The sequence below is a fragment of the Diachasmimorpha longicaudata genome, chromosome 7 (genome assembly GCF_034640455.1).
Source record: "Diachasmimorpha longicaudata isolate KC_UGA_2023 chromosome 7, iyDiaLong2, whole genome shotgun sequence".
Lineage (NCBI taxonomy): Eukaryota > Metazoa > Arthropoda > Insecta > Hymenoptera > Braconidae > Diachasmimorpha > Diachasmimorpha longicaudata.
In genome coordinates this window covers 3642897-4184415 of record NC_087231.1, presented here as the reverse complement: position 1 = coordinate 4184415, position 541519 = coordinate 3642897, and the positions used below count along the sequence as shown (strand labels likewise).

Genomic DNA, 541519 nt, shown 5'->3' with positions numbered 1-541519 from the left:
GAACGTAACGATACTCCTCAACAAATTTTATGCAAAACAAATTCTTTCGAATGCTGTGACTTTTATGGACCACCTTTAACAGCTTTATATAACTAACTATTCAGGTAAAACATTCACTAGAGAATTATAAAAAAAAATGAAACTAAACAGTACCACATACTCCACATGAGACACAATAACAGGCCCCAAAAACTCCCGTTGGCTGCACTAGAAACAAAGACAAAACAATTAATCTAACAACCAGCAAATTATTGTAATGCACAGCACGATAAACCGACACGTCGGTTCTAAACAAGCGTAGTAATGTTAAGATTATTAAAAAGAAAATGATAACAGCATAAATACAATGAAGAAGAATATTTTTTAAAAATTATGATGTATGTACTAGCCACAACTGTTGTCACCGCAGATTAAACCGATAAGTTATTAAGTTTAAATACAGGTTTACAAACTGGACATATCTAAGACGCCAAGTAGCATCAACATGTCTCATATATCCGTGCAATTTAATGGAAAAAAAAAATTGTAACAAAAATCTTCAGAGGGAGAATTATTGCTTCAATATCCAACTAACAGTTATGACCATGTAAATTATAAAAAATCATAGAGAGCTACCTTCTTCTTGTCGTTTGGGGGCTGAACATTTATCCGTATTAAAACACGATGCAGACAAGAGTTTTACTATCAGCATTCTATTGAAGATATTAGAGGATTGTGTCACGACTCAATCATTTATTTGTTTAAAAAAATAAAGTTTATAAACAACCGTTGAATTATTTACGAGTATCGGTGGGAGATTTTATGAGAATAAAAAAAAACGTTGGGCCTGTTTTGTCATTGCTACGAGCAATTTGTTTCCTTCGAATCATTCATTTATCATTTTGATTTTTGTACATAACTATTTTACTTGTCATATCGAATTCATATGGCACATGATTAACAAGAAGATTCGTTATATGTGACTGTGGAGATTCTAATAAAATGTGAACAAAGAAAATTCAGAAAGAAAAATTATGTAAAAACTGCTGCTGCGATTCGTGCGGGCAGTCCAAATAGCCATGAATAATTATTTTTTATTTAAAAGAAGCAACAAATATGGAAAGTAATTCTTATAGTGCCATTGTAACAGACTAATTTAATGGAATATCACCTATTGTTTAAGTAGAATGTTAAGAATAAAAATGGTAAAATTGTAATTGACACAATTGTAACAATTGCGGTGTTGATAAAAAAATACAAAGACTCGGTTTTATGTTTGTAATAATTGTTATAATGTTTGCCAAACATTATATAAAATATATATATATGAAATAATGATTAATTATTGAAATAAGTGTGACACGATAAAAAGAACAAATGTTGGAACTAATTTTTCAGCGATAAAATGTTTGTCAATGAAAGGTTGTCATCCAATTATGCACATCCCAGATGCCACGCAACACAATCGAATAATAAAATATACATGTATGTGTATCCTGGTAAAGATGGAACCAGAAGCAATGGAGGAAAAAGTGATTTATAGTTGATAATACGATGGTGAAATCGTTTTGAATTTAAAATATCTCATTTTGGTGCTCGAATCCCCTCTCCTCCCGCCCCGCCATCATTTTTATTTTTACGTTTCCTTGTTTTCAAATTTTACTGATCCAATATGATTGTTAATCATGCATCTGCCTATTAATCGGTCAGTGAAAGAGAAGAGGAAGGATGGATAATTAATGAGACTTAGTAATTAATTATTGTTATCTCGTAAATGCTCTATGTACATCACGAACACGTAATCGACAATTATCCCCCTCTCCCCCCCCCCCTTCTCCATGAAAAAGAAAAGAAGTGTAAAAAAAATGAGAACATGTAAAACACAAATGCGCAATATGGTTATATTTCAGTGTACCAGCGTAATTGCTAATTATTATTATGATGTCGCCCATAGAATACATTTTACTCGGTTTTTATATTTTGCTGTATTTTATTCCATAATTGTTTATGGAAATGCTGAGAATATCCGGTGAAATCCTGACTTACTTTTTTGCATGAAATAATTCTCCAAAATTTAGCTTCCGCTTGATTGTTAATTTATGGAGTAAATTGTTTCCCACCCCATTGAATCCAAGAGTCAAATTGTTGTATGGAAATACCCCGATCCTCAGTAGAAATGCCTTAACGTCACGTGCCTCAATTTTTAATATTCAAATTATTCACAATTATACGTAAAGACACACCTCTGTTTATCTGTAATATTCTATCTAGTGTTAACGTATGAGAAAAACAAATTATGAAATTCTAATGAAGCGAGGGGAAGATGAAAATGATACTCTGTGTGAAATTGAAACTTATTCTTTGTACTACTCTTGTAAATACATTCTAAAAAATTAATCGTCAATGTTTTGTGTTGACTACTGCTGCTTGAGGTTTTTTTTTAAATCGATGTCATCCACTTGCAGCTCGCTAGACACAGAAAGGTAGGTGAAATAATTTTCCAATAATTGCTTTGTTTTGGATATCGTTTTTTGTTTTTCATTAATTTTATTACACACAAGATTTTTCTTTGAAAACTTACAAATAAATTCATGCCCTCAAAGTGTCGAAAAATAAATGGGGCATACAATTACAAAGACATATATCATTCCATTATTGTAAAATATAAAGAACATTTTTTTATTTTTTCTCGAACGTACGAAAAAATGAGACAGTACACATTTCAGTGGTGCTGCTCTCATGAAGACTTGAAGAGTCCAGGATTACTCTATTTGCCATTATGTCCAAGTGATCTTGATCCAGAATAGACGTTGCTATATATTTTTATATAAATATAATTTGTATCATTTCATCAGCAGTTTCTCCCGATACAAAACTACATGAAAAAAAAATCCTTCCGTCTTCTCACCAGAAATTAAACTCCTAAACCACTTAATTGTTGATTTGTATTTTATTATTAATAATTATCCATGGAAGTGTTATAAGCATTTGACATAAAAAAACATTCGTCCGTATTCCCCCGCCTCTTGTCGTGTACTACTGTCGTGACTCAGGTAAATGCAGATACATTACAATTGTATTATTGTGATAATCTTTCCACCATCGTTGCTTATTTTCATATCTAAATTAATTTTGATTGTGCATTATTGGAAAGAGCTAATTAATAGACGTTATACAAAATTATATGAGTCAGGAAACATCCTGATTGTTTTTCCCTGAAGAGAAAAAATAATAATGTGGAAGTTATTTTCACAGCGACTGAAGAGAAAAAATAATGCAATAATTAACAGCGAATTCCATAAAGATCTTCAAATGCATTTATAACGACTAATAATCAGCATCTATCAAGCGTGAGTTTTATCCTCCTTTTCAATATTCATTTTATCCTTCAGATTAATGAAAAACATTCTCGGTCCTCGGTATTAAATGATAGATTATTCTCATCCTCTAAACGAATTCTCGCAGCATAAAATGCCCCCCTTCCTCCCCTTCGATAATCTTAATAAGCTTAATTAAAACTCTTTTTGTTTTGTTTTTTGAATTTTATAAATCTTGGACTTAACGAATTTTATGGCTTACATAAGGCGACAGCGTTCCTCACCCTGGGGGTCACCCTAGAACATAATAAATGTTATGAATATTTCCCGATGATTTACATTCGATTTTAATCTTTCACCGAAACCCAACATGCTTGAGTTAATGACTTTTAGGCAAGTATAGACGTGAAGGCGTCATTGAAAATCAAATTGACATCATTTTTTTTTCTCATTAGTCACAATGATGCAAGCAGTTCGTCGATAGCGAGAAAGTTCTTACCAGTTTTTTTCTTTTCATATTTTATATCAATCACTTTAGTTTTTCCTACTTTCCATTTTCATTGCCTTTTATTTCATTATTGTAATTGAATGAATTATTTTATTTTCTAAGTTTAGTGAAGCAGTGATGAATAGAAAATGTGCTTAGAACTAAGCAAAAATGAATTAATACATTTTAATAAATGAAAAATTAAATGCACTTGTGAATTCGATGAACACCTAAAGACCTTTTTATATTAATAACTTACATGGGCTGTCCATCAGAGTCGTGGACCCTCTGATTATCGGAAGAAGAGAAATCTTCTCTATGACAGAAGAATTGAACATATTTGAATTTCCCCCCCAACTGATCGATTCAAGTTTCAAAGTTTCTATTTTCGCTTTTTGACATCTAAACTGCTTGTATCCAAACATAATGTTTAACTAACAATTTATGAGGAATCCTTTCTCTCCCACTAACATTTCAAAAATGTACATTCTGCTGGAGTTTTTTTTTTTGTTAGTTAAACATGCTGTACTGAAGACTCAATATTTTAATAATTTTACCATAACCTTTGCTACTTGAAAAATTTGAAAAGAACTGTTTTTTTTATTACCTGTTGGTGGTGAAGATCCTCAGATCCTCGAAACCCCAAGTTTTCCCTGTGTCGAGACATTGAAGTTGTCATTTGCTGCCTCTTTCGTTCAGACATTGCCATTTCCTGCAAAATAGATATTTTCTACTCATAAAAAACTCCGATAACTCTCTCTGCCCCTACCAACCCACTACATTTAAAGATCAATGCATAAATACAAAAGAATTTTGAAAAATAGTACCTCTCCCTCATTATTGAGAAGCGTAGTGGTCATGTTATCCGCAATAAACCATTTCTGCCCCTTCATCACGATATTCGACGGAGGTTCATGAGTCGCTCCAATATCGGACGACCACACGAGAACATTCGCCCCTGGCTCGATCTTAGCAGTCCTGTGGAATTTGAACACAGTCTCCAGGGCTCCAGCTTTTCGAATAAGTTGCCATCCACTCAGAACAATTTCCTAAAGCGATAAAAACAATCCAATCAAATAGTCCAACAAGACACCGAAACAGTCCTAATCTGACATTTAAATTACCTTGGTTCCCTTATTTATCAGTTTAACAAATCTCCCCTGTGGATCAGCCTCATTAATCTCGACATCGCTTCTGGCAGAAGCAACGACACTGTAGTCACTGCTACTGCGTTCCTCGCTCTCCTCAAGAAGCGTGCGCTTGCGTTTGCCACCCCTGACAGGGGTGTGCCTGGATGGTGTGCTCCTACCAGTGGAGACAGCTGTAGCTGGTGACTGGACTGGTGTAATGTTGAGCCTGGCTTCTTCAGACTCCAGGAGTTTCCTGTAAGCTGCAATTTCAAGATCCAGGGCGACCTTGATGTCCATAAGGTCCTGGTACTCCTGCAGCTGTTGCGCCATCTCATCCCTCATCCTACTGAGCTCTGCCTCCAGTGCAGCAAGACCCTCAGCATGTCTGGCACGTTCGCCCTCCCTGATGTTCTCCAAATCTCTGATACGTGCGTTGAGGGAATTATTGGCAGACTCGAGCTCAGAAATGCGCTGATTGAGGCCATCGATGCGTGTCCTTGTCTGCCTGAGCTCCTCAACAGCCAGCGTTGCAGCTCCACTGTTGCGTTGAGCGTGAGACGTTAGATTCTTGATCTTGTTCTCATAAAGGAGCTCGATCTCTTCACGATTGGCTCTCATCTGTCCCTCATACTGGTCACGCAATTCCTGGAGCGATTGCTGGAGTTTTGCTTCATACTGCTCAGCAAGACGTCCATCAATCTCCGATATTTCCACTTGACGACGTGTGCGAGTCTCGGTTAACTCCTGCTGGAAGACTTGATCCTTGAAGCTGATATCTTCACGGAGACTCTGAATGTTATTCTCGAGATCGATACGCTGGAGGGTCTCCTCCTCAAGGTGCTTTCTAGCGTCATCCAACAGCCCCTTCAGCCTCTCCACCTCTTTCTCCAACTCACGTTCACGCTCCTGAAGCTTCTTGCGTTCAGCTTGAGACTGATTATACTGTGACTGAAGGTCATTGCAACGGGTTTCGTAGATCGATGCGTTGCGCTCAGCAACTTGAAGATCCTTTGTTTTCTTGTCCAACCTAGATAATAAAAATTTAACAATTTAATTTGATTGCTTTGCAAATAGAAGAAAATATACAAAAAATTCGGTTGTCCTCTTATGTTTTTCTTCAACAACTTGTTAATATTCCCAATATTCTGGACTTGAAGTCACCGCGGTTGAATGATGTAATGGATAAAAATGCCGGGGTAAACACATTCACACAGTGATCTCGAGAGACATGGGAGTGACCCTGTTTATACAGGCAGCAATAATTCACCTGTCTCTGTGAGACTATCTCACTATCCTTGGCCCACTAGTTGACCGTGCCATTAACAGTAAAAAGAAAACGGCCATTTTTCCCCCATCTAGAATCGATTCGCCAGGACTTTCAGCTCGTCAATCTTCAAATTCGAGTCTACACCCGGAGAATCAAATCTCGGAACCTCGAAAACAACGAGCAACATGAGGAAATACGTGATTTACCCCCATGTGCAAAATGGTAACGTAAATTTGAATGAAAGAGAGGAAAGAATGATGTCTCGTGCTGTCTATTTCCGTCGATTCGGCCCACATCGAGCGTTTATTTCCTACCCACGGTTTCCCGCAATCGTCTTGTCCACGGGCTGAAGGACACAAAGTTTAGGATCGATGATCGCTCGCTAAAAATCGTCAATTTCTAAAGAAAATTATTTGCAGGAGACATTGCGAATTTGAACGTTACGGAACGCGACGCAAAACAGGAGCGATAACATCTTTAACTTAGTAGGGGGTGTAATGTATCATTTGCCATGTGCGTGACGGCAGCGTGTGTTGGAGCCAATGTCATGCCGCAAGTTCAGCATCTTATTCAAGATTTTTTTTTCTCCCTTCTGTTCAACACCCAAGCGCTTAACATAGAGAGACGAAAATCGAATATTTTCCAAAATTCTTCAGCTAAATGTAGTTACAAAATTTTTTGCAAAGATCGAAATAATGATGATGACATTGACGATCCGTCAATGCCACACCTCCATGAATATCGTTATGCTAAAAGCATCCATTTCACTAATTACGAATTGCGCATACAAAGTATTCGCTTTTGCCATTGCCATCCGAGGAATCCTTGATAATCGAAGGTGAAAGAAATTCATTTCACGCACGATCTCTGACATTTTCTTATCCATCACTTTCATTTCTCATGAATGACGAGAAGTGGTGGGATCACTCCAAAAGAGAAATCACCGGAGATCGGGGCAATCGGCAATGCATTCAAAAACAATTCCTCTTATTATCTCCATCGTCTAATTACTTAGTGTTATCTTCTCAATTGCGCGAGTGCAATCCCTTGCAATAGATAGAATGACTCAAGCCAACGTTGATGACGAATTAAACCGCATTGTGGAAATCGTGAGTCTTTCTAAATAAAAATCAAACTAATTATGATACTCCGAGATCCTCATACCTTCTGTAAATTGAAAAAATTATTTAAAAAATTCCAGAAAATTTCTAAATTATGTACTTCTATTGTTATTATTATTATATGATTTTTTTAACGATCGATGCCGATTTCGGACTCAGCTGCTGAGGAAATTGTGGCACCCAAGATAATGATCTCACGTAATAAAAAGCCAGTTATTTATTATTGGATTGGAGCAGACGAGGCTCGGGGCGAATGTCTTTGCATCAGGTAATACAGACCCGGCACTAGGGCTGACATCATCACCACATAGTACGCGTGACGCAACTGCTGGTGTAGTACGGTATGGCTGAATTCAGAATGCCGTGCCCTTCACAGACACACAGGCATCGGTATATTCCACAGCCCACGCATTAAACTGAACCCAGGGGGAAATGTGTGGGGGGGGAGGGGGTTAAGGGCCTATGGAGATAACAGAGTTATGCACAATCATCTGCGACAACGCCAGATGCTACGTTCTCCAGTTAAAACCTCGATGCACTGTACAAATTAATCTTGAATTTTTTTACAATCATCCATTCACAGAATTTTTAGTACATTCAGGTACTGTATTTTTGGGACAATTCGATCGTAAATTGTATTGAACCTTCAGAATATTAATAATTCGTAGAAGTTTCAACAGGCGGGGATGATCCCAGCCCATTCAGGGATTAACCGGCCGGACTTTCCCTTATTTTTCCCCCAATAATTCGACAGAGGCAACTCCAGATAACACAAATTGACCAGATCGTACCTCTACGCGACCGCCCAGACTCGTTAATTCCCATGTAAACATTGCACAAAATACTGGGACGGTTAATACCTCGAGGGAGAGCTGACAAATACGACAATCTGGTTTTATAGAGGTCAGAAACATTAAATAAACATTATCAATAAATTCTTGTTGCTTGATTCACCATTCAGTCACGTTCAGAAATAAAACATGATGATTAATCAAATTCCATAACTATCTAATAACCCAGCGTACGAAAAGTGTGTAACTACCGATGGTCAAGGTTGCAGCCAACAAGTTGAACACAAAAATACCGATCTTCAACTTTTCAGGCCAGAGGACATTCCCAGCCTTCCCCCCTAATGGAGGTTAGCCATAAAGCTGTATGGGGTTGATAATAAATAATAATTACTTGGTTTTGAGATCCTCGTTGTCGTCCCAGAGTCGTTTGGTGTCGATTTCGAGTTTAGCTCTCTCCCTGGCTGTCTCGTCCAGCAATTTTCTGGCATCAGACAACTCATGCTCGTACATAGACTTGATATTAGACACCTCCCTCGTTGTAACCTCCTGGGATGACTGCACTTCCCTCGAGAGCCTTGAATTTTCCGTCTCCAGGTGACGTACTTTTTCAATGTAGCAGGCGAGACGATCATTGAGATTTTGCAAATCCTGTTTCTCCTGTAGACGTGAGTAACGTGTTGGACTAAGTGGGCTTCCTGGACGCCGGCCTATTGGCGTCGAGGTACTTGGCTGAGGCGATTGCACCGAGCTGACGCTCGACGACGCCGCAACCGTCTTTTTACTCGCTTTTGTTGACATTATCGATTATTTTAACACAAAATAAACTGTTCACCGTGACAATATTACCCACAATAATTATTAAACCAAATTATTAATTGGTAGTTCACGTTTACTCAGCGTCACCACCGCCGGATATGTATTTTGTGACGGTTTTTGACTCACTGCTCGCCTTACTGAAACCGAATGGACTGTACTAGCGTCTGCGTGTGCGAGTGATGCGCACGCTTCAGCCTGCTCCCCCCCTCTCCCTCTCGCGATGAGCTCTGTACTGCTGTAGTCAAGCGAGAGTTAGTCAGACGGGAACGGGTTGATCGCCGGTTGTTTAGCAACGCCATCGCGGTGGCCCTTCTCATTGGTGGGATCTCGACAGTTTCATGGGGTTTGAATGGACTGGGCCAATAGGAACAGAGCATAGTCAACGGTTTTGGTTGCGAAATCGACGAAGAGATTCAGGTGCCGGTTTGAATTGAATTTGGGACGATGTTGTTGTTTACAGTTAAAAAAAGTGATGTGTTTGTTCGGTGAAGAATGTGTGCGGCAAGTGGGGGATAACAAGGGCATTTGTTGATAAAAAATGAGGAATTAAATGTGGGGATGGGGAATATTTTCAGTGAGAAGTACCAATGGCGCGAGAGGGGGAGGGACGCTCCTGAAATGCCGGGCAATGAACGCGGGATTCCAAGAATCGACCGCTATAAAGAGAGATTTGCTGTTGCAATTCGTACTAACAATTAAATACATGTTCATGAACTGTGGGATCGTGACGATAGTTCAAGGCTTGGCAGGTTAGTGTGTTTGGAAACAAAAAGTTCAGTGCATGAGACTCCCAGGAGAAGTGTTTGTTTACAGTGAAACGACTGCTTGTGGGGCACGCGATAGGGGGTAGGAGTTGTTTATACCAAAATCTGTGATTAAAATTGATGTGGGGAGATATTGTCGGTGAGAAATACTTGGAGATGGGGAGAAATTCTGAATAAAGGATGTGGAGTTCTAAGAACCGAGAGTTACAGAACGAGACCTATTTGTTGTAATTCGTAAAAACAATTGAAATATATTTTGGGCATTGGGGGATCGTGGTGATGGTTTAGGGTATGTGTTGGAGAGCAAAAGTGTTTGTGCCTGTGTATCAAAGTGTCCAGTGTGAATGAGGCTTCAGGTGTGATATTCCTTCATCGGTGGAGGCGGTGGTGAGTCCTATAAGTTTGTTTACCAGTAGTAGTTGAAGAAAGTAATTTGAAGACGGTGCGTTATTGTCAAATTATTCGAAATAATTACGGCAAGTGCGTATTAATGCTCATTACGTCTATGGGAATAATAATCATATCAATGAGTGGTATGTTAATGGATTTTTACTTAATGTAATTTCCATCTATTAGAGCTCACGATCGATTAGATTATATAATTAAATTCCGATTCTCAACCAAATGGGAACGTCAACCCGCCGGTCGCGTACAAATATTTATTCGAAATTAAAACAATCTGGGAAAAATATCCTCAGATGATTGACATCCTGAGGAGGTGGACTTACCATGTGAGGACTTGGTTCACTCGAAGAATTCACTAGATGAAAATTTTCGATGTTTCCCTCCATTATTATCATCTCCAAATGTTGTTGAGGGAGTAGTAAAGAACGAATTTTTTTAAACATCACAATATGATTTATTTTAACAATCAGCAATAACAAAGGTAGACGTGTTTCATAATTCATATAAACGAAATAATTCTCGAAATATCTAATCTTGAATTTGGATTGCGTTATTATGCTCGATAAAAATATATCTATCGATAAGTGTCCTATAATCCCGACAATTTCTTATCATTGAAAATTGCTGGATTTCAAGTAGAACAGAACAGATCAGAATAGAGCGAAAGAACAATGCCATCTTCCCCATTCGGTTGTTATTACTCAATAATCAATAATGACTTTTAAGGTTTTTTTCTCATTAAAGAATAGTTCGTTATTTCTAATATTAAATATAGACGATTCTTGTATAATATAGAGTTCTTCAATATATAATAATATATAATTCATTTTTGTTTCTATCTGCGAGTGTTCTACATAAATGTTCATGTGTCGAATGACGTGTGAATTAGTTATTCCTCGGTTACAAGTCATCATGTGTAAATTCTCATTTTAAATTCATTGAATTCTTTTTGGTCTTACAGCAGTGATGCTTCAGTCATCTTTGGTTGATGTGCGTATTAAATCGCCTCATACCGATTATGCATATTATTTCTCAATCGTCTGATTGTGGCGCCGATAATTCACATCTCAATTCTGTTCCCTGAGTTGGTATACAACCTTTTCAGTCTTTACCATAGTATACAATTTTATTTATTTGTTTCTTAATAAATTGCCATTTCCCAACAAACACTGCACGTCAGGTTAAACAGTCAATGAATTTTTTATACGTCTCTCACTTTTTAAAGGCATATTCATCAGTATTATTGTACGAGAAATCTCGTTATTTACTTCCAACGAATTGAAAAATTAAATCAAGTCTTTCGGTAACTCCATACGAATTGTCCATCATTGAGTGGACTAATGCCTTTTATAGAAAAGAAATATATTTTTTTTTTCACCATTATATCACTAGTTTGGGAGAACGGAAATTATGTTTGCCATTCGTTGAGTCTTCCATTGGTTAGTTACCAAAGATAATCATAATTTATCAACAGAAAATAATTGCATTCTGCGTTCGACTAAGTTAATAATAATTTTGAGACACCCGGACATACTCAGATTAGTAGAAATGAAGAACAAAAAAAAACATCTTATATCCCAGCAACTGAAGTGAATCTCCCATAAATAATGAATACATATCACCAATGTTCGACACAGAAACAGCTTTCTTTGAAAAAATGATTCTACGTACACCTAGAAGTACATTTAGGAATGATTGATACTGCCAAGATCCTTCGAGAGGAATACGAAGAATTGATTGATAAAAATTGATCATTTTAAAACAATGCGACTATTCTACTAATCGTTGGCAGCACCACCGTGCCTCCTGGGTCGTTTTCCAGTCTTCTGTTTCCTATGAAGATTCTCTTCAGGCTTCTCCCTTCCCTCAGAAAACTCAATAGAGCTGTCGGAGCCACTTGCCTGCTCGAGTTTCCTCTTTCTAGATCTGGTCACAGGCCCACTGCCACTGCTATTACTCTTGCTATTGCTGTTTTGGTCGTCCATATCGTCTTTTTTTCTCCTCTTGGCCTTGGGTGCTTCGAGGGGCTCTCTGACCCTCTCGCTCTCTTGAAGAATACTTCTCGGTGAATTAGAATCAGACGACGAGGACAACGAGCTCAAGTACTCGTTGACCCTGTCCTCCCCAAAGTCAAAGGCATTGGGTTGGGCTGGGGATGCTGAAGTTGTCATAGAAGTCGTGGCACTGGGGGGTCTCAATACTTGAACAGAAGAGGGACTGGAGGAGGTGGTGGAAGCTGAGGAGGAGACGGAAGACGAAGTGGATCGTTTATGGAGTTTTCTTCTCTGCGCCAACTTGGCTCCATCCACGTTTTTGAGCTTGAAAGCATTGGCTCTCTCGTGGATGGCAAAGGTGGACTGACTGTGGAGGGGTTCAATAGGTGTGGTTGAGCTACCGGTCAGCCAACAGTGGCGAACGAGAGCTGCTGCTGTCAGCCTCTGATGTGGATCTGTTGCCAGCAGTGATTTCACTATTTCTTTCCCAGCTGGACTGATGTGCCTCCACTCATCTCCATCAAAGTTAACTTCTCCAGTTCGGATCCTACTTGCTAGATCCAGACCCCCAACCTTGAATGGAGGCTTTCCAGACAAGAGGGAGTACAGGATGGCCCCTAAACTCCAAAGATCACAGCTCTCGTCATAGCCCTGACGGGCTAGGACTTCAGGTGCTGCGTAAGGAAGTGTAAAGCAAGGTGTGTGAAGGGGCTCGCAGGATCTCTTCAATCTGGCAAAGCCAAAGTCCACTACTTTCACTGGAGAATCCGGTCCAGAGTGAGCGTAGACTAAATTCTCAGGCTTCAAATCACGATGGACAACACCACGGGAGTGCATGAATTGAACTACTGATGCCAATTGTTTCATCACTTTTACCGCCTCCTTCTCAGACATTTTTCGATTTGAACGGAGTAGTTCACCCCCGGACAGCAATTCCATGACTATGTACGTGTGAGCACGGTCTTGGTAGACGTCAATTAATTTTACTACGTTTGGATGGCCCTGGCAGGCACGAAGGAGATTCGCCTCTCGGCCACAGTCCACTCGTCTACTAACTATTTTAACGGCGTACTCTTGTTTCGTTTGGCGATGTCTGCAGAGCCGACAGACTGAGAAACTACCATCACCGAGAGCTTCTCTCTTCGAATCAATGTCGTAGTGCTGAAGGAACGTCGACTCCTCGAAACGACTGGCTAGGACTGCTGAGGGTGATGTGGCCTGATGATGACCCTCCGGGACTGAGTCTTTGACTATGTCTTCGGATACTACATTGTCACCGAAGAGGACTGATGGAGCTACGTAGGAATAACCCTGTGAACAGTTTAACGAAAATTTAATTTTCATGGTTCGTGATGCTTCAGACAAGAGAAAGAAAATTATATTTCAATCAACTGAGGTTAATTAATAGGGGTCATGATGTGGGTGGCTTCCATTAATTTCCAAAATTAAAGAGGACATTTGGCATTCATCAGTCTGATGAATTACACATTATTTGAAAGTATAAAAAATCAATTTGAAAATTATGAGAGCCCATTCTGCTGGACTTGCATATAATGTATTTTCATCTGTGTAAATGGGAAAAACGTAATGCAGATACTCACCCGAAATATCTTATCGTAATTGGGTGGTACAACAGCTGGACTATCAGCAGCCACCATTTTTGTGAATTCTTCCGAAAAATTGCTGGTATCAAGTTCATGAGCAATTTGAGGCACAAAGGGTGGTTCAATCTCCCGTTTCTCGAGGGCAGACCAACTGAATGACTTGGGAGCTTTTCTGAAGAACTGATGCTCCTTGAGCTCTTTAGCATCATCAGGCCCACCGCCCAATCTCTGTCTCGGGTCTTTAACCAATAGCTTTGCCAGAAAGTCTTGCACTTCTGGGCTCAAGTGGCTTGGAATTGGTGGATTTGTTTTGAGAATTCTACGTGATATCTCGTGTTGAGTATTTCTTTCTCCTTCTACGGTAAATGGTGAGGCACCTGTGAGAAGCTCGTAAGCCAATACCCCAACGCTCCACCAGTCGACAGCCTGAAATGTTCAGAATAAGTTGAGTGAGAATTGACGAGTGGAAAACTCAGACAAAAGGAGTTATTTCAGGCTACGAGATTTTTCGTTACACAATTCCACTTGGAGAAGAAGTTCCGATAAAAAAAACTTTACGGCACCATCTGGAAATTACATTAATGCCTTTTTTTTTATCCAGAGAACTTGAGTTTCTGTGAAATATATCTTCGTAAAAATCTACTCTACAAATATATCGGAGGAAATTTTTGTTAGAGCTCTTCCTACATCTCATAGTAACTCGTCTTAACAAAAGAAATCTTGACAATTTCCGCTCCTTTAATATCCAACATATCCTTGAAAAACCGTTTTTCAAGTGGAATTGAGTCATCTCGTTTCATCACTTCGGTGAACTGCTTACACCGCATATTTATGTATCTATATACTTGGCAATGTTTTTGCACATTTCTACATCGTAACAATGATATACACATGTCACATTAATTGCAACATAAGCGTGTCATTCACATGATTCGTAAAAATAGTGAAAAAAATTACCAACGAGATAATCAAAATGTACTCACAATATCGTGACCAGCAGAACCGCCTCGGACAACTTCCGGTGCCATGTACTCAATGGTCCCACAAAATGAGTATGCACGTGCATTGTTGTCCCTCTCGTGTGGCAGAAATTCTTTGCTAAGACCGAAGTCCGTGAGTACTATGTGCCCCTCACGATCCAAAAGTATGTTTTCAAGTTTTATGTCACGATAAATAATACCCAACTGTGGACAACAATTTCTAATTAATTTTTTTCATATTGAGTAGAGCCAAAACCATTGATCGAGATGGAAAATGATTTAAGAATCATTGAGACATAATTATTCATACAAACCTTATGTAAATGCTCCAACGCAATTATGATTTCTCCAATGTATATCCGCACTTCATCCTCCGTGAAGTGCTCCCGTTGGTAGAGATGGGTAAATAATTCACCCCCGTTCACGTAATCTGAATTAAAATGAAAATATTTTCAATTTCAATCGGCAAATAGATCAATTCATTTCACTATTACGAGATAAATTATTTTCCGGAAGTTTGACAATTGTTGAAATTCAAGCATTGATTGTTTGTGAATAGAAGTTATTGAAATTCAATAAGAAATTATTCATGGGCATTGGATTGTTTCGGTAGAGTGAATTATTCATAATCATACCTAAAATTAGGTGAAGTTTAGCGTCAGTTTGGAAGGCGTAGTGGAGTGTAACCAAGAATGGACTGTCCCTCACAGCCTCGAGAACTTGTCGTTCGGTTTTAGTGTGCTCTGTTGTCTTTTTCTTTTGAACAATCGTTGCTTTTTTCAATACTTTCATCGCATAAAGACGACCAACATCAGCGCCAATTCTTTTTCTCACGAGGAAGACTTTTCCATAAGCTGTGAGAATAAAAAAAAAAACAATGCATATTGTTAAATGTGAATTAACATTCAAGGATCTCTACATAAATGATAATGATGTTGTTAATTTTCGAGTACTTTACCTCCGGTTCCAAGGACTTTCAGCAGATCAAAGTGCGTCATGTCTACCCTCTGGCCACCACTGTCAGTTAGATTGACTGGAATGAAAAATTATAATCGGTTAGATTTCAAACTGCAAATTTTTTATTACAATTTTTATTGAATATTTCTCACTGCGCAGATGAGACTGTTGGTCTCTTCTACATATTTATTTGCTCATTGGCAGGTGTGCAAGGCGAATCTCCTTGGGGCACGTGCTCAGTTGAACAACAAAAACATCGCACAATTGTTACAGCAAATTTGAATAATCAATTGCGATAATATATGGAAATTGCTGGCGAGAGAATGTATCGAACAAAAAGTTCTTCATATGTTCATGCGTCAAGTGCGTTTCCTAATCAAATTTAGTCATTCGTTTGCAAAATGAATTTATCCCAAAAACAATTGAGATTGAAATTTTTCGAATTATAATTTTTCCTCTTGACATATATTTATGCTTCTTTCAGGGCAATAGCTACACTATAGCATCTGAAAGGAGGAAGTGGGACAATATAAAATGAAATAGCATCAGGTGAAATGAAATGCCCATTAATATGCCCCTGTCTCTCTGTATCCGCGTAAATTTCATCGATCAAGTTTAAAGGAAAAGAAATAGTGTCTCGACGTGATGGGATTCAACCCCTTGTGAACTTTTTCCCGTTAACTCCCTCGCCCCCCTCGATGCTTACATAGCTCTCGTTTGTACGTGGAATATCCGTGTCAAGGTGGTGGAATGGCGCGGCCATGATCACACTTTGGCGTTTACCTATGTTGATACTCCACCACACAAGTACATTTTACTCGTTTAAACGTTAAGACGCAAGAGAGTAGACAAATATATATATATATATATACATTCTGTGAACAGGTGTAATGGTAACTTAGCGACCCAGTTTTATGACTGACTATATACTTTCGTGGCTTCCGTTTCTGTCGCGACGTATCATCGAGTTTAAACGAGGAAAGACAATGAAAACTTTTTCCTTCCTAATTGCTCAAAAACTTTTGCTATTCAGACAAATAGAAAACCCTTCAACTTACTTATTGCCATAAGTATGGGTTTGTCTTGTAGATTGTTTTGTTTATGTAATTTATGCAATTAGTTCTGGAGGAATTGAGATAAATGTGTGGAAATGTTTGTCTCGATATTTTTTGGAGATGATTGTGAGTTGTTACTCATGAGAATGTCGCTGTTTTTCTTCTATTAGAGAATATTTATCAGACACTGACATCTAAGTAGAATTAGCTTATCTATTTCCAAGTCCAAGAAAAATTCCACTTCAAAACTTGAAATTTCTGATAACGAAAAGCATACCCTAATTACTTCAAAATTGCTGCCCCCTCTGAAAATACGGAACTCTTCAATTAAGCATTTGATGGTGAAGTGTTCTGCTTCAATAATTAACTCAATAAGTCCTGACGACATATCTCTAAAAATGAAAAAAAAAATATCGAAAATTTAATGGTGACGGTTTTCTAAATATCATTGGAAGCTGATAAAGCTCATCAAAGTTCAACATCGAAATGAAATTAACTTATCTTCGTCTAAATTCCACTTCCCAATGAGCCGTTGGAGAATTCTGATAATGATATTTCCTTGAAATTTATACTTCACGTTTAAAATCTTTTTCCATTCCCCCCATTATTTTTCGCTCAACTCAATTATCAGTTCGTCTCGTGCTCCCATATTTCTGATTCTTTTTTTTTCTTCCCCTCACAACTGATCTCAAGCATAAAAATAGCCATTCGGAATAAGATTTTTTTTGTCAGCAAAAATTAAACGCACGATCGACGAGGGCGTGAGCTAATTTCGAAATTTTTCTTTCGCAAAGACCATTTGATACGAGGCCGAGGAGGATGGCTAGTGCATTAAGCTGGTTAATACATTTGGCTTTATAAAACCCGGGACTCCTCATCTCCCATCGTCTCTCTGTTTCACTGCTCATCTCCTCCACCCCTCGTCGCTCTCGTCTGACCCCCGCGGAAGTTCCGCTTTTGTACGACCCAGATAACCGGCATTCACTCGCTATTTCGTAACGGGACCGACTTTCTTTCGGTTACCTGAGTCAGACAGCTCGTGCGCGCTCAACACGCTTGTACACTTGCGTATATCTCTCCTTCTCCTCCTCCTCCTTCTCCCCCTTTCCCAATGCATCAACCCCCTCTTCGTGTTTTTTTTTTTATTCAACAGTATTAACCAGGATTTTGTAATTCACTTGTGCGGCTTTAAGTGGGTATTTGGATAGCGTTTATCGTGAGTCGAAGATGTAATTGAATTTTTCGGTTTTCTTCGGTGTTTGGGATGAATTAGGTTGGAAAGAGAAAGGACCGTTAAATCTAAGTAAAAGTGGTTACTGCTTCAACCTCGGTATTTTATTACGATTATTATAAAACACGGAACCTCTTGAGCTATTACAGTTTTAGCTTTCGTTAAATTTATCCATTGCCCACTTATTAATCATGTCGAAATAATGAAAACTATGGAAAGAATGTCATTAAAAATTTAATTGTCATTACAATTGTATTAATAATGAGTTTTATTGTCGTTACCGTCTCTCGGATCATATTAATAATGAATATTCTTATGTTAAACTGAAACCAGGCCGTGACTATTAACCCAGCGATAAATAATTACATCTCAGGCATTAGTAATGACAAAAGACATTTTTTTTTAAATAGAGGTTTAGGTTAGATAGGTAACGGAGAGGGGGATAAAACGTTAAACCCGACAACTGAAAGAATAAAATATTGAACCCTTTGCTATGTTCATTAAATATGTACCACTATTTCCTGACTAGGAATACAGGGGGGGATAAATTTTCATAATTAATGCACCCTTAGCTCGATCCAGACTTCCTTCCGATAGTGTTTTTTTGCACGAAAATGCGGTGCAAACGGTAAACAAAATCAACAAACATATTGCTTTACAGTAAAGAATGTGTGGTTGTTACGATAAAACATCTGCTTACTGAGATTTTCCGAAAAATCCAGTGCATTAAGGGTATTATGGCTCATTACCGGAAGAGCGAATCAACTACAATAAAAATAAACAGTTATTGTCGCTGACAAAACGCAATTTGCTTGTTGATTTTCGTTTATTTTACGATGAATTTCAATGCAACATAAACGCTAAAGTTTATATGTAAATTATTTAAATAGCTAGTCAGAATGAGAACCCCAAAATTCAGGAAACATAAGATAATGATCTTGGAAAGCACGACGGTTTTTGAGAAGGTTTGTCCCAGAGCTGGGGAATCCCGTATAGCGCACGGTTGCAACCCGTCGACCGTTTGTTACGGGGAATACCGTAATAAGTAACGTTTTTCATTTGTCTGTGTTGTAGTACACGGAGCTAAATGACTGGCTCTTATACTCCGTGAAAAGAAAAAAAAAAGGCTTGCACATTCGTTTACCCTTCCAAGACGCCTGATTCAACCGCAGATTTCACCTCGAAAATCTCGGTAAGATTGGTAGTGAGAGAGGCAAATCATCGACGGAGGTTTTCATTAAATGTTGTTTCGCGATTGTATTTCTTCACAATCTGTGAAATTAATTTTTTAGAGTTCTTTCTATTTTTCGAATAATGAGAGGTTCACGATAAATAATTAGGGGTTCCAAATATTGAATGAAATTTTCAAATGACTCCTAGGTCTTGGTGATTTTCCTCCAAAGTAGGTATATATTTCCTCAATTAATCTAATTTAATTACGATAAGAGAATTTTTGAAAAATAGAAAGAAACAGTCGTGTGATGAATTTCCAATCATTCACTCTTAAGAATAAAGGCCATATCCGGCGACGAAGTTCAAGGCGTTCCCCCGTTATTGCCGACATAAACGATGGTACCAGCTGCTAAGAAATGACAGTGTCATTGGACAGACCTCCGAGATAAAACTGACAAGCGATATCGCACATTGAACAACCAGTGTACGACCTCATCGTTTATAAGAAAAGAAAACGTAACTGGAAGGTTCAATAATCACTCAAATGTGAATTTAATGACTTCCATATTCATTTAACTTCTCTGTAAATTATTTCTCTGAACTTTGTGAGTATTATTTACTCATTAATAATTTAAAATGCTTCTTTATCATTCGGGTGTTGTTTGCAAAACAATTACCTTTCCTCTTATTTGCAATTTCCTTTCTTTTTGCCTCTCACTTTCCCCTCCAGAGGACGGCGCAGGAGAGTTTAAAAATAAAACGCTCTTGATACTTTTTCAGTGATTGTCTTATCAAGGACGAATAATAATACCAGACAATCGACGAGTGCATGGATTTATTTAGTGAAAGAAATATATTTTATTTGAATTATTATAACGAGGATTAATCTCAGGGACTTTCACTCACTTGTGGGCTTTTCTTGGGAGTCGTAATCTTATTCAGTGTGATTGGTTTATGCATTCACTTCATTTTTTTTTTCCAATATTCTTATCGGGTTTCCTTGAAACTCGTGCTAAAATTGTTAATCATTGGTTGATAATTCATTCTGCCACTGTTTTCTCTCTTTTGCAATGTGTGAAAAACATTACTTTTGGAATTTGAGTTTGCAGGAATGATCTTCACGGGAATTGTCGAGTTAGCGCGAACGCTAATTTCATGAAAAAACTCAGAAACGTGAACTTAAAAATATTGCTCGATATATATATTTAATATGGAAAAAATGAGGCGAATCGATCTCCATAAATCTGTATTTATTCTCTTTATTATCTTATCAGTAGAGAAATATTTTGATTTTATTCAAGGCAAGGGTGATTAAAAATTGGAGGATGAACAATTTTTGTCGTTCCCTAGGTAATGACAATAAAACACCTAAATTTTACCACGCTCGAGGCTATTCAACCAATCAACACTGTCTTAAAGTCACAATCTGATCGTCAACGGCCAACTTTTCACATCAGTTAACGCGTTAATTGAATAAACTTATTCTTTAAATTTTAAATTCACTGTTTAAAATTCTCGAAAGAGCTCTTGTCGCATTATCATCGAATTTAGGCGCATGATAACTTGAAACGAATTGTTGAATTCCAAAACTGAGGCCCCTAGGCTTGTGATACCGTTACCAATCACCAACGTTCCAAATTCCAAGGTTTTCAAACTACTCCGGTGTTTAACCGTTTTTATCTCTCATTCAATTTTGCTTGTATTTCGCTTTCCGTCAGGTTAAAAAAAAATTGAAATGATCTTTACAAGTATTTTTATCATCTCACCCGTCACTCCATAACTTATGGCGTGAAAAAAGTTGCCGAATTTATTCCTTTACTATGGCCTCTATACAAAAAAAATGACCAGAAAATAATTATTATTTTGTACTATTTTTTTTTCCATATTTTTCGCGTCAATTTCACTTTCTGTCAGTTGTACTGACGTTACGGAGGGTCAATGATGGACGCTGCGCGGGTACCTGCATGTTACGTACCATTTTCAATCGATAAACTTCACGTGTAGTATATTGAAGGCTTTTCCATGCTGTTAAAAAACCAGGCAATGAAATTCTTTTTTAGTCCCAGCACACAAAGACGTCTCATATATTTTTTTTTTCATTCCAAAATAAAATCCCTGGCTGTTAACAAAAGAGAGATGAGTTTTAAGTTTGAAACGTTGAAAATTTTCGGCCATCAAAAATATTCTTCCTGCTTAAATGACTGCTATTTAAAAATTCAAGGCTGAAATACCACAACACGTGGGTGATTACCTTCGAAAGTCTTAATTTTGGTTGCTGTTAAAATTTTATGATAGGATAATTCTTGGACGAAATTCCGCATTATCTTTGCAGGGTATAGGGATTAATAAATTATGCCCAACCTTGCATTATACCTGCAGAAAGGGGACATTTCTTTCGAATAATGACAAAATTACTTCATCGGGGGACAACTCATTCCAACAACTCAGTGAAAGAAAATAATCCACTAAGAATTTGGGGGGATCTCCTCCCATTTACCCTTAGATAGAGTTTAACTCGATAGACCTTTAAGTAAAATCTATTCATTCTCTCCCCTCACCCCTAATTTCCAGTTTTCCCCATGACCGTAAGACCCAATGTCCCTAAAAACGGATATTGCTTTGGATATTCCTGGAGGGAATCCCTCATTAGGGCTGCCCCCCCCCCACTGAGTTTCTTTATGAACATCGAATTGCCGTTGTCGCCAATGGAACAACGTCTGATCTGTTTTTCCAAAAGGTATTTCACAATATTCCAATTGACCAAAATATAATTTATTGGTTTATGAATGTCATACCAATCATCACAGGAGGGATCGAACCAGGGAGACAGGGAAATAACATTCCGGAGTGTCAGTGGGTCGAGAGTCCCCACGTGCTCTTTCTCCTTCACCCGATGGATCGATTCAACACTCGTGCTCTATTTGCTAGTTGTACACGTGGGGGAGTAGGCGATAGGCTAAGGGTAATTCTCAGACAGCAACTGCAGACAGTCTAAACTATCAAAAGTTCATTATGAACCGATAAGCGGATAATTTTCAGGGATTTTAGGCCCCTGAGGATAATTTAGCAGACGACATAGATCTTTTCTAGGAATTTCAATTACTCTTATTCTTAGCCGTAAATATTGACAGGAAGACTGAACGATTTTTCTGTCATAAAAAAAATTGAAAAACTACTAATGAAAGAAATTTCCGTCTCCCAATCCCCATTGAGGAGTTTTGAAAAACCAACGAAATGTCTGATTTTTTTTTACCGAAGTTATGACTGCGCGAGTTTTTTCTCCAAATTTTTTTCCCAGAAATTGAAATATGAAATTCAAATTTATTGAGCAATACAAGTTGATACTGAGCCACCATATGTTGCCACGTGTCAACCGATGCCTCCCCAGAGTCACCCAACTTTCCACGGTATCCAAATATAATTTCAAAGTAACTCAAATAAATTTCCCCATCGTTATTTTATTTTTCTTCGCTTATTATTGCCTTCTGACTGGATTATTCGCCTGTTTATGCAAACGTCCAGTCATATCTCTGACGCCAATTGACGATATTGTATCGTAAAAACGAGAGAGAAAAAAAATAATACGTTTATGAAATGCGGGATAATTAATAAGATTGAGATTTTTGGTGGAGTGGGGGAGGACGAGTACAGTCATTGCTCTCGAAAAAGGCGAAGGAGGTCGAACTCCAAGATATTCAGCCTCGTTAAATGCCTAGAAGGAGAACTTCGTCAGCAATTTCATTTTAGGATCGTCGGTTTCAATGTCCACTATCAATATTTTCTCCTGATTTTTTTTTTTCACTGTTGCTTGAATAAATTGACGAAAGGAATTGATTCGAGAGAACTCGACTTTTGTTGAGTGAAAGTGAGGGGAAAGGATTTTAAGAGTGGGAATATCAAAATGGAAATCGACCTCTGTCTGTGAACCGCGAGTCGAGCTTAATCGGAGAGAATTGATACCCGACGAAGGCATTTAAAATGCCGAACTCTGTTTTCAAATTCAATTGAACTTTCCACACAAAACGAAAGGGGGGAAAAAAAATTCTCACCCTTGAAGGAAAATTGACAAAATTTTATTGATATAAATTAACGTGTCATTAGTAATTATCGTAACTACCTTTGTCCTGGTTTTGCTCATCCTCCGTGGGTTCCGGTGATGCGGGTGAATCGGTGACGTCAAGCTGTCGTATGGCCTTAGAGAGTCCATACGATCCAGAACCCCATTTTCTCTCATCCCCAACAGCATTCTCCTCAAAAACAATCTCCACATCACTACCATCCTCGAAGTAACCGCTCTCGTGCTCCGGATTTTTCATTATTTCGAAAATACTTTTTCGATATCAGAATGAAGACAGTGAATATCCTAGACTAGAAGGTTTGACCTTCCCAAAATCAAATGCTAAGAATCCAGCATTATTTTGCCACTTGTCCACTAATAGATTCACAAATTATTAATCCCCAATAGGATTTTTTTTTTTAATTTCCAATCAGATGTAAAAGTTCAACGGAGGAGAATCGTATTTCTACCTTCTCCCGTCACTCGCGCACTGATTTTTCAATTTTTTAACCACTTGAAAATGTCAACAATGTAATTGGGGAGGAAGAGTTCGATATTTGCGTTGTTTCAATTTCTCAAAATTTACAGATAAACAGAGTGATTATTTGCCACTACATTTGTCTTGTGCGCATGATCACTCACAAACAGAAGGACTAAATCTACTGCGTGCGTTGGGGAACGTTACCCACGTGCCTCGAGACGAGAACGTGATCAAAGTGTCGACACGTGGACGGAACGTTTTGCCTTGAAGCTCACGGTTGATCGGAGCACGAGATTTATTAAATTCCCTCGGGGTTTGAAATAATTTCCAGAAATTATTTCAATTTTACTGACGATACACCTCGGCCACTCAAACACTCGTGTCCTGATGCAAGTCAGTATCTGGTGTTATCCTACTGACACAGTTTAACGGGGACAAGGCCTCTTTTTTCCCTCTCTCGTTGCTCTCCGAGACCTTAAGCACGCACGAAAGTCGTTTTGTCCACGAAATTTAACGTTTCGTAATCCACCGCAATCGACATGGAAGTGGGGAATTTTGACGTACCGATGCAATCTACGGATTTTTTTTTAGTCTTCCGGGGAAGGAAACACAAGGCTTTTATCCACTGGAAAATAATTGTTTTTTTTTGTTTCTCTTCTACACCTCGATCTACCTGATTTCACGGAAATCAAATGCCTCAGGAGTTTTTTTTCGGACTCCCTGTGGACATGCACCTGGGTTAACGCACTCTTAGCACCCCTCAGGCTTTTCGGACGATATCTGATAGCACCAGTGTAATATCAATCTAGCATTACTCTCATGTCCTTTGAAATTATTTATTATCCAGTTGAGTAAAATTATTTTTCCTCACGGCAGCCACCACCCACTAGATTTATTGGAATACGTATGGGAAATTAGGAGGGTCAAACGGGGTTCATTGAATAGTCTTTGGTGTCCGCGCCAGGTGTTACCACGGGATTCACTTTAAACACCTCGTTCGTGCAATTCACCGACACTTTTTCATCCGTAACTTTCACTGTCTTTTACAGATCATTTAATTCACAATTTTTTTTTTCACTGAAAAATTATCTCCTTGATAAATATCTTGTGCGCAGATAATTCCGGTTTTCAATTAATCATTTAAATTTGAAGAAAAAAAAAAAAAATAACAAATATGCTCCGAGAAATTGATGGAGGAAACCGGGGCTTCACCGCTGTTACGTGGAGTCGAGGAGCACGAAGTGGCACGAAGGCTCACTGCCGACCGACTGAATACGCCCCTCACTCTCTCACCTCCCTCGACGCCGTTGTATGGCATTCGTACGATACAGGCCGACAAGCCACCCGACACGACAACGTCGGAGAATAACAGCTGATTTGGAAAACACGGGAATTGTTGGGGTGGGGGAATAAGATTTCAGGAGCGAAGTCGGTGATCATTGGGGCCCCTCTACTGTGGTTGAGAAATCATATTTTTCTGCGGTTTTAATGACCGAGTTGTGATAAGCACTTAGATTTTTTTTTTCACTCGACAAACAACATTGTGATTTATGATGTGTGTTGTCCATGGTTTGTGGAGAATTGTTTTTTTCGGTGAGGAATCAGAAGTTTTTTTTTTTTTAATGTTACCCAGTCATTTGGGGCTAAATATAGGGACAGTCGCTGTTATAAGGGCGAATTTTATTGGATTTCTTTCACATTTAGTTACTCACTCGAAAATGTTCAGGGACAAAGCCGATAATATTGAGCAGCGATGGATATTCTCTCTGAAGTCATTAGCCAGCTCGAGATAACAGGCTGTCTTGATTTTCTTGGAATATTTGTAGTGATTTTTTATTTGCTAAACTAGCATTTTCAATCGGCTAAATAATACCCTCTCATTCCTGCAGAATATACTTCAACATTTATTTATTGGCTGGAGAATGAACATTTTTTTTAGAACACTAAGTCATTTTGCGGACTAAATATAGGAGCACGACTTACGATCGGCAATCCAGTTTTTATTCTACAATTCTTCATAATATATTCTTCATTCTGTTGGAATTGATTATATTTTTTACGCTGTTTTTCATTCACTTACTCCATCGATTTTTTGTTCCAAGTCTTCTTGGAAAAATTAAAAAATACAAGGAGTCTGGAAGAACTTCTAATGACTTTTCAACATTCGGCTATATCTGTCAACGATGTTTCGCATTTAACGGCTTAATTCGATCATTTATTTTCCGTAAATTCTTCGGACAAAATGCAAGTCATTATCTTAAAAGAACAAATGATGCTGTGATTTTAAATCTTCATTTGGGGGCAGTGTGGATGAACGGTGACGTAAACACGATGACTCACGGTGTGTCATGTGCCAAAAGGTGGTTAAAATGAGTGGACAATCAACATCCCGCCCCGAAGGCAAACAATCTTTGAGTTCAACTCGTATTTTTCAATTATTTATATCATCCATGCTATCCTTGACTCTGTGTTATTCTCCATCGGATTAGACTTCCTGCAACGCGATCATTCCAGACATTTTTTTTTTACTAACGATTCTATTAATTCAATAGTGTCCTGGCATTAATGGCTAGTTTTTCCACTGATAATTTATGTATTGCCTATGTTATTGGAAATTACATTGGTTTCTTTATCAATCCGGAATATCGTGACAGCTCTCGGATTTCTCAAATCGTACTTCCATTCAACATGAAGACAACTCGATACTCAAACTACGGTGAAGCATGAAGTTTGATCGATACAGAAGATATAGTTTTTCCTGCGATTAATAAATTTCATGCAATATATTCTACGAAAGTTCTCGAAAGGGACGTAAAAGCATTGAAAACGTTGATGCCAACAAATTCACCGAAAACTTTCTCATGAAAAATTTACGAGTTCCGACAATTTTTCACGGAATATCTATTTAATTATTCGAGTTCCCCGAAATATCTGGATGAATAATTCATTCCCACTCATCTAGACCATACCCAGAATCAGTTTAAATAAAAAAATATCATCCAAATAGTCGACAGAATTCTACAAAACGACGATTATCCCCTCGACGATAATACAATTAATTATTATCGCAAGCGTGAAAATAATACACTGATAAAGAATATCATACGCTCAACTTTAACTTCGATCCATTCTCTCTCGCAGGCACACCTAACCTAGTTAGTCGATAAATAAAAAAAAAAAAAATCCCAAGAAATATAGAAATAAACAATGTGCATCCATACCAAATGTCAAAACGTGTGTGACAGTGGTTTCACTGGTGCTGGTATCGGCCAAAATATTGTCCTCCTGAGACAGTGGTGGCGGTGGTAGGGGTGGTTGCATGATCTTCTCCATCCTCCTCTCAACCCTACCCCTCTGGCTTTTGTGATAAAACCCACAGTGCTTTCTTGTCCCTTAAAATATCTGTCAAAACGTTCGATCACTGACAATCGCCAATCATTTCAATGAATTCACACTCCGCCATGTCCCCACATTTTACGTATTATCGGTGTGTTTACACTTGACATTGAGTAATTTCAGTAGATAAATATCAACGAACTGCGAGACATCCAATTGAAAAACTCGACGTTGTGGTTGAAAAAAAATAACGCCGTCAACCGGAAAAGCTAACAATTCTATTTTCGAATGGCTCCATCTCACAAACGGCATGTGAGCAGCGCACTGGCCTCATGGCAATGTATCTTATTACAGCTCGAATAGTCACATAAATTATAAATTCCATCATCACTAGGATTTTTCGTTACTTTATTTTAATTGTTGGTTGGTTTTTTTCTTTTCACTGCTGTCATTAGCATCCTCTCTCTGTCTCTGATACAAAATGATAGTTGTTTTTTTTTTCTTGCGATCAATCTTGTTAATGCGAATAGTGCGACGCAATCGGTCTTGTGCCTTTGGTAACTGACAACCGGTCGTTGGTCATATCAGGGACGAGGAGATTCGTGGGATTTTCTGTGCGGAGATACTAAGAAAGACCAACTGAGATGTTGCGATGGCGGCGCCACTGGCTCGCGCCGGTGAGTACCGGGTGTTCCTGATATATATAAAAATTCTTAAAAATGAAAATCATTGGACTACTCGCCATGATTTCCAAGAAATTATTTTTTTTTAACAATGTCTGGAGGGTCCGCTAATTTCCCCCAAATTATCTGCACGAATGGCTGCAGTGGTAGGGGATCCACCGAAATTCATAAAAACAAAATTACAGTAGTTATGGATTATTCATGGAACACGAAGAGATGCTCTCTCACGAGTGTTGAACAATGAGGGGGATCGTTTATCGGGATGATATCGGGTACCACATGGTTCTGACATTTTAAAAGGACTCCGACACCCGCTGGGAGACGTAGAATGTCATCGAGAGTACTTGCAAGTTTTATCTTATAGCTAAAAAATCTTCAACCGCATGTGGTAGCACTTGTGAATAAAAATAACACGTGCGATGACAAACGAGAATGACATGATGTGCCTGCATTATCAATCTAGCGAAAGGGAAAGGAACGGGTAGAAAATGTGTCGAAATGAGGAGAGATAATTTAACAGTGGTATTTTATCTCGAGTTGAGCCAGTCACCGAACATATCGTCCAACGCTCTCATTGAACAAAAATTTCAGAGCAAGTGTTCAGAGAAAAAATCATTATGATCTCCGAAGTTCTTCCATTCTGCTCTAAATATTGGTATTACGTAATTCTGGGGATCGTGTCGTGCTGTTTTGCAAACGTGTTGTTTGCTCGTAAAAGAGGGAGAAAATTGGTTGATAACGGGAAAGATAACTTGGAAAAAATATCGAGGGGAGACGATGACTTACCTGCATTACCCAAAGATCTAGTGCATATTCCCTTTGTTTATGAGAGACCGTCCGAGGAGAAATTGAAAAATCGTGCAAATAAATTCTACAAAATTTGCAATGCACGGAGGACCGTCAGGTTCTTCAGTCCTGATCCCGTGCCACTCGGTATTATCCATGACATTATTAGAGCAGCCGGTAAGCATGGAATTTTTTCACCACACGGTATTGCGCTTGAATGATGGAAATAATTTAATTTCACTCGGGTGATTAGGCACTGCACCTAGTGGTGCTCACACCGAGCCATGGACGTTTGTTCTTGTTTCCAATGATAAGATGAAAGGGGACATCAGGGATGTGGTTGAGAGGGAGGAGAGGCTCAATTATTACAAGCGAATGGGTAAAAAATGGACCATTGACTTGACACCACTCAAGACAAATTGGGTTAAGGAGTATCTTACAACAGCTCCATACCTTATTTTGGTTTTCAAACAGACTTATGGGCTTCTGCCTGATGGTAGGAAGAAGATTCATTACTACCACGAAATGAGTGTGGCGATTGCATGTGGCATCCTCCTCACGGCGATCCAGGTATTTAGAGTGAATTTCAGTGATGAAAGGGACAAACCGAAATAAATCGACGTATTTTAGTGTTTCGGTCATATTTTATAATCCAAGCGAGATGGCAGATTTTTTGTCATTACATTTGTTGTAGTGCTCAATGGGCCCCATAAAAAATGTAGTAACAAAAAATTTGCCATCTCTATTAGATTCTAAGATAATCAGTGAAAAGTAGTCAATGATCAAGAGTCATTTATCTCGGGTTCCCTATTCACTGATTTTTACAATTCAGAGTTTGGGGGAATCAGTTGTGAATATTGAGGTTGGCTAATGCAAGACTATTCTCACTTAATTATTCCAAGTATGCCGGACTCGTTACACTGACGTCAACGCCTCTCAACTGTGGACCAGCACTGCGTAGCCTTCTAGGCCGACCCCCTTCTGAAAAACTCTGTCTGTTACTTCCAGTTGGTTATCCAGCTGTCGACGCGACCATTCCAAATCTTCATAGAAAACCACTAGCCGATATTCTTGTTGAGATATGACTGAGAATGATAGATGGCTATATTTTTGTACATTACCTCATTAATGAATAGAGCAGTTAGTAGAAACTAATCATTTATTAGCAATTTGCGTACAATCATTGAAAATAAGCGATATAAAAAATTGAATCCTGAATCACCAGTAATGATCAACTCAAAATACAATCTCATTCGCATGATTAATCGATCAATTAATTTCTAAATTCAGGTGATTTGTTTTAATGTACAATTCCATGTTTCAATCTCGTTTTTTTTTTCATTTGCAACTTAACTTAAGTACACTCCATGTATATAAAATATAAAAATACTGAGCTGAACAACAATTGAAATGAAAAATCATCCGACGTTAGGGGAGAAAAAAAAACATGCATTTACGGCTATCCAGAATTGTTTTCTCGTTATTCTCGGTCTTTCTTCCTCAAATTTTCGTTAAATCATGGTTTCACCTCTTCCTCCATTCGTTTGCATTGATTGGTGTGTTAGAGCTAAACAGTTATCGCACGATATTTTTTTTAAGTGTAAAAGCTTGAATATTATGATACATACAGATGAAGAGACAACCTTCAATCTATGCACGAATGTCAGTTTTTTAATTTTCTCAATTAAATGATTAGTATTATGGCATTCTTGAAGTATTCTTTTTCCATTACTGCGATCTCACATTCATGGAGATTATTCAAAACAGTTTGAGTTTTTCCAATAAAATTAAAACTAGGAAAAAAAAAAACTTTGAAACAGACTCAAGAAAAAATCCGGGTAATTACATTTTCGCTTTCTGTTATCTAGAAGGTATTGTCGTATCTATCGTACATCCAGCTAGTTCTTTTCAGTTTCACTATATTGTCCATACGTTTTTTTACACCATTATGTTTAATATTATTAAATTCATTTCACATTATTTCACGACAAATCTTGAAAGACGTTACAACGGTTTCGATTGATTTGCGAATCAGTCTCCATCTCTGGCTACAATTATAAGTTCTATTACTTTGTTTAATATAGAAAAAGATTTCAGCTGAGCCTGGGGTGTATAATTCATTAAAACTTTCATTCATTTTTTTTCTTTTCAATTCAATGTTTGTTTACGGACAATTATCATTCACTTTGTCTTTTGTTTTTCTTCATTGGATTTCAATTCTCGATTCTACCTAAGGAGCATTGTTCTCTTTTATTTATAAAATTCTTTACAGTATTCAGAATTAATTAGTTACAAGATTAATTATACTTCTGAGATCACCAGCGCCTGAGACGTAATAACCATTAAAATCACGTGTGAAACTGATAACTACTTCGTTACTATTTCGCGTTTCAACTATTTATCTGCAGTATCGTTTAGAAATTTACTATTACCAATGTAAAATGCATCGGGATAATCAATGTAGAAGAAGAAGATGAGAATTCTACGTTAGAAACTATGAGGAGTTGAATTGCTTTTAATTCAAAAAATGAAAAAAATTGTTTATTTTTTTTCAATTGAAAGATGACTCTTGTTCGGATCATACGATCCACCAACAGGTGGTTTCAGGAAACAAGAGTACGTACAAGAGGCCCTTTTTATAACGACGGAAACAGCTGCCACGATTCACTCGAGCGACCATTGTTGAGTATGACCATCAGCACCCATGTTACTTTGTAAATTTTTTTTTTTTTTAATGATTATTTTGTAAGATTCTCTCGGCTTGTGGTTCACTCGCGTCGATGAAACTCGGCAATGCACAGACGACACGACCAGGAACCCTCGGGTGGAGTTGCCAGAGGTGGGGATAGACAATACATATGGTATCCGCGATCACAGTCATCACAGAACAGCAACTGATCCTAATATGATTATCCGGGAGATTAATTTAAATTTGATATTTTGTTTTTTAAATCGGTGGAGGATAGACTCTCATTCAGAAATTACTTGTCTCGATGATCTTTCGATGAGAAAATTATGAGAATTCCCAACTCATCGGTGATATCGAGATGTTAAATTATTGGTCTGTGATTGTCGTAACGATGACAATGGGGAAGAAAAACATAATATTACTAATACTCACGTCATTGTCAGAGGTGCCACATATGGAACAACACTTGCACTCGATACACTGCCACCTGTACTTGCGTACAGAAACGATCATATTTGCAGTAAATTGCAAACAAGTTGGGTGCCCTATAACAAGAACGACACTTGTGTCAAGGAATAAGAAAGCACAGGATGATGGAGCTGGGAGACTTGACGATGGATGCGGCCAGCGGAAAGGTGCCAGGACATTTATCTTGTGCCGAAGAACAGTGAACTCCAAGCTATCGTTTTTTTTTTTTTCATCATTCTCGCGGGCATAAATTTTTATTCAATGAAAATTTTTGAAATTCATTTTTTTTTCCATATCCAAAACATATGATTTTATCATTTCTTTCTAGATAAAATTCTTATATTGTTTTGTTATCACAGACTAAAAAAAATTGAATTCATTAATCCGCGATCAACTCTGTCTTTCACCTTTCCTCAGCACTAAACGTCCGGAATAATGAAACGCTATCATGTTTTTTTTCCGCACAAAGTATTTTTATTTGATGATAAAATTGCTTGCAATTGGTTTTTTTTCTTTTATCCTCTGTCGTATTTTGTTTTATATTTCCTTCTGACGTTTTTGAACATACCGTTATTTAGTGTTTGGAGTAATGAGATGGTAAAAGTAATCAGCAGGGCGTACCTTGGAAAAGTTCACGTTCTTTCTTGCGCAGCACAATATAAACGTCGCAGATCACATTTTTCTTCCGCTTAGTACACGCAAAAATTCATCTCTCTAATTATCTCATGTTCTTATTTTTTTTTTTGTGTCACGTCTCTCACTCACTCATCATACTTAATAACTACCTTTTATTTTAATAAGTAGGTGGTACTTAAATGTTACATTTTCTCCTTCATTTCACGCTAAGCTTCGTGGATATTGCTTAATAAAAATTGCCTAATAACAAGTCTTCATTGATCATCATTTATCGTAACAAGGAGGAACTATTTCCTTTGCATGCCTTCATCTTGTAACTATAACTCTCTTACTCGAGAAAATGAATTATCTACGGCTACTTTTGTTTTGTTGGGAAAAAATTATTGAATCTAACTATTAATGTTCAATTTTTTTTACGATTAATTGGTTCGTTTTGTTCTCACAATTTTCTCCCTTCTCAAATTACTGAGAGTACGACACAATATGCCAGACAAGCTCATCGTTCTATACAAATTTTTAATATTAGTTTCGTTTGTTTTGATTTCCATTACATCAGTGAAATACATTCTATTGGAGATTATCTATTTTCCCATGTACGCATTGGTCTTTTACAATATTCCTGGCAATATTCAAGTACATGAGAAAATATGATAGATTGATATTGGAAGCAAGTTTGTGCTGTTGGAGGCGAAATCATCGATAAATGAATTCTATTGAATTACAATAATATAAAAATTCGTAGAAAACTAATCTACTTCTGAGATGCTTTTACGTGATGAGTTTTCTATTGGGTGCCTCTTGTGACGGTCAACATTGACGAAAACCAATGAATTTTAATAGACTAAATAATAATGCCCACTTATTAATGAAAATATCAAGCATAGGAAGAAATATTTTTTCATCGATTAAATTAGATACACTGTAGTCGAAAAGCTGACAAATCATATCTTCTTCAATGACGTGCTCTAGTGAAACTGTGCAACAGGAATTTTGGACTTCTCAATTGTTAGAATCTTAGAATTAATAAAAAAAAAAAGAAGACGTCAATTTTTAAATGCTAATTTTCATCCACTTGTCGATAGAATTTCAATACAAAGTTTTTCCATTATGATCATATTAAACTTTGTACATACTTCCTTTTGGTTATTTGAGTTCTATAAAAATTTCTATCTTACAACTATTCAATTGTGTTTTAGAGTAAATCACAGTTATCACCGTAGCATTTTGTCCATTTTTCTCGATCTTCCAGAAGATTATTCCCCCACAATTCTTCGTTTTATTTCGATAAAGGAATCACTCGAAATTCCTATTACCCAGATGCGACAGAATTGCACCATTGATAAAGTGATGTTTTGATATTTCTGCTTTGACTAGTGTGTAATGAAAAATCCCAGTGTACGTTCTAAACCTTTTTTTGTTTTTTAATGTATAAAGCTCATGACTTGCTCATTTTGTTCGGTATTGCACGCCTAGAATCCATCAGCAATTGCTGAGAAAAAAATAAATGCTCGCTTCTCAAGCTCATTCTTCACCGAATGAATACTAAAACCAGCATATACTCTTCCCATCAGTGAATTAAAATGAAATTAGAGAAACAAGATTACAAAGCAAATACTTCACGACTGAATGAATAATAAATCCCCGAAGATTGATGAGCACAGCCTTATCGAAGAAAAACGAGAGTTTAAAGAACTGAAGGAAAACGAGACGAGAAGCTCCTGTTGCAAGAACGAAACGAACAATAAGAGTGATAAAAAAAAAAGGCAACGAAAGAAAAGTATTTCTCCGCAGTTGAGTGAGAAAAAAAATTTGAAAATGTCTAACGAAATAATCAACTTTAAAATTCATCAACAAAAAATATTGTATGGAAATTAATTATGATTTGCCCGTCTCGAATACTTGCGCTTCGTTTTTTCCTCAATCTTACCTGAACGACCGCAATCGCTGCATGAGACCAATTCCTCGGAACCACCAGTTTTTTTATTCTCCCTAGCATCACCAAGACAGAAATCACAGTAGGGCGATGGTTGTGGCGTTTTACCGGTCTTCTTATCGATTGTTTGTCCACCAACAGTGGGCCCCATTGGATTACCACCAAGATTACCCGTTAATCCAGTAGCTATACCAACGTCCGGTCTCATTGGTCCTGGTGATGTAACAGCCGATGGTGATCCAACGGTCATCAATTGAAGTTCCTCCTTGGGAGCTGAGACAGTAGGTGAGACTGGTGGAGCGCTCGTCTGAACCGGCGGCAGCTGTTGCTGCTGCGACGGCTGAGGCGGTGCACCGACAGTCGGATTCACATTCGCCACGGGGGAGGGACTCGAGGTACTCGAGGTGGCAGTTGTACTCTGTCGCCCCCGACGTGTACCACCTAATCACAAACCGACCACATACCCATTTGCGCATTTTTTTTTCTCTTGTTCTCCTTACTCGCTTCATCAAACAATCCAACAATCATGCACACCTGGCCATTTTTTTTTCGATATTCCATTGTAATCTCGTGTTATTGAAATTTGTGGAAATATTTTTCTTTTCTTCATGATTTACGCGCTCTCTCGCTCTCAACATTTTTTCTAGGCCAATTCAGATACTCCCCCAATACATTCGTTCTACTGTTTATTATTTCTAGTTGATAAAATTAATTCCATTGAAGAGATGAGTTTAATGGTAATTGCTCAAAGGCGGGATAAATTTCTCGGGCATTGATAGTGCCCCTTATGATGATCAACAATTCCTCTCCAATGAAATCAATTTTTTTAGTATTACAAGCAAGAACGAACTCGTGATACGATGAGAATAATTACTGACAGTTCGACAAATGTGCAACTTTGAAACCAGCATTCCATCACCAATAAAGAAATAACAGTAATTGTTAAATTAAAAATGAAAATTCTCAGAGAATCCCAGATATACCTGGATGATTTTCTAAATTTTTAATGAAAAATAACAAGATGAATAAAGGCATTGCGATGCAGTAATTGTTACCACTTATTACAACGACGCCTATTGTTTCGAAGCATTCAGCATTCGGCGTGCAAATCAAATGAACCATTTTCTAAATATTGCTGTTACATGGAAAAGCAAATGAAGCATATATCAATGTTGTAATACATATGTCTTTCATTATCTTTTATTTCATAATGACTTAGAACATGCTCGCAAACCAGTAATATAAAATAAAAGTATAGTCAACAGAGAATAATTAAATAAAATTGCATACTCGCATTCGAGTTGTTCTAAACGCGCTTCGAGAAAAAGAAATAAAAATAGTTGGGAAATATTTTTTGTCGAGTGGAGGGGAGGGCACTTTGGTAGGCGAATAAATGGCCGAATAGAAAATGAGTAAAACATGAATACACACAGTAGTTGTACATATTGTTTGCATGCCACTGCAAACTAAAAATAAAAATTCTCATCGAAATAATAAGAATAAGGAAACAGAGAAAAAAAAAGTACGCATCATGAGATTGTCTCACAATATTGGCTGTTTATGATCAATGATTGGGTCAAGGTGTTTAACGAATTGCAATTTGCAAATAAGAGAATTCGATTTACTGTGTGAATTTTGTTTTCCAATTATTTGGAACTCATCGAATTCTGCAAACTTAACAGTGTGTAATAAGCCTTTCCAGCAAATGGCAAAATAAAAATCAAATGTCAACGGAAAATGGGGGATGAAAAACCCATAATGAGCGATGCGATAAAAAAAAATATCCAATGCACACGATTGAAACATCTTCCCCGTCAATTATTGTCACTCTGAACCTCTCGCTCAATGCATCCTTACAAAATACTTCATGTAATGGTCAAGTACATGTTAACAAACGACAGAGACTTAATAAATAGCTGAATGGATGAGCAAGAGAAATAGAGAGAGGGAGAGAGAGAGACAGGCAGAGAACAGAAGAAATAATAGTGAAAGAAAAATTATCGGATTTGGACTGAAGACAGAGCAAAAATAAAACAGTTAATAGAAGAGAACCAAGAACGAAGAATGAAGGAAAAATAGACGGGAGTCTTTAGATAAATGATCTTCCATTTGTTTCGTTCAGCGTATTCTTTTTCTTCACTTGTTATAGAAACGTCTTAAAGGAAACTGCGAAAATTGAGCTTGATTTTGGGTCCAACCTGGCTGGTCCGAAGCAGCGGTGTCTGCAACGCTCCGTGATTCAACATCGGCAGGACTGGGACTTAGTTCCTTAGCAGGATCACCAGAGGAAGTAGAGTGGGAATGACCGTAATGGTAGACCAGACCGGGTCTGGTTTTATACCGTGCGCTGCATACTGCAAAAGTGCAAATACTGTTTTCCCCCAAACCATCCAATGCAAAAACAAAAATAACAAAAAAATCATAATTCTCTCATCTTCTTCTGCCTTTATAATTTTTTTCCTATCTTTTTTTTTGTCTCTTTCGTTCCTCATTCAGGATAACTATTATGAGATTAAAATTACAAACAAGAGAGGGTTTAATGAAATTAGGGGGCGGAGGGGGAGGGGAGGATGATAAAACAGCTCTTTGATAGGATAAACATAAATGGAAATTAAAATAGAGGAGTTTTTGCAGTGCAATAGGACATTTTGAGAAGTTAAAATTAAAATAAAGCTCGGTTACTTTTGAGGGGAGCGTTTTATCTGCATAACCATTATATGTTTCTCTGAATTTTCTTTGGTCTTCATGAATACTAACTAAATGGAGATACATCCCTGACCACCTAATAGGTATTTTTAAAAATTAAATAAATAAATAATGTACTCTAATATGTGGACAAGCAGTGAAGGAAAATTCCAGCCCAAAGAAGCAAAACTAATACAATGCAAGGCTTGAGATGCTTTGTAATACATCTACTTTAATCAGCTCGCTACAGAGTGAACCTATCGCATTCTCGTTTTAGTTCATCTTTCTTTATTCATTTAATTTGGTCTTTCCATTGTCTATTTTAATTGTATTTTAATTTCTCATTTCTTCATTGGAAATTTCTCTCTCACTACGTTCAAAGATACTTGGCCCTCGTTAAGCTTGTCGTGAAACGTTATATCGAAATTCTACTTTATCATTTTGCTTGATTTTTACGTTGAACCGCTTAATCATTCAGACCAAATGTCTTGAGACTATTGTAACAAGACTGGGTAGGTTTTCTTGATGATAAAACAAAAATGGCAGGCACATACGAATTATTCTAAGGGCTTTGGTATATCGAGATCTATATTGATTGATATGTATCAAAATCAGGAAAATTATTCAAATGATTCAGTGACTGTCAAAGTCCTTCGAGAATGTCTTTGATATGTGTAAATGCACTTGTTGGTCTAATTTTGTAAAAGCCACAGCTTCTGCACATCTCTCTCAATGGATAGATTTATTTGGCTGCAATCGTTATAACAGGTACAACGCGATGACTCGGCAAAGTTCTTTGGTGGCGAAAAAAATCAAGATCATTAAGCTCGAAGAATAATTACAGCCACCTTTGATGAATTTAAATTCAAGAAGAATAATGAATACAAAAATATGTGCGCGGTTATGAACATTGACAAAGAGTACAAATGAATGAGTAAAACCTAGAGATCCAAAGAGACCTCGTTTTCGGTAGCAATTAATTGCTTCCTCATGATATCCAATTTAAATTCTGCATATACAATAACTCAATAATTTATTTACCTTTATCGAGCTTAACACCTATGAATTAATAATAATAATAATAATCTTTGTGTACCTTGCGCGAGTCAATTAAATAATTGAAGTTTTCAATATAATCATAGAAATATCGATGTTAACAAATTGTCTTTAACGCTGTCAGATGTGATCTTGGAATCGTCGATAATTGTTTCATCGTTTAGTTCGTGGCATAGTGAATTTTAAAAAATCATAAACGTTAAGTGAATAACAATAATTGCAAAAAATGGAACGAGTAAGAAAAAAAAAATTAAATGGGGGAAAAGTTGCTTTCTCTGTTTTTAGGGCTGGGAAGGTCATTTGTAGTTGTATCTGTGGTTAAACTTACGGTCACACACGAATGGCTTGTCAGAATCACCAGCATCGTAGTTGGCTTTTTTTCGTCCTCTCCCACCGCCCTGGAATAACATCACCATTAATCGGTTGTTCAGCATTAAATCGATGATAATCTCATTAGAAATGATAATTACTTTTGTTCTTTTTGGTCCTGGGCTGTCAGTTGCTGGTGGATGACTTCTTGCTGGATGATGTCCACCTCCTCTTGGCCCTCTTCTCCTCTTCCTTTTACTACTATAACTCTCCTCATAATCGTAATCACTATCTTGGTCCCTCTCCTCAAACGCATCCATGTCCAGCATATCTTCTTCATCGTAGTACCAGGCGTCCTTGCTGTGCTCATCTGCGAAATTCATGGTGAAACCTGAATTGAGTGATTAATTATCATGAGATTCAGACAGGGGGACATTTTCAATGCTCGTACCTTTCAAAGCAGCTGATTCTTTGCTGTCATCATTGATACCTGCAACATTTCCATCCACCTCGATTCCATCGTCCAAGTCTCCTCTACCACGTTTTGGATGAAGATAATGCATTAGGTATTGTCTTCGTTTTTTCCGCCATCTTTTACTTGGATATGTATAGATTTGGCCGTGTTGAAGACCCGGGAGACGTTCTCGGGACGACATGAAGAGATTTGAATGATTCTGAGCTACGCCTACGTAAAGTTATAACGCTTTTATTAATTTTTTGAACTTTTGTTATAATTATTATTTATTAGATTAATAGAAAATTAATTAATTAATTTTTTATTTGATTTAATAAAATTAAACAATTAATAGAAAAACAGGAAGAAATTATTTTTGGTATGAAGAAGTACACGTGCAAGTATTATGTTCAGCCTCCCAACCATAAAAATCATATTGGATTTTCATTTAAAAAATTCAATTGTATTTTTTTAGAGACTTCTGCTCTGGAAATTCAACATTAAAAAAAATTACCCGCTACGTTCACACATTTCTACATTATTGATAAGGAATAATTAATAACCGTTAATGTGGCTAATTTTCTCAACTCCCTAATAAAATATAAATACTGAAAAATTCATAAAATAAACTGTACCCGTTTGCGAATCGAGGAAAGGCATTCGTAACCTCCGTTCTCGGCATAATCTGCTATTATACGTGGACGAGTTCTCAATGGCTTCCCTGTACGCCGTGTCATTGAGGAAGCTGTTGGAAAATTTTCACTTACAGTTTGTACACTGATACTGCACTCCACAAATGATAAAGTCAAGTTAACTTACCTTTCAATTTTGTTGAGATTTGCTTCGTTGACGACATTTATGATGGAATGAGATGACGGTATGGCAACCGCCGTCATTTTGTCGTCAAGCGTCTCTCTGAGAAAGGAGTTTCGCCCAATGTTAGGGCGTTCAGGCCTTCAGGGAGCTGCCGGAACGCTCAACTAGGCTATGGAGAAAATAAGGGACTGCTATTCCGAAATGCCGTCAATAGTTGGCCTCGGAAGTGCTCGGGCTTTTTCGTGAATATCCGGTGGATCGAGTGAAGATTCATTTTCACGTTGGGCGAGAAATATTTGAAGGAAAATGAAATAATTTCGGAAACACTCAATGAAATCATGAAATGTCGTATTTGTAGGCTATTTATTACATAAAAAAATAACCTCAAAATATTTTAATCAGTGCCAAAAAAAGTTGAAGAAATGGGAGAGTAGAATCGAATGATCTTCGCTGAGAAATTAATAACAAATTAGGAACTATTTGACGAGAAATTGAAGTGGGAGGAAAATGAAAATGATGAAAATGCTGATGTTGCCGAAATTCCCTATAATCTTTATTCAAATGTGAAAGTACAACTGAAAAAGCTCCTCTGAGAGTTACATTAAATGCAAAACGCAAGGCGACCATCGTCGTGCAGGAACGAAATAAATATTAACTTATTCGTCGACGTGTAGAAAATTCCCATAATTCACTATTCATCCTCTGCAACATAAAGAATTCTATTGGAATTTTTCTTCGCACGCGCGATCCTTGGTTTCCTTGAATTTATGGAATTTCGTGATGAGTTCGCTGATCTCAATTTCCCCATGAACGACGTTATCCCTCGTTCTAACGTTCACTGTTCCAGCAGCCTTCTCTTTCTCTCCAACCACTGAAAGATGAAAAAATTCATTGATAAACAAAATTCATCAATGAAGTGATTTATTACATTCATTAATTTTCTAATAAAAAAGATAATCAAGCTAAGGTCTGAAAGATAATCCTCGGAGCCTTAATCCCCAACAGTGATTTCACTCTATTTAAAGCCCTCACCGAGAATGAAATTGAACTGCGCCAATTGAGCATTCCTGATCTTCTTGTTCATGGTGTCACTGTCATCAATATCAACTTCAGCCATGAACCCAGCATTCCAGAGCTTCTCCTTAACCTGGAATGCATAATCATCCAGTGGAGGTCCAACTGGAATGACCATGACCTGCCTTGGCGACAGCCAGAATGGCCACTTTCCAGCATAGGACTCGGTGAGAATAGCGATCATCCTCTCGACAGACCCAAGAATAGCCCTGTGGATGATAACTGGTCTGGTCTTCTCTCCGTGTTCACTGGAAGTTAAAAGACAACACAAATCGTCACCAGGGATTCAACTCTCATGAACATCACCATAATTATTCCAAGATACTCACTTAACATAGGAGAGGTTGAACCTGATGGGCAATTGGAAGTCCAGCTGAATGGTAGCGCACTGATGTGCCCTCTTGAGCGCATCCATAATAGTGATATCGATCTTCGGCCCATAGAAAGCTCCGTCTCCAGGATTAAGGGTCCAGGGCTGTCCAAAGGCATCGAGACTATCGGAAAGTGCTTTTTCAGCGTTGTTCCATACCTCCAGCTCGCCAAGATACTTATCAGGTCTCGTCGACAAGCACAAATTGAATGTGAAACCGAAGACAGTGTAGACATGTCTCAAGAAGTCCAGTGCAGCCAGCATCTCGTCCTTGATCTGCTCAGTGGTGCAGAATATGTGAGCATCGTCCTGCTGGAACCTCCTGACCCTAGTGAGTCCAGTGAGAGCTCCAGACAATTCATTACGGTGAAGCACCCCAAAATCGGCCATCCTCAGTGGGAGCTCCCTCCATGACCTATTGCGAACGTCAAAAATCATGCAGTGACCAGGGCAGTTCATGGGCTTCAGGGCGAATGTCTCCTTCTCGACGTCAAAGGAAAACATATTTTCAGCATAGTGTTCCCAGTGGCCAGACGTCTGCCACAACTTGCTGTTGTATATGTTAGGAGTTACAACCTCCTGGAAACCCCTCTTCCTGTATTCCGATCTGATCATCTCAACAAGGGTGTTATAAATGTAAGCACCGCGTGGCTGGAAGAAGCAGGAACCTGGTGATAGCTCATGGAAGAAGAAGAGCTCCTGCTCTCGACCAATCTTCCTGTGGTCCCTCTTGGCAGCTTCTTCTTGGAATTTCTCCCACTCTTTCAACTGCTTTGTGTCGGGAAAACTGATTCCATAAATACGTTGGAGACTCTCTGCATTGCAGTTGCCCTCCCAATAGGTCGACGAGTTCTTCGTTACCCTAATGGCCTTGACTTTACCAGTGTTACGAATGTGGGGACCTCTGCAGAGGTCAATCAGAGGACCACATCTGTAGACAGTGGTAGTTGGAGTGGTGACTTTCTCGTTCAGAATCCTCACTTTGAACTCGTTGTACTTGAACATCTCCAAGAGATCCTCTTTCTTCATCTCCAGACGCTCGAACGGTTGCTTTTCCTTCACGATGTTCTTGTACAGAGACTCGAGGTATGGAAAGTCGGTGTTGGAGATTCCCTTGTCACCCAGAAACATATCGTAGTAGAAGCCATTTTCAATTGGAGGTCCGTAGCAGAGACAGCCCCCGTAGACGCGCTCCATTGCTTCACCTAAGATATGCGCTGACGAGTGCCAGAATACTTGTTGACCCTCTGGGTGGTCGAACTTTATGAGTTCCAGTTTGCAGTTGGACTCCAAGGGCCTGTCCAAATCCCACAGCTCGTTGTTCACCTTTGCTATGACCGTATTATCCGCCAAACCCTGACTTATTCCCTTGGCTATGTCGTAGGGGGTTGAACGCCAGGATTGAGCTGGTACTTGCTTCCCATCGGGAAGAGTCACTGTTATCTCATCCGGAATTTTCGCAGCCACTTTCGCGTCGTAATCGGCTTTCAGCTTGTCCCACATGTCCAGACGATCCTAAAATTTTTGTTTTTGGTTGGGAGTTCCATATTTTTTAAAGAGACATGCATTATCTTTCCCTGGAATAGTTAATGTTCCTACCTGGATATAGGTGGGCCATGGCTTCAGTTCAGTTACAGGGCTTTTTTCAGGTACAGATTTCTTATCCTTACCCTTCATTTTAGCCTGAGGTAAAAAAATTAATTATGATTAGAAACTTTTTGAGGTTACGTCAGACTATCGATCCCACGCGCCTAGATGCACAGTGACTCACAGGTCCATTAAAATGTAATTACTGGTAATTTATCGGAAGTTGATTAGTGTATTGTGGTGGAAATTTCGGACTTTTGAGGGGAATGGCAAATATGTAAATATTTGATAACCAACCCAAGCATGTTTCCACTTAACACCGCATTGAGAACAGCCACGGTATCGCAATATGGTCAGCATAGTTACTAATCAAGTGATAATCTACGGGAATTGAATGAGTTTTTTAATTTATAAAAATTTCAAGCATGCCTTTTCGGTTTTTACATTGAGATTTTCAATGCCGGCTGTCACCTCCTCACTCATGATGATGAAACTAGTGTGGACTCGTCGAATGTACTAACGAATACAACGTCATGGAACACTCTAATGCCTTTGGGAAACGCACTCTATTATGCGGCGTACTTTTTTCATCGGGGCATCGTCATCGTTTTTAGAGAGGAAAAATATTCGGTCGCCTTATTGAAGACTGGAACTATTTTTAATTTATGAGATTATTCGATAAATTTCTTTTCCATGGAAAAATGTGAAAATAAATTCATCGATTTTTCCGAGGAGAATCATGCATCAATTGATTATTGTAGCAAATAGTCATTGAGTAAAAAAAAAAAACACGATTAAGGTTGTGAGGTATTGTCTTGTTCAGGAATTATTCCACAAAAAGGAAAAAAATAATGTCGATCCTGCCAGGATTCGAACCTGGAATCTTCTGATCCGTAGTCAGACGCGTTATCCGTTGCGCCACAGGACCTGTTATAATTTCTATGAGTTTTCAAAGAACCGTGTGCTTCATATGCCCATGCTTACGTAAAACAAAGATGGTTCATATTCCAGCCAATCACGGTTCTGATTTTAAATTTTCTGAACCTGTATCGTCACATGCGTTCTCGCCTTGACGTAAAAGATTCTCACATACTTAATCATTATATAGGAAGGAATGAGGAAAAACGAATGACAATTTCAGCAAAAATAAAAATTTAATTAACATCTGAAACTCCGAAGTTAAATTGAAATCGTTCTTCAGTCTGACTCTGCCTAAACAGCTGTGCCACGTTAGTAGCACAGTCTTGACCATTTGATCCCATCTCAGGATTCTCCACTTGACATTCATTGACAGTCAGACCCTTTGCTTTCTTCAAGAATAGAGATTTATTTTCCTTAGGTTTGGGTGTCACGATTTTCACTGTGGAAGAATTTTTATTGTGTTTCTTTTCTTCCTGTAGCATTTTCTCTCGATAATCACCAAAAGTCGTTCTCATTATCTGCCTCTTCTGAACTAAAGGCACATTGTTACTTTTCAGAAGTTTCAAACTCTTCTGTGAGGCTCTGGCTTGTTTGTCCCCTAATTTATTAGACGTCATGCTTAATTCTAATTGCTGGATGCACCAGCATAACTCCAACTCGAATCTATTTTCAGTCTCGATATCCAGTCCACTGGTCGATGGTTCTGAATCTCCAGGAGGTGTTCGGACTTGCTGAGGTACTGGCTTAGGGGTGACTTTTGGAGGAAATCGTTTGCCTCCCTGGAATGATAGAATATATCACGAATGTTATTTTAATTAAATGAACATTGTAGCTGAAAGTAGGAGATGACTTACCGGCTTGAATTTGGGGGGCATGTCTATGAATTATTTTGACTGATTAGTGCCAAAAATATTTTGTTTCCGTTGTCTTAGGAAGTTACTGTCAATTGCCACAGCTGTCCACGTGCTTCCCCATAGGACACAAGACATGAAAGCTCACATAACGGTCGATAATAATGATTCCCGTTGGTATGGGAGATTTCCATTAAAATCTTCTTCGAGGTAACGATAGGTGGCGCCACCAGTAGCTTTAAAGGGCTCAGCAGACGTCAACCTATCAATACAAAATTTAAAAAACCTCCGATTTTCGTTTTAGTATTGACTATGTATTAACGACGATTCAAGAGTGAGAATCAAATAAATACAGTCATGGTTTGTTCTGTTAGTCTCGATTTTTATTACATACACTCGTGCTGGTATAGAAATATCGTAGAAATTCAAAAATTCTTCCAGAATGAAAAAAAGAAAAAATTTCTGGGTAATACATCGAAACTCAGTTTCACATTCTTTCAAATTGTTTTATCTTCAATTTTTTTTCATCACAACTTTATAACGTACATACACAAGTGACTTATCCAATAAGTATAACGGATTTCAATTTTATACAAACATCCAAAATACAGGGATCGTATTACAGTACGATAATAATAAACTCTTGCCATGATGTGTGAAACGAATGAATTCATTTCTATGATTTCTAGGAAATTCAATTAATTTCACTATATTTACAAGGAAAAATCATATCTCATTGTCCTTTGCTCCCTCGCATCAATTTATTTTGCAACTTCTGCATTATACTTTGGTATTGAATGAAAAAAGGAGAATAGTTGTCTTCTTTCGGCTCTCAAGTTCACTTGATTCATGTTGCACTCATTAACGATTGCTTGTAGCATTAATTATATTACAACGTCATTTACCATTCAGGCAATTATCGTATCTACTTTTTTTTTTGTTACTCTCGAATCTCCTTTTTATATCGGTCTTCTCGGGCTTTCACATTTCGAATACATCCCACCATCAATTTACATATTACAATTTTGCGATATCCCATCGACCCCCATGAAAATGATAATTTTCATTGTAATCGTAACTGCAAAATCAGCCATAGTCAATTTTTGATTCATTAATGTGTCGTTTAAATGATAAATTACTCGGTTCGAAGTGTCTACTATATACATCGTAGATTTAAAGGATTAAACTAGGGACTCCCGGTGTCGTGATGCAACGAATCACTGTCACTCTCCAGATAGGTAACGTAGCTGTCTGTACTGTCGGGATGTTGGCCCATGTCGGGCCCGCCGACAGGATGATGTGGGCCAGGTGGTGGTAGTGGCCCGCCACCCACTCCATCATTCATCGGACCACCCAGCATTCCAGGTTGAGGTAACTGAGGCGGTGGACCCCCGTGGATGTCGTAACCATGCATCTGAATCAGTAGAAAATTTCAATGATTAATTCAGATATTGAAAATGATGATGTTCCAACTGTAGAGACACTCATTGTTATGGCGTAGATAGTGATGATGATCTATAAATATTACCTGTGACACCAGATGATGGAACGATGGGGCATTGGGGTCCATTCTTTCCAGATCCGTGTGCAATGCAAAATCAGAGAGGGCTTTCCATGGTGGCTGATAGGCTTGTACCTCGAGTGGAGTCATACCAATGGGGCTCTCATGCCTCACAGGACTGCTGGCAACCATTGGAATACCATGCATACCACCGAAGCCCAGCTTTCTGCCGTCCTGAAAGCCAGAGTACTTCGTAATGTTAGAACTTCCAAGATTCAATCAATAAAATGCACAATAAAAATTCTGCATAAAATACCGCAGCTGAACGGTATGTGCGGATGACTGGGCAGTTAAAGAATATATTTAGATTTTATTAAATAGCGATAACGTGAATTATTTGTTATACCTTTTCCTGCTGCATCTGCTGTTTCATTGCAATTGTCTTTTTCTTGTCTTTGCATCGCTTGTTTTGGAACCAGACTCTTATCACTCGTGGACTGAGACTGGTCATCTCCACTAGTTGTTCCTTCATCAGTGCATCGGGTCTTGGATTAGCAGCGTAGCACGTCCTCAATGTGTGCAACTGCTTCTCGTTCAAGACTGTTCTCACCCTGGTTGGCTTGCCATCAGAGCCACCACCACCCTTGTGGCCGCTCGAGCCCCGTGGACCCACTGTCTTGTGCGATCCACTCTCCGATCCGGAATCTAGGGAAAAAGTGGAGAATTCCAACGTCATTTTATATCCTCAAGAGATTGTTCCTAGAGCCACCGATTTTTTCAACGGTTTATGTTGCATTCCTTCTAATACATCCTAGTTTGCCAAAACTATTTTAAAGCTCTTCCTTATGGGGTGGGACGTAATGTTACGGACAATATCCAGTGAAACTCATTTATTTCATTTACGCTAGTGATTGAACCGGAATACCGTTTGCCAATATATCCAGATGTCCCTCGGTAATGAAATTTCATTTCAATTTTTTTATTCCTGATGACTAGTATTCCATGAATTACTTTCGCATGTCTAAACGACAGCCATAAATGCAAATGAGACGTTGAAGACGCATCTCTTGGCATAACTTTGGTGGAGAACGCAACCAAAAAAGTATAAAACCAGTCGGTTCGAACGATGTCCAGGTATATGTGTGTAGAGTCACCTTGCTCTTTGGCCATAGGCTTGCGTGCAGACTGCGGAAACTTCGTGTTCGACTATTTACCTTCGGTAAAAACAGAAGTGAAGAACAGGATGGTGAAAAAAAAATGGGGAAAGACGAGAATGAGGAGAAGAAAAACGAGAAAAGAGGAGGACAAAATTTCAAGGAGTAAATGAAATCCGGGGAGCTTATCTCTCGTTCTGTGCAGGTCCTAACCAAATAAGAGCTCGAAGGTGAGCTCACGTTTTACGACAAAAAAGGCAAAAAGGTTTAGAGGTCAATATCTGGGGAGAAAATGGGAAAATATTGGGACACGGTTATGAGGGGGTAAAACTACTGCATCGATCTTGCCTCGGGGTCGAGAGGAAGTCACATTAGAGCGGAAGAATTAATGAATATAAATGCTTTTCTCTTTTTTGCTGTCCTACGGTTTTATTTGTTGAGAAAAAAAACAACAGCATATGGATCCGAAGTGGATCCCACTCTTGTAGTTAAATCTCGAGTGGCTTGAGCGCGCGGTGAATTTTGAAAGGAGAACGCACGCGGTATTAGCCTTTGATGTCAAAAGCCGAATGTCGTTGTAGGTATCTCGGTCAAACAGATATACCATAGTGTACAACGTTTCCCTCGGTAAACTTGGATTTTCAAGATATCAATTTCAGTTTGAAGGTAATCTCAACAGTCCCGATAATGATAGATCTATTGATAATTTTTCTGATTTTGTTTGATCATTGATAATGCCAGATTAATCCCTTGAAAAAACATTGCATGGCAAAGAGTCAAGTTATGTGTGAAAACAATTTTTTTTTTCACAAAACCCAAATTAATAAAAAATTAATCTAAATGAGGAAAAAAAATACGTCGAGTTTTAAACTTCGTAAACCAATTTATAGTGAAGGTTTGACAATTTCGCCACATTCTCCGGTGTCAAATTTGCACCAGTGACACGTCATATGATTTTTTCAAACCCCATGACAACTGTCATCCCAATAAAAATGATTCCATTCGAATCTCAGCAAAACCCCAAAAGAGAAAAAATCAACAAAAAGTCTTTTCTGAAAAATAAAGAAGCAAAGTCGCGCGTCCAAGTGTGTTACAGTAGTTGGCAAGTTGGTGTCACATTTGACACCTTCCGTGAGGCCGTAAAGACCCACCACACACAATCTTAATCCCGTGTGCATACAAACGTGATGCACACATGTTTATGAAAATTTGAGATGTCATAAATGAAACGCACACGTGAATACATACGTTTAAATGAGCGTAATAAACACTGGGGGAGGTGAAGGGGGGTAAAAAAAGAAATCTTCGGGCTACTGTATATAGCCGGTACGCGTGCATAAACAATTGGGCCCTCGTGAATTAATGCCTCTTGGAATTTTCAGCGGTATTTCTTTTTTTTTTTCACATGTCCAGTGAACGTCCGAGTTTTGAGACGCGTGGCTGCGATAAGTCCGATTAATCCTGGTGAATAACGGCATAAATATGGGCTTTAAGGGGCACTGGTGGAGGTGCGGATGACAGCGAAGCTTAAGGGCTTCCAATTATCAACACGTAATTACGGATGTGAATATCCTAACTCAACACCCACTGACCCTTTTGTTGTTGCTAGTGGGATTGTAACTACCCTCACCGTGAATTTGTTCACTCGAGTGCAATCCCCTGGTGGGCATAATCCGTGAGCAATTTGACAATGTCAGAGTGCTTCTGTCAACTTCACCAAGCACGTGATAAGGATTTTTATTTATTGACCGGAAAATTGGTGAGTTGAAAGATGACAAAATGACGAAATGTCTTATTTGAAAGGGAAAATCATTGAAAGCCTCGTTACGTGAGGTCAGTAATTAATTATCGTAATTTTTTAGCGTCAATTATACCCATGTAGAAAACTAGAATTACTTGGTTAGTTAGTTGGAGGGCTAGATATTAAATATCTTACCGGAGAGCGACGCATCGTTAGCTCCTAGGTGATGATTATTGTTCGTGAGTGTCGCGTTATTGTTGTTCTCGTTGCCAGCGCTATCAACAGCTCCTGTACAAAATTTTCCACTCTCCAGGATGTCGTGATCGTGCCGGCAGAAGAGACCGTCATGTCGCAGAGCAAATTGATCTCCTGTTTCTAATTTTCGCATACACGCCGAACACCTGAAGCACTCTTTGTGATATATTTTCGTTTTCGCGCGCATCACTAGGTCGTTCTTATTGAACGACTGACTGCATTTGTCACATTTGGTTCCGAATAATCTGTAAAAATGGAATAAATAAGTCTCTTACAACCACAAATATCAAATCGGATAAAGTTAAGGGGATGGTAATCGTTCCACAATTTTTTGGAAATGATTCAAATGAAAATATTCGTTTTCATGTATATATATATACATCAGTGCGGAAATTCACCGGGAATTCTCGGGCAGGAGTTAATCAATTTTTTCAAGTTTTTTTATCTCGAGACGAAGTCGACAAAGAACAACAAACTCCTTCATTTTTCTTCCACCCTCGTTAGATCTTTTTTTTATTTCTCTCCCTGTCAGCCGGATACCAAACGTCCCAGCGTGACGAATCCATTTAAATAAACATTCCCGCACGTCCCTCACTGCTTATTTTCAAAACAATCCCGTTAGATTGTTTATTGGAATTTTCACATTGACGTAATACGCTCATTCATCGTATTCATTCATCGTAAATTTTCGACATTAGAGTTAGTGGATGGGTTCGCTGATTGGAGGATAATCCCCGCAATTTCACTAGTTTGATTGGGAAAAATCTAGTTTTCGAAGAACCGGGATCGATAATTTGGAGCGGAAAATTTGTTTGATGTGTAAAATTGAAATTAGAATTGGGTTTACATTTACCTCGTATAATCACGTTTACAGTAGGTTTTTCCGTCTCTAACGAAGCACGTACACCGTTCGTCCAAAAATTGTTGGCACTCAGCGCACTTGAGACACGCTGCGTGCCACTCAAGATCTGGCGCTACCCTTAAAATCCATTGATCGTGAATCCAGCCGCCGCAGCCAACGCACAACGAATTTTTCACTTCTGAAAAAGAAGTAAACAATAACAAACAATTAGTCTATCAACAGGAAACAGTCCTGTTGTAATTACCATCGTGAATTAAAAAACTATGGAATCCATCGTCTTTTTTTTTCAAATTTTACATTTGACAGAAATTGATATTTTTTTTGTCGATAAAAATAAATAAAAAAATCATAGATCGTTGCCTGGCATTTAAAGTCAAAAGGATGGGCGTGTTCGGGGTAGGCGGCGCAACATCGGGACTTCAGAGAGAGAGAGAGAAAAAGTAACGAGAGAGAGAGGGAGAGGAATTGAACACGGGGAGGCGTTTGACTCCGCCCAGAATCCGAACGGGTTTTCAAGTCTATATCGAATCCAGCGCGCGAGCGCAGTCGTCAGGATTCACATTTATTTTATTTCTCTTTATGCCGATCGACAACACAGAACTATAAATTTTCAAAGGCCGGCGGAATTACTAACGCACGGAAGCAGATATCCAGGCTTACACACAGGAATTAAAATCCTGTTCACGAAAATTGATTGTAATTTTCAGAGGCAAATTTTTTTTTCTGACCTTTTTTTTTTTTATCTCACGTCTTGGAGTTGCGCTGAGTCATTTAATTACAATGATGAAATATTCCCGACAATTTGTGTTAGTTCGGTGATTTTTTCTTCTCGAGAATTGGGCACAATTATATGACCGGTGGAGATGAGTGTTTTTTATTTCTGTTGGTGGAGAAAAAAAATTATAGTCAAATATAACGTGGAGATTTTTTATCTTTGCCAGGGATTATTATTATTGCTTTTATTGGAATGGAAAAAAAGTTATTGTCGTGGATTCTAACGTATGTGTGAGATAGTGAAATAGTGTATCAGAAAATCATCATTAATCACTGAGTCTATGAAGTGAATTTTTCACATCTTTCGGATTATTTACGTCTTTACCGACGTTTTAATGTTCTTATTATTCTTCGAGTTTCGTCACCAGTTAATTGTAATTAAATGCAGCCCATTATTCATTAAGGAATTTCTAGTTTATTGAAGTTATCTTCGCCGAGTGTACGTAATAAAATGAAATTCTATTTGAATAGTGGTTTTTCAACCGCGAGAGGAATGAATCTCGGTACCACCGGCGTTGAGAGAGGTAAACGCGTGAGATTTTTAGGTTCTCTCCTCGTTGCACGTTTTACAAGTCACATCGGCGGGAGGAAACAAGGTGGACTTGCCGCGCGGACACCGGTACACACTCATGAAAAAGGGAAATAAGAAAAAGAGGGAAAAGAGGCCCCGGTGAGTGGATGAGGGAGGGAGTGAGAGGAGATACAGGGAGATAGGATTGGACCGGCAAGGTCGGCGGTGATCAAAGACGCTGGGAGTCGTCCGAGTGTTATGTGCGTCCTTAGGTGTACATTTAGTTTTCACCTCTTTTTTTTTGGACGACAGAGGCCAAATTATCCGAGTAATATAAACAGAACAAATTGAAACTAAATAAATGTTCTATAATGTTCAGATATTTGCGAATAAACTAATTCGTCGGTGAAAAAAAATTATCCGCGAAATTAATCATTTTTTTCCGATAATTGAGACATTTAACGGAACGCGCCTTCAAATTAGCGCAGAAAATACAACAAATTCAGTAAACAAAAATTTCATTCTTTAGAAAATTTGTACTTAGAGATCGCTAATGTACATTCACATTCTCAAGTGCTCACCCAGTGAACTCCACGGTACAAGAAAACCGATAAATTATTAATACCCCTGTTCTAGATAAGAATTGGGACGGGGTTTCGTTTTCCAAAAAAATTTTGCGGGCCCCGTTAGGAACTAATTAACAGTTTGGATCGTTTGAAATGAAGGGTTGACATGCATCCATTTAATTCAATTTACAGACTATTAACCAAGTAATTAGAAGTAAAAAACACTGACATCGATCAATTCTTGTGTTGATAGTCTCGGTAATTTATTCAAATTGTTTAGCAGTAGAGATAGCGATTTTTCTAATTTTTTCTGGATTAACAGACTCAACGACTGGAGCTGTCGGACAGGAGTTACTTTAATTGAATGTCGATACCGTAAGGATTCCCCGTAATATCGATTTGAGACGGTAATAAAATCCAGGACTCGAGCGGTACGTCGAATTGAACACAGATTCTTCCGTAATTAGGGACAACTAATGAGATCAAAATTATTCCAAAAATTCAATTCTTTTATTTCCGTTCAGATTTTTGAAGATCGACCGCAGCCGGAAATAATTTTGATTGCAATATAATGAAATGAAAATAAATAGCAAATCCACATGCATTCGAGGGGTTGCTGGTGAGTCGGCGCCGTGCCGTGTGTCAGGGTTGTCTGCGTTGGCAGTTCAGAGGCGCCGACTCGTTGTTCCACGCGTTCCATCGGTATTTCATTAACACCTCCGCTAATTATTTTCATTTTCATTTTTTATTCCTATTTATTTATTCGCTTGAATCTATCGATACGTAAAACGGCAAAACACGTCTTTGTAGAAAGAAGTCAAGTCAGCGAATTCCGAATTTAACTTTTTTTTATTTTTATCATTTACCGGTTTATTGACTCCAAGAAGATGTTCATGCGGCCCTCCCACTGCGATCAAGATGAGGACAGTATCGCGACACGATCAGGTGATGGGGCCCGATGCCAGCGACTACCGTTGATTCCCAAGATTAAAATCAAAATTTCTTGAATTAACTTCGCATCCTAATTTGTCAAATTGAGATGAATTATTCAAGTTTTTTATTCATCCAATTGCACGAAGTCTTCCTCGACAGCTGAAACAAAAAACCTTTTTCTCCAGCTGTCACAAAAGTCATTTTTTTCGCACTCGCAGGGAAACGCTTGATTCTTCAAAAATCTCAAATACCTCCGATCAAAGGAATTCTAAAGTTCAAAAATCATCTCACAAGCATTGGGACATAATCTATTCCTGGCTCCTAGGACCTAATCTACTCTCCTCGAAAAATAAAACACAGCTTCATAGATAAAGCCAGCGAACGAAATTGAAGAAGATCGAGAAAAAAAAACCAGAGGAAAATGTTCAAAGATTAAAGTCCCAGGGTCCAAACGAGGGCCTCATGTTCGAAAAAAGGAGTATATGACACCCGTGCGAGCAAGGGGGAGAGTGTTTCGAAAACTGCTTCGAAAAACTGACTCACGAATTAGAACCTGCTCTTTGGCGACGTCGGGGCGCCAGTTTCGACGCACAGGAATGCCGGCGTGCTGATAAAAGCCACCATCCAACACCTACATAAATTTTGTCCTCCAGAGGGATAACAGACGGATGAGGGAAAAGGAGGAGTTCATTTGGTCGCTCCTCTTCGTGATACACGTCCTAAACTTAGACATTCGGAGCTACTCTTTATTCATCATTTATTTTTGAAATCGGAGTTCGTCAGGGATTTCAATCACGCGTGTTATCGAGAGAGTCGACGAGTCGGGGGGATAATTCGATGATAAATCATCCCAGGAGGCCAATAAACGGCATCATAAATAGATTTTTTTCTCATTTCATTGTAGTCTCGGCAATTTTTTTTTACTAAACATCGGAAATTTTAGTTTTGAATTTGAGGGGTATCTTTTTGCTTAAACATTTCATGAAAAATCAGGGTAAATCGCACTTTAAAAAGAAGACATCGACCCGGGTCGGCGGCTTGGGGGGGGGGGGGGAAGAGGCATTCTCATGACAATTAACGAAAGAAAATTTCTCTAGTTGATTTTTCTTCTCGTTAAATCCTTGAGAAGAAACTCACTCCCGAAAGTCATCCCATCGTAACTTCGCCAAACAATGATTACCCCAGGAGTAACCAAAGACCGACCCAAGTAATCGTCATTTTATTTTTTATTGCCACTGACAATATTTTGCGGCCAGGCTGGGCCAAACAGTCAATGAATTTGTCGCAATAGGAGACGAAAGACATTTCTCATTTATGGGGCCTTCATCAAAAAGTAAGGGCCGAGTTGTTGACAGAAACCCTGGTGATGTGTAACCTTCCCCCCCCCGCCCCACTATTTCCTCCCGGAAAAAGTTGTGAAGGCGCCGGAGCGGCTGTACCTAAGCTTGTAACACTCCGATTGTAAAACCCCAAGTATCTCGTGTCCTCGGCGGCCCCTGGCGCCAGTACTATTTCGACCATGGAAGTATGGACGACACGGTCAACGGGCCCACCCTCACAATATCTATGATCATTAGTGTCCATGTCTCGTTTCGATAAAAAAGAGCCCTTCAAATGGTATATGATACCTCCGATATTACTGATCAAGTCAGCTCGGGGAAAATCGTAAAACGTTGAACAATAAATCTTCTGGTGAGTTCACCCAAGGAATTGTCATAAATAATTTTTCCTTTCAAGTGACACTGATTTCCGACTAATTACAACGCATGAATATTCACTCCACCGTGCGATATATTTTCAGCTCATTATTTATCACACTCGGCTAATGGAATGACTCCGATTTATTCATACCGATATCACTTCCGAATGGAGGCTTTGTAATTATTTAAAATTAATATTCTCAATATTTCCGTCAGCGTACCCAATACCCCCTAAAAAATGATTACCGATCATTTAATATCATCTGTTCAATATCACTATTTTTTAATGGATTTTTCGTCGTTGGCTTCAAGAATTTTTATCGAAATGAAATAACTCAGGTCATTAAAAAAATTCTATCGATATCCATTCGATTCTATCAGACTGTAATGGGAATCGCCCTTATCACTACTGCCTCCAAAAATGAATAATCATCCGTGTGAATTGAAAATTTTCAAAAATAGAAAATCCATCTGTCAACAAATTGCAGCATTTTTTCCCCTTATCCCCGTTTCCTTCTTATCACTCACTGTCGTCCTCCGTTCAATAATGACCCGACCAAATCACCAAATGCCGTTAGTGGCTCTGTGAAGACAGAAAGCCGTAAGAAAATTGTATTTCGAGTTGAATGAAATTTAAGAGTATTTTGGGGGTGGTATGGGGAAGATAACTTGTCTCCAGTGATGCGGATCTGGGGATGGGAAAAAGGAATGGCAGAAGCCGGAGTAGGCCTAATTCAATTGCAGGCCGCCGCTCCGCAAACACTCATGATAATTCAATCGAGGCTGTGCACCCCAGCGTCCACACGAGGGAAAGGGGAGTCTTTTTTCCTCGTCTAGTGGCACCCGCGCCACCACTGCATCTCCCCCTTTCTCTCTTTCTCTCTCTCTCATTCTTTTTCATGCATTATACGCTTGGATCATTGCCGACGGGCTTCAATGATGTTTGTGTGTGTATTTTGTGCGCCACAGCGAGGCATAAAGGGCGAGGGGGGATGCGTTAAAGTATCTCGTAATCCAGCGATGAGAACATCTGCAGTAATCGGGTAATGATGAGGACAGTGCAGCGGGGAAATAATGAAAAAATTGAGTATGACGATGGTTAATTTATTGAGCGTGAAGGGAAATTAAAGTTGATTATTTCTTGCTAGGGAAATCAGTGATTGATTGCGATGTTCGATCGGTAAATCGATCGGTAGCTGCAACTTGCTCATTATTTATCTGCCGTTGTTGGTAGCTCGTGTACCACTGGCTTCTTTAATAACCCCAATTTTTATTGCAAAGAATTACAATTTAAAAAATCCGCTGATGTTTAATTCGCACACGTGAACGGGAATTTAAATTGATAATTTCTTCCAGACCGATTAATTATCCATTGAAATTATCGGTCTGGGGATTACAATCTCAATGCAACTTGTTAATGTTTTTTTTTCTTTCAAGCTGTTGGCTGGTGAGATTAATTCATGATTCCTTCCTTCGTGATTGGAAATTTCGTTATCACATTCATTTCTACCACGTACGGTGATTCACAGAGTTGCCGCGATTTTTAAAATGATCGGACAGTGAGAGAAATCGGGGCACGATGGCTTCAACTACTTCAATTCTTCCCGGAGGTGTCAACATATAAAATTTCTGAATCGAACATTGTGGCAGTCGGAATACGTAACAGTTTACAGTTTTTTACTACTCGATAAATACGTTAGAACTGTTAAAGTGATTTTAGAGTCAATGTTAGCGGTTAATTTATATTACTTGTCCGAAAACAGTTGTTCTTCTATTGATAAAGTTATGTGGTGTCAGAAAATTTAAAAAATTGACAGTGGCTGAATCTCCTGTCACATTTCCCCAATGTTAATCACTGGATAGTTGTGGGATATCGACTTGAACGACAGGTCGTAAATTTCAACTCGTGTGTCAGTTCAATTTCACAATTCAATTTCAACCTAAATTTCACCTCTAAAATCTAATGGAGAGCTGTGGAGCGGAGAGAGCTGTGGGTAGGGAAATTTTTCAGGAAAATTCTAGCGCGTGTACCGAAAAAATCACCATCCAGTGGGTGGAGAAAATTCTAGGGTGTTAACGATCTACTTCTAGAGATTTCTGGTAAAATTCCTGCCGAAATGATCGAGGATCTCCGGTCTTCTCGTCTTGTGGCAACAACGCTAGTATTTTCCTCAAAGATTTGTTCTCAGATGCTAATTAACCTAATGAAAAAGTCTCATGAATTTCGATCAATCGATTGATTATCGATGTACTTACTTTGTGAAATAGGGTCAACAGGTTCATCCTGCACCTTAATCGGTGATATTTTGACACTTCTGGGTGGGCCCTGAAGGCCAATGTGTCCGGGCCCTCCGATCGGACCCGTTCTCTGCATTACGCTGGAGCCCCCTATTTTGGGTCGCTGCAACGACGCCGAGCGTCGATCCTTGTTACGTCTTATCGTCCAAGTATTTGAATCCTCAGTGTTAAATATCACTTCACATTAACTTGAAATGAAACCTCAAGTTTCTCTTTCATTTTTCCATTTAACTCCCAAAATTTCACCGCTAAATATCTGTACAGATTTTTAAATCGAACCTCGTTCGATGTGTCGTTCGTTATCGCAATGCGTCAAGCTCGCGCTCGATAAAATCATCGTTGAGTGAAATCATCATCCTTGGATCGATAAATTTATCGATTTCGCGGTCGAGCTGTCAACCCCGGGCGGCCATAATCCATCGAATCCCCTTGTTCACCTCCACATGATTTTCCACTTCAAGAGCCACAACAACAATTTTTTTAATTTCAAACCGGCGAATGGTCAACCGTTGGTTTTAATCCGTTTAGGTCGATCCTGTTCGATACCTATCGATCGCCGGTGTCACAGGAGAACCACTGAAAATGTCGCACAACTTGAATTTTTTAAATAACAACAATAAATAGATCATTGAGAGGGCATTTAGGGGTGAAAATAATACCCGAAGTAGTCATATGTCTTGTATTGAGCAACCCCGACGATGTTGACGACGCGGGGCCCCGAGAGGCACTGACTATTGCTTGGTTTTTTCCCCTTGAACACCACCCGTCTCTCTCACTCGTGCGTTTTCCCCTCCACCAACGGCTGAGGCTCTCTACCCTTCACAGTTACAATATTTGAGCCCCTCTCACTCTCCCGAGGGGAAGAAGAGATTTGGGCTTCCCCTCGACAACCGGCTACCTCCACGCCTCCTCTGTATCCCATTGGATCCTACGCCAGATACGCCAACAAAATGGCCGACACCCTAATCGATTCCCACCACCACCTTCATCCACCTCCACAGTCCACCTACAACTCTGTACGTTGGTAACGCACAGTTTTTTTGCTCTCGTTACGCCAGTATCAATTTTTATAAATTTTTTTTTTTCACCCCCGAGATCGATTTCCGGATTTTCCTGGGGACCATGTTGTTGGGGAATCGTCCGGGAATTTTTGGGAGTTATCCACGATCTCCGAAAGGGTTTAATTATTTAGGCTGATGGGGTCTGGAGATCTGAGGACGGTACGACATTAGTTTTTCGCATTGTTTCATGGGATTCCAGATCATTTCAGGGGATAACATTTAGTGAAAATTGAGACAATACTTCAATGAAGATGTTTATCCATTCAAACTGATAAAAATATTTATTTTTCTCACTCTCAACAATTTTCATCCATTTTTGTCACATGTCAACGGTAAATTTTTTACTGCAGCTGCACCCAATTTTGAGATAAAATCGACTGACAGATTTAAAATGTTCGGAGAGGTAAGAAGAACCACGCACGCTTGACTAAAAAATCCCTAATCCGGCGAGAAAGCGCACACCTTTTTTCAGTAAACGTAATCGCTAACTAAAATGTGCCTCGGCCAAACCGAGCGCACTTAAACCCCAAACTGCTCTTTTTTTTTTTCAGAATATTCACGCCTCAACTGAACTACTATGTTCTTGTTCTTTCCCGAATAGTCTAGTCGTGTGACACTCCCCAGTGATTTTCAATGGGGATGTATGGAATCTCGAAGTATTTGGATGGGAAAAAATTGATGCAAGAAGTGAAGATGCTACCGGAGAAAGGCTCTCATGGGGAGAAAAAAAATCAGCCGACAAAGATATCAGGAGCTTCCAGATGCTCACGATGAAGTGCCTCCGGATCCTGGTACTTGAGCTCCAGCGGAAAGAATCAGCGACTGAAATTTCTGTCTCGATGAGAGCATTTTCAAGGGGGAAAACAATCGTCTTTCCAGTTAATTCCGGCACCTAATTAGTTGCAAGCTCATTAATTGCGAAACATTTGGCTAATTATTTGAGGTTTTTGGCCTAATCCTAGGGGAATCCCCCAGCACTCCATTCTTCGTACAATACTTACACAAGGATTTTTCAAAAAATAATACATATGACGTATCCACGTGTCTTCTGTGAGATGGCAACCTCCGAGATTGGGCCCCAGGTATCTTCAGTATCCACTGGTCTGCATTGAACAGTGCGTGCACCCGAGAAAATATCAGCGGTTGATTTCAGGTAGACTTACCTTGCCCCCCGCTTTACCAAGGGTGAAAGACAGGAGATAATCTTGAGACTATTACGTGAAGGTAGAGCGAAACGTCAAGATATTCCCCAACTTGTCCTGTTTGTCAAAAATTTTTAGTGGCAGAAATAAGGTCGAAGGTAGGACTGAAGGATAATCCGTACACCTGTGTTATCCTAATCCAACAGGACGTCTTCAACTCAGGCTTCCGCTCCGATTCGCCTACGAAACGGATGATACGGATCTCCGAGGCGTTGGGTATGCATACACCCTCACGATAAGAATGACCTTCTCATTCCACACAGTAATAGAGGCCCACAACACCGATAACCTCCCCCTAATGAGCCTTTTCTCCAATTTTTTTCGCTCCATCTTCCGTGACGATGTGACGGCAATTTCACGGTTTGTGCGGCCGATTGAGACAGGTAAGCTCGTAAATTACCCATCCACCGTCAAACGGACCAGTCAACCCACAATGTTTTGATCTGCGTGTGCGTCCTATGAAAATATCACCCCCAGTGAAAGAAGGATTGAGTCAAAATTGCCGAATAATTTGCAGTGTCAAATTTTTCGTGATTTTTTCTCACCGCTAAACCCGGATCTCAACTCGAAAAGCCTTTTAGCAAAAATTTACCTTTTTTTTTTTCATCCAAATATACGAGTTCCGTTTGAAGATGAAAAAGATGTAATGGATACTATGTGTTTTGATGGCGCCAGTCTTTACGATCTCAGTGTGGGTATCCGTCGGGGACAGTTCCTACCTAAGTACCTTCAAAAGAATTTTTACAGCGTTTCAACTTTTTTCCCTGGTGCATCACCATTTACGTAACGCACAAGCTGACATTTTCTTAGCATTACTCATCAACCGGGACAGGAGTCGTAAATAAGAGTTAAATATCAGAGTGTGTCATATCAGAAAATCCTTCTGATTTCTCTCGTATCTGTCCGCTCACTCCGCGAGATTAAAGACCTACACTGATTCTGCTCGCACACGAGCCCATTCAGATATGATTATCGTCAGGGGGGAAAGTGTCCCAGGGATCGGACAAGTTGAACTTCAAAATCATATCCGTTGATAATTCCGGAGTGTCTATTATCCTCCGCTAAAACTGAAAAGAAGAAAAAATAAATAAATAACCGATTTGCAGGATCTCTCCTCGTCTTACTCCAACATGCTATGGTACCTCTGATGGTAAGGTTGGCTTCGTGTGTGGAATACTAAAAGGGATATTCTCACGAAGGCATCTCCTCTGTGTCTGTTGAAAATCGGTCCAATGTGTATTAAAAGCGACCAAAGCGTGCGCGGCGTTGGCGGCGCACTCTGCACTCCGGTTGCGCCGTTATCTCGGCACCATCTCGCTGGGCTAAAAGCTTCTCCCCATCAACCTCCTCACAACGTTTCTGCCCCCCCTTCACCCTCCAGTCCGCGTCTCGTTCTTCTTGTCTCTCTCTCGCGTTGGTCCATTCTCATCGGCTCTGTCTCGAGCTGTATTTTCCATCTCTCTCCGTCTCTTTGAGCTTCGTTTTTCAACTTTTTCGTCTGTTCACGACCAAACGACACACCAACCTCTTTTACACTCATTTCTGGACGTTCTTGATATGAAATTCCCCCGCCCCAACATCTTGGGATATTCCAATTGTCTTTCCAGGGAAGAGGAACTCGTTTTTATGCATTTGCAATGACAACGCTTAACATGATGTTTAGGTTGTTACCGATTCGCTCCGGTTTTCTTCTTCTTTTTATGGAGTCCAACGCTCCGGAATTTTTCATATTTAAAGATATGAGTTTTAATGATATTCGTCATTTTGTTTTGTTGGTTTGACGGTCGTGGAGCGACACGTCAATGTAGCGAGAATGACTCAGAATAAAATCAAAATTCGTTTGAAGTTAATAACATCGTGGTTGGAGACTAGGTTTGGACGATCATCATGATTTTTTTCTGTCAGTTGTATATTTATTTTCAAGGGGTGTCAGCCAAGCCCGGGAAAGGCCCCGAGGATCGATACCGCACGTCCGCGCAAGTCTACGAGACAGGCATTGGTCTCCATTTCCACGTGTTCTGGAAAATAAAAAAAGAATTCTATTACGTTTCTCTTTTGGTGGAGAAAAAAGGAATTATCGGGGAAAGTGCGAGTGCAAGGGGGGAAGGGTAATTCTGTATTTGAAGGGGAGAATGAGGAATTTTTGTCTGTCGATGCAGTTTAACTTTTGTAGATAGCAATACAATGATTATTGGGGGATGACAGGTCTGACTTTGTTGACAAGTGATTTATTTGAAATTGTCACAATTATTCATTTACAGGGCTATCGTAATCGATATGTTATGTTTGCTATTTATCATTTGATGCACTGGAAACGTTCCTTGAGTGACAGTTGCAGAAAAAATGAAATTCATGGAATGTTTCTCGGTGTGTGATTGACAGACAATCAACAGAAGAAATTCTCGAGTAATAACCGACTCCGAACACAAAACGCATCGCAACATCTCTCAATTCTCTCACTCCCTAGAGGACCAATGAACAAATATAAAAAGTCGGCGATCTTTTGATCTGTGCGGAGGTGTCTCTGGACCCACGAGCCACAAGACACACCTGCATTCTCAGGCATCCGCCAGAGGGATGTGTCAGGAGTTACAACGTGTCTATTTACAATGGGCCTGGGGTGGGCTCTCCTTCAAAAGATGTATCAAACTGCCCAGTGAATGAATTCTTCAGTCAAAGATTTACAGATTATCACCTGCGGAATTTCTTTTCATCCACAGTCTTAATGTGACGTTTTCCGTTTGATATTCCGAATAATCCCTTCAGTGGTATTAGGTTAAATTTTTTCCTTTGTGAGGGACGAAATAATGGAATTGCATCAAATATAGGTGAACTAAAAACATTGAATTCATTTTAGTTAATTGAAATGCTTCTAATTGTTTTTTTTTTAATTTTTTCACTTATTGGGGCTTAAATTGGGCAATTGCATAGATTAAATTATGCCGATGGGGTAAATTCTAATTCCTTTGGGCGCATTAATAATGTCAGTCGGAAATAATTTTCATGAATTTAGAATGAAACCTCCATTATCCTAGACTAATGGAAACTTGGAGTTTGATAATGGCTCGTTCCAGCAATTTCCGTTCGTTTGATTTCCGATGGAGATATTTTAGGGGTTTCAGTTGAAATACCCCATCATTGCAAATTTTACGTATTACAAATATAATCTAAGCTTATGGATTATCATCCAAAAGCTTAGATATTTATTAAAATAATAATCCACATTTTATCGCAGTTAATTCCTCACGAAGAAATTTAATTTTTCATACGATGAAAAATGGTAAAATCCATTTAATTATTGTTAAGGAAAACGTACAATTTATTTTTCGTTCGTCTTAACATTTTATTGATCTCGAAGTGTAAAAAATTCCTCGCGTCATTGGAGTGTCGGGTTTAGACTGAAAAACAAAAGGTAAAAGAGCTCTTTTAGATCCGGTAGCTGATTTGGACACGCATTGAGTCGCTCAACCCAGCAGGCCCCTGTCATTATGAAAAAGCCGATTGAGGCCATTTAAGTAACTATTCAGTGTGGTGTGTCATCGGTGGAGGGCCCAAATTTGATTGGCTGCTATTAAATAATATGACGGCTTCATACTTTTACTGTTTTATTTGGAGCGGAGAAGGAATGATTGAATTATGAAAACTGCTTTCGAGTCGCGAGAGAAAGGCTTTCCTTCTGTGCACCATTATTTCAATCGTTCCTTTTTAGGAATCGAACGAACGATACAGATTGTACTTCCTTAATTTAGCAATCCATTTCTGCTCTGTTAATGACACCACCCAGACGTTTCAATCGCCCAACATTGAAGAGAGAAAAATACTTTCATTCCGAAATTAGAATATTGAGACTAATTTGAAAGTCTTCAATTGGAATTTATTTTTTGTGGAGAATAAATAAGTGAACATTTATAGATCGAGTTAATTCCGGCACGGGGAGTCAATCTTTTCTGCCAATTATTTTTTCGGTGGAAGGGAGACAACAATTTTCAAATTTGCCTGAATTTTAAATCATTTCCCGAAAAACTAGTCAAATATTTGATTTTTCAGTGACAAGATTTTGTAAAATACAACAAATTAAAAATGCGATAATATTTGTCGATGTAGAATATGTCAAATTCGGACACAACAGCGTAAATTTTGAATGTTTACAATTTGGTGATGGCAAAATAAACTCTCAATTCCAGACAAACCAAAATACTTCTCACCCCTTGTAAATATCTCCCACACCCTCGCACTAAAAAAAAAATAACGCACGGATGCGTCGGATAATTTAAATAAATGGGTAAAAGTGGCGTGGCTGAAGTCAATGCGTACATCGCGTGCAACAGTGACTAATTGACCGCAGAGCTATAGCAGACGATATAACGTAACGTAGAAAATAAGGGAGAGAGAGAGGATGACCAGTGGGCACGGAAAGGGGATGGCCTAGTTGATGGCCGATATATCTGGAACGTGCCAGGGACACGCGAATCCCAGTAATCACCAAAATCGCTCTGAATTTTTACCTTTTTACCTCTCACTCCTTTCTCTCATTATTCCCTGATTATTTACGCATAAATTTGCATTACCCATATCTCTGTTTCTCCTGCCTTATTAGTTATGGGATGGGCAGCAAGTTTATTATCAGTGGCGTTACTGTTTTTATTTTTAAGGTGGCACGTGCCGGCAGTAGTTTATCTACTATCGCTGTACCAACTGTTAATATTTATGGAGTATACTATTTGTTGTGTATTAGCGAATGGGTAGAGGACAGGGAGATAAGTCTACTCGTGATATTGTCGTCATAGTATATCAGACACGTCGTCAATGACCAGCAGAAGTGCGACAATGATTTAAAAAAATATATTTTTCGTTACGAGACGAGAATTTTTCAAGAAAAATGACGTAACTTTTCGTTATTCTGCAGCAAAATACAATTGTCGGGAGTTTTACGGAACTTCCGGGGAATTTTTCTCAAAAGTTCCCTAATTTTTGGCTGAATCGACTCTGTAAAAATGACGATACTGTTGCGGAAAATTTTCCAGTCCGTAATTTTCGATTCCGTAATCGGTGAGCGAATTGCAACTTCCGTAATTTTAACGGAATATTTCTCGGCGTGCGTTATCATTGATTGCTTCTTTATTTTTTATGCTATATGGCTTCATTATAAAGGTGATTAGATTCTCCGACAAAATAAATTAAAATTCCATTTATTAACAATTTCCCTGCCTTTAGTTTTAAAAATTTTTATCAAAAATCAGTTCTCTTGCAATAGCTTCGATAAAATACATGATTTCCGGAAAAACTGTTGATAGATTCCCACCGCTAGTTTATTGTTATTTCGGGTAACTCTGTTACTCGTAAAGCTATCAATGGAGCATCTCCATAACCCCGAAGCCTGAGTGGAAACATCATAAAAGTGTGACGGGTGCATAAAAAACAAGAGAAAAAATAATTTAGTGGCACAGAGGGCACGTGAGTTGTTCAACAGCTGGCCACCTCGACCATATGGCCCTCGGGCTCGGTCTTCTCGGGCTCTCTCACCCCCTGTCCCTCTCGCAAACCACCCCCGCGTGTGTGCATCCGATAAGAGATTATGACAGCGATAAGTGCGAGTCTCATTTCAGTTTCTATTAAAAAATGTCCCCAGTGTTTGGGTGCTTCCTGGTTTCTGTCAATACTCACCAAACAAATCTTCGGGCTTTTTTCCCTTTCAATGAATTCAGACGACTAATTTCATTGTACAAATAAGGTCGGTATACTCTATTCGGAAGTGATCGATTTGATTGAAAATTTGAAAAATAAATATCTACGAACTGAACAAATAAAGAAAAACTTCTGGCGCTCACTCGATTAAAACCGACGTCTGTGATTAATGAAAGTAATAAATAATTGAATGAACTGGCCGATGCGTTTTAATCACAATCGGAAGGTCCACTTGAATTTACAGATTCGGCTTTTGTATCTTCGGGGAACATAAATATTTTCCAGTACAATGGTTAAAATAGACTTGAGATCTCTCCCCTTTGCTCTTTTCGCCGAGTGGTCACGTGAGACCCCGAGTGACCGCTCTTTTCTTCTTCAGTACACACAGTAGAACACCACCGGAAGCTGATTTTAGTCTTTTCCGGGCACGCGCCGTAGCACGGCAATTAATTCACTTATGGGAATTCCCTCGTTTGGTCTCATTTTGCGGCAGAAAAAAAAAATTACAACTTTTTATCGAGGCAAGGTGGCTGTGATCACTTGTTTGGAGGACTTTCGAGGCGGAATAGCCCTCGTGGGGGTTCGCTGCACTGCACGTCAAACGTGACTGTGAAGAAATGGGGGATTTTGACGCTCCAGAAGGGGCTGGACAAAACAACGGACTTTTATATTTCGCGGAGACGCCGCGGCCACGTGACCCCTTACGCACCGTGGAAATTCATTGTCAGTGACACGTGACTTGCAATCAACTCAACATTGTTGGGCTACTGATTCGGTGCGTATTCCGGGTGGAGTGTCAAGCCAATATAAATGGCTGAACATTTTTAAAATTTCAATCAAGTGTTTTTCAGGCGCCTTATTCCACGAGGCATCAGAAAAAAAATTAATAATCGTTTTTGTCATCGGAGATATAATTCTGGCTATAACTGGACTCTTATAGCTTGTAGAGACTTAATATAATTCTTAAAAATTTGAGAATCACTTCTATAGAACATTTAAATAGCTCTCGAACTGTATTTTTGTGTTCGCGCATTTTCCTCGTGGAAAAATTCCTGAGAATTTTGAAAAATTTCCCAACTTTTTTTCTCACTCAGTCAATCCGCGGTTGAGTAACTTCCGAGATAGGGAGGTAACTGTCAAATGACGCGTGCCGATTACAGTGCAAGCCACGCGTTGTCTAATTGACGGTGCCATGACGTCACGTGTCGCCACACGGATACGGATGTAACCCCGTCGATAAAGCCCGATGGAAGCCCGGGGTAGTTCCTCAATCCAGCCCATAAACACATCCCACTTTCTCCACACTCTTGTACTGACATATTTTCGTGGCCGCAATGTTTTTTCAATAGAATAAGTTATCGCACACACACAATCTGCGTGTGTCGTTTTTTTTTTTGTTCATTTTTTCTCTCTATCGTGTTTGTGTTGATGTTGCGGGGCTATTTCCGGCGGTGCGCGTGCATTGTGAATAATTAGGCGATTGTTCCCTTTTACCGCGAAAACCGGAACTTTAGTATCAATATTTTTATCGTACGCCCATCGACCCGTTGCGCGTGCGGTGGGTTTTTATGCGCTTTTCCTTCCGGTCTTGGGATTTTCATTTTGCTGGGATTCATAACAGCATCATTTGTCAATGTGTCGAATAAATATGATCGATAAAACGATACTGATTATTTACAACCGATTATTCTTTCTTATAGTTCTATTTGCATTGAATGTTGTAATCAAGTTCATGAAAAATTTGAAAATACATTTAATTCAATTTTTGAATGAATAAATTCCCAACTTTATGTTAAATTAATCTTCAGTTCAATTACCTGCGCATGTAATTAGGTGAACATTCGGAACGATTTCACAACATACAAAACCAGAAATAATAATTTCTGTTGTTTATCTGTTTATTTGCTGTTCCATTATATGAGGAATCTCCCCCCGAAAAAATCCCACGCTATTACCCGAAAAACTCTTCACCCATGGCAACTGATACATCTTACCCATACCCGCTGCACCACTATTATTAACCGTGCACTCATGACACAGCCACCCCCGCACTCAGAGTTCCCATCGGGTTCGCCGCAAACCCCAACGAAAATTGAGACTATTGTCATTGATATCCACTGCGGACTGATTTGTCCAGAGATATCGGGAAAAATCACATGACCTTTCCGTTAGTTTTTCCATTCCCGGAAAACTTATTTCCGGAATCTGCAATGATTTGGGAGTAAAAATCGTCAACTTTCCCGAATGAAATTAATATTCGAAAAGTCCTTTTTGTACGCGCCAAAGTGCTTCCAGTCAGCTTTGATTAACGTCGAAAAGTGAATTCACTTATTTCCCCGAAAGCTCTCGCTGCGACTATGTCCGAAGAGAGAATACGTACGTCACAGAGAGGGAGATATCAAAGTAAGGGTAAAGCCGAAGTGAGTGAGTAGCCCCCGATGAAAGTGAGAGAGAGAGAGAGAGAGAGAGAGAGGAAAGGGGAGACTGCTCGTGGTAATGAATTCGATTTGAGCGTTTCGCAAAAGCGCAACGAGATGCATCGCGGCGTTCAGAGAACCCCAGCCCAAAGGGGGGTAGGGGGGTGGGGGTGGGGGACGAAGAGGAATAAAGGTGAAGCTGAGGGTGGACCTCTCATACACAGCGATACCGTAATTCCAAGCACTTAGTTGAGAGTAGTGGAGGAGTGGGTGAGACGACGGTGCGCTCACAGTCCCCTTTCATTATTATTCTTGGGCCTACATACGTAATGTAATAATCGCTCGTGTATACAGGCCATATGGCTCCTTGGATTCAATGTAACAAGTGTGTATAGAGGGCTGAACTCAATGGGGGAGAGTTGGCTCGTGGATTCTGATTAAATCAGCATTAGAGGTGAAAAGGGACACTGAGCACGTTTTCACGACAATGACACCAAATGTCGAGTTGAGAAAATTCGAGTGGATTTAATCATTCTAACTGGGACCTGATGCCAATGAATTGTGCAAACAGAACGGAACAAGTGCCAGATCACTTGCCAGTTCCTCCCAGAATTGATCGATTCAGTGGTGGGTTATAAGGAAGATCAATTGTTTTCATCGTTTCACAGAATTAATTTTCCCAGCGGATGAAAAATTGGTCGTTAGGGGTTCGAACAGGTGATAAAAAAAAATGTAAATTGTCTTTGGAGTTTGGGGGTATTGCGTCCTCTTGTGGGTATGTGTGGGCCCTACTTTGGGGAAATAAACTCACCCGCAAATGCTAATCAGGCAAATATTTGTCCCAAACTGCGTGTACCAATGCGAGCCAGCGATTTTCGAGACTGTTATCTCTCCAATCCCCTCACGATTAAATCATAAATATTGATTGAGATTCCCAGTGCGTTTATTCGAACGTCAAGGAGAAGCGAGAGTTGAGTGTAATGCGCCGCGTGCCAAGCGGATCGCCGTTTTTCGTCCCGTGGGAGTGTCTGGCCACCCCATGGCTAACCCAACTGGGCCAGGACTCACGCGCTGCTTCGTATATTTGCCCACGATGATTGCGGTTAATTACGAACGCCCAAACGTGGAAGAGGAAACAAACGAGTGAATCCTCGGGGATATCATGTCAGATGTGTAAATAGAAAAATTTTAAACTGACAGCCTATTGAAAAATCATTTTATTGAATAATGAGCTTATCAATGAAAATCAAACAAATAATTTCATTAATTTTCGAATTGAATAATTGACATTCAGCTCGTCACGAATTATTTTAAATGTTGAATACGCACACACCTCTAATAATTTCCCAGACCGGCGTGCGCCCCGTCAATGATGCCTCTAAATATACGACCCCCCGCAGAAGAGACAATCAGTCAGCTGATCACTGGGCCCTGACTGTGTCCACATTGTCCCCATCGAGGGGGGGAGGGGGGCGCCGGGAATGAGTGAAACGTATATAATACACTAACTTACGAATCGTCTTTGCTGTCACATGACCACCACACATATTCGCATCCTTTGTTTTTTTTTTTATTCTGGGGGGCTCTGGGGGCGCGAGAGCTATGAAATAAAATAACACGTACTCCGATGTGTACAACCCCCTTTCCACCAGTGTCCATCGAGCGCAACGCCATACATCTGGTGACTCTCTCCCCATAAGGATATTTTCCCTGCAATTTTCGGATGCTCACTTATTCCCTTTTTATTTTAAAAAATTCATGACGGAAAAAAAAATCAGGAAATCAGATCATATTTTTTGCACACGTTTTTTCATTCTTCTCTCGAGGTGACGTGGATATATTCTCTTTTTACTGCAGAGTGTATGTACGATTGAGGGAAAAAAAAATGAGAGTGAAGGAGGGAGAGCGGTGAGAGCGAGAGAATGATATTTTCTCTCCCCCTCGGCGCTGGTGAAACCCTCCTCCCGTGACCGGCGCGACACAGATATGCTTTTAGTGGCGTAAGGTGGAGATCTATTGCGAAAATGGGGGATGGAAAGTGGAAATATATTCGGTGAGAAGGAGAGAAAGATATTTTTCCCGCGTGTACGTAAATGCTTGTGTGGAGCACTCACGATCTTTAAGAGGGGAAAGAGGATATTTTTTATCCCTATATCCCCTTTGAAGAACTCAGAAGAAAGCATTCGGAGATTTCTCATCCTGATCTGTGGAGTACTTACCTCACACTGTCTCCGGTAATTTCCTTCCCACCGCTGTGCATGTATATTCCTAAAAATTAATTGGGCTGACAATTTCGAGTTGTTCTACTTGAAATATTGTAATTTCCTCGGAATGTTCATCACAATTGAAATTCTCACAGTTGAAATTGTCCCTTCCGAGTTGTTTCTGAACGACAAAGAGCACTCGTGACCATCCGAAACAGCAATCGATGTCATTTCAAATGATAAGGAGAAAAATTGAGTAGACTTCCTTCGGAATCGGGGAGGGAAATCGCTCAAGTTTAAACCCAAACTGCCGGATATGTATTCCAAGACCCCCTCCCCGCCCCTCAGGATAATGGTGATGGGTCGTCTGGGTGAAAAAGGGAGAAACTGGTGAGGGAATGAGAGGGACTCCCTTCGACAAATTAACACGACACAGGGTGGCTCTAGCATCTATTGTCCCGGGCACTCACGTTCCTTTTCCATTTCGTTTCTTCACGATTTAGAGAATAAAAAAAAAGGGATGAGGGGAAATTCTTCGATGTAAAAATTGTCATTTGCCTGCGTTGCGATTCATCGATTTGGAAAAAATGCTTCCGGTTTTCATAGGGGAGCCAGTACTCCCCCTGTAAAAATTCAAAATCTCTTCTTCCCATTGCGATGCAAAAGACTTTTATCGAAACGAAAATTGGGGCGACAATTACTCATGAAATTGATTGACAATTTTTGCGATTAGTCAGTAATTGACAATAGTTTTCGGTATAAACTTCTCTCCACGCAAATAGAAGAGGCAAAAAAGTAACCAGCGACTGAGACTTCGTGATACCGGTTGAGGAAACGGTGCGGAGGGCTGGTAGAATCCAACCGGAAGCTTTTATTGTTTTACAAGTTTACTGCAAGGAGGACAGGGCAGAGGAGACGGGAGAAAAACGACCTCCTGGGTCTCTCTCCGACGGTGATTCGATTGCGCTTGCCGTTGGCCAACCGCACCAATGTGACTCCTCGCCTTTCCCGTTTTTACGAGGTCGACCCTCGTTACTCGCCGGCAGATGCCTTCCGGAAGCCCGCGGAATACTTGGTCACGTTTTTTTCTAACGTGACATTTCCTGATGGAGAGCATTCGGAATTTAGGATAGATAAGGATGACTTCAGCGACGAGGAATTTGGGACCATATACCGAAAAATAAATCGGAGAGGTAGAAATCGGACTGGGGAATGTAATTCGAAGATTTTTATTTTTTTTATTCCAGTGGGAAATAAAAATGATAAATAATAATGTATCGACGGGATTTTCACGTAAAAATGTCATTCAAGAGTGAGGGGCGTATTTAATATTTTCTCTCTTCATCATTGTCAATGGACGCTTGACCCTTTGTCTCCGGCATTTAATTTCACTGGCAGAGTATTCCCCGTCCTCCCCGGGTACCTCCCACGTAATTCACGGGTGCAGAGAAGCTCTCTATTGCCATCGAGTCTTTTCATAAGCCTCCTTCTTTCTTCAATGGTGACAATGCTTAGACATTGGAATAGAGTTCAAGAGAGAGAGAGAAAGAGAGAGCGTGTTGGTGCAGAGAAAACCATGGATGCCCAACAATGCGACAGCAATCATGGGCCGCACCCCTGCCAGCGGGACACGCACTGTTTTCTTTTTTTTACCCATGTATACGCGAACGCTTTCTTCCACCTCTTGACTCCATTTTTTTCCTTCTTCATTATTACTTTCTATTCAGTAGATTTTTTTCCCGGGATTGGGAGATATTACATTGGTATTGAAATGTTACGGCGGGTAGGAATGGGATGATAAAATATTTTGCTGATGGTGATTTTTCGGTGGAATGAAAATATTGTGGAATATCCAGCGAGGAAAATTTATTTTAAAAACATGGAAAATCCAAAGTGCCCCAGAGATTCCCCCAGTCTTGCCTAGTTCTCTCAAATTTTCGGCTCCTAATTTGTTTTATTTTTGGAAAATCAACAACAACATGAAGGAGCGAGGGTCACGCGTCTCCAACTCCCATGAGACACCATCTCAGCAATTAAGTCAGCAATATTATTCAACTGAATAGAAGAAAAAGTCAAAATGAGATGTAAACACTGTGCATCTGCACAAAATGACATCTAAAAGTTGATGCATTCTCACATTAATTCACAGGGGACCTTCACCGAGGGGGGCAGGGGGGATGAGGGAGGGAATGATGTTTGCCTGAGGATAGATGCTTCGGTTACGCGGGGGATGAACTGCAAACAACGATCGGGTTTCGGTGGCTGGGGCGCGGGGGCCTCGAGTGTGTTCTCGGAGGCCCTTTAGCCCCAGCGGTCTGGGTATACGCCAAATGGCGTAGATGTGTTTTGAGTAAGAGGAGTCACGGGAGAAACCATCGGGGCCCTTTCTGAAGATACTCCCGACGGGGTAAAGGGTACAGAGAGTTGGGGTAGCAGATCCTGTTTCACGTTTATGAAACCAGTCGCTGTTTGAGTCCTACGTTGAAGTTGAAAAATTGTTGACAAAATACGGTTGGATAATAGGTACTTCAAATAAGTAAATTGAAAATTTTACGACCCCGATGGGTTCAGTTATCGTTGGCTGTTGCTACATTAATTGAAAATCCAATGTAATTAGTTGCCATCGTATTAATCCCAGTTTTTGCAGCGGCTCCTCATTTGTCACCTCCCACAACAAACATTTTTCATTCTTCATTGGGATAAATAAGGTAATTGGCCAATGAAAGATTGACAAAAAATCTCAAAACATAAATTCATCCGAAACTAATCGACTAAACGAATGCGCTGACGTGCGGACGGCTCCTCTCCGTAACTGAGTAGTCGAGTGAGCTGCCCCGAAAAAAAACGAAGACAGAAAAGACAAACATGAATGTACATACACGCGCCGCAAACATTTTGGATGACGTACGAGGCACAACGGAGATATTTTTTTTATATTCTCTGAACGTTTTAGCCAGTCCCCGCGCACACTTTTCCAGGGTATGTTATCTATGGACGCACTTAATACAGCTGCTCCACAGCTCTCTCACTCTTTCTCTATCTTTAGTACCTAAAGCTCCTTCCCTTTCCTCGAAAATGCCACTTGGAGTGACTGCATAATATATGTCACGAGCTCACCTAACGTATCCATATACCTACCGACCTCTCATACTCCCTCAGGCTTCTTCGACTGTTAAACTCAACGAAGATTCATTTTTGTCAGGCCATTACCACTTAGAGTACATCTTAAATTTTTATTTTCTCAGCGGATGAAAGAAATTATGTAAAAGTGTGAGGGCTTGTTTTTCATCCGAGGGCAAGTGGTGTAAAATTGGAAACAAAAGCGATAATCACGTGGCTCAGAAGTGTTTCACTTCCTTTGTGGATATTTTTCCGTTAATTGCAGTTGTAAATTGGGACAATTAAATTTCTTTTTTTTTCTATTCTCAGAAGATAATAATTCTTCTGTAAAAGGCCTCGTATGAGAATTTTTTACAGAACCCATCTCGCGGCCAAAGCCCACTGGCAACTCTCCATTACCTCATCCCTAAGAAATCTTCGAGTTTCCCTCATTTCTCTCTATTTTCTCAGCTCATTACAACAGTAAATTGTGACGATTGAAGTAGCGATATAAAACTCATCGTGACGACTCGACTTGCAAAGTCTTTTTTTATGCCAGTAGGTATGCCAATGGGGGTGCCATATCCATTACGCTTATTACAGAGCACGCCGACTGGTTATCCCTCCCTCTCTTTCTATGTACAAACTCCCCCTCACATTCTCCCCTCGTTCAACTCTCCACCCACCCTTTTACGTGGATGAGCATCGATCGACAGAGTCCAGTGGACTGCCGATAATGCCCACTGTTCGTTCCGATCTCTCTTTTCTTCCACCAGGTAACCCAATATCGGTTTTTTAGCAAACAAAAATTGTGCAAATTGAAGCAAACTTTTTTTTAGGTATTCGAGACTCATATTTCTATAAATGAAAGGATATGGCTTTCAAAAAGCTTTGAAATTATATGCGTGGAGGTTTGTCTAATGGAAGAGTAAAATAATACGTCAGTTTTAGGGAAAAAGCACATTTATTTGTTCTCCTCGCTGACTAGTCTCTCCAATTTTCTTGAAAACCCCTGTGTTTACAGAGAAGGGGGTATAAATAGTATTTATTAATATTTCTATCTTGTTTACACTATTGTTAAGTCACGGTTGCGACAGAGAACTTTACTCCGATAATAATCCAGAACTGGATAGGTTTAGCTGCTGTGGAGAGATAAATAACAATTTCCAGGGGAAATTGAAATCTTCATAAAGCTGTGAAGTACTTCCACGGAAATAAAGTCTTTTTCGTATACAAATAATTGCCGAAAAATAAGACCAATAATTCCAAAAATATATAAAATTAAATCCGCGAATCTCAAGAAATCACTGACTACCTAATTAATTCATTACTTATGCATACAAAAATATCATTTCATGATTGAGATGGACATTACATGGACTCGACAAAAATTTGTCATTTCTAGATTGAGATATTTATAGTTTCTTATTTCTGATTATTCGTTCAATTTGCCAAAGTGCATCCACATATGGGCAAATATCTAAGAACGAACAAATCGATGATTTCTAATACCCAAATGACATTACTCCATCAGAAAAGAACATCTCACCTGATAACGTCGGAGTTATTAGAGTGAAAACTGCGAATAATTGGGCCAAGTAAGACATTTATGACTCTCACCGTGGCCTCACGTCGTTATAATTATCATGATTTTTATTAAGTGAATGTATGATTCAATAATACTACGGGTAGAAATTGCATTGGCAGGACATTGCACCATACGCTGCAACTTTTGTTGCGCTGAAAATTACTAGTGCTATCGATTCGATTAAATTATTAATAAATTAGGATTTAATAAACACTCACACTTCCGTGAGCTTACCGAGATAATTTCGCTTTTACAAATCATCTCCGATCTTTAACAAAAAAAAAAACAAACTAATAAAAGCTAAAACAGAACAGTGAAAAATAAGTTAAATAGAAATCACATTCAGACGGTAACTCATATCAATTGTAGGAAACGATGATGAAGAATTATCTCGAGATATGACATGTGCATTATTTGGCAAGCTTGCTCCTGGCCTGGAGACGCATTGGAATTTATTTACAAGATGAGTCCTTCAGAAGACGGATTAGTGGATGCTGCTGGCCTTCTTCCGATTTTTTGTATTCCTCCAGAAGCTAGATATACGTTTAATACAATAGATTAAGTATATCGTTGACGTGTGGATATGTTTAACGGATAAAAAATAAATCTCAGTACTCACTTGATACGACATTTCGCACGATAGGACAGCAGTGGCCTCCGGATTTTCGTGCGTAGCAGCAAGTAGTGTTGGAAGGGTAAATGGTGCTAGTTTGGGATCACCATAAAAGGGAAAGGGCAATGTACAGAGATGCTGAAGTACACTTGGGCCAGCGCCCGCAGTTTGTAGAACCAACTGCAACGAACAACACAAAAGGAATTACCATATAGCTAAATAAGATCGTGGGAATTGCTCATGGACCCAGGTGTCACGGAAATGTTCTCGATGTATAATACACGAACTGAAAGTCACGTCACCTGCTGAGAACAAGTGTTTCGATGAGAAGTTACTGACATGTCTTCCCCTTTCTATCCACCTGCAGCTCAATACCCGCATAGTCTGGCATCATTGACCAGTGATAATGAGAATAAACGCACAAGAATCCCTGACAACTGTAAACAAACGCCCCAAAAATATAAAAGAACGGGGCCATTCTTTTTCAACGTGAATACTTTTTTCAATTTCTTCTTGTGTTAAAAAGGGGAGTACGAAATGAGAACAGTGTTGACTTCAGCCCAGATCTTTGTTTATCCAATCCACAAAAACTCGTCTGTATGCTAATGCCAATCGGATTTGCAAAACTACACGTGTATAATTTATCAAAACAATTCTAAATGGTTTAACATCTGGAGAAGAATAATCATAACTGAGAAAACAATTGTATAATAAATTCACCATTCCATACACCATTTTTCGATTAATTTTTACTTTAATTTCATGAACGTCTTGAGATGAAAAAAAAATTTACAAGTGACAATAAACAATGCCCGTGCATTGAAAAAAAAATCTCGTGAATATCCATTTATCTCACACGGTATGACAAAGTGTCAAGGGAGAGAGGACGCCGGTGAGGCGCCAGAAGGAGCCCTTCAGAGATCTCTCAAATTCACTCGTGTGGGCAAATGTACAAAATTGAGAGAAAGAGAGAGATAAAAAAATCCCAAGTGAGCATAGAGAAGGAGAGAATGAACAAGCTGTTAGACACAACACACTCAGACACTTGGACCTCCCATCAATATACTTTCCAGCGGCCGAAAAACTACCGTTAAGATATATATTTCATTAATTTCCAGCGTGCTTTTCCATCCACGCCACTTACCGAGATCTCTCTTATCCTCTAGCTCTCTTTCTCCCACTAATGCTCTTCAGTGAGAAGTCCAATTGTGGCACGCGCCGAAATATACACGCTGAGTGCATCACATGACGTCCAACACATTCGTCACTTCTCGTTTGAAGCTAGAGGAGATACCGCACTTTATATCCCCGTATTTCAACTTTTTCCACTCTCAGTTATTTACGAGCTGATTGCTCCATGAATTTGTCTCAATTCCTAAATGGAACTATTGGTATTCGTCACTTTAAAAAAAATCCCTCGTCAACCCCAGAGCATTACCCACATTTTTCCACCACCATAATGCCTGGTTTTATTTTCGAGAGCTGATAATAACGAGTGAAAAATATTCTACAACCATTAGCCGTTTTTTTTTTTCGTGACATTCCAGCGATATCGAGACGACTCACGGTGGGGAGGAGACTTTTAAAATAATCTGGAGAAGCCTCTGGTATGAGCATACCTGATTGTCGATGTTATTGACGGCGAAGTAGCCAAGGACACTGAAGAGCTCGGAGAGTATCGTGATAGCTGTTGGTGATGTCTGGGCGGATTGACTGTCCGTGGAATCGGCTAGGGGCTCTCTTTGGAATCTTGTGATCAAATGACTTGCTATTAATCTCCATTGTAGATTGGTGCCTTCTGCGCCTAATAAATTCTAGATGGAATGAAAATCAAGAGAGGTTTGTGAGATTGAGTGGTCGTTTCATTTGGTAAAAAATATGTTATAAGAATTTCTGGAAATTCGAATAATCGCATCTTCAAAACGAAAGATAAATGTAATGAAAACCCGGAAAAATACACGACGAGAAATATTCCGTAAAAATTACGGAACTGGAAGTTCGCTTACCGATTACGGAATCGACTGGGGAATTTTACGCGACGGTATCGAAATTTTTTACAGTCAATTCAGCGAAAAATTACGGAACTTTCAGGAAAAATTCTGGCGCAGTTCCGTAAAATTCCGGACAATCGTATTTCGCTCCAGATCTACGGAAAAGATATGGAATTTCTCTTGAATATTTCCCTCCGTGTCGCAACGTCTTCGTGAAACGATCACACGATTCAATTACTCCGAAAGATAATGTTCGCCAGCAAAGAGACTAGCTAATGAATTCCTCGGTCTGGATGGCAAAAATATTTCGAGTCTTTTATCCAGTGGATATATCTACGAGTAACTCAACAAGGGATAATCGAGTGATCTCCCGCGGGATTCTCCATGGGAGGCAGTTTGGATCCCGTCGGGAAACATGGGGGCCCGCAAAATCCACTCCCCTGGTTCACTTATGTTACTTTGGGCTACCGTGGATACGCTGAAGGTGCCGGTTTCGATTCAATTCGTGGTCTGATCGCCGCAACCGCCTGTCAGAGCTCACTCCCTTTTCCCTGCCCCTCCCCAAGCCCTTCTCTCTTTACATCTCCAGCTGGGTTTATGTCTCTATCGAGTGCTCAAAAACCCCTGCGGGTTAATGGACAAAAAAAAATTCGAGGAGGCGCGTCTCAATATGGTAGAGACGATTATATTGATAGATGATTTTTTCTTTGTGATTGAAAATAATCGGTTTGCTTTTTTTTTATGTTACTCACGGGGAATAAATTTTTCTCGGTAATTTTTGCGGTAATCAAAACTACGAAATTTGGAGTCTAAAATCTCCCTCCAAATTCCTGGGATATTATACTAAATGATAAAATGAAAAAATCCTGAGCTATCAAAAATTTTAACGAAGTTGATAAAATGCCTCACTTTTTGCATTTCGATGGAACACGTAATGCGAAACGAAAATGAAAGACTGGACGAAATAACAAATCAATCAAAGTCCCCCGTTGGCAAAAAGGGTTGGCCTCTTTTCGTCACTCCGATCGAGTTAGCCCTTTTCGTTGGTAATTGAATCCAAAGTCCACCGAACGTAATTATTACCTGCAGTGTTTGTAGATCAACATGGCCTATAGTTCTCAGGAGTTTGAGCCCCCGCAAAGCGAGTAGCCTCCCATAAGATGTAAAGTGACTCTGGCCAGGGGTGGGTGAAGAGCACTTCTGATGCGCCAGTGCGAATGTTGCATAGAGACAGCCAACACTACCAGCAGCTTCGCTTGACTGGAGACAGCCCAGTAAGTGCGAATCTACTGTTGTCTGTTCTGTGTCGTGAGTGGAATTGGAATTCCCGTGGGTACGTTTGGAATGGATACAGAGGCGGTGCAGAAGGTCATAGGAGGCCAGAAGAAGCTGAGACTCGTGCTCCATATCTAGGAAGAAATCTGTCTCGATGAGGGCCTGATTGTGACGAGATATTCGATCGATTAAGCCTCCAGTTACGAGAAATCTGCAAAAAATAGTTTACCAAATAAATAATCATTTTTTATCAATCGGAAATTTATTTTAAAACATATAATTCAGACGAATGACGTCTGTTTTATTTATACACTGTCATTATTATTTATTTATTCATAATAGATATGGAAAAATATGTTTCATATTCTCTCCTGTCTCATCCGAATATTAACCTCTGGAGACAATTTAAAATTAATGGTAAAAATAACTCCACAGTGAATTTCCATTAAAATCAAAAACAATTGATGATGAAATATCAATCAATATCGTGGGATAGTTTACGCTGGTCCTCGTCAGAGAGATGATTAGACGCGACAGTTGGTCGCGTCGTTGCACTTGCGTTGTCCCCGATAGGGTGTATTATATATTCCTCTCGACAATGCGCGTATACACACCAACCCCCAACCCACCCCCTTTTTCCACCAGAAAAGGAAGGCGAGATAGTATATACAGTATAAACCGAGAGAGCATTGATGTCACAGTTGAAAGAGGGAGACGAAAAGCAAAAGAGAGAGATAACGGCTGCTGCGATAATACACACTGACAGTACGCGCATCGTTCCCCTCGGGGGTTCTCCATTGGGGTCGCTCGACCCTGGACCTCTCTTGAGCCGATGCCCAGAGTCACTGGATACCAGCCGATGTTGGCTGAACTGAGACGGCAAATGTCCTGGGCCGGCTGAAATAAGGGGGTAAAGCGGGAGTGAAGGGGAGTTGGAAAAAGAAAACATATACAATCCAGTGGAATGAGCATCCAGGGGTGGAGGATCCACTGATGTTGAGGGGGGTTGCAAGCTCTCTACACAGAATTACCCACTGATGTTATAATCCTCTCGTGTTACGCCGTCACACATGCTCTGTTGTAAGCAATAGGGTTTTTTTTTCCCTTTTGTCTCGGGAGTACTTGACAACTACTCCTTTACCTAACGTTTGTTGGCGGAGTCGACGACACTGACCCGTTCACTTTCAATCAGCCTCCGGCGGGCTTAACCCTTTAATTTCTAGTTGGGCGGGGGATGACATTAACGATGATTAACTGATTCCCGAAGTGATCGTAGGACGTTCGACAGGGGGTAGGGGTGATATCGAAGAAAAAAAAAATTATTTAAAGTTCAGGAACACGAAATATTTAATAAACATTACGGATCTGAGCTTCGTCTATTGATTAGCGATTTTGCAACCGTGTCCCTGAAAATGAATCACCGAAAAAATCTCCGAGAATGACGAAAGAGTTGCGATTGGTTCAGCTCAGATCGTATGTTATTGGAAGAAATCACTGATGGAATTATTCACCATGCGAGTGGGGGTCACTTGATGACCCCATCCCGACTGAAACGAATCGGTTCCGACCGACTGGAATATTACAACGTACGACATGACACGCACATACACATTCACATCCCAACCCCAATATATTTCTGAATATTATTCATGTTATTGTACAGCTCGAAGAAGGGAAAACAGCTAATCTCGTGCTCAGGGTTTTTCGGTCTGTACGTGTACCCAGAGTTTATCGGCAAGGGTGGGGATAAAAATGAATGATAATCCGGGTGAATTCACCGAGGTGCATTTTATTAGAGAATTTACTCGGGAGGAGAAGCAATTGTCGTGAGTAGTGTCAATGGTAATCTTATTCTGTGGGGATTAGGTGAAATCATGACGATTAAATCTCGCCTCGTGAAATATTTTCAATGATTATTATTGATGGGACAAATGCGGAATGACAAATAGGGTTTTCTAAAACTGAATTGCGGTGATTTTTTTCGATATTGAGTTCAATTTGATTGTCAGGAGTCTCTTCATAAAGTTCACTGCATTTAATTTCAGAAAAATCAAGATAAATCCTATCCATTGAATTAAATTTACATACAATTTAAATTTAATTTACTAAATGAAAAAAAAAACAAAACAAAATCAATTTTATAGCAGAGTAAACCAATTGGTACCAACTGAAAAAATCACAATTATTACGTTCGTTTAAGGCGTGAAAAAATTAAACTCCGTCGTCGAATAGAAAAAGAATAATTTTTTATTAACTCTGCTAGTCCACTTCGAGTCCACTCATTGACCAAAAAAAAATTCAAACCACCCCAGATATTCATCTTACGTTCAATCCACTAATGAAAGGTTTTTTTATTAGTTTTTCATCAATCAGAACGTCGGAAATCCGTGACGGTAGTGACAGGTTCTCCCACACCCGTCGTTTGTCCTGCGATACCCCTGGCCAAGTATTACCCGAATCATTCTAGTGGAAGGCCAGAGTCACTGTTGAGAATGAATAAAAAGAGAGGGAGAGAGAAAAAGAATTATTGAAGACGGAAAAGTGGAAGAGAGAGGGCGGGTGATTTCGGCCCGTGACGCGAAAAGATATGCACCCCAGCTCTCTGCTGGGACCATAGGGGCGCTATGAAATAATCATATGGTTAGCTAATGGCGAAGTATGATGGGGAGGATTGCTAGACCGGGCGTGTACACCCTTCGATCAGATGTAATAAATAAATCCAATGTATTTGGGGACCCCCACAAAACATTCAATGATCGATCGTAATCTTCGCGGCGAAAAGAAGAAAGTTTTGCTAATGTTTTTCACGTCCATAATGTTTATCAAGATTTTCAATAATATATTGTTTGAAACATTCATTCTTGCTTAAAACATTGAAAATTGAGGAGCCATTAATTTTTTACTTTGGACTTTTTCCGGAAGCTTGGAAAAGTGACGGTGACTTGAATGACCATGGAGATGACGGTGGAAGCTCATCAGTCCCAGAATGAGTGCTTTTTGTCAGCTCCAGCCGCCGATATCGATTGTTCCAACGGAAATAAGAGAGTTCTCCCAGTGCCACGGCTCTCCTCCCCAATCCATGACACACTTGTTACAATATTTACAGAGTCTCCTCTTACCGTTTTCCTCCCCCTCTCATCCCTTCGCTCCAACCCCAGTGACAAGTGTCCCTTCCCCAGCGTCATCCGCAGACTCTTTTTTCATTCATTTTTTTTCCACTCGAAAGAAAACATTTCTTTCTCGTTCAATTCGGTATCAATGTATTCTCATGAATTCATTGATTCATTTTGGCGATTGTTATCCGATTTTCTGGCGATTCTTACACCCAGTTTTTTGGGAAATTACGGAGTGAGTGAATTTAATTTTTAAGGACTTGTGAACCATGGTTGTTTCAAGTCGAAGCTTAATCTTAACGTACACTCTAAAAAATAGCTCTAATTTTCACACATATTTATCATACACATGCCCTCCAATTTTTTTTTGTCATTGAGTCTAAACTGATGCCAATGTCCTATAATTTTTGTGTGTATTGTTGTGTATTTTTGTGTAATTTTTGTGTATCGAAGTGCATAATTTGAGAAAGTCACTGTAAAATTGGCATCTTGTACACAAAAAATAATGGAGACTCTAAATTTCTTCAACAAGTCCACTATTTCTCACATTCTCTTACACAATTTTCGATTTATATACTTTGAATCGTCGATGACCAATGTTATGGGACAAATGCATTAAAAATGACGACCTAATGAAGAGGATCTGACTGACATGTTGCACCAGAATTAGAGTACCACACCGCATAATTACTGAACATCAGTCGAAAATTATTATCACGTATACAAGTTACCTGACCCTCATTTCCCTGACAAGTCCCATAATTATCGCGCACAGTATCTTAATGTTTCACTTTCTGACTTTGAATTATCGGTGGATAATAAGAAAGGACATGCCCATTTGAAATAATTTTCGGAGCAACAATGATGCATCAAAATTTGAGTGAACAGGTCCTTGAAAAATTCATCCAATAGTTGTTAAAATTCATGCAGTAGATTTGAATCAGGAGGTAATATAATTTTCGAGGACAGTGAAATGAAACAAACTTCCTCAACATGTACACTAAAATCCCTCAGATTTTCTTTTCAGTGTATCTTTGTTTGATTTTTTTACATGTTTTTTCTTGGCTCGAGCGACCCAACAGGGCAAAAATTTACCCCTAAAATACACCCAACAGGATATTCGAAAGGTGTCTGGGTAGCTCGTCGAATTGGTAATGTATTATAATCCCTTCGGTACGCTTTTTCTCTCTCTCCCTCTCTCCTTCTCTCTCTTCAATCGCACTTCATCCAGCATTGGAGATTCAACCGGGGGCCACGAGCAACGACGCTCCAGGATATTGCTACTCCGCACTCGTTGACGCGTAATGCATTCGCGCCGGGATTTTCGTGAGAGTGGTGAGGGGGTAGCATTGGCCCCCAAGACACATATTCACATACACAGGGCTTCGAATTTGCCGGGGGTGAGGAGGAGGTGATGACTGTATACCATAAACGCGAGTTTGCACTCTGGGATTGTAAATAACAGCGAATCGACTAACTCTAGATGAATGAATCAACATTTTGCAGGACTATAGATTTATTCGTTGGGATTTGACGCTGCGCTGTTAACATTTTTTTTATTTAATGGAAAACATGATATTAATTCTCGTGAGAGGATTAGCGAATAGGATTTACTGGAAAAATGACAGTAAAAATTTATATTTTTAGTAAAATTGAAGGGAAATCGTGTATTCCCCGTCGGAGTGGGAAATACAATTTCAAAAATTCAATTGATTCAATTGATTAATGATGGAGCCTCGAATGCAACCCCTCATTGTTAGTAATTTTAACAGAGATCTGGGGAAAAAAATTCAAAGCACTTGAATATCCTTAAATAGTGTAGAGAGTGTCAAATGCAGGGCTTGATTCCCGTGTGGGTGAGCAATCCTGGGAACTTTTGCAGGCCGATTGTATTCTTCCTATCCCCATTTTCAATGAGCAACGCCTGATCAAACACTTAACAGTGGTGCACAGCTTTACTTGCCGGAGAAATTTCTCAACAAAAGTTTTATGAAAGGGGGAAGATCTTGGGTGAACGGATTTGTTGGACGAAGAAGAACAAATATGGTCTGAATTATCAACGTTACTAAAAACATTCAGAAAGCTCCACATCTTTCTTCATTAAAATGCAAAAAATCATCACCTGAAATTTCTTTTGTAATAAAACTTGATTAAGTGTCACGAGAAAATTTTACCTCGCACCCCATTTTCTCTTTCAAATCAAAGTAATTTTACTTCTCCGAGAAGGATTTCTTGTCGATTTCCAGCTTCGTTCGCAGTGGAAATTGAACATTGGCTGGCCATTTCAGTTTTTTTTTCTCTCAGTTCCATGAAAATCCGTAAACTATTCCCCCATTGCAAATCATCAGCATTTTACTTTCCAAAATCAACGATAAACTTAATGACACGTGTTTCGTGGCAGTTTCCAATACTCAAATAAAAGCAAAAGGTAGAGAGACCAGAAGACGCGCGTTGAAGAAAGGGGACGACTAAAAAAAAACACACACACATACACACATCTCGACGGGGGTGAATGAGCGAGGCGGGTTGGGTACGTAATCTGCTAATGGACTCTCGCTCCATCCCGAATTCACCCTCACTTCGGAACTACTCTCCCCTGACCCTCCTCCATATCGTCCAATAACTTCCTTCTCTCTTGGTACTCCACCATCGTCACATTTTCTAAACAAAAACTTTCAATCCACGGATTAAAATGTAATTGTCAAATCGTGAGAGGAAAGAATGCACCGTAAAAAAGGTGACAACATGTGCATATAAGTAATTAGTTATGGTTGTTGTATTTTTTTTTTCTCATTAAATTCTCATCATCAGTGACGCATCATACGGCGGTTGTAATTTGCCCCGTAATGCTTGTCTAACCCACGATCACGTCATAGAGACCTCGGGGGTCTACTCAATGAGGGCAGATGCTCTTTGAACATCAGCTGGCCCCTTTTAATGTCTAACTGGTGCTGTTCGGGTGTCGGGACCGTGATTCACTCCTTCAAGTGTATTTTTTCTCTATTAGGAGGACAAAGGGGGGAGGAGTAAAATCAATCATGCATCTGTAAAGTAAAAATCAAAATAATCGGCAATTACACGCACTTCTTAGCGCACTCCACATGGAAGTCATGCGCACATGAAGATATCACAAATTTATTTTAAATGCGCTGTCTAATAAACGTAAGATTGTTTGAAGGGGCGTTTGAGCCCAATTGATCCTGTATTAATCGAAATCTTAGTCCCTTGATGAAGAAAACGTACCGTAAGACACAGTTGACATAAATAATCAGTTGATACTCTCAACCCCAAGCGGGAAAAATGTATTCGATGGTGGATTAAGGACCAGCACGTTTTCATCAACTTGTTTTTAAATAGGAAAAAATTACACGCTGATCCAATTAGTGCGGAATTAAATGGGTACAATAGGCATTAAAATGCTCAAGTAGAATGATAAAAATAAAACAATTATTAAATTTAAAATACGAAAACTTTTACAAGCTATAAATTAAGTCATCCAGCTAGTAACGGCTAGAAAGACAAACGTCGACATTTTCATTGTAAAATCAATGAAAAAATCGACAGACTAGTTAATCGGAACCACCCTCTTGAGTGTTCACTCGACTAGTTGAGTTCGCTGCTTTCATTATCATTTTCTTATCGCATTCACCAACGCACGTGTTATTTTATGAACCAACTAGAGTGCCACTCTACGCCAAATGCACTCCAAAGGTTTGGTGTTCTCCGGATAATCTTTGTGGCAGTATAAAATACAGTAAAAATGGCAACGAATAGAAAATACAAATGCTCTCTCATTTTCCTCTATTTTTTGATCTGATACACAACGAAGCGTAACGCAATCGATGCTAAGTAAAAGCCGTGACTGGTCGCTTTGCATCGATCAGGAAATTAATCATAATACATCAACCCCTAGACGTGATATCGTCAGCAGTATAAAAAAGAGCGAATGAAAATGGGAATGTGGGGGACGAAAAAGTGGAGTGAGACAGCAGGAAATGACGAGAAAAACTGAGAAATTTATAAAATAGAACCCGGAACATGGCGCAAGGGTTTCAACGACTGGTAGATCTTGGCAGGAGGAAGTTGACCCAGGTGTATCTCGTTTTGACGGTAGAATCGACTTCTGCCAGTTACGAACAGATCGGGGGGCGTCAAAATTTAGGACAAGACGAGTCAGTATTATGTTACTGACGGGTCACCTCGTGGTGGTCTTTCAGCCACCTCGGTGGTCCTCAGACAGCTCTGAGTGATGGTTTCGCGTCAAAATAATTTGACAAAAATAGAATCCTAATTGAAGGTGGTGAAATTACGAGATCTCTCCCTAGAAAAAAAAATATTTGTCATTTCATTCTGCCAACTTACCCTATGATGTCGTTCATGCGAGACTGTAGAGCGACTTTATCGAACGGCACTTCTGAGATTAGAGTGCAGAGCAATTGCAGCACTGCTGTGGTTACGCTACCATTACCATTTGTTGTTGCTGATGTCTCCTGGGCTTGAAATGAGTCTTCCAAAATCACTACCGCCTGGAAAAAAAACACGATCGTTTTTTTTTCTGGTAATCGATGGTATCTACTAAGGAGGGAAGAATAGCGTAGCTCACTGAGGAAGATTTTCCTGAGAAAATTTTTGAATGATGTTGAATCACGCGGTAATTTGGTCAGTAAGAATTAATTAAATGAATGTGGAGTCAATCGGTTGAAAAGATGCCGGAGAAAATTTCATTTTACGTAAAATCAGAAATACACGGAGGGTCAGAACTGGCGAATTGAATCTCTTCGCAGGATAATCGTACTTAATGACCCATGCAAATTCATTGCAATATTGCCTGTACGAGGACAGGCACGATCGAGCACATAGAAAAATATGTAAAAGTAACGAAAAAAATCGCTCTGCCTGTACTAGATTGAAAACAGGATCTGCATCTCATTCCAGATGTCCCAAAAATTCAATGACAAAATTTACTCTATAAATTGTCACCGCCGTGTGCGACGCAACAATGACTGACGGATAATGGTACAAGTCACATTCTTTTCAAACAACCACCGCGTAGCCTCCATTTGTCTCAACTCTTCAAGTACTAGTGCATGACGAGTGCGATCACGTAGTTAGCGAGTTGGAGTGCGCGAATAGGTCTCGTTGAGAGCAACGAGACAAAAGATTAGGTCGATAGTTGTGGTGGCACTCTTACAGTCGAAAGACCACCGGGAAAAGAAATTTATATGCGACGGAACAAAACGGGGAAGAAAAAAAAAATATGAAAGTACATCGACGATACTTTGAGTCCCTATTCCCCCGTATCCCGAGTACTATCCGAGGAGTGAAATGCCTCTGTGCGTTTCGATGCCAGCTAAAAGCTCCTCTCTTGTCGCTAATGCATTTGCGGGGTGGGGTACCGAGGGAGGAAAAGGGGGCGAGAGAAAAAATTGGGGACAGAGTGCGGAGAAAGGAGAGAAAAAAAAAATAAAAATCTTCCCCTCTACCCACAAGTGAGTAATTGTTGTCTCGCTTTTTGTCACGATCTGACTGATTTGTGAGTGTACTTGGAGATTAATTGTTCGATTGAGTACGAGGAAACAATAAACAGAAGATGGATGGAGTAATGGAGTGGGTGAAAATCCGAAGTAGATCATAAATAGATTTTTTTTTTCAGTGATAAAATCAAGTTTGTCCGCTTAGAGCTCTTAATCCGTATTTTGACAGAGTGACGGGAATGTCAGACGTCGCGTCTTATGCAGATGGGGATTGGAAATGAACGACAGAGTAATCTCTTTGTCTATCTTGGGTATTAGCCCGGTGAGATACACTTCGTTTTTTTTTCTCTGTATTTTTTTTCTTGTCTTTATTATACTGGAGGTGATCCCACAGGGGTGATTACACTTCAAGGAAACTCCGAGTTTCAGCCTGATAGGCTGCTGGCGCCATCTAGATAGCGATTTGAAGATCTCCAAGGGGTTCAGCGAGTATGTTATTCACTGCTGATAATCCTTGCTGAAGATTAGACTTAAATCTTTTATTTTATTTTTTCGTTTTTTTAAAAATTAATCACCTGGCATCGGTCGACAATATTAATGACAACGTAGCGCTCTCTTTCTCCCTCCCTACTATTCCCTTTCCGTTTTACATTTTTTAGTACAATTACTCCCTCCCCCTTCATGCAATCCCTAACATTAAAAAATCATTATGGACTCACCTCAAACCTCTGCAAAAGAAGATCCAGTATCACGAGAATTTTATTGCTAAGTACAATGGCCTCAATACTATCTGGATGATCATTAAGAGCAAGTTTGTAGACTCTGCAAATCGAAACAATGCTCCTGAAAACAAAAATGAATCAGTTAGTTGTAAACAATAAAAACTCAAAAAAATTCCACCGTTAATTTTTAAATGACTCACTTATTGGGTAAGCCCTGGACATTACTCTGGACACTGACCCCCAGTTGTAGTAAATTTGTAAGAGTCTCGAAGCCCCCGAGTGCCTTAAAAACCTCTGGATCCTGAGGACAGATCTTATTGAAGGCTCTCCCAATTTCCCCCACACAGCGTTCGAGGCCTGCCACCGCCACATTAGCCCAACTGTTCTTCGAATGACTGCAGACAAGCCTGTCTAGCTCCTTTAAGTTTCTCCTGAATTTAGCTTTATTACTTGACTCAAATTGCCCAGAATCCTCCTGAGAGTTCTCCCACTCCTGTCCCCTAGCGGTCATCTTCTGCTTGAGCTTTCTAGAGCGTCTCTTCAACCCCTTCTGCCTCTCCTTAGCAGCTTTATCGTCCCCTACAGTCACCCCGATAGCCATATCTCTTATTTGGGTGATATTGAACCTCTGGAGGTCATCCCTAGACGCTTCCCTCCCGTCATGCATCTTCCTCACGAGCTCTAGATGACCTTTCCCCTTCAGATGACTCAGTAGACTCAGTTCATTTGGTATTTGGGTGCCACACAGAGAGCATTGCTTGGGTGCTGGATATGACTTCAAAGTGGGGGGTATTTCTTCATTCCGCAGAATGGAAGACTCGACTGCCCTCTGTCTGATGTGCTCGATATTCTCGACGTGCCTCCTAGCAGACTCCTGTTGCTTCTGAGCTATTTTCTTCTGCAGTTCCTCCTGATTAGCCAGCTGAGCGGCATGAAGAGCACTCAGCCTCTCCTCTCTGTCCCTCGCCTTCTCCCTGGCCAACTCCTGACGCTCCTTTTCCCTCTCCAGTTGCATCTTCCCCACCCTCTCCTCCCTTTCCCTCCTAGCCTGCCTCATCTTCTGAATCCTCAGTTGTCTTTCAGCCTCCAACGCCCTTCGCCGCTCTTCAGCGGCAGCCTCCTTCGCCGCTTTTTCTTCCTGTCGTCTCTGGCGCTCCTCTTGAATCCCCTGAAGTCGCTCCTCCTGCTCCTGACAAAGAGCCATGAAATCGTGACGTTTGTTCTGTGCCTCGAGTTCATTTATGAAAGCTATCTCCTTTAATTTGGAGTCCTCGTCGTGTGCTTTCCTCACAACCTCCAACAAATGTTGACTTCTATTCTCCTCAGCTCGCTTCAGCTTCATCTCCATTCGGACTCGTTTATCCTCGGTCAACTGATTCTTCGCTCTCTTGACATCCTCCACTTTGTTCAACAGCTCCCTAAGCCGTTGTGATTTCTCCAACAGCAACTTCTGGCGTTTGTGTTCAGCACACGCCTGTTTAGCTTGGTATCTCCTCAGAGCCTCTGGCAACGATCGCTTCCTAGACGGTGACGACAGCTTCTGGTGTAGCTCCAAAGCTCTCCCAGGATGTCGCGCCACCAGGGCCTTCAACTGGGCCAGAGTATCTACCCGTTCTGCCCAGGACATGCCCTCCAACATATTTTCGTAACGATCCTCCAAGCTGATGTCATCGATAGCTTCGTCCTGGAGAATCTCCTCACGCTCCTCGATCTCAAGCACCATCTCACCATCAGTCTCATCTGTCTCTGTATCGATATCAATTTCCGTTGACTCTAACTCCTGTATTTGACGCTGTAAAGACGCTTCCTCGTCTGAAAGCTGTTGAGATCTCTGAGAATCCGCCTCCTCTGTCTTTCGTTCCTCTTCGAGAATTATTCTCTCCCTCTCCGCCTGAGCCGCCATGAACAACTGGATTTTTTTCTCCAGCAGATCAGCTTCATTCTTAAATACAGCTGCTATCATCGAGGTTGAGTTTGTATCGCCGACGTGGGGCAGCAGATTCCCCTTCGTCAAGTCATCTTCCTGAGGATTTGCTTGACTTCTACATTTTGCGTCGGCTTTTTCCACTTCGATATCGATTGCCAGAATTTCTCCATGCTCTGATTTATTGTCGATTGTTATTTCATATGAACTCTTCTTGTTTCGATCGCTGGAACTCTCGATGGCCAGCGCTGGGAGGGAAGTGGCTGTCGTCGGCCGATGGAATCTCGTGGACATGTTTAAACTATGAGAACTGCCTCGTCGACACCTGGATCTTACTGTTTGCCAGCCATCAGGGTCTTCCGAAGACCTCTTCGATTTTGCTGAACTCTTCGTGAGCACCTCCACCGAGCCCCTGATATCACGGGACTCTTGGGGCTGTGGATTCGCTCTGAATTCACCCTGACGTCTTCTCACCATCACGGACGATCCAGGGCGGGCCTTATTGACACTCGACATCTCCCTAGCACTCAAAGTCGTCTTACTCCGCACCATCCTGGGAGTTTCTAAGTGTTGCGATGCATTGGTAGCTCTGGGGGTTCTCGTCAGAGTTGAATAACTGGGACGAGCTGATGATGATGGTGGCCTCGATGCCCTCGATCCTGCCTTCGACGGGTATTTGTTCGATTGCTCGTTATTATCTGATCTAAGTATCTCAGATAATGTACCATTCGCCTTGTTCTTCACCCTCTCCATCTCAGAGATGCTGTTGGAGGGGCGTCTCAAGTCGATATTACTGTTCTTCATATCTGCATTCTCCCTGTTCTCCTTGTTAATACTATTTTTGGCATCACGGTGATTAATGTCACTCTTTCGAGTTATTGAGACACTGGTGTTTGCTCTGGGGGTCGGTGGAGGTCTGCCCGATGTTTTGGAGAGTGTAGACTTTTCTCTGGTTGTGAATTTCTCAGGATCTCTGCTGCAGCTTCCAGTCTTGTCCTTCATGTGCTTGTTGGGATCCTTCCTCGACACGTTTCTATTGTCCTTCATTCGTTTGTGCTCCGAGGGATTTAGAACTTCTCTCTTTATCTCCACTCCAGAAATTCTGTTCTCCATTATCGTGTCTTCTGGACTTCTGCAAGTGGGACTCATCCTCTGTGATGGACTCGAGCATTTTGGATTCCACATTCGACAGGGTGAGGTCTTACGCACCTCCCAGGCGAGGGGGGTTCTTCTCAGGGGTGGAGGGGAATTCTCGTAGGCCCATTTCACTTTGAACCACTCTATGAGGTTGTGGAAGTCTCTTGTGTAGTTTTCAAGAACTAAAATAACTTCTTTGCATTCCGATATGTTCTCGTCCTCCTCGCATGTCTGGTAGATACCGTCCACTGCTCGCTGGAGATTCCCGAAGAGAAATGCCCAGTAACGGGCTTGAAGTTCGGATTTTTTGTCACGTCCGGTAGATGCTGATCGCACTCGAGTTGTACTCTTTATTGCTCTTTTTATCGAAGAGCTTGGAACTCGGGGGATACTTGGGGGCTTTCGTGTCACTCTCTCTGGTGTTGTCGTACCCATTGGAACGTTGAAAGCCACCAGGTTTCGCGCTGCTCTTCCCTCTTCCTGGATCAGTAGTCGAACGTCAGCCATTATTTATTTATTCCTGGAAATTATGATCCTCGGGGTTATTTTCATAGTTGTGACATTAATAATAGAATATCGATGCTAGGCGAACAATGTACATCTGATTGTCATTGGTCCTCGAAATACAATCACTAAATGTCAAGCACCTGTACATACATAACCTCAAGAGGATCGTCCACAAAATTATAATATTTTCCAATAGATAACACATGCCATAACTCGATTCTTTCTACAACCTAATGATGCTCAGACGATTGGCCAAACGTCACGAAATGACAATTAGATGAATCTTGTTTGCATTGTTGCCCAACATTCCTGGATATTTTGTAAATAATGCAAACAATTACTTTAAGAATTGGTATTGCACTCAAAGAGCCTGACAATGTTAAAAACTTCTCCGCAATGTAAATTGACAAAATGAATGATAAAATGAATCAGCCTATTCCAAGGTTTAAAAAAAATAACACAGAAAAATTGAAACGCCATCAACTTTGTGTCAACGTTTTGACCACTGGCAAAAGCCATTGACAGCCCACGCAAAATGACGAATAAATTTTCTCATAAAAATCAACACATCCCATTAATGGTAGAATATCTTCCTGGGATTACGTACGTGAATCATAATTTAATGGTGAATCACGTGGGCCTAATAAATAAGTCCACTGGGGTGACAACAATATCGTTGCACGCCTGTTGTGATCGATCGGATGACATCTCAAACAGAACAAGATACGAACAAAACTCAACCTGACATTTCTCCGCAATTTCTTTATTTCCCACCGCAATGTATTTACCCGAGGAGGGGTTACAAATGGAAAAACTAACTAATTTACGTGATTGTACATCATTAGTACCTCATTGTACATGTATTAATTTTGTTTGAAGCTCCGTGGATAATTAATAATCATCATTTTAATATTGCCGATGATATGGGCCGTAAAAAAATGAAAAATCAACTCTTTTAATTGAACTGTAGCTAGTTTCGTAGAAAATCGTTTGTAGATCACGAATATGAAGGTTTGCTCATTTGTGCAGACCCCAGTCATCGAATACAATCGATTAAAAATTGAGATTACTCCCCAACTCCAATTTATTACCCGGCGCCTAATGAGCAGGTGAATTTTTGGGGAATTCACCCAGCCCCGCCAGAATCGATGGTCGCGTCTCTCAACGTCGGGGTCCGTACTAACATGAAAAACCATCGAACGTCTAAGCTCAGTAAAAACGGGTACAAACATCGTACAAACAACAGATTAGTTGTTTTTTCGTAAACCATCACCAGTCAGTTCTCTACGTACGAACAATTATCTACGGGACTACAAACAAACTGATGCATGTACAATCATGTACGAATGATGTCGAATCATGTACATTAGTTAGTGTCTTCCAGTAAAATGAGAACGAAAAACAATTGTCCCCATTTGTTGGTCACACTGAGTGTCCATCTCTGTCGGTCCCTTACTCCTCCAGACTGAAAAAAATAGGAAGTAGAAAAACAATGCTTGAATGTGTCACAAAAATCGACAGTTAGAGGAACGATGATCTCTTTCGTTAGCTTGTAAAATCAAAAAAGTGATCGTGATTGAAGGAAATTAATTAAAAATAGTCGACCAAAGTGAGACAGACGATTCGCAGCGCTATCAGGCGGATGAGTCGTGCGGCGACTCGTTTCGCCGTTCACATTTCACACACCGAAATTAGATTATAGGATTTATAAAAAAAAATTCTCCGAGTACTGCACGATATCCCTGGAGATAGATAAATCAACTGCAGTACCTGGGCCTCGAGATTATTCCAGCACCCATAACACAGTGGTTAAATAGTTATTTATTTTTATTTGTGGTAATCAATCGTCCGTTGGAGACGCATCAGAGCTTGAAAACCGTCGACTTGGAGGTTTTTACAAGTGAGAGAAAAGACGATCAACGACACAATACTCTGGGAGTACACGATAGTGCCGTGCCAAGACGTTACCCGGGTTCCCATTCGACGCGGGGGCATTTATTTGTCGGTTATATAGACACGTACGTACAGAAATTAATCACTCAGTAATTTTAATCGTCAATACTTGTCTAGTAACTGTATTCAATCGCCTAAAACTGTTTTCAACCAATTGGTTCCCCGGCTGCAAACCGAGAGGCTTTTGCCTGCACGATTGTTCGGCGTTCTTGGTCATCTCAGTAATAGCCTTTTTTTTTCTCTCTTTGTTTGTCAAAGATTGAAGAAATACCGCAAATATTGCTGTCTAGTCGATTTTTTTTTGACGCTTGACCTTTTATTGGGAATTCAAGGGCTTCACAAGGACATAAGTTTTTATTGATTGATTTTTAAAAAATAAGTACGAGGAATTAGGGCTTATTTTTCTCCTTCTTTGGTGGTAAGGTCATACCCCCACTTCGTTGTTTCTCGGATCATTTATTTTTCTTGACTTGACTTTTCATTTTTATACCATTCGTGGCTCACGGTTTTTGCCCCATTTTTTTTTCTCTTTGTTCTACTCGGCCTGTCAATGTCAGTGGTTGAATGAACGGTGAAGTGGTCTTCAGGATGATGGTTAACTTCTTGCTTGAGATTATTCAGATAGTTGGACAATATGTTGAAGTATTTAGAACTACTTGGTGAATTCATGTGGGTTTTTCGTTTTGTAGAATATTCAATGAAATAATGGCTGCGTTGCCAAGGCGGATTATCAAAGAAACACAGAGACTGATGCAAGAGCCTGTACCTGGAATCAGTGCTGTACCAGATGACACAAATGCTAGATATTTTCACGTTATTGTGACTGGACCCGAGGACTCGCCATTTGAGGGTGGCTTGTTTAAGCTCGAATTGTTCCTACCTGAAGATTATCCAATGTCAGCACCAAAAGTTAGATTTATCACGAAAATCTATCATCCTAATATTGACAGGTAATTCAGGAAGGTGAAACGATTCACCATTTGTAATTCCATCTATGATACAAATCTCAGTGATGAAGTGGTGGAGTGGTTTGAGAAAATTCTCTCTATGTAAAAATAGTTGGATATTCTCTTACCGTTTTACCTCGTCACCAGACTCATTCCATTTTCCATTAGCCATGCTGATGCATAAATATTATTCAATGTTTAGACTGGGAAGAATCTGTTTGGACATTCTTAAAGACAAATGGAGTCCAGCACTTCAAATAAGAACGGTATTGCTATCAATACAGGCACTTCTGAGTGCCCCAAATCCGGATGATCCATTGGCGAACGATGTCGCTGAATTATGGAAAGTCAATGAGAGCGAGGCGATACGTAATGCCAAAGAATGGACTCGTAGATACGCTATGGACAACTGATCTCAGCCGAGTTTCATAAGTCAGCTAATGCGTTGCCCAGTCCACTCAGATACTTCGAATTATAATCCTCCTGGCACACTGGCGACGTTCCGTACACCCGTGTCCACAATTTTTCTATGCAAATAATAAAGTAACAACAATAATAATAAAACACAGTTTTTTGTAAAGAGTTTAAAGAAAAAAAAGAACAAAAATTGGTACAATTTGGGTCTGTATTTTTACGTGTGCCTGGGGAGTTTAAGAATATTTCGCACCGTTCAAAAATGAAAGATAAATGCTAAAAAATTAATTCGTTGAAATTCATTAAAATCTCGGTCTTATCAATGAGACTGTTGATTACCTTGTGGATAGAATTTAAGATTGAAATTTCATTGAATTTATTTACCTAGTTTCACTAAAAATACATATAATTAACTCGAAGTGGTTTCATGGAATGAATTTAGATTTACGAGATGAAGGTAATCCGGAGAATTTAATTGGAATAGTTTCCGTCATTTTTATTTTTTCCCATCAAATCCTGAAAATGTAGATAATTAATCAGATGGTGAAGAGTTAGTGGCCCTAACGTGCTGTGCAATAAGGCGCCCATTTCACCCGTCCGAATAACTGAAACATCGGATTGATATCACAACTCAACGCATTTGGTCCATTGGAACCTGATTCCATGTGGTGTACAGTATTAAGGATATAAAGTGAAACAGAAAAACATTCATATGTGCTTATCAATGTACCCAGAAAATTACGAAGAAAAAAAAACAAGCGGAATTCAATACTAATGTGACTGTCTGTTTAATTTCCTGTTTATTCTCATTGATTTTCCTTGTGTGCAATTGGGATTTGCTCGTCAAATCTCAATACTCAATTCATCTTCATTTACTCTTCAGATTGTACATAGATGGTAAATATAGCCTGACATCCTTTGATAGATATATATTTTTTAATTATTATTTTAAAAGTCAAGTTCAAATATCTGAGATCGATGGTGTAGTATCAATTCGATAGTTACCACAATGGATTGTAATTCAAAGGATGAGTTTTTTTTTTAATTAGCACTTATGAGAACGCCTCACACGACGTTGTATTTATACAAACATGAAAAAAACATTGATAAAGTATATAAAAAAAAAATAAATGTCATTTGTACTAGATAAATTTGTATTAGAGTAAATAGTGGTGGCTTTTCTTTCGCAAATACCGTACGATTCATCTCAGATGGACGCTCCTTCCGTTAGCTCAATTATCAGCAAATCGAGGAAAAATAAAAGATATCATTGATGAAATAAAAAAGTAGATGTTTTTGAATTCAAAATTACAGTTTATTGTTATCTTTGTGTGGACTAGTATAATAGTTATTACCATATACACATTCAATAGCTCACTGATAATTTAACTTATATTATATACCACTCACAAACATTGATAAAGATAGTCGTGATGATTTTTTTAAATATATTTTTTTTGTCAATTATATTTCACTTTTTTTCAGCGTGCCTCTTCACGACTCGCAAGCTACAGCGCGCAAGCTCTAGCATCATAATAGGATTAATTTCTTAATTTATATCATCTTTTGTCCCTCTCAATTATTTATAACGTTCAATTTATATCGAGTCACTGCCCAAACATCCTTTACTCGCAATTCCCATTAGCTTTTTGGAGAAAAACAAAAATTAATTCCAACAAAACATGCCTCTAAACACATTTTACATATAATTAGTTCAAATACAGTACAAGTTAAATTTCTTGTTAATTATTTCTTCCATATTACATCCTCCATGTCTTAATCTCTGTCCCTAGCAATTATTAACAGCCGACGATTATTTATTTATTTTTCTTCTTCTAAGATGGAGTAATGAATATTGGAGTAGAGTAGCTCAGAACTCCCATATTCAATCGCCACCGTATCAACATGATGTCGTAAAAAAATGATTTATTCTTTTTCTAGACATATATATTCGCTTCATTATTATTTTCTCGTCTTAATAATTATCTCAAAAAAGAGGAGAGCTATTCGAAAGAAATTGAAAAAGAGAAGGTACTCGTTATCTACATGGTAAAATTTTTTTTTTCGACACTGAAGACGAAAATTGAATGATAGTTACTTGGCTCTCACAATTTATAGGGATTCGAGAGGATGATTCAAGCGATGAAATTATAATATCGTGACATTGAGGAGAGCGAATATCGTAGATCGGCTAGGGTTTTATTTTTCAAGCAGGTCTCGATGCACTCAATAATACAGCGAAGCATAATCATTTATCATTTCTAACTCCCTCTCGTGACATCGTGGATTCAATGTTAACAACAAAAGCTTATAAATCATTCTCAGAAGTTCAGTCCGGGTGGCTAAAACAGTCGAGTATTATCATTTTTCTCCTATTCCTCCTCGTTCTTTACTTTAAACTGAAGACTATAATATACTTTGCCCTTACGTTTTAATGACTAGATAAGTTTTTTGAACTTGTTAGCCACCCACCTATACAATATCTTTGTTCCCGTATTAAATAATCTGATCTATTCCAATTCTCATCGAGGATATGAATTAAAAATGGCTACATTATTCCCTCCATTATCTCTCAATCAACAGTCCTTGCTATATTTGCTGAGAATAATTTGTTGAAATGAAGATTTGATATTGTGTTCTTTCTCAAATTCCATGATCGATTTCAATCTACGTGAGCGTTATTCATCGAAATGAGCACCACCAGACGGTGAGGACTATTATTCTCCCCATCTAATCGAATTCGAATGCTTTTGCTCAATATTTCAGTCTGTCGAGTACTAATCAGATGCAAAAAAATGCTTCTTGCCAATTTATGACTCTCCCTACAGTTGATAAGTATTCTGTGGTGATTAAGTATTACGAGCTTTCAAGTGAAATGGAAGCTCAGTGGCAATAAAATGAAGAAAGGGTAAGAACACATTTGTAGGATAGAGATGTCCGTCTTTGTCTTAATAATTCTGTGGTTTATCATAATTTATGGCATGCTCCTCTAAATATCACGTTATTTGTCATGAGGCATACAAATTCAAAATTACATATTAGATACACATGTCTTTTAATACGAATTCATCTGTTTTTTTTTTTCAGTAAAAATTAACAGACTTGGGCACCACCATTTTCTGTTTTTTATCTTCAAGCAAACTTTCTTAGCTTACGCAGAAGGTAGAGGAATGTATAGATCCATCATTTTCTTTAAATTGAGTTTTCGAGGACTGGGAATAGAGTCATTCTGTTTAGAAATACTTGGACTACATAGTTTTGTCATTAAATACGTAATATACAAGATTTCTTTTGTTATATTATCTTTTAGCCCTGCTCAAGAACTTGAAATGAGCTTTTTTGTGCTATTTATAATAGTGTGCATTGAATTTATCTATCATCTTCCTTGGCGTATTGATTTTTTGAAATCCACCAATGTGAATTCCTACAGCAGTTTTAATGTTTCAAATCTCTCAATCGGACTCACCTTTGCAGTTGAATAATAAATATCTTTGCAAAGCATTCTTTCTTAATCGATGAATTGAGCCAAACTGAGCATTAACCCTAATTTACATTTAAAAACTAGCGTCACAAGCCTAACGATCCAACACTAAAAATGTTCATTCTCCAAATATTCCAAAAAACTGCCATAGAAAATCCCATTTACGTCCTGATAAAATGTATTTATACTTTATTTATATTTCATATTTATATATTTATAGATAGACTTTTTCTATGATAATCATTATATAAATTATGCTTCAGATTAAATACTTAGTTAACGTCGTTTCATCATCATCTTTTTTTGTATTATATCGTACGGTTTAGGGTCTTAGGATCACTCGAATATTCATCATTTGGAACAAACCTTTCTTCCTTGGGGGTGGGGCGGGGGGGATGTAGCAGCGGATGGCAGATTGTATTGTCTGTTCACTACGTTTAAATGGCCAGGTTACTGACTGTTTACTCCATTAACACGTTTATTTTCTTTTTTATTATACTTTTTTCCTCCTTTTTTGTTTTATATGTACACTGGGGACTCTTGACCTGTCAGTAACCTGAACATTGATGTGGGCATTGTCTTCATGAGAATCTGAAATCAAAATATTATAAAAATGTTCAGGAATTCTCACCATGATCATCGGATTGAAATGAATTCGAAAATTTTCGTCGAATTTTCGTGCGGTTTGTTTTCCTCGAGATATTGGACGAATTGCTGTCGAATTTTGAAGTAAACTTATTGATTACTCACCTCGCCAACCGACGTAGCCAGAAGATTGACAATCTTCTCGTGGGGTACCGCGACAACACTCTGATTGTTGATTTCGATAATCCTATGGCCAACTCGTACACCACCCCTCTCAGCAATTCCTCCCCTCAACAAACTACATATCACACCGTTCTGTACACTAAAACCAAGCTGATACTTAGTGTCTGGCCTTTTTATTTTGACCTCAACCACTGGTGCACAAGGTACCACAGTGAGTTTAACAACTGTCTGATTCTTAGAGTTTTTTATATACGTCTGACACGTGGACAGTGGAAGGCCAACCAGTGATACACCATTGATAGCTATGATCTGATCACCAATGTTCAATTGTCCGCATCGTGCAGCAGCTCCAGCGGGTGCCAAATTAGCGATAACAACTGTTGGCAACATTGAACCCCATCCAGATTCAACAATAACAACACCCAATATTTCACCTTTGGCTTTGGGTACAACAACTTCCTTCTGCATCTCCTTTTTGGCGAACATCTGGAGTTCATCGCCAAATATTTCCTGGGAATTGAGCACCTCCTGGTAGTCCATTTCCTTAACGAAACTGTGATCTTCTATTCCATTGGCTTTAAGAAATTCCATATAAGCTACTTGAAATGCCTGACCAATACTCTGTGCGATAAACTGTGCCTCTTCACTCTCAAATACATGGCATATCATCTTTGGTGTTCTATTTATCTTGGGTGCTTCTTCCATTTCGTGGGGGACGAATCGTCTGCGAGCCATGAGAACCACGAGATCACCAATATCAGCTATATATGATATTGTTCTCAATGCATGGTCCATCATAATTTCCTTAAGATCAGTGTTCAGGACCATAATTTTTTCAGTTGATATGAAGAGATCCACCTCGGTGCTGGGCTGAGTTTCACCGTCTGGTGCCTGCAATATATTTTTTTTCTCCATCAAGAAAATTCCTCTTTTCACTCTACGGGGAACGCGATAAAATTAATCAATTTACTCACCAGTGCCTAAATCAATAGAAGCAGCATGTAAGCGAGTTATGAGTTAGTACGGAGGCTTCAATGTGTATTAGATGAACCTTTTTATCAACTAGTTGATTTATCAGTTCAGAGGAATTATGAATTAATGATAAAATTATTTATAAATTAATCAACTAAATTATAGTAACATAACTAAACTTATTAATAGTGCACAGTGATGATTGATGATCTTCGAGGAAAAATTATGATCATTTTTTATTCACTTTTTGAATGGTTATTTGTACCTCCAATTGTTCAATCTTCATTCCAATTTCCGTTAAACGAGTATAATTTTTTCTCCGCGCTGCAAACCATTTTCTATCGGTGTATACAGATCCTCCATGTCTGTCGTTGTTGAAAAAAAATTACTACAACTGGACAATTCACGTAGGGGCTTGACTGAAGCAGCTCTATCATAATTCATAAAAAACCGTAATGCAGAGAACTTCGATCAATTGAATTAATAACGGAATAGCATTCAGTTACAACACCAAAGCGTAACGAGGGTGCAGTCATAAAAATTCATCATCAAACCGGGATAAATAATCAGATAACTCTAGATATATCAATGTAAAATCAACACAGGGTTCACTGTATAGCGACTGAAATCGGTTTGCAGCATAAAACATAGTGAAATGGGCATAAACGATAAATAATCGATAGAATAATGGAAAGGCATGCTAAACCAAAGAATAACGATTCAAACAAGCAGTTGGGGGTTTGGGAGAAAATAGGAGAGAAAAAGACGAGACTCGAAGCCACGACAGTGTAAAATAAATATCAATTATTGGAAGGTAATTGAAAAATTTTCCTGTTCTTTGAAAAAATTCATCAATTCTCTCAAACATTCTGATTTTTTTTTTGTTTTTAAAAGGGGAGTGAGGGGCGGACCTTGATTTTAGTGACAGCCTCCTCGACCATGTGCTTCTTAAGGCGTTTACGCCGTTTTCTTCCCCCTTCCTCTTCCACCTCGACCGAACCGAGAAAATGTAGCCTGAAAACGGTGGTAGGGCCAAGCTGTTGGCCGCCGATTGGGACAGCCAGTTTATTTCTCTCCTTTTGGTTGTCCAAAGTATGTTGTTGTTCTGGCTGTACCCCACCGGCGACACTTCCTATGAGCTCCTCACTCGAGTCACAATCTTCATCTTCAATGCTCCCTTGCGATGCAACACTGCAGCGCCCATAGCCATGCTGGCCCGGACCATAGTTTAATAGAGTTGACTGCATTTGAACTGGCTCGTCCTTGATCGTTATTGTCAATCGTCAGTTGTTGATGTATGGGGCGTTGATATCGCGCGAAGGGCCAAACAGAACAAACAAACAGAAAGGCTCGGCTAGTTGTCAACAATGCCAATAGCAAACCACCAAAGGGAGCCAATTAGCTAATGCTCTTGTCATCATTTCCCATGGATTTTATATTTTTCATTTACTTTGGAAATCTGAGTCACTTTCTCGCATTGGGATTCAAAAAATTGTTCATCCGATTTTTTTTTTTTTGGAGATAGACTACTGAATGTGGGTGGCAAATTCAAGCAAGCCGACATTGTTACTCAAATTTTCTGATTTAATTTTCAAATGTTATTCAAAGGGGATGGATTAAAGTCTTTGATTGCCACTGGAACTCAACGAGAAGCAATCAAAGACACATTCAGGAACAGCTGGGGGATTTTTTCAGGTACGTGACACACATTTCGAGATTTAGAAACTTTCTGGATACAGGATGAGGATGAGGGGGGAGGGGGGTTGAGTGCAAGCTTGGACGTGGTACTCTCACAATCGAAACTTTTCCAATTATTGATTTTAGTCAGTCTTTAAAAGAAGAAAAAGGAGCCAAAAAGTTGTCAATTTGTCTAGATTACATTCACCTTTGTGATTAAAAAACTAGATTGAGTGAATTTTTTTTTTCCTCGTAATTACTTGGCGTCACTCCACGTTCTGATAATAATTGAAAAATCTGGTTTTCTTGAAAAATATCTGATTATTAATATTAAACAGCTCCTGGCATAATGCAAATCAAATTCAAAATTGAAATTCAACAATAATGCTCTTGCACAAAAGCTACCAATGATTTTTCAAATTTACTCCATCATCCAAAGCAAAATAAATAATCAATGTAAACATTCAAACTTGGCTTCTGTCTCTCATGCCTATCTAATTTCTCTCAAATTTAAAATAACGAATTGAGAAAAAAAAGGAGTGTGTGTGTGCGTATTTCAATGCTTGGTGGTAACTTTCAATGCCAAATAAACTACGAGAAGAAGCCTAACTTATAAACTGACAAGCAGATGATTTTTCAACACCAATTAATAGTAATCAAGTCAAACGAGCGACACATCCAACAGACACATAACTCAAATGACATTAAAATAATTAATAACACATTTACACTGACAAGATGACAGTGTTCGGTGGTCGGGTGGTGTTTACAATATTTTTTTTAATCGTGATGTGAGGAAGGGGGTCGCTACACTGAAACATTCAGGCCTCTTTGCATAACGGCCATTGCACAATTAATCATGTATCCGTTGACGAATTAACTCCATTGATAGTCACAAATGAGCCAGCGATTTAAACTTCAAATCCATTAATGAATTATTCACTCAGCGTGGCTCCGTATTGTCTCATTGTTCAGAAACTTCAGCTAATGCACTAACTAAAGAAACTAATTGAGTTAATCTTAATCTAAGAAAAATTATCAAGGAGCTTTCAATGAATAAACTATAACACTGAGATGATGCATCACCCCTAAACACTGTCCAAATCACGGTAATTCCAATTAAAAAGTTCTCCACTGTGAAGGCAAAGTTTTCCCCAAAGAACTTTATAATTGCTACAGTAAATATAAATATCGATGAGTTTCTGATTTGAAAATACTAGTCACTCGATATGATTTCCCACCGACAAACCTTTATTATCTCAAACTAGTATATACTTCATCTCATGATTAAAACATAAATAGTAAATAGTTATAGAAGCATTCGTAGCATGCCACGGTTTATGCTCTTCCCTAATATTAATTTCACCCATGATGAAAAAAAAAAATCATTCGCGATAACAAAAAATATTCATATATACAACAATAATTTTTAATATTCAGCGAGGTTACCCTGACTGAATGTTTATCCATGAAACGACCATAAAATTAATAATACGGAGATACAAACTACGTTTTTTATCCATCGATTGTGAATTTAGCCTCTTGATTGATATTAACTACAGATATCCCACTGAGAGTCATCAGAAATTATTAAAAATGATTATACATTTTCCCCATTGAGATTGAATAAATTATTTCGTCATAAAGTTTATGGCCAGTGACATACCTTTATCCTGGATACAGCCTCCTCCGCCTGACACATCCTTGTGGACTTGGTGGGCTGGCCTTCGCAGACGAGTTGTGTTGAGCCTAGGTACCTCGCACGAAAAAGAACACCCTCGATGAGCACTGACGGATCGTCCAGGAGGCCTGCAAGTGGCACAGAAACACGTGTTTTACCCTCAATATCACTGACATCCTTAATAAGGGTTCCAAATGTTATGACGTAGTCTGTGGATGCGCGAAACAGTTTAATCGCGCTTTCAGGGTCGGGTATGGCAATGGGGCACTCCACGTCATTCATCACGAAAGGTTTTCAATGAACTCAACAAATACGAGGAAAATTTTGTCTTATCGATGGTATGCTGAAGATACTATTTGTTAACTATCTAAACTTTCATATCTGTGTCGAAACTAATCACTTTATGATGAGGAGTTGATAAAAATGTCAATTCGTCGCCTCATGGCTGTTAACACTGTTGACATAGAACAGCGAAAGAGCTATTGTAATCAACTCATCGAGTTTAGAAGCCAAATAAAAGCGGGAATTGCGTTACTCGAGTGGGAGACTAGTTTCAGTGTATTCCGGCTTAACGAGTTGCATTAATTTAGGCATCAATGTGGTATCATGTCAGTGAGAATATCTTTTTTTTCATACATGCGTGATTTATGACGTAAGGAGTGAGGATAAGTGATCGTTAGTAGCATTGGACGGATTTTTCTTATTGATTGAGAATCCATTTGCGGCGTTTCTCTAGGCCAAATCGATTGAACTGAAATTAAAGTTTGCACGTCCCCTTATCGGAAACCTAATCCATGTGGAAATTCAAATGTTTGAGTGGACTAAGGATTTCCAGATTAACGTGCGGAATATTTTTCAGTCTAGGAATTCGATTCGCTACTAAATACAAGTCACGTTTAAGAATCGAGAAGGAATTTAGGAGACTGTATTTATCAGTAATAGCTATTTTTGCGGCGAATCAATGTAGATGTTTAAGAATGATAACGCTATTCCCGTACGGTAATGTGTGTTTATAATATTTTTATAAATCAGGGCAAACCTGTAGGTTCAAATGCTTGAGTGATAAAAAATACTAAAGAGAATTATCGTATTGAGTAAATACTCACCAGATGTTCAAGACGATTCAGATAAAATGTCCAAAGGCGTAGGCGTTAATTTGGAGAATAAAAAATGGAAAAAATTAGCTTGTATTATGGATGGAAGTTAGATCAATAGGAAAACACCATGCATTTCAGGGAATACGGGAAGGGAAATTGAAAAATTACCTTCTTTGTTCCTACTCTTTTTTTTCCCATCTTTGTCCTGAAATAAACATTAAATTCATTGACATTTTTCAATTAATTGCTCTCTAATTACTACAGTTATTAGTTATTAGGAATGAAAAATATGCCACGTGCAGATATAGTAAAATATTCGTAGAAGAGGAAATATAGAGTCTCATGCAGAGGACTGTGCAACGCGCGGTGAAACAGATATGTGATATCAAGGGTGGAATTAGTAGAGAGAAGAGAATACTCGTCTTTAGTTTACAATGGACGCAAAGTAATCATCAGTTTGTCGATGTATTTGACTTGCGTGAGTCCATTCAGACTCGAAGCAGTGAGTTATCGTGAAAAATAAATCGATGTATCTGAATGAGAAACACGTGATTCAAGAGAATATTCTTTAAAAAATGTCGCATATTACTTTTTTTTTTAATAAGTTCATTTAAAAACACGTTGTCATTTATTTTGTGATTCTGCAGTACGTGTTCCTCACTAAGGACATGAACAAAATATAAGCCGAAGTCGAAACTAAACTAATTGGTAAATAATTAACCAGTGGTATGAAATAATCGTATAAACATCGATGGAGAAAAATAAAAAAAGAAATCTAATAAAAATTGGAAAGTGCAAACGTTCTGGGCACCTTTTTCACCTTTCCGCTGGACTCCTTGAGGCTCTGGGTGGGCGAGGGAGAATTTTTAACCGGGGTCTTCTGGGGACTCGTCGTTATTTTCGTGGGTGATGTTGTGTCACGCTCATTCGAGGGCGATTGAATAACCGTTACAATAGGTGGTGGAGACATTGAGGATGAGGTTGAGGGTAGGGGTTCAGGTGGAGTTAAAGCCTCTAATGGAGCTACACTCAAGGTTTTTGGTGGGGTTTGCTTTGGTGTTACGACTTTCGTACTCATTGATGGTAGCATTGTCCTAGTTTTAGGCTTCCGCCACCCCTGCATCAACATCAAATGACCATAAATAATTATTAATTCCGTGTTAAACAGCGATATCACTGGCACGAAACTACGTGCGTGTTACGAGGGAAAGTATGTGCGCCCAATCACCAAAAGAATTTTAGTCACAAAAGAGTAATGAATTGTCAGTTGTTCTCATTATATTTCATGATACATACCTTGTCATCGTAAAATCCCTGATCATCAGTTCTCTGTTGTCCCAGGAGTCGGTCAGTTTCGAGATCAGTGTCGGCCTCCTCCTCGTCGACAACTTCCTCCACCTCAACCTCATTCTCATCCTCAACTCTGCGAGCCTCAGAGTCCTCACTGTTGCTCTCTGTGCACATCCGCCGCCTGCCATCCAACATACTAAAATTTAGTTAGATATTTGAGGATTTAATTTCGTATTGAAATGAAAAAAATGCATAAGTAGGTGTTCAAATTATTGACACCAATGAATCATCGACGGAGCGAGGGAATTCTTGATGGTGGGAACAATGACAAAGGGGGTAAATAAAAATGGCTTCATATCACACTCAACCAGCCTCATAAAAAAAAAAGAAAAGAACTCATGATTTAAAATCATTACCTTGGAATCCAGATAGGTGAGACATTGGGCTCAGGTGGTTCCTCCGAGGGCGATTTAACCGGTAATGTCTTGGTCTTTTGCAGAGCCATTCTAATATCCTTGATGGCAGCCTCCACTTCTCCCCCAATTTCAAGGCTCATTGTCTGTCTGCCCTGTGGTGCCGGTGGTGGCGGTGTCCCTAATGGATCCAGACCGTCAAGATGGAGTTCATTCGTCTCGTAGGAATTTTCTTTCTGTGCTATAAATAAATCTGGTGACGTTGCTTTGAGTGTCTGCAGTATATCTTTCGTAACATTTAGAGAACTGTCCTTTCCAGTCTCGACATCACTTCCCATAATGTCATTTCTCGTTCTCTGAATAATTTCCTTCTCAATTTCATTGATCTGCCTTTTCATGAGCATAACCGTGGGATTATTATTATCAGTATCACTGGCATGTCCACTTGACAGGCCATCCTCGAGCACTGGCATACTGGTGTATATTCTCAATGAGTCAGAGTTGTTACCTAGATCACCGACAGAGCCCAGTAGGCCACTGGCTGGTAATAATTCATTATCCATCATCATCAGGGACATTTCACTGTCTAAATCTCCACAATTGCTGTCGCAGTCTGTTGTCTCTGGGCTTAGGGTAAAATTACGTGAGTGGCCAACTTGGAGGCCAACTTCAGTTTCACCAAGATCACCACTGCTACCTGTACCCACTGAGAGGTCTAAAAAATTGTTCTCGTGCTCTGTTGCCTGAGAGGGGAAGACAATGGAAAATTATTCAGATGATTCGATCCTTCAGGAAAAGTTTCTCGTGTAATGGAGGATAACTTACAGATTGTGGATAATCAGATCGCTGTTTCTTAGGTGATTCGTGGACCATAACCTCTTCGGTGCTCGGTAATCCACTGGCTAGACGTTGTCCAACGTAAGAACTTCCTCCCTGACGTCGAAGTTCGTAGTCCAGGTCCTTAAGAACAAAAGGGTAATAATTTAGTTTTGTAAAAATTTAACAACTCAGCAACTCAATCAGCAAAGTTGAGGACAAGATTCTGATTGAATTTACCTGGAAGGGGAATGTCTCCCCATTGTTTTCTTTCTCCTCATTGGGTGGTGGACACTTGAAGAACTCCTCCAGGACTTTACGTGTCTCCGAAAATTCGTAGAGATAATCAAAAGTACTGCCACCAGGTGTTACCAGACTGGACAAATTGTCAGAGCTTAAAAATGATGGCTTCAGGAAATCCTCCTCTTCCTCCTCCTCCTCTGGCTCTGGTGTTTGCGATTGTAGCTCAGGTTGGGGTGCCTCTTCTATAGTTGGTGATACCACTAGAGTACTACTTATCTCGTTCTGTGGACTCGAAGTTTCAACTAATATTTCAGTCGTATCTTCTTTCGCATTTGAAAGATAATCAGTCTCCTTGTCCTTCTGATTTGGCGTTGTTGGTAATATTCGCTGGGGAAAGCCTGGCCTTGGTGTCATGTACATCGATGGCGATGACAATAAACTCGGTAATCGTGAATTTTCACGTACACCGTAACGACGCGGACTACCGGAATACTGGGCTATCGGTAATTCACCAATTACTCTCGCAACTTTGTGATTACGTTCTGGTGATGGTGAATTTGCCTCACAGTCACTCGCTGGTGTTATTACCTGGCAAAGTGGGTGGATATATTAGGGAAGATAGCTCGAGTGTAATGCAAGTGAGTTACATTTTTGCATACATTAAATTTAAAGGCTATGTTTTTGAATTTAAATGAGGGTGCTAACGACTGTCGTATGTATTTTCCGGCAGCTGCAACAGTTATGTAAAGTCCAGAATCGTGCAGATGTTTACTGGTGTAAATAAAAGAGGAATGAAGCCATTTCACATGAGAAGAACGAGCGAGAAGAGTATCTCAGTTAATGGCCGGGAAAAAACTTTTGTGAAATTTCAATATTTCTCGGGAGTGGAGAGAGTTTCCTAATTTTTCAAACTCGGTAGAGAAATATTACTGGGTGTCTGCATTTTTCACAACTGCGGAGAGCTCTCGAACTAGTCTTCAACTTATTTTCCAGGAAAAAAAAAAAGCCTTTGAAGTTGGCAGAATGTCCTCAGGAGAATGGAGAGTGATTTTGATCGTCTCTTACCTTAAAAAAGTCTGAAGTATTTCTAGGATAAGTTGATGTGGGACTTGGAGTACTCCCAACGCTGGATTCCAACGGCTCCGATGAAATCCTCCGGCCTTCGTCCTGCTCCGAGTTCAAACAGGTATTGTTAACCTGCTGTGTATTTGTCGTACCCAAATCCAGTCTCAAGCTCTGCCAATTGTCGTCGATATCGTCGAATACAACGACTTCACCGTCACTTACGATAGCCATGCTTCTGGCTGGTGTTGTGTTATTCGACTGATAATCTACACAATTCTTCGGCAATCCATAATCCAAATCGGTAATACTCTTCGGCACTGTGTACTCTACATTATTACTATTTAGAACCGAGTCATAGTTTATAATACGATTGCTTCGTGCAGCCTTTGGTGAATCATAATCAAGAATTGATTTTGTTGCGTTACGTCGTACTGAGTGCACTTCGGATGAGAATACTGTCTCTGTTACCTCACGATTTGAACGTTGTCTTCGTGCCTCGCCACACCTTAAATTAAAATTCATGGGATGTTGAGGGGTGCAAGGTAATGTCAATATTGAGGTAGATCGAGGACCGTCACACCTGAATTTTAATAATCACACCGGTGTAAACATTACCTGCTTCGGAGTTCCCAAACACTCTGCCTGTTGGGTGATTTACTATTCTTCTTGACAGTCAACTTATTATCTGTCTGCGAATCATCATTAGGCACGGACTTTGATGAGGTCAAAAAACGAGGCTTCCTAGCAGCAACTTTACCTCTGCTCTGAGAAAATACTTCCCTTCCACCAGCAATTTCGATGATCCTAATGCCACAGAACAAAGTCGTTCATTACCTCATGACAGAAGTCAGAATCCAGTGGAAGGTATTGTCCTGACACAACGGCTACAGTATTCAAATGACTTAATACGTTTGAGCTGGTACTCTTTTTTGTCAATCCCCCCTTTTGCTTTGTTTTTAACCACTTGTTAAACATCGCGATGAATGATCATTCCGACACTAACCTCCAAACTGCGTGGCCGTTTCAATAAATAATGTAAATTTCAATTATGAAAGGCTTTTTTTCAGCAATGTTTACATTCAAAAAGGAGCGAAAATTACGTATTTTGGTTAAGATTAAATCACAGATTGTTGATATGGCTGCGCTCACTCTTCATTCAGGCGGGACTAGGGAGAGAGAGAGAGGAGAAATTGGAGTCTATTCAGCCGCTTGATTGCGCTGCAATCGACTTCCGTTTCATTCTCACTTTACTCGCGATTTGAAATTTATGTATTTCTTCTATTCACCTCGAGAGAAAAAAAAAATCCCTCTTGGGTGCGAGTGGAGAGGAGATACCTTGAACTTATGGATCAGTTTTACATGCAAAAATTGTTCTAGCTCAAGATTGATTCTCCACTTATTCTGCGCAGCAACGTTTGTTCATAACAATTCCCACAACAATTTTTATATCAATTTCTTTCTCTTATAAATTATGACAGTGTTTTTGTCGCTAAAATTTTACCGGTTTTATCTGACAGTACAGTAAATTGTCGTGTTCAATCGTTTTTCTCACCGAGAATCACGTAATTTGTAACTCCTGTCTCCCTTGGCCGAGGTGAGAATGTAAACGGGTCCCTCTTCCGGACCACTGTCGTCATCCTGCTGCGACTGTCCCTGATGATCGCTTCCCCCGATACTCCCATAATTCTGTGCATCCTCACTCCTACCAGACGCTGACGACGAGGAACTGGAAGACGTTTGCTTGGCAGAGGTAACAGTTTGCTGATTGACCTGTAACTGCTGATTCTGACCCGTCTGACCCTCGAAGCCCGGCATCACGCCAGCCGTCCTACGGGACAGCGAACCTGTTTTTTTCCTTCGACTCGTCGCTCGTTTTCTACACCTACGGACGCAACTTGGTATACTATACTAAAAGACTCAAAATGAACTGAGGAGTTGTTACAAATCAAATCAATAAATTAAAATTCATTCAGTTGTAATTTCTGCAGGGAGATCCCCTTTTCCCAGAGTTCAATTTATCAAAGAAAGCAATTGATGGGAGAGGCGGGACATGACTGGGGTTTTTATTTCTTTCCGTAATATAAAATACAAAAACCATTTTCCCAGAGTTGGAACATCTTGAAAGCTTCAAATGGGGTCATTCTAATCATGAGATTCTAAAGCTTGTCGAAAATAAATTTTCAATTCTTTTAAAAAAGAAGAAAAGAAAAGTAGTTCATTATGATCTGGCTATTCTCTACGATGAAACAATTTTTTTCCCTTCGGTTTGTCGATTTGTCACCCTATCGTACCCCAGCCTCCCCAATTATTCTACATGACAGCAGAATCTTCCTGCAGCAGGAAAATATCTAAAAAAAACCGTGAACAGGTTGAAAGTCTATCTATATATTTCGTTAGTGAGGGTAACACCGTGCAACAGGAGCTCCAAATGAAAGCTCTCTTTCCTTCATGTATATTTTCCTTCTCCACAGCAAAATGGGAACGAGGAAGCTAGGGCAGATGTGGATCGATGTTGGTTGCTCCAATTTTCCAACAGAGGGTGGAGGAATTTGCGGAAATTAACGTGCGTCCATAAACACAAGCCTTGGATAAACGAAAATGAAAAAAAAAATTCAAACTTTCAGAATGAAATGAGACAAATAATTAGAAAAAAGTAAGCACAGAATTTCTCTTGCCCAAGTTGCATCCTCCAATTACGTTAAAACAGCATTTAAATTGCTTTGCAATTCTTCGTTTAATTAGACTCTGTCATTCAGTAAATTTGGAGCTTTGATTTTGTCACTTGCCTGTCGGTGGTGTCGTGCTCCAGATCTATCATGTCGTCAGCTGGATATCCACCGCTACCAGTGGCAATACTTGCTGGCGACGACGTGGAGGACGACAGCGTACACGTATACGTTGCTGACTCCTGTTTCTGTACGTTATTACGACGTTCATGCGGCTGATGCTGATTCAACTGATGCTGCGTATCTGTTGTCCCCAACTGCTGGGGATTACCAGCTCTAGGCCGGCATTTTGGAAACAAGCGATTCAAATCAGCGTTCTCCAATATCAGACTTGTCATCGCCAACTCGTTAACATTTTCTCTGACCCGGTTTCCATTATCTGCAATTGTTTTTTTCGAATACTAAAAAAAATACTAAATAAAATTGTTGTGTAATTACAGGGAATTTCAAACATAGACATTTTGTCATATGCGGAGAACTCTGTCCCCAAATTTTGAGAAATTCATTAACGAAAACGTTAACTAGCTATTCAAATTTAGCTCAATCATCACGAGCGCTTGTCATGGAGCCACTAGTTATAGAAGTTGGTTATCTAGAGTTGGGAAATTTGGAAATGAATTATAGGGGTGAGAATCAATTCATCTGTTGATATAATCATCAGGGGGATTGTTAAGCCCCGGATTTGCTGAAAACATGCCTGCATAACGGGATTGTCACCAGGTCGACTCATTCGTGTGGAAATTTCCACTTCTGAATTGCCTAAGCCCAGATGAAAATCCGTCGAATGCCGCACCCTCATTTGTGACGAAAAAAAAAAAAAATATGTGGGCAATCTATCTGGAATCTGTCTGGACTAATGACAGGTGAGACATAGAAAAAACATCGGCCTTTCCAATATCCGGAAGAGCTCTAAAAGTTTAAGTGTCCTGATAAGCATCTTCGATACTAACTCGATAAACTATCAGCGATACCGCCAATTATCCTATCAGGATTGACTCTAATTGCCATGAACATGATCGAGAAAGTAATCAAGGAACTTCTCGGTTCCCTCAGACCTTTGCCCCGTGAAAACTTGGCCGAACACGGGGGAAAGTCCCTGAATGTTTTTCCTCACTATCAGATACACGAGTTCAGACAATATGACGACAACTCGGTGGCAATATTCCCACCGACAATTCTCCCATTCCCCTTGACTTGGAGTTTCAAGCATATACTTTGAGGAAACTGGGAAGTTTCGGTGGTGCCAGGGCACTAGACTCCTTCAAGCCCTGTATTTCACGCGTCGAGACGTCAACACGGTCTCCACTTGGATTTGGGAAAATGAAATTAGTAATTGCCGGTTCTCAGGGAGGGAGCAGATGAACCGTGAAATCAAAGCCAGCGAGGGGTGAGATATCTTGAATTGAGAGTTGTTTCAAGAACTTTTTCATCGTTGAGTGAAGGGTTAAATTAGAATTCTGTTAATAATCATTCCACGAGAAAGAAAATTATTAATTCTCCCAAAGCTAGAATCAGCAGATTTCAAAGGATTCCACTGATGCTAATGAATATTTGGGTGGAGTTTACCCAAGGGACACACGATTGGAACAGTGAACCACTCTGGGATTGCTGATGTGTCAACCCATTTCCCACGTACAGACGATTTTCAAATTGAATGATTGCCTCCACCACCGTCAAACCCACACCCAAAGCCTCGGTTTTTTTTCACCTCGATTCCATTGTATTGATCATTAATTTCTAATGAGTCCGCTGAAATGCAAACAACCAGTTGTCTCTCATTTCCATTCAACATTATCAGAATGCAAGCAGTGAATTAATGATGAGCATTGGGAATCGAAGAACGTCGGGCTCCCAATTGGGAAATCTTGTCGTTTTAACAGTGAGGGGCAATCGTTATGGGTAAAGCGGAAAAGGCAGTTGATCGATCTCTGGAGGGGTCCCTGAGGAGTTCGAGACTGAAAACCAAGTGGGGGCGTCAGGTGGCCAGCAAAACCATGCCATTTCGTCTGCAACCGAACGTGATACACTATCCCACTGTCTCGGGGTATTAAATATCCAATCCAATACGCCCCATCCATTCTACCGCAGGTCCATTAACAGGGAAAACTAAATTATGAAATTCAAAATATTTTCATGAGTATTGAGGGACTTATGGTGTCTGTAAAATCAAAAAATGTGGATCAGTTGACAGTGTTTGGGCAGATCACGAATTATTAATTTTTTTCGCAAAGTTATTTTGATTATTCAAACGTTCAGAAGGGAATTTAGAAAATAATACTGCGGGGGTTGGCCAGGCGGCACGTCACCGTGGTATGGTTGGTGATAGGGCGGTGGGTGGTGGGTACAGTAGGTTGATAACGTAGGGTTGGCTTTATACGTACAGAGAAACGGAATCAATAGGGGGTCACTGGCATCAACAGATACAATCGGCACATTTCGAGTGCCGCACGAGGGCCTCAAGTGTCTGACTCCCTCTGTACCCACTCCACTTATCCAGAAACACACGAAGGACGCATATTCAATTGTACTCGAGTGGACTTGGTTGCCTTCTCCAATACTCGACAATACCCTCTCCCCGATTTTTCTTTTTCTCGGATTTTCTCACCTGCCGAGATCCTTAAAGGCCGCAGTTGCGAGATTCGGAGTGGGAAAAAGAACTAGCGCCGGCGCGAAAAACCAACTCGTTAATTTCTCACCCACTTGAGTCGAGCAGTTTTCCACTCACGTGTTTTTTCAACAATTTTTTTTTTTATCCCTTTTTCACACCTTTATGTTACCCGCGTGTTGACCGAGCAAAAGCTTTCCAGCGGCTTTCTGTGGATTTAGAGAGTATCAAGTCCCTTTTTTGTTTTCCCCGAGATCTTTCTCCGCCGCATTGTATTGAGAATTTATCGGGGGACGAGAAACTGGTAAATCCTCTCGCATTTTATTTCAATTACCCAAAGCGACCACAACTGCATCAGCACGACGGCCGGGGGTTGATCTCGGATTTTTTTTTCAGAAGGAGGAAAGTAACTTTCGCCAAAATTGAATTTAGAGCCCGGGCGATTTTTTCCCCGAATTTGTACGACGAAAAATATTCCGTAAAAATTACGAAACTCACAGTTCCCTCACTGATTATGGAATCGGCTGCCAAAAATTACGAAACTTTCCGGAAAAATTGCACTCCAGAATTACGGAAAAGATACGCAATTTTTTTTTGAATATTTCTATTCATAAACAACAAACCCCCGAGGGTGATGGAGGGGAGGGGTGAAATTGTTATTTTATGTAGAAAAATCTATCGCGATCCCTTACACCACATGGCGCACTCAATCTCCTGAGCGAGATTATGCGCATGTTTTTTTTTTAACCAGAAATGATTGAGTCATTGTCACATATTTTCCGCTTTCCCCCGAGTGTCCGGCATCTCCAACGAGAGCTTGAACGCGTGCCAGAAGCAAAGTGTCGGTGGAAAATGTGGCTACACAATCCATTTTCCGACAGAGATACTCGAGTGCTAGTTGCGAGAGACAGAGAGATGGAGTATGCGAAGCACCCTCTTTACACCCCTCTTCATCCCCCCCTATCCACCCTTTCCAATTCTGCGTGTGTGTTTGTTGGAAGCACCATCGTGCCACTCGAAAAAGCCCATGGAAGTGCAAGGGAGAAACACACGAGACTCACACCTATCTACCTCCCCCTTCGCCCTTCCCTCTTTATCGCTCTTTATGCACCCCCTGCTCGCTATCTCCTATCCCCCCGGAAATGTACGCAGTGGAATTCGCCGTCGAACTAAGGGCGAAGCCAGACGGTTTAAAGAGAAAAAAGGAGAATGAAAGTTTAGAAAAAAAAGGGAAGAAAAAATCGAGGGAATAAGGTGTCTCATGTGGCCACGGGACGCGAGACACAAGTCGATCGATCGATTCTCCTCTATCGCCTGTCTGCCTGTCGTTGCTTTTATTATATATGTACCACCACATGGTATATGTATATCCATTTCTCTGCATACAGTTTGAACATTTTGAGAGAAATGGAATTGTGGCACAGTAGTCATATGTCACAGTCGCATTATTCATTAATTTTTTTTTTAAATAATCATTGTACCTCGAGACGGGGGCAAAAAAAGTTTAAATAAAAAATAAGCGAGCTCGTCATACTGATGACTGCACGCTGGCTCGAGCATTTGCCCCCAGGATTTCCAATAATTTCCGAGATATTTCTAGTTTAATCGATGGAGCTTCATTTAATGGGAACAATTATAAACGGATGTGGGTGGAATTTTTCCATTCCGCTGGAAGGAGAGAGACAATATTTACGAATCACCGAAGAAGTTATCAAGGTTCATTTCAGTACTTTCTATCTTGACAATTTATCCGACCCCCGCCGCATTGAGGGCATCTCATTTCCAATTAAGATTTCATGAAACTCGTGCATGCAATCCTGATTTTTCCCTTTTTCTATAATTCTTCTATTTTTAGTGCACCCCCCACAGTAGATATTCAACGGAGGGGCAAAACGGGTACTTGAGGATTTGTTAAATAATGAAACACCAAGGGATTGATGACAAAATAATTGTTTTTTTCTTGTAATTTCTTAGTTGTCCTATTTCTGTGCGAATTATCAGTTCTGTAAGTTCATTAAATTATTTATTACTGTACGCCTATGCAAATAAATAATAATTCATGAAATTGTCGACCATCTCCATCTGAAAGGCGAAAAAAAATCCGAAGCGTATAAATGGTGCAATAAAAATTGTGGAAGATACGTAATTTTTATCGAATACTCCACTCTACTCTGCACTGTCCTGGAAATTATCAGTCAACAGCTCGTGAAATTTCCTTTTTTCCAGCAGTGCATCCCCATTATCGAGAATTTTTCTGAAAATACCTCGAACCCGAGCATTTCGGAATTTTCCCCCCTCCACCCCTCCTACTCCTCTTCCACCCCTTCCAGAATTTCTGACCTCAGTGCCATCAAGCTTTATATACCCGTAGCGCTCTCCTCCCCCGGCGGGGGGATGGTACGTTACAACCCGAGATCTGGGGAGGTTTTACCAAGCCACTCTCTGATATTGCATTTGCAAAGCGTTCATCGCGTCGACGCGCATTAGACAGGACCGCATTTCATGGAGACGTTGATCGGACGAACTAGAACAAGGAGTTGAGAGACAAGAGGATGTAGGAAGGTACTGACTGCCCAATGGATATCGACTTTAGATTGCCCGACCCGTAACACATTCTCCGATCATTTTTATCCTTTTTTTTATCCCGCGGGATTCGCGTGTCAAGGATGCAAAAAAAAAGCAACAATACTCGCGTATGAAATTCCAGAAGTTACGAAGAACTCCTATCACGGTCTCCGGGTATTTTTTACCACACAGAACGTCGAAAAAAAAATTGTTTTATCCCCCTTTCACGCATGAGAAATCACGGTGAATATATATTTCTCGGGGTGATTTTTTTTCACATCATAAAAGAGTTAGAGCCCCTCTGGCATGGAATTAAAATAAAAACGTTTGGCATTTGCTCACGATTAATGTGAAGAAAACCTCATTGCCTCATTGTAGTGACATTGGGAATATTACTTGTAATAATCTGGAAGCTTTCAAAAAGGAGAAAAAATATTCATTTATATTGATGAAGTCAAATGGGTTGGGGAATGAGTTTGAAACACCTAAAAACAGTATCTCGTGGTTGGCATGTACATAGAAACGTGAGGGTAATACATATATAAAACCGTATACACTCTGGGGCTTGCTTTTTATATCGATTTTCTTCGGGGTAAGCGAAATGCCTGTTTCTCTGCGGCAGGTGCGATGAGAATACGAGCGAGACGGAGAACTACCGGTGAAGGCTTATGGTGTTTACAGGAGTGAGATGGACTGAGAGAAGGGCGAACGAAAGACCCGTAGGGTGGTAGGGAGGGGGTGGGGGAGAGGACTTATCATATGAAAACCAAAGTCTCCCCTAACTAATAGCAGAAGAAGGAAGATAATGGTAGCTGAGGGGGAGGCACATGAGTCACTGAAGAAATGGTAGACAGGAAGAGGACGAGATGGGGAAGGCTAAGCGGATTTTCCCGTGGATGGACACGTCATCATGATTACTCGATAAGCTTATTGGGAATTGAATGACTACAAAATGAAACGATTTCAGTCATTTGTTGAATGGAATTGCAAAACCAAAATCATTGGAGAGAGTATATTCGAGTGGACGAGGCAAAATAAGGGCTCGTCCTGTTCTGACACTGCAAAGTGACGTCGGGGTACGTGAAAAGGGATGTATTAGGTGTACTTGTTATTTAGAAAAATGTGTTAGAATGGGGTTGATGTGAAGGCAGGGTTATTTCATCGACGAGGCGGCGTAGTGGCAGTACGTCGGCCTCAAGCAAAACCCCACCGAATCGATCCAACACACAACAATTTCCTTTTTTCGTTGACGAATGAATTTCATGAGGCGATTTATAAGGGCGGTATTCGATGTCAAAAGCGTTCATTGGTGCGTCTACTTGGTTGTACAACCCCGTATAATGAGCAGTCACGAGCCCCCAGGAGCTGACGAAATGCTCCGGAGAAGGGAACAAAAAATATGGAGTTGATAAAATAATGGGAAACTAGTACGGTTCCTCCTGACCTTTTTCAACTCCTCCAGTGGTTTCAACAGATTTGCACTGGGTTTTTTTCGCACTTTTTTTTCACTCACTGAACACTCGGGACTCTGATAATTTATGATTGTCGGATCGTTTTTTTACACCGTGACTTTATGAGGAAATCTCTCGGTTCTACGGTTCACTGACGAGGGAGAGAATACGACCAACTCGTTTCCGCGATTGTAACGCGGGTGGTGGTAGCAGAGAGTGGCCCCCTGACCGGTCTGCACAGATGGCGCGCGTGCTTGGGGATGAAAGCACAACCCCCTCTTCTCAATTACTTCAATGGTTTTGCAGTTTTTCGTCGTGTCACTAGGGAATATAATTAATGCTTTTCTCTTACCTCTTATAAAATAATTATTTTCCTACTTTTGGGATTATTTTTTCTTTTTATGAAGTCCATTTTTTGATTTTTTTGACGTGACAACGTCTTAAATTAGGTTGCGGCTGGGAGTCACTTATGAAAAAGTGTAACGCCCGGTAACGTTACGATGAGTCACCGAACGAGAGAGAGGCCCGCCGAATGCCTTGCGTCTCTCTCCCACTCAACTATGATCGGTCTGCCGCGCATTGAATCGGCGCATGCTTGTCTCTGTCTTTGTCTTTCTCGAACGTTCTTGGCGTTGGAAAAACAAGAAAGCGTCATAATACAAGTTTTGTTTTTTGTTTTTTGGCTTTATGATATGTGTAGTGTATGTTTGTGTGTAGAAATTTTCATATGAATTAGGTAGCCAAAACGAAACAGAGAGCTGCGGTCGGCTTTAAAAACGATATGCGAATATGATGAATTGAAATACTTTTTGGTTAGTAAATTATTTTCTTTTGTTTTTAATAAAAGAAATGTTTATTTTTTATAATAAAAGAAATGTTTATATTTTATAATAAAGGATATGTTTATTGTTTATAATGTCACATTTGATAATGTGTTCATAGAAATCGCACAGGTACCTAGATGGTGTTGAAATTACTTCTATTTTCCTAAACCATAAGTTTCAATAAATGTTAAAACATCGCCCGTGAGTTCTAACACTCATTGGTTTTTTTTTTATTTTACAAATTTTAATTAATTTCAAATTTATTTAGCAAAAATTTGAACCTTCGATCTGAATAAATGTTTTGATTTTCGAATTGATTCTTTAAAATTACAAATATTAAGAAAAAGTGGCAGATATAAGAAAACTTGATTTAAACTTGATTTAGAAGACGTTGTCACGTAAAATCTTCGCCCGTAAAACCGACTTTACAGGCAACAATTTTTTTCTGTAGCGATACGGGTCACTAATCGAACATGGCGCATTTCACGGAGATAATCGATTATGTCATAGTCATAATCGATCATTTGACAATCGATGATCGATTGGTGAAAAGTGAAAAAAATATAGTAATAAAGATAGAGTATGATAGAGTAATCTTGACATTATTGAAAGAGATTTGCATTTCCAGCCTCCGGAAGTCAATATCTCCGAGGCGGGAATTTTGACTGAATGAAAACTGAGATGACATCAAATGAATAATTATGATTTTTATTACTTTTTCATTTATAAAAAACGTATTGCCTGTAACAAATATTTATTGTGATTCCCTCTGCGTTAATGCTGGCGATGATCCACGATTTATTTACTTTTTAACAACCTGAATGACGTCCTCATCATGCATGGTGTGTTGGATACCCACCCTCTGAGGTGAATATTTGGTACTTGTTCCCTGAATATTTCAAAGCAAGCAAATAAATTAGATCGATAATGAGGTAATTGGGCATTAATTAATTCATTCTTGTTATTGAAGAAAAGCAGAATTACCCAGACAAGTCCATATTTAAATTGAGCAGCCAGCGTTCGATGTATCGTATGGCAAACATGTTCCACAGTGACACCTCTTCTTAGAATCAAACCATCGTCAAAGTCTGGAGGCTGTCCTGGCTTCTTCGTGTACACTCTGATGAGGGATAGATACTCCCACAGAGTCTCCAACAAAAAGTCCAAATTCAACTTCATATTACAACTGAAACATTTACAAAAAAAATAAAAAAATACTGTTATTGAACAATGGCTGATTGTTCAAATAATTAAACAGTTGGATTTACCTAACTACAACACTGTTAGGCTGCCTGGCAATCCTATCGACTTCTTCAATAGAAATCTGATCAATTTTATTGTAAACGTAGAGACAAGGCAGATATACTCTATTAGCATTAATGACATCTATCAATTCATCAGCAGTGCAATCCTCCCTGAACAAAACTTCAGCGTTAAAAATTTTGTACTCATGCAGAATCATCTGCACCATTTTCTCGTCGACTTTGGTAAGTAGACAAGTTGAATTGAACGACAGACCACCGCCCTTCTTTATCTTAAAATAAATGTTTGGCTTTTGCTTGTTAAGCCTAATCCCCACAGACTCCAACTCTTTCTCCAATAATTGTCTCTGGACATCTTGCTTAGTTGCATCCAGCATCATTAGGACTAGGTCAGCTGTTCTGGCTACAGCTATCACCTGTCTACCCCGACCTTTGCCCTGGAGAAAAAAAAATCAGCTTCAAAAAAAGGAAAATGAATGTCTGCCCGAGATTAAAAGAGTGAAAGTAAAAATTTGTCAACTGCCAGCTCTCTTTTCAAAGTTAAAAAGGACGGTTTAGTAATGGGAATCGTATCATTGACTCTGCAGATATTCGTGGATTTGTGTAGACATTTTTTCGTTTTGTTGAAATTCTGTCATACCTGTGCTGCTCCCTCAATAATTCCAGGCAAATCCAGCAGCTGGATATTAGCTCCCTTATACTCAATGACTCCAGGGATACATGTCAACGTCGTGAACTCGTAGGAGGCAGCCTCAGATTCTGTATGAGTTAGTGTTGACAGCAAAGTGGATTTTCCCACTGATGGGAATCCAATTAATGCTACTCTAGCATCCCCCGACTTCAACACATCAAATCCTTCACCCTTTTCGGATTTCTTAGAGGGCTCAAGAAGCTGTGACCTGTATTTGGCTAATTTTGCTTTGAGCAATCCCAAATGATACTCCGTAGCTGGATAAAAAGAGAGTGCATTAATTCTCATGTTTTGCAACAGATGTAGACGGACAAATTAACCTAAAAATCCACTGACCTTTATTTTTCTGTGTCCTCGCAATCTCCTTCTCAATCTCCGATATTTTCTCTAAAATTCCCATGACTGATTCTCAAATAATTTAATCTAGACCCCCAAGATAAATTTAAAACAATAAATTATTGAGTTTTAGTCTCATGAAATGTGTACGCGACCACTTAGGTTGTTCCCTAGGGTAAAAATTAAATGCCGGGTGGCTCCATGATTCCCTAGACTAGAGGATTTTTACCCGAAAGGTTTATCACCCTATACGGATTGTTGACGAAACACAAGCACGGACCTGCATCACAAATTTCCGTGTACCATCCACGCACACATCAGTCAGTCTAAAAAAAGTTTTTTTCGAGACACATCTCCCAGCTTTCATTTCACTGTTTACAAACACTTTTGGAAGAGCCAGAGTAACAAGAGTCTCCCAAGGTAGGTGCACGTGATAAGTCCACCCACAGACTCCTAGAGTTACTGAAAAATTTAACACAATTATTGTTATTTCAACTGTTGTTGAGAAACAACACATTCCCAACAAATGTATTTTTAGCCAATGTCATAACGTCGAATTGCAGGTGAGCTAATGTGAAGGTGTAACCAAGAGAATGGCATCGAATGATCAATGGCCTCCTGTGGCCCCAGTAGGCAAACATTCGATTAAAAATCGTTCCACCACGAACACGAAAAAACCAACAAAGGAAATTCAGCAACAGGTGCTATCAGGTCTAAACGAAATGTTCGAAAATACATTAGAATCAGACGTAATTCTCTCAGTGGCGAATAGTTGTGATTGGGAGCTTGACTCCTGCATCGATTCCCTCATCGTCCTCTCCTCCACAGTAGAATCACAGAACAAAGCGTCCCAGGAACAAGGGGCATTCGTCTTAGTCTCTCGCGACCCAGGGAACCAGGCAGAGCCATCCCCTCAAGAAATCGGGGCAGACTACTTAAAAATGGATAAAACGGAGCTACAAAAGCAGAAGCAAGAGTTGAAAAAATTTGAGAAAATAAAAAAAACATCTAAAAATCGTATGGGCTCCTTCAGAGGTAACATATCAAAACTGGACTCCAATTACAGAGAAAAACTGCCATCAGCGACTTTCGATTCAATTTGGAATCCACCGATGCTTCAAAGCAAGTCAGACGAGAAAAATTGGAACGATTCGGATTTAATGAACAACGCCCTCTTTACCCTCCCTCAGATGTCTCAATCATCAAATCCATGGATCCAGGGTCCCAACATTCCGCATCACCCCCCATCAGAGACAAATTCAATAGCTAGTCAAAGTAAACCGAAGAAAGAGTCTGAACTATGTGGCCTGAAGGTGCAATATCGAACAGCAGGTATGGAAAATTCATCAGACGATGACGATGCTGATGTTGTCATTGAAGAGGAGCTCAACTGCACCATCCCTACGTCAATACCAGTCAATGTTTCCCAACTGTTGTCATCGTCGATTCAAGCCCCAGCTCAGGTTGCCACTAGCTACAAAACCGAGCTCACCACGACGCCATCACCTCCAAGTACTCCCAAAAGATCAATTCATCAGGCTACAGTTGACAGAATAAAACGGGCCATACTAAGTGGTGATAAAATCATGGTCTTGTTAAGAGGTCTGCCAGGCAGTGGAAAGTCCTTCCTAGCTCGAAGTCTAGTGTCAACAACCACCGGAGATAATCCCGCAAAATATATCTTCAGTGCTGATGACTACTTCGTAGCTCTGGGCCGTGGAATCTACATGTACGACCCTAAACGACTGTCTGATGCTCACACTATAACTCAGAATAGGGCCCACGAAGCTTTGAGTCAGGGAAAAACTCCAGTTATAATTGATAATACAAATACTCAAGCTTGGGAGATGCGTCCATATGCTGCTATGGCTGTCGAATTCGGATACATTGTTGAGGTGCTGGAGCCTGACACACCCTGGGCCAATAAAATCAAGGAATTAGCACAGAAAAATACTCATGGGGTACCAAAGGATAAGATTGAACAAATGCTTATGCGGTTTGAGCCTGGTGTCACGGGGGATAAGCTCCTGACGATGTACTCACTGTGGTATGCACCTGGAGCTGACCCTCGAGAGGTGAAAATTCCAGAGAGGAGTCGGAATGCCGCTGAGGAGTTGTCTGTCAGCGTAGAGCCCTCGATAGCCCCAGCTCACATTACCAATCATCTAGGAGAGCCTGGAGAACATGAGCAGCCAGAAGAGCAAACGAAAACGATGGAGAGGGAAGATCGAGCAGAGTCTCCTCGAAATAACGAACATAAACCTTCACCAGGGGAGACATATTGTCTACAAGTGTTGCCGGCCATTGGATCAGAGAGGAAGAATAGCGTGGTATTTACGGACGTGGGTGTTGCTTCAGATTCTGTGAAGGAAGAAATGGGTCATAATGATGAGAATGTGGCCCACTATTCAGAGATGCAGGAGCAGGACGAAGAGTTCGGTAAAAAAAGCAAGAGAAATGGAGAGAGTCCTGGAAGTGAGTCCAAGGGGGAGGAAAATGGGGTGAGATCAGCTGTTCATAATTTCCTCAGTGAATTGACACAGGGGTACAATAGCACCTCTGCTGGATTTCAACGAGCTGAACAGAGACAGTCCACCGTAATTATTACAGAGCTGTTTGAGGAACAGGAGATAGATAATGTGGCTGATATTGCTGCTAGTCTTCTCGAGGGCACCACTATGGAGGATATTGATTTATGCAATGAAAATGAGAGTGCTGAGAGAGATTATTCTATATTCGTTAAATCATGTGAACATGAAGTACTGATGGAGGACGAGAAAATAGAGAACAGTTCAGGTGAGGATAAGGACATGAGTTTCATAGATGCAGAGAATTTATCGGACATCGAGACTGCGGAAGAATCGACAGAACCTCAAGCGCAATCCACTCTGGGGACCATCTTCAATATCATAAAGACGTCGATCTTAGGAAATACCCAGGATGAGGAACAGTTGACAAACAATGAAGTAGAAGAGGGAAAGGAGTTGAAAGAATTTTCGTTAATGGAGGATGTCAAAATATCGAATGATAAATCCGAATCAGTTTCCGTCGATGATGTCAACGTGTTTGAAAGTCCCGTAGCTGAGATAAGAGCTGCCATTGACAGTATAGATAATGATGTACTGATGGAAGGGACAAAGCGCAGTGATAAAAATCATGACTCAGAATTCTACGCAGTCGCGGATGAAACGTTGAAGGCCATCAAGATGTTGAGCATAGAGGAGGCGAATATTTTTTCTGCTGAATTCGTAGATTCAAAAAAAATTGTCGACGAAATGGTGGAAAAAAATGTAGTGCTACCACCTGCTGATACATCTATGAAAAATCCGGAGTCTGTGAAGTCAGGAGAACCCGCTGAAGAATCTGAAATAATCGATAATGTAAATAGAATCACGTGGAAAGAGTCTCCATTTCCAGTGGACGATCTGTTACTTCCGAAAGTAAATCCAGTAGAAGAGGCAAATGTTCACAATGTCCAGAAGCAGGATGTCTCCACCAACACTTCATACTATGATTTCAATGTCTCGTACTTTGGAGGCACCTCAGAACCGATTTACAGAGTTATTTCAGCGTTTAATAGACCGATAAACGAAGCTGTTCCTAATCCCAGGCCGGAGCGGCCACCGGTAAAATTAATGCTGGATAAAAGCTCAATGACTGGAGATATATTCTCCAGAGAAGGTAATCCAGAAATCGATGATGATGAGGCAAAGAAGGACCGGTTTCCTGAGTTGATGGAGCTGTTTCCACACATTCCGAGGGACTATCTCGTGGAGATCTATGAAAAAGTCAATGAGGATTTGGACTGGGCAGTGGAGTTACTCCTCGAGGGCGGTACTGAGAATATTGTCCTGAAAACGACTGAGGAAAATTCTGGATCAGATGAACCTTCAACAGTTGAGCAAGAGGATAATAATCCTTCGATGATGCCTGAACCTGTTCAGTCCTTCTCGCCAAATCTTCGAAGGTCTTCACAATGTTTAGAATCTGATTATTTGAAAAATGAGGGATCAGAGGACACAGAACGGGAACAAGAACGGCAAAAATACGCGGAGTTCTCAATAAATGAAGACATAATGGCGAGGACTTTAGAAATGAAAGAACCATCGGCCGATGTGTCTGACGATGCAGCGTCAACATCGACCGCTTCAATAAGTCGCATGGAATCCACCGAAGACGAAAAAAGTTCTGAGAGTGACGATCTAGTTGAATTAAACCTCGGATTTGACTGCATAAGAGGTCTTGAACAGACATTGGGAATTCAAAATTTTCACATCCCCGAGAATTTTTCACCAGTAATTCAGGTAAAGAAATCAATCGCCGAGGAGTTGTACGCTAATTGGATCGAGAGCTTCTGCCAGCAGGCCAATGCAAGGCACGAACAACTGGACGAAATGATGGCGAAAGATGCTGAGCTGGCGCGATCATTAGAACGTAAAATGGAGCTCGAAGGGGCGACTGCTTCCGAAAATTCTTCCGAGCCTAATTTAGAGCAAATAATGGATATGGAGCTGGCTCTAGCTAAATACAAGAATGAATTGAAGTCAATAATATCCCGAGAGACACCTGATGATTTGGCAGCAAGACTGTCTCGTCAGATGCTCAATGAAGCACTGCCGGGTCTTGATCCTGACGCTTTCAATGAAATTTTAAAAGTTACCAACGGTAATTTCAAGCAGGCTTTTGAAATCATTGAAGCGAATACGGGAAGAGCCATTGTTCCGTGTGATACGCTTAAGAAGCAGAAGATCTTGATGGATGAAGTGAAGGAGGAGGATAAAAATCTCCGAGAAAAACCACCACCCATGATTATTGTCAGAGCTAGAGGGAAAAATGATAGACTTGGGTACAATACTGCTCTGGCGCATGCTAGAAACTCCCGGGAGGAAGCCCAAAGACAATTGTCATTGCAGATTCAGAATTATAACAAGGCTGCTGAGGCGTACAAAAAGGGCTGTCCTGGAGTGGCCGCTTACTACTCTCAAGTGGCTCGATTGCATACCAGAAATATTGACGCTGCTCATGCAGCAGCTGCCAGTGCTTTTGTCGAGGCCCAATCTTGGGACAGCGAGGAAAGTCTTGATCTACATAATTTATTCGTCTCCGAGGCACTCACCGCCTTGGACGAATTTCTCGAGTACCACTTAGATAAACTCATGAGGAACAATAAACGTTCCTCGACGATATATATTGTAACTGGTAGAGGGGCCAGGAGTAATAGGGGAACGAGTAAAATAAAACCTGCTGTATCGCAGAAGCTCAATAGTAGAAATATCAAGTAAGTTTGTCTATTATTTCATTTGCAATTCTCATCGATTGTCATCGATCTCACATCAATTTTATCTTCTCCGTTGATTTCAGATTCACTGAAGATAATCCAGGCTGCCTAAAGGTCACATTATACAGGAAAAATGGTACAACTTATTTAAAAAATTGATAAAGTAACGCACAAATTTTAGATCACAGTGTCTGGTCAATATTTCAACCGTAAGTGAAGCCTATGCAAAGTGTGACGATATTTTTCATATATTTTGGGACGTATGATGAAAAAAAAAGCCGTACGCAACGACGTCGTTCAGACAGATAAGTTTTTCTTATGAATTTAGATTTACAAATACAGATGGAATATATTTTACTAACATCGTAACATAAGCTATCCGTAATAATTATTTTACTTAGATTAGCCAGAAGACACTGTAAGACCATGGATTTTCAGTTTTGTTATACTTTTCACGTAAATTTCGTTGTCCGCAAGACCTTGTTATTATACTAATGAGACGTTACTATTATGCTCCCTTATCACAGTGGGAATGAACAATTTTTGTTTATCACGTTTGCTATCCAAAATCATGATTATTTTATTTTTGTTAATTACACCATAGGAAGTGATTATTTGTTAAGTCAACCTGAACCTGAAAATTTTCCAAAAGCCACAGTCCATGTTCTGTGCCATATTACTAAAAATCGCAAGAAGAAATTGAAAGCATATTGTGTTCGTTTTTCCTTTATGAATTTTTCAGTTCCAAAAATATAGAATTAATGTAAAAAAAAATTCACTCTACAGACACGATCATTTAGCCCTCCCACGTTTGTCTCCAGTTATTTTATTTTTTCCCTCTATTCTCCCAACTGGAGACTCGTGCTTGGGTATTTTCTTGGCCGGGCTCTTGATATTTGGGGATCTAATATGAACGAGCGGCCGGTTAGCTTCTGTTATTGTCGTTAAACGAGTACTCCTCTTTCCTCCTCCACTTTTAATCTCATGCGTTGATGCAACCGAGGAATTTGAGAGCCTGCGCTTAATCTCTGGCTTCCGTACAATTTCGGGGAACCTGTGTTGCAAAGCATGTTCTCCGGTAATAATTGGTGCATAATTACTTTCATGTTTTATTAAAAAAAAATCGTTGCCTGAACCTGGTGATCTCCTTCGAAGGCTTCTGTTCGACATTTGTACTGACGATATTTCCCCTTAGGTGATAATGAGACACAAGTGATTGGTTACTTCTCGGAGCAAACATCCTGACTGAATCCCCAGTCCCCTCTACCCTCCTCGTACTGTTGTATTTGATAATTGGTAATCTCGTGCTCAAGGTCGATCTCGGAGAGGCACTGGTCCTCTCTGTCCTAGTGGAGTAGACGTTCCTCCTCCACAGATTATGTCTCTGTCTGGTCCCAGCGATGGAGGCCGTGCTGTCGCCTCTTTCAGAGATTGCTATTTTCGAGGTATTTGATTTACCAGAGACATTCGGCCTAGCGTTTGGACTGGAGGCCACTATCCTGGGGACTTTGGAATTACTCGAGACTTCCTCAAGAAATTTTTGTCCCCGGGCATTCACGGGCTGCGTTAATGATTATTAAATAATTATCAACAGTAAAATTATAAAACTAAAAATACTGAGAAACAGTACTTTGCATTTGCGATGTTTCTCAGATGTAATGTAGCTCAAAAGCATTGGATTCCTCCACTGAGTGCCTTCTGGGGAGGTAGATGAGGATGGGAAAGAGACTGCTTGCTTTGGGGAATCGTATTCTCTGATTTAAATAATAGGGAAATAAATTATCATTTTCAATCGATTCTGCTACGGAAATCACCTCAAATCATTGAAGTAACGATTCTCCAGCAATCTTTTGACATTGCTCCTGTTCTCGGGATCGTAGATCAACATCATCTTCATGAGTTCTCTTCCAGAGTCAGTGACGTGAGGAATGAGAGCCGAGAAACCAGTCCCAGCTTTGGTGGGGAAGAAATACTCGCAATTTTTTGATTTACTGAGAGCGAATTTTTTTATTCAGTTTTTGCTTTTAAAAAATCGTACTTTCACGAATATTTTAAGGGCAAATATTTTACTTTCGCACGTTCTAATATGGGAGTTGAAACTTACTGCCGACGAAATTTCGCCACTATTCGTGCATGCGGTGTGCCTAAGACCCCGTGGATCTTCGCAATCTGATCGATCTCGTTAGAACCTGGGAACAGGGGTTTCAATGTCAAAAGCTCGTAGTACACGCATCCTAGAGCCCAGACATCCATTTTAGGGCCGTAAAAGCCAGTGGTCAGTAGACATTCTGGAGACCTGTACCACCTGGTGGATATGTACTCGGTGTAGGGAGGTCTACTGTAGATTCCACGAACTGAACCTAAATCCGCGAGTTTCACTACTTCTCCCTATCGTCAGAGATTACGAACACATTATTTACTAAAATTCCATTTCCAGTTTAAAATGCACTGGTGTTGCATCCGTAGCTTCTATGAAATGAACTAGTCCACGTAAACGCAATCTCTCCCTCCAATTCAACATCACTGTACATTTTTTATGGCATATTGAGCAAAGTCGAGAGCCTGCATTTCTTTAAATTAAAAAAAAGTACTCAAACCTTGACGAGAATATTTTCAGGTTTGATGTCCCTGTGGAAGATGCCGTACTTGTGCAGGTGATCTAAGCCCTTCAACAGCTGATAAACATACGATTTAACTTTCAACTCCATCATGACTCGCCTGTAATTAAACCAATCCTACATGAATAGAACGGCAGGGGAAAAGGCCTAGTGAATTTTACCCTTTTCGAGACTTTATCAGGTCGTATAGACTCATGTCCATGAGCTCAAAGATCAGAGTGGCTTTTCCGGGCAATGGATCGCTAAACAAATCAAGAGATGTATAATCGCTCTAGGTATTGAATCCACTTGCCAATTTGATTGTGCTACTCTTACTAGTGCGATTCAATCATGTAAAGTATATTGGGATGCCGACTGATCTTCCTCATGGCAATCACCTCAGGGCTGTCCACGATCTCGTTGAGGCTAGAGTCAGTGAGATTAATTGAAAAACTAAATTAAAGCGGAATGGATCAATGCTCACGACTGATAAATCCTCTTTAATCTCTTGCCAGCGTAAAATATTCCAGTGACTTTATCCTGGCACTTCAGAACCTCCGAGAATGACCCTTCACCGATTTTTTGAACAACTTTATACTCTAGAATTGGGATATTATCAGACTATGAATTTTAAATTTCTCCGACAGATCGTGGGTGTCTTAAAATACGACTGACTTTTTGAAAATGTCGTAGACATGTTTTCATTACAAATGATTAGCTGAAAGTTTGAAGGTTTAAAGTTGCCGGATGCTTCGAGGGGCAACGATACGTTTGAGGCCCATCGGCATCATTTTGGGACAGTACTTCAGATTACTCAGAGTGAAAGTTTATAGTAAAAATCGCCAATACCACGTAATATCGAATTCTGCTGTTTTAAACAGATACATTCACGCACAAGATAATAGTAACGTTAAAAAATGATAATTTTTCATCGACTGTAATTGAATTATCAATCACCTTGTGCAATGTTCTACATATTTATTCTCGTCATTAAATGGTTACAGTATCTATCATCTTTCTTATAATAAATGTTATTAGAATAATAGCGTCAAAGTACTTTTTCTTCTTAAAAACAATTCCCGAATATTCAATGAGACTTGTTCTTTTTTTCTCTCGTTACCAAAAGCTCTTTGTAATGCTTTTTATCTCAACACTATTATCATTCAGCCACTCTTCTCTAAACAACAACACTTGAGTGTCAATGACTTGAAATTTATCAAACGAAGAATATTTAAATCGACAAATCGATCGATCAATACAAATGTTTCTATTTCAATCGTCTGAAAACATTCGAGAAAATGTGAAATGACAAGTCTACCAGTCGCAAAAAGGCAGTTACAGGGCGAACAATTCTGGCCTGTTCTCACCTCAACTTCTTCATATGTCTCTTATTCTTAAACTGACGAAACGTGAAAAATGTCAGGAGATATTGTGCCAGGAATGTTGCACTAACGAGAAATTAATCATAATCCAGATGTGCTTCGACACGAAAATTACCAGCACCAGATAAAAATCATTGATACAATTTTTTTTTCATCAACAATTGAGGGCCACGTACCATCCCACAGGACAATAGAAGGTCAATGATTTTTTTCCTCGATCATTCCTAGTCCTGCAAAGAAGATGAACTCAACTCACAAAATCTGGAAATAAAACTTAGATTACATCTTTCCCTCCAGCTTAACGAATCATAACATCGTTGAATTCTCTAATTTTATTACAAATTGTCATAGATATTAATTCGGTGATTAATTATTGAGGTACTTTGGACCCCGGAGTGGTGTGAAATGGTCTCCGTGGCTCTCAATTGAAGAATAAAAAATCACTAAATTTTCAACTATCTCTTAATGTTCTCTCTCATCTCAGTTGATAAATGTAATTTGTGATTGAACAGTACCTTGCACTTGTCACTCAGTTTGAGCGCAAGCGCGTGTTTTCCAACGCTGCTGCGAGACGTGCAAGTCAACGTGCGTGCGTGAACACAGGAACCAGAGTTGTTATTCGAATCTTCCACCGTCTACTTATTTTTTTCATTCAATAATCTTATTTTTTCCGGAATAACTTGATAATTTGCTTCACCTGAGCACTAATTTTTTTTTTTTCAACTACTCTACCTCAAACTGTAATCACTATTGAAAAATAAATGGTAGGGTAAATTGCTTTCTCGTGAAATTTGTTTTAACGTTATAAAAAAAAAACTGGAATGACAACGCCATTTACTTTTGGTGAAAAACAATACGTAGAAAATATTTATTTTTCGGTATTGGTTTTTTTTTTTCATAGAAATTGAGCAATGATCTGCACAATATCAATTCATTCAGTTGTATCTGTTTTTTTTCCATTTCTAGAAAAATATAAAATTATGTACAATTCAATAAATTATTAGAGAATCATTCCCTTTATATTTTTTGTTATCTAGGTACAATACTCTCGCTGTATCGTACCCGCCGCAGCATTCTGATAGCAAATTAACGTTGTCAAAATAATCATTCGAATATTTAAATAAAGTGATTCAATTTAAAAAATATATATCTATATATTTACACGTTTCACCGGAGGAAACGATGACTCCGATCAATCATCTCTAAGCCAAAAATTACGGTTGTCCTTCCATGGTTTTTCATTGACAAATCTATCGAAAACTATGGCATAATCCTCCCCCCCTCCCCCAGAACCAATCTACCTTCTGTTATAAATACCGTATGTACATTTAATGGAAATTAGGTCCTGTGTTCACTATCACAGCAATGTTTTTGTTTCTTTTAAGCAGCAGTAGTTATTACCAAGTTTATCAAAAATTTTGACTTTCCACAATTGCGTACTACTCAAGAAAGAGTAAACAAAAAAAGAAAAATTAAAGAGACAGACAGAAGAAGAATATTCTAATTGAGATTCACTGGACTCACAGTATCCCCCACCACTCCGAAAAAAGCCAGCACAAGTCTCCAAAGAGCAAAAAAAAAAAACCTTTCTCATCACTTTGATCCTTAGTTAACTAGCCTTTTCAATGTCCCGTATGTACATCTCAATTAATGCCTCCGGATATTCAATTTACATATTCAGGGGTTTGAGAGATCTCCAGAGAAAGTCTCAATACTTTGGTCACTCTCATCCTTGAATTATCTCATCAATCGGGCAATTGAAAGATCTTTTAGAGCTGTTACAAAGCTTCTGCTTCTGCGTTTGTTGGTTCTTCAGCGATATTATTTTGTTCACAGATATCACTGGACTCTGGTGCTTCCGTTGTCTCCACATTATCAGTACTCATTATTGGCTCTTCACTTAACATATTTTCACAAAATTCCGGCTTGTCAACGTTCTCTTCCACCTCATTAACACGCTCTTCGAACTGCTCCTGGACATTTTCATTTACTGTTACAGAATTATCTTCGTAAGAAGCCTCCTGATGATCCTCACTGGGCCTGACGTCATCCTCCATTTGGACAGTTTCATGTACGACAGGTTTTTCTGATTGTTCCTCGAACTCTGGCAGCGCTAGTTCATCAACTGCAGCTGCTGGAGCAACTGGCTCATCCCAGTTCTCGCCAGGTTCATTATCTTTTGTGTTCTCTCGAGGCTCGCTATCACCAGGTGGCCCCTCAGGCTGCTCCTGTGAAGGACTTGCATTGCCCCATCTTGACTTTCTGTCCCTGGACTTTCTCTCCCTGTCTCTACTATCTCTGTCCCTGTCCTGGTGCTTGTGGCCTTTTGGAGTGTCTCTGCTAGAATGGTTATCCCTTGCTAGATCGTCTCCCTCAATGCCATTGTTGGCGTCCATCCAGGGGCCATTTTCGCCCCTCCAGGGACCACCATCTGGCATGTGAGGACCTCTGAAGGGACCGAGGGGTCCACGACCCTCGTCAAATGATCTGAAGAAGGCTTCGCCTTCCCTGGGATCGAATGGAGGCCCTCGAGGGCCGAACTGACGCATCCCTGGCCGGATGGGGCCTCGTGGGCCCATGCCACGGGGGTGGAACATTGGGGGACCTGAACAGAAAGTTTATTATTGCAGAAATAATTCACAAATAAAATAAAATTTTAAAAACTTCTTATAAGCCCCAACTGCACTTGACTGATTGACTGATCCCTTAATTTGTTTATCTCTTTAGTTAATCATAAATATCGCAGAATATCTTACCATGTGGACCCCCTCTATTTCCCATTCCAGGTCGTGGTCCAAAAGGTTCAGCAACCATCGGTCCTCTAGGCCCCCTAGTGTTCATCATAGGGCCGAATCCAGGCTCCATATGACCGAAGAACTCTCGCCTTCTCATATCGAAATCCGGATGATCAGGATGCAATCGAGGGTCGAACCCATCAGCCATCCTGGGCTCGAAGCCCTCCCTCTGGCGTCTTTCAAATTCAAATCTCTCTGCCTCATACTCATCCACAGGCATGCGTCGCATTTCCGGCCTGTCAAACTCTTCCCTTGGATGTAATCGCAGATCAAAGTCATCAGGACGAGGTCCATTGTGCCCCAGACGTCCATCAAAGTCCTCCGGGAATCTTCCAGGCATCATTCTAGGATCTGGAAAATCATCCAGTGGGCCTCTCCCACCCCGCGGTGGAAATACTCGATCACGATCATTTCTGGGGAATTCACGAATGTCCTGGGGACCCCTGAACTCAGCCCTGGGCCCGAATTCCCGATCACCAGGGGTTGGAGGGAATTTAGGGAGATCCAACAGCGATGGAGGACCATCTCCAGGCCTGCGAACATTCAGAGGCTCCTCAAATGGTGGAGGGCGTTCCATGCTTCGATCATTTCGCTCCATACTCCGATCATTTCTCTCTCTAGCTCGATCCATCCTGTCGTCCATTGGAAGAGTTCCATCAGCCAATTGTCTCAACCTATCAGCCAGACTGAGTTTATCTTTTTTAACCCCCATATCTGGCTCCTGTAAGAGCCCTGGCATGGGACCATCGTGAGGTCTCAACGAATCACGATCTCTTCTCTCATCCCTCCTGTCATCTCTATCTCTCTCCCTTCGACGATCTCTCCCTCTGTCTCTACCTCTACCCCTGTCCCTTCCACCATCTCTGTCCCTGTCACGATCACTCCTCTCTCGCCTCTCCCTATCCCTTTCTCGATCACGATCCCTGAAATCTCTGTCATTATGATCAGCATTCCTGTCACCAAGAGGACCTTTTCCCATCACTGCAAGCAATTGATCACTCAAATTGGGCTTGTCTTTTGGCGGATTGGTATTCTGCGGCATTACATCCTCCATCTCCACGTCCATGTCGTCGGAGTGCTGTGCCTGCATCGGTATTTGTAGAGGAGGTGGTGGAGGGCCCACTCCGAAGGCTTGCCGAAGCATTGGAAGATTTGGGAGATTTGTGTCACCTGGGGTTGATGCAGATAATCCTGAAAATCATGGACATTATTTTTATTAGTGTCTGATGAATGATGAGATTCACTACTCGAATAATTATCTCTAAAATTACCAGTGGTGCTTGATTTGTCTGATGGAGCAGCTGGTGCTGCAGGCGCTGGCAATGGAATCTGGGTGAGGAGACCTACGCCTACGCCAGTACCAAATGGTGAATTAACTGGTGGTGTCAGCATCGATTGCATGATTCCAGGGGGTCCCAGCAGACTCTGCATGTTGGGAGGTGGTACTCCAATTGGAACATTCGGCATTAGTCCATGAGCCATTGACAGCCCCATAGCTCCCAGCATACGTGGTACACCTGTTATAGGGAAGCCTGGAGGCATCATGGACAGCTGGGCACTTGTTGGTGGTAGGAGGCCAGTGGAGGCAGTTGCTCTGATTGGAGGCGGCTGGCTGGTATCAACGATAGTCTGTTGGGAACTTGAAATAGGAGGCAGAACGCTCACAATTCCATCAGCTAAGGTTGGAATTTGTGCACCACTCATTGGGATTGATACACTCTGGTTTCCTTCATGACCTGAAGAGTGCTTCAATTTGCCTGCAGAGAAAGGAAAAAAAATTGGTTGAAAAATTTCAAGAATAGTTCCGAGATATCTGTTCCAGATTTGCTTGACCAAAAGCAACAGTTGAATATTACAATTGGCTCAAAAATCTAAATTTACTCTCGCAAATTCGTTCCAACTACAATTACGTATACACTGTAGTTAAATTGAGCTTGCAAAACAAACTCATGAAATTAATTATTACCAATTAATCTGGGTGGCAAAGTATCTTCATCAATCATTCCCCCTTCTTCAAGTAGCTCGAGATCATGTTCATTGACGCTGTTGAGTTTGTTCCAGGGTATGTAGCTGACTCCCAGCTCCACTTCCCAGTAGTCTTTCCATTCCTTTCCCTTGACACCTTTGCCAGGTGCCCAAGCCAACTGAAATACAACCTCAATTATAATTACAAAATTCTAAAACAGATTAAGTTCCTAAATTATGAACAAAACTAAAAAAACAACTCACAGTAATAGCTTTTCCCTGCATCTTATGATTCTTCAGCTTGGTCAAAGCCCGATAAGCGTCTTGTCTCCGATTCATGCATATGAAAGCACACCCTCGAGGCGAGATGAGGTCAATACTGACGATATCCCCAAGCTCACCAAAAGTATCAGACAGTTCTTCCTGATGAACGAGCTTCGATAAGTGCCCAACCCATAAAGTAGTGCTGCAGACACTCATTTTTTCCCTGATAATTGGAGGTAGTCCTCGCTTCCTTCGTTCCCTCTGCTTCTCCCTCTCTTCCTCGCTGATCTTTTCTCTACTGTCATCCCTCTTTCGATCCCTGGACCTTGATCTTCTGCGTCTGGATCGACTCCTGGACCTGGATTTCCTGTCTCTATCTCTATCTCTGTCCCGCCCTCGATCACTTCGATGCCTGGGAGACCTCGATCTACTGTGCCTTCGGAATCTGTCAGGAGATCTACTCTGGGACCTCACAGAATCCAAATTAACAATCTCAACGCTGCTGGAGTCACGCCTAGCGGTGGAGCCCTGATAGTCCTGCGAGTCTTGACGATCGTCCAACAGAGGACTTTTCTGATGGATCGACTGCCTCATGCCACCCGCTGGTTGAGACATAAACGCCGGAGGATAGCCTGGCGGGGGCTGACTCATGTCCTGCATAACCCCAGGAGGGTTGTAAACGTGTCCGCTGGGTTTGATAACGTCAGATGGCTTCAATTCACATTCAGAAGCGAATGGGAGATTGGGGACTGTCTGAGCAAGATGTTTGTCGAACTCATCTTCCTGCTGCTTCATCTGCTGGAGTTTTCTCATCTTCTCCTCCATCTCGTGTTGTGTTGAGGATGTACCTCCCTGCATCGTCTGCTGAAGGGTCTGCAACTGCCGAAGTACCTCGGGATTTGTCAGTAGTAATCCCAGGCTCTCTAGACTACCACTGCCACTAGTAGTGTGCTGCCCTGCAGTCGTTGCTGCTGCTGGTGAACTTGCCACAATTACGTCATCGTCCTCTTCCTCTCCATAATCAAAATCGAGAAGTTTTTTGTCGAACTTCACTGAACTCTGGGCCTCGCTCGTGGCTTCCTGCTTCTTCAGGAGCAGCTGTTGAAGATGCTGGAGTTGATCAAGAAACGATACATCCACCTGATTCCCACCAGCTTGTCCAAGTATTTGTTTAGCGTTGACCATGTTGGCAGTTTCTAGCTTTGTCTGGGCTAACCAAGCTGGGTCTATGGTCTGTTTGGCTTTAGCTCCTGGCGAACTCCTGGATATCATGCCAAAGTTACCCAAGTTGTTCGATTGATTCAGGGCTCCATTGGAGCTGATCGACTGCTCCTTGTGGATCGGGTGATTGGGGTCTGCCAGGTCAAACAAGGGTTGGATGACCTCTGGGGGAAATACTGCATTCTTCTGCCAGAGATTCAACACTCGAATCACCTTGCTCTTATCCTCTGGGGGACACTTCAGCAGATTCAGGAATGTCGTCTGCATGTTCTTGGCGAAACGAGGGGCAAACACGTCCTTCTCAACACCAAATTGATGCCTCGATTGGCGCACGATGGAGTCTATCACGTAGAGACCAGGAACTTTATACTCTGGCTTACACTGGGAGAAATAAAAATTCAATTACCGAGTTTTAATTTCACTTCTTACATTTTTGATGCAATTGTTTTCAAACTTACCTTCTGGATGAATTTCTCGACACTCTGAACAACGTGTTTGTAAAATTTGATGGCTTTTATAGCACCCCTTGTTAGAGAATTCATTTTTGCCTTTGATATCGGGGGCTTCACCTCATAGAGAGCCGAGAGCTGAAACAAAAAAAATTTCATCGTCATAACAGGAAGATGAACAGAACATTAATTGAATTTTTGGACGTTCATGGGGAGCACGGCATGGAATAGTCTCGCAATTGAATCAAGCTCAATTGGGAGAGTCAGAGCTGCGTGTTGGTAAACATTTTTCAGCATTTACTATGCAAAATTTCCGTGATCGTTGAAAGGATTGTTGGGCCTTGAAAAATCTCTAGGGATTCGACCAAGAATCGTCAGTAAATGATACTTTAACTGAAGAGGGAGGGTTTACCCGAATACAATGACCTCCAAAATAATCACGTATCTCTGGAGAACAAGTAAATAATTACGTACCTCAGCATTGAATGCTTTAACAGCGTCCATTGTTGCTTGTATCATCAACCCGTATAGTCCACTAATATTCAATTAAATTCCTACAAGATTTTGACGACTAATCCACTATTATTTTCACGAGTAATCGCCATTTCTTATCGTCAACGCAACTACCGCAGCCAAAAAGGACCATGCCATTCAAGATGGCAGACATCATTTCCCAGTATGCATCGCGGATACACAGCGTTATGACGTCACAAGTCGTTGTACGACTTTCAACTGTTAATTTTCAACCACTGTTTACTATCGACGTAATAAATTGATGATTGTTTTATATATATATATTTCATAACAATTATAATTGCTAGGGGCAAAGATCTTCGACGAGACACTTATTCTTTCTTCAAGAGAAATAGCCACACGGAGAAGAGGTTGCCACGCAACTGGCGCCACGAAGGGGCACCGGTTGGAACTACACCTCCAGATTATTTTCATTTTTTTTATCTGTTATCAGAAATTATCTTAACCTGCTTCTTGAATTTTTATAATTGTTGGAGAATTTGTTGCTAATTAATTAAATTTGTGAGGATTATAGAGATGGTTTTCAATTTTTTTTTGCTTCTATGAACGATTATTCGTTGTTGTGGGAATCATGGAGAATTGAAAGTTCATTGGAAGTCCACGAGGAGAACACACTGTGTAATGTTTTGTGAATAAAGTTGAGAAGCACCAAGTACTAATTTAAAAACAATAAACAATGAAGACTATGATGTTGAAGAGAGTGGATGGAATGATCTGTCGCTGTTTCTATATTTTGAGGATGAATCATACAAAAACAAACGCCCAATATCGCACCAACGATCGCAATATTATGGATAAAGAGAAGCAAATCCATCCTTATCGTAAAATTCATCCTTGGAAGACGAAAAGTGGATTTTCTGAGAGTCTTGCTGACTCTGTCATTTATAACAAAGGTATAGTTCGAACACAAAATTTACTTGAATAAAAAAAATATTATTCTCTGTAAAAAATATTACTCATCTACTCGCTCAATAATTTATTTACCATTACTAAACCAGATATAAATTGTTATTATCGATGAATCTCTTTTACTTTGCAGATGGATTGGTGGCAATCAACAAACCTTATGGAATCTCATCGAGGACTCCAGTAGGCGATGAAATACCAGTGAATAAACTCCCAAGTAGAATCCCTGGTGAAGTTAATTACACTGTCAAGGATGCCTTACCAGCTATTGCGAAAAGATTGGGCTACGAGTCCCTCAGCATTATCAAAACACCTGAGAAGTAATTGGAAGCCTTCGCCAAATTGCATTGACAAGAGCTTAGAAAATGATTGCGAATTATTTTACAGGTTCACTAGTGGAGTTGTTCTACTAGGAACTTCTGAAAAAATCCATAAAGAGGTGGAAAAGTCCATGAGGATAGCACAGGGTGCACGAATATTGCCTCGAACGTTCTGGGCTGTTACTAGAGATGTTCCTAGGCTATTAGAGGGAGAAAGCAGGGTGGCGATGGAGTTAGGTCGGTTTATGGGCAGGAAACCTGTGGTGCGTTGGTTAATTCATTAATTTTTAATGACCATCTGATCTTACACAAGAAGTCTACGAGTTTGGATAATTATAAATTTAATTAAAACTCATTTGCAGCCACTGATTATCAACAAATGGAGCAACAACGCACATGAACGAGGGGACATAAAAATTCTGAACGTCCAGTACAAGGTTCTCTGCCATGGTACTTACAATTTATCATCACTACTTGAAATAAAATCATCGACAACAATGTGGCACGCTGTTCGCCTCTTCGCAGCCATTGTTCTTTACGCCCCGGTTCTAGGGGACGCTATATACGGCTCGAGGATTCAGGACATCATGAAGAAGAAGGTAATTGTGAGTCCTGCGGTCGATGCGGCTCACGCACCCCCAAAAATTAACCCTGACCTGCTGACTCTTCTCAAGATTGGGAAGAACAAAGATTCGATGATCCCAGTGCATATGCATCACCGAGAAATGTATCTCCCTTCGTTCCTGAGGAAGGGCAACGATGTTGTTATTACAGCACCTCTTCATCCTGAATTTCTCTGGACTTGTAGGCAATGCGAATTTAATGAAGATATTTGGGAGAATCTTCCGAGCAATGAGGCGAGTGAACATAGGTCCCTTGAAAAACGTACCAATGAGACATGAATAAACAAAAAAATTTCAAGATTGTATTTTATTTCCTGGGTTTATTTCTGTAATTTTGGGATGGAGAAGGCCTTAGGGAATTACACTCATTTATTTTTTTATTCTGACTATCACGATGAGGTGGGTTGAATTAAATTAATAAATGAAGCTATCCATTAATTGATAATATTTGGCTGTCTTTATTTATTTAGAGTTCTCAGATGAAAATAATACATTGGTATTGTAAATTCAGTGGGACAGAATGGAGCAGCCCTTGAGGATTCTCCTCATGATGATTTTTCTTCCAGCGAGAGTAGACATTCGCTTTGCATACCCATGAGTTTTAATCCTTTTAGTTTCCTTTGGTCTTGGCCAGTTGTTCCTTACCTGGTGCAAGAATGGCATCGTTCCCCATCTGCCTCCAGCTATTTCGTATGGTGTCAGGGGTAGTTTCACCGGTGGCTTCATACACAATGATCTCGTGGGCAGAACCATCGACCGACTGCAATAGTCAAAGTATTTCGAATATCAAAAAAATTAATTTCCCGAGAGTATGACTGGTGGGGGATTTCTTACTGAACCGTCTGAAGAACTGTTGACATCAATCGTCCGAACATGGCATCAATCAATTTTAATGTATTGCGATGTTTTGTAAGTTTTATTTCAACCGAAGTGAAACTTGGTTATGTTGACCTATGCTCACGTTGGGTGATGCTTGTCGATTAATCGAAATCGTTGACTTCAATGTCCGCACATCGATATTTCCAAAAATCGATTAAATGATACTCGATTTTTTAAATTACGAAATTTTTCTTTTTTGTTAAAGTTTCGATAAAAACAATTCAGACTGTTATCAATTATCCCGCGACCCTGTCGATTGATCATCTTAATTAATATTAAAAGAGGAATAAAATTTTGCAACAAGAATGTAATGGAATACACTGCGACATAATGTAATAGTCTATAGAAAAATTGAAAAACCAAAAATAAAAATTAGATAAATAAATGTAAGTGAAGCCATAAACATTATCACAAATTTACAGCAACAGGTGAAAAAATAAAATAAGGAATGGAACAGGTTGTAGAAATTCAACTCATCATTTATTTTCTTACTTAAATATAATTATCATCAATGCGTTTGAAAGTTCATATGATAATCCATTTGACAAAAACTTTGTTACTTATTTCCACAAATTACCCGCACTCTTCACTAAATAGATAACCAGAACTATCTCCGTTATTACTCATAAATATCATTTTTCATATCTTCGATTAAAGCATGATTGACACTTGGAACAATAGAAGAACCACTTTAGTCATTCAACGTCACTCATTACTCCTGGCCACGTCGACATTTGATTGTATGCCATTGATGTCTACGCAGTATTCATGTACCCTGGGATAATGTGCACAAAATAAAGTAATTAATCGGTGAACATTTATAGAATCTCTCGCATCACTGCATTGAATTGATGGATGAAGAACTGACGTTCTCTTATAGTACAAGGATTGGTCCTTTTCACAATATATTACTCAAATTCTCGATATGCTCTAACGTAATATTGACTTCATTTCTTGTAGTTTATTATTTTTTAATTCTTCATTGAGTTTAAAAGCGTTGAATTACTCTACATTGACCCGCATGAATGAATTGTAATTTTTCCTAAGGCTACATTATCTAATAATTCGCTCGTACCATCACTAGTTCACCTTCCCTCCACTCATCAATGAACAGTTCACATGAAATATAAATAACTTTTCAATAAATATACACGTGATAAATAAACAAATGTAAACATTGGACCCAAGTTGTGGAAGTGTAATAATTATCCAATAATCTACTAGTCTGTTTTTAATAATAATCAATCGAATTAAAATTCGATTTTACACGATGTGACAGTAACAATAGACTAATTTTTGCAAAATAATAAACAAAAAAAAATCCGTTATCATCGTAATTTCAACTACATTTTCTCCACCTGGTTGAGAAGGGTCCCACAATAGTCTCAAAAACTGGAAATTTCATTTCACCCAGATGATGGTGTTATGCATTCATGCATTATTCGTCTCGACATGCCTTCTGCTGACAACAATATCATTCCCATCAACACCAGTCACTCTTGTTGCTTTTCAGGCACTGGCAATAACGTGACATCTCACAATACCAGTGCGAGATGCTCGTATACCATTAACATTCTGTACAGCATTGCTTCACATTCACTAACAAATGTCTCGTGGATTCATTGAAGAAATAGACTCTATTCGTTAACTATGTATCACCTTTAAGTTATATTCGAGTGCCCTACAGTGTAAATCTGGGTACTTCATTCGTAATGAAAGAAGTCATGTACACTTTTATATTTATATGTGGGAGTGGGTGTGGGCGATTTTTTTCTAAATATTTTTCTATCGAGAAAAATCTTGAGAGTTTAAAATGTTTATTTTCCTGTAACAGAACGTTTATTATTTTTTTCAGATTTTTGAAATAATTCTTCGATTATCGATAGTTTTTAAAACATCGCCCACTCCTATGTACGATTTTCGCAGGCCAGATTGACATTTTCAGCGACGTTTTATTTTATTTGGATGGCAAAGCAGTGGAATTAAGTGAGTCCTGTCAATTCACATTGATTTTTTAATGGATATTTTTTCAAACGAAAAGGAGACTCCCGAAAGTTGGAAAAATATTAAAATGCTCCAGAAAGAAAAAAACTGGAAAATAAATCGGTACTATCGGGGAATATGATAACCGGAAATGAAAAGAGACAACGATCCAGCAAATGACGAATCTGTCACAGCATTTTTTTTGGCTTTCGACGTGTCCCCTGAGAAACAAGTTTTTCATGTTGCTTTGATACTATCAGATTGACCCCAATGATCGTCAGCACTTTATCGATGATTAATTCTCGAGGATGACCCCATCGACGAAAGGTCCTCTTTCCTCCGGTCAATTAATCATGCTAAAAGCCTAAAAAAAAATTCGTGACATCACAATGATTTGAGCTTTCTGACGTGACATCCTAATGCAGACCTTTTCGATCATTCCTGATGTATTGCCTGCTTACCATTCTACGGAATAAAGAATAGGTATTTAATGATGTCCAGGCTGGATCGCTTGCAATGTAAAAACGACTCATTTTACTCCACTGGGTACCAGCCAATTCGATACCCGGAATTTCAACACACAAATTTAACAAATGCATTTGCCACATCCGCTCAAAAACTATGAAATATCGAATTTGTTTGTATTTGATGTGATGTTAACTCTCCTGGTTAAATTTCCATGTAATCCAGCCCCCGAATTTATATCCGATCAGTAACTACACATTTTTTACAGTCGCTTCGCAGGCTCAGACGTAGTTAGGCCTTGAGGTGCAGCAGAGGAATCTGAAGCGTCCGCTGAAGTAATTTGGATTTCCGGGTCTAGTGTCCCACCTGTTGGCCTTTCGGGCCCCATTGTTCTTCGTACCCGAGGCGCACGTGTCCTGCAGTGCTATTGTTTTCTCTGAAAAAAATAAAAAAATGAAAATATCAAGGGAAACTGCGTTGTGACTCAGTGGATGAAGCTTCAGAGGAGATGGATCCATTATTCAGAGCCTTTCAAATGAGGACCCAAGTTTACCTATGTCAGCCTCGGATTGCGGCATGAATTCTTGGAGTTCGGCAACGAGAGCGCTTATCTCAGCAGAATCCTTGCGTATACTGCAGAGCTCCTCCTCGTTGAAATTCGGGGTAATCGGCTTGCAGAGGAGAATCGATGATATAACGTTACCAATGTTTGATGGTCCAGATTTACTCGCTGCAATAATAACTGGGTGATAAGCGCCAGTTGATTCTTATAGTTTCACGGGGATTAGAGATAATATTTGAGGTGACAAGGGCGCAGAGAGGAATCGGACGCATGTGCGAAACGTGGGGTAATGAAGTAAAAAAATTTAATTTAATTTAATTTAATTTAATTTAATTTAAATTTTAAGTAGGAAAAATATATTCTAGATTATCTATAATCCTCAATACTTTTGTTCCACCAGCCTCACTCCTCCAGTTAATACTCACCATAATATCCAGACATATCCATGGGCACGATGCGAATGAGATTTTTGCACTTGTACAGCTCCCTCAGGAACAACTGTGATACAAAGAACAGCAGCACCAAATTGGGACTGTCCGCCGGAATTCCCAAGTCCATTGCACTGTTGAGACAATTATCCAGATAAGCAAGGTACTGAGACTAAAAACCCCGTGGACTTGAATACTCTAATTAACAAAATAAGAAAGCTCTTTGACCTTCGCAAATAGCCCCAGGTGCTAGGGGAAAGGATCTCGGTCATTCTTCACGTACATGTTATGTATATTTGCAAATTTTACTGACGTAATTTTTCAACTACTTCCGCAGCTTTTTTAGCCTGCTTATTTCATTTGTACTATTCATTTTGTATGCGTTAGAGGGATGCAGAGAGGAAGGAGGGGAAGCCTTGTCCTACATTAAAAGTACACTCCTCGTTGCATCAACTCTCGAGGTGTGCACATATTCTCGTTTCGCATGAGAGTACTTCCTGTGAGTGAGCTTTCGTGACCGTTGGCTAGTGAGAAAAAACTTCATCTCCAGATTTTTTTTTTCCCCCTTCAATAATTAATTTTTTTTTCACTTCGGCCTCTAGGCAGAGTCGGATGTTTCAAACCGCTCGGTGCCCCCGGGGGTGGGGAAGGGAGGGATTAAAGTAGCAGACGATGAAAAATGGAAAGCTCTTCAGAGGCTCAGTCTGACTTTGTGCATATGTTTCTTCATTGAAAGAAATAAGTTGAGTTTGAAAATTTCATTGCAATGCTGGTTTAATAATGCAATTAGGTTTCCAACATAAAAGAAGTAATTCTCTCCTTGATCTGGAGATTTTCTCATGTTGAAATGGGAAATTTGCTGGTTGAGGAGATGTAGTTTGTAGAGAATTTTGATGGGAAATAAAAAATTAATGCTTGAATTTAGGCGAAAGTGGGTAATTATTCTCCATCATAAAGTCTGTAATTCTGGACTCGTTTGAATTTTAGGGGTTGTTGTGCGCTCCGTGCCTCTGGGAGTGAAGACATTATTTTTTTTTCAATTATAATTTAAAAACGTGTGAAGAGGAAATTGCAATTTCCATGGAGATATTGGTAGTCGCGCTGAATAAAATTGGATTCTATTTGACGCAGCTCTCGAATTTGTCAACGCGTTTTTTTCTTGCGAAACTTCTTCAATCCAACTTTCCATTTGTCATGACAAAAAAAAATATCGAGATTGAGTTGCATTTTTTATGTTGAGTTGGTCTACTCCTTCTTTTTCCCACATCTCCATCAAAATTCTTTCACTTTTATTTTCACTTTCAGACTGAAAACAGGGGAAAGACGCAAAGTGGCTGAAAGTTAGGTGGAAAAGTCACGTGTGTATGTGTATGTATATACGTTGGCAACACCACTGAACCGGAATGAACTGGATGAAGACTACAAGCCCTCAAGTTTAAATAAAGTTCTTCTATCCGTTTCGTTGGTAAAGGCAATGCGAAATGTGACACAGAGCATCCATTTGGCCGAGTCTCAGCGGAGAGATGCTGTGGGGCGTTGAAAATGCATTAGATTCACCTCGTTATCGCTCGTATAAAATAAACAGAAATAGAGAGAGCGTAAATAGTAGAGTGAAAAGAAGAAGAAAAAAAATGAGGTGAAAGATTATTGCATTAAAAGGACTTTTCAGATGCTCTATCTATATTTAGAGATATTGAGAGAAAAAAAAAACAAAATAAACCTGTCTGAAATAATCCTGTTGTAGTGTCTCAGTAAATATTTGTCATAAAATATGATTAATGTTTACGCCGTTGAAAAAAAAAACCACCCGAATAAATACGGTAGCCTCGAGGAGAAACATTGAAATGGTGGATCGTCACGCAGATTAAACCTAAAAATACTTTACAAAAGGATTTTAAAAAAACTGAAAATTACTGGAGGCAAATCCCAGTGCACTGGCATTCACTGCATACCATGAATTGACGATTCTGTCCAGGTTTTACCATTCCCAGTTGTAATAAACGTGGATGGAAAGCGTGAGAGAACAATTTTCGCCGGTTCGATCGCATCGACAATGTCCCCCACGTTGATTCTGCCCACTGATAACCCTTATTATCCCGTGGGGCCACAGCTGGAGATTTTCCACTGGAGCGCAGTACGTGAAAAGAGTCCATATCCTCCCATCGTGAAATATCTATGTGCAATGCGACCTGGAGGAACTGAGCCCACTGCTGTTACAAGAGACCACGGGGCAGACTGTATTGTGCCTCGTTCTCCCTCGAGGATTTCCCGCGCGTCTGTTCCGTTGCTTCATTATTTTTTCGTTTGCTACTACTCCTGGAGGCCATGGGCCCTTTGTTTCGACTCTGATATCCTTCGTTAATGGTGGTTTCAGGGTGAATGGAGAGGAAATATGAGTGCCGATTCATCAGTAGGTGTTTTGGGGAGATGTTTGTCGTGATTTGTGCGAGAAAAAATCGATAGAAAAAAATTGAAATTTGGGGAACAATTTAGGTGTGATTTTTAAGTCAATAACTTCGATTTATATTCAGACAGTAATTGTGCTTAATTCATTATTGATATTAATTCATGAAAAAATGCGATAACTAATTTTGAATGATGAGATTCCTTGGAATTCTTGGAGTTGGATTGTTAGAAAATAAATTAACTTTAGTTTTAAATTCATTATTATTAAACAATGATGAGGTGATGAGGCTCACTTCCATTTTATAATTGACATATTTTTATTTTTCATTTTCAATCAACTTTTTTTACCAATGAGAAGTCATTCGAAAAAGTCGACCCGGAGAAGAATTTCTCGAAAATATTCAGCGGATTGATAACACATTTTCCATTCTCTGAATGGAAATTCAAACGAAGAATGGAAAAAAATAAAATAAAATGACTGAGGAGCGTCAAGAGTGAGCTTGGAAACGTCAGTCATTTGAATATCATAAACAACAAGTATATGAAACCCGTGGAATTTTATTCACGAGATGCAAATTATGGAAATCCATTTTGTGCTTTCTTTCAGAGTAAAAAGAATCGAAAAAAAAAAGACTGGAAACCCAGAGAATATCCGTTTTGCTGTTCACTCGACATTGAACAGGATATATAGGTCGAGGTGATGGGTGTTTTGGTTTGACTGATACCTCGTCTGTGGACATACATGCTGGTCGCGTAGTCAAGGGCTGCAATAAAGGCAGTACGCACGTGTAATACAGGAGTGAAGCACCCACGTGGCGATGGGAGTACAGTTGACTTCGGGGATCGATAGGTGCGTGAATTTTATGTTACAACAGTTATTATGGCTCAGGGTAGCCGTGTCCAGTGGTGGAGTGGGTGTTTCGAATAGCCAACGAGCCCTGTAACGTCATAGTAGGTCTAGGGAGGCTATTGTATTCGGAAATTTTCAAGTATCGAATTTCGATATTCCGGGGGCTGACGAACTTTAATAAACATTTCGTTGGTCTCTAGGGGACGTTTGGATAATCAGGCTGTTGGTATGACACTCATTGGGGATTTTTTTCCGAGTGAAATGTCAATGCCATGCACTGAGGGTGGACATGAAGATTAATTTTCCACACGGAGAAAAAAATTTAATAATTTTTATACTGTGATTGCGATAAAAATTATTGTGCTGCCTTACAATTTTGGCGCAAACTGCAGGCCTGAGGAAATTTAATATGCGGTCTAGAAAAATTTCTGTTTCGACTTAGGGAAACTTCTATTTGGGCCTCGTAAAAATTCAAAGTCTCATGCGACATTTCCCATGACGAAGTCCAACGTCGTACCAATCACAATGAATTATCGAAAAATTGTTGTATGGCACAGTAAAAAATGAAGGAAGATACAATAAAATAAACTGACCTTGACAGGAATTTTTTAAAGATTTTTATCAATTTTTCAGTTACCCTTAAATAAAAAATGATAGACCTTGTAATTTTATAGTGATGTTTAGTAAATTTTACGAAGCCACATATCATTAATTACCAAACTTATTACAAAATTTACGGTATTGATAGGAATTTTTATGTGTGAGTAAAATACATTCGAGGTTTCTAGCATGTTCCACCTCAATTCTAGTGCCCCGCACAGTAATTTCCACCGACTTTTCTCTCGGTGTGGAAATATTCTAGTGATTCTATTTAATATTCCAACTGTCAGCCATGAATAAGTTATCTGAGATTAAACGCAAAAAAAAAAAAATTAAATAGTTTTTCAAAAATTGAAAAATCATACGGAAAAGATTTATACTTCACATATATTTTTATTTTCCGAAGGAGACTTTACGACCATTTAAATCCAAGTTTCATATTTTGTAATGTCATATCGACCCTTGAAGGGCTGTCGCTGAGCCGTATCCTCCGACATAAATTAAAATTTGATTTCTTTATTAATTTTTTGTGTCTAAACAGACTTCCATGTCGCGCTGCCACCACATTAATGCCCATTTTTTCATCCCCCATCCCCATCGCAACGATTTTTTTCTCTTCAAAAATTCATGTTATTAGGATGAAAACGATAATTTTCTTTATCTGATCACCGGATAATTGTAAATGCCAAGTCATTCACCCCACAAATAACACAACCCATCAAACTAAATATATTTCTCCGTTCCCACAACCCTCACCAGTTCACTGAAATGGAGTAATAAATTTTTCAAAAAAATAGTTTTCCTCCCTATGCTATGCATAACAAGCACATAATCGTATCGGAAAAAGCGATAGGTAGACATGCAATTGAGCCTCACGCTTGCAACTCCCCGAACAACCACCGGGAATCATAAAATTTTCACGATGCCATGCAATATTGCATATATTAAAAAAACCCGAAGAAGTGGCAAATAAGGCCGAGGCAAAGGGTGAAAAAAAAAAATCAGGGGAGAAAATAATTGCGAGAATTGTTAACAACGATAAACAGCTTCGCGATACCAAATCCATTCAAGATATGCCGCGAGCGCTTGAGGAATGATTTAGTTTCGAGAAAAGAGCCTTCATTACTTCCCCCACCCCCTTAACCATTCTTTCCTCTTCAATTTTATTCCGTCAAGAGCGGTGGCAGTGGGGAGGAGTGAAAGGGGGTAAGAGTGACACGAGTCACCGGACAACATTAAACATTCAGATTTTCATTAAGGCAAGCAAACCGCCGTCACGACCTTTTCTGACAGCCGTTTCCCATGGGATTTTTTTACAATTTTTGAGAAAGTTTTTTTCGTCGTTTATGGAAATCGACGAGAGATAAATTGCAATATTTTTTTGACTGAACTTCTCAAATAATTACTGGAAAAAATGACAATTGAGACTAGAATTTTATTTTCAATTTTTATCCGGGGGAAAAGTTTGAATCAAGTTACCGAAAAAATTGTTAAATAAACTTCAGTACTTCTCGGGGATTGTGTTGGGATTTTTATAGTGATGCGGGGGTTAAAGAAAAACATAACTCTTATTTACCTTCGCATTTGCGGTAGCACCAGCTGGGAAGTGTTCTTACAAGCCTCGACACAGTTTCGCCGGAGTTTCCGTACACGTTCACGCAACTCGGGACCATCTCTTGCCTGTCCGATGTTGATCAGAAGGTCCCGAAATTGCGCCACTTGACTGTTGATCTCCTGTATCTGCTGTAACACAAAACAATACATCCGGGCTTCGGTTACAACGACGTAACTTGGAAATTTAATGACTTGAAATCCAATGCTCATTAATTAGGAACGATGGGTCCTTGATTAATCAACTACATTTGTATCGGGGGTAGCGAAACTAATGGCGCACAAACATTCGCTTTTGTTGAATTGGCGGTTTTTACGCTCGATAAATTCTCAACAATTACACTTTATTGGTAATTACTTCAATCCTAAATTGAATGACTCAATTTTAAAAGTTTAAAAAATCAAAGGTGAAGATGTGAAGATCGTTTCTCTCAACATTTCAATACAGAAGGCAACGAGCAAAGCAGGAGAATCATTTTTCAATTAAATACAGTTTAAATGTATTTTTCAATTCAGGTGTAAAATCAGGTTAATGAGTTTCCCCTTCTGTTCTTTCGAGTCCTCCGCTCTCGGAAAATTTTGAAAAAACCAAAATTTTCGTGACATTTACCAATCCAATATGTTTGTCATCATGTAATCTGCTGGTTGATGGTGTCGGGGACTGCGTCATTATCCCTGACTGTTCTCAAAGGCCCTCCCCGCGGCACACGAACCAGAGATACGTAGAACAATTGACCAGCATATTATCTCGGCGCGTGCCGTCGTAACACATCATCCCACAGCAGCCGAGTCCGATACTCGTCCATCGACAAAACCGTCACTGGTACGTCATTGGCATTAATAGAACCAATTGCCTGTGCAATTAGTATCAATTCACGTAATTCACATCTCATTGCACGACAGTGGGAAGGGATGAATAATCCTACAAAGGAGGGAGAGTGGCACTCAGGTTGTAGCCATCACTGGCAGCTCCCGGCGTTTGCATTACCCTTGCAACTAGTTATCTCTCTTATAACCAGTGAATGTGGCCTAATTAAACGAATGCCTTCACCCCCTGGCTCAGTATCAATCCACGATTAACACAATTATGCACGTGAATGACGGTTATAAACAGTCGTATTAATGAGTGAAAGTTTTGCCGACATTTGCCAAGGACTCGAGGCCCGGATTTACACTCAACGAGCGATTGTTCCTCATATTAAATTCCCTATTTCATCTCAATCCTCCGGCCGACTCTTGTCTCCGACACTTTGGATTTTAATCAAACTCCCGAGTGTCTCCTTCAGGGAGACTCGTTAACCGTTCCATTTTCAAACAACTTGTCAAAGTTGAGATTAAACGAGAACAGGGGATTAATTCATTTTTAATGGAATTGGCGGTAACAGCGGTTTTTTTTTTTTAGATTAGTTGTCAGTCTCCTCGATTGATGAATAGTTATTGGGATTTAAAGGGCAAACTTTTTTTCCCTGTCTTTGGGTAATTTTCATTGGTGACTCAGTTGTATTGTCATCACCCGCACCGCGTGGATTCGCAAGACTAAATGTCGGGAAACGCGCGCGTTACACCGGGCTTGGATCGTGGGACCATTCGCTCATTTGGACCTGCGCGACGGGCTGACGCGTGCGAGTACTGTACTACTGGGCCATTTGGAATGGGTTTTCGGGGCTTTTTTAAGGAGTTCGGGGGTGAATAATACAGTTGTGTTGTGGTTTTACTAGGGGAGATTGAGATTGGAGGGGATTTTTCCAGATACTGCGGTTGATTTACTTTGAAATAATTTATATTGTTAAAAGCCCCGTGAAATTGTTTTTGTACAGTGCCATTTTCATTATTATTTTTATTTCGGGACTGTAATAAATGGATAAATAACATATAAATTAGTTCAATGGTGGAATTGTTTTGCAATTTTAATAGCCAGGAATTTATTGAAATAAAATTTAACGACTTTGTGATTTTATGGAAAAATTAAATTTAGTAATTATTCATTTTGTTCCCTCGCATTAATTTCACTCTGGGGATATTTTTTTAGTTAACAGCACTAAATAACTTTTTCTGAAGATCCGAGAAAATGAAGTTTTCATTGTTCGGTGAATAAACTTTCGGAATCCGGAGGAAAAGATAAATCTTCACAACTCCACCTCAACTTTTCTTATACGAGAATGGCTCATAATGAATTCAATTCATGTTGGGGTTTGATATAGTTGATTCGTGATATTGTTAAGGAGTTCGAGATGAGTGATATACAGTACCTGAGTGCCTCCACGAGGGGGATCAAGATCTCTAATCCGAGTTGAAAGGAAACCTGTTGGTGGATATTGTTCGGAATAACTCATTTGGCAGATCCTGCCAAAAAATATAACCATTTCTCGTTCGTAAATGGATATTTGAAAAAAAAAATCCTCGTGCAAGAGTCATGAGGAAAACTCCAGTCGGAATAAGCAAAGTGACTGTTATGTAAAATAAAATATATAAGGCTGCACAGAAATACAGAAGAGAACGACTCAAGGGGAGGGAGAGCACTTTTACGAGCTGGTACAACCTGAACAGGTGGAATAAAACCAGTGAAAGGGCTTCCGTAAACGAGGGGGAACTTGGAAAAGCCTATTTTACTCCCTTTACTGTGTTAGAACTCACTGTCGCTTTGTTACTTTTTCACTCAACCAACCGATCCCCTTCCCCAACATCCCCTGCCTCTCGTTTTCATGCGCTATTTCGTCTTGATGGGGTGTATTTTGTTTGGCGACTACGCGCAACAAGCCACAATCGCGGATAAAAATGTTTATCCTCATTATTTTTTGTCACTCTCTCTACTTCGTACTGCTTTTTTTTTTTTATTCACTCTCTCTTCGCGGGTTTGACGGGAATTTTTACGGTGGATTAGCGCTGGCTTGTTTCCACATTTGCAAACCACACAGTTAAGAATGTTTTGTGGAATTTTAATGAGAACACTTTTTCAACGAATTTCCACAGTATCTCCGCCATGATACGTCACACTTTGATGTGAAAATTAATAGAGAATAAAAAATCCAGTGTAATTAAATTGATTTTGAATATTTGAGGCAAATGATATCGACTGTTTATCGTTATTTAAAAGTTTTTGTGAACAAATGCTGTTGAAAAAATTTTTTTCCGCGAATGTCTATCGTTCGGAAATGAAAATTCGACACCACTTTAGAAAAATACTGTCTAGACTTTCCACGTGATTTCACGCTTTCTTTTTCAACACTACAGTTAGACTCCAGCGTGATATTTGATGCCTTTGAGACATGGGATATACCCACCCTCCAGTAGCATCAGTATCTCAATGGGCGAACTAAAGGGCCGAGAAGTGAGGGGAAAAAGCATTGAGACCGATTCTGATAAATAAACGTCGGGGACATTATTCCCAGTCATGCGGCATCGAAAAAACAAGGGAGTTTGGACTCCAGTCATTTGAGATGAGGTTTTTTTTCATGAGAAAGGACATCTCGCGGGCATTTCGGGGTTTTACTGTCATTTATTCACCGACGAAGGACACACCTTGATTTATTCCACTCGAATTTTGCGGCGGATCAACGAAATTGTGAGGGGAAATTGAACAAATCTAAATATCATGATTCGGCGGTTTTTGAGGATTAAATAATAGTCTTCATTTTATTTAAGATAAATTTATAAAGCTGACAAATGTTATTTTCTTGTCCATTATTTCAATAAGTAGCTGAAAGTAATTGAATGTGATGGATACTTATATTTCACCCCTTATTTTATGAATGAATGAACGAACGTGCAGCAATTTATCTTTATTTAGTGAATGAGGGACAAATGAGAGCTCGCGATCCCACATTTCTTCATCCCTTGAACATAAAAGATGGACTTCCTGATATTTCATCCTAGCAATCTTAATATGTAATGATTTTTCTACGAGGGGAGGAGTCTGGAGAGGAATAATCGTAACTCGATGCAAATGGAATTTTTTTTCAAATTTTTTTGACACCTAAAATCTGGCGCAATTTTTACTGAATATTTTTTTCCATGTGCTCCTCACGGAGGAAGCAATAGGTCAAGTGATTTCAATTAAATCGAAATAATTCTCATAATTTTGCAAAACCAATCAATCGCGAATAGTCGATAAACCCGAAAGGCATTCTTTCCACCGCACTTGAATTATTCCGAACAACTCAGAACGTAAATTTCAATAATCACGGAATTTATATCCACCATTGTTCCCCTCGACCACTCATTTCGCTCTATTTTGCAATAAAAAATTATCTTACTCCCTTCCTGCATAACCCATTGAATATTTCACACTGGATTGAATAGAGAGTGAATTCCCAGATTGACCATTTTCGATTTTCTCCCATTGTTTCATTGAAACTGTGGAGTACAGTTGGAACCTGAATTTCTCGTATCAAACTCACCCCCGCCCGAGTCCTTTACTCGTCGTGGCTCGGCAAAGTGCGAGCTTCATCCGAGTCTGCCCTTCAACGGCGACAGAGCCCTCATCGATTGAGGAAGCAGTTCGTACTTGTGACACGATTATAATTGCTATTGTCTCAAAAATTACCATTCACCTACACCTGCGCTACTCTATTAACCGATGACCCACAAAAACATTTCCATCAGCAGGCGACAGGCTTTTCTATCCTCGCCACTCTGACAGAATGTTTTCGTTTAATCTTAGTAATTGAATTGAACGTAAATAACAACAGCATGAAAAAGTACAACATAAAACCAACAGACCTGAACGGAGTTAAAGTTGACGCACCAGCAGCTTATTGACTCCCACACTCATGGGAAAATTCAATAAAAATTATCACATGCACGGAGAGATAAATTCTTGAAACATGACGTGCCTGTTCTGTAATCTGTCAGTCAAACCAATATTCGGTTGAAATTGCGGAATAGTTATGCACTTTTTCAGTGAACTTTCAGGAAAAGTCGAGAACGTTTGGAACGTTCAGTGAAAAAATGCGTAACTGTTCTATAATTTTGACTGAATGCTCTGTTCACTGACTTTTTCTCTCCATGTAGGGAGATATTTTATAATTTCACACAAAATCAGAGAAATTACACCGTGAGAAAAATCTGACAACTTTTCTAATGTCATTCCCATAAAAATTACTATGTTGCCTTACAATCTCGGAGCAAACTACAGGCCTGATAAAAATACTATGCCGCATAGTAACATTTCTTTATCGGATTAAAATTCAACGTCTAATGCAATATTGCCCATATAAAATAAACTGACCTTGATAGGAATTTTTAAAAATTTCTATCAATTTTTCATTTATCCTCAAATAAAAAATAATAGACCTTCAAAGTTTATAGTACTGTTTAGTAAATTTTACAAAGTCACATATCATTAATTACAAAATTTATTACACAGTTTACGGCATTGATAGGAATTGTTATGTGTGAGTAAAAGACATTTCATTGCACCTCGATTCTAGCGCCCCGCACAGTAATTTTCCAGACTTTTCTCTCTGTATATGCTCTATCAGCTCTAGAATGCAGAATATGATATTGTATATTATATTATTTTTTATATTATATAAATATAACGTTTATGGAAACCCAAAACGTTTAAACACTGATAGACTTCAGCATCGACTAAGGCTCTTTGTACTTGTGACCCGATTATAATTACGATTATTTCAACAATCATCGATCGAAAAGACAAATCCACCGGAAAACAATTCAATCACCGTGCAGCTACGTCCTTTCATCATCCCCACTGTGTTGGCATGCTTTCATTTCATCTTAGTAATTAAATTACACGTAAATAACAACTGCATGAGAAAGTTCAACCCCGTAAAAACAACAGACGTTAACAGAGTTATTGTTGAAGCCCCATCAACTTATAGACTCCGAGTTTTAACAAACTCGTTTATTCACATCATGCGAAAATAACACTATAATTAAATTAATTACTCGCGTCAGTGTTCAATTAACCCGGCTCAAAATGCACAGCCGTAAAACATTTTGAGTAATTATGGTTGCGATACTGCGGCCCATTGGCGTACCGAAATTACCCCTCGTATGAAACACTCGCCGACTGATGGAGCATCAATATAATCAATTTTACGAGACAATGTATCATTTCTGTCGTGTCGATGCTGTCGAGGAATCGACAGTGAGAGGATAAAAATTTATCACTCCGCGAGACCTTGAGAGTAAAACTGGGTGAAAAAGGGGATGAAGAAGAACTGTAAATGTCAAGATTGATAGCAACGTCGGGACTGATATGACGTCGATATTTTTTAATGAAAAAAAACAAACGTGAGATTGCAACTTCTCACGTCCAAATTCCCCGTAAATTTTTTTTTTCACGCATATTTATTTTCCAGATGTTTGTTTGCACACAGTTATTGGCTGTAACTCATTGGGTTTTAACACCTGAGCCGGGGATGGGGTAACTCAGTCAGGAAATTAGTCGTTGCTGTCGACAACGATAAAAACCAGTGGAACGAGATAACTCGGTGCTGTTAAAACGAGACGTAAAAATTGTGATGCGCTGGGAATAAAAAAGAATTGAATGAGAGTGCACAGTAAAGCAGGACTCCATTTGATGTCTTTGTGTGTATTCCCAGGTGGAGTTTTACGGAAACTGCTGCCTTGACCGAGGACAATAGAGAGAAGCTGAAGGATCGCGAAGACAAAGATTCTACCGTTCTCCAAGGTCTCATTCAAAATATCTTCCTCATTAACTCAAAATGACGAACTTGGTAATTTTCACTTGATGGAATTCGATTAGCAGTGTCTTGGAAATTATGGGAGCGAAACAGGTGGTTTTTTTTTAATGAAGGGTTTAATTTTCCTGTGTTTGATGAGGCTGTTGGTGATCATTGTTTCAATAGATTTGAGGACTCAATAATAGTCTACATATTTTCGATTATTTTTTGACGACAGATGTGGAAGTATTAAAAAATAATATTTTAAATACAATACTCAATATTGTTTATCAAGAGTGAGGTGTTTAGTTAATGAACGAGTGGATGTTTGGGAAGTCTTGGTGACTCCGAATTTGATTGTTATTTTGATGTGACGCAGTTGGATAACAGAACATATGATATAAGGAGATGACTGTTCTCCTTTGTGTTCTTTGTGACTGATCTAAGTATTACTCTTTTAACTATTGAACTCATAGTTAAGTTCTCGACTGCTCTCGAAGAGGAAAGACCTACAATAAATTGATGTGAGATGGATGAAATAGTGAAGAGTTAATGTTTTGTTCTTTCGTATAATTTCGTATAATTGAGCGAATGTTAAAATTTATTTCGGCGCTAAGTTTTCAGTTTATATTATGTGTGTGTTTCTAGCATAAAAAATGTGAGTGCAGAAGGAGACGTGTGTGCGAGATATGACAGTTTTATTACGATCATTTTTAGGGTTTTTGAGGATTTTCTGTACCTCATAACGGTGGCCTTTGCCCGGCCATATTGCCTCGTCCTTAGGACAGGCTTGCATTGGTGTAGACTGATTGAGAAAATTGATCTAAAAAAATAAGGAAAATAAGTGCGTTTTCGGGTCTGGAAAATCGGGATGAGTGCACTTGCGACTTGACTAGTCGCGCGTGAGAATGCTCTTCCTCTTTTACATTTTATTGCAAATGGGATAATAGTTAAATGATCAGAACTGTAAATTCCATTTTAACGCTTTCATTTTATACGCTGGAAAGGCACAACCGCTCTGCCTCGTTTTCTTAAAGAAACTAATTAAAAAACTAAAGGAATACAACACCCTGGACCTGATGTCTCTCATGCACCTCTGTATACATTTAAGAAAACAGAGCATACACATCACCCCCAAACTTCCCAGAATTTTCTCTCATAAAAATATTTTCTACTCTCAAGTGGAAACACCAGAATAAAAGAAATACTAATCGTCCAAAGACCTATTCGTTCTATTTGAAAATTAATTTTTGATAAACATTCGAAATGTAAACTCCAATACATTTTTTATAAATTAAACTGTAGCCTATTTGCAATAAATTTAGTTACCTCTTTAAAATAAATAAATCCTATTCCTTTATAATTTTGATCCTACATTGATTGCTCTGAAACCAATTTCACTTACTGCTTTCCAATCCTGTACCGCATATTCCAACAAAAGACAAAAAATTGTACCTTCCAACTCTAAAAAGCCCGTCAACGTGAGCAGTAAAATGAGTTGCCACTGCATCGATGGACGATTAACGAAGGAATCTGGATCAATCAAGCGATAGTCGCCCGCTGGGCGAGAAGACTCTCCATTCCATTGGTTCAGAATTCCAGCAATATTTGAAGGAGCGTCACGCGCGATTTCCGGAGCATCGTTTATGCTCAAGCCCGCAATACACGAGCGACTCGATTATAAGAGACCATTCTCCTTCTTCCCCGACGACGAGCTCTCGTACCACCCCATTGCCCTTCCCTCCCTCTTCACCTCAACGCCCTGCAGGTACCAAGCATTCACCACTCGACTGATATCGCTGGAGAATTATGCCCGAGGGTGAGGGATGAAATGAGAGCGACATATCGAGGCCTGCGTTATTTCTTTCATTAGAAATGTCCGCGCGTATCTTTGACTCATGATTTTCAATTTTCATTCGGGATATTTTATTGAAAAATTATAAGTCGGAAATTTGAATTGTTTTTTCATTGAGAAAATTTTTGTCACAAAATATATTAAGTGTATACATGTATAAATATATATAATATATGATATATATTCTATATACATAAATATTCATATATATTTATGTGGACATTTATGTAGAGATGTATACAATATAGAATATATCTCATATATTTATGTATATGTATAGAATATATTGTATATTCTATATGTATATTGTATAGATGTATACAATAGATTCTATATCGTATACATCTCATGTACATATATATTTTTATTATTGAAAATTATGTAAAGAAATGTATATTCTCGCAGAAAAATATATAAACATTTCTGTGGAAAATTAAATAACATAAAATACAATAAAGTGCGTTAAGATTGTAATTCTCATTTCATGGACAGGATATAACGCGGCGGCATATATCGCTGACAAAAAACCTTTCACCAATTTTTTTACAGCTTATTACACCGAAGGGCCAAACTCCCAGTGCCTTTCACATATGAAACTCTCGCACAGTGCCCTCCCCGTTTGATAGATATGGCTTGGACGACCAGTGCATTTTACGATGGGGCATATAATATGGAGCACGTGGAAACATACGAGGAGATAGGAGTGCGGAAGTGATGTCGTGAAAGAGTTCTGCCGGGGATATCACATGCTCCTCCGGAGTATTATCACGCAGGGGGGAGAGAGAACAAGCACACGCGCGCACCCCACCGCCGGAGTTTATTCCTGCGATGGATGGAGTTGGCAAACGCCGGGGGACATTGATTAACCATCAATCCTCGGATGCTAAAATGCTCTGGGAGCCAACGCCGGTGGACTTTTTGCAGCTCCTTTTGGCCGTGGTGAGACTGTCTGGGGTGTCTCATGCGGTTTGATATTATCACTTAATGGAGTCATCTGAAGAGACGAGACGTGATCTCCTGAGTGGTAATACCTTAAATGGGGGATAAGGGCAAAGGTCAAGTTTTAGGGGAGGACGAGGACGATTCAAGGGTGGCTCTGATGGTTTCGCGTATGTTATCATCATTTATTCAATTTTTTGGGAATAAAATTCTCGTGAGGGGGTTGAACTTTCTGTTTTGGGCTTTCGCTCGGGGAATTGCGAGATATTTCGGATAGTGGAGATGATGATTGAAATTGAGATTGTGTTCGGGAGTCTCTTTGTTGGTTGTTGCGGATGCAATCCCTTTGAAGGGGTGAAACAGGGATTTTTCAACCGTTTGGAAGATTCTGAATTCTTTATCCGAAATCACTCCCTAGGGATAGCGTTTGTGCGCTTCACAGATGATGATTGAGATCAGGTAGGGAATTCCTTTTCGGGGGGGAATTCGTTTGAAGGGGTTTAGCATAAATGGAAATGAATTTCGGGAACGAAATCTCTTTGATAGTCACATAATTTCTTCCGCAACTTTTCAATTATGCAAAAATGTTGAAATTCCGAGATATACATTATCAAAAATTCGGAGATAAAATTGATGCTATGAAAGTCCTCATTTAAATTCCAGCCGCAGATTTGTCAGAGGAATCTCATTTCCCTGAACTTCTACGAATGAATTCCACCCGAGATGTTCCGCTGAACACGAGGTGAATTAGAAAATATAATAGTCCTATACGAGAACTGAAAATCATCCAAATCATCCCTATAATGAATTGCCTTTAATATTTATCATTTAATTTTTTTTAAATTATTATATTACAGACTTTATTTTCAATTTCCCGGAAAAAAATAAACGCCAAAATATTTCCAAATGTTCACAGTTACTTAGCCTCAATTTTGCTCTGTGAAACCAGCCGTATCACCCAGATGTTATCATTTCCAAGGAGCACGTCTGAAGCATTACCAGGTCGATCGTCCGAATCATTGGTATTATACTTCAGAGGGAAAAACAGGGAGAAAAGAGCGAAGATTAAAGGCCAGATTTCGGGTTCGCCAGTTTTCTCTCATTTATTTCACCCTCCTCCTCCCCGCCCGTCGAAACGATCTTTCGTTTATCAAGTGTATAGAAAGGGAACAAGCGAGAGAGTCAGAAGGAAAAAAAAACTACTGCACAACGGAGGTTATTCGTTATCAGACGAATGCAATCGATATGTCCCCCGTGATATTGCGCTGCTCGGGGATTCCCCACATCCTCCACAACTCCGCGCACGATATCGCGTAAGGCAGTGTTACCTCTCGGTGCACCGGCTCATGCATAGATACCGAGCACTTCAGCATGTGAGAAAAACCTTTCGTACGCAAATTTTTCCTTCAAGCGACCCCTGATCGCTCGGAAATGCGAGGAGTCATATCTTCGGTTGGGCGAATAAAATTATGATTGTGGGCGGGGGTGGGTGGAGGGAAGGGGGGAAATATCAATTTTTATAGGATAACTATATCGGGATCTGACATATTCTGATATGAGAAAAAGTGGAGTATATACACGAAATAATTCTATAGAATTTTTTATAACATTTTTTTATAGAATTTTTGACAGAATTTTCGCGATAAATTTTCCACGACATGTGATACTTTACATCAAAGAAAATTTTATTGGGGAGAGCGAAGCCCTGAAATTAAAGAATCATCCCTTGCCCCTTGGTCCCTTCGCTCGTTATTTTTTTTTCTGTGATATGAGCGAGAGAAAAGCCCCGGGGAGCCACAACTGAGGGCATATTGAATAATTACCGACTTAAACGTTGGCTCACCCCACCCATGTGGGTGTACATACTATCCCCGAGAAATGTTGAATTATTCTAACGTGAAAACATGGGATAATACGTTATAACGCATGCTGCATGGCTCAACTGGGGCTTAATCTTTAACTCGGTGGGTCAGTGAAAGACTGCAGGTGAGATTATTCATATTTTAATTATTGGTGGGCGGGAGGGAGGGGGCTTTTTTTTATTGCAGTGTTTTCCCTGCATATATCTGCTAATAAACAAATTAATTAACTGACAAATAAATTAAAAAATAGTTGTGATTATGTGGCACGTATCACTTGGATTCCGACGAAAATGGCCCGACTATAATTGATTTGTACCCCTGAAATGTGCCATTAGTTTTGTAAAAATCATTGACACATTCAAGAGAAATCAATTTTTTTTTCCGCAGAATTTCTTTTCGAGTACTCTCGGACTGTCCCAGAAAATCACTCTCCCGACGTTTACCCCAGATTAAATTCACGGATACACCCCCGAGTTTACTGCCCCACTCTCATTCTAGTAAAAAAAAAAGTACGTTGTGTATCTGAGGAGTTTGAAATCCTCAGGATGCAATGGTGCAAACCGAGTCTGCTGGCGGCATTCACCTCGATCGTCGTAGTCCACGGACCATATCAAGCCCCAAACCCACCCCTAGATCCATGTGTACCAACGGCATGCGCGCGTGATGTTGCAACGTGCCACGGGATTTGTCCCTGACCCGCTCTTTCTCTCTCTCTCTCGTTCACCCCCTCAACGCTGGGTGTTACATGCTCGAGTGACTTGTATGGACTGGTAAGTGTGTGAGCCAGTGGTATTGGCCAGAAAAAAAGACCAGTGAATTTATCCAACATTGAAAAATCCAAACTGCAGCCGCAGTTTATTCCCATCGCTTTGGCTGCTTTTTGTTTCGTTTCGCTCGACTTGCTAACACCGCGTCTATAACGTCCCTCCCCGTCCTGCCCCCCTCCCCCCGCCCCTTTGTTGATGATGAAATGGTTTGGAATTCTACGGAGGATGAACTAAAAAGAGGGAGAGAAAGTGGAAGATCAGTCTCGAATGTGCCCCGAGGCATATTTAATTTTTTTTCCACAATTTTTTCACTCGCTCCATTTTTCATTATTCTCTTTCAATTTCTATTCTCATCCACAAAGAGTGAATTGGATTTTGTGGAGTAGATGAGGTGATATCTTCAATTCAATAAATTTCCATTTACAAATTAATCGACGAGGGTTTTAAACTAATCGAGAATAATCAATTTGCAATTCCTAATCCTCCGTTTCTCGAAAAAATAAATAAATAAATGGAATCTGTTAGTTCTGGGAGAAAAAAAAAGAATAAAAATGTGACATCGATTAATTGGTCCTTTGGGCATCAGAAATCGATGTTTTTCGATTAATCGACAACCATCGGCCACCCCCAACTCTCCCCGCACTAATTCATGTTCGATTGCAGGAGGAAAGGGATTGGAGGGACGCTGGGGGGTGGGTTTTCCCTCGATAGTGTGTGTTTCCTCGGATATTTCAAGCTCCTGTTTAGATAGGGCATCATTTCGATCAACTATAACACCCTCTGTCCTCATCTTCGACTCGTTTACCATGATTGATCGCTCGGTTGAGGAGTTCGCTGAGCAACTCGAGATATGGAAAGAACAAATGCCCAAACTTTTCGGGTCCCGTGATATACGTTGGCCCTAGATACCAATTTTTTTTTCGCCCACAAGTTTCGCGAATTCTCTCGAGTTGTCCGACAACTTTGGATGCCGATGAGGAGAACCGTTGGTACGTGCCACAGACAACGAAATATGATTTTCCTGACTTTGAAAGTTCTTTTTGTTCCCATATTGTTTTACTTTTGCGCACACGCTGGCGAATTTATTGGAGTTGGAGAATCTTTTCGTACATAAATCACGGATAGTATTTACAGATTTTTGTCCCCAATATTTGGCTAATGAAAAGTGTGAATCGTCGAACAATAATTTTTATTACAAAAAATATAAGACCCGCAATATTTTTTTGCCAGTGAAATCGCTCATCAATCTAAACGAGTGATATTATTTCTACAATCGAAACAATAAAATTAACACATAAATTTCGTCTTTGAGTTCCGATGAGAAAAAGAATTGATACGTGACACAGACAACGAAATATCTGTCCTCCCGACTTCGAAAGTTTGCTTTAGTTTCAGATTGTTTTATTTTTTAACACATACTGGCGGATTTATTGGAGTTTGAGAGTCATTGTTTTCAGATGAATGCGGGAAAATATCTGCAAACTTTTGGACTCACCGTTCGGGGAATACAGAATAGAACTTCTCTAATAACATATTTTTCACTCGAATATTATATGCAAATGATTATCTCCGAGATTTTACGGAATATCGTAAAAAATATTGCCCGGATAATCCACTTGAAAAAATCTACTGTCAAGTAATGTTTATTGATAAATAAAGATAGAATACTCACATATGCTGGATCAGCTTTAGCCGATAGTGCAGATGCACGCCGATGATGAAACCTACAGATGCTGCTACTTCGTCTTGAAACTGGTGTCTTCGTCGTCTCCATTCCCCTCGAGCGGGCATTTTTTAGTTACCCCCTCGCCAGTCAGTAAACCTTTCTACTCTCATCCGTCACTGCCTCGGGTTTCCACTCTAACCCGAGTGTGTCACGATACGTTGCCACTCGACGAACCTCACATTTCCTTTTTTCCTTCCTCCGGCTCTCCTCTTTTATTCCCCGGCCCTCCAGCCCTCCCTGAAAAACACCGGAGGACTCGAGTTCAGCGCAAGAAGAAACTGTAAGAGGAGATAAAACTACCGAAATAGTCCAAAAGGATCGGGACTAACCCCCTTTGATTTTTTTGAGGAAAATCGACTTTCGCAAAATCGGATTTCTCAGCCGGTTTTCCGAAGGGGAATGTCAGTCGTGAGGTTTTCCGCAGAAGAATTACTTTTTTTGTATTTTTCCCAGAAGAATTACTTTCCATGTACCTTCATAAACAACCTTTCCCCAAAAATTTCATTTCCCCTTCACTTCAATCTTCAAACCTCACCTCCCTTACGGTTCACTGTTTTTATCGCTGAGGCGCTTCTTCCTCACGCGTTTGCCCGACCCGTCGACCCCTTGGACCTTTGGGCCTTCTCCTTCAGACACCGAGGACCTACTCTGCTCCCTCGTAACACAATTTCTCCGATGAAATCATTCCCTTCAATTTGTAAATACCTCATCATCATTTCTGAATCTATCAGACACCGAGAACCCCCTCTTCTCCCTCTTAACACAATTTCTCGAATGAAATCATCCCCTTCAATTTGTAAATCCCCAATTATCACTCCTCAATCTATCCCTTCCCCTTTTCTAAATTTTCCTAAACATTTCGACTGTTTCCCAATAGTTGAAAATCCAAGCTCATAGACAACAGTTTTAAATTGACAATATTCGCGGTTTCCTATCTGATTACTTCCTAAATTTTATTTTTGCATTACTATTAGTTGAGTGAAAATTTCATGTGTGATTATAAATGTAAATTCACTAAATAGTGAGTTGTGTTTTCAATTTAATTCCAAAGACTTTTCGCCCTTCGAACAGTCGACCTTTGATAATCATTTCACCCAGCAAACCGCCAGGGAACGGCCTTTGCCGCTTTCGTGGGCCCTCTGAATGCCAACACAACTCTCAGATGCGAAAGAAACGCAGAAAAAATATATATTATCTCTCTCACAAAGAATTACCTATTTCGTTCATTCAATAAGAAAAACTAATTCAATTTCACCCACATATGTTGCCCCCGCCCCCAACTTCTTCCCTGAAATTCGCTGGGTAAACCTTTGAAACTTCTCGTGATACCGAGATATTCCCAGCATTATCACAACCCCCCAACTCCCATTTCTCCAGGCAAAGTAAGAAGGAGAGAAGAAACAATTAAACTTGGATATCGAGCAAGTAACCGGCAGCAAATTACCCGGTACCACAGTAAGACTTAATCACCCTAATTAGCCAAATTACATCTCAAAATGATATTGATTCTGGAAAATTGTCAGTGGTGCAAAGCCTATTGTTGATGAATCACGGGAGTGCTCAACCTGGTCCCGCGGATATTACATCGAGTCACGCGACCATCGGTATAAATATTAGTGAGAAGATAAGTAAATATTTATATTTATAAATATAAATATTTACTTGTATTTCTATTTTTGCGGATAGTTTTGCTTTAAGTACTACCTAAATACAGTCCAGTCCAGTTTCTTCCCCTTATTATAAAGCCAGCGCGTTAGATATTTTTTTAGGGGAATAGCAAATTTCAAAAAAATATTAACATTTACCTCGCAAAATGATAAAACTTAAGAATGACTGGGCACTAATTCTCCCCCGTCTAAACCTGAAATGACGCTTTCATTCTAACAGATTGACGGCCATCAATTACCGGAAATTTGTGCCATAAAGCTGCCCTCAAATCGAACCCCTAGTTAAAAGACAATTTGCTGTGGGATTATCTGTTGAAAAAAACATAACAAAAATTGTTCTTTGTCGGTCAACAGGATCATTACCGGCTGAAATAAAACATGAGTGGTTCCCTGTTAATGGACTATACGGCTCAAGACTGCCTCCAGAATATTTCCCCGCCGAATGAAGTAAATCTAGTGAAAATTATGTCTGACGTAACGTACGACTTTTCCCTTCCTTCAGAGAATGTCTATTCCCTCAATAAAAAAATGGTGACATTGTCAAAAATACATTTGAATTATTCTGCATAAATATTAATCACCTTAGGATAGTGATATTCATTATTATTGATAAAATATTCAGTATGAAATTTATTCTTTATCACTGAACACCACAGCCAGAAATAAACATGACTAGCCCTTCGTTAATGAAGTGTACGTCCAAGCCCTTCTTCAGTGAATATTTTCCAATAAATGGAGAAAACCTTTAATGGACATCCCGGCTGACGCAACATCCGACTATACCCCTTCATTCAAAAATTCTTTTGCATTAATTATTCGTTTTTAGGCGCGTGAAATCGATCATCAATAACCGAACAAAAAACACTCAACAATAATAGCACAATATAAAGTAATGATGGAGCTGAACTCTCGCATAAAGAATATTTTGGGGCAAATAGAACCGAATAGCAAACTCTCATCAGTAAAATCTGTCACCGCTGACGACAATGATCATTTTCCCCCCCATCGTAAACAACTCTTAATAGGGTTCGGGCGCACCCCACACGTTCTCTTAATACCCGTTCCTCCACTGAAATGAAAATGAATCAATAAGTATTATTCTCGCACCTTGAACTAGTTCGTGACATTCGTCCCTGTTTTCGTGTTTTTAATGTCAAATACGTGTACCAGCATTTTCTCCACTGGAGAAAGGAGAACATTAAAAGTACAGTATGTGAAACATGAAATATTGTGAATAACTCAGAATCAGAATTTCATTACTTCTAAGTGATAAAGTGCAAGTTATTAACAGTCAACGGGAACTAAAATAAAAAAAGAGCGAAGTGTCGGCTGCACAGAAGAACTGAATCGAGCCACTCACAAATCATTGGACAAAGTGAAGATCGAAATAACCTTTCATCACGGAAAATCCCTGATGCTCCACGCTATAATGACCATTTTCTCTCATCGTAAACAACCCTCAACAGGGATTATGACACACCCCAACTCTGTGAGTACGTTTTTATCCAAAAAAGACAGTAGATGAATAAATTCCATGAAAATCGAAAGTCTATCCTGATGAAACTATTGCAATTATATCCCGACCGAACAACAGTTCAAAATTCCAAAGAAAAACTAAAAGTGACATTTACCAATCACTCCCTAATAAACCCGAAATACAATCGAAACAAATACCCTGAACTCTCCTAATTCCCAATGTTTACTTTCCGCGTTAAAGAGGTAATTAAAATTCCCCGGAGTCTCCCAAAAATCCCAAAACTCAATTTCCCCTGTGGCGAATAACAGGATTAAAAACTACGAACTAGAGCAACCCTCGTTCGCTCCTCCTCTCCTTACCCACCCACCCCCACCCTCCGCGAACATAGAGAGTCCGTTTAATTAGAGAAACAATCTCACTCACCCAATGAGAAAAGCCGGGCACCCGTATCCAGTCCAGGTAGTTCTCCACAGTCCGAAAAACTATTTAAAAAAAAAAAAAAAAACTAAAATGCAAAACGACCAGGAGACGAACTCAAATTTTCGAGAATGGACACGCCCAAGCGATCACGTGCTAAGCCCGTCTCCACGGAAGTTGACTGGTAGTAAGTTAGTACGTAATGGAGAGTGGGTGAGAGTAAAGGGGGTGGGGGGAGGGGACAGGACGATGATAAGAAAGATAGGAATTGGAGGGGATGAGACGGCGCGTTCGTGGCGTTTTGCCAGGACAGGTGATGCGTGTCGCGCGGTGGCTCAGTGATATCAGCTGATTATTCGATATCTAATTGGACTGAGATTCACCCCTGAAACTGATCGCGAGAACTACCCGATCGGTGTGACAGACAATTACTTAAAAAAATAAATAAACAAATAAAATCACGGGAGAAACGACGAAGCGAGAGGAAGAAGCGGTCGTAACTGTCTAGCGTGTATCGACTGACTGAGAGGCAGCTGAGGGTGGAAGCAGGAGGGTGACTCTCTCTCGTCAGCTGGTGCAGTTTCCCATCCCCCCTCGGTGGATCCCACTCACCTCTCTCTCCCTCGCTCTTTCACTTTTTTTTTTCCACCCTCTTCACTCCCTTGTTTCGTGCTTCCTCATTTCCCCGCGCTCATCAGCCCCTGGTGTTGCTCTTCGTACACAGAAGCATTTTCCAATCCCCTGACCCCACCGTCGGCGCTCCCCGGGCGGAGGAAGTGAAGACCGCAGGCAGTTTTCATAAAACGGCCCACTTTCACTCGGCACCCGAGTCCGAGTTATAATCAAACCACTGGACGCTCTACCGGACATTCGTCTTCCTATTCATCCCCGCTGCGATGAAGTCAGCATCTCCACCCTCCCGCCCCGGTATCGCTTGGAGTGCAGGCATATTTACCGGGCCCGTCGGTACCCCACCCGTGTACTCATGCGGAAATGAGATTTTTCCTCACTTTGAATTTTTTCGTCACTCGCAAGTGAGAGAAAAAAAAATCTCGAGAGAGACAAATAACTCTCTAAGGCTCATCCCAAATATAATGAACGTTTTCATTTGACATTAAATTCAACCCCACAAAATCGAGAATTAAGATGAACTTGTGACTGAAATTGCAAGGAATATCTGACAGCCGAGGGACAGAGGGTAGAGAAAAAATAACCAGATGGGAAAAAAGAATGAGAGGATCGGCTGAGAGCGACACTGACGAAGGTAACTGCCGAGTGGTAGAGGGATGAACAGATGAAGCTCTGTGTGGGTCAGAGTTTTTATTTGTGTTGGGAGGGGGAGGGGGGGGGGGGGTCTTGGATATAGAAAGAAAAAAAAGTCGCCCAGCAGTCCTCTCGACTCCTCTTTCATTCTTCTCCTTTTTTTTAGACTCATTTTTGTGAATTTTTCCACCTCGCTTCTCTTTCACTCCTCTCCATGTGTCCTGGGGCAGTCTGACGCCTGTGTAGTTCGGGGAAAAAAAGGAGAAAGGACTTGGGTCTTGTCAGCCCGAGATTTCCGAGGGCCGACGCTTTTTGCTAGTGAAGTAAAAATGTAAGTTTATGCGCATACAATATCAATTTGAAGGTATTTTTTTCTGGAGAAGTACAGCCTCACGAAAAATTCTCAAATTTCTAAGCAAATAAATTTGATTATTGAATATTTCTCCTTTCAGATGCAACGAGACAGGGAAAACCGCTTGGGAAAATATTCGAATGTATTTACATGGTATAATGCGAGATTTCGAATGCATCCCAATGGACGTCCCTCACATACCCCGAATATATTTCGTTCCAGATCTGCGAGAATTTTGTTCTTCCACCGGGGAGAAAAATGATGCGTTTATATTGGTGAATTACGGAGACTGAAAAATTCTCGAGATGCTCGGTACACGTTTCAGCGAATTCGAGAGGGAGAATTCTTTTATCCGTGGTTACTCTTGTGTAGAAATATTCCCTTCGCCGCGATGCAAAGCTCAAGTAGAATGCGCTGAGTTAGGTCGGACACACTGCCACTGGATAAAATAGATAGTGTACACCTTCACTCCCATCCTCAGACTGTGTTGGCTTTCCAGTTTATTTTCTAACGATTTTGCAATTTTTTTTCCCTTTTTTTGTTTCATCCTTTCCTCGTGAGTTCAGCTATTTCCTCCGGGTAAATCCCCACTCCCCTGACTTTGTGCACTTTGATCCCAGGGAGGTCCACAAATCCCGCCACGAGCTGCATTTTGTAGGGTGAGTTCGCCACAAAACCCTTCGCTGAACAGAATAAAGACCTTAATAACATTTCTCATGGTTTTTGACGTTTTACGGCGCTAGGAGTGAACACATAAAAATAAAACCGAGAAATTCAGGAGTTTTTGGGGGATTCAGTGGAAGTAGTACATCGACTTAATCGAATTGCGAATAATTCTGATTTATCTGGCTGAATTCTTGAACCTTTTTATCCTCGAACGATCCCCACAACATTAATGATGCTCTACTGCTAATTAAATTGGTTCATTATGAAACTAGAATGAATATTTCAGTTGTCATGAAATACCTCGGATTACATTGGACTAAAAAAAATATCAACTCGATCGTACAAGCACACAAGACTTTACTTCACCGTCGAGTTTATGTTTGTCGACAAATACGTGAGTGCGATGCAATGCTAAAATGCAAATACCCGACTGACGAGTTGAATTCAAAGAGCGTGGAATTTTGAGGACCTCATGAGGAGGGAAATCGACTCGTCTAGTTGAGTTGATTTTGGGAAGCTCGTGGGAGCTGATTGTCAAGGGAGTTTGAAGTGGATCCCATGCCCGACGTGTGATAATCCGTGAGTGTAATTGATGATTTGTTTTCGGGGGAATCATTATGTCAAAAGTCAATTCAAGCCTTCGGGGATCATATTCGATGATCTTGTTCACGGATTTTCGAATTAATTCGATGTTGTGTTGTGTCGAGGATAAAGTCTCTCGGGGGTGGGTTTATTTACGGTACCGGGAGACTCCTTTCTTGGCGATGATGTATTAAATAACGAGAGCATAAAGGTGGTTTGACCTTTTCTGTATTATCCCGGCGACACTTTAATAAATTACTTGTGCATTTTGTAGTTGAGTCTTGAGATGTTCGAAGCCGATTGCCGATTCAAGATATATTTGAAATTATTTTGCGGAGTCCCGTCCACCCCGATCTATCCGCAAAATAATCTTCAACATTTTTCGCGCTGATCTCCAGCCCTTCCACCACCGGATTTTCTTCTCCTCTAAATCCCGGAGGTTTATGTTCTTCGGTGTAAGATCACTTTCAGACTCGAAGCTATAACTAATCTCAAGCGAAAACGCCCAGCAGTTCGTGACCCCAAGTGTTTCCCACACCGAGTTGAAGTGGCCTTTGTACACCAAGACCTAAACTGGACGTTCTTTTCACCCCCCCCCCCCCCACACACATACCCATCGCTCTCTGTCAGCCTTTCAACTTGTACACTTGCTCCATATATTCTCCCATCAATAACGCAATTGACGAACAATTGGAGCGACACTCTTGAATGTACCTCCTCGTCAACTCTCATTGTAGGTCAAGAAAACAAAGAGGAGGAGGGGAAGGGAAGGGGGAGAGGAGCGGCACCTGAAAATGATAAAGGATGATAACGAGATCGCTATCGCTTACTGCATCGAGAGCTTCGCATTAAAAATGGAGCACGAGGGAAACGCCCAGGTGGTGTGGGGTGTATATCAACCGGTGAGTATCATTTCAGCAATATTCTCTCAGGGAAGATGGGGGCTCTTCCTTCTGACTGAATAATATCTTTCGACCCTTTTCGAAGATTTTTTTAGGGAAAATCCAACCGGGTGGGATTACCCCTGTGTATTCCCACGGTGAAATATCATATATTTTATTATGTGGGTGGATGGGTCTGCGAAAGAGAGAAATAATTCCAGAATTTTTGAGATTTCAATTTTTTCAATTTTTTTTTTAGATAAGTAATGTTTGGTCAATTTTGTTATTTTGTTTTGTTTTGGCGAAGACAGTACATGGGGAGAAAAGTCTGTGAAAAATTACTGCGTCGGGCGATTGAATCGAGGGGCAATGAAATGTGTTTTACTCACACATAAAAATTCCTATTAATACCGTAAATTTTGTAATTAATAATATGTGGCTTCGTAAAATTTATTAAACAGCATAAATGAAAAATTGATAGAAATCTTTTAAAAATTCCTATCAAGGTCATTTTCTTTTATTGTACCTTCTTTCATTTTTTCCTGTGCCGCACAACAATTTTTCGATAACTCATTGTGATTCGTTAAAGATGAGCGCCGAATGTAGCCGATTGTTACCGACGTTGGACTTCGTCATGGGAAATGTTGCATCAGACTTTGAATTTTTACGAGACCCAGATAGAAATTTCCCCAACTCGATTAGGAAATTTTCCTAAGGGACATAGTAATTTTTCTCGAGCCTACAGCTTTCGCCAAAATTGTAACGCAGCACAGTAATTTTTAGCGTAATCACACCATAAAAATTGTTAGATTTATCTCTCCGTGTAAAGCGAACCATTCACAGGCGCGATTTCAAACTAAAAATGTTTATTCGTAGCGTTCGACACTGAAGAGGTGATGAGAAGCCCAGGAGTAATTCTTATCAGCGTCTATTCGTGTTAACGGTCCTTTGGAAAATATCCAAGGGCACTTGGCCCCACATACCCGTCAACCCTTGAGCTCCCATTACGATGTAAAAGTGATGGATTCAAATTTACGAGAATTACATGGTAATCCCCCCATAAAGATATCTCCATCATCAGCTCTAGCTTTGAAAATCTGGCTTAATCATGAAAGACGAGACACAATTCTCCATCGACTTCTCCATCAAATTTCCAACGCCACCAGGCTTGAGTGATGGCTGGGGATTGATGCAGTGGCCGCAAAGTTGATGGTACCAGTCTAGAGGAAGCCCCGCGCTCAGATTAAATTTGCATTCCGTAGTTTTCCCACTGAAAATTTGGAATTGCTGAGACCATATCACCGAGGCCCTCAACTATCGTTTTTTAAATAATGTTAGAGAAGGTATCTTTAAAAAATTAAGGTGTCATATTGTATTTGTCGTCGATAGACAATAATTTTATTAATTTTTTTACCTGGGAGCAGCGTAAAGTATATACATATGTTTATTGATCAGCCAGTGGGTTTGAATTGTTTGTACAGCCGTGACGTACGACTACCCGGTTCAATTCAACATTCTGTGGCTTCTGTACTCAGTAATCGGGGGAGCCGGGATAACTTCGGCGATGTCACGACAATCAACTTGACGCCGCACCCATCCATTTACCCAGAATCTATAAATATATTTGCATAATTTTTACGCGCCTCGGTGAACGAGAAAATTTCAACCGCCCAAGTTTTTCGCTACGCGGAGAGAAATATTCAAGAAAAATGACGTATATTTTCCGTAATTCTGGAGTAAAATACTGGTGTCAGGACTTTTACGGAACTGTTGACAATTTTTTCCGAAAGTTCCGTAATTTTTGGCTGAATCGATTGTGAAAAATTACAATACTGTCGCGTAAAATTTCCCAATTGGTGCCGTAATCGATGAGCGAACTGCCAGAAATATTCCGTAATTTTTACTTACTGAACTTTCGATAATTAATATTTCTTGTCTGTAGATCCAAGAAGATTAGATTGAAGTTTGAAGTAAATTCATCCAACTTCCTGAAAATCCAATTGGAAAACTTACTGAATTTAGATAATCAATATGTTTTTCTTTTTTTTTTTCGTAATTTTTTCCGTAATTTTTACGGAATATTTCTCGGCGTGTACCTTCCCATCTTACTCGACAACCGAGCGAATATCTCCTCCATTTATTATTCCATTTTTCGTCTTAATTGGATTCGCCCGATCACTGACAAATGTTTATTTCATGAAGTTGATGACTTATGGATTTCGTCTAGTTCATTAAAAAAGTTGTTGATTCATGACCAGGTTATTGTGGGTCTGAAAAAAACTTATCTTTACAGCCGTCACCTTTGACTCACCCCCCTCAGGTAATTCGTGATAAGAAAGTTTTATCAAAATGACATTTAAGCCCCGAATAAATTCTGAATCATAATTTCCAGATTTTTATTTCACCAAAAATATATAACTCTCGTTTATGGGAATCTTTCGTGTCTGCGTGCACGCATCTTGACCCCAACAATACCCCAAAAAAAGCCTTTTCATTCGTCAAAGAAGGTCAAGGACTCATTGTCCCGAGCCCTCCAATTCCCCGTTAACGCATTATTATCAACGTCCAGAGCCACACACACTCAGTCACGATTTATGCCCAACGGCATTGGAGGTGTCAAGTGCTTGATGGTACCATGCATTTACGTTTCTCGAAATTCCCCCATTTTGCATCCCAACCCGTAGTTTAATTATTCATGTTTGCTGTGGAATCGAGTGTCACACTTAACTACGTATCACGATGAAAGTAATTAACTCGTCGCTCCCCTTCCCCCTGACACTGAGAACGTCTTCCGAGCAAATGACCGTCTTCATGCATCTGCACGACCTCCGAGGTGATCCCAACTTCCGATTGTACCGGGGGACAAAAAACGAATTGACGAAGGAAAAAAAAATGAGGGACAATGACAAATGCCCGGTTCAATTAGTTCCAATTAAACCGAACAAATTTCATCGAGTTTCTTTTTTCCCTCGTTTAATCTAGACATTTTTTTTACTCACTCACTTGGCTGTATCCGGGGAAGTGCGATGAATGGCGGAGGCCGGGGGGTCATAAGACAGTTTGCTGATTACGTCGTTTTTAATGCGAACTTCTAATAGGATTACATCGGGATGAGGGGAATAGAGTCTTTTCAGGGAAATATTAGGCCTGACGGCGGACGGCGACCGGTACTGAAGCCTTACGATTAATCTTTATTCATGGAACATAAGAAAATCCACCGAGACTTGGTCATCAATAGCCCTTTATTGGGAATTCAACGATCTTCTAGGCACTGGAGCGTACACATGAAATTCATTTTTTTCATTGTACACGAGAAGAGAAAAGTCTATGAAAAATTACTGTGCGGAGCACTAGAATCGAGGTGCAATGGAGTGGCTTACTCACACATAAAAATTCCTATTAATACCGTAAATGTTGCAATAAATGTGGTAATGAATGATATGTCATTGTTTATTTAAGATTAAATAAAAAATTCATAGAAATCTTTTAAAAATTTCTATCAAGGTCAGTTTATTTTATTGTATCTTCCTTCGTTTTTTACTGTGCCACACAGCAATTTTTCGATAACTCATTGTAATTGGTTAAGGATGAACGCCGAATGTCGCCGATTATTGCCGACGTTAGACTTCGTCATATTTTGAATTTTTACGAGACCAATATAGAATTTTCCCCAAGTCTATAAATAAATTTTACTATGCGACATAGTAATTTTTCTCAGGCCTGCAGGCTGCCCCAAAATGATAAGGTAGCACAGTAGTTCTCATCGAAATTACACTATAAAAATTGTTAGATTATTCCCTGTAAAGTTTTATTTTTCTTTCTATTCCTAGAAACTAAAAATGTCGCTAAAAACAACAGTACCGAGTGACAAAGTCTAAGTGACGAATGCCGCTAGTTATGTTCGTAATTACCTCCCCACTTCTCATTATTTTCATTCCCCATCGATTCGCCGGTCCTCCAGTACAAGTTCCTTCCCCAGCTCGACCCTCACTCCAAATAATTTCCAATATTTCATGTGTCGCAAATGAGTGGATGAAAAAAAATTCATTAATCGGATATTCAGACTGCGCAACAGCGTAGCAATTAAATTTCCCTGGGTAAAGGCGTCACATTTTTCCTTTCTCTCTCTTTCTCTCTCAGGCGCGAGTGTCGAGTGGAATTGGATATTAATATATGGAAACTCGTGTACCAGTTTTGATTGGGGATTCGTTAAAAACAAGAATTCTAGCGGTGGCCATCGGTGGGTGAATATGTATGTCCGGAATTTCGAGTAATTCCGGATTTATAGCTCTCCCTCTCTGCGACATGTGGAATGGAGAAGCGGAGGTGATGGTAAAATCCACGATTCGACAATCGATCATTGAGTCATCGTTGATCCAATATAGAAAATCCCCTCTCGCTATTTCTTCTCTCATTCTCTTTTGTTCTCAATGTTCGTTATCGTTTCTTCTGTGTCACGCTCCAATGAACAGACATATCCATCACCCTTTGAGCATATTACCGATAATCGTCGCAGACAGCGCGATTTATGCTCACAAAGGACATCCAGAAAGGTAAATATTACCATACGGACAACAAAGTGCAATAAAAGTCACCAGAAATTCCGGAAGTTTTTCCCAATGATCTCACCCCAATTATTATTGCAAATGGCATTTCGTTCTGTGCACTCGGTAGAGGTGAAATTATTTTATTACGGAGTTACGACGCAGTTAAGTAGTAGCCAGAGGTAAATTCATAGATTTATGCTTTTTATCATCAGTCATTAAAGCCCCCGGGAACGATGGGAGTAATGTGGAGTGGATGGGCCTGCGTCCAATGAGCAGAATAATACGATAAATAATGCAATTTCACCGCAACTACAATTGTCATTACTCGTGAATGCACCAGACCTCTGACCAAATGCAACCAATTTATCGTTTATCGTTCGTATTTTTGAAATATCAGGTGGATTTTTTCATCCGCTCAAAACATTTTCATTTCTATCTTTATATTTTCTCATTATCTTATTAGTAAACTCTGATAGATCAATGAATACAAAAGCGTACGGCGAGAAATATTACGGAATATTTCTCATAATTTTTGTGGAGATAAAGTCATTTCCGTTTTCCGGATAAAGAAATTTCCGTAAAAATTCCAGAATATTTCTGGCAGTTCGCTCACCGATTACGGAATCGACTGAGAAATTTTACACGACAATATCGTAATTTTTCACAGTCGATTCAGCCAAAAATTACGGAACTTTCAGGAAAAATTCCATGACAGTTCCGTAAAATTCCCGATAAATCGTATTTCGCTCCAGAATTACGGAAAAGCCGTAATTTTTCTTGAATATTTATCTCCGCGTGGCTAATGAAATTTTACCAATATTCTTCTACACTTCTTATTGAAGCACTGCCATTGCCCCACTCCTTCTACAATCGAAGATATAATAATAGCCCGCGTGCACCGGAATTCAAGATTGGATTAACGTCTGAATGGGGATAACTCGATGAATGACTCTATAGGAGTTTCGTGTCGGTGCGTAAATTGAGCAAATTACAGAAGAATGGCCTTTCGGTGTTAGCTTGGGCACGGAGATCCCCGCAATGCCCCTATATACATGCCGATTTAACCCACCCAGAGGCTCTCACCACGACACCACCCGCACACCATCAGAAATTACTTGGAATGTCAGCGGCAACTGCATTTTAATTTTCAATATAAATTTTGATTAAATTACGGGTCAAACGACTGCTTTCGCTGTTCGTTGTTAATATGTTTATTGATCGAGTAATTAAAAAATCCATAATCTAATTAATACAAAATGTCTTCCCATGTATTTTCCAGGCGAAACTCCATCACTTCGGAATATCGCAATGCAAGAAGAGTCTCTCGGGCGAGAAGATCCACCAAGTGATGGCCCGATTGAATGATGAATCAGTGATTTCGAGGGGATATGAGAGTCACTGAGTTGCGCAGTGGACAACTGGTGGTAATTACATCCCGAGGATGAATGTACTCGACGATGTATTAGAAAGTAAGAGGGCACCCGGGGGAGCACGCCTCGGTGGGCCCTTGTCGTGGCATCAAGCGCCCAGTTAGTCTCTGAGAAGTTGTGCATTTCACTCGACGTCGTTCCTCGCATTTACCCTTGAACCTTTTCTCGAGCCCGACGGTCCGTCTGCATAACCACTAAATCATATTCCACCCTAATCTAGCAGTTTACAACCTTCCATTCTCCCTTGAGAATAAGTTCTCTCAAGTGCCATTATCAAGTTTGCGGAATGAAAATGTCGTCTCGGTGGTACAGTGCTCTTGTGTTTGGTAAGAAACTCTCCAGTGACAGATCTTTAAAAATTCTTTATTACGGTGCAGTGGATTTGTCCTCAAATCATGCGAATTAAGTTCTTTAGAATTTTTTTTTGTGTTAATCTACTGGACTTAATGAGTGCGTGCAGATTACCCGGGGGAGGTTTTACCCACTAGCCGACTTGCCCTTTAACACGCAACGTAATTTTTGCAGTGGTATACTCGTGATCGTATCGATAAATGAGGTCTTGGGAGGAAGGGTGAGGTATTCATGAGAGAAGGGTGACTGTAAAAATAGAAATTCATTTGCTTTTGCATTTTTCTTGGTGGAGTCGAAGAAATAAGACGACGAAGGCAGTGAGAAATCAGGTTATAAACTCCCTCAGCTCATTGTCCAATGTCATATTTCCATGTCATGTGTCCTGCATGAGCCCTCGCAGAGCCTAAAAAATCGCTATAAAATTATTATTCCACGGATGTGCCCGGCGTACCCTCTAATCCACCGGGGAAATCTCATTTAGTACTTAGCACGAGCATTCGCAAAAGCAGGCGGTACGAAATAGAACGACTAAAAAGAAACACCTGTATAAACTCGCGATAATCAAATAGAATCGATCATGCAGCGTGTGGTAACAGCAGCGATACCACATTCGCGTGGTGAAGAAAAGTGGCCCGTTCAATTTTTAATCCAACTCGCACGGGAAAAACGTTTGCTCTCTCCAATTTTCAGTCCACAGCGCTGTTCAATTTCACTGGATTCGTCGGGAAATTAAAACAGCAAAAAAATATGTAGCCAGCCACCCCTCCCCTCTCTCTCACTCTCTCGACACTATATCGATACTGACATATCGCTGAGCAATCCACTAAAAAATGTTTTTTAATTGGAAACAAACGGTTTTCGTGAAAATCAATGTGAACTTTACGGTGACACATTTTTTTCTTTTATTTCGTTTTCATTTTTATTATTCCATGTAATCCCCTCATTTGAAATTCGAATTTTGCGGGGGAGAATTTTAATGAAGCCTCGTTTCCTTTACAAAGTTCTCTCCCCTATTCCCATTCACCCTCACCCCGCCCGGGGAGATTCTCATGATTTTCGATGTTCTTGAGGAGGTAAAGGAGCGAGAGAATCACAGGGAGATTGGTTTCTTGATTTTACGAATGCAGGAGCTTCCAGTTGCTAATACTCCCATAATTGGGCCGCTTAATCCCGACTAAAAGTCCCGAGGGCCAACAAAGGACGGCTTGGCCACTTTATTGGATTTATTGCCTCCCAGCGACTGACTCGACTCGTCTAAACGACTCCTCAGGATTTCATTAACTTTATGGAAAAACGTCATTACCGCAGTGTCCTGATTTTTTCGTGGCATTTTTTTTTGCTTCAAGGTGTTTGGATCTCATTCTCCTGGAGCTTCAACAGTGCCCAAACTACTGTGAGGACTTATCAGAATAAAACAGTGGTCCTGCCCTGCCACGTTGACAGTCTTGGTAAGTACTCGCATGAGATTCATGAATAAACCACTTCTACGGAAACAATTCATCAACTGAAACCTGTAATTAAGTTAGAAATATTTTTTCCTGTGAATTATGAAAATATTAGAAATATTAGAACCATTAATTGTTCTTGCGACTGAATTTCAATAAATAATTCGTCGAGTTATCAAAAACTAAAATTTCGAATTCGAGGATTCACAAGATTTGTTATGCATTATCATAACGTCCTTGACGCACGGAGATCTTTATCTTTTTTTATTTGTAATATTCGACTTCTCGGTGTTTCTTCTATCGCCCATTTTTTCCCTCGTGGAGGCTTCACGCGTCAATTCCCCGTGGGAAATGAAAGTTCTCGGGGAAGGGTCCGACGACTCAAGGGGGCAGTTTCGTTTGGCCTCGATGTAGGCCGAAACGTCCTAGACTATTTGCATTTCATTCGTTATTTCTCTCCAATCGTTTCCACAAACGGCAGTACTGAAGAGAATGGACTCCGGTGAGAGATCTTCGGGGGATCGTTCATTTCAGTGTCGAATTTTTTCATTCATTTTTTACGGTGGTACGGAATAGAAATATCGTAGGGGGCAGATCGAGAAAGCTCTGTGGACTCAAAAAGTCCAATAAAATTGTTGTCCGTCACATAATTTTTCCGTTTCATGCCGTAATTTTTGTCTGTCAGTCGTGAAGAATCAGGAGCCAAGTGATAAATCAGGAATATATTTATCATAATGTTTTTTGCAGGTGTCCCTACGACAGTCAGATGGTGGAAAGACGACCGCCAGTTAGCTGACAGTGGTGACCCAAACTTCGTCCTCCCCGCGAGAATGAAGATGTGGGACAACATGAGTCTAGAAATATCGCAAGTGCAGCCGGAGGATTCGGGTGAATACGTGTGCCAAGCGACCAGGCCATCATCCTGGGGGCACGTCACTCAGGTCCACGCTATCGAAGTCATGTGTGAGTTGATACCCCACCCCAGAATTGAGTGCCAATGATGGATGATATGTATATCCCCTCGAAAGTTGTGGTCCACGCTCCCACGAGGATGAAATTCGAGACAAGATCGTCAGGAATTTTCATCTGGCAATATCTCCCATGGAATTCCAATTTTTTTTTTCTTCATTTTGCATTGGTCTCCTGTGAACCTTGACATCTTGAGGAGACTCCGAAATGCCTCCCGGGGGGAAAATTTCTCATAGTTTCACTTCGGCATTTAATTTTATGTCTCGATAGATCCCCCGACGGTCCACTCGGTACCAGAAGCCGGCGAACTGGAGGTGAATCTCGGAGAGGAGGTGGAAATCGCCTGTATCGCTAAAGGAGTACCTTATCCCAGCATCTCATGGCGGATGAAGGTGAAAAATCGATTGATGAGCCATTGATTGATTTCTACTTTTGCCAAACGTTCCAGAGACCCCACCCCCTGATTTTTAGAACCTCAATTGGAATTTCCCTAATGCCTTCATTTTTCACAGGACGAGGAGATGAAGCTCTTGGACGAGAGATCAAAATTGAGGTTTCAAGCGGACAATCGAAGCCTGTCCGGTCGCTACACCTGCGTTGCAGACAATGGGGTGGGTGATCCGGCTACTGCCACCATAGACCTTCGCATTCGTTGTGAGTGTAATATTGGCACATGCCATTTCAATCGTCTCCCACAAAATTTCCTTTGAAATAATAATTTCCATTGATTTGTCCTTCACCCTCATCAATTCCTCGAATTTAAATCTGCGATTCGATGTGGCCCCGCGCCAGTTAAGCCTGAGGTTGACTCAACACGTGGACCCAGGCCAGCCAATTAGCTAGCCAGGAAGCAATCATGCAAAACCACGTGTAAGTGTACACAGTGGGAGAAATTTGCAATTACAAATTCTATCTTCGCATAGCCACTGTTTGATGAATGTCATTAATCAAATCCATGGAGAGGTGTAGGTACTTTTGTCAAGGGCGGGGAATGCAGTGAGAATTGAACAGAGAGGAGACTATTAAATTGTGTAATTAATGAAATATTATTCATGATTTTGATTATGAGGTATCAATTATTTAATTTATTCCTCATCACATAACATCATCGCGTAATTATCAGTATTAAAAAAATGCTCACCTCCCATTTTCCATAATTACCAGGGCATAATTGCCCGAGCAATTGAGCACCTCATTGATGAAAATCTTAATGGAACCCCGGTAGATAACTAAAACTACATCCCCTCAATGTTAATGGCTCCCCCCTTCCACAGACAAACCGGAGATTGAGCCGAAGAAGAGCTGGATCCACGCCTCTCCTGGGATTAGAATTCAGTTGGACTGTAAGGTCAGTGCATGGCCGGAGGCCCTCGTCGATTGGTACTTCGAGGGTGAGAAGATTCTCTTCTCATCGAGAATTGTCAAGCACACAGCGGATCAAGTGCACAGTCTCATCATCAGAAACGTGAGATCCGCCGACTATGGCTATTACCAGTGCAAAGCCTCCAATAATCTCGGAGTGACCGAAGCTGCTATTGAGGTATCTGGTATTGCCAATGCCGCTGTGTTCAAGGAGTCCAATATCATATCGCGAAATGCTTACAATTTCATCTGGGAGGTGGACAGCTACAGTCCAATCATCGAGTACCAATTCTGGTTTCGCAAGTATTGGGTTCGTTTCGCCGTTCACCCGATATTTTCATTCTTTTATTTGCGTTGTAAAATGAGATGGAGTTGAAAATTTGATATGAGTCGGTTGACAAAATCCCGGGCGAGTGTTTTGATACATAAAAAAAATTATCATAATGAGAAAATAATAAGTAGAGAATTTTACCTTACTGAGCTAATTTTTCAAGTCTTTTTGTTCAATTTTAACTAATCGATGTCAATGAGTTGCCGTAGAAAATATGTTAATTGATGGAATTCTAACAGTCCGTAATGACAAACAAATGCAATGAAGTTCCATAATGATAAAATAATAATTACGACTTCATATTGCTTCAACTTCTACAAAAATGAAAGTATTCTTTAATCTTCTTTGACACATACATCATCCAAAGAAGAAGTAAAAAAAAAAAGTATTAAACTTTTTTATCATCAGCCTTCGGAGCGCCGTGACTGGCACAAGCTCTTCATTCCAAGCGGCAGTGAAGCGATTGGACCACTCCATTCTAAGTCTTTTAATCTCACGGGCTTAGCCCCAGCTACATACTACGAGGCACTCGTTCTAGCTAGAAATCGCTATGGGTGGAGTAAACCCTCGAAGGTACTGAGATTTGCTACTGAGGGTGCACGTAAGTACTCACAATGACTTTTACAAATTTTGAAATTCATCTACCTCGGATCACCAGGATCCATTGTGTTGTTATCTACTCTCTTTTCTTTGACAGCTCCCCACAAGGAACATTATAAGGTCGAGGAGGTGTACGAGGAGTCAGCGCCAGGTAATTGAATAGAAATCTAAATTCAGTCCCACACGAGACTTTTGAAAAATTGGATAAAAAAAATATAGAACGCAAATATTAGTGTAATTCATTAGTTTTTCAGCATTATTCATTAAATTAAAATGCATTTTTATCATGCATTTCTCCTAACAAATCGACTGGAATTATTTTTCAGCTGTCGTCCTGGGCAGTCCTGCACTCCAACAATCACCATCTGAACCCAGTGGTGCGGATATCATTGTCACAACCTTCATACCAAGTCTGATTATCTCTATCTACGCCCTAATTGACCTAACTCTCACGTAATCCCGAATTACCGATGGAATCTGATCAATATAAATATTCCTTAGTCTTTTGATAATTCACTCGCCCAAACTGAGTGTTATTTATTACAACTGAAAAAAATTGTACAGTAGTTAATAAGTCAATACGAGTGGTAATTAAGAATATGTGGAACTGCAGATATCACTCTGTTCCATTCTTTTTTTTTTATTGTATACACTTTGTGCGTGTGAGGACAGACTAACAAGAGAAAATAATATTAAATGACATATGACTTTGTTAATTCCATTGTCAGTCATTGTGCCTCCCCTTCTCCTAGTGAAAAATGCAATTTTTTCAAATGACGATTTAGTACTGATGAATTCCCTCATGAGAAAATTTATTCTAAAAAATATATAATTCAAATAAATTATATATTTTTAAAAATATAAGCCACGCACTCTACTCCTCGAGATTAAATCAACAGATGACTAAAAATCAGCCTCCAGGAGTTTGTATAGAAATGCATTCAATGGATTGTCCTGTGAGATAATGAAAAAAAAATGATAATAAATTTACGATTTGTTCTGTTGGTTTGTGATTTTTCTTATTCATCGACTGCATGACTTCCATTTTTGTAAATTGTTGCAATCTTTTACAATTATTATTACCTTATTACAATAATAATAGTACATTACAAATCATATCAGACAGATTCACGCCAACGATCGTAGTATGAAAGAAAAAAGGATATAATTCATTGCAATTGTATCTTTATTTCATTGAATGTTCTGCTGTCATCAATCAACCTCGCTTTGTTTTTCATGTTAAATGTGAAAAAGCCCTCGATCACTGTTGGCCTCCTTCGACATCATCATGACTAATAATACGTTCAGCGCGAAATATCTAATAATCAGTTTTTTTGTTTCTTTAAATTCATTACTTTAAGTGAAAAATTGTGTAAAAAGATGAACCTCCGAACGCGATGTGTCACGAGCATTTTCGGTCTGCTCAGGGAAGGGAGATGTACCCGTTCGAATCCACGCTTTCATTTTTTTTTTATTTTTTTACTCATTTTTTTCTTCTTTTGTCGTTTTTTTTTCTTGTAGTAGTAGCTTTTGAGGGGAGGATGTTCCCGGAATATTTTTAATTCCTGTCGGTGGCACGGAGTTTCTCCTCGACAGCCTCCTCAGAGGCCTCCGAGAGATCCGTCGCCTGTATGTACTTCTGTACACCGACGAGGGACTTCTTGAGCGCGTCGAATGAGCTTGAGTACAACATCTTCTTCTTGACTTTTGCTGTGTCGGGACACCACGACATCAGGAACAATTTCTGTTTCTTGGAAGCCTGGAAAGCACAGATCATTGAATAACTAATTATTGGATTCACAAATTCTAAACGCAAGTTTACAAATTCAGAGTACCAGAAAAACTGCCAACATTTCAAAATCAGGTAATTACCTCGGAGGTGCCTTGACATTGATGAGTGTACTCGAAATCAAAAAGTCCATAACGGCATTCGCCAGTACCCCCCTTCTGCAGATCCTCGAGGAAATTTTCGTAAACGGCATCGCGGGGTCCAATTACCTCTACATCAATCTGCTTCTCGTCCTTGATGTAAAAGATGACGTACCGATGTTTCTTGTCCTTCTTAATTTCATCATATGTTGTCTTGCAGATGTCAGCTACAGTAACTCCGGATGCCTAAAAGTAACAGATGGAATTATCAATTCTTAATATTAAATATCTGTTTTTTTAGAGAAGCTCAGTTCTCGTTGCTCTTCTTTCAATAAAAATTGCGCCTAATATTCATTTATTCATCAATGATGACGATATGTCATCCCAGACAAGAATTTGTTTCCCCTTGACGGTGGATTCTTTAACCCTTCCACCCTTGAACCGTTCCAGAATTGGAAATTCCATTGGTGAATAATCAACTCAGTTATCAAAATCGAGGTCAAAGTCAGCTTCGATTAATCTTTCTTCACAACTGCTCGCGGATTTTCCTCCCGAAAATGGTGAGCCAACGACCCTGATATCCCGGTTTAATCAGCGCTCCATAAACCCAAGTAGTTTTTACTCCGGTTTTCTATCTTGTTCCCGGATAGACGGGAGGACAGCGGTCGAGGTACACCTCCGGAACGCGTGTGCCACGTGTCCAAGTGCGCCGATGGATAAGTTTAGAATTGGATCGGACTGCCCTCCCTTTTAGCATTGCTTATTCGCGCGTGGGAAGAATTTTATTTTCGTGAGTCCCCCCGCCCTCACCGCGGTACCGCAAAACAGGGGATGGCATCACCACTGATACCCTAGTCTAGTCACGCCAGGAGCACATCGATGCCAATGGACAACTCCATCAATTAATCTCGAGTCAGAGAGATAGAGAACTCATTAATTTGCCGATTCAATCGCTGCTCAACATTTTTTCTTAATGAAAATTCATACTGATTGAAATATTCAGTAATAAATACAAAATACTTCAGTATCAGATCATAATCATAAACGTCTAATTATTTTAATCCCACATTCCTGTCCATTAACGAAAAGACAACCTCACCATCAATTAAATTCCAATTCATGATTTAATTAAAAAGGTGGGTAATTTCTCTCTCATTAGAAACCGAATATTTCCCCCAAATTACATAACATTACATACGTTTACAAATTTTTTAAATGAAAACTCGGTCATGCTAAAAATCTCATAGAGCTACATCACAAATAGGCTCCCATCCAACTCTCAAATGCTCCTCAGGAATCATCATACTCTCTCCCTCAATATTTTGTCCGGAACGTTGGACTCACCTCGTCATTAAAGAGTTTGGGAAAATCCCCGAAGCTAGCATCGATAAGCGCCTCATCGATCAGCGCGATAATCGATGAAAATAAAATTTATCCTCCTCCCTCTCACCCTGACGACAAAATCCCAATCTCAATACGTCAACGTCCAAGCGTTGAGGAACAGAAGATAAACCCCTACCACCTAATTCTCACTTGTATTTTCATTTACTCCAAGTTGAGGCTCATTTATATCCGTCTGAAGCTTAAAATAGAGAACAGGATTTCCCTACTGTGGTTTACTGTACGAGTGGCCAAACAAAAAGGTTGAAAGAGACCGAGTGTGCATGTATGTGAGTTTTGTTACTTTTGTGTTATGGGACGCGCGCACGCTACGAGAAAATGGGGTAGAGGGGTGGGTTGGTTGGTTGGTTGAAATACATTTTAGAGTGGTTTAGTCTATTTGAATAAGGTCTGGGTTAGAAATAATGCTTGCCACGACTAGTTTCTCAACTGAGACCACTGGAGATGTAATTTAACGAGATTTTTCCCATGAGCATCGCCAGACAACGTGCAAGACCTGTGGTGATAAGTTATGTCGCCAATATCGATGGAATAAGTTATTTGCCAACGTAATGTTTCTTTGCAGAATAAAAATCCAATACAAATTTACCTCTCGAAGATATTACTTCGACATGAGTCAGTCTAATTACGAGTTGGATGCGAAATACTTCTGCGTCAACAATCACTCATTTTCCCTGAACATTTCAATGGCTTCGGTGATAATATTATGAATGTTCTTGTAGACGAATAATTATAATATTTATCCTCTTGGCAAGTAGATGGAAAGAACAATTTGTAGATCAAGAACAAATGAAAAAAATATTTTTCTCAACAACTGAGGATTATCTCGTCAACATCAACATTAGAACTCACTCTTGCCAAGTTAATATTTTCTTAAGAGAAGAAGTTAGACTCACAGATGTATCACCAAGGCTTATTATTCCTAGATGATTCAACCCAAGTTCTGTGGATAATAATTCTGAACAATGTGAAGCTGAACCAAGCGAAATATTCCCTAGGGTGTGCAAATCATTTTCAGGGCGTGTGTGAATTTTATTGGTCTTCCAAAATTCCAAATCATGTTCCTCCTGATCTTATAAATAACTAGAAAATGAAATAGCGAATAATTTTTAATAGGAATGAATCTCAAGGAAGTTCATGGGCCTCCTTTCGCCACATCATAATTCTGCAGTCAACTCTCTCGAAAAAAAAAATTTCTCTCCCAGTGAATGAACCCGTGAACATCATTTATTTCCTCGTACGCAACTCCTGCATAACGTGACGCGCGCACGCAACGACAATGGGGTGGAGGGCTTGTTTGAGATAAATTCACAAGAAGGAGCGAGAGGATTTTCGAGGTGGGATGCGACAGAGAGCCCCGTACGGTCGATCGATATGTGCCTCGTCAATGGGGGATGACTGAGGGCGGGAGCGAGGGCTCCCTCTGGCCCACGATAAAACTACCAAGGTCAGGCAGATGAATTCCTATCGAGGGCATTCGTTCCTCCGAAATTCAAGAAGAATAATCTCAAGATGAATGTCCCCTATAGATCCTCTGTGACCCTGCGCAACGGCCGGTGGCTACTGGTAGTTGACGATTGCCGGAATACTGACAACTAACGGTCAGACCTTGAGAATCACTGGCCATTGAATTCACCGTATCTCTCTCACTCCCGGCACTAGTCATTTGCCATAGAAATTTCAGTCCATGCAACTGTCTGGGGATTATGACTGATTGAATGAATCGGCATTGGTGTGAAAACTGCGGGTGATTATCGGTAATTATTTGTCGTTATCGAGACCGTACCAAGAGGGAGAGAATCAGTATCCTTCAGCAAAATGGGCATAATATCGTGAGCAATGAGTAAAATGCAACTTCTGAAATGAAGAAAAAATCCTGGTAAAAAATTATCTCTAGGTGCTGCCGTAAAAATTATGTACTCGCACTTTATTACTTTCTCTGTTGAATTTTTCATGAACTCGGAATTCAACAGGATAAAGTACAGTAGAAGGAAAAAAAAATATGCACAAAATTGTGAAATTACAAATTTCTGCTCTAAAAAAGGAAAAAAAATCAATAAATCAGGTACTTTTGCCTCCGTCAGAAACACGTGTACATCGGGATCTCCACCTCAATTTTTTTTGGCAATGCTCTCCGTCATGGATCGCCTCATCGGCATACGTTCCTGTCATATCAATCGATAAATCCATCACTACCATGAGCCGCACTTCAAAAGCAAAGAAAAGTTATCTCCACATGGAGATACCCTTCTCGATAATATAGTGCAGCACAACTGAACTGAATCCAGTCCTCGTGCCCAGCCAAAACATTTCCATTGTCATCTAACATTGATCAAGACATCGACAATTTGTTGGCATGCTATTTTCGTCCAGGACAATATTTATAAACTCTAAAATTCCGAAATTCTTCATGCAAATCTTTAGAAACGAGTTTTTTTTCCGGCAGCTGCTTTTGGTACAACTGTAACCATCTCGGATGATAACCCGAGGTAAAAAAAAAAATGTGAAACGTTATAAACGCCATTGAGATGTGTCGTCTCGTCAGTGAAAAGCCCCCGACGACGGAGGAAAAAAAAAGCGAGAGAGTGTATAAATATTCGTCGGGTATCGGATGGAGGAGTCCGAAAAGAGCCGGCGAAGAAGAGTCATGAGACTGAGACAGACGCAAATGAAACAGAACGAGACAGAGTCTTTCACCGTTGGATTATCCATGGGTGGGAACGAGACAGAGATACTCAGAGACGGAGAGAGAGAGAGAGTTGGAGCGGGTGTACCCCCTTGAATTGGCCACGTAATGCCGGCAACTGAAATATAATTCTAACCAGGAGAGTGCAACGATGCATCGAGTCTTGATATTCCAGTTCTCATAACTGAATTATCACGAGGCCTGCGAGATTATTCGAAAAAATACAGCACGAGATATCGTGGATACGGCGGTTTCACAGCTAGAGGAAGTGAGACAGAATGACGATTAAACCGAATATGGTGGGGCCGGACAGAGAGAGAGAGAGAGGGAGAGGGAAGGAGAGAGAGAGTAAGAGAGACGGAGGGACGCGTAATCGCGATCTGTCAATCGTTGAAATTTTTTTTTTTTTATCGATGCATTGAAAGAAATGATTCATGCCCGTTAGTTTCCTGGAAAGGACGAACACGGCACTCCCTTGACAACGACGTTGTTTCACGATTGAAGCAGTGACGAGTGAAGCATGAAAATTCGAGTCGGCTGTGTGACTCACGTATCCCCCAAAAAAACGTGCAATTGTCCGTGAAAATGGAGTCAAATCGTTTGCAGGAGTATTTCGAAGATGAGAAAAAAAAAATGTGCTATCGAGTCGCCAGTGCCGGGATACAGAAATGGCGACTGGCGCGTCCGCCTCCTCTTCTCGCCATAACCACAAAGTTGTTGCGTGCCGGGAGGCCACGAACGAATTATTTCCCCTTGCTCCCCGCTACCGATTTTTAAAGTCAATCACATAATTCGCATTCTGTCAATTCACACCGCACATTAGTTCGATTAATTGATCATATTTACCATTTTTAATAGCAGTCAAAGCCAAAGGGAGAAACGAGTAAACAAGCACTACCAACACTTCCCACTGGTAATCTCTCGACTGTGGTAGAACTGGATACCTTCGGGTTTTCTGTGTCCAGTTGGGGGTCGCGTACACCAACGACGAGGAAGGGAGGATCCTCGAGCGTACAGGCCTTTCTGCTGGCGCACAGTTTTACTGTTAATGCTGTATCACTACGCGTGCGCGCGCATGTGTATAGGCCTTATACCATTGGTCGTTTCCACTGGTTTACCACTACCGCCGGTTATTCACGGATTTACATTTAATTTTTATCCGGAAACATTTGCCAATTGCATAGGATTTTTTTTTCGCGAAAAAAATTAATGACCTCATATTCGTCAGGGAAATTTATCACATGAGATTTTTTTGAGATTATGAACGTGAAAATTAACATTTCGAGAGATGCCGGTATGGACTAATTTTTAGGCGTAGGCAGACGTCACGCGGCCCAACCGGTGGATTTATATAAACGCTATTTTTGAACGGTACAATCCCTTCGACAGGAACATTCAGCTAAATTAGTCATTTTAATTCGATCATTCGGGAATATGCTGCCGAGAATTTATGAATTTCTCGCCGCTCTTTCATGCCAGTTTCATGCACCGGGTGATTGAATTCTCTTGCCTCCGAAAATCCAGGGAATTAGGCGAAATTAGTCATCATGCATGACGTGCCAGTAGTGTCTCGACCAATGGGGTATCGGGACGTGGGGAAATTGCCTTATATGGGCAGTGGCATGCACACCCGACTGAAAGAGAGAGAGAAAGATGGATTATTTCCTCGGTACAATTCGACTATTCACGAAGCAAGACGCGCGCGCACACACAAATGGATCGAAGTGCCACTGTTTTCAGGCACTTTTTTTTAATTCATTGCTCACGAGCTTATTGTCTTCATTGGGGGTTGATGAGGATTTTTGATGCTATGAGGGGGTTCATTGACTGGTCTGGTCGTCAACTGTTTCGATTTAATTTAATTTTCATTTTATTACTTGAAATAAATACTTGCTTTTCATTTTTCAATGCCAATAAGAATTCTTTATTTTCAATCATAAATTACAATTGATAAAATTCAGAGGCGATTTACCCTCACCCTCTATTACTTACCCAAGTCCTCCATGAATACAACTAAAATTATTTTCCCTAATTATCGTTTAATTTAAATATCATTTGATTGACAAGGATTTCTTATTCACTGTAAAATCAATTGAGTCTTTGATGTTCCATGAGTCAAATTTAATGCCATAATACAGATGCGTTATCATCGATACATAATTTTCAGTATTTTTTTTAAACCTAAATTCCATGAACTCAGCTCCATTCTCTTATACGTTCAGATTATTTACATGCTCCCTCTATTTACAAGCGTCTCGCCTTCAACTTTCGTCGTTCACCATTATTATTAAAAATTATACTTACACAGCTCTTCTAGCTTAACAATTAATGGACTTGTCTGGTGCCACTGCACTTAATACTGTCCTTCAAAATCTCACCAATGCTCCACAATTTAAGTAGCTCAAACTAAAAAAAGTTAAATAAAACTAACTCACACGGTAAACTCAAAATTTTTTGTATTACAATATACAAGAATGTTTATCTCGCTGTTTACGAAGTATACCTAGGTAATAAAAGACAGCAGTAGAATGCCAGGCGCACGTATTATTTCTACATTACGCGTAGAAATTCCAATATCAACTCTCAGACTATTCATTCATTCAGTCATATTCTATTTATTCGATATTGTATTTTGTTTATAAACGCTGGAGGTCAGCCAGGTCGTAGAATATTCAAACTATTGAGCGAGAAATTTTTAAGAACAAATCTAGAGTAAAAGATGGGCCTCAACGTGAGGATGTCTCTTGGCTCGCACTCATCAATGTCAGTGCATCATAAACACAATTCATAACATGTACACGATGCACTTTTGGCGAAGAGACAAGCTAAATTTCCAGGAGAGTGCAGCCCACTCACTGATTGAGTAATTTAAAAATAAATGAGATAAACACGACGATAATGATACACGTGAGGGCGAAATCCAGATGATTTCACTAGTTCCCTCTTGCGACTGAAGGAGCTTGTGGCCAGTGTTGCCTTCTTTCATCTTCTCACGAAGATGCACTGGAATATTAATTCCTCTTGATACACCTGTCGTCCAGGCGTTTTGCGACAATACAGTTTCATCATACTGACAACTGCTATTAAATGTACGGGGATTACATTTTTTTTCGTCATACGCTTGTGCTCGTTTTTTGGGGAGGGAGTGTTAGATGAGGCCACGTTTTTTCTTGTAGTCCTCTAGGTTCAGCGATCTACGGGGACCAGTGTCTTTTATATTGCTCACGGGCTTTGGTAGAACACTCACAGGATTACCTGTAACATAATTAAATTAATAATTAGTGTGGTTCGTGAAATTATTCAGGTGGGAGGGATGAGTTGGTATTTTTTTTATAATTTCAAGGGAAGATTAATTTCCCGGCATTCTTTACTAAGGGTACTTACTTGGAATAGGTACTTCCAAATCTATCGTAATATCAAAATTGTGAGCATTGAAGAGATCCTCAGTGCTTTGTTTCTTGGGCACCTCCTGACCATTCTCCTTATCAATTCCAACGATATCCCCCAGAATGGGTGCACTAGCTTTATCATTAACTATTACAGGTGCAGTCTCCTCCTCCTCAGGTTTATACACCATTCTGGGTTTAGTGCTTCGCCTGGTGAATGGATCATCAATCTTCTTGCCCTTGTTGGCCTTAAACTCCTCCATGATGGCCTTTTCCGCCTCCTCGACATTCTTCTTCCTATTCCTGTCGTTGATGTAAGATATACTGGAGATTGTGGCAGTGCGCATTTTGTCCAATTCCGATGCCCTCTCCTCGAGTTCAGACAGTTCCAAATTGAGTCTCGTAGCTGTACTGTCATCCCCTCTGCAGTTGGCAGCATCCCTCTCCCTCATGAGCTGGGCTTTCTTCATTGCGTAATTCCAGGGAGTCGCCTTAAATCTCCCCTTCTCCTGGACAATCTTCTCGATGTCCTCCTCCTTGAACTCGTACACAAGAGCCTCTTTGATGTCCTTCAGCTTGTGCTCAATCTCATCAGATGTTGGCATGGATATTCCCTGGAGTGCACAGGCCTCCTTCCACTTGAAGAATTCAGAATCCGTGAATTCCTGATTTGAAACGAACTCAAGCCTAAAGACTCTTTCTTGCGCCCCATGTCTGAGCTTTAAACCCTTATTAGTCCGGGTATTTCCAAGCTGATAGATCTTTCCGGTCTCGCAAACACCGCTGATCTCGGCGACTCTGTAGACAGGCTTGCCATTATTATTGCCAATGCCAATTCTCACAAAACAGCCCTGAACGACTCTATCGAAAAAGGGGAGGTGCACGAACCTCTCCATTTTATGTCGTGACAGGCGAACTTTATTCAATTCATCTCTGGTGTTCACGTATAGTGGCTTCTTAGGTTTTGTCTTGGCAGATGCAACAGACTTTTTATCATTATCTGAATCAGAGTCACGACTGTCGCTGGATGATGATCGACGTGCTGAAGTTGTCTTGGGGGCCTCCTCTTCAGGTTCACTGTCAGATGATCCACTATCATCCGAGTAGATATCAGAGGCCTTCAGTTTGGTCTTGCTGCCTCCCTTGTGATCGTCATCCAGCTCTTCCTCGTCGTCCTTGGACTGAGCCTGCTGTTGCTCGATTCTCGCCTTCTCTTTCTCCTCTCGCTCCTTCCTCTCCTCTCTGCGAGCCTTCAACAGTGCCATTGCGTTGGACTTTTTATCCTGCTTCTCTTCAATCGTCTTTTTGCGGTCCTTGGACCGCTCCTTGGGATCTGGTGCTCTCTCGTACTTCTTCTCATCCTGACTCTTCTCCTTCTTCTTCGACTCCTTCTGCTTGCGCTGCTCTTGCTTCCTCACCATTCGCAGCTTCTTCTCAATCTCAAATCTCTTTTTCATGGCTTCACGCTGCTCAACTCTTTTGTAAATCTCCTGCTCTCGTTCCTTTTCAGTCATTTCTGCCAGTCTCGCTCGATCCTCAGCGTCCCCCATCAGATCATCGTCGTAGCCATCGTTGAATTCTTCCTGGCTTGAATCTGAACCACTCTGATCAGAGTCTGAAACTTCCCCTGGGTAAGAAAAAAAAATTTTTTTGTTTTCATTAAGTTCTGAAATAACACTAGAAATGTCGGTTAGGCCACTTAACTCTCAACTGCCTTTTAATGATTTCCTTTACAGAATTATTTCTTGGATTTTTATATTTTAGTTTTGAAGAAAATTCACGTACCTTCTTCAGGTTCGGACACCTTAGAGGGTTCATCTTCACTACCACTCTCTTCAGAACTGGATTTCGTCACTTTCCTCTTCGTTCGCTTGCTCGGCTGCTTCTTCTTCTTTGATTTCCCTGGTTTAACAGACCAATCATCATCTGACTCGGTGGTGGCCGAGTCCACCGTTTTCGAATCCTTACTGTTGCTACCTTCGTTCGTCTGGACGTCATCCTGACCCTTGGACTTCCTCTTCTTCGCGAGGGATAAAAAGTCCTGAAGAAGATCATATATTGCAATTGCACCATTTAATTAATTCTAGGCCACAATATGAACGCAGAATCTTCGAATGATTTCCAATGGTGTGGAATTTTTCTGATTTTACTGAAGTAAAGGGGAGAATTGAGATGAATTTGGGAGTTTCACAGAGACCGAAGCCAAGAAACCACGTTGACACTAGCATCATTTTAATCGTTCCACGGTCTAGGACTGCCCTTCAGGGGTTACAGCTACATATATGTAATATTTCAGCAATATGTTAATCAATATTTATGAGGACGATTGAATAAGAATCTTCTGCTGATTTTTAGAATGACAAAAACAAGATGAAAATGACGCGTGACTGAAAAATCCCTCATTGTTTTGTTTCACAGAATAATTGAGGTTAGTTGCTTACATTTTCCAAATCGCTCCCGCTGTCCGATTCACTCTCACCACTATCCGAGTGGATAAGCGCTTGATTCTTCCTTTTCGGCATTTTAATAATGACTTCACTTCAACAAATTGATTATTACTGCCGTAGAAATTGCAACGAAATCCGAGAGACTAGGAGATCTTGGGCAGAGAGACCAATGTTGTCACTTGTGCCCCTGGCGACGGTGGCGGTCCCCAAGAAATTCACGAGCACTGTTGGACAAAGGGAACGCGGAACATTATGGAATGAAACGGAAGACAGAACAAATCGTATTTTTCAAGTATCAATAACTAAGAATCGGTATAATGGTATAATGGAATAACTTTGTCTTCAGCTCAAATGTATTTTTTCAGATTTGAAAATGGAACTGGATTTCTCCATGTGGTGTCATTACTTCAAGAGGTATTTATCATGAAAGGAAACTACCGTGAAGTGAACTTCAAAATGTAAATTCAATATGGCGACAATGTAATGCTCTTAAGGGCCATCACACAAACAATTCCGGAAGCTCACAAGATGCAAGCGTAGCGAATAGGCCAATCAGGGATGGGTATTTCCCCCCACCATTTGCGCCTGTAAATGCACTAAGTCACGTAGGAGCGTTCCGTAAGGGTGAATTTGTTACGGCATACTTTTTAAGACAACCAATCAGAGAGTTTGCCGGTTTGTTTTAAATGAGGACGCTTGGAGAGGTTATGTGTTTGAAAAAATGAGTGATGACGGTCAATATTTTAATAACTCTCATTATAAATAAAAACGATGTCAATAAAATTATTGACTTTACTTGCTATCAAATTTTTTTCTTCACAGATAAAAATTGTTAACAAAATCGAATTAACACTTCCCGGTTTCAGGTTAAGATGGACAAACAAAAACTGGGGAGGGGTTCCTCGTTCAGGATTGGTCGAAGCTTAAGTTTTACGCTACGTGTGTAGAAGTTACTCTACAGTTTACGTTTACGCTTGCGTCTTACGAGCTTACGGAACTGTGTGTGTGATGGCCTTCACACACATAGGACCAATAATTCCATCTCATCCGGTCAACCAAAGAGGATAGACCAAAGTAGAGGCTCAGTCAAAGAGGATAGACCAAAGTAGAGGCTCAGTTCTGGGGGTTTGACTGACGCCAGTTTCTCCACGTTACCGACACGATTTCACCCCCGAGGAGACGGGGCGCCACGAGTCCTACTGGGGTATCTGCATATCGGCCAAGCGGGGGGGCTCCGTTCGTACTTGTTCAACTGTACAAATGATCAACTGTACACAGAATTTTCAAACGGTGAGAGCACCGTTTGAAAATTCTAAAATTCTAAAAAGCTAGGCTGTACATGTGGCGCTGGGTCCACATGTACAGCCTAGCTTTTTCTCTCGACAGTTGAATCCCTTCACGGTGGTACTCTCACCGTCTGAAAATTTTGTCTACAGTTGATCATTTGTACAGTTGAACAAGTACGAACGGAGCCCCCCCGCTTGGCCGATATGCAGATACCCCAGTAGGACTCGTGGCGCCCCGTCTCCTCGGGGGTGAAATCGTGTCGGTAACGTGGAGAAACTGGCGTCAGTCAAACCCCCAGAACTGAGCCTCTACTTTGGTCTATCCTCTTTGCGGTCAACGTCGTGATAACAATTCATATATAGATAGCTGAAAGGTAATTGTTTTTCGCTACATGAAATCATTAAATCGTTTGTACTGAGTTTGTACTCCTTTGTACTGTATTCAAAATGTTTTGTTAGTTTCCCATTGTTTTTTAAATGAATAATGGGAGTAATGACCGCTGTATGCCTCATTTTCCTCTGTAACCAGTAATTATACAGATAAATTAATGAACTACTAATGATTCTCTATCGATATGGAGTGAAACTATTGAAAAATATCAATTTTGATTAATCTGTCGACCAACCTCATGTTGGATTTTTAATAATTTATTTAAAAATAAATGAGACATTAACAAAACATTCTGAGCTAACTACAAACGGATACAAACCTAGTACAAACGATAGAACCATTTAATTTTGTGAAAATCCATCATTTGGTGGCTACCTATACCTATGTACGAATGTGAAAACACAAGTATTCGACCGAGAGCTGTCAAATGCCTGGCGATAACACCGAACGTGCCAGCATTTCAAATAAACATTCCAATCCGGAGCTTTCTGTATTTACGCTAATCGATCGATTACCCTCACCGAACGTATAAAAGTGATGTCTAATTCCATACATCGTAATTCTTCATGTAAACACTCGTGTAATTGTCGAAGATCGAGATAACTGGGAAGATCGCAGTGTAGTTTGTCACCGAACGTTAATAATTTCCTTTAATCACGAGCCAAGCACGTGAAGCCTTGTTAAGTCATTGCTGTTCTCGTCCTGATCTTGATGGATCCCTGGATCCCTTGATCCTGCCATGATGACTCCGATGAGCGAGGACGGTGGTCCGCTGAGGGAGTGGGCACCACTGACAAGCCTACTTCAGCAGATACCGGTGAAGCTGCAAAACGGAATATTCACGCAGGACATCAACTTCACGTGCATCTCAGTGCTACCTGAGTTCCTGGCAATTGGTACAAATTGCGGACTGGTTTACTGGTATAATCGTGAGACAGGTGACCTCCAGAGGTTGAGATGCGAGAACACCTACTCCAGCATCACGTGCCTGCGGGTAATCTCGACGGTGGACTATATGGTAGCAGCTGGTAACAGTCAAGGGGTAGTCACAGTATTCCAGATTCCGAAGAATCTCCCGGAGTCGCTGCCCGAGAGCCTGCGACCCAAGCAGAAGAAACAGGTGGAGAGGTATAACATTGGGGGGATCCACAAGAGCCCAGTGAGTTCAGTGGAGTGGTCGAAAAATGGGATGAAATTGTTCAGTGGTGATCAGGATGGCCTTGTTGTCCTCACGGAGATTGACTTTTATATGCACCTGTCCAAGTCCTCCGAATTGTTGAACGAAAAATACGCTGTGGTACAGCTGAGCTATCAGCAGGGGCTTCTGCTGGTGTCCACCCTTTTCAGGACAATTTTAGTTAACAGTAATCAGGAGAGGAAGGTGTTTCAGGTGGGCCAGAAGGAGAGAAAGTCGCTGGGAAAGTTGGGGGCAGTTTTTGCTGCTCGTCAAGCACACGTTCAGGAACCAGTGATTTACGCCAGTCGACCTGGACTGAGACTCTGGCAGGCCGACAAGACCGGGACTGTCATCAAGACACTCATCTTCAAGGAGGCCGTTCAAACGACTAATACCGATGTCGGCCTGTTAAATCCTGCGCCTGAGATGTTCAAGAAGAAACGGGGAGAGCCCAGTTTTGGGGCATTGATTCCCTTCTGCGACGATTTATTCGTTACATTCAACGATGATATCATTTATGTGATAAATCCTGTGACGATAGCTATCACTTCGGTTGTCAATGAACTCAGGAAGGTCACTGATGTGTCCTGCACGAAAGACGAGGTGTTTGTCCTCGAGGGAACGAGGAACATCTTGAGGATCGCCTATCATCCTGAGATAAGCAACGTCGAGAGTCCTGAGGAGACGAAGGACACTCTGACATTCGCAGAGTTCAGTAAACCTGTTACTGCCGGGATTCTTGGGCTCACTTCGAAGATCAAAGAGAATTCCCTAGTCCCAAGCCTCCCATTTTACAAGATTAGTTCCAGCAACATCATTCAGGAGATTAGTGCTCTACCTTCGAGAGGGGGAGTCGATCCAAATCCTATAGTCAATGGAGAAGAAGCCACGGAGATGCCTCCAATTGTCCCGCTAACCATTGACACACCTTTGGTCACTGATATTGATATTGAAGTAGAGCAGAATGCTAACTCTGGGAAGAGAGACGAGGGAAAGGTCGACAGAAGGCAAATTTTCCAGAAAATTGGAGAACAAGAATTTGAGGAAGTTGTCTTCACACCTGAAAGAAAACACAAGAGGGTGGGGAAGAGCAGGATTAATGGGAACAATGGGGAGGACAGTTTTTTGAAGTATTGCAAAGATGTTCAAGAGACTCATTCGTCTCTTTTAACACTGACTATTGATGATGATTGTATTCTCAGGGGGGAGAGGAATCTCGAGAGCATTCAGAAGGATGTCGAGAACAAGGAGAAGCTACTTGCTGATGTCCTCAATTTTGATCTGTCTGAGTACATGACGAGCAGCAGGAATTTCTCGGATGATATTCTTTCCAATGGGAATGGATGCGCACTTGACACGATACCATACGTCAATTGTAACGAGTCGACTGCTGATTCTGCAGTTTTAGGGATTGACGAGGCGGATGACTCGGGAGATGAGGACGAAAGCTATAGGACTGAACTGAAGAAACTGGAGACACTGGGGGAGTGCAGTAAACAGCTCTTGCTTATGGGAAAAAAGAACTTGGTTGGAGCTGGAGAGAATAAGGTGGAGATGAATGGTGGAGAGGAGCTTAATCATTCCAGGGAACTGGAGATCCGTTTCAATGGTAATTTTGTGTAGCAAACAATTACCAATTTTTAATATTAAACTAAAATATTTCAATTAAAATATTTAATTTTTATCGACGAAGAATTGACCGTTTTATGATTTTGTAATATTTTTAATGTTGTGTTTGTTTCAGTTCTTTCGAAAGAATTCGTATCTTCAGCGATATGTGATGAAGCTGATGACTGGGTCGTCGTGTCATCACAGGATTAAAATCGTAATCAAGACCAGAGAGTAAATTTCATTTTGACAATTAATCAATTCAATTGAAGATTATGTTATTTAATTGTACAATATTTATTCGGTATAATAATATATTTTATTTATTTGGTTGGGGGAGAATCGAGATAATGGACTTTTCTATCTACTTAAATGTTGAGCACATTGAAGAAATATCGCCATTCGTTAAAAATTTAATGACTTGCCGATATGTCAAACGAATGAAGATACGATTTTAACTCGCATTCTCCCCCTCTCTCCCATAGGATAAACCGTAGTCATAAAAACCCGGTCTAAGTATAATTATGTTTTATCTGCTTCAGATATTGTTTCAGATTAAGTACAAGATTAATTTTTATGCTAGTCTTCACTGAATTTTTTTATGCCACACGAAACGAGCCAATAATTTTGAGGCACAGGAGAGATAAATTGAAATATACTGCAAACGTTGTTATAAATCGTCTGTTATTTACACGATTAATGTACATTATTTATCATTTTTTATTTTTACTTCGATTGATGATACCTGCAGCCTCTAGGACTAGGCGTGCTGCATTGTTGATGTGTCGGAAACGATCTGGCCCGAGGTGGATTCCTCCGTACCATCGTGACACTACCACTAGAACGTCTTTGGCATCAAGAATTTGCAGAAGGTGAAGCAGTCTACCCCCAGCCTGGTTCTCACCGTCATCCTCACAGTCTTGGAGGTAGTTGGTTGTTTTCTCCTGCTGGAGTCTGTAGGCGTACATGTTGTGTGTTGCTTGTTCCACCTTCCTATTTTCCATGAGTTTCTTGAGAACTAATCTGTTGGCAAAAGATATTAGAGAATATTTCAGCGAGTCAGTAAATGCTTTTCTGTTGTCCATTTTAGATGGGATTTCATACATTTTGCTAGCGACTATGATAAGATCATCTTATTGCATCTTATTAATGGAATATCGAACTCACTTTATTTGAGCAACTGATGTTACTCTAGCAGTATGTCCCTGGAAGAAGCTCTTTCTGTCAACAACAACCTCACCATGATAAATTTCAGGACATGTTTCTTCCACAGGAGCAGGTGTCAAGTTTGTGTCGAGATCATTCTCCTCTTTACATTCTTCAACATCTTCATGAGATTCGCCCTCTTTTTGGTTATTTAAATTCTGCAATTCTTCACGTATTCTCTCCACCCACTGGTAGATAACATTTTGACCTACGTAATCCCTGAAAAATAATAAACTTATTACAAAACATCATAACCAATCAAGCATAATTATTAATTCACTAGAAACTCATAGTAGCAAATATTTAGTCACTACGCTACGTTCTTAGAAACCAATTTAATATTTCAGATCAGTAATCAAGTCCACTACAAAAAAATTTTTTACAAATAAAAATCATCTAATAAATAAGTCTAAAACCTACAAGTATACCTCGTCCAGTATCCGACATATCCGGCTCTTCTGCTCTTGCCTCAAATGTGGTGCAGATACTTCATAGACAGGTGGCACAGACGATGGATAATCAATAGGCAACTTCAGATAAAGTTTAACATTACAACCGCCCTCCCCGATGTTGATGCTATACGCGCGGTTCTCCTCGTCCTCGATGACGAGTTCATCTCCGTAGATAGCCACAAGTGCCTCTATCTCATCAGCCTATTAACAAGAAACAAAAATAGAAGAACCTCCTAGCAAACAGCAAACACAAAAACATTAACTCGCTCACTCACTTGTTGAGCAAGATTATCCATGATACCTCGTGTCCCCCGGTATTCAATCAATTGTGGTGCGTCAGCTGTCGATGTCACGTCTCCAATCGCATTGACAATAGCGACTTTGTACATTTTCCTCCAGAACGGATATCCTCATAATATGCAAGTGTTCAAAACTTGCAATAGAACAGGAAGTGATCGACTGTACTTCGATAAAAGATGTCTGTCGGGAGAATCGAATGATTCGAGATGAATGAATGGATTTTGTCATTGGGGTCCAAGGAATAGTTTGTAATCGAGTGGAGTAATTAAGGGCGGATTACGCACTATTCCAAATAATTAAAGAGCAACCGTAGCTGTGTGAGAACCGTGCATGGACGTCACGTTTGCACACGTCATCTGAACAGCGCCCTCTGGTCCTGTTCAACTCCTCTCTGTACGGTGGGATATGTCGAATATACGCTGGCGTAAATCAACAGCTTATTAGGTTAATAAATAGCTCATTGCCGAGACAATCGGTGCATCAAGATGGTGAGTAACGTGGATTATCTATTGTATTTGAGTATTGAAGGATTATTAAGTCGTGGAGGACGACTAGAGGAACTTGGGAGCACGTCCCCTGCCCTGAGACTGCGGATGTCATCAGACCGACTAACTTTCCAGACTTTTAAATATCCTTGTCAATTGCAGTTTTTTAAGAAATTAATGATTGATTTCTAGGTACTTATTGCGAGTGCAGTATGCACCAAGGCTGGAAAAAGTGAGTAGACAGGTTTGGTAGGGGCTACATGACACATAACCAAGACTGGGAATTTATGGGATTTTTATTTTTCACAGCAATTATCTCTCGTCAATTTGTCGAGATGACGAAGGCGAGGATAGAGGGTCTCTTGGCAGCATTTCCCAAATTAATGAGCACCGGGAAACAGCATACATTTGTCGAGACTGAATCTGTTAGGTATGTGTACCAGCCAATGGAGAAATTGTACATGCTACTGATTACCACCAAGGCCAGTAATATCCTCGAGGATTTGGAAACTCTCAGATTATTCGCCAGAGTCGTAAGTAGTTTTCAATTGTGGGATATTCTGGGGCTTGTGGTGTATGAGCAATTTATTTTATCATGTTCTTCCATTGAGATTCATTTCGTTAACTACTTTATTAACATCTTACAATTTAAGTGGCACACAAATTTATTGTAAATCAATCCATTGGGTGGAGAAATGAAAAAGTACTCCTCTACTAGATTCCAGAATACTGCAAGTCTATGGACGAGTCCGAGATCTCAGACCACGCATTTGAATTAATATTCGCGTTTGACGAGATAGTGGCCCTCGGCTACAGGGAAAATGTTAATCTCGCCCAGATTCGAACATTCGTGGAGATGGACTCTCATGAGGAGCGTGTGTTCAACGCCGTTCGTTATACCCAAGAGCGTGAGGCAAAGAATAAGATGAGGGAGAAGGCAAAGGAGCTGCAGAGGCAGAAGTTAGAGGCAAATAAGAAGGGAGGAATGAAGTCTTCGGGCTTCGCCGGGGGTTATGGCAACAACAGTGGAGGCTTCAACTCCAGTCCAACAGTGGGTGACTCGGCGAATTTCGTGCCTGAACCTGTGAAGGCCAACTACACTCCATCAGCTAAACCAACATCTGCTGGGCCTGGGGCTATGAAACTAGGTGGCAAAATTCGAGATATAGATTCATTCGTGGACCAGTTGAAAGAGGAAGGTGAGAATGTCGTGACGAATGTCAAGGTTCTGGATGCGAAGGTAGCACCAACGTCGCAACAGATCATCCACACAGAGCCTGTGCATTTAAGACAAGAGGAAAAGCTGAATGTAAGAGTGGGAAGGGACGGTGGAGTGCAGCAGTTTGAGCTACATGGACTCGTCACACTGAATATTTCTGACGAACAGTGGGGAAGGATACGTGTTCAATTGGAGAACGAAGACACCAGGGGAGTCCAGCTTCAGACACATCCCAATGTTGACAAGGATTTGTTCAGGATGAAGGGACAGATTGGACTGAAAGTACCGACTAAACCATTCCCTCTTAACACCGATGTTGGAGTGCTCAAGTGGAGGCTTCAATCACAGGATGAGTCGGCTCTACCTATTTCTAGTGAGTTTATAATTATCAAAATTTACTTGATTTTTTTTAAAACGGATCTGAAGCTTCCTATTGCCGAACTTACAAAATAATTAGGTAACTTTTCTAATCTTTCCCTTAATCAAGAACGCACCAAATAATATGCGGTTTTAATGCTGAATCTTTCCAGAATGTAGTAGAATAACTAATTGTCAAAATTAAATTTTCATCAATGCCATTATTTTTCAGTAAACTGCTGGCCCTCAGAAAATGGTGAAAACGGATGTGACGTTAATATCGAATACGAGTTAGATCATGCGGAGCTGGAGTTAAATGATGTTAAGATCAACATTCCACTGCCCATGGGTTGTACTCCAGTCGTGAGCGAGTGCGATGGAGAGTACAGTCACGAGGCCAGAAGAAATCAGCTGGTTTGGTCGCTACCACTCGTTGATGCATCCTCTAAATCTGGCTCCATGGAGTTCTCAGCGCCGTCCTCGACACCCTCAGACTTTTTCCCACTTCACGTGGCATTCACGTCAAAAACTTCATACGCCAAAATTAAAGTAAATAAGTCTCTACTGAATGCGTTCATTCTAGTTCTCATGCGGATCTCTAATTGACATTTTTATTCTTCAGGTGGTGGATGTCCAATTAGTTGACGATGGAAGCCCCGTTAAACATTCTGTCGACACTGTATTCCTTACGGACAACTACGAAGTGGCATAATCATTCTATTTTGTATCTATAAACCATGTTAACGTAGGTGACGATGATGGGGCGCAGGAAATGATGAATTTTACGGAAAAAAAAATATTTCTTTATCAGAACGTCAGTATATTATTGTTTTAAAGTAAAATGATCCTGGATACAATGGTCTGGGAATTTGTACGGTTTCGTAATGCCACGTTTGGCAAAAATCCATGGAAACTATTGTGAATAATTAACTGGTATTTAGAATGTAAGAAATAATAGAATAAAATGATAATCATGTTACTGCGGCTACGAGTCATGGGATTCAGTGCACACGTGACTGTTATTACTGCGAAAATAGTATTAAGATCTGTTTTTTTTTTCACATCTCCCCTCTGTTCCTTCGAGGACCATCATTTTTTAAACTTTAGGATTATGTTTCGATGTATACAAAATATATGTAGATATAAAGCTTATTTGTTTAATTATTAAAAACAGAATTAAATCAACAAATATGTACATGTACTGTCTTGGAGACATTATTATAGAACGACGAGTTTTATGGAGCAATTCTCCTGTTTTAGTTGTAAAAAAAGTTGAATCAGTTTTTATCGACGGATCGGCATCCTAAGGAAGAATTACCTGTCCAGAGTCAAGAAAAAATTATTATAGAATCCAGTGTTGAATCAAATAATTTTCTATCACAGCTTTGGCTGAAACAGAAATATAAATTTCATAAAAACCTTCAATTCATTCAAAATAAGTATAAACTCACCTGTATGAGATTTATTCAAGATAGCAGCATGATAGGCACTGATGTTGTGAGCATTTCGATGAGTCAAATCAGCCTTTCTGGTCAGGAGTTCGGAGCACACGTGGGGGTGATCTCCATAGGCTGCATAAATTAATGGAGTGTTTCCCTCCTAGCCCATTAAACGACATAAAATCACGAATATTCCATCCAGGATCATTAGTAATTGACAATTAGGACGACTTACGTCATCAGTGGCGTCAACATCCGCCCCTTGGTTAAGCAGTAGTTTGACGAGATCGTGTTGCCCCGAGGATGCTGCCAGGTGTAATGCTGTCTCTCCATTGAGCCCTTGATAATTCTTATCAGCTCCAGCCTTGAGTAGCATTCTAGCACTACCCAATTGTCCATAAGTCGCTGCCCACATCAAAGCTGTTAAACCATTCTCATCTGGTGCATTAATTTTCCCGGATTGTAAATTCACAGTTGTTAATTCACCCTGTCCAGCTAGTGTGTGAAAGGTGATGTCACCTCCAGTGTATAGCTGGGGTATTTCAGTCTTCGTGTTGCCTCTTTGGAGATTTGTTAGGAGGGTGGGGGGCTGTAGACATTCAATTTATTCTCTTGATGATTCCATCTAATTAATTATTGACTATTCAACACTAATGACCGAGGGTAAGCCCTTAACTTGAATCATTAGGAAAATAATTCTTGGACATTGAGTGAAAGGGAATCGAAACCACTTTGTCGACCTAAACTTTTAGAACTGTTTTTCCTACCATAACGATTACTTTTTAATAAGGAAACTAAATTGTTAATTTGTATGAGAAATATTAAATAACAATAATCACGTACTTTGTAAGGTTGGAACGCACTTGTTCTCGTCGCATCCTGCCATGCACCAGGTGCCCAGTGCCATTTATTCTCGATTGGTTCGGATTTGCAATCAATGTTTACATTCTCTGGCTTACAAATAAGTGGTCTGGGCCTGATGGATCCCTCGGTTCCCTCCCGTGACCTAATGGGACTGTCATCGACGAACTCCAGGGTCTCGTTGACTGAATCAACCCCCTCTTCCTTCAGAATCAGCTGTGTATGGAGTTCTGCACTCATTATTGAGCCTTAATAATCCAAGTCGATTCCTCTTCTAATACTTTTTCTATTTTATTCAATGAAATTCATTGATTGCGTACACTATCCCGTCATTGATTGTATTCTCCCCACCACAAAACCATTTGATCCCCCCCTTAGCCCTTACGACTGTTGCCGCCATTGTTGACAATTACCAATTGAAAAATACTCAAAAAAAACAAGAATTCGATATTTTGATTCGATAAATAAATAATTCCACCGAGTAAATGTACTTCAATCATTGAATTATTCTTAAAAAACAATTGGAATTGACTAGTTCGGAATTGTTAGTTTGACACGTGACCAATGTAAATAAATAATCATCTCCGGGACGGTCATGAATACAACTCAATAAAAAATCAATAAAAAAAAAGTTTGTACTGAAAGGTATTGGAAGAGTTGGACCAAAAAAATTCTAAAAGTTCGCTAGAGTTTGGTGGAATCATTGACAATAATAACCTCAAAAATGGAGGGATACACCTTACAACTGGACCCAAGGACCGACAAATACCTGACACTTCATCTGTTCACAAACGTCAAGAATGCCAATGAAATTAAGCAGAAAGTTCAAACTGGAAAGCTTCAATGTTGCATTCTCAAGGCCAGTATGATTGTCGATTCATTCCAGGTGGTAGTGGCTGCCAACAAGGCTGTCCTCCGAATGCACTCTGGATCCATGATAACGAGGGGTGTATTCACCGAGATTCTCTACGCCATTTCCTCGTCGACAAATATTTCCCAGTCTTTGATGAGATTCGGGATTGACGGTAGAGACAGAAATATTGTGGTGGCTCTTTTACACGGAGAGAATGAAGGAGAGGAGCTGGAGAACGAGGTTCTGGGACAGATTGACGGAGAGAGGACACCGATCGCCAGGTTAAGGGAATTCGCGGACGTGGGACTTATCAGGAAGACTTATAAAATTGACGAGGAGGAGTTGAAGGTATCTAGTCTTCAAGATTCTATCGTCAGTAGGATAGGGGGTGACTATCCAGTATCTTTGAAATGATTCTTGTAACAAGGATAAATAAATAGAGTCGACGATTGAATCTCATTATGTCTTTTATTAATTACCAAATGAATCATGTTGATGCCGATGAGAAGAATAATTCACCCGGACACGATGATATTACAACCCAGAGTACCCAAAAACCACACCAGTTATTATCCCATCAGAACTGGATAAATTATCTATTAAATTCACTCGCACCATCATCTTAAGGAGTTGTGAGGAGGGGGGGGGGGGGCGGGGGATTATGAAATATCCTTCATAATTTTATCCATTTCTCTCGCTCCTGTATCACAGTTATCACTTGTTTTCTTTTTTAAAAATTCTATGAATAAAAGTTGATTGGATTCAGGTGCCATTCACATATCATTTACTTTATCGTTTTATTATTTTTTTTTTCTTAAATATTCAGTTGTAATCAGTCGTAGCTCGGATGTACGTAAAAACTGTAATAACCAAATCTTCAGCGCTCGTTTCAGAGGAGCATCCTAGAAATCACAAGGATTTTTTGCTGTTTTTTGTCACAAGTATAATTTCAACCAAAAAAGGCTCAAAAAAGAAAAACAGGGTGCAGTAACTTAGTCGCCTTTAGGGCGAACTCTCTACAGTGTCTGGGCTTTATTTTCTATATAAATAAGGCAGAGTAAAAAAACGTTGCATTCACTGTGCTACATGCACTACATCCTGTCAAGCAAAGGAAAAAAAGTTCAGTTAAAATTTATCCAAATGTTCTGAAATGAAAATTGATACATAAATTTCAAGGAAAATCTGTTGATGTACTTCAAAATTTTGGCTCTTTGCATGTCTATTTGAATTTTCCGGATTTCCACGAACTTTTATTGAATAGTTGGACTAAAATTGACGGTTGTCGTTTGCAGAAAAATTTGCCTCCTCAAAATACTTGTGAAACAATATGGACAATTATTTTTACTAGTCAGAGTCACGAAACGAATGAACAATAATTCACAAAATAATAATTAGAGTTAATTAATTAATTAATTATTAGAGTTAATTATCCATAACATACCTGGGCAAACTGCACATTTCGCAGGTACCAATCTCAGCTGGATTCAAAAATGTGCAGTGTGGACACGTCCAAAGTGGCTGATTGGAGGATGCATTGACATTAGTGTCCACACCAACGCCCAGTCCACCACTGGTAGTGGTCAGTGATCCCCTGGATCTCGATCCACTTGCAGGAAAGCCAGTTCGTTGTGAGGACATCGGCGATGAGTTAGTGGTGGCAACCATCAGCTGATCAATAGTTGCCCAGTGTTCGCTCTTCGCCCACTCCATTGCTTTCTCTCTGTCATTGGTTCTGATTGCCTTGAGTAACTCCGGCATGTGCTCCATCATGGGGAGCATGTCCATCGTGGCGATAAATAAGAGCAAGTGAAAATCAGAAATAGCCTCCATGAATTGAGCTGAGTTAAACTGATGCATGTAGGTGCACAGTGAATTGAACTCCTGGATCTGATCGTCCACCAATCTGCAAGAAAAATTATGAAAAAAATCTATCTGTTGGAATTCAATTCAATCCTTTTGTTTTTTTGCTCTTTGAACACGATTGAATCACTTACCTATTTTCAACTGGAAACGGGTTGATGTTTTCACTAACGTAGAATGTGTATTGGGGCGTCAGGGGTGTGGATGCCGGCACATCAACCAGTAAGTACTCAACTGGGAGTGGTCTAGCTAATCTCGACACTTCATTCCCATATGAATCTTTCTCCTGCAACAGATCGTAAAACAATAAATCGAAATACATGCGGCTGTCATTAACCCGAGGGATTTTAATTTCCCGCGGCGCTTCATAATGTGTTATCGATTAACTTCCAAGCCATTCACTGTGAAACGCAGAAGCGCCGGGAGATGTGAGCAGAGAAGTCCGGTTTTCCGGGAATTATTCCCCAGCTAAATTGAACCATTAGAAATAGGAAAATTACAGAATAATAAGAACAGATGGCTGCAATGCAAGGAGCTAACGCCAATTATTAATTTTAAAATTCCCGCCGAGATCGATCAACGTTCCCCCACCGCTGATCAATCACTGTCAAAAATCCCTGGCCCGTTGAAATCAAATGAAAAAAATCCCAGAATCAATATCCAGTGATGATAAGCGATATTTCCCCCATCGCGGTGCCTCCATTGGTTGAAGATAAATTGGCGGCATGTACCCGGGTTCGTTGATACGATAAAATGGCGTTCTCCGAAGCGGCTAGAAAACAGTGAGGGAAAGGAGTGCAAGCAACAGCCTTTCGTGGAGAGGGTCGAATCCCCGCGGGAGGCGGTGGAAGTGTTACATCGCGGGGCACGATAGTCGGCAGCGCCAGCGCGTTGTGGTGTGTCGGTCGGTAGTGGTCGTCGGCTCGGGATTTGCCCCCTCGCCGCCATGCCAGTGGTTAGTGTAGTCAACCAAACATCATGATGTGGCAATACGTTAGCGCTGGTTGAATTCAATAATAATAAAAAAAAAATCCTGATAAAATCAGATTAAAAGAAAAAAAAATCAGCCCCGACACCAGTGCCCTCCCGAGACCTGGGTCAACCCCAAAATTGTGATTAATCAGCTGCCCGTGTCACAGTGGTGTTCGTGATTTTTAACAAAATAAAGTCAGTTTACGTGAAATATTGTGAATTGACAAAACACCGACTGTTGTTCGTGCATGCCCTCAGTCCGGCTGTACATGACCCTGAATAAACTACAAAAAATTAGTCCCACATTCTCGTAAACATACTGTGTATGCTCGCCGGTGATGGGACAATGTCACATGGAGCGGATTATCGTCAATTCATGACGAGATAAAAACCAACGAAAAACCTGGTAAACTGCGAAGAGCCAGTGGAAGGTGCGGGCGGGAACATCCTCTCCTCTCGCACCTCACTGAATTGCCATCACCCCACGACTGGAGATCATCTGCCTCCCAGTCATCGTACCCATCACGACACGGTACGGCTTCATCATTTTTTTTTTTTAACATCCGGAGGAATTGGGATTCGCAATAAATGCGCGGGAATTCGCGAAAGGTGATGTGTGATACCACTCCTCGAGGCGTAACACGGCTACCGGCAACCTCTCCCTCCTCTTCGCCCTCGAGACTCTCCCGTGCATGTGGGTTATTTGTACTGCTGTGTGTTGTCGGGCAAAAGCGCGGGTAATCCGTAGGTTGCATTAAATTTTTACACACCAAGGTGATATTCACGGAGTTTAGTGATCCATTACCGGTAAAATTACTTCAATTAATTTTTTATAGATGAAAATCAATATTTATAGTTGAATTTTATGCTTTTAATATTTTTACCGTTCTCAGCTGGATCGGGGGCGTTTTAATGATGGAATTGAAACCGAGGGATGAATACTCTTTCTTCGGGGAAACCGTTAATGATTCACGCTCGCTCGATAATTGACTCGCCCTCCCTCATTAGCCGGTAATCTCGCCCCCAATTAACGAGAATTTTTCGTCCATTTCCTATTCAGTCGTGAAAGAATATGAAATTCAGTCGCCCTCGATAGTCTCTCATCGCTCCTGCGATTAAAAATTTTTTAATATTTCTTTTTTCTCTCAACTGTGTGCCTGCGAACCGCCCCCTTTCCATTCCCCTTGACGGCATGCACATCCGCCCGCTGATAAAGCACTGGGCGTTTTGGCGGGCTTTCAAACGCACGCGCATACATAACGTCATCGAGAATTTTTTTTTTATCGTTCGATCGGGTGAAATGTAAAAAAGCCAGAATTGAGATTACCGACCCTGTTGCATAATCTCATTGACGTGGATCTAATTCAACAGATGCTGGATCCAAGTGTACTCACAGACCTTGAGGAATTGACTCTGTGTGGTTACTGCAAGTTAAAGTACAACGACGACGATCAATGCCCGAAATACTTGAGTTGTAAGCACTACTTTTGCTTGCGCTGCATTGAGAATAATTTACTCAAGGGACGTGAATTATTCTGCGCACACTGTTGGAAGAGAACTGAACTCGGTGATCAGGGACCTGATGCATTACCGACAAATTCACCACTATTGGCACTGGCCAATCATTTTTCCTACCTCAAGAGAAGTAGTAATGGCACAACTGTTAAGCCAGTGGAGAAAGAGAGAAAGGTAATTTATTGTAGTCAGAGTTTTACGATTGAAATTACCCGGAAAAGTGTCTTAAAATGCCCAGTAACTAGTAATTATAGAAAAATTACGTGCGTTGCAGTCCATGCATGAGAAAAAAAATTATTATTTTTCATCGACAATTTAATTTTCTCAATTAAATATCTATTTTGTATAAGTGGAATATGTTTATTATCGTCAATAAATAAATTTATCAATTTTCCATTTGATCTGAGGACACGTATTTTATCGCGGATGGACTATTTCCATTACCGAAATTACGCTTTAAAAAAGATAATTAATTAATCTGAGAAAATCTGCATTACATCAAAGCAAACACGACAAAGTGTGAATCCATACTGCTGTCATAAGCGGATTATTATGTAAGCTAGAGTCCTGAGTTTGAGATGTGGACAGTCTAGTCGATCTAAACTGTTAAAACACTTGATTGCATATTATGAGGTACGATTCCCTCATTTATCGTGTTTTCCCAATGATTCTAGAGCGAAAATTGCCACACACATGGTATGCCCCTTGCCCTCTGGTGCACAACGTGTTGCGCATCACTGTGCCGAGCCTGCGCGACACCACAGGATCATCCTGGCCATCAGATCAAGACTCAAACGGATGCCAAAGATCAACTCATCTCCGATGTTAGTATTTTCAATATTGTCGTGACTAATGCCTGACATTCACCGTCTTTTTCTCCGAAATTTTATTGATTTGTACTGAGTCGTTGTGTGGTCTATTATTAAACCAAAAAACAGTCCATGGATATGAAGATTCATTAATAAAGAGCTAATCATCGTAAATTTAAATAAAGCCCTCGGGTTACCCCAGCAATAATTCATTTTCCATCGTTAATATCCCAGTCAATAAAACATGAATATCATTAGGTCTACGAAATTTTGCCCATAACATGTGATTATAGGAAAATATCAAAATATTTATCCAAACAACGAAAATATGTCATTAACGGCCATCATTGAATTTTTCATTCATCCACCATAAATGTTTGATTTTCCAAAAGAATCCGGGGAACCCCTATTTAGTTGTATCCAAATAAGAAACGTAAAAACAAATACTGAATTTTTCAGGAAACACATGTCACCCGAATAATCGTTAAAGTTGAATAATTAATTTCCCTAAAGGTTCAGCTGGAACTAGTAACAATGGGAAAGTTATCAGCGGAGATTCAGCGTCTTGCGATGCAGCAACGAGACTTTTTGATAAAAGTTCTAGAAGCGTGCGTAACCCTGAAGACTCACGTGGAGACGGACCTTCAAAATGGCTGGACCCATCTCCCAGAGATATCAGACGCCCGAGAGATTCTGGGAAAAGCAAAAGCAAGTCTCCAAGTGAGTGACAATCCCTCCGACGTCTACACCCTTCACGCCCAACTAGCCATGGAAAAGCAACGACTTCAATCGAAGTACCAGGAGATGATGTTGCAGTGTCAATTGGACGATTTAATCGGAAATTCAGGTGTAGTCTTCGATTTTGCTTTACTAAAACAGGCCCTGGCAGGAATTCACTCGGGTGAACAGATCCTTCCGCCGGGTGGAAATGGAAGAGCCCCGAATCACGTAGCAGCAGCTCAAAATCCCATTTTATTTCTCGCTAATTACTGCATGTCACAGCTGTACTCTCGTCACGTTGTCAGCAAGCAGCACATTCAGAATGGTTCGATAGACTATCATCACGTGAATATGATGCCTCCGAATTCTATACAAATTCATCCCGTTTCCCTGCCACCTCAACCTCAAACCGCCCAATTACTGATTCAGCCTGGCTCACCTTCGTTAACAACTGTGCCAGTTCCCAATTCAATACTTCAACCACAAAACGCATACATTCAGGATACAAGCCCAGGAAGCGGGAGCAATGGCCCACCACTAGTGTCAGTTCTCTCACCCACTCAGATAAACAACAACAACATCACCCTGAGGGCTCCTCCCAACCCCTACCCCATGTACTATTTCAATATCGAAGTGAATGGCTCGCCCCATGGGAGAATTGTCATCGAGGTACGACCAGATGTTGCACCAAAAATGGCCAAGAACTTCAGTGTTCTAGCAACTGGTGAAATTGGTGTTGGCTACAAGGGCTGCTCTATCTTCCAGTGCTGGGAGGGTGAGTCCATTATCACTGGAGATTTTGAGCTTAATAATGGAAGGGGTGGAAGAAGTATCTTCGAGGATGGTTACTTCATGCCAGATGACACGAAATTTCCAGCTGTCAGAGGGGCTGTTGGTATGCGAAGAACCCAGAAGCGTCACGATAACATGGGAATGGTTGGCTCACAGTTTAGAATTATTCTCCAGGAGATGAGGGGCTTCACTGGTATATTTGGGCATGTTGTCGAGGGGCTTGAGTTAATTGAGAAAATTTCCACTTACGGCGATCAGACTGGTAAGCCAACCAAGAACATTTTAATCACAAAGTGTGGTAAATTGTAACGTTCAATTTGTTGTTGTGATTCACACGTTATGCCGATGATCTCTGTGAGCTTTCTTTGTGAGGATTAGTGATGTTTATGGGTGGAATTGGAGTTAGGGGAAGCAGAATGCATTGTTTGTGGTGATAATATTGGGATTTAGGGTCAGAGTGTTACGGTGAAATTGTCATTGACATGTGGCTAAGATTTATGGAATGTTGAAATCTATTTTTAAACATTGAGAATTTATGAGAAAAGACTATGAACGTGCGAATATTATATTTAAAAACTGTATTTTGCTAATAACAAGGGAATTTTGATGGGTGCAGTACTCCAGGGAGAATTATTTTAGATGATAATTATTGATCGACACAATATGTACCTCAGAATCGATCGTATATCGATTTCTAAACTTTTAGATGTATAATAATCGTGTTATTCGAATTTATATATTTTTTTTTGTTTTCCGCGTGAACAACATGAAGTGTATTACTGGATTATTTTTATGACGAGTGTAACAACAATTACGTAGCATTGTTCGATACGATGAGGCATGTTTAAAGCAATCAACAAAATTGGGAGTAATCATGGATGATTCGAGGTTTTAAAAAGCACGATGAATTCGTGTCTAGCACAAAAACGAATATATCGATAAATATAAAATATATTTTTAGTCGGAGGACTCTACATGTGTGTTGAAAAATGCTGGATGGCTCCTCAGCATCAGCAAATGGATGTGAATAATCTTATACGTGTAGCTTGCTTAAAGAATTTATCCAGCAATGGGTAATCTATGACTGATATAAGTAGATCATTGATTTTTCGTTTTATTGATGTGGTATTAATCAATGGATTATTACCCACAAAACGAAGCAAAAGAGAATTGGAGCACATGAGAGTGTGTCACTCAACTAATCCCTGTCTCCCACAGATCAATGAAAGAATACGAGAAACTGAAATTAATAATTAATCTCGTCCTTGCTCCTCTTTTTTGCTTCGCCCAGCAACGGTCGAGGCCCATAGTTATTTTAATTTTATTCGATATTAGATGATTCTCAACTGTGCAAATGTCCGAGGCCTAATTGAGCGTGGAATGCGATAATTTACCTCGTTTATATCCGACCAACGCGGAATGCACTAATTTCACGTGGAAATTAACGCTGAAATTTTGTCATCGTATGATGTATTGAGCTTTTGGGGATTTCCCATCAAAACTCAAACAAAAATTAAACGTAAAGCCTACAATTTCCGACAGACTTAAGTTTTTTTCTACTGGCAGAAATGAAAATTGTATCGATCCTCAAAAAAATTGTAATTTTTCGTTCAATTTTTAGTAGACCTGCTACCATATTGTCGCAACTCCTATAAACGCCAGTGCTTCAAAGGATTTAAGGACCGCAACTCCGTGGTAAATGTGTGAATTTAGAGAAGAGGAAGAATATGTTATATCTGCGTATAATTGACATTGCAATAAATATTGTATGGAAAAAAATGTTTTGAATTGTGGAACAAACGAGGGAAAATATTTTAAAGTCTCTGGGAAACCGTTTGTTATATTATAAGATAAAAATGTAACCACGAATACTCGCGCGTTCATTGAAAAATGAAAATATAAATATTACATGTACGTGGCATTACTGTATACAAAATGATAAAATCCATAACAGGACAGTAAAAGTCCAGTACAAAGTACATAAAAAGTATTCACACGAGTACCGAAAAATACATAGTAACCGTTTCAATTTTCAGGCCACGTCGTCTACAATGCCTTCTACGAGGATAAACCTCACTCTATATTGAACTTGAAAGTTCCAAAGCAAATTTGTTGATTAAATGGTAAATGTATTTAATGTGCGACGAACAACAAATGAAAACGACGAAAAATAATCGACAAAAAATAACTAACGAAGAAAAACGAGATCGCTGGCTACACATAAGAAAGAATGAGGAGATGATAAAGCGTGTGTCGTGATTAGAATATTAAGAAAAATAAAAAAAATGTGAAATTTATTCCAAAGCGAGCAAGACGATATGTGCTAGTATATTTTTCGAGCTCCGACATATAGCACCAGCGCCAAAAAAAATTAATATCGAGATGAATATATTACGATCCCACTGGGAATGGCGTGTTCTCCCACCTGTATATAGATATATTTTTATGAACGAGACGAGGTAATGTGTAGCTTATACAAAACTAGACAGATACATTGGAACAACGGCTAGTCCTCGTCCTCACAAAACGAAAAAAGAAAAAAAAACTGCAGCAAACCACTAACGAAAATAACGAAAATACCGTAATGAAACGATTAGTTTGTCTGCATTTTCCATTGCTATTGTGTTAATTATTTCGATCATTATGTTATTTTGTTAAGGGACCTATCCGTACTTCCGTTGATATTTTCTGCGCATGAGATAATCTTATTACTCGATGTACTTGAAAAGAAACCGGTCGATTTGGTTCATAAACTACTTGATTTCGTTCAGCATTGAGTCTTTTTTATTTAATCCTAAACACTCTTCGAACCCACATGAAAGATGAATTTTTATTTTCCTTACCTTGTAGTAAACATCTGGGACGTACTGCTTATCCGTGGACTCGATCACGTAGCCTAGCTCGGGGGCGTCTTTCGTTGGCACAAAACAGCCGTCTCGGACGAGAGCCATGCACTGGTTGGAGACCTGATAACCCTCCATGTGTACTTGGTTCTTGTCGTCACCTGGAAATCAATTTCAAAAGGTAATATTCAATTAATAAATGAGCTCATTTAAGCGATATAAGTGTTACCTGTTACGCAGACAGTAACGAATTTTGATCCAAATGAACCACTCGGTGAAAATCGACAGGGATTGGGATGTTGATTCTGATAATGCCCAGCCATGATGCATTCTTGAGCAGTGAGGAAATGGCTGTCAATATTCCTAACGTGTTTGACAGTACCCTTCTTGACATCATCAGCGATCAGGTCAGTAAAAATCCAGCCAACTCTCCTCAGATCTAGTTTGCGGGCAACTTCATCGACAAGAGAGTCCCTATCGTCCGGGAGAAGTACAATCGAGTCTCTCGTGCTCTCCTGGGGTGGCTCATAAATGGCTGCCACCACGGCTCTTATGCCAAGTGGTACATCCGAATGAATCTCATATCTACCGTAGAGATATCCCAGACGTTGGTGACCAGTGCTTCGCCAGTAGTTGAGAAAACGCTCGACTAAACTTGCGTTCTCGAAAACGACGTTGTCAATATGACGATAAGGCTGACGATTGAGAGTTATCGCATTGGGCTGACATTTGCTGCAGATACCGCGGGGCCAGGGTGGATGGTCCTTGCAGCCTCTCTTTATGCGACAGCTTATGTCCTCTAATTGTAGGAACTTTCCTCTGGAAAAGGGATCGGGGTTGATCGTTCCATTCGTAGAAATCAGAGCTTATTTGTATTGGCTTACATTGCTACTCTAAATATTCTGGAGTTTTATAAAATCGAATTGTCGAAGCAGCAAGAACAACATAAAATAAATAAAAAGTATTTATAATTGTTCAATAAGAATTATGGATTTTTAATCAGGAATTTTTTAATTTTCAATTGTAAAATTAGGTTTTAGAGACACCAGGACTATGTAAAGCTAAACATCAATAGATTATTTGGTTCTTAATTACCTATCTACTCCGGCAGTGAGTTTCCTGAGATAAGCGTGAAAAGACAAATGTTTGACATTCTGTTCCTTTAAATAAGCCTCGTCAAAGGGTTCCAGCGGTGAGCAGTGAACGCAGCATCCATTAGCTCCATGCCTGCATCTGAAATCCCAAAAAAAAACTCATAAAAACCCCATCGATTTCCTGAAATTTCCATTAAGTCTCCAAAACGCACAATTTTTCGTCACGTTTTCGTTGAATTTTTCCATCCATTTTCCAAAGTTGCTGATCCACTTCATCCTCGTCAACATTAGCCAGGGGTCGGGCTGTTACCATGGCTCGTCCACTGGTGCTCCGACTAGTGGTGGGCGTTACTTCCATTGGTGTTACATCAGCTGGAAGGAATAAAAGAGTCAGCCGGTGACAAATTGTTGAAGTTAAAAAAATACGCACTGCTTCCAGTGGACTTGTGAGCAGAGGTGTTGCTAGACGAACTATTCCACAGAAAAGCACCATTGAGAGGGGCCAAGTAGAGCATATCTCCATGGCCGAGACCACAGGCTGCTATCGATTTGCTTTTTGATGAGAATATTTCGTTCTTGTGATTTCTCTCCTTGTAGAGGCTGAAGCCAAAGCTGGTGAGTTGAAATGTTTCGTGCACCTGGAATGAACAGTTGAAAATCATCTTGATGGTTAAATAATAATTTCAAATTCAACAAAATAATGAGACAAATTAATGGGCCCAATCACCCCCGTCCTCCAGCAACCGTCAGTTCTGAATCCTCAAATTTTTACTAATTGCATTGTAGAATTACCTTTTCGAAGAGCTGGGAGAGACTATCAGTGGGACTGACGTCAATCCTTTTTGTTCCCTCTGGCGACTGGACCCTGAGTACCTGCAACAGTCATGTATCCTCATGAATCCCCCGAAAGTCTCCAAAACATCCCTCAAACCCCAGATAAACCGATTAAACTGAATAAACCGAGTGTAGTGGCGTCCATAACGCGCTAGCTACATATCGCCTACGTTTCTACAGCAACGGTAGTCATTCCAGTCTAGACGCGTGTCCACCACTGGTAAACATAGTTTCAAAGCTCCCTACGTAATGTTTCAATGTCATAGTAAGTAATGGAAAATTTTCCCGATCGAGAATGCGTATGGTGGAGATCGCGGATATATCGATAAATAATAAACCCGATGATTATTGAACTTACAATTTCTCTTGATTTTGACATTTCGCCGGTGGCTGTGAAGCATCAGCTGTTCGGATACCTGTCCCGCTTGTCTGGTGATCACCAAAAGCTCCAACAAAATGTATATAAAGTCCCTAGAAGGTTGTCTTACACGTGAAGAAAAAAAAATTAACCAAACAAGCACAATGAAAATTTATGCCGAGTCAACTCCTGGGCGACCTAACCTACAAATGAGTTGACGTTATGAGTCAATTATTTTGGCTAGATTGAGTTAATTTTTCGATTTTTTTCATACACTCCCGCGAGACATTCAATGGTATCTCACCATTTGTATTATTGGAACAAAATGTGCAGTGATAAATGTGGATTGTTAATTAATTCAACGTCACGATAATCCTGAGTTTTCTCGTACAACGATAACACCAGGACGTTTCTTTCTGTCACGTTACGCCGTTTCGCTTGACGCACACAGTCGCAACTGCACGCCACTGCGGGAACTAGGGGTGAAGTCTGTGTGACACCACTACAGGGATAGGGGGACCGAGTGAGTAAGCGAAATGAATAGAGAGCTTGAGAATCTTTGAGGGCTTTTTGTGTCTCGCCCGGGCGATCTTTGCCGTATTCAATTCGTTCGAGAACTAGGCGCAAGCCTTTTTGCGTTGTTGTTCTCTTATTTTTTGATGATTAATTATTATCTTCGGGGTCTCCGGGAACTGGCAAGCGGGTCAGAGCTATCGACTAATGAATTTAGAGAATAAGTACTTATTTTCCATCAATTTTTTACAGAATTTTTTATTGTTTGGACTTGTTTTTCCCAGAAAGTGAATGGTATTTTTGACTATTGATTTTTGGAAGCCCTTAGGTTTTTTATTCCGATTTTGGCTTCGACTGAAAATCTTTTCATTCGATATTTGATCATCAATTTGTTAGGATTCCAAAGCTTTAGAACTCCATGCCCGGAGCAACCGGAAGTTTGTCTAATTAAACATTTGCAGAGCTTGACTATTTCTCATAATTAAATTTCGCTTGACCCCCTTGGCGACGTCTCTGCATTATTGCATCTCTAGATGTACCTTCTTAAATCACTTCCCCAGGTCGAGCATAAGTTGACCCTCTTTTCCAACGAGTGGTCCTCTTAATATTTCGTTAAAACTTCTACGTGCCAAGATGTTGCTACCGCCCTCTCCATTTTTCAATCCATCCTCTTTCCACATCTTACCTTCTTCCTACTTGGACTTGTTGGGTCTCTCACTCGGAATTGTCCACACCGCTCACTAGCTCACTAGTAGTTGTGAAATTCTCAGTCGTGGACGCGTGGTGGATGCATTTGCCAGGCAGTTGCCCACCCAGCGACATTGCCGAGGATATTTTACCCCGTTCCAGGTGCCACTTCCGGTGCTTTGTGAGGAAATTTCACTCAAATAATTCGTGATTAAGTGACCGTATTTGCGAATAAATTGTGAACTAGTCTAACTTTTTTCGCTGCCTCCTCATCTGTGACACCTCCAGGTACGTCAGAAAAGCCCTTCAACCCCTAGAGTCAATCATTTGAATTGTCAACCGGAAGTTGAAAGCACTGATTTACCCGCCTTCACTCAATAAACTTAACGATGCAGATAACGTCGATCACTGCTCGATCAATTCAGCTCCCGTCACCCAGACAACATCTTTTTTTTTGCTTCCAAATGCTCACTGAGGCCAATGATCGACAGAGTAGCTTCACCCCACATGACTCACCCCAACGTTAATCACTCATTAGTATATTCGATCCGCATGTGCCAACCGGCAACCACTTGAATTGTCTCAATTAAAGTTTTGTATTTTACGCAATCATGTACCGGTTCGTACCGCAGGTTCATCAAGAAAAATTCGTGAGTATTAAGGAAAGGAAAAATTAAAAAGGACAGTTGGCAGAATGCCAGTTGCCAAATAAAGCATTAGGCCTTTTAATTATGCAGTAATCTCTGTGCTTGCTCGAGTTAATTATTCATCAGAACTTCGACTCTTTAGTGTGAGTCCAAAGGAGAATCCCAACTGGAATTAAAGGGTTCGATATTAATTTGACACTTGCAATGCCATAGGAACGATATTCTACTGGTGTTTACTATTTATAACCAATGAAAAAATGTATTATTTATGCATCACTGATTAACTTCTTTCTGTAATTTTCCTGGTGATTTCAGATAAGCACAATGGAAGACGCTGACGAGATGGGGACAAAAGTAGAATTATTCGTCTACGACCTGACCAAGGGAATGGCAGCGATGATGTCGCAGATTTTAATAGGTGAACGTCACTGAAATTCAACATATTCTTTCGAAAAATAACTGGAAACGTCAAACGAGTGTCTACCAATATCCTCTGGACTTTATTCGTAAAAATAAATCAATTCCTGCGGAGGTGGATTCCTCTCAGATATTTTAGCGACTTTTTCAAGCCGGCATTTTCGAGTACTATCAGAGTATTCGAGCGTCACTCTGTGACAGTGCCAAATGCAGTCACTCTACCAATATAAATTGGGCGAAAATTCGGAGTTCTCTATTTTCGTGTCTTTTGTCTGAACGGCGTGTTAATAATAAACTGTGAAATATCTTGTCGCGATATACAACGCGATGATTCGATATTTTATTCCAGGGTAATAACGACACTGGGGCTCTTTAACAGGCTCTTTAAGACGAGGTAAATAGACAATTTACCCACAACGCAATGAATTATTTATATGCGAAAAAGCTTGGCATGCAGAATTGCGGAAGCTCGTGGCACGGAAATCACACGGTTGATACGTAAAAATAATTCCCATATTCAACGGTCAATTTAACACGCGAACAGTATAAAAGGAATTAATATGGAATCTCGAGGTATTTTGAGAGATTACGTGCTGTTGCAGTCGGGTTTTTGATGGCCATCCTTGAGACTCATTAATGTGATTTCTCACTCGGAGGATCTCGGAGGTTCCTGACCCCTCGCAGCTGGGGCACCCCAAGATACGGACTAAATTGGCTTAACGAGAAAACCGTAGCCAGAATAGAATACTCAACCCCATGCGACGGTGTCAAGAATGAAAAGGAATATTAAAGAAATGGGATTAGTGACTCACGGAAGTATTTTCTATTTTTGAAAAATGTGGGTCAAATGTTCGGCTTTTGCATAATGCCGAATTTTGCTGAGCGTTGCTCGAGCTTCGGGGGAATGTAAATTGTTGATGTTTGATGGCTATTGTCGATTTTCAAGGTGGAAGCCTCGAGATTGTTTATCAGTGGGTTTACGACTCACGAAATTGTGGTGAAATTTTCTAAATATTTTTTAGAAAGGCTGATTTGTCAGAGTTGAGCTGTTTCTTTTTCAGAAATCATTTCAGAAAATTGAATACTGCAGGGGATGAAGTAGTAAATGAGAAATTTTTCCGAGTATTTGTAAATGTCTTCTGAGTCACAATAAATTAATAATCAATGAATTCCCAAAAATATTCAATAATTCGTTGAAATTTTTCCTCAGGTCGTCACCTGGACGGTATTTGGCATACAGCGATAGTCGCCTACGGTCGTGAGTACTTCTTCGGCCCCTCGGGAATTCAGAGTGTCAGACCCGTAAGTAGAACCACCTAAAAATTCCCCCAAATTGATCAAGTTTAACGACCGCAGAGGTGTTGACATCCTGAGACACGTGAAGATGGAATAAAAACACATCCACACGTTCTTTCAATCTTCCAACTCGTCTCCCTCTAATTCCCAACCCCTCGTTCCTCCGTTTCCCTCTTCTCCCTCAATTTTGTCCCCCAGTACAAGACGGTAATGTCAGTGGCATCACCGGCCATACGATACTCTCTCGGTCAGACGGTGTTGTACTAAATTTGGTCTGGGTGATTTCTAAATATAATTCACACCACCCAGCTCGGGTGGTACACTCACGCTCTTCTCATACTCATCTTGGGCGTAACGTCTTAGGGTTTAGAAAAGCCTGCCGGTAAGTCCCATCAAAGTTGTACAGTTATCCTCACATTGAACCCCGAACTCTCCTTGTTGGTGTCCACTGGCTGGCCATCAAGTGTTTATCATAACTCAGTTGTCTTGTGGTTAATGTCCTGTCACGCCGCATAACTACCAGATTAAACCGACAAATGTCAGCATTTTCATCAGTGAAGTGCCAGTTCAGAATAAATTTCTCTTCCGGAATTACGTGAATTTTCGCTCCTACGTACGTTGGAAAGTATATTTGGTAGACTTTCTTTTTCAACACTCATTATTTATTATTCTCAAAAATTGAGGAACGGTAATGTCTTTCCGGACGAAAATAAATTGCTTAGAAAAATAAATTCAGGAAACTGCGACTCGCGCTTTCCAGCTTTAACTTATACCGGACTCCTTCGCGATGATTCTCTAGAGAACAATTTTCCTCAATGATATGAAACTTTTTATTTTCAGGGTGGAACTGTCCTCGGGGAACCAGAACGAGTTGAGAAGCTCGGTGATACATTTCTGCCATACTCAGTGTTTTTGGAGTATATCAACGGTCTTGGTACATCTAAATTTGCGTGAGTCAAGTTTTTTCACACGATAATTCGGGTAGTGCTTTGATTTTTTTCATTACTGCAGATAAGCATTAAAATATTGGACTCGTAATCCTCAATAACTATTAATATTTTTTTTTTTTTTTTTTATTTATTTTCCTTTAATGTTACAACGCATTTCCGCTGTTTTACATCTCCTCCCGCCTAGCCTTTCTCCTCTCTTCCTCCACTTTTGTTTTTCCCTTCCCCTGCGGTGCCATGGGACCGACTTTTTCCCAACTGTACTGCATTTGCACAGGAGTAGAGGGAAACCATGGAAAACCTCTACCGTACAGTCGGCCGATAGTGCAGGGTCCCAGTGTACCCTTCCGTCACACTGACACGAAGGGTACAACTGGGTCTCCACACCCGTGCCTTCCGCACAGTAATTTTTGAGCGAGCGAACGGTGTTCCTAAACGGTCACCCATCCAAGTAGTATCCCAGTGGAACGCTGCTTAGCCTGGATGATCGCCGGAGCAACACCACACTCGCCCAACCATTACAGTCGGTTTCAATAACTATTAATATATTTGTTATATTAATATATAACGAATTATATTTACGGATTATATTTTTCGTTGAAAAAAATTAAACTCAAAACCCGAATTCCTCTGCGATGACACCTACACAATCTCGAAATGAACTATGAAACATTAATTTCCTCAGAACTGGCTCGTACAATCTTCTACGGTTAAATTGTAACAGTTTCTCGGACGAGGTGAGCAGTTTTCTCGTGGGCAGTGGTATTCCAAAATACATTTTGGATTTGCCAGAGGAAATTCTCAAGACGTGAGTAGACACTGCGACGTTGTTCACATGTTTATTCAAAAATTATTAATAAATATTTTCTCATGCAGACCGGTGGGGCAGGCATTAGCACCACTCATTGAATCTTTGGCGAGTCAATCCAGCGCTGGTTTTACGGTTGGACAGAGATTCGTTGAACCTAGGATACAGCGGGAAGCATCACCTGAGTACCAGTTGCTCAATAGTGAAATTGAAGAGGCGAGATTAAATTCAATTGCGTTGGAGGAGAGGCGCAACGTATTGAACGAGAAATTAGCTAAGAAGGAGCGTAAGAAGAAAAAGAAGAAGAAGGAGAAAAAAGATAAGGTGTTGAGGGAGCTCAGTGGTAGTGAAAGTAATAGTACTGGTACTAGTAATTGTGCAACTATGGCAGACAGTGAGGGTTAGTAGAATTTTTTTCTGGTAATAATTACAAAGGAAATAATAGCAAAGTTTTCAATTTTCGAGGAAAAATGGGTTTTTTGTTAATTAGGAAATAATAGAGATAGTATTAATGAGAGCAGAATAGAAAGATGAAAAAGGCGGTGGAAACATAAAGATGTTCCTAAATTAATTAATTACACTGTAAACAAATATAGTAGCCGAAATGCAACCAACAAATGGTGACATGGGAGCTGAAATGCTGCCCTCAGAGCGAGCCCTTGAGATGGAAGCAGCGGAGAGGCGGGAAATTGAAGAGAGAAAACGACAGAGAGATCCCCCAATTGTATTCAAAGATCTGTTGGACGTTGTTGCTGAGTTCGAGGCACTTGTTGGTCTGCTAGAAGGGAAATTGAATGAAACTGAACAGACTAATCTCGAAGAGCTGCGTCAGTACGTCCTGGAGAATGAAGGGTCCTGGGCGCTGGGAGATAATTTCCTCAACTTTGTTGGTAAGTATTTACGATACTTCTGCGTATTTTCCCTGCACACATGCTTGACTTTTACTCTGCTCACCCTCAGGACGAATCCTTTATGATAAGTCACTGGAAAGCGCTGCAAGGGTGAGGCTACTTAACATCCTCAGTGCAGCAGCTCTGAAAGACGATGTAATTCTCCTGTTGCATCAGGACAGGAGGGAACACATAATCATGAACTTCGCATATGATATCGACCGTCATCCAGTTGAAGAGCAACTTCCTCTTGCACAATTCGTAAGTCCACATCTATGTGACTTTATAAAATTCCCATACCTCTGAATTACTGAATCAAAATTCAGTGAACTATTTGTTATTGTCTAGATGGCAAATATGTTCGAGAACCTCAGCAGTTCAGAATGGCTCCTCTACATTTCGGAATGGCAGCACAACAACCAAGGAATCAGTAACATCAGAGTAACGACAAAAGTGTCAGTGCACTCCCTCCTCTCAGACTGCCCCGACCTCCAGGCGCGTGGCACCGCGATAATCCACAACCTCGCCTGCAAGGAGGTAAAAACTGTGGTCTGTATCCTTCTGGCTTTTCGTCTAACTTATTCCACAACTGATGACAAATAAAATGTAACTCGCGTTCTCCCATCTGACTTGCATTAAATCGTCACCGATAACAGAACGATGTCTAACGTTATCCAAACAGAAGTGCTGCCTTCCGAGTCGTATCATTAACGTCTATGTATTCAAAAAAACGAAAATAAGAACAACAGATAAGAATGTTTACATTGTCGCTGAATGTACAAATGCTTGTTGATTATGTTGATGACATGCAAAAAAAATATGTAGGAAGGGTGGAATGGATTTTTCTGTAGGGATTGGATATATTTTTTCAGAAAATGAACAAAAACAAAGCCCTCCGGCAACTATTACCCAAAGGCAGCGCTTCTAAGGTACCTATCCCAGTTACTTTTCCCCTTCTATTCGTGACTGCGAGGTGAGTCGACGTTAGACAACCATCACTCATCATTCGGTGTTTGGAGGAACCTCTGAAAATCCGTCATCTGATTTTTTTTTTCATTTTCTGTTGTCATCCTAGATTACTTCATACGTCTTCTCAATTCGTTGGGTAAATCATGCAATGTTTTTTCCCTTACTTCATCAGGTGTTTGACGACGTAGCAGTGGAACTGACAATGGCCCTCCTCCAGTACTTCAACGGCAATCCCCCAGAGGAGCAGCTCTTTGCCTGCATGAAAGCGTTGGCCCGTTTCACCCAAATTAGCGGACAAGAGGTGCCCCAGCTCATCCAAATGATCGGACCTGAGCCCAACAAATTTCGAGGTATATCGCAACGAATCGATGACATGATCGATCAAGTCAACAAGAAACTTCGTTGATTTGCTCTCGTGAATGGTTTTTTTATAGGATTTTTATTGATTATTTATTTAATACCGAGTTAATGGGCTCATAATAATTCTTCCTGTTTTGACATTTTTTAATTATAATTTTTACGAGAGAGAAATTTGAAATTTTGGGTGAACGACAGTGTTTGGGAATAATCTGGGGTGATATTATCTGTGCCACGTACATGTTAGAGTACTTTGTTGTAATCGATCGTTATGAATAATGTACAGAGGATATAACAATTTTATGGTAATATATTATTTGGTAGAAATAAATATATGAGAATAGAGGTTTTGCTGCACTATTACCCCGCACTCACTGAGAGGTCATTTTTCCATTTGATGCTGAATGATGAGAGGTGGGATGAGATGTGATGAATAGTGTGTAATTGAAGCATATGAGGTGATTCTAGGCTTCAACTGTTCGTAAATGTTTCTAACAAGGTCTTGCATAGAGCTGAGGGGTTTATTGCCTCCATTTTATGGATAAGTCTGTACATCGTCATGGTCGAGGCTTCTGGTCTTTCATAGGAAGGTGTCAGGAATTTTCTTATCACTCGCTGTATCAACGCAACTCCTGCTAATGTGCTTATAATTTCCATTGTGTTATTTACATCAGGCTCATGGAGATAATGAGAATGGGTTTATTTGTAATCGTTGTTTGATATTTAATCGTGTGTGTGCCAGTACTACGTTGCTACCGCATTGTGCGAGTACATCGTGATATTGTCGTTAAATCGTAAGTGACCATAATCAGTTAAAAATCCCAGTGCAGATCTCAACAATCGAGATGAAATATTGAGAGAAAATAGTGAAAAAGTGATAAAAGTACAGCAGGTCATTATCACGACACAAGGAAATTTGCTCAACTTGTGAATAAAAAATTATCACTTGGCAATTTTTTATCTCTCCTGGTAGATGACGAGATGTTAACATAATTCTTCATTGATAACGATTGCGATTCACTTTCTTATTCACTTGATGAATACATCGGTACAAGTAGGATTGATTTGAAGAGTGAAAATAAAGCCGACCAGAGATGGAAAATGGGGAGAGCAAGGAGACAATGCGGAAGAAGAATGCAAAATTCTTCATAAATAAGTATGTTCCAATAACGAGATGGCTGCCGAAATACTCACGATTTTACGCAATTTCTGATTTCATCGCGGGAATTACTCTGGGACTCACTATGATACCTCAGAGTATTGCTTATGCCGGACTGGCCCATCTAACTCCGCAAGTACGAACAAGATAATATTTTCTATGTATTCATTATCGAGGTGTACGAATAATGAATGAATTGAATTAAATAGTGAAACTTCATTCAGAATTGGAATTAAATATTGATTTTTTTAGTTTATTCATATGTGCGAATAATTCCAATTTGTCCAAACTGGAGAGAAAATCGACTTTTGTCAGATTCCAATTTTTTCGCGAAGTGAAACTTTATTTTATTTAAAATCACTCCTAGCGGCTAATGACACTCTCACAAGGTCGCAACTGTTTACAGTCGGGATTGAATGATTCGAATTCAATTCATTATAAATTACTCTAAATGGGAAATATTCACACACCTCTAATTCATTGTATGCGGAAGGAGAAAAAAGTTAAAAAACATATTCAGATTATTTCGATAATATCATAAAATCAAAATGATTTTTTCATTTAGTATGGTTTATATTCTTCATTCATCGGTGGATTCGTCTACATTTTTTTCGGAACAATCAAAGAAGTCTCCATCGGCGCAACCTCCTTGATGGCCCTCGTTACCGCCGAATTCACCAGTACAAAAAATCCGGATTTTGCGGTGCTACTCTGTTTTTTAGCCGGATGTGCTGAACTTTGCATGGGAATTTTCAATTTAGGCAGGTGTTTGAAAATAATTTTACTAACGATTACTGTACAGCTGGAACCGAAGGTAAACTACGGACTGGCACTCCTACTTTTCATTTTACACTGTTAAAAAATTTTAGCTCAAACTTCCACCGGACTTAGACTTCCCATCACATTATTTTCTTGAAGATAAGGTCTTTTGTGAAAAAAACACGCCTAAAAGAAATTGTCCATCTTTCAGGTTTTCTAGTCGATTTTATATCGATACCAGTAACGTCTGGCTTCACCTCAGCCACATCAATTATAATCGTTATTTCTCAACTCCCCGGATTAGTCGGTGTTAAGATTAAATCAGAGAGCATCATACATACTTTAGTACAGCTGTACGAAAAACGTTGGCTAATACGATGGAACGATACTGCACTGGGTATCACCTGTATCTTATTTCTCTTGGCATTCCGAGTGAGTTTCATCGCACAAATTAATGTCCCCGCTTCCAAGCGTCCTTATCATTACGATAAAGCGTAAAATACTTCTATTTTTAGAAATTGAAGGACATACCGTGCGATGCGATCAAGCGTCGAAACCAATCAGCCGGAATTTTGCTGGAGAAAACCCTTTGGTTTCTCTCGATCTCTCGTAATGCACTGATCGTTGTGATCACATCTACTATCACCTTCAGGTATCATCAGGATGGAGAGTATATATTTAACACTGCTGCCACTGTGAGACCAGGTCTTCCTGAATTTTCCCCACCTCCTTTTTCCACTCAGCATGAAAATGTCACGTATTCATTCTACGAAATGTGCTCCCATCTCGGCTCAGGGATTATTATGGTTCCACTCATTGCTGTTCTGGCTAATGTTGCTATTGCAAAAGCGTTTGGTAAGTTTAAATATATTAATTACCAGCACATTCAGAGGACAATTATTGAGGCTATGAAATTCTATGAATCAAGCTAATTACCCCTAAAGTTTATTCTAAACTTTTCCTCGAACGTCTGCGGGAGATTAATCTTGAATTTCAGTGCGAGATGGTCCGGTCGAGGCAACGCAGGAAATGCTCACCCTGGGTGTGTGTAACATAGCAGGAAGTTTCTTCAGATCGATGCCAACTTGTGGAGCCTTCACCAGAAGTGCTGTGGGCAGTGCCAGTGGCATACAGACCCCCATGGCTGGCCTTTACTCTGGAATTATGACCCTTCTAGCCCTCAGTTTCCTTACACCTTATTTCGGATTTATTCCCAGATCCACGTTGTCAGCTGTTCTCATCGCCGCTGTTATTTTTCTCATCGACGTGAAGATCATGAAGGTCTTGTGGAGGGGCAACAGTGAGTGGATGAAGTTGTCAGATCCATAAATTGAATTATTTGCATTATATTCTGTCTTTTTCTATTAGAAAAAGACCTATTCATCGCTGTGGGAACATTCATCATCAGTATTTTGTTGAACGTGGAGACTGGATTGTTGTTTGGTACTGTTGTCAATGCTCTGTTCCTGCTTTATCTGTCTGCAAGACCAACGGTTGAGATTCATTCCAGAAAGGTAAAAACACAACGAGAGAGTATAGGAAAAAATATAAGGGCGTCTAAAGCCCTCTTTAAGGATATTTTATGAAGAAGATGAGAACTGTCTTATAATCGTGGCTATCGATTTTTCCTGTTGCATTTCAGACAGTTCTAGATGACAAATATGTCCTCGTTAAACCAGAAATAGGCCTGTTCTACCCCGCAGTATCGTTCTTGACGACGAAAATAATCAAAGTAGCGTATCGCGAGGCACGAGGAATTTACCCAGTTGTTGTAGACTTTGAGAGGCTTCAGGGTATAGATTATACCGCCACCAAAGGGATTGAAAATCTCATCAACGCATTTGAGGGAAAATCTCAACAGCTGATATTTCTCCACGTCAGCCCTTACGTGGTTAATTCAATCGAGAATTTCGGGATGACGAAGAAAATCTACTTCATCGATTGCGAGGATCATCTCCTAAACGTTTTTGCCAGTGAGTCGACAGAAATCGACGTGGTGCATGAATCACCATGTAAATTTTACGATTTATTTACCATGTTGAATATGTCTCATCGTAGTTTTCCATTTGTTGTTAATACTATCCAGCTGGCTTCGTTGTCGTCCCTTCAATGGAATTAATAGTTTTTTTATTATTTTTGCCACAGGTTTAAAGAGAAATAGAAAAGAAGAGGAGACAATAGTGGTGACCTTCAAGGAACTCCTTGAAAAATCAGAAAGCAAAGAGCCTGAACCCCATCCCGAGGTGGAAGCCCTCCTACCGAATCCAAACTCCACCTTAAGAGCTATTGATTCGTCGAATCGATGAGAAATCTGTCCCCCAGAAACAAAAGAGCTTTAGAACAATCAGAAATCGTTTCATCAATCGAATGCCACCTACTTCGTGGTAATGCCTTAACGTCAGGCACGTTCACCATCGTAGTTCCCGCGCTACCTGTACGTAATTTGGCGGTTGAAGCTACTCCATAAGCGTTCGCAATCTCTCCTATGATCAACGGCCGCAAGACAACAGTCAGTGCCATAAAAATTATATCATCATCATCCCTTATAATCTCTGCCTCTCTATGTTCACATTTTCTACTAACCAGTAATTACACAAATAAATCACTGAACTATCAACGATTCTCTATCGATATGGAGCGAACCTATTAAAAAATATCATCTTTTACTAATCTGTCGGCCAAACGGCTGTTGGATTTTTTATTTTTTATTTAGTAATAAATCAAAAAGTAACGAACCATTTTAAGCTTAATACAAAGAGGTACAAACTTAGTACAAATGATAGAATCATCTGTGGGCTATCTACATACTAATTACTCATGAATGGACTCCATGTCTCCATTAATCGTGCATCTAATGAGCGATTATCAAATGATCGATTGCCGTTTCAGTGTATCTTTGGAAGGTTTTATTCAATTCTAAAAATAAGGTAGAAATGGAATTATAAATCATTATGGGTAACAGTTTAAATTTTTTCTACGTAGTTTGAGGGAAAGAGGCCAGTTTTCCCATTCATTCTACCGTGCCACCAACCGCCTTCATCTGAAAGACAACGTATGAATTAAATGATTAAGTAATGAGTTTAAGTATTATAAACGAATAATTGCCAGTACTGCCAAATTCCGTGAAAACATACGTCTTAGGGATTTCCTTATTTTTCGAAATGAAAAAATAAGTGCCTCAAAATTATTCAGATCACTCCATTTTTCTCCTCGTAAGTATCAAATCATCTTCATAATGAACTGATCAAGCAGAAATTTAGGCAATTAAGGAACCCATTTCCCGTTAATACAAAATTATGTTTAACATAACTCACGTTCTTTTAATACTTCAATGACATCCCCCTCCTTCAACGCCAATTCATCCAAGTCTTGCGGACTGTAATCATAGAGAGCTCTGACTCTAGGAAGATTGGAGATTGAAGGTGGCCTAGGTGGTGCTCGTTGAGGTTGAGATCCCTTATTTTTACCGCAATGCATTTGAAGGGCAGCAGCTAGCCGGTGATTGGGATCATCTATATCAATGACTCCTGCAGACAATCGATTATCACTATTTCTGTTCTCCGTCTTCTGATTGGTGGCGAATGGATGGACCATCGGTTGATTTGGTGGCGCTGGATCTGAAGGTGGGGGAGGAGCTCTCAGGAGACCCACTCTTGGCGCTCCCGAGGGATTCACCAGTATTTTACCTAGGGATGCTGATAGTCCAGCGACTTTGTTATTATTGTTGTTGATATTGTTAAGTGTGGGTCGAACGTTTGGTCGATTAGGTGGCAGTTGGGGTCTGGAACTCATCGGTGCAGCATGAACGGTACTTTGGACACCTGAGAGTGTCCTTGGTGCTGGTCTTGGTTCGCTGGGCATTGAGGGCCTTGTGGGTCTCGAATTCTGGTTTATTACGGATGAATTATTCTGGAGAGATGGTGCAGGCCGATGATTCACAGGTCTAAAGATGGAAATAAATCAATTATTACAGACAAATGGACGAATTTTTTAACATATTAATTTACAAATCGAACAATCTGTTTTTTCCAACGATAGGGTACTATGCAGGAGTTATGAAAAAATTTAAAATTTCAGAAATTACCTTGTTGCACTCCTCTGTTCTGCAGCTCTGCTTGGTCTCGAATTAGCGGGTAAACCGGGTCCAATAGTCACAGTCAGAATTTTTCCACTCGAGTTCAAAACTTCCTCATCCCCCCAGCCAGTTTGCGTAAACTTGACCTGACGAGTGCCGCCTCCGCCCCAGCCCTCCTTCTTAACTTTAAACTCCAAATTGTTGCTGAACCTGATATTAAGTGGATGCCCCACAATTTCCAGATACTTTTTGCTGAGTACAGATAGAAATTCCGTCTTAAACATAACTTGTAGAAGACTTGCATAGTCCTCCTTGACATGAATGATGACAAAATCGTCTTGCAGAGTGCTCAGAGAAATATGACTGATCTGCTCGAACACCAGCTTCCTCTTGATAATCTCCTCCAAAACCCTCTGGCCCCTGGCAAATCGCCCCTTCCCCGACTTGCCCGGCTTCTCCGCTCGCCCAATCAAATACAAACAATTCCCCGTCACCACCAGATCTCTCCGGCACATCTTGAATCTTCTATCATACTTCCTCACAACTTCAGCGAAGAGAACTTTCTCCCTTCTCCCAAGAAGACTCATGAGTCCGGGCCTTCCATCGAGGCCGATATAATCCCCAACGAAATTCCTCTCCAGACTCGGTTTGCGTCTCTGCTTATGTCGATACATTATGTCAGCAGCTGCCTGTTTCTCACTGTCCTGTCTCTTCCTGGCGAAGAACTTCTTGAAGGCCTTCTGAATAATTCTCGCGTAAAAATTGAATTTTCTGTCTCTAGCCTCCTCCAGCATGAATATACTCTCCGGAGCTTTGATGAAGACCTTGGTGGTACCCAATTGATACTGATTCTCGTCAATGTGAATGCTCGACATGATCCACTGAACCCCTCTTCTCTCATCTCCAGACCAGATGGGCCAGGTTTCACGCGTCAAAATGGCGTATCTATGCAAAAATTTGGCGAATGATCTTCTATAAGCAAAACCCGCTCTCCTAACTCTTATGTTCTCCTTCAAGCCCAGATACTCGACCTGGTGCTTCACCCGCATCTGATCCCAGTCACGCGCCTTCTTCGTTTCGTTTGGCTTTATGCAACGAATGTAGTGCGGAGTGCACTTCATGAGTTGTGCAACAAGTCTACTTGCCTGACTCCTGATTTTACTTCCTGCTGTTGTCGGTTTTTTAAGAGTCTTTGTTTTTTTTGCGTCGTCCTCCGGGGGATACAGGGACTGGATGAGGGGATTGGTGCTGCTTCTCATCAACTCGATTAAATCCGTGAAGAGGACATCCCGGTTCTTGTCGCAGAATCCGTCAACCGAGTAGGCCACCTGTCCGGCGTAATGGAGAATAGCGAAGCCATCGCTTGTTCCGAGAAAGTGAGGGTGGGTGTTGGAGGCTGCGGAGAGCTTCTTCTGTAGGTCAGAGTCCGCTGAACCTGTGCCACTGTGGAGGGTCGCACAGATGTCGTCTAGGATCAAGAAGATACCGGGGGGACGTTTGCCTTCGAGAAGGTCAACAACTATCGCGTTATTGAAGTAGTCAATTGGCGTCCATTTGATGTTCTCTGCTATGTACTCTTCCTAATTGATTGATTAGAGAGATTAGTGGGATGCTGCGGTGGTTGAGGTCATTAGGGATTTTTTAAGTGCAATTCACAGGTGGATGGCATTGCTCGAGAATTTATGAATTTATCCACTTCGAGAATTACATAACAAGTTAGTAACTATTGGTTGCGTAACCGAAGTTTTTAGATGAGTTGGAAAAATTAATCAGCCGTTTTCAATGAACTTTGAATCAAATAGAAATATAAAGTACATATGTTTTTTCCAGAAGTTCACAATTCATTTCCTCATGTTCAAGGGTTGATTTTTCTACTAAATTGAGTGAAAAAAAAATTTCAGAAATAACTATTTAATTTTTCTAATAGAAGTGACGTTTTAGAGAATATTTGTTTTTATTTTTTCTTCGACTAGGCTACGAAAAAATTATAAAATAGTAAGGACCGACTTGAATCCTTTTGTAGCCTAAATTTTCATGCTTTTAAGGTCCTAATTATTCCATATTCTCACCTGTTCTGCTTTCAACGTCAACTCAATAAATATCTGTTGCAATTTTTCGTTGACGAAGTTAATGCAGAACTGTTCAAATCCATTGGTTTCAAATATTTCAAATCCGTATATATCGAGAATAGCTATTTCAAACGAGTCTCCAGTTGTCTGCATGGCTGAATTGACACGTTTCACTAAGTAATCAAACAACCTGGCATAAATATCTTTGGCTAGTGCATCACGCGTATAAAGTGCCTGTGGTACATTGAGTGTTACATCAACACTCTCCGACTGACTGCCCCATTTGGACTCGAATTCCCTCGATGTCAATTTATGGGAGAGACGATCCGCAGAAATGCCGAGTAGAGACGATGGGAATTCAAGTGCTGGAGTAAAAAGAAAATGAAAATTTGTTATTTACAACGTTGAACGCAATTTACAGGGCAAATACCTGCCTCTTCGGTCAGCAATTTGGGAGTAATTTCCGTTCTCCCGGAATTTAATGCTGCCTATGTGGAGGATACCAGAGACTATCCTCAGGAGGTTTGATACCTCGGTTTCTACAATTCCCATAACACTCAAGGCTGCAAAATAATTGTTTGTTTGATCCTTTGTTTCATTAATGAGGGCATGGGGACGTGGAATGATTCATAGATATGAATATAAATAGATTTGTTATCCTGAAAGTTGATAAAATTTGGTGTTCATCCATGTTTGAATTATTACCTTTCAAGGTCTCTTGAAATTCTTTAGCATCGGATCCACCCACACGATCAGCTTGCCGGAGGGCAGTGCCGTCCCAGTTCATCAGGTAATCGCAGTTATCAAGCTCTTGTCGGAGTCCTAACTCCGCTGATAACACAAATGAAAAGATAAGATAAAAATATTCGTCTAATACTCAACGATGAAAAAAATTTTGTCATCTTACTGATGGCTAAATAAATCCACTTTCATTTGTGAAAAAAAATAGAACTAACAGACCATTAAAGATTTATCTGTAATTCCTTAGGATTGAAAATTTCTCATGCCAATCAATCATGCGTATATCCTATTCAATCAGCTCGTGTTTCGCCGTATAATTGATTTTTTATAATGGAATTTCTACCGCCAGAGGAGAATACGAAGAAATCCAGGACGCGAACATTTTTTTTTTAGTTCGTTGAGAATTAAAAGAGAATTGCAGCACGTGTCGTCAGGGGAGAATGACCCTGATGGTAGGGCCCCCCTACTTACATTTCATCTGCTCATTTGCGCCAGATGCCAGCTGATAAAAAATGTGGAAGTTTCTTTCGCCAATGTTGTGCCTAACTACTCGAGATTTTTCCAAGAGGAAGTTTGTGATTTTACCGCCAATCGGCTGTCCACCATCTCCAAACTGCATTTCTACGTATTTGCCCTTAAATAATAAATGCATTTTTTAGTTATGAATTTGCTAGGTAAATAGTCAAGTGGTTAAAACAATCACATTTGCGCAACAACTTGTGTAAAATATTTAGAATTAATTATTGAAGTTTTTATTTTTTTTTTAACATGTGAATTTTGAAACAACTAAAATTACTCCGAAACTACAGAAAAAAAATAATTTTTTTCCCAAACTTTTTATCCATAAATAGGACGCCATAACACTAATGTTGAACTTTTAAATCAAAATATTCATGGAAACATGCGATTATTCACGTGGTTTCCGGTGACCCACGACTGTCCCCCTGAATTCATTCATAAACTCACAAATCGGCTGCTGTTATTGTTCCTGATGGTCTTAGCATTGCCAAATGCCTCAAGCAGTGGGTTGGACTCCAGGATAATGTCCTTGACTCTCTGTACGCGTTCACCACCACCGCTTACCCTCGATACATAAGCCATTATGTACTTGGCTGCAACCGTCTTGCCGGCGCCTGACTCGCCACTGTTTCATCGTAGCGGTGATGAATCAGAACAGAACGAGTTGAAAAAAAAAATTCAATACAAAAATAATCACAGAGACAAAGAGTGCATTTTTGAACCACACGTATGACAAACCTTATTATGACGCACTGGCTCTCTACGTCTATCAGCATGTTGCGATACATGTCATCCGCTAGACCATAGATGTGAGGTGGATTTTCATACGGAGCCTGAGCAATTAAAAAATAATGTACACAGTTAATACCTCAATATTTTCCCGTAATTATTGCACGAATGAAATTTAATTACTCACCGCACCCTGGTAAATCTGCACCTCCTTCTCCCCAAAATAGGGCATCTGTTTGAACGGATTTATCGATACCAAAACAGGTCCGATGCACGTCTACATGTTGAATAGAAAATTTACATTGAGGAAAATATAATCTCAGGTTCATTAAATCGTTATGCAACAGCTCAATGGGTTTTACGTAATGTGCTGCATCTACCAGGCGTACAATGGCCCCCAGGGGTCACTAGACTTTCAGCTAATGCACCTGAGATGAACACTTGAGCGTGAGAAATTCTCATCCTCTCAATTTCCTACGGTTGAAAGTAGCAACGATGGGGGCTGTTGAATCATATTAATTTTTATTATCAAAGGATACGAATATGTAGTCATCCATATACCGCTTCCGTAGATTATCCATAATTGCCTCCTCGGTGATCTTTGGAAGAAGGACCATGTCATCAACTCCCGACACTTTGACATTCTGACTTTGCCAGTGATGCTGCACCTAATGACGCAAGTTGTAAAGAGAAGTTGTTACAAGTTTGAGTTATTAGTACAGTGGTGAGTCGGTGAAACGAGATAGATAATTCCCGTCTCACTTTGGCTTTCGTTCATGTCGCGATATTAAAGGGAGTGGTAATTTTCTCTTTTATTTTTGCGGTTATATCTGTTGTAATTTGAAGTGAAAATATCAACTGAGGGAACAGTGAAGAAATGCCATTTTCATTTCTTCAGATATATTTTCCCAGCGGAAAAGATAATTGCGACTGGAGAGACAAATGTATATTTTTTTTTTTAAACAACGGATGTAAGAACTGAATAGACTCTATTGACTTATTCTTTCGATGATTCATTGTCCTGAGTCATTGGGCTTTTTACTATCAGTTTTTGAGATTGTTAAATCTCCTTAAGAATTTACTCGAAGAGAAAAGTGAGTACGACAAAAGGTGTCTGCACAAAAATTTCCTTATCTCCTTTGGTTTTGAAGATACTCATCGAGCACTATTTTGTCTCGTGGTCTAATACACTGTGCCATCGATTCAATGTATATCTTATCGAAACTCCGAGACGTCATAGAAATTCGAAGGACTGAAAGGGGAAATTATTTAAAAAAAAAAACGGATTTCGCCGAGATTGAAAACTCATCGTTTGCATTTTATTTTCTCGGTGTTTCTTATGAATATCTCTGACTCAACCGGAAATACGGGAGTTCTTGTCTATAAAATTTGCAGAGTGAAATGACATCCGCAAAAAAGGCTCCACGAGCATTTCATATCTCTTCTTCGGAGATATTCATCACAAAGTAAAACCAAACATTGTGATATGAAAATTGATAGAGCTCGTGAACTGATAGAACACCTGATTTATCCTTAACAAACTTGGTCAGCTGTCAGCAGATTGGCACAAAAAATATTTATTTTATTACAAATGGGAGAGTTATAATGATTCAAACGTGTGAATATTATTTATTCTCTTTTATTTTATACGCTCGAAAGGTACAACCTCTCCGGTTCCTTTCCTCAGACTAACTAACTAAAAAGACTAAAGGGTCACCACACCCTGGACCTGATAACTCACATTAACACTGGGCCCACCCCTACACCTCCTATTTAGACCCACGAAAACAGCATACCCATCATACCCCAAACTTCTCAGAATTTTCACCCATAAAAATGTTTTCCAATCTCCACTGGAAACACGAGAAGAAAATAAATACCAATCGTACAAAGACCTATTCAATCTAACTGTAAATTAATTTTTGATAAATAGTTTGAAATATAAACTCCGATAGATTTTATATTCATTAAAAGTTGACAAATTATGGATTAATCCAGGAGGTATTCCATGTAAACCAAATTTTCTGTTAAAAATTGATAAAGTCTCATTCCGATAGTCTAAATATTGGTGAAACCATAAAACAAAAGGCACGCATTCATAATAAATGAATTCCTGGACGTGTAAAACGTCATTTCATTCCTACAGAATTTCCCCTGTACCATTGTTACAGCTATGGAACGTAAAATCTCAGTTGCCATCTGTAATTTGACCTCAGCTCTAATTTAAACGGGAATGGGAGTGTCGCGTCCGTCTGGCAAGTGCTTCCGCTCCATGTAAATGCCTCGGAACGAGTCCAGTAATTTTTCATTCCCTTTGTAAATGTGCATTCGACGTTTTACACACGCGTTGATGTCAAATCTTATTGTTTGTATGAGCGGTAAAAAAAATAAGTGAGAGAGGGAAAATGAAGAGAGAGTAAGAGATATACTTCCGTTTACGGTTTCGTTCGTTGGCTGTTGACGATAGTGGGCTATTCGCCGGTGTATAACGGTACATAAATGTTTTGAAACGAGAAATTGCTTATGTACATGTATTCCATTGTCGGAGGGCCCAGGGACACCGATGACTTTATTTGGTTTAATGTTGGGATTCAGCCTTGTCGGGGACGAAGGAAGAATGGATTTCCACAAGTGATTCATTCGAGATTAAGGTCGACACTTTCTTGATAGGATCGAGGCTACGCTCTTCCTTTCGTTGTAGAATTCCAGATATTTAGGGAAATTTGTCGAGTGCTGATTAAATAATTATCCAAGAATTTATGTTCTCCGAGCGATACAGAGAACTCGTGCTCTGTGGCCTCCAGGCACTGGCATATTATCCTGAAGAAATTGACAAATTGTTGGAGAACTGGAGGAAGAATGCGACCGAATACTAGACAACTTATTCATCAAGTGAAATATCAATGTTTTATAAAAATAGGTCATCTAGCGAAAATAAATCATCTGTTAAACGACAATCACACTTTATGTGCATATACTCAGATGAAAGATGAAGAGATTCTCGAACAACTCTTGTTCGGCCCAAAGAATTGTTTTTAGTTGAACTGAATTTGAAAGTCCTAGTCATGAATAATTACTGTGCACTCAACAGAATCCAACTATTCAACAGGCCAAGACGATATTTTTTAGGGTATGAAGATATTTTATGACGGAAAATTTATCGAGATTGGAAGTTTTAAAAAATATGAAGAAATATAACGAATATTAATGCCGAGGATTTTAATTATCCAGGATTCCCTTCACCTACTGTACATTTATTTTTCCGATGAGTCACGGCAATTTTTCGCCTCTTTTCCTGGTACATGTTTTCATTATTTGCTGACAAGTATTCTCGCGTCATTCATCGTACCAAAACCGTGTAATCCAATCAATGCCGACATGGTATTATTAATATGGGCCACAGAGAGGCTCATCAATGCACGTGGCCGCACAGAAAGAATAATTTAATTATTCATGGACATTGTAACTTTGGAAAACAATTGAAATAACTACGTGAAGTTATTCCTCGTGCTGGAGTTCGCATTTCAAACTTCCATTACTTTACCCAGAATAGAGGGAACGGAAAACCAATTTTTCAAGTTTCCGAGGGAGAGAGAGAGAGAAGCGTTTGCCGGCAGAAGCTCATCCAGATAATGAGACTTTTTCTTCTGTGTACACTAAGAAACGAAAATTGTCATCCGTTTCACATCGGTGAGCTCCAGTTGTCTCTTCCATGGCTTCATGCTGTCTACACTCGACCAACATCTACGATTGCCCGACAAACAGAAAATTCCCCTGAACAGAACAACATTACCTGGTGGATATACAGTGACACTTGTCATATCTTATCAGACCCGATACACCTCAATTTGCACTTGTTTGAATGGATCGCAATAAAAATGAGTGGAAATTCAAGAATTGGAATCGATTGAGAGACATCTACAGAGGTTCGATCCTCTATTTTTTCATCCTTGGACGGATAACAGCGAGAGTCACGCGATGAGATTCTCCAAAACTATCTCACTTCACAACAGGTAGTTAAGGTTTTCTACTATTAGCCAATTCGAATGTACAACGTGGAGAAACGAAAGGGACCGGTTTAATTATCGAACTGCAATTTTTAAGAGTTATTAAAGAACGAGCAGTCGCACCAAAAAATTGCTGGTGGGAAAAATCAAAATTCTGGTATGGGAAAGTGGACTAATTATTTATAACTTGTAATTACAGTCGTCCATTCATCATTTTTGTTTCAGCCTTCAAGAGCTTTTCAGGAGGAAGGTGAATGAGTGAGTGAGGAATGAATGATAAATGCATTAGGGACTGAATGAAAATTCAGATTATTTAAACGCTGGATTAAAGCACAGGAAAGTGCTTAATCTGAGGAATTTTTGACCTAAATGTCAGGTGATTGAGCGATTGCCCTCGGGGGTTTACTTTTCAAGGAATTAATACTTCATCACTACTTAATTTCTCATTATTCAAATCACAACAATTAAATATCAAAACGTGTAACCGAAAGCTGAGGGTTAATTAGTAAAAATAGAATAGAAACTTTAGAAATGAGGATGACAATAATTATTGACTTAGACTTCAATTGAATTCATTGATGACTTTGATTGTGATTCCCCAGCTTCATTAATGTCTACTATTTATTATGAATAATTGTCTCGTTGCACATCAAAGAATTTTGAGAATAGGGAATGATTTCTAATTGATCTGGAAAATCACGAATTCGGCCAGTTGAATCTTACAAAGACTCATTAACAGATAACCGGCAACTCCACATAAAAATGATAAACTTTGGAATAATCAATCTATCAAAAAATAAACCTCAATTCTACTAATTTAAGTTTCATTATTGTTTCCAATTTCCATCATCTTAATCATTGATATCCCCTGAAGAGTCAAATGGAATTGAAGATAAAGAAATTGGAACAGCAGGTCTTAATAAATTGTCTAATGTTGGAAAATAAAATGCGACATTGAACATGAAAACCATTTCTTCTAGTTGTGGATAAATGGTACCAGCATGAATGGTATGACGTGAAAACTTACCATTGTGAAAGTGTTCCGAACCAACTCAAAACAAAAACACTAAACTGTTATCACTGAAATCACTTCACGTGTTTGTAAAATCAATACGGCGTCCCCGGAAAAATGTGTTGTAACATTGTGATGAGTATTGACTAAATGCGCATCCCGGCACAGTATAAATCCGACTGAAGTGTCTCCCGGTGTTGTGAGTAATTCGTATGACGTGATACTCCTCATACGGATAAACGAATGACTCAGAGAAGATGTTAGAGGAGTGTAGCAAGCGCCGCGCCGCGCCACCGACTGATCGTGAGTGAGACCAAGTGCCACTGGCCGTGTGGCCGTTGTGCCAGTCCCCACGAGAAAACGTGTTATTTCTATTTCCCTCTTTTTTCAATTTTTATTCACTCATTCACATTCAGCACGAACACGCGGGCGCGACCGCCGAGCGCCCACATTTCATGAGGGACATTTCTCATTGCGAGGACGAGGATGAGGATGATGTCGAAACACTGTGAGAGATTATTGTACCAGGGGCTTGATGAAATTTCTGGATGTATTTGACGTTAATGTTTGGAAATTGTCAGGGGGATTCGGGCTCCATCGATTTTCCCGAGACACCAGGTAGTTGCGGGGGTCGATGAACCTTCGGGGTTGAAGGCAATTTGACCTAATTACGTTGTCAATGTCAGGTGGTCCATTGTCACTGCGATGCACACGGTCATTGGTAAGTTTACATTTTATTGAAAATTGAAATAATGCGTTAGTTGCATTGGATAATTTTTTTCGTTAATTATTTTTGTTTGATTATAGATTTTGAAATTGATTAATATTTTTTTTAATTGAATATTACTTTTTTCTTTCCCCAGATGGATTATTGTCCTCGAGGACGTCGTTGGAACGAACCCCATTTGCCAAACATTATGGAGATTATCCGGAACCCCTTGAATTGGTTTTTATTGGTAATTTTACAATTAGCAATAAGACAACTGTATTGTTAGAACAAGCATGAAAAATCGGGGGCAGTGGCAAAATTGTCGTATTATTTTTCTTGGATTAGAGATCTTGGAAGTAATAAAATCTCTCGTCAATTGAACTTGTTTCTCTCACCAGAATGTTTATTGCCTTAAACGAACAAAACTCTATTCTATGACGACAATAAATGCATTCAAAGTTTGTTGAAATGAGAATAAAATAATCAATAAGAAATGGGGATGTCGATCGCGTGGCGATTGACGGCCACTTGACCCAATTGAGTTGGACACATCAGGTGGTCCATTGACGTGATTTCCCCACTTGATTATTTTGTTTCCATTATTATTGTTTTTTCTCCCGATGAAGGGAAGTGGAATGTTTAATCGATTGAGTCGAGAGCGAACATCACAGCTGCTGCGGAAGTTTTTAATGGTTTCATTCCGAGTAAACAGCGCTGGCGGAGATCAAAGACTCCTGTCGGCGGCTGTGACGCAGACTAATCAAGTCATGTTGGGGAGCTTTGGGGGCAATTAATGTGCTTGCACTTCGTTGTTGATGGAGAAATACAATCTTCCTGCCTTCGTAGCAGATCTTTGTTTATAGGTCACCGATAATAGAATCTTCGAGACCTGATAGCACAATGAATTAAGGACAGGAACCAGCAGAGCTTTTTGCTGAACCAGAAAGATCTTCGGAATAATTTTGGAATGATTTTTTATAGGATTTCTGTAAGGTATTCCAAAGGCAGATATTTTTTCACGTGAATAATGAGGGACGATATTCCAGTAATTATCATAAATTCACAGTCTCATCTATTGAGAGAACTCGACGGTTGCGTCACGCGAATGGGGAAATGGGGGGAGTCTCGTACGAGAGAACTATTTTTTTAGAAATTGCGTAGGTCATGCTATTGGAGATGTGATTTGTCATTTGCCTTTCAAATCCACAGGACCATGAAGTTGATTATTTTTCCGAATAATTTAAAACATTCCTGGGGGACGGAAGAAGGTGTCAGGAAACAAATTGACGGAATTGTCAAACGCGGATTCGGCTATAATCAGAAAAGAATAATTGGAAAAATAAATGACTGGTGAAATGTGAAATAAATACAGACACGAGTGATTTTTATTAACTCCTCTGTTATCGTTGGATATTTTTTGTTTTATCTCCCATTTTAAATAATCAAATTCAATTTACAGTGATCATTCGTGCCGCACATATTTACTTTCTTTTATTTGAATTGTTTATAATGTTCTCTTTATTTACAATTTGTCGTCAGGCAAAATTAAATATCTTGTTAACGCAGGGATTATTCGTTCAGCGAACTAATGAATAATGGATAAAACGGCAATTGAGTTTTTGAAAAAGTGCAAATTTATTTCGATCGTGCAGAGATGATCTTTACAAGGTGATCTCTTTGATTTGTTGTATTATTATTAAGTGTCTGAGGAATTATTAGGTGATTTATGGTAACATCTTGAAGAGATCATCCTCTGATATCGCAATTCTATCATTCTTTCGGTTTTTCTTCTTAATTCACTTGAGTTCTTTCAATTTCGGCTTTTTCATTTTTTTTATTTAATTTTTCTTCCATCTGCTAAGTCTCTTGTCACTCATACTCACTGGATAACTCTCTCTGTTTTACCAAGAATAATTCCATTGAATTAAAAAAATAGTTGAGTTGATCATTCAATTTATAAAACAAAAATGATGAAATCATTCTCCGTCTATTCTCTTCACAATTATACTTAATAAACCTGTTGCATTTTCAAATAAATAAAGTAAATATCAGCACTTCGAGAATTATCCAGCAAGTGCGAGCCCCTAATCATTTTAATTTAACCCTAGCAATTCGTTTACAATCAATAAGACGACTAGATCCCTAGAATAAGCGTACAAAAGTTCAAGAGCAATACAAAGATTATCTCATTAGTTTCTTTTGATTACAGACCTTGGAACTAATTGACCCTAGTCTGGCCACTGTATGAGAGAATCACCTCAAGACGTTGGATTTCTTTAATTGCCTTGACTGGCTGCCTGCACAAAATTGAAATAAAATTCAATTTGTCAGTCGAAATATTTAAAAAATTAAGGAAATTTTATGACACCATATTTTACATAAATAACGACTGCAAATACAATTTTCGCGAAATTTTTTCTCATTTGATACAAGCAGAAAAACAATTTTCCATGGCCGGAAGAACCAAAATGAAATTGTCCACTGCGCATTGTTGTCACAGCCTGTCAAATTGCGCGCGGTCAGTATAGAGTGAATTCGGCAACATTGGAGACTAATTAACGCAACGGCGAATGCCTGCGGAGGTGACCAAAAGCCACAGGATCGCGTACAGTAATCAGACTAGGGTTAAATCCCTCCTCAATTAAACATTACTGTCTATTTCCTCTCACCAGACTGTTTATTATCATCAAAGAACAAAACTGGATTCTGCGGACACAATAGGTGCGTTCAATAATTTTTTTTTTTGAAAATGAATTACAAAATAATTGTTAATAAATACTTGGCGCATTGATCGCGCGGAGATTAATGATTGTTTGTCAATTATCATTGTCATGGCGTGGTGTTAAGTCTCTCAATAATCAAAAAACAATATCCATCAATTGAAAACGAGGATCCATTACCATTGACTAATTATGTGATATGTAAGCTAAAAGCATTTACCAACCTAGATTCGGAAAAAATCCTTTCACTTCATCTACAATTGTATGTTTTTTTTTTGTCATCTTTATTAGCACTAGAAAGGCGCTGACTCTCTTGCACATACAGGTATTATAGACAATTCCTGTCACCTTTTGTTATTCCGTCTCTTCTCACTTGGAGAACGTCACTGGAGAAATCAATAGTAAAAATGAACATTCACCATGATCCTTCTACATATGATTTTGTATCACGACATATTTCTCTTTTAAATCCCCTAAAAGCACATTTTAGTCTTAATTCTTAAAGGAGATCCTCTCTCCTTTGAATTATCGTTCTCTCATGTACGGAAAAATTTCATAGAAAACTTTGATAGAATCTAGAGAATATTCTAGACGGATTCTGCAGCTTTACCATTCCCTTTCTGACATAAGAGATACCATAAAAACGATGTTATAAAAAAATTAGTAGACTTTCATTTTTATTCAAGTTTTTCTGTCGAGACATCTTTCAGAGGAATTCCTCCGGATGATTTTTTTTGGAGATTCTGTCCGTTCAATTTTTTTTTCTCTTTTCAGCAAAAAAGCGTTAAAAATCAAGCTACAGAATTTCTACAGACAACACCTCAAAAGAAATATTCTATTGATATTTTTGCAGAATGTTCTCCATTGCAAACTTTCATTTATTTTTCAACCATGCAAATAAGTTGCGGAATGTTTCAATAGAATCGACTAAAAAACATAAACAGTTTTTCTATGAAATATTTACGTACATGCCAGGGAATGAAGAAAAGAACATTTCACAATGTTCAAATGGATTGTAACTAATATTGCACAATTTCTCACATTTCTAATTCCATTGATCATGAAAATTTGATATTCAATTTTTCCTCTCTCGTGGAATCCCCTTAAAGCAATAAATAACAATGATCAACTAATCTGGGGTCAACACAATCCCTTCTAAACACCCGTAATTACAATATACAATAAATTTCAAAACCTAAGAATGGTTGAGATTAGTTAATCGTCTCACAGCGATAAACGCTATCCAAATTTACCAATGTATCTCTCTAAATTCACATATAAGCACACACAACTCTCAATCCTCGCTCAAACAAATTAGATAATATTGCAATTGACATCCGTTTTATTTTATACAATTTATATTGATTCTCCATTCGACTGCATTATGGGCAGGAACACTTGCGGAAATTCCTACGCGATTTAAAGTAATATTTCCAAGTACTTTATTCTGGATGCATCGCTAGGTCATGCATTAATGCAAAAAACAAAATTAAAGACTCTCGTCTCATTGTTAAGATATTTTCTTTCCTTTCTTTCAGTATCATTTCGACTCATTCAAGATTAAATTAACAACGGATATTCGTCTTTTTTATTGCACTTTTAGCCAAGAACACGCGGGACGCTCGAAAAATTCTAGAATAGCGTAGGCACTTTTAGGAAATATTCATGGCTATTCCGATCAGTCGCAAGATCTCAAAATCGTGAGAAAAGTTTATGAGAAAAAATGAAGGGCATTTTAGTCTGATATATAAAACAGCAAAAGCAATTGGGAGAATTCTTCATTCCAAATGTAATGCATAAATTAAGCCATTTCGATTGCAATACTTCGTGACATCTCGTCGTCGTCTCCAGAGATTTAATTTCCATCTTATCATTTCACCGGAGTACAGAATTGGGTTGACTCTTTCAACTCAGAAAGTATAATAATCCTCGCTCGGTTTCGCGTATGCGTGTAAAATTTTAAAGGAGACTTTTATCTCTCATGATCTTGCGACACTTTTTCGCACAGCAAAGACACGAATTTTTTTTTAGCACGACAAAGATTATGATTCTTGTTATTCCTCCGCTACTCAATCTCACACTTATTCAACATTTTTTTTATCCACCTATATTTTACTACACCAAAAAACAAGATGAATTGCTTTATTTATTTTTTTTTTCGTTGAAATGGGAGAAGAGTCACTTCTACCTTTCGTTTGCTTTATTTTGTGTTTGTTTTGTCTTCTAGAATCTAACCAGTTACACCTATAGATGCATAGGTACAATATCTCTTGCTTCTCATGATAAAATATTTGACTCTGTCTAGGTATTACATTTTTCGTTTTATACTTTTTGTTGCATCCCCTCATATCTTCGCCAGCTTTTTCAATACCAACTGTTTAGGAAGTAGTTCTCACAGGACTGCCTTTACAACTTTGTTTTTTTTTTGTTCATAAAATCTAGCCATTGGAGATAGGCCTCGCATAAAATAAAGATAAAAAAAATTCACATGCCTCCGGAGCTCGGAAGTTTACCCGGCAATAACAATTTGCTGCGACTCTCCTTGGCTTTCATCTTGGCACTGTTCAATTGTTATATAGAAAAAAGTTTGATAGAAAAACTTGGCGAAATTCACTCTGATAAATTATATTGAATTTTTGTGATAATTCCATTCGTAATTGCAATTTTCTGATGTTATTTGTTGCATTGTTTTTTTCTACCTTTCTATTCTGTATTTCTTATAAGACAATTTAAGAAAAAGACTGAACACTTTGTACAAAATGCATAAATAAATAAATAAATCATAAACTCATAAGTTTCCATGCCCAAAATATCAACGTGTCGTGAACTTCATTCCCAGAAAATCCTCTGTTGAAAAATAAAATTCAAGGAATAGAAGATAGACTTTCACCGACTCGAAAGAAGAAAGTAAATTGTCGAAATTTACAGTGCCAATAAAATTCAATACAATACATCAGACAAACGGCGGGTTTTCTCTATGAAATTTTTTCAACCGTATTATTACGAAAAACATGTTAAAAGCCGAAAATAAACTACCAAAGTATCGTAATTTTGTACTTGAGTGTAATAAGGAGATAAGTGGAATTCCCTGGTCAATTCAATAGAACCTCTCATCCTAAAGAAAAGTCAATCATCTCTCCTCGAACCTCATCACACAAAATTCACCTCGAATAAGCAACTACGAGCAATGAAAGAATGTCTCGTAATCGGCCAATCGGATAATCAGAATAGGCCAAGTTTGGTCCTCAAAAATTCCCTTATGGGCACATAGTACTGGCTCTTGAATGCAACCATTTCCGGTGTTTTACGTAAACTGTCAAATATACTCGAGTCTGTCTCGAACACGAGTACAATAACGATAAACATGATAGTGACAGTAAGTACAAATGCTGACACGAACATACGTACAATACGTATACCCCTGAGTGTTTTAGCCCTCCCAATCATCGTTCTACTACCAACTGGTTGGAGACATAATTTTGTATTCTGTAGTTTCTGCATTTTGGGTACAGGTGTTACAGATCTACTATGTGTTTTTCCAATACCATCGACAAGTTGGCTCTCGGAGGACGAGTGATCAAACGAATCCCTGAAGAAGTAGTCATTCGTGTCTGCATCACCCGGTGGTCCTCCCACTGTAACAGATAACAAAAAAAAAAACAAAAGACCAGAAATAAATACTTGAATGATGGGTAGTCACTAGAAACAAACATAAACTCCTTCCACTTCACTTGTTATTCCAGCATATTGTGTTACGAAACATATTGTTTCACCGATCAATACAATATTTCGGATCAACGAATCGAGATTCGAGTCTCCACCCTCGGCTGAACAATAGCCATTTTTTCACCAATAGATTCATCAGCAATTCTACCTTTTACCCGAGTGAACACAAAGGGGAGTGATGAATTAATTGAAAATTGTACTGAAGTACTGGAACACTACGGGATAATGCAGTCATGCAAGCACTTGTTAAACGATAATGAAGAGTAAATGATACCAGAAAAAGCGTTGAATGCAGTGGAAGCGAATTGAGGGGCTAGGATGTCTGAGCGCAAATGAATTCATAAATAAGAGGCTGGAAAATAGGGCAACCTACCTCGCAGTGAGTTAGTTCTGTTCATTTCCTTCGAGTTGTAACTCTTACCTGTCGTATCGTGTCCATTTTTGGTGTTGCTATCGTCACTTATCATGCTCGTGGCTCCACGTACATTAGTTGATACAGCAGCAGCAGCAGCTGATGCCATTGCCAGTGCAAATGCCATTGGTCGAGTTATGGATCTTCCTGATGATGGATTTCCGTTGACAGCTGGTTTTACACTCAACTCTGGGCATTCGTTTTTCATTGTCGAGGCAATTTTTGACACTTCTGGTGCATCGCACACATCCAATGAGCTTACCTGCACCTCCACCAATGGACTTGGAGACTTTGGTGTTGGCACAGTGCTGGATGTATCAATTTTTGTCTCACTAGCCTGTCCAATAGTCGTTGTGTAGGTTTTTATTTCGGGTATTGTGCTCACTGGCTTGATCACATGATTCGTGGGCTTCACAGGGGTTCTTGATGTCTTTATTATCAATGCCGTAGATCTCACAACCTTGGGACTCTTTTCCAGTGAATTAATCTTTTGCCGAATGACACTATCTATACTTTGGCCTATCAATTCATCCGATCCAATGACTATTTTTTGACTGTACAGGGGCTGTGGACGGCCGTACGTGCTCTTTGAAAATTTCACTTTTTTCATTTGATTTGAGGTGGTGATGGTGTAGTGGGCACTCGCATGCGTTTTTTCATTTTCGTCTAATGCTAAAAGAAAGAAAAATCAAATAAAGAAAAAATTGAAAATAAAGGAAATTATAGAGGGTCTTGGACAGGGGGGAAATAATATTATAAGAAGCCAACATGAAGCATAACAACACGCAGTTGACATGAACAACATAACAATTGAATTGAGTGGTAGATCGGGTTTTGTTGCCCGAGATCGTAAAGTTTATGGCACATTCCTTTAAGCTCTTTGTTATTTACATGGGGGCTCAGCTGTATTGCCATTGCTTCCGGCTTGAAATCAATAATCTCGTACATGTACTTTTCATAATGAGACATGGGATGCAGTGAAAGTTGAAAGTTGTCTCGATCACGCCAGAAACTCGATATCGACTTTATAACTCTTTGTTTTTTTTTTTTGGGATAATGCATTGGATTTCGAATTGAACAGTCATGGGAAAAAATTGCATTGTCACGTAGAGTGGAGACATGTGGGGGAGAATATTGGGAATTGTCTCCCGGATGTAGTGCGGGCGGAAAGCCATCACCCCCGGAAGTTGTTTATCCGATGCAGACTGAATGCAGTGAGACGTGGAGAGAGATAGAGGATTTCTTGATGATATCGAGGGAGTTCCCTCTGCCATTTCGTTGAGGAATGATGAAGGACTTTTTTGAGAATTTCGAAGGAATTGTGGAGGCTTCCGACGGAAAATGGTACTGTGCAACTGGAGACAAGGAAATTGTTTCGTGCAGAGCGTTTCGAGCCGGAAATTTAACCAGGATTTTTATTGCTTTCTTGTTTATCGATATTTACTTACAGTCTTCAAAGGTCGTTATTTCGGATTTTTATTTTGATGAAATATCTTGATTTTTTTGGCTCTCAATTTTCTCTGGAGGATTAAACTACGCTATTTCTTGAACAAACTAGGGGAATCGGTTTCTCGCGATTTCGTAGGAATATTTTTCAACTGTTGAATAGCATTTTTTTAGAATGTTAGAAAGAATGGCGGTGGTTTCACGCGGAAAGTCGTAATTTTTAAATCTTATCTCAAGATTTAATCTTTTTTTTAGAGTTTATGACCATTTCCATGACTTCCGGGCAGCTGAAGAAGTTGTGAATTTCATAGCTTCAGAACTGAAAATTTCCCTGGGGCTTTTTATTGCTCTCTGTTTACTACTATTTACTCGAAGCCGTTGGAGACTCAACTTTTTATAAATATCTCGGAATTTTTTGTGATTTATTCTATGGATTCCGTCACTATATCAACAGAATTCTCTCTCCGTTATGTCAGAAAAGTTTATGAAATGATAAAAGAGAACGTTTTTTCATTAAAAAATGAACTGCAGAGGTTTCCGACGAAAAGTGGCGTTAGCAGCGTCTTTTACTCACTATTTCCGAAGATTTAGGAAGAGCGATTCTTTCTTTCGTGGCGTTTACGACCGGAAATTATTCCGGCTGTTTATAGTGTTCCTTTTTCACTGGTATTTACCCGTCATCCTTCGAGGACAGCAGCAGTGAAGTGGGAGGACAGGATATGTCAACAGAATTTCGCCTCAAATTTGCAATAAATATTCGATTTACGTCTTCTCAGGCCATTACATTGGAAAATTCCCCCCTAAAATTGTGGTATTTACAAACCGATCTACTCTGTGCTCCCACTTCACCATTCAAGAAACAATTACTAAATAACAATATTCGTAAAAAGTAAAAATTGCACATAACACATAATGAACGAGAAGGCACACGATTATAGTAAGAGTGCTCTCTATGTACAACCAATAACTGAGAAAAGACAAAGACTTTGTAAATATGACTGACCATTGTTCCTTTTGGCAAAAATTTCTTGGTCCTCGGATACAGTCTCGAGAAGTGGTAATGTATTGTCGGGACAGTAGGGTGAGCTCAGTGGTACCCCAGTACCAGGGCCTGTCGAGCCTGATTCAGACATACCAGCACCGTCAAGACCCGCACTATGACAGCTTCGGGGTAAGCTCGAATATCCTAGATAAATATTACCTAATTAACAATTCATTCATGCAAACTAACACATTTGTATCTAACAAACCAATGGTAGTGAGTAAATCTAAATAATCTTGTGATTATAAATCGTCTCAGTATAAAATTTCTATTATTTTAATTTTAATAAAAATGAGTAATTAATGTAACATGTGCAAGAGCCATTCTCCTTGACTAAGGAAACACTGAGTAGAAAAATTGTCAAGATTATGAGAGGAAAAACAATGAAGCTCGGGGTTGTCTCATCTTACTTGTTATCTCGTATTGTTATTACTCTTGTGGATAATGAGAGAAAATATTCACTTACGAATTTCAATGAGATCTTGGCTGGGTGTACTCGGTGTTGCCGGTACACTACTTGCTTTTCTCCTGAGTCCTGTTGTCTGACACCGTTGTACCGGTGTGTCTCCCTTGCTACGCAACGATGACGCCTCCGCAGAGCCCGCCGAGGCTGCGGCAGCCGTTTCCTCGAGTACTTCACGCTCTGTTCTACCGGTGTATTTGAATTTTGTGCCCCATGAGAATATTGAACCTCCACTAACTACCGGAGCATCTGAGGCTCTCGGTAAACTGCGTCATAAAAATATCAACATTATCTTATAATTGCTTTTTTATGTACACTTTGTGGTCTTTCATTCGGTTGCATTGTATTCCTTCAACTTTGACTGTTGGAGTAATTAAATGTAATTTGAAAAACCGGAAAAGTTTCATGGGGTTGTGAATTCATAGGTTTTTTCATTCTCTTCTTCACAATGAAGACTTTTATATGTTTCATCCGTTCGGCTTCCATTAGAAGTTGATTTATGGAAAACGTGGTGAGATTTTCAATTTATTTCTAGATATTTTTTCAATATTTATGCACCAGTGTGGGTTTGTTCGCCTCCACCAATATTATTTCCTGCTCTCTTTAAATATATATCAACTCTGAATTTTTCCGTTTCCATTTATATTCATGCAAAATAAAGTGTTAGAATTATTATATCTCTCTGACAATTGGTGCGTATATATCGACTGATTTCAATAATTTGTTTTTAAATATAATCTTCATGATTTATTGAAGAGATTTATAGAGCTTCTAACATAGGAGGTAATGGATTTTTCAATGACCAGCGGAGAAGAAAAAACAATTCACCTCCACTAACAACCGGAACTTCTGAAGCACTCAGTGAACAGCATCATAAAAACAACAATATTATCTCATCACGTTCTTCACCTTGCACATTTATTTTTCAATTTTTTTATTCACCTTTTATGCTGTCATTATTTCCACAATTTCAAGTTAATTTCCTGGCGATCGTTGCACCGGAAGTGGTTGCACTTCATTCAATATCCCAATTGATCTCTCACAGAAAATCACAAAACTTTTTCAACTTCTCGTGAAAGTGGAATTTGCTCTATTGAGCTTCTCTATCGACTTATTTTCAACTTAAATAGAAATTGATGGAGGTACCGGGTACGGACAAACAAGCTTAAGGAGATAGCTAGCTGGAGTTTGAAGCGTGATCAGAGCACTTACGTGAAAAACAACATTTGCTCGATTGCACATCTCCATATATGGCGGCAGTTTGATCCAGTTGGGCACTTGAAGCCGACGGTATGTTTTTTCTGTAAAATGCGAGGTCCTTTACTCCTACCTTTAAACTACGGGGTATTCAGCTAAATGGTGCGGATGAATATACTTTAAAACGTGTATTCTTATCTCAGTGGAGTATTAAATCAGTTTAAAACTTGAAGAATTTTCACTGAAGAAGAAAATACGGAATAAAGGAGGAAATTAGAGAAAAGTTATTTTCAACTTCCTTCTCGTTACACTTGACTTCACGCTTTATCAGTAACGTTACATCTCGTCTTTAGTCGAAATATAATTCTCTCAAGATGAAATGAACGAAAAATTTCATTGAAAAAGTTTGTAAATGGGAGCAAGAACGTTTTTTTGATAATTGTATGAGTATTTAAGGAATTATAGTCACTAAATCCGCTCCTTTACTGCCCTTTTTCTCCGTCCAAAATATGCAATAAAAATTGTTCTACTAAATGTGTAGCGATTGCATCATTCAACGCAACTTTTTCTATTGAACCACTTTCTGCAGTAATTTCTAAGAAAATGACACGAATTCTCCAACTTTGTTTTCTTTACTTGTCCTCTCTTTTTATTAAAAAACAACGAAACGAGAAGAGAATGAGAATTTAAGCCGCGGAATTCAGTAGCAAATCGATAAAACGATTCAAGTCCGTTTAGCCCATAATTTTTTTAGGGAGGTCTCCGGATCTAAACGAGATCACGAAAGAGCCCATTCAGTATTGCGATTAAGGTTTTAACAAAAATACTATCACTATATTTTGCCTTATTGATTGGTAAGAGGGCACTAGCTAAAATCGAGTTGAACCGGTTGATCGCTTTATTAGTGAAATTGTACAAAAAATATTTTAATAGACGAAGTTATCAAGATGGATTGAATTGGCCGAATTGTGACATCAGTTTTTTCGTAGGTGAAAGAATAATAAAAACTACATGAACCCACAAAATGTAAATTTCAACACTAGCAGCGTATGAATCCCTGAGAAGTACATTTTCTCCGGATTTTCACATGGATTACGGTACACGTTAACTCGAAAAAGGTATCTCGATGTGCTCAGCGAAGCATCGAGGTGCCTCATACGAGAACCCGTCAATACACTGGACTGATACACACGTCTCTCTACTCACCTTCGTCCTCAAGTCCTGAGTGATATCCAGTTGGTGTGAGAATAAGTGGAAAAAAGAAACATACGACCGAGTAATAAGTGGATTACTCTGACACTGGTGGGAGCTCAGAGGGAGGAAAGGGGGTTCAAGTCTATGTAATCGTATCAGTGGCATTGGGAAAAAGATGGTATACTGCGCTTCGTTCATTTTTACCCAATGTTTTTACCATTTTCTTCTCAGTCTCGATCATGTGACCGTAATGTGATTTTCTCGTAATGAAAAGCCACAGACAAAACCCCTTTTCGGATTAAATTGAAGGACGTAAGTTAATGCGTCAGCGAGCTCCCTACCCTGACATTTTTTCAGTCAGGTTCAAGGGCTCATTGCTGTGGACGATCGCGAAGGGAAAATATAAACGGGAGATTCATATATTGCGTCACACTATCGAGGATAATAATTGCTGGTGCTGTAAAGTTATCGGATTTTTTTTTAATTTTTAATCGACGAAATGACTACTGGGAACTTGTTCTCGTTCTAGATTTCCTATTGGCATTGCATTCCATACCAGACTATAGAAGTGGATAGAATATTCTCAAAAATATTTTGCCTATGGAATTGAAAATTACTTGTGTGAACTCACCTCGTGTATAGTCAAATGAACAATGAACATTTTTCCCTCGTAATTAATTTTTTGAACTTCCGACCATCGAAAATGATTGGTTTTTCTTGAGCCCTGGAACGTCAGAATTCCATGATGATTAATTCCTAGGTAAAGTTGAGTTCCTTTGTGATCCTGGGAAAACAATAAAAATTTTTTTCATGAGGATTTGATCGACTGAAAAGAAAGTATTTTTCGTTATATATTTTTGCATTAAATACGTCACTGATTTTTAGAAGTTAGTTAGCATCAACGTAATTAAAACAAAACAATTCTTCTAACAACCCCCACCCGCATTGATTTTTACCGGATATCTGGCAATAGTTTCCGGAGAATTAGAGATTTGTCTCCAACAATGAATGACATTTGTTTAAAAATCTGTGACGGATTTTTGAAAATGAATCCTTCCATTTGAACTTTTTACCTTGACAGGATGTGGATCAATGGCATACGTGTCAAGTTGAGCAGCGAGCCTGAGAAAATGTATCTCTGCCTGCTCCGCTGTAAACGTTTTAAGTTGCGTCTGATGTAGCTCCATAGCTTTTTCCTCAATGCTCTCCGTCTGCTTCAACAATAGCTTGTACTCGGACATGTAGTTACCAACATGAATCTCCGGATCGTATTCCCCGAGTTCGTCTAATTAACGTCAAAAGTACCCCCAAATTGGATATTTCGGTTAGCGAAGGGCTTTCATTTGAGTGAAGTAAGGAGATAACGAGACGGTATGATGAAGATTTAACGACAATCAGTAACCTCATAGCATGAAATTCACCTCTCTCTCTTTACTGTACTCAATTGCTTGGAACAATTACCCAACTAATGTCATTGCTTCGTAACTCACTGTGAAGTATGCAGGCTGCCAGCAGCGCTGCCTCACCAGGACTGCAGCACAATCTGCCATGCAGTAGATCCCTCTTCAATTGCTGATAAATCTGATATCTCGTGATCTCTTCCTTGAGCCTCAGGGGATCGGGCGGATAAAATTTAACACGAAAACTGAACAGAATTGGCTCCATATCTGCAATGTAAGTAGCGTGCAGGGTTATAATCAGTCAGGTTGAAATTTATCGTTTTGATAATGCTATTAATACGGGAGAAAATGCCAAGGGGTGAAACAATGCATTTCTTCGAAACTACATTTATAAAAAAAAAATATGCTGATGTTTTTGCAAAGCAAAGGAGAGCGTGGAATTTGAATAACTGTGTGAGGATTCAATGTCAATCGTTATATTTTGGGATAATTTATTCATTCATTAAATTTCATTTTTCACAGAGAATTCTGTGATGTTTCAGAATTTTTCAGCGACATGAAGATGAGAATCCCTGAATTTATTTAAATTTATGATTTTTTCATGAGTATTCGGTGTCAAATCACTTTGAATGTTCAATGAAATCGAAAATTTCATGATTTTTCTTCGTCTAAATCGCAGTCTTCAACAATAAAGAGAAAAAAAATAATTTTGAGTGGATTTTGACGAAATTATTCTCGAAATAGTGAGCTTTGGTGATGCGATGAAAAGAAATTTAAATAGATAAAAATTCACGAAGGAATAATTCTCTTCTCCAGACGTTTCCGACTGAATAGAGCGATTTCAATGTTCAATATTTGCAGGCCGATGGGTCCTATTCAAATGAATCCTCTTTCATTGTGAAGCTCAAAAAATCAGACAATAAAACCAAAAAATCTACAGTTCACTTCGCCGATCTTGAATTATTGAACATGGTAATAATTCTTTGTACAATGGTGATACTGATGAAGGATGGAAGAATTAAAAATGATAAGAGAATTTCCGCAAAAGCACAATGACTACAGATGATGTGAGACAATAAACAAAGGCAATAAATAGCCAGATATGAAGATATGAACTTTATTCTCCAATTGCTTCCGATAAAATATAACTTTTTATTTGTTTAGTTGCTGGAGAGCAAGTGATAAAACTCCCACGAATTCCGTTATATTGTGGAGCATAAAAGATTATCCTGAAGGTGAAGAAACATACTGTAGCCTTCTTTCATAATAGCACAATAAGTCTACTGAAGGTTTCTATCTTCCAGACAATGAGAATAAGCGAATAAAAAATATAAGACCATTTTTACAAAAGAATAGTGAACAGCGACAGATTCATAAAGGCATCAGAATCAATAAACTGTGATGAATAAAGAGATGAACTTTTACCTGCAATTGCGTTCAATAAAATAAAACTATTTAATTCTTCAATTGTCATGAATCAGAACATACAACTCCTACGAATTCTCTTTCATGATGAAGCACAAAAGATTATTTTAAAAGTTTAAAAAAATCGTAGTCTCCTTTTATAAAAGGTACTGAAAGTCTATTGAGGCTTTCTAGCTTCCTGACAGTGAGTATGAATGAATAAATAATCATAGAAGGATTTCTGCAAATGAAATAGTGAATGTCGACGAAGTGCTACAAGAAATGAAATAATGATGTACCTAGAAATGCACTTTCTCCTCCGACTCCTTTCGACACAATATTAAGACTATTCAATTTTTTTATTCTTAGGAATAGCACTGCCACGTGTTTCGTTTTATAATGAAACTCAAAAGATTTTCGTAAAAGTAGAAAAAGTAATATTCTTGTCGTACGATATCAAGTTATTGAAAACTGACAAGAGTCTTTTGCGTTGTGCTTTCATCTTTCTTTTCCTCTTATCATAATGGTGAAATGATACTGTTGAAGTCCTCAATACCTGTTCCATAGGAAAATGGAGAAAGCGAGCTGTCACGAGAAGATGCGCAAGAGGATTCCAGAAATAGCAAACATCAAGCAGGCGAGAAACAAAAATTCAACGATTAAATATCCATGAACTCGTGAACTTTCTCCTGCAATGCCTTTGAACAAACTGGACTAAAGCCTTTCACATTTAAGATAATGATGAGAGCCAGAGAAAACTCCAAACAAATTTACGTTAAATGAAGTTAAAAAAATAATTGCAAAACGTGAGGAGAAATTATATCTCAGTCTACTATTCTCATTGAATTGTCAGAAGAGTCCTAACGTTATATAGAATAGAAAAGGTGGATTGAAGTATTTTCCGTCTGCGATAATGACGTGAAAAAAAATATGAAGTCTCCGCAGAAATTCCACGAAAGAACTTCAGAAATACCGAGATGACAAAAAAATTCAATAGATAAAAATCCACAAGACATTTTCTCCTTTTCAATCGGCTGAACATTCTGCAATCTTCAACGACTTATTCAACTCCCTGATACACGAGGCGAATGTCTCGAGACGATTTATCATACAGAAAATGGGTAACGTCGTCCTCTCGAATTTCATGCCCAGGGTGAAGGGATTCGTGAAGGAAGTATGAGTGGGAGCAAGTTAAATGGAGAGAGGGGTAGCTTCTGAAAGTTTGATATCGCATCGACCGTCGGCTGGCGCGATGCCGTCCTCCATGAAAAAATATGTTCCTGGTAAGTTGAAAAGAAATAGTGGTGGAGTGTGCGCGCCTTAGGCCCACCACTATGTCCAGCCCCACACGTTTCACTTGCTCCGATGATTATTGTCGCTTTTTTTTCTTCTCTCCATCTTACTCTATTTCACCCCCTATTGCAAGCTATATTACCATTGAGACCTTGTGACTACTGCTCCACTGCAAGTTATTATAGGAGTGCATTGTCGTGCTTCCAATCAATAAGATGAAAGTGCTTGTTAAATGGATGTATATACCTTTTACTTGCTTGATCGCTGCTTTAGCCAGGTCCAGCCAATGCTAAAAATAACACAGTTTTAATCAAATTTTTTTAATTGAAAAATTTGTTTTTCCACCGTTAATTCAGTAAACGATAGCAGCGCTAGCTCAATTCAATCAACGAAACTTCGTTCAGAATATTCTGATGGAGCAGCCCGTGGCATGAAATGAGTTTTTTTTTTTAATTGAGGTTTTCTAAACTCATTTCATCGCAATAATAAAGAAGGGAGAGAAAAGAGTAGTCAACGAATGGATGGAAATGAAGAGACGTCGTACCGAATTCGGAGGCATCGAGTGCATTGGAATTAACATTTGTAATTCATAGATTTAATGTATATTTGAGTGTTTTCTCAGGATGGAATAAATATTTCAAACCGAGGCGAGATTCTTCATTAATGTATTGGAAAGTACCTACCTCGGAAGCTTGAGAGTTAATATCTCAATGGAGATGTTAATACCAAGTACGCTTAAGTAATCGAGGAAGTGTAATTAAAAAAGCTCCGCTGGGATAATATTGAATAATGTTTAATTATGTGGACCTTTACCCATCAGTTTTAATCCAATTTATGGTTATTAGTTATGGTGCATTCAACTGGCCCTAATTGGTCGCAATTACATAGACTTCAAATGGTATTTGATTTGAAAAAATACAGAAATAGAGATCCGGGAAAATTAATTTGATTGCTGAACGTACCAATTGTCAACATAACAGTCCGCCCCATAAATTGGATTATTACTAATTACTAGGACTAAAAATAAACACACTTTTCGATCCCTTCTGATGGATTTTCTCGATTTTGAAATCATAAAGTTGGGCATAAATACTAGGACGTTAAGAGATAATTAATGACAATCTGCCCATAAATAGTTTTCAACTCAGACTCAATTTCATCTCATTGGAATTGCTATTTGTTTTAAAAAAATCTCCGGAAACTTCACTACCAATTATACGCGAACCCAGTGGTCTTGATTCATTGCAATTATGGATAATTCAACATGTGTAAAAACTACGAAACAGTTACGCATTTTTTTCATTGAACTTTCCATACTTTTTCTTGAACATTCTGGACTTTTTCCTGAAAGCTCACTGCCAAAGTGCGTAACTGTTTCGTAATTTTTACCGAACATGGTTCTGATTGGCAGATTACGGAACCGGCACATAATTGTTAAAGAATTTTTCTCTCCGTGTGGAATAAAATTTGTATGAAATTAATTTCTGCGTCAAACCCAATCAATAATTAATAATTTCATCTAGTTAATGGAATAAACGAATGAAAAGGTTGATTAGACGCAATTAGGGAAGCTGAATCAATCCTGGGCGCTGAAAAAAAAGATATTTGGATCGATGGTGTTGCATTTATCCTGGATCAGTAATTAGTTAATCTGCCGACGCTAAGGGCCACAACATGATAATATGTACACCGAAGAAAATAATTTGGACTCTTCATTTCCACTTCATCCCGATTCTACTGAATCTATTCTGAGTAGCAGTATTGTTACTATCAGTCTGTTCGTTTTGATTCAATGTTATTCTCATTCACCCCACTCAACTCAAATGAATTCCCTCTCGGTTACTCGGGTAAAAGTTTTCCACTCACCCTTTGCCTGCACTGGTCCGCGTAACGAAGCCCAAAGTAATCCGTCTCGATGATGTTGAGCTGTTTGCACACATACTCGAATATGTACCTTCCTTTGTGCTGGGGCTGGAAAGAAAAATAAAAATAAAATGAAAAGAAGTACGTGGGAAATGAAATTAAGAGGCGTAAAATTGCAAGCTCCAGATGCGGCCAGAGATGGAGAAAATAAGAGTAAGTAGGTTAATACCACTGAAAATTAACGAAATTGTGAACACTCCATTCTAGATAAATTAATGACGATTCAGAATCAAATTTCTCTTTGAAATAATATTTTTTTTAATATTTTCAGAATTTTAATTGTTTAACCCAACATGTGTTTACGAAAGGAAATTTTAGGCAAAAATTACATCTCCAGCAGGCGAAACGAGGGACGAAGGTAATAATAAAAATAATTGTTTTTCTTCAAGTACAAAAAAATGTCTTTTTGTGTACATTCAGTTGGTTCCTTTTCTACTTGCAAGTCTCATATTGCACTCACTTTTGGGATTTGTATGACTGACTTCCCATCTAATGACACATTACTTATAATCCATAATTTCTTAGAGTGAATATCACAGAGGAAATACCGCAGTGTCTGGCCCACTGGCTGTCACTGTCACTACTCTCCTGTAGGAGCAGTTAGTCGAGGGACGAACGTCAGTTTTATCAAAAAACTTACCCTCCCAAGTCTAATTTTTCCAACAAATTTGATCTGAAAAGTGGCTGATCGTCGTTTCGTCCCACGTTTCGCCCTCAAACCGTCGAATATTTATTCTAAATTTCTTTTCGTGTACCTCAAAATTTGAAAAAAATAGTTCCACTTCTCACTGGTTAGACTCCTATGTCTTATTAAAATGTCTACAAATGGCGAACTTTAGTGAGATAACGTAACAGTACATTACGATGGAAGCGAAAAAAAATTGCCGCTGATGAGTACGAGGCTTAGCCTTCGGCTCGTCTGTAATCATATACGTCAGGAAGTGCATTTTTCATGTATGTCGTACCGCATTTTATGGTATTGGTGAAAAACTGTTATTTTTATTTGCATTCGCTAAAAACTTTTACACTGATAAAAAAAATTAGTTCTCCTGAAAATATATTTATTCTGCTGAAAAATATCAAGATAACTCCGTACAATCATATTAGACAAGTGTGGGTAATGTATAGTTTGATACGGAATCGGATCGGAATATTTTAATTGGCAATTACTCGAGAAAATATGTATTTACATACCATAACCGAATTTTCGAGTGAAAATAATAATTTTTTCGTTGCAAAAAATTTTATACAGGCAAATATTTATTTTTACGGCAAAGTTTTTTCACACTAAATAAATAAAAAAACAGCGAATAAATAAATTTCCTTCCTCAAAGGTTTCCGGCAAAATAAAGCCACTTCAAACGGGAGAAGTCGGTTAACACGGCTGAAGAACATGGAAAAAATAAAACTTATATTCCAGACGAATTATTATGAATTAAAATGCATCTCTATAATTCCAAGGACGCGGAAGCACACACATTGCGGAAAAAATTAAATGATCCCGGGTCACAGCGTGACCGTGTACTTCGTCTTTTCAATTTTAATCACTCTAATTATTCCAGGAAAAATACTCGCTTATTCACGATAAAAAAAAAGTATCGTTAAACGCAACGAAATGGTTCGAAAAAAAAAAGAAAACGCTGAAAAATAAACTCCGGGGCGTGTTTGTAACTCTTCAACATTCATAAATTTTCCATTTTTCGTATCAGAAGCTGTCTCTTTTTCAATACGTGACTGTGCACCACTTCCGTCTGCCGATAAAAATGCAGACAAGTGTGAAAAAGAGTTTTAAAAAAATTGTAGGAAATAAAAGTGACGAGTTTTTGTTTCGATTGAGTCTCTCTGTCATCATCAATAAATACCTCGCCATAAAGTTGTCCACAATGTTGATAGCAACAAGGGGGCGGGAAAGGGGGAGCCTTACGATTGTGTATGTATGAGCTTTTTTTAATGGGCGATCGACGCACGCACGTTAATAAACGAACAGGGAGGCCAAGGAGACCTAGAGTCTGACACAATTGGACGAAAAGGGATGGCTCACTGTCGTGACTCCAAAAGGGTATATTCTCCGTTGTCATCCATATGCATGTTCACTGGTACATGCATATGTATTTCTACCACACGGCCATAGACCTTGATTCTATTCCCTCACTGGGAATTCACCATTTATGTATAATGTGTGGGTTTCCATTTTTCCCACCCCCTGTGCCGTCACCATTCGGACATGTCCTACACCCTGACCTTTTTCCGAAGCACTGGTGGAGCATTTCACGTGAATGGAGATTTTTGAAAAGTTTCCCTTGTTCCTCACAAATTTATTCGAAAAGTTTTCACGAGTCGGGTTAATCAGCCTGTGGAATAGAGGAAGTTAATTTGTCACCACGAAATTTCTGTTTTATTGTGGAGACATTTTCGTGGGAAAGGCTATGGTTCAACGTGTCCGAGTACTTTGGATACTATCCTCTACTTTGCCAATTACCAGTTACTTTGGTTATTCTAAGTGCAATACTAATAACACAGTTTATCCACGACTTTTGTTAATTCATTCTCCAGTGGTCTAATTTTACTGATTGGAAATCCACAGATCCATAGGACAATCCGAACAAAGCTTTGAGCGCCACTGGAATATCCTCCACTGTTTCTGCAATAATTGATTTTAATTGAGCGGTGGATCCCATTGTCGTATGCTTATGCTCAATTAATTCATAGAGACATTTCCTTTGAGTGTTCGGACAATTCCCTTAAACGAATCCAGTAATGACAATGGGATATACTATTTCCTCCACTAATACCCTATGATCTCCAGCTCACACTGAATAATCAAAGGAAAATAGTCAGACAATGCCATTTCCAAATAAATTTTACCAAATCTATCAAATTTCATGGTGTAACAATATACTGAACGTGCGGTGAAATGTACCTTAATTTAATTCTCATCGATACGACTGGTGATCGTGACACCGAAATGAGGTGATTGAGAGAAAACCTTGAAATTGGAAATAATGAAAAATGGTCACCATTTATGAAAGACTTTATGAATGTCCCTGTATGGCAATACTGCGATAAAAATAACAAAAAGAACGAAAAACGTATAATGGTGCTCTCTCATGGCTCATAAAAAAATATTTCAACGCCCAGAATAATTCCAACTGGATAAACAACGCAACTGAAATCAATATTTATGGATGAAATTTTAAGCTCTGGTATTTTTCCATATGAGGTGTCTTTCCCGTGAAATCGATGAGCCCTCGTCAATTCTAATTTGTAATTTATTGTACCAACAAAACTACTGCAGAAGGTCTCTCCGATATCATCGAGGACTTTCAATTAACATCTCATAAAGAGGAGAACGTAGATGATCCCACCCTCAATACCTATATAGTCCCAATTTTAATCAACTTCGAATCTCTCGGGCCATCCAGAGTTCCACGTGTAACAATGTGGGTGTCGCTGATGGACAGGCGAATCTCATTATTAGTGATCCACAGCTCTGGGTATTATTATGTGCACGCACATACCCCATTAATTATTTACAAACTAGATATTTTGGAGAGGTAGAGTTACTTGGTGACAATATTGTCACCAGCGTGAAACAACTCTTCAATTATTCGGAGATAATATTCCTATCGAGTGTTAGATCCTCTTGGCACTCGATTAGAGGGAATTATGTACTGATTATTTATCGATGTCGTAATTTCAAGAGAATTAAGTTTCCTCATGTTGTACGAATGCAGATGTTCCAACACAAGAATCGCTAAACGACTGTTGCAGCTGAAAAGTTTTTAATATGCGATTATTCTTTCTCGTTTCAGGAATCTGACTACGGAAAATAAATCAAATTATTTATTTATTGCTGGACCAAGGGAGCCACACTAATTTGATATAAAAGTCGTAATTAACTTGAATCAATTCAATTAGCAGCGTGAATATTTCGATTAATTGAAATGGTTGGAAAATATAGAGTAATTATTCCTGTTGATTTTTTTAATAAATTGAGGTCTGTCATGTTGGACTAATATTGGAGGGGTCCTCTGCACTAAAAAATACTAAGCTATCCCCAGTGATAATATTTTATATTCCAAGCGAGACAGACCTTTTTCAGATAACGAAAAATATAGCGTGTGGCACAGGCATGTGAAAATTGAATAAGAAACTTTGAATATAATTTAGGAAATTCCATTAGTCTTTTCAGATAAATTAAAAACTGTTGATTCATTATGACATAAAAGAAGTATTCTATGCTATTGGTGTTCCACCCTAAGTCGAGACAGATATCTGGTAGATGTAGCATTATTTAATGATGGTATTGTCGTTTTTATGCAAATAAATGTTTAATTACTTGGAGACTCTGTTGAAATTTCAAGAGAATTGAGTTCCTTCTTCTTGAATGAATAGAAATATTTCAAAGCACATAGGAAACGATAAGGATAACCAATCCCCCTTCAACATTTCGCCCCTTGAGGAGACCATTATAGCCTTTCAGCGGGTAGGGTAACTAGCATCATTTTGGGGGTTATTTACACGAATGAAGAAGAGATCATCAATAGATAAGTGTAAAATAGGGCTTTTTATATGGGTGTCCTACACTGGAAAAATAGTAAATTATCCACAGTCATACTATTTTATATCCTAAGGGAGAACGATCGAAGTAGCTTTTGGAGAATATCAAATAGTGAACAGGGGTGCATTCGTCATTTGAGTACTTTATGCGGATTATATTGGTCGTAAATATATAATAGTTTAATGGATGTGAAGCAAACTAACTATTCTATGCTATTGGCCTTCACCTACAGCTTAATGGATTTTGTTAATATTTATTGGGGATGCGTCAATTTAGCTGGTCATATTTCTAGGTGCACGCACATTCACTATTACTTATTTATAAAATAACTATTTCAACTGGACAGCGTTAGTTAGTGGTGATATATATTGGTGGTGCTGCTTCCATGAAACAATATCTCAATTATTTGGAGATTATTGTTTTGTGGTGAATTGTTTAGTCATGTTCAAATTTCATGAGAATTGAGTTCCTTCATGTCAGACGAACGCGGATGTTTTCATCCGCAAGAAACGATGGGGAGAAAATCAATCCTTGCTTAATGTATTTCACCCCTTTTGGAGAGTATTAAAGCTGACTCGGCCCGGGGGATAACTAGCCTAATTTTGGGGCTCATTTACACGAATAAACTATAGATCATCGATAGATAAGGGTAAAATAACGGTGTAGGGGTGATGTACCCTGGAAAAATTCTAAATTACCCATAGTCATACTAGTTTATGATGAAAGGGAAAAAGAGGGAAATATCTTTAGGGAAAGTTAGAATACAGTGGACTGCCCTTACAATATTTTGTTTGGATTGTACACGTATGAAAAATTCAATAGAAAACACCATAGGTTACGGTCGTTTGCACGAAACAACTCTTCAATTATTCGGAGATGAGATTATTACAGATCGTTAAATCCTCTCAGAACGTGACTAGAGGAAATTATTCATAAATTATTCATTCATGTTTGCATTATAATTATTACCCAATTTGAATTTCGCATTATTGAACGAGTTTTAACTACGAAAGATACCGAAATCCTGCAAAATCCTGCTTGTCAAGTATTTCAGAAATTTTATTCAGAATTTCAAGGAAAATTTTCCGTCAACGCCGGAGGGGATTGAATTTTGTTATGTATTCGCAATGCGTACCGTAATACTTCTTTTTAGATAGTTGCAGTAGATGACGCAACACTTGAGACACGAAAAAAGTTCCTGAAGTTATACAAAAATAATACGTGAACCAGACGGATTGTCACGTTACACATTGATCCTTGTTGGCTCACTTCAAAGCGAGCCAATCTTCACGTCACCATTTCCGGGGGGCCGGGGTCACCGAGGCCACGTCAATATATATTAAAATCCCTCTAATCCAATGAGGAAATTCACCAAAACACCACAAAAACACTTGGCTCAAACATTGATGGATCTTGAGGGATTTAAATAGAATTTCAACTCAATTCAGAATCTTATCGAATGCGGAATTTCAGTGCTTGGGTTGTCTCGATGGCTTCCAAAGGACCAATATATTCTGTTGAGACTGGTTTGTAGTACATATTTGTACTGGAAGGGTAATAGTCGAATAGACTCGTTAAACACTTGTCTTTTGATGAATATAATCGTCCTTGGAGAGTATCGCGGTAATTGTAGTAAATATTTTCACTTTAAAGAATAATATTCGAATAAATTTAAGGTACACTTGTCTTGCATGAATGTAATTGTCCTTGGAATGTAGTGAGGTGTTTTAACAATAATTATGGTAAATTAAGAACAGTTATAATTTGAATAATATATAGATGTGTGCGGATGTGCACTCGCCCTCGTTCCTAAGCGAACTGACTCGATCTCCATCCCGTCATGGAGATCGTCAACGCTGCATTCGTTATTTGTTTAGACGAAAATCTCGCCCAGCGTCGCCAAAGGTATCCAACACCTCACGCTTGTGTATGGGATAGCTCGGGTGGTCCAGGCGGACACAGCCGTCTTTGTTTCGACTCGAAGGAAAAAACCTCTCTTGACAACCCGGAAATATTTCCCCCACAGCTTGGTATGTGTGAACAAAAATTAATGGTCTGTTCATAGCTGTTTTCAGTCCAGTCGGTATTTTATAGTTTTTCTCAGAACAGTACTGAAATGTTTGCAATAATTTCAATAAACAAAAACAGAGAGGAATGAATAAACAAGGGACTTTTGTCAAATGGGTCGAGAGTGTGAAGACTTTGATCAGTAAGAGTCAGTTTATCTGGCGACATCACAGGAGAAAGATAGACCTTCTGCGTGTGATAAATAAAGGATTAAAGTTAATTGTCAAATCGTTTTGATATTATTTAAGGATCAGTGTCCATAATGCAATATATTTGTATAACAACGATTGCATCAGACAGCTTGAGCGTTAGTCGGCGGAAAATCAGTTGATGAAGTGGAAAACAACTTTGACTTTGAAGGTAGATAACACACTGATTATCTGCAATCGCCAATGTTTCGAGGTCGGCGAGAATTGGGGAAATCGATAAATCCGTAGAATTATATTGTACAGCAATGACGAGTATTAAAAAGAGTTGCAACGTTGGAAGGGCATAAGCACTCGAATATCCTCGACCAGTAAATGACTCTCGACAAATTCGAATTCAAATTCAGTGTGTCTCTCATTGGAGTTTATATTTCAAACTGTTTATCAAAAATTAACTTATGATTAAATTAAATAGATCTTTGTACGATTTGTATTTTTTTCATTCTCATTTTTCCCTTGAAATCAGAAAGCATTGTTATGGGTGAAAATTCTGAGAAGTTTGGGGTATTGTGTGTATGCCCTGTTTTGTTGGGTCCAAACAGAAGTGCATGACTGGGACCACTCTTAATTTGAGTCATCAGGTCCAGGGTGTCGAAACCCTTCTATCACTTTAATTAGTTCCTCTAAGGCAACGAACCAGAGACACTGTGCCTCCCCGAACGTATAAATAAAAGTACTTAAAATACTTAATTACATATTTTGAATCATTTAAAATTACCCTATTACCAGTATCGCTTCCTGAGTGTTCAAAAAATAGTCAAATTTCAAGTATTTCACACCCAAAAAAAATTGCCTCCTCGGGGGAATTTTCCGCAGTTAAAGGAGGTCTATAAACATACGGAAGGGGCCAATCAGTGGTTTTAGAGTGGACCTCTCGTTGACGTTAACGCGATTGTGATCGAGTGCAGCAATTCTGGCACAGTGGAAAAACCATTGGACTAAAACGACTGCGATGAGTGTCGGAGTGTAGCGTTGAGTGGAGGAGCCTTGAGGGATGAAAAAGCTAGGAAATGCACAGAGTGTGAGAGGCACCAGAAAGATGTCAGTGAGTGTGTGAAGGGTCGCGGGGGAGGAAGAGGAGAGTGAGAGAGGTGGAGGGGGGAGGGGTGAAAGTTTCATCCCCTTTGGGATGAGATCGCAGGGTCGCTCGAGAATTGTGCCAAAAATAAAAGCCTTGTCCCACATTCCCAGGAGCGGCCACTGACGAAAGTGTGGATAGAGGATAGGGGACGAGTGTAACGCAGGGGAAAAAAATAACATAAAATAACAAATCCACAGAGCCTTTCTGTCGATACAATAAATTGGGCCGCTCTTAGCCCTTTGTACTGTACGGTTTTTCATCTAGCTGCTCCTTTGATCGATTCGTCCAGATTTACCGGTAATAAATGTGAGCAATTTTCGCCGATAATGAACTTAAATTGTCCCCGAATTGAATGAGACAGCGAAAAGGCCGAGGGATAAATAAAATACTGAGTTGAAGAGAACAAGTTGTAACATTGACGTGAAGTGCTTCCGACGAAGGGTAAAAAAAATTACCTACAACTGAAAAGTCATGATAGACATGGAAAAAAAAAATTTCAGCATTTCATGGGCTTCCGTATTTTATCCCCCACTTTTCTCATCGAGATATGTGTAATGCATAGCCTGTCAAGTGCAGAGAAACTGCCGATTCTACCCAACGTACATCAAATATGATCGTAGAGGGATGAAGAATGGAAAGAATTTATCGGTGAATTTTATGGTAGGCACATTCGCCCGGTGAATACAGTTGAAATAAATGGTGTTAAGAGAAATTTTTACGATGCAAATCACACTGCTGGTGTGGCTGTCCAACAGGGGTTTTTCCACTTCCCTCTGGAATTTCGTACTTTTCGTTATGATCGTTCGAAACGATCTATCAGTCCCGGAACTGGTAGAGATGGTAAAAAATTATCCACCAACTTCTAACGGCCAAAAATATGGTATGAATTGCATAAATGAAAAACTCTTTACCTGAAAGTCACAGTGGATAATTTCGGCGTCGTCGAGCAATTGAATAGTGGCGCGATGCACCACAGTAACGTCGTTTTTACTGCCAAACTTCAACATTTCTGCCCTCAAATCGTCACCCGAATTATCCCCCCGGCCCTCATCCCTCACTCCCCCACAGCACCACACACTTGATCACAATAATATAAACAACAAGAGGCAATTGACTTGGCATAAATAAACAAGTTTGAAAATAACTTGAAATTATTGAAAAGGAGGGATACTCGGGGGTCTAGTGTTATGCTGAGGACGGTGTACGGTGGGAGGGGGTGGAAGTTACCGCCTGTCAGGCCCGTTGGTTTGACAACGAGGACACGCGACCGGGCCACTGTGTTACTCTCCAAAGCCCAGGGTATCGACTATCGACGTGACTACGGATTGCTCGTACGAATAAACCCGACGATGCATAGTCCGAGGAAAACACTAAACCAATTCTCTTTCACTCGTGTGTACTTTCCAAGGTAATTTTGTCATTGGTGATGTATCATTGAATTGATTTTTTTTATTGTCCCTGTACTTCTATTGTCACTGAAAGTACTTTCCTCGTGATACATCACCGGGACTCATTATGTGTGTGTGTATTTTTTTTTTCTCAACCCGGAGAGACCACTGTCTGCCTCATTTACCGATCCAGCTCACTCTCACGTACCCCCGTGTGTTGGAAGAGCCACTCACGATTTACTCCGTTTTGCGCCGCTGCTGCGCCGTACTTTCTCAGGCGCCGTCTCCGAGTACTTTGTCCACCAATCCACGTATATGCTCGGCTATGTACATGTGCACGAGGTGGTTTCGTAGTTCCTGGTACTACCGCGGCGCTGTTTCCATTGTTGCGGTTCTAAAAATGAAGAGATTATGATTTTTATTCGGGCGATGTCAAAGCTGTGTTTGGATTCGTCTTCGGGGATGTCACGGGGTGGGGGGTCGCGCTTTCGGGGGCGACTAAGTGCGCATCGCTTTTTTTATTCGAAACTTCCCGAGGGGTTAATCGCAGTTTTTTTTAATTATACGCCGCGGTCTTTGAAGGGTAATTCAGGAAGTCGGTGCAGTTGACGCTTTTTATTTGTTCGGGGATTTTTTATCATTTTAGAATGTAACAAGTTGTAACATTTTTTGATGCATTGTGGTGGTGGTTTGGTATTTAAGTAATGTGTGAAGGATTTTTTTTAGTAGAAGCATCTGGATAGAGAATTCCTCGAAACTTTGCTAAACTTTCGAGTAAATAGTTGATTGATGGTTCCCAAGGCTTTATCAGCGGAAAAATACAATTGAAATGGTCGAATAATTTCTGAGTCTGCAGATTATTTTTTAGTACTTCAACTTCGTGTAAGAACTTGATACCTGTTGATTTAAATGCCCATTTGATTCGTATTGCCAGCACCTTTTATTGATTTGAACTACTTCGTTGCAAGTGTCCTCAACAATATTTCAAAATTAATAGTTCTCTTGAAATTCTTTTCTTAAGTTCATGCGGCAATTAAAAGACGGAAAATTCAGATGACTGCGTTTATATAAAAATCGCAAATACTTCATGCGCCTATGTTTTTGCAAGCTCAGTTGCACCTGTTCAAGTTCTAGAATAATTTCGGAGATTCAAGTCATCATTTAACGTTTCAATCAAAGGAAATTCCTGTTCCCATTAACGATTGCTGGACGGATCTCACACCCCTTGAAATACTTTCCGCAAAAGTGCTACTTGACAACAATGTTTGACCGACAATATTATCCCCCCCATCGTTATCATCACCGTTATCATTATCATCATAAAATAATCCCCCCAGGATCCTCCCCATCTCTGCGACTTTATCAGCAATCGGGAATGCACCTTCCGAGCAAGTCCAACAATTCCCTGAACTTTCCACACGACCTTGAGAAAATCCTTGATAAGATGGCGTTACCAGTTGGATAACAGTTAGAAAACAATCGGAGATAACGCAAGATCGGCGGGTAAGTGGGAGCGTTAAAGATAATTCGAAGAGGGTGGCGGGACCATCGTTAACGTTGATGGTGTATTAGTTTGGTATGTTGGTGGGGGTAGGGATCGAGGCAACTAGGGGGCATTGAACAAAGGTCGAGCTGCGCGGGTTTCGTGTGGTGAGGGCCAGCCGAGTTAAAATCTCCTCAACATCCCAGGGGCAAAGGAGCCGAGTGGCGGCGCATTCGCGATTCAAACATGGCAGCGGCTACCAGCGTTGTCGTACTCGACAGGGGCAACAATACCACCTGCACGATCAACTTACACGGTGTGTGCGCGTTATATTTATTTCAATTATATATTACCTGACATAACAGTGTTAATTGCGTGACTGACGTCATCAATTTATTGTATTTATTTTCACTTCTATTCCATTCGCATTTGCTAATAAGTGTTTCGGTGATTCAGACCCTTGAACTTTGACTTGAATTTTTTTTTGTCGCCAAGTCATTTATTATTTATTTCGTCCGGTTGGATACGGAACGCGTTGGGAGTCATTACAAATACTGGTTTTGTGTTTTTAATCCGGTGTTGAGTGAAAAGAATGGAGAGCGCGGGATTGTCCGGCAAAAGCACGTGGATCCGGACGTAAACTTTTAAATTCACTTATCAATGGTTTTTTTTTTTCGCGTTATCAATGTAATAGTCGCAGGCGATCGTGGAAGTTATGGTAGTAAGGCCAATCGTTATTGGGAGGAGACGATCGTTTGGGATAAACTGCTATGATTGGCTCGGTTGGACGACAGATATAAATACGGGAAAAAATATCTCGCGCGTTTACCCGCTACAGTTTATGTGCATACATTTGTCTATGCGCATGACGATACGGTGGAATTGCAAACTAGTACAACGTTCGAAGTTTTTTATCTGTTTTTTTTCTACTTGCGCAGTAAAAAATTGTTTTTTTTTCTTCTCGTGAAACATGAGCTGATGGTGAATTTGAATTTTACTTTTTTGGGGCTTTGTTGCAGGCGCCACGGTGGTCTCTTGGAGGGTGAACAATCAGGAACAGCTGTTCGTCAGGTGAGTGAATATTCAAATGTCAGAATGTGAATGAAATGCTCATGATGCGAGTGAAGATCTATTGAAATTCTTCGGGGAAAAAGTTAGTCAAGTGATGAGAATGTTGAAGAACTTTGATGTGGTGGAAATAAAAATTCACCAGGTCTGAAGTTTTAAGATTAATTTTAAAAACCACTCGTTGTTGGGGGTGAGTCAGAGGGGGGCGTAGAGTGTGGAAGAATTGCATCCGAGGGAAACGTAAATGGTAGTAAAACTATGATTGAAGTGGAAAAAAAAAGGGAAAAAAACTATCAGGCAAAGCGAGAAACGCTAGTTGCCGTTAACGGCTATTCTTTTTCTCTGCATACCCATCACTACACATCTCCCCTCCCAGGGTTTGAGAATACACATGTGCCGGGCCAAGTTTCCCATCTCATTCACATGCGTGTAGAGTATACAGAAACTCTACAAAACCCCTACCTCTCGTTTCTTTTTCTTTACGCTCAAACAATGCAGAAAAAGATCAGAAATTCAGAGGCTCTTTATTACCATTACAATCAAACATGGTTATAAAAACATCAGTGGAATAAATTTTTATGCCCCTTTTTCTTGAACCCTTTGAATTAACCATCAATGTTGGGATTAACACTGTGAGAATTTGCCGAGTCGTTTTGATTTTAGTTTTATGGATGGGGTGACTGCTCGAATGGATTATTCGCACGCCCTTATGAGTGGTATTTATTCTTAATTGAATAGATATGTTCATATCTTGCGAAGAAGACTGAAGATCACATAAGGACGTGACGAATATCAGATCATCTAAAAATTAGTGATTTCGGACTATTTATTGACGTTTTTGTCTTCCCCTTTCTGGCATTAATTACAAAAGGATTTATTGCTCCTTTACACGCATTTCAATAACATTCCCAGCAATTTGTTAGACTTGAGTACACCCTATTGAGTCAACTGAATGGTTTGGAGATTACATTCTTTACGTAAATGCAAAGTTGAGTCTAAATAACATACAAACATCAACGCATTAAGTTCCAGCACTTTACGACCGACCAATCTCTCCGCCGAAACCTAAATTAAAAACCTCGCCACCTAATTTGAATGCCTCTCTGTGATGAAAATCCCTTCGAAAAAAGCGATTCTGTCCCGGACGTAATCACGAAGTGATCCGTTTGTTTTTTTTTCTTCTTTGAGCCCTCAGTAGAAAAAAAAAAGGGACACAGAGACATCGGCGACAGGCAAGCGATTTATCTCAACAAAAAGGGGTAGCTCAGAATGAAAGACGAATTCAAAGGACACCTACACACTCACCCCATGCCGCCCCTTCAGCTCGATAAAATCCCGATAAATTTCCAACTGAGACAAACCAAACGAAATCGAATGATTTCAGTTGAAAGTAAATAAAATGTTTATTGCATTTGAATTTGACGCGGCCCTTTTTAATTAAATGGAATTCTCGTTCGTTTGAGCTATGTTTTACGTCTGAGTTTTTTTTTTTTTATTGTGTTATGTACGTGTGTTGAGGGAGGAAGGGATGAGTGAGATGGAGCACTAATGATGCAGCACAGAGAGCGCCTGGCGTCCGTCGTATTCGTCGTCGGGCGTCTCTGGTTTTTGTCGGTGTCGGGAGGCGAGAGCTCAGAAACTCACTTGAGACTCTTGAAACTGTAGGATTTTCGCCAGGGGCAACTGAAAACGTATCCTGAATATTTCATACAGCATAATTTTTGGGTATGACTACAAGAAAGTGGGGAAATTACGGCATTCTCGGTGTACTGATTAAATTCATGAAAAATCAACCCAAAATGTGAAAAAGGCGTTTCTATGGAAGTTGCACGAATATGAGAACTCAGGAGAAAGAGTTTTGTACAAAATGGTAACAAAAATATTTCTTTCTTTCAACTTGAAGAGAACGGAAAAGTAATTAAAAATCAAGGAACTGAGGGAAACACGTGCAATGCGAGAGACCAGTTTAGAATTCTATTTAAACTCTTATTTATATTGCGTGTAAAAATTGTCGGCCACGCCTGTAATAAACTTGGAAAATTATTTTTCTATTGTTTAAGTAGTAATGGAACCTTTTACATGTGGTACAGGTTAAAATCTTTCGCGTACCGACAACAATCAATTTTTGAAAAACACGAACTTCGGGTACTGTACTATAAGGTGATTTGAGGTTTTGTAATTAAATTAAAAGTAGAAATTATGAAAATTTAAGCTGTTGAACGAACGTAAAAAATCGAGAAAATCTCTTACGTAAAATTTCAATAAAAATATTCATTTCAAACGCAATAATTTTAGACGACATAAAACTGAACGCAATTCTTCTATTATATATGAACTGTTATACAACCTTTGCTTAGCTATTGAGAACAATGAAGCCAGTGCACGGAAAGAAATAGTCAGCGAAAATTATGTATCTTCCGTAATTCCGAAACCAAATGCGGTTGTAGGAAATTTTACACACTTGTCACATAATTTCATTCCATAAATTTATACGTGAATGGTCTGTGGAAAATTACGATACCGTCGTTTAAATTATCTCAGTTGATTCCTGATACGATGAAAGAACTCTGAGTTCCGTAACTTTTACTGAATTGTTTTTCGTGCATTGAAAATCACATAAGCATTCTCTCTAAATCTTGATACAAATATGATCTGTTTCATTCGGAATGATTATTGTAATCATTACGCATTGTGTACCTCAACTTTTGTTTATATTCTTTAAAATTAATAGTTATGGACGTTGAAAGTATTTTAAAATTCCCCACATGCAGGGGGTGCCATTAAAAATTAATTCTGCCGGTCGTTGAAAAATTAATTGAATTTACGAAGTCATCGTTCAGAACGAAAATGAATCAAGAAACATTTTCCAATACAAATGACAACAACAATGGCGTGGGAACCTTTATAGTCACAACTGCGTCAAAACAATTTGAAGAGTGAAAACATGGAGAGCGAAATAACAGACGGATTTCTCAAATAAATTGCGGTAAATCAAGTCAAACGACAATTAAATCTCGAGTCAATGGAGATATAATTTTTGGATAATTTTGGATTTATCGCACTGAGATATATCCTTGAGGAATGAGGTGCGTTGTCCGACGTTGAGAAATAAAGGGGGCGCCGGAGGGAAGATCGGGGAGAGTGAAGAGGAGAATGGAGGGAGCGACCCAAGGAGTCCTGCAGTTGAAAGGGAATGCTGTAGAATGCCGGCAAAAAGCGCTCCAGCCACCGGGATCATTAGTCTACGGTCTCTCTCTCTGTCTCTCTCTCTCGAAGCTTATAGCCCAACGTACACCAATGCTATACCGGGTGGAACGTCGTACGATGTTTGAATGTAGGAATTTGAGTGGTCATGGAGTGATGGGAATATCGAGGGATGCTTCTGACTTTTGGTGGTTGATCGATTTCGCGGAAATGCCAACACGTGGAGTACACGTGGGAACGTTTTCGGCTTGCTGGAACTCTTCGGCACAACCACTTGGGCGGTGGAATCGGCCAACACGTGCTATACATATTTCAAAGATAAATATTATTCTTGGAGCTGTGGAAATGATGGAGCGAGGTTTCACTTGATAAACGGGATATTGTCCGCACTCAGTGGCGATGTGGAATGTTGAAAATTTACACTTGAAATTTATAGTTACAACTCTTGGCGGTTTTAACGATGACTATTTTGCATAAGGGTTTCAAATTTAATGGCTCTAAAGTACAAATTATTTTCAATGGTGTTGGAAATTTTATGGACAGTTGACCATCGATTTTTAGGGTAGTGGCACTGAATGAGTGATTGAAAAATTAAAATTTCAGATTTCAAATGTAAATTACATTCAACTTGCAATGAAATCGAAAATTTCATTATTTTTCTGATGACTCCTGAAGTGGAATTGACTCGCTTTACTACTTCACTGTTAGAATCATTTTTCGATCTGTTCAAACCTCATTATTCATGTTACCTCCCCCCATGCCCCTCCACAGACAGACACTCACACACGAAATCCTCGGGTCCATGTTTACTAAGTCATCCCACTCCGAGATTATATATCACTATGACGTGCGGTAATCTGCAACGGACGTGCTAAACTAAATGAACAAGGAGGAAAAAATAAATACATTGACCCCACTTTGGATTTCTCGAGTGAGATGGAATTACAGCTGGTAACGATAAAAAAGAAAACCACTGGAACAAAAATATGAGAGATGAGAGGGCATTGTCAAGGGAGGCTAACGCCTCGCGGCGATAACGAAACTAACGAGGTGATTTGGAGTCGGCTTATTGCTGAGAGTACGTTGTACATTTTTGTGCCTAACACCGTCGGTTAAAACTATGAGTGGGTTGAACAGACGTTGAATTCCACTGGAATGATGAAATCTTTGTTTTCAACGGAGATTTTCGATTTATAAGTTAAATTCTTCATTTCATGAGAACTATCCATTCCTTTTATGTGACTGCCCTATTTTTTATGGAAAAAACAGAATCCTTCAACCTGATAAATTATGTAAATGATTCTCGCAATGTTCTTAAATAACAAAAAACCCTGATAGTGTAGAAATTCATTAAAGATATCGATACTTCAACTTTTCTGAAGATATCGTCAGTTTTTTCATCAATTTATCACATCGTCGACTGCAACGATTGGTTATTACAGAAGTGAATTCGAACATCAAAGTGGCAGTCAAATTTCCGCATAATTTCCTGCGCAATTAGTATTTACGCGAAGGAAACATCAATTCGTTAGTAAACTAACTACGTCCATGAGATACTGATGAGCTTTGATAAAAACTTTCTCTGTTGTTCGCAACGAAATTCACCCCATCGATATACTTTTCTTTCCATGTGTAAAACTTTTCACTTACGTTCAATATTCTCACTTTTAATTAGGTCTAAACTAATTAAAGTTTGACGTTGCGCTCAATTAATCACGAAATTAATAAAAAGTACAGGTAAATTATGGATGTGGAGTGCGGTTTTACAAAGTTTCAGCCCTCTCGCTCCGAGATACGGGTGGGAGGGTGAAATAAGGGTAGGTCTGTATAAATAGGGTACTAACCTACGTCCATTCCATTGTTTCTTGCTGACTTTGGTTAAACAAAGTTTCGCGGTGACTTTGGGGAACAGGGGATGCTGCGGATCAGCTTCCAAAGGGGGAGAAAACGGAGGACAAGCGTTGTAGAGAGGGACAGAGAGTTGAGGTTCAAGCTGGGGTATAGCAGCAGTCCAGAGCCCGGCTAATCGCAAAAACCGCTGGCTACCAACTATACCCATCTCTCTCATCTGTGCGCTTTCAACGTACCGGGTGGCTGTGTCGTGAACATGAACACTTTTACATCGTTCTCCATTTAGCCCCCTTGCACCTCTTGCGCTGCACTTGATCCCTTTGTTGTTATTTTCATGGTATGGATATCTGCACAAACACACGAAAAACAATGAGTAGAAGATTATTGAAATTATTCGCGGTTGAAGAAATATGTTCGTGAAGTTAGCGAAGCTATTCCTCTTGGAGATGCTTATTTTTGCAGTGGTAACTTCCAACCTGGCGTTCACATGTGTGCAATCTGTTGTTTTCAGAAAGGATAACAGTAAAAAAAAGAAAGATGAATTGGTATTGGGGTGGACGAATTGATAGGATGAGCACACTTCTTCGTGGCTTCTTAATAATTACCTCAATTCGATAATAATTAAGGGATCATGGTGGCCATCAGATTGTCTTTTGTGATTCACCTGAATCGTCTCAGGTTTTCCATCAGCCAGCACAAAAGAATTACTAAGCCATTGAGTACATTTATTGTGAAAGATCCATTAGGTATTCGGGTATCGCGACAGAATTTCACTCCCAGGAAGCAATAAAAGTTGACAGAATGTAACTACCCTGTTAGTTGCCTGCATAACCCTCACGCAGCCGTACATGGAGAGAAATAATTTTCGCTTATGAAATTATACTGAGCGATATGGTAATTTTTCCTGAATAGGTAAAAGAGAACCCGATGACCAAACAGTTGGATAATTTCTAACGAACTTTTCTCTTCGTGTATTACCACGAAAAATTACCACTTTCAATAGAATCATCTGTGGTGGAGTATAGAAATGTATGAGGATGGCTCCGGCGATGCGGAGATCCGGTGTGATTTTTACGGGATGATGGGGTTGAGGGACGAGCGAGGGAGATTGGAGAACTCGAGAATTGCCCGGTAGCCGTGAAATCGGGAATGAAGGAATCTTCGAATTAAAAGTTTTCTTGTATCTTTTCTACTTCACTGTCTCAATGTTGGAAGTCCAAGGCTGTCGGTTTCGAAAATTCAATCTACAAAACTTGAACCATTCGATAAAAGTGAAGAGCGTAATTTTCCAATTGAAAATCCTTCTGATGACTACGTTTGTCTAGATTAATTGAACATTAATTAATATAATCCAGAGTCAACTAATTTCAGAACAAAACATGTGTGTTCCAAAGTAATCAAAGGATTCGAGTCCGAAAACCGTAGGGCACAAAGTACACAAATGAAAGGTTTCCCAACCGAACTGCGATAGCCAATACGAATCAAATAAAATTACCAATACATCTCCAATATGTTGAACACGTAAACGCGTAATGCTCGTTACAAGATATACCATGCACGAAGAAAACCAAGTATACACATGACGACGGATGGTGGAGGATGAGGAACAAACTGGAAGGGGAAGGAGGTGGTTGGGAACTCTGCGATGCCCACAAAAAGCACACCAGACAGCGGCGATAGTTTTTGTTGGGCGTCAGCCGCGTTCCCTACCATCACCGCACCACCGCCTGCAGCTTCGCGCTACATCGCTCTCCCCCTATTCTGCAGAGAATGAGAGAGACAAACAATCCCTGGTAGTTGTCCTTCTCACTCACCCTTTGGTCCCTTCGATGGTTTTTTATTCACGTAGGATACTGATCGTGAGGCAGGATCGATCGATGGGATTAAACCAAACTCACCGTGATCTTCCTTCGTCTCTTCTCCTTACACTTTTTCTATCAAACAACAGAATGCTACGGTCTGTCGAAACCCTTCGGCTACTGGTGAAAAATGCTGAGTAACGAGATGATTCGTAAAAGTCGTTTACACAATTTTTGTACTCAACATGGACTTTCTCATTTTAGGAACTAGCGCCACTGCGGCCAGAGGCAATCGTGGCGTTGGTGTCTCTCCAGCCTATTGTCTTCCACTAATCGATTATCGCATCAGTGATTATGACTATGAGATAATCGATTATCTCCATGAATCCATCATTCTCGTTTAGAGACGAGTTATATACTATTCTGCATTCCCAGGAATGGAAATTAATAATGAAGTATTAGATACACAAAAAAATAAGTATGAAGCCACAAGGTGTTCCACTTCAGTTGCATAAATTTGCTTATCAGAAATTATCGAAATAATTGCTATGCAATCTATACGAATGCAAGATGTCAACAGTATTGGAATACTTCCTCAAACAAATACTCATAGCACCCATTTCATAAAATTGTTTCATGGGTGTACATAAAGGAAATTGATACAGCTCTACGTGTTTGGGATTACCCAGGACATTATGAGATGAAATCTGTCAATGATTGCAAAATAGAAATTAATTCTATAAAACTAGAAATTATTTCACAGTAATTGACAACAGTACTAGATAATTTGTGGCGTCACAAGGTACCTTTTTTGGATGAAAAAATGAAAAATCAGATGGTTGAAAACGTATCACATTTCTTACGCACGAATTCACCCTCTTAAATCTAAAACCAACTACATTTTCCCTCATCGATGTAATAGTTTAATAAAAAAAACGATATAAAATTAATCGATACGGAATACACCCATTGAACCATAAAATTCTTTTAGGCTATGTCGTAAAATAGTTGGTTACCGAGAATTGCCTAGTTCTTTTGCATCCGTTACACGTTATAATATACCTGTATATTTCACCGGAGAATAGAAGAGGAGAATGTGTGCTCATCAGGAGAAAACAGGGACAGCAAAAAACGGTTTGAAGGTAGGAAAAAGAGATGAGTCGAAACGCGCGCTCTGGAGACGAATGCGAGAGAGTTACCCCGCTCCCTTTGCCCCCTTTTCTTCTTTTTTTTTCACCCTACCCCCCCCCCCCCTTCTTTTCTGTGTGAAGGTGGAATGAGGGAATGGGAGTAGAGAAAGCGTAGAGATACAAAAAAACCAGTGGTGGAAGAATGAAAGAGAAGAAATGGAGAAGAAAGAGAGAGGAGAGTGATGGAAGGTTGAAATAAACTCATCGGAGGGACAACAGGATACACTTTGTTTTCGGGCATTGTCTACCACCGAGATCCCCTTCTTTCATTTTACCTGAGTGTTTAAGGAGGTGAATTCAATATCGATTATGTTGTACATTGGCCAGTTATGTTTGTACATTACTCATGTTCGGCAATTCTCTTGGCATTTTTTTTTTCTCTCAACTTACTTTTTTGTTGTTGTCATGTTTCAGTAAGCAAGCGGTGTTCGACGGGAAGAAGGCCATTAGAGGTGGAATTCCATTTGTCTTTCGTAAGTAGAGGAAGCGAACCGAGACACGCGATATCTCAATATTATTTTTGTTTATCATCTTGTAAATTATTTTCTCTTATCAAGTGGGTACTTGGGTTTTGCTGGGACTTATTCAAGTTTCATGCAACGAGTGGCTACTTATTGAGGGCTTGAGTGTAACAGCTGCTAATAATGAATCGTATTCATGTTAATTGTCGACTGTTCAAAATGTTGAGAATTGTTGAACATTCCCGGTGATTAGAGGTCTTTGTTCGTAACAAAATTTGTCTGCAGAATCTGTAAGGTCTTTCATTGTGAAACGCGAATATATTACGTGTAATGTAAATTAGTATCTTATTACATCAATAAATGATACTTGATATTTATCAGATGAATAAATTCCATTCGATTTGGTTCATGTGGACTTGATTGACTTCAATCACAAAGAATGCAGGAGAAAAGAGTTGAGAATCGGTTTGAGCTTCGAACAAATCATAAATCAAACATGAAATGAAGGTTCATTTGGATTCCATTGAATTAAACGTATTTGTATAGTAAAAAAGTAAACGATCCTATGCAACTAATAACAATTTTAATGAATTTCGATGTTTGGCACGATATTTAGCACAATTTGGAGCATGGACTTTCGGTCCAGGTCATGGTTTCGCCCGTATTATGCGCTGGAACGTGGAAAAAGCACCAGAACGAATGCCAAGTGGCGATGTCGAAGCAATATTTTCAATAATGGACAACGAGTTCACTCGTTCAATGTGGAATTATCCATTTCGTTTAACCTACAGGCTGATACTACGTGAAAAAGAATTACACTTTAATATCGGTGTTTATAATCCGAGCAAAGAGCACACATTCAGCTTCAATATTTTACTACACACGTACTTCAAGGTCCCCGACGTAAGGAGATGTCAGATAACTGGTCTTCACGGTTGCACTTTCATCGACAAGGTATTTCTATTGAAAATAAATCATCACTGACTAATGTTTTTCTTTCCCTGGCGTCAGTTATGACGTAAATTACTGTATGATTAATTAATCACTTCATCTGGGGGACTTATTAAGCGCATAATTATTGCAGACGAGAGACAATCAGATATTCCAAGAGGGCCTGGATGTCGTTACTGTACGAGAGTGGACTGATAGAATTTATCAGAACACTCAGCCGGAGCATATTATTACCAATGTCGTTTCTGGACGGAAAATGCGGGTGCAAAAGTACAATTTTCCGGATACTGTTGTTTGGAATCCGTGGCAGGAGAAGGCCAGGGATATTCCGGATTTTGGGGATGATGAGTTTCCTAATATGATTTGCGTTGAGAGCGGACACGTCAGTAGCCCCGTTATACTTCTTCCGGGCACGGCTTTCGAGGCTAGTCAAATTTTGCAGGTATGGTATCACTACTTAATTGTTAATTGACAAGTTTCTATATGTCATTCGTGTAGGTAGCAATGGATATTGGAATTTTCCATTGGTAATTACATCATGAATCAATGATGAATTAATTAGTAGGAAATTAAAATGAAGAGTTAAATCATTGTTTTCTCTATTCCGTTAATTGAATAATGCAATTGTCTTTACGTGAATAATATTGATTTTAGGTCATGTGAGTAGAGGGTGGACTAGGAGGCAACTCTCGTGACTCTGGTTCAAGCCACTCACATCCAGTTGTTTCATCGCCCGCTCGTCCTCGCGCAACAGTCGGCTGGCCAGCCAGTCCCCCAAACTGGCTGTACGTCCAGCCACCGGTGCAACCACCGACGCAAAATCATCATCACCACCATCATCATCATCAATCCCGTCACTACGCCCACTGCATCACACAATCCTGCTCCATATGTTCCCTCAATCTTTAGTTAAGCAAGCGTCGGTGGCCTCCATTTCATCGTTATTACTACTTTATTCCCCAATTATTCATAGCTCGTACATTCCTCAATAATTCTTCTCACAAACTACTTCCTCCAACGCCAGTCGCATTTCTGGTTTCCTTTAGCTTGCGGAAATATCTCGTCTTTCCGGAGAATTTCCGGAAAATATCTCTTGTGATCATTTAATATTTTCATAAAGTTTTGTTTTACTCGTTCAGATAAAGCAATGGTGCTATCATACCGGAAAATTAGTAGTTTTTAAGCTCCAACGCAATAATTTACAGTGAAGATTGGCGATTTGCATTTTTTTTCAGTTGTACAAATAATTCAATATGGAAGTTGGATAAAAACATTGAAGGTTATTTTTTTTGATTGACAAGATGTGCTGAATGAATAGACGCTGTAGCTCATTAAGAATTTTGTTAGCGAACACCATCGATTAAAACAGATACATAATTGTCTAAATTTTTGAGTCTGATAACTTCGCTGGTACGATTTTTATCGGTGACTTTTATCAGATATTATTATTAAAAAATGTCATGCAAACGCCAACTGAATTAGACCAATAGGAATAAAAATATCCTGCTGTTGCCTTGTCTCTCGCAATAGTCAGTAGATTGCAATTCGTAAAGCCCTCCAAGATCCGTTAGAAACATAAATGTTATTTTAAGCCGCTATAAAAGAGTGTCTGAAAATTGAGAGATTCGCATGGTGCTTAACTATAACGCCGATTATTGACATTCCTCGTTAAATTCTGAAGAAATAGATCACGATTATTTGCCAATCGAATGCTCAAACACTCGACCAATTTCGTTCTAAATACTATCTCGCTCTGTATAATTGACAGTGAAAATATTTTGATGATTTCAATCTGCGCATTGTTATTGTTGTAAGGAATACAATACGACTGACAGTATACGAAGAAAGATGGAAGAAATGTATGAAAAAAAAATCATGTGTATACGAATGAGAAACTCTTGCCATTTGAATGTAATGTTGAAATCTTGATTAATCAAGTGAATAAAATTCAGACATCGAGTTCCAGTGGCTTGTTAGCAACGTAAATTAAGAACACTGCTTTCTGAATTTCTATGACAAATTTAGAAAAAAAATTGAAACGTATTTTTTGAATTTTATTTTCGTAGAGTCTGGATTATACTTGTAAATAGATTGTTTAAAATTCATTTGGACGACATGTGTTCATTTGCATCATCTCCTCACTCGTTTCAAAAAGCGAAATCAAAAGGGGATTGAAGGGATTAAAAAAGTGCAAGGGTTTGTGACGAGCCATTTGAATTTAATCGCGTAGTGAATCCAGTTATACTGTATTAGAGATAAAGATCTTTGGTCTGTGTTAATCGATTTAAACTACCATGAGAAATAATACGAATATTTATATCTCAAAATTTGAATATTTTCTTTCCCACTTTTTTTTCATTGTGTATGTGATGGCTAAAGAGAATTACGAGAAATTATGATACTTGAAATTCATTTGTCAAGGGACGAAATTGAGAATGTACTCTTGTTTTTCTTTTGGGAAAGTGCAATAAAATTATTGGAAAATCTGAACGTATTTTATTCTTTCATCACCTGGGAATTCCAGAGTCTCGTTAAAAAATGATGGTTTTTAAAAATTTATGTCAAGAGTTTGGATTGAACAATCTCGAGAAATAGTAGAAATATTTATAACTTGCGTTTTTACTAAGACTAAGAAGAATACTGAGGAATTATGCAATTGCCAATTCAGTAAACAAGGCGCGAAATTGAAATGCAGTAAAATTATCGGTGTTTTATCAGCTGGTTGAATCAATAAGAATATAACTGGTATGAAAGTTTGTGAAGAATTTATTACACAAAGGAAAAGATAGGATGGTTCGTAATAATTAAATACACGACGATCTTTTATTTTTTATCTTTTTCAATTTTAGAAAGTTACTTTCTCTAAGTTTTAAAAATTACCATAATTAATCTACTGTCTTAACCCTAATTTACAACTTTTCGACTTGTTTTATTAATGATCGTAATGATTCATCGCCCCACCATTCACGCGAGTAATGATATAATTACTTTTGTTAATATAAATTGCCTATTTATTTTAGAGTGAGCATCAAATATTAAATAACGTCCAATGGTCATGTGGTTCTAGTCCAAGTTAAAGACATACAAGATTTCGACGTAAAGAAGAAATTCAAACAATTGCTGTAACAAAGTTTCTAATTTTCTTCTATTCGGTGTATGTGTCAATGGATTTTTTTATTCGATTCTCCATGGGTTTTCAACGCGATTTGTTTCCTCGGTTTTTTTACTTTTCGTATATCTTGGTGTTATTATTGTTACATTTTTGGATATATTAGAGTCATTACCGAACCCCTTGCTGCTTCATATTGCCTTGTTCATCCTGCGTTTTTTTAAGTTGCTTCTCTCTCATTCTCTCAGCATCACTGAAAGGTGAACAAACAGAAATGTTATTGTGTGTTGAATAAATCGGACGTCAAAGCAGACATCTTTCCAGATTAATTTAAGATCGTGATAAGAGCGTTGATAGAACATAATAAAAGATTGCAATCTGTTGATAACAGCTATCAACACCTTATAAGTAACTTAAAAAAGCGAAAATCATGATATTCGTTAGATAAATGAAATTTTCTAAGTATAGGTTTACCGTTGTTTTCGTTGTTCCAGTGTCAATCCCTTATTACTATCTTGTTCTCCAGCTGCTTTCTTCTGAGTCTTCTTTAAATTCTTAGCACGAGCTAAGTCTCGCTGATTTCCACCTATGAAAATTAATGCAGAGAGTAAATATTATGTTGAATTAACATTTTCCAGATGTAATCTGAATCTATCTATCCATGGAAATGTGGTTTCCTAGCCAGCTACATTTACACCATGAAATTTCCTTAACAATTTGGCTAGGATTTACTACATCATACACACACCTGACTAAATATAGTCCGTGCTTAAAATAAAAGGTCTTTCCACTCGAAAGTAGCTCTCGACGATAGTTAGATAGATTCTGAATCGGATTTTTCACAAGTTATAAACAACCTACGACATAATATAAGGGATAAAAAATTAAGAGCAATTCGTTTAGAACATCGAGGCAGAGGTTATTTTCGAGGATTTTTGGGACGAGTGGTATTGGAACGAAAGTTCTGGACGAGAAGTATAGGTACGTTTTAACACGTATACAAGTCGTAAATATGGAGGTCATCGAAAGTAAAAATGTCCTATTAGCTTCAGAAATATTGAAAACCAAGCAAGTAAAGAAGAGTGAGCAAAAGAGATCGTTGTCAGACGGCAATAATAGTAGATGTGATGAACACGATGAAGCGGACTACGACAGTAGGAAAAACGATAGGTGACGTCGTTTGGTGCTTAAAAAATCAACGCCGGCGATTAAATCACGATAAATTGACCGAAAAATCACTGAATTTCACTAAACACTTACGGGTCATGTTTTTTATTTCAGCCTTGACCTCCGACCAACAAGTACTTAAAAATTTAACAGGTAAAAATGTATTTTCACCTCTGGACTCCACACGACCAACAACTCCGAGGTGGTCTATGGACGTTGACTCTCTGCATGTGTAATCGTTTTGGTTTTACAAACACCCATCGACTTCGTGTAAAACGATGCTCACAGAGAAGCAATCGGAGAGAGACGAGGAGTCATCAACCAATGAGATCTCATAAAACTGAAAATACCCCAGTTTTCTTTGATTATTTTTGTGGGTACTAGGTGGCAGCATTTTCGAAGCATTTTGGCGGAAATGGGAAATATTTTGAAATGTTGAATGATTTCTCTAACTGTGACTGACGACTTAATTCCTATGAAAAAATTTTGCAAGAGGAAAACAAATTCTATGCTCAAATTTATTTATTTGAACGTACGTTTGCACATTCTCATTCGAATTAAAAAAATATAAATTTTAGATTTGAAAAGTGAAGTCAATTTAATGAAGAAAATATGGCCACAGGTGTCCTTTTAATAAAATCATCAAAAAATAAAGTTTCAATTTCTTAAGTTTCGTATTTATTGGGAAAATAACTTTCCAATGTAAAAAAACATTTCTGCTTCATTTATTCATCTCCGTACAGACAAAATTCTCATACCACGTTAAATCTATCCTTAATTAAATCGACAAATGGATACCGGAATGAAACATAATTCTCCATAACTGAGTACTCGAACTCCTCGCACAACCATAATTATAAATCTCAATTGTCTTGTATTGTTTGATGGCTTCAATAAGACAACATCAATTACAAATCGTCTAATCACTGAAATGGAAGTTGGCGATTGAAGTGGAGTGAAAATTCACTCAGAAGGCAATGAAACTTGGCATTCGTTCAGTTACAAATTAACTTCCGGAAATCAACAGTAAAATAAAAAAATATGAAAAACCTAAGGAAAGACGATGATTTTTACAACTCGTCACTTGGGGCCTTGACAGATTTTCCCTTGCGGTCATAACCCTTGAGAGGTTCGGTCGCATGTTTGGCGATGTACTTGACGAAGTCCTCGAGCTCCCTGCCACCTTCGTACTTAACTGGTGAGTCTTTCGCGTTCTTGGGGATCCAATAGAGTGTTGGGAAGCCTCGAACTTCGAACGTTGACGGCACGTCATTAGCTGTTGCGTCCATCTTGGCAATTATCACGTCCTCTTTGGCGAGTTTGTCACCAAGTTCATCGAAGACAGGTGCCAATTTCTTGCAGTGTCCACACCACGGGGCATAGAACTCGATGAGTACATCAGATTCAGCATTTGAGATAAGTTCCTCAAAGTTTTTGCCAACTGCAACTTTAACGCTGCCAGAGTTATCCTCTGGGATGGGCTCAGACTTGAGGAAAGGCTCTAATTTTTCATCTAGGAAGTCCTTGACAAATTGTTCTAAAGTTTCAACGGAGAATTCTTTCTGGAGGACGAATTTCTGATTCTTAGTGTTGCGTGCCAGAACAACGGGTTTGTCTCCCTTCACAAAATCAATTCCAAAGTCATTCAATTCGTGCTGGAAGTCGTCTTTATTTGAAATGGCGAATGTGACATCCAAGTAGTCCCTTCCTACTTTGATTACTCTATTTCTCCAGTAATTGGTGCCCTTGGGATTCTTAACGTAGTCCACCGCGTAGTAGGCGACCACAAGGGGATTTTCGAATTGGTCAGCATTCTCCCTGGTGCGTATGCCAACTAGACCGAAGTAGTGGTTCTTTATAAAGTTAGTGATATCCGCAACGGAATCAGCACCCTCGTACTTCACGGTGTCGTCTTCAAATTTATTGCGAAGAACTGCTGGACGATAGAGAACGATGTGATTGGTCAGACCCTCTATCAGGAGAGATTTTTCAGAGGTATGAGCGAAGCGAGCCTTCTCGCGGAGCTTATTTGCGACTGTGTGGAAGGCCTTGGCGCGAGGAGAATCGGCGTTCTCGAAGTAACCAATGATTGACACTTCATCGGTAGTCAGGAAGGCTTTTTTACAGCTTTCACCTTTCAGTTCCTTCGATGCTGGGCCGACTTGAGACTGAAATAAATAATTTCGTTAATTATCATGAAATAGCTATCGATTGAATTTGCAATTAGTGATATTTGTTGTTTTCTCACTCAACCAGCAAGGCGTGGTCTCAATAACCGACTTTTGTACTTTTAATAACCATAAAAACTCGGTTAGCTTGCATGGAATTATATTTTACACAATTGAATATAAAAATATAAGAATTACTCGTTGATTTACACCACAGAGACGTGCGGTTCCTGAAACAGAAAAATATGGAACAAATTCCCTAAAAATTCATTTGAAATATGGCCTTCTCGTAATCCTTAGCTCCTCCACAGGATTACTCTGATTGTACCTGCTCTATAAAAAAAAATCTAGTGCAAAATAACTTATACACAAAACAAAATTCTGAAATTCCGTACGAGAATTACTCGCAACGTCATCTATTGTCAATGAATTCTCTTCATTGTAAGATAATAATGAAAAATACTCACTCGCATGTACTTGGCAATACCGCTAGCCTCCCTAGGTCCATTGTATTCACTGACCATCTCTGATTTCGAGAAGATCTTCAAGGTTGGGTAGCCACTGACTCCGTACTTGGTGCAAGTTTCTTTACCTGCTTCAGTGCAGTCCACTTTGGCCAAAGTTATTGGAGGATCATTTCCCGTGAGTTCTTCCGCAGCCTTTGCGTACTCTGGCTTGAGCCTCTTGCAGTGACCACACCTGAAAACACATCAGATTAACCTCCGTTTCGAAGCCGGTCTTGAAAGCTTTCAATGAGAGAGCATTCAATGTGTTTTCAAAGTTAATAGACTAACCCATACGAATCTCTTCAACGAGTTATACTAGTCCTCAAAAAATCGACTGAAAATGCTAAGGATATGGTGAGGTAACTGGAGCCTTCTTAATTTCTGAGTATTTATTACCATTAATGTATCCGAAACAAAGGGAACGATTGACGTGAACTGGGTCTCGTTTTGAAGTCGGAAAATATACCCTCAGAATGAAAAAAAAAGGCAATTTTTAACTCTGTCAGTTTGGCGTTATTGACGATTGAAGAAGTCGGTTGGGCACCTTCTTCCTCGCCCTTAGGTATCGAATTGATAATAACTTACCAGGGTGCGTAGAACATGACAAGTGTGTGCTCATGTCGATCCAGTTCACTCGTAAAATCGTCATCCCCGAGCTCCAGGACGTCATCCTCACCAGCGTAAACGCCGATAGCCAAAAAGCAAAGTAAAAAGTACTTAGTCAACATTTTCGGGCTGACGAGTTTCACTCGAATGTTGGCCGGTTGATACGATCAACCCAAGTGGTTCCCAATAGACGTCTTCGCCGCACTTTTCTTGGTCGGAACTCTTTGTCTGAATCACACGCCTATCTCTCTTCTAATCGTAGGACACGTTTTCAAAAGAGACTCCACCAATCCGGGGCCAGAAACGTGGCTCTTGACGCAGAAAACAACGAGCGAAGTCTTATGTTTGTGCTGTCGGCTTTTCATTGGCTGAAAAATTTGTCTAGAGGGATTCAGATGTCCCTAGTCCCTAGGGGATTCCAGTATGGCTGCCGTGATCGCCATGGCGAAGGAGATACAAATACCCACAAATACAGAGGGTATTTTACAAATACCCTCTTTGACTGTTATGTCCCGAGTTGGTGGTTGGCTCCAAAGAGGACGCACTAAAGTAGAGGCTCAGTTCTGGGGGTTTGAGTGACGCCAGGCACTCCACGTTACCGACGTAGTTTCACCCCACAGGAAACGGGGCGCCACGAGTACTACTGACGTGAATGACGGGGAGTGAGAGAGAGAGAGAGAGGGGGAACGATATTTCTCTCTCGCTCATTGGCAATTACAAAACAGTCCTTTCAGGGGGGGCAGGGCGGTTCGCGTTTTTCTCGGCTCCTGAGCCTCCTAGAGCAAAACGGGCCCGGACCCACACCGGGATCACACCGTTTTTCGCCCGTATCTTTAGAAATACCATAGCTAGGGCAATTTGGCTGGCGCCATTGGATTCGTGAGACGATTTCCGATTTTTCTAGGGGTCCGGGAATTTCCTAAAGTCGATTTTTTCGTTTATCGCGTTTTTTTCGGCTCCCGCGCCTGTAGCAGCGAGACTGCTACTGACCCCTGGACCCCCGCTGTTGGTCTGTCAGAGAACCCTTCTGCATTAGTACATAAAAAAAGGGGGAGATATTTTTTCCACCACCCGTAGATAAGGGTTCATTTAACCGATTCACCAACTGTACCCATGGAATTCAAACAATAACAAAGAATTCCCTACTGCCTCGAGAATTCTGTTCTCCAAAAGATTGTCAAGAATCATTGGGTTGTTGAATAAACAAAGTCATTTAGTTCGTAATAATTTTATCCATACAAAATAGTAAAACAGAGAAAGAAGAAAAATGGAGATTCTTTCAGCAATTACTTCATGAAAATTGAAAATTCCTCCGTGAGCAATCCGTTTTTGATAAGAGAATAGAAAAAGTTCACAAAAATTGAGTGTATGGAATCGTCAAGGACTATCCTCAATTAATAACAACTTCACACACTTCAATGACTTTCTATAGCTGCATACCAGCTCTCTAAGGCCCGTAGTTCATCAGAATCGCTGCACTCCCCACAGGTCATTATAGCGGGGTGGTGACTCAGAAGGGTTTCTTTTATTTTGTTCCATGATGATTCCGTGCAGGAGAGCATTGGAGCCATCTGGTCAATCAGCCAGTTGACATTAAGTCGTTCCTGCTTTTCTACATCTGCTAGCCAATCTTCAACCATGTCATCAAAAACGGCTGACGCCTTGTCCATATAGACATCCGTGAATTCAGTGCTCATTAATTTTCTGTAGGCTGCATCCAACATGACTTCTATGACTTTTTGTTTCTGTAAACGCCGAATAAAAATTATTCATCGTTTCGCATATCAGTTGAATATCTAATCAATACGACTTCTCAAATATTATATTCTTTTTGAGGCTTATGTAGCGCCAAAAAGTTATTCTATTAACAATTAATTCACTCGAGGAAAGCATGTATTTCATTCATAGCATTACTTCATTTTCATACGAGGGGGCCTCGCCCCGCGTTACTTTGCCCGTTAACTGCGGAGGGGCTTGCCCCCTCCCCCTCCCGGCCCCGCAAATGACCTCAACGAGTGAGACTGCGAGGGATTCATTTACAGCCCTAAATAAGAAGGCATCGTCTTCTTATTGTAAAAAGAATAAATATCGAAATTATCGATATCTCGAAAGTCTATTACGTTTATTCCTGATTGGCTGAGTCCTCTGAGGTCGCTAATTTGAATTTAGGGCTCATTGAGTTTAACAATCTTCAGTCAGGATTTGTATAATTACAGTATGCAATAGCGTGTGTTCCAACTTGTCCATTCCTATACAATCGATTATACCGATATAACAATCGATTATCTCGAAATAGTAATCAATTACATCGACACATAATCGATTATAATCGATTATATATCAATTATGTAATGGTCATAATCGATCTTTTTTTCGAATCGAATTGTTTTCTTTATAATTCTTATTCTCGTCGAATTATTTAATTTCGATCAAAAAGCGGAATCAATTTCTGCATTTTCTGTCTAATCGTAATTCTCTTTGAATGATTATGAATGCCTACTGAAGTTTAGGCGGTATTTCTGGTTAATTTGGAGGTTTCTGGAGAGAGAATTTCTGTGGCATCCGATAGCCCAGTTGGCAAGAGTGTCCGGCGCGATTTTGGGTGACCCGGGTTCGATTTCTGGCTGGATAACAGCGAAAATTTTTCCTCTCTAACTCCAATTCTCTTTGATTTTTTTTGCGTGGTGACGTTAGTTAAGTTAGGTAATGTAAAAAAGACAGAACACCTGAAATTGATTAATCGAAAATGGTGGACGTAATCGAAACATGGCAGGGGACATTGGAGGCGACATAGAAAATAGGTGGCAAATAGGAGGCCGCCCATGGAACTATTAACAACAATATCATTTGTTTACCGTCAGATATTCGTCCATAACAATGGTGTGATACTTGGTGTAGTTCTTCCTAATAGTCTGGTAGCACTCATCTACATCGGCAGTTACCTCCTTCTGAATTCTTTTTATTATCCTGTCCGTTAAATTACGGCATCGATCGATCTGTTCCCCTGAACAGCTTCCCATTAGTATTTCGTTCTTAACAAGTGAAAATTAGAAAATTAGACGTAGTTTCGCATCTAGGCACACGAAGCGCAGGAAAAGGGGATGGGAAAGTTGAAAATGGAGATCTTAACATGCTGAGGTTTTGCAAAATCAACATTTCCATTGTAGTCGAAGATTAAAGTCTGAATTTTTTGTCATAAGATCTGAAATATGAAGTCATTTTTTGACACCTCGTACAACATAATCTACTCGTTGTGAAACAAATTCTATTATTTATTTATAAGAAAGAAATTTGGACAAATATCAATAGTTTCCGACATTTAATTTAGATTATGCTGACTACGATTTTTTCCAACTGTACTCATGCAATTGGCGACTTGAAATATGCAAAAATTGAGTGTCCGGTCGGTAAAATACCGACCTGAGAGTAGAGCTACCTTAAAGAAGAGTATTAAGTATTTGAAAAAAATTACCTGATAGTATCCGTTGACACTTGCGACTCGCAAAGCCATTTGTTCATTGATGTTTTTATGTACGAGGGCAAGAAGAGACCAAATTATCCCGCTATTAGTCTTGAGATTATTTATACCAGAGGCCAGAGTGTCTCTGAAGGTGGTTTCTATATCTTCAATATTCTCCTCCTCGACCTGAAATTTCAATCAAGAATCCAGAGATCATATGGAGAGACCCTATGATCTCTGCAATCACGTTTTGTTTACTTGCAAACGAAGAGTCCGAATTTGTAAACGAAAACATTTGATACTTGATTTTTTGATACTTCGTAAACAGATTTGTTGATAAACAAGAAATCTTGAAAAAATGTTATTTTCCGAAATTTAATGTGCATAATACTGACTATGATTTTTCTCAAATCGATAATCGATTAGTGAACAAGCAAAAGCATAATCGGTATCAATACCGCATCCGCGTTGGCGCTAATTTAAAGAGACTCACGTCATAGTCGTCGTCGTCGATAGCTGGGGGATCAAGCTCGACTGGTTCCATCTCATAGTTATCTATAGAAGATGAAAGAGACTCCAACCTATGGATATTTTTCCTGATATTTTCTAGCCCCTCGACGATGCAGGCTTTGAAATCGCTTAGATTGTCATCAGTATCATTCACCGGGTTCTGGAACTTCAATTGAAATTTTTTATGGCTGAGGTACTGCGATGAACAATTTTTTTTCGTGCGCAGCAAAATTTCAAAATAGCGTCAAAACAAAAAACAACAAAAGTTTCGTGCAAAAACAATGTTACTAATTTTTCAAATTTCTTTTTTTTATTTTTATGTGGCTCATAGTTTCGGAGAAAATGATTATTTTATCGAGTGATTTACTTGGGGGTAGAATTCAGCAAAAATTACGGATCTCACGTAATCCAATCTCATAATAATTTGCTATAAATGTAAATTTATTAAAAACTTATATAACAAGGAGAAAATCTTGAAAAAGAATATCAATAATTTTTAAAATTTAATTTAGATAACGGCGACTGTACATTTTTTTGAATTTTTACTCATGCAGTTAGTACAAAAGCAGAGTAGCCGACCGATAAAATACCGACCTGAGGGTGGAGCTGCTTTAATAAATAATCAAGTATTTGAAAAAAAAACATACGTCACCGTTATTTTTATCACCGACGAGATTCGCCTCCAGTTGTAGAATGCTATTTTCATCTATAGACGATAAAAGCTGCTTAATGCTGTCTGCCTTTTCCTTTAGATCTCGTAAACCCTTGATGATGGTGACTAAATCGCCTCTAGCTTCTTTACGGTTATGTCCCTGGATCTGCAATTGTAATCGAGGATCGAGCTTTTTTTCGAGTATTCGCAAAGCGAATTAAGGTGTCTGAAATTTTGTGTACTATTCAATGACCCATGGTACACGGAGAAAAAAATTTAATTCAATGAAGAGAGCAACACGATTACGAAATGTAATCGATTACACAGGATTACGGCCAAATGTCCTCGATCAAGATGATAGTCATCATCGTTGAGCAAAACACGTGATTACGTTACGTTTCCTAAGAACGTGATTATATTGTCGTTTCGAAAAATCGTGATTACATGATCACACTGATTACATTGATTACAAGCGAACGTGTGTAATCATTGAAATGATGAAGAAATATTTTCAACATGAATTCTACTGCTTCAATCATTGATAAATTCTCAGCATAATAATTTATTTATTCATTAATTAATTTGATAAGTTCATTATTTTGCTGAATACATAGGAATCAGAAAACAGAGCAACGAAATATTGGAAAATATTTTTTTCTATCGCTTAACAAAAACCAACAAATCAATGCGCATATGCCACATAAGTGATGGACAAGTAAACAATCTCAGGACCGTCAGTAGCTAAAATTTTATCAAAGAAAATTGGGAGCAGAGTTTATAGGGGTACAGTCATAATAATAATCAGCGAATGCGAAAACATGGATTCCAACAAAAAACTTGATGAGTAAAAAAAAAATGGATATTTTCCAAAAAAACGGAAAAACTACTGAACCGATCTGTTCCAAAATCTAATCAACATTGAGGTACGGGAAGACTTATCGATCCCGTCATTAATCACTGCGAGTGCACCATTCCTTATTGAGAAATGGTTAATGAAAATTCCGGAACATTCATTAAAATGGTAAAAATAAAGATTGTAGAAACCTTGAGACGTGAAGTTATGATGAAAACTTTTTTTTATTGTTTTAAGTGCTCAAATCTACATGATTTATTTATACTGTCATTTGACTTACTCTAGGTAACAAATTGCAATGAAGGTGAGTTACTATATATATTGTCCTGTCTTTATAATGAATTTGTGTATGTTTCCGAGAAGTTTTGAGTTTGTTGATTTTAACACGAGAGAAATTAAGTTGTCAGTGGGTATTTCCAGTCACTATAATCCTGTCAAGAGTATTGACCTCTCATTGGTGAGGTTGGAGCAGAACCAAAGGCTGTGCTCGATGTCTTGTGTTTCCTGTCCGCAAGGACAATGATGCAAACTTGAGATTCGATTTTCGGAGGGTTTACTGTAACTTTCCTTTATCGGGACGTTACAAATTGGTAAATGTACCACTCACCTGAAAGATGACCGCTACGATCACGAACAGTAGTGTACGGGTTGACATCTTGTCTTGCATTAAAATTTTGGAAATGATTTTCGGAATTATTATAGGGAAACTCTCTCTCCCCACAAGTCCTTTTCCACAGTTTCCACATGTGCCACTTGCGTATGTGAGTGCGATTAGATAAATTGGCGATAGATGAAAAAGGAATGGCCACATCAGTTGCTCATAATTATTTTCATTCAGATAACGCACGAAGGGAAATATTCAATGATAATCACCTGTTTGTTTTTGCGATCTCGGAGAAACACGGAACCGTAAAAAAATTTATAAAACTGTCACGTAATTTTTCAATGGTTTGTGTGAAATCACGATTCGATAAATTTGAGATTCATAATTTTTACTGAACATATATTTTGTATCAAATCAGCGTATTAATTTTTTATTTATGCATTTAAACTTATTGGTTTACTCTGCTTCAAAAACAGATTTTTTTAAACAAAAATATGCACGAAATGCCGTCTCATTTCTTCAACATTCAGTAGTCTTCAATATCATTAAATATCTAATTGACATGAGGTTAAAAACGAGTAAATTAACAAAACAATCTTTACTTTTAAAGTTTGCAAAAAATCGCGAATTTTGTAAGGTAAAAAATAGCCTTCACTTTGCAGTTCATTAATAAATTGTTAACGATACTGTTCATAGAGTGCATAGTGCCAGAACGCATGGTAAATCACGGTATTATTATTAAGAAAATTAATGTATTATTAATCACCCAATCACTCAATTTATAAAAATTATATCGATATTTCTCCAGGAGAGTAATTATGAGAGTATAACTCTCTCCAGAGACAATACTGTTTGCCACACCAGTTAGAAAACACTAAAATAAACTTTGCAAATATGCTATGCTGTATAAACTTGTAAAGTTTCGCGCATTAATAAAATAAAAGAAAATAGATATTTTTAAAAATACTCCAGTGGAAGATAAGTTAACTCATCTCAGTTAAGCCCTTCGTTATAGAATTTAGAAATGTGAAAAATTATTGATTCCATTCGCTTATTGAACTATAGATTCCATTGCGTCTATATCTAAATGAACATAATTAGAATCACATCGACGTGTCCAGTCCTTTATTATCTATCGCTACTTCATCTAATCGCAGTCACATCCAAGTGTTGTAATGGGAAAATCGTGGAATAAGACTAGTGGGGGGAGAGCGTTTCCCTATAATAATTCCGAAAATCATTTCCAAAATCATAATGCAAGACAAGATGTCAACCCGTACACTACTGTTCGTGATCGTAGCGGTCATCTTTCAGGTGAGTGGTACATTTACCAATCTGTCACGTCCCGATAAAGGACAGTTACAGTAAACACTCCGAAAATCGAATCTCAAGTTTGCATCATTGTCCTTGCGGACAGGAAACACAAGACATCGAGCACAGCCTTTGGTTCTTCCCCAACCTCACCAATGAGAGGTCAATACTCTTGACAGGATTATAGTGACTGGAAATACCCACTGACAACTTAATTTCTCTCGTGTTAAAATCAACAAACTCAAAACTACTCGGAAACATACACAAATTCATTATAAAGACAAGACAAAATATATAGTAACTCACCTTCATTGCAATTCGTTACCTAGACTAAGTCAAATGACAGTATAAATAAATCATGTAGATTTGAGCACTTAAAACAATAAAAAAAAAAGTTTTCATTATAACTTCACGTCTCGAGATTTCTACAATCTTTATTTTTACCATTTTAACGAATATTCCGGAAATTTTCATTAACGATTTCTCAATAAGAAATGGTGCACTCGCAGTGATTAATGACGGGATCGATCAGTCTTCCTGTATCTCAATGTTGATTAGATTTTGGAACAGATCGGTTGAGTGGTTTTTCCGTTTTTTTGGAAAATATCCAAATTTTTTGGGCTCATCAAGTTTTTTGTTGGAATCTATGTTTTCGCATTCGCCGATTATGATTATGACTGTGCTTCTATAAACTCTGCTCCCATTTTTTTTGGTAAAATTTTAGTCAGACGTCCTCCCCCTTTCTCATAGAAATTTTCCGGGATTTTTCGTAATAATTTCTTATCAACGTAATCATTACCGTTATTTCAACTGCGGCGGTGAGTTCTTACAATGTAAATTCAACATTCCTTCCAAACAGCCCAATGGAAAATTCCTAGGCTAATTTTTTTGGAACCCCCTCTCTTTGCGACTGACGGTCCTGCGGTTGTTTACTTGTTCATCACTTATTCGGCATATGCGCATTGATTTGTTGGTCTTTGTTAAGCGATAGAAAAAAATATTATCTAATGTTTCATCGCTCTGTTTTCTGATTCCTATGGATTTCGTAAAATAATTAATGTTGGCAATTAATGAATGGATGAATGAATCGTTAATCTGAGATCTTATTATCGATGGAAAAAGTGGAATTCATGTGAGAAATATTTCTTAGTTATTTTAATGATTACAAATTTTCGCTGCTAATCAGTGTTATCAGTGGTGTTATGTTATAACGATTTCTCGGAACGATAATGTATTTAGATTGTTTGGAAAGGTAATGTAATCACCTTTTTTCGGAATGATAATGACTGTCATCATGTCTTTAAAGCAAATGATCTACAATTGAAATTTACAATGTTCCTATGTACATTTGTGAAGTATTATGACCAGATGTTCTTGACCATGATGAACAAATGCCGCAATTTGTGCAATTGATGCTTTCAAGTATTAATTGCACAAATAAAATCACAAAATTAAAAATCGTGTTTCCCCATGCGTTAAAAAAAAAAAATTTACCAAACAAAATTCTGAAACCATAAGTCGATTTTCGACTAATTTAAAAAAAAAAAACCGTTGATGCACAAATAAAATCATAAAAATCCAAATCAAGTGCTCACATATTTTGCTTTAATAGAAAAAATTAATTTTCTCAAAAAAAAATCTGAAATCATAATTCGATTTTCGAGTGATTGAAAAAAACTCAATTATCGATTTAATTTCCAGATCGAGGCGAGTAATGCGAGCTCAAATATATCTGACCTCAACACGACGGTTGCCGACAGTCTAAATGATCTCCAGAGCTTTGTCAACTGGATCGAGGTCCATTTGAACGAATCACAACCCGACGACATCGCACAATTGGAAAGGAGGCTCAGAGTTGTCAAAAACTATTACGACGTAAGTTTTTTTCAGAAAATTTTTACCGCACTTATTGCATAATGGTACATTACGATACGGCCAGACAAAGGCAAATGCTATGATCCCGCGAGTCTAAAATCACTTTTCCGCGAGTATCGAACACCATTTCACGACACAATGTGTGGTAAGTGGAATTTTGCGCATGCAGAGCGTGCGTAAAATCTCACTTTCCATACGGTGTTGAGAAAATTACTTTTTTACGTTCCATTGCTTGCACCTCGTGTTCCTAAATTGGGAACAACATCTAATTGTCGAATTTGAATTTGTTAAGGCGCAAATTAGCCAAGGAAATTGTTCAGCGGAGAAGACCGAGCGATGCTCTAACATCACCAATAAAATAGTCGAAACATTTAAGAAGAAGTACATCATCGAGGTAAATGAGTGCTACGACAGTGGTGCCAGGCTCTATAAGAACTTTACCGACCACTTTATGAGCCAACATCTGCAGGTAAATAAATGATGTTGTTGATTCTAGATAATAATAATGAAGTATAGAGGGTAGCAATAATAAAAAAAGTATGAGTGGAAATGAGCATAATTGAGAGCCAATGAACAGTGAGAAATGAGTAGCAGATTTTAGCCTTCAACTGTCGAGAGTTTCGATTCGACTCGATAAATGTTTAGGTCATAAATGTCAACGCTCTTAAATCGCGATCGCCTTTGACGGGCCTTATTCCCGCAAATTATTTTATGAGAAAGTAAATGTATCGATCAGCAGCACAATTGAAAATTTATTATAAAAAAACAAAATTACATATAAAAGTATGTGACTGCTCTTATTAATAGTAACTCTCAATTAACTACCTCATATGGCGTGACTTACGACTCTCGTAGTTGAAGAACAAACAGCCAATGGGCTCTTCTTTACCGACAACACGCGTCAAATCAACTCAACATGCATGAATATCGATTATTTGCATAAATCGATTAGAATCAATCTTCAAAATTTGATAAATTGAGTCGTTGTTCGGACGCACTCTGAAATTTCGAACGCATATGACGTAAAAACAATCGATTCTCGAATGTCGAAATGGGATAATTCCTAAATACCGCGGTTGCGACTGAAGTGATGTGGGAGAATATCCCTCTTCCGTGAAAATAAAATAAAACTATAAGTAAATAAAATGCTCTTCCCGAGTCAGTTAATTGGTAAAATAATTTATCTTTCGTGGTCCATCTACCTCAAGAAGATCGAATAAGATATTTGAGAAGTGATAGTCATTAGATATTTAACTGATAGACCAAACGATGAATAATTTTTTTTCCGGTGTTTACAGAAACAAAACGCCTTCAAGATCCTAATTAAGGAAATGGACGCAGACTGTTCCACGGATAAAAACGTACATGAATGTATTGAGTCCTGGGATTTGAATACCCAGCTTGCAAATTGGAAAGCCGAAATATTAGCGGAGAGGCAGAATAATATTGTGTGGGCTAATCAGCAGTTGGGTTCAATTAACTTATGCGTGCGATCATCATTGAGAAAAATGAACGAAGGCTTTGAGTATTATCAACCGCTTGTAATGACCTGCGTGAAGTGCTACGACATTGTTGAAGTGGAAAATGAGGAAAACTCGTTATAAATTACACACATTTCAGTGAAGTATCTGAAATTATTATTAAAAAATTGAAGACACGAGGATTTTACACTTAAAATTTTTGTCAACATTTTTTATTGTTTTACGGGGAGAGTTAGATCTCCTCAATCGCCTAACGGACTCTGAGGGTTAAAGGTTCTCAGAGTACATTGGGGGACTCGGAGCATTTAACCGTCCCCGAAGTAATCCTCGCGATCCTTACCCCACCCCCGAATGGGTCTTCTGACGACGGACCCTTCCCCAAATATTGAAAATATTCTTCATAACTGATGAGAAAAATTTAAAGTTAATAATAACTAAAAAGAAAATATGTGTTGGGAATCGAACAGGGATCGAATGCGGAGTAAGTTCCGCCTGTAGGTGCATTGCTATGATGAGATTCTGTTTATTCATCATTGTTCTAGCAGAAGTGCTTGCTCCGTTCGGTCATAATTGACAAAGAATAATGACACCAAAAAATAATATATAGCTGAAAAACATAAAACAATGCATCTATGTATGACGAAGAGAGTGACAAGAATCAACCTACGTGCAATCGATTTTAGAAACTTCCCGGACCCGTAGAAAGATCGGAAATCATCTCACGAATCCAATGGCGCCAGCCAAAATGTCCTAGCTATGATATTTCCAAAGATATGGAGGAAAAACGGTGTGAACCCAAATCCGGGCCCTTTTTGCTCTAGGAGGCCCAGGAGCCGAGAGAAACGCGAACCTCCCTGCCCCCCCCCCTGAAAGGACTGTTTTGAAAATGCCAATGAGCGAGAGAGAAATATCTTTCTCCCTCTCCCTCTCTCTCTCACTCACTCTCCGTCATTCACGTCAGTAGTACTCGTGGCGCCCCGTTTCCCGTGGGGTGAAACTACGTCGGTAACGTGGAGTGCCTGGCGTCGCTCAAACTCCCAGAACTGAGCCTGGGAGGGCTCCGTTTGTACTTGTTCAACTGTACAAATGATTAAGTGTACAGAGAATTTTCAAACGGTGAAAGCATCACTGTGCAGGGATTCAACTGTCGAGAGAAAAAACTATCAATCTCTACCTTGTCCACGCTGTTTAAGCCACCCTGCGCCGCCTGTACAGATGTGGTTATGCCTAGTTTTTTCTCTCGACAGTTGAATCCCTGTACAATGGTGCTCTCACCGTTTGAAAATTCTCTGTACAGTTGATCATTTGTACAGTTGAACAAGTACGAACGGAGCCCCCCCGACTTGAGAATCCTTCCTCTATCATACTTAACTGGTGGCTCGGCGAGCAATTTGATTGTATTCGATGATTGGGGTAACTACAAACGAGTAAACCCCTATAATCATTATCTTCAAACGATTTCCTACAAAACTAGTTACAGTTCAAGTGAACAAGTTGATTTTTCATTTTTTTTCTGGCCAACATCATTGTCAAAATATCATTATTAATTATGATAATTATCCACGAACCTACAACGGAAATATATGTACAATATTGTACTAACAATGTACAATCAAGTGCATTAGTCATTTTTTCCATGTGCAACCCCCCGCCGGCTAAGCATGTTAGGGTACAAATTCCTGTTGGCAATCGTCATCACTGTTTTACCGAGTGAAAAATGACAATAGAAAATCGGGTGCTTGACATATTTGACAATCGTTGAGGATCATCATTCATTGTTTCGCGAGATTATTCGATGAGCATGTGGATTTTACGTGGAATCAACTCCATTTGATTCTTTTGGTGACAGTGCCCCTCGGCTGAAGGGAATCCAGGTATTTCGTACTTTATTTATGCTTATTGAGTTATTTGTTTGCTATATTTAATTGTTTGACTTTCGGAGGATACCTGGACGCGTATTGATTCCGTTTGTCAACTCTTGGACTCCCAGGTAAAATCTCGGGAACACCCCAGATGTTATGGTACGTGGTTTTATCACAGTTAGCGGATATAACCACAACAAACAAAACTGCCACCCCAAACATTTTACTAATTTTGACGTCATCCATAAACTGAAAACTATGGGATGAATATTGCGTTTCACATTGAATTCCTTTGTATTCAATTATTTATCATTACTTCAATTTGAGGAGATATCTGTCAATATTGATTTGATTTTTTAATCCTCGGTTTGTTATTCCAGATGTAGACAACACCCTAGACCTCTTTTATCTGTCAAACCTGTACTTCTATATTATTTTGTCATTTCTGCTGGTTATTTTCGCTGAGAGAAATCATTTTGAAAAACTTCTTCAAGAACGAAATGACTGAGGAGGGGACTTTTTCTTTTTTCTCACATTTATTTAGTTATTTGTAGGGAGTCGTATGGTAGTTATTGGGGTGCAAGAGCAGACGAGAGTATTGATTCGAATTTTTTAATATCGCTTATTGAAGTTCGTGTGTTTAGCTTGTTTCTTTATTTTGGGGAATTTGTCAAGGTTCATGAGTCAAAATGCTCCAAGCAACAATTCAAGATTATATGAGTTTCTATAAATACATTGGAGTTGTACAGACCAATGAATTCCAGTGTGGTATTACGAGTTTCTGGTGTTTATTCAAGTCAAATCCATTTTTGCACATATGTCATTCAAATATTTATAGCTGTTATTTACGATGGGGTCCTCTGTTTTCTCACTAAAAATACTCCAAAACAAACAAAACAATTTTGAAGGAGAGGTAGAGGCAAAACGGAAATTGTCAAAATTAAATCAAATATGGTCAGACATGAGATCTTCAGTTTTTTATTAAATCCGTCATCCGACACAAATGAGCGACAAAAAATAGAGCGATGGATTGGAGGAAAAACTGCTGACTGAATGATGAATAAATAAATAATGTGATTTGTAAATACATAAGGCAGGTTTTTGCGCTGACAAAAATCGATTATCTCTTTCATTGAGGAGGTCTCTCTGTCCGAGTTAGAATATCTTCACGAATCTGTGATTCAATCGGTGTAAAGAATATCATAAATGGACTTCGGAAAATGATCACTGACAAAGGCTTGGAGCCTCTCCTTGCGAGTTACTGGAGTGTATCGTTTCATTGGAAATGTCTTGACAACACCGTCTGTCAGTGCTCTGAGAACACGTGTCAAATCAGCTTCTGGTCCTTTCGTATATTTCTCCAATGCCAGTAATTCCTTCTGGAATAATTCCTCACCATACTCTTTGCGCGTCTGCGGATCCAGTTGTACCCACATGTCTCTCGCCTGGTTTAGGATTGTAATGTTGTCTTTTAACCACGTGTTACCTGATACGTAGTCACCTGTTTCAATTATTACAACGTCCACTCCCCAGCGTCGCATTTCCAGGCGTAGACACGAGCTCCAAGCCTCCAGAGCAGCCTGAAATTATGATAAAGCACATTTTAGAGAACATGTGGCTTGTGAATTTAATAATGCGAGTTTTCAAGCTCCTAAGGATATCTAAATATTTTCCATAGCTGGGCGCAGTCGCAGAAACTTATATTTTAATTTTATTATTCATTGAATATTCAAGATTTATCAGTAAATACTTGAAATTGTTTCAGATTTCGAAAATCTTATTTATTGAGATGCAACAATAGAGATGAGTGCCTTGAAACCGTTGACTTGGCGTTTCTTTATCGAATGTTGACGACCCCTTGAACCCCCGAGAAAGTGGAATTCTATTTTCATGGAAAGTACGACGCTTTTTGTTGGTGATTACCATAAACTGAGCTCGATTGATAAATTTATTTGGGAGTTGTAAACATTGGGAGTAAAGTGAAAACTTCTCTCTTTGCCAGCGCTCTTCTACGTAGAAATTCGAATTAGTTGTGAAATTTCAAAACCGCTAGAAGATCAGTCATTTCCTATGGGACATAAACTTTCGCAAGATCTAAGTTGATTTATGTAGTTTCATAAGTTCTTCACTGGAACAGTGCTTTTGATGGAAAAGATGTCTTTGTGAATCCCTTGTCATACGTCAATTTGACGAAACCCTGAATACTCTTATCCATTAAAAAATTCAGCATAAAATGGATTCAATTTCTTTTGCATCGTCACTTCCTTATGGCACGATCATTTGGGTTAATTCCTTCATTGGAAATAATTTTCAGGTGAAAGCGTAATACCCAATAGCCACTGTTAAGCATTGAATATAGCAATAGTTTGTTTTATTCCTCCACCGATGGGTTGGCCACCGAATACGTCATTTAATTGTCGTATTTACCATGGGATATTTTCCCATAATTTTCATGTTGCATTGAACATTAACTGTTTCATTGTTCGCCCTTATGGTCCCATTTTGTTCCACGAAACTGTGAATCTCGTGAAAATCTACAGTCAGGGGATCGTGACGTATTTTATGATCGAGTTGATATGAAAGCTTAATAAAAAGTTTACCCCATTTGCGCATTGAATTCCACGAACAGCACTGGGTATTCTGGCCAGAATACTCGATACAAGGACGATGCGACCCCGGCAGCGTCTCACAAGCGGCAGGAATACCTGCAATAGATCAATTTCATGATAGAAAAAAAAAATTCTCGTGAATTGGAAAAATACCGATAATGCAATATCTATCATATTGCTGTCATTCTTGAAATTTTTTTCTTACTCACTTGAGTCAGTCGTGCAACACCCGTAAAATTGATATCACCGCTTTTCTTCACAACAGACAGCGGTACCCACTCGCATTCACCTAGTGCAACCCACGCGTTGGCATGCACGAGTCCCCATAAACCTGGTTTTTATTGAAGAATTTTTATTACACTCACCACCAAATAATTCACATTTTATGCTTCTGTTGGTGATCAATTATTTAATAGATTACCTGGTGCACCATCCGGAAGATTTTCGTTGACGTATAGAAATGTAGAGTGTATGTCCAATTCGCTTGTCACGTCGAGCTGAAGGACGTGAAGCCTCCCGGAACCTGCCTCTTTTAAACTCTGAACTTTTTCTTCGCTCTCTGATGCATTTTGAAAGCCCGCGAATACTGTGAAACCCTAGGACAATTCTCTATTTGAGAATTTTTTAATTGACAATTCAGGAAAAAGGGGACAGCTATGGAAAATGTTTTTCTGTTTTTTTTCATATTCAATGATTTATTCATAAAATAATTCTTTCAATTAAATGAAATGAAAAAATTGTTTTAGAAATTCGGCGGATCTCAATTGTTATCATTTTTCAGCTACGACAAGAATCAAATATTTACAATGACTTTCACATAAATTTTAAACATACTTTCTCGTAAACTAAGAATTTCGAAATTCACGGGTGAAATCGCTCCAAATTATTGATTTGAGAATATAATTTCCTCTGCGAAATTCAGGGAAACAGAATGGCGGAAATTTGATACTGGCAATTAGAGTTGAATATTACCAGTTCGTCCAGACGTTTGGCGAGTGCATATCCCACCCTGGAATCACAGCCAGTGATGAGGATGGCTTTGCCAGCAGCAGTAACCTGGTATCCATTTGAATTAATATCAAGTTCTAAACCGCAATGTATATTAAAGGGGAAATTAGAGTTTGCCATGGATAATGAGGCGTCAAGCCCTCGTCACAAGTGAGTTCAAGTTCGAAGAAGGTCACGGGGTGATACATGTCGATATACCGATGCCCGTTAAAAAAGCGGATTAATTGCATTCTGGGTTTTATGAACTTCCACGTGTTCTTCAGTATTACCCCGTCAGGACCAAACAATCAATTGCGAATTTTTCATTCATGGGTAGATGGGGATGACCTTTATGTAACCTTGAACGGAGGCCACGTGTGGAATTTAATTAACCGAATAGGATAAATTCGCACATCAAACGGTTCACCAATTTTAACAGCCGAACATGTTCAATTGTGCCTGTGTCCATTACAATGAGCGCGGCTTTTCACTAAATGCAATTAGACGAGATGGACGAAGGTTGCTTTTATCACTTGTGCGTAATATAAAAAGTTGTGCAGACATTGCGTGTTATTATTGCGCAGATCAGCGGGAGAAAAGTGATTTTTCCAGAATTTGTCTCTACGTGCGCTATCGTTAAAAAAACAATGCGCCCTGGTAGAAAGCCCCTCAATAGAGTTACATATAAAGAATAGAAATGTGTGCTGATGACAACTAGATTTTGCAATTTTATTGGGAGCATGGAAAACTACATTCAAGGGAATTTTGGCTGACATTCGGAATTGAACTTGCTTTTTATTAGCGAATTCTAAAAATAATTCTACTGAATTACATCTTTCATATTTGTAAAACCCACGAATTTCGATAACCCGATGGTCAAATTTCACTGGCAAAATTGAAAAACGTATTCAATTAAAGTTTCAATCAACTTGGAAATTTAAACCTCTTATATTCATGAGTGTGGGCATGATATTAGAGAGAAATTGAATTGTCAAAGAATCAATTGACGTTTCTGGTATCAAAATTCTGTGACATTGCATATAAACGGTTCATTGGATGTGAGAAAATTATGCTTGAAACCCGTGGTCAAATGGTCGATCACAGCCGACAGTAAAGAGAAATAAATAGAAGATTTTTCATTCACCGATAGCTTTAAATAACCTTTTCCTATCTTGCACAGAGGCACGGACCGAGTGTAATTAATCCAATAGGTATATTAAACCATCGAGCCATGGGCCAGTTCAACAAATTGAAAAGTTCACATTTCATTCATATTGATAGAGGAGGGTTTTTGGCAGAACACATGGTATTGTCCTGAGGCTATCATAGAACGAATTGTTAACAATATAAAATTGCTGGAACAGTTACATGACCTGTGTCACGGTGGATTTTTAATTGGATTTAGACTTGAATAATGGATTCCATGTATAACCAGACTTAGAGAAAATTAATTTTTTTAACCAGAAGAAAAGTATTTACTGAATTATTGAGGAGAGGAGGTAATAATTCGAGGGGAATTTGCATATGCGCGGAAATTGCAAATAATATTTACATTTACAGAGAATATGGTATTGCACATTAAACAGGAAAATTTGGGTATTAACTGATCGGTCGTTCAACCACTTTCAATGTTTGAGTTTCATCTATTCAACCGAACCACTTTTTCGATCCAGTAAAATTGCCTGACTTGACCGCAGGGCTAAAATAAAATGAATTTTTAACACGAGGGAAAAAGTCCACAATTCCCTTTGTTCTTCACTTTCAAGTAACTCCGGACCCTAGGGTTGAAGTTGAATGAATTTTGAATGGAGAAAATTAGGAAAAATCTACAGTCCACTCAACTTCCCTCGGTCGATTCGAACGCATCCAAAAGTTCATTGTAATTTAAATACTTGAATGACAATTTGTTAGGTTTGCACTGCAAATTTATGTGACATATAATTCTCTATCCGATTTCATTATCAGAAAATTGAATTTTTCCATATACAAAAAGTGAAGAGGTGTACATTTTTCCCGGAACGTTGAACGATACGTCGGATGGAATTAAAAATCAATGAAGAGCGGCAGATGAAATTCACAATCACATGTATAATCTCATTACCTAATTCTACGGTATAATTCGGCTTTCAAATAATAAATCAACTCAGCAAACTGAGAATTTAACTTTTATCCGTATTTGTTCCCATTCCTATTTGTTCGAGAGAGTTTTCATCTGAATTATTTGAGTAGAATTAATTCTTAATGGGATAAAATTACAAGTCATTTTGAATGTGTTTATATTTTTCAGAAAGCAAAATCTAATTGAGGATTAAGTAACAATCTCCAAGCGTTTGACGTTATTTTGAAGATATCCAACGGTTTATGGATTCTATAACACATTAAATTGAATCAAAAATCAATTGCAAAAGTTACAATTCGCAGTTATTCCCCTAATGAACTGGTAAAACGGTTTAATTCCGTTTAAAATGGGTGCCCTAATTCTTAGTCGAGTATTCCAGGAATATCTCCGGATCCAAAAAAGCTGGAGACATTTTCGTAATAACGTTTTTGGTACCAATGAATTCATTCCACAAGATCGGCGCTGACAAAAATCATGTCTTCCCCCTCAGATTTCAAGATATTCCATGAAAATGTAGCAGAACTCAAACTTATTTAAATAGCTTTAAATACTTCTCTTCTAATTTGCATTTGCATCATTAAATTCAGCAGTAAATTTAGCAATCGATCATTCTAATTCGATGAAAACAGTTTGGAACCAATCATCATTCCCTGTGTTACTCCCATCAACATGAATGTAAATTAAATTTTTGCACAATGTGGAATGAAGAAAAATTCATTAAACCAATTCATTAAACTTTTCTCCATCTCGTAATGTCACACAGAATGTCATTCGTTGCAGGTCTATGCCACGTGAATTATTCAACCGTTGCTCTAAATTTATCCTGCTGTAACTAAAGGTTCACTCAGGAGGGCTGGTACCACTGCGGGAATCTCTACTCCCCGGAAAATTCTCTGAATTATGAATATGCCTACCTTGAGATTGTGATAGAATAACGTCAAACCAATGGAGAGAGACAAGAAGAGGAGAAAAAGTAGAAAACTCGATGCCTGGGATATGCCAAGTGTATTGAATATTGTCGCCAAAATAACAGCAATAGCGTGGGAAAATGCTATCGGCAATATACACCTCTCCAAGAGTTCCCACGTCTGACTATCGTCGGGTTCTTCACTCGTTTTCAAAGGCATTCTTCAATTCACCAGAAGAACAATTCAATTCGTTTCGTTGTGTTTAACTCAAATAATGATTTATCACTTCGATAATTCGATTGGTCGTTTGAGACATTCGCCGATTTACAACGTGATCAAACTATAATCACGTCTTAGCTAGGACTGAGCTAACTTTAAACTGGAAATAGTCTCTCATATTGAATGCCGTGTACCTAAATATAACTGCAGGGATGAGTCTTTAAATTTTGGTATCCCCTGGTCTACGTCGAGATTACCCAATTGTTCAAATGGCACCAACTATGATATCATTTCCAATCTGAAAAACGAACCATTTTAAAATGTTAGTCTTGTGATAATTTCCGTTTAGATTCTTATTTTCCAGGTTTTCCTGTTCATTTTGATACATAAATTGTATCAATATCACTGACACGTTGAGAAATAGGCAAAACTTTAACGCAAATGCATTTTCCTGCTCTCCCTTCATTTAATTTTAAACTTGAAGAAGAAATAATAAAGATTCATGGGCACCTGAATCGAGTCTAATTAATTTACGATCCTAACCGTAATGCAAAGATAGTGTGAATGAGGACAATAATCGATAATCCAATACCACATGCGTTTAAATCCGCGGTCTCAGGGAATGATAAAAAAAAATATCAAAAAGATAAACAGATACAGTCAGCTCTCTTAATTAATCATATTTGTCAATTATAAACCACCAGTCAACCGCTGAATAATTTGCAAACCTGACAAATCCTTTTTTACTTAATTAAAAAACATTCAAGATGAATCTTTTGATGCGAACAACCAACAACGCATTAATATCATCCAATTACTATGTAAACCACGATAACTACAGAGCAAGTGCAATATCAATTGAACCCAACCACCAATAGCTCAATCTGAGGGTGGGTGACGAGGTGTTAGCAAATTACAAAATGGGATCATTAGAAGAATAACTCGTCGAGTCGAGTGGAGGAGGACAATAACGAGAGCGGTTATTAAAACTACCCTTGAGCAGTTACAGTCCCCTCGTCCACCCTCACTACTCTCTAAATTGATGATGCACAACGGATCCCCACCATGGACTCCCTAAATATAAAATGAAGAGGAGTAAATTGGGGCTGCAATTGAACTGAGAGGCTAAAACTGCTCCAGTCATGGATTCAAAAACTGGAAAAATAAAAATAAACTCAAGATATAAAGAAGCACAGTGAGGGGGGGAGGAGGGTAGGAATGAAACACAGGAGTGGGGTAGGTTATTGATTTTGCAGAGGGTGGAGTTTGTGTTGGGGTAGGGGTAGAGGATTCTTCTAGTAGTGGGGGCAGGTGGTGGCTATGTGCTATATATGCGCGTCGTCGAGTCTGCCGTGGGTATAAATAGGAAGGGTGGTTGCACCATTGACCCAGTGCTAGTTGGATTATTGCACGACTGGGTGGGTGGTCGGTAGTCCTCACTCCGAACACTGCACTCTGACACAAAGTTTATCCGTCTGATGATTTTTTTTCTTCTCGAATTAGTTTGTAAACAAACTGATGATTGGTGAGGGGATTTTATTGTACGGTTCAGGGAGCATTGACGGGAGATCGTTAGAAATTGTCTCGAAACATTCACTAAGATTTTTGGAGTTTGTGGAAGAAGTTGTTTGGCCGGAGTAGAGTTCAATTGTAGACACTGCCCACATTAGAGTTTACAAAACATTTTAAATTATTTCGTATTTGACTGGAGAATTTGGTTCACTTGGGCTGATTGTTCGAATGAGGATTCAGTGGTTCTGAAGTATTGAATAAGTGGTTGGACGACATTTGTGTCAACGAACTCTGAGAAGAACTGAGGGAGGAAGTCCTTGCGCCCTCCTTTCCTCGTGCGTTGGGGATTTAGCTGTAAGTTAAGTTGTAATGGTTGAAGGTAGAGAAATAATAATGAGGAGAATCTAGAGCATTGGATGGATCTTGAGTATTTACCTGTTTGTGTAAAAACGTAATTAACCCTTGACCTAAAATTTTAAAAGTTTGAATTGACTTTTTCATCAGGGTAAACATGTCGGAGTGCGCAGCGGTGATTCCATCACCGGGAAATCCATACAAAATTGTTGACTGCAGCAGGGAAAAGAGGAAAGGAATTACTGCCTCTTCACTGGAGAATCTCACCAACGTGGCTAGAAGTAGATTGGCACTGCCCTCAAATGCTGATCTCACTATTGTATTGGAACAAGATGGTAAGTCTTCTATTTTGCTACTTTGAGGTGCACCACTGCAATGTTAATTCAACGTTTGAAATTCATTGAGCGTGCTTGGAATATGAATGGAGTTGGGGTGAAGGTGAAATTGGAAACAGCGAGAGGGGTTGATTGAATTTTCACATAAAAGGATTTCATAATGATCGGTAAATCTATTGGGCTTTTATCTCGGATACAAATGGAATTAGAAAAAAAAAATAACATGCTCTTTGTCGGGCTAATAGATCCTTTTTTGAATATTGCCCGGCAAAATAGGCTATTTCAAGTAATATACTGTTGCATACAGCTGATAATCACAATTAAATGGGCAATTAAACGACACTATTATAGAGGTTACTCCGTTATTTTTTTGTAACACAAAAATTTTTTTTTCGCCTGCAAATAACCAACGGAGAAAACTAACTAATCCGCAAATTCCTGACATGAAAGTAACAGTAAATAATTAGCTATTTCGGTGGTGCTCCTTGCAATAAGTTATTAAGGCGAATATTTAACATTTAGAAAGACGTTCAAAAGCTCAAATTAAATAATAGAAATGCGGAAGTTATTTTCAAAAACAAAAGTAAAAACATGGGTAATTACTCAAAAAAGTGGTGATATTTTTCAGGCACCGAGGTGGATGACGAGGAGTATTTTGCAACACTCGAGAGAAACACAAGCCTAATGGTACTCCAGGGAGATGAAAAGTGGGCAGCTCCAGGCAGCAGTAAGACTGCCTCACGTTACATAGTCGTTGACAATGTTGATAACGCTGGTAGAACGATCGATGAGGCGGTACAACGTTATCGAAGCCCAGTTGAGCCACTGGTATCAACACTACACGGTGATCCATCACACATTTCCCTTCTCGGTGGTAATGATCTCGAGTTACTAAGTGATATGAATCCAGACAGTCTAGCGGATATAGTACCAGACAGACTGTTCCTGGAGCAGTTGAAGGAGGCATCAGGACGATTTTTGGCGGAAAAACGACAGGCACAAGAGTCAATGGCACTCCTTCAGATGTACGCACCTGGAGGTGAAATGGAGCGAGCGTAGGCCATGTGGGGGGTGGGCGCCCTCACACTGGCCAACATGTATCGCGTCCGACGTCGATTCTTCTACAGGGGACGACAGTTGCAGCAAACACTGATTCTCTTTTGGAATTGAGCCCATTTTGTTTTAATTAACGACTGAATACACTGGGGATTATAGTTCGCCGATGAAAAGAAAGTCAGTCTGGAGATTCAGTCGTCAATTGATTCCATGGATTTTGTGTCTTCAGGAAAGGTAAAGATAAATATTGTTATTGATCTGTTTGCTATGGAATTTAGGATGCACGAGGCTAAATGGTTAAATGTAAATTGTGAGTGAATATTTGTACCATGTAACCAACCAGTTATCTATATTAACTAATTGTCGAGTCGAGTGTAAAAACGACTCTGTTAGGTGTTCGATGAAAAAGTCTCTAATTCTAAGAAAGTCGTTCAGAGAAAAATTTCATTTGTACGTCGCAAACTTGTTAAAATTCTCCTCGAAAAAAAATGAATTTATGCTCACATAGTGATTAAAACTACTCCAAAAACGATCCAACAGATTCACTTGGAATTTTTCTCTGAATGAGATAAATCAGTAGTTAGTCTGTTTTCAGTAATTTTTAGAAAAAAAAGATTTTCTTCTTGATTATTAAAAAAATCGCTATGACCGCCCGAGTCACAGTAACGCACCCCACGGAATTGTATAATTGATGCTCAGTATGACAAACAAATGTAGTGTTTAAATAATCGATAAATGGTACGTTAGTTGTATAACTATTTCAGATATAATCGTTTGAACAGAGAAACAAGGATTGTAAATGTACTTCGGAGAATAGGGTAACGTTATAAATCGTTTGGGTAATACCAATCGGTGACAGATGGTGTGGCTGTGTCAGTTCTAATACGAAACCAGAGGAAAAAACTAGAAAAACCGCCGAATCCCTTGAACTATCATGAACAAAAATTAAATGAAAGAGAAATCGAGACAGCTTCGTACGTAGGTTAATACTCGATAAAAATTGACTATTTTTTTGTGTTGAACTGACGTGCAAGGGAATGTTTAAAGACTGAATTTATAGAGAAAAAAGTACCACCATTAAATCCATCTAGATCACCAATTCACGAGTACACAAGAAAATTGTGAAATAAAACAGTAGGATATTAATTCCATACCACGTGACACCAGATATCAATCCTTTGATACTAAGCGGAGTTGAGTATTTGTTAGGTAAGAGTAACGATAATAAAGATAACAATCCACTAGAGCAGGTAATTTAAAATCAAATTGATTAATTGAGTAAGGATAAGGGAAAAATAGTTTTAGGGGCTTCTATAAAGACTGTATGCTCGCGTCCTGCCCCCAATCCTCATCAGCTGTAATTCTGCATCAATAAGATTTTTTAGAGGACTCAAATCCAGTGATAAGGTTCTAATTATACAAATTAAAATGAAAAATATTGTACAAAGTAAATTATATGAGTCAATAATTCTGCGAATCCCACTGAGGCCCCCTAAGCAACATTATCTCGATGTGATTTTCATTTCTACTCGTAATAATACGTCGATTAAACGATTTAATAATGATACTATTGTTATATAGTGATGAGGAGATAAGGCGAAAGTACGTGAAATATATATATTGATTGGAGTCTGGCAATTTCAAATTGAACAAAATGAAGATAACGAGCCTCTATTTTACTTGATTGCTCACTCTGCCCCAATAATTGGGAAAGTAGGAGAGAATTTTTACGATCAATGGGGTATTTGTATGAGTTAATTGTGCAGAGAATTGTTGGAGTAAAATGGGTCATCAGTCATTGAATTGAGACTTTTCAACTTTCCGACAATACATGTCCAATATTGTTTCTTATTTTTCTGACTATTTGAACAAATCTTGTCTGGGAAAAATGAACTGATCGCCTTATTTCACTTACTATTTATCGCAGAGCTACTAAAATACTATTTCAAAGGAAACGGATAATCCCAGGAGAGTAAAATAAATGGAATAAATATACAAAGATAGAATTTAAAGTAGGATAATATAAAAAATAACTGAAAGAAGCGATGCAACGACCAGTAGCAAGGTATTGGTATCGAAACAATGCCAGTAATTCATTAAACCGAAACAACAAGAAATTTATTTCGCCCACAGGTTAACCAAGAATGGTAAAGTAAACTTCTAAAAGGTTTTGAATAATTCAGAAATATGAAAGAACAGCAGCTGAGTCGGTATTTACGATACGTGCTGTTAGTCAATATCTATCGAATAGCCTACTGCCATCAAACGTGAAACAAGAAAAAAAAAATTCAACAAAGACGAACAAAAAATGCTCAACAACTCCTGAGATAATCGACGAATGTTTTTTTCTTATTCAAGGCCATTTTGACTGTGAGTCCAACATCTACTGGCTAACAGCCGTCTTAAAATCGTACAATTTTAATAAATAAATAAGTAAACTGAAAATTATTGAATGTCAAATTAAATGTTTCAAAAAGTCGTTATCGAGGAAGTTTTCATATTTTTTTTATGCTCCGGAAATTTCAACTTTATATGGCTTTCATCTAAACATTGATTTATTTATTCCTTTTTGTGTTGAAAACATAGAACAATAATTGGATAACGCAATTGAACTGTTACGCATTTACAATGAAATTAGTTTAGAGTGAAAATAAATGAATTTGTTCGAGCGATAGTCTATGTTTTAATGGTATTCAAGAAGTTTCCATCGATTATTTGGAAAAGCACACTGGACGCTTCATTCCATCTGGCAGATGCATTTCTCAGTTGGCATGCAGCTTCCTGAACTGTCAATTCACTTTTCACCAACTGTTTATTGATTCCAGTGAGCTCTTGAATGCCAGTGGTAATAGTGTTATCAGCCAGACAAAGTATATTTCTCCTGAGTGACTCATTGCACTCGTCTGATCAGCCAAAAACGCAAAACCACATTAATATTATTATTACCAATTGTGATAAATTCATTTGATAATGAACGACTTAACTTTCTAATTTTTACATTGATTTCTAGTGTTTTAAGAATAGAAGAATCTCTTCTGATATTTAATACAACTAAAATAGAGAATAAATGAGTTAATATATTAAATATGATAGTTTAATATTGAATGCAAAGGAACTAAATATAGTAAGTGTCTTAATTACGAAATACGTAACAACAATTTTCTCTGATATACTAATATATTCCAGTTCATTATTACTGTCATTGATTTGATCTTGTAATGATTGCAATCAATAAAGGAACATAATATGCAATGATTATTTATTACGAACGGCTGGGGCAAAATGACCATTCTAAGTTGCCCATTTTATCATGAAACATTACCTCATTTCTTTGATATATCATTAACATTTTCACGATAAGCCCCCATTTTACCTCATTATATCTTTTATATAACTTACGTAATTTATGGTGGAGTAAACTGTTGTACTTTATAAACTTTCTGTCATTCCCTGATCCCACGTTCACATAAGGAGGACAAGCGGTTACATCTATTGCCACACTTGCACTGCTCAAACTACCCCCATCTGCAAAATTCAAAATTGAAGAATAAATAGATAATGAATAAGTGAATAAATTATTATCCATGAAATGAAGGTCATACCGTCGTCAGACTCGGTAGCTTCTCCAGATATTATTGTTCCAGATGCATTAGGGAGATACTTGAAAGCCAAACCCTTGAATTGTCAAATACTTCATGACTTTTCTATTAAATTTTTTAGAAGTAAAATGGAGTAAATGGACCTGAAGAAGCAGCTGGGTTCTTAGAGATGTTTTATTACCGTTTTTATATCCAGGTTATCCTCGTCGGATTCTGGAGCCTCTCCAGCCACTACCACAGCTTTTTTATCCATTTTAAAAGAGGTTTTCGTGTATATTACATGGCTCTCGTGAGTAAAAATAGGAGAAGCCGATGTTGAGGGCAACCAAAATAGTTGGAAGGGATTTTTTTCCTCCACCAAGTTGGTTTCAGAGAGAATCCTTCATCACTGACCAATTCTACGTCTTCAGCTGATCATTAAGGTTATGTTATGATGCATTCGAGCTGTCGAAATGCTTCGTAAGGTGGGGAGATACGATAGGGACTCTTTATTGATTTTTGTAGGAAAATATCGTCAGTTGGAACATTTTTGTATCGAAAGGGTAAGAAGAAGTACGTGGATTTTGTCCAGTTATCTTGGAATATTTAGTAAAGGGAGGAAATCGACGTAATTTTTATGAAGAACTCTTGTGCAACTCACTCCGTTCTACAAAAAAATTTCAAGGAAAATTTCTCTATCTCATTTAATTTATGATTTATTGATTGAAAGCTGAGGTGTGGTCAAATGTACGTACCTTGTTTAACCCCTTCACAGCTTAATTTCATTCATTCATTAATATTTTGAGGATTGAGGTGTAAAAATGACTATGCAAATATTGATGAGTATTTTGGTCTCCTTAAAAGAATGTATGCAAGTTTATATCGCAAATCTTCGAAAATAAACAGAAATTGTATCTCTATTAATTTAATAACAAATGTTTATAAATTTTCGTTGATTTTTTACATAAATCCCTGACATAGCAAAATAGACTCACTCCCAAAATTTCTACTAGATGAAAATTGTAACGCTGAATACAATTCATCCCCTGAGAATATCGAGCTCTTCAGGTGTGACATGCATTCGTAAATCTTTCTCTTTGATAACATCCTGAATTTGTGTGAGAAGTTGAGGCGCAATCTCGGCAGCGTCAATGTAAATGCATCTAGCCCAGGGACATGATGCCACACTCTCATGATAAATTTCCTCCCCGCTCTTCTCACAGAGATTGTGTTCTCGTAGTAACAGCATGTACAGTCTCCATATCAAAGGGCAGCATCGAATTTCAGGTATTCTGTAAGAGAAGAGTTTAAATTAATTGTATTAATTAGTCTGTTGGATCAAAGATTATCCACAGTTACGTACTTCGAGAGCCTTTTGTGGAAGTGTAGTAATTTGTTGAGTGCTGCAGTTTTAGCTATGTCATCATTTTGACAGACCTTGGAATTGAGACGTGCTCTGCCTGATAGACATGTGGAGATGGCCGGCCAAACTCGTGTTGTTGAGGTTGATGGTCGAACCCACCAGTTCGGAAGTTCACTCTGCAAAACAAATTATTTTCCTTTTTTATTTTAACGCCCAACATCTAGACATATTCATCAATATTTTAAGAACATGTGGATCCATGGCGTCCAATGAGGTGGAAGCAATGATTTAGATCTTCAAGGTTTAATCTCTCATTTGAGAGATCAAATTATATTGTGGAGTGAGCACTAAACGCTAATATTTTCTCATCAAATTCCTATCCTCGAACGTAAAAGAGCAATTAAAAAAACGAAATTAATTGTCAAATGGAACAATTTCCCATCATACCTCGAAAGCAGAAGACACTGACAACATATAGAAATTGTCAGGAAATTTGTTCAAAGCGATATCCAAGCTCGCCTTCAAATCTTTCACTCTCCTCCCGCTGTGTTCGCCCACCATCTGCTTGAATATTAATTCCCCCTCGTAAAAGATTTCCTAAAAAAACAAAAGCTGAACAATCAAGGTTCCCTATTTTCATCCGTTGCACACTTACCTCTAAATATCGATTTGTCCTTGACCTCTCGATACACCTGTCGAATACCCTGTCAATTTCTTCGAAATCCCTCCCACCAATGTACAGAAAGTAAACATAACACATGACTGCATCACAATAGAAATTAGGTTGAAAATATTCGCCTAATCCAGCATCAAGGATATCTGGAGCGTTAATAAATTCCTCGTACGAATCCCGCAAATACTCCTCAGTCCTACACATTTGTTCTGCTTCAGACGTTCCAGAAGACATTTGTGCGAAAATTTTCATGATCCTCGTCTTATTATTCACATCCCAATTCCTCGTCTCCAATAGACACTCCAGAAGTGTTCTATAAAGATTCAAGACACATTTCTGTTCATCGACATTTTTAATACCTAATATCACATTTCCCCGGCTCTCGATAGCAGTCTCCAGAATACTCATACAGTTCTCCCACCTCCCCATCTCTCTCTCAATGACAGCATATTCCCTATAAAAATCCAAGTTATTTCTGTTCTCCTCTTTCTTCAAAAACTCTTTAAGAATCCCCTTCAACTTTTTAAGACTTTTCTCATTTCTGATCCCCTGGGATTTCTGAACTCCCACTAAACTCCTCTCGAATCTCATCCACCAGACATAGATCTGATTCTTTTCCTTCAAGTTCAACTTCTCAGCGATAATTCGAAATGCATCCCGAATGAAATCCACAAAGCCCTCCTGGGCAGGATGGTACCTCAAACACTGAGGTCCACTCGTTATTCCCGCCTCAATCAACCCTTTCAATAAACAAATTCTCTCCTGATGTCCAGCCACTTCACCCACACAAGGGTACAACATAGGCAAAAGGCTTTCAGCAGAATCAACTCCCCAATTGCACTCGGTCATTCCCAGTTCACTTAGAATCACGTGTCTCGTTGGCAAAAGTGGAACTTTAAGTGCCAGAAGTGCGAGTATACTGAGCCTAAAATTAGATCCGGTTGATAACAACGGATGGACAAATTCGGTGACGTCTTCGGGGGAGATAAACCTGTGAGAATCACCAATTAACTCCACATCCTCTTTCTGGATAGTCATCCAGTGGCAATTCTCCCTGAGTAGTTCCACTCGAAGCCATAATTGATTTAGAGGCAATTGTGACGTCAGAATGACCTCCTCCATTCCAATTAGCTTCTTCTCGTCGATCGAATCCTTGAAATTCCGGGAATCCCTAGGGATCCCCAGGTTCAGGGTCAAGAGCATCCTCAGGGCCTCCCACATCTGCTCCCAGAGACCGGCATGCCTCAAGAATATCAGACACTGGTACAACATTTGGAGTAAATTACTGTCGTATAATTGTGGAGTGGATCTGGACCACAAATGCAGACTTGCGAAGCATTTCGAATATAAAGCGAGGACTTTTGGGGCTGTACAGAGGGCAATTGATGACCTCGTGGCAGTTATCAGGGCTTGCCAGAGTATCAGGTTGCCTGGATCCTTCGAGATGAGATGCTCCACCTGAGAGGAATATTGATCTGCTGGGGATAATTCACTCAGAAAGTTGAGTTTGTATTTCAAGAGAAGGGGAGAATTCGGATTGCTCTCCAACGCCCTCTCCGTTATCGCCAATTTCCTCTGGTATTTTACCGTCTCCAATTTCATGCTGTGAGGGCACATCTCGAAATTCTGATCTCGATCCTCGAAGTTTATGTATTCGACCCAGAGGTCGACGTTTTGAGGGTCTTCTAGTAGTTGTTCATTGAATTCCTTAATCTTCTGCCTTGTTTCCTCTTCTTTGGTTTGCTGCAGACTGTTGAGGAACTCTTGTGACACCTGGGGATCATTCTGGGGAGTCGGACGCTCGGCCTTGAATTTTTTTGACGATTTTTTAGCTGAATCAGCAATTAACGCGAAATATCGATGCAACAGTTGTTTTTTCTTGTACTTGACAGAGGCGAGGCCCAGGGTTTTGCAGGAAGAACTGTAGAGGGGCCTTGCTCGTGAACAGAGGGTGTCCACCCTCAAGTTGCCCTTGTCTCGAACTCTATCATCGAAGTACACGTTATCAACCACTAGTTCGTATTTAATTTTCGATTTTGTTTCTTTACTCGACTTGCGTTTCTTCGATTTTCTGCGTTTCTTTGGCGGAGGAGGTGAGTAACGATGAGTCTCCTCGATGTCAGAATTCACAGATATCACGGGCGGTGCCTTTTCCCCGGGAGTTTCCAAGAACTCGTCATTTGAGGAATCAGAGGACGGGGATATAACTGGAGACCCTGGGATTATCTCCGCCTGAAAGCTCGAGTTCTTCAACCAAATTGCGTCATTCCGACTGTCGACAATTTCAACCTCCGATGATTGAGAGGGAGTAGTGGTTTCGTAAGCCGGAAACAACGACATGTCGATGATTAATAATTAGTTATTGTCTAATTGGAAACCTGAGTCACTCCTTTAGCGAAATCCAATTTCATGACTGTGGGTTTATTTACGTACTGTCATATTGAGGACGTTTTTAACCTCAATACAACCTTCAGAACAACATATTAACGATTATTTTTCACTGTTACTGGTAACTGATGAAATCTTTCATGCACAACACTTTATTTCGAGGACTCCATTCACCAGTGCACTGGAATTGATTGTTTTCCTTAAGAATCTAATCAAGTTCTGTATTTATGTTATTTATTTACATCAATACATGCCGACGCCATTTTTATTTTGAAAATAAGTTTGTACGACGGGTGCATGATGGCGCTGTAGTGGCGCCTCACCCCCCGCCGTCATCCAACGAATCCCGTTCGCTTGCGCCCTAGACGCCGGTAAGCCGGTTCAAATTAACGGAACTGAGAGAACAAAGAAACGAACAAAGAAAGGCCGGTGGTGAACGGTGGAAAATTTTTATTTTCGTGTTTTTTTTGGTAAAGTGCTGGTGAAGTAGACCGTATTTAGAGATCACATGAAGAACGAATCTTAGCGAGAACGTTGAAGGAAAGACGAGTCGTTGTCCACGCGAACAACAGGAATGTCGGAAAAATTGGATCCGGCACGTTCACCATGGGCTTTGCCTCAAATCAACAAATCAAATGAACACAGGAGAAAGCTGTTAACAATGGGTTTTGTCGAGAATGTGGAGGGTTATGTACTCGAGTGTAAACAAAGTGAAGCTCGTTAGAATGAGTCCAGGTAAATAAAGAAAAATACATCGACATAGTCAGAAAACAACACTTGAAGATGGCTAGTCGGTCATTTTGTTTACCGGTGTAGTGTGTTGTCGAAAGCAAAAATTCAGATCAGTTTGAAATTTTATTCTTATTGTTGATACGTAGAGTTGAAAAGGATTCATGCAATACTATTAATGAACTGAAGCCCAAGAAAAATCAAAGAAGAAAAAAAATTAATTATAAACAAGCATTAACAATTCATCTGTCCACTCTACATTTATGGGATATTTTCGCGTTTCCTCCCTCGATAAAAAAAAGAACGACAGAATGAAATAACGTATATACTATCGGATGTCTAGGAGAACAGATGGAAAAAAGCGATTGTTAAAAATTCGTCAAATGATTGTTTTCGATTTTCACGAATCGTTTTTCGATTTTTTTTCCATTATTTACATTGATTACACTTTTCTATTTGCAATTCACTTAGGCTATTTAGACGCCTTTGTACAGCTATCTATAGAATTTTAACACTATTGCATTTTTCTATAAGATGATGATCCATGGATCGACGCCAGGGTTATATTGAAACTGGGAAAATAAGGAAGAGCAACGTTTCAAAAGGATATCAACTTTTAAGTGAAGGATTTTTTTTGTTGAAATTGAGGACAAACTGGCAGACAAATCAAGGTACGATCATCTGGAGGTGGAACTGCTTTCGTGTGTTGGTTGGTCTCCTAATCAAATGTTGATTGCTTCCAAAATCTGAATACGTTAAAAGTGTCTCAGTTGAGTGTGTAGAGAATGTCAAGTAGTTCAGATACGTCGATGAATACAGGCTAACTGAAGAGAGTGACATTCTTATTGTGAATATGTGAAGTGGAAAAGTGCATAAGTACGTCCCCTGATGTCAACAGATCACTGCTCGTGACCCCATTACTTCAGAATATTTACACATCAAATAGTGTCGCTGAGGCTGCTGCGTAACAGATGTTCCTTACCCATCATTGTTGTTTAATTTCAGGATTCAAGGTCAGAAACATTAATTTATTATTCATATATTCATGCATAATTTATTCACTGGAATATTACACTCAACGGCTACATGAATAGTGCGGCTTTACTGTTGAAACAGCAGGGAATCCTGGGGAAATCTATTTCAGCAATTGAGACCTATCAGAAAAATCACACAACTTACAGAATTGATTTCACTGCTGTTCTTTGATTCACCACAGAGTATATCTTTAATTCAATAATTAATTTCACAATAGGTCATAGAAAATAGATTAATGTACATTCACACTCGTAAGAGATACATTTGGGTTCATAATGCCACTGACATCTTAAAATAGCTGAGACATTTCAGGTTAATTTTGTGGAGATCCATTCAGAATTTGACCTAGGTAATGGGAAGAAATTATATCCCCATTGAAAAGTGACGGAATTAACATGGAATGTCCCATTCTCATCATGGAATTCACACCTTGAGTAATTAAAAATGTCAGGAATTATTGAAAACTCCAGATGAGACAAATTTCAATGGACATTCATTCCGCAATTCCATGTTCACGAGATAAATGCTGCTCTAGTTCCATAAGATTTTTCAATATATTTCTTTGAAAGGAGTACATCGAATACTCTCCCTTGAACGTTTTTCACGGAGGGTATGCTATTCAAAAATAAACTATTATAGGTATAGACTGTTGAGTGCATCCCTACATTGAAATTAGATTAGAACAAAAAATATTGAAGAAAATTGCGTCAATCAATGTGTCAATTATCGACAACCTATTCTGTTTTTTATCTTGATTGCGGGTATGAGGAAAATATGTAAAAAGAGGTCAAGACTGACGTGAGGCGTTGATGAAATGATTCGTTTTACACTGGAGTTTTTCACTGGAAGCTCGAGAATTTTAATTAATCTACCATGAGGATTTTCAAGAGGTAGCATCGAATCATCCACTCACAGGCGTACATACGTAGGTGTTTTTTTTTTCTTGAGAATTTATTGTATAAAAGAACGCCTCGTTCATTCTCATTTTATCAAAAATACTTGGCTCATGAATGACAATAATTTGGATTACTTTCTTCATTGATGAAAAAATGATTGTGAAAAATTCCAGACAATCTCGTGGAGACCTGAATTTTTCATATCGAAGGGGATTCTCGTGAATCGAATATTATTCGTGACTTTGACATTAAAAATTCATTCTTGCGACTGACAGGATCAAATAATGCGTAATCAAGTTGAAGTTCAATGAAGTTTCAGAAAACGTAGGAGAATCATAAACCCCCCATCCCCAATTAATTTTCAATTATAAAATGTCACAGGATTTCGTAATTGAAAATTAATTAGTTTAGGAAAAAATTCATTAAAACTGTGGCAAATAAAAGCTGAAAAATTCCAGTAATTTTTTAAATACACCATAATCCCATTGTTATTCAACTGAAATTTCAGTATTTTTTCTCACTCAAATGGCCTTGATTATCGCCTTCCTGAAAATTAATATTAAATAGCCCATGGAATTTTAAAATAATTCAAACAGTGTAGGAGATTTTGGTCAGGTACATTCTCCTCACTTTAATCATTAAAACCTGCGTGACATAAGCTCATGGTAAACCACCAGTGCTGTTTATTTCCGTGACACTGGGCATTAAAATAATTTAGAAACTGCGGTTCTTCTGGGTCTGGCTCGGGTAACGTAATGATATTATTTTGTACGCATTTTGTGTACACTTCAAAACTAGGACAAGATTCATTGTGCGTTTTTGTCCCAGCTGCATGCGCCGGGATTCGAAATCGCGAATAATAGTAGGGAGATACTGGACATTATTTTTTTTTTATCATCGTATTTTCACTGCCTCGTATTTCGCAACAGGCCTTTGCACTTGATGAAATGGTCCAATCTATATCGCAGCTTCGATATATTAATTGTCGTTTGCAGTAAATTAATTACGATTAACAATCAACATTATACGTGCAATTATTTGTTGATAATAGAGAGTTAATCTACACAATTACAACAGAGTCGTATTTCACTCGTTTAAAATTGCAAGTTGTTTTTCCGACTACTGGAAAATCGTCAACATTATTAACGATAAACATTGTGCATCGAGGACACTATTTTTAAATGCTTGACGTTCACCAAACAACGATAATTATGGTTTTCTGCCTTTCAATTCTCTTTTCCAGACTGTGGCCGGAAAAACATAATTTCGCGCTTTCCAGCACCTGCGTCTGAAAAAATGTAGTTCAAGCTACACCGTAGAAGACTTATCACCCTCCCCCACGTGCTTGTCATCTTCGTCTACAGCTCCGAGGTCAACTCTGCACGTGGGAGAGGATGATATGCTTTCCATGACTAGACTTGAAATGTACTATTTACGGACTGGATGGATTGTAGTTATCAGCAACCTCGCACTGTTAAGAAAATTACATTGAACTTAATTAACAACGAATTTTCGATGATCGTTTTATATTATTTGTATGGTAGCTATTGAATTTCAATATCTCATTTATTATTTACGGTACATTAATTACGATTCATGATAGACATCGTTGGGACGTTTCATCTTCGGGTGTGGCTCCGGGAGGAGTACTTGACGATAATTATAAAATAATTACTCGATTGAAATTTCAAGTTTCTTTTTGGTCTCTGTCTGTACAGTGAAGACAATATTCAAACGTTTAATGACCTTACAGACTCTAGGGGCTAGGTAGACGGAGGTTATTAAGAAGTTCGTAAAATCTTGAAAGTTTTAACAAACTTAATGATAAATTTTAGACAATCTTTTTTTATTAGTTAATAGTTCATTTGCTTCCTCGTTTATCTCTTTAAGTGTTCCTGTACATATTCATTGTCACTAATGGTAAATTATTTACGATTGACAACAAACAAAATTGGTGACTGAGACAGAGAGAGAGAGAGAGAGAGAGAGAGAGAGAGAGAGAGAGAGAGAGAGAGCGAGAGAGTAATTGAAGGTCATAATTTGCTGGCAACAGAATTTGCTGTAGAGCACAGTGAGTTTCATTGCACTTGTTTAATATTTTCAATTTCTCACGCATTAATTGTCCGCCCTGCTAACAATAAAAATACCCACCGGGAACAATATTTAACTGTTTTACTTTACATGAAGAGGGAAAATTTTTTTTTGGTCTTTTCCGTTACACGTTATGGGGTAAATAGACCGAAGCAATGAATGAAATTCCTGGCACTGGTAAAAATTTACTCTTGAAATTCAAACGAAAAACTTTGAAGCTTTTGCCAACGACTAATTAACGAGTAACTCCCATATATAACTCTCTTATATTGATATTGACGAAATAGTAGATTACTAGAACATCCAAAGGACATTAGTGACATGATTTTTATGACAATTAGAATAATTGGAACTTTGATTAAATTCCAAATTTATCTATTTTATTATTTCAAAAAAATGTAACAGTGCGAAGAGACGTTTAGTATTCCATAAAAATTGATTTGTGCATATTTGGGCAATGACTGGTCGGTAATGGGGTGCATTCATGATTACCGTACAGGCAATTTGGGACAATTATCGTCCTGAAATGACGGAAATTATTGGTACAGTTTCCACTTTTCTAAGATGAAGAAAAATGAGAAAAAAAAATATGACTTAGTTCACTACAACCCCGGTATTTTCACATGGACCCCACCCCGAATCCCCCAATTCTCGACGAAAAGATCAAACTTTTGCATAAAACTGCAAAAAAAATCGACCACTGTTCTCGTGTTGGTTTCCACGGGAACCCTTAATAACTATTTAAAGCTAGAACCGAAGTGCATCGATTGTTCAACACCTGTCTCGCATAGTAGCTAAAATCTTAAACATTTACTTAAGAGCAATTGCAAGAATTAAGAAGATAAATGTGCTCATAGCCAGGGGAATTCGCTCATCAGCACCAGCAACGATGACCGGTAACTCCGGCATTGTGCCATTCTCGTGATACTGATAGCTCAAGTATCGAATAAACAATCGCGCTATCCTGTAATTAACCTGCCTGGGATCGACTTTATTATGCATAAAATTGTGAAGTGCATTAGCAGTGCACCAGAGATACCCATTATCATCGATGGCAAAGGTATCGGGCCACTGCATCTTGGCGTGATTTCTATCGACAATTCTCTGGCCAGTTGTGAAGGAAAGGTCTCTCGTCGAGTCCCATTGAGCCACAGCGTCATCAGCGAGAAGACCAAAATAAAGTGTTCCATTTGCTGACATCATCATTCCATCACTTTGAGAACTTTTTCTCCCAACTTCCTGAATGTATCTGTCAACATCGATGCCTTCTTCTTTCAGTCCAATGGTATTCACTGAGTAAAGATGATACGACGACAGGGGACAGTAGTAGACGTATCTTTCCAGGGCGTCGAGTTGTGAAAGAGCGATACCATCGATGGGAATGCCCTTGATCACTCTCTCATCGCCGATGAAGAAGTCCTCAGCTTCGGTCTGTTTTTTCATGGAGTCGTGTCTAACTTTCCAGGATCTGTTCTTCTCCAGGGAATACACAATGATGCCCGGATCACGATCGTTTGTATCGGAGATATAGGCGTATCCTCCACCAGTGCTGTCAAGGACAATGTCATTCAGGTAGGATTCGTTGTGGGGAGTGACACTCTCTGGGAATGGAATACTCCGTAAGACAGCTCCGTTGTTATTCAGGTCCAGGATAACCAGACGAGGACTGCATCGTGCTTTGGGCTCGGTGGTCATTGTTGCAGTTCTTCCGGTGTCCAAGACCCACATGCGCCCCATGGGATCAATCTCCATACTCTGGACAAACTGGAACGCCCGGCAGTCCCCCACTGTTTGCATTTCCCAGGTTGGATATGCTTGAAGTTTTGGTGGTATATTCTTCATTATCAATTCTGAGGGTATCACCCCCAGAGTTACGGGAATCCCTGGCTTCCATCTGGGCACTGTGAGGTACATCATACCTTTCCATACCTTGATTCCAGCGATAGCGTTGTTCACTGGGGTGTATTCGTTTCTGTCCATCACTTGGGTTCTTATTTCATCCGAGGGCCAGGCTATATCCACCACATTCCAGTGGAACCTCTCCTCGAAGAGGTTCCCCGCGGCTGTTGCTATCGTTAGGTACGTGACCAACAATTCCGCCTTCATTAGCATTTTTGGGAAATTTTGGAATTTATTCGTAAGCGATTGGGACGATCGAACACTTTTGAGGAGATCGGTATTAATGTTCACTGCGGGGTACACTATGCTCTTTTATCCCGTTATTTTGCAATTTACGGTGGAGCTAGTTAGCAATAAGTACAGGAGTCGAAGACCGTTTCGCGCTATTCTTAACCGCGTGATCTTATTCAACCACTCCACCGGGCTTGCCCCGACAATTCCGCGCGGTCTGTCTGTATGAGTTTAAATGAGAAGCTAGATATTTCGCGTTAGACTAGTTTAGATCGACCGGTCCATAGCGTCGAACGTATAGCTTTTGACTGACGACGGCGGCAAGTGTGCACCCAACGAGGCGTCGTTTCCCCCACACGTTCAACTACTAAGCATTTCCCCCTTTATCATCCCACTCGGGGCTTCTCTCCTTGTTAGACATATTCGAATGTTTTGGGGTTTGTCGATGCTCTCCACGATTTTTTCCGATTCAGTTAGACAGTTGACATTTTTGCATTGAATTTCTGTCACAGTCATTGCAAATTTCATCATTTTTTAAATTAAAATCCCATCGAATGGCATTTTTTTTTTCAAATTAGTACACGGAGAGAAAAATTCTTGAAAAATTACGTTCCTACTCCATAATCTGACGATCAAAACAATAGTCAGTAAAAATGACGGACCAGTTACGTATTTGTTCACTGAAAATTCCATAATTCTTTTCTGATGTTTTGGACTTTTTCCTGAAATTTCACTGAAAAAGTGCGTTATTGTTCCGTCATTTTTACCGAATATTGTTTTGACTGGCAGATTACGAAACAGACTCATAATTGTTAAATAATATTTCTCTCCGTGTACAAAATTTTGTTGAATAATTGATGGGAAATTTCAATATTTTCAAGGGGATTATTAACATTGGATAATCATTTGGATTAATTTTTTAATAATTCTTGGACTGGTTCCAAGCTTCGATTTTAATTCTTCAAAAACTTCCAGATGTTTCGTAATATTTGAGGAACTGTTATTCCACATAAATCGATAAATTTCGACCTCGAGTTACTGAGGACGATTTCACTTTTCGTTTCACATGATTTCAGTTTATGAAGACAGAAATATTTTGCAATCGTTTTCAATCTCTTTTTTTATTTGGTCAGATTAAACAGATGAAAGATGCAGTATCTGCTCCATTATCTGTCTCGGAATTATTACAAGAAACTCCAGAAAGGAGAAAGGAAAACTCCTCAACCTGTATGATTCAGACATTCGCACAAAGAGATTCTCAGTCTCTTTCATTTCATCGGGTTTCATTGTTCATTTCCCCCGGGTACAAAGGGTGCAATAGGATGGCACACGATAGGGGTTGAGTTGCACAGAAGAACTATAAAAATTACCTGATAAATATCGCACAGGCTTATCTGACCCTGAATGGCATAAAAAAATAACTTAATTAGAAAATCGATGAATTTTAATGATCAATCGTTGTTTTTCTCGTATTCAGGTGTTCGGCAAGAATTGGGAGGAATGAACTTTCACCGTGGAACTGTGCCAGGGTGTTGGGCGGCCTTCGCGACCCTTTCAGCAATGTAAATAACATCGGATGAGTCCTGAGTAATTTTATTACGTAGATTGTCTACACGGGAGAATTATTGAAATTATATTTACGCCACAATTTATGATGATTGAGCTCTCTCTCTCTATTTATGCAGACGCTCCTGCGTCACTGGTGGAGTTGAAATCAGTGAGGATCAAAAAGTCAATAAATAAATTCATTAACATGAAAGAGGCGCATTGAAGAGGTAATAGTTACGCCTGAGTTAGCGGAATGATAACTACAAAAATGCATTTTTGCGGTGTTACCTACGTTGATAACAAAATGACGCAATGGTTTGTACTTTGCGAAGAGTGAAAGAAAATTATGACCCATAGGTTTATTTTTTTCTAATGCACGCATAGCTCATGGTTCAATGTGGTCGAATGTGAACCTTGAATTTGAATGTTATAAGCAAGTGAATAGGGGATGTCACAATGTTGGAGTAGAGGATTTTTTTTTGAGTCCGATAATCTGTCTAGTGGATAAACGAGATTTTCTCGTGATGCTTGTAGTCACAATTTTGGGGCGATTTTCCGTTTGGAGTAGTATAAATAGAATATCTCGTCTGGGTGTCTGCTAGTTTTGATTTTATGTTTCGATTTGTCTATTTCCTCCCCTCCGGACATATTTTTTTGATAGCTTCATTTCCAGTGGCTGATAGGCGGCGGTATCGAGGCAAATAATTCCCCTGATTTTTTTTATTCATTTGTTTAGGGAAAATAAACTAGCAATGGAAGGGTTGCTCAATTTCGAAATGGATATTCCTCTGCGCTTTTATTTAGTAGAAGTCAATAATTTTTTCAAATTAACTCGACTAGAATTATCTACTAAATAAGAGACTGAATGATTTTATCAATTTTCGAAGACAAGGCGATTGAAATAAGTGGGAAAAATTAGAAATTAAGGTTTATTTACGTACAGCGGTGGTTGACATGTTTAATTACAGTCGATTCATACGCAATTTTCGATGTGACATTATCATAATGTGCATTATCGAAGAGTAAATTCATCGCGTCTAAATAATGAATATTTAAATTCCCATGAATATCATTTATTCCGGAAAATCCTTGGACCCTGACTTTACTCATCACCTTGATTACGATGAATTGACACAACCCTGAAACTAAAAGCCTCGACATTCATCTCAAATTCCTAAAAACACCACAAGAATAGTCGCAACATAGAGCAAGTTTCGGTGACGCAATGACAAATTTTAGTATTTTGAGAAAAAAAAATTTTAGCATTGAGTGAATGGATGTTTTTTCCTCCCACGCAATTCTGTACAATTCGATTACTATTTGCTTACTGAAGTCTTGGATTTGGTGCCAGAATTTTAGTTTACGAGATGGAAATCTAACAAAAATTAATTGAAACGATGAAGAATTTTGAGGAACATAAATCCACAATTTTTTACAGTGAATATCTCAGACATTTTTCATGTTGATGAATGGTTTTATTTAATGATAGAATTTTTGTTATTTGTATTTTTTCTCAATGCAGGGACTTGCGTAGGAAATTTTTCTCTGACTCCAGTTATCCTACAATTAGCCAATAAGAGAGGGAATATATAGTTCTTGTTCTAGTGCGTGCGCCGGTCTTTTTTATGGGAAAAGTCACACATTCTCTCACGTATTTGCAGTAAAATTTACGATACGACCTGATGAGTCAGTTGCTTTGAGCGGTTGAATTGAAATAAGATGAATTCCGGAAAGAGAGAACTTAGTCGACCCAATTCTTTTCAAAATTAAGACTTTATCGTTGACCTTCTGAACTCGCTAGAAATACCTCACGTTGAATCGTATGGGGAGAAAATACAGTCGTAATAAACCAACGTCGATATTTCAACTACGAAAATTAGGAAATTTGTAATGACGACAAATTTTAATGAAAGGTTTATGAAAAATAATTCAAACTGAAAAAAAAGTAGAAATATTGTTAAAAATAATAAACAGAAAGAAAAATTCTTTGAAAATTACGTACCTGTTCCGTGATCTGCCAGTCAAAACAATATTCAATCAAATTTATGAAACAGTTACGCATTCCATTTTTTTCACTAATTAATTAATTACAGTTTTTTCACTGAACGTTCCATAATTTTTCATGAACGTTCTGGACCTTTTCCTGAAAGTTTTCTGAAAAAATGCGTAACTATTTCGTAATTTTTACCAAATATTATATTAACTAGCAAATTACGTCACGTAATTTTTCAAAAAAGTTTCTCTCTGTGTAGTCTAAATTCCTTTCCGATCTCATTTTTTAATTACTTCATGACCATTTATAAAATACCCGGAAAGTTCTGAATAATATTTCAATTCTTGTCTTCCTGCTGCTCAAAAATTCCTACTAAAGTGTAACTAAAATGAAAAATTTTATATTTTCCTTTCAAAATTTATTTCAATGTCACACCTAAAAATGGCCGCTCATCTTCTCATAATATTTAATTTTTTTTCACCATTAAAATGTGAGCAGCTCAAATTTGGCGAATCTCCAAAATTCTTCCCACAATTTTCGTCAAATTCTAGTCCCGTAGTGGAGCCGAAAATATCCCCTCCGAGTAAATAACTCATCTTTGCAGGATCGTAAATAAAACCTTGATTACATTTAATGTAAATATCCCCCAGTTTACTTTCACCAATTACTTAATTACATTGAGGCTCGTCTTATCGCCCTCACGCCCTCCTGCCATCTCAATTGAGTCAACAATCTCTCCCGGGCGTCCACCCGCAATTCATTGCCTCGGGAACTGATCGAGTGCATTCTCCATTCAGGTGTATTCACTCTGATCAATTGTAAATGAACATAAGCGGGGAAATGTAGATCGTTGTCCTATCGAGTACAATAGATAGTCTGATGCGTTTAACCATATCCCACCGAAGAATTATCGACTCATCCTATTCTGTCCTAAAAGGCCGCACCCTCACTTCCCGCTTCCTACTGACATAGTAACCGAAACAACATCGTTACAACTGAAATAGACGTCCGAGAGAGATGAAGGAAATAAATTTAGAGCGTAAAAACGAGATGAGAGGAGTAGTGAGGCTGAAAACTACATATGTGAGAGGAATCATGAATTAGGTCGTTGTGCAAAGCATTCGGTTGTGATGATATCATCGGTTATTTAACAGAATTTTTTTTTTTGTCTAAAATTGATGATAAAAAAGGTCAAATCGAAGATAACGCAGATTTGAGTGATAACCAAGAAAATTATTTGCGTAATTCTAATATTAATAATATATATAGTTTTTTATAAGTTGTGAAAAGGAAATTTTGTGTTTGGTAATTCAAAAATTTATTGAAACACCAATGGAAATTGTTAACATCGAGGGAATTAATCGCATGATTAATCGTGGATTCACTGTTCTAGTACTGAATATTTGTATGCGTTAAATACGACAATTACGACAATTATAAGAACAATTGTTCACAGCAAAAGTTTTTAACAATGCGAAGGCCGCGCGGTGTTAGAATAGTCATCAGAATAATTTCATTCAAGTTCATATTCATTTTGTCTGTTTATTTATTGTCATTTCTACATAATGTCTCATATATTCTTATTGACCTCTGCCTGGATCGTTTGAGCAGATATGTTCACCTTCGATCATGGATTGCATTAGCATACATGGAGAGAAAAATTCTTGAAAAATCACGTGCCAGTCAAGGCAATGTTCGGTCAAAATTATGGAACAGTTACGCACTTTTTCACTGAACTTTCAGGAAAAAATCCAAAACGTTCCAGGAACAGATGGAACGTTCAGTGAAAAATTGCGTAATTGTTCCGTCATTTTTACCGAATACTGGCACGTTATTTTTCAAAAATTTTTATACTGTGATCCCGATAGAAATTACTGCGCTGTCTTAAGATCTCAGTGCAAACTGCAGATCTGAGAAAAATTACTGTCGCCTCGTAAAATTTCTTTATCGGTTTAGGAAAACTTCTATATTGGTGTCAGGGAAATTCAAAGCCTGATGCAAAACATTTCCCAAGACGAAGTCCAACGTCGGCAATAATCAGTTAGATTCGGCGCTCATCGCTAACCAATCACAATGAGTTATTAAAAAATTGCTGTGTGGGGCAGTAAATAACGAAGGAAGGCCCAATAAAATAAACTGACCTCGATAGGAATTTTTAAAAGATTTCTATCAATTTTTCATTTACCCTCAAATAAAAAATTATGGACCTTCAAATTTTGTAGTGATGTTTAGTATATTTTACCAAACCTCATATCATTAATAACAAAATTTACAATATTTACAATATTGATAGGAATATTTATGTGTCAGCAAAAGACATTCCATGGCACCTCGATTCTAGTCCCCGGCGCAGTAATTTTTCCCAGGGAAAATACGATAGTCAGAAATTTTACGAAACTGTCACGAAATTTTTCCTGAAAGTTCCGTAATTTTTGGCTGAATCGACTGTTACAAATTGCGATACTGTCGTGTCAAATTCCCTCTCAATTTCGTAATCGGTGAGCGAACTGCCAGTTCCCTGATTCCGTAATTTTTACGGAATATTTCTCGCCGTGTAGTGAGATCATACTCTACCAATCTAGATACAATGCAACGATTACGCACAGGCCTCACACGGCTGAATGACTCCCTTACAATTACTATTTATTACGAATTTATTATGAATTATGATTCAGAGTAGTTTTCTCCTTATCATCTTGTGTCGTCCGTTAACTGCATGTACCTGCGTATGAAAGGTTTGATGGCCGTCGCAGGTGTAACGGACCACTAAACAATAGAATGAATAGACAATATTCCGTTGGTGGTGGTGAGGGGCGGGGGTGAGGGGGTGTCTAGGGGAAGAGCATTCAAATGAAGCACGCATAGGCGGTTACGTACTGTCACTAGTTAATGCGATTATGCGAATCACGATTGGGCGAATGTCCGTGAATACTTCCCGTTGAGTTTAATAAACACATTCTTTTTTACATGCGGAGAGATTCTTCGTTGAGTACTGGGTAAAATCGGGGTGTGGATGTACACAGTCGTGATTGAGCTGCGTGATCACTACTAGATGAGCGTGACAATATGTTTCAAAATAATTTCACATTGTTGGTGAGGATTATTAATCAGGTAGAGTGGGATGAGAAAATGAAAAAAGTTGTGAGAATTGTCATAATTATAGGGAAAATAATTTTAGGTAAAAATTAAACCTTGAGGGGGTGAAATGAGTGATGAAGGTTAGATTTATCCCGATAATGAGTCCCCCAAGGTTAATTTTTCCAACAAAATTTGATCTAAAAAATAGTCGATTGTTATTTTATTGCACGTTTTGTCATCTAGAGGTCTAATTTTTACCCAAAATTTCCTCCTGCGCACTTGTTCGGTGACAACGGCACTTGGATTTGGTCGCCGCGAAATATTTGAAATGGTCGACGCACAATGAGTTAAGAAAATGTAATTTATTAGGTATAAACAATAGGACAACTCACAAATTTAGAGGGTAGTGTAATGAAATTATGTAGAGCCAATGGGTGAACATTTTGAAGGGTGACTTTCTCGGGTCAACAACATTAATTCTTTGATCATTTGAATTTCAATGGTTACGGTGCGTTTCAATAGAATTAATTTTCTGCGATATACTGAAAAGATCAACATTGAATTCTCGAGAGAATTATGAGATTTCTAGACGTGCACCGACGACCCTGACATGATAGAAAATGTCTTTCATTGGAACTATAAAGAGAAGAATTTTCATTAAACTGAGAATTTCCATATTGACTTCCATTCAATTGAAGCGAGCAAAGAAGTTCATTTGCATAGTCCGGAGTAACGCCTTTGCGCAAATTTCGATTTGCATTGGTATAAAAAAAATTAAACAAAAGATAGGATTTAGGTCAGTTTAATAATAAATTCCGAATGCCGGAAGTTCAGAAGTTCATGGACAATTGAACAATTGTTATAGAGGAAAATAGATTTGCACGAAATTGCAAAATGAATCAGTTGTATAACAATTCATACTAATTTATTATTTTGTCATGTATGAACAGCAACATTTGAACGCTATTTTGAAGGAAAATTGGGTCGTTGCGACACGTAATTGATGAAAATTGAAGGCGCACAAGTTGCGATAATGTTAGCAAGGCAGTCTAAATAGAATTGCTGTACATATTTACTGTAGTCGCATGCGAGACGATGTTATAATACTAAACATGTGAATCAATCCATCCCTCTTGATATTTCCAAGGAACAACCCTCGCTGCACGCGACGTTTTCAGGTCTCGGACGCGAGGACAAGTGACGTTGTGTGTCTGTTGGGAAATTAAGTGATGATCGATGGCGGGGCCACTTTACTAAAAATCCCATTGTATCTAAACACCATGTGCACATGTGTATGGCCATTTTATTAGCTCCATTGTTTCGTCTCAATTCAACGTAGTGGAGGCAATCCAGATAATGAATGTGGTAAAGCAGCATGTGATGTCGAGCAGCAAAAAATTTTGCTCATTCCCTGTAGATTGAGAAATCCGACATCATGTCATGCATGCAATAAGCACAGTAGGGGTTGGACACACAGGGGTGAGAAATGATTGACCGCGAAATTGCATAGACTGTTTTTGACATAATGCTCTCACCATAACAATCGTGAAAAGAGTCTTTCTCTTCGATTTTAAGCAGAAATTCGGATCTTTTTTCGAATCTGTTGGTTTTAGCAGGAAATATTTTACAGAATCTCATATGTGCATAAGGATTTTCCATATTTTTCAATATATCTCAGAAGCATAACAATTTCACGGAAATGATGGAAAAGGAAAGAATTAAAAAATTAATTTGAAAATTTTGAAGGAGATGATAAAACAATAATTAATCAAACATAACAAAGAAGTTACGAAATATGTTCACCTCTTGATGAAAATTCTCAACGACTTTATCAGTCACAATATCATTTCGGCTTCTGATCCTGCAGAAATGGAGGATGAGAGATTGCACACTATGGGGCTGCAAAATAATGACACATTGTGGCTGGGGGAGTGGGATGGGCACAAGTTCCTAGGGGGATTTTTTTTTTATTACCACTGGGAAAATGGTCGTTATGGTAACTCTACGCATTGACGTATCATCTGGACTAAGATAAGAAGAGTATGTATTACCCCAGTGGCCTTGAGAGCTCAGCGAGACCCAAAGTAGTTGAATCGAAATTAAGGAAGTGCTCATATCATCCGGTGAACGGTATTAGCTATACGTGTCTGGAGTTTCTCAAAGCCTTTCTAACTAATATTCCATCAAGTGTTTTTTTTCGACGGTTTTTATTATCTCTTTTGAATATTCCAAACAGACGGTCCGTAGCTTTGAAAATTCCATGTCATAAATTAAATTGTTAAATATGTATTTTCAGAAAAAAAAAATTTTTAACTATTTACATCAGAGAAGTATTGATTTTTTCAATAGTGTACTTCATCAATTAAGTAATTATCACGCAATCAGCGTTCGGTTTGTTATGCCAATTACATTGTTAGTTATAACATTGAGCGAAGTCCTTCAATAATTATGACCATTGAAAATATGAAAATGGTACAGAAATTGTAATCATTCAGGACATTCGCGCAAGGTCATGCGTAACATAATCATCTTCCGGAGCAATAAGATTGTCATAATTGAGACCCAATTAGGTTCTCCTGGGAGTACCTCAAACAGCAAAATTTAATTTTCAAAAAATAAATAATGGGATAAATCAGTCGACGTAATTTTTAATTAATACGTGAATCCTCCGCTAACATTTCCCCATGGGATCTTGAAACCCATTAAACCATCACAAAGCATCAGCAATCACTCCTGATCAATTTGCGCTCGATTTGCTTCTATATCGTTCTCGCCAAGGACTATCCATTAATCTATAGTTGCTGGTGATGTGCATTAATATACTGCGTTGCTATTGGGGTGTAGGAAGCGGAAACCTTGGAAACGCTGGTGTCAAGACGTTGAGTGGAGTTTATAATTATTTCAAATTGGATAGTGTAGTCTATGAATTTTTCAAGGCAGTCGTCCAGTTCTCCTCACATTCACTCGTATCGAGACTTGGAAAAAACTTATTTGCCATATGGTTATGCAGTTCCAATAGAGTTATCGTTGATTTATTCAGGATGACATCACACAAGGAAAAGATCATTGAAGAATCTTTTTATTTCCTTGGAATAATTTTTGCGGAATGTAATGATGAATTGATATGCCTGCAATTTTTGCATAGAATATGGTATCATATACATGTATATATCATATTATATCATCTTATATTATTATTCTATATAATGTAACACATAAAGTGTAACATTGTAACATAACAGCATAGTATAAACTATAAAGTAAAATAGTGTAGTGTAGTATAAAATTTCATGGCGCAGTGGAAAAGTCTCAAAAAACCATGACATGATTTTTTAAAAAATGGAATAACTTATTATTATTCAGATATATCCACTCTCGGGGTTTTACATGTGCCCCCTTCACTTTCCCCAAAATAAAAAATAATAACTAGTAAAAACAGTTAATTTATAATTTATATTCTCAAAATCTGATTATTCATAGCTGAACATTGGCATGCGGAGTTGCCAATTTTGTCATCAGTGGTTTAGATATTCTGTCGATTTATATTTAACAATCTCAAAGGAACTAGAACATCTTGGCACGAGGCTCCAAGCATATGCCCAAAGTGCAGCATCATTTGTATGAAATATACAATATCCTTTCCATTGCACTTTGTTTGTGTTTCTGTGGAGTCTAGTTATAAACTGGGACCTTCGCATTACATAATAAACGCGCCATGGAGTGCATGCACCCATGTCGGTGGATGTGTACAATCAAATAGCCCTATGAGACACTCGGGAGTTTCGCAATTTGACGATTAATTCAGTTGACACTGTTAGATATCTACTGTGCTTAGGCGTGTTTGAGTGCATGTGGGTGTCCTCAACTGGGGAGACATAATCAATCATCAATTGGAAATTATATCCGAATTTTTGTGTGATATTGAATTTCCAGGGACTTGGAGAATGCCACCTATTTACAACCTATTATCACCGTTCCCCCGAGATGAATAATTGAATTTTTTTATGATAAACATGTAATCGTTTGTACTAATGCAGAGAGCACTCGGGAATGGCTCTTCAAAGTCAAAGCAAATAACATTAAAATTAGCTCCAGAAAGATTACGATACGTATGTGAAATTTTTTCTCCATATTATTGAATTCTTCCCTAGACTTATCATATTTTTCACTAAAATTACGATTGTCTGGATGAGCTTCTGAATTGAATCCCAACCACTGAATTAAATCAGAAACAGAACAACTTACTCGACAATTTTCATGTGCAACCGAGTGTCGAGAGTAAATGAAAGTTTCTTCTTTATTGTAATAAATTTCCCTCTTTATTCACTCTTACTCTCTTCATAATACGCCGAGTGATTCCCCCCAATTTATCACGAGAGTAAACATAATTTGACGGAGAAGCCATACAGATAGGATTACTGACCTAATTTATGCCGCTGAGCAGATATGGTAATGGCAAAATGAGTAAATCTGTTTTGACGGAGAATAATAACGTACATTCATCGTTATTATCTGACTCATTATGACTCATCATCGTAAATGTCCGATACTGTGAAAGGCAGAGTTCAATGTATGTTACATTTTCACCTCATATTGACGACTGTTTAATTGCTACGCTAATTAAGGTCCTACTTTACCGGATGCCGATGGCCATCCAAATGCATCGGTACTATTCCATTAAAGCGACAGCGTAATACTTCCACGGTTACATGGTAGAGGGCATAAGTTGTACGAAAAAAAATGAAAATATTGATCTTGACGTTTTGAGGACTAGAAATGAATATGTCAAGTGACAAATCAGCTCATAAAATCGTTAAAAAATGGCAGAGGTCCTAGTGGACGGCGAGTCCTTTTAAACATGATCAGTGCCACCACAAAAACAAACCTAGAAATAGTGCTGCACCTGTTTTACTGGTGGTGCCACCTACGATAACAATTCCAATCCAAAAGAGTTGTGGGGGGATAACCGCGTAATGAGTGTTGTTTATTCTCATGATTTTCACGGAAAATAACGCCGTTTGAGTGATAAAAAAATTCAGGTAAGTGTGATCAAGGACTCTGTACTCTTCTTTGACAGGAAAATTAGTTCATCCCTCTCAGAAACTCGAGATATACCACATACACAACGATTATAATAGTGCACTGACCACTCCCTATCTCCTCCCTACTTCGACCAACACAATTATACCATGAGTCAATGAGTAATTCTCAAAACATTTCATTCATCATCATGCCTGTTCACACCCAACAGTTTTGAACATCCAGTGATTTTTTAATTCAAAGATCAAAGTAAGCACGATGAATCGTGCCTACCTGTTGACCGTACTCTTCGTCGTGAAGACCCTCCCAATAATCGGACAAGATGTCAATCAGCAGCCGGATTGGAGTAACCAGCCATCGGACACCTGGAGCAATTCCCAGCAAAATCCCCAGCCAAATCAACTACCGAACACCTTCAACGATCAGACCCAAAATGCCTGGAGCAATCCCCAGTCGAGCTGGGGCACAAATCCACGGAGTGGAGGACAAACGTACTACTATGGTGAAGTTGAACGCAAGTGTCCAAAGCACTGGATAAGATTCCAAGAATCGTGCTACCGTTTCATAAAGAGTCCTTATCGAAATCGTGATGATGCGAGGCGTAATTGTCAGGCATATCAAAGTGACTTGGTTTCCATAAACTCAGTCGAGGAGCATGGGTTCCTTCTGCATCAACTTCAGTGGCAGGATCCCCAGCACAGACCCTGGTACACTGGAGCTAGACAAGTGGGGGGTTATTGGTCGAACGAGGGCGATGGATCCCAACTCGTTAATATGGAAAATGCTTTCCTACCCGAGCCCAATGATGGATTCAATGTAAACCGCGATGCATTGGCCTATAATTACAGTGACAGTTTGAAACGTTGGGGGCTGGAGAAGGTGGCGTCTTATGAGCCTCTTCTGTACATCTGCGAAGCGCAGTTATCACTGATGTATAATCTAGTTGAAGACGATCGTGACTATACATATGGAATTGAGATTGACAACCCCAGGGAAATTCCACGAGGTCCTTATTTCATCAAACAACCTGTGAACAAAGTCTTTGATGTCTCTAAAAGAAAATTAACCAATGAAATAACTTTGAGCTGTCTCGCAGGGGGATATCCTACCCCGACATACGAATGGTTCAAAGAGGATTATGATAATGCACGGCTATATGCTACACCTATTGATCCACTGCAGAAGCACAGGTACACCCTCAGTGGGGGCAATTTGATCATCTACAATCCTGATTCGACGGAGGACAGAGGTACTTACCACTGCAAAGCTAGTAATAAATATGGTGTGATAATTTCGGAGACAGTTGTGCTATCATTCGGATACATCTTGGAGTTCAATCTGAAGAGATCAGACGAGCGTGGGGACCAGAATTGGGGAAAAGCTGTTTATTGTGATCCCCCACAGCACTATCCAGGGGTGAAGTACTATTGGGCGCGCGATTACTTTCCAAATTTTGTGGAGGAGGATAAGAGAGTCTTCGTGTCGAATGATGGAGCTCTTTATTTTTCTGCCTTGGAGCCCATTGACAGGGGTAATTACTCCTGCAATGTTCAGAGCGTAGCGTCGGATACAGGAAGAAATGGGCCGTTCTTCCCGCTCCACGTTAATTCTCATCCAACGTATCAACAGCTCAAATTTCCGAATAACTTCCCGAAGGTTTTCCCTGAGGCACCGATCGCAGGAGAGGAAGTCAGGATGGAATGTATAGCCTTTGGGTATCCAGTGCCATCGTACAATTGGACAAGGAGGGGTGCTCCATTACCAAGGGGTGTCATCTTTCAGAGTTACAATCGTGTACTTGTGATTCCTCGGGTGAGGGTTGAGGATCAGGGCGAATATGTCTGTAGACCCTTCAACGACAGGGCTTCCATTGAGAATTCTGTCTTGCTGACTGTTCAGGCTGCACCGAATTTCACAATTCCTCTAGAGGATAAGCACGTAGATCTCAGGTCTGATCTCACTTGGACTTGCGAAGCATTTGGAAATCCAGATGTCACCTACCATTGGTTCAGGAATGGACAGTTGTTGGATAATACGACGCTGAGGGGGGACGAGAGGGACAGGTTTTTCATACAGGATAATGTCCTGAAGATTCAGAGAGTGGAGGAGGAAGATGCTGGAATGTATCAATGTCGGGCGACCAATCAACTGAAGACAACGTACTCCTCTGGGCAATTGAGAGTTTTATGTAAGAATTAGAGATCTGGTTTGAATTCATTTTTTTTCGCTACAGTTGTAATTGTTGTTTTTATGATTTTATTACGGATTTTTTTTAGCAATGAAACCCTCATTCAAAAAACATCCGATGGAATCGGAGACGTACGCAGCGGACCGGGGCAATGTCACGATTGTTTGTAATCCCGAGGCTGCACCGAGACCCAAGTTTATTTGGAAGCAAGATGGAAATATCATTGGTAGTGGTGGTCGCAGGACAATACTTGCTAATGGTAATTTGATCATCAGTCCGGTATCTCGTGCGGACGAGGGGACATATGTATGCAGTGCTTCGAATCAGTATGGCAATGATGAGACACGCGGACGACTCATTGTATTACGTAAGTGAACAGTTTAATGGGGTAATTCTTTCTATTGAAATTGAAATACTAGAAGAATACTTTGAAACTTTCTATACGGATTGAATATAGAATTTTTATAAGCTTTCTGTTATAATATTTGGATACGGATCTTTCTATGCGGATATTTTTTATTCAAATTATTCCTATCGATTTGAGCTTATACGACCCACTGTCACATTTATGGGAACATTAGGGGGTTTCATTTCTTTATGCTTTCCGCCGTAGCGTTGAGACATGTTTTGAATAGAAACGAAAAAAATTGTAGGGAAGAAATCCATATAGAAAATATTTGAATAAAAATATTGGAGTATCATAAGAAAACATCAGTAAAAAATCTATACGCGATTCATTCGAGAATTTTCGTCCGATTATTTGTAGGAATTATTTATAGGAATGTGTCATCGCCGAATAAATCTAACAGACTTTTTTGGAGAGCATGTTATCTTTTTAAATGCACAATAGAATCCAAAATGAGTTTCGTCTTTTTCAGGTGGTCCGGATTTCGTTGAGACTCTTCCTCCCAGACTGACAACTGCAGTGATGTACAACCAAACCTTCCGCTGTCAAGCAGACACCGATGAAGTATTGGATGTCGCTTATATCTGGAAGCACAATGGCATAGTGATACGAGATAAGGATTTGATGGACAACCCTCGTCTACGAATCGACGGAGGAATCTTCACAATAATCAACATCACCCTCGCCGATGCTGGTGATTATGAGTGTATGATAAAGAGTGCTGTGGGGGACGTGTCGAGTCACACAACCCTGACGGTTGAAGGTCCCCCAGGGCCTCCGGGTGGTATATCAGTAGTGGACGTTGGAAAAGTCTCAGCGACTTTAGAATGGACAGATGGCGCGTTCAATGGTCGTCCAATTTACATGTACACTGTAGCTGCTAGAACTAGATTTACAAATCAATGGTTCAACATATCTGAGAACATAACAGCCGAGGATATTGACAGATATACAGGTCGAAAACGTGCTCATCTGGAGAACGTTTTGAAGCCTTATACAACGTATGAGTTTGCTGTTTCTGCAGCTAACGAATATGGTCATGGTCCCCTCTCTCTACCCTCTCCCCAGTTCACTACTCCTCCAGACAAACCAACGAGAGCACCGGCTAAGGTCGGTGGTGGTGGTGGGAAACTTGGAGATTTGACAATCACTTGGGAGAAGTTGCCTCCAGCCGATCAACATGGACGTGGCATTTACTACAAGATATACTGGCGTCGCAAGGGAGATATGGAATTCCAGACTCTCTCGCTGAAGGAATCCGGGGACATAGGTATGGCTGTAGTGCAGACCGATAAGAAATACTACTACACTGAGTACGAAGTCAAAGTACAAGCCATCAACGAAGCTGGTGCTGGACCCATTTCTGAGATAGCGACAATTTACAGCGCTGAAGACATGCCACAAGTCCAGCCACAAGGGGTTTCAGCACTGGGATACAATAGCACAAGTTTGAATGTCTCCTGGACACCAATGGAAGAGACCAGGGAGATGGTGAGAGGTAAATTGACAGGGTATAGGCTCAAGTACTGGCCGGTGAATAAGCCAGAGGAACAGGGAGTTTACTATCTCTCTCGTACAACGAGACCCTGGGCCCTTATCGTTGGTTTACAACCCAACACACTCTACCACGTCAAAGTTATGGCTTACAATTCAGCTGGGGCTGGACCCGAAAGTGAGAGATTCCAGGAAAGGACCTTCAGAAAACCACCACAAAATCCACCGAGTTCGGTATTTGTTTATGATATCAATCCATCAACTGTTAGGGTTTCTTGGAGATATGTACAACCGAGTCTCGATGAGGAACCACTTGATGGATATAAAATGCGAATTTGGGAAATTGATCAAGATATGAGTACAGCTAATGACTCTATTGTTCCTGCTGATGGGAAACTCGAGGGATATATTTTTAATTTGAGTCCAGGGAAGACATACAATCTTAGGGTTCTTGGGTTCAGCAAAGGTGGCGATGGCAGAATGTCGAGTCCACCTAATACATTCCAAATGGGGAATCCAGCGATATTTAGGAACGCTGCGAGCAATAAAATTTTGGATTCAGCTTTGGGAATTTGTGTAATTATTCTTCTGTGGAGATTAGGCTTCGTTTAATTGAGGGCCTAGGTTTTTCAGGTAGGGGTGTTCAATATTACATTGATATGTGGAAATAACGACATTTCGTCCTCTGATAATGGGTTTTTATCAATATTTTTTAGACCGATGTATTGAACGCATCGATATTTGACTCTCCATACCGATATCAACTATTTTTTATAATGAATGAAGTCTCGGAAGAACTCATGGACTTAGAGTTCAAGAATTTTCCAACACTGCCTAATTCATTTTTGGAAAAATTTATAACCCAACCAGAACCAATGTCTCGGTAGATGAAAAAAAAATATCGATACTTTTTCAACATTGAACATTCCTACCTTCAGGCTGCAGAAGCCTGTAATTAATTTGAGAATTTTCGAGGACGTATTTTTTATATGAATAATGAATGCTTGATATTTTACATTGAGAAAATGATAATCGAAGTGGTCTTACGATTTTTCTTTAGGGGACAGCTGAAGTAGTTTGATATTGTTGGAGGTATTAAATCTCAGGGTAGGTGCATCATTTTAATAGACAATTGGTTCTCGATTAATGAGAATTGTTTCAGCCACTCGAATGAAAGATCTGAAAAAGTTTTCGTTTTAATTGCATTCAACTAACTCCAATTTATTTTACGTAGAGCTGATCGGTGTTCAAAACAGTGATGACTTTTTTATCGCCTGAGAATTACAATGTAATTATAGTGCTGTTTTTTTTTTACTTTTGTTGTCCTCAAGCGCAACTAATTTTTCCGTCCATATGTGCCGAGGTAAACTATATATATATTGATCACGGGTTTTATACTTGGTACTGTAGAGATTAAATGAAGGAGATTCCGTCAATAGATGCATCACATGCAGCAAAGAATAATGGTATAAATATTGAATACTCTTTTTTGAATGAAAAATGCACAATGTTGTTGAAATAACTCTATAACTCAAAGGGTTGAAGCACTGATACAGATGACTAACGTAAAAATTTGTGTAGCATCTGTAAGTTGTGAAATTTTATTAATATAAAGAGGATAATTTGTGCAAATTTATGACGACGATACTATTCTCTTTGTACTTGCATTTGTTCATCCTCCTAGCAGAGAAACAAATTATTATGGATTTTTTACTATTGTAACACGACAAAATGAAAATTATACGATGAGAAAATAAAGATAATTTTTTTTACAAGACATTCTCTTGCTTGTATTGTTTCTCTTACCAAAAACAATTCTAAAATTTTCCATTAAACTGTATTTATTTAATTTTTTGGTACACAATGATGATGCGTATTGACTCATTAACTAAAATTCCAATACATTCAGATTACACAAAAAAAAACATTTGTTATTGCGATTTAAAAAAATCAAGACATGTACGAAATGATAAAAATACAAATAATCGAAGATATTCGGAGAAAAAAAATTAATAGTTGTGACTAAGGTATCTAGTTACATCGCGATTAATTTAACATATACACAATTATTTATAAATAACAGAGGGCAATGATCGACAATAATTTATATATGGCATTAATATGATATTTTTAACTTCTGTCGTTCTATTTGTACGTCATTACCACTTGAAACTAATTTCTCGGGGCATTATTTCATACCACTACCACTTAACGCGAACCACGGAATGCTCTAGACTCAGGCAACGACTAAGATTCAATTTTTTTCAATCATTATTTCCACCGCCTCTAATCGAAATGCGATCGCGCTCAATCATTCATTGAACACCTTCGAACCTACAGTTATTTATACTAGTCATCTAAGGCCAGTAAGTAATCGCGTTTGTGATCCTTTCAATATTATTTCTCATTGAATTCATCAATGGCAACTTGAGCTCATTGATGGCGATCTGCGAGTGGAAAGGATCAATGGGTGAGCAATCACGGAGAATAATTAACGCGCATTTGTTTGTTTATGAAACAATGATTAGGTAAATTTGAAAACAAAAATTTTTATGGGTCTATAGGGGCGCTAGTTCTACAGCTGGCAGGCCCATTTTCACTCGCAAACTTGGCACATCGTCTTCTATTCTAATGAGCAACTTGAATTTCTGAAAACAGAAAAAATTATCGTGAATAGAAAAATTGATAGCGAATGATAGAACCATAAAATCATAGTGCAAAATATTTATTAAGACCTGGAGAAAATTGCGATCAAAATTTTATTCAAAATCGGAAAGTGCTCTCTGTTAAGTGTTTTGAACTAAATTCTGCATTTGGCGAATTTTATTACTGATTTTAAAAATCACCAGTGCAGTGTGATTAGAGTTGGAATCAATATTCAGTGAAGTAAATGACGATTTAATGAGAATCTCACCTGAGCTGTGGTTCCGGGCGTCGTCTGCCATTTATAAATCATGTAACCAGGTATGCAGAGCATGGAAGATAATGCCGTGAACCATCCGAGAACATGAGACCACCAGGGATACTCGTAATCCAGGTACTTGATCGGCGTCCATTGCACGAGATTGAAGAAAAAGACTCCCTGAAACCGATGGATGATGAAGAGCAAACGAGACAGTTGAAATTTACTTTTTTCTCAATTATAACTTAAAAAATACGTACGATACAGATCATTGGTGTTGTGAATGTCCAACAGAACTTCCACCAAGCGAGTGGATAGTATCCTATCATATCCCGTAGAGCATCATAAAATCGATTAACGCCAAATGCCCAGCTGATGGCAATGCACTCGAAAAATATGAGAAATAGAAGACAGAAGCCAGATACAGCGTAGGAATCGAGGATTTGGAAGACGTACATTCCACCTTCCGATATGCAGGATAGACCGACCAGATACGAGATCACGCAAACGATTGCTATGAACAGTTCTTTTCTCCTGCGGAGGAGCTGAGGCCACTCGTCCACCTGAAAATCAGGATTGATTCCAATTAAATACTATTCAGTGATGAGCGATGAGACAAAAGGTTCCAGTTACCATGGCAGTGATGAATCCCTCCATAGTGCAGAACTGCGAGTCCAATCCAATGAGCAGCAGCATGAAGAAGAACAGACAAGACCACAGTGGCGCACCAGGTAGCTGAAGTACAGCGGATGGATAAGCCAAGAATGCTAGGCCAGGACCCGATGCTGCCACCTCAGCCACCGGTTTCTGCTGCTCATGAGCCATGAAACCGACAACCGAGAATATGACAAAACCAGCGAACATACTGGTGGAAGAATTCACTGAGCAAACGATTAAGGCGTCTTTATAAACATTGTTCGAAAATTTGTTGTAGCTTCCTAGAGCCACCAGGGTTCCCAATCCGAGTCCGTAGGAGAAGAAAATCTGGGTGACTGCGTCGATCCAAACCTGATGGATATTAATATTGAATGAATGAATGAAATTTCATCACGAAATATGGTAGGGAAATGCTTTGGCAGCAGTGGAGCGGTAAAACGAGATGACAGTGAATTTTTCTATCGAGGGGTCGGGCAAATCTCTACACTAATGCCCCTTTCCATATAATGAAAAGAACAATTTTTATTCTTCAAAAAATGTTCCTAATTTCGAGGGCTTTTAGGAGGTGATGGTCCTGCCAGAAATTAGTAATAATGTAATTGAAATTAATTACAATCATAAAATTTCAGTTATGTTTCAGTGTTATGGAAAAATCGTGGTAATCTCAATATGAACCCAAAAATACCTCAGATTCTTTGAGTTTGGAAAGATTAGGGCTAACGTAGAATCGAATTCCCTCCATAGCTCCTGGCAGAGTAATTCCGCGTATCAGGAGAATCGTTAAAAGCACGTAGGGGAACAGGGACGTGAAATAAACGACTTTTCCCGTCCATTTGACACCCTTCCAGATGCAAAAGTAGCACATAATCCATACGAGCAGAAGAGTACCAGCAAGTTCCCATCTTATTGTTCCCACTTGTTCGATTCCCCCACTGATTTGCAGGGCTCGGCGTCTGGAATAGACAGGCGTGAAAATTAATTATCGACTATAGTTGGATATTGATGATTGTGCGGAAATACTGACTCCCAGAATTCTTTAACAGGATCCGTCAATTCTGTTGCAGAAATGTTGAAGTGATTGACTGAGCACATTTTGATTACTGTGCTATTCCTGGTGATGTGGTCCCAACAGGGGAGTCGACTTCTGTCGTACGGATTCACACAGTATTTCGTGTTCCACAGATTATCGCATGATCCCCATGGCAAAGCTAGAACATAATTATTGTATAAAATTACAATTATCACGATGAACATTGGCGATAACGTGGTTTTCGCTCTCATTGAATAATTACTGCGTCGCATTGAGATGAAGAAATAGAAGATGGCCCATGCGAGGATAACGATGTAGTAAACATTCATCCAACATGACATCACTGCAGCAGCATAACCGATTCCCTTGAATAGTGGCGCTATTTTGAAGACACCAAGACCACCGATTGTCAGCATTTGACCCAGTGCAAGCTCCATGAAGAACATGGGAATTCCGGCGAGTATGAGGGCCAAGAAATAGGGGATCAGGAATGCTCCGCCACCGTTTTTGTAGCAGAGGTAGGGAAATCTCCAAACGTTTCCTAAACCGATTGCCAAGCCGACCTGAACCAGAGAAAATAATAATTTAGAAGTTTTTTTTATCGTAACGTAGATATAAGTCATTTTCAGCGACTTATCTCAGGAAACTTTATCGAATTGACTTTACAAGTTTTTATTGAATTGACTTTTCACTGGATCCATGTAATGAATTTTCATATTTTGGGAAACAACGGATTTGTGATTAGATACCAGGCATCTGGTGAAAATGAAAATTTCCCTGTGTCTGTAAAATTTTCACTTACAACACTGAGAATAAAATCTAATTTGGTGCTCCATGTTCCTCTTTCTGGCAGTGCTTTTGTCTTAGGGGTTGTCGATGCGCACATGAGATTGAGCGCCGCCCTGACTTCATCGATGTTCTCAGCCTCAGCGAGCTCAGGATCCCTCGAACTCTCTGGCGTTTCCTTATCCATTCTCCTACCTCTCTTATCAATTACCTCAGATCCCTTGTGTTCACCTTATCCCGGAATTTATTCCCAAATTCCCAGTTCCCTTACAGGTAGACGAGGAAATCTCCTCGAGTCATAACACCGAACCTGCAGATTATATATTTATCCCCATAAATTCCCTCTTCCCGTCAGGGTAAAGAAAGAATGCAATCAATAATATTTCCTCCACCCTCCTTTCTCTGTTATTATGCCAAAACGTTCGCGTTCCATTGTCACCCCGGAAGGCAAAGTTGCGGGAAACGATTAGACACCATTTCTCAGTGATCGCCTTGGAGATGACGGCCGGAAGTGATGGGGAGTGACTGAGCAAAAACCTCACCACAATCTATCATTCTGGGTCGTCTCCTTTGTATCGATATTAAGCATGAATTGAGCCTCGTGGATATTACTCTCCCGATTCTGTCGCTCGTACTTTAATGAAACTTCAATAAAACATCAGAGATATAGTTCAGTAATGAAGTGTCAAAACTTGAAAGTCAACTCAACTCAAGAAGACAAGAGTTTTCCAGCAATGCTTTCGGTTCAGAGAGATTAAATGATCTTCTGCCTCCAAACGGAAATGACTTAGCGTTCCATCACTTCACTACTGCCAACACATCCAGAGGACAAAGTACTTTTGCAAAAAAATGGAAAAATCGCGTTCTACAGGAGAATATTCCAACAGATTTACCTGAGGAAAAATAACTGGACGTCTACCAGGGGAAGATTTGAGATCTGTCATATAAATTTTCTTTGTCGCAACGGATAGATAAACATTCTGAAGATTTTCAATTACACAGGAAATATATAGTAATAGCAATATAATTTTTGCTAAGAAAATTTCATTTTTCAGGAATTACCATTTGTTACATGAAAATTAAAAATCCTTACTAGAAAAATGTATACACTCCTCATAGTTCAGAGCTGCAGAAGCAAAGTAGTTAACAAACAATCAAATAAATGTTTTACGAGATCAATTAGAGAAAATAATTGAAGAGATATCATGACGCGTCGGGGGAAATGTATCTAGATCTGCAACAATATGATACCGCTATCATCATAACAAAATGAATAGTGTAAACATCTCCCCACTGATCTTGAAAACAAAAGCAAACTGATATACTGTATTGAACAAAAATATATCTCAACCAACAATCTTCTCTTTTTTCATAGGATGACCGTTAAATACGCATGTCCGGCAGGGGGGTTCTACGTAATAAATATTACGATAATCGGTCAACCCACCTACAAAACCCCCGTAACCCCTCCCCCCCCCCGTTCCCCACCACAAAGTGTTCACCCATCAGTTCCCTCTTCCTCTTCCACGCTCATAAAAAACAGCTATATTCTAATTAACCGAGGAAGTACCGTCTCTCAAATCCGCCTTCATCCTACGCTCATCAAACCCAACAATACCACCATAATCAATTCTGCAATATCGACAAGTTCAAAGACAAGTGCATAACTTCCTCTTGGATACGAACCCGCGCGACAGGTGAAAATCCTCCTTGAACTTGTGCCGTTGATTTATTTGAAAATTCCTCGTGCACAATCGACAGCCAGTCACCGACTCCCCCAGCACAATTACCCCCAAAAAAAAATCCCAAAATATTAAATTCCGTTTGTTCGCGCACTGGAGCTCTTCAGAATATTCCACATTTATGTTTAAAAATGAATATCAATGAGCACGATAAAATTAAAAATTAAAAACGATAGAAAAAAAACTTCTGTCACCTCTGATAAAGGTAAAAAGGACGCGTGCGAGCGTCGATCCAGCGCGCGAGGAACTGCGATCCGTTGTGGTTTGATACCTATTATCAACGGGCCTGGGTTTGAAAAAAAAAAAAGAGAAATCAAGGAGTGGGGCTTTTTCGTTCTCCCTTTGAAACATCTCCCCCACCTATCACCTACAAACACTGAAGGGGAGGGATGTAGTGATGTTTGATATGTCGCGCCAGCGCGAGCCCTCTGGAAAATCCTGATGCCTCGGAGGCCCCCAAAATAACCCCAAGACCATTGAACGCCCAGAGATATGGGCTCCAATGATTACCATCGTGCTTTGTAAAAAAAAAAAAAATTTGCCTCCGTACGGTGGGAGGGGTAAGCTGTGAGGATCACAACGGTATATCATCATCAAGCGTTGACAACGGACTGCCTATGGGTCTCACCCGGCCCCTTATCCAGCCTATCCTCAATATCACCAAGGGGAGAGGGGGCACAAGTGTGTTCTATTGTAGAATATCCATCCGGCGCCCAACAGTCTGAAAATTCTTTATTACAAACGGAAGAATTTTCACCGTGACGCTGTCACCGTTCGTCACCAACAGCCAATATTGGACGACTCTTCCAATTTCCTTCATTTTTTTTTTTCGCTGGGGAGGGAGTGGGCGGATAGGACAGAGGGGTTGCGAAGGGGTTTGGGGGATCAGAAGGGTTTGGTGCAGAAGGGAGGTTTTTTTTTTCTCTTAATGCCTTTTACGGTTGAACAAAAAATGATGCTGAGATAAAGCGGATCGGTTAGTTTAGAGTAGGTGAGCAAGACTAGGAAGCTGGATATATCCGGAGGGGTTCACGTGACACCGATCTGTCCCCGCATCCGTTCGAGAGTTATTCTGAAAAAAGGGGGGCTGTATCGAGCGTGGTCTACTAACACGATGGTCCAAGTCATGGGCTCTCAAAGACTATTCTTTAATTCGGGGTTAATTGGCTTCCCTGGGTTGATCTGGTGGCGTTGGTTCCTTTGGGGCGCGGTGAGTGCTGGACGTTTAAATGCCTGGAGATAAACTCATTGGACTAGTGGGTAGAAATGAATCATTCATGCATTTCAAGCACCGGGTGCATCAATTCAGAGATGAATTATGAATGATAAATTGTACAGCGTGCATACAATGTCAATCGAATTTAATCGAAAATGCTTGTGAATAAAAAAGAGACGCATCGAGACGGCCATCAATTGCTGGCACGCGGATTGCTCGTTTCACTGGAGGCATTAGAAGTTTTTTTTTTCCAGGAGGGGAATATTATATATAGTACACTAGGCATATCCCGAATGGCAAGAGGATGTGTGGGAAGTGGCGCGGGAACTATGGTTCACCATCGTTATCGATGGGGCTTTTTTATTCCGGAAAAGTATAATTCATATTGGGTGTTGTTTGGGGATAAAAATAAGTCAATGGACGTATTCATTGTTAGATTTATGGTGTCATTTTTTTTATTGTTTGGAATCGCGTGGGGGGAGTTCCCTTTGATATCAAATATGGTTGGGTTCAAATTGAATGTCAATGGTGCTGTTGATTACGTTTGTTCATAGTGAGTATTAATTTTTGTTGATTAAGCGAGTGACAGAGGAAATTGATGATTTATTGAAAATTCTATTGCTGGAGCGTTAATGGGAAAAAGCTCTTCATTACGAGGGGTTCACGGGTATGTGGAGAGAAAAATTATTTAAAAATTATGTGAATGTTCCGGAATCTGATAGTCACAACAACATTCGGTAAAAATTACCCGCTTTTTCATTAGTTATGGACTTTTTCAGGAAACTTTCAGGAAAACGTCCGGAATGTTGGAAAAAATTATGGAACGTTCAGTGAAAAAATGCATAACTGTTTCGGAATTTTTACTGAATATTATTTCAACTGGCAGATCACGCAGCACGCACGTAATTTTTAAATAATTTCTCCCCTCGTGTAAAATCATGGGACTTGATATGGATAGAAAATAAATCAGTAGCGAAGTAAATTTGCAATTAGATTGTTTTTCATAATTTTTCATCTCCCAGAAGCTACAGAATACAAGGATATACATAAAGCGTTACCAGAGCATTCCGTAATTTTCCCCCGGTGGAAAATTATGATTCTGTCATTTATATTTTCTCATCCCACTCCGTAATCATCGATCATTGTAATTGATTTAAGAATTAAAATAATTCTTGCTCCCTTGAAAAAAGCGTCGTCTTTCCACATGTAAACACTTCATCGATCCGCTCCCGTGGGACAAAATGGTGCATAAAAATTGGTGACGGATAATTCTGCCATTTAGATGTTGAATGAGTTTCCCTCTTGAGGAATTAACTTCATATGTGGGGAAAAAGAACCCTAAATCCAAGTGGAATCAGTTCAACCGAATAATCCACATCATCAGAATGTTAGTTCTTAGTTCTTGATGTTTTCTTCCCTGTTTAACTTCGAATCACGTCGCACAATTTCGTGTCCTTATTGGATATGGAAATTCTAATCGCAATAAAATCTTGAGGGGAGACGTGCGTGAGATTTGATGGTCGGGAGAGTTGGGGACCAATTCAGAGACTTTTGATACACAACGAAATATATTAAAAACTTGGCAAAGTGATAACCCAAATCGATTTACCCTACATATCATTTCGATTTTTAACAAAAATTAATTTTTATTCAACAGCTTTAATCGTTACTACATAAATTAAAATGAAAAGGTGTTCATATCCTCTTCCCCCCCCCCCTCCCACCAGCTGTTAATGTCCCTCGATCTGGAGGATATTCAATTATTATAAAATAATCCAGTTTCCTATATTGAAATCGTGTGGAATGCTCTATATGTAGTTTCATTTTAAAAAAACTTTCATTCAAATGGAGACACTCGATTGGCCCCCGGCCACGCGGCCAATGGTATATTGACACTGCTGGGAAATACGGAGCAGTGGCTATAACCTTCTAAAATGACGTTTGTTTACTCAATCGTAGTATCGAAAATCCTGAGATTTTTTCCAAAAAACGCATGAATATCTGTAAAATCTGATCTTCGTCGATTGAATGAATCGATAATGGATTTAAAGTATTTAGTTTTCTCGTAAATTACATTCTCTACTGGGTTTTTAATACCTAGTAAGGTTATGTTTGTTCGTCACGTAAGACAGTGTTTATAAAATCCTTTCTTTAAATTATTATTTATTGAAATATCCAATCAAAATGCGGACTGGGGGTATGTTCGATGTGCGTGAATTTGGGAAACGGGTGCGGAGGTTCCTCGATGGAAATTATTCGTGTCGTAAAATCTTGGTCTTCGTGATTGTCGTGGGTGGGTTTGTCCTTTATTTTGGTCAACCTTTTGCACACTGGCTGTTCTCTGGGAGCCGAGAGCCGGTGGAAGGTACATGGAATGTTTCCATAGGCATTTTAATAACTCCAGATAATTGGATTAATATAATCAATCACTACAATTTGTTTTAGTGAAGGAGTGACAGCATGAAAGTGTTTAATACTATAAATTTTAATTCAATTGAGTATCCAGTTGTTTATAAAATTCTTTGTTAATTAGACAATTATTAATGCTTCAGTATGACATGCACATTCTCTTAAATTTTAAATTCAACTTTTCAGTTTTGGTTGGTATGAGGAGGTCATAAGAACGTCATAAATTTCAAGATTTCTTATGCCATCTTACAAGAATAATTGTCCAACAGATTAATACATATTATCAGAACATACAATTTAATTTTATCTTATTCACCTTATTTATTATTGGGACATATTCTATCATAATAATTGAAGATTAAAATACATCTGAATTGTTCTAGATACCATTAACTGTTCGTCAATTTTTAGCATATGAGGATCAATGCATTCGTGAGAGGCTCTCGAATTTTCATAACGACGTATCAAACGATGATGCAACAATTTTGAACGATTCATCGAGCGACAAAGACCACAATTACCTGCCATACATTGGCAATGGTGTATTCGGAGTTCAAGTGTCTCCAGTTGGGCGTTTGTACATACGTCAGGGACGTACACTCTCCCTCTTTGCACAGTGGGATCCTCTCGTATCAGTACCTCTGCCCGATGATACTCCACATCGTGAGGCAACTGTCATGCACTTTACGGATGGAACTGTTTATAAGTATCAGTGTTTGAGGAGTGGATATCACGTAGATACTCAGTACTATGCGCATAGAACCTTTGACGGTATTCTCGTGGAGGATATCACTATTTTCAATCCGTCTAGTGTTACTCAGGAGGTACCACTCAGGCTTAATACGGCACCCCATTGGACTGATTATGAAATTAAAAGTGTGAAGTAAGTTTATTGTTTATCTATGAAAGAGAGGAAGAGGGGAAGTATTCTTTAATAATGTTATTCTTATTTCATTTGGTAGTGTAAATCACTCGAAAAAAAAACAAATATTTTGCAAATAACTGGCTCTCTTAGCAAAAGAATTATAAAAATTGTCACCTGATTCAGAAAGTTATTTGTTTATGACTGAACTATATGGAGTAGATAGTTTCTGTTTTCATATTTTGTCTTTAAATGTGTTTTATCTGCTTGGTGTAGTCCTGCATCAAGCAGGGATACACAGAAAAAATGAAAAAATACTGAAAAAAAAATTAAAAAAAAAACTAAAAATATAGAACCCGACTTTTTTAATTCATATATTAGGATAAATGCAATAAATGCAAAGCCGGTAATGTCTAGTTTAGCGGGGGGGGGGGGGGGAGGACAGGGACATAAAAGGAAATAATTTCCTGAGGGGTTCATGGAGCATTATTTTAAAATTTTGATCTCTGAAATTTTTTTAATTATTTATTGCGCGAGACGGGGAGGGGTAGTTAAATTCATATAGCTATCTGCTGATATTTCCCCTTCAGTCACCCCCCCCCCCCCCTCTGATACCCCAAAGTGACAGATAATCGCCCCTTCCAGGAAAGTTTTCTAATCCGAGGTTCTACACATTTTAGAGTAAGATTATTAATATGAAAAGAAAATAAAACTAATCAATAATTTTTCCGAGAACAATAGTTTAAAATGTTCCCCTCAAACCCCTCAGGAAACCATTTACTGTTATAGCCCTGCGTTGCATTTATTGCAATTATCCTAAAATATAAATTAAAAAAAGCGGGCTATATATTTTTAGTTTTTTTTCAACATATTTTCATTTTTTTGGGCATCTTTGCTTGATGCGCGACTGCACCAAAGTTGCAGATAAAATAGAAAAACAAAAATTATCTATTCCAGATAGTTAGCATAGTTCAGTGTATCCAACTGGTCCTTACTTCATAACGAATTTTGCGAGAGCGAGTTATTTAAAATGGAGACCTCAATGTACTAATTCTACTGAATATTTCAAGCATCCTAGTGGATGGCCAGAACCATGAATACATGATGACATCTGGTTACGTACCTCTGCCGGACTCAAGTCAGATAATAGTAATTTCGATATTACACAAACATCCACAGAAAAATGTAGTAGTGAAACCCAGAAGTTCAATGAACATTGAGTTCTTCACCAGTATTTCTTACAGTGAGCCACAAATTGCTAGGAGATACGTGGTTGAACGTGAAGTCACTCAGAGAAAAGCTATTGAAGTATGTAAAAATATTCTCCAATCATCAATAAAAAAAGAGCACAAAGCATAAAACATTTAACTGAGCAAAGTTCTCTCCAGGCAATGAGAAAAGCGCTGAACACGCAATCGGAAGTTTTGAAAGATACCCACATGAGCACATGGAGGCACTACTGGCACACAGGATTCAGCATAAGTAAATCAAAAGCCAAAGGTGCCTTGAATGGCCATAAAATAAATTCGACAATCTACTACGTTCTATCTCAAGTTCCGAAGGGGATTTTGAACGTTGAAAAATCAGTTTCCAATAACGAAGGCTGTTATCGTGGCCACCACACACTGTAAGTACCCGATGAAAGTCAGTATTTCACCCCTCCCAGTGTCCCCGGCCCTTTAACATCGATAAAAAACAATCACAGGGATGCGACGAGATTGTGGAGAGACACGTCACTGATTGATGGGGTGAATTCAATAGTCAAGGCGTGGTTGATAACGCTGGAGAAGCAAGGATGTCATCATTTGTTAGCTGGGGGACCCACAGCTGTACAGCAGGCCATTGTGTTGAGTCTTGGAGGTCTTAGATTCAGTAATCAACATGTAGAGTTCAACATCGATCCACAGTATCTTCATCGAGACTATCTTTTCAGGTAAAATATCCTCTCACGAGGAGATTAATATTTTTTTCATGTCAGGTAATGTTTTTGAAAGGATGATGAGGGCACTCATCGTGAGGATATCGACCGTACTCTTCATTCATTTGATTAACCAATCACTCGAGAAGTAGTGCCTTGAAACACTTGATATTTGCTGTTTTCACAGGAGAATAAGCTATGGGAATGTCACACACGTAAACATCTCAGTAACCGTAAACGAGGATAATCGTGCAGTACTCGGTGTTGCATTGGATCGAAGTGACAGTGACTATTATGCCTGTGACGCAGCATGTTTGGATTCGCCTGTACCTCTCAGCCAGACATACACGAATTTTCCAGTTAAATTAACACAACCCCTAACAGCCATATTGTACATAACATCGGATCATCAACACATGCAGGACTTACGAAATGCACTACATGTACATGCTGTTGATGAAGCACCAGCTCATGACCACCATGTGATGGCACTGCACAAACATGGCCATCAGTTGGGTGGATTGCCAACATTTTTTTGGGTCAGCATATGCTTTCTCATTGTTATATTTCACATGTTTCTTTGCAAACTCATATTCACGGAGTATTGCGATCATCAGGATCGACAACGTGGACGATACATGAAACCATGAATATAGCTTTGTCCAGGTCTTTACATCTACCTATTTTATTTTAAATGTTCTGAATATTTAGTTCGTCTTTTGTTATGTGTACATAGATTTTGTTGGAGAAATATAGATTTTTCACTGAATTTTGAGAAATGAGACTATGTAATGCGGCTATTGTTTATTAGAAAACAAATTGTATATGTATTTCGAGGCTAATTGTTATGTGCTCGCCAAATTTATAAAATAAATTCTCAAAAGACATTTTGGGCTCTTGTTACTCTCCTCGTGTATCTTTTTATGAACATCCTAACTATAAAATTAATCGCTCTCGAATTGTTTGAGCCATGTTTTTTCACAATATTTTCGAGATTTCGATATTTTTTTGCATATCGATTGTGTGGAAAGAGGTTGTTTATATTTAATTGCGGAATTGAGATTGCCAGTGATTTGACTAGTTTATTATCAAAGAATCATACATGTATTTCGAAGGTGATTGTTACATGCTCATGAAATTTATAAAATAATTTCTTTAAATCACATTCTGTTCTCATAGGTGTTTTTTACATTTCTTCACAAACTTCTGGTAAACAACGCAGTCGTGAGCAATATGTGAAACCGCGCATTAAATTATCCCCAAATTGTTCGATCGAACTATTTTTTCTAATACTTTGCGTATTTGTATTTTTTTTTTGGAGATTTTATTGGAAGAAATGTTCAATTTCATTGAATTACGACCATTGAGACTGTAGCTTACTACAAAAAATAGTACAGATATTTTAAAGTTGATTGTTCCACAAAATCGAATGAAATAAATCTTTAGAAACACATTACGTTCGAACAATTTATCCGTGCATTTTCATCGAGCGATATCAGTGTTTTCAATAATCCATTCGTACACCTATCCAAAGAATAATTACAATATGCGATGGCCTTAAAATAATAAATATATAAGCGGGAAGTGAGCAGTTTTACCTACCAATTGCCCATTTAAAATCTATGAACATGAATAATCACGATATCTTGATCGCGATTAACAGTCAAATATTCATGGAATTATTTTGATCGATATATTTGATTTTTCCGTTCAATTAATAATAAATATCAATGACCTGCATGTTCTATAATTTTTTGACGTATAACATTCATATAGACTTCCAACAATCTACTCGTAAACACTTATCCGGCGTGTACAATATTTACATGAACAGTATTTTTCCAATTGTTTAACAAGTATCAATTCGATTATTGATATAATCTATGGAACAAATTATAGTTTCGCCATCTTACTGAATTTTCTTTTTTGGCAAGCGTTCTATCATAATACTTAAGTAATAATAGACATTCGACCATATCCTTTATTTATCCTTTTGATATTAATAATTATTTTTTATAGTTTTTACCATAATTTTTCATAACAAAATTATAAAATCAATAACAAGCGTTTTTTTCCTTCACAAAGATATTGCATTGTGACATTGCAGACAAATGATCACTAGTGCACGCACACGTATAAACATATTTACATTATTAAATGGTTGAAGTGTTGAAATGGCGCGGCTAAGATGGCATTTGCTAATGCTTTCTTTAGATGATTAAATTCATAAGACACATTAACACTCAACTTATTTGTTATCTATTTACAGTTTCCATTGTACCTCAGGTAAACATGATAGTCTACGATACTTCCTCTAAAGCTTTGTTTTCTCAAGTATCGCACATCCCATAATCTCCATAAATCACACCGAATTTATCTTAGATATTAATACTTGTTTGATAAAGATGAGTCATGAGCAATCTTTTCATATCAAACACTGAATATTTATACACAGATTAAATACTGAAGGATCAGTTTAATTCCTTTGGGGATAAATCCAATCCCGCCACATGAATTCACTGATTAAGTTTTCACGCCGATACGCGGAGAGAAAAGTTAGATAAACGTTATATAGAATATTGCGGCAAATTTTACTTTACCGAAGGTAATCGAAAATTAAGTAAATGACACTAATGACTAGACGATTGAAATTTTATTTGCAACTTTGAACACAGTAAGGGCGAATATTTGTTACGTTTTTAATGAGTAAATGAATGCATGAACGTCGTCAATGATGTTCAAAAACTATTAATTAATTCATGGACTTGTAATGCCCAAGAAATGCTTTTTGTGAAGAAAAAAAAATGGAATGATGGTAAAAATTACTGTTCTATTGGAAGTGAAATTTTACGATATCGCAGTAAAAAAATGTTATTCATCACTGAAAAAATCCTTCACATAGTTGCAAATTACGCAGTATTGAGCAATTATTAACGTACATGGGATATTTTTTAAAGTACAAATTATAACCATTGAAGTTTTGGCACTGACTAAAAAAAATTTCGATTATTTTCACATTTTTCCGCTCGAATGGGAGTCCAAGAGATTGAGTAATTGATCCCGCGCCACAATTATATGAGTTATTTGGCAATTTTTCATTCACTTTTTTCTCCGTGTAATTTATCCAGCGCGAAAATTGGAATTGACTGTCGTCTAATATACATTAAACACTTCACCACGATATTAAATCGATAGATTTTTTGTTTTATTACCTAGCAATTCATTTCGTGCCGCAAAACTGCACGAGATTTCAACAGCAGTTAAACAAAAATCAATATCGTCAATCATTAAAAATCAATTACCATCCAATCCCGAAGCGCATATGATTGTCCATGTAAAAAAAATATCATTTCCACCGCTAACAAAAGGTCACCAGTATTAAAAAGTATTACAATTGAAATCTCAGTGCAAGTCGATAAGTCATCAACAAAAAAATGAAACAACAGAAACAAGTGATACATTTTTCGTAATTGAATTGAAAAAATAATTAACAATTTCCTTCGTTTTATTTATTGTATATCGAGTATCATTCACTAATTGCCTACAACGATAAAAATTTATGTAGAAAATTGCAGTCTGCGGGCATTGCACGGTATTAAAGAGGGCTCGTGGGAAACGAGGCCACCGGATACTTAGTTGGTCCCCGTGATACGCGTTTGCGAGGCAAACGAGCCCAGTCCCGGTTGGTGTTCGTTCAGTTTAACACTATTATAATACGTCCCCGCAATTGCGATTTACTACACGCACAACGGAAACCAAATACCGGTGTTGAATGTCTTTCACCCTTTAACTTTTTTCATGGTAAAAATAAATAGTCAACGTATATACACAATTATTTCATAACACAACATATGCTTCAACTGCAATTTGTCCACACGTTTCATTTCCTCAATTTTTCCTCCTCTCCATACAATCCTCGGATGTTGATTAACCAGAATCATCACGATCCTCCCAAAAGCACAAACTTTTCAAGTCATTTCACCCTTATCCAGTCAATTAACTATCTGAAGTTCATATTGCAATAGTTTTCCCCGAGGTTCGTTGAGAAAAAGAAACAACTGCATTAGTGTTAAGCACAAATTTACCCAAAAAGCTCTGACCTTTCGTGGATTTGGATCGAAGGTCGGCTGGAATAACATCAGAATGAAACGATAGCACTTGGAAATGGACACAAGGAGTAGATCTCTCTCGATAGCTATCAACACTCAACCGTGGGAATAAACAAGATCTCATCCCTCGTACAGTGTTTACATTGAAGATATGACTCGCTTGGCTTAGTTGGTCTTAAATTTCAGGGTGACACATAATGGAGTGACATCGAAACTCTCTCAAACCCACCACTTCCCGATTTTCCTACCTAAACGAGTCAACATTGCAAGAATGAAGAAAAAACCGAGGAAATTTAAAACCTCGAAGCCCTATGGAAGACATTACAATAGTTACATTCAACGCCTACAATCAAAACAAATCATTGATTATTAACCGCCCAAATTAAGATGAGAACTCTGAGAATGTTGGCGAAGGACTGGACATGACGAGTCTTCCGCTGTGCGCCGATGGTGAATTTCCATTTTCATTAGTCTCATCGATTCTCGCTGATATAGTAGGTACATCACCACAAGTGATCGCCTCAATCTCAGATGACTGGAGAACAAGGAATAAAAAAAAAGTATTAAGGAAAAAACGATAATGGAACATCGAGAAGCTGAGATGTCACTCAGAAGATAATGAGGAAAGAGAAATGGGAGAAAACGAGGTGTAAGGATGTACTCGTTACCTGGACGGATCCTGTGAGCGACAAATCCAGAGGATCAAGTGAGACAGGCTCATTCGTCTTGCTCACATCATGGAGATCATGACTCTTTGGTAGTTCATGTAACAGTGGAACTGTGAAGTGAATGTCATTTTCGTCAGTGGGACCAGTTAATTGAGTATTGTCTAACAAATCCTCCCCTCGGGGTGCTTGATTCTCTTGATCCTTTGCCCTCGAGGGGAGGGGTATTGCGACCTAGCTGAACGAGGTCTCTTCGCAGGATGGGCTTGCTGGTAACTGGGACTCTCCGTTGATAGCCTTTACGTCGGGCTGGCTCTGCCTCGTTGGACTACTCCTGGAGTATGACGTTACACTTTGCATTGTCTGACTCCTAGGGCCTGTGAAGCGCATACTGTAGTTCTGACGACTGTGATGTCCTGGACCCACATAACCACCACCGGTGACGCCCGGTGCCATCTGAAGTCAGAATAAATGTAAAAATATGTTGGTGAACAATCTACACCTATGAACAACCAAGATGAATTCATTTTCGGAGCTCCTCTTGAGTTTGTAAATGGAACGTCATATGAATAAAATTATTTCCTCATCTATTCACTAAGTAGATTGCGACAAGGCTTGTGCTCCATTGATGACGAAAAAAAATCACAAGACAGAAAGCCTTTGATCACAGTACTTACGTTCGGATGGCCTGGTCTGATGTTTTTTTCCGGTTGAAAAATTACGAGATATACTTTCGGGATGAATAGACATCCCAGGACAACTGTAGCTGAGATGCTCAGACACATACACATACTCGCTATTTGAATCTGTGAAAAAGGAAGAAATCTGTGACGAAGTGAAGTACATCTAATGAGAATTTTAATGATGCACTGGCCCAAACAAGTTCTGTCTCAACAAGACAATCATCCAGATAGTGAATGTGGACAGAACTTTGCTGGATGTATAAATTATTGTGACAATATGTACCGTATAATTGTTGTAAGTACTGAAGTAAATTGGTACGAATGCCAGCCATACGATGCACGTCGAGTACATGGTGAAACCAATGTATTTAGCTTCATTGAAATTTGCTGGTATTTTTCGTGTTTTAAATGCATACAATGTGCACATGAGTATGAGTAACATATTGTATACCAGTGACATCATCAACGAAAATGTTGATACACGACAAGTGAGCACTGCTGTCAATGGACTTGGATGAATCTCTTTGATGTCCGGTGGTTCTATTACCAGCCAAGCTATTGCACCGAACAACTGGACCGAAGTTATTCCTGGAAAATAAAAAAAAGCAGTTGAAACTCCTCTCGTTTTTTACTCGTCTGCGGTGTCGTATGGTTAAAGTGAATGAAATACGAGAGATGGATTTTATTTTATTCATTGATAATGGAAATACATTGAGGCAATCTCACCAATAGCGATAGCCACTTGACTCCTCGGCGAGGTATATGACGGCCTTTTCACTGATATCTTGTCCACATTTATTATCCGTGATATGCGAATGGTTTTTGTTAGTAGGGCACTGTAGCAGATGCTCAGGCATAAACCCAAACCGATGCGCAAGGACGTGCAGATCCAGATTGTTGGCTCACTCAGCATTATAAAAGTCATTAGGTAGCAGGAGAGAACTCCGGAGAGTAAAACATAGCAGAGCTCGCGGCCGGAGGCTTTTATCACGGGGGTATCGTTAAACCTTTGGAAATATTGGGAAGTACTATGAAATAGGGTCATTCATAATTAGAAGTTGCATTATTAGAAGTTGAAAAAATTAAATTTCATTGTTACTCATTTTTGAGGAAATGACACTGACTTCAATTTGAGAGAACAGAGGAATAAAATTTGAATTCCTGATTTATCCACAATTTAATAACATATTGTGCCGTTACCAGTTTTTGAAAAACAGTTTTTAATTGAGATAATTGTAACAGAAAAAAATTCTAACGAAATTTGAAATAAAAATTAAATTTTCGAATCGAATTCATTCTTTTTTTCACAGTTGTTTAGGTGTGTTATTCCGAAAATTTTAATTAAAATTGTTTAACAATGCAGGAACGAATTCATTACAACCTATGGAGAAAATTGATCACTCATAAAAAAAAGGATAGTTTTATTCGCCATTCGAGAAGACGAGATTGAGGCATTCGGTGGAAAAAAAATAACTCAAAGTTGATAGTTCTACACGAGAAATTTCGCTTGATGAGATTAAAAATTCAGCAGATGGAATGAAAGTTTTTAAGAGGAGTGAAGAGAAGTGTAATGAAGGAAAGTTAATATAACGTACCGCAAAAAAATGAAGAAAGTGAATAGAGTACCAAGTATTCCACTGATAGCGAATGCAAGTGGCACTATTGCCCATGGACTGCGCCAGTGGATAACTTCAGCGGGTACTTTAATGCATTTAGATTTCCAGATATCAGGTGCTGAACCTGGTGCACAAGTGCGACAGGTGTCGTTGTAAACGTAGGAAGTCTCGGAGCAGCTCATGCAACTCCAGCAACACGCGTCCTGTAAATGAATTCAATTGCCATTTTGAGATGGTGCTTTTACCGAAATTGAATTTTATATTACGAAGAGATTTTTATTTTCATTTGCCTCCCACTTTACAAACTTCACTCCAGTTATTCGGCTATTGAACATATATCAATAAATATTTCGGAATCTGCGGTGGATAAAAAAAATATTACTGTAATCTTTTTGGCAACACAAATTCTGTCAATAAATTTTTTTTGAAATGCTGTTAGTTAAATTCATCAAAGAATTACAGGGGTTAAAAAAATATCGAGCGGCCTGAAAGAACAATTTTTGAATTTAATTCGAGTTCAACTAATAAAGTACTCTTTGAAATCTATGGTATCGATGCAGCACATCACCATCAGTATTTTGATCTGTGATAATTGTTAAACAAGGCCATCATGACGATATTGCTTTCCCCTCGAATTCCTGTACACGTATGCTTCACACAAATGGAAATCGTTTTATGGCTTCGGCAATGAATTTGATGAATATCTCCCATCATCTATTGAAACGATTCAAAATCAATTTTCTCTCTCCAATCGTTATATTTTCACGATAAAATTTGGCAAAATTCTAGTAAAAGCAAAGCAATAAATATTCGACAAATATGCCCTAAAATTACACTTTTCCCGGTGATATTTGACGACCTGTACCATTAACCATTAATGCTCACCAATTATTTTCACTAGCGTTATCCTTCGTCTGACACTTGTCACATGGAGTCTTTCCAAGAACGCAATTTATGACGATTAATTGTACAACAGAAACTGTTTCGCTACGATGACCTTAATGTTCCCATTCCTTTCCGTAACACACATTCAACGAAGAACTGAACGGGATTAATGAAAGTAAAAACGTGAACGAGACAGTAACAGAAAAAAGAGGTAATAGTCTGGAGTTAAAGGGAATAAAATAGTGTCCAGGGGGAAATAAAAAAAAATCCAAAGGAGGGGGCGTTAAAAGGACTCCAGAGAATTGTCAATTGCGACAGATACCACAAGGATACGTAACAAAGAGTTAATGCTATTGCATTATCATTTTGTTATTAGAAGGCATGAACACGATGAACGAGTCAAACATGAATGAAAATCGAATGTACGTTTGGTGAATGGAATCAATCGAAGAAAAATAATTAAACAGAGCAATTATTTGAAGCAATAGAAGTTGGAGAAGTGAAACGAGTCAGTTGAGAGTCAGGCAAACATGGTGAGAAATTCAGTTGGAGGGTGTGATGGAGAATTTCTACGTCACTCCGTCATACGTGGGATAAAAAAAATAGAGAAAACGCTTTTGTTTGAAAAAGCCCTGTGTTCTCTTTGAGCTGGTGACGAAGGTGTGGGAAACGAGACCCCGAAATATACCGAACGTGTGCTTTGTTTTCTTGGTCAATCGAATGGCTAAATTGCCCAGACATCGGATGGTAAAATGGGAGTGAGGGGCGGGCATCGATTGGGAGTGTTTGCTACAGCTGCATTTTGTTTTAAAATAAGTGAATATTTTAAAGAAATATATTTGCTGTGGGGTAACTATAGGACAAATATTAGGAATTTATTTAGGAGATATCTATTATTATTAAAAATAATGGGGTAGAGAAATGCACCAGTGCAACAGATAAAATGCTTTCTCTTCAGCTTTTATGTCCCCATAGGGGATGAAAATATTAATTAATTATAATTTACAGTATATTAGTAAGGGAAGCAAAGTTTAATGAAGAAAATATTGGTCGTAGAATTTTGGGGTGAAAAAGTTTGGAAGGACAGACTTCAAAATATATCGAACGTGTTTGGTTTCTTGGTCAATGGAACGGCTCAATTGGCTGGAGACGGCGTGAATGGAAGGGGAAGGGGGTCATCGATTGCAAGTGCTCCATACAACTGCGTTTTATTTCTCTTCAGTAGTTGGAAAAAAATAAAAGATGAGATCGAGGGAAAGAAGTTGAAACAAAAGGTAACAATAAAATGTAGAGATCTAGTGGGGCTTCAGAGCTATTGAAAAGTCATTTCAAGTTCTTCCGCGCCCACACACAGCGGAAACAAAATAACTGCCCTGTCGCTTTAGGTACGTCTGTCTCGAGAGAAATCATAGTGACAGTGCGAGTTATCTCTGATGAAATAAATGAACGTTAAATGCACTTCAACACGAGAAATATCTGGCGGATAGTTGGCCTGTAAATTCACTTTACAACTGTTCAGTTTGGGAAATGGAAACACCAAGTAATAATCCAGGTTGTTCGCGAAAGTTTTGGATGTGTTAATTCTCATTATTATGGTTTTGTTATGCCTTCACAAGTATGGTAACTGTCACAGCTCATGGAATCAACTGTAAATATTGATGGAACCCCTGGACAAATTTGACGAAACTCACTGGGGAGAAAACCCTGGGGAATCAAAATGGCTGTGGTGTTTCGAATGACAATGGTGAGGGACTGGAGAAACTTTCAATTGGATAACAGTGGATAATCTCTGGGGAAATGTAGTGTTAAGTAAATATTCATTGCTATTTGCTCTGATTTGCACTCAGAGAAAAAAAATATTCAGTTGTTGACAATATTGATGAATATCATTTGTACTCAATTTTTGTTGAAATTTATAAAGAAAATTTTTTGTTTTATTTTGCACTCCAATCGTGATTGGCTTTGAATAAGTCTGAGTGATATTGATTTACAAATTAACTGAAAATTTCAGGAGCGCTATGAAAAAACGAATTTAATTTGACGTAAAATATCGAATTTTTATACTGGCACATGCCTGACCTTTCAATATAAAAATGAAACAATGAATATTACAAAGTTCACAAATGAATAATGGAAATACCGAAATAACAGCAATTTAATTACACGCTAATTGTTTTCTATTCTTGCAAATACTGAAGGGCGTCATTTCAACTTTGACTTCCACGTGGAGGTTACTCAAAAAGGAGTGCATTTTTTTTTTCATTTTACTTTCCATCGCGGTTGGCTTTGCACGGTTACCGAGTAGTATTGATTAAAACTAATTGAAAAATAAAATTTAAGTTGAAATATAGTATTAATTTTTTATGCTGATATGATACCTGACCTTTCAATACACAAATCAAATGACACCGATTTTTGTTCTTCTCGTAATTTTTTAAGGACATCATTTAAATCCTGACCATTACGTGGAGGTCACTAAAACTAAATGAAAATTTGGTGTATGGTATCCATCAAAAATTAACTAAAAATACCAAGATATTATTTATTATTGGAATTATTGGAAAAATATCTCCGAAAAAAAAAAGCCCGGAAAAACTCTCGTTTGGCCGGGTTCGGGGCGGAGCCCTTCCCCCCCCCCTATAAAACAAGAATAATTAATTTATATTAAAAATAAACTGTAAATGTAGTGAATAATTTAATACAAATAAATTCTTTTTCTGGAAATTTTCATTTGAAATCAAAATATATCCGAAATAAATTAAAAAATGAAAAATTAAGATTTATTTTGCGGATATTTTTTCCGGGATTCGCGAAGGTGCTTAATCAACAACCCAACCATCATTATTCAATTCAAATTCTCGGCAGGGAAATTCTGTAAAAAAAATTTAAATTTGTTCCGTCATCACACAAAATTCCGGAAATTTTATCAGAAATTCCCACCGATCTTCTGCCTCAGTAGCACTTGAATCTTTATATCCGGCGCATTAGGATTATTTCCCGTACCAATACTAGAATATCTTCACAGAATTCCCCTCTGTGCACCGGGACAAAATAAATCTTTCTATGGCACGTACTGACGCCAAATGCACCACTATAAAAAATTGCACTTTTACAACACGTTTATCATCCACCGATGGAGCGTATTTATTCCAAAGGGAATTTTTTAACGGTTAACGAATGGTAGAGTTGAATATAACGAAATGAATATTCGTTAACAATTGTGAACATTCGTTGAACATGAACGAATGAACGTTCGATGGAGCCGAATATATCCCAATCTACACCCGCACTCCATTCATTAACAACTGCTAATGCCGTTTATGAATGTACATTAGGCTGGCCCATGCAAGAATTAAGAAAAGATGTCCAATTACCGATTCTGGAGGATAATGGAATGGAAAGTGCTATAAACACTCAAGAATTTTTTCAGATTTTTAAAATAAATTTAGAGGTCAGCGCAAGATGTTTAAACTTTTACATGACCTACTGGCAGTCAAAAGTCATAAAACTCGGGTAGAAGTTAATTTTTCTCAATGACTGTTTCGGGCCAGGTGCTGACGCTGCTTGAGGAAAGACCCAGTGCCTCCTCCGGGTATCACACGTTAAAATTTTTACATATTTACATATTTGCCCCGGATATGTTGCAAACAAGATATGTTACGCATTTTAAATTTTTTTCCTCGATTCCATTGCAACGTATACGACTACCATAAATACACGCTCTCACCGGACATCTGTCACTAAACAAAAATCTTTACGTTGTACATAGATTATTTGAAAAAGTGAAAAATCTAAGCTGACAGTCATAAATCACAGCAAATTCATCCGACTAGAATCGGCGACTAATTTCACAATTTTGTTAAATTTACGGAACAAAGGATTCTCTCCACGTGTCCGGTAACGGACTCTTCGAAAATTCCAATGATAGCTCTGTGCTGTTATCAGTTAAAATCGTTGCGTGAGTGAAGGGAAATATTTTGTTGCCCATTTCCGCCAAAAAATAGAGTGATTTCATCATAAATTCAGATATACGATCCATGAAAGGATGAGGCATTCCTCATCCTTTTCACTCACCAACAAATGTCAGGGATCGAGGTATCAAGGGAGTGGAAACAATTTTTAACACCGTTGTATCGGTGACGTTAGCTGTTATGGATTGATGGAAAAACAAGTTGTGGCGCGAGAAGAAAAGAGATTTTGACATTGCCAGACATCGCATCGCTGATATCCGCACTCCTAGGTGAAGGTGTGGACGCCGTCGAGTAAATAGATATACCAACTACCGCAACAGGATTATTCATTCTCCTGTTTTGATTCCTCTGGGCGGTTTACCGCTCCAATATTCTAGACTACAATTAAAATGGAATGCCACAGAGCGAAGCGCTTTTTTGTTGGGCATAATTTGTCAGTTTTTTCACCCGGATTTGTTTTTACGTTCGTTGTGTCCTGTGGAATAGTTGGATTACCTGGAAATTACGAACGTGACCCAGTGGACAATTGTCGCTGCAGGTACTTCTGGGTAAATTAGCTTCACCAGTACCTCCGGTCCACCTTGTCATGTTGATATCCAGGGTAAGTCTAAATGAGAAAAATGTAATGTTGAATTAGTGTAGTCTCTCGAGGTCTGGGAGAATGCTCATCATGGAGCGGTAAATTGAAATTTACACTTCACGATGAATATCTTAACGAGTTAAATTTGATTTCTGTTAATATTCTATTTCAGTGATTTTTTTTTATATTCTGGGAAGTTGGAAAGGACTCCAAAGGACACTGATATTTTTTTGGGGTCCGTAATGTTCTTAACGAGAAATTTTTACGTTCGACCAAGTGAACTGAAATGAATTTATTCAATTATTCGATAAAAGAAATATTGAATAATTTCTGGAAATTATTCTTGAAATTATTCAATATTTCTTTGAAATTGAAATTTCAATATTTCAGTATTTCTGGAAATTATTCTTGACATTATTCAATATTTCTTCTTTGATATGAACATAAAAAATATTCTTTTGGTTTTAATACTGCAGAGAAAAATATAATATTCCATTAGTGCATTTCATGGGAAACATTTAAAAGAGTGAACTTTAGTTTGATTTTTTAAATAAATGATTTTAGATAAAAATGATAGTATTTTGTGGCCCGTGAAAGTTGCCAAAAAACATGTTAACATTTCATGTTGTCCGTGACTCTCTCAACAAAAAATATTTTACCATTTTTCCCTTTAAACTCGGCAACCGTTCACCACTAGAATAAACTTTTGTTCTTTAACTGGGGGAATTCGTTATTATTCTGTCCTGTCCATGAAACCTACAAATATTCTATCCAGATATTGCGTAGCAGAATGATAAAGCGTACTAAATTTAATTGAATATTTGGTTAATTATACTGATTAGTTCAAATGCAATAGTGGAACGATAGAGCGTAATGAATTAAATCAGTATCCTTGGCAATTTCCTGTTTATTTCGGAGAGAACCTCTCGCAGAGCAATATACACTAATATCTCCTCTCAAAATCCATATTTCATTCAAAAAGATGCATTTGAAAAACTCATTTGTGCTGCTCAATCGATATTGACCTGGTTATCAGTAAATTACACAAAATCAAGAAAATGATATAGGAATTCAATGAATTATTATTCACTCATAAGTAATGAAGCGACAAAGTGTAACGAAATATGACCTCGTTTGTTAAATTTATATTCACAAAGCCGGCGTCTCCCACATTTTTTCCTGAAACTTTTCATGATGAGAAAACTCGAATGGGGAAGAGTCCAGCAAAATGCACACTTTGAACTTCTTTTGAGAGTTAATGTTGTATTGAATCAGTAATAGAATACCGTAATTTTGCCTCTTTGTGATAACCAAAGAGACTAAAATCATGTCATAAATCTATCAGCATGATTGTTCAATCGCTTTTTAAAAATTTACTTTCATAATTTATCTGTGTTATCGAAAAAAAGTCGGAAAAGTCGGAAGTTTCTATTCTTTAATTTATTCTCCTGCTGAGAATAAATTAAACTGTCGTCTTGAATTTACTCCACTTGATTTTCTAATTTTCCTAACTTCTCCTTGAATTAAAAAATTTCTTCACTTCGTCAAGTTTTTAAAACTCATAATTCTTGCTTATTGTTAATCAACGTACACCTCTTTCCACGATCCAATGCGCGTATAATCGAATCGTCCCTCCTCATTCCTCTGATACTGATAAATGTTGTAGTACCCATAGGCATCGCCATCAGCGTTGAATCTTATTTCCGTCTCTTGACGACCTGCGGAAAGACGGCTCGTTACTCAATCTTCATACTTACTTAGCGAATTTTCCCTCAGGTTAACAATTATTTATCAGCCCTCAGGCTGAGCAGACAGATGCAGCAGCACAAATACCGTCTCAACTTCCCTCTTTCGTTATTTCTATCAGTCTATTTGGGATTAAAATCTTTCAGGGACAATCAAAATAGAAACTCGTGCCTGACATTTGAAAGAAATGCGAAATGACCTTTGCAAGCGCTCTGTGAATATCAAAATTTTTTTAATTTTATTCAATCTCTAATTTCCATCGCATTTTTCGCGTGAATTTCATCACTAAAATATTATTATTAAGGGATAAAAACTTTTTTCGATTTGCGTTAGAACATTGTTACAAATGATAACCGTATCATCTGAGTTTTATTAGTTTTCTGTGCCCTTTGAATCTGTCAATCGTGCATGAAATGATAAGAGCAGACAACAAAAGCGGAAGTGAGAGACTACAAAATATTATGAAAATTCAAAGAGCGAAGGGAGATAAAGCATAAAAGACGCTACATTACATTAACTTTTGTCTTTCCGAGAGAATAAAATGCCAGCATTTTAGGGGCGGATCCTTAATTTTCATAATTTTATCCCTTATTTAAGATCCTCGGAACTTACCGGAATTATTTGAAGGATTATAAACTAAGTTACTAGGGATAAAAATTGAATCATCAAGGGATTTTCTAGAATTCATGAGTTACGTCTGCATAAATTGAAGAATAAATTTGCTTGCATTTTACTGTGAAAATTTCAATGTTTATTTGACACATCCCACGACTCAGAAATTTCCACCCCCAACTAATCTAAACTTCATATATTAAACGAGTAAAAACTCTTATTTTACCTGCAATTTTCATGAACTTTCAAGTTAAATTTGATTTATAAAATATCATTTTTATTCCGACAGAAAATTTTTTTCTGATTTCGTTGGAATATCGTTACAAATGACAGCCATGTGACCTGACTTTTATTAGCTTTCTGTTCCGTTTGAATACTCCAACCAGGCATGAAATGAAAACACAAGACAAAGAAAGCGGAAGTCAAAGGTCAAACAAATATCACGAATATTGAACCATAAAAGATGTTAAAATTTCTTATTCCGTCGAACAAAGAATTTTATTTTTCTAGCAGCGCTAGAAACGCTGCCTTGTCCTAGAGCTTCTTAACAGAAACTATAATTATTCTGTCTTACATATTGAATAAATAAAATCTAGAGAAACAACTCTATATTCACAAATTTCATAAAACTCCTCAATATCATGCACAAAGTATGTTTGTTATCCTGCCAAAAAATGTGGTTTCCCATTCCATTTGATAACTTCATGCATGCAGTGACAAGACAAAACTAAATGACAGAAGTGAAGAGTCGAAAATTGGTGAAGATCCAAAAGAGATGAGAGACAAAGGGAAAGCATTGATATATTTCGTGGAGAATTCGTATATTTATCTAAGAAGTAGTATGGTTCAGAAATTTTCACTCTCAAGTAATTTAGCATTGACTTGTTAATGAAAATCCAGTCTGTGTATTTCAGCAGTTCCCTCGAAAGATGCCAACGTGGAATATTCACGCTTCCCTTCGCATTGCCCTCTCGTCTCTTTAACAACATTCACCAAACTCACAGCACACAATACAAGAGTGCACATTGTCGTTTCACTGATTTAATTTCAAATGTGTAGAGAGCTGTTGCTTTGAATACGAACCGACGAATGTTACATTGCGTATATACTGGAGAAGATGTTGACCAGGTGGTGCTGGTGCCAGTGCATCGCACAGGTGGTGCACTGTCCCTTGGAGTTTGACACACTCGTCATCAATGTAATTGTGAACAGCATACGCCATTGCATAGACTGCGTCCACTGGAGACATTAACAATGATATATTAATGTGGTGGATGATAAGGAGAGATGCGGATGGTACTTTGTTGTTTTTATTTATTTTTTTTTTCAACTATATGGAAATGTGTTTTTCTTATCAAAGGGAAATTCTGACGTGAACTGCGAGAGAATGGAGGGCAATGGTGGAGTTGAGAGGATTACATTCATGTTCTATTCTCTTTGTTCGTATTATGAAAATGTCGTGAACAAATCGATTGAGAAAGAGGTCAGTTCCATCTCGAGATAATTTTTTTTTTTTCGGGTGAAATCAGTGTCTAGACTTTGGGTTTATCGGAGATTCCGGTTAGACTTCTGATACTATTTGGAAATGATTTTCACGGTGAAGACTGGGAAATGGGAAAGGGATCTTTCAGTTTGAAATGAGTGAGGATATTGAAGAAATCAGAAGTAGGGGTACAAGGAGAATAACGTAGGGGACTAATTATTTAGGAAATTTTGGCAGTTCTAATTACGTGAAAGTAATTTCTGGGTTAATTGTCCTGACGGCTCGCGGTAAAAAATGATTTGGTCTAGGGGGAAAAATAATCCAACTTATTCCGGTCCCAAAAACTATTTCTCTATGGTATTTACGGGACTTTCCCATAGATATACGCAATCAGGAGAATATTAGGGTAATTTGAAAATTTATTGAAAATTCGATATTAAATTATCGTGGGTTAAATTAAATATCTGAGAAATAATCAAATCACTTTGTTATAAAATGTGGAATTTTCGGAGCTGATGTTTCTTGATATTTACGTGAAATTGGACTACAGTGGAGTAATTTCAAGAGCCCTTGGAAAATTCACCGAATATTTTCACCAGTGTTATTTATGGAAAATCCCTTTCAATTCGGCCTATTACATCACTTCAGATGGGAATGAAAATTCAATTGCAATCGTGAAATGAATTTTTATGTTCTCAGTGTATTTGCACTGTCCTCCAATCTATTCACTTTTTTATTTCGCACGAGTGGAGGACTTAAATAACACGAGAATCGATAGGATTCACGGATCATAAAAAAATATTTACGACGCAATTCGACCTAATTTTTCAATTGACTTCAACCGAGATCTGGAAGTGCCAAAAACACTATAAACGGTTGTGTGAGTAAAAATTATCACCCGGAAAATTCACAACATGAACAAATCAGTTGGCGTTTATTTGTCTCTGAGTCGTGTTAAATTTAAAGAGTCCATTTAATCAGTTTTTTATCCCCTGAAAAATGTATTAATTCCACCCACCACCTATAAATCATGCAAAAGTTTCATCCTCCGTGTGCTCCTGTGTAATTCCCTGCCTCGTAAAAGTGGATATGAAATTTTGATAAGAAAATACCCGAGGGTGACGTTACGATAGCTCAGCATAGAGGGGAAAAGGACTTTGAGAGCATACCAAACTCCTCCCCTCACCCTCCTTATTTCATTATTTCACTCGTACACGGGGAGAAAAGTTGGATCGAAATTGTCTAAGAAATCACGGTAAATTTAATCATGAGAAAGTTAATCATCGAGCTCAATTCAAATTCAATGAAAGACACTTTTTCGAAAGACTATTTTACGATTTTCTCGGGGAAAAAATAAAACGTATTTATTGGTGTCTAGACTACTGCTCCGTGAACGGAAAAAATATAAGTTTGTTTTGCACTGTGGGAGCAGAATAATGGAGGACCGCATGCGTCACATTCAAAGTTTACTGTTCAACATGTTTACAGCATATGTTGTAAACATCCGAGTCTATGTTTTAGCGAGTAGCAGAGTGAAAGGGAAAATTAATTTGTCATGAAAAATTTCGTAACCGCAAATCAGATTTTCACGTCACAACAATATGACAATTTTGATTATTTTTTCCAGGTCAAAAGGAAGAAAAATGATGACAAGAGTTTTGGAGGAAACGAAAAAACATGAGCTCCGAATCATTGGTCTTCTCGTTGTGGTCAGGGATAAAAGAAATGTGATTGTACATGAACAATGAACATTGTTCCACAAGAGATAGAAGTAGACGCGTAGATTACGGACTTCATCTGCTACCGTGATTCCCGAAATACCAGGGGTTCGCGGCAATTTCTATGGAAAATGACGGATATCAGACAGCTCCTGAGGTGGGATCATTTATAAATTTCCAGGAGTGAGAGAAACTAAACGAGAAAATGGGAAAAAAAGGATGAACAGCACTTTACACGAAAAGAAAAACTTATCAAATTGAGGAGAAAAAAACGTGTACTAAAGTTGGAGATCCCTGGGGTAGTGTAGAGAACACATGTGCCATTTGTCCTTTATCATAGCAACATTGTGTGGCTCATAGTTGGTGTACGTAAAGTGTCACTGTGGCAATTCCCCTAACAAGGGATTTTCATGATCGAAATCCACCGGAGAAAGACCCGAGACCCAGACATATGACTGCAATTCGCTTTCTGGTTAGAGTCACACGGTTGTAGCTGAGATAAAAATAAATGAATGGCTGCCATGTAAATGTGGAGAGAAAATTTCAAATCGAGTGAAGGTAGAGTGAGCTTGGCTGCCCAAACGCAGACACTGACTACTTAATTCGTTTTTGTAATTGATTGATTATTTTTTTTCCGGATTCTATAGCCGCTCCCCCTCTCTAAAATCCCTAGGGAGAGGGATTTGTATTAAAATTCACCCCAAAATTTTAATAATTGTGTTGTGGATTATAGTTATTTCATAATGATTGATATTCCCCTAGTGCATATTTGAATTTGTGCTCGTCATGTGCCACTTTCTCGCTTTAATAATGCAGAATTTTTTAATTCAAAGATTTAAGTAATGAACTTGCTTGAAAAATATTCAGTCACGGATTTTTCAACGACACCTTGCTGATGAGCAGACGCCAGGCAAAATTAATCCCAACGAAATGAACGTCATTTAGTTTTAATAAATGAATTTAATAATGTTGGGATTCCAGAGGAGATGAGCTCATCTGATTGATCCACTGATTGAGTTTTTTTTATTAGAAATGGGATAGTTATAATGATTCTAAACATTTGAATATTATTTATTTACTTTTATTTTATACGCTCGAAAGGCTGAAAAGATTAAAGGGCCACCACACCCTGGACCTGATGACTCACAATAACCCAGAACGGTCCCACTCATGCACCTCTGTTTAGACCCAAGAAAACAGCATACACATCATGCCCCAAACTTTTTAGAATTTTCACCCATCAAAATATTTTCCAATGTCAAATGGAAACACGAAAATAAAAGAAATATAAATCGTACAAAGATCTATTCAGTCCATCTGTAAATTAATTTTTGATAAATAGTTTGAAATGTAAACTCTAATAATTTTTGTAAATGATTGATCATTATTTTTTCATGATCATGTAAGAACTCAGTAAATCTGCATCAAAAAGGATTTTCGTTCGAACATGCTCTGAAATTCTGATAATTTAGGTTAATAGCATGAAAATGTTTAATTGAAGATATTATGAATTGAAAAAAAATTTTGCAATTTCAAAAATTTTATTCCAATTTGCGGCGAAATTCTGGAATTCACATTATGTGTCACAGTTAATTCATAAGGGTAGCTCTCTGGTAGTGTGGATTTTCACCTCTGGTGACCATATACCACTTTCTACCATTAATAATGCGGAATGCTGGGAATCCAGAGAGATGAGCTCCCCGAGTGCAGTCAGTAATTACTCAATTATTACCGGAATTGATTGATCATTTTCTTCGTGGTTCCACTCATGTTTCAGATAAATTTCCCTTCGAAATTCCCCCTCCCCGAAATTTGAATAATTGTATTTCAAATTTTAGCTAATGGATGAAGGACACGGAGGAGGGGAACGAGACTGGGAAATACTGTAAAACGTAATCGCATTTGGCCTCGGTCTCTCCTCACGGGCGATCACCCCCTAACGCATATTTGAATTTATGCGTACCACATACCACCTGCCGGCATTAATAATGCTAAACGTCTTATTTCGAGAGTAGTCGGATAAACTGATCTTGATTTACAAATATTCAAGGGGATTTTTTCTGAAAATTCATTGTCAAGTCGCCCCGGAGAAACTTTTTTTTTGCAAATAATTGATGTATTTCAAATGACATTTGTTAACTATTTCTAAAAGGTAGAGTTGAATATGGACAAATGACCATTTCGGTAATATGTGATGTTACGACGAGGGATCAAAGAACTTTCAGGTCTTTAGGATCTTGAGCTCCCCTTGAGGCGCTAGAATCAGGGGTTGCAGGGGTCAAGAGGAGCATAATTTGACATTTTTACGTTTTTTAGTAGTTCACACTCCGTCGATCGCGCTTTGAACATCGCCTCATGCTTTTTCCACTTTATTCAATTACCTTCCAGTATGGCGAGAAATTTTCTATAAAAATCCTCGTACGAGCACTGAAATCACAATTCCCCAGTGATAAAAAACCGCACATGGAAATATCGCTAGAAATTCGTTCAACTTATGACAATTTCCTGACTATGATTAGCATATCATTATCCAATACCTCACCTACAAATGGCACAAGCCCCTCCTGATCATACTCGATGAGGACTTCATCCCCAGTGCATCCCTTCACTTCGGTTTGTCCCGTTGATGCTCCAAACACACACTTGTGATGCTGAGACCAGAATTCCCGAAACCAAACATTTCGACAGTTTACCATTTTCTCGGGTAATTTTGGATGCGGTACATTCCTCTCGGTCTGGCCACCGCACTCATCCCCCACTCGCGGTCTCAGATTTTTGTAATAAACGTCGAAATCTGAAAGCAGTAAAAGCGAGATTATGTCCATTTAGCTTGGAAAAAAGCAAACAAGCTTTTGCACTCCATGAAAGTGTTCCATCGTCGTTATTCCATATCGATTAACCTTCTATTGGGAGCCAATAAAAACCATTGATTATTCAAAACATCAGGAATTAATCTGCACCAGCTCAAGGCCACAATCCACGCATTAAAAATCACAATCAGTTGATGAGCATTTATACAATTAAAAATTCATAATTGAAATGCTTCGTTAATTCGTAATTAGCCAGACGCTATTACTCGCTGACTAGTAGTGGCAATTATGACTTAATTAATACGATTCGAATTGGACTTCAGCTCTCATTTGATCATTTTCCCCCATCCGCATGAAGAAGCTATTTTAGGGGAAATTTTATCTCAATCAAGAGGTATTGATACTTCCCATGATTAATTTCCAATTGTTGAATCGATGGATGAATGACGGGTTCATTCGATGAATCCGACACAAAGCGGAGACTGACCCGGAAGAATGTTGGGAGCTTTTATATATGTCTATTGGCTAACGAATACCAAATCTACTGGTGGATTTCATTCACTTTCGAAAAATCCCAACTAGAAATAAACCAGCCCCCTCCCCCCCTCCGCGACTCACCGGAGAATCTTGGTTAGATTGAACATTAGAGGGGGTTCGAAAATTCCCCAAAGTCAATTTACGGAGGTGGAATGGTAAATTATTCCACTGGAATTGCACTTCGTCCTGAGGATTTTACTATTGTCTGGTGGCATTCCCAGACATCACTCAATCATAAATGAAAGGAACAATCAACTGAATGTGAATTGAAAATTATTTGTCTACGAGAGACATTGTTCATTTGAGGTCAATAAAGTTTGTAATTTATTTTCGGTGAATTCGTTACCAGTCCTTCCATAGGATTTAATAATTATTTAATTGAGGAGAGGGTTAATTATTATTATTCTGTTTTTGTTCAAAGATTATCTAATTGCTGTTCTAATTTGGGTGATTATTTTTCCCATCCAAATCTTGGCCAATAGGATTGCACCATTCGACGTTATTTTGTATAGTCAACACGGTATTTCAGCGGATATTCTTGAAAATTACACTGGAAATTTTGCATGTTGATATATATAAAAAAAAACAAATGTTGAAGTAACCCTCAATTGTATCTGACAGATTAAATGGCAATTCGTTGAAAATTATGTCTCATGGTGCAATTCTATCGGCCAAGATTTGGATGCAAAAAATAATCCCCCGAATACCACTCGAACTTCGAAATTATCTGATATTTCCCTCAAGGTTCCCTGCAAACAAATAAGCTCGTCAAGTTTTCCAGAAAAATCACTCGCGCTTCGCGCTCGTGATTTTTAAACTGGAAAACTTGACACGTTCATTTGTTTGCAACGAACCTATCGGGAAATATCCGATAATTTCGGAGCTCTTGTGGTATTACATGCGATAATTCTACTGAAGAAAGTATCAATACAGGGAGATAAAAAATCTTGAAAAATTACGTGTCTGTTTAGTAATCTGCCAGTCAAAACAATATTCGGTAAAAATTATGGAACAGTTACGCACTTCTTCAGTGAGCTTTCAGGAAAAAGTCCAGAACATTCAAGAAAAAGGATGGAAAGTTCAGGGAAAAATGCGTAAGTGTTTCGTAATTTTTACTGAATATTGTTTTGACTGGCAGATTACTAAACAGACACGTAATTTTTCAATAATTTTTCTCTTTGTGCAGAATCTGAACATAATTCATATCATATTTTATTACTCATTCAATCATTGGTCCCCCACCGATAGGGAACATAATGTAAAAATGGAAATCCTCGTGCGGTTAACAGGGATTGATATTCCCATGACCAATTCTGAACAGTTAAATCAACAGCTGAAAGATTCATCCTTTTATCTGGCTAAAATACGAAGTTATTCGCGGGGAGAAAACAAACGGTTTTTCCGATTCCCATATTGAAACATAAATATAAAATCAGTCAATTGATTCCATTCACTGATAAAAACTTTCCCCTAAAAAAATTTGTTTCCCAACTTTTTGTCAGATTGCATACTTCAATAACTGAAAAAATTGTCGAATTAATCCCATTATCCGATTAAGACTCCTGAATTATTCAGCCGAAATGGGACTTCACTTGCGCCCGCTTTATTACGCCTCTGTCAGAATGAATTATCAACAGGATCTGAACATTGTTCGTATCATATTTTATTGCTCATTCAATCGTTCATCCTCACCGGTTGGGGAGATATTTTACGCCGGGGAAAATTCTCTCTCAATCAACGGGTATGATACTCCTGTGACCACCGCTAAATAACTAAATCAATAGATGAAAAATCCCTCCTTTGATCTGATGGAAATATGGAATTATTCAGCGGAAGGGTGAAAACATTTTCTGCTTGTTCGACATTGAAAAATAAATGATCATCGGAATTGATGGTCGGATGGATATACCCACACCGAGAAAAAAAGGTTCAATAAAAATTATGGAAGGTCCAGTAAAAAGTATGGAACACTTCATAAATAATACCCAGTTAGTTACGTAATTTTTACGGAGCGCTGCGCCCTTTTTTTAATTTTTTGGTCATTTTTATCGAGTTTTTTTTCTCCCTCGCGAATTATGGAACTTTCGCATAATTTTTTGTGAACTATGTCGCCTCGTGGAACCCTCTGGTAATCGTGTTATCTTCTGGTCCTTCGGAGAAAATTCTCGTACCACTCGGAAAAATTTATCGAGTGTTTCAGAAAAATTATCTAACAGTTGGGTAATTTTTCTGAAACAGCTCCCATTCTTACAAAGTCGTCCAGGTATAATATAATATTACAGATTAGGTCTGATAATTTCTACTGATTTTTCCGCGTACATATCCACTCACCTATTTTACTCAAATTAACCCGGTTTTTCTATGCGCACGTGTGCGAAAACTGGCGAATTAATTTATCGGACTAAGAATGTTGAATTATTCATCCGAAGCGTCACCTTGATGATCCCTCGGATTATCTAATTGCATCCCCAGACTTTACTACGCCACAACTGAAATGAATTATCAGGAGAATGTGAGTATAATCCGTATCATATTTTATTCCTCATGCAATCAATGCGTCCCCACCCCCGAGAAATATATCTCACGCTGGGGGAAAATTTCCTCTCAATCAACAGGCATTGATATTCCCATGACCAATACCGAATGGCTAAATTCAGGGATGAAAAACTAATTTTTTGATCTCATAATTATGCGGAAAGAAATTTTACATAAAAATCAGACTTCAGGCGGCGAAACAAGGGATAAAATTTAATTTTATTGCATAAATTAGCCCCCGAAGTCTAAATTTCCCACCGAAACTTGACCTAAAAAGTGGTTGATTACCTCTAGAGATCTAATTTTTATCCAAAATTTCTTGCCGCATTCTCGAAATTTTTTACTGGAAAAATGTCAACAGTCGTTTATTTTGTTCTACAAACACATACACATACATAATAAATCGCTCCATAAATTGCATTTACTCCTAAATATTTCCATTTGAAAATAACTCTCCTCTCTAGTGTTTATTAAATCGCATATGCCAAAGGGTACGAACCCCGTGGAACTACTTTATCCGACTAAGAATGATGAATTATTCATCCAAATCAGAGCATCACGTTGATAACCCTAACGATTATGCAACTGCATCCTTAACCTTCATTACGGTGCAATTATAATACACCCAGGAAGTTCATCAAAATTTTTTTCATTTAACCATTTAAACCATGTAATATATTCTGTGAAATTTTCATCAACTAATTGATAACTAATTCACCCAAATTCATCGGTCCCATAACTCGTTAAAATTCACTCACTAATTTTCCTGAATAAATCATCAGCAATATCTGAAAATAATTCTCTCTCACGAGTAACTTTATTTGGTGTTCAATAAATTTCAGATGATCCGCAAAAAATACATTCCAACTAACATTAAATTCTACCTCAATCAGCCGGCATTGATGTCCCCATAACCATTTGCAAATATCTAAAGCAGTAGCTGAAAGGACTATCCAATTAATCCGATCGAATCGTGGAATTACTGTCCGCAAAACTACAAACAGATTTTCCCTTCAATGTTTCGATATTGAAAAATAAACACAAAATCAATCGACCGATCTCATTCGCATTTGTCCGATGCATTTTCCCCGCGTATGACCAAAATACTGACAATACTGGGCGAAGAAAAATTCCCCGAATTGCAACGAAAAATAAAAACAATCTAATAACTGAAGAATCAATACGTTGAATGTATTTTCGGTGTTTTTCCACGAGTTTTGAAAATCCAATCAAAGTGAAACAGCGTCGGGGTAGCAACAGCTGCGTTACTATTTCAAATATATCCGATGAATTGGAGCGATGTTGAACACTGCATATCCAAAAATCCGTAGGAATTTATCCACTCTGCACTCGCTTTAACCTCGTTACCCTTTCAATCTTCCCAGTCGTCGCGTAATTTCATTTCTCTGGCTCAAAGTCATATCACGATAAGAGGTGTGTGGTGAGGAAGTGAAAGAGTGTGCTACACGGATACGATGAGATTAATTTTGTTGATTGTTCCAAAGTTGTTTGAAAGTCATTTACCGTTCGGTCGGAGGCACTCGCAGAAGCATATCCTCTATTAAACATGAACTATGAATTAAACTGCGTTTGATATTTTGCAGCCGAACCGCAAACTCAGTGGAGACTGTTACGAATAAATAATTATAAATTCGAATAAATTATCAAAGTTGTATTTGAGTTTTCAATTGAGATTTTATCTCTGACTTGAAGTGATTGAAGTGAAAATTTAAAGGCCACGAAAATGGTAATAAAGCGAAGGAAATCAGTTGTATGTTGGGACAGGTCCATTGTAAGACACGTCATAAAAAATATTGATTTTGAATTATGATTCCCCGACATTTTGTCCAAATTAAACTTGTCATTCGTCGGGATAAATTAATTATTAAATAAATAGATTAGTTATGAATTATCGTGTAATTTTTGTCCAGTTTAATGGGCAGTTCGAGGTAAATGGGAATCAAATCGAGGGTCTAGGTAAGCCACAAATTCGCTGAATACAGCTCAAAGTAGATAATTTGTAATCCAAATACATTATCAAAGTTTCAGTAACGGTTGGAGGGAGACAGCGATGTTGCAGGAGTCTCTATGTATTGGAACCGAAGGGGAGGGAATTATTGATGTATCGGGGCCTCTATTGATAATACGTGTCGCCAAAAAATATTGATTATAAATGACATTTTTTACTGGAAAAAACACATGAATTATAAAAAATGCCGACTGTTCAAGGATGCAATATCCTGTGAGATGTCTGGGTTTGATGATCACTCGGACGCACACGTTTATCATTTTTTATATAAAATATAAATTAAATTGCGTTTGATATTCCCAGCCGAGGGGCAAATGTGACGGAGACTATTTAGAATGAATAAATTATAGTCCAGACAAATGATCAAAGTTTCCGTCAAGCTCTGCATTTGAATTTCACCCATAAAAATGTACAACACACAATGCCACGTGGATAGTAATGGTTTGGGGGGAATCAGTAAGATTCTATCGACTCCTCCATTTTCGAACTAAAGAGTAAAAAATGATTTATCTATAGAGGGTCCGTTGCCTGACATGTTACCGGAAAATATTGATTCTGAATTACACTTCCCCGATAGTTTGTCGAAACCACAATTTTCATCGCCCAAGACACATGAGGTATAAAAGATATCGATCATTCACGTATGAAATATTCTCGGAGATGCCCCTACGTTCGACAATTTGTCCCCTAGTTCGATGGTTGGACGGAGGCACTTGAATTCCATTCATCATAAAATATGAATTAAATTGACCTCTATCCCGATTAGGAATTTTGTAAAGTGAATCGACTGTCACATCAGGGCCAGATTGGTTAGAAATGAGGCAATCGGGGATCAGGGAAAGTCGATTGGGCCTGTGCTGAGGCCCTGTGGAACCCGCTGGGGAAGGCATAGGGTGTGATTTGCACATCAGGTCCTCATCCGGTTTGAATATGGCATACGGTATCAGGTCAGTCACTGTCAAGGATGTCAAGGTGATAATGATAATTATTATTATACAATCATTATTATTTGATATTGCTTCAGTAATGACAAGAATTATTATCATTACATTTCTGAATATGATAGTGATTATTGAATTTTTATTGGTAATAATAATTGTTCAAATAATTGATTATGAATTATTATTATTAATTAAATAGCAATGAGTGAGCCTCGATGAAGCAAAAGGAGCAATTATATATATTTTTCAAACTCTGAGGAGGAGTATCCATCGCCTTGTATTGACCATACGACTCAGTACTCAACAATTGGAAGGTAACAGACCAGGACATACGGTACAGTAGCGATCGTTGAAGTTAAGGAACATCAAACCGGGATAACAACTGGATGGCAGGTGACCAAGTGCTGCAAGTTTTTTTTCTTTTTTTTCTTTCTTATTTTTTTCTTTTTCTTGTTAATTCGCGTTAGTGAACCGTTGGAATATTCCGTAATGGTATACACATAATTATAAATCAATAATGAAAGAATTATTTAAGTAATTATTAATTTGTTGCAGAAGGCGAATTCATATCTGCCGGAAAGGAACCTTAAAAGGTTGCCTTATCAGGTCCAGACCACATCAACCTGATGAGGTATATGCTTGACAGTATGTTACCCTCCAGATAAGGTCCTGATGTGCCAAGCCCTAGGTAAGCAATCGAGGACCTGACTTTTGAAATCAAGTCACCTTATCTGGACCTGACGTGACACCTATTTATTATTGTAGTTGGGATATGTCTATCAAAGCCGAGAATTGGATGATGTTTGGGTGAAATAAATAATGTTGAGTGCAAACAATTCATTAAATAATGGTACGAATTTTAAATTTGTATTTTATCGTTCAAAATTTACAACCGAAAACTGCGATAGTCAGCAGTAGCTGGATCACCCCGAATCGAAGGGCCGAGAATTATTAATATATGAGAGGGATTCGTAAGACATGTCACCAGAAAATATTGATTCGAATTACACTTCCCCGGAAGTTTTTCCAGCCTTAAATTTTCATTGCCGACGACAGATGAATTATAAAAGATATCGATCATGCTCTGGCTGTCCCTCCATCCTATAATTTTCTCCTCAGTCTGATATTCGATGGGAGACACTTCTACACCATTCCAAATATCAAATACGAATTACACTGAGTTTCATATTTTTATCCAAATCCCAAACAGCGAATTCTCTTTGTTCTGAAGAATTTATAAATTACAGAAATTAGCAAAGTGCCATTCTAGGTGTTAATTACAATTTTATTATTGAAGATCTGAAACCGAGAGTATAATAACAGTTGGACCTTTCTAAATCGAGCAATTATTACTATAAAGGTGTCTATGCATACCACAAATGCTCACAAAATATTAATGCTGAATTAAGCTTCTCGGAAAATTTTCGAAAATTGTTAATTCCAACACATGAATTATAAAATATTCACCGTTCATGCATGAAATATCCTCTGGCAAGCCTCGACATCATGATGTCTTCTCCAGCCTGACGTTCGGTTGGAGGCACTAGTCCAGGGATAAAATATGCATTGAATTGCTCGATATTTTTATGCTCCATATTATTTTGCTTCAAAATAGTTGAGACAACAAATTATTTATTTATATTAAACTCCACGTTGTCTGCACGTATCCGACCATACCATGTCGCATCATGTCGATGTTTCTGAACGTAATAAATATCATTATCATCATCAGAATGAATTTTTTCTCTCGCTATAAAAACTATCAAAGATATCGATTGTTTATGCATCTAATATATTTATTTCATATAATTTTCCCCTCTCTCTCTTCATTCATTTCGAATGATTTTCAATTCCATAAGCCAGTACTGACGGTATTTTGTGATCAAATGCTACTCGTATACACATTGAAAATCACATCGTTGCGCATCTGTTGTGAATAACTGAAGGGATGACTTTTTATCTCACTTTGAAATCGTTGCTCGTGCAAAGGAAAATTGAAAAACGGAGCACTCCTACTGGGAGTTATCGTAAAAAGAGAATGATTGAGATGGGGATGGGGGAAATGGAACGAGTAGCATGGATACAGGAGAAAAGGGAAACACGGACTCTTGGAAAAAAGAGTACACTTGAAAATAATTAAAGAGTCCCTGTTATTCATTAACGTTCTCGACGAAAAAGGTGGATTTCAATTTGTGGGAATGAAGTGCATCCGTCAAAGGGATTGTCGGGGTATATTCATTGGTGAATGTTGCTTTGACAGGCGTGATGAAAATACTTTTCAATTGTCAGAATTTTTTTTTTTATGACACACTTACCATCGAGACGATTTCGGAAGGGCAGGATTGTTATTGCACCTTCAGCAGCAAACTCTTGGTCTCTCACGGGATGGACTTTAGCACCCCACGAATCACTGCCAACCCACATAAAGTGGCCAGTTACGTTGGCCCTGATCGTAGCTTGCAACAGCTTTCTGGTGAGTAAAATCATCAACAGGTTGCAATTAATTTTATTGAATAAAATTTTATTCAGTTTTTTTACGGTGTCTATTTCATGAACAGTCCACTACTAATTTACAGGAGAGGGAGTGGAACACAATTTTGAGAAAAAGACAATGAAACTTTATATTCTACTGGAAATTCAGTGGAGTTCAAAATTTTTATAGGAATATTCGGACGAGAGTCTCAAAACTTTATTGGAATTTCCAAGAGTTTCCAATAAAATGAAAAGCGAGTTCGAAAGTCATATTCAAAATCGAGGTCCATCGCAGCGTATCCTAAATCGATCGAAGTCATGTAAACAACAATAATAAAAAAATAAACCAGTAAATTTATGAATATATATGTCGATTGTTGGCAGTACGTACGTTTCATGGATTCGTGACCATTATTATGCCACTAGGCTGGATAAGCCAGGATTCTTTCAGTGACATAAAATGTTATACGACGTGCAGTGATAAAAATACCCGAAAAATGGTCCTGATCTTTGGCTCGAATTATAGTCACATGAATCAGATAATATTTTTATCGCAGTGCAACATGCTTATTACTGAAAGAGATGATGCAGTGTCAATAGGAAGTGTCAAAGTCCACTAATTACTAAAAGTTCGTGATGGACGTGACGCGATGCCAGTTAACAAACACGAATGAAACCCTACTAAATCCATGAAATTTGTCCACCGCGTTTGCACTTTTTCATCACATTCTGTATAAAGTGACGACCTCCCCGAGAGATTTATGCCCACAGGTCAGGGGGAGGCATTTCCAGTCATATTCCACAACTGCCATGAAATTTATGAATACATAAAAAAATTTAATGTTTTATTGGGAAAACGATCCTCTTCTGACTGACATTTTAGAATTGTTACTTCTCTCTGAATCCATTACGCGCTGGTCTCGATCGTAAAAAAAAATGAAAAAAAAAATCACTTCCTTTCCGCGCAATGCTGGTAAAATTGCAGATTCCGGGCCCTAAAAATATTCGAAAAATTCGTGAATAAATTTGACAGATTAAATATAATGAATTATTCAGTGGAGTCGGTCGTTCACGGTGATGATCCAGAGAATTCCTCTATTGTCTAATAGCATCCCAATCAACGCAGAGCACTCAAATCTCCTCTAGCCTCAATCTCGTTCGCTTCATTTAAACTCCGCTTTAATGTTCGCCGGTGGCAAATGGTCTGCAGACGCGATAACGATGCAAATTTGTATGGAGCCCTGTGTCTACAACAAACGTTTGTAGAATAGCAAAGGTCAACGTTTCACTTCTCCCAACTAGGGGTAGCATACATCATCATCGTTCTTTCAGTTGAAATGCGAAAGGGTCAGTCGACTGTGAAATGGTGAAAAGAATAGAAAAAATTTTGAGGCTCCATTAACTGCAGCCCTTTCTCCTCACTCCACTCATGTTAAAAGTATTAACGAGGGCTGGACGATATGAAATCAGGGGAATGAAAATTGTGCATACGCGATGCCAGGAACAAAGTAAATGGAATGACTGTAGAGATTCGTGAAACTAATTATCCCAAGTACCAGGAACAAATATCTATATGTAACGTCGAGCCAAATGAGGAAATAATTATCCAGAAAAACGAGAATTGTTGAATTTAAGATCCAGAAAAATTTCATTTATTGCTGTAGAGAGTACAAAGTGTAAAATATAAATGTAAATGAGTGTAAATGCGAAGAAGAGAATTATTGAACTGCAAAATTCACTCGAAATTGCGATATGAGTCAAAAATTTTCGGAGCAGGACTATGAAATGCGTCGTGTGTCGTTATGATGAACAATTAATCTTCCAAAGAGGTAAAACACGAGAGAGGTCTCGGAAAAAGCCGTCATTACTGGTAAATGGAAATTGCTCTCATTGGGAGAAACACGGAGAGAATAATCCTCTCCTCCCTCCCCGACAACAGCGAAACAAAGGTACATGATGTATAAAAAAAACCAACGCAGCGACGTGTTTTCCCGTGATAAATAACCACGAATATACGATAGTTGGAAAAACGTCATGTGTAACCAAGCCCGAAAACGCCCTTGGGATGGGAATCCTGGTAAGGACAAAATGTGCAGAAGAAAGTCCCTCGTACGTAGTCTACTAAACAACATCCGTGGTGTACATTGCTCATATGACCTGGGGTTTCAACGAAATGCTTTGGACAACTAATCCTCGTGTGGGTTTCCCGGGGATTTTCATGTTTGAGGTGGTGTGGAAACTATGCACGTGAGGGAAAAGTCACTTTGAATATTGGGATTGGATTATTAACATCGTTTCGCAGGGTTCAATTGAGACTCTGGTGTTTGTAGATTGATGAGGAACAGAGAGAAAGTGAATTTTGATTTTTTTGAATATTTATTTTATTCAATTTTCAGGAATGTCCTGCTAGCAAATAGTAACAATCCGCTAGTGAATTGATATTCAAGAAATAAAATTAATGTCCTATATATTCATATTCACATTAATATTAATATTAATATTAATATGTTAACTAATGAGACTTCTGGGAGTTCGAGAGGAAGAAAAAATAAATTAATAATAAGCAGAAATATGATTATCGAAAGTAATGGCATATTCCTGAAAATCAAAAATAATTTTTGTCTGTAAAAATGTTAGTAAATATTTCAGTGAAACGAACAGCCAAAGCATTTCATAAAGTTCAGGTGTAATTATATTGGCAACGAAATAGTCAATAACTGTGATTATTCGAAAGACAATTAGATTAGAGAGGTCGTCCCTCTTGTCCCTTGAATCACGTGAGATTTTTCCATTTATATTCACCAATAACACGAACGAGGAATCCCATTATTTCAAAATCACTTCTACGATTTTGCATGCTCTTCGTGCGGGTTTTCATTATTTATGAAGTTTGCTTTATAGTTTACATGAGAGCTCTAAAAAAATTGGATTTGCATTTCATCGTCACACGTCCAGATGGCTCGAAAATTTCTCTGAAAATTATGAATTCAATGCAAACTAATTTATTCCATGAGAGAAAATTCAATTTCCAGTTGGCAGTAAAACTATTCCTGATGAAACCAAAAGAACGACAACTGCAGATGCGTTTTCCCTGAATATCTACACCAGAAATTCATTCTCCTCGATCCAATACAATGTTCATCACATTTTTCGTTTAAATTTTAATCAGCTGAAGAAAGTAGAGGTGGATCACAATATAAAGATAAATTTTTTAACATTGAAAAGTAGCACAGAACAATAATTTAAAACTCAAAAGTAGAGATATTTACAGACCTTTCAGTATTACAGTATAATTCAGCTCAACTTGACAGTATGATCTTCACATAATTCCCCAAAAAATAAATCGCTGTGATTTATTTTCCCAAATTTACTTTTAGAAGGCCATAACCATAAAATTGATATTGAAAAGTGTCACCATTGACGAAAATCATCCTGCGAATGGTGCCTTAAAAAACCCCTGAACAAAAAGAATGGCTGAAGTATCTGGATATTCTCAATACCAAAGGGATAAAAACTCTCGAAGAATTCCCCCTAAAAATACCCTCCGCAATTCATCCCCTCGCATCTAACCCAATTCGTGTCACCCTGTATGTGGGACATTCTCCACCACCTGTGGCGAATTATCCGTGAATTATTTTCAAAGAATGGTATTCACTTCCTCTCATCAATAGCTCCATCATAACTCTCGCGATAAACGTCCGAGTGCTCCATAAAGCCGGAGCGCAAAATGATTAATTCCTTCCCATCACGACTGTCAGAAATGATCATCAAAGTAAATTAATAGTCCTTCCCCTGTTCGAGTTAAACCAACCACTAGTGGAAGATTTATATCTCAGTACGACAAAACTTCCCCCTCGATAATATTCCCTCATCTCGAATCAGTAAATACAAAACCACGAATATTTCATTATTTCAATGTTTCCATTATTCACAGCATTCTTTATTTTCACAGAATAACGTTCAATGATAACAGACGCGAGAGCACTCTCGATAATGAAAATACTGAATATCTGCGTTATCCTACAAACCCGAAACCACCTTTCTCGGTGGATGATACAGGGGATTCAAGGGGATGGGGATGAGTTCTCGTATTGTCTTAGCAGTACAATACTCCAATTATTTCCACCGAGAGATATTCAACCGCAGTTCACAAACAAAGTGTGAAGGATGCAGCTGACGTGGGCGAAAGAGCGACTCGAAAAAAAAAAAAAATCTTCACATGTAAATCTTACGGAAATTGACTTCTGCGAGAAGAAAAATAATTTCTCGAGAAGTACGTCTTTTGCATAAAAAAAAAATCGATATCCTGCACTGGCAGCAAAAAAATGAGGACGTGGTGTTTCTTAACACTATTTCCACCGACACTTCACGTAAACCTATTTCTACCGCAGCCGGTCAAATGACCGGTCTTTCACGACTTATATTTTTCAATATTAAATGCTGACCAATAGCCAGCTTAACAGTATAAAAATATATTTTCTTTCATTGAAGAGTACATAATATATCATACATATATATGAGGAAAAGTGGTAAAGTGTAAAGACGATTCACATACGTTGAATGTAGGAAATTCCAATTAAAAATTTGAAATCGGTCATTTGACCGGTCCTGGTAGAAATAGTGTTAATAGAAATGGAGACGCACTCCTTAAAAAAAAATTCTCAGTGTCGGGAAGAAAAAAAAAATGTAATGCCACTGCTTCCCATTCTCTTCCAAAAATCTGGCTGAAGAAAATGAACAAAACGTAATCGTGAAAAACTGTTCCGGCAAAAGTTGACTCGTTAGCACTTGGCTCCACACATAAATAACGAAAGTTTCTGGTGAAGCAAGTGCCTCGGGGAAAATAGAAACTCCTAAATGAGTTTGTTATGACGCATTAATACAGTGGAAGTGGCGGTATAATCGCCATAAAATTTACCTCACATTATCTTCATCAACAAAAAGTACAACGCCCCTTGCATTGCGCTTTGAGTTGAGTCGTTCAATTATACGATCAAAGTCCTCGTTGCGAGAATTTCTCAAGATCTTTTCACTCACGGCTATGCATATGCCATATTCTCCAGCGAGGCTGATGAAACTTCCGATACCCTGGAACAAAAATGAGGGATTTTAATATTTTTTATAAAATCACGATGAAAATATTGAAAGACAGGATCGCACGGATTTTATGGCAGATAATTTTCGCAGAACGAGCTCGTTGAAACTTCCTGAAGTTTGTTGACTGACGATGAGAAAAAAATTAAACGTGAATCAATTTCGATGTAATACGAACCGAGATAACTAAAAATTCTTAATTACATTGGAGATCATCATTTTGACAAATTTACCCAACGGAGAATAGAATGTAATCGAACTTTACTTGATTTTATTATTAATATGGCACGAAGAAGTGATGTACCTGTACTCTACGGGCTGAATCAGACTAAATACCGGTCACTAAACCAAACAAGTATCGTCATCTATTGACCAAGAACTCTCAGTCTTTCTCTCTACGAAGTCATTGTTTATGTTTATATTAACTCTCCGGCTCTCTCCACGTCAATTCCCTTTGTAACAATATTGTTTATTAAATTTGTTGTCAATAATAACCCATATAATCCAATATGATCATTTAATTTTTTGTAACTTTTGGGATTTAAATAAGACGATGATGTTTCAAGATTTTTTTTATTAAAAATCGTTCTCCTCCTGTACAGAATCCAGAGTATTTAACCTCCTCATTTTATTTCTTAAGGTGTGCCATACGGATCTCACCTAGAACGTACGTACAGTCTACAGAAGGCAATCGTGACTTGAGATTTTCCTATAGCTGGAGCGTGAGAATAAAAAATCCACAGCTGTATTTTATAGCCCTTATCTCAACACTGGGATCATTCTATCCACCGTTCAATCTTCGAAAGCGCACTATCGGGTTCTATAGTGCACATAAGGGATAAAATGCCTCGGGTTTGTCTTCATTCTGTGCTAGAGCACACGTGCTTTTACCGCTCCTCAAATGGTATTTTCTCATTTTCTTTTTTCTTGATTCCTCGTTCTTTGCTCACAATTGGCCTTGGCTCTTAAAACTAATTATCTGAAACGAGGGTGAGGATGTTTATCGATTGTTTCTTCAATGATTGACTGAAAAAAAACTATTTAATTCTATATTACGTTCACAAGCACGAAGCAAATTGATAATTATGTTTTTAATTAACTTCCTTTACGTCTCGGGTAGCGCTAGCCATGAACATTCATTTCATTTTCACCGATATGCAAAGCTCCTGCTCTCAAGAGGGGAAAATTTTCCGATTTAATTTGCCGACAAAAATAATTTTGTTGTGGAGTTTTGAAGTCTTTCTAGAGTTCCACACGGTGAGAAAAATTCTTGACGAATTACGCACCTGTTTCGAAATCTGCCAGTCAAACAATATTCGGGAAAAATTATGGAACAGTTACGCACTTAACGTATGGAAAATTCAGTGAAAAAATACGTAAGTGTTTCGAAATTTTTACTGAATATTGTTTTGACTGGGATATCACGAAAAAGCCTCGTAATTTTTTAATAATTTTTCTCTCTGTGAAAAAAAGATTTTGAATGGTTAAATATCATATACATTTTTTATGGTACGAGAGAAAATTCTCTAAATCCATGAATATCCGGAATTTCAAAAATTTTTAAAATTTTCATATTCTCAAATAAAAGAGAAAGATACACTGGGAAAAGATGTGCAATTAGAAGTTCATACAAAAATGATGATGTGAATTCCACGAAGGAGTCTTATTTCCCATATTTTCGATCACATTCTCAAGCGCTTAATGATCATCAATCCTAAACTTCTCGAAGGGATTCACAAGCACTACCAAACTTCCCCTAACATTTTCCGAGGTGATAAGAGGTCTGGGGCTGGGTTTCGAAGTTGAAGAATTCTTCGAAAATTGTCGTGTAAGCTTATAAAAGGGTGCGCAGATAAATTTCGCTGCTCGATACCCCTCCTCCCCCTTTTCTCAGCATCTAAATTATCCCTCTCTTCCAATCTCCGCCTCTGGCATGATCCCTCTCCCATTGTAGTCGAAAAACGAAATTTCAATTTCATGCCGTTAATATCAACCGATTCCCAAAACTTTCGTGATTCCTCTAGAGTTCAATTTGGATCTAATTTTCGCGTCACTTATCGCGTGCTGTACTCACTGCTTTCATTCAAACCGAGTTTTTTTTTAATAAAAAATATCATGTGGTTGATTTACAAAAAATTAAATAACATTGCTGATGAAACTGCATTTACCTACATGGAAAATGCCAAATTAATTATCTCAAGTGGCCAATTGTAATGGTGGACTGATTTTAGAGTTAATTTTTAGAACAACTTAAATATAAAAATTCAATAAAAAAATTACTAGCAAATAATGTTAACCATTTTTTTGAAATTGTGGCTCACGTGAGAATGATGCACGTCAGTTATTAACGGCAAACAAATATTATTTCCGTGATTTTAACGTCATAATTATTTCGAAATTCTATCCATAGCTTTTCCATTGTATTGCGTTATGCCTCGGGGGGAACAAAACAATTGATTTTTTGTTTGATGCTTCAGGAATGAGGTTTCATGGATATCGTTTGGCATTAAAATAATGCAGATATTATGAGGCAACGGAAAATTTCTATGCACGTGGGGAAATTATTTTATCTTTCCTGTATTTTAACTCCTCATGATAGTTATTTCTTTTCTCATATTGTTTCCGTATTTGCAGATCAATTTTCTAAAAATCAACTAAGGTCCCGTTGGTTTGGAATGCGCGATATTTGTTCATTTGTTTTTTCTTCTTCATGTACTTTGATCCTATCGATGGATACATGAGGCCAAGGTCGGCAGAGACATTATGAAGCGAATCGACGTCAGAATTCAACCTCCGGCACTGAAATAATATAATATTGCCCATCACATTTGTTTCTGACGATCTTATACTTGCAATTCCCGTTGAACAATTTATTTTACATTATTTTCAGAAGCATGTTTGATTGGTAGAATTATGTGTTGGTTTTAGTGTACCCGGTACGTCGATAAATATTTTTTTCGGCTAAAATTCCGTTTCAATTGCAATGAAACATTTCCAACATCACAATGGCACAATCAGTTTCCATCTCTCGATTTTTCTGCTCTTCAGAAAATCCTTTCATCCCATTTTCATTCGGAATAATCAAAAAACCCCTTTAACAATCACAATTATCAAAGAGAAATTGTGGATAAATATTGAATCAGGAAATCGAAACGCATGCGATTGAAATTTGTGTCAACAATTTTCCTCGCAATCACATCATCTCGACAATTCCCCCTATCGTTCGATGGTAATTCAACACTGAAACACGGTAACGCACTATGACAGTGATGCAATGATTATGCAATATGTATATTTGTGAGTAATTATAAATCAATAATCCTTACTTTCTCGCCATAATCACCCTCAACTGCCACCGTAGACACGTATTTCCAACCGAGTTGATGTACCACTTCAACCATTGCCTGGGCCTGGAAATTATCCGGCGGCACGACCCGACTGAAATACTCGAAGCGGCTCTTCTCCGAGAGCTCGGTGCTTGTAGAAGCATAGCTTAGTTGAGGTATCTGGAAAAAGAGTGGAAAATATCATGGGAAAGGAACAAAAAATGCCTGAGGATAATGGAGCCAGTGAAGTTGTTTTCAGAGCCCCTCCCCCCCGAGACGAGACACAAGTAAACAATTAAATCAACACAAGTGGTTGAAATATTTACCGGAGAGATGAATTTTCTTGAATTAAAAAGATTATTGTTAATTCGATCACACTTCCATAGATTCAACAGTGCAAAGACGTAAAAATATGTCATGTCAATATGAACACGGATGACTGACATTTCTTTATGAATACATAATTTTCCAGCCAAAAGTATTTACACCGATATCTCAAAATTATGTGCCTGTTCCGTAATCCCTCAGTCAAAACAATATTTCGTAAAAATTACAGAGCAGTTACGCACTTTTCCAGTAAATTTTCAAAAAAAAGTACATAACGTTCAATGAAAAACGCGCAACTATTCCATAATTTTGACTAAATATTATTTTTACCGGCAGATTACGGACCAGCCACGTAATTTCCAAGAATTTTTCTCTCCATACATCACGACGTCAAATAACACCCGAAAATAAGAAATTCCATTCAATTCTCTACTCCAACAAAATGAAACCCTAAATAACAAAATAATACCACTCAGTATTCCGGCTTAATTTCGTGAAATAGTCCCCATCCCGGGAAACTCCCCTATTATCCCCATCCCATAACTACCAACAATAAATCTCTCCAACTCCTGAAACAAAGGCTAATTCTTCTCAAATTAGAAACAAAAATGGAAACGATTCCCCATCGAAAAAAAATTACCGTAAACCCTCAAGTTGGGACACGGTACAAGGGGAAATAGCCAAGAACAACTGGAGATTCTTACAAATGAATGGTCAGTATCGAGGAGCCATTTGGAAGCACGGAAGGATGCGGATGGTGCTTAGTACCATAATACATGGCGCGAATGGGAACATAATACCTATAAGTGAGATAGTGGAGTCAGACCGCTGATAACAAGGGGGTGGATCGTCGGACGTGCAGGAGTAGGGGTGAAGGAGGATGAAGAGGGAGGACAGAGTGCCAAGGGTAGACTGCGTGCAGTACGAGGGTTTTGTATCTGACAGCAGGATCTATACTTCAGTTTCCTCGCTTCTCTAGCTTGTTCACGGGAAGCTAGATATCTCGATTTCCCGGTCCTGGGCTTTCTCACTCACTCTCTCCCTCTCTCTCGCCTTCCTTCCTCTCTCTTCCTCGATTCGTATATATGTCCTTATGCCTGTCCATACACTCGCTCGAAGTGAACACTAGAAATTGTCTCTATAGTTGTCTTCACAGTCTCTCGACCCCTCTCGCCAAATGTATTTTCATCTCGTCTCTTTCTCCCTGTGCAATTCCCCACGAGTGGAGACGTGCGTGAAATACCACGTTTGGAATTGCAACGTGTAGCAGCAACGGAATATCAACCGCAAGTTTTCATTTCTTTGCATGCTTTGTTCCGCGCGGACGGAAAATTAAATTCTGCCTGTAGGGCTTTGTTCCTTAATTCGATGGGAATGTATACGTTGCCCTTCGGTTGAAGCATTCGTTTGTTCTTTCAATAGGAAGAATAAAGTTTCCCTTTGGTTAATGGAAATTGTTCTGATGGAAGGGATTACAGTAATTGCATGTGATGTGGGGTAACTTCGGTGAAGAGATTCTGGAGAATTAATTGCAAAGTCGGGGTAAAAAAATCGATCTATTACCTGATGATCAATTCGTAAAAACAGATGTACTAATTTTACACTAAATTTGTAAATGTTTTTCATTGTGTACAAAATTTAATTTCAAGGGTGAGGTATAGGGTGAATTGAATGTTCAAGTTACTCAGATATTTGTTAGCATTTTTAATACTCTCCTTATCGAACGACTGTAATGGTGGGGCGCGTGGGGTGTTGCTCCGGCGGATACTGGAGATAAGCAGCGTTTCGCTGGGTTAGTACTTGGATGGGTGACCGTTTGGGAACACCCCGCGGTCGCTCAAAAAAATTATTGCGCGAAGGCATAAGTGTGGAGACCCAGTGTTATAGCTTGAGAGGGTTAGGGAAAAGGGTGCACTTGGGGAACCCTGCAGTATCGGCCGAGTATACGGTAGGGTTTTTCCAGGGTGTTTTCCACTCTGTCCCTGTGTAAATGCAGTACAGTTGGGGAAAAAGACGGTGCCTTGGCCTTCGAAGGGGAAGGGAAAGAAAATGCTAACCCTTTGAGTGCCGGAGGCCGATATATCGGCCCGCGCCTTGTAGCGCTTTACAATTGGCATTGCGGGAGAACTCTATCTCAAAATAAATTTTAGAATACGTTATCAATTATCTAATTTCATTACGAGAAAATCAAAATAAATAGTTTCTCGTTTTATTTCTTTGACGACAACATTTTCCTATTGCTTGGAGGTACCGAAATCTACCGTAAACACCGGTGGTCGCCACTCAGGCGATATTCGATCTGCAGCATTCATCGCTGTGGCGTTGGGCCCTTATCGGCACTTGTCGACAGCGCTTCATATAAACCAACTGTTTGAGGACCCTCCCGAAATAACGTTGCATTGCCGCAGCGATACGTAGGATCAGTCAGAAACATTTATACTTTTGTTTTTTCTAAAATTTTAATTGAATACAAAAAAAAACTAGTGTCGTTATTTTGTTCTGTATTTCATCCACAATATATGGTTTTTTGAATCATGTAAATATTGTTCCTCGTTTGGTTTTTATAAACATTCTCCCGAATCCTTGTAAAACTGAAAAATTCGACGGGTTTATCTCGCATAGGCACCTCCATTTAGCCCGGCACTAAAAGGGTTAAAAGGTGAGAGGGGGGGTATCCATCTGGACAGAAAAATAAAAAAAAAATACTCTGCGTATCTTGGCAAGAAATTCAACAACACACAATTGCCCCTTCAATGTGAAATGGCCCCGGTCCATAACGTCCGTACATGTTAAATGAGAAGTAAAAGATATGTCAAATGAGTGTTGAATATCCAGACTTTAAATCCCAGAGAAAAAAATATAAATCTCGTTCATCCATTCACTCGTTCGCTGCGCGACAAGAACGACCAGCGAGAAATCGGAAACAATTTTCAGTGAAAAATCCAGATATTCACCTCACGTTCACGAGACAATCAAACAAAGCTGCGTATGCTCCAATGTTGACGAATGTGAAGGCAAGAAAATGTTGCTCCGCCGTGTTACATACAAAATATACTCACAGAATGGATTTCTGTCTCGGAAGAATAGAATGGCCCTGAATTATGAAATAGCCTTGATAAATCGATCCAACAGAGAGAGCCGGCATATTTGTCTTCACCATCGGCAAAACAGTTTTATATAACAACCCGGAAAACAGAATAGGATAGAGTGGAAAACGGAGGGGAGGAAAATATAAAAGAATTGAAAGAGGTGTTGGTGGTGACTTCGTAAAAGGTATCCGGGTACGTTTCAGAGACAAACGAGATAAATCGAATGAGGGTTGGTTGCGTTATTTATCGTGATCGATACGAATATCGAGAGGCGTATAAGACCCAAGTGGGCGACATGATGTAGAGTGCAACTAGCCAAAAGCCTCTGTAACACATTTGCGCAGGTGCATCCCAAAATCCATTTCGTCTATCTACCGAAACCCACTTTTAACCTTCCAATACTCTGGCCTCTACCTCCCTTCTATCTGGCCCTCCAGTCTACTCCAACCAAATAGAACGTGAGATAAACTTTAACAAGTTCGACTTTTATAAATATCCTAATGAAGTTTTCCTCCAAGAAATGGATAAGAGAAATTGAAGGAGATAAATCATTTAACGGAGGAAGAAATGAGCGATCGTGATGCATTTAAACGACACCAATGAGTATCCAATGATTTAATCGACTTGTTCAATTAACCAGGCCATTCAATCGGAAAAAGCACTGGCTAATTAATTCACTGGTGCTAGCCAACTTTCATTGCTGTATCTCTTTGCTATTGACTTCATGTTTGCTCCAGGGGTTTATTGTTCTCCCATCCTTTGTTAGTGAGGTTTTCCGCAAGTTTTGGGTTTTAATGAATTGGAGATTTTATTGAAAGTGAGGTACTTCCCCTGGTTTTATGCAAAGTAATTGATTTTACTCGTTAACAGAGCGCGTTTTAAGGGGAAGATCGCTATCGTAATTGTGACATTGGGTTTTTTTATTTTTATTATTCTATTCGTTTGCCATCGAGTTCATGTTTGCTCCAGTGGTTTGTTCTGCTCCGCCCGATGCTATTGGAGCTTTTCTCAACTTTTCGTTTTCTGTAAAATGGGGGTTTTGTGGAAACTGTAGAATTTCTTCAGGTATTAGTTTTGCGTTAGCTTTTAACGCATTTTACTGCGAAAAATACACGAAGAGTCAATTTTTTTACAACAGACTTTTGGTTTTATAGACAGATATTGGCCTCATTCATCAATTTTAAGAGAATAAAAACGAAGCACAATAATAGTGAACATCGCAATCGTATGACACTGGTAATGACCAATTTCCATTGTCCTCCCCCTTCTTGATCGCCACCATGTTTGCGTCAGTGGTTTATTGTGCTCCACTCCTTCTCATTGAGGTTTTCTTCAGGTTTTGGGTTTCAATACACGAGGAATTTTCGGCGAACCTGGGGTATTACTCCTGCCTTTATGTGCGCTAATTGGCCTCGTTCAACACATTTACGCGGTCAATTTGCCATCATTAATCAAAGGCCGAGTCCAGTGGGGAGAAGAGAGAACAAAGGAACAGGAGAAAATAGAAAATTTGAAATCAGCTGAAGTCAGCGCGGCACTTTGGCCGACGCTTATCGATATTTGACACGTATTACTGGCTTTCCTGGGGGTTCGTGTCTGTGCAACGGTAACTTTGACAGGTTTGCTTGGAGTTGCAACAACGTCAAGTAAAATTTAGATTCCCTCTGACCCGTGAGACCAAAGTCTACTATTGAACTCGGACCAAGGAAGTTGCCGTTAGTGTTTCATGCATACCGATCACCTCAATCCTCCCGAAGTGTATGCACTGAGGGTATTTGAGGTATAATCTTCGCCAAATGACTGGTCATGTTGTAGATATAGTCGTATATTTTAGGGCTTCCACTGGGACATTTTTAGAATAAAATTTTAACGAGGAGATTCATTATGAGGTGGAATATCATCAAGTTGTCTGGACATTTTAAATGTTTTTTTTCTGGTGAAATACATGAAGTTCTGAAGCCGAATGCTGCGCTTCTATCGATCGAAATTCAGATAGCGGAATAATCCAACCAAATGTCCCTCGTGCTCCAGAATTGTAAAAAGTTTGGAAGTGCCAAGTTTTGCAATGAAATTTCAATCTGCAAAATGGCTGGCTACGTAACATGACTAGCGAAAAATTTTTCAAAATTTGAGAGCACGTGGGGTTTCAAGAATCTCGTATTTCCCAGAATTTTCACAATTTTCGTTTTCCTCTACAGATTCCATCCACCTTCATTTTTATCTCTTAAAATATCTCTACTAGGTATAGGTCACTTAAGCCCCCAATAACTATTCACCTACTAGGATTCGAAATTTGTGAACTGAATGGGCTCGTTCCCATCAGAAAGCACCTGAGATCCTCAATTGTTACTGATTCATCGATTGGACTCCTTCGTGGGGCATTTGTAATCACGAGCCAGGAGTCAATCAAGATTGAGCACGTCTCTCCAAAGGCTTTTGACGTTTCCCTCCGACCCACCAACCGAAAAATCCCTCTAAAACTCGGATGAATAATTTCAAAACTCAGCATTAGGTATTTCACTTACTTTGAAGAGTCTGAGAATGTTGGCCACCATTATGGATACTACGCTGAAAGATGCTCCAATGACTCCTGTCACAGATTTGTGGGGTGTGTACTGGGGTGGTCTACCGTCTTCACATCTGTACTCCGACATATCCTGAGGGACAAGACATAAAAACGTTGTTTTAGATGAGGGAGATAAAAATAGAGATGTTAAGCTTTTATGCCGGAGGGGTGGATTTTGCTCAGGCAAATAGAATTTATATGATTCAGATATAGATTGCATTGAGAAGATTTATTATCTTCTCCCATTCCAGAAATATCTATTGAAAGCAGCTCGACATCTACGAGCGTGTACTTTTTTTATATTTTCATAAATTTCCCTAAAACTTTCTTAATAAATCCCGCTGCCAATAATTTCGGTCTCTCCCAATTGTTCATAAGAATGAAGATGAAATCTGAAATATCAATTAACAAATGAATGAAAAAAAAAAAAATTCCATCAGGCATTTTCACCCACTCCAAGTGTGCGTTGGTACAGTCCGAAACCCGAATAAAATCCAATCCCCGTTGGCTATAAAAATCCCAAATATTCATCTGATTCGGAAAGCCATTGGATTTTTTTTTTCACTACCGGGAAAATAAAAAATAAAAGACGATGAATAAAATTTTTATCACGGAACTACATACACCAGTGGCTTTTGTGCACTGAGATAATTTCAACTATGTCTGGCATTCAGACTGGAGCCGCAGGTCAACCACAATCGCATCCAATTTCAGGGAGTATCTTTTAGCTTGACTCATCATTTACCGTGACCCAATGTAGTTCTCCATGCAGAATATGGAAAGATCTCTATTAATCTGTCGCCTGTTCTGCGGTGCAAAGCAGAATGAAAATGACTGCTACCAGAATTATGACGAATTTCAAAGATACCGAGACTGTACATTGTGATTAACTCTCGGAATCGACTCCGTCGCTAATTATCACAGATCAATGAATAATCGATTTTATGGCCTCGAAGCGGCAATTAGCCGGTTTAATCGCTAATCGACACTTTCAGTTCCCCGTAGAGGGGGCACGGGGGAGACGCGGGGCGAAATGCCATTGGGCAGAGACAGCCAAAGGGGTTTGATAGATAGTGATAGTAACCCCTGGCGAAGGGACAATATCGATCTTCAACCTCCTCACTCGGCATGAGCCTTGAATATTACCCGGTCTGAGGTGCACTGAGGGAGAGGGAGAGAGTAAAGCAAACCACTTGGCGATTTACTCTCGGTCAGAATTTATTTTCAATTCTCAACGCAAACCTTCGTACCAGGAAGATCATCCCGAGTGGCGAATCATTGAAAATGGCGTAGCAACGTTATAGACGGGGAAATAAATATTTCAGCGAAGGATTGAGGATCTTCTTCATAATATCTCGAAAATGCCTGTGTGGAAGGTATTTGGAAGGTTACGGAGAGAATTTTTTTCCGTCCGAGCATGAGAATTTTGCTTAAAAATTTCTCTTCTCGGATATCCGGAGAATATGTCCCCTATTGGATTACGAACAGGGATTGTTAAATAATATAAAAACGATTTGAGTATGCACTTTCTAATCTTTTATTTATCGCACGCATCTATGATGTCTCCACATCGAATCCCGGGAAAAATATCCCGAAGACAAATCGATATTTCGATGTCAAATGAAAATTTCCGAAAGCAAAAGATTTATTTTTATTAAATTATTCACCACATTCATAGTTTTTAGGAATATAAATCAATAATTTTTGTTTTATTTGGGGTGGGGGGGGGGCGTCACACCCCCCCATCGGGGCTCTGCCCCTCGATCCACGCCATTAGTACATAAAAAAAGGAACGGCAGGGGGGGGGGTGATATCCGTGACCAGTGGGATATTTTTTCCGTCATCCCTCTGTTTCTGTTTATTGACACTAATCTAAACATTTCAGTACTATTCCGAAAAAACTATAAAGTACTGACATGAACTGAAAAAAGTTGTAGGCATACGATTAATTTTTGTCCACACATACCAATATCCCCCACACACACACTCTCAATATCCCCCCCTCATTTATATTCAAACTACTAGATGAAGTTGGAGGATCATTAGTGAGTGGAATGCCGAGAGTGACTCACTCTGCGATTCACCTCCAATAATGTTAGTTTCTACATTTTGAAACGCTGTGGCTGTTGATTGAGCTAATAACGAAGATCTGAAGTAATTCCTCCACATCCTGGACGTATACTTAGGGGAGTCATTTTTAGTGCTCCAGGATTATGACGATATTTTGCAGATGATCAGAAGATTATTCCATTCCCTTTGACGGTGGAAAACTGACTTTGCAAGTAGACTCATCAGAACTCAATAGCGTGGGGAATTAGTGCGGATAGTGTGGGAAGAGAAATTACCGCAATGTAAATAATTTACAAAATGTTTTTCACGATTTTCTTACAAATTAAGTTGTTAACGACATTGAGGATATTTTATATTGGGATATGGGTACAAGTAGATAAATAAATGTAGCAACACAATCAATTACTTTAACTCTTTATTATTGGCACGAGGAAGGCACCACTGACCTAAAGGAACGTGTCCAGAGACTAAATTCTCATTATTTGAAAAACCTTTACTAAGGGACAAAACAAGAGAACGTTTATGACTCCAGAGGACAGAGTTTCCTTTAAATACCACATGTGGTAAGGATCACAACGCTCTCAAGTTCAGAGCACAACAGATCATAAATTAGTCCTTTTCTGGAAACTCTTTCAAACACGTCATAAACCTTAATGTCGAGTGATTTTTGAAGATAAACAGAAGATCTGTGCTCTAATTTTCCAACATTTTACGTCATCATAAGGACAATTAGTCATCTTCAGCATGACTCTAGATTGAGAGAATGGTTCCAGGGATCTGAATATTTAAATCATAAACTCCTGGAAAAACTGCAAAGGGGAAAAATCCATCATCCGATTAAACATATTGGCCCGCGTTATCTGGGTCAAATTCCAGGAATTCTCGATAAACCACATTCCCACTGAAATTCCAGGGTATTCCGTTATAAAAACAATACTCGGCTGGTAAAAAATTTTCTTCATTCAATTTTATTAACAGTGAGTAAAAATTCGAATAATCAAAGTGAACCGTGAAGGTTCGCTTGCATTGCTATTTGAATTCCATGAATTCTCTTGAATTTCATACACTTCTTCTAAAAATGATGATTTTTTCCTAATTATTCGTTTTTTATGGAACGTTTCATCTTTGCGGGGCAAAGTTTTCCGGATTGTCGTGAGAGGCCTTTGTCTTAGAGTCGTGAGGTGTCGGATACCTCTGGCGACGCAGAGCCAGATTTTCGTCTAAACAAATAACGAATGCAGCCTTGAGGATCTCCATGACAGGATGGAGATCGAGTCAGTTCGTCTAGCAACGAGGGCGAGTGCACATCAGAGCACATCCATATATTATTCAAATTATAACTATTCTTGATTTACCATAATTATTGTTAAAACACCTCAATACATTCCAAGGATAATTATATTCCCCCAAGACAAGTGTGCAACGAATTTATTTCGAATATTAACCTTTTTAGTGAAAGCTTTTACTACATCCTCTATTTTATAATTGCGTTCCCTTCCCGATAAACTGCAATTCAAGTACATCTCCGTACATGAAATTAAGTATCCGATCAAGTATCCTTCATTGAATCTCTTAATTCATATTTTACATTCAGTTCCCTCCGAAACTCTCACCGATTCGCAAAACGCAACTGCCTTCAGAAACTTAATTCCCATCTGCCATAAATTCGTGAAATATTCACAACGACGATAAAAGCCAGAATGAATAAGTTCCATCGGTTTAAGTCGATCGGTTCTAACTGATCATAATCTTCGATAAAATAAAATCACTCGAGTTTTGTCATCTCTGGTATAAATCCTCCCACATTTTCCCTTCGCCTTGAAAGTGAAGCTCATTGAATTACGCCGATTCTGGTTCCACATGGATACACTCAAAAATAACGCAATCCAGTTCGTTCTTTCTCGATCTATTGCGAATTGGTACCGAAAATTGGCAGAGAAGACGATAATGGGAGAAAATGATGGGCGGGTACTGAGGTTGTGCGGTTAGTCGCGTAAGATAAGCCCCCTCCCCTGCCTTTGAAGCTCGCGAAGCATTTGGAGGTACGGGAGTGCCCCATCTTTGGAGATTCTAGTCGATCGATCATATTTCCCAGCCGTCTGCCGCACGCCAAACCATACCCTTACCTCTGCCCCCTTTTAGTCACATCGTTTCTTTTCTTCCTTGAAAAAAAAAAAAAAAATTTATACACTTCACACATGCAACTCACACACAAGAAGCAGTTGCTATTATCAAGTTGTCATATTTTGCAGACACTCTTCATCGTATAGTAACCGAGGCGTTGCGTTGAGTAGAGGTAATATTTCGATGTCTGTCCCATTATGTATATTGTTAGGTATTTTATCGAATTCCAATTTACGTGACAGTTACGGGACTATTTTCAACACTGACGGTGAATTGGATTTTAAATTAAATTGCACGTGAAATTTCAAATTTTCCAATGATAAATACAGACTGATTTAATGGCAATGGTTTTTTTTACTGAAATTAACGAATGAAAAATATTGGAATTGATTTTGTGAAATGGTCGAAAATCGTTGTGGCTGTAAATTGAATTCCACATGAAATTCGAGATTTAATTTGAACATAAGAGTCAACTTTTTCGTTTGGTAATCGTTTTCTGTGATTTTATTTCTGTTTTCATGCCGTGCTTTAAAAAAGTGATCAATTGCTCGGTGGGAAAAGAACTACAACGGGATATTTTCCCAGGAACTGGGTATATGCTGAACATAAATTAATTCAGGCATGACGCAAAAGGCAGATGACATATGAATGCCTTTTTCATTGTGCACATTGTTAACCATTTTATTGAATTTCAATTTGCACGACCGTTACGTGACTATTCTCAACGTTCTAACTGTAACTTGCATTGGAAATTCAATTGTGCGTGGAATCCAGAATTTATAATTTCCGAAGTGTGAGTTATTCAATACAAAAAGAAAATTTTACAGCACAAAAATTGAGTTGGAATTGTTAAAATTCAGGTAAAGTTCATCGTGAATTTTTTAATTTGGCATTTATGTGAACAGTTATTATTTAACGTTTGAAGTAAATTGACAATTCCTCGAAATAAAAAACAACATAATTAAAATTTCGATTTTCTATTGACAATCAGTTCAATATATGATATCTCCAGGAGTGAATTTCCTGTTGTTGTGAATAAACAAACAAATAGGCCTCAATTTTCGCAAATAAATTGTCGGCTTATGATATGATTTGGAATTTAAATATTTATATTGATGATGAAAGCAATAATTCAAAATTTAAGAGTGATATTAATAATGAAAACTTCAAAATGTCAGAGTAATTCTGATTTACGGATGCAACCATCTTTGCTGAAACCCTTGTAACCGAATAAATATACCTAGAATCCCTCTGAATGGCCCATCCCTCCCCTGTTTATCCCACCATTATTCACACAGCGCCGACAAATCCACATGCGAGCACATACACCCCGCCATGATTGCGGTTTATCCGCCTATGGACTGAAGACTGTTCAAGTACAATTGAGGGGTCGAGTGTATCGAACTGAATTGAAGTGAAAATTTTAGTGACCTATTTCTATTAAACTCATCAATAAACTTCCTCACATCCACCGAAAAATCTTCGCAGATTGTCCACAAAGTATTCCACCGAGTTGTAAAATAAATGTAGAAGAACTACACCCATGTACCATTCAGTATAACCAATATCCTCGCGTAAGAACGAAACTTTCCTCACGACACTTGCTAACAACTGGGAAAAACCGTAGTGAGAAGTACGAGAGAAAGAAATTCAGAAATAATACCTCCAACAAACTCCCGAATAAAACTTTCTCCTTCACATCATAGACAACTGCATTAACTCGAGGGTACAATAATATTTATCGCGATAATAACAGTTGGAATGGTCGCATTTAGCTTTACGGCGAGAAAAAATATTTTTGTCGAGAATTCCGGAAACAAAATTCTCAAGATAAACCATAATTTTTCATTTTTGAATTTATTTCAGACATATTTTGATTTAAAATGAAAATTTCCGAAAAAAAGGATTTATTTTTATTAAATTATTCACCACATTCACAGTTTTTTTAATATAAATTATTGGAGTTTACATTTCGAATGTTTGTCAAAAATTAATTTTCGAATAGAATGAATGGATCTTTTTGTGATTGGTATTTCCTTTATTCTAGTATTTCCACTTGAAAGTAGAAAACATTTTTATGAGAATTAATTCTAGGAAGTTTGGGGGTGATGTGTATGCTCTGTTTTCTGAATGTATACAGATGTGCATGAGTGGGACCATTGTTGATGAGAGACATCAGGCCCAGGGTGTTGTATCCCTTCAGTCTATTAGTTAGTTCGTTTAAGGAAACGAAGCAGAGCGGTCGTGCGAGCTTTCCAACGTATAAAATAAAAGCGATAAAACGGAATTCACACGTTCGATTATTGAACCATTATCTCATTTCCAATATAAATAATTTTTGTTTTATTTGGCAACGTCATGGTCCCGGAAAAGTGATCAATTGTGGGGGCCTGCCCACGGACCCCGCCAGAGACGCTGCCCCCCTGGACCCTCCCTGTTGGTCTGCCTTAAAACCCCTCTGCGTTACTACATAAAAAAAGGGGAAGAGGGTTTCGCAGGTCCGAAGAGAGAAGGGCAACGGGGATAGTATTCGTGACTGGGGGGATAATTTTTCAGGGCATATTTTTCCTGAGGATATTTTTTCGAAGGATATTTTTTCCGCCACCCAAATTTTTCTTTCTATAATACGACACCGAATTATAATTTCACCCAACTCGTCTCGAATACCACATTTTTTCTCTCATCGTAGGTAGTAAAATTTGTTCTCATTCTCATTGGCCGTCTCATTTACCTGCAGTTCCTCCCTTCAATCCTCCATAAGTGCACAAATGAATGCGAACTCACTCGCTGGGAAAAGTGTGACGCAGTCGGCAGTCCAGACGCAACGTCTCTCGGTAAAAATTGTGAATAAACTAATCGGGTCAAAAGCGAGGGGAATAAAGAAAGTTGAGAGTCTACACAGTTGCTAAAGTGAAATTTACATTGGTACATCATTTGTACATTTCATTTTTCTCGAGATCAGTGTACATTTCTATGAATCAATATTTTCCAATACTCTCGTGTTACGTGCATGTGCAATATTCGTATTTTCGTCTATCAGGAGTTACATTCTCTCGAGTTTTAAAAGTCGGGAAGAATCCTGGTAGCTGATGGCCCGAAGCGGAATGACTGGGGTGAAAGGGGCTGGAGGTTAAACGAGTATATGTATTCGCTCGGGTTGAAATCGGGTAAGATGGATAGCTATAAAAGGGGATGTGAGCGGTGGTAGCGGATGATAAGTGGTTCAAGTGTCCATTATCAGGGGAATGGAAGCTTTTGAGATTGTCACTATCTTTGGTTATGCAAAGCTGATTTTTGGTGGGTGATGCAAGCCAAAAAACTCATGAATTTGATACGAATTTCACGGAGAAGTTGGATTATTGGAACGTGAAGGGTAGGATAACCGTTTGGATATTTTGGTTGCCTGATTTCAAAAGACAGGTCATCGACCGATTATCTAGGGCTTGCCACATCAGGACCTTACTTAGAATGTTACACACTGTCAAGCTTGGGCCGCATCAGGTTCTGGGCCTGATGAGGCAATCTTCGAAGATCCCATTCCAGCAAATATAAACTCGGCTTATGCAACAAATTAATAATCACTTGAATTATTTGATTAACTTGATTAATTAATTAATTTGATTAATTGAATATTTGATTGAATAATTCTTTCATTATTGATTTCTAACGATATATATACCATTACTGACTATTCCAACGGTTCACAAACGCGAATTAACAAGAAAAAAAAGAAAAAATTGGTGTCCGCGGACTTCCCAAGGTCATGTCCCGGGTCACCCCCATTCAGTTGCTTTTCCATATGTCTGGTGTCGTACACTGCAATTGTACTCAAGTACTCGAAGTCGTATGGAGAATATAAGCTGATGAATGCTCATTCTCATATTTCGAAAAATATATTATTGCATCATCAGCTTCACCAAAGCTAATTCTTTCATAATTTAATTAATAATAATTCATAATCTATTATTTGAATAATTATTATTATCAATAACAATTAAATAATTAGTATTATATTAAAAAATGTAATGATAATAATAATTATTATTCTACCTTGACATCCGGCATGCCATACTTCCGCCATACCAAGGCCTGATGTGCAAAGCCAATGGTATGCCTTGCTCAGCGGATTCCATAGGGCCCCCATCTGGGCCTGATCAAGTACACCAATCTGGGCCTGATGTGATAGCACGTTCACCTTACAAAATTTATAATGGGGTAGTTGATCCAAAATTCTTGACGAAAAAAAAATGATTCATTGAAACTTTCTGACGATCAAACACAACATTTCTTACGAAATGTGCAAAATTTCCGTATATTCTTCTGTTGATCTTCATCACCTGACTCTTAAATTCCGCCCTTTTCCCTGCATAACAGTATATGCTTCACTCAAATACTTTTGCACGATTCGATGTCTCCCGCTTTTCAAATAACAGCGTTCATAAGCATCGAGTGTTTATTCACTGCATTCATCCGACATTTTTCGAAGAATAACTCGATCTATATATGAAAGAACCCGGAGAGTGAAAATCCAACGGAACTCGGGGAGCATCAGAAAGCAGGCCAAGTTCGTATGCTCAGCGAAACGTGCATACTGCCAATGCTTGGAGAGGGATGCTGGCATTTTGGTGCTTGCTTCGACCGCTCTCGCCACTCGTTTCTGTCATGCCCGAATAATATTGCCGAGTTTGAGAATTTGTGTTTAGCACAGCATGCCACCGTTCAAAAAGCTCATATAAATATTTATTGAATGACATAAGAAGAAAAAAAAGAGTTGTCTCCTAATGTTGAAAAGAGCAAAAATAATACGATCACATTACAGACCTATATAAGTCTATATCAATACTATGAGGTCATTGTGTCCTGGAGAGACTGTCTGCGTGGTCTTACGACGAAAACTCCAGTTTATGTTTATTAAATAATATAAAGAAATCTTGGTATTTGTTAAAAGAAAGAAACCATGATGACGTTGCTTTGGTTTTTGGGATTTCAAGATCGTTTGTCAGTTCGTCGACTGCTCTCGAAGTGTGAACACATAATCATAGAAATAAAACTGCTCTTACTTATATTGTCTATTTTTTCATTAACCTGGCTTCCAATTATTATTGGAATATGGGTGTAAATGAACAAATGTTTAAGAGACACAGTGAAAATACTTTTAGAATATTCTTTATTAGCACGAGGAAGGCACGTCTTAGGTAGAAGACCGTTGTCCAGAGACTGAAAACTATATCAAAGGAAAAACGCTCTCAGGGAAAAGAAAAACAGTTTTATGACTCGAAGGAACACAGTCCGTTGTTGAAATTTCAGCATGTGTTTAGGATTAAACCGTCTCGAAAGCGGAGTACAACCGATCGTAAATTAGTCCCTTAGTAGAGCTGTTTCCCAGAAAGTAAAAGAAGTGTCGAGTGATTTTTGTAGGACAATGAAAGAACTGTACTCAAATATTCCAACAATTATTAAAATCTAATACCTAAGCATCACTAAGTGAAGCTGTAGGCTATGCTGTACCTCGCAATTGCATACCAGCACTCGAAGTATTATAATTAATTTATTGATCCACGCTAACCATCGACTTCAATTTTCCAAATATTTTATTTGAATCAAACACTGAATTTCTTCAAAATGGCCGCAATTTGATTTCCCCAATTTTCCCTTCTGCAAAAATTAAATTACTCGAGTAATTCGAATTCCTATCACACGTTGTTTATTTTTCGATTGACGTCATAAGAAAAGACCGAATTTTTTATCAACCATATAGGCAGCTGTTTACCACATTTGGATGAGGGATGACAGGGGAACAGAAGTCGAGGAGACAAGCCGACGTAGATTCAGTGTACGTGATCACGATGGCTCAAGGGACGTGTTTCGAATTGTCCATAAGGACATGGAATTACGAGTGGTAGGTGGGAGGTAAATTTCAAGTTTCTCGTCTGGATTCTCTGGCACAGTGGATCCGAGACTCCCTTCGAGTCTAGACATAACAGTCGATAAAATGACGGACACTCCCCTTGTTTCACAGTAGTTCGAGCCAGATATAGTCAGACACCAGTGGAAAATAACTTTGTATTTTTAATCTTCCCTATTTTTGTATTCTATTTGAAGACACTCTTATTCCTGAATTCGTCGGAAACTTTGTGGAATTATACATTTCCTAGTGGTCGTGGGGGTGGGATGGGAAGGGGCGGGGAGAGGGGGTGTAAAGAGATGAAAAGGAAAATGCAGACAAGCGGGTCATGGTACATTCAGTTCTCCGTACAGTGAAAATTACTCCAGGAAATTTCATGGAAATATTGTCCTACGTCTACTTTCCTTTTAGGTGAAATTGTGTAGATTGTTTATTTATAAATTTTGTCAAATTTTTCCGTTATTTTTCGATTTTGTCGTAAACACCGGTGGATAGCCATTTTTGGGGGCTGTTTTGTTTGTATTTGTTCCATTAGTAATATTTTTTGTAATCCAGAAGAGAGTTATGAATGTAATTTTGGGGGTGGGAGGACGCCGAGGGCTTTTGTGTGGAGTTTTTTTCGAACATATTGTCCAGGGGTTTTGTCCGGGAGGAGCTGTTGCCACTACCCAAAATAAAAGAATTATGTGAAAAAAAGTCGTATCAGCGGTGCCCACAACCTTGTACACTGACCGCAGGACATATTCGGCGACGCGGGGGTGAGAAAAGAGCTCAGATCCTCATATCAACGTGCCCGGTACGTCGCCATGACAGTAACGGTCATCCTGTTGTGTCCGGGCAATATTTTATCAAGGGTAGATTTTTACTAGGGATTATGGATCGTTCAAAAAGCAATAACTATGCAATAACTATGCAATAACTATGCAATAACTATGCTGTAAACATCAAGTCTTTCTTCGCTCCACTCATCGAACAATAATATCGCAGGTTATTTTCAATCTCTGTTATTTTTGTATTCCCTTTGAAAATCCACTTATTGTTGAAGTGAATGTCGGTAACTTTGTGGAATTGTGAATTTTCCGACGATTACAGGAGAGTGGTACGAGAAAATGGAAACAGTGGAAAAAATGAGAGAGATGGAGGGAAGAAAATAAAAAAGTCAAGAGGGTTATGGTGAATCCAGTTCTCGTTATGGTGACTTGATACGAAGGAAAATAGGATACCGCGGAGTTCAACCTCACGGACAATCATACGATACACTATCGCTTTCTCTATTCTTTTCAATTTTCCAGTGTACGGTCCACGACAAGGGAAGGGGACAGATCTTTACAATCGTCGTTGGTAACCGAGTCTCTGTATTATATCGACTTCGGGAACAAAAATATCCTCTTCCCATTCACGTTATTGCACTCATGAATATTTTATCATTCTCGTGAGCGAGGAGAGCAAATACCCGTATTGAGAATATTGTTTTTCAAATTGAAAATATTGTTCTTAATCGGAATGATTTTTATGGTTCAGAGATTTTTCCTGCATGACTTTTTCACAAATCTTTCCTCGTCTGACATGTAAACCGAGATTTGGATTTTGCATTATACTTAAATTGTTTATCGTCGCAAAAAATATCGGGCACTTTTTAATTTCTGGAAAAAGGTCACTGATTCTAATTTAACAAAATAAATTTCTTACTGAAATTCGCAAGAATATCAAACGTTTAATTGAAAATAAAAAATTGTGGTAAAAGATGAATGTTTTTCTTGCTACGTAATTATTTGCAGACAAGACATAAAAACGCTGGGCTACCGATAAAAGTGTGCAACAAACATGCCTTTTACGGCGAATAATATCAGGGAATTTTTACGGCGCTATATTCCATAATTTTTATTTCTCTCTTCTCATAATTTTTCGCTGATTTTTTTTTCCTCTGTGTGTTCAACAACATCAAATCCACTCCCTCTTCCATTATTTGCACTACCACCCGCACGTTAACTCAACTCTCCTCAATGTTATTCGAATCCATCCAACTTCTTGCCAGTTCCGTCCAAAATATAAACTCAACAACACCCATCAAACCGCCGAACCAAAAAATGCATAAACAAATAAGGACGACGGCTCCAGTCTTATCTCACCGAACGACGTGTGCATGCGTTTATAACCACTTCAAAAAAAGATGAAATCCAAGTAGGGAAATGCTCACGCGTGGAATCTCCGTTGAGTGCATTCTGGCAAATCGCCCAGTTTCCATCGTTATTTGCCACTCGTTCATACATATGAACTCTTGGCAGAACCCTATTGCCCCTCCCCCACCCCCTCAACCCCTATTCCGCACACTCCCACTTTTTTCATCTGCCCTCAAAACCCCTGTGGGAGTAAAACTCATCGGACACACCGCAGAGGGTCTGCGTAATTTTCAAGTGCTTATCACTCCGCCCATGATAAATCTCCAAGTTTCTCGCCTTTCGCTTCATCAAAAAAAAATCATGATTCCTCTCTGGAATAAATATTTACGCAGAACACGAAGCTGTGGTGTGTAGGCGTAATCCTGCACAATTCCCACTGCATCAGTTACTAAAAGTATGTTAATGAGCACCATGTGGCTGTTTAACACCTGAAGGAGTTTATAATCCTGATTTATTAGCTTTGCCTTCACCACGTGCCAGTTCGAGGAAGGGAAAGTTTTAACTTTGAAGGAAATTCGTCTAATTTGCAGACAAAAAAGTCTTCATTAGTTGTGGATGCAGTGACATTTTGCAGTGACGCAAATCCTCAGTTCTCACATGTTGTGATGAAAAATAATGTGCGACACTTGTGGGAAAAGTGTTCTACACTATTTCATTTCTCATGTCAAAACGTACAATTCCAGTTTCCGAAAAATGTCTCTTAATGTGAGCGCTTTGAGGTATCGAAATGGAATTATCAGTGTAGTACATACTTTTATAGATAGGATAATATTCGAATAAATTCGTTGTACACTTGTCTTGGATGAATGTAATTGGCCTTGAAATGTAGTGAGGTGTTTCAACAATAATGTAAGAAATGAATATCTCCCACTATTTAATTATACGACACGATCTTTACTCAGTTCTTAACATATGCGTTCTTTAATATCCAGAACTCCACAAAGTGATTACTACATTATATTTAATTAAACCCAATGAAACATATTCGATATAATCAATCATCAACTAACACTATAATTCGGACTGAAAGGATTATTACTAAACTTAGCCGTTCCCAAAAATTAAGAATAGTTTCCTGCAAATCCAACCCCTCCAAAACGTAGGAAAACACCACTACGAGTAGACCTGAGCAAAAAAGATCACAGAAGCACAGAAATTGAAAATTATTTAATGATCAGTACCCGGAGTAGCTTGAATTCATCATAAAAAAATATCATAATAAAAACCATCATGAGATGATGGTAATCCGATCGTTCGACTTTGAGTTTCTATAATGAAGCTTCAGGATGCTCATCGCAAAGGGGAAAAAAATCAAGCCAACTCCACCCCCTCCAATGTCAACTGTCTTTCACCTTTTGAAAGTCTTCATTGCAATGCCATTGGAAGGATCAATCGATATTCTTTGAAAAGCCTTTTAACTTATGAAATCCCCTCTTTCGCGGATAATATAGATGTCTATAGTTATTATCATCAGACTCCGGGGATCTATAGATATTTGGATATGTGGAAGGAGGTGGGGTGAGGGAGGAGGAGGAGCAGGGGGGGGGGCTTTTTGCATGAGACGATTGTTCCACAAGTTGAATTCAATTAAGGCGAGAAACCTCTTACCCATCCGTGAAAAGAGGAGCTCGTGGTTTCTCACTCACTCTACTTCCCTTATCAAACTCCCACTCCGTACAATTTCTACCCCGTTCCATTCTCCCACTCTCACCTCCAAATCTCCCAGTAAATTCCATTGGAAACAAAGGAAGGAGATCTGCAATTACACGATCTGCTGGAGCGCTATCTCAGAATATCCTCCACTCGGCATTTGCATTGACTGGGGGGGTTGGAAGGTAGGGGGATGGTGGGGGGGGGAGTCTATTTCGTCTCTGAATCAGGTGCCTCTTCATTAGTTTCATTAAATAAGGGAGTTTAAAATTTTATCTGTTCTCACGTTTTCTCTACGATTTGGTTATCATCTTCGTTATATTTTACTGAATGTGATGAGAAGGAAAACAGAAGGGGAGACGTCCTCTGGGGGATGGTTCAAAGCGCAAATGAGATGGGCCCGGGGTTTCCATTAACACGTCATTCACCGGCCTACCTGCAACACGTTAACGATCTCAACCTGTCTTTTAGGATCTAACGATGTAGTCACGGGATATTGTTTTTCTTAGGATGGTGCAGTGGATGGGAAAGAATACGGAAAGTTTTTAGTGGATTGGGGTGGGTTTAGGTAACTGGAAACTTTGTTGTAATGAAGTGAATTTTTAAATGGTTTTAACATTATTTCTTTGCATGTTCACTGGTCAGAAGCGAAGGAATTTAATCAAGATGAGATTTCACATTCATGAAGAGAAAAATTATTTAAATATTACGTGCCTGTTCTTTAATATGCCAGTTAAAATGGGAGTCAGTAAAAATTATGGAACAGTTACGCATTTTTTTATTGAACCTTCCATAGTTTTTCTGGAATGTTTTCAACATTTTCCTGAAGATTCACTGAAAAAGTGCGTAACTGTTCCGTAATTTTTACCGAATATTGTTTTGACTGGCAGATTACGGAATGGGCACGAAATTTTTCAAGGATTTTCCTCTCCGTGTGGAGCAGTCAGTTATGAATATTTTTTTTTTTATTACTTCGTATGATTTGAATCCTCCGGAATTAGCGAAAATAATGAGACGGTGAATTCGGAGAATAATTTGAGATGAGGTTTACAGAGAGAACATTTTTTAATTTCTTCATTTTGTTCCCTATTCCTCATTAAAATAAAAGGTCTAAGTAAAGACTTCAAGGGCGTATTTTCGAGTCGGCAACAGCAGAAGGAAAAGGATGTGTCGGCTGTTTAATTCCCCGAAAAGGACTAAATCCTCATCCCTCCCGCTTTGACCCGTGCAGGTTAATTCGGGAAGGTACCGAGGGTGGGGCAAGACATCACCATGGCGTCATTGTCACCCCCCGTCGTCAGGGGTGGGCCAACAAGTTATCAAGTTCTCATACAAGAAAAGCTATTACTGAATTAACAATTGTATTCAACATTATGAATATTCTGAATTCGCGAATTTCCACGGTATGCGGAAAACATTGTGAATTATGTTTTCATGCCTGGTATTAAAACTTTTCGGTGAAAATTAAGCTCCCCAATAAGTCTCCCAGGGCTTTGCAAGTTTTGGGGGAGGGGAATTGCGACAATACTGTCAGATTTATCAAGCTAGATAAAGTTATAATGGTAGCCATCTTTTCACTTCTGAACATTATACTTCATTAGCCAGGTTTCAGTACTCGGTAAATTAGCCGCACAAAGGAACGCCTGAATGTTCCTAAAATTTAGAATTTTCCGTTACTGTCAGTGTCGAAATATTTTTTTTATCACTGGTACTACGTTCACCCCATGTCGAAAAGTACCTTTTTGTTTACTTGTAAACAAAAAGTAAAAAATTGTAAACGACAAGACTTTTCATTTACTTATAAACGAAAAGTAAAAAATTGTAAACGAAAATACTTTTCATTCACTTATAAATGAAAAGTAAAAAATTGTAAACAAAAAGCAAAAAATTGTAAACGAAAAGATTTTTCGTTGACTGGTAAACGTAAAAATGACAGTTCGCCACTCCCTGAATGTAACATCACTAACAAAAAGTATAGTTCAGATACACGTGGGACGGGGTGTTTTAACTCGTGTGATTGGCATCCCTCGGCTTCGCGTCGGACCGCCAACTTCACACTCGTTACCATCTCCTCGCACTTGTATCGAAATATACTATTTCGAATCTTCAGAAAAATTATTCCAGCTCTGCATTATTGGGTCAACGATTTATCGGATGCATTCCCCATTGCCTACATAGGTTATCAAATTTATTTTAACATAGAGAAATACTCTAGTATCACAAGCAAGTTTCTAGCACAAGCAACGGACCATAAGAAAAAAGGTGCCAATTATTTTTAATTATACTATAGACAATCTCCACACCCTGGGTACAAGCAATGTAATTTACCCAGAGAATCTATTGTCAGTGTCAATCGTATTAGAGCAAACCATTACCATCTACGAGGTAATGTTTAATTAATTTGTTTCTTTGGATTCCAAATCCGATGAACCAAATCCATCGATTATTGCCGACGTTGGACTTCTTCATGAGAAATGTTGCATCAGACTTTGAATTTTTATGATGCCATGAAAATTTTACTACACCGCATAGTAATTTTTCTCAGCCTTGCAAGTTGCGCTGGAATTCCAAGACAGCACAGTAATTTTTATCGAAATGACACTCTAAAAATCGTCAGATTTTTCTCTCCGTATATTAGTCATGAGATGGCTCGACGAGAGCTATTCATACTCCCGGCTTGGGATTCCCAAGTACCATCGATCCTTCGTGGACAGCGAATCTTTCACCTCCGAAGCTGATTGGCGTCTTTCAACGACTCTCAAGCCCTCGCATGGCATTGCATGCCCCTTCACCATAGGTTGCCTTGTTTACTCCAGGGTGACTCAAGTAGCACGTCGTGTAAGCATCGAGTGTGTACCCTGGGTTTGTGGACCACTGTACCATACATCGCTCCATTGGAACTTGAAAATCAATGGTATCGATATTGTACACATTGTTTACCCGAGAAACAAATAATTTCACCCCATTCAATGAGACGATTCTCCTAATTGATGAAGCTTGAGAGTAACTTCTATTTCCCTTATGCTGCACTTTGTCCGACTCAATTTCCCTTTTCAATATTTGCACAGCATCAGGAGTGAGGGAATTCTCAGTAATTGTATAATGCACTTACGAACATCTTCAGACTGGAGATTCTTCTTACGTTTACCTAGCTGGAGGGGGATTCATTAGAAATCCGCGGACCCTTTCACTTTTAATTGGATAGTTTTACCGAGAAATCAGTGGCTAACCGACAGTCACAACTGTAATTGAGTTTTTTCGTGGGATTTCTTTCTACTGCAGACGGTGGCCTTTGGAGATCGATGTTTTTTCGTTGAAATATGGAGGGATAATCTCCAGAATTGAGGGTCGCAGCAGCACTGGATCCAAACGATAAAGACAACTCGTGAAATGAAGAGGGATTAATCAGTGGTGATAACACCTATTGTTTACAGCACTTCATGGAAAAAATTCTATTACCATATTATCCAAACTACACTTAGGTTTTCATTTATCACTGATCTTATAGTTTTGTGATAACTACTAAACTGAATCTACCATAGATCTCCTGTCTCATAGCGCTCTATTCCGGCGAATTTGATATATTTCCATGGAAAAAGAATTTTCCCCGGAAAAAGTCGGACAAAAAGCTCGAAAATGGTCGTCTGATGGCCTAATAATTTATTATGAAAGATCGTTTGTGAACGAACAGCCGATTTTTCACCCTCCAACGCCAAAGGAAAAAGTGAAAGAGGGTTTTTAATGTAACACGCCTTCCATTCCGATAGAAAGCTCCACCGTCACATGGGATGAAGAAAGGCCACGGGAACATATGCGAGGATAAAGGCCCGGCTCTTCTGTCCTTTCCCAGCTTTCGTCAGCCATCAACCGCTGGATCTCGAGCCCCGAATGACGAGGGATTTTACAACTTACCTGATTCATATAGGACCTCACGAACTCCATACTCTGATCGAGGGCATATGTGTCACTGCTGCATGAGTCGAGGATCAATGCGCCAATTGTTGTATTCGGCAATAATTCCACGTTTTTGTTCAACTCGTCCAGGGCAAAGAGCATGGCCTCTAGACGTTGCACTCCCTTCTCCTCTTTCACAGCCCCACAAGGAGATTCGCCACTCATGCCAGCGACCTGAATGTTACAAGTGAAAGGAAACATTTATCAAATACTCGCTTTGTCAATTGACGGTACAAAAAATATCTAGTTTCGAGTAATATGAAATACTGGTACTGAATTTCAGTGGAATTTGAAAAATTTCAGGTCAACCCTTTGAGAATTTATATCAAGGGTCAGCTTCACTCAAATTTCACAGCATTCTGTTGTTGATTTTAAAAAATGCAATCTAGTGACAAAATGACAGGAAGTGTAAATTTTAAATCCTTTGTTCATTGAAATTTGATGAACAATAGTAAAATTCAGATGAATGTAGTATCATATTTTCAATGATTGAATTCGCAAAGAAATTTTCTTATTCTGGTGAAAAGTTTTTATTCAAATTTCAAATCAGGAGAACTATTTATGAGAAGCGACAAAGCATAACAAATAATTCTCTTTAATTATAAAGCCATTCCATCTGGATAAATAATAGCTCAATGCAACGTACTTATAACGGTACTTTAGATCACTGTAGTGAGCCCATTCGTCACGATAAAAATTAATTATTCCGGCTGTCATTTGTACGAACAACGCTCGGCCGTTTCCAGGCACTCAGAAAAAGATTGCATATCCCGTCCCTTGTATATTCCCTCCAAACAAACAACTTGCTCCCATTGTTATGTGTAACAAAGTTTCTGCTAATATCCAACCCCACAACTTTTATCGACAATTGAAAAAAAAAAACTGTACGTCCACACAATTCTCTCGTTTACGTACATGCACTTGAGAAGGTTTAGCAAACAGTTCCATAAATTCAAAGTTTAACTTGTGAAACATCGAGGGAACATATTTACATGCTCTCGGAGAAAGCATAAAAGTGATACGTAGAAGGAAGAATATTGGTACGAAGCTCATCCTGACCTGTTCATGCATTGGGAATATTCCACCGAAGATGACATCACCGTCGATGCGTATGAGTTTCGAGGTGTCTTCCTCAATGTGCTCATCGGACTCTTTGTAGCAATCAGAGAATCGCAGGCAGATACAGAGGTAGATCCATAACAGGACTTTGCGGGCTCGGATGGAACTCATTGATGCTGGACGATCACAATGCATCGCCATTTTTACTGCAATAATTTATAAAATAATAAAATTATGGATTTATTCAACTAAAAGGTAATAAATTTTCCAAACTCATGACTATCGAATAAAGTGAATATTTTCAATATTTTCCTGGACTTGCTCTCGCTAAGTGGCTTAATTTTACGTGAACTCAATATAATTTCCATGGAAAACTGTATTAACATGAGTTTTGCGGTTTTTTTCACCCAACTTCAATGGGCTACACGTGAGTTTTGAATATTCAAACTTTTTAATCCTATAATCTTCGCAACATGTGAATATTACCCCGGATTAATAATCCCTTGAAGGTGTAAAACAAAAAAAACTTCCCTTTGAACTCTTTCCCTTTCTCCCGGATTTTTCCGCCTCATTAATTCCAATGGAGTCTGTCATGTTGTTCTGTCATAAAAACGCATACAGAGGATGTAGGAAAGTAGGGACAAGGCAGCAGATGTGCATTTCCTGGAGACTTCCCTAACCAACGAGCCGGAATTTTCTAGTGGCCTTACAAAAATTATACTCACTATAATCAAGGCAAATGTAATTTTACCAACCAGAGGTAAATTTGTATTTATGAAAGCCCGGGGAAAACTGGAGAAAAGCACTTTTGAGTATTCTCCGTGTAATTAGCCATCCGTCAGATTAATTCCAGTTTTCTGCACAATCTCAACTTTTTCCTTGAACATTGCGCTCCCTTCCACTACCATTTTCAAATGTATGATTTTCAACCCCTTGACATGCAAAATTTACACCGGATTTAACCGAGTGAGAGTGAACACGGAATACATGGGGTTAAAAGATGTCAAAGTGGTTTACAACCAGTGCTATACAAACACCGGTGCCACTGTGATTAACCTCAGACCATTCCAGGGCACTGAAGCCTCTGTCGTCACGTGTTCTGTGATTTCCAATTCTGAATTTCATGGGGAGCAATATTCGTAATGGGACATTAGCAAATATGTAATGTATAATTTTGATGGAAAGTTTACGATTCCGGACGCGGAATGAAAATTCAGCTAAAAATTAGTCAAGTAGAAGGGTAATGGTAGGACGAAGGGCTGTTCGTCCAGGGTGAGAGGTCTGACCCAAAGACAAGGCCCTTTTGTCTATTGAGTTGTCCACGTGTTGAGTTGTTTAGGTCATAAACGGCCGAAGTGTTTACCGTATTTCTCGGTGACGTTTACAATGGGTCACTTGTTCGAGCTAATGTCAAAATGTTGCCCACATAATAAAAAAATTTAATGTGAAATTCTGGAAAAATTTATTGAAATTTCAATCTTAAGTAAGAAATCAAATTTATTAACATTGTTTTTCTTTTTGGGAATTTTGCATATTTAGACTTTCACTTCCGACCGGTGGGTAGAACCCTTTTCCCTTTTTTCCAGCTGTTTCACATTTTTTCGTTGGAGAATGGGCCGGGGACCGGCGAAGTTCCAAGAAATGCACAAGAGTTTTGCAAATATTAGCGTCCCTTCGTAGTCTAATTTCTGAAATACCATGGGTGACTAATTTTTGAACTAACTGTCAGTTCGTCCCTAGATATTAGCCATCAGGTGGGCAACTTTTGGTCTCCTGTGGGACTTAAAAATATATACTTTGTTATGTGTATGGATGGATGAGCATTGTTTATGTCACATGAAACTATTATTTAATTATGTGTTGTAGAGTTAGTTCCCCATTAAAAATTTTATTTTTCAGTCACGATTTTTTTGAAACGCGAATCGGAGCGAATGTCGTCTCAAGCTCGCGGCTGATCATATCGTTGATCGAAAGCCAACTGATGTGGCAAACAGTCTTGGTCGGTCTTGGCAAGACTTCGGAGCAGAATAATTGACGGAGACACTTGTTTTTATAAAATATATTTCATTGAAAAAGAGCTTGTCAGATGGATTTCGAAAGATACTTAATCACGATGAGTTGCCTTTCTTTGAAATTTAGGGTGATTTCTCGTCGTCTGTTCTGCGTCACCGCCGACAACTTTTAATCCATCAAAGGAGAAGAATTGTGTTCTTCGTTCTAAGAACTCTGTACACACAGAGAAAGACAATTAACAAAAAAAAAATGACTGAAGACGTCAAGTAATCGTGGAGCGGAGTCCATTTTCAGAATTTTCGCACGACGAATCGTATTTTTTTTCCATTGGCCCAGAAAATTTTGCTGAACATGGGTTTTTTTTCTGCTAAACGTAATAATGCATAGAATAAATCCAATAACGTGGGGGAAAATATTCAATGGAAATTGCGTATCTTTTCTGTTATTCGGAAGTAAAAATGAGGTCGGCGAAATTTTGCCACGACATTCCCCAATTTTTACCTCGGGCGACTGTAAAAAAATACGATACTGTCACGTAAATTCACCAACTCCCTTCCGTAAATGGTGAGTGAACGATGGTTCTGTAATTTTTTAGGGAATATCTCTCTCCCGGAACCCGTAGAATTTTTCCGTAGTGAAGAAGGATTTTGTACTGAACGAATCGTGAAATATCCGCTGTAAATAGGTATTTTGGTATTGATTTGCATTTCGCTATCGTTTCTCAGAAAATTCGAGAATCTTTCTAAAGTAACCTTTCTCTCTGCGAAGTGGAAATATCAGTTTAAGGCGAAATATTAATATTTTTGCAATTCAGTTTGCAATTTTCAAATTAAATATGTTGTCTGATTTTGAAAAAATTGTCATATAAATCGGACAAACTCGTTAGTGATAATTCTATTATACGGAGAGAAAAATTCTTGAAAAATTACCTGTCTGTTTAGTAATCTGCCAGTCAACACAATATTCGATCAAAATGACGGAACAGTTACGCACTTCTTCAGTGAGCTTTCAGGAAAAACTCCAGAACGTTCAAGAAAACGTATAGAAACTTCACTGAAAAAATACGTAAGCGTTTCGTAATTTTTACTGAATATTATTTTGACTGGCATATCACAGAACAGCCACGTAATTTTTCAATAATTTGTCTCATTGTGTAAACAACAATCACACGAAGGGACCCATCAGTCCCTCTTCGATCTAAACGTGAAAAAAGACAAAATAAAAATAATTAAAAGACCTCTGCGACCACTTCCATTGATTTTAAGAAAAAAATCAGATTAAAAAATCCAGACTTTTCCATTGACACCTTAAACAAAAAGACTAACAGTGTAGTCACGAAATCAATCAGTCGAATGAATTTCATTAATTAATATGCATTAAAAAAATGAAAAACGACTTGACGTGTCCTGTTAGTTACCAGATGACTCATTCTCCTTCAATTTGAGGGAGATTTTCTCCCATCTCGTCAATGATACCACTAAAAAATATTCAATCCATCAGAAAGGAGTCTCCTCCCCAAGAACGTTATCCCCATCTTAAGAATTTTCCCCACAGCTCCTCAGTATCATGAATATTCCTGAACAAAAATGTCGCTGAGGTATTATCAACAAGCCTCATCTTCACCACTCGAGTGCTTTCATTTTCGTGGACATTATCTTTTCGTTCTCCACTTGAAAAATTAAATACAAAGTCACTTGGTGTAAAGTGCTGGCCGACAAATAGTTCCCATCAACTTTTTATATATAAACATTTTCACACCATTTTTACGACCTCTCCCAGCCATCTGGGCAGTAACATTCACAGCAATACAACACCGCGAGAAAAAAAAAAACTGTTATTGCTACTTCCGTTAATAATTCTTCACCTCCCAGCAATAATTCCTGAAAAGTAGTTTTCCACAGCGCGTTGACATTTTCTGGCATTTCACGAGCTCGTAATTCAGTCGGAAATCATTATTATATTAGATGAGGCCGACAGCTACGTTGTCCACTATATATTACCTTCTCGCCATTCCCCTAACGAGATTTGCATAATGAATCACAATCTGGAATTCTCCGGCAAGAGTGGCTCTATGGTTGGCGTTGAACTACCTTCCGACGGTGGGATATTTGATGAGCCCTGGATTTGGAAGGAATATTTTTCCTCTATATCATTTTTTTTTTTTCATATTTCTTATATTCGGCGATGGGAATTTTTCGAGATTGAAAGTACCATCTTGTGGGGAAAAATCAGGGATGATGGATTTTCTTTTACGTGACTAAAAAAAATAACAAATTTTTCCAGAGCACGTTTTCATATTGAGGGAAATATTTTACGTGTAAACTATATTTATTTGAGATGGGTAAATCATTTTGAATGGCTTGACGGGAATTAATTCCTATTTATCACTATCATATCATCATCATTTATCGGTATCGTCCCGGCTTACCACATGAATACATAATCTCCTTGTATGAATATACAGTAACGAAACAGATTTTTCAAAAAACTTCAACAAAAAACGAGTAGTTTCATAATATTCAATATGAAAATTGTTGGAATATTTGAGTAGTTCTTTCATTGTCCTACAACAATCACTCGACACCTCTTTTACTTTCTGGGAAACAGCTCTACTAAGGGACTAATTTACGATCGGTTGTACTCCGCTTTCGAGACGGTTTAATCCTAAACACATGCTGAAATTTCAACAACGGACTGTGTTCCTTCGAGTCATAAAACTGTTTTTCTTTTCCCAGAGAGCGTTGTCCCTTTGATATAGTTTTCAGTCTCTGGACAACGGTCCTCTAGCTAAGACGTGCCTTCCTCGTGCTAATAAAGAATATCCTATAAAGTATTTTCACTGTGTCTCTTAAATAATTTGTTCATTTACACGCATATTCCAATAAAAATCATTCAATTTTCATCACTTGCACTCAAAAAAAAAGTTAGAGTCATTCTATTGTCCATTGAAGGCAGGTACAGCTGTGGATGGATTAACTGGATGAAAACTGGATTCACCGGAATTTGTGGTCATCCCTTGTATGCAACGACACGCAGTAGGATTCTTGCTCGACGGTGAGAACGAAAATAAAATGGATTTAATTCCCAGACCTCAATTCCACCAATTGAACCCTCGATCCGGTCATTCCGAAATTCAGATTAAATTCTTGTAAAGTCCCTCAACATTGCCTCGTGCCCTCTCACATGGGACATTATGTACCTAACTCGTGGAAGTTGGCCGTTCTAACTTCGATAAAAAACCTCGGCAACATAATTTCATCACTTGAAACTTGAAAGTCCCCCGATAAAAATCCGCACTCTTAACTTTTTCTCCTCGTAACATTCGTCTACCTCATCCAGCCGTCACGTTCATTCCCCTCAGCTCGATCCATACCAATCCAAAAAATCACAATTGGTAATTCACAAAGGATTTCTTTCATGCCACGCCCGCCCCATCTATTTCGCCAAAAATGGGAAACTGAGGGAACAGAGAGGGAGAAACAAAAAACGAATAGAACGTGATGAAAGAAACTCATGAAAAATTTCACGACAGAATATTTCAAATAAATTCGTAAGTGCCGGAAAAAAATCTCAGGAAATGTACAGAAGAGGCAGCTAGTCTGACTCCCGTCAATCCTACCCGTATATCTCCCCATGACGTTAAGAAATGGGATATATAGAGACATGGGCATGTCAGTGGCATGAAGAAATACGAATAGACATTAGAATAGGTGGCTTTTTCACAACAGGATAACCCCGAGCTCGTCCTAGTAATTGGAATTGTTCTGAGAATTTGGATTAATGGGGGTGAATAGTTCTAGGTCTGGGAGGGGAAGTGAAAATTACGAATGAGGAAAATTGATCGGGAATTAGTTCGCTTAGTCGGAGAAATTTTATCAGAAATTTATGGGGATTATTGAGAGTGTTTGGTATGTGGGGAGAAAAATTAATGGTCTGTCCATAGCTTTTTTCAGTCCTTGGCAGTATTTTATAGTTTTTCTCCGAACAGCACTGAGATGTTTACAATAAACAAAACAGAGAGGAATGAATAAACAAGGGCTTTTTGTGAAATGGGTCTAGAGTGTGAAAGCTTTGGTCACTAAGGGCTAGTTCCTCTGGAGACATCAGAGCTTCTGCGTGCGATAAATAAAATATTAAAGTTCATTGTGGGGGGGAAAATTTATATTCATCAAAGACAAATGTTTACCGAATTTATTTTGAATATTAACCTTTTTAGTGAAAAATTTTACTACAATTGTCGAATCGTTTTAATCTTATTTAATAATACTCGTCCATAATGACATAGAAATTTTATTGAAAGATAAGGTAAACGTCCAGCTTAATTTAAAAATATAAAATATGTGTTGAAAAATCCAATGACGAAATTGCATAATTTAAAAATTAAAATCAGAACATATATTATTGGATTATGGTCAGGGGTTGTTTAAATAATATTCAAATGGTTCGACTATGAACTTTAATCCTTTATTTATCGCACCCAGAAGGTATATCTTTCTTCTATGATGTCTCCAGATCAACTCTCAGTGACCAAAGCTTTCACACTCTAGACCCATTTCACAAAAAGCTCTTGGTTATTCATTCCTCTCTGTTCTTGTTTATTGTAAACACTTCAGTACCATTCGGAAAAAAAATTATAAAGTACTGACATGGACTGCAAACAGCTATGGACAGCCGATCAATTTTTGTCCACACATACCAACCACTCTCACTAGATGTGTTTGGATAATTAGTCATTGATCACTGAACAACCTTTTTCTCAATTTTCAATCTAAAAAAGAAAACTATTTTTCCTTCATTTCCAGTTATTTTTCTATTCTCTTGACACCTACCAGAGTCAGTCTTGCGTTCATTCATTTTAAATTTGTCGTGTCCCCATTAAATATTTCCATACATGATATGTAGAGCAAAAAGTTTGAAGATCATATTCCCCTAAATCGAGCGACATGACACTGTCTGGGTACTGGGATGTTTGTAGCATACGCTAGTGTTGCACGCACCAGATACAAATTTCCATAACGAGTAGAGTGAACATTGGCCCACTGCACACTGCGCATGATCGCCTGATTTAACGTAGCGATATTGAAATATGGACCCACTCATGCATAGAGTTTATGAACGGAAAACAATGGGAATTGTACATTTCACGCGTGTGGCCGGATGAGTTTAGTGTAAGAACAATATGGGCTTTGATTCGTCATCCAAAAAAAATAGGATTGTGCTTTAAAAAATTTTATCTGATTTCGATTCCTCTGAATTTATTGAAAATCTTTAATTTCATGGAAAAATTAATGTGAATTTGCGAATTCGCTATTAACGAAAATTCTGTATAATCTGAGGGTGAATATTCATGCTCGCATTAGAAATTCAAATAAGCATTAGAATTTCCATTTTACCCCAGCAAAAAATTGCGAATTTCATTGAATTTTCATCTGAAATCTGAAATTTCATTGCAAAAAAAATTGCAAAATTCATTGAATTTTCATCTGAAATCTGAAATTTTTTGACTTTTTTTATTGGTAAATTAGTGAGAGAGCAAAACATTTGCAGATAGCTAATAACTATATAATAATGTAGGTCAATAATTCAGGTGGATAAATGTCGCATCCACCAATGTACTTTTTTTGCCAAAAAATAGTGTATTTTTTCATTGAATTCCAGGTCCCTCGGGGATTACCATTCACATATTAAGCCATCGCAATTTTCGGGTATTTTTATAAATTTTTCTTCTTGCAATCGCAAACCCGTGGAATTTCAATTTTTCCCAACAATGTAGGTTATTCCACGAATAACAACAACAATCGCTCATCATTAGAGATGAAAAATATCGCAACGGAGAGGGATGATATGAAAGCGGACTTAATCCCTCCAGTTGGGCAGATTCCAGTCGAAATTTCCAGGGTACGATCGATACACCTGTAACATCATACCCATCAAAATATTTATGAGATGCAATCTTCCATCAGTCAACAATTGAACTGATCCCCCAAGGGTCTTCCCTCGCTGTACAGAGAGAAAAGTCGATGAAAAATTAGTGTGCCGGACACTAGAATCGAAGTGCAATGGAATGTCTTTTACTCACACGTGAAAATTCCTATTAAAATCGTAAAATTAATAATTTATGATATGTGGCGTCGTAAAATTAACTAAACAACACTATAAAATGTGAAGGTCCATCATTTTTTACTTGAAGTTAAACGCAAAATTGATAGAAATCTTTTCAAAATTCCTATGTAGGTCAATTTATTTTGTTGGACCTTCCTTCATTTTTTACAGTTCCACACAGCAATTTTTCCATAACTCATTGTGATTGGTTAACGATGAACACCGAATGTAGCTGATTATTGCCGACGTTGGACTTCGTCATGAGAAATGTTGCATCGGATTTTGAATTTTCATAAGGCCATGGAAATTTTACTGAGTGGCCTAGTAATTTTTCTCAGGCCTGCAATTTGTGCCGATATTCTAAGGCATTGTGAGTTTATTTGAGGTGAAATATCAGAGTTCCCACTATATGATTTTGAGATATTTTTTTTCTTCTTTAATTTTCAGCGTATAATCTTTGATGTTGATTAATGTGGTAAATAATAAGGGATTGAGGATTGTGGATTTTTCAAGTATGTGAAGGGCTTGAAAAGTTTGTCGAGTTATTGGAAATTAGTTTTTATAACATTACTGTGTGTTTTGTAAAATTACTGTGTAATTTTTGTCCGAATGACACCATAAAAATTGTCAGATTTTCCCCTCCTATAGGACCCCCACATAGAATTCTCCTCCATTCGTCGACAAGAGGCTAAAATTTTCACCCCCTTATACCCGTCAACGAGGCAAACCTCCACTACTTCCATTCGCTTGAGTCCCCGTATATACTCCACTACCAACATAATTGTTCATCTCTCACCGACGCCGCACACAGATATCCACCAAACATGAAGGAAAGAGCGGAAAGGGTTTTTTTCCACCTCGAGAAACGAGCGACTGCACATTTTTAATCGACTTCAATTATTTCGTCACATCGAGTTCTTCCCCCATTCACCCTCCCCATCCCTCATTCCACTGGTCTCTCCATTGTACCATGTAGTCGAATGTGCCCCAATGTCCCCATATGCTGTTATGTAGGTGACCATTTTCTCTGGTCAGGACCAGAATATCGAAAATTGACTAATTGATTGAGATTCTGACGTGAGTAACGCTGACGTAAACTAGACGTCCCGGGTAAAAATTAATTATACAGGCTAACACATAGACGCATCACTGAGTTCGTCCCACACATAATATATCATACGTTGAGTTTAACCCAAACGTTTCACGCCTCGTCGTTGAAATTTCAAAATTTCACTCTCATTCCCATCACACGCTTTTCGACCCCAATTCGATTATCTTCACTGACCATTGAACTATCTCGATGACATCGTTATCCCCACGGGAGCGTGTAAAATCGAAACTCACTGATTTATGGATTAATATAATGCTTCGGTTATTTCAGGAGTTTCACAAAATTTTCAAGAAAATTCGCTCAGATGAAGTTGTTCCCTCAGAATTTTTTCAATTTTTTTTTTCCAGCTAAGTTTTGTGTTTCTCCTACGTTGACGGAGAGGAATTTTTCCGAAATTCTACTGTGAAGGAAGACAATGAACGTCTTCCGTGTTGATAATCGAATTTTGATAAAAACAGCAGTGTAAACAACGAAAGGGCCTTTCTGCATGAATAACTAGGAAATCGGGGTAAAGAGTTCGGCATTTTGACATTCTCACGTGGAAAAATAATAAAATTATGATGAACCCAGGAAAATGTGTTCGGGGTAGTTACTGTGATAGTCTCAGTAAATTTAATAAAAATAATAAATAGTTACTGGACCCTGCATGAATAACTAGGAAATCGGGGTAAAGAGTTCGGCATTTTGACATTCTCACGTGGAAAAATAATAAAATTATGATGAACCCATGAAAATGTGTTCGGGGTAGTTGCTGTGATAGTCTCAGTAAATTTAATAAAAATAATAAATAATTACTGGACTCTTCTCTGAGGTTGTAAGTATCAGGTATAATAATATAGGTACGGCAAGGATGTCTCCTGAACTGCTGCGAACGGATAATGAGCCGAAAGCAGGAAATTGTTTCTGATTAAATGTCAGAATAAATTGAAAAAATAAACGCGTCACTCAAACTTATTTATTGTTAAAATGATAATAAGGTGGAATTTAAACTTTTATGGAACTACACATATTAAAAAACAATGGACAATGGTTGGGAAGAGAACAAGTTCGACGGTCTTGTCTCGAAGCAGTCTTAACTAATAAATAACTCAGAAATTTTTCTTAAAGTCTATTGCCTTAGATTACAAGGGAGTGAGGGAAGAGGGTTGTTTTTTCTAAGGGAGAGGATAGAAAAAATTTAATTGGTCGAAAACTATTGGAAAGCAGAAACATGTGCCCTGGTCTGTTAACTAAACGAAAAGTATATTGGATTTTCCATTGAGGACTGAAGAAATAAAAAAAGGGAAAATTCGATCCGGTCTGGGTGGGTACGTTATATGACGAACATGACATGAGTTTTTTGGGAAAAGGCTGTCCTCTGAAGAAGTTTGAGAAAAGGAAAGAATTTTTGTACAAGGTAATTTCTACATGACGTCCAAAACGAGATAAATTATGATCTTTTATGACTTCTACATGCGAAAATTAAACCCAAAGGGATTTTAATAATTTCCAGTATATCAGGGAAAACCTGAGAAACATAAAAGGTCGTCTTAGTTTTTTTTATATATAATGTTCACGACCGAACAAAATGCTTTCATTCAGAAGCGAGAATTTATGTAAATATCAAAATTGAAAAAGGAATCACAAAAATCGTCATGCAAACGTAAAAGGAATAACATTTAAACGCGTGGGATGACTACATATAGTAACTACATATTTCATGTGAGGTGCATGTATACACAGTTTTAAATATTTATAAAGTATCTACACTGTTCTACCCACTTGAAACGTGTGAAATATACACAGTTGACATTGAATTACATCCGAAAAAATGTGGCGTGAGCCCCACTTCTAATGTTTTGTAAATTCAACCGTCTCATTTTATCGCATCCCGGATTTTCTATTCGAGATAAATATCATTGTATGCTTGTCCCTCACGAATGTTCTAGACAGTTCTCGAACATTCTACATAAAAAAATATTTACATTCACACGTTTCTCGAGGAAAACTCGTACTTAATCATTACACTCAGTCGAGTCCAAAAACTTGCGGAAAAAAATACTTCTCACTCATTTATTTTACTTTATTATTATTATTATTATTGGTATTATTATTTTATTTGAGGGGGGGATGAAGTGCAAATAAAACAAAAATTATTAATAGATATTTTTAAAAAAACTGTGAATGTGGTGAATAATTTAATAAAAGTAAATCCTTTTTTTTTAGGAATTTTTATTTGAAACCAAAATATGTCTGAAATAAATTAAAAAATTAAAAATTAAGATTTATTTTGGGGATATTTTTTCCGGGATTCGTACAACTGCTCTGTCGACTTGGGAAAAAGTTCTATAGCGGTCTCGTAAAAATTCAAAGTCGATAATGAGTTACCAAAAAATTGTGGTGTGAGACAGTAAAAAATGGAGGAAGGTCTAATAAAAAAATTGAGCTAGATAGAAATTTTTAAAAGATTTTTATCAATTTCTCAGTCAACTTCAAATAAAAAATGATAGATCTTCAAATTTTAGAGTTTGTTTTAATTGTTTTTTCGCAATTACGGAGCGGGCAAGGGAAATATTTTTAAACGCCAATATCTGTTTCTATGATATAGAAATCAATTTCCTCAAATTGATTTGATTGTTTCTGATTTTTCATTTACCCTCAAGTAACAAATGATAGACCTTCAAATTTGCTAGTGCTGTTTAGTAAATTTTACGAAGCCACATATCATTAATTACAAAATTGATGGCATTGATAGGAATTTTTATGTGTGAGTCAAAGACATTTCATTGCACCTCATTTCTATTGCCCGGCACAGTAATTTTTCACGTACTTTTTTCTCCGGGTACAAAACGTTTTCTTTCCGATCCTATTGCGTTCTCCCCTCGACAACGGGATTAAAGCCAACTATTTAATTGGCGCGCTGTCACTCCCTCACCAACTTTTGACTGGAAATTATTACGTGGAATCGATCCAACATGGAATGGGTGTCAACCCATAAATTCCCTCTTTCTTCTGTTTCCGTAGATCTCTGTTTGCACTGGATCCGGTCTTCCTTATGTTTTTATTTCCCCCTTCTTTTCCCCGTTCATTCCTCATGCCACCCTCCAGATGAACCGCTGAAGCACCGAGAAGTCGGTGAAAACTTCCAATCGACGACATTTTGGCAGAATTCCACGAGCAATAAATCCCCCTGAGCTAGTCTTAGAGCAACAGATCGTTCGACAGTGATGAGATTAATTCCCGAATTTGTCGAAGCCAGAGATAAACTTTGAATTTTATCGTCGTTCGTCTTCATGACGGATACTCGCTTCATTGGACTTCCCCGAACGACCAATTAATGATTTTTCATTCACCACTGAATTGTGCAAATTTACGCCATCGAAAATCCCGTGATGTCATTGTATAATAATTCAATTAATTAATTCTCAATGCGATTTGTAATCAGTGACTTGACTGGTGAGTAATTCCACTCGCTGGGTGTCCACTGGACCCATTTTTGTCAACCACTCAATTATTGTCATTTATTAGAAATTTTACGATCACATATTACCCCGGTACACGGAGGAAATTATTCATTAAAATTTACGGACTTCGTTTACACGAACCGAAAAATTCTGCCAATAAAAATAATATTCGCTAAAAATTACCGCATAATCACGCACTTTTTCAGTAAACTCAGGAAAAAATCGAAAACATTCCAGAAAAATTATGGTACGTTCAGTGAAAAAATACGTTACTGTTCCGTAATTTTTTCTGAATATTATTTTAACTGGCAGATCACGGAACAGTTTCAATTAATTTTTCTCTCCGTGCAATGATTACACAAGTAATTAGTAAATATTAAGAGTCGGTAGCGTAATTTATCCGAGAAAATTCAGATGAAAATTCCGAAACACTCCGAAAAAATTGCGTAGCACTTCCGTAATATTTTTCTTAACGAAGAAATATGTAATTTTTAGTAAATATTTGTCACCGTGGAAATTGTCACTCGTTTCTGTTCATCTTTTATTAAACTAGTGCACAACATTCTCGAAATTGATCGCTGTGTAGAGGTATTCACTATGGTGCAGCCCTTGTTGAACTTTAGTATCCATTTGTTCTGTTAAATTACCGCAGAAGCAACCAACATCCCTGGATATATATATTCCATCGCCCATGGGCCAGCGGTAGGCGAAGCGTACATGCATTTCCAAACGCAATTTTCGTAATTCTGGACTCCTGTGACGTCTGACAAATACAGGATTAACACCCGAGGGGTTGCCCAAGTGTTTGTGCATAATTTTTTAATCTGGCAAATGACATTTTCCTTCTATACGCATTTCTTATCCCACTTTTACTTCGGTCCATTGAATAAAATGGGGACTGAGATTAGGGGTTTGTGAGGGGAGAAAAATACCCGAAATTTATTAACATTTATGAAATTGCAGAAATTAATTTATGAAAATGATTGTCTCATCAAAAGCAAGAGGGGACGAATGGAGCTTTTTATATTATTTTTGGAATGTTGGCAATTCATTCGGTTTTCACTGGAATGAGATTTTCTTTCTCATGGAAAGCCCTGTGTCCCTTTGTGACGAGCATGGAGTGACCTCAATTGGGAAATTTGTGACTACAGAGAGGAAAAAAATCTAGATTGCTCAGCAAGACTCCACGAATTTTGAGAAATTTATCATTAATTACCAGAAATTCCCAATTCTAGACATCTACACACTCCAAAATTCGGAATTCAAATTAAGTGATTTCATTATCAATCTGTCATGATATCATCACTAATTTCCACCAACATAATTAGTTATTCCCAACAACAAAATTACTAACTTTCCGTACAGTAAAATTGACCTGTCTTAATTCACAAAAATTTATAATAAAAAATTAGTGATAAAAATCCCCGATAATTACTGACAGAGCCCTGAAAATACGAGAGATAATCTCAAAAATCAAAACCTTATTATCTCCATACGATCACGAATCAATTAGCCAAAATTCCAGAATGTCCATTTTACCCCGCCCCTGATTCTTCCTATCAATTAAACCCAATAAATTGATCGCTCTCGATATCGGAATTGGAAACACCGAGGTATTCCTCCCTATTTGAGCATTGAATTGATCCATCAAGTTTATCTCTTCCTGGAAATTAAAAAAATTGTCCAATTCATCTGAACGAATACGAAGCTAATATTGACACGGAAGATTGGAGGAATGATCACAGGATAAATGTAGGAAATTCATCGGGACTGTGAATTATTTCTCTCCGGAAAGTTCATCCGGATTTTGGCAAACACAGTCCCAGGAGGTGAGTCGAATGTTCAATGAAAAATAATACTTATTACACATTCTCCCCCAAAGTGCAAGTATAAGTAATGAATAATTAATGTATTCCGTGATTACACATCTAGAACGTACATTTGACCGGAAGTCCTATAGTCCTAGGGACAGCATTCGCTGAAAAGTTTCAAAATTTCAAATTTTAATTATTTCACTCGCAGTTCATCGCGTCACTGACTAATTTATCATTTTCCAAGCGCGAAAAATACTGTGGGGTGTCGAAAATTTCTGAAAATGGGGTGAATATTATGGTACATTTGGGGACCCTGACCACGGCACCCGACCACCGCGGCTAAACTGAAGTCCCGCTTCAAGTATATGCTCGTTTTATGAATTCTTGTGGACTTGCGCAAATGGTATAAACCTCATTGCAATGCCCATTTCAAGCTCGAATTTTGGAATTGCTTTCGAGAGGTTGTTTCCAGCGCCGCGCAGCCCTTATTACCAGTCAATCCCTTATGCAGCGGCGATAAGAAAGGAACGCAAGGTACCGGCTGAAGCGACGCAAACTTTATTAACGTCCGGGCAGTGGCCGAGAGGCGCTGCTGGCGGTTCTATTATTCCTCTGTTAGAGGTTAGAGTTCCCGGAGGCTCAGTCGGACTGAAAAATCTAGTGCACAAACGTCAATCTGATATTGGAAAAAGTCGCAATATCAGAAAATACGATAAGTAAAGGGTATTTGTGATTTTTAACCAATGGGGAAACTCGATATTTGAAGGATTTCTCGTGGAATCTTGGGAAAATCCGTTTTCGGAGGAAATATGGAAGTGGAAAGTGTATTGATATGTCGGGCATGCATGAAAGCTGATGGGATTTTCTTGTCTATGTACGAGGATGAGGACAAGAAACTAACGGAGAAATTGGCTGAACTTACAAGTATTGAGGTGAAAATTTAATATGTAATAATTTTCTAGAAGTGTATACGTATGGGCACAATAAATGAGCGACAATTTACGTACTTGGAAAAATTAACAGAATGATTTTCATGTTAGACACGAAACATTATCGTTTACCACCGAAAAAATTCACGATAAACAAGTCAAACTGCAAAATTCAAAGTCCAACAAATGCTCTCAGTCACAGTAATTTTTTTAATATCCACATTTGGCAGCCTATTTAGTGTCACAAAACGAAACAAAATTTTTTTCCCAGCTCATCTCATTTTTCAATGTTTTCCCTGATCATTGATTGGTTCCATACGAATGATATTTACGTCAAGAGTTATAATATGATGTTTTACTTAATGAACTCTCGAACTCTTCTCTAGATTGAAAGAAACGACGGGTTACCAACGGTCCTTTGTCCAAAATGTGCCTACCGAACAGACGCATTCTACGATTTCAAGCAGCAGGTCCAAGACTCCCAGGAGAAGCTTCGAAAGATGTTCTCACTGGAGACAGATCGGCCATCCCCCAGCGAAAAAAATCCCTCACCATGGAGAGACTCACCACTACCTCTGAAACCGATGGACATGCTCACGTCAATGGCCACGTGTTCTCCTCAACAAATCGACAGAATCGTCATCAACACAACTTACTCACCCCCCGAGGAGCCACCAGAAGACACTCAAGGAGAACTGAAATTTATTCCTGATCCGAACGACCTAGAGCCCGTGGAACCCTTCGACGAACTCTTCATCCAAGCTCCATCGGACTTCTCCATCGACGATAAAGATCTGATTCACAAAGAGGAGATCCCCAGTGATCTCCAGGACATCCTAGACTCTGAGGACGTCGGGTATACGCTCCTCTACATTCCCTCGGACGAAGTGGAATTGGATCTTCGAGGAGACAATGAGATTGACAATGCAACAAACGAGATCATCGAAGCTGGAATTTGTGATTCGTTGATTCCCCAGGCGATACCCCCTCAGCTCTCCCATCAATCTGACTCTCCAACACCCATGACTTTCGACAATTCCGACTCAGACGACTGTTTGGATCAACCCTCAGCCCTGTTGGGCAGCCTAAACGACACTGTCGTCCGAGTAAAAGAACTGAAGACTGACGCAGGAAAGACCATCTACCAGTGCAGCCTCTGCATGGAGAACTACGATCAATTGACGAATATTCTGTTTCACATTGTGGATAATCACATTCCCACGACAGGACCGTTCTTCTGTGTGGTGTGTGAAAAGGACTGCGAGTCCCAAAAGGAGCTGCGAAATCACGTTAAGGTACACACAGGCTCTAATCCCTACACCTGCTTCCTCTGCGAGAAAGCGTACTCCACCAAGAGGTATCTGAAACGTCATATGGTGTGTCATGCAGATTATCTGAAGTACAGGTGTCCAAAGTGCGGATTAAGATTTCAAATAAAGTCTGATTTGGAGGTTCACGCTACGACACATCTCCACGGAGCCCCATTTGCCTGCAGCCAGTGCCCGAGGATTTTCAATCATAAGGGCAACTACAAGAGGCATTTGATATCACATTTAGATCCTCAGGGGGTACGACTGCCCAAGTATCCTTGCCACATGTGTGGCAAACGATTTTTGAATAATAGAACATTGCAAACACACATCAGGGTGCACACTGGGGAAAAGCCGTTCACTTGTCAAATTTGTAACAGATCATTTTCTCAACAAGGAAATTTGTTGAATCACATGAGAATTCACTCCAATCCGAGGAGCTATTCCTGCGAAGTCTGTGGGAAGAGATTCAATCAGAGGGCGACCCTGAGGGATCATGCCCTTCTTCATACCGGGGAAAAACCATACATTTGTAATGTTTGTGGTGTGGCGTTCACTTTTTCGGCGGCTTTGCGACGACATATGTGGATACATGCTGGGGACAAACCGTTTGGATGTAACTTCTGCGAGTCGAGATTTGTGGGGAGATATGATTTGAATCGTCATATGAAGATTCACAGTGATAAGCCGAGGCAGAAGAGACGGAGAAAGGATCAAATTCCGCAGGAAGATGTGGTGGATTCATTGGGGAATGATCCATTTATTGCCGACCCGATTATTCCTGCTGTGGAGACTGCCTTTGAGGAGCAAGTCCTCATCAATGATGACACTGGACACATTGGTCCGAGGGAGGCTGAGAAGGAAAATGTCGATGCTCTGTTCAATCTTATTCCATACAGTTGAAGGAATTGATACAAATTTGAGAATTTTGACGTTCGTGTATATAATTTGTAAATATGGTCGAGTTGAGAGAATTATAAAAGAAGAAAATTTTAACGATTTTTCGAGGGCATTTTTTACTTGTGATATCAGAGATTATAGTGAGTTATAGGAGATTGCTAATGCTTATGGAGTGACTTCAATTGCAAAATTTTCGAGCGGTGGTGCATGAACTACGATGGTGAATGTACCTGTCATTAAGGCTTCCATAATATTCTAAAATCCATTTTTATGTTTTTTGCGTTTTTCGCGGCTCCTGGGCCACCTCGATCAAAAAGGGCCCGAATTTTGGATCACCCAGTTTTTCTCTGATATCTCAGGAATTAATATAGATAGCGCAATTTAGTCAATGGCATTCAATGCGTACAGCGATTTGAGATTTTTCTAGGGCTTCGGGAATATTTTAAAACCGACTGTTTTCGTTTTTTGCGTTTTTCTCGGTTGCTAGGCCTCCTAGAAAAGCGCTGGAATTTAGAATCACCCCATTTTTCGTGAATATCTCTAAAAATAATATAGATAGAGCTATAAATCCAACGGAATTGAATTCGTGATGTGATTTTTCTGAGACTCCTGGAATATTATAAAATTCATTTTACATTTTCTCTGCCTTTGGCCCTCCTAGAGCAAAAAGCTTTCGCCGAATGAATTAATGCTATCGTTTGTACAAAGTTTACAATGTTTCGGTAGCCTTTCCTTTATTTTTAAATAAATAATGTGAAATTCTCCATAAATTGCGTCCTCTGTGTGCCGCAGACGGAACCCTCGTGCCACAGTATATGTTTCACCGATGGTATGAGCAGTACAGATAAATCATGCACATGAGTATGATCTGCTATATCATTTTTTCTATCCTAGACCTAGAAGCAACTGGTGACCTCAATGCATCATAGGCAGAATCGACTTTCAATGATCGATTATCAAATGATCGCTCTTTCAATGATGGCCTAGGGCTGTTATGAGGATAGGAGAATCTATAGAAATGGGGCCTCATCAAAATTCTTTTATTTCGCTTAGATTACACGATGATGAAAATTAGAGTGTAAATTAATATTCCTGACTCAATCTCCAATTCTTACTTTTAGACTAAAATTTAATGAAAAAAATAAACATTAAAAAATTATTTCTCTCAACATATAAATAAATCTTGTTGAAAAAGTGATTTTATGGAATGATGTTCATGCAGTTTCAACAAATACGGCTCATTATCTTTTCTTCAAATTTTATTGTTGGACGGTTTCAGTTTGATATTTGCACAATATATTAACAATTAGTTCCCTTACTGTTTCTTTATTCTTGGCTAATTCTTTAATTTGATTTTTTTATTATAGTAAATACTGATGAAAGATAATAGGAATAATTCGAATATTAGGACCCGGTCCAGTATCAGTCCTATTCACTTTCAATGATCAACAAAGAATATATTTCCATTTATAAAAATGTTTACGTTTCGTAAATTCATTCAGGCGCAGCAGTCTCATCTGCGCTTTAAAAATTATTGTCAAATCGAGGTGAGAGAGTGTAACATCCAATAGCTTGTTTCCTAATATAAAAATCTAGAAACAATGAGAGCTAGAATGTACAATCAACGTCGCTGAGGCCGACCAAACGATTCTGAGCGTTGACACTCGATAAGAAAACATTTATTCATATAATTCTTTTTTTTTCAACTTCATTTTTAACATCTACAATAATTAATAAGGTTTAATAGGACGTCTCAGACAGGGAAAGAGATAGAAACAAAAAAAACAAACGTAATATTTCAAAATTTGACAAAAATTAAGCCAGTCCAGTCACCATAAAAACGAACTAAGAGGAGAAAAACAGCGTGCGCGTAAGATTTTAGCCACTGATAATGGTCATACCATCTTCTTTTCCCTGATTATGGTATTTTTTCCCTCATTGAAAAAGATTATTTTCATAAAAATGTATAAATTTCTTGGTCCCACTTATTCCATTCTACATTTGCTTTTTCATTCAATATAGTTATAATTGTATACATAATATTTATATCAACTCCACTTCCAACAAGACAAAAATATATATATATAGATATTTTTCTTCGTGCTATCACTATAATCCTTGGGTTCAGCAGCCTTCGAATATAAAGAAAAAAAAGAAAAAAAATGAGAGAAAAATAGTGGAATGTGGTGGTTGCGCTTTTATGGTACACGGATAACATAAAAATTAATATTTTTTTTTTCGTAGTCATAATATTTACAAAGACTTACAAAATCACACCTAATAAAAAATATAATGATGACACAATCATATCGTGCCTATCGTAGCTTGAGACGCAAACGAAAAAAAAACACATTTATAATTAACATCTGTATATATGTATATAAACCCAACAATCATTCCATCATGAATAACATAAAAGGAGCTGCCATTTTTTTTCTATCGAAAAGACTCACGCATCCAAGCTACAATAGGTGTGAACAATAATCATCTACTGAATGACATTTTTTTTTAAATTTATGGAAACCTAGCATTCGGATTTGTCTTCCTCCACCAATTGCTGGGTATCCTTGCCTGAGTCAATAGGCGTGGGATCCAATTCACGCCGTTTTAGGTGCAATTGGGGTGGTTCTTTGTGTTGAATTGCCGATGGTTTCATTTCAGCTGGTACTTCGTATATTGAACTTGTCGTTCCATTAGTTGATTCTGGATTAACTGCATCGTACATTGGATTACTAAAATCACGATTTTTCGTCCTTACGTCGCTGAGATTATACTCAACATCGAGGGGTTCCTAAAATTAATTAAAATATTATTTTATAATCTGCATTGCTTCATTTACTGAGCTGACCGCACGATTAATATTAATATTAAAGCATAACTAATATTTATTTCATCAAAATACGTTTGACTCCGCATCTTGATAAATACATCAATAATGATTCAATCAAGACCGGAAAACGCAACCATTTTCACACAATCACTCACCATTCTTTCATGAGTTGGACCCCCAAACTCTACATTGCTGCCCTGTCTAAAGGAAACGCTGTGCGCAGTCAAGCCGCCAAGTCCCCCAGGTTTTCCGCTGTAACCGAAAAAAAAATTAATCCTCAATTCCTTTTCGGTAAAGACATGTATTTAAAAAAAATACGTACAAAGGTCGTTTCTTCAGAACAAGAAAAACAGCACCGGCAGCCAGTAGAATCAGCAAGCAAACGATAATAGGAATGACAATGGCAGCCGTAGAGCTGCTGGTCCCCGATGACCTGAGGCTGACCTCGCAGTGGTCTCCATGGAATTCAATGCTACAAAGACACTGTAGCTCATTATTATCATCCGATGTGCAAATACCCCCATTAAGACATGGGCACACCCTTGGCGATGCTTTAGGTCTCTCAACAGTAGCATCACATATTCTCTCACTGTTCTGAGGTAATCGTGAACCAGCCGAGTCTGGGCACAAGCACCTGTAGCCCAAGGGTATGCCAACGCACAGATGCGAACAGCTGTCAAGCTTGCAAGGTGGTCGTAGTGTCGTATTGTACCTCAAGGGATGGTAAATCTTGACGCTTCTACCAACGGAAGCGGCCTTCGCAACATTCTCGATAACCCCCCTCCCGAACTTGTCCTGCTTGAGCACCTCCGAAGTGGACTTTGTAGCCCAGTACAAATTATTTTCAAAAACATCCAAAGATATTGGATGTTTGAGTACATCTCCCTTGAGGACGACCTTTCGGTTGAACCCATCCGGCGAAATGGACTCAATAACATTTAATTTACTATCCGCCCAGTAGATCGTATGATACATGGAGTAATCAATAGTCAGTGCTGACGGTCTCCCCAGTTGTCTAGAAGCCAGAACAGTTCGTCGGCTTCCATCCATCCAAGCAATTTCAATCTTGGGTTGTGCTCCAGCATCAGCCCACACTAATTTCCCCAGCTCTGGATCCACAGCCATAGCCACTGGATTTTCAAGTTCCATAGTGATCAAACTCCTACGATATCGCAAATCCGATTTAGCAACCATTATTCTACCATACTGTCGTGGACCACTAGTGTCAACTTCACCCCAGTAGATATTATCTGATATCCAATCCACAGCGAGACTCACTGGTTCAGCCTCATTCTGAACATTTAAATCCTGTGCGTAACCAATTTTAGCCTGTCCCTCTTTGGCATTTATAATGTACGATCGTTTGATCGTGTTGTCGTGAGAATTTATCCAGTAAATGTACTCCATCTTAGGATCTATGTCGACTGCACGAATGCGTTTTTCATTAACAACAGCTGGTACTTCTTCCCTCTTGTGGAGGCTGTAGGCACGAATATCTGGACCACTTGCGAACAATAATTGTGCCTCTTCGTCGTTTGTTCTACAAACTCCACTGTGATTATCGGCTATTGTGAAACCCTCTATGCATGAGCAGGAGAACCCACCCTTGAGATTTGTACAGACTTGTGAGCAGTGATGGGTGCTAGTTGTACACTCGTTTATATCTTCGCAGTGTTTGATGTTGTCTAAGGATGTTATATATCCTGGGTAACAGGCACAAATGTAACCGCCACCAGTGACATTCTGACAGTAATGTGCACAACCACCTTTGGTCACTGCATTGCAAGGCTTGTTTGGATGACATCCTCGTTCATCGGACTGATCACCACAGTCGTCCGAATTATCACAGATTTTCGATCTCTCGATGCACTTCTTGTTTGCACACTGGTACTCAGTAATTGGATCGCATGGGCGAATTCGCTTGGCGCACATTGTTAGATTGTTCTCGTCTGAGCCGTCGCCACAATCGTCGATCCCATCGCAGAGTTGGTAACGGGGAATACAGCGATGATTGTTGCATTGGAACCTTCGGTGGATGTCGCAAGTGAAGTTGGCTAAAATAAATTGATGGAATTTTTAGTTATTTTTGACTGTCATTTTGGAGAGTATCTTAGACATTTTGGAAATGGCTAAAGATCTAACGGAAAAAGCAACGAAAGTACATTGACGTTTAGTTATTTCATGACAATTGATAGAAATAAAAAAATTAGTAAACCGAAAAATATCTTTAGAATATGTTTAGAATGGAATCAAATGGGTTTCTGGAAATTTGAGCATTTCCAGACTTTCCAGTTGCCTTTGAATTTTTTCATATCTTTCGCTGATGTTCCAGAACAATCACAAGCTAAAACGAAAATTAATGAAAATTAATTACCACAAAGGGTGGGGCTCTCATCAGACTCGTCTCCACAGTCATCACTGCCATCGCATCGATCAGACAGTGCAACACAGAGATTATTGTTACACTGGAATTTCGATTGTGGACAGTAACGTCCATTAGGATATCTCGGTTGACAATTAATCTCGTCACTGGCATCACGACAATCCCTCGTACCATCACATGCCAAGTGGGAGGCAATACAATGACCGCTGGCACACTTCAACGCACCTTCCTGCAAAATATTGAATCCCTGTCAGAATCGATCGGATCATCTGCATAGAATTTGAATAATCCAGCCACTGCGACTGTCACTCACCTGACAAACAAAGCTCTTGCACTCGACCTCATCGCTGTTATCACCACAATCATCCTCGCTATCGCATCGCCATCTTGATGCAATGCATTTGCCATTGGCACATCTGAATTCCGACTCTGAACATGATCTGTACCTACCCTTGCACACTGTATCACTTTCATCACTACCATCACCGCAGTCATCTGCAAAATCGCAGAGCCACTGTTTGGGAACGCATCGATGATTTGAGCACTTGAATTCGGTTTCTGGATCACACACTGGACAGCTTTCTGGTAATTCATCTGATTTATCTCGACAGTCATCTTTGCCATCGCAGAACAGCCATTTCGGTATACACCTGTAATTAGAAACATAAAATTACTGTAATTTTTTTAATTGCTTTTAGAACACGGACCATTTTTTAAGGAGTCTTGACCCACAAACTGTAATGCACACGTTTTTTATTAATTTTCAGGGATTTAATTCCTCAAATTTTGGAAATTTTAATTTCAAGAAAATGGGATCATTTAAGCACACAATAAATGAAAAAAAAACAAACATAAACAGGTGATAAATTCTATGCTCATTTGGAACAGCAGATAGTTAACTGCAAAAGCGTGTGGAGTTCACATTATTTGTGAAGAAAATTTGTGCGCGTTTGTGTTTAAAAAAAATGATTACCGGTAAAATATTTTTTAACCGAATATATGTTCAATTATCTACCTGTAGTTGGCATGTCCTGGACAACGTTGCCATCCTCTCGTACAGTTTTTCTGACGACAGATGAAGGCAGGTTCATCACTGTCATCTCCACAGTCATCATCGTAGTCACACATCCAGAGTTTTGGTATGCACTTGCCATTTCTGCAACTGAACTCGGTATTTGGATCACAAGTTCTATTGTGGCAAATAGCTGGATCTTCATCGCTTCCATCTTTGCAATCAGGGTCACCATCGCACTTCCAAGATTCGTGAATACATCTACCACTGGCTTTACACTTGAATTCCAATTCACCGCATTCGTGGGAGCAATTTGCTTCATCACTTTTGTCTCCGCAATCATCATTTCCATCGCAAACAGTGACACTTGGTGTGCAGTTGTCATTTGCACACTGAAACACACTAGCTTTGCAAACACGTTTTGGACAGGATGAAGGCTCGTCTGAGCCATCAGCGCAGTCCTTCTCACCATCGCACTTGAAGAACCAGGGAATGCATTTCTCCTCAGGTGCTCCACATTGATGTTGACCAGTTGTACAATTCGACACACAAGTCTTGTTGTCTTTATCAAGGAAGAACTGATTAGGACAGGAGCATTGGTAAGTTGTTACTCCTGGTTGTCCATAATTCTCCCGAAGATAAGAAGATCGAGGAGGAGCAATGAGACAGAGATGAGAGCATCCACCGTTGTTATCGGCACACGGATTGACATAAGGTAACTGCCTCAAGGGATGATACACGTGAATATCATAAGGACGATGTGTTGTGTTTCTCAAAACCCTCAGGTTACCCCCAGAGAACTTGTCCGCTCTGCTAATGGCCTTGAGATTCCAGTCTGTCCAGAAAATGTGATCATCGAACACCGTAATTGCGAAGACGTGTGGAACAGACGCTCCAGAGAGTACAATTCTCCTGTTGTGACCGTCGAGATCTGCGAAAGCAATGTAATCAAGATGAGCATCAGCCCAGAAGATCCTGTCAGTGAAATAATCAATGGTCAATGCATTTGGCCAGGCAATATCATCAGCCCATGTGAGAATCCTCGTGAAATTACTGCCATCCATTCCCATCTTGCCGATATACGCTTGTAAATGCCAAGAAGTGAAGTAAAGATAACCGGTTCCAGGATGAACGACTATAGCCCGAGGATCTGCGATTCCACTTTTCAGGGTCTTTCGGTTTGAGCCATCGAGTTCAGCGACGTCCAGATGCTTTGCATGTCTGTCCAACCAATAGAGCTTTCTACCCACCCAGTCTATGGATATTCCCTCAAGCCCGAGGCTATCATGCTTTATAATCGCTCGCTTCTCACCACCTCCCAACGGCGCACGATAAATCGTCTTTGCTGTTACATCGCAGAAGTACAACATGTCAGTCATATAGTCCGCATCGAGCGCAACAACATTGATCAAGTCCTGGTGCATAACAGAGTACTTGGAGGCATCGATAGACATATTTCTGACGTAGTACTTGTTTGTGAAGACAACCCAGGGCTCGGTCTTATCCCGACGTTTGCATGTGTGCTCATCAGCAGCTCTGTCGTACCACCTCTCGTTGCATTTACAGTAAAAACCACCTGGGGTGTTCTCACATTGTTGACTGCACACTGATGGAGACTCAATGCATTCATCAATGTCAGCACATGCTTTTCCATCATCTAAAAGTTTATATCCAGGATTACACTCGCAGTAATAGCTCGTTGGTGTATCAATGCACTTGTGACCACATTGATTCATTTCAACTCTGGCGCACTCGTCGATGTTGCAGTGCGGTGGTTCGTCATCCTCATCAGGACAATCGGGCTCTTTATTGCAGACCAATTGTGGATTAATGCACATTCCACTTTTACATCTGAAATCCAATGGATTGGGACAAGTTGTATTTTTCACCTTTGAGGCACAGCCAGATTCGTCTGAGAAATCACCACAGTCATCCTGTCCATCGCACTTGAACTGCGATTTGATACACTTGAAATTTTGACAAGTAAACTCCTGCGGGGAACATGTTTTATACTGAGAGTTGCAGAATTTCCCTTCGTCACTACCATCGCCACAATCGTTGTCATGATCACAAAGCCAGTTTTTATTGAGACATCTGCCATTTTTGCATTGGAATTGATTTTCAGGGCAGGGTGGAACTGGTGGGCAGTGATGGAGAGTCACATTTTCATCAGCTCCGTCCACACAATCAGGATCTCCATCGCAAAGCCATTTCTTAGGTATGCATTGAGCCCTATTCCAGACTTTATTCGCATCACAAGTGAATTCCGTTTCCTCGTCGCACTTTCTGTCGTTACACTGATGCCTCTCATCCTCATCAGAATTATCTAAACAGTCGTTGTCACCATCGCAAATATATATTCTAGGAATACAGTTGCCATTATCACAGGTGAATAAATCTCCAAAGCAGGTGCGTCCTTCAGACTGGCAGTAGCCAGGTGGTTCGTCACTGCCATCCAAACAGTCATCATCTCCGTCGCAGTACCATGTAGCAGGAATACACCTGTGATTGGGACACCTGAAGCTATTCTGAGGGCAGGTCCTCTGGGCACAATTGATAGGGTCTTCGTCGCTGTTGTCTCCACAATCATTATCACCATCACAAAGCCAGTACGGCTCCACACAGATGTTGGTTGTCTTGCACTGCAGATGATTAGGTGGACAAGTATGATTCCTCGGGCATCTTTCATGTGTCTCATCAGACGTGACATTATCCTTGCAATCATTGACACCATTGCACACTTGAGACTGAGGAATGCAGCGGTAGTTGGCACAGGTAAATTCTCCAGGTGCACATGGAGGATAAATACAGCCCTCCTCATCACTTCCATCCCTGCAATCGTTCTCGTGATCACACTTCCATGTCTTGAATATACACCGACCATTATTACATCTAAATTCATTTGGACTGCACGAATGATGCGAACAATATTGTTTATCCTCATCAGTGCCATCACCACAGTCGTCGTCTCCATCACAAGCCCACATCCGTGAAACACATCTACCATTTCTACAGGCGAATTTACTGCTGTCACAGGTAACGTTCTTTGGCACACACATTCTCTCCTCGTTCACGAGTCTACTGTTATCATCACACTTGCATTCAGCTTTTCCATTGATTCCTGGATGACATGATTGTGAACAGCCACCGTTGTTAATAAGACAAGGATTGACACTACACTGTTGTTTAGCGATCGAAAAGATGTGGAGATCCCGGGGAGAGTCCTCCAGACGTTTAACCATTTCAACTTTGTCAGATCCCGTGTATTTTTCAGCTCGATAGACCCCGCGCAGCTGAAGATCGGTCCAGTAAATATGCTCTCTGAAAACAGTTATGGCGAAGGGATAGATCGTTGCGCTTACAAGGACTTCACGATTCTTTCCATTCAAATCGGAACGCTCGATCTTCTCTCTCACTGCGTCAGTCCAATAAAGCATTTGGTCGTCATAGTCAATTGCTAGACCACTCGGCTGCGACAAATCCTTGTCAATAATGGCTTTCTTCAGTGAACCAGCCATCGTTGTTCGGAATATTTTTCCAGATGTACCGAAGCGTCCCCAGTCGGTGTAGTAGAGTGATCCATTGCAAGGATCAACGACTATTGCTCTTGGGCGATCCACTCGAGCGATCATAACAAGATCAGTACCGTCGATGTTCATCGCGTAGATGCTGTTATTCGAGGAGTCTGTCCAATAAACTTTCTTCTGTGTCCAATCGTAGGAGATTCCTTCCGGATTGATTCCCTTACTGATTATGATTTGGCTGTCCGTTGATGATGGATTCTCAGAGGACATCCAGGCTATCTGCGCCCAGGGTCTAATCTGAGTGAAGAGGATCTTCTTGTCTTGATAGTCAAAGTCTATTCCAACGACATTTGTCAAATTGCCTACCGGTTTGAATGGAACGTTGGTTGACCTGGGATCCAAATTAATAGCTCTGATTTCAGTTCTTGTAGCAAACACCAGATACTCGTCCACAATCTCACATTTCTTCCGGTCATCTCCGAGTTTACCAGTGGCGCAATCACATTTGGGATCAGCCTCAGCTGGATAAGCAAAGCAGAGTTGGTCACAACCGCCGTTTGGTGTACGTGAACAGGGATTAGAATTATCCTGAGGTTGGCTGCTAGCATCAAAGATCACAATGTCCCTGAGTTTCGGCAAATTAGTGCGCATCTGAGTTGGCAATTTGATGTCTCCAGGTTGTTTGGTAGCTTTGAAGACAGTCTGAAGATTACGGTCGACCCAGTAAACATCTGGACCGAAAATAGCGACACCCATTGGATTCGGAAGATTCCTACGAATAACTTGTTGATTTCCTCCTGACCAGGATATTCTCTGAATCATATCTAGCTTCGAATCCACCCAGTACACATCGTGAGTCACTGGATCAATTGTTATGTCTCTGGGAGTGCTGACGCCTGAAACTATTATTGGTGACCAATTGCTACCATCTAGATTACATTTACCGATTTTCGGGTATTGGCCGTAGTCGATCCAATAGAGGATTCTCTTAATAGGATTGACAGCTACTTCTCGCGGTGCATCGGTCGTTGTTTTGACGATGACTTTCCTATTGCTTCCATCAAGTCTAGCAACTTCAACGTAATTGTCATGTGGAAAAACATTGGAGAAGTACAAATTCCCAGCGATCCAATCGATAGTCAGCCCCCTGATTCCATTCGAGCCGATTCCATTCTTGATGACTGGAGTTAGTTCAGTGCCATTCGGTCGAATCCTGAAAATTCCATTCCAAACGCCTCTATTAAATTCCACCCAGTAGATCCAGTTACCAGCGTAGTGAACATCGATGTGAAGGATATGATGACCGGGTCCTGCAATTGGCACCATTGCTTCTTTGGCATCGACCATGCTGTAGCCTCTGGCCACATCCAGCTGTGTCACAACTGCGAAAGTCGTGAATGGCTCACATTTGGATCCTCCAGTCATCTTGTATCCCATGCTGCAGGCACAAACTTTGGTCCCTCCATTGGCCGGCAAACACAGCTGATCACAGCCTCCATTGTTCACTAGACAAGGATGAGAACCATCGACACGTTTCTTGTAAATAACGAGAGTCTTCAGAGTCGATTCATTATCAAGAAGTGTTACAGGATTGCTCCCGCTGGGGAGATCCACTCTTTCAATTTTATCGTAAGTCGGGTCCATGAAGTACAATTTCGACTCGTGGACAGCGAGAGCTTTTGGAAGAGCAATATTATTGACATCTTTAAGTATAACGTGAACATTCTGGCCATCAGTTGTCATCGATTTCACGTAAGCTGGAAATTGCGAGCTGAAGTAGATGGTTTTACTGGGAATATCGATGGTAATGGCTTCCAGTTTGTAAGTGTTATTGATAAGGACAAGGGAGTTGGAACCGTCCATGTTAATCCTCCCAATTTTCTCGGAAACTCCGTAACCACCCTCATCGATCCAAAATACATGTCCCTCGAGTGGATCAACACACATTGCTTTTGGTTTAGCAACTGAAGTAGGTGTTCCGTCATTAGCCAACACAATTGTCCTGTATCGAGGCTCACCATCGATCTTAATGGCTTCAATGTTTGATGCAAATTTGTTACCAACGAATAGGTTTCTTCCCAACCAGTCGAATGCCATCGTTGAGGGAGATCCAACGATACCGGAATCTCCACCTGGATTGGGAAATTGTGTTTTATTCCCACCAATGTGTGGAATCGTGTAAATCGTGCCATTCTCATCGTCACCATCCTTAGTCTGCAGCCAATAAATAACTCTATCCTTTCTATCATAATCTATAAGGGTTCCACCATCAACACCAACAACAGGTGTTATATACCCGGTCTTACTGTCTCCTGGGGTCAGTGAAATATCCACAATCTGGGATCCACGAAGCACCATTATGTACGGAACATCTTCCTCGATGCATCTACCATCGGATAGTGATTTAAAACCGACGAGACACTTGCAGGTGTAACCTGAGGGAGCACCAGGGGAAAGAAGACAGAGATGTTGGCAGTTGGCATTGTTGCATGGACTAGAATACATTGGTTGAAGTACCGGATGATGAACATGAATCGATAAAGGTTGAGAAATCAGATGTGACACTACGGTTTGATTGGAGCCCTTGAACTTGTGAGCTGACAAAACACGATTGAGCTGCCTGTCCGTCCAGTACATAGTATCCTCGAAGAGTGTTAAAGAATGAGGATGAAGGAGGTAGTGAGAACTAGCGAGGACTTGAATCCTCTGAGATCCATCGTACTTGCAGGTATCAATGAAGTCGAGTTTGCTATCAGCAAAGTAAACTCGTTTATTAGCGATATCCAATGCTAATCCATTCGGCCAATAGATCTTTGTGCTGATGATGGTAGATCGATTTGTACTGTCCATTCCTATTCGTTCAATACGAGGATTCTCTCCCCAATCCGTCCAAAACAGCCACTTTGAATCCGGACTAGGATCCAGACACATTCCCCTGGGCTGTGTAATGTTCTCTTTCACGAGTACCATTCTGTATTCACCAGTCTCCTTGACAACTTCAATGGTATTCAGCTTAGAATCCAACCAGTAGAGATTCTTACCGATCCAGTCGTATGCTAGTCCCTCCACCAAGTCCAATCCAGTGGAAACCACGTCCTGAGGATCTCCTCCTTTCTCCAATCGAGATATCTTTTTCAGTTTCATATCAGACCAGAAGATTGTACCACTATTCATATTGCTAGCAGTGGCAACAACATTTTCAACATTTATCGGTACCCTCTCCAGCGCCTGCTCTTGAAGATCAGCAACGAGAATTGTGTGTCTATTCGAGATGATTAAGAATGCAGCTGAGTGATTGAATGCCTTGCAAGTATGATTATCAGTCTCCAATCTATATCCATCGATGCAACTGCAGGCGTAGCTTCCTTTAGTATTCGTGCAAATTTGAGAGCACAATCCTGGTGGATCACATTCGTCTCTATCACGACAGTTGTACCCATCTTTGTCAAGTTCCTCACCCATCGGGCATGTGCATTCAGCCCCTAATGGTGTCTGAATGCAGCCATTGCTGCACAATCCTCCCTGATGACTGCACTCTGTTAAATCGCAACCCCAGCCCTCGTCTCCGCCGTTCGGACAATCTGGTTTTCCATCGCAGACACTAGTCTGATTGACACACTTGCCAGTCACACCAGGACAAGCCCATTGATCCGAGTCACATTTGAATGGCGGTGGGGAACAAGCGTGGAGTAGAGCATCCTCATCGGAGCCGTCTCCACAATCATCCTTACCGTCACAAATATATGTTTTGAATACACAGCTTTGATTGACCGGAGTGATACACTTGAAGTATCCAGCAGGACACTCGTCTGGCCTCTGTCCACAGGACTCTGGCTCGTCTGACTTGTCATTACAATCTGGAGTTCTATCGCAATACCAGCTCTTGGGAATACACACCCCAGAGCTCACGCACTGGAACTGTTTCTCCGGATTGCACTGATCAGGAGCCAATGATGGACATCCCACCTCATCACTTCCATCATTGCAATCCGATAAACCATCGCACTTGTATGACTCTAAAACACACATCTTTCTATCAGCACAAGTGAACTGCGTACTGAGACACGTGACTGGTGGACAATCCATCTCATCTTGCTGATCAAAGCAGTCGTTATCCCCATCGCATACCCACGATTGTGGAATGCAGTGCCCTGACCTGGGACATGTGAACTGGAAATATGAACATGTTTTAGCTGCACAGAATGTCCCCTCATCAGAGCTATCGCCGCAGTCGTTCTCCGAGTCACACTTCCACGACGCTGGAATACAACGATGATTATCACACGTGAATTGACTAGCACTGCACGTGGCATTCGGACAATTAGCTTCATCACTGTAATCACCGCAGTCATTTTCCGAGTCACACCTGAAACTCGCCGGAATACATCTGCCAGATTTGCACTGGAACTTATCAGTTGCACACGTTGGTTTCGTGCAGTTCTGCATTTCATCACTGTTATCGAGACAATCGTCATCACCATCGCATACCCATGAGTGTGGAACGCACCTCTGATTAGCGCAGGTGAAGTCCCAAGGATTGGGACAAGCTTGAACGGGAGGCTCAGCTTTGGGGTCTGATGTACAAGTTCTTTCGTTCGGCATCAGTCGCTCACCGTAGGGGCAACCACATACCCTAATCAGTTGTGGAAGTCCAGTGTATCTATTCGTTGTATTTTGAGGGATACCAAAACAAAGTTTGTCGCATCCACCGTTATTCACAGAACAAGGATGATCTGATGGTTTCTGAATCTCTCTACTAAAAACTTTGACTCCGTACAATCTATTTGTTGCTGGTTCTCTCACGAGAATCGCCTCCTGCTGGCCAGTTTCCTTGTGCAATCGAATTATCGCATCCAATCTCCAGTCAGTAATGTACATCCACTGTTCATGAATAGCGATGGAGAATGGATGCCTTATCAACCTTGGACTGATAGTCTTCACATCACTTCCATCGAGATTTGAATGCTGAACGTGATCCAAAAGTGCATCACACCAGTACAATCTGTCTTTGGTGAAATCAATAGCAAGACCATTGGGCCATCCCAGAGTTAAATTTTTAAAGACCACGAGATTAGATCCATCAGCATGAGCCCGACTGATGTTTGCCGGTCGATCCCACTCAGAGAAAAATATATAACCGTGATTGGGATGAATAACAATGGCCCTCGGCCTCTTCAGATTCTTCAGCAATGTTCTTCGGTAGGTGACGTTTCTGGTGCTCAAAACATTGAGTGTTCCTTTTCTTGAGTCGATGTAGTACAAGTTCTTTGCTGCCCAGTCAACAGCCAAACCCTCGACTCCCTCATTCTGGCTGGCCAGGACGATTTCCCTGCCGGTTCCATTCTGATGGACCCTGTAGATAACATCCTGCAGGACATCACTGTAGTAGATGTACTGCTCATGGGCATCGTAATCAAGCCCAACGAACCTGGCTCTCCTGGACACAACCGGAAGAATTGCATCGCTGAATCCCTCCATCACAGGATCTAGAACTCTTCCTTTGATAAATCGTTGCTGGGAGTACATCAAGAACTCCTGAACTAAATTACAATTTCTCAGATCAGCAGACAATCTCCATCCGATATTACAGGCACATCTGTACCCGAGACCACTCTCTCTTCCACCAGCAGCAGTGACAATGCACATATGCTGGCAACCTCCATTATTATTTCCACACGGATTTTTTATATTTCCCGTTGCTTGAATGAGCGGATGAAGGGCTTTGATAGCTTTTGCGTCGCGAACTTTAAAAATTGTATTAATATTTGCGTCTCCCATGAACTTGTCAGTGCTCATGATAGCCTGTTTGGTGCTATCAGTCCAGTAAACTTGATTCTCAAAGAGCGTTAACCTCGTGGGAGCAGGTACATGCGCCCCCCTAAGCACCATGACCCTCTTGCTCCCCTTGTAATCAGCTGTTTCAATATAGTCGAGGAGTGAATCACACCAGTAAATCCTCTTCGCAATCATATCCACAGCAACACCGGAGACTTTATAGGCCGCCTCAGATACTATCGGAAAAGCATTGGTTCCATCCATATTGGCCCGAAGTACTTGTTTATTGTCAGCGATGAACATAATTCCAACGGTGGGATCGAGAGCAATATCCGCAGGGCTTGTGAGATTTGATCCTAGGACAATTCCGTGGTAACGACCATCTAACTCAAATACATCGATTTTCTGAACGATTGAGTCAACCACATACAATTTTCTACCGATAAAATCAACAGCTATTGCCACTGGTGCCCATGACCCAGCTGGAGCGATATCCACTTGCTCGCTCAGCGAGTCACTTGGTACCAATGGCTGTGCATGAACTTTTCGTGTTTTAACGTCACTCCAGAATAATAAATTCTCAGAGAAGAGATAATCGACACCACTGGCACCAGTTGTGTTAGCCACCAGTGTTCGATTATTCCCATCAGCGGACATTCGCCAGAGGGCACGCTCCTGAGCAAGTAAGAGTTCAACGGCTGGCCAGTGTTGATCATTCTGGGCACGACACTTGTTACGACCAATTAGATTGTACCGACGAGCACACATACATTGATAGGAGCCCTCAGTGTTCTCACAGAATTGCTCACAGTAGCCCCATTCGTTGCACTCATTTCTGTCGATACAGGTACCAGTGTCGTTGGCAAGCATGAATCCTTCAGGGCACTCGCAGGCACCACCAGTGAGAGACGCTCGACAAGTGTGGGAGCATCGCAACGAGGGGCAGGCATCCCTGGAGCACGCTGTCCCCTCGTCAGCCTCATCAGCACAATCGGCTTTGGTGTCGCAGACTTGGGATCTCTCGATGCACAGGGGTTTGCCGTCTAAGCCACCCTTTGGACACATGAATTTGTTGTCCGGACAGACTGTCACCTTGCAGGACTTCTCATCAGAACCATCGGGACAATCTTTGTGACCGTCGCAGTGGAAACCCACAGGGATACACAGAGCATTTGCACATCTGAATTGATCATTAGTGCATTGAGGAAAACCTGAAACATAATTTTTTTTGTTTACGGATGTGAAGGTAATATCAGGGCACATGGGTTTTTTATTTTTTGGATAAGGGCCTTCTTCTCATATCGTCATCCTTGCTCCGGAAAATTTTTTATGATAATAAAAAACGGAAAATCAAAATTAGATCGAGAATCAATTATTTATGCCATTTTTTTTAGATATTTCATAATTTTTTCCGCGACAAATCCAAGGGTTTTAGGTCTTTCGCCTCAGAATAAACATCTCCAAACTGCTATACCCTAAGGGGTTCTTGTGTATTTTCGTTGAATAATGTTTGGGTGATTAATAACGATAGACATAACTCACTGCAATGCTCTTCGTCACTGTTGTCGCCACAGTCGTCTCGATGATTGCACCTTGCACTTTGCTCGACACATCGTTGAGTCGAATTACACCTGAATTGATCCAATCTACAGGCGGGTTTCATATTCACTGGGCATTCCTCCTCATCCTTTCCATTTCTGCAGTCCAAGTAACCGTCGCATTTCTTCTCTTTCGGAATACAAAGTTCATTGGTTGCTAGGCCTCCATTGCATTTGAAATCATCTATTTGACATTTTCTGTATGCTGAGGAATGAAGAATAATCATTACAACTGATGATAATATATTATTGTATTTGTTACATCCAGACAAGCTGCTGATCAACAACATCGATAAGCTAGTCTGTCACATGTCCTTGTATTTCGCAACGTGTCACATAAATCTAACGATAGAGAAGAAAAAATCTATATATTCGCGTGATATCTCACCGTGGGAATGCTATTATTCCGCATGACCTTGGCATTGACCAAGTGAACGAGACACGATTGACGTGTGTCTAACTAATGTAAATATAATAATTTTTTTTATCGTATTCCACTGCATTTTGATCACTCTATTTTCATTCGCTGAATACGCGAACTAAGTGATACGGAGAATTAAAGAAAACCAAATGTCATAGTGCAATGAAGGTCTGTGGAAAATTTAAAGCATTACTCACTGCATCCTGCCTCATCGGTTCCATCGACACAATCCACCGTCATATCACATCTTTGGTGTTGAGGTATGCAGTATGTTTTGTTGAAAATATATTGGCTGCATGATAGTTGACCTGCCTCACACTCAGGTGGTGCTAAAAAATAATAATGAATGAGAAAATTATTAAATAAAATGACCAGTCACCATCTCCCTCAATCAACAAACTAAACTCGTAAACTATTTTCTATAACCGGAAGTGGAATCACTCTCGCATGCCGGAAATAATCAAAGTTCTCGGGCTAGAATTTCGATGTTTCCTCATCCGGTGGTAGAACAATCAACATCATCATTATATTTTGATAATAAAAATAATATGCATAGTAATGTTGAATAATTCAACTTACGACACGACTGCATTTCGTCCTCGCCATTCTCGCAGTCCTTCTGATAGTTGCATACCGCAAGTTGTTGTATGCACTTTCCGTCTGAACACCTGAACATTCCCGCTCCGCAGCCAACTCCATCGTCTATTAAAGAATGACAAGAGATTCAATGAAATAAAAAAAAATATGAAGAAATAACGATCGAAGAGCAGAGTCGTGATAGGTGAAAGGGTCATCAGTACTTTCAATACGAAACCCTTTCACATTTTACATTTTTATCGATAAAAAAAAATATATTATAAAGATTCCAAACTAATGTATAAAATCATCCTCGACAACTCATTACACATCACCTCAAACATCTCCCTTGTAATTAATTTTCGAAACATCCTCCGAACATATTTTCAATTACAACAATCTGTAAATCACGTTTAACATTTTCCTGATAAAAAAAAAAATATCAACTTCAACTGGGTGGAAATTTTTCATAATTGCCAGTGGTTAAATGAGGATAAACTATTAGATTTATTGGAGCAGAAGAGATTGACTATCTCCGTCGATTTGTGTCAGTGAATGTTGCATCACACAAGTAACAATCTGAATTCCTCAGTGAAAACATGGCACATAGACATGACACACGAAGGGCCTGAGTGCAGTCAGTCTTCGCCTTTCGCATCCCAATACCCCTCCGGGTATTGATGCATAGGTGAACGGTGGGGAGCCAAGATAAATTTTATTCGATGAACTGAGTGTTTACTACACCCCAGTGAGACCTTTAAAAGTAAGACGATGATACTGAATTCCCTGTGTGTGATGATGTTGCTGTACGAACAGGGCTTTATTCTCAAACATTCTGTGAGAGAAAAAGAGAGAAAAGAAAGCAAGAGATCGAAGGAAGAAGAACGAGGAAGAAAATATAGAGTATTAAGCATAGAGATGAGATAGAGCGAGCTTGACTATGCCTATTCGTTCGCTACGTCTTCTGAAGTGCAGTAACAGAGTGGTTTGTACTCTCGTGTTGGGGGTCTCTCGTGCCAGGCAGCTCGGCTGCACAGCCTGGTACCGTGAGGCCTCGTGGTAAAGTCTGTACTACTGGGAGGGAGTGAAAAGAACGGCCACAAACTATTTCCACCAGCCACAACATCATGTTCCAGTACCCCATGAACAAAAATCTCTTCTGCCTCAGCAACTTCAGTTCATTTTATATATCAATTAATGAATACCATTCACCATATACTCATGACTGACATCAAATCAGCCATGCATTATCAATGATCTTTATTATTATTATTTTACAATTACAAGTTAAGTAGATATTAAATTTTCTATGAGAAATCTAGATCACGATGAAGCAAATTGAATAATTCGATTAATGTCACGAGACACTCTCAGCGATCATCTTCATTTCTTTCGATACTGTATTACATTTCATACATCACTATGAATATGTGAGTGTATTATTGCAGTGTGAGAGTATGTCAATTGTCCCCTCTTTGGTATATCGAGTACACTGGCCACGGAATTGATTCAACGACCTCGATGTTACGAATAATTTGATTCAACGAATAATTCAATGGTACAGTGGCATAATTGACTCGTTAAATTTGATCTTTCGATAAAAAAATTAACTAAAATACTATTCATATAGGGATGATGGAGATAAGGAAACAATTCAAGTTGAGAGAGGAATACATCACTAGAGAAGAGACTGAAGAAGGAAAAAAGATGAATGGAGTCAACAGGTGAAAGGAAAAGAATATATTATCCGAGCGCACACAGTGTGTTATGCCTTGTCAATGGGAGGAAGTGGCCAGTGTGTCCGTTCTTGCGTCCGGGCGTTAACTGCTATTCAATTTATACTCTTTTATCATAAATTTCAGATAAACACTGACTGGTAATGAAATTCACCGACATATTTACTTCTGCAATTTAAATACGTTGGAAAATAATGGTGACTTGCAACGCCACGTTATATCCAACAGGTATAAATGACACGAGTTTAATTTACCAACTGGAATGAGAGAAGAAAGGTCAACGACATTTGGTGTGCCAGCGACAAAACTCGTACACCAAATTCGTCGTCGAGATCATTGCAAAAGACACGTTTCATTCAATGTGTCAGCAATTCTAAGGCTTTTTTTTTTTTACTTATCATTACGACTCCCGGATTGTGCAAAGTAATTCCTTTATTTCAAGAAAGGTAAATAATTATGATGCTGTTTAATGAGGGTATGAAAATCCAATAATGGAAAACAGTAATTATCGTGCCCTTAATAAAGCTTCCAGGTATATGTACAGAGAGATGAACGATTGTGGTGGCTATTTGAAAGAGTCATTCCAAGTGGATGTGTCTTTCAGTTCTCTATATCGACTCACAGATACGAGAATTGTCGTGCAATTGCTGTCGTATTTCTCCTTACCCCTCGCCCCCCCTCCCTCCTCCCCTCATCATCACCGGTTCACCGTTTGGCTAGGCTTTTTTTTTTCACGTGGGAAAACTTTAGCTTTCACCTGTGTTGAGTGCCGAGAATAGAAGAGCCGGCGCTTCTTCAGTGCAAGGTACATTCAACAAGTATTATATACACGACTACACAGCTGGTTTAAAAAACTTCTCTCATCTATCACGATTTTCATTCGTGATTTGTATACGCCATTGTCAGACACTTAGCACGACTGAATAATTCAAACTAAGAATTATTAATCAATTATCACTTGTATCGTGACACTCGAGGTTATCATTGCTCATCATATTTTGATAAAACGGTGGGTAGTTCCACTGGAAGAGAGAAAAAGTGAATATTTTAATGCCCTTGACTCATAGAAATTTCGTTAATAACGTGACAAAATGTATTTTATCATTAAAAATAGAATTTTCATTTTCAAAAGTAACGCACCATTCGAGAAGTGATGAAATTTGTTTCTATGTCAGGTGTAATTTTAAATGAATTTTTTTATTTTGTTTAACCCCGCGTGGGCGATTTATCACGTCCAGTCATAATCTACCAGTCTCGTTTTGCCGAATGATCACATCACATTTCGCCTCACCCTAGACATCAATACCGCCTACGTATTCTTATGGAACAAGGATAAAACCACTTCTCGGTCAAAATCTATCTATGTATACGTAAGAAAGGTGTACAAGGGGGGGGGGGGGGGGGAAATAAAAAAAAGAGGCAAGCCAACGCGATCGGGACGGGACCATTGGAGCCAGGGTCCCGCTATCCGCTCGGCCGCTAGTCCGAGGTCGATGAACTGAGAGAGGCCTGGTCCGTCTACCTCTACCACCAGTGCCCCTGCTTATACCAGCACAAACCGTCAACCTGGAGAGCGCTATCTCCAGGGAGACAGCCCACCCAACTCCCTCCTTCATATACTTTTTTCCCTTTTAATTCACCCGCAGCCCGACAAACACCAATTACTCTATTTTTATTCTCCACTAATTGTGATTAAAATTTAAACACCTAACGGTTCAATTTCGATAAACATATCCCCCGGAGTTTTCCAGTAACATCGAGTAGAAGAATTCGATGACATACATTAGAAGAATTTAAACGATGGATTTAATTATTCGATATTATTCCAAGTACTTGAAAGTACATGATATATCGAGTTTGGTATACCACGTGGAACGGCACCTGAATAAAAAATCGAATAGCGGCACCACTCGTGACACCCTTGTCCCTCTCCTCCTCCCCCTCCCCCTCCCCCTCTTCAACTACCTTGAAAACCTTTGTAAGACGCTTTTGCGATCGTAAAAACCTCACCATTCGCCTCACCGGAATGCAAAAGAAACTCATTTGACCATTGTATATGTTAAGAATAAGTCGTTTCTCTTATCCATCACGCCTCAAGGATAAGCTCACTTGTAACAATGAAGAAAACTTGGATATGGATAAAGAGAAGAAAAGATCAAATACCTGTGAATGTATCGAATGAACACGAAAATGATAATTCGAAAAAAATGCGAGATAATTGAATGGGGACGTGAGTTAATACGAAAAATGGATGAAACTGAGCTGAAACTCCCCACCAGGCGACTAAGGAATGCAAGATAAATGGTAGAATTGTAATTCGACAGAAGAACGTGGGGAAAGGGAGTCGTGAACCCTCTAGACTCATGACCATTGTTATTGTTCTATAGGTCACTGGGTTCGTATGAGAGGTTTTTATTTATTTCTTGATGCACGTGGTCATGCGTACGTGATACCTGGATGTAGACATCACCAGGTGTGTTCCAGTTGCAGAAATTGATAGGGAAGAAGTTGAAAAAAATTAAGGCAACGAGTAGACTGAATATTAATTAGTTGAAGATTGCAGTGGGGTGTGTCATGGTCAGGCCGCATTATGATAAAGTTCATGCAATTTACATGGCCTTTCGTAATGCTCCTCCTCATGATGTCTCTATTCTCAATAAATCCTCCCCCTCGACTCTTTATAGACTACACAATCATCATGATAATCGCTCAAATGTTCAACAGAAATTCATGTAAATTTTGTAAACAGAAGAATACAACAAAACATTATCATGTGTCCCTGAAGATACATCGTTGATATATTCATCCGGTATCTGCCTCACTTTTTTCATAATCCATAAGACAAGTGTAAACACTGAATGTCACTAGAAGATACAAAGAAAGGAGGAAAAAAAAAGTGAAGTGATAAAAATGTTTCAGTCATGCGCCATTGAGAAATACGAAAGAGAGAGATTTGTACAAGATTCATTTGTTGGAGACAATATTTGCCTCGAGCTTTTTGATTCTTCCAGTAAAAAAGAGAAATTCCGTCGTCATGATGTCTGTGAATCAAAGTACCGTGGAAATATTGATTCAAATGGAGTGGATAAAGTACTTGGATCTCCTTCGTATATCCATCCACAATCTCCCCTCCTGCATCAGGATGATGGTCTGGTGATTGATAATAAGACCCAGTCAACAGAGGGTTTAAAAATGGATATTATGCATCCAATCAACCGTTAAACTGGAGTGAAGATAAAGAGAGCAAAACGATAGTTTTGACTATGATCCGAGAAGGTGAATCCATGTGCCGGCAGTGGTATATCAAAGCATGCGTGAAGGCACCGAAGGATCTTCGAGGAAGGCCCCCTTGATGAGAAACCGGTTTTTACCTCGAGTGAGAGACGAAGAAACATAACGCTCTCGTATAAGACTATTACGATATTTTGAGATATAGTCAGGCTTTACCTTGGACTCCACCGTGCCCCTCACCTCAAATCTCTTTCCCATCAACCTGCCTTCTTCGGTGAAATATTCACTTTTTCCCCTGTATTTTCCACCTCCCAAAAGCCGGATTTTTCGTCTTTCATGGGAATATACTTTCCAAGTGAGAACGTGGCAACAACAGAACAGACATAACGAAACAATTCCCATACATTTATACATCAAGAGTTGAGTCATCTTGACAGGATCATCAATATGATAAATATTTAATGATTCAATGCCTGGAGCAATTGAGAACGTCTGCCTTTCTCACTCCAGCAGTCAATATTTGTTCAGTTACAGTGACTTCACTGACTCATCTTCGTTTACGGATCATTTTTGGATGATTTAATTTTGTAACCATAATTTAACAAATTATAATTAAACTTACCAATGGCCTTGATGGCCTCGATGACACTCGTTTGAATAAGCACTAAACTGACAAGTGCTATAAACAATTGTTGATACGTTCTATTGCGTCCATATTGTCCAGCTCTACGGCTTTGAAAATCAAGGAGACCGGAAGCGAGGCCCGGCAGCATCTCGGCCACCGGCATCGCGCGCTCCGGTTCACAAAAAATATATATTTCACGGTAAAAATTGAACGATCTTTTAACATAGAACACAATCCCATCCACTCCAGGCACTAATGGTATAGTTTTATATTTTATTTTACAACAAAACTTTCGATTGAACAACTGACTTTGATCCGATGTTGAGTAGCTCTTACACTGTATCTCCAGCTCCTGATGCCAGGAATCAACTTTTTCTTTTTCTCCAAAATTTACACACAACTCGGCCCACCAAAACGACAATACGATTGGTGGATGTACAAAGGTCAAGTTCAATCGGATAACAGGAAGGAAAATCACAACACAAATTAACACGAAGGGAGAGGTGGCACAGGTATACACCAATGTTTATTATTGTTGATTTTCCTCAATCCATGGCCAGTGCAGACGTTATTAACCCGGTCGCGGTCACCAGGCGACTGGCACAGTGGCGCGTACTCAGCGCCCACCGAACGTCGAATCTTCAACAACTCGCAACGACATCCCCACAGCAAAGCCGGTGTTTCTTCTTCCCTCCGATCCCTTACCCTACCCCGTAAGATCTCCCCGCCCCACCAGAGACCTCAGACTAGGCTCTACCTTGTTCCACTCGGTGAGAAGTTTATTTTGTCCCTCAGCCCCAACACGCATTTTCTAACTTTCGTTTCTGTTGCGTTTTTAGGCCTCAAACTCTTGAACATTCGATGGCCATTCAGATAACAGAGCGTTTTTCTCCTGGCAATTTTTCACCTGATCCCAAGTAAATATCCGTCACTATGGACAGCACCGAAAATCATTTGTCTTGGGTTATCGTAGTAGACGTATATTCACTTTTTTGTCAATTTAAGAGGAAGTGAATTTCCTCTTGTTCATGGAAAATCAGTAATTATCGTCGAGACACATTATCTCTCTCGTTTATGTCTTTGTTCAGTATGCGATGAAGCAGGAAACTGAAGATGAGTTTGGAGGAAATTATCGACAATTGTTCTTCGATACTTTTGTTAATGTATTGTTGTAGTTATCTGAAATTGTGCCTAGAAAGTTTCTCGAAAATGATATGAAATTCTGCGCATTTAGGAATTGCGCATAAGTTGGCATTCTATCGTTGCAATGAATAGTTTAAATATTCTGCAAGCAATAGTTGAATCCATATACTGCCTTGATATTTATTTTTAAGAGACTTCGATTTTTAGGTTTCGATGAATATGTCAGAGGTGCGATAGCTTTCAATGGAAAGATGTCTCAATTAAAAGTTTAGAATTTTCCTATCTGCGAAGAAAATTCATACTCATTGCGTTTAAAGACTATTTCATTCCATTCATATTCCAGGGAGGCGATTGGATGTTATGCTACTGGATGAATTAAAGGTCACTTTAATTCCTACCGGTAGATGAAGTACTGCTGCTGATGGCAATGGAAGCATTTAGTATTCGCAAACGCATTGTTCAAGTATGAGGAGGCAACTGGAAAATAAATAATTCCCAACAATCTTATCAAGGAAGACATAATGTTGTTAATAAAAACGCGTCGGAGCGGTTGCGGGCATTAAAATACCCTAATTATTTTTTTCGACCTCCAGGAGGAGCTGGATATCTTCTTCTTCCGCGAACATTTATAATTATCTCTTTCGGAGGAATTTACCAGAATTTACACAGTTTTTCGATTTTTTATTTTTTTTTGTAAAGATAGGAATCGTTTTTAGAGCGATACACTTCCTAATGTTGTTCCCGGAATAGATAGAACAACTCAACGTAATAAACATTCTTAATACTCTCTTGATATAGTTCAAGAATAAGTTTTTTGTGGCGAATGAGAATGAAAAAAAACCGTGAATATTGTGAACCTGGTGTTAATGATATGCTCCGGAATTTCTGTCTATCAGTAAATATATTCCCCTATCGCTCCTGTTGTTTATAATGTTAAAATTCTTCACGTACATTTTTTACGTGTGGTTTTAGGTGAGAGATAATTCGGGAAAAATGCTTATGCAGTCACATCATCTGGGAGAATTCTAGAAAATTCTATAAAGTTCGAATGAATTCGAGAAGTTTCCGGAACATTTGACAAAATTCTCCAAGTTTCCGGATAGTTAATGGACAAATAATATTCTTCAAACGTTCAATTATCTCGTGCCATCCTAGTTTGTTTATTATCCTTATTCTCTGCATGAAAAGTGCAATTAAAAAATAATGAGAATTCAGAGGAAGTCCTGTTTTATTGAGTAAAAAGCTATAAGTACTTCTCTTAAAAATAAATGCCAATATTTCTTGCTATTTATTTGTAAATATGAAAAAACAAACGAAACCTTGTGTGATCCGCCGAAGGTTCAACAATTTTTTGCAATAATTATTTCTAATATTTTAAAACTCATGGCTGAAGAATAAATCTTGTCTCACAAATGTTAATAAAGAAGACCATAAACGTCATGGTCCTCGATATGAAAATAAACAACCTGAGGATTAATTGCGTGTTATTCCTAAGAAATTTTCCCGGACTTGAAAAGGTATAGAATGTTTCTGGTAGAAAAAGAATAGTAATTAAAATATTATTATTCATTTTTAGGGGCAATGAATATCATATTCCGACTCGAGTGCAGCGTGTGATAAAAAAATAAAAACTCTTAGAACCTGGAAACCTCTCTCCTCCCAGCCAGTGGCACACATTTTGTCAATTTTAATTAGAATATTCCTCTAATTAATTGAAAACGTCCGCGTCTCCATTGATTTTTAGTAAAAATCTCCTAGACGATTGCACCACACAGTATGAATGAAAATAACCTGAGAAATGTTTGCCCTTTGACCGGCAGGTGTTGCCAGCTACCTGGCGCATTAAGGTGACCCTCTCTCCACTTTTACTTTCCGAAAAAAAAATCCTCCACAGCTCAGACCCCAGCTTATGATTTATTTACACACAGTAAAATCCATCCTCCGAACTTGGCCCCTGATTTTACTTTAATTAGGGTCATTCAAACCGTCCAACGACTCGCACCACGATCACTCGTACAAAGACATTAACCGTTAACTTGAGTGACGTATTTCCGTCCAATGACACTACTTAGTTTCTATATCGACATCGTTCTAAATTTTGCATATCCAAGCAACTGTATTCTCAAAGTTCAGCTTTTTAATTTCTTCATTGTGCTACATAATTGAAAATACACACCTTGACATCGATTCGATGAAAATGAGATCAACGGAATCAAAATTGGGTGAATCAATTATTCTCGCGTATGAAAATTATCATGATCCTCTTCACATAATTACTGGTGATGAATAATGCGGTGGAAGACGGTGGATCGTGGAATACATGATTGCGTCGTCAAACGAAATAATGATAAAGGTCAGATCGGGTATTACACTGGCATTTTGTACCAGCTGTAATAATGCATCGGCATTCCTCGTGAAATTGCCACGACGTTTTTTTTTTTCATCTATAAGAAGTTCCTTGTGCGATCAAACCGATGTTTCGGAGTTCGTAGAGAAGCAGAGTGAATAAGAAGGGGCATGAGAAAGAGAGAGAGAGAGAGAGAGGAGGTGGATACCAACATTTGTTATTTAGCCCAACCGGTGTGTAACTCGTGGGAGATACGTTCCACGGGTGGGTTTGAGTGGCTGGTACGCGACGCCTGGCACCACCAGGTACCAAATGCCACAAGGTCATCCTCCTTACAACGAGATCGCACAGAGTGCGCTGTGTGATTTCGTCTAATTTCGTAAGAAATGAAGATTTGTCATAATGTTGAGACACCTCGGGGGATAAAATTATCTGTGAAAATTCTCTGTGAAAACCGCAATTTCTCTTGATTTACCTGGTTTTTTTGCATTTCCGAATTTAGACGTAGGAGATTGAAGGAGCGAAGCCGCCTCGAATGCTCCTTGCATGTGGTCCAAGGCCGGACTTCAACTCGATTTTTCCTTTTTTTCTGACATATTCTCAATGCGGAGGAATGAAAATGGTTGAAAGCCGTTGGAAAATGTTTTTTCAGTGGAACAGCCTCTGACCTAAAGTGCTGGTGGTACTGGAGTCTACAGATAGAAAGGACTGAATATGAAGCCCAGGGAAATTTCCAACATCTTCTCTTATAAATTTATGAATTTTGTAACTCAATTTCTTCGGCGAGACAGCTTTACATCAGTTTTTATTTTATAATGTATCGGGGAACGTCAATTGTCGAACGTGAATGATAAATTCGCAGCGATTTATCAATTGTTTCATTTCTTTTGGCTGATATTCACGACATTTCGGTGAAGTATGTCACGTACATCCGAAATAAAACGAGTATGTCAAGTTTTGTATAAAAATCCCTGATATTGCGCACTCAGGATTTTTACCTGGTCAAACTTAACACGTTCATTTGTTTATAACGATAACGTACCTATCGGGAAAAATGTATTACACCTGCAAATTGGAGACAAATTTACATGGAAAAATGTGGTCTTAAATTGTATTCTCGAAAAGCGAATTTCGCAATTGCTCTTTCTTTCAAGACCTACTTTGAAAAAACAATTATTCATCTCGTTATACTATTCCAAATTACAAGTAGCCCACTGGTGTTATTTGAAAAACCTAGAATCTTTGTTTCCAGCGTTAAGATTCAGGATTTCGCTCGTGTGCGGCTGCTGTAAGCTAGAAATTTTTTTCCTCTGCAAATACCTGTAGACGGATATGTTCGAATTACCTACAAGTAAGAGGAAAAGAATTACGTCACCGCGGATGGTACGCGATGGCACGTCTATAGTCCCATTGGATGAAAACAGTGTTTTCAATTTTTTAATCGTCACATTTTCCGGGCTCGTATCTTCTCCTTCAGAATATAAACTGTTAACAATTGATTTGACCACTATTGCTCGTGAATAATTAATACTCTGAGTTGAATTTATCCAACGAAATGGAACGTGACTTTTTTGCATTACGATTATTCTTACGGTGTGAAATATTTATTGAGTCTGATTCGCTATCTTTCAATCGCAGATGACAATTAAAAGATAATTATTGATATAATTCTTGAAGGTTTACTTTTGCGAAAGATAATTATTGCATTAGAAAATAGAATTGAATTTACCCGCCGGTGCGCGAGACTGAGAAGTTCGATGATGCACCGCATTACGTCAGCGAGTCGCCACTCCCTGGAATCCTCCAATCGAAAGTCATCCGGAATCAATCGACCGAGCCGTCAAAACATTCAATCATTTGTTTATAGCCCCGGAATGATGCCAAGTGGATATTTTTGAAGACAATTACATTATCGTGAATTTATTATTGAAAATCAGGACATCTAAGTGATTTATTGAATCGTACAAATATGTCAGCACTCCAGAAGTCAATTTTGAAATCGAAACTTCCACCATCTGGACTGAATTTCACCACTGGGAGGTTAGAAATTAATATAATCTCACTAAAAGGGTGACTAATTATCACAGAGCTGGAAGTATTCCAGGAGTTGTTAGGAGTTCAGAGCTGAATGTCACAGAGAGAATGTAAATTTATATGGGAATTCCAGATCCTGCAAGACTCGAGCTCTTCAACGAAAGCGGGATTACGATCCGGTTCAGTGGACTCCGTATTTCACTGACTCTAAGGACATTGCTATCGGAGACAATACATTTCATTATTATACCACCGGGGATGAAGGGCCAACGCTTGTTCTATTGCACGGTGGGGGATACAGTGCCCTAACGTGGGCCGAATTCACGGTAAGTTAATCAAAATTGAAAACTCGAGAACATCGTTCCCACTTTGTAACTTACCTTGAAATTAATTAGCTTTTATCGTTCCCCAGAAATCGATTACATCGATGATTATGTGTCGAGTATTGGCGATCGATTTGAGGGGACACGGTGATACACACACAACGAATGATGAAGATTTGTCGGCGGAAACATTGGCCACGTGAGTCTCGAAGAATTGGGTTGTAATAATGAGGGAATAATACGGATGAAGAATAGGGAGTGAGGAATATTAAAAATGTGCTTTTGGTGGCGATTAATGTCTAGAGACAATAATGACTCTTAGTTGTGGAATAACAACGTTTGTATTTACATTTGAAAAGAGGTTTACATGGGGTTTGGTATTGGAATAGGATATTTACATGTGACCAGACTCGACTGACCAATGAATTAAATACGTTTTGCTATGACAGGTTTGAGAAAGGTATACAAATGTCGTGAGCGATAAAAATGGAACGATATTTATCTGGAATAGCAAAAAAAAAATAGAAAAAATAGAAAATTACCCAATTACTTTAGTTTAAACATCATCCAATGCTAATAAAACGTTTAATTACAATAGAGACGTTGCCGGGGTGATCGAGGCAGTAACAGAAAACAACCCTGTGGTCTTAATAGGCCACAGTATGGGTGGCGCAGTGGCTGTGAGAGCTGCCCCCCTTCTCAAGAATTTAGCTGCTGTTACTGTAATCGATGTTGTCGAGGGGACAGCAATGGAAGCATTGACCTCAATGCAGAGTTTCCTGAGGTCCAGACCTTCGAGTTTCACGTCGATACCACAAGCCATTGAGTGGTGCGTTCGCAGTGGTCAAATTCGAAATGTTCAGTCAGCCAAGATCTCCGTCCCCGGGCAGATTAAAAATACTGAAACAAGTAAACTAGCGACTCATGATATTGAAGAATTCCTGTCATCGCATCACCACACGGACGATCGTCCGGCTGTTGCGATAGAGAGAGAGGACGTAATTCGGGAAGATGCCAGTGAAGAAGATGGTAAAGACAATGTACACCAAGCGGTACCGGTGGTGAAACAACCGGAGAATCCAAACAGTAAGAAATATGCCTGGAGGATAAACCTGGCCAAGACTGAGAAACACTGGACAGGGTGGTTCAAGGGACTGTCCTCAGCGTTTCTAGATGTTCCTGCTCCAAAATTACTACTTCTCGCTGGGATTGATAGATTAGATCGAGATCTTACTGTTGGACAAATGCAGGGTAAGTACTAGGTCCAATGCTGGGTTCCAATTTATTAAGTATTGTTAAGTAAAAAATAAATAAGAGCAGAACACTTCGATTTTTTTTTCTACAGGAAAATTTCAAATGCAAGTTCTGCCAGCTTGTGGCCATGCTGTTCACGAAGATGTCCCAGATAAAGTGGCTGAAGCAATTGCCACATTTATGGTCAGGAATAAATTTGCTGAGCCAGTCTCTGATTTTCATCGCACATTTCCAGCATGTTAGCTGATGACTGTCATCACAGGTATTTGAAGCAGAGGGATTTATGAAGAAACCATGAACGAGGTATTTATTACCTTTTTGAACATATAATTTTCTGATCATCTGATAAATTACAGTTTCGAACAACTTGATAGTACATAATTATTGAGAGTGCAAAAATAGCATGTGCAAACTACCAGTATCACATTAAGAAATACAAGATAACAATTACAAATAGTATATTTCAGCTGACATTGAATATTATTGAATTATTATTGAATACGACCATAGGAAGAAAAGTTTCGTATTTCATGAGTCATAATTCACGAGCATTTGAGAAATCGTATTTAAAAATAAAGAAAAAGTATCCATTATTTTTTTTTATACACGATTTTCTTATTATCTAATGAATAACAGCGGAAAATATTTTATAAACATACGATCATCTTAAACTCAAAGCACACTGAAAAGTAGCACACTCATTGAATTATGGGGAGTACAAAAATAGCATAGGATAATCAACAGTATTACAATTTAGATTATGCCTATTAAACCAATTCAAAGGTATCCACACAACAAGGGTTACCAAAAAAAATTAAAAATCAGATGTTTCTTATCTTCTTAAATATATAAATTCTCTTAGAACCTGAAAAATTATGGTCCAGAACATTTCATTAAGATGCAATGTCCGTAATTTAAAGTACATTGAGCGTACAAAAATAGCATGTGAAAATCACGAGTATCACATTTAGGAATACAAGATGACAATTAAAACTAATACATTGAAACACACTTGAAATCTCTTATCAAACTCTTTGACAGTGATGATAAGAAACAATCTTTGTTGAGGAGGTAAATTAGCTTCAAGAATTTTTCGAACAAAACTATACCGTTCACCACTTTCAGTCTTTATATCAATACGATTGGAGAAACCAATCCAGATTTCTCCACTCTTTCTTCAGGAATATAATTTGATTTTCACTTTCACTGGAACTTTTGATTATGTTTACGTATGCGAGCGTCCGGAGAGGCCTGAGATTCATCGTCTTTCTTTTTTTTTCAGCCAATGGGGTCTTTTAGCGTGACACATGGCCCAGCTCTTCCTGCCCTCAGAGGTGCAACCTACAAAAATAGATCATGAAAAAAATTTCCTCAAACAATTCAATAAAACAGGAGGTTTGTCGATTTATTTGACATTCCTTGCAATCGAAAAAAATAATGTATACTCGCCTGGTGCCACTCATTCAGAATGGGATCGTATGCTTCAACAAGAGTAAGATATTGTTGCCCATCATAACCACCTACTGCTAACAACTGATCCCCCAGGAGACAGACACCCACTGCATCTCGAGCTACACTCATTGGTGCTACCATCGTCCAAGTGTCAGTTTTTGGGTCATATCTTCGAAAAATGAACAACTAATCAGGCAAATTCCAAGAAATGGTATGACAGAGGCAGTAATTAAATATCAGAAGGAAAGACACTATAAAATGCCAATCCACCTTTCGTTCATCAAAAACTCTACATAGTGTCGCCTGAAAGGGAATCACAGTCATAAATTGTCCACAACGCATGTCAGGCTTGAATGAAAGACGTATTTGTTCGCAAGTTGAGTTGAAATTCCGTTTCAATCCGTCACACTGAATAATTAAGGCCCAATGGATAATAAAAAACAACAAAAAGTGATATCATTAAAAAACATTACCGCTCAACACTGTCGTATCTGCAGGCATTAGAACCTCTAGCAGCTGCGTCGTATCCGCCAAGTGCATAAAGACATCCATTGGCAACGCCAACGCCAACCCCACCACGTCTCTGTGACATTGATGCACAGCTAGTCCACTTATTCGTATGTGGATCGTAACAATCTACAGTGTTCAGGCACGAGTTCGTGTCCCTTCCACCAACTGCATACAATCTATTTTGAAATGGACAAAGAAAAATATATTTAGCCCAGATCTGAGATATGAATCTATCGAATGTCACCAAGAGTGACTGAATTTCCATGTGAATACTACTTGTCATTTAGCACTGCAACGCCGACGGTGGACCTAGGACCGGGCATTGGAGCAATATAACTCCACTCCTGGGTATTTGGATCCCATCTCTCTACTGTCTGTAAGAAACTCCAGCCATCGTGACCACCAACTGCGTAGAGTGGTCCACCGAGAACTGCAACACCTGTAGACAATAAAAAATTCATAAATCTTGTATTGCTCATAACTTCAGAGTTATGAGGCCAATTAATTCAATTTCAAATTCTGGGAATCTATTCATTGGAATAATTCCAAACTACAGCAGCATCGGTGTTATTAGAAATTCATTTGTGAATATTCGCTAGATTCCTTCAAAATTATTGTATTTTTGAATAATTCAAATTGCAACGAAGGCAACTAAATGTGTACAAATAACAAACGCATCGTCATGAATATATCAATATCTATTGAAATGAGGAATAAAAGAGACCTGATTAAAGACTAAATTCGCCCATTTATTGATGAACATTCAATCACGACCTTCAAAATTACCATATTTTTTAGTAGTGTCGATAAAATTAATTCAATTTATCTATTGTAATAGTTCTAATATGACTAGACACAGGCACGTGATTAGGAATTCATGGCATTAAACAGCCGTCTTCGAAGTGACTGTATTTTTTAATAATTAAAGTCAAAACAAAGACGATGCGTAGTAGAGCCGGCACGTCATCCTGTACATGAAGAAAACCATTAAAAAATAAATAACAAAAGAAATACCTAATCCATGACGATGAGTATTCATGGGTGGCAGGCTGCTCCACTTTAAAGTAGAAAAATCCAGTCTCTCCACACTATTCATGGTTTTCAAGCCATCTCTTCCTCCAGCGATAATCAATCTCGATCCAACAACAGCAGCTCCGAATTGCAAACGACGACCATTCAGACTACCCAAGTATTTCCATGCATTATCACACAGAGAGAAAGCGTCAATGGAAGTGGCGCCTTAGAAATAATCCAGAATACAATAAAAAACTCTCGAAGCATTAATCTTTCGTAAAAGTATATTACTAGAATCGTGGAGAAAACATTTTTCTTAGACTATTATTTTTGCATTTTCCACCTTTGTTGTCGTCCATTCCCCCCACTGCAAGTAGCTGTCCGACAGTTGCTTTTCTCGGTCTAGTCCTGCATGTCTGGAGCAATGGACGTCGCTCGGGGAGCAGATGGTACTTCAGGGCTTCCATCACCAATTCCTGAGCTCTTTTCTCGTCTTTGAATATCTCGTTGCCGTCAATGTTATCAGCTATGAACTACTCAATGCGTTAAATATGCTGGTCATCCTTTTTCTATTGTCTTTTATGATAATGTACTGGGGAACACTTACGACAGGTGATAACAGGGGCAATCTGACCAATCCCAAGAGCTTGCTGGCGTCTTTACGACGGATCTCGAGGTCGTGCTCCAGCCAGCTAATTAATGCCTGTCGACAGAATTAATGCAGTCATGATATTATGAGGCGTAATCAGATGACTTGTATCGAATACTCTCCTTTGAGAATTTTTCAGAAATTATTCTATGAAAATATGAAGACTTTTTATAAACATTTTCTTCGTAAAACGTCCTAGGAATTCAGAAAATATATCATTTTTTTGTAGAGAGCATTGAAATTTAAGAAGCTAATCTCACTCGAAATACAATCTCCTCCGAAGGAATATTCAGATCATCCGACTCAATCAACTTCGCCACATCATCTGCCGAAAGCAACAGAAATTCTTGATTCTTCATCACTTCCATGAAGTGTTCAGTAGTGTACGTGTGTGCGACGTTTAATAGGTGGGAGCAGCCCTGAGTGTCAGCGAACATGCGTATCCCGAGGCAATTGCTTGGGTGCAGTTGTTTTATGAGAAACTGACAGCAGGCTTTCACCACAGCATCGATTTGGAGGAGGCTGGCAGTCGCCAGAAGAGTCTCCACACAGTCCTCGCGAAGTTCAATGCAGCCTGACATGGCAAAATTTCAATCAAATTATCTTTATCTCTTTCACTTCTACAGGGACAATTCTGCGTTGTTTTACCTGTATAACAGAATTGAATGAGTGCCCATAATGCATCCGGATCAACTTCCCTCAATTCCACTTCAGTCTGACCAGATTCCCTCAGAGAACTTGTGAACATCGCTGAGAAGTACTCGGAACCTGCACTGAGGACCAGACGATGCGCCGGAAATCGTTTCTCTCCTGCATTTATTTATGACATCATTGAAGGAAAAGTAAAATATTACCCCAGGGGTCCATATTACCCTAGCACAGCTTATTTCAATTCTTGTTAACCGTTAGAAGACAACCATTCCTGAACTGACTTGATTTTTCAATAAAACAATGAATATTCTCCATTAATTCAAAATTCCGAATACATTTTCTTGAATTTCCTCAGCATCTATCAATTTTAATGATATGATAACTATATATTCAAGTTTCCCTTTCCATTGCATACCATGAATTGTCATTAACTTTCCTTATCAAAAAACTACTGACAAAATTCCCTGAAACTCCATCCGCCATTTCCAATGGCAAAATGTTCAAAACAAATACCGGAAATCACGTTGACAGATTTTCAACTGTTGGAAATTGAGTGTTAATTGGTTTAATTGTTATGACCTTCTTCCGCTCGTTCATTCATAAAAAACCTGAAGTACTGACCTGCAATGAGAACGACATCAGTCAACAGTTGCTGGTGCAAATACTCCTCCATGCACCTTAAACTGTTCTCAGCATGCTTGGGAACACGAAAATTTTCATCCTGCGATGAGGATGCAGTGGACATCAAGCTGGAGATACTCTGTTCACTGGTAGTTGCATCTTTCTTTGGCAAATGCAAGTCCTGCTCTCCTTTGTTTAGGTCAGTATGCTTCATCGTAATTATTCTCGATCAGAAAGAGTGGAGATTCGAGGGAAAGCTTGATCGGTAAATAATAGAAATTTACGATGTGAGAGACGTCATTGTTAGCGAAAGTGTGAAGATTTGTTTGAGGGAAAACAGTGAGTTGATTTCAGTTTGACAGATCGAACACCACTTGTCGCACCAAAGCGTAAACTGATCATCCCTTCCAACTGTACAATTCGAGGAAATAGAGGGGAGGTGGGAAAGCCGAATTGTCGAAAGAGGGGATGAGAAGTGAAAATTACCAACTAAGCGACAGGAAACGTCCCTGAGAATCGAGAGTGTTACTAGATTCAAAATGTCCGATACTGATGGTGTTTCAATAAAAAATATTTTGGATGTGGGAAAGATAATTTGACTGTGTCAATTTTGATTTAATTTAAAAAACAAAACCTGCATAATTGTCACGAATGTCATAGTTACCCAGAAAGTTTAAGAAGTTGGAAGAAATTAGAACACCATTCACCTAACTGTCATGTTACGATATTAGGATAATTATATTATATTAGTTTCATCCGACTGTTGAAAGATATCTTGGAGGAACTGCAATTATTCATTAGATTCGCGTCTTTTTCCTGAGCTTCCTCAAATTAAAATAATTAATCAATCCTTCGTAATATGGAAATCTTTGTATTTAATTATAAAAAAACCTGAGGCCCCTAAATACAAAGTAACTGAGTTAAACTATAAAAATATTTGTACACAAACAATGATATGAGGAGTCCATGTGAATGATAAACCTCCAACTTTGACCTGAACTTCCCTATTATCATATAATCATTAAACTACCAGATTAATTAATTGTCTTCAGTTTATTCGAAAAATTCAAAATTTCTTTACTGACTGAAGTTATTGGGGAATAAAAAAAGAAGACGATAATGAATAACTTGTATCTATATTTACCATAATGTTTTTATATCGCGTGCTTTTTATCTAGTTTGAAGTCCCGGAATGCCCTCTCCGACGACATAACTGATGGCTTCAGGGAAAGTGCAGTCATTCGATTTCTCGAGAAAATGCAAACTATCGTCTATAGGTATTTATATCGCCACCTGATTCCTGGACTACTAACGACGCACATCATCTACTTATCCTGTGCGATTTTTCCTCTGTCCAGGATTCTCATTAGTATTTTATTAATAACGACTATCGCGTGCACAAAACCGAACCTGAAGAGTGCATCGATCCCCGAAAAGCCGGAGAAGCTGAGCTCCAAGAATCGACATGGTCGCACTACCTTCGTCAAAGCGATTGTCTCCAATCCAAACCTCTCGCCAACTCATATATTAGCTGAAAAATTAGCGAAGGAAGCGTTGAGGTCCACGAGGACACAGCAGACCCTGAAGAAACTGACGGAAATTAGAGTCCCGGTGGATAAACGTAGCATAGAACGGAATGATCACCAGAGACACCACCACAAGAAACGAAAACGAAAGAAACATAGACACAGGTCTGGAGATCGACATCATCATCATCACCATAGGAATGCACGGAGACGTCGACTGGGAACACAGGTGGGTATCCATTTTGCCCCATTAGCCCCTTAAAAATACAGTTAAATACACAAAGAATAGGTTTCAGGGAATCTCGATGGAACGAACGGAAGAGCTGATTTAACACCGAAGAAAATTCAAGTAAAACGTAATGACATCGACTGCATTATCACCAGGCTGACTTTTTTCAATCCAATGGAACAACCCTTGCCAATATCTGACACGTTTCATCCAGACCAAAATTATGTGAGGATATCTCGGCAGGTGTCAAATCAATTGGGCAAATCAAGCGTTAGAAACCGTCAAGGACGTGTAAGCAATGATTTCGATAAAAATTCAGGATTCAATCAGGATATGTATCTACACCCAGGTCCCTCGATAAACCCAGGATCACAATTCTCCAATATCGATGTAAATTCTCTGATGTATCCTCGGAATTACAACCAGCTTCAATTTCCTATGTTTGCGAATGGCTTCTATCCCCCCGAGAGACAACCAAATTACTTCCCACAAATTGAAGCGGGACAGAAGGGATTTCCTGTCAGCACACGAGCTGCTCGTGTCACTAAACATGACGCAACGAATGGAAATTCCACAACGAATTGCACAACATCGAATTCAGAAATAAGTTCCGGGGGACGAAAAGTTGAAGAACAGGGGAACAACGTGGAACACAATGTTTTGCCGGCTTCGAGTCATCCAGGAGAAGCCCTGGCATCGCAATCTCAAGTCAATGTCACGGGGGTGGAAACTAAACAAGTTGCTAATGAGATTCTGAATGAAATTATTGAGGAATTGGAGGATTTGAAAGTTGATCATAACATGAATAATCCCAGAGAAGGTACAATTGGAATTTTTTTTCAAAAATTGTGGTGAAAAGATTTGTCACTTGTTTATTGACTGAAACTTCAGTTGACTCGATTAAAATCAAATGATTTGTTCATCCAAAAGCAATTTAATTGATTCCAGGTTTACCCTGCAAAGTAACGGGGTCGTGGACAACAACTCAAGCAGGAGTAGATTTGAAAATTACGGTTATCAATCAAACTCTAGTTGTGACACTGGAGAAGATGAATCCTGTAATGAAACTCCATAATGGTATTTTGAATACCACATGGAATGTGACTGGTCATGTGCCTGTAAAGCGGGGAGCACCCTTTGCCATTGTTGCAACTAATGTTTATGTAAAATCATTGGCGACGTTCATTGGTACGAGTATTCGTGTTATTTTTCACTAAGTGTGTCGACCTATTCAATTCCAATAATGAGACCTTGCTCCCAGGTGCATGTAGAATTTGCCAGGGAGTAGACACTATTGAAGGAGTATGGTCTGTAATTAAAGAGCCCCGCGGTTGTCGAGATCTCCAAGCTTCCACAAGTGCTTACAACGACGTATTTCGGAGAGTTATCCCGACTCCAAAAACCAAAAAGAAGAAAAACGTGACTACAAGATAGTGAAATAGAAATAGTTTATTGCCCAGAAGAGTTTTATAAAAAATTTAACGACGAGAGCACCTCAGGTCTGCGGAAGGCAGCTGCGAATGGCATCGGCTCCCAAAAGTGTGACCTATTTTGTTCACGAAGGGTTTATTCATTGGGCATTGAAGAAATAAATTAACAATTAAGGAAACAGATCTGTAGTCACCTTCAATGTACCAATAGTGTCGCTTCCTTCCGTGTTGGATACGAGGAGGGAAATGTCGTGGTGTCCACCAGTCAGCACATGCTCTTTCAAGTTCAAATATGCATGACTGCACTCAAAATGTGAATTATTCATCTACCCTACAAACTGGGTATTGCAGAATTGTTGTTGACTTACCCAACTTCGATGCAATCTTTAGTCTCCATCTCCTCCATCAACGGTTCATGCACAATTGTAAATTTTACAGTTGAGTTTACTTCATCCGACAACATTTCTTCTAATTTTTTTCGCTGGTCAGAATGAGATTTTTCGTCGATGTCAAATTCTGTGGTAGAAAACCATAAAAAAATCATTCATTTCCATGGAAATAGTTTGTCAATTGAGGAAATAACAGAGCCGATCTTTCAAGAGATCCTGGAGATCTTATACAATTTTGTTTCCATAGATTTTTCAATTCTCTTCATTTTTTCCATAGAAAATATTACCAACTAAAATTCACATCTTGACAGGTCTAGGCTTATCAAGCAACATTATTTCACATCTTGAATATTGAAGTTTCAGTAAATTGATTAAGGCCCCGTTGAATAGACTGAACTATCGGGAATAGATTATTTTTGTTTTTCTATTTTATATGCGACCTTCGTGCAGTCCTGCATTAAGTAGAGATGCACAAAAAAAATTAAAATGCGCTAAAAAAGAGTAAAAAGACACTCAAAATAGAGAACCCGGCATTTTTAATTTATCTGTTAGGATAATAAATGCAAAGCCGGTAATACCTGATTTCGTGCCGGCGGGGGGGGGGGGAGGGTTCTGAAAGTAAGTAATTTCCTGAGCGCTTCGTAAAGCATTATTTTAAAATATTATTCTCGAAAAAATTATTAGATATTCTTAGAATTTTTTTAATTACCCCAGTTTTACCGTTAAATGTCTAGAATCCTCCGAATTAAAAAAAATTTAATTGAGGTGGTGATCAACTGTCACTTTGCGATCCACCAGATAGATAGCAACATGAATTTGGCCACCCCTCCCCTTTTCTCGTAATTAAGTGACAGTTGATAGCCACCTCAATTAAAGTTTCCTAATTTTCTTTCCTTCCCCCTCCCCGCCTTAATGCGCTAAAGTGACCGATAATCGCCATATCAAGAAAAGTTTTCTAATTCCCAGAGTTTTACGCATTATAGAATAAGGCTATTGATATAAATAATTACTAAAAATAATTAATAACATTCCCGAGAGCGATATTTTAAAATAATCCTCCTTGAACCCCTCAGGAAATTATCTACTTTTAGCGCTCTCCCCTTTCGCCCCTCCACCGCCCATGTGTATCTGACCGGACCTTAATATAATTGTTAATTAAGGGGGTAAATTATTTTCATCAAATTCTGGCGTATCGACAATTTTTTACAACTACCGCAGTAAAATATTTCAACTGAGAAACTTAAGGCAACAGTTCTTACTCTTCATATAATTAAAAAACAACTGATACGGTGGATTCTTAGGTATCGGTACCGCCACAGTTTCCAAATCGAGACCGAAATTTCCCAAAAAAGAAAATTCCACATAAAGCTGCTTAATGTCCCCATCCTTCAGCAAACGACACCTCGGGAATAAATTCAGCCGTTCTATCCTGATCACCACAGCCTCGCTAGTCTCACGTACCTATCAAAGCAGTTCTCAATTTATTTCTAAAACTCAGTCACTCGTTACTGATACCTAAACAAAACTTGCTTGGCTGTTCAGTGATTTCCTCTTGTATCGCCCCCAATTATCCGTCAGGACGGTATTAGTCTCGTCAAATAAATTCTCAGTATCATGGAACCCACCATTGGTCATCTGATTCAGCTGAATAGCTTCTCTGATTTCATCTCTCTTGATTGGATGATCCCCTAGGCTCCAGGCTCTCCAGGAATTCGCACGTTTCTGGAGAGTGTCCCCTCGACTCTCCTCGTATCTCACGATAGGATCCTGTTTTTCACTAGCTGAGGTAGTCGGGGGTTCATATTGGAAAGACCTGGTTGTGGATTCGAAATGAGTATCTCTCTTTCGAGGCTGGTGGATTGTCTGGAGAATTTCCGAGGAAGAGTCAGGAGATCCGAGCTCTTGGGGTGACCATCGACTCCATTTATTCTCTTTCTTTCCCTCTGAACGTCGATGAGTTTGACCTTTTGATGCTATTTCTTCCCTTTTTATCTTCTCCGTCTGTGAGGACTGACTCGTCTCCAGTAATTCTCTCTCCTGCTTGAATGCCCTCACACGATCCACATCGCAGCTCAACCTGATCCAGAAAAAAATCTGCCCGAAGGTTGCATTAAGATAACAGGGGGACGTGCACTCCATATTAACGATGTAGTGAAGTTTATTCTGGGGATAATCGAGAATATCTTTGACACTCATTTTTCCGTGAGCAACAGGGTAAGGCCTGTCAGGGTAAGGTGGTACTATGTACAATTGCAAGTAAATATAATCTTGAAGCACACAGTTGAGGAACTTGGAGATTCTGGGGACACGATAGACACAGGAAGAGTTGAAGGTCAGGGTTGGATAGGTCTTGCTGGGTGAGAACACGGATTCCTGGCCGCAGAAATCACAGCCTATGAATAGTGAAGGGCTCATTCTGAAGTCGTCGAATAGATGATGCATTCCCTGAAAAAATTCTTAGTCCGTAGTATATACTCGATTTCTGGCATTATATCAGAAAATTTGTACATGATTTAGCAGTGATTGGTGTGTGTCTATTCCATTTCGATCGATTACGAGCTATCTTCGTAAAAAATAATATTTTTGTAACAAAAATAATTAGAATTATTAATCAAAGCAACTAACGAAAGGTGAGAGCTGAAGTGACGAAATGTGAATCTCAACAAGTGCTTGCTGATCCGTCACAATCATAGGGCAAGATGAATTCACTCGGTGAACAGGTACTCGACAGGGGCTTGTGTATTTCAAAGAACGTCGTCGATAGTCCACCTTATTTTTTATCTTTGGATGTACTTCATAGCGCCTCACTTTGATTCTCTCCCTACTGCCGGAAAATTACACTGAATTGTATGTATCCATGTCAAGAGAGATCGCCTACCTCTGCCTCTGCATAATGTCAATCATTTCCTCCAAGGAAATCTGGATATCATCGATGGCAGACGTGAAAGGTCGCTTTCTGGTGTCACAGGAGCAACACTCCTCCTCTGTGAACTCTCCACAAGTGTCACTAGTACTTAAATCGCAATTCTCCGTTTTTTTAGGACGAGATGTCTGAATTTTCGTATTGTTATTTTGATCGATGAATTCCGAAGGTTTATCCCGAACTCTAGCAATGATAATATTATTGCATTCTTTCATAATGTCGCGCAAACATTGAATTAGATGCTGGGGATGGGAATCGTCGCTGATGTCAAAGGATTCACAGCTACAGTTGCAGCTCTGGTCTCTGCACCGGAGGAGGAAGAAGAAAGGGAGAAGAGCGTTTGACTTCACATATTCAAATATTATTATTGCATAAATAACTTAGAGCAATGAAAACCGAAGCATTATTACACAGTAAAAAAATTCAATTAAACTAATACGAGGTACCTGTTCAATCAAGAATAACCAGTGTCGCCGAATAAAAGTGTCTCGAGTGCGACTACTTGCCTCTGTTTATGAACAGGACTAAATCCCTCGAATTGACGCATTTTGGCAGCATTGTGACTCTCTAAAGGTACATTTATTTGTGCCTGATCCAGTAGCTTGAGAATTTCATCCCTCGATAGATTAGCCCCTGCTATTGTTTCCACTGGTTTTCCATGATTTCGTGGGGGAGAATTTCTAATCTGATCTGAAGCGTTGAGACTTTCTGCAGAACAGAATGCTCGAGGGGAAATTTCAATTTGTTCTGTCTGCACTGAAGCCTCTACTTTTTCAGAAACTTGGGGAAGTTTCCGAGGCCCTTTGAAGGAATAATCACTTTCTTCCTTTGAACTTCGACGACTCCTGGGGCTTGTAATGGTCGTTTTGTCGTGTGTTGGCACTGTTTTTCTTTCGTCAGGCTTCTTTGGTTTTTCGGTTTGATTTTGTAATGACTGAAATGAAAGGTTATCAATTAGATCGAGATATTATTTGCAAATTAACGCATTAATAAAATTTTCTATAATTTTTTAATGGAATTTGCTAGAGTGTTATATGAAACTTGATTGCATGTTTAAAATTTTATAAAATAATTCTATATATTCACGGATGTCTAAAAATACTGGAGTAATGTCTATGTGAAATCGTGCGAACAATCACAGTCCCAATTATTTTGTTATGTTGGGAAAAAAAATTTTTACCATGTTTCATATCGTTCAAAACTACTTACTTTCAATTGTACAGTCAGTGTATCCATATCTCTCTGCATCTCCTGCAACTTTCCCATGAGTTGTGTATTGACAGCCTGGAGAGCTGTGATGTTGGCCTGTTCGTTGTTAACAGCGCTCTTCAAATTATGATTATCCACCTGTTGCTCTGAAATCTTCCTTCTCAACTCAATATTTTCCAACTCAACTTCACTATTGTTAGTGCTGAGAGATATTAATTCACTGTTATTATGTTGGAGGATTTTAATTTCACTCATCAAATCACGGATCCGGTCCTCTTTTTCACGCAATGCTAATTGAGAGTTTTGAGATTTTGAAAGCGTCTCGTCCAATTTGGTCAGTCGATCCTTCTCAGCGAAAAGAGCAGCCGAAATCTGTCCATTTTTGCTGAAATTTTTGTTTTTTTGAGATATTCTACGACAAATTCTCATAGACTTCTGGATTTTATAATGAATAATTAATTTACCTCGAAGTTTCTTGAAGTTGTTGCTTCAAAACTCGAATTTTCTCCTCCAAAGATGTATTCACAGAATGACTAGAAGTTAACTTTTCCTCTTGCTGCTTCATCTCCCTCACCATTCGGATGTACTCAATGCTCTCATCGACCTTAGTTTTCTGAAGTTCAGTCTGACAATTTATCAACTCATCCTCTAACTCGGATATTCTCGACATCATGCCCTGTCTTTGTTGTTGCAACTCCTCCATTTTGACATTTTGTGAATGAAGATTTCCTTTCCCATCTCCATAATTAGTGCTAGTGGATATTTTCGTACGTGCATCCTCACTACGACAAGTCGTGGGCCTGGAGGAGACCCAATTAATGCATCTCCGGGGTGGTGATCTCTTCAGCCCTTTATGACTCATAAGTTGATTCTTCAGGACAAATATTCGGTCCTTAAACTTCGAGTTTTCCCGTTCAAGTTCTTCGATTTTGACTTTATCGCTGTCAATGGTGAGAGCTGCAGCAATACATGGACGTGATGATGCTGATATTCTCATCAATCTCGTTGTCAATCGCTTCAGCTTGTCCTCTTGCGTATTTGCCAGTTTCTTCAGAGCTTGAGCTTCATCGAGGAGACATAGGTATCTATCCTCTAGTTCATAGCGGTCAAGTTTACACACTGCGTGACGCTCTCGTGGATTCACCATCAACCCTGCAACTATATTGTTATTTTAAATTGTTGTACAATCACTTGGGAATTTTTATAAATATCGAAATTATTTTTATTACCCCAAGTACTGCGACAAGTGTCTGCACATGATCCCTGTTTCACGGGTAAAATATCTCGATTGGGATCATCTGCCATTGTTTAACAATTTATTCCTGTAAATATTGACGAATGAGAATAACTAAATAACAATTATAGAAGATTAAAATAGAAAAAAAAATTATAAACCCATCAGATTGAAAGTGACGACATGAAAAGTGGCTTTTTTCAACATTTTTAAGATCTCTAAAAGTATTTGTTTATTTATAATAATAGAGCTAACATTTGTATCAGTATCACGACGATGAATGTATCGTAAAGACAGAATTTTTCTATGACCTCAATTTAAAAAAAAAACATTGTTAATCTCACCTAGAGCCACAAATAAGTCGTTTGAATCTATTTCCCCATCGTCTAACATTCCAATAAAAAAACGTCTCATCTCATTTACAAAGTTCTCTCCAAACTTCTATAAGCCAAACATTTATAGTCCTATTTATGCATTAAAAAATCAAATAAAGTCCATTCCCATCAATTTTGAGAGCTATAAAAATAGAAATCTAAAATGCACAGAGCTAAACTCTTTATCAACCTGAAGAAGATGAATTTATCATTAATTATATAGCTGCCCGTTACATAGTAACAGTGTTTGGATTGTTGGATGTTCCAAGTAGAAGAGGAACCGCGAACGGGCGGTACGGTCCACAACCCACCCATTCGGATTTTGACATTCATCGAGTCGAGTTGGAATAGTATGGAATAGTGCGTAGTGTCGTGCCGGACTGTGCACCGAGTATATCGAGTGTGCGCCGCACCAGTTTTGTTGAGTAGTTAAGATGGCGGACGATGATTTTGTCACGATCTCCGATCCGGAAAAAGTACGTGTTGTATCGGATTTTATACTTCATTCTCCACCGGGTGAATTCAATGAGGTTTTCAACGACGTAAGGGTTTTACTGAACAACGACAACTTATTAAAAGAGGGTGCATCAGGGGCATTTGCTCAATACAATAAGGACCAGCTCACGCCTGTTAAGGTATGTCTTCAAACCACTACTCAAAGATTGCATTTTCTGAGAATTATTATCCATCAGATTATTCCCTTGACCATCTCACATAATATCCCCCTTCACTAATCGCCGAGTAAATTCCGTAAATGTGATATTACACTCGTCTGTCATCTTTTATTGTCGAAAAATTGGTCCTCTCATACTGACGTCTACGCTAACGCTGTAATTGGAGCAGAGCAAATACTTATACGGTCGTCACTGACGGTTTACAACCCATTACTCTTCACGCTGTCACGGATTACCTTTCACCCATTTTTTGCTTCGTTATTCGACAAAGAAATAATTCCGTTCAGATAATTTTCGGTGATGATCATGACGGGTGGGTTTTGTTTTTTTTTCTTTCTCCATGACGAATGTATTTCCCTAGGTAAATGAGTCATACCCTCGAGATAACCTATCTTTGATGCTCAGCGTCAGTCAGGAATTCAATTTGATGTTCTAAGTAAATCAAATAATGGATTTTTTTTAACAGATCGAAGGTAGTGATTATCCAGCGTTAATAACCGAGCACAATGACTTGGGCAGCCAGAGGTTTTACGATGCTCGCAGCAAGCAGAGTTTCAAGTACGATCATTTGAGGAAAGAGGCTACAGATTATGAACCTTATGAGCCTGATCCAACGGCTGAGCCATGGAGATCAGCTCTTCAAGATGAAATGATAAGTTATACTCAGAGCCATTACAGACACGGTGTTTGTTCGGTCTTTGGGAAGAGTCAAGGAGGTAATTTACATGGACTGTCATCGATGATTAATCAATTTTAGAAATGCATTGAATATGTTAAGAAAGTTCGATAGCATATGTTTTATGATATATTCACTATTGAAGACTTTTACTAAGTGAGAAACTTACAATTTGAGTGAAAACATGAAAATATATTCATGGATTCCTCCTCCATAATTTGCAATCTCATCAACTGTTGTCTTTTTACTAACTCCAAATTCAATCCAATCAAATGCAATTTTACTTCCCTTCAAATTGCTATCAAACTCCTCATAAAATTTCTATTTTCCTTGAACACTTTTTAGACTGTCCATAGAAAACAGAAATAAATGCCTGATGTTAAATGAATCAGCGACTGAATTACTATTGTTTTCTAGGCAACATAACACTAACAACGTGCATAGAAGACCATCAATTCCAACCCAAAAATTTCTGGAATGGTCGTTGGCGTTCAGTGTGGACAGTGTCATTTAGCACAAGTTCGAGTAATGCTGAATTACGTGGTAGTCTCAAGGTTCAAGTGCATTATTACGAAGATGGTAATGTACAATTGGTAAGCAGTAAAGAGATTAAAGAGAGCCTACCGATCACAAGTGAGAAGCAAACAGCCAAGGAGTTGATACGCATTGTCGAAGAATCTGAGAACGATTATCAAACGGCAATATCAGAGAATTATCAGACGATGTCTGATACGACATTCAAGGCACTTCGAAGACAACTTCCCGTTATGCGATCGAAAATGGACTGGAACAAAATTGTCTCGTACAGTATTGGGAAAGAGCTTAAGAGTCAATAGAAAATAGATTTTTTTATATTAATTAAATAAGAGAATTAAACAATGAGGAATGAGGCATTTTGCTGAATACAAAAGAAAAATTAAAAACAGAATAATTATAATTGAATAACGAATCAGTCTGGAGGTGTGATGTGTACGTGAGTAAAATGTAACGTGCGCAAAACAATTTTATGAAGAAATAAAAGCATTCGAGGTGCAGTTGGCGATCATTTTTTCAGCCTCATTCGTCAAGAGAGGGATGGGAATGTGTTCATTGAATGCTCAGCATTTATGGAATTTGGGCTAATCGAGCTGCACAATGAACTGTAAACTATTTCTCTTCGTAGTTAGCACAATCAAAAATTATGACACATCGTTGAACGATTCAAAAAACAATTCCACAATTCAATCATTTCTCATGATATATTTTTATTACTGAAAAAATATCAAGTGTATGTGAATACGGAGAATTTTTAAAAACTCTCCTATTGCATTTATAACACTAACTTTTACTACAGACAATGATTTTATATTGATGTAATGACGAAATAATTTGTGCGTTGCGAGTTCAATGGGAAGAGAATATGAATTTAATTTATTAATCTTTGTTTAACCATTATGTTTTCAAGCAGAAAGTTGATAAACTTTTTGGTGCTATAGGCTTGCCGCACATTACACAGCCAGACCCATTGAGAAATGCAAAATTCCGAATGAAAAGTGACCGAGAAATGAAAGAATAACTAAATGCGTGAATAAAACAAAAAAAAAATCATCTTGAAGTACATAAATACATTGTACATTGTAGATTGTAGCCTATAATCGCCTGCTGGAGCCTTAATTAATTTGTTTCATGTTTATTTTTTAGTTATTTTTTTCATTTTCATTAATAAGAATTTTTGTATGTAAATACATTATTTCGGATGAATGATAAATGCCAAGAATAAAATATGCCCCAGCATTGGAATATCTCAATACACGAAAATCAATATAAATTAAAGATACAAAAGCAAATAAATACGATAACAATCATTAGTGGGTCTCTCACTGCTGCAATATTCTTCGTCGCTCTTCATGAACGAGAATCATTGAGACTGGCGATCAATTCAAATTATTGAATTACATTAATTTCCATTCGCATTTTTACATAGACGAAATTATCATCATTACACTGAACGATGATAATACCCACTGCCTGCCTTTGTCATTGACTTTTAACGAATATTGCAACTGTGAAGAATCCTCCCAATTTTTTCTTCTAAAGAAAGAGTAAAAAGTCCAAGCGATGTACTACAAGTTCGTAATCTACAGAGAATAGCTGCCTACAACAAAACAGAATAAATAAACTGAATAAAAATTCATTTGGGTTACTAACGGTTACTGACTCACAATTGCGACATTTTCATGTTGAAAATTAATGAACAACTGCAGAATAATAAAATCAATTTACTGGTTGAATGTTAATATTGAGCGGGTGAAGTGATATGACACTTTGCGAATAAACAAATCTGTACTTAAAAGAAATATATATCAATTATTAATTATAGTTTGAGTGACATTTTCCCATTCATTTTGTCTACAACCTTACGGGGATTGACTTAAATTTCTGATTAGTTTTACGAGTGCTAGAAATTTATTATTCCTAAAGTATAAAAACGACAAATCAAGGTCGGTCTGCCCTGTCAATGGTCCCTGAAAATTGGTTGACCCCACATAAAACTCACTCAAACATATTTCTCTACTATAGAATTCACACAAAAGCACAAGGTGATTCATCGTCTTAGTGCATCATATTATCACTCCGAACCTCAAAATAACAATTTACCTGGTTACACTGGAGAACATGAAGAGAAAATCCTGCGTAAGTGATTCGTACTTTATCCAACAGCATCCATAAAACCTCATGACGATTTTTCGTTCTGTTTATATTAGATCTGACGATCCGGCCATATTTGTTTATATCGAATGTTGACGGAAAACGAGCCGATCTCTCTCTCTGAAGTTTGTCAAACATTGATTGTAAGCGCTACTCTCGTCGACTGGACGAACTAGATGTCCCACGTGATCACACCACAAGATGCGTAACCTAAATGTACGTGGTCGCGAATAGCCTTTTGGGACCCGCAAAATTCAGTGGGGATGGCGTATGAACTACGATGGTGCCTGTCCGTAGGGCATCATCACGGAGAACGTGGCTAATTGGGGTGGGAGGCTTTTGGCTGGAGGAGCCCCAGGAGCAGAGAAAATGCGAAAACCGTGTAAACGGGTTTTAGAATCTATTGGGAGCCCTAGAAAAATCGCAAATTCTCTCAAGAGTTGAATGGCGTCGGCCAAATTTCCCTAGCTATATTATTTCCAAAGATATGGACGAAAAATGGTCTGATCCCAAATCCGGGCCCTTTTTGCTTTAGGAGTCCTAGGAGCCGAGAAAAACGCGAAAAACGAAAAAATTAGTTTTAGAAGTTTCCCGGAGCCTTAGAAGAATCGCAAATGAGCTGCCCCGAATGGCATGCCACGTACTCTGTGGTAATGCGTTACCAACAGGTACATTCACCATCGTCGTTCCTGCGCCACCGTTACAAAATTTTCCGGTTTAAGCCACTCCATAAGCGTTCGCAATCTCCCCTATAATCTCTATTAACAGCTTACGCTTGGCCATAAATTGGGGGGGGGGGAGTAAGCACTATTTTTATTTAATTATATTCGATGATTGGGATATGTACAAATGAGCAAACCTTTATATTCGTGACCTACAAACGATTTCCCACAAAATTACCTGCAGTTCAATTAAGCAGTTGATTTTTTATTTTTTTCCGCCATCTTTATGGGAAACATTAAAATGATGATCAGTAATTGTCCACGAGGCTACAAACAAAATGAATAGATCTACAATGATCTTCTAACGATATACAATCATGTATGCTAATTAATTTTTCTGTTTGCAAATTTCCGCCGGTTAAGTACACCGAGGTGATTGCTTCCCCTCTCCAGTAGACACCCCGCGTCCTCACACTATGGTTAATCAGGTATGATAGCATCATGCCGGCTCGTGGCTCCTCAAATCATATGTTAAACCAGTGTTTTGAGTTGTTTCGGTGATAGTTGACGTCGAAATTATCAATAATTTACATATCAAAATGGCCATTTTGCCTCGAGAATCCGGAAAATTGATAGCTAGACTAGCGAAAAATGTATTTATCGAGGAGGAAGGCATCAACAATCTCGCCCGCGAGGTAATAAAAATCAGTAATCATCGATTAATAGGAGTAGAACATGATATTGATCAGTATTGATCGTAATTCTTGATTTAATGATCTATTAGGTGCTCGAGGGATTGAAAAATCGTACAATATCAATTGACAATTTTTCGCAATCTGAGTTACACCCAAATGCGGGACATCCCAAGGCCATTGATTGGATATTTGTACTGGATACACTGAATTTTTCATTCTGGAGCAATAATGCTGATAATAAGTGGAAAGTCAATGGGCACAGTGGATACTTTGCACTCTGCGCGGCGATTAAACGAGCGGTTGACGTAAGTCCATGCAAAATTCACTTCCCACATTGCATCTGCATACTTCTGTCATTGCACATTCGCCCGTGTGTGACTCCCCATCCTGAATTGATTCCCGAGAGTTGATTATTTTTTCAAGTCTCTTGGGTGTCGACTCGATTTTGCAGCACGATATTTGGGGTCTGGTGGAGTGTCTTATCTTGTAACACGCCAGGAATTTTGAGTGATTTTCGATATTTTCTGGAAGAAAAATAACCGTGTGACTTTTACAACTGATGCCAAAATAATATTGTTTAATAATAATATTGTTTAAACGAGGGAACATAGGAAGTGGACACTTGAAAAGAAAACAAAAGTTGTGTCAAAAGTTTTTGATCAGCTGTTTTAGAAAACGTTTCTTGTGATACTTCTCTTTACGAAGGACCTTTGCATTGTTAAAGAACAATATCTCAATGTTTTGTATCAGAGTCCCATCATATTTTGTTGTTATCGAAAACAGTCATTATTTGAGGAATCTCTACAAATTCATTCAAATTTAAATCTAACAATTTCTTTTTTGATAATTCTCAACTTCTGTTTTGTGTGCGAATATAGAATGATAGGAGAACATATTCGTTTATATCGAAAAAATCTTTTTCCGAAAAAATCTTGTTTGTACCCACAAAATCACTAGCTACATTATTTAAAAGCAATTGAATGATATACATAGAGTTCATTCAATGCCCATGTGATGTGGAACATTTGCGTTGCATGAGTAGATTTAGTTGTTAAAAAAAATATTCAGTTTTCTACTGACAAGACATCATTTGTAGCAGTTACTGGTTATTATGCTGCACTGTTATTGTACGTATTTTCCTCCAGAGAGAAATGCTTGATTTATGCGAAGGGGTAGTTTGGTTTCAACTATTCCATTATGACTGATAACAAATGAACTAACTCATAAAACATTAATGATGCGTATGTTATTGTCCAAAACAGATGCTTGGAAATCTTGCAAATCATGAAATCATTCAACTGAAATTAATTTTCATTGGTACTTTGCAATTTTCTGGGTCCAATGAAAATTTTTTCCCGAATTCATTCGGTGTTCTGAACATATCGATCTTCATCATAAGAAATTTAGATAATGATTTTTACTTCTTATTCTGTCGCACTCTCGCTCCACTTTCTTCATGTATTTTTCAATATTCCTCTTAGCCTCACCCTGGGCATATTCTAGGAGGAATTTTTCAATTGTTAATAGCCACTCTTGGTACCTCTCACGTTCCATCCACCTGTAAAGTTGTCACAGACTTGTTAATATTCCGCAGTGTTTGATTTTATTCTTAGTCCCATATACTTTTTTTCAGTAGCTTCACGTCTAGCTTCGTCGGCTTCACGGAGGGACTTCCTCTGTCTCTTGTTCCTGTCGCGGTCTTTCTGTCTCCACTTCAGAAGCACTTTGACGATTTTTTGACGGTCTCTCTCCCATACGCACCTCCTTCTTTGTTTGAGATGTTCAGCACGTACTTTTGCACGCAGAATTACTCGTTCCTTCTGGTCTTTCTTTTTTGATTCCAACATTTTGAGACGTTCCTCTGTTTGTTGTTGTTTTATTAGCAGCCGACGACGTTTTTCTTCTGCTTGCAATTGGGGAGAATCCATTTTGATTCGAGCCTCGTTTTTCTTGTCATTCTTCTTTAGTCTGAGGAGAAGTGGTGGTTAATTTAATATGAGAGGGACGAATATGAAATTAGGGATCTCTAGGGTGAATTTTCGAGGGGTTTCTACAAGGAATATTAAAATTTTTTGTGGTTATCGTCTTCGTAAATTTGGCTCACAATATTTTACTGTTTTTCTTTTGTCGATAATTCTTCACAATATTTTACTGTTTTTTTTCCACAAAAAATATGTGATAATATTGTAGTTCAAGGGAACGGTTAAGAGAAATCCACTCGAGGTTGCGAACAGTTTTTAATTCATATCTTTGGGAAACTCGCCTAAGGTAGTGGAATTATCTGAAGATGAAGTATTGGATTATGGATAGGGATTGTCTCAATAATATAAAAACGATTTAACTATCAACTTTAATTTTTTATTATCGCACGTAGAAGGTATATCTTTCTCGTATGATGTCTCCAGATCAACTGACTCGTAGTGACCAAAGATTTTGCACTCTAGACTCATTTGGCAAAAGGCCCTTGTTCATTAATTCCTTTCTGTTTATTCTCTGGTTCTATTTATTAAAACCATTCTAAACATTTCGGTACTGTTTGGAGAAAAACTATAAAAATTATAACATACTGAGATGGACTAAAAACAGCTATAGACAGATGATTCATTTTTGTTCACCCATATCAAGCGCTCTCAATATGACGGACAATTTGTTTCAATAATTTGTTCAGTAGATTTTGTGAAGTTTTTACAGAAACTTTTTAGTCACTGTCTAGTCGATAAAATCAATCCAAACAAAATTTTAACATCATAATCTTTTGAAATAATGAAAAACCTCGTCTACATTTTTTTTCATAGAGTTCTGTTAATTACTTCGCTGCTTCTTTGTGTGCTTCACGATTCGCAGCTCTGAGATCTCTCTTCTCAGCTTCCAGTTCCCCCCTCCGCCGAAGTTCTCGTTTCACATTTTCTCCGTGCAATTTCTGCATATATTTACGATACATGTTGTACTCCTTGACCGAACATATAGCATCCAAGTCCTCGGTGATGAATCCCAGTTTTTTCATTCTGAGTAGAGTTTTCTCATCGGAGAAGTAACGAGCCAGATGTCGATCGTGTAACGAGTCATACTCAAATGCAATGTCATATTGATTAGGGTCAGTTAAATCGAATTCTGCATTTCTTGAGGATTTCTTGTATAATTGCTTTCCGATTTTATTTCGAGAAAAATAATACGCCCCTTCTGGTCCTGGCACGAGGGGAATTTTGCATTCAAGGGGTGTGCATTTCCATTTGGGAAGACCGAAATTCGGAATTGCGCCCTTTGGCTTTGGAACCGAACTGATAACCTCATCCAATTTCCTAAACTCAACCACGTTATCATAATCATCAAATCTTTTTCAATTTTTCCATTTTAATTAATTAATCGTACTCACGTCGGCTGCCTGATAGTTCTAAGTATAGTATAAACCGTAGAATTCCTTTTCCTCATTTTCTGATTTTGCTTCAAATATAAATTTTCAAAAGTGTGACATTTTAAAGCGATAGGGCTATGTTTTTTCTTTAAAAAAAAATGCAGGAAGGCATTCCAATAATTGACCCAAATTACTACGCGAAAATTACTAGCGACGATTTGGGACGAATTTTACGAGAAGATGATGGAGCCGATCCACCTCCCCTTCTGGAGCATCGAGTGAAAAATCTTCAACAGGTTGGAAAAATTCTCATAGAAAAATATAATGGCACTTTTGTGGAGTGCGTCAAAATATCCAAATACTCAGCTGAGAAGTTACTAAAACTCGTCGTTAAGGAATTTGAGTGTTTCCGAGATGAAGCGGATTTTTATGGCCACCGAGGTATGACTCATATAAGTCTGTAGTGAAATGGCGAACCGAGACTGGTTAACTTCGAAATGAGTTTCTCATGAATTGGAATGTAAGATAAATGGGAAAATTTCACAAGAAACTTTCGTTCCCCGCATTTTCAAAGTTACAGCAAAAACTCACAGCGAATTTGATTCAGTTCGTGTTCATGCTGTTATGTATGAGAATTTTCTATAGATTTTCTCAAGAAATTTCACGTATAAACTATTATTATTAATGAATCAGTCAATCTCTGTATTAATTACACAACAATTACCACTTTGCAGTAGAAATTTCGAGATAGTGTTTTCAGATGCAAGAGAAATTCAAGTTCTAAAAAAATTTAAACATTCCTGGTGACTGAAATTTCTATAAGACAAATCTATAAAAATTCTTCACACACATTATCATTAAACTCTAATCCACAGATCGGATAATGACGCATCCAATTATTTTCAGTATCGTTTTACAAACGAGCACAGATATTGATAGGTGATATATGGGCTTGCTACAAAGGAAAGGACCTGGGTGAATTTAACGACATCGATATAATAACAATGTTCCCCGATTATAGAGTACCCCAGGTGTTATTGGAATTTGGTGCCATGAGATACAGTAATCCCCTCCTCAGTGCCCTTCAATCAGGTACGTATCCAGTAATAATTGCATTCATGCAAAATGACATTACATATGACGTAAAATCTCATTTATCCAAATCCCCTACCGACCTCATTCTCAAATCTTAAATCAACTCGACGTTTATAATACCCCAGACTAAAACTTGGTTCATTTAAAGGCACAGAGATGACGGAGGGATGCCCAGACGAAGTAGAGATTCGTGGTTGCTCAATTGAAATTGTGGAGAGAGTTGTAGAGAGAGTTCGTACATTAATCAAGCAATATCCGAACTTGAACATAAATCCATTCAGTTGTAATTCTATCATCGTTGATCACTTCCTATGGGACTACAGACGGCGAAATGCACAAAAGTTAGAGAATCTTCCATTCCATCGTGTTAGAACGATTTATTACTAATGAAATTATTACTAGTTATGATAATAACATTGTCCTGGTCCTCTTATTGATACTCATTTGATTAGTGATACTCGATGAGTTGAGATAATGAAAATTCATGATCAGACAGACGATCATTGTTCAGATTCTGTGGGATCAATAGTGTTATATAAATTCTATCTTTACTCCAATTTTATTCAATTCTTTACACAGTTTGAAAGTATTGCGGTAGAACGAGTAATTTAATACAATAAACAACAAACAATGACAACGTTTAAACTTTGAAAATTTAGCATCATAAATACTGTGACAATGTTTTGTCATCGAATATGAATATTTACTATGTATATACACAATTAAACATTTTACCAATTTCTTTTTCATGTAAGAATTACAAAATATATTAATCAATAACAATTTTTTTCATATCCCAACAGTGATTTATTTATAAATAATATAAAACCTAATGATAAATTATGCGAAAATTTTCTCCCTCTTTGGATGGTGACACCGATGTGTCCTTTGGCACAGAATAAGATTTTTTTTTTCTCTAATGGAAAAATATTTTCTAGAAATGAATAATTCAAATCTGTTGAATTCGCAAGCCGAAAAATAAATACCTAGTTCAGAATTAGCGAGAATTAATAGAATTAAAATTAAGTTATGGCAGTTTCCGTTGTGTTCGCATTCTATGATTACTCCACGCAATGTATAATTTTCCAGGGAATATCTACTTTAGGTACGGGTACAGGGATTAAATAATTTGAAGAATTGAGCCTTTAGTATCCAACGAGAGAATTCCTCAGGGTTTTCTCTGTAGTTGTTCCCAAAAATAAATGTTATTCCTCAAATTACCGGATGCAATCACCTTTTTCTTGTCGTTATCGTCGGCTTCGTCCGAGACCGAACCAGCTGGGACTTTACTCTGTTCAATGATGGTACTGTAGACAGGTTGTGCATTGGGTTTGCAAGAAATATTTTTTAATCCCTCGCGAAACTCTCGGGATAAAGATCTCGCTGTTAAACTGTGCATTTGCCTCGGAGTCTTCACAATATGAATTTCAGGAGTGGTTGGACGGTCTCGTAGGACGGGTTTATTCACCCTCGGAACTGGTGTTGGTTTCACTTCAGGTGGTGCATTAAAGGCCTGGGCTAATCTCCTCACCGAAGGCATAGGCAAGGCAGCATCGATGAACCTGTCAGGACCCTCCAAAGACTCCAACGAATACCTCATCTCCTTCGACCTGGGGAGCTTTGTTGGTAATTCTTCAGCTGATTCTGTCCTAGAATTTTGTGAATCTGAATCATAACTGTCGACCTCATTGTCCTGAGAGACGTTGACCCTTCGTGCAACGCAAATCTCACCATCATCATCAGACTTTTTATTTCCATTACAACCGAAGGAACTGATCTTCGCAATATTTGGCACAGACTTGGCCGTTGTCAATCCTCCAAGTTTGTCCAAAATTATCTCCCTCTCCTGATTTAAATCGTCAGTACTCTGTGTCCATATGTAATCATCACTTCTCAGACGGGGTGAATGATTCTGTGTTAAATTAGATTTATCATCGATCAATTTCGGTTGGACAAAACTGTTGTTGACTTTGCTGTCAATGTGATTGTTCGATTGAGTTCTTCGAAGACCTGAGTCGTATCCGTACGATCTTAAATCCAATTTGTTCACAACTCGCGGAGGTTTTTTCTGAATTTCGCTGCTCTCATCGAACTGATTCGCAAAACCATACGCTCTCAGATCGATCCTTCGAATTTTTCTGTTGTTTTCCTCAGTGAACGATTTCTTGCTATCGAATATCGGAGAGTCGAAGTTTCCCTGGTTGTTCAGCTTTGCGTTTATTTCATTTTTACTGTTTTTTCGTTCTCGCTCGAGGATTTCTTCTATCACTTCTTGGGGCTCTGTTTCTCGGTTATTCTGGGACTTGGGCGATGCTTCGATCAGCTCGAATGACTCCTATAACACACGGAAAGGAAATCATGAAGTAGAAGTATGGGAGATGGAGAGAATTCAACCCCATGTTAACACCACGGCGATGACATTAGTATATTGTACAAAACCGGTTCAATCCGTACATGCTTTATTTAAAAAAATGTCACATTCCAATGAGAAGAATATCCACATTCAGTTGACGAAGCGTCAATTCGTGCAATTGTTCAGAGATTTATTATACATCAATGGGATGATGAATAGTTGGATTCAGTCATTTATTTAAAAAATCCGTCTGTTTTTGTTAGTAGACAGTAGTTTAAGTCTGGTCGCTGTACTTACCAGTCGGAATATTTGTGCGAGTTCTCATGCATTGTGTGGAAATAATAGACAAATGAGGTATTCACTAAAAATTTTAATAGAATTATATCAAACACTGGGGTTTCTCAGAGATAAGGAATTCAGGAATAATTAAATAGTGCGTGGAGATCTAGAAATTATAGCTCAACAATTCTAACTAGTTCTACCTTTGAATGGAATTATTTGTCAGGTAATTGGAGTCTACAAGAAATATCTATTATTTACAATTAAGACAGTGGCATTGAGTAAACAAATTGATTATCAACGGCTTCGTGAAAGTCAATTGCTTTATCTTCCAGAGAAACTTTTATAATAATCAATAGGAATGATATCTCTACCAATTACAGGAATCGATTCGATTATATTTCAAGGAAACTGAACTGGATGGGTGCTAATAAGGGGTTTGCAGGAATCTACTTAACATTTTAATAGAATAATGTCAAACAATGATCTTTATTAGAGATAATGATTTGGATAATCGTTAGAGATGTATTTTTATCTTCGGGCGTTTTTATATACGAGTTGAGAGATGTGAAATTTTTATCGGAAAGAATTGAAAATAGTTGTACTACTAGGAAAACTCGTATTACAAATTTCAGGGCAAACGTAAAGTAGAAATATTTCATTCGTAAGATCGATTTTATGGATTAAATTATTACTATTTTTACCATTCTACTTTCTAACGTCGAGCCCAGTTATTCCTGAGGTTACTACACCCTACAACAACCATCTACTATTTACAATTAGAAAGGCTGTGTTAACTAGACAAATTATCGCTCCTCAAGGGAAAATTATTTCGGGATTAAATCGCCGTTTCCTTGACGGTTTTCTCCTCACAGAAGAGCTTCTCTGAAGGTCAATGAGACTAGTATAATTTCGTTCAATAATCTTTGGAACCAAAGGGGGCTCGAGCCTTAAACACTCATCCCCCTCGAAAGCGGTAGTTCCAGGTATCGATTTCTGCTGATTGTGGAGATCACTACGATTAGATTTCAGGGAAATATCAGTTGAAGGACAATCCATCGCTGATTTCACTCTGGGTTTTCGATAAGACCCAATACGATTCTTATCAAACTTGTTTGTTCGTTTTATTCCACCAAACGTTTGGAATTTTAATCCAGAAAAATTAACGTCTGGGTTTTGTTCTCTTGGGGGAGTATCAAGGAAGAAATCATCGACATCTTCGAAGACTTGGTCGATACGTTTTTTTGGTTTTCTTTGGGATATTCCCCCGAATGTTTGGAACTTGTGGGCGTCCAGCATCCAATAGTCTTGGGTTGTTGGGTACCCTCGGTGATCCTCACTAGTCCAACTGAGCCTCGACGGTGGAATGTTTTTTGGCTCCGGTTGACTGTTGAAGGAGTCCATTGAATATATCCCAGAGTCCCAATGATGATTTTCGTCCTCGTAAATCGGGTTGATTGTGGAATTAACGGTGGGGGCAGTGTCAGCTGTACCTGCGTCTGACATCACTTCAAAACTTATAGTTTTCACGGTATCTTTCGATTCATTAGACATGTCTGGTTCTATTTCTATTGACAAATCACGTGCTGTCGGTCTATCGCTGTCATCAGCGTTGAGGTACACAAGAGGATTGATAACAAAATTTGAACTTGCGTATGGGCTACTGTAGGTGGACCTGTGTAAGCTACCTCGGAGGGAAGCTTCTTCGAATTGTTCAAGTCGTTGACTCACCTGGTGCTCGTAGTCGCTGCTGGTTGATGCTGAATTCTGGGACAGAGAACTGCTGGGTCTGCTCGAGTTCGATGTACCCGGCCGACGGTGTCTCTCACCCATTGGCGATTTTGATTCGTTTATGTAGTAGTCCCGGGCGAATCTAAATTCAGAATAGAATAATTTGTCAAGCTGTTGACTTTCAAAGTTGACGAACGCGGTTCTAAAATATTTTTGTCACTGCTGCTACGTTGAGGTACAGAAAAGTACATTTTTGTTTAGTTGTGATCGAAAAATGACATAAGACAACACTCGCTGAAGATACCACCGCTGACAAAAAATATTCCTGTGCGTCTTGATTTCACTTCTATTGTAATAGACATGCCCCCAACAATCTGTCTCTTCTCTAAGAAAATTCTCTGTTCAAAATCGTGAATAATTTACTAATCTGCTCATAATCATGTTGAGAAATTTGTCTCACCTCTGAACATCAGGTCGATTTCCTCCCAGCACGATTTTCAGCGGTGGGCTGGGACTAGTAGGTAAGACTCCCGAGCTATAAAAGAAGAATAAAAGTAAATAAGTATGCAGAGAAAATCCTTATCTTTATTAGGAACGAAAAATATTCGACAGTTTACCCAGGAGCATCTGATGATCTCCTGGCGTACTGTCTCTCCAGCAATCTTTTCTGAATATTCTCCTCGCTGTATGGATTATTCTGTATCGGTGCTGCATTCTCCCATTTTTTGTGCTCACGTTCAGCGATAGTTCCTGCAAGAAAATAAAACTGGAGAAAAATCATCCGTGGAGAAATTTCCCTCGCACGCAGATAAGAATCGTGATAATCTTAAGACTGACGTCAGGTTTGTGCACGTGGAATAAAAAGAGGAAAAAAAAAACCATCAGACGGCATTGGTTACCTGGTCGAGGTGGGGCAGAAAGTGCTTGGCCTTCCTCGTTGGATTTCGTCTCGACGGATGATGTGGGTTTGGCCTTGGCGGCTACCGCAGCCGCCTGACAAGCTCTGCACAGCGGAATGATGAATATTAAAAGATAACGAGATAAAAAGGGGTTAAAAAATGAGAAAAAAAACTGTCAGTTGAATGCAACTGGAAATAACAAATGACGTGAGAATGTGTAAATAAGAAAAACCTACGAGACATTGTTGAGTGTCTCTCCATTCTCTAGAGGCGACCTTTCATTCTTCAGAGTGTTGCCATTTTCCACATCATTGTGGAGAAATTGTTCAGATTTTTCAAGCTCCAATTGCCTCTCGACATCTGGCGAATGAGGTTTAAGATGGTCAACAGCTTCATCTTCATTGTTATCACTGTCATCAATTGCAATGAGTTTTTCATTCAATTTTTGTAGATCGCATGTAACCGGTTGTGCTAGATCACCCTCGCAGATGGAATTTCTGGTCGGTGTAGCAGTCGGTGTCTTGGGGACTTTATTTCTGTCCTCTTTAATATCCGTATTCCCCGTTGTATCTCTCCTTCCATAATTCTCTCCCTCTCTAGTGACTTCAATTTCCGTATCATTGATTTTCAGGTCCCTCTCGGGATTTTTCTCCTTCTTCCCAATTTCCAATTCAATTTTTGGTCCCGATGTGGATTCATCGGGAGACTGTAGATCATTAGAATCCTCACACATAATTTCACCAGTGAAATTATCGTGGAGAATCGCTGACTTGGTCTTTTGAACTCCGGAGGGAACTCGTACAACTTGTGGCGAGGCTGGTACAACCTGATTAATCGCCTCTATCAAATCCTCATCGGCCTCTTCGTCAGATTGCGCTGAGAACTCTGATAAATCTGACATGTCATCAGCGTCCTTGTCCCCAATTAGAGCTCGGTAATCTTCACTGGGATTTGGTACAAGCATGGCAACAGGCTCAGGTTGAGCAGCAATTTTCTTCCTCTGGAAGAGCCAATTTTGTTCCCAAGTCTCGAGGGGCGTTATGTGGTCCACGGAAACACAGGCGTCGTCTTCGCTTTCCTCGGATGAATCGTGAGACGCTGTAAAAATAGTTCATTCATTTTTTAAAATTTTTTCTCTGAGGGTATCAAGAGTTATAAATTGAAAAAAATCACCTCGAATTTCTATTACACGGAGCGTATGCGATTACGTCACAGTATAGCGCATAATGTGAGTAAACCATAATTAATTTTACAAGAAGTAATAGTTATTTTAATTCTATAAAGGCCTCAGTGATGCAGTGAAACCCGTTAAATTCATTTACAATAAAGGAATATAAAAAGGGGCAGCTTTTGGGAAACTTATTTGATGCTAGGGGTTGCATGTACATCCACAATATCCATTTTATACTTTTCGTCGTAAACTTACGATCCACAATATCCATTCCAAACTCCGGAAATGGCACACGTTTGGCATTCCGGAAATGAAGTACATTCGCCTTGACATTTCTCGGTTCTTCATCAGATGTGTACGTCGTCGTAACTTCCTCAATCTGCTCCTCGATCTGAAACCGAGGAATTTACAATTGTAATAATGTCAATGATTTTTACAACTCTTAATTCATAGAAGAAGAATACAATTGTGCTGAAATACTGGTAATTCCACGACATAATGTTGTAATGCCCTCAAAGTTCAATCACTCATTTCAACTGGCTCATCGACGATAAAACTGAAAAGCCGAGGCATAAACAGACCTAAAAAATTCATTAATTCAGCATAAATTTTTTCCATGTATTTCGAAAGCTAACTCATCGATAAAATAAAACCGTCGAGCATTTTTTGACGATAACTTGCATTGCTCACTATTCGCACATCATTACAATCACGATTGGGTTATTTGTTGTAATCTGCATTTTCAACGAGAAATTCTTTGTGAAGACAATCTGGATGAAAATGATCTAGTGTAAGATTTTAGGGCTTAAGTCAGGAACAGCGGTTGTGGATAAATTACTTCGGATTTGATGGATCGAGTAGTGAATTGATCTATTTATTTTGATCAGGACAATTATAAGGATTACGCCAGATTGTTCATTCGGGCAGTGTATGCGATACTCGTTAATTCGTAGGTGTGGAGAGGGAGGAGGGTAGTTTCGAGAGTCTTAATTTGTTCAATATCTGTAAAGGGCAAAGGGTAAAAGGTAAAGGTAATTATCTCTGTAATTTACCCCGTGCCTCAGAGGATCATTGACAAGCAAACTGTCTCATTGGGGCATTGACAAACAAATTGTCACATTGGGCCTGACCATTTCGCTTTATTTATGATCCTTTGACTTTTCAACATGTCTCGGATACACTCCCAATTAGGTCGATTAATGCAGTATTTTATTTATCTAACCCTCATTACAACATCTCAAGGGGAAAAATCTCAGAATCTGACGAATGATTTCCTTCCGTCGAGTATTAAAAAAACTTTTTAAAAATTACGTAAAAGGTAGTTAAAGAGTGAGATTGACAATGGGATGTCGACAATTCCCCTTGTCTCAGTTCTCTCTTTACATTGCCGTAATTATCTTCATGTTTCAAGTGTGTCTCTCCCTCATATTCCCATTACGCCGGCTGCAATATCGAGTAGAAAGAGCCCCTGAAATTGCAGTTTTGTGTGCCCAAGTCTTTTATCTTCTCCATTCAGGATACAAACAAACTAGAGTGAATCCCCTGATGTTTGACTGATTAAGAGTCATGAAATGCCAATAGTCAGACAAATAATCTTCGATAATGAGTTACCATCAGCAAGTTTTATGTAATCAATATAAAATTGGGCTTCGAAACGAGAAAAAATTACAAGTCATCTCCAGATCAGCTCAGTATTGCTCATTGGTCCCCCAAAGAAGCAATATTTCTATTCAATATTTATAGATGACGGTAAACAACCCTGACCCTTAATATCCTAATCTACTCTATAAGAAAACGTGGAAATCCTGAAAGTAAATGAAGGAGAAAATTGTTCACCAGATTTGTCTCTCAACGCAGATGAATTCCGTTAAAATAACGAAGTTTAGTATTCATCTCGGGTTCGTCCCAGTAACAATTTCAACATTCCTCTCCATCTCCATCATAATGAATAGTTAAGTGTTCCCGTATTCATTGAATTCATGAACCGTTTATCCACACTGTTGGGTGCAATAAATCTCACTTTACCGCTCTCTAAACACCGCTATTTTTTCCAGAAAAGTATGATGGATTATTTATTACCGTGAGGGAGAGAGGTTCCTGACGAATTCGAAGTTTAGTTTTCGTTCGACTGCACTCACTGCTGCACTCATCCTGGGACATTGGATCTGCACTGCTTCCCTCATCTATTCCACTCGCACTGGCCTCTGATCCTGTAATCATTTTTTCCGAGGATTACAGTCATTTTCATCCACTCGGGTAGGTAATTACTCGTGTTTCGTAATGAATAATTCACTCACCTCTGTGTCTACATCGTTTCGACGTTATTTCACGTACAACATTGCTGTTGCCGTCGACACGGCCCTTCTGGTATTTCTCGACGACCTGGAAATGAGTGAAAACAACGGTTTTCAATGAATATTGTAATAAATTAATGAGATTATCGTGATACGCACTTTGTTGAGTATGGCCGCTGCTAATAAATCCTCATAGCTTTGCTCGTCACTGATGCTCGTATTGTTCTGTCTTCTGATTGTAACCGAATCACCAAGACCCGGTAGTTTACGTGCCTCGTCGACCGCACGCTCCACAAGTTCTCGTAGTGCAGTGTGCGCCATACTCGGCGTGTCTGTGGCCGGTTTGTCTGAAAACAGTATGATAGGAAAGGAATTGCATTAGTGGAATCGATTCCAGTGAGAGCTGAATTCCCAGGAGGTGGGGAAAAATCATTTTTCCTCCGGGGAAAAACTATTATTGGAATTTTTTCCTTCTTTCTCACTGTGATTGCTTGATTTATTTATTTTGCAATCACTCCTTCTTATTTATAGGCAGATGAGCAGAGGTGATGATGAGAAAGCCAGAGAATTCATTACATTTAGTTTTAATGATCGTTGATAGTTATTCGTAATTTATGTTTTCCATTTACTATTTTTGGTCTGTGAATATTTTTATGAGAATATCGAGGGCTCGGCGAAGCTGAAACGCAGGTGATAATGAAAGAGTGGTCACCACTTAATTTCAATGGGGCTCGATAGTCGATGGTGTTGAAGTTGAATAATTTATTTAACGGTTTTCCGTCTTTCTTATTCCAATCAGCTATTGTCGTTACTTTATGAATGTTTTTATGGCAATGGCGATCGTTACCTTTGTTTCTAGGTAAATAACGTGAAAAATAATTGATTCTTTGGTGAATGACTATTTGTCTTTGAGATAATTACTCACGGTTCGCGATCATCGTATTTCTTTAGACTGATTGTTAAGTTTATTTACACTGCAATTGGTGAATACTTTACAATCACTTTTGATCATTATATTTTTTTAATGATTAATTCTCGATTTTCCTCAATTATTATTTTTATTTTCCCACGGTTATATTTGTACACCTTCCAACAGGTTTATTCATCATCTCGCAACTTATTTATTTATGATGAGTAGACGTGACAATGAGAGAGCGGTAGAATTTATTCAGGTGCATTGAAAACATTTAATGCAAATCGAATGCTAATTCAAAATGAAAGTAAAAGACTTTTGGAATTGATTAATTTTTTTTTCACTCGTGAATAACATATTAGGCCTGTGGAGGGAATGGGAAAGAGTCAAACAGAAATCGCCACTTTCATCTGGCAATGGGTCGTCAAGCGTTCACCCGTTATGGGTCAGTACACGTAGAAGTCGCGTAATTTCTCCTTGGCGGCCTTGTCGGCCTTTTTTCATCGGTGTGCAACCAGCAACCGGTGAAATTCCGGGGCTAGTGACCTCGTGAACTCTTTATACAAATCGTGTGTGTGTGTTTTTATTTCGGGTGGTCCACGGAACTCGAACAGGTTCAAACGCTGACCGAATTCCTGGGCCTCAAAATTTTTGAATATTTCTCACGGGCATTTGTCGATCGCATTCTTCAGCGATGTTGCAAGGTGAAATTCAGGGTCGCCTCTAACCACTTTTTTTTGTCATTACTAATGCACTTTCTAGGGTTGTAACGAGGAGGAAGAGGAGGATGTCAGTCGGTAGGTGGGTCTTGGTATTTTCTCAAGCCACTCTCAGGCGATAATTGTTTGTACCGTGCGTGGATTTTGCGACAAATTGAAATTGTGCATTTGTCGAGGTCTGTCGGGCTTTCTAAATCGCGGCCTTCGGGATTCAAAGGTGAAGGGTATCTTCGCCCTCAGGGAAAAACTATAAAATATATTGAGGCTAATTCTATATATATTCTCTGATTTATAAGATATATATAGCAAAAATGTATGAGACCTTATATATTTTCATTATATAAATTGCAGCAATTCAATATATACTTCAATATATTTTTAAAAATTTTAATCTAATTTTTATAGTAAAACTGTATGAGACATATATGTTATATATTTTCATCGCATAAATGGGAACCAATTCAATATATATTTCAATATATAAAAAAAAAATTTAATCTAATTTTTATAGCAAAAATTTATGAGACATATATGTTATATATTTTCATTGCATAAATGGGAACCAATTCAATATAAATTTTAATATATTTTGAAAGATGGAATTTATGCTAGATGCATTTATGCATTATAAAAAATGCTAGTCTCCTTTAATTAACAAAACAATTCCGAAACTTGTTACACATGTTAATTTAACTGTCGTTCACAGTTTCGTCATTTTTTTCCCGAATAAACATTCACTTAAAACTGGAATATCTCGGTCTAGCCTGGCTCATTACTATTTAATTTTACCACGATCATCGTGTAATTTTAGAATCAACTGTTAAAGGATGGATAAGCGAATGATTGCCAGTAGGAAACATTATCAGCGAGATAAAAAGTCCTGTACGTGAGCGAGTAAGTCTTCCTGGCTTTCATGAAATTCCCATTCCCCAATTAACCAGCGACTCATACCCTCTCATGGGCACTAATTGAACGTCCGGAATAATTAGAAGAATCTCCTCTCATTGTGGGAGTTGTCAGAGTAGGAAGGCAATCTCCCGTGGAATGTAGTTAAATCGGTGGATTAAAGTTTTAAAGGCATCAGAGTAATGACAAAAATTCACGAGTCAAAACTAATTTACGGGCTCATTTCGAAGTTGGGCAATTTTCGTGAGTAAGTATTCATGATTATTAGAGCTGTACCACACGATTTAATTAATTCGTGACTCGATCGTCAATTAACCGAATGGATTTCCATGCAGATTATGGGTGATAAATATTACCATTCTTTCGGATGATAAATATGTAGACGAAGTAGAAGACAATGAGACCGCCAATGAGAGTCAGCATCTCTTGAATCAGTTGTAGTAACATGCGGAACATTCAATTTCACATAACTTCATCCAGTGGAGACGTGCAATGAATTGTTTCTGTGCATTGTATAACTTCCAAAAGCACAATTGACACAGTTTTCTACATAATTCGGTACGTCATTATTTTCACACGTGTTTCATTCAATATTTCAACACCATCAGAGAACACTTTATTCCAATGTAGGTAATATTAATGCACATGAATAAAAAAATCTGGGGATTAACAGATTGTTGTAAGAAAGACGATTGATTTGATTCGTCGTTCGTCATTCATTCTGACAAACTATCCCAATATCTCGGAAACTACTGGGGTATAACGGATCGTCTTTCTTTAATTTCGGATTGAGTTTCCAATAACACTTCAACCTTCAATAATTATCGATATTGAAATAGAAAAATTGCATTAAATCCGCACAAAAATTCTGTTTTCCTCATTCGGTTTGGTAACCTCCACTTCCTAGAAGCCTCTAACCAAAAGTTAACAGTTATCCACTAAGATTACAGGTAAAATACATTTCTGCGGCTTTTATCAGTAATTTCCAGGCATTATCTTCACTGACTACGCAACGACATCGTTTCTCATTTTTTTTTTCTTCTAGAAACCTTTGTCACGATTGGAAACACGGAAGATGAAAGACATCAATTCCGATTTGTCAATAAGAGATTTTTCCAGCCACGAGGGAATTATTTACCCAGCTATGTACATCCGGACAACATTGAAGAAAAAAAATCCAGTAATTCAACTGATCTTACGAATGACTCGATTTTCCTGCGACACTCTGATGGTTCGATTATAGAAAATTTTCTGCATCACATGCATCCCGAGATGATGCGTGACTGCAGGTGTATTTTATATGGTATTTGTTGGTGATTTTCGTCACGTGCGAGCAATGAAACAACATAACGGAATTTTCGTGAGAATCCTCGCTCAAAGTTCCCGTTCAATTAGCGCCCGAAGCAATTCGAAGAGTTCAAGGCCCCAGTATTTATTATTTGATTCGATAAATTTGAGATTCCAATGACTCGATGGAATGATGTCGCTTAACTTGGCTTCCTCGAGATACGATTTTCGATCAAAGTCTCCTATCCGCATTGCGCAACACGTGACAAAGGTCAGAAGTGGAGAATATGTAACAATATTATTTTTATTCATGAACGAGGAGCATTATTTTAATTAAAACTGAGGGAGAACAGGATTTATCGAGTTCAAGGTATCGCACGAGTACAGGTATTCTTCCGATATTTATCTCTTTTCCTGAATCCCTCTTCGATTACTCGAATGTAAGAGACTTTTCAATATTTCGATATAAGAATTAACGAGTATTTTCCGGCTCCGGCGAATACACTTGTAAATAAATATTAATGAATTACTATTTATCGCTGATTAAACGCGCAAATTTAAAGGGACTGAAGTCCCAATTATCAATTCACAACTGCATTTTATTGCACAATAATTCCACAGGTTACGTTATCGCGTGAAATAATCGATGATCATTCTCGTAATTATCCCCTGATTACTGACGCACTCACACTGACATGTATTTACACTTGCACAGACGTGTAACTTCACCACGTAAATAACAGGTACACTTCAAGTTCAATCGGCAAGTTGTCGCGGGATTTGCGCAGGGAATTGAATGTCCGAGTGGCGATGATCTACCGCGCATCCGTGTTATATTGATCTCATCACTGATTTTTTTACACGTGTCCGGTGCCACTAACGATCCACTTCATGAGTGATTAGGCCGCGTAATGGGGACTGGAGAGACAGTTGAATACTGAGATGTGAGAAAGACGTCAACGGGGATGCACGAGGTGGTGGTGTTGCGAACTCAATGAAATCCGCCTAACTTGCACGTAATCACGGTTCGGGGTCTCGAGTGAGACTGGGCAAAACGTTGGGTCTCTCCTGATATGCCAGGCAACGTCGTCCAATACCCCACATACGACTCTTCTACGGATTCATCTACTTCAGTGGGGGACATTTCACGCGACAGTCTTGGATTTTTGTATTTTTTATTTTTAATTTTTTTTATTTTTATTGATGGGGTAACGACGTAAAAAATGACTCTTTTTGGAATATCTTGTGGAAATATTTTGAAAAAAACTCTTAAAGAAAAACGTTTCTCTCTCTCTCTCTCTCTCTGATATTTACTATTTGATTTTCATCGTTATAAAACCCTTACGTCAAACACAGAGTTGACATTGGAATCAAGTGGAAGTATCAACGCGGAAATTTATCTCTGAAATTTAAACGTTCAAGGCAGAGTTCACAAGTTTTACAACCGGATAATCGTATGATAAAAAAATAGAAATGACGTAAGTGTACCTGGATTTTCTCTACGTCTTCAAATCATCGGGAACTGATCGAAAAATATCGAATAGTTTAGCATCTCTCGTGATATTATGAGGGAACAATTGTCTTCTGTATTATTCCCAGGGCTGAAGTCTCTCTTTTCTTCAGCGGGTGATGGTTTTACGGTTGAAGTAACAATTTATCAGACTACCTCAACGATTTATTCTATCTCTACGTGCCATTTTCACAAAAATTGTCGCTGAAATTACGTAGGACATGAGGTGCAGTTTGTTAGAGATATCAAATGAATGCGATACGTCTCCAATTTCGTTGACATTTGCGTATTTCCTTGTTCTTATTTTCAATGAGTGATGAAAAAAAGTGAAAGAAATCCTCCGGTAGTCATAGATTGCGCTGCAGAATTGAAATATGTGACCCAACCACGATTTTTCCATGGGAAAAGAAAATTATTACGGATGTAAATAAACGAAACAATGGGATTCAGTGATTTCTCTATTTTTCTTTTTACGTCGAGGAAACTTCCTCATCTGTCTGTATTTACCCATTCTATATCTGTAGGTGTACATAAAAGTATATACATAAGACATATTGTGACGTAGACCAGAGGCACAAGTCTCCGCATACCTTGGGCTCATTAAATACATCTAAAAATAACCCGTTTAATTCAAAAATTTTAATTTGAATAAATTTTCAACCAAAAATGTCACAGAAAAATTTAAAAAACGAGCGAAAGTTCCCACTGACATGCAAATTCACACTCTGAATGACATTAAACATTGGAAATTGGAATAATGATCCAGCATCATGACTCTGCCATAAAAAAAAACTGTATAAATATTAGTGTCTTACAACATTTATTCCTAATGAGCTAAATAATTATACTTGAATTTTTTTTTCATTTTTCATGGAAATTTTTATCATAATGGCAATAACTAATCGTCGAATCTTCAATCAAAAATAATCATCTCTGATGAATCTCAATGATTTTAGCGGAAAATAAAAAATAACAGAAAAAATCATATAAATAATTGTTTTTTCAATTACAGCACAGAAAAAATACAAAATAGAAGTTAATCAATATTTTTCCACGTGTTGTCAGTTTCTCATTTGAAAATTCTGAGAAATTGCAATTTTCCGAAGTAGAAAAACACGTTGACAACAATACTTTTTAAATAAATTTTTAATTATCCGTGAAATTTAGTCTTTTTTCGTTTTGTCTCGTATCTCCAACAGATGACGTAGTATTTTGTGAATAATTCATATCGAACAAGACATGAATATAATATATAACTGCATAATTAAAAAAACGTGTGGGCAACCGAAAAGAGGAAAAATCAATGTGATCAGAATTGTGGAATGCTGACTGATACAACAGTTATGTTCACTTTCCAATACATTAAATCGACTAGTTAAGAATAATATAATGTTTAACTTACGCTGAAATGCAGAGATAATCAGGTGAACGAATAAAACCGAATAAAATCTCGGAAAACTTGACAATCGCTTGCCGTTGATTGCTCGAGGTGAATGACTCAACGACCGCGAATTTTCACAGTGATTACACATTCGATAATTTCACCATTTCCGATTTATATTCCCACGGGACAATAAATGGTCTACAACGCCGAGACTGATTTTTAGTCAATGGAATGTCGGAAGCATTCAGAACATTCCTGAATTTTGTAAATCAATGGAAAAAATTCTCACTTTGTTATTAATGATTCGATTGATATTTTTAATCAAATTGCAATGCTAAAATGTCGTCACTAAAACGCAAAATATTTCATTGATTTTATTGTAAGTTGACAACAAAATCACGGGAAATCCAAGATTTTGCATTAATTATTGATTAAAAAATTGGGAAACGTCAGATAAATTCAGGTGAATATATCGTATAACTTTCTATCAACTAGACATTTCCGGAAATGAGATCATTAAAATGAGGCATTATTGATTTTCTAACTAGTTAACAACAGAATAAAAAAATAAAAATGGAACCTCAATCACTCCCTAAATGTCGTGAATCATAACTCTCATGTTTAATTTTAAATTCAAGAAATTTCGAAAATTCTCACCAAAAATTCTCTCTCTACCCAAAAATATTTCAATCCACTCGAGTTTAACCGGAAATGAAAAATGCCATCAGTTTACGCCGCCCACATCGGCATCAATATTGCTCTCCAGAAAGTCACTGCCACGTTGCTGATGACATTCAACATTATTTTGACAGTGTATTGGAATTTCCTAAATTGAATTCCTCCACCTCCATAGAAACGCCATGACATTTAGTTATCTCTCCCACAACGAAATATTCCACGCCAGTAGTGACTTGCATCGTCGTTTTCGTTGGGCATGGTCCCCCGCGGATAATTAAATTATTGATTTTTTCAACGATCATTGATTTTTTTATCGATTTTCATTGATTTTTCCTCTTATTAATAACAAAATGATGGAAATGGATTCCTTCCCATGTTCCTCGTCTCACCAAGACATTGAGAATTCACCGATCCTCAACGGCGCACTAACTCAACAATTTTTCCACGGAAAACCGATAATGGAAAGAGGGAACCAGCAATTGAAGGTATGAGGAAGCCGTTATTCCCCCCAGTCCTAGTCTATGTCGTTGTCAGTTTGGTGTGGCATGTAAGAATGTTATCGCGTGGAGCATGCTCACACCGAACCGCTTCGCGTGGGAAGGTCGTTCCGAATTTACAAATCTGCCCTTTTCATTACCGAACGCGCCTAATCATTCTCCCGAGGAGATTGTTGCCAACAAATTGCTAAAACCACTGCTGATTATACTGAGTGATGATTACGAATGAGATATCATGAAATGGCGAGTCACACGAGAAATTTCCCTCAGGTGTACATAAAATCATGTACACGAAGATCACGTGTACATATGAATATGACTGTGTGGACGAGGTGATTATTACGTTATTAGAACATTTCACGGTACTTACTTGCCATACACATCCGTAAAGCAACCGCCAGGTGCGCAAGAGCCCCAGTCAAATGTACGCCAAAGTCCTCGAAAAACTGATCATCTGGTAATTAGTGTTAGTGAGTTAATTTTGCGTTAATTTTTACATGCCTAGAGAGTTTGTCTAAATGTCTGTGTTTAAATGAATCCGAATGATAATTCTAAGTTTTCTAATCACATTCGATTATTTAGAATTTATCGATTATGGGAAATTGACGTCGGACGTGTGGAAAAATTTGAATAATTTTTTTTTATTCAATATTTTTGCGCTCGGCAATTTTTATTCCAGAGTTTCCCTTAAATTGATAAGAATTCCTTTAAATACTTAAAAATTATGTGCGAAAATTAATAGAACTGTGAATTTCAGTGTAACGATTCCCTGAAAACTCATGGCAATCACGATACCCCAGTTCGCTGGGGAAAAGTAATTTATCATTCCAATATCTCAGATTTTGTTTATTTATACTGAATTATCATCGGATATGTGAATGGAAAATGTGAGTGTGTGGCGGGTAGATGGCAGTAGCCACCAGTGTAAAAAGTTGCTGTTGAAGAATGCAAGAGCATTTACAGGGCAAAGAAACTGGTCTGTCCAGGGGAGGAGGATCGTCATGTATCATCAGGATTTATTGAACATCGTAAACTCCATGCGGAGCATCAAAAGCCTATCCGATACTTGCCCGATGCCTCGCTTGTCGGTCATGTTAAAGAACCCACCACCCAATCATCCACTATCACTCACCCTTAAACGGCCAACGGCTGTTTTCATAAAGCAATTAACTGAAACTATGACGACTTACATGAGGAATGCTGATAGAGTCGATCGATAGGTGCATTGTCCACACTGCCGACGAGGCTCTCCACTACTTTCTCAATAATTTCACGAATATTTTCCAACGTGTCCGTCTCATGATCTCCATCGGCAGCCAACTCCACGCCGGAATTGATGATACCATGCTCGACGCCTAAATGTGAATAAGTCAATAAATTCATTTATTTTGGTCAATTTCGACGTTTGAATGTGAATAAGTCAATAAATTCATTTATTTTGGTCAATTTCGACGCCTAAATGTGAATAAGTCAATAAATTCATTTATTTTGATCAATTTCGACGTCTGAATGGGAATAAGTCAATAAATTGATCTATTTTGGTCAATTTCGACGCCTAAATGTGAATAACTCAATAAATTCATTTATTTTGGTCAATTTCGACGTCTGAATGTGAATAACTCAATAAATTCATTTATTTTGATCAATTTCGACGTCTGAATGGGAATAAGTCAATAAATTGATCTATTTTGGTCAATTTCGACGCCTAAATGTGAATAACTCAATAAATTCATTTATTTTGGTCAATTTCGACGTCTGAATGTGAATAACTCAATAAATTCATTTATTTTGATCAATTTCGACGTCTGAATGGGAATAAGTCAATAAATTGATCTATTTTGGTCAATTTCGACGTCTGAATGGGAATAAGTCAATAAATTGATCTATTTTGGTCAATTTCGACGCCTAAATGTGAATAACTCAATAAATTCATTTATTTTGGTCAATTTCGACGTCTGAATGTGAATAATTCAATAAATTCATCTATTTTGGTCAATTTCAACGTCTGAATGTCAATAAGTCAATAAATTCATCCATTTTGGTCAATTTGGACGTCTGAATGTGAATAAGTCAATAAATTGATCTATTTTGGTCAATTTCGACGTCTGAATGTGAATAATTCAATAAATTCATTTATTTTGATCAATTTCGACGTCGGAATGTGAATAACTCAATAAGTTCATTCATTTTGGTCAATTTCGGAACTAATTACACATCAAAAAAACTAATGACAAATCCCCGAAGAAGAATTCCTGCCAAAAAAGTTTCCTTTCCACACATCGTAATGAGAAAAGCTCGTGAGAAAAGTAGTTTTCGACTTGTGGGAACAGGTACATTACCCAACGAGTGTGGTAAATATTTTCCAACGACTCCGAGGATTCCGAAATAAGTAAAGACGAGGTTTTTGATCGCAGGGGTCAGAAAATCTATATCGCAGGTGGTTGAAAGTAAATAACACTCGCCTCGACGCTTCCAAGTGTGAGGTGATCCTATGCCTTTGAGGCAAGAAAAGAGTAAGCATAACAGGATTTAATGGAGATCAAATACGGGTATTACGACCCATAGATTTAATCCCTATGATCTCCATGAAAACATTTAATAAAATTTTTGTTACCCCCAAGGGCCGAAACAAGTAGTACAGGTCGCGAGTAAATATGGAATAACAAATTCGTAGATAATTGAGAAAATTGCAGAGGGAAATTGTATTTCAGAAATTTTTCTTAAGTCAGGAAGAAGATGACAGGTAAAGGAGACATTTTGACCTTCGAATTTTCGTTGATGAAATCAAAATTTGTCAACTGTTAGTAAAAGAGTTAATACAAAATAGATCAATGTGACCGCGTGTTCAGTAAATATTTATTGCGTAATGATTTATCCATTTTAACCGTATTCCGTCAATTTGTTTTTCTCTGTTGAAATAATTCTCATAAAAACACAATGTCTGAGTTGTTATAAATTTTTTTATTGAAACAATTAAATCATCTCTGATTGCTACACACCTGTCATGAATTAATCCACTCAAAAATATCCATCAACGATCACATTTCATTGAACTCGAAGAAAATCGAGAATTGGCTCACAGTCATTGACATTTACATTACCAGTTCTCGAATTATCGTATGGTGAATGCAAAAAGGGGAAGAAAAACCATCAGAACGTGTGCAAATGGAAAATGATGCGCGCGTACGATCGATTCAAAGCCGGGGGGCTTCAATGATTAATGAAATATATGGATAACGGATCGATGGAGTCTTCCTATACGGCAGTGAGTGGTCACAGGCCAGACGCGATGTTGCTCGTGAGAGTACTGGAGCAGAACTGAGGTTCACCACCTCCAACTTGACTCAGGGACAATAAATGTCTGTGCGGGAACAGCCAGCACTACTCAGTTGCAATGAACTGTCCTCAGGAGTTTGAATGAAAGAAAAATGAAATAAAAAAAGGAGAAATCTTGGTGTTTTATAATGTGAGATGGATCATCAATCCACCACCAGAACGTATCAATTACCACGTCAGCCACATTTTAAAGTGGATCGCCCTGAATTCACTTTAAACAGGGGATATTTAACACGTATTGACAAAGCACAGATGAGCGAGAGAGATAAATTTTTATTCGTTTCACGGTACCATAAAAAATCCGAAAATTTCAGTGCAATTTGAACGATAAAAACAACTTGTTTTCCCCGACTACTTCCCGAAATATTAGAAAGATCGATTACATTCGATTGAAACTTGCTTTCACTTGTATTCTCGAAACAACTCGAGAAAACAACTTGTTTTCCCATTTTTATTCAGACCAGTTGCACTTTTTAAAGAAACAATTTCAACTGACATTTTCCTGATGCAGTAGCAGCTCGTCTGACGACCCAATTAACCCCGAGAGAATTTAGTTCTAAATCATTTTATGATCCTCCAAGGATCCACTCAATCTCATCCGATTCTCATTAATTTCACCGCGAATTTCTCATCAACTCCCAACGCTCGTTGTTACACCTATGATAGGCTATAAAATAATAAGTACCTCCTGGCGTGTGCAGTATTACGAAACTAACTATCGGCTGTTGTCAAATGTGACCTTGATCCCAGAAATCGATGGACATGAACATTACTCCCCCCATTATGCAATTAATCCCCCGTTCCAGTGATGTTTTCCCATGGATGAAGCAATTTGTGCTTAATATTATATACTTGGCATGTAAGTTGATCCCGTTAGCCTCACTCGGTAATATTAAATTATCCTGGCAAGACGGGGCAGGAAAGGTAAACCGGAATGCCGCATAGACAATGCACACTAACGTTCACCCGCGTGCAGTGAACACTTCGTGTTATAAAATTCGGAGTCACTGAACCGCGTGGGGATCGCACAAAGTCCCTGAATAATATTGCTCGGGTGTAGGGTATATAAAAAAATAAATGGGACAGCAGCTGGAACTACACGATTATCAGGTGTACTCACTCCAAAGTTCCAAAATTATCAAAAATGTTGAGATATTTTTTTTATGAAATTTCGCTGATAACTCGAATGATTTTTTTTTACTTAAAAAATCCATATCAATATCACATGTATGTGTAATTATTAATAATTTAAATACTGCTAGTTGTTTGTAGAAATGATGTTAAACAAGGAAGAAACGTTTGTAACATCACAGAAATAAACAATACAATACAATATTAATAATTTAAAGACTTTCTAATTAATATGTTAGAAATAATTTTCTAACCATCAATATTTCTCGATTGATAATCTTGGTTTCTTGATTGAGCGTATAAAAATACATTGTCTGTCATTTTTTATTCTGCACAGCTGAATAGAGACGATATAATTAGAAAAATTTAGACCTGTACTGATTTATATTTTAATTAATTCCCGGTATAAAAATCCTCATCAATGCAGGTGACATTCGATTATTTTTTATGGGTCTTCGATTGCTCCAGAAGTAATTAAAAATGAAGTTCACAGGGCAAATTTGCATTTAAACTCCGTCAATAGAACGATGAATTAAAACAATTAATGGTCGAGTGCTCCAGTGACAATGATTTGCTCGATAGTTTTTTCCAATGTCGTTGGTGAGTGAATGGTGACATGTCGCGGTGAAGGTTCATTATTCGAGGCCATTGTTTATTCCATCGAGAAAATTTGATTTTGCAACACGTTCTTTTTTCGTTGCCATACTGATTAAGTTTACGGAATTCCTCACCGGAAGGTGTAATTTTGACATTTTCATTGGTTTATTTGTTGACGTGTTTAAATAATTTAGTCAGTTGTTTACGCACCTGCAACATAAACCGGGGATTTCGCCGTCCTGAACTGACCACGTGATTCTTCTCTTGACGGCACACCACTGAGTGTATCAAAGCACTTTTCTTTTTTCTGCGACCACGTGCTATAAATTTAACAAATAAATAGATTGTTAATGAATTTTAACGTCAGTAAATGAGTCAATTAAAGAAATCTCTTTAAAAAAATGCAGTTTAACGTTCTTTCAACCCTTTGGTGCGCTATTGCAGCTATTAAATTAATAAAATATATACAATACAGATGTATATAGAGTGTATATAATATCCAAAATATATAATGTATATATTTTGGATGAAATATATATGAATTATTTATTAAATCTAATATTATTGATTATTTTATAGTCGACTAAAAAAAGCGTAATTCATTCTTTTTTATTTTTTTCCACTTCATCGAACTTATCTGGAAAACTAATTCAATACATCCGCCATTCAATCAATTGATATTCAGTAAAATTTATCGTTGTCAATGAAATTGTATGATTCGACGAATTTCAAGAGAAATATTACAAAAATTGAATGGAGGATATCGCTGAAAGGCGTCCAATGCAATCCATCAGTTAAGTCCTCTCCCATGTAAATTTATTCCGTCAATAAAATTTTGATATTCACCGTGATTTTATTGCAAATCTCAGAGGTTTTTCCATTATTGCGTAATGAAAGTGAGACAACATTATTTTTAACGCTTCCCAAATACATATTCATTATAGATACTTTATCGTAACACTGTTTAGCGCACCATACAAGAAAGCTTGAAGAAAGTTTTGAACTCAGTAAAGTGATAACCTTTGTGATGACACAAATGTCAATGATTTATTCAATCAATTCATCTTCGTTTCAGTGTATTCTTCTCCACGAAATTTCTCCACGCAACTTGACCCAATTTAGAGAAATAATACGGTAAACATTGGATGAGTTGATTGAATGAAGGACGTGAAAAAACCTTCGGACTCATCTGACCCATAATTCATCGATTCATTTCATAAGCATGGAAATTTATTCTCGTCAATAAAATTTTTCATTCCTCCGGGATTTTTTTTGATAGCGTCTATCAACGTATTTCTCAATTGGACAAACACCTTGAGATACGATTACTGCACACATTTAAAAAATATATATTCATTATGCAGATTTAACTCTGTCATACTGCTTTGTTAATACAAGAAATTGTTCTGGAAATTTTCAACCCACTAAATCACACCATCTACAATGTTTAAAGAACAATTCAATTTGATAGACAGCTTTCTAGACATCTTCACATTCGAATTCTTTACTTTACCTAAATTTTTTAGTAATTAAAAATGTCAAACTAATCCAACTAAATCCAACTAAATTTGCCTGATGGCTCTCACTGTTTATCTCCCAAGTGAACTGCAATTTTCGAATCTCTCATTGATTTCTTCATCGAATTATAAATAATTAATGACAGTCAGAGACATATTGGGAAATACGCAGCACCCCATGAATATAAAAACTGATCCAATTTATTCCAACAGTCGAATCTCTCAGAAAATCCTGGATTATTTTTCGAAATCCCTTAAAAAATCGTAAACCTGATTCTCTCCAGGTCATGAGCATTCCACCTATGCATATACCATTGTTCCACAATTCCTCGTTAAACCACGAGCCCCATCAGCAAGTACTGACCCAACCAGAATAATAACCTTCTATGATAACAAATCAAACAACGCCAAACGTTATCCTTCACTACCCAGCGTCCGCAGCCTTTCCTGCAGAATCTCGTGCTGCAGTCGCTGCACTGAACACCACCACCAATGATAAATGGTTTAAGACAACAGGCGCAACGTCGGTCATCAACTGGTACTTTCTTCTCGTTTTTATCGGCTCCGGTTTTCCTGAAATTTTTTCCCAAATCATTAACCATTCAATTACCTATGAAAAAAGTCATGAGAGTGGGGTAAAAACGAAAACACATCGGAGTGAAAGCTACAAATCATTTATTACATCCAAAAAGAGTATTTCAAAAACATCAAAAATAATATCAATGACCCCCTATCCCCTCATCATTTACCCTGAGTATTTCATTCACACACAGTATCATTACCAAAAATTTTAGGACCACGTAATAATCCCCTGCAAAACCAGTTGCACCAGAATATTAATCATCGCGATCAAAAAATATAGACGCCGAGTGTATTCCAAAGCGACTTTCGTCATCATTCTCCATCTCGAAAGTGATGACCTTAACAATAACGACCTCGATTGTAAAGAGCAGAAAGAGGACCATGAATGTACCCATATTAAGTCTCTCCTGACCACCAGATCGGTCACCCTCCATCAGAAGGGTAGACATAAAACAACTCAAGCATGAAGACATTTTTTATCTTTTTTCAGCAGTTTAACCGTCAATTTCCACAGTTGAAATATAATTTCAACGAGAGTTTTCGCAGTGATACAACTTTCTCAAAACTACTATTACTTAATTCACTATGTGCGATGCCAATTGCTCCAACATAATGTCGATTCGAGCGTTCACTCTGGGCGCAATACCTCTCATTACATCATCTGCGTAGCAGTAACACAGAAACTTATAATTATAACACAGTTAAAATTGCCATTCCATCACAGAACAATGTTATTCATCAATGTTATTGAAAATTCATTAGCGTTGTTGCACATGCAAGTGATCTGGAGATCCTCAGTAACTTCAGTGCTGTGGAGCCATTGAATCTTATCCTCTCTCGTAAATTCCAAATGATCGATTCCCTGTCTTCTCCACATTGTTATCGAAAGAATTGGAATTTTATTGTCGTGAGTAACGGCCCTGAGTCGTAAATATTGACGCACTAGTGTTCATACTCAGCCATCCACATTTCCGGGCACTGGGGTTAGTGTTGTCCACCTTCCGGTAGACCCAGAAGTTGACCATCAACACCAGCTGCCAATGCTCAACAAGTTGTCACAACGTATTGCACTCGATTATTCGTTTTACACTGTCATTATTTGTGATAATTAATCGATGTCTCGGGGGGATTGATTGGTTTATTTTGTCGGGATTATTATGGTAATTCTGAAAAACCGATCCTTTGTGTCGGCTCGTCAGTTTGAAAGTGACAGTGGATGGTGGGCACGAGAGGGAAACCACGGGGCACCTCGATGGTAGGAGCTACGAGACCGGTATATAGCGCAGAATATAAAACCGGTGGGGTCTTATGTCACACTGCCGCAATAAGACTACCGTGAGTGGGTCTGTTGTGGTTGTGTTTAACGCAGTTTTAAAATGTTACTTTCACTGAATTTTTGGACTGCGCTCTTGCAAATATCCATTGTCTTCGATTTCTCAATTAATCGGTCATTGGATTCGATCGATATCGAGTTGACTATTTGTTGGTAAGGGATGGGAAGGGGGGGATAGGCAAGGGATGTTCACTGACTAAATTTGGGTCTAACAGTGGACCGGTCTAAATTTGGGTCTAACAGTTTGTCAAGCGAAAAATTAAAAATCAGCGAAAAATAAATAGATTCGATTCTAGAAATCGGGGGGAAATCATCGGCAACGACATCAATTGAGGCGATGAAAATGGAGTGGGAAATTGATTGGGTGGGGGGATCGCGGCTGTAATTTGAGATTTGGACGGTGATACGATTATTATTTATTTTTATTCTCAATGGAATTCAATACAGGAAGCCTGTGACTGGCCATTGCTTAAAGTCTCAGGGGGTGATTTTATTTTGTGGGAAATCAGTACATTTTAATTGAATCGATAGTTGAAGAATTAATTTTGAGACGAGTGAATTGTTGGTAATTAAAAATTTTTAGTGGATAACTTTTTTAATGGGTGAACTCTCGGAAAATTTATTTTGAAATTCATCATTTAGTAGTTGGAAGCGTAAAAATAAAAATAGAAGACAATGTGAAAACTATACGGGATCTAATGAGTGAGAAAAATCTGGGTTAGTGAGGTGCATAATTCCGAGCATTGAACTCTGCGCAGAGAAAAATATTTCAACAGAAGTGTCACATGATGCATATAAATATTACGTTATGGGACGACGCATAATAAATATATATGAATAATGATCCTTAGGAATGTCTGTAAATTCCCATAACTTAGGAAACAAAATTAATTTACATGAAAATAATTAAAAATGTATTTAACCGCAGTTTGATTTTTTATGGGGTAAAAAATCAGGAGATTTTTTTCCCCTGAACATTCCCGGTTATTCATTGTAAATTTATGAATAATTGTATTGGGGTCATGCGTTTCAATGTATTCACCTTTATAACAATAAGAAAGATGGATTCGTTCAATGAATCGCAAGGAATTAATTCGTTATCAGCGCATGCAATTCGGTATAAAATTCTTATTTACAGATAAGAATGGATTTGTTCACTATCAATAAATATTTCAATCAACGATGAGACACTTTTGCCCCACAAAATTGTCACTCCGTTGAATTCTACAAAAAAGTAATGGGGCAGTAAAACAAAATGAGTGCTATTTCATTTCAATGTAATCGAACTTTTCCATTACCATTTAAAGTCGGAATTTTCATTACTTGTGGGAGTCGAATGCGCGGTTTTTCAGTGAAAAAAAAATAGATGGAAAATATATGAATAAATATAGATGGAGTTTGAATGGCCGTAGTTGGTATTATTCCTCTTCCGAGAGGATAAAAATACTGTACACTCCGATAGATTTATCCTCCCTGGAATGCTACTCGACATTCGCCTCCTCGGTAAAATACGTAGATAAAAGTCTTTTAAGAATTTCTATTGTAAAAGTATTCTTTCTATTCGATGCTGGGGAGATCACCAGGGAGATACGTCTTTCAATTTTTATGATTGGCCTTTGCACCTCGCCAATAACATCAAGACTGCTCGTGAGCTTGGAATCCGTGAATATTCATTGGCACCTGACGTTTCCGGGGGTTTCAATATCAATCATATTTAGATGTTAGTTATATCTGTCACCGTTAGATGATCGCGGTCGAGTGGAATATATAATAGAATAGAGTGCATAGCAATGTGAATAATTATAAAGAGCCGGACGCCGGTCGATCGTTCGGTAGAAAATTGTTCCCGGATAATGATCGATTCGAGGGCGAAGTAATTTCGCGGGTAATTTTAATTTTTAATGGTCATTTATATTTGTCTGGCTAAATATTTATCCGACAAGACGCGGAGCAATAATTTATTCAGATCTAATAAACTTCATATCAGCCGCATAATTGGGTTTGTTGGAGCAGCTCGTTTCAAAGCTATTATTCGAATGTAAATTTAAATTTCATTTGCTTTATTATGCACATAAACTAAATCGTTTTTTAAATACAAACGAATGTTTCCTTGACTTATATTGAAGTATTGGTAAAGTTAAATAAAAAATTCCAGTTTGAGAATTTTATTTAATACACGAGGGACATTTTTATAAAAAATTACTTTGACCAGAAATTGTTTTTTTGAAAAGTCAGATCCGGATGGTCTAATCAATCTCCAAATAAAAAAATTATGTTTAATTATGCATAATATGACACCTAAATATGATCGTAAATTGATTCTATTGATAAATGTATTTGTTGGAAATTTGTTGAAATTTCCGGTGTCATTTTTTGACGCTTAATTAACATTTTGAATTATTCTAAATTATTTCGCGCAAAAAAATTTAAAAAAATAAATAAACTTTTTACTCAATATGCTATTGTAATATTTGGACATAAAATAAATAAATGAAGGGCAATTTTTATCTCCGGAAAATAATTCTTTGACGAAAGATTTTTTTTCTCTGGATGTATTTTCAAGTTTGTCACTATGTTTCTCACGGTATTAATTTTCTCAGTACCTGGAACAACAGCACGATGACTCTATGAATATCTCAGTAGCTGATCTCGATTCACGGAGCATTTCTAACTGAGGTACCTCGAAGCGCGCGCGGTTCCACCAGTGATAAGAAATATGTTTGTTCCCAAGTAATGTGTTTCGTGCAGAAAATAAAGAGGGGATATATGGGCTCTTACTCTATATCATTCTCACAATTCAAATATAAACATTTGATAGTGTAATATCTTTTTGAAAATGGTGAGGAAAATTTCAACGTCTACAGAGCGTCACTCGTGCGAAAACGTTGCGTAGAGAAATTATATTTTTATTTGTGGAAAAACGTTTGTGATGACCAGGGACATATTAGTGGTTTTTTAAATTTTATTTTTGCATTGTATATTTATCACGGCATAAACCGATCTTTAGATTTTACGTCTCGTTATTAGACACTTTTGGAACGATAGAAAAATGTTCGAATAATTTGAAAATTTGTTTGAATTTCAAATCAACATTTTAATTCGTTGTTGAGATCCAAAAAAATTTTAGTCGTTCCCTAATTATCTTGTAGAGACAACTATTCCATTGATGATTGATTAACGGTTGAAATCCCAGAGAAATGCGGAAGTTCAAAGCGTAATTGGAATTTCAAAATAAATTGTGCAATTCAACATTGCATTTGATTGAGTCTCGGGTTATTTGATAATTCAAGGTTAGCAGCCACCAAATTTCCATAATTCCAAACTTCTGATTTAAGAGGAAGGTGTAAACATGACCTCGAAAATTGAGTGTTGTAATATCACTGATCCGACACTTCATCAAATCGACTTATATTTTTTCTAAACAGAAATTTTTCTACAAAAAAAACTCACCTCAACTTATGTTATAATTACTAATATTCGACATGAATTACGATATTTCCAGTCGTTGCACATTTTTCTTCAGATAAATAAAACCAGCGAGACGTCGGCGTGTTCTTCAACATTTTTGTAATCACATCAATCAAAACCATAAATTATCTTTTAATGTTCTGGAGATTCCGTAATTTTTCGATAACGAAATCCATGAAATTTCCCATAATTCAAATTCCCTTGAAACTTCTGAATCTAGGAGCTGATTTTCTCCGGAAAACCGATGGCATAAATACTTACACTTATACGTAAGGTCAAGTGCATGTGACCCATGTCAACAGGTCAAGAAAATACTCATTCCGTTTTATTTTTATCCGCATAATAAATCAAAATGTCTCCTAATCGAGAATTCCACCTCACAGGTTTACACTCCGCATCCATCAGGTGACATAATTCATTAAATTTTTCGACTGACTGAAATATTGCCCCGCGGTATTTATCTTCACGAAACAATGACATCAGTGCAGTTATTCCAAATGTCCGTTTCTCGCAGACGAATTATTTCAAAAGGGGAACAAAGTTTGAGATAACTTTTACAGCTTTCATACGTCACACCTGGCAATTGCCATGAAGTCGTGCTGGCTATTATCGTAAAAGAGAATGACTGTGAGAATGGTAGAGGTAAAAATAGGATAAGTCAATGGAACAATTACGATTATTTCACCTCACCGTTTATTGGATTTCCTGCACAGCAGCGTTTTGAATAAAAAATCGCGCAGAAGTCGGCTCACTTCATATGATTTCATGAATACGATATTCGATGGTTCGATGAGACTGATATTTTCACTGATTGATCCTGACAATTAGACTTTAAAACGTCTTTAGACTTCGACGAGGACCTGTTTTTTTCATTTAACCGTTCACTCCACAAGCCATTACAACAATGAAAGTTGTCAGTCGATGGCTGGAGTCCTCTGCCCCATGTGGCACCTACGCTTCCGGTCTCTCGGTACAGCTGTGTGCCGATGGAACCCATTGTTCAATATATGTGGTTCTATAGGGGTCATTGTGCAATCGATTTGCCTTACCATGTTAAGAATATCTATGCGCGACGCATCTTAATTTTTTATGGAGATTATTGAACTCTCGTGGCAATTTCTATACGTGTGACTAATTCAACTTCCGGTGAGAATAATCCACTGATGTCTGAGGCATTCATCTGACGAGTGAGTCATTTGCAGTGATTGAGTATTTTCTCGTCATGATTTTTACTGAATACGTAATCTATTATTCGTTTTCGCTTTGCAATGTTTTTCAGTCCTTAATGACATTCTGCTTCCGTATTTTTTTATTCGTTATACGGAGAGATAAATCTAACAATTTTTATAGTGCTGCCTTACTATTTCGGCACAAACCGCAGGCCTGAGAACAATTACTATGTCGCATAGTAAAATTTCTTTATCAACTGAGGAAAACTTTTATATGGACCTGATAAAAATTCAAAGTCTCGTGCAACATTTCTCATGAGAATGTCCAACGTCGGCCATAATCGGCTACATTCGACGCTCATCATTAACCAATCACAATGACTTATCGAAAAGTTGTTGTGTGACGCAGTAAAAGATGAAGGAAGGCTGAATAAAATAGACTGACCTGGATAGGAATTTTTAGAAGATTTCTATGAATTTTTCATTGTACCTCAAATAAAATATTATAGACCTTCAAATTTTATAGTTTAATAAATTTTACGGGGCCACATATCATTAATTACCAAATTTATTACAAAATTTACGGTATTGACAAGAATTTTTATGTGTGAGTAAAACACATTCCATTGCACCTCGATTCTAGTGCCCGGTACAGTAATTTATCACAGACTTTTTTCTCCGCATAATCAAGTAGAAGGGGGGAGGGGGAGGGGGGTAGTGGCAACTAAAACTTGATAAACAATGTGACACTATAATACTCATGAGAGGGATTTTAGATTGAATTTAGGAATGGATTTAGGGGTTTTTGTGAATTCCTAGCGAAATTAATTAATTAATTTGTAACTCAAATGAACGTAATTCTCCCCACCGAAAATTATTATTATTTATTTGCGGCTAAATGATTCCGAGTATCTCGATGATGTTCGCACCTCACAAATGTTTTGCTCGGCAGTTTCAATGAGAAAAAAAAATGAGAATTGCAAAACTGTGAACTAAGAATTTTAGCTGTATTCCAATTGTAAAGTGAGAAAGCAACGGAAACATTCCATTGTCGCGTCACTATTTTCCCACTCATTAAGACCATAACACCAGCATCCAGCGCCCAATTTGCCTAGAAGCTAAATGATTTTTTGTACTGGTGTTCAAAGAAAACAATGGTTTACAAACTTCATTATCTCAAATCTGGGAATTGGATAGAGATCGGGGTATATGCGGGTTTATTAACTTAAGTTGTCGGTGTTGATGGTGAGAGCAGCTGTGCTCGTCAAGTTTTATTTTTGTTTTAAGATTCTGTTTAATGGTTATCTTATTTGGGTCGAATTTTTATCGTACCCCATCGTACTTTCTAGCATCACGACAGGTTCATTCAGAACTAGAGTGATCTACTGATATTGGAAGTGGCTTGATAATGATAAGTTTATTCTTCATTCGGTCTATTATGATAACGGTTATTTGTTAATCATTCATCTTGACAGAATGAAAGTCTGGGGTGGGGCGGTCTGATGTTACTGAATTGTTGAAGTCTTCGGTTGGAGTCGGTTAGTCTTGACCCAGTGCTGGATGAACTTCGGATGTTGCTAGTTGGCAAGGGTCAAAAGGGAAGAAATGCGCATAAATTATCTGAAAGATCGAACAGCCCCGATGTCTTATGCTCATCGACTCTGCGGTCAGAGTTGGAGGAACCCTAGACCACCCGATGTCTTCGGGTTAATTTGTCAATAACGGGTGGGGAAAAAATTATCCCGGAAAAAATATCCCCAGAGAAAATATCCCCAGAAAAATATTTAGTAAAAATAAATCGTTTTTTTTTTAAATTTGCATTTAAAATGAAAATATGTCTCAAATAAATTAAAAAAATGAAAAATTAAAATTTATCTTGGGGATATTTTTTCTGGGGATATTTTCTCCGGGGATATTTTTTCCGGGATTCTGACAATGTCATAGAGTCACCTAAAGTCTGGGAAATCAGATTGAATAATTGCAATAAAATAATCATCTTATTATGAATTTTTACGGTTCACTGTAGCACAACTGATAATATCCATACTGAGAGAAGCCTAATAACTGTTATTTACCGATCTTATTCCCTCACTTTTCAAGGTCAACCCTATTAATTAACCTTCGTACGGCGTTTATGATCGACTTTTCCTTGAAAAGTATAATTTTCTCGCCACCTGTATTGGTAGCTTATTGAAGTTTCAAAGCAAAGAAACGATAAGAATTAATTGGAAGATCGTAAGTCTTCCGTATCGGTCGATAATCTCCTTTATTTTTTCCGAGAAATAGTACCGCTCCCTCATTGGTAAACTTCTGCCGAGGAATACACAGGAATAACCCAGGTATTTTCCTGCCATTTTCAGGCAACGTCGTGTCTCAGAGCAACTGGGTTGACGTAACATGCTCAATTGACATTGACGGCCTCAATCTCTCCAGTCTATACATATGTATGCATTTACCTCGATGATTGTACGGCCTCGGAAAAATGCAAGTTGCGTTATTGTCATTAGAAATGTTCAATGTCTATCGCAGCAATAATTACCGAAGATAAGAAATTAATGCCGTTACTAATCCGAGTCGGAGTTTCATTCATTTACCGGCGAAGAAAATGCAGAATCAGATTTGAGGTCATTGATAACGTTGATAGTTGAGCTGGAGAACTCTGAGATACCGTAGAAAGTTGAAAACCAGAGACAGTTTCTATTTTCTATTTTGTTTTTAACGTATTTTCAATGACTGGTAGAAATGCATTGAAATACCATCGACTCATTTCCGACATTGGCACCTTAAATTGCATTTTACGAATCAATTGTTCATTAAATTTTATTCATATTGAGTACTCAAGAGTAATGAGTTTTTTCGTTGCATGAAAATGTCAGTGGTCGCTTGTAAATTTCGGGTTCGTTTGTGGTAATTGAAAATACCATGAAACGTAATTTCAAATTTATCGAACGGTCAATGCAGCAGTCGAATATTAACGATTAAATTAAATTTTAATGGGTAATTAAAATATGGGTCATAAATGTGGAGTGCAAATATTTTTAATTTCCTCAACTTACCCTCTGCGAAAACTGTTGAATAAAATAAAACAAATTCCAGAAGCTACCACGAGGATTCCGACAGTTGCAGGAGGAAGAATCATTTTAAAATTCAGTTCGTTGGATTTCATTGCTAATCCTTTTTCACTTCAGTAAAAAGGAGAATGAAGGACAATGTTGAAAGATTGTGTTCACTTAACGATGAGTATTTCACATTTGTATCAAATTCGTAGTACAGCTGGGAGCAGCACGTGCACCAGGTATTTGCATTGAATTGCCGGTGTGTACAATCGCGATAGGCATTCGAGCTGGACTGTTAGGATTCAACCTTAGGGTCCGTAGTCTATGAGGCTTTTTCCACGACTGTTAGCTCAACGTCTTGGACTCAGATACAGGCGTTTGATAGGACTAGGGCTATCTCTGCGCTATCGATCTTGATGTTTATTGGATAACATGAAAGCGTGATTGAATTTTATTGCAGTCAATGGGATCTGAAAATTCATTCTGACATCAGGATCTAATCTCATAATAATCTAGTACGTCATTCAGAGACTAAAAAAAATCTCATTTTCAGGAACATTAAACTGTGTTCCAGGTACTCGACTTCAACTGCAAGATATTTACCCTAAGAGGAGATAAGGAATGGCCGACAGTGGGCCGACATTTGGCCAATGCTGGCCGACAGTCGGCCGACTGTCGGCCATTCCTTATCTCCTCTTAGGGTAGATATCTTGCAGTTGAAGTCGAGTACCTGGAACACGGTTTAATGTTCCTGAAAATGAGATTTTTAAAAATATATTATAATGGCCGACAGTCGGCCGACTGTTGGCCAGCATTGGCCAAATGTCGGCCTACTGTCCATTCATCATCTCCTGTTATGGTAGTGTCGATTGTTAGGAAGTAAAGTAGTGTGAGAGATATTCAGAATTTTTGAGAATCTATTATCAAATATCGGTGATAGAAATGACTTGTGATCATCATTATTCCAGTCAACATTCTGTGCTATCGATAATTGATGATAAATTCCTGAAAATCAGTGATCGGTTATGCTCCGCATTGTGTTTTTTCCTCTGAGTTAGAAAGTCGTTGATTAATTATATTTCGAATGCTGAAGGAAAACTAAAGGTTGTGCGTATCATCATCCGGTTATCTCGGTTATCAGTAGTTTTATAAAATGCTGTTATACCCACGAATTTAGACAGTAAATAATAAACAATCAAGGTAACGAGGGGATCCTCCTTGGACCAAAAATGGTGCACTTTTACGACACTTTGGGGACTGCAATAGTCGAAAATCGCGGTGATTTTGATGCATTAAAAATGCTTTCTGTACTCAGATAAAATTGCTATCACTGAACGCACGAGATAGACTCGCAGGTAGCGGATGTTCACTCCTAGAACGATAAGATTCAACTGAACCAAAGTTGCGAGGAACTAAAGTGCTTTGCAACTAACACACTTTCGGCTGGCACACTAAATGTCTCGCGGACATGATTATCCGGTTCATTGTGCATTACCGTGAAATAATTTGTGGGAGAATGCACGCGCAGTTGTTTGAGGGAGATATGAATTTTCGAAGTGTTTTCGCTGGTTTCAGATGCTAATAGCGCTGGATAACTCTGCGCTCTCAGTCAAGGATGGCATCATTAGCATTGGAGACTTTAGCAGTGGACCTCGTGATGTAATTCGTATCTGCAAAGTTGAATAACTTCTGTAATATTTTGTCTCATGAGTTGTTATGGCTTAACATTTCTCAAGATCTTCATATGGAATCGACGATTCGTGAAGAATTTCGGTTTTTTGGGAACGATTTTTATGTTGTAGAGAAAACCGTACGATTAATTTTGTTTTCTATGAAACCAATTTTCTGCTGCGGACAATAGGGACTCTTATCAAATTGGGGACTGACATTCTGAGTTAATGGTGATGAAGGAAAAGGTTGAGCCACTAAACTCATTTTTTCTGTATCGAATACATTAAAAATCGAATTGTTTTTTGATCGCATTTTTTACGATTGTTCAGGCCAATGACCCATTCCAATCAGTCATAAAATTTCTGTTATTTAGAATGTTCTCTCAGTGTGTGGAAGTAGAAAGGAACGAGACAGTTCAATCTAAGATAATGAAGATTGAAAATTTTCATTCGTAACACAGGAATTCACCAATTCTCCTTTTCACTCAGGACTACAGAAGAATAAAAAATTACTTGAAAAATTCATTGACTGGTCCCGGCAAATGAAATCCTTATCTCTTCCGAGGACAGAATGATCATGTGTTGACCACGGGTACAGACTACACTCAATAAACACCTTGCTGCATACATGCTTGGCCCACTTTGATACAGGAACCCAAAGTGGTGTACCGTTTTGCTTTCACCTTATCGATATGGCACGTTTTTGTGCATGACAATTTCAGAAAAATACCGAGTCAAGTTTGTCGTGCTTGACGATCTATCCAATCAAGTCTTCAATTACCCTCGGACTATTCTAAAACTGTACTTGCTTCCTCTATCCTCTATCATCTTGGACGATACTATCAGTTTTATTCTGAATTGCATCATCTTTTTAAAATTATTGTTCAAAAAAATGAACAAGTATCTATTATCTATTGGATATAAAAATAAATAACTATCTGTATTGGACAATATATATTATTACTTGTCGAAATTTTATTGACAGCAAATTGCTAATTTATTTGAAAAATATATTGATCATTTTTTTGTGAAAGTAACAATTCACTTGGGTTTCATTTTTGTTTTATAAAAATTTCATAATATCCCTATAATATAATAATAATATTATACAATAATAATATTATATAATAATAATAATAATATAATAGTATAATATTTATGTGCATTTAATGAGAGGACGTTATGAATTTTCTACTCAAGAATATTCTTTCATTTGTTGTTATTTAAATTACTCCCACAATTAGAATCAAGTTAAAATTAATTGTTCAATTTAATTCCGTTTTATAATCTCAATGAAAATTTTTCGAAATAATTCAGGTACTTTAACTGAAGTTAAGAAGCTCATAGTGAAAGATCACCCTTTTCACGTCTTCTGTATACAGTAATACAAAAATGCATGATATCGTGACATCTATATTTAGCCTCCACAGATCGATAATCGGAGGCTCAGTGGTGTCTACCGGCATAGGAACTTTCTGCGTTACCGGAGTGGATGAATCCCGTGATGGATCAGACCTGTGGAGTAAAGATTTACAAGGCAAGTGCCGTTCAATTTTTGTCATTGAACTCGATGAGTATTTGAATCAATGAAATACCCACCCAAAATGTCAGCGAAGTAATTTTTTGTCTTTTCATCGTGTGGAGTGAACGATGCTCTGCATTGTTATTCGTCATCTGACAAGTAAATGATGTCAAGGGTGCACTTTTTACCCTATTTGAGTGCACCGTCGTATTCTCACCGACGAGTACTTTCCGCTGATAAACAATGGAGCAAAGTGCATGTCTCCAATATCGTGGCACCTTATCTATTTAAAATTCCTTTCTTCGATGAAGTCACAGCATTGAAAGAGGCAGATACTATCTTTCCGATAAATTTATGCACTGCGAAAAATTCATGATTAACTCTTTCGTTCTACTGTCGAGAAAAAAATTCGAGAAAAAATTGGATGGAATTAGTCTCTAAACGTTTGGTAATAGTGTTGTGTTCTGATTGAGGGGGAGAACGACAGAATGACTCAATAAATTTTGTTGATTGTTCAGGAAGGGTGATCTGACCCTTCGAGAAAAATTACCAGACTACGTAACGAGAAATATTTCGTAACAATTGCGGAATTCGTCGATCGTTTAGATGTTACGGAATTAACTGGGAAATTTGACACGACCGTACCGTAATTTTTCGCAGTCGGTTCAACCAAAAATTACGGAAATTTCAGGAAAAATTCTGTGGCAGTTTCGTAAAATTGCCGACAATCGCATATTATGGAAAAGGTACGTAGTTTTGATTGAATATTTCTCTCCGTAAATGGGGAGAAAAGTCTGTGATAAATTACTGTGCACTAGAATCGAGGTGCAATGGAATGTCTTTTACTCACACATAAAAAATCCTATCAATACTGTCAATTTTGTAATAAATTTGGTAATTAATGATATGGAGCCTGCTAAAATTTACCAAACAGCGCTATAAAATTTGAAGGTCTATCATTTTTCATTGTAGATTGAATGAAGAAATCATAGAAATCTTTTAAAAATTCCCATCAAGGTCAGTCCATTTTATTGGGCCTTCCTTCAGTTTTTACTGTGGACACAGCAATTTTTCAATGACTCATTGTGATTGGTTAACGATGAGCCCCGAATGTCGCCGATTACTGTCGATGTTGGACTTCGTCATGGGAAATGTTGCATCACACTTTGAATGAAGGCGTAGTAATTTTTCTCAGGTCCGCAGTTTACGCCGAAATTGTACGACAGCACAGTAATTTTCATCAGAATCACACTATAAAAATTATTAGATTTTTCTCTCCGTGTGGATTCCGCAGCTTCTCTTAAACAGTCAGATCATTTTCTCCAACAATTTTCCCTGAACGACACCTGAACCTGAACTAAAACACTCATTAAATGATTAAACGGAGAGAAAAATTCTTGAAAAATTACGTGCCTGTTCCCTAATCCGCCAGACAAAACAATATTCGGTAAAAATTACGGAACAATTAATACGCACTTTTTCAGTGAACTTTCAGGAAAAAGTCCAAAACGTTCCAAAAAAAAAAATACAGAATATTCGCTGAAAAAATGCCCAACTATTCCGTCATTTTTACCTAACACTGTTCTGACCGGTCGATTACTAAACACACGTAATTTTTCAAGAATTTTTCTCTCCGTCTAGGAAAATTCCCGTAAAAACACTCAAAATTTTCGCGGTCAGTGAACTGTAATTTTTTCAACATTCGCACTGGAATTTTTCTAAAAAAAAATCTGTCCATGTGTAGAATCACATACACAGCACCCTCTCGATAGTACAGTTCACCGATAAACAATGGATCGAAGTGGAGCCTTATCTGTCACATACTCTTCGATAAAGTCTCAGAATCGCAATGTGACAAGTGCTATTTTCTCTCATGGAGAGGTAATAATGTCGAGAAAGTGCGATACATTGCATTAGATCTGTTCCGTCAGTTCGTCGGTCCACCCCGCACCCCAACACCTCCCCAAGTAACATGGGAGAAATACTTTGATTCCCACAATTACGTTCATTCAATCATATTACACGGAACAATTCAATTACAGTCACGTGTGCTCTGACAAAGAACATTTTACAGTCAATCTGTTCAATTGAAGAAATTTATTGAAATCTCAATTGATGTCGTTGCGTAAGTGTCCAGCAAAGAATCCATAGTATCCACTTGGGACTCACCAATGCCTTTATTCACGACGTTTCGTTCACCACAAAATGTAAATATGGTATTCAGACATTAGACTAACTCATGTGAGCCCGTACACTCAGAGATGCTTCAGTGTGCGTTCAGTTTTCGTTTGGATGTCCTAAAGTTTGCGTGTGTTTACTATCACGAATAGTATTAACAATATTATTTAAGATATGGAGGGGAGAGAAACGAGAAATACCTGTGATTTTCAAATAGTGCCTACTGAGGATGTGAAGATTGCAAGAAAGCGAAGGGTGAGTCCAATGTTAATGATTAAATAAGGAAAACAATGACAAAGAAAAGAAGAAATGCATTGAAAGTATTAAAGGGAGTGAAAAATTCCTAAAATTTCCAATAAACATCCAGGGGATTGTTTGTCTTTTATTTTTACTCCTTTTTCCACATCATCTTTGAAGTTTTCGAATGCTGATTTCTTTATCAAAGTACTCCCAATAAAATTCTAGTGATAACAGCCATATAATTATCCAGTAATCCCAAGTAAATCCTTGAATCCGAATGGGTGACAGCTCTTCAACAAGACTGATTATCTACCTCAATCGACCTTTTATCAATCACACCAGTATATTTCTCGGAAATAAATGTAAATTTGGGATTTCAAGTCAGCTCGAGAATGCGTGATATGGTAATTTTATAATAAACCATTGCAGCAATTATCACACGATCAGAAAAATTCTTGAAAAATGACAAAATAATATTCAGTCAAAATTATGGAAGAGTTACGCACTTTTTCACTGAACGTTTCCTACGTTCTCTGGAACGTTTTGGACTATTTTGTCACCTTCAAAAAGTGTCTTTTCGTTTACAAGTAAACAAAAAGTCAAAACTGGTAAACGAAAATATTTTTTTTTACTAGTAAACGAAAAATGGTAGAGTTCACCACTCGTTAAACGTAACATCACTAACAAAAAGTATAGTTCGGATTCACGTGTAATGGGGATGTTTTAACTCGTGTGAATAGCAGCCCTCGACGTCATAGACGGGGTTCGCGAGGGAGAGACAACTGGGGTACGTGAGCCCCATAAAACTTACATAATAAAACTGAATTGACTAAATAAACCTCTTATCAATCGCGCCGCGTATTTCTCTCAAACCCACAATCTCCAACTCTCAAGGTAAGAAGAACGTGACAGCCAGCCGTAAAATCTCAGCTTACACATTACACCTCCTCCGAGACTTTACCCCTTCCTAAATAAAACGAGCCCACCAAAGCGTAGATGTGCAGGAGACGTATCCAGTGGCTATCACAAACAGTCCATAACGCCCGAACTTCTCGTTGTTTGTCCGGAACTCAAGTTTCCAGTACTCGAACGGTCTCCACTCGGCAGCTGGGATGAAGCGCACTGGAGTACCCCGGACCCCGAAATCGATACCAGCGATCCACTCTACCTTTTTCCAAATCACTACCTCAAAGTTCTTCAAACGACTTCGATTCCGTTCAGCACTTATCGGGCTTAATCCAAATGGTGAACGGATTTCTCTCATTCTCAGGTCGAAAATAAAACAATCCTCTGATTATTTATTATTCATGTCCACTGAAGTTTTCAGGAGGAATCCAATGTCAGGGGAATCCACCATTAACTCTCACTGCTTGGAAATTAATTTCGATTTTTTTACAATTGCTAACATTTTTCCCCTATTTTTTCCCCTATCTATTGAATTATGGATAGGGATTTACTATTATTTTTATTTTTATTTATTATTTATTTCCTTGATGTTCCAAATGTCTTTCTTTGCTTTACATCCTCCCCAGCCTCTCTTACAAGTCTCTTCTATTTTAACTTTAATATTAACATATATAGCTCTATATAAAAAAACAAATGGCCTTATTTATCTATAAACACAACCCCGTAAGCCCCCATTATCTAATACTTTCTTCTCCTCCCGTCTCCTTCCTCTTCGCCTTCATCTTCTCTCCTCTGCCGCCTTCCTCAGCCTCTCAATCATTCTCTTTTCTGGGGGCGCTCCCAGGATCTCCACCATCCTCTCCTTCCAGTGTTTTCGACTACTTCTTCTGCCCCAGTCTTTCCACCACCTCTCGTCCTCGATAGGGATTTACAAAATAATATCAAACGATTTGGCGATAAACTTTAATTCTTTATTATCGCACGCAGAAGGTATATCTTTCTCCCATGATGTCTCCAGAAGAACTAACTCTTAGTGACCAAAGTTTCCACACTCTGGACCCATTCAACAATCCCGGTCTGGAAACCCTGGTCCCCCTGGAATCCCTGTTCTCTCATTTCATTATTTTCCTTCTCTGTTTCTGTTTATTAAAACTATAAAATACTGACATGGACTAAACAGAGCTATGGACAGACGATTAATTTTTTTCCACACATACCATGCACTCTCAATACTATTCTATCCTCGTCTCCCCATCGCCAGCATCTTTTGGGCCTTAGTCCCCACTTCCATATTCTGAATTCCCGGAAACGTGACGGTTGGGGCCCTGCGGATAGAATGTTGGATGTCGCTAATGAGAATGTTTTGGCGTTAGTTTAATAAAATAATCAAACTCGCCTACATACATAACGTCACGACTAAATTAATCAGGGAGTAAATTAATCTAAATCAGGACTAATTAATAAATTTATCTGGAAAATTTCCCTCAATCGAGGCCCCTGAAATTTCCTGATCACATGACCCCGATCGACTTCAATTATGATCAACACACGGTCAATATAAATTTCTAATTGTCTCCTACATTTTTTTTTATTTATAATCGACATTGTTTTATGAGGTTCCTCCAAAATTTGACATTAACATGAAGTATTAATGTTTAATTCCCGTAAATAATTCCTGTCCAATTGTCAGTTCCAATACGATCAATTAACAATAACTTCCAAGTCAGTATTGGATATTTCTTGTATACCCACTATTGTAGGATATTTAGTTAGTACTAATTAAACAAGTTCCCCACCATCCGCTGGAATATCACCAACAATACCATTTTTTCAATTTCCAAAATCCCTTCAAATCGTTATCAACACTCAACACATGTCCTTAATCCAAAAATGTCACGGTAATCCCTCGAACCCTTGATTTGGGACTTTTACCAACTCCTAGACAATCTCCTCCTTTCACTGATAAGACCAACCCTCGAGGTCACACTCATCCAATCATCCCCCATGGGTCCTTCTCCTCCCACCTCCATTCCACCCCCATTCACCAATATTTTGAGCCCAAAGACTCTCCCAAAAATATATACGAACGCTCAGATTAGATCGAAACGTCTTACGAAACGGCCAGGAAGATCTCCATCGCACTACAACTTTACAATAAACAATTGAGGATATCCGGCTTTAACTTTTACTCTCGATCATCATCCAAAATGTTTCCACACATTCACACCAAGCCCCAAAAACAAAGTAACAAACGGTGAATTACCACAAACACAACTCGTACATCATACGACCTTGGTGTTGGATATCAGTGCGCGCGCGTTTATCGCGCAGAAGCGAGTCGTAGGAATACACCCGCCTGGCCATATCAACTAACCGCCGCGACGCTCAGCTGATGTTCTTCCGCCATCCCCGGCGGTTCCCTCATTGGTATAGTTCACCCATCGAGTTGATTTCACCAAACGTGCACAGAGGCTCGCCGATTGTGCCAGCCTCATCGGTATCATTGACAAGTTATTCTTTAGTCTGGAGAGGGGAACCACATGAGCGATAACTATACAGCGAGACAACAATTTCTGTCATGATTCAAACGAGTCAATCTCACTTGATACACCACGTGTTTACAATCGATCACTAGTCGTCCGAGTGTATCAAACTTTTCATTTACACCGTATCATTAATCCTTGACTTAACGGATTTTTCATTCCAACTCTGAATGTTTGATTCACTATTTTGTCTGTCAGCCAGTGTCAAGTGTCACATTGTTGTCTATATTTTTTACCTACTGCGGTATCCCATCGCCTAGTTTTCCGATCGATACATTCTAGAGGAAAACCATAAATCACCGCGTCAAGCGGAATTCCCGCGCCCGGAAATTCCTACAATGCAGGACCGTTCAGTGATTATCTCACCCGAGTATTTTTAAATTGCTAACGAGAGAGAAAATAAAAGGGGGACTTTAGCGGGTAGTGATTTTGTGAGTTAAAAGTGTTATCAGTGATTTACATGAAATTACCAAAGTTCATTGTTGACAAGTGGTGGAGCGAGAAAATTCAATGATCAATGGCTATTGTCGTGGGAATTAGCGCTGAGGATGAGCTAATTGCATCGTAAAATCTTCGACAATTGAGGCTATGGATCAACGAGACCCGAATCACTGCAAATAATGTTTTATTGATAATGTACACCATTGTTTGAAGACTCGCAGACGAGTTTAACTGAATTTCGGTCTGAATATACGCTATCAGCAGACTCAATGCTGAGCTCCTGAACTCCTGGTGAAACTGTAGACGTAGATTGATTCAACCATATCCTGAGTAATGTGCGAAAGTCAAATTGGGCCTGACGTTGACACCAGTACAATATTGACAATAAAATATTCATTATCGGAGAGCATTTATAACTGCTGTTAAGGAAATTATCGACATATTTTTGTGGACTGAGTGTGCCAATATTTTGATAATCCCCCCACATCAAGACAGATAGGGGAAACGAATGAAAGAGTGCCTAGACGACAGAAATACCAAGATTACTGAGACAATTCATCACATGAAACACACGAGGAAGAAAATCGTCAATAAAGGTACGTTCGATTCTCTCTTCTTTTTCGGATCTAGCTGATTTATTTCGGTCGGCTGACCTCCTCAGGGTCTTCGTTAACAGCAATTTCACATCCTTAATATCAGTCTAGTTAGTTATTTCGGGGAGTTATCAAGGGATCGATGCAGTCTAACAATCACTGACGTCAAAGTCTCCTGAATATTCAACAAAAATCTCGAGATTTTTGACTCCTAGTTTTTTCTTAAGATGAAGCTGAATGTCGTGAATATTCATGGAACGATGTAAGAGAAATCTAGTGTAACGAGTCAAAGGTACCAGAGCCATGTGTCTTGGTGGAAGTGTCCCTAAGGACTCATTCCAATTAGTACGACATAATTTCGCGATAAAAATACCCAGCTCTCCTGGACAACACTCCGGCGATTATTTTCATTTATACAATGACGTCACTGTCTTTGGATTTTCTCGGAAATTATCCGAGAAAATAATACAATTTTATTTTACGGTAGAGGTAGCAGTTGCTTTGATGTGAAATGTCGACCTAAATTTAATTTCAGGCGTAAATCACTTAGGTTTTTTTAGATAAAGAGAACCTTGCGCCGAGAAAAAAAGAGCTCGATGTGACTGGGGAGTTTAAACTGCAGCGATAAGGAAGGTCAATTTTCACTGATATAAATTACGTGAAAATTCCCACCCCTCGGCGAAGTACAGTGCAAACTCATTCCCAGCATATCTCGTGGATTATCGAACTTCCTTTGTATTTCACCGTTAATTAATGCCGGATAGCCCTTGTGAATTCACTTGAAGCCAATTTCAATAGAGACCACGATACTCGCGCATCCTCTTCATCGAACTCCGACTGTTCCCATTCCTCTGCTAATTGATAATCGAGCATCGGCTTGCGTACTGTTAATGGTATTTCGATGATACTGATTTCAATAAAAATCAAGACTCTTCATTTCATTACAGAATTACAATAACACGAAGGTGGGACGTTATTTGTGGGGAATAACCAGAGGAATTGGATAGATTTAATTGGAAGGAGGAAAATTCTATCGTCTTTTCATGCAGGAGACTGTGGAAATGGATGCAACATCTTCAGATTACGTCAAAGCGGTAGAATGTGGTGTACCATCGACGCAGGTAATTCGTTTGAATCGGAAAAAAAAATTCTATTGAATTTTCCGATCGTGGAGCGCATCGACCTCTCACTTCTTTCCAGATATTTCGTAAAAAATGCAGTAACTCGTAAATACTACAGTTGGTTCTGGAGAATTTTGGGAAAATTAAAGGGCAAAACGTAAAACTCAGGCCAAATGGGCTTTGGAAAATTACTGTATGGAATGGGAAATGTGGAGAGGCAAATTATTTTATCTTGTGTTGTGGAAATTTTATGACGTCTATGAAAATTCTTGGGTGGAATAGGAATTTATATGAAAAATTAAAGGCCCATCAGAATTCCATGTCAGCATAATTTCTGTAGGCGCACTGGGGGGAAGTTACTTGAAAAAATTATTATTTGAAAGTCATCAAATAGTTATTACCCAATAAATTCACCGCCAGTTATTAATTTTCTGATTTTACCATCATATTAACTCACGTCAAATTGTTTAAAATCATTAAAATGTTCCGTATGATGTTCACAGTAATTTTTCTTTACAGTTTTTCTCCGTTATTGGAAGTGGGATAGTTATGATTCTAAACGTGTGAATGTTATTTATTATCGTTTATTTTACACGATCGAAAGGCACAACCGCTTTGATTCGTTTCCTTTGAGGGACTAACTAAAAACATCAAAGGATCACTACACACTGGACCTGATGACACATCAACAGTCCCACTCATGCCCTGGTTAGACCCAAGAAAACAGAGCATACACATCATGCCCCAAACTTTTTAGAATTTTCACCCATAAAATGTTTTTCAATCTCAAGTGGAAACACGAGAACAAAAGAAATACAAATCGTACAAAGACCTATTCAGTCAAACTGTAAATTAATTATTGATAAATCGTTTGAAATGTAAACTCTAATATCCGTGTGATAATTTTTATCAGAGATATTCCATTCTTTACAGTTTTTGTAAAGTCCACGATTCCAAAACTGCAGAACGTAATGCAACAGAAATGACTTATCACTTATTGTACCACCAAATTGTACCCTGTCTCTGTTTTTTATTAGTTGTAAAAATAAAAGAGTCTGGTTCATGCATTACTCATGTTATTTATCATTACACTGCATGCGATGAACGATATTGACCCCATGAACTGTCAATATGAATAACAATGTCTGAATATTTACCAGCACATGTTGTACAATGAACAATTGTTATTTAATATTTATATCACGTGTTTGATGTTCCCCAGGTGGTGGAGACGAAAATTTATCGTCGAAGATGGGTGATCCTGGCTATCTTCGTCCTCTACAGTGCATGCAACGCGATGCAGTGGATCCAATACAGTATAATTGGAAATATTATCCAGGAGTATTACGGTGTTAATTCATTTACTGTGGACCTGACAAGCGTGATCTATATGATAACGTACATACCTTTTATTTTTCCTGCCAGTTATCTTCTTGACAAATTTGTGAGTAATCAAGTAAAATACGTTGTTTTCGGTGTAAAAAATGAGATAAGCGTTGATCCACTTTGGTGATTTCATACGCGATAAGAAAAAAATCTTCGACAGTCAATTTAACTGATAAGTGAAATTATTTTATCGCACAATTAACAAATCGTTGTTTGATAATGCATTCAGGGACTTAGAAATGCAGCCTTGATAGGTGCAACTGGCACTGCATTAGGTTCATGGATTAAAGTATTCAGTGTTTCGCCTGACAAGTTCTGGGTAACTTTTGTAGGACACACTATAGTGGCGTTAAGTCAGACGTTTGTACTTTCTGTTCCATCGAGATTAGCAGCCGTTTGGTTTGGGCCTGATCAGGTCAGCAGTGCTTGCAGCATCGGAGTCTTCGGTAATCAGGTGAGTGAAGTTGATTGTTAATTAATTCATTTGAATGTTAATTATTATTGAATTATGGACAGGGGTTGTTAATATAAAAATGGCTCGAGTATAAACTTTATAATGTTTTTTGTCACTGCTGCTAGGTTCAGCCCATCTCGAAATGTGCGTTTACGTTTAATTGTAAACGAAAAGTCAAAACTTTTTAGCGAAAAGCGCTTTAGTTTACTAGTAAAAGGAAAATAGCACAGTTTATCACTCGCTGAACGTAACATCACTAACAAAAAGTAGAGTTCGGATACACGTGCGACGGGGTATTTTAACTCCCGTGAGGGGGTGACAACTACACATTCGTTACCACCCCGTTCCACTTGTATCGAAATATACTATTATTTATCGCACGCAGAAGGTATATCTTTCCCATATGATGTCTCCAGATCAAGTGACTCTTAGAGATCAAAGCTTTCACGCTCTGGACCCATTTGCCAAAAGGCAATAGAAGAAATTTTATAAAATGATCATAAAAGTTAAAAATTTTTCAGTATAATTATACCTAAGATATCTGGAGTAGTTTCGACTTACTCTATTTAGTTTCGTAATTAGAATAGCATAACATTACTGTTAACTCTTCATGTACAGATAGATTTAAAACAGGAATGCAATTTACAATTTCGATTGAATTTCTATTTCTTTTTTTCAAATTTTCTTGCAAAGTTCTACGCGTTTTGTGTCCATTTTTCTGTAAAAATATTCAATTGATGACATGTTGAAATACAAAAATTCCTTACATTTAATTTGTTTATACAATTAACAAGCAACAACAATGGACCCTTTATATCTAGACTTTCACAAAAAAAATTCCAATAGATAAGTTGACACGTAAATACCTGGAAATATAAAGATGGCGATATTTTCTTTCAACATTTTATATCTCGTATTTGCCAAAAGTCATAGCCTTGTTTATTCATTCCTCTCTGCTTTTGTTTATTGAAACTATTCTAAAAATTTCGGTGCTGTTCTAAGAGAAACTATAAAATACTCACATTAACTGAAAACCGTCATGGACAGACGATTTATTTTTATCACTCATACCAAGCACCTCAATAATTATTCCTGAATTTTCAAGGTAAAGATATGGTAATTAATACGAAAGAATTTCACCAGTGTCTGACCCTCCAATAATCTCATTGTGGCATTGTTGAATCAGATGTTAGAACGTACCTCGTTGTCACTAGTTTAAATTCATGTCACTCTCACAATAAATGTTTCCTCCAAGGCGTCACATAGTCTGCCACGAAGAACGTGAAGTCGTGGTTCATGACTTCTGTTGATACTCTAGGTGAACAAATACCTAGTCACGTGGTTGAAGTGCTTGTCTACTCATCTTGAATATCCAAATATCGATACCCTCGAAATCATAACATTAGGACGGTAATAATTCCAACGAGGTTGGTCTGGATATTGTCTAGTGAAATGGGCGTCAATGGGATGTTAAAAATGAAAGATAAGTGATAATGCGGAATTTTCGTGTTTCCTGAGAGGGAGAGGACTCTATACATTCGTTAAAACGTGGCTTTAGGGGTAACTTTGGAATAATTCGGGGGAGATTGATGATTCATGAGACTCTGTCATGATAAATCGAAATTACCATCGACAGGGTAATTTTTTAGAAATTCTTTATCGATTGAATCGCTGACATAGAAAGGGCTAGAATGGAGGGAGATTGCTTGTTTTTGGCTACATTTCCGGTGTCCATTCATCTGTGTAGAAAAATTTATTAAATTTCTGAAAGTTTATAGGATTTTGCGTGGAATAAGAATCAGTTGTAAACCACAGATCATTTATTTTGCAGACGACTATTGAATTGACCAGCGGTAGTTTAAAATTTTTGAATATATTATTCATGAATTTTGATATTATTACTGGCGATTCTGAATTTTTACGACGATGAAAAATTACGTAACATTCAGTTCCTCATAATTTCAAATCTCTTTTTTCTCTTTATCTTGGTACCAAGTAATCATTCAGGAAATCTAATAAATGTTGCGGTTGACTGACAGTTATATCCCATTTCCATTTAACAATTTTCCGTATTGTAATTTTTTACTCTACCAGATGCAGACATAGCATGTCCTTGATCATAACTTTTCGTAATAAATGGAACGACTTCAGCTTCTGTTCGATATTTTCTAGACATTTTTAGATCGAAAATTGTTCGACACCGTTTCCCGTTTTTCATCTGCATCGGTCTGATTTTTCCTCCATTTTTTTTCGTGAAACCCACAAGAGAAAAGATATTCGAATGAGCGGCGTCAATCACATGTATTTGAGGGCCTGATCGATGCGCCTTTTTTCCGGGTCATATATTTCCGCTACTGTTGAATGAATCTGAAAATTAGTGAGGGGGGTAATATCGACACTTTAATGATCGACCGGAGCATTCAGAAAGGAAACTCATAAGTACTTACACTTGTCTGTTATTACGGTGTTGATATATTCATTGACTTCGGTGTAGGCAAGAAAAAAATTACTCCCGTCACGAGATCATTTACTTCAGAGAACTTTTGTTCAAGTGGAAATTCATTTTTAAATATATCAATTATGGTAAATTACGTTAGATTCTGATTATGTTAAGAAAAGGTCATATTGGCTATTTGGGAATTTTTATGTCAACTATGCGGAAGAAGGTCGTACAAACACCATTTAGGGAATATAAAATTGGGACGATTTGGGCTTATTGGATTATGGACGGGGATCGCCTAAATTCGAGCTTTGCATTCGTTTTCCTCGTCCCCTGGACTCTCTGTCACTACCGAAATGACTCAAATTGTCATTTTCCACAAGAGCCCTAAGTACATCAGCATGCATTCATTCAATTGGAATACCAATACAATTGAATCCATGAACTTCTCTATATATTTTAGGATTGTATTGCATTATGGACATTTAACAGAAGACCCTTGTTTATCCATTCCTCTCTGTTTTTGTTTATTGAAACTATTTTAAACATTTTGGTACTGTCCAGAGAAAAACTATAAAATACTGACATAGACTGAAATCAACTATGGACAGACAATTAATTTTTCCACACATACCACACATACCAAGCCCTCTCAATAGGGCTCTCTAGAATTATTTCAATCCAGTTTTTAATGAATGATAAAGTTAACTCTGACCTCCTTTAAACAGCGAAACTTCCGCTTAACTTTTCAGCCTTTTAATTTGAAATATTTAATTGAAGATTTGTTCACATAAATGAATGTCCATTTTTAAATATAATAATTCTTCATAAAATTCACTAATAATTATGATTAGTCCTTTTCCATCTGGGAATGACTGGATGAAGACGTACGTTCCTAAAAAGGTCCTCTCTGAGAAAAAAAATTCCGTGCCACGTGTGTTTTTTTTTTCGAAGGAGATTTGCGTAGATTGAGAACAACAGTGACCCAGTGAATCAATCCCCCTGTAGGTGACTATCACATTAAGGGGAAATTGGTCATTCGTCAATAACTGCTGATTAATCCAACGTTGAATGACCAATAGAGGGTTCGACCCCATTATAGACCCCGGGGGATAGTAAATTAGCCGTGTGAATTAATCCCGCGAATTATTCAATTTGAACTGCACCGCTCAATCTCCACTCGTTTATATCGTTAGTTGCGGAAATACAATGAAAGCTCTTTCGTCCTCATCATTATTTTTGAAATCAGGTTTAATGAAGACGAATAACACCGAGTGACCCTCAAAGATACCACCAATAATCATGAAACAGGATACTGGTCTAAGTTCAATGTTTGAATGATTGTGTTCTCTGAGTGATGATAAACGGTGCAATAAATTACGATTGAGATCATTTGTACCGGGGAATGAGTCTCACTTCCTATTTGGGCCCATACGCGTGAATGATATTTAATGAATAAAACAAACTATAAGACTTGCAATGATTAAAAAGTCATCCCAAAGTGTCATTTAAGTAAATCTCCAATTTTCAAAGTGTTGTATCGCTCGTTGATGTCGCTCGAAGGCTCCAGCAACTTCACACTTAACAAAAATAATCTCTTAATTGTCTTGATTTATCATTATTTTTCATTTCAGCTGGGTGTTGCAATTGGATTCCTCTTCCCACCGATGCTCGTATCGAAGGCCGCTGTTGAACATGGCCTACAAACAATGTTCTATATTGTAGCTGGAGCAAGTTCCGTGATCCTGGTGCTCATCATTCTCTGTACGTAGAAAGTACTTTCATTAAAAAATTTTTCACGATAAATATATATAGTTTGACAAGAACTTTGACGAGAACTTTTTGACGTTCAGTCTTCAAAGCCCAACCACCCCTACCACCGAGTCCAGCCCAAGCGGTGAGAAGAGAAGCTGCCAAGTCGGAAAACTTCTTTCAGTCCATAAAGAGGCTCCTTCTGAACACTGGTTATCTCCTATTACTTCTCAGCTATGGAGTCAATGTTGGAATATTCTACGGCATCAGCACTCTTCTTAATGATCTTATCTTGAATCACTTTGAGGTAATTGGTTTTAGTTGTAAGAGCTATGTACAGGCAGCCTATTATTCAAAATTAATCAGAAAGATGAAAGACAATTAGCGGTAGATATTATGAATGGTCTGGGAGTTTATTATCAATTTGTGGTGTGTTGATCTTGGGTGGGGTGCTGGGTGTCGTTGCTAAATTTACTCAAGATCAATTGTGAATATTTCAGAATGCGGAGACGGACGCCGGTCGAATTGGCCTTTCGATTGTCTGTGCCGGAATGGCAGGATCGGTTTTCTGCGGTGTTATTCTCGATAAAACTCACAAGTTCAAGTAAGTGGTGATAAAAATAAGTAGCGGAGTGGCTGAGTATGATGGATTGAACAGAATCAGTTAATACAATGCAGCGATTTTTTTAGGAGCACGATTTTTTAACAGACTCAGCAATTTATCATTAATTATTGGGGGAATTAGGCAGCACAGTAATTTTCACTGGAATCACACTATAAAAATTTATAAATAATTCACAAAACTAATTTCTTCTTCAGTGGTAGATTCATGGATATAAATACGTGAAAATCAGTGGTACGTTGCTGGAAATGTACGGAAAATAATTTATTCTGTCCATCAGACTCGTCACTTCGCTATTGGGAACAATACCTCGTAATTGCGACATTAAATTAATTCATTGTTGATTCATAAAGGGAAACAACTCTCGGAATTTACGTATTTTCGCTGCTGGGTTTCATTGTATTTACATTCACCCTCGATTGTGGGTCAATCGTTGTTGTGTACCTCACAGCAGCACTTTTAGGGTAAGTACTGTTGACTTTATCGTAAACATTCATTTAATGCGCCAATATAACTTATAATAAAATCGATATGTTTAACCAGATTTTTCATGACGGGTTATCTGCCAGTTGGTTTCGAGTTCGCCGCCGAGTTGACCTATCCGGAGCCAGAGGGGACATCCGCTGGACTCCTCAATGCTGTCACGCAAATATGTGGAATAATCTTCACAACACTCTATCGACTACTGATCAATACCTGGAGCGATTTTTGGGCGAATATTGCATTGTGCGCTATACTCGCTGTCGGTGCATTAATCACACTCGTGATACCGAATGATTTGAGACGACAGAATGCCAAATTGTAATTTAAAATTATTATTGGCAACAAATGGAAATTGACAGGTTACATGGAGAGGTAATTTCTATCAAAATTCTAGTACGAATACTGGTGATAATTGCGAGCTCTTGGCTGTGAAACAATCTGATGCTGTTGAGGAACTATTTCTGAAGAATTGACAGACATATTCACAGACGTGAGAGATAAATTAATAGTCAAACCAATAAAATTTCCAGCACTTGCACTGGATTTGTTTCTGGGCACCATTTTACCCCTTTTATCCTGTACTAGTACCAGAATTTTTATTAGAAATTTCTCTCCATGTAGAATTTAATTTGAGAAAACGACATTAAATTTCCCTTAAGGAGGGGGATCATGAAAATTAATGATGCAGTGAAGACTTAATTGGATTTACCATTTTTTTTAACCGAGAGGACGAAAGTTATCCTTTTTACTTGAATTTTGCAAAAATGTTGAGTCACGTTTTTTAACTTTTGCGGCTCACTCTCCGCTGTCGGTTTTACGACGTCACAAACAGTTAATTCAATTTGAAAAATGAAAATAAGCAGCCAAATGATTATGCGATGTTCTTTAAACATTTCGTAATTTATTTATTGCTTTCATCGCAAAATTTCGTGGTTCTCCCTTCGAGAGTCTTTCATACAGTTTGACAAAATTGCATTTGCAATTTGCGATCAGTTGAAAACCTCAGGAATTTTTCGCCTGAAATTTTCTGAGTTTCATTAATTGTCATGGAATAATCAGCTTCAAAGCGGCCGTTTTCATTTATTTTTTCGGTGAATTCCGATTTTTTAAAGACTAAATTCCGGACAAGTTCAGAAAAAATTTATCGGAAAAAATATATTAAATGTGTGGGAAGGGTCAGACAAATATCTCTTGCTGGTATGATACATAGGCCTCTTCCATTTACTTCAACAGTTAGTACAATGTTGTCATAGTCAATACTGTTTAGGAAATATTTATAGACACTGCATGCATTTCAGAAGGCTTCGTGTTCTTTACTCGATAATTTTTTTGACAAATGTATTCCTTAGTTCATTGAAAATGAATGAATAATGACGTTGAATATCGTGATTTGCGGATCAAATTGTTTAGTTCGTAAGGATTGAATCGATGAATCGATGGATATTTACAATCTGACAATAACGTGAGAAAATGAATAATAATGAGTGGGGACCATTGAATGGTAATAGGATCCCGTTGTTATTTATGGCGCACTCATATCCATATTTTTTATATAGAATGTTTAACCCCATAGTGTGTTGATAATAATTAAGTCATATAAGAAGTAACAGAGAGTTACAAATCAATTAGCGACAATAATGAAGAATACCTACATGTGTACTAAGAATGTTTAACGCGATATACATCTGTTATTAATATTCCCTTGAATCGATGAAGATCTGAAAAGGCTGAAGTCTAGTGTACTCGGTTGTATATATTTTCGTCTTCTGTTTTTTATGTAATTCATGTAATGTGGTGATTCCCTTATTTTGAAACATTTTTAATCCGCCAAACTTGAGTCATGAGCAAGATTGTTATCACCTAAAATGACATTCCACTCTAATATTTAGAATGAACAATATTGAGTCATTTTTTGTTGGAGATTATTTCAGTGATAATTTATTGATAAAGATACTACATTTAATTTGATAATGCTGGAGATATCACAGAGGAAAACTATATTTATCGATGTTCATGTAGTCTTACTTGATCGGAATGTATATGGTTGTTGTTTTCGTTAATAAATGATGGCAAAGAACTAATTTACGAGTACTACATCACTTGGACTATTAGAAAAAATTGTATTTATATAAAGAATTCACAGATTATTATTTTTTTTTATTTAAGCTTGCTGAAACCTAAAGGTTTATAAAGCTACAAACATATATTTACAGGAGTAATTTGGAGTTAACGAACCGACCACGGAGTACGTGGCATGTTATTCGGGGAACCCCATTTCCGAATATGGGATATGGGAATATTTTAAAATCGATTTTTTTGTTTTTCGCGTTTTTCTCGGCGTCTAGGCCTCCTAGAGCAAAAAGGGCCCGGATTTGGGATCAAATAATATAGCCAGAGCAATTTGGCTGACGCCAAAAATTGACGCAAGAAATTACGTTCTTGCGTTTAATACAAAAAAGAATACAAAGGGAGATCTATTGGGATTTGTCATGAACCTTTCTCAAGAAATTTACGTCTGAATTCATGGGTTTATGCCGACGCCAGTAAATCAACAGG

At 38.7% G+C, this 541519-nt stretch overlaps 55 protein-coding genes, 7 long non-coding RNA genes and 1 other non-coding gene across 135 annotated transcripts; 27 read left to right on the top strand and 36 right to left on the bottom strand.

The window, feature by feature from the left end:
* Positions 1 to 2910: 2910 nt before the first annotated feature.
* LOC135164911 (lamin Dm0-like) lies at positions 2911 to 9079 on the bottom strand. 2 transcript variants are annotated; one of them, XM_064125697.1, is made up of 6 exons: positions 8484 to 9079; positions 4908 to 5940; positions 4611 to 4832; positions 4391 to 4495; positions 4043 to 4099; positions 2911 to 3593 (listed from the first exon to the last, which is right to left on the bottom strand). In XM_064125697.1, exons 1-5 carry the CDS (start codon positions 8888 to 8890, stop codon positions 4076 to 4078), a joined length of 1791 nt encoding a protein of 596 aa, XP_063981767.1. In that variant the 5' UTR covers positions 8891 to 9079; the 3' UTR covers positions 2911 to 3593; positions 4043 to 4075. The 2 variants fall into 2 exon arrangements, with proteins under 2 accessions (XP_063981767.1, XP_063981766.1); XM_064125696.1 differs by lacking the exon at positions 4043 to 4099 and having other exon boundaries at positions 8484 to 9078.
* Positions 9080 to 10507: 1428 nt separating this feature from the next.
* Positions 10508 to 27477, bottom strand: LOC135164904 (ribosomal protein S6 kinase alpha-5-like). Of its 2 annotated transcripts, none has more exons than XM_064125684.1 (7): positions 26831 to 27477; positions 15614 to 15688; positions 15291 to 15509; positions 14970 to 15085; positions 14659 to 14859; positions 13673 to 14101; positions 10508 to 13382 (listed from the first exon to the last, which is right to left on the bottom strand). In XM_064125684.1, the coding sequence occupies exons 1-7, from the start codon at positions 26940 to 26942 to the stop codon at positions 11856 to 11858; spliced, it is 2679 nt and encodes an 892-aa protein (XP_063981754.1). In that variant the 5' UTR covers positions 26943 to 27477; the 3' UTR covers positions 10508 to 11855. The 2 variants fall into 2 exon arrangements, with proteins under 2 accessions (XP_063981754.1, XP_063981753.1); XM_064125683.1 differs by lacking the exon at positions 26831 to 27477 and adding an exon at positions 23189 to 26570.
* Positions 27478 to 27682: 205 nt separating this feature from the next.
* Positions 27683 to 29569, top strand: Iyd (Iodotyrosine deiodinase). The gene is made up of 3 exons (XM_064125692.1): positions 27683 to 28591; positions 28668 to 28984; positions 29317 to 29569. The coding sequence occupies exons 1-3, from the start codon at positions 28246 to 28248 to the stop codon at positions 29497 to 29499; spliced, it is 846 nt and encodes a 281-aa protein (XP_063981762.1). The 5' UTR covers positions 27683 to 28245; the 3' UTR covers positions 29500 to 29569.
* LOC135164906 (zinc finger protein DPF3) lies at positions 29556 to 39653 on the bottom strand. Of its 5 annotated transcripts, none has more exons than XM_064125688.1 (9): positions 39464 to 39653; positions 39280 to 39389; positions 38642 to 38875; positions 38352 to 38560; positions 38210 to 38279; positions 36339 to 36494; positions 34135 to 34581; positions 31536 to 31648; positions 29556 to 31314 (listed from the first exon to the last, which is right to left on the bottom strand). In XM_064125688.1, the coding sequence occupies exons 1-9, from the start codon at positions 39538 to 39540 to the stop codon at positions 31183 to 31185; spliced, it is 1548 nt and encodes a 515-aa protein (XP_063981758.1). In that variant the 5' UTR covers positions 39541 to 39653; the 3' UTR covers positions 29556 to 31182. The 5 variants fall into 5 exon arrangements, with proteins under 5 accessions (XP_063981758.1, XP_063981757.1, XP_063981760.1 ...); XM_064125687.1 differs by having other exon boundaries at positions 38352 to 38581; positions 39464 to 39652; XM_064125690.1 differs by having other exon boundaries at positions 34135 to 34413; positions 38352 to 38581; positions 39464 to 39652.
* Positions 39654 to 39991: 338 nt separating this feature from the next.
* LOC135164905 (threonine--tRNA ligase 1, cytoplasmic) lies at positions 39992 to 43076 on the bottom strand. 2 transcript variants are annotated; one of them, XM_064125686.1, is made up of 5 exons: positions 42921 to 43076; positions 42504 to 42587; positions 40864 to 42419; positions 40493 to 40782; positions 39992 to 40331 (listed from the first exon to the last, which is right to left on the bottom strand). In XM_064125686.1, exons 1-5 carry the CDS (start codon positions 42972 to 42974, stop codon positions 40180 to 40182), a joined length of 2136 nt encoding a protein of 711 aa, XP_063981756.1. In that variant the 5' UTR covers positions 42975 to 43076; the 3' UTR covers positions 39992 to 40179. The 2 variants fall into 2 exon arrangements, with proteins under 2 accessions (XP_063981756.1, XP_063981755.1); XM_064125685.1 differs by having other exon boundaries at positions 42789 to 42927.
* A 270-nt stretch (positions 43077 to 43346) lies between these two features.
* On the bottom strand, positions 43347 to 43419 carry Trnar-acg (transfer RNA arginine (anticodon ACG)). Its single transcript has one exon. It is a non-coding gene; the product is annotated as a tRNA-Arg (tRNA).
* A 213-nt stretch (positions 43420 to 43632) lies between these two features.
* Positions 43633 to 44416, bottom strand: LOC135164903 (UPF0488 protein CG14286). Its single transcript, XM_064125682.1, has 2 exons — positions 44267 to 44416; positions 43633 to 44191 (listed from the first exon to the last, which is right to left on the bottom strand). Exons 1-2 carry the CDS (start codon positions 44285 to 44287, stop codon positions 43646 to 43648), a joined length of 567 nt encoding a protein of 188 aa, XP_063981752.1. The 5' UTR covers positions 44288 to 44416; the 3' UTR covers positions 43633 to 43645.
* Positions 44417 to 44755: 339 nt separating this feature from the next.
* Positions 44756 to 57366, bottom strand: LOC135164311 (insulin gene enhancer protein ISL-1). 2 transcript variants are annotated; one of them, XM_064124539.1, is made up of 7 exons: positions 57218 to 57366; positions 56517 to 57134; positions 49768 to 49954; positions 48855 to 49159; positions 46171 to 46469; positions 45792 to 46013; positions 44756 to 45677 (listed from the first exon to the last, which is right to left on the bottom strand). In XM_064124539.1, exons 2-7 carry the CDS (start codon positions 56632 to 56634, stop codon positions 45450 to 45452), a joined length of 1359 nt encoding a protein of 452 aa, XP_063980609.1. In that variant the 5' UTR covers positions 56635 to 57134; positions 57218 to 57366; the 3' UTR covers positions 44756 to 45449. The 2 variants fall into 2 exon arrangements, with proteins under 2 accessions (XP_063980609.1, XP_063980610.1); XM_064124540.1 differs by having other exon boundaries at positions 45792 to 45998; positions 56517 to 57297.
* A 15805-nt stretch (positions 57367 to 73171) lies between these two features.
* On the bottom strand, positions 73172 to 91373 carry LOC135164495 (S phase cyclin A-associated protein in the endoplasmic reticulum). Of its 4 annotated transcripts, none has more exons than XM_064124893.1 (8): positions 91178 to 91363; positions 87203 to 90583; positions 87000 to 87123; positions 85169 to 85332; positions 77502 to 77904; positions 76047 to 76241; positions 74434 to 74607; positions 73172 to 74347 (listed from the first exon to the last, which is right to left on the bottom strand). In XM_064124893.1, exons 2-8 carry the CDS (start codon positions 90568 to 90570, stop codon positions 74267 to 74269), a joined length of 4509 nt encoding a protein of 1502 aa, XP_063980963.1. In that variant the 5' UTR covers positions 90571 to 90583; positions 91178 to 91363; the 3' UTR covers positions 73172 to 74266. The 4 variants fall into 4 exon arrangements, with proteins under 4 accessions (XP_063980963.1, XP_063980965.1, XP_063980964.1 ...); XM_064124895.1 differs by lacking the exon at positions 91178 to 91363 and adding an exon at positions 90912 to 91088; XM_064124894.1 differs by lacking the exon at positions 91178 to 91363 and adding an exon at positions 90663 to 90866.
* Positions 91374 to 91988: 615 nt separating this feature from the next.
* On the top strand, positions 91989 to 94659 carry LOC135164504 (ubiquitin-conjugating enzyme E2 N). 4 transcript variants are annotated; one of them, XM_064124916.1, is made up of 3 exons: positions 91989 to 92588; positions 93213 to 93473; positions 93673 to 94659. In XM_064124916.1, the coding sequence occupies exons 2-3, from the start codon at positions 93229 to 93231 to the stop codon at positions 93881 to 93883; spliced, it is 456 nt and encodes a 151-aa protein (XP_063980986.1). In that variant the 5' UTR covers positions 91989 to 92588; positions 93213 to 93228; the 3' UTR covers positions 93884 to 94659. The 4 variants fall into 4 exon arrangements, with proteins under 4 accessions (XP_063980986.1, XP_063980990.1, XP_063980989.1 ...); XM_064124920.1 differs by lacking the exon at positions 91989 to 92588 and adding an exon at positions 92633 to 92744; XM_064124919.1 differs by lacking the exon at positions 91989 to 92588 and adding an exon at positions 92792 to 92941.
* Positions 94660 to 95177: 518 nt separating this feature from the next.
* On the bottom strand, positions 95178 to 117349 carry LOC135164497 (uncharacterized). Of its 11 annotated transcripts, none has more exons than XM_064124900.1 (14): positions 117087 to 117349; positions 110174 to 110514; positions 108940 to 109269; positions 108003 to 108191; positions 107388 to 107892; positions 106320 to 106910; positions 106089 to 106223; positions 105267 to 106006; positions 104857 to 105046; positions 104372 to 104677; positions 103729 to 103765; positions 102449 to 102591; positions 98116 to 99024; positions 95178 to 97956 (listed from the first exon to the last, which is right to left on the bottom strand). In XM_064124900.1, exons 2-14 carry the CDS (start codon positions 110449 to 110451, stop codon positions 97885 to 97887), a joined length of 4425 nt encoding a protein of 1474 aa, XP_063980970.1. In that variant the 5' UTR covers positions 110452 to 110514; positions 117087 to 117349; the 3' UTR covers positions 95178 to 97884. The 11 variants fall into 11 exon arrangements, with proteins under 11 accessions (XP_063980970.1, XP_063980969.1, XP_063980968.1 ...); XM_064124899.1 differs by having other exon boundaries at positions 110174 to 110492; XM_064124898.1 differs by lacking the exon at positions 117087 to 117349 and adding an exon at positions 116728 to 117059 and having other exon boundaries at positions 110174 to 110492.
* Positions 117350 to 118185: 836 nt separating this feature from the next.
* LOC135164501 (developmentally-regulated GTP-binding protein 2) lies at positions 118186 to 120050 on the bottom strand. The gene is made up of 5 exons (XM_064124912.1): positions 119848 to 120050; positions 119461 to 119768; positions 118827 to 119257; positions 118543 to 118744; positions 118186 to 118447 (listed from the first exon to the last, which is right to left on the bottom strand). The coding sequence occupies exons 1-5, from the start codon at positions 119909 to 119911 to the stop codon at positions 118361 to 118363; spliced, it is 1092 nt and encodes a 363-aa protein (XP_063980982.1). The 5' UTR covers positions 119912 to 120050; the 3' UTR covers positions 118186 to 118360.
* A 66-nt stretch (positions 120051 to 120116) lies between these two features.
* LOC135164494 (uncharacterized) lies at positions 120117 to 125723 on the top strand. The gene is made up of 3 exons (XM_064124892.1): positions 120117 to 120267; positions 120411 to 125125; positions 125209 to 125723. The coding sequence occupies exons 2-3, from the start codon at positions 120441 to 120443 to the stop codon at positions 125282 to 125284; spliced, it is 4761 nt and encodes a 1586-aa protein (XP_063980962.1). The 5' UTR covers positions 120117 to 120267; positions 120411 to 120440; the 3' UTR covers positions 125285 to 125723.
* Positions 125701 to 128548, bottom strand: LOC135164499 (MAPK/MAK/MRK overlapping kinase-like). Of its 2 annotated transcripts, XM_064124909.1 has the most exons (10): positions 128398 to 128548; positions 128207 to 128321; positions 128059 to 128148; positions 127905 to 127985; positions 127723 to 127843; positions 127230 to 127513; positions 126940 to 127116; positions 126756 to 126879; positions 126262 to 126686; positions 125701 to 126179 (listed from the first exon to the last, which is right to left on the bottom strand). In XM_064124909.1, the coding sequence occupies exons 1-10, from the start codon at positions 128417 to 128419 to the stop codon at positions 125918 to 125920; spliced, it is 1701 nt and encodes a 566-aa protein (XP_063980979.1). In that variant the 5' UTR covers positions 128420 to 128548; the 3' UTR covers positions 125701 to 125917. The 2 variants fall into 2 exon arrangements, with proteins under 2 accessions (XP_063980979.1, XP_063980980.1); XM_064124910.1 differs by having other exon boundaries at positions 128053 to 128148; positions 128207 to 128548.
* A 142-nt stretch (positions 128549 to 128690) lies between these two features.
* Positions 128691 to 136567, bottom strand: LOC135164496 (SR-related and CTD-associated factor 4). Its single transcript, XM_064124897.1, has 7 exons — positions 136273 to 136567; positions 135808 to 135936; positions 134129 to 135730; positions 133866 to 134043; positions 133171 to 133656; positions 131861 to 133090; positions 128691 to 131709 (listed from the first exon to the last, which is right to left on the bottom strand). The coding sequence occupies exons 1-7, from the start codon at positions 136315 to 136317 to the stop codon at positions 130883 to 130885; spliced, it is 4497 nt and encodes a 1498-aa protein (XP_063980967.1). The 5' UTR covers positions 136318 to 136567; the 3' UTR covers positions 128691 to 130882.
* A 220-nt stretch (positions 136568 to 136787) lies between these two features.
* LOC135164500 (mitochondrial mRNA pseudouridine synthase RPUSD3-like) lies at positions 136788 to 138626 on the top strand. Its single transcript, XM_064124911.1, has 4 exons — positions 136788 to 137225; positions 137372 to 137558; positions 137626 to 137821; positions 137921 to 138626. The coding sequence occupies exons 1-4, from the start codon at positions 137009 to 137011 to the stop codon at positions 138458 to 138460; spliced, it is 1140 nt and encodes a 379-aa protein (XP_063980981.1). The 5' UTR covers positions 136788 to 137008; the 3' UTR covers positions 138461 to 138626.
* On the bottom strand, positions 138616 to 139176 carry Mrpl34 (mitochondrial ribosomal protein L34). Its single transcript, XM_064124921.1, has 2 exons — positions 139016 to 139176; positions 138616 to 138941 (listed from the first exon to the last, which is right to left on the bottom strand). The coding sequence occupies exons 1-2, from the start codon at positions 139054 to 139056 to the stop codon at positions 138689 to 138691; spliced, it is 294 nt and encodes a 97-aa protein (XP_063980991.1). The 5' UTR covers positions 139057 to 139176; the 3' UTR covers positions 138616 to 138688.
* A 348-nt stretch (positions 139177 to 139524) lies between these two features.
* Positions 139525 to 165889, bottom strand: LOC135164503 (uncharacterized). Of its 3 annotated transcripts, none has more exons than XM_064124914.1 (6): positions 165332 to 165889; positions 161711 to 162001; positions 147931 to 148094; positions 142496 to 142632; positions 142062 to 142238; positions 139525 to 141944 (listed from the first exon to the last, which is right to left on the bottom strand). In XM_064124914.1, the coding sequence occupies exons 2-6, from the start codon at positions 161810 to 161812 to the stop codon at positions 141790 to 141792; spliced, it is 735 nt and encodes a 244-aa protein (XP_063980984.1). In that variant the 5' UTR covers positions 161813 to 162001; positions 165332 to 165889; the 3' UTR covers positions 139525 to 141789. The 3 variants fall into 3 exon arrangements, with proteins under 3 accessions (XP_063980984.1, XP_063980983.1, XP_063980985.1); XM_064124913.1 differs by having other exon boundaries at positions 147931 to 148097; positions 165332 to 165887; XM_064124915.1 differs by lacking the exons at positions 161711 to 162001; positions 165332 to 165889 and adding an exon at positions 148576 to 149492 and having other exon boundaries at positions 147931 to 148097.
* LOC135164506 (uncharacterized) lies at positions 141784 to 142985 on the top strand. Its single transcript, XR_010299313.1, has 3 exons — positions 141784 to 142356; positions 142471 to 142661; positions 142886 to 142985. It is a non-coding gene; the product is annotated as an uncharacterized LOC135164506 (long non-coding RNA).
* Positions 165890 to 173472: 7583 nt separating the features above from the next.
* On the top strand, positions 173473 to 181796 carry LOC135164807 (neurotrimin-like). Of its 3 annotated transcripts, XM_064125482.1 has the most exons (12): positions 173482 to 173622; positions 173829 to 173991; positions 174459 to 174738; positions 174896 to 175372; positions 176744 to 176845; positions 177590 to 177805; positions 178082 to 178203; positions 178324 to 178465; positions 179086 to 179483; positions 179913 to 180105; positions 180202 to 180255; positions 180431 to 181796. In XM_064125482.1, the coding sequence occupies exons 4-12, from the start codon at positions 175333 to 175335 to the stop codon at positions 180559 to 180561; spliced, it is 1398 nt and encodes a 465-aa protein (XP_063981552.1). In that variant the 5' UTR covers positions 173482 to 173622; positions 173829 to 173991; positions 174459 to 174738; positions 174896 to 175332; the 3' UTR covers positions 180562 to 181796. The 3 variants fall into 3 exon arrangements, with proteins under 3 accessions (XP_063981553.1, XP_063981552.1, XP_063981551.1); XM_064125481.1 differs by having other exon boundaries at positions 174459 to 175372; XM_064125483.1 differs by lacking the exons at positions 173829 to 173991; positions 174459 to 174738 and having other exon boundaries at positions 173473 to 173622.
* On the bottom strand, positions 181273 to 187073 carry LOC135164808 (cofilin/actin-depolymerizing factor homolog). Its single transcript, XM_064125484.1, has 3 exons — positions 186907 to 187073; positions 181977 to 182219; positions 181273 to 181863 (listed from the first exon to the last, which is right to left on the bottom strand). The coding sequence occupies exons 1-3, from the start codon at positions 186907 to 186909 to the stop codon at positions 181663 to 181665; spliced, it is 447 nt and encodes a 148-aa protein (XP_063981554.1). The 5' UTR covers positions 186910 to 187073; the 3' UTR covers positions 181273 to 181662.
* Positions 187074 to 188159: 1086 nt separating this feature from the next.
* On the bottom strand, positions 188160 to 192098 carry LOC135164806 (RNA polymerase-associated protein Rtf1). The gene is made up of 4 exons (XM_064125480.1): positions 191888 to 192098; positions 191232 to 191487; positions 189445 to 191073; positions 188160 to 189315 (listed from the first exon to the last, which is right to left on the bottom strand). The coding sequence occupies exons 1-4, from the start codon at positions 191966 to 191968 to the stop codon at positions 189209 to 189211; spliced, it is 2073 nt and encodes a 690-aa protein (XP_063981550.1). The 5' UTR covers positions 191969 to 192098; the 3' UTR covers positions 188160 to 189208.
* Positions 192099 to 193964: 1866 nt separating this feature from the next.
* LOC135164427 (WD repeat-containing protein CG11141) lies at positions 193965 to 197030 on the top strand. The gene is made up of 2 exons (XM_064124771.1): positions 193965 to 196356; positions 196492 to 197030. The coding sequence occupies exons 1-2, from the start codon at positions 194310 to 194312 to the stop codon at positions 196566 to 196568; spliced, it is 2124 nt and encodes a 707-aa protein (XP_063980841.1). The 5' UTR covers positions 193965 to 194309; the 3' UTR covers positions 196569 to 197030.
* On the bottom strand, positions 197023 to 198628 carry LOC135164435 (protein IMPACT-A-like). Its single transcript, XM_064124791.1, has 4 exons — positions 198289 to 198628; positions 197982 to 198214; positions 197523 to 197780; positions 197023 to 197378 (listed from the first exon to the last, which is right to left on the bottom strand). Exons 1-4 carry the CDS (start codon positions 198400 to 198402, stop codon positions 197069 to 197071), a joined length of 915 nt encoding a protein of 304 aa, XP_063980861.1. The 5' UTR covers positions 198403 to 198628; the 3' UTR covers positions 197023 to 197068.
* A 35-nt stretch (positions 198629 to 198663) lies between these two features.
* LOC135164432 (coatomer subunit delta) lies at positions 198664 to 201569 on the top strand. The gene is made up of 6 exons (XM_064124788.1): positions 198664 to 198801; positions 198991 to 199030; positions 199108 to 199331; positions 199517 to 200390; positions 200607 to 200923; positions 200997 to 201569. The coding sequence occupies exons 1-6, from the start codon at positions 198799 to 198801 to the stop codon at positions 201084 to 201086; spliced, it is 1548 nt and encodes a 515-aa protein (XP_063980858.1). The 5' UTR covers positions 198664 to 198798; the 3' UTR covers positions 201087 to 201569.
* Positions 201512 to 202914, bottom strand: LOC135164438 (DNA-binding protein RFXANK). Of its 2 annotated transcripts, none has more exons than XR_010299295.1 (4): positions 202657 to 202914; positions 202049 to 202402; positions 201826 to 201945; positions 201512 to 201763 (listed from the first exon to the last, which is right to left on the bottom strand). XR_010299295.1 is itself a non-coding variant. In XM_064124794.1 (4 exons), exons 1-4 carry the CDS (start codon positions 202912 to 202914, stop codon positions 201717 to 201719), a joined length of 807 nt encoding a protein of 268 aa, XP_063980864.1. In that variant the 3' UTR covers positions 201512 to 201716. The 2 variants fall into 2 exon arrangements, 1 of the variants encoding a protein (XP_063980864.1); XM_064124794.1 differs by having other exon boundaries at positions 201826 to 201973.
* Positions 202915 to 203398: 484 nt separating this feature from the next.
* Positions 203399 to 203986, top strand: LOC135164439 (EKC/KEOPS complex subunit TPRKB-like). Its single transcript, XM_064124795.1, has one exon. The coding sequence runs from the start codon at positions 203399 to 203401 to the stop codon at positions 203939 to 203941; it is 543 nt and encodes a 180-aa protein (XP_063980865.1). The 3' UTR covers positions 203942 to 203986.
* A 302-nt stretch (positions 203987 to 204288) lies between these two features.
* LOC135164428 (nuclear protein localization protein 4 homolog) lies at positions 204289 to 215463 on the bottom strand. Of its 2 annotated transcripts, none has more exons than XM_064124773.1 (10): positions 215325 to 215463; positions 214925 to 215005; positions 214563 to 214770; positions 214345 to 214504; positions 214134 to 214271; positions 213268 to 213857; positions 213039 to 213199; positions 205522 to 205673; positions 204969 to 205430; positions 204289 to 204625 (listed from the first exon to the last, which is right to left on the bottom strand). In XM_064124773.1, exons 1-10 carry the CDS (start codon positions 215343 to 215345, stop codon positions 204619 to 204621), a joined length of 1980 nt encoding a protein of 659 aa, XP_063980843.1. In that variant the 5' UTR covers positions 215346 to 215463; the 3' UTR covers positions 204289 to 204618. The 2 variants fall into 2 exon arrangements, with proteins under 2 accessions (XP_063980843.1, XP_063980842.1); XM_064124772.1 differs by having other exon boundaries at positions 204289 to 204429.
* LOC135164430 (uncharacterized) lies at positions 206081 to 212968 on the top strand. Of its 3 annotated transcripts, none has more exons than XM_064124779.1 (5): positions 206081 to 206891; positions 207731 to 208048; positions 208549 to 208698; positions 209197 to 210457; positions 212232 to 212968. In XM_064124779.1, exons 2-5 carry the CDS (start codon positions 207731 to 207733, stop codon positions 212309 to 212311), a joined length of 1809 nt encoding a protein of 602 aa, XP_063980849.1. In that variant the 5' UTR covers positions 206081 to 206891; the 3' UTR covers positions 212312 to 212968. The 3 variants fall into 3 exon arrangements, with proteins under 3 accessions (XP_063980849.1, XP_063980847.1, XP_063980848.1); XM_064124777.1 differs by having other exon boundaries at positions 211817 to 212968; XM_064124778.1 differs by lacking the exon at positions 206081 to 206891 and adding an exon at positions 206934 to 207166 and having other exon boundaries at positions 211817 to 212968.
* A 242-nt stretch (positions 215464 to 215705) lies between the features above and the next one.
* Positions 215706 to 223200, top strand: LOC135164431 (uncharacterized). 7 transcript variants are annotated; one of them, XM_064124781.1, is made up of 12 exons: positions 216114 to 216131; positions 217157 to 217174; positions 217487 to 217589; positions 218799 to 218890; positions 219725 to 219834; positions 220517 to 220639; positions 220708 to 221039; positions 221236 to 221529; positions 221600 to 221790; positions 221878 to 222066; positions 222402 to 222458; positions 222671 to 223200. In XM_064124781.1, exons 1-12 carry the CDS (start codon positions 216129 to 216131, stop codon positions 222902 to 222904), a joined length of 1746 nt encoding a protein of 581 aa, XP_063980851.1. In that variant the 5' UTR covers positions 216114 to 216128; the 3' UTR covers positions 222905 to 223200. The 7 variants fall into 7 exon arrangements, with proteins under 7 accessions (XP_063980855.1, XP_063980856.1, XP_063980851.1 ...); XM_064124785.1 differs by lacking the exons at positions 216114 to 216131; positions 217157 to 217174 and adding an exon at positions 215706 to 215847; XM_064124786.1 differs by lacking the exons at positions 216114 to 216131; positions 217157 to 217174 and adding an exon at positions 215716 to 215851.
* On the bottom strand, positions 221599 to 238080 carry LOC135164425 (unconventional myosin-If-like). Its single transcript, XM_064124761.1, has 13 exons — positions 237941 to 238080; positions 233446 to 233574; positions 233094 to 233183; positions 232916 to 233010; positions 232625 to 232802; positions 232130 to 232292; positions 231623 to 231748; positions 231352 to 231480; positions 230918 to 231282; positions 228858 to 230428; positions 228088 to 228716; positions 225710 to 227813; positions 221599 to 225610 (listed from the first exon to the last, which is right to left on the bottom strand). The coding sequence occupies exons 1-12, from the start codon at positions 237941 to 237943 to the stop codon at positions 227737 to 227739; spliced, it is 3555 nt and encodes a 1184-aa protein (XP_063980831.1). The 5' UTR covers positions 237944 to 238080; the 3' UTR covers positions 221599 to 225610; positions 225710 to 227736.
* Positions 223610 to 227390, top strand: LOC135164429 (sodium-independent sulfate anion transporter-like). 2 transcript variants are annotated; one of them, XM_064124775.1, is made up of 9 exons: positions 223610 to 223747; positions 223829 to 224150; positions 224580 to 224775; positions 224985 to 225205; positions 225289 to 225628; positions 225771 to 226073; positions 226142 to 226287; positions 226416 to 226785; positions 226919 to 227390. In XM_064124775.1, exons 2-9 carry the CDS (start codon positions 223950 to 223952, stop codon positions 227077 to 227079), a joined length of 1938 nt encoding a protein of 645 aa, XP_063980845.1. In that variant the 5' UTR covers positions 223610 to 223747; positions 223829 to 223949; the 3' UTR covers positions 227080 to 227390. The 2 variants fall into 2 exon arrangements, with proteins under 2 accessions (XP_063980845.1, XP_063980846.1); XM_064124776.1 differs by lacking the exon at positions 223610 to 223747 and having other exon boundaries at positions 223949 to 224150; positions 226416 to 226746.
* On the top strand, positions 236016 to 239290 carry LOC135164442 (uncharacterized). The gene is made up of 3 exons (XR_010299297.1): positions 236016 to 236919; positions 237139 to 238646; positions 238789 to 239290. It is a non-coding gene; the product is annotated as an uncharacterized LOC135164442 (long non-coding RNA).
* A 744-nt stretch (positions 239291 to 240034) lies between these two features.
* On the bottom strand, positions 240035 to 266368 carry LOC135164426 (protein 4.1). Of its 8 annotated transcripts, none has more exons than XM_064124762.1 (12): positions 265681 to 266368; positions 256798 to 256902; positions 255178 to 255220; positions 252301 to 252501; positions 251908 to 252119; positions 251466 to 251618; positions 250847 to 250861; positions 249656 to 249744; positions 248447 to 248709; positions 247942 to 248124; positions 245454 to 246164; positions 240035 to 244989 (listed from the first exon to the last, which is right to left on the bottom strand). In XM_064124762.1, exons 1-12 carry the CDS (start codon positions 265774 to 265776, stop codon positions 244577 to 244579), a joined length of 2484 nt encoding a protein of 827 aa, XP_063980832.1. In that variant the 5' UTR covers positions 265777 to 266368; the 3' UTR covers positions 240035 to 244576. The 8 variants fall into 8 exon arrangements, with proteins under 8 accessions (XP_063980832.1, XP_063980835.1, XP_063980837.1 ...); XM_064124765.1 differs by having other exon boundaries at positions 252325 to 252501; positions 265681 to 266362; XM_064124767.1 differs by having other exon boundaries at positions 245502 to 246164; positions 265681 to 266361.
* A 1415-nt stretch (positions 266369 to 267783) lies between these two features.
* LOC135164437 (uncharacterized) lies at positions 267784 to 280654 on the top strand. Its single transcript, XM_064124793.1, has 6 exons — positions 267784 to 267956; positions 268660 to 268711; positions 277167 to 277225; positions 277830 to 278167; positions 278298 to 278606; positions 278819 to 280654. Exons 1-6 carry the CDS (start codon positions 267887 to 267889, stop codon positions 278825 to 278827), a joined length of 837 nt encoding a protein of 278 aa, XP_063980863.1. The 5' UTR covers positions 267784 to 267886; the 3' UTR covers positions 278828 to 280654.
* On the bottom strand, positions 273618 to 275821 carry LOC135164440 (uncharacterized). Its single transcript, XM_064124796.1, has 2 exons — positions 275662 to 275821; positions 273618 to 274110 (listed from the first exon to the last, which is right to left on the bottom strand). The coding sequence occupies exon 2, from the start codon at positions 273978 to 273980 to the stop codon at positions 273618 to 273620; it is 363 nt and encodes a 120-aa protein (XP_063980866.1). The 5' UTR covers positions 273981 to 274110; positions 275662 to 275821.
* Positions 280655 to 281498: 844 nt separating the features above from the next.
* LOC135164441 (uncharacterized) lies at positions 281499 to 282327 on the bottom strand. The gene is made up of 3 exons (XR_010299296.1): positions 282022 to 282327; positions 281748 to 281859; positions 281499 to 281526 (listed from the first exon to the last, which is right to left on the bottom strand). It is a non-coding gene; the product is annotated as an uncharacterized LOC135164441 (long non-coding RNA).
* Positions 282114 to 283489, top strand: LOC135164444 (uncharacterized). The gene is made up of 2 exons (XR_010299298.1): positions 282114 to 282254; positions 282320 to 283489. It is a non-coding gene; the product is annotated as an uncharacterized LOC135164444 (long non-coding RNA).
* Positions 283144 to 285956, bottom strand: LOC135164433 (protein disulfide-isomerase A3). The gene is made up of 3 exons (XM_064124789.1): positions 285700 to 285956; positions 285076 to 285307; positions 283144 to 284608 (listed from the first exon to the last, which is right to left on the bottom strand). The coding sequence occupies exons 1-3, from the start codon at positions 285840 to 285842 to the stop codon at positions 283511 to 283513; spliced, it is 1473 nt and encodes a 490-aa protein (XP_063980859.1). The 5' UTR covers positions 285843 to 285956; the 3' UTR covers positions 283144 to 283510.
* A 976-nt stretch (positions 285957 to 286932) lies between these two features.
* Positions 286933 to 291896, bottom strand: LOC135164434 (uncharacterized). Its single transcript, XM_064124790.1, has 6 exons — positions 291803 to 291896; positions 290338 to 290508; positions 289674 to 289856; positions 289193 to 289366; positions 288576 to 288752; positions 286933 to 287465 (listed from the first exon to the last, which is right to left on the bottom strand). Exons 1-6 carry the CDS (start codon positions 291860 to 291862, stop codon positions 287136 to 287138), a joined length of 1095 nt encoding a protein of 364 aa, XP_063980860.1. The 5' UTR covers positions 291863 to 291896; the 3' UTR covers positions 286933 to 287135.
* A 1120-nt stretch (positions 291897 to 293016) lies between these two features.
* On the top strand, positions 293017 to 296637 carry LOC135164384 (uncharacterized). The gene is made up of 4 exons (XM_064124661.1): positions 293017 to 293113; positions 294812 to 294985; positions 295278 to 295454; positions 296284 to 296637. The coding sequence occupies exons 1-4, from the start codon at positions 293054 to 293056 to the stop codon at positions 296587 to 296589; spliced, it is 717 nt and encodes a 238-aa protein (XP_063980731.1). The 5' UTR covers positions 293017 to 293053; the 3' UTR covers positions 296590 to 296637.
* A 1252-nt stretch (positions 296638 to 297889) lies between these two features.
* LOC135164893 (DNA fragmentation factor subunit alpha-like) lies at positions 297890 to 311679 on the top strand. The gene is made up of 3 exons (XM_064125671.1): positions 297890 to 298340; positions 307187 to 307371; positions 308000 to 311679. The coding sequence occupies exons 2-3, from the start codon at positions 307194 to 307196 to the stop codon at positions 308428 to 308430; spliced, it is 609 nt and encodes a 202-aa protein (XP_063981741.1). The 5' UTR covers positions 297890 to 298340; positions 307187 to 307193; the 3' UTR covers positions 308431 to 311679.
* LOC135164890 (D-beta-hydroxybutyrate dehydrogenase, mitochondrial) lies at positions 299291 to 305170 on the bottom strand. The gene is made up of 6 exons (XM_064125667.1): positions 304958 to 305170; positions 301910 to 301993; positions 301359 to 301533; positions 301147 to 301268; positions 300929 to 301033; positions 299291 to 299908 (listed from the first exon to the last, which is right to left on the bottom strand). Exons 1-6 carry the CDS (start codon positions 305168 to 305170, stop codon positions 299510 to 299512), a joined length of 1098 nt encoding a protein of 365 aa, XP_063981737.1. The 3' UTR covers positions 299291 to 299509.
* Positions 311338 to 316710, bottom strand: LOC135164880 (nuclear exosome regulator NRDE2). Its single transcript, XM_064125645.1, has 7 exons — positions 314024 to 316710; positions 313816 to 313965; positions 313369 to 313544; positions 312208 to 313297; positions 312030 to 312131; positions 311827 to 311952; positions 311338 to 311478 (listed from the first exon to the last, which is right to left on the bottom strand). Exons 1-4 carry the CDS (start codon positions 316379 to 316381, stop codon positions 313045 to 313047), a joined length of 2937 nt encoding a protein of 978 aa, XP_063981715.1. The 5' UTR covers positions 316382 to 316710; the 3' UTR covers positions 311338 to 311478; positions 311827 to 311952; positions 312030 to 312131; positions 312208 to 313044.
* Positions 316711 to 316770: 60 nt separating this feature from the next.
* Positions 316771 to 382345, top strand: LOC135164895 (uncharacterized). The gene is made up of 7 exons (XR_010299403.1): positions 316771 to 317164; positions 317693 to 318171; positions 370557 to 371205; positions 379325 to 379905; positions 380055 to 380187; positions 380265 to 381972; positions 382076 to 382345. It is a non-coding gene; the product is annotated as an uncharacterized LOC135164895 (long non-coding RNA).
* On the bottom strand, positions 318186 to 323635 carry LOC135164887 (protein yellow-like). Its single transcript, XM_064125662.1, has one exon. The coding sequence runs from the start codon at positions 323290 to 323292 to the stop codon at positions 321991 to 321993; it is 1302 nt and encodes a 433-aa protein (XP_063981732.1). The 5' UTR covers positions 323293 to 323635; the 3' UTR covers positions 318186 to 321990.
* LOC135164838 (contactin) lies at positions 334816 to 340834 on the top strand. The gene is made up of 4 exons (XM_064125543.1): positions 334816 to 334968; positions 335213 to 337157; positions 337246 to 337524; positions 338036 to 340834. The coding sequence occupies exons 2-4, from the start codon at positions 335228 to 335230 to the stop codon at positions 339667 to 339669; spliced, it is 3843 nt and encodes a 1280-aa protein (XP_063981613.1). The 5' UTR covers positions 334816 to 334968; positions 335213 to 335227; the 3' UTR covers positions 339670 to 340834.
* LOC135164839 (sodium- and chloride-dependent GABA transporter 1-like) lies at positions 340881 to 346526 on the bottom strand. Of its 2 annotated transcripts, none has more exons than XM_064125545.1 (9): positions 346369 to 346526; positions 344449 to 344742; positions 343909 to 344209; positions 343641 to 343824; positions 343302 to 343569; positions 342593 to 342967; positions 342220 to 342522; positions 341972 to 342139; positions 340881 to 341705 (listed from the first exon to the last, which is right to left on the bottom strand). In XM_064125545.1, the coding sequence occupies exons 2-9, from the start codon at positions 344617 to 344619 to the stop codon at positions 341616 to 341618; spliced, it is 1860 nt and encodes a 619-aa protein (XP_063981615.1). In that variant the 5' UTR covers positions 344620 to 344742; positions 346369 to 346526; the 3' UTR covers positions 340881 to 341615. The 2 variants fall into 2 exon arrangements, with proteins under 2 accessions (XP_063981615.1, XP_063981614.1); XM_064125544.1 differs by lacking the exon at positions 346369 to 346526 and adding an exon at positions 346119 to 346344.
* On the top strand, positions 349288 to 353462 carry LOC135164883 (uncharacterized protein KIAA2013 homolog). Of its 2 annotated transcripts, none has more exons than XM_064125652.1 (6): positions 349288 to 349513; positions 350183 to 350682; positions 351732 to 351969; positions 352050 to 352288; positions 352367 to 352594; positions 352767 to 353462. In XM_064125652.1, exons 1-6 carry the CDS (start codon positions 349499 to 349501, stop codon positions 353227 to 353229), a joined length of 1683 nt encoding a protein of 560 aa, XP_063981722.1. In that variant the 5' UTR covers positions 349288 to 349498; the 3' UTR covers positions 353230 to 353462. The 2 variants fall into 2 exon arrangements, with proteins under 2 accessions (XP_063981722.1, XP_063981721.1); XM_064125651.1 differs by having other exon boundaries at positions 349288 to 349755; positions 350211 to 350682.
* On the bottom strand, positions 353636 to 430120 carry LOC135164881 (metabotropic glutamate receptor 8-like). Of its 3 annotated transcripts, none has more exons than XM_064125646.1 (17): positions 429924 to 430120; positions 415316 to 415521; positions 414215 to 414430; positions 396333 to 396464; positions 390392 to 390571; positions 386890 to 387059; positions 381815 to 381969; positions 373190 to 373441; positions 368530 to 368685; positions 366680 to 366806; positions 365004 to 365115; positions 359632 to 359855; positions 358763 to 359043; positions 358320 to 358624; positions 358031 to 358159; positions 357357 to 357809; positions 353636 to 357223 (listed from the first exon to the last, which is right to left on the bottom strand). In XM_064125646.1, exons 2-16 carry the CDS (start codon positions 415514 to 415516, stop codon positions 357588 to 357590), a joined length of 2862 nt encoding a protein of 953 aa, XP_063981716.1. In that variant the 5' UTR covers positions 415517 to 415521; positions 429924 to 430120; the 3' UTR covers positions 353636 to 357223; positions 357357 to 357587. The 3 variants fall into 3 exon arrangements, with proteins under 3 accessions (XP_063981716.1, XP_063981718.1, XP_063981719.1); XM_064125648.1 differs by lacking the exon at positions 429924 to 430120 and adding an exon at positions 416071 to 416246; XM_064125649.1 differs by lacking the exons at positions 353636 to 357223; positions 357357 to 357809; positions 358763 to 359043.
* Positions 430121 to 430431: 311 nt separating this feature from the next.
* On the top strand, positions 430432 to 435111 carry LOC135164882 (zinc finger protein 70-like). Its single transcript, XM_064125650.1, has 2 exons — positions 430432 to 430730; positions 431114 to 435111. Exons 1-2 carry the CDS (start codon positions 430608 to 430610, stop codon positions 432938 to 432940), a joined length of 1950 nt encoding a protein of 649 aa, XP_063981720.1. The 5' UTR covers positions 430432 to 430607; the 3' UTR covers positions 432941 to 435111.
* Mgl (Megalin) lies at positions 434179 to 457229 on the bottom strand. Its single transcript, XM_064125627.1, has 10 exons — positions 456646 to 457229; positions 451060 to 451182; positions 450678 to 450809; positions 450004 to 450264; positions 439166 to 449672; positions 438464 to 438800; positions 438142 to 438379; positions 436090 to 437821; positions 435923 to 436019; positions 434179 to 435728 (listed from the first exon to the last, which is right to left on the bottom strand). The coding sequence occupies exons 1-10, from the start codon at positions 456809 to 456811 to the stop codon at positions 435462 to 435464; spliced, it is 13860 nt and encodes a 4619-aa protein (XP_063981697.1). The 5' UTR covers positions 456812 to 457229; the 3' UTR covers positions 434179 to 435461.
* A 4636-nt stretch (positions 457230 to 461865) lies between these two features.
* Positions 461866 to 465172, top strand: LOC135164889 (protein phosphatase methylesterase 1). The gene is made up of 6 exons (XM_064125666.1): positions 461866 to 462178; positions 462306 to 462498; positions 462585 to 462694; positions 463094 to 463746; positions 463841 to 464052; positions 465032 to 465172. The coding sequence occupies exons 1-5, from the start codon at positions 462108 to 462110 to the stop codon at positions 463990 to 463992; spliced, it is 1179 nt and encodes a 392-aa protein (XP_063981736.1). The 5' UTR covers positions 461866 to 462107; the 3' UTR covers positions 463993 to 464052; positions 465032 to 465172.
* LOC135164884 (kelch-like protein 5) lies at positions 464056 to 469051 on the bottom strand. Of its 2 annotated transcripts, XM_064125654.1 has the most exons (10): positions 468647 to 469051; positions 468023 to 468184; positions 467635 to 467948; positions 467333 to 467428; positions 467069 to 467258; positions 466726 to 466950; positions 465988 to 466150; positions 465675 to 465887; positions 465199 to 465370; positions 464056 to 465090 (listed from the first exon to the last, which is right to left on the bottom strand). In XM_064125654.1, the coding sequence occupies exons 1-10, from the start codon at positions 468858 to 468860 to the stop codon at positions 465028 to 465030; spliced, it is 1812 nt and encodes a 603-aa protein (XP_063981724.1). In that variant the 5' UTR covers positions 468861 to 469051; the 3' UTR covers positions 464056 to 465027. The 2 variants fall into 2 exon arrangements, with proteins under 2 accessions (XP_063981724.1, XP_063981723.1); XM_064125653.1 differs by having other exon boundaries at positions 464056 to 465370.
* Positions 469052 to 469307: 256 nt separating this feature from the next.
* LOC135164885 (uncharacterized) lies at positions 469308 to 471835 on the top strand. The gene is made up of 6 exons (XM_064125655.1): positions 469308 to 469326; positions 469825 to 469923; positions 470005 to 470401; positions 470462 to 471221; positions 471350 to 471589; positions 471663 to 471835. Exons 2-6 carry the CDS (start codon positions 469904 to 469906, stop codon positions 471833 to 471835), a joined length of 1590 nt encoding a protein of 529 aa, XP_063981725.1. The 5' UTR covers positions 469308 to 469326; positions 469825 to 469903.
* Positions 471835 to 482083, bottom strand: LOC135164878 (uncharacterized). Of its 8 annotated transcripts, none has more exons than XM_064125637.1 (12): positions 481948 to 482083; positions 477582 to 477674; positions 476817 to 477510; positions 476353 to 476737; positions 475650 to 476077; positions 475099 to 475446; positions 474846 to 475044; positions 473751 to 474665; positions 473480 to 473681; positions 472200 to 472347; positions 472026 to 472131; positions 471835 to 471947 (listed from the first exon to the last, which is right to left on the bottom strand). In XM_064125637.1, exons 2-12 carry the CDS (start codon positions 477655 to 477657, stop codon positions 471897 to 471899), a joined length of 3552 nt encoding a protein of 1183 aa, XP_063981707.1. In that variant the 5' UTR covers positions 477658 to 477674; positions 481948 to 482083; the 3' UTR covers positions 471835 to 471896. The 8 variants fall into 8 exon arrangements, with proteins under 8 accessions (XP_063981707.1, XP_063981710.1, XP_063981711.1 ...); XM_064125640.1 differs by having other exon boundaries at positions 474846 to 475041; XM_064125641.1 differs by having other exon boundaries at positions 476817 to 477504.
* On the top strand, positions 478284 to 481668 carry LOC135164892 (F-actin-capping protein subunit alpha). The gene is made up of 3 exons (XM_064125670.1): positions 478284 to 478595; positions 479101 to 479350; positions 479728 to 481668. The coding sequence occupies exons 1-3, from the start codon at positions 478395 to 478397 to the stop codon at positions 480144 to 480146; spliced, it is 870 nt and encodes a 289-aa protein (XP_063981740.1). The 5' UTR covers positions 478284 to 478394; the 3' UTR covers positions 480147 to 481668.
* On the bottom strand, positions 481948 to 486872 carry LOC135164888 (fibrous sheath-interacting protein 2). Of its 3 annotated transcripts, XR_010299401.1 has the most exons (6): positions 486729 to 486872; positions 486166 to 486654; positions 484979 to 485323; positions 484777 to 484913; positions 484436 to 484571; positions 483746 to 483879 (listed from the first exon to the last, which is right to left on the bottom strand). XR_010299401.1 is itself a non-coding variant. In XM_064125663.1 (5 exons), exons 1-5 carry the CDS (start codon positions 486782 to 486784, stop codon positions 483644 to 483646), a joined length of 1263 nt encoding a protein of 420 aa, XP_063981733.1. In that variant the 5' UTR covers positions 486785 to 486872; the 3' UTR covers positions 481948 to 483643. The 3 variants fall into 3 exon arrangements, 2 of the variants coding, with proteins under 2 accessions (XP_063981733.1, XP_063981734.1); XM_064125663.1 differs by lacking the exon at positions 484436 to 484571 and having other exon boundaries at positions 481948 to 483879; XM_064125664.1 differs by having other exon boundaries at positions 483738 to 484571.
* On the top strand, positions 483222 to 488551 carry LOC135164891 (queuosine 5'-phosphate N-glycosylase/hydrolase). Its single transcript, XM_064125668.1, has 5 exons — positions 483222 to 483355; positions 483445 to 483660; positions 486872 to 487148; positions 487614 to 487799; positions 487951 to 488551. The coding sequence occupies exons 1-5, from the start codon at positions 483260 to 483262 to the stop codon at positions 488187 to 488189; spliced, it is 1014 nt and encodes a 337-aa protein (XP_063981738.1). The 5' UTR covers positions 483222 to 483259; the 3' UTR covers positions 488190 to 488551.
* Positions 488343 to 521967, bottom strand: M7bp (Myosin-7a binding protein). 8 transcript variants are annotated; one of them, XM_064125628.1, is made up of 15 exons: positions 520613 to 521066; positions 511386 to 511577; positions 509698 to 509807; positions 505614 to 505778; positions 504794 to 504877; positions 496689 to 496876; positions 496533 to 496617; positions 496315 to 496445; positions 494491 to 494626; positions 493301 to 494162; positions 493065 to 493168; positions 492783 to 492915; positions 492626 to 492700; positions 492166 to 492307; positions 488343 to 490137 (listed from the first exon to the last, which is right to left on the bottom strand). In XM_064125628.1, the coding sequence occupies exons 1-15, from the start codon at positions 520720 to 520722 to the stop codon at positions 488971 to 488973; spliced, it is 3684 nt and encodes a 1227-aa protein (XP_063981698.1). In that variant the 5' UTR covers positions 520723 to 521066; the 3' UTR covers positions 488343 to 488970. The 8 variants fall into 8 exon arrangements, with proteins under 8 accessions (XP_063981698.1, XP_063981699.1, XP_063981700.1 ...); XM_064125629.1 differs by lacking the exon at positions 520613 to 521066 and adding an exon at positions 517078 to 517292; XM_064125630.1 differs by lacking the exon at positions 520613 to 521066 and adding an exon at positions 515523 to 515599.
* LOC135164896 (uncharacterized) lies at positions 496910 to 505631 on the top strand. The gene is made up of 4 exons (XR_010299404.1): positions 496910 to 498243; positions 498973 to 499314; positions 499403 to 504893; positions 505387 to 505631. It is a non-coding gene; the product is annotated as an uncharacterized LOC135164896 (long non-coding RNA).
* Positions 521968 to 523309: 1342 nt separating the features above from the next.
* On the bottom strand, positions 523310 to 529416 carry LOC135164894 (uncharacterized). The gene is made up of 4 exons (XR_010299402.1): positions 529217 to 529416; positions 526729 to 528453; positions 523882 to 525156; positions 523310 to 523797 (listed from the first exon to the last, which is right to left on the bottom strand). It is a non-coding gene; the product is annotated as an uncharacterized LOC135164894 (long non-coding RNA).
* LOC135164886 (uncharacterized MFS-type transporter C09D4.1) lies at positions 524406 to 541044 on the top strand. 5 transcript variants are annotated; one of them, XM_064125661.1, is made up of 10 exons: positions 529611 to 530708; positions 531653 to 531826; positions 532346 to 532534; positions 533049 to 533270; positions 533442 to 533666; positions 537741 to 537870; positions 537960 to 538165; positions 538359 to 538462; positions 538834 to 538944; positions 539024 to 541044. In XM_064125661.1, exons 4-10 carry the CDS (start codon positions 533124 to 533126, stop codon positions 539283 to 539285), a joined length of 1185 nt encoding a protein of 394 aa, XP_063981731.1. In that variant the 5' UTR covers positions 529611 to 530708; positions 531653 to 531826; positions 532346 to 532534; positions 533049 to 533123; the 3' UTR covers positions 539286 to 541044. The 5 variants fall into 5 exon arrangements, with proteins under 5 accessions (XP_063981730.1, XP_063981728.1, XP_063981727.1 ...); XM_064125658.1 differs by lacking the exons at positions 529611 to 530708; positions 531653 to 531826; positions 532346 to 532534 and adding exons at positions 524998 to 525111; positions 525847 to 526237; XM_064125659.1 differs by lacking the exon at positions 532346 to 532534 and having other exon boundaries at positions 529607 to 530708.
* Positions 541045 to 541519: the final 475 nt, after the last annotated feature.

Coding starts and splice junctions, on each gene's coding strand:
- LOC135164911 (XM_064125696.1), bottom strand. CDS start 8,890: ATGTCAACAAAAGCGAGTAAAAAGACGGTTGCGGCGTCGTCGAGCGTC. Junction 4,496..4,610: donor TTCTCAATAATGAGGGAGAG/GTACTATTTTTC, acceptor TCTATTTTGCAG/GAAATGGCAATGTCTGAACG. Junction 3,594..4,390: donor AGGATCTTCACCACCAACAG/GTAATAAAAAAA, acceptor ATTATGTTCTAG/GGTGACCCCCAGGGTGAGGA.
- LOC135164904 (XM_064125683.1), bottom strand. CDS start 23,387: ATGAAAAATCCGGAGCACGAGAGCGGTTACTTCGAGGATGGTAGTGAT. Junction 15,689..23,188: donor TGAGCAAAACCAGGACAAAG/GTAGTTACGATA, acceptor TTTTCATTCCAG/TCAATCTAACTGACAGTGGT. Junction 15,086..15,290: donor TAAACTTCACCTAATTTTAG/GTATGATTATGA, acceptor ATTTTAATTCAG/ATTACGTGAACGGGGGTGAA.
- Iyd (XM_064125692.1), top strand. CDS start 28,246: ATGATCTCCGAAGTTCTTCCATTCTGCTCTAAATATTGGTATTACGTA. Junction 28,592..28,667: donor TGACATTATTAGAGCAGCCG/GTAAGCATGGAA, acceptor TCGGGTGATTAG/GCACTGCACCTAGTGGTGCT. Junction 28,985..29,316: donor TCCTCCTCACGGCGATCCAG/GTATTTAGAGTG, acceptor AATTATTCCAAG/TATGCCGGACTCGTTACACT.
- LOC135164906 (XM_064125687.1), bottom strand. CDS start 39,540: ATGACGGCGGTTGCCATACCGTCATCTCATTCCATCATAAATGTCGTC. Junction 31,649..34,134: donor CAGCGATTGCGGTCGTTCAG/GTAAGATTGAGG, acceptor TTCTTGTTATAG/GGCACCCAACTTGTTTGCAA. Junction 31,315..31,535: donor GTGGCACCTCTGACAATGAC/GTGAGTATTAGT, acceptor TAATCATATTAG/GATCAGTTGCTGTTCTGTGA.
- LOC135164905 (XM_064125685.1), bottom strand. CDS start 42,851: ATGCTGACCATATTGCGATACCGTGGCTGTTCTCAATGCGGTGTTAAG. Junction 42,420..42,503: donor CATGGCCCACCTATATCCAG/GTAGGAACATTA, acceptor CAAAAATTTTAG/GATCGTCTGGACATGTGGGA. Junction 40,332..40,492: donor GCAGTTCAATTTCATTCTCG/GTGAGGGCTTTA, acceptor TTCATCTTTCAG/TGGTTGGAGAGAAAGAGAAG.
- LOC135164903 (XM_064125682.1), bottom strand. CDS start 44,287: ATGCCCCCCAAATTCAAGCCG. Junction 44,192..44,266: donor TGCCCCCCAAATTCAAGCCG/GTAAGTCATCTC, acceptor CTATCATTCCAG/GGAGGCAAACGATTTCCTCC.
- LOC135164311 (XM_064124539.1), bottom strand. CDS start 56,634: ATGCAGAGAACGGGTCCGATCGGAGGGCCCGGACACATTGGCCTTCAG. Junction 49,955..56,516: donor TGTTGACCCTATTTCACAAA/GTAAGTACATCG, acceptor CTTCTTTTTCAG/AAGTGAAAAATTCGTTGTGC. Junction 46,470..48,854: donor TAACGATGCGTCGCTCTCCG/GTAAGATATTTA, acceptor CTTTTTCCCTAG/ATTCCGGATCGGAGAGTGGA.
- LOC135164495 (XM_064124893.1), bottom strand. CDS start 90,570: ATGGCTGACGTTCGACTACTGATCCAGGAAGAGGGAAGAGCAGCGCGA. Junction 85,333..86,999: donor TTCTTTTGCAGAGGTTTGAG/GTGAGTCCATAA, acceptor TTTTTTTTCCAG/GCGGTAGTGATTTTGGAAGA. Junction 76,242..77,501: donor TTGATCTACAAACACTGCAG/GTAATAATTACG, acceptor CATTCCATCTAG/AATTTATTAGGCGCAGAAGG.
- LOC135164504 (XM_064124916.1), top strand. CDS start 93,229: ATGGCTGCGTTGCCAAGGCGGATTATCAAAGAAACACAGAGACTGATG. Junction 93,474..93,672: donor TATCATCCTAATATTGACAG/GTAATTCAGGAA, acceptor TTCAATGTTTAG/ACTGGGAAGAATCTGTTTGG.
- LOC135164497 (XM_064124900.1), bottom strand. CDS start 110,451: ATGACAAGTCTGATATTGGAGAACGCTGATTTGAATCGCTTGTTTCCA. Junction 108,192..108,939: donor TACAAATTACGTGATTCTCG/GTGAGAAAAACG, acceptor CTGTGGCATTAG/GATCATCGAAATTGCTGGTG. Junction 104,678..104,856: donor AGGGATTTTACGATGACAAG/GTATGTATCATG, acceptor ATGTTGATGCAG/GGGTGGCGGAAGCCTAAAAC.
- LOC135164501 (XM_064124912.1), bottom strand. CDS start 119,911: ATGGGAATTTTAGAGAAAATATCGGAGATTGAGAAGGAGATTGCGAGG. Junction 119,258..119,460: donor TTATTGAGGGAGCAGCACAG/GTATGACAGAAT, acceptor TTTTTTCTCCAG/GGCAAAGGTCGGGGTAGACA. Junction 118,448..118,542: donor TTAAATATGGACTTGTCTGG/GTAATTCTGCTT, acceptor TGAAATATTCAG/GGAACAAGTACCAAATATTC.
- LOC135164494 (XM_064124892.1), top strand. CDS start 120,441: ATGGCATCGAATGATCAATGGCCTCCTGTGGCCCCAGTAGGCAAACAT. Junction 125,126..125,208: donor CTCAATAGTAGAAATATCAA/GTAAGTTTGTCT, acceptor CGTTGATTTCAG/ATTCACTGAAGATAATCCAG.
- LOC135164499 (XM_064124909.1), bottom strand. CDS start 128,419: ATGTCTACGACATTTTCAAAAA. Junction 127,514..127,722: donor CTGAAAATATTCTCGTCAAG/GTTTGAGTACTT, acceptor CTCTGACGATAG/GGAGAAGTAGTGAAACTCGC. Junction 127,117..127,229: donor GTGGCGAAATTTCGTCGGCA/GTAAGTTTCAAC, acceptor ATTCGCTCTCAG/TAAATCAAAAAATTGCGAGT.
- LOC135164496 (XM_064124897.1), bottom strand. CDS start 136,317: ATGATACAAGCAACAATGGACGCTGTTAAAGCATTCAATGCTGAG. Junction 135,731..135,807: donor TCGAGAAATTCATCCAGAAG/GTAAGTTTGAAA, acceptor TATTTCTCCCAG/TGTAAGCCAGAGTATAAAGT. Junction 133,091..133,170: donor AGACAAATCAAGCACCACTG/GTAATTTTAGAG, acceptor CATGATTTTCAG/GATTATCTGCATCAACCCCA.
- LOC135164500 (XM_064124911.1), top strand. CDS start 137,009: ATGAAGACTATGATGTTGAAGAGAGTGGATGGAATGATCTGTCGCTGT. Junction 137,559..137,625: donor ATTATCAAAACACCTGAGAA/GTAATTGGAAGC, acceptor ATTATTTTACAG/GTTCACTAGTGGAGTTGTTC. Junction 137,822..137,920: donor TTATGGGCAGGAAACCTGTG/GTGCGTTGGTTA, acceptor ACTCATTTGCAG/CCACTGATTATCAACAAATG.
- Mrpl34 (XM_064124921.1), bottom strand. CDS start 139,056: ATGTTCGGACGATTGATGTCAACAGTTCTTCAGACGGTTCA. Junction 138,942..139,015: donor ACAGTTCTTCAGACGGTTCA/GTAAGAAATCCC, acceptor TGACTATTGCAG/TCGGTCGATGGTTCTGCCCA.
- LOC135164503 (XM_064124913.1), bottom strand. CDS start 161,812: ATGGAGACGACGAAGACACCAGTTTCAAGACGAAGTAGCAGCATCTGT. Junction 148,098..161,710: donor CTAAAGCTGATCCAGCATAT/GTGAGTATTCTA, acceptor TTTGTGTTACAG/CAGATACAGGAGATCAACAG. Junction 142,633..147,930: donor GTGCTACCGCAAATGCGAAG/GTAAATAAGAGT, acceptor TTGTCTCAACAG/TGCAATGGACTTGGGAATTC.
- LOC135164807 (XM_064125483.1), top strand. CDS start 175,333: ATGAAAATGTCGTCTCGGTGGTACAGTGCTCTTGTGTTTG. Junction 178,204..178,323: donor GCATCTCATGGCGGATGAAG/GTGAAAAATCGA, acceptor CATTTTTCACAG/GACGAGGAGATGAAGCTCTT. Junction 180,256..180,430: donor GTACGAGGAGTCAGCGCCAG/GTAATTGAATAG, acceptor ATTATTTTTCAG/CTGTCGTCCTGGGCAGTCCT.
- LOC135164808 (XM_064125484.1), bottom strand. Junction 181,864..181,976: donor AATGTCAAGGCACCTCCGAG/GTAATTACCTGA, acceptor TGTGCTTTCCAG/GCTTCCAAGAAACAGAAATT.
- LOC135164806 (XM_064125480.1), bottom strand. CDS start 191,968: ATGCCGAAAAGGAAGAATCAAGCGCTTATCCACTCGGATAGTGGTGAG. Junction 191,074..191,231: donor GGTGTCCGAACCTGAAGAAG/GTACGTGAATTT, acceptor TTTCTTACCCAG/GGGAAGTTTCAGACTCTGAT. Junction 189,316..189,444: donor TTTGGAAGTACCTATTCCAA/GTAAGTACCCTT, acceptor ATTATGTTACAG/GTAATCCTGTGAGTGTTCTA.
- LOC135164427 (XM_064124771.1), top strand. CDS start 194,310: ATGATGACTCCGATGAGCGAGGACGGTGGTCCGCTGAGGGAGTGGGCA. Junction 196,357..196,491: donor ACTGGAGATCCGTTTCAATG/GTAATTTTGTGT, acceptor TGTTTGTTTCAG/TTCTTTCGAAAGAATTCGTA.
- LOC135164435 (XM_064124791.1), bottom strand. CDS start 198,402: ATGTACAAAGTCGCTATTGTCAATGCGATTGGAGACGTGACATCGACA. Junction 197,781..197,981: donor ATACTGGACGAGGTATACTT/GTAGGTTTTAGA, acceptor ATTATTTTTCAG/GGATTACGTAGGTCAAAATG. Junction 197,379..197,522: donor ACATCAGTTGCTCAAATAAA/GTGAGTTCGATA, acceptor TTTTGCCAACAG/ATTAGTTCTCAAGAAACTCA.
- LOC135164432 (XM_064124788.1), top strand. Junction 199,332..199,516: donor TCAGATTATTCGCCAGAGTC/GTAAGTAGTTTT, acceptor CTCCTCTACTAG/ATTCCAGAATACTGCAAGTC. Junction 200,924..200,996: donor CTTCATACGCCAAAATTAAA/GTAAATAAGTCT, acceptor TTTATTCTTCAG/GTGGTGGATGTCCAATTAGT.
- LOC135164438 (XM_064124794.1), bottom strand. CDS start 202,914: ATGAGTGCAGAACTCCATACACAGCTGATTCTGAAGGAAGAGGGGGTT. Junction 202,403..202,656: donor GTGCGTTCCAACCTTACAAA/GTACGTGATTAT, acceptor GAATGTCTACAG/CCCCCCACCCTCCTAACAAA. Junction 201,764..201,825: donor CTTGAATAAATCTCATACAG/GTGAGTTTATAC, acceptor TTTCTGTTTCAG/CCAAAGCTGTGATAGAAAAT.
- LOC135164439 (XM_064124795.1), top strand. CDS start 203,399: ATGGAGGGATACACCTTACAACTGGACCCAAGGACCGACAAATACCTG.
- LOC135164430 (XM_064124777.1), top strand. CDS start 207,731: ATGCTGGATCCAAGTGTACTCACAGACCTTGAGGAATTGACTCTGTGT. Junction 208,049..208,548: donor CAGTGGAGAAAGAGAGAAAG/GTAATTTATTGT, acceptor CAATGATTCTAG/AGCGAAAATTGCCACACACA. Junction 208,699..209,196: donor AAGATCAACTCATCTCCGAT/GTTAGTATTTTC, acceptor ATTTCCCTAAAG/GTTCAGCTGGAACTAGTAAC.
- LOC135164428 (XM_064124772.1), bottom strand. CDS start 215,345: ATGTCAAAATCAAGAGAAATT. Junction 214,505..214,562: donor TCACAAGTCCACTGGAAGCA/GTGCGTATTTTT, acceptor TATTCCTTCCAG/CTGATGTAACACCAATGGAA. Junction 213,200..213,267: donor CGTTACTGTCTGCGTAACAG/GTAACACTTATA, acceptor ATTGATTTCCAG/GTGACGACAAGAACCAAGTA.
- LOC135164431 (XM_064124780.1), top strand. CDS start 217,136: ATGTACCGGTTCGTACCGCAGGTTCATCAAGAAAAATTC. Junction 218,891..219,724: donor GAATTCAGAGTGTCAGACCC/GTAAGTAGAACC, acceptor TTTTATTTTCAG/GGTGGAACTGTCCTCGGGGA. Junction 221,530..221,599: donor TAATTTCCTCAACTTTGTTG/GTAAGTATTTAC, acceptor GCTCACCCTCAG/GACGAATCCTTTATGATAAG.
- LOC135164429 (XM_064124775.1), top strand. CDS start 223,950: ATGGAAAATGGGGAGAGCAAGGAGACAATGCGGAAGAAGAATGCAAAA. Junction 225,629..225,770: donor TGCTATTGCAAAAGCGTTTG/GTAAGTTTAAAT, acceptor CTTGAATTTCAG/TGCGAGATGGTCCGGTCGAG. Junction 226,786..226,918: donor CGTGGTGCATGAATCACCAT/GTAAATTTTACG, acceptor TTTTTGCCACAG/GTTTAAAGAGAAATAGAAAA.
- LOC135164425 (XM_064124761.1), bottom strand. Junction 232,803..232,915: donor AGCCAGTGCGTCATAATAAG/GTTTGTCATACG, acceptor ACGATGAAACAG/TGGCGAGTCAGGCGCCGGCA. Junction 231,481..231,622: donor ATTTCAAGAGACCTTGAAAG/GTAATAATTCAA, acceptor ATTATTTTGCAG/CCTTGAGTGTTATGGGAATT.
- LOC135164426 (XM_064124762.1), bottom strand. CDS start 265,776: ATGTTGAAGTTTGGCAGTAAAAACGACGTTACTGTGGTGCATCGCGCC. Junction 252,120..252,300: donor GTTACGAAGCAATGACATTA/GTTGGGTAATTG, acceptor GACGTTAATTAG/ACGAACTCGGGGAATACGAT. Junction 251,619..251,907: donor TTGATCCACATCCTGTCAAG/GTAAAAAGTTCA, acceptor TTGTTTTCCCAG/GATCACAAAGGAACTCAACT.
- LOC135164437 (XM_064124793.1), top strand. CDS start 267,887: ATGGCAGCGGCTACCAGCGTTGTCGTACTCGACAGGGGCAACAATACC. Junction 268,712..277,166: donor CAGGAACAGCTGTTCGTCAG/GTGAGTGAATAT, acceptor GTCATGTTTCAG/TAAGCAAGCGGTGTTCGACG. Junction 278,168..278,297: donor GTTGCACTTTCATCGACAAG/GTATTTCTATTG, acceptor TAATTATTGCAG/ACGAGAGACAATCAGATATT.
- LOC135164440 (XM_064124796.1), bottom strand. CDS start 273,980: ATGAGAGAGATGGGTATAGTTGGTAGCCAGCGGTTTTTGCGATTAGCC.
- LOC135164433 (XM_064124789.1), bottom strand. CDS start 285,842: ATGTTGACTAAGTACTTTTTACTTTGCTTTTTGGCTATCGGCGTTTAC. Junction 285,308..285,699: donor GTCATGTTCTACGCACCCTG/GTAAGTTATTAT, acceptor ATGTGTTTTCAG/GTGTGGTCACTGCAAGAGGC. Junction 284,609..285,075: donor GTATTGCCAAGTACATGCGA/GTGAGTATTTTT, acceptor TATTTATTTCAG/TCTCAAGTCGGCCCAGCATC.
- LOC135164434 (XM_064124790.1), bottom strand. CDS start 291,862: ATGCAAGACAAGATGTCAACCCGTACACTACTGTTCGTGATCGTAGCG. Junction 289,367..289,673: donor TCGACGACGACGACTATGAC/GTGAGTCTCTTT, acceptor TTGAAATTTCAG/GTCGAGGAGGAGAATATTGA. Junction 287,466..288,575: donor TTATGGACGAATATCTGACG/GTAAACAAATGA, acceptor CGGCGTTTACAG/AAACAAAAAGTCATAGAAGT.
- LOC135164384 (XM_064124661.1), top strand. CDS start 293,054: ATGCAAGACAAGATGTCAACCCGTACACTACTGTTCGTGATCGTAGCG. Junction 293,114..294,811: donor TCGTAGCGGTCATCTTTCAG/GTGAGTGGTACA, acceptor TTTAATTTCCAG/ATCGAGGCGAGTAATGCGAG. Junction 295,455..296,283: donor TTATGAGCCAACATCTGCAG/GTAAATAAATGA, acceptor CGGTGTTTACAG/AAACAAAACGCCTTCAAGAT.
- LOC135164890 (XM_064125667.1), bottom strand. CDS start 305,170: ATGCCTTTGAAAACGAGTGAAGAACCCGACGATAGTCAGACGTGGGAA. Junction 301,534..301,909: donor CCAAACGTCTGGACGAACTG/GTAATATTCAAC, acceptor GAATTGTCCTAG/GGTTTCACAGTATTCGCGGG. Junction 299,909..300,928: donor GAATTCAATGCGCAAATGGG/GTAAACTTTTTA, acceptor TCATAATTTCAG/GCTGCTCTGGAGGCTTGGAG.
- LOC135164893 (XM_064125671.1), top strand. CDS start 307,194: ATGTCGGAGTGCGCAGCGGTGATTCCATCACCGGGAAATCCATACAAA. Junction 307,372..307,999: donor TATTGTATTGGAACAAGATG/GTAAGTCTTCTA, acceptor GATATTTTTCAG/GCACCGAGGTGGATGACGAG.
- LOC135164880 (XM_064125645.1), bottom strand. CDS start 316,381: ATGTCGTTGTTTCCGGCTTACGAAACCACTACTCCCTCTCAATCATCG. Junction 313,545..313,815: donor CAGTGTCTTCTGCTTTCGAG/GTATGATGGGAA, acceptor TTTGTTTTGCAG/AGTGAACTTCCGAACTGGTG. Junction 313,298..313,368: donor TTCCACAAAAGGCTCTCGAA/GTACGTAACTGT, acceptor CTTCTCTTACAG/AATACCTGAAATTCGATGCT.
- LOC135164887 (XM_064125662.1), bottom strand. CDS start 323,292: ATGCTAATGAAGGCGGAATTGTTGGTCACGTACCTAACGATAGCAACA.
- LOC135164838 (XM_064125543.1), top strand. CDS start 335,228: ATGAATCGTGCCTACCTGTTGACCGTACTCTTCGTCGTGAAGACCCTC. Junction 337,158..337,245: donor TGGGCAATTGAGAGTTTTAT/GTAAGAATTAGA, acceptor GATTTTTTTTAG/CAATGAAACCCTCATTCAAA. Junction 337,525..338,035: donor CGGACGACTCATTGTATTAC/GTAAGTGAACAG, acceptor CGTCTTTTTCAG/GTGGTCCGGATTTCGTTGAG.
- LOC135164839 (XM_064125545.1), bottom strand. CDS start 344,619: ATGGATAAGGAAACGCCAGAGAGTTCGAGGGATCCTGAGCTCGCTGAG. Junction 344,210..344,448: donor TAGATTTTATTCTCAGTGTT/GTAAGTGAAAAT, acceptor TCTCTGGTTCAG/GTCGGCTTGGCAATCGGTTT. Junction 341,706..341,971: donor CGCCCGGAACCACAGCTCAG/GTGAGATTCTCA, acceptor TTCTGTTTTCAG/AAATTCAAGTTGCTCATTAG.
- LOC135164883 (XM_064125651.1), top strand. CDS start 349,575: ATGCGGACTGGGGGTATGTTCGATGTGCGTGAATTTGGGAAACGGGTG. Junction 351,970..352,049: donor CTCAGAGAAAAGCTATTGAA/GTATGTAAAAAT, acceptor AGTTCTCTCCAG/GCAATGAGAAAAGCGCTGAA. Junction 352,289..352,366: donor TATCGTGGCCACCACACACT/GTAAGTACCCGA, acceptor AAACAATCACAG/GGATGCGACGAGATTGTGGA.
- LOC135164881 (XM_064125646.1), bottom strand. CDS start 415,516: ATGGCGATGCATTGTGATCGTCCAGCATCAATGAGTTCCATCCGAGCC. Junction 368,686..373,189: donor GGGGCTTGTGCCATTTGTAG/GTGAGGTATTGG, acceptor TAATGTCTCCAG/TGGACGCAGTCTATGCAATG. Junction 358,160..358,319: donor GTACTTACAACAATTATACG/GTACATATTGTC, acceptor CCTTTTTCACAG/ATTCAAATAGCGAGTATGTG.
- LOC135164882 (XM_064125650.1), top strand. CDS start 430,608: ATGGAAGTGGAAAGTGTATTGATATGTCGGGCATGCATGAAAGCTGAT. Junction 430,731..431,113: donor CTGAACTTACAAGTATTGAG/GTGAAAATTTAA, acceptor ACTCTTCTCTAG/ATTGAAAGAAACGACGGGTT.
- Mgl (XM_064125627.1), bottom strand. CDS start 456,811: ATGCCGGTGGCCGAGATGCTGCCGGGCCTCGCTTCCGGTCTCCTTGAT. Junction 450,265..450,677: donor AACCGATGAGGCAGGATGCA/GTGAGTAATGCT, acceptor TTCATTCCTCAG/CATACAGAAAATGTCAAATA. Junction 438,801..439,165: donor CCAGGACATGCCAACTACAG/GTAGATAATTGA, acceptor TTCTAATTACAG/GTGTATACCGAAATGGCTGT.
- LOC135164889 (XM_064125666.1), top strand. CDS start 462,108: ATGTCAGCACTCCAGAAGTCAATTTTGAAATCGAAACTTCCACCATCT. Junction 462,499..462,584: donor TAACGTGGGCCGAATTCACG/GTAAGTTAATCA, acceptor ATCGTTCCCCAG/AAATCGATTACATCGATGAT. Junction 463,747..463,840: donor TACTGTTGGACAAATGCAGG/GTAAGTACTAGG, acceptor TTTTTTCTACAG/GAAAATTTCAAATGCAAGTT.
- LOC135164884 (XM_064125653.1), bottom strand. CDS start 468,860: ATGAAGCATACTGACCTAAACAAAGGAGAGCAGGACTTGCATTTGCCA. Junction 468,185..468,646: donor TGATGTCGTTCTCATTGCAG/GTCAGTACTTCA, acceptor AAATAAATGCAG/GAGAGAAACGATTTCCGGCG. Junction 465,371..465,674: donor AGATACGACAGTGTTGAGCG/GTAATGTTTTTT, acceptor CATTTTTCGAAG/ATATGACCCAAAAACTGACA.
- LOC135164885 (XM_064125655.1), top strand. CDS start 469,904: ATGCAAACTATCGTCTATAG. Junction 469,924..470,004: donor ATGCAAACTATCGTCTATAG/GTATTTATATCG, acceptor TCCTCTGTCCAG/GATTCTCATTAGTATTTTAT. Junction 471,590..471,662: donor ATCATTGGCGACGTTCATTG/GTACGAGTATTC, acceptor CCTTGCTCCCAG/GTGCATGTAGAATTTGCCAG.
- LOC135164878 (XM_064125637.1), bottom strand. CDS start 477,657: ATGGCAGATGATCCCAATCGAGATATTTTACCCGTGAAACAGGGATCA. Junction 475,447..475,649: donor AGTCCTGTTCATAAACAGAG/GCAAGTAGTCGC, acceptor CCTCCGGTGCAG/AGACCAGAGCTGCAACTGTA. Junction 472,132..472,199: donor AAAGATTGCATCGAAGTTGG/GTAAGTCAACAA, acceptor TTTTGAGTGCAG/TCATGCATATTTGAACTTGA.
- LOC135164892 (XM_064125670.1), top strand. CDS start 478,395: ATGGCGGACGATGATTTTGTCACGATCTCCGATCCGGAAAAAGTACGT. Junction 478,596..479,100: donor ACCAGCTCACGCCTGTTAAG/GTATGTCTTCAA, acceptor TTTTTTTAACAG/ATCGAAGGTAGTGATTATCC. Junction 479,351..479,727: donor CTTTGGGAAGAGTCAAGGAG/GTAATTTACATG, acceptor ATTGTTTTCTAG/GCAACATAACACTAACAACG.
- LOC135164891 (XM_064125668.1), top strand. CDS start 483,260: ATGGCCATTTTGCCTCGAGAATCCGGAAAATTGATAGCTAGACTAGCG. Junction 483,356..483,444: donor TCAACAATCTCGCCCGCGAG/GTAATAAAAATC, acceptor ATGATCTATTAG/GTGCTCGAGGGATTGAAAAA. Junction 483,661..486,871: donor CGATTAAACGAGCGGTTGAC/GTAAGTCCATGC, acceptor AAAAAAATGCAG/GAAGGCATTCCAATAATTGA.
- LOC135164888 (XM_064125663.1), bottom strand. CDS start 486,784: ATGAGGAAAAGGAATTCTACGGTTTATACTATACTTAGAACTATCAGG. Junction 486,655..486,728: donor AGAACTATCAGGCAGCCGAC/GTGAGTACGATT, acceptor GGTTGAGTTTAG/GAAATTGGATGAGGTTATCA. Junction 485,324..486,165: donor GCACACAAAGAAGCAGCGAA/GTAATTAACAGA, acceptor ACTTCTCCTCAG/ACTAAAGAAGAATGACAAGA.
- M7bp (XM_064125628.1), bottom strand. CDS start 520,722: ATGAAATCCAACGAACTGAATTTTAAAATGATTCTTCCTCCTGCAACT. Junction 511,578..520,612: donor TTCAACAGTTTTCGCAGAGG/GTAAGTTGAGGA, acceptor AAAAAATTTCAG/GAAAACCGGAGCCGATAAAA. Junction 496,446..496,532: donor GAAACGATGTAGACACAGAG/GTGAGTGAATTA, acceptor AAATGATTACAG/GATCAGAGGCCAGTGCGAGT.
- LOC135164886 (XM_064125658.1), top strand. CDS start 526,157: ATGGAGGGGAGAGAAACGAGAAATACCTGTGATTTTCAAATAGTGCCT. Junction 533,271..533,441: donor GTTATCTTCTTGACAAATTT/GTGAGTAATCAA, acceptor TAATGCATTCAG/GGACTTAGAAATGCAGCCTT. Junction 538,463..538,833: donor GATAAAACTCACAAGTTCAA/GTAAGTGGTGAT, acceptor TGATTCATAAAG/GGAAACAACTCTCGGAATTT.